Genomic DNA, 576,716 nt, shown 5'->3' on the forward strand with positions numbered 1-576,716 from the left:
AACGGACTTTGAAATATTAGATTGTCGACATTTGAAGCTGAATGTAGCATTTTGTAACAAATAAAAGCAATGAAATTGCGTATTAGCATGCTCCTTTAAATTAGAAAATATCAATCTATGAATTGTTACAGAACATGCATCAATGTTGAAATGTCTACACTTGACAATGTTGCTACAGAATGATTAGCAATTTACAGCAAAGCCAGAAACTTTGACAGATCGTATTAATTCTGCCTTACATTGCATGCAATCCGGTGTCAGTTTTTATTTGCTTCCTAATGCTATCGAGAAATTATACACTCATGCAAAACATTGGCATGACTTGTGCCAATTCAGACACTTCTTTCAATTGTTTCTATGGTTGCGACAATCAATAATTTCTCGATTTATAATAATCAGAATGCATTTTAAATTAACATGATGGATCAGTTTGGTCCACATAATCATTTTATGCTGTATCCTATGGAAACAACGGATTGAATTGCCTTAATTCATATAAATAGTTTGTTTAATCGTGTACGCAGCTAGTTTTAAGTTTCAACGCCTGGTTTTGACATCTGATTTCATGTTATACATGTTTACTTTTTGTACTTAATGATGAATATCTGTAACTTTATCACGGTGCAGTTCAAGGTAATAGTGAATAATCAGACACCACTATGTGTAAGCCTGTTTTAAATGGAGTACATTCATTTCTACTACAATAGAATACCATTGAAGCCGGTGCTAGGGAGTCTGAGGGGTATAGCACATATTTTAGCTCTTATGAACAGACTCTGTCAAACCGAGTCTGCTATTATGTTGCTTGGTTGCGTTCTATGCTTCCAAAGAATCTTTCCACAGTTTCATTTCTTACCGCACATCTGTCTGACGTCAGTTCGTTTCTCGTCAGTTTGTCGTCTTGATGTTCCTTTGATGGTTGCGCTCTAATGCTACTCAAATAGTTCCAGTTGGTTTCAAATAAGGGCCACCAGAGCAAAAATATTTAAATGACACCTCCTAAACCACTGAGAGAAATTTAAAATGTTCTACCCAGATTATTCAGACTATTGCGATTTCTTAAAAGTCGTGGCTGCTAATGGATGTGGTCACATTTGCCCTGAATGAAACGGAAATCATAAACTATTAGCAAAGTTGCAATTTTACCTCATACAGATTTTTCATTGGTGACTCTTTAAAAATCTTGTTATAATATTTCCGATTAGTAAACAAAATAATATGTCCATCATAGGAAATGGTTACTTTAAACTATATGTATAAAGCAGATTGTTTTTTACAAATTATCTCGTGGGAAACTGCTGGCCTAAGTTTAAAATTATTTCACACTAATGATCCTCTGGTGACTGTCTACCAAGAGTGTGAACATATTTTGATTCGTTAAAAGCATTGCTTAGGGTACGATCAGTCTCTTTTGTATGTATGTATAAAATTGAAAAACAAATGCAAGCAGGTTTTTTAATATAATTTTACACATACAATCCCTGTGTGATCTTTACGAATTTTTTCGAATCATTTGATTCGTCAAAAACATGGTTACCAGAGCTTCATATAGGTAAATCTTCAGAACGTGGCTAAATTACTAGAGGGCGTTACCAATTTCCCTTATATGTGTATAGCGGACTTAAGAAAAAACCACTAGTTGTCCCTCGAAGGACCCCCCTACCAAGATTTTTCCAATTTTCCTCTTTGTAAGATATGACCATAAGAAATCGAGCCTTTTTGTTCATTTCGCAGCAACTGCCATCCCAAATCGTGTGTGTCCTTTGAATATGCTAAAAGTATTCCAGTTAGTAAATATATGACCACCATAGCTGAAATAGAAAATATTCAAACAACAGTTCCTTGTAAACCGTTTTACCAATTTTGAAATATTTACATGGAAATGATTGTTTGGTGATCTATTAAAATAATTCCGATTCGTCAAAAATACCAATAGTGGCAAGGTAAATTTTCCCTAAATTTATTTAGTGAAAATCTTAAACATATTTCAACAGAAGCTACTAACCTCATTTCAAATTTTGTTTTCAAAAATGTTCATTGTGTGATTGTTCCATTTAATCCAGTTCATCAGAAATAGGATTTGTAGTAAAATTGAAAACGTGAAAACTCCACGACAAAAACGAAAATGTTGCTGGCTCGATTTGATTGAGCCTGTTCATGGACGGTAGTAGAAATGCATGCTACCGTCCATGCCCTATAGCCCCGGTTTGAGCAGAACTCAGCATTTACACTTGCTACAAGTCCAAAAAAAAACAATTTAGAGACATCCGCAGATGTGTTCATACGGCGGTGCACATAGAACCAACAAAAACTGCTAGGAATTGATGGAAAACTATCAAAATCGTGTCCATTGAATCTTCAGTCCAGTTTGCAAAGAAACTCGTGTCATACCCGTTTGAGGTGAGAACCTCTGTTTGGGCTGTGAAATTATGGTGAGCAACATAGGGCAATCGTAGTCCTTTTTTTAGCAATGCAAGCAAAACGTTCATTTCACCCTGTAGAAAATATATCAAAACCTTAATTTGTATAAATTATTATGAAAAAATAAAATTATTTATTTTGGAAATTTAACACAGCGATATGTTGGATTTATATACAGAAATTGTCCCAGGTTTCGGAAATTTCTAAAGTAAATGACATCATGTAAAGTAACTTCTTATATTTCTGTGATGTATTTTCTTAAACATAATGTCACTTTAAGTATGACCAGTATGTTTCATGAATAGTTTCCGAATTACTAAGGGACGACATTTTACGACCGTAACGCGGCAGGTTAAGAATCTTGCTGTAATAGTATTATATAAAGATCATTTGGAAGTAAAGAATGGAACCAAGCAAAAAACCGATTAATCCAATCTGTTAATCATAGGTTATGAATTTTGTGCAACATCCCTAACGGCCGACATAGACTAGGTAATGAATTCTGTGCAACATCCCTAACGGCCGACATAGACAAGGTTATGAATTGTGTGCAACATCCCTAACGGCCGACATAGACTAGGTAATGAATTCTGTGCAACATCCCTAACGGCCGACATAGACTAGGTTATGAATTTTGTGCAACATCCCTAACGGCCGACATAGACTAGGTTATGAATTTTGTGCAACATCCCTAACGGCCGACATAGACTACTTGTGTGGAATTCAGCTAGACAGACACGGCAGTGTTACTTTGATCACTCTCAGTGTCCTCATATAGAAATATGTTTTTTTTTTTTTTTTATTTTTAAAAGAGATGTTTGATCAATAAATTGTTGTCGAGCATGTTTCAAGGCAAATTTGTATGCCCTTGAGTGATTAACAATTTATATCAGAACAGGTCGTGCTAATATTGTCTGACAGGGCATGCAACCTGCGGTCAAATTGTGTTGGTTTTATCATGGTTGGTAGAATATTTTTGCAACACACATCACTTGATTGACAAAGTTCTAGCATTTGTTTCTTTACGTTAGAATATTTGTTAACTTGTAGGTTTTGTATGAAAATTATTTACGCGTCAATATCGTTCGCCACATATCCATTTCAATTATTCATTTATTTAGGGGGCAAATTTCAACATAGTATTACATTTCTTGAACTGTTTTTAAATGTAAGATATATCTACGTTTACTCTTTCCAGTTATACATATTATATATACAGTAATTGTACATCGAAAACTTTAGTGATGCCATACAAAAGTGTTGTTTCTACAGTATGAAGATGGTTTGGAAACACGGTTGGGAAACGTTAAAAATGTTGCTTTTTAGTTAAATATAATATCTGAAAACAATGACAAAGATCTAAAATGAGTAGCCACATTCAAACAACGCACCGCCCCTGAAAACGAAACCTTACATAAGTGTATATATAGATACATATAGATATGAAAATAGTAGATTAAACAAACAGACAAAGACAATTGTCTTTGATTAAAGTAAGAAATATTGACAAAGTCGACAGGCAAAAAAGCAGATAAAAGGAAACAAAACAGCACATATTCTTTTAACGAAAAATGGTAAAAGTCCACTAATGGGGCAATTACAAATAATGACTCTTTTCTTCAAATGCAACAGTTACATATTTTCAAATTTAATATTTTCACGAGATCTTGTTTGTTTTCAAATTGGAAGAAAGCGCAAGAAGTGTTTTGTTCTCGAAATGCTATTTATTCCTGTCATTACAAAACAATTTGATAACAGAAAACGAAACTTCAATATGAAAATTTAAAACAAACTTTAATAGAACCCGGAATTTAAGGTAGAAAATTCCAAACTTGCAAAAAATGTGTTGTCAGTGGAAACAGAATTGTTACCAATGCAGAATGTCGAATCCGGTCATGCTTAATTTAGAAATGTAACAATGTTCAAACTATGGTTGTCTGAACAGTAGAAACAAATGTATTAATAGTTTCAAGAGTTATATGTCGTGATACTTTACTGTCTTGTAGTATAACCTAATGCGATGTGACACCAGGGTGCATGTCATGTCGGACATATTAGGCGCCGTCTGTCAAAATAACTAGTTTTGTTGTGAATTGCTAATTACCCTACAGCGGAATCGTCGGGCTGAGAAAACATTGCCATTTTAAGATCTTCAGTAGCGATTTACCAATTTATATTTTCTCCTGAAAGAGAATTCCTATAATTTTTTTCCTTTCATAGAATTTTTTCAATTTCACATATATGATATGAAAATTTGTGCTGAAAACAATGAACAAATAAAAACAATAGGTCACCAGGCTTGTTTTTGTGAAAAATTGTTTTGAACATACACACTGTTGCTGAAACTGCCAGCGATCATAATTTTCTGTTTTTTTATAAATACCAACCAAAATATACATCAAGACAGATCAGTAAGGTTTAGTCTTTTTACAGATTTTATAATATACTTATTTGATATCATAGTCATATTTGTAATAATATATCCTTACAATAATGGGTACAAATGAAAAAAAAAATATTGTTTCACATTCACTCAATGAAAAATACCCAAAGTGAAGAATAGTTTTCAACATTTTGAAAAAGTGTTTCATAAATTTTTTTCATGTTTTTCTTGTGTATAAATAATTGAATTGTGAGCTTAAAAATGGCCAAAAATGTATGGGTCACCAGGCTAAATTTATTGTTAAGACCGCTAGAATACAACACCTGTTCGGACGAAAAATGGCGCGAACCTCACCAAATTGATTACATGTTTATCTGCTAGAAGTTAAAATAAATGTTTTAAAAATTCTTAATTCTTTCTATAATTGAATACTAAATAATCTGAAAGGTGATATTGTCTTATATGCACTAAGTCAATTGTCTTACATTATATTAACAACACTGTATTTGTACTAAAATGCAATGTGAAAACACAACTGTTACATCAAAAATGGCAAGATACCTGTCAGGCATGGTACTTGTCAATACAACATAAGCTAGTATCAACATTTGATTACTGATAAAAACTTATCGAAAATGTTATTTCATTCAACATTCCTCATATTTAAGATTGTCTGTCACATATTTCAACAAATGTTGACTTCACTTCAGTTTTCCATAGAAAGTGTCTGCTGCGCAGAAAGATGCGCATAAAAAACTATAGGAATTCCCTTTAAAGGAACAGAATATCAAGTTACTTTAAAATGTCTTTTATTCACATCTCCAGCAGTACAATTGTTGACTATGTTAATAATATATAAATGACACCTATTTTTCTTTTCTATTTATATCACTTTTTGAAGTAGGCGTAAAATGTAAGCATGATTTATGTTTGTTTTTGTATGTTTTGGGTTTAACGCCGTTTTTCAACAGTATTTCAGTTATTTAACGGTGTGCAGTTAACCTAACCAGTGTTCCTGCATTCTGTTCTCCGCAAGTAACTGCCAACTTCCCAACATGAATCAGAGGTGGTGGACGAATGATTTCAGACACAATGTCTTTTATCAAATTGTCACGGAGAACATACGCTTCGCCCAGGGCTCGAACTCACGACCCCAATATCCGTAGAAATGCGCTCTCCCTATTGAGCTAAGCGGGCGGGCCATGATTTATGAGACTGAATGTAAGAACATGGTTCGAAATTCTAATATAGGATTTGTTTTTTCGGTATTAATGGTATGCGTTAAAGGCAGGATTAACATATGAAAGAAAACCAGGAAAAGTTGTTTTTATTTCATTATAATTCAAAGAAAACATGTTTCCAGAACGGTTTTTTACATCTTAAATGATTTTGCTGTCTCTCCGCATCAAAAATTTTGAAATATTTTCAGTATAGAAAGCTTTGTTCTACCTGACCTGATGAAGTTTTGTTAAAATGCAAAGGTGCGTCTCATGCTCAAACCCATGTCTTTATTGGCACTACCTACACTATCAAAATTGAAAAGTGACCTGATACCACAATTATGTGTTACTTAATGCCTATTTAAATACAGCCAATTTCATATTACAGCTGTTAATTGTAAAGTAAAATTAAAAGCCGCGATGTGTTATCTTGATAACTTGGTGTAATTTTCTAGATATAGTTTTGATATTTTAAGTTACAAAACATTACTTTTGTGTCTGAATGACAACTGAAACTGTTGACGCTTAAGTAAAATGTCAGACAAACCCTGTTTTCTTATGGTGATATGACGTTTCACAATTCTAAACGAACGACTTCAATAACGGTACGGAAAGACACACTATTATTTAGCAATGTGTGTGTCTTCTCGGAGTGGGTGGAAATCAGTTACATACGATTGCGTTCTTAATGACATTGTTACAGTATTGGAGAGATGTGATGGTAGCAAACTTAATCAGGTTGAGTAATTCTATTTAAGCTGCATGTTATAACAGTCAAGGTAAATGCATTAACAAAGAGGATTCTGTTTGTTTGACTGATGTTTTGGAATTTTAAGAATTTGTAGCAGTTAAGTTATACATCGCAAGGCGTTTTGTTGCTGCTTAAATGTTTTTTCAGTCAGTAAAAGTATAGTTAAATTTATTTTCTATTGACTTCATAAAAATGATAAATGGTCTTTGGCAGTTCAGTAAATAAACTTTATAAACAATAATTTGGTAACTTAATGGGGTGTCCATCCAATTTTATTTCTTACTAGATACATTAGCTTATGCTACGTAGCATGAAGGGTGTTGCATTTTTCATTAATTCTCACAAACTGGCTCGTACAAAATACTACAAATCCAAATTGTTAATATTTTTGCTCAGTTCAAAGGTTCGTTCTAAATATTTTATTAACCTTCACAACAGCAATATTAGAGTGTCTTGCAGCGACCGTAAAACATCTCCACATACATGTTCTTTAACTCAGTATTCTTGTTATTTCGAATCTTGGAGTCCATTATATGCAGTATCTTGACAGAGTTTCACTAAAGACGTTTATGGGGTGTGGAAGGAGGAGGGGCTACATATTTTCGATTGCCTTTCAAAAATACGCTAAATATATTTACTTTGCTATTTATCGTTTTATGTTAACCACCAAATGCTCATAAGAAGCTCGTATGTGACACGGTATAGGACTTGAATATTAAAATAGGGAGAAAATGTGTAGGCGTCGGTAGAGCATCGGAACGGTATTCCGAGGCCCCGGGTTCGAGTCCCAGTCTGGCTGTACATCTTTCTCACCCTGTGACATTTGACGCCCAACATGGGACCGTGACGGCATTAATTGGTTAGTCTTGATTTATGAAATACCCGCTGAAATTCGAGGACGAATTTCAAAATGGTGGGGAAATATATCACGATATAGGACTTGAATATTAAAATGGGGAGAAAATGTGTAGGCGGCCGGCTAGCTTAGTCGGTAGCCCCGGGTTCCAGTCCCGGTCTGGCTGCACATTTTCTCACCCTGTGGCATATGGATAAAAATTCAACACAAGACTAGATGTAGATTGATAATTGGGCTTTATTAAGCCATAAGAGACGTATATGAAACTGAGTGAGATAAAGCGTCAATACTGTTATTAGGAAAGCTTATAAGCATTTGACGTCCCACGGCTAACCGTTGAAGTTGTACATTTATTACTTTGTTGCATTCTGGGTGATTGTAGGATGTTAATACGTTTGTACAACAGACGATTAATAAGTGCAAACAGCTTGGGAATCCATGTCAAGTAATTGTTTTACATATAACCAGAATAGTGTAAAATGGAACATGGTTTCATATTTACAGAAATGCTAAAAATTCATAACACAGGACTATCATTTAAAGGTAGAATAGATAGTTACGTTGCAAAACATTATGAAAGGTAATTACAGATAGATAACTATGCTATATTAATCCTTTTCTCATTGCTTGTAAGTTTTCGAAATTGCACGTCTGTTAACAAGTAGTAATTTATATTTGTATCAGCAAACACATTACATATGTGTCAGTGATGATCTTTCCTAGGAAAAAATGCATAATTACATTAACCAAGTTAGAAATTGAAAACTGAACAATGAGTTTCCCTGATAATATAAATATGGTTAGAGTGCCACTACCAGTCTACATTATTTACTGTTGACTAATTTGCTTTTGCATTGAGTCATTGAGGCTCTTAAATTTCCTTGCTTTGAATACTTGTATGCATGTACAGATTTGAAACATATTGCATTTTGACAATCAAAAGAGCTGTTGGTATTATTTGCGCACTAATATTGAACTAATTCTACATTACGTCATAGAGATTCTCAAAGGTATCATAGCAGTATTATTTGCAAATTAATGTCACCGTATCTGTAAAATGTTGCCAACTGAAAATGATTTATCACATGAAGTAGTAATTCTTTGTTCCTTTGACAAATTTGTAATTGTATCTTGTAGCAATGAACATTGTTGACATAGTTTAATCATTATGAAATATATTACATACGTTAATTACAAGGGGTGTTAAATACCGAGGAAAACGCGTCCAGGTTTTACTTATCATCTAAAATATATAAAACTGTATTTATGTAAAGTAGATAAGGACATATTTTGTTAAAATCATTTTTTTTTTCTTTCGACAAATACTAGTCGGTAAGTTTGTTCAACTGGTCACTTTCATAGCACCTACATTTTTCTGATTTTGAGAGAAAAGATTTCACCTACAAAATCTGAATAGGTTGCTTCAATAAACAGAACAGTTAAGAGGTTAAGCGTTCAATCCCCGTTAAACAAACAGGAGTACCTTATTACCAACATATGGAAATTGTGCAACAAAAATGGAAAAAAATACTTTTTTGAATAACAGCATCACTTTTATAACATCACAACTTGACGTAATTATTGTACATTATATTGAGTTACTAAAGATTTGAAAAACAAAATCTTGATTTTAACGGAAAATATGTATGTACTCAAGTTACAACAGCTATTCTTATCAAATAATATCAGTGTGAGATACGACTTTTTGCATCTTTACTTTTACAGTAATTTGCCAATGTCATTCATACTCAACAGGCTGTGGACATACAAATATTTGAGAAAGGAGAACACGAATTTCTGAAAGAAATGAGTTACGTTGGTTTTTCCATTCAACTGCTTATATTGTATCTTGATTTTAATTGTGTTCCCAGCCGTGATGTTTTATTTTGATAACAGAATGCGAATTTCAAGATGCAGATTTAAAAAAATTTGATATATGAAACAGTTAGCTTTCATATATATGATTTAAAATTTCATTTTTTTTGTATTGTTACTACATAAATTCAATAGATTTTCAGCTGTCTGTCACATGTGACTTTCAATTCTCACGGAAATGCGTCCATACGACGCTCAAATGAATTGCATGAGAACGTTCATGGCTAAGATATCAGTGGGGATTACAAATGATACAAAAGAAGAAGATTAATTCCAGCCAAACCAACTACTGCATGGAAATCAATTACATGCAATTGTAATTGACCGTTGTTTTACCGCAATTTAAATTGTTTTAATGTGTTTTAAATTGAAATGCATCTAGTGTCTATAATTAGTTTTGGTTAACTAATTTAAAGTGCATGATTCGTGGTATTTTATGTATGCTAAATTCAGATCACTACGCGTATTCACTTGCAGTTGTTTCAAAATTCTTTGGTCCTGTTTTCAATGCGTGTAGTGGTTTGAATGGCATATTCAGTACTTTCAACTGTGTTTGCGGTCATTTCAAGTATATATGAAAAATATTGAATGTGCAGAATGTAGTAAACCGTTGCAACGCTTTTGAATTAATGCAGAAAATTTACATTCTTCTTGCAGTCTTACCAATACCTAACTTTTATTTTCACCCATTTCATCATATTTCAGTGTCATATATACAATCTATGCCAAACCTGATGAAAATGAACATCTTAAAAACTTTCTCCCAAACTGTGGACGGGTAGCTTTAAATTATGTAACGGCGTTTGGCATAATTTTATCTGTACTCAGGCAAGGTTGATTGTAACATAGATAGTAAGGTTAAGTAAACTGATTAAAACTGTATCATACCTAGGCCAAAATAAAAAAAATAATAAAACAAATTTTATTTGTATTAGTGATATATTTTAGGATTTGACAGCCGTAAATGTCTGTATCATGTTGCTTTTATGTGCGTTCCAAGAATGGCATTGCAATGATAAGGAGTAAATATAAACATAATCATGAAATATATGTGTCAGTATCCTATCTGAGTTCATAAACGTGTAGATTATATCTGAAGTAATTATTTACTAAAATGTGAGAAGATAAAAAACATTTTGATTTTTTTCATAGTTTAGTCTACAACATGTTTATATGGCCAAGAGTTGTTCCTTTCAATAACCAAGAAGGTCCTATTCAATAATAAAAGAACCTTTAGGTCTAAAGGTAAAATCTCAGCTAGAATTATGTTACATAATAATGTATTCATTACAGCTAGTTGAAACAGAAGTACCACGGAAGACAAAGTGCATATAATTATCTAGCTATATAATAGCTATATAATAATTAAATATGTCGGGTTAACTAGAATAAAATATGGACAAATAGTTGCTACCCCATATCGTTTACGGCTTTTTCAAAGGAATTTTAGAGTTTCTAGCTTACGTTTGCTAGCTTTATATTTAAAGAAGTTCAAAACAGTGACTGTGCAAAGAATATTCACAGGGAAGTTAGTAATATTTCATAAAATAATGTTGTAAAATGTCTAGATTATACCATATTGTCCCTCTGAACTAGTAATTGTGAAAGAAATATTGCAGTGTTATGTTTAAATCGATATAATCCTATCTGTTTAATGTTACAAAATTGAAAATAATGTATCTCGTGGAGAGGTATTTTTTGTAAGCTTGCCAGACTGGAACGGAACAGTTTTGGTTTTGTTTTTAAATCAATGTGGAGGAGTTGGATCATTTACTAAATTGTGAACTAAATAAGATCATATTGTTGTACGTTATATTGCGAATTAAACCTTATATTTGGTGAATAGGAAAACTGCCTTGAAGCAAAGAACAATATAAAGTTAAATAATAGCAAAACGTGATTTTAGGTAACTTTATAATTTAAGTTATTTCTTATCTGCTTAAATGTTACTTAAATGTGCTTTTAACAGTAACCATCCCCTAACATGTGCAATGACAAAATGTTAAGTATCTGGTAGAACAATCAAGACGAAGAAATACACTGGGTTTTACATTTACGCGAACCATATTGATAATAAGGATTTTCCCTGAATAGGATTTTCCCTGAATAATCTTGCAATTTTGATCAGTACAAGTACACACCATCTTTATGTGATTTCAGTGATATTTGCTTCTAGTATTATCTTAATATGTTTTTAAGTTAACGATATATTTGAATTGTAACTACAGAAAAAAACATATTCAAGTTATAGACAAAATTATATTTCAAGATTTTATCACATGTCTGATCAAATTTAAACTTCATGTAATTTAAACGCTGCCCAGTGCAGGTTTCTTAACAGGTACTGTAAGTAACGTCTTCGCGTGTTTGACATGTTTCAACAGTCATGCCCGCATCCATTAAAAACTATATATCTATTTTTAGTAAAGAGTTTAGTAAAAGATTATTATTTGTACCGGCATAAATTTCTAGCACTTGTTTGTTTTTAATATCAAGAATGATTTCCTGCTTTGGTCTACTCGCACTCGCGTCTTCTTCGGAATTTGTTTTACTGAAATAGTTTTGGACTGATATACGTTATGTCTCGCAAAATAAATTTGAATTTATAAGAGAGTAATTTAATATTCTCTACACAACTGGATAGTTCTGAGGCACATACATTAACAATCGAACGGAAAAATATTGTTTCAAATTTACTTTGTCACCCGACTGCCGAAACCATAAAGGCATAAACCATACTGAATACGATAAGGCTTGCGCTGGACATATATAAAAACATGCAAACAGATAAAATGTGTTTTTTATGAGAACCATAAAACGTAAGATTTATCAAACTTCATCAATATTTTTAATTAATTCTAAATCGCCGCAGTTACAATGTTACGGCCTACGTTAATGTTTTTATATTTATCATAGTGCTCATAACTACACAAATATAGGTCACTTAAGGGAAAGATATGTCTTACCCATTATTAATTTTTTACTGTACTCAAATGTTTTTCTGCCCTTGATGAATTATCCCCTGCTTCAGTAAACCGTGTAATAAAAGTCTGATATCTGTTTTAAAGTTCATTTTGTACCCTTACATAAGCAGCGATAAATGGTTAATATTTCGTAATCACAACAAAAGTTACGTCGCGTTTACAAAAGGCAGCTAAAAAAAGGTAAAGAAGGTCACCCCTAGCTGTGAACATTATTTAATAATTGATGGTGAGCAAGATATCTCGTATTCCGTATAGTAATTTCTATTTTTATTTTTCTGTAATAATATTCTGATTTCATTAATTTCTGACTTTTTTCATAATCAAATCAATTATTAAATCATATTTCGTAATTATGAAAAATTGCAATATTTCGGTACTGTCATTTCTATTTTGAGACTGTTGTATTTTTATGTTTTCAGATATTCAATTAAGAATAGAGAAATGATATAATCTAGAGGGTAAGTGATTTATTTAGTTCTAGATAACATAGATTGTGTCTAAGTTTGGTATTAAACTCTACAAATTCTCAAAACAGATTAATAATTTAAAAATAGAAAAAGTTAAAACCCACAGCAATAAAACACATAACTCAGAGAGATATCTTTTATAGCAGAAGGGACATATTCCAATTCAATGGCACATAATTTACGAAATACTACAATAAAATGAGTAAAACCACGGTAACCATTTGAGTACATTTAAGAACTGGAGAAGTTTTGTCTAGTATTATTAGTACTGCTTTGGGCCTCAGACACGTACCAGTTTTTATATCATCTTTAATAATATATCAGCCTGCTAACGTTAAACATTTATGTAAGTTGTAGTTAATATGATTCATTTTGTTTGGTGTATAAGGTAATTATCCATAATTCTAGTAGTAAGTTACAAAGATATGATCCTGCAAGCCAATGGCTTTATTTAAGACTTAGCCTAACTGATTTCATCTTAGAACAAATGCTGTGAGCGATTCCATTAAATACCGATCTTTGGGGATAATGGTTTATCCCTGATGCGAAACGTATATGAACTGAAAAGTCATTTACTGTATTTCAGGAATTCTGAGATTGTTATCTAAATTTTTCTTTTAACTTTAGTCAGACAATAATTGATATCTGATTTCAGAAACTAAGCAGTTGCCGCAATATTTTTCTTGCTTTAAATTAAAAAATTCAAGGTGCATTTTACAAGGCTTTTTTCATATGATTAGAATATTGCAACAGTACAGATGAGTGTAATTTAATTTTTTAATTGCATCGCGATCGTCGGGTAGTTAAATACGGAATTTTGAAAATGTTCTGTTGAGTCAGGCAGACCAGTGATAAAATGTTTTACTGATAAAGAAAAACTTCTTTTTGCCTCAGCATAGCATAAACATATCAGCGACATACGGCCTGTTGCTTCTATCAATACATGTAACGTGTCGTTAAAAATCGACATATTCAATTCACGATAAATAAAGTTCATGAAATAATAAAAATTCCAGTAGCAGTCATATATCATCTCTACAAAATATTTAATCTGAATCGTTCTATAGCTTTGTGAGTGTAAGCAAGAAAACACTTGTTAAATGATTGATCTAATTTTACGTACGTTGATTCTATTGTAAATCGATTACAGCTATTATCTCACGCATTCAGCGAGCGACATGATGCTCCATTTGCCGAGATATAAATCACTAGATTTCATATAATCGTGTTTGATAAACACATTATGTCTGTTCGGTAAATAAACTGTTGATATTTAGATAAGAACACGTTGATGCGTTTGTCAGACTTGTTGGTTTTTGCAGAACTTAATTTGGCTTCAAATGATTTTCGAAGTTCATCGTCTGTTCTACCTGATAAAGTTCTATCTCAGTCACGGTTTGTTTGTGATTGTTATTCAAGAAATACGTGGCCTATTTCTCGCTGCAGACATTGTTATGTCGGACTGAAAACATTCGTAAGAGTCGTCATGTTCATCCTTAATATTTTGAAAGATATCATCGTATACCCAGTTCAACAACATTTCAACTTGAGGAATGGTTATTGATCATATTTTTGTTGTCAAGAGAGCTGTAGCATTTTAATAAATTATGCATATGGGCCATACATTTCAAAATAATTTCATGTGTCACCAATTAGAGATGTTTATTACTTCTCTGATAAAAGGGTGTGTCACTGTATCTTAAACATACACCACCTAATCATTCAAGAATAACTAGTAACAACATAAGACAAATAGAAATGTTTCAAGACAGCTCGATTCATATGATGCACTGTTCGTGCTTTCTAAATTCTAATGAAATATGTGCTATGGAAAATGTTCTTATAGAGTTACAGAATATCTCAGAAATCCACCGTTAGTTGTGAAGTAAATGTCGCGTTGTTGTTAGACTTAAATATATAAAGGTAAACTGTCGCCAAAATCATTAAATTGTTCTTGTACAGACTGGGAGTTATGTCTTCTTCCGTTAAACTTAATGGTTTCTTGTTAAGATACCGTGAGACAGTTTTTACTTTAAGTGTTTCCATTTTTGTCCTAAACAGTTTTTGTTTCTTCGTTTAAAAAGTTCGTGTGAGATGCATCATGAAGACAAGTTCCATTTAATCTAACATAGAAGCCGATGCTATGGGGTGGAGGTGGGTTGGGGGTGGCTTGAGGGGTGTCCCACATTTAATGATCTCCCATGGACAGACGCAATATAAACGTGTCTGCTATCAAGCTGCATGGTTGCGTTGTATGCTTCCAAAGGGTCTTCACAGATCTTATTTATTATTTAAGAGACAAATTGTGAAAGTAGATGTTAATAAAAATGCTTTCTAAAAGCTGATAATTTCGAACTTTTTTGACATGAAAACGACTATATGAAAATGAAGTAAGACAATTTTTGCAGACACTCTATTTTTGTGGGAAGTAACAACTATTGTACTGGTACTTGTAAAGATTGATTACCATTACCTCAAACACACTTATTAATGATTTACTGTAGTTTAATATTTGATTTTTTTTTTGCTCAGTTTATATACTCTTATCCCGGTCCAGGCACTGGAAATTTCTTAGATGCGCTTGAGTGTCTCCCATCTAACTAAGAGGCCTGTACTGGTTTATGTATCTGTGCTATACACCGGTCACGTTAAAGAACCAGACTGTCTATTCGGAAAGAGCTAGGCTAAGTTAGCCGGGCAGGCCTGTATCTAAAATGATTTCTCTTTGTCCGGGGGCTAAATCTCTGGTCATATCGCTCCGTGTCAGTACTTATAGAGGATGAATTTCGCGCCCCGTATGGCTGCATTTGCTATATCTAAAGCGCCTTTGAACGTGTTTATCATACTAGAGGGCGCTATATAAATCTGGTATAATGATAATATTATTAATAATATATAATAATATATTTTTAAAATCAGGAAATAGGTCAATGTGACCACAGCATTTGAAGATGTAATAAAACCACTTTTTATCACTAATTATGAGACCTGTAGTTTCCACTTTTTTTGATTAAATTAGAGTTTGGCCATTTTGCTTCGTTTCACTGTCACAATATGTCACAATGACTCCATATAACGTCACTTTCTTCAGATGACTGATTATCCATCTAATTATCAAAAACAGCTACAAACGTTTTGACAATCCAGATATCTTTTTAAACAGATCGTTTTAATAAATTCGCTTTAAGATATTTATGAATGTAAAAGGTAAGCGTAAGAGCATGTGTAGCTTACACTACATATACATGTAGCTGAATAATGATCACCCTGTAGGGCAGTGTTACAAAATACATTTGCATTTGTATTTCCAAATCTAATTCCATTCAGTAGACTAGTGCTTTCTAGCTTACTTGACGACTTGATATACTTGATATACTTGATGTACTGATATGAAACAGTATGTTCATGCACAGGGGCAGCCATTCATTTGTTAATGACTGATTCCTTTCAATACCAAAAAAAAAATGCAAACCAAACAGCAATAAAATTGACTGTTGAAAGTTATATTAAATAATCAGTATGATTAATATTAAATAAACAATATGATTGATTAATTACTTTGTATTCAATGAGTATGAAATAAAGGTGCTCCATTTTCACCATATGTCTATTGCGCAAAAACTTTCGTATATATTTTTACAGAATGAAAAGGTGTGTTTATAATATAGTACACAGAAATCATTTTCATTGAGAACTAATGCAATTGCTGAAATTCCTGTTTTTCCCATTATTCTGGTTGTGTACCAATTTAAAGTACATACTGAAACATGTATTTCTCTTTTGCCTTATATCAGCTCGCAAAGCGATGTACAAGAAGTTGGTTAACTATGATTTGATTGAATGACTAGAACTGCATTTATTTGAATACCTGTTAATAAAAATGTTTTCAAAAATCAAATAAAGTAGAATGTAATGTTTTCTGACTGATTGCTTAAAGTAACTTTTCACGCCATTTCAATACTAAAGAGATTTATACAATAAAATTTAATTAGTAACGTTATATTATTCTCTAGTGAAATCACTCTCTTCAACTTAAAATAGACCTAAACAGTTGTTGTTGAACTCCATTCAAACATGCGGCTTACAGCGGATTACTTCCGATAATAAAAAAACGAAGTAACGTTAAAAATGACTTGCACACCCATTGACAAATCAGAATTACATTTCTTCTTAGAAACATGATTTACTTTAAAGTGAATGAATCACTTAGACTGTCTTCAGCTTCTCCCGATCAATTGATTCAGATGTATTTCTAGAGATCAGACACTTGACTCTCATCCAAATATATGATTAGAAGCATTCATTCTTTACTGACGAAAGAAGCAAAACAGAATAGGTTATAGTTTTTAGGCAAACATCACTGAGTATAAAGTATATAAAAAAAATTAATTTCTCATTATTTGCTATTGCTAAAACAAATTGAGTGTGAAATAGAAAACCTATTTTCGGAATATAAATGAAAAGGAAAACCGAGTTTTTTTAGATACCCTGACGAACAAAATGTGTTTTTCCATCATTCTTAGTCTATTTGTATGTTTGTCTGTACAACTTGTTGTTACGGTGCTAAGTGTCTCCGTTTTTCTACTAGATAAAAAGTATAGAATGTAAATTTGTTTGCTTATTTATTTTATCTCCTCCTTAAGAGAAGAGGATATATTTTCTTTTTTCTCGTGGCAGACGGTTAATTCGTTTTTCTGTCTACCAGTTTGTCATTGAAGCATAGTTGGAGTAAAATGATCAAAAGTCAATGTCACCTTTACCCTAACACATAAATAAATTGAACTTTTGGTCTTCAGACTGTTGTGAATAGCAGCAAGTTATAAGTAAATCATTTCATTGTGTGTAAACAAACGACAATGTGAAAGAAAGGTCCTGTTGAGGCTTTCAACATTGCTTTCTGTCTCGATTAATAGTTGAAGAACATGTAAAATAGAAAAAGTGGAAACTTCACAGGTCGCTCAACACGACAAAAACAAAAATGTTGCAGGCTCGGTATGATTGAGCCTGATCATGGACGGAAGTGGAAATGCATGCTACCGTCCACGCCCTCTAGCCCCGAGTTGAGCAGAACTCAACATTTACACATGCTAAAAGTACAAAAAACAATTTAGAGACATCCGCAGATGTTTTCAAACGGTGGTGCACATGGTACCTTCAATGATACACGTATTGTGCCGTGTAATTCCATGAAAAGCGGCGTTTGGTCCCCAGATAAAGTAATGGGTTTGCCCCAAACGAGAAAACAATGGGGAGATCTAAACAAACTGGAATTTAGAAAGAGGATCTGAGGTTATGGAGCCAGCCTATGTTGCTATTATAAGATAATAGGTAGAATATAACTATTTCTGTTGTGACTGAATCATTTTTACACACAATATTTGATATTCATTTGTTATAATGACATTTACTGTAATAATGACAATGATTAATAGTCACTGTGATTAAGATTTATATAACAAATAGTGAATATTGAAGATTCTAGTCAAAATAGTTAAACTACATTTATAGGGGACAAGGTGCTGTTTGACAATTTCTATGCGATGCTGTAAATAAGCTGATGATTCAGAGTAAATGACAAATTTAGAATTTTCTTGGTGAGCGATGCTTCTCACCAATACTAACTGGATGTATACAATGAAGTTTACTACACTTTGCCTATTGGAATGATTCTCTTGGTACGTGGTAGATACACCCATGCCAAATAGTTAAGATTATTGTAATCTCATCTCTTTCAAACGCAAACTACATCACTATGGACTCATTCTGTTCGCTTCCGAATGAAAGAAATAAAACTATACAAAACATGTAATTCCTGGAGCCCTTAGAACAGAATCGTAAAATGTTTTGAATAAATAAATCACCACAGTTTTTCTTACGTCTTTATTTCAACAATAGTGCTTTGACTTAAACATCGTGAGGATGTAGTATCCAATATGTTATTAGATAATACGAAGAAGGCTGTTTTTGTAACGACACTTTTGAAACCTATGGAAAGAATATTTGTAGAACGAATAAGTTTTCGATTTAAGTGTCATGTAATGTACATATTAGACGTAGTGAGCTAGATTTTGTTATGTCCGTACAAAGAAAATGTATATCTTTCATATCAGTACCATAATTTCCCTTTAACTACTAGAAAGGGAGGACTATTGAAATTGTTACTGTCCAAATGTCTTACCACGAAGAGCATGCATGGTACTACAACGCCATATGATAACTGTATTTCATAAAACTCGTAGGTAGGAATCTTGAATAGTTTTGAAGGTATCATCCGGACACAAAAATACAAATGACAGATTTGAACTCAGTTTGCGACCTTGACCTTTGACTTGTCAACCAAATTCATGCGCTCTGGACACAAAATATGATGGATAGATTTGACCTTGCTGTTATCTTGGCTTTGAGCTACCAACCTGATTCACGAGCTAGAATACTACAGCACAAAGACATGAAAGCTTAAAACAAACTTCGGGGGATGGGGCGTTCGAGGGGATCAGGGAGTAATGCGGATTGTTGCACTCTGGTTCATGCACTTTGCACATCGTTTAATTGCCATCTACCTATATGCCAAGCTTAAAGGAAATACCTTGAATGCTTATTGAGCTATGCTACGGACAAGAATATGACGGACGGACGGTTAGACAGACATACGCACCATCACATAATACGGTCATTTTTACAAAACGGATGTATAAAATGATATCTTTAGAAATCTAGGATAATAATTCAGATGTTTATCCAATTGATTCGGCTAGAAATCAGTATATCTCCGTTTATCTCGTGCATTCAGTTTGATTTTTCGTTTGATCTAATTTTATTGCAAGTATCATTCAAACGTATTATGTTTTATGTTTTTCGGGGAATTAGTTTCAAGACACTAAATTTGTCGAGATTGCTGGCAAAATATTAAATGGTGGGCACTGCAAAAGCTGTTTGAATGTTTTTCTGTAATTGATAACGTTTGAGAGAGTTGTTTGTCCCTTCAGATTTGAGCAATTTGTGACGATATAAAACATTTGTCAGTGAAATATTTTCTAATGAATTAACGAGTGCATGTTTTTCAATATCAAGCCGGAAATCTTATAATCATAAATAATCATAAATGCTTAAATGAATTTATAATACCAACGTAAATAAACATTATTGCAACACACAACAATTAACGTCATGGATGTCATCTTAAAACATTGTCATGACGTCACTCCTTTGTTCTCGCTGTACTGTATTTTTAATATTGGACTGCTTTCAATGGGACTTAGTACAGTATTTTTCACGTGGAGTCCAATATTATTTTAATATTGGATTGTGTATTTAATATTGGACTGCACGAGGAAAACGATTTATATACAGAATCAATGTCTTCGTGTAGACCAATATTTATCAATCCATGTAGCGTAATTCCATATAGAAATATTGTAATCAAATGAAAGCAGTCCAATAAAATAACACAGTACTGATAATAAAAAGGAAAATTAATATCAAAACTAAATTTTATGTATAGATCTAGTGCATAATATATCTGGACAAAATCGCAAAATTTTAAAAATAGCATTATACATATTCTGCATGCGTCAACGTAATCTTACTCCCTAAACGACGACTTCCTAGAGCAACAATTTCTTCAATATTGTTCACGCTTCCAGTTTTAAAAATTGTGCAAGAATTTATTGCTCTCTGATTAAAAAGCAGTTTTATAAGACCAATCATGATAGTTCTTTGAGGCCGTACTGTCAATGGCCTTTATGATTTTGTTAAGTTTAAATGAAATGTCATTTATACTTTTCAAGTAATGCTCCGGACAAGCCTTATTTTGTATAATAAAGGGAGATAATCCAACAGCTAGAGCTATGGTTCTTTGACACTGCTCTTTGATTGCTCTGTGATTATGTGAAAATTTAATAAAATGCCGTTAATACTTTTCAAGTGATACAACGGACGGACGGACGGAAAGACGGACAAAGTGTCAACCAAAGTGCCCGCCCTTCGGGAAACAAAAATAATAGTAATAATAATTTACGATTTACGAAAATTAAGTGAAGCATTGCATCCATAGCTGATATTTTGTTATGTCACATTCCACATTTTCCGAATTTATCCGTTCATCTGTACATAGAAAAAACTAAACAAATGCTTACACGTTAATGTTCATGTAAACCCCTGAAAATGATAAGAGCCGCGCCGTGGGAAAACCAACATAGTGCGTTTGCGGCCAGCATGGATCAAGACCAGCCTGCGCATCCACGTAGTCTGGTCAGGATACATATTTTTCTATAACAGTTTGTCAAATTGCAGTAGGCTTTGAAAGCGAGCAGCATTGATCCTGGCCAGACTGCGCAGTTGGTTTTCTCATGGTGCAGCTCATAGATTTGTTGTGGGTATTGACAGTTATAGTTTATGTTTATTTGAGTATTACATCCGTATTGAAAAAAAAAACTGTAAAAAACAGGATGTTCCTTTCAAAAAAATAAACGTTTATAGCACCCTACGTAGAATAAATTGCCTTCATTTCTTGTGTTTGAAGCCAGTGTGAAGCATTTGCTCACATTTGTTCAGTCTGTGAGATTGCCTATTGAAAAAGAAAAACAACTGCAATTAAGGGACACATGTACTTGCATGAACCTTAGTTTTGTCGAAATATCTTTTAATTTTGTACTCGTATATTCTATTTCATTTTATGCTATTTTTATGAACTACAGAGATGTTAGTGAAAATAAATCTAATAGATTCAAAGTGAATGATATCAAATATATTTTTCAGTATTCCAGTTGGGACTACATTAAACATCCATTGTGATCATCAGGCTGGTAACATTGCCCGATCGGGCTTTCGACATAAAAACTAATTTTTCTTTAAAAATAATGAAGATAATTCTTTCAAACTTGGCCCATTTATTAAGCATAACATATGATGCATGTTAAGATAGAAATAACTTTGTTGCCTTCGGTTTTTGTTAGAATTACTTCTCTTTTTCAGATTTTTATGATGCATAATTTTTGAAGCCCTAAAATTAGTTTTTATTGCAGTGTTAAAACGGAAAAAGGTTCAATGGCTTTCTATTGCTCCAAACTTGTGCGCCAATACCTTTATTCAATATATTTAGGGTGAATGATTTGTTTCTAGTGCAGATGTATGAACACTTTTTTTTAAAACTAATATTTTATTTTTTTAAAGTGTTGTAAGTGAAAGCACAGTAAAATGTTAGGCAATGTTACCAGCCTGATAATACTTAAATAAGGGTAGCTTCGAGTGCATCAATAAAATTCATATTGAAAGCAAGTTTTCCTTAGTTTTCAGCTTCCGCCTCGCCACTATGCATCGTTTATTAACCATTTAAAAGGAACGAAAATAATATCACAAGTTTAGTATGTTTTCGACTTACCAGTAGCCTGGTAGCTATATCCGATAACATATTAAAAAATGTCTGTTCTGTAAGTCTTCTTGCACTAAATTTGAAGATTTTCGGGCAAATTCATGTACAACCCAACAAAAACTGTCATTGAACTAATAAATCACAACAGTATATTGTCAGGCGTGTAAACAAATAACCCATTTTCTCATTTAGTGCACATGCAGCATTCATTTTCTCCAGTTGTCCGACTCCAACTGCTTTCAGTGAAAAATTATCCTAATCCGCCATACCCTTGTAAATTTTAACACAAAGAACGTTTCCTTGTACACACTTAAATGAAAAGAACATAATCACTTTATCCTTGCCATGAATTAAAATAAATCCAGTTTTTTGTTTCTAAAATGTCACAAAATTTCTTTCCTCCCGCCGCCACTCATGAATACTACTGCTTATTCCGTACATCAGTGTACATGTGTAAACACAATAGCATCATGAGAATCCCGGGCTAACGAAAGTCCAATATTACGACGGCGAGAAACCCGAGAAAAACGCAGTCGTGCATTATGAGAAAAACGTGCGTAAAATAGTCATGAGGATCTACAGAGTATTTTAAAGCATATAGCAACTGTTATTAAATGCGGTAAAATGAATAAAAACCGAATTATTTTAAAAATATTTTACTTCAATGGTTTATATGTAATTTTTTGATTGGTTATGTCATTAAAACAATGTTTTAAGTAAGATATAAGCCTCAAACGATCCAATATGTAAAATACTGGAAGGTCCTCAGCGCTAACGCGCTTCGGACAGTCCAGGGGTGGCTAACTCGAAACTTACGATATCGCTGAATTTACGAGGTTATTTACGACAGTGTTAAGGTAACACTAAGGTAACGCTATTTCGATAACTCAAAGCATACCTTATCAACCTCGTATGTTGAGCCTGACTTGCGATACCGTAAATGTGAAAAGTGCATAAAAATGAAACGGGAATCTTTCACATTTGTAATTGTCCTATCTTTAAGGAAAAATTATATAACAACTTGTAATTATTTCCTTCATTTTTGTGTCGATTTAGTTTAACTAAAGCAATTAGAAAATACTTATTAAATCCCAAAGGTGTCCGTACCGGAGCAAGGATATATGGAGAATTTTGGAACTTCCTGAAATCGTTCAAAAGGTCCTTTTTGCTGTTGTCTAAAAATGTCAGTATATATATTCATCGGATGTCAGATATTTCCGTATTTGAAAGCGGCAACCTAAACATTTCAGAAATATTTTTAAAATGAATTTCGTGTAATAATTGTTGATTCTACGGAAGCGTGAAAGGGCCATCAGACGCTAATACGTTTTATTACGTTACGGCCGCGGAAAGGATATAATTATAGTTGATATAATTATTTATCGCCTTTTACAGACATATCAAAAAACACCCGGCCCAGTGGGCCTATAAGCCAAAAGTGAATGAAATTCGTAAGAAATTAATGGCTTACAATAGGCACCCTAATGTGTTTTCTAGTAAAAGAAGTCAAGTGCCACATTTGTGATCAGGAAAAGTTAATAGGTTCTTATGTAATTGTACTAAAACAGTTTGTAACTGACCAATAATACATTGAATATATATAATAGCGACAAAATTATACACAATATGTATATATATGTTAGGTAGATTTGAATGGTAAAGGCAAAGCGCCGACAGTGGTTAGTTAGGATGGTTTGTAGGGGGTGGGGGTGGGGGGGGGTCCCCCAAGTAAATAGGATTTATGATAGAACAACACAGCTTGATGCGCTGTTTTTATTTATAAGAAAAAAAATACTCTTTCCACTCCGTGGTCTACCCCGGGTATTAATATTAATTTATGGTTCATTGTAATGTGTCTCTCTTGCGATGGAGGTCTCGGGGTGCAACACAGGACTTACTTTTTGGGAGGTGAATGTATAATATTCTTTTTGATGGAGCTCCTGGTTTATCTCATACGAGTAAAATTAAATGTAAAAATGTTGAAACAATTATCCCTACAATCAAAGTTCCGTCTAATGTTGCTGTCATGCTGTAAAGGACATTAGTTTTCTACGAAAACAGTTCTTCTTTCGTACAATGACAAGGATGTTGCTAAAAAGACTGGATATCACACATATAAGAGCAGAATGCCATTAAATAAATTGTTTGCGACATAAAATTAAAATAAAACTTCATTAGGTTAAAAAAAATCAAATACATATTAATTAATGATTACAGCATAAATGAAGTTTCATCAATTGACCACGATACCACATGTCCACGCGGCATTACCTATCGTCTGCATATGACGCTTCAACAGCAACTTCGCGCTTAATATTCTTCAAAACAAGTGAAAATAAACCGCACCGTTGTCAATCAATGATATTTTGATAAAAATGAATTACATATAAACTATAATGATAAATCATTAAGTTTCAAATGATTTTGTTTTTGGCACCAACAAACTGATCGGTTTATTTTGAATCTTAACCATACTTTGAAATCAGATTAGGTTTGGAAAAAAAAGAATTTATATTGAAGATAAAATAGCCAGAAAACGTTGGTATGTAAACTTTTCTGGCGGAGGATGTAATCAACCCTAACCTCCCAATTCCAAGGTTCCGTAAATTATTGCTCCGGTTATAAGTGTCAAAGTACGAAATGACGATGGGAGGGGTGCCAATTTCAATCGGATCCGAATGTTACGCGAATGAAAAATGCATTCCTGAATGTTTGGAAACAGCTATTTGGTGGGTTTTAACAGGCCTATTTTATTACATATATATGGGAGTCAGGGCGTAGCGCAACCAATTCTGAAGCTACTCAGCGGGGGGATGTTAAAAGGGGAGTCCTCTTCCGTTTGTATGGGTCAGTTGAATCTCCCCACGGGTAAACATTCTGGGAATAGAAAGAGAACTTGTGGCTTCTTGTAAAAGCGACTGACCGGTATGACCTCCGTAGATCTATAATGCACATGACAGGCACGTAGCTCAGCACACTAATATATGCACAGACATATCGTCATTTTTCGACAATAACAATATATAAAAAAAGAAATTCAATAAATAAAATTTGAAGGCTAAGGGGATGAGATATAAGATGAAATGAAGATTCAAAGAGGCTTTTTGCACACATTTAATGTTGAACTGTGATAGAGGTATACAGTACATCCTGCATTAGCGGTCACCTACAGGTATTAATTAAGCAGCCACTTGCCTTAAGTAGCCAATCTAGAAACTTCCCAAACTGACGTATCTATTGTTCCGAACAAAAAGCTCTAAGATATTGTTTTGATATAATTATGGGCAACACCTTTGACCCTCATCCTTGGCTGATACTACAATACTGGAGCTTATTTAAAACTGAAGATGAAGATCAAAGTTTATACTGATATCTACAATGTATGACATATCTTATTTGAGACAGACCTTATGGATATACTTAAAGCTGTAAGACTTAACGTGTACTACACGAATATACTTTTTTTAATATGATAAATATATAAATTTTTATTCGTATAAAATACTCGTACAATTTTGAAGCAATGGTATGTGTAAACGTGAAACAAGAATTTATCATTAGGTTCAACACATCTGACCGTATGAGTTTTGCTGTTGTTGGTTTAAATTCTAAATTTGAGTAATTTAAGTCGAAGAATTTGACGGGAAACTTAATCCTGGTAAATCTTTTGAAGATTACTAAAATTTCTTTACTAACGTGTCTGAATCATGAAAGGATCATGAAAGGATATCAAATTATGTTAACCTGTCATCCACTTTTTGTAATAGTGGTAAAACTTTTGTTGATATAAATCTACATTTGAGCACGGTAAGCATTTAAAGTGCGCGTCTACAATAGAAATTATTATAAGAACGACAGTTGTGAAATATTTACTAAACTGTAGGAATAGGAGTACCAAAATCTGCATTAGGCAAGTACATTTATTTTGACCGTATCCCAGAGTGTCAGATATGCATAAGCAACAGAAATGTTTTATCAGTCACTGAACTAGCTAATTACATTAAAATGTGGAACATCGTAATTGAACGACTGAAACGTCGAGATCTGATATTTCTTCAAACATGTCCTCGTAAGTAGGAGTCCGAAATAGATGCGTTATAATCACACAGCAAAATTATATGATATAAGACAGAAGAAAGTATCAGTATTATATAACTAACATACGAAATATCAATTTATATAATATTGACTGAAAATTTCCTATACACGTTGGGATTTAAAAAAAAATGTTTGATGAACATCGGAAGGTTTATACCGTCAATTCAAAAAGTGACTTGCATGTTTGAGGTCATTTGAAGATCTTTGCAAATATTCATTAACACTCGTATCTCTTATGGGTTTTTTACTAAATAAAATGCCATTGCTCAATACTTGTATTAAGGCAACTTTGTATAGTTTGAAATGATAGTTGCCTTGCAGGCAGACGAAAAAACCCCAGATATTTTAGGAAATTACCTCTATATCGATTTAAAAATCAACAGGAATGAGAAAAGCTAGATTATAAATGAAAAATTAATCAGAAAGTTAAACAAAACTTAATTTCTTCAATTTTCAATCTATTTACGATATAGATAAGGCATCAATTTGTTTACCTTAAGATACGGGATTACTTAAGGTATCTCGTATCTTACGAGAAGATTGAGTTAATCAAAAATATCCCTACGAGCAAGAAAAGGAGACGTTACGACCACCTTAGGACTTAAGGGACATTTGAGTTAGTCACCCCAGTATTTTACATATTGGATCGTTTTCGTCTTATATCCTATACATATATCATTGTAAAATAGAATTATCTACCACAGTTTTAGGTTAATAGGTCGGTGATAAATAAAATTAATAGTCATTTTTAATGCAAGAAATATGCCTTTTAATTGTAAATATGTATTCGCTCGTTTGTAAATTGAATTGTACTCATTTAGATGTATTTTTGTCAATACTGGAAATTGGGTTAAGGCGGTGAAAAGAATAAAATGACACCATAGCATCATTGGATTTCGTTGAAATTTTCATATGTAATTTTAATTTTCTAAATATGAGAAATTTCAAAAGTATACTGTCAGCAATATAAAAGATGTTGAACAAGGCATCATTGGGGCGTTGGAACTTTCAATTAATCACATGACTTTTATATAAAGAGACGCTGGAAACTTTGCTCGTCTATAGACTCGCTGTCATGTCATAAAGACTGAACTCCGTGCAATGTATGCGATATAGGTAAGTAAAAAAGAATTGTGTCTTTCTATGTCAATTATCAATTTTTCTTGATAATTTTTCCAACACTTTTTTCAATTATAAGTCATAGGAAACCGATGAAAGATAAAAATCCATAGGAACCTTTTAACGGATCGGATTGGAGATATGACGCATCGCAAAATGTCGAATCACTTCCTTGTCACCGCTATGAGTTTGAAACTCATATGTGTTATAAAGCTCTTTTATATGAGGAAGCTACATTCAAATTGGCTCGCAGATGTCTCATTGTTTTACGCAAGCGCCTGCTTTTGTCTGTTCCTATGTCTGGAGGTGCACGAGGGGACATACAACAGTACTAAAGTTGAAAGGTGATCACCTGACGAAAGTTACATTATATTGATGTTCATATTAAACTTTATATGAAGAGTTGATTATTTTGATAATGTTAATTTTGAGTTGTATATTTAATTATTTAAGTTATAAAACAAATAGTTTTGATAAACCATAATTAAATAGCTCTTATTTACAGTTAATGCATAGTAAAATGTTTTTATTCTTCACGAAAAATGCAGCTGTATGGAGTTGTACTGGTGTGGCAATATGTAATTTGAAAAAGTCTTTGTGGCAATAATTAATTTTAAAATGTCTTAAACAACAGTACCAAATACAGAACATTTGACAGAAGATTAAAATCTAGCAAACCACGTACCACTTCAGAGTGCAAATCAATTACATACGATTGTGTTACGAATCTAACATACATCATTAAACTGCACAATACGTCAATCTAGATAACAAGTTCATTCAAAAAGGGGCTTTGTTTGATAGATATATTTTGCTTGTGTGCTTTCGGTAGACCATGCTATAGATTTGATGAACTTTCACAACAACAAAATCTTAACGTGCCGTGCAGCAGTTCAGTGCTGTTTGTTTTGTCCTGTTATTCGAAATCCATGTGTCCATTTAATTATTTTTCATAATAGAGTAATATATCTAAATGACTAATAAACCGAATTTACTATTATGTTTTTTGCTGCTATATTATTCTTATAAATATAAAGTAGCAGTAGTGAATATCTAGAGTAGAAACAAGAATGACATTTGAGTCCATAAAACGCCGGAATCCACTGTTTGCGATTGTTTTACTAATAGCCGATATAGTTACAATAGCACAAAGTGTCATAATTAGGACAATATTGAAATTGTGTAACACTGATTGATCTTTTAAAGGCAGAATACGTATTATCTTTCAAAGCATTCCGGAATGTAATTACATAACTATAATAATATAATAATTAACATATGCTCGTTTCTTATTAATCTCTGCGTCGATTCACCGTAAATCCAATCACTCACTCTCTTTATCTAAACGTTCTTGATAGTGCACATCTGTCTGAGTCTGATTACAACTATCACTATTCATTTTTCTACTAGTAAACGTATTATATCCGTGTCAGTTATAAGATTATTGTGACAACAAAGGCATGGATACCATAAAAAATCAAAAACAAATTGAAATTATGACAAAATTAGTTAACCTGATTGTAAGTGTCTTTATCCGATATTTATAGAATTACCTGTCACTAACTAACTTCTAGAACGGCTTAATGTAATGTTGTTAGAACTTGTTGCTCAACCTATTTGCTTCTATTTTTGTAATTTTATGTATATACTTGCATGTATATATAAGCAATAAAATATAGTTAAACTACTTACTACAGAAAATGAAAGTATCTAATGCTGAAATCTATGCATATTGTTGTATAATATTATTTTTAAAACACAGTGGCGCACAAGGGTGTTACATTGTATAATATCATGTTCATCTAGCCTTTATTCCATATCTTCACATTGCAAATATTGAGATTCTAACATATCAGTCGGAATAATCTATCATCCTTATGTTGTTTTGTTAATTTGAAATAAAATTTTGTAAGAACACGCAAATTGAATGCAATTATATAATTTATTTGTAAACAGCACTGTGTTCATGAAGTGTTTTCACCTTACTTGTTATATAACCTTTTTGAAAGCAATGGTATTTTGATATCCCAATTTTATACAATATTTTTTTTATATTTACATTTAATAAATGTTTCCAGGGAGGAAACAATGTTCAAAGGTAGACCTGTAAATACAGCAAACTTAAGGAATAAAGGGATTATTGAAATGCATTTGTTATTGGCATGTAAAGCTTGACCATGACAAAACTTTCCATCTAATAATTTTTGCTGACTTTACACATCAATATTTAAATAGCTTACACCATGTTTAATATGTCGTAAAACGAACTTTATAATATCAGATTGTCGACATTTGAAGCTGAATGTAGCATTTTCTAACAAATAAAAGCTATGAAATCGCGTATTAACATGCCCATTCAAATTAGAAAATATCGATCTATGAATTGTTACAGACCATGCATCAATGTTAAAATGTGTACACTTGACAATTTTGCTACAGAATGATTAGCAATTTACAGCAAAGCCAGAAACTTTGACAGATCGTATTAATTCTGCCTTACATTGCATGCAATCCGGAATCAGTTTTTATTTGCTTCCTAATGCTATCGACAAATTATACACTCATGCAGAACATTGGCATGACTTGTGCCACTTCAGGCATTTCTATCAATTGTTTCTATGGTTGCGAGAATCAATAATTTCTCAATTCATAATAATCAGAATGCAATTTAAATTAACATGACGGATCAGTTCACATAATCATTTTATGCTGTATCTCATGGAAAAAACGGATTGAATTGTCTAAATTTATTATAAAAAGCATGTTTTAATCGAATACGCAGCTAGTTTTGAATTTTTAAAAACGCCTTGTTTTGACATCTGATTTAACGTTGTACATGTTTACTTTTTGTACTTAATTATGAATATCTGTAAATATCTTGTAAATCTATCACGGTGCAATTCAAGGTAATACTAAATAATCAGACGTCACTCTGTGTGCAAGCTTGTTTCCTGTTTTAGATGGAGTACATTCCTTTCTACTATAATCGAATTCCTCTGAAGCCGGTGCTAGGGAGTCTGAGGAAAATAGCACATTTCTTTTACCTCTTATGAACAGATTCAGTCAAACCGAGCCTGCTATTATGTTGCTTGAAATGTTTTACCCAGATGATTCAGACTATTGCTATTTCTTAAAATTCATTGCTGCTAATGGAGGTGGTGTCATTTTACCTGTATAAACTGGAAATCATAAACTGTTAGCAAAATTGCAATTTTATTTCACACAGCTTTTTCATTGGTGACTCTTTAAAAAGGGTGTTCTAATATTTACGATTAGTAAACAAAATAAAATGTCCGTCATAGGAAATGGTTACTTTAAACTTTATGTATAATAGCAGATTTGTTTACAAATTATCTCGTGCGAAACTGCTGGCCTGAGTTTAAAATTGTTCCACACTGATGTCCGTCATAGAAAAAGGTTTCTTTAAACGTTATGTATATAGCAGTATCTTTTACAAATTATCTCGTGGGAAACTGCTGGCCTGAGTTTCAAATTATTTCACACTAATGGAGGAAATAAAGAAAATCTATTCATTGTATGTATGTATACAATTGAAAAACAAATGCAAGCAGGATTTAAATATAAAATTACATATACATTCCTTGTGTGATCTTTACGATTTTTGTTCGAATTATCTGTTTCATCAAAAACATGGACATCAGAACTTCATATAGATAAATCTTCAAAACATGGCTTAATCACTAGAGGGCGTTACCAGTTTCCCTTATATGTGTATACCGGATTTAAGAAATATTTTTGCCAAAAACCGCTAGTTCTTCTTTAACATAAGTTCATATAAATGTTCCTTGAGGGACACCCTACCATGATTATTCCATTGTTTCCACTTTGTAAGATATGATCGCTTGTGTATGTAGTGGAAACTTCAATTTGTAGCAACTGCCATTAATAGTAATTTTATATAAATGTTTTTTTAGGTGGCCTTTAATAGTTAGTAAAAGAATGATCGCAACAGCTGAAATAGAAAAATATTCAAACAACCGTTTTACCAATATAACTGAAAATGATTATTTGGTGATCTTTTGAAATAATTTTTATTCGTCAAAAATACCAATAGTGGCAATGTAAATTTTCCTATATGTATTTGTGAAAATCTTATACACATTTCACCAGAAGCAATTGACCTAATTTCAAATAAGTTTTTCAAAAATGTTCATTGTGTGATTATTCCAATTTATATGATTCATATGAAATAGGATTTTGTAGTAAATCAAAAGCTGCTAGGAATTGATGGAAAACTACCAAAATCTTGTCCTTCAGGCCAGTTTGCAAAAAACCCTCATGTCATGCCCATTTGAGGTGAGAAACTCTGTTTGGGCCGTGAAACCGTGATGAGCAATATAGGGCAATCATAGTCTTCTTGTTTTTGCAATGCAAGCGAAACGTTTATTTCACCATGTAGAAAATAGATATCAAAAACTTAATTTGTATAACTTATTATGATATATTATAATGATTCATTTTGGAAATTTAACACAGCAGTATGTCGGATTATAATAAATTGGTCCCCGGATTATAATAAATTGGTCCCAGTTTTCGGAAATTTCGAACGTAAATGACAACAAGTAAAGTAACTTCTTATATTTCAGTGATGTCTCTTCTAAATCATGATTTCAGTTTAAGTATGAACAGTTTGTTTCATGAATAGTTTCCGAATTACTGAAGGACGACATTGTACGACCACAACACGGCACGTAAAGACACTTGCTGTTATATTATACTATATAACGATTCTTTGGGAGTATAGAATGGAACCAAGCCAATACTGATTAACCTAGTCTGTTTATCAGAGGTAATGAACTTTATGCAACATCCCTAACGGCTGACATAGAAGACTTATTAAGATGTGGAATTCAGCTAGACAGACACGTCAGTGTTACTTTGATCACTCTCAGTGTCCTCACACAGAAATATGTTTTTTTATGTATTTTTAAAAGAGAAGTTTGATCAGTAAATTGTTGTCGAGCATGTTTCAAGGCAAATTTGTATGCCCTATTTTCAGACAAGGCATGCAACCTGCGGTCAATAATCTTACGACAGGCATCACTTGCTTTACAAAGGTCTAGCATTTGCTTCTTCACGTTATATTAGAATATTTAAAATTTTTAGGCTTGGTATGAAAATTATTTACGCGTCATTATCGTTCGCCACATATCCAAACCTGCTGTATTCATTTATTTAGGGGGCAAATTTCAATATGCGTTTCTTGAACTGTTTTCCTGATATATATACGTTTATTGTCTCCAGTTACACATATTATAGATACTGTAATTGTACCTCGAAAAATTTAGTGATGCCATACGAAAGTGTTGTTTCTGCTGTATAAAGATGGTTTGGAAACGTTAAAATGTTGCTTTTTAGTTTAATGTTATATCTGAAAACAATGACAAAGATTTATAAAGAGTAGCTACATTCAAACAACGCACCGCCCCTGAAAACGAAACCTTACATAAGTGTATGTATAGACATGAAAATGGTAGATTAAACGAACAGACAAAGGCAATTGATTAAAGTAAGAAACCTAACCAGTGTTCCTGTATTCTGTACCAGTACAAACCTGTTCTCTGCAAGTAACTGCCAACTTCCCCAGATGAATCATAGGTGGAGGACGAATGATTTCAGACACCAATCGTCACGGAGAACATGCGCCTCTCCCGGGGCTCGAACTCACGACCCCAATATCCTTAGATCTGCGCTCTCCCTATTGAGCTAAGCTGGCGGGCCATGATTTATGAGACTAAATGTAAGAACATTGTTCGAAATTCAAATAAGGATTGTTTTTTCGGTATTAATTGTATGCATTAAAGGCAGGATTTACATATGAAAAAACACCAGGAAAAGTAAATTTTATCCTTATAATTCACGGAAGACATGTTCCAGAACGGTTTTTCATCTTAAATGATTTTGCTGTCCCTCTGCATCAACAAATTTGAAATATTTTCAGTTTAGAAAGCTTTGTTCTACCTGAACTGATGAAGTTTTGTTTAAATGCAAAGGTGCGTCTCATGCCCAAATCATGTCTTTATTGGCACTACGTACACTATCAAAGTTGAAAAGTGACCTGAAACCACAATTATGTGTTACTTAATACCTATTTAAATACAGCCAATTTAATATTACAGCTGTTAGTTGTAAACGTGATGTATTATCTTGAAGGTAGAATAGTTACGTTGCAAAACATTTTGAAAGGTAATTACAGAAAGATAACAATGTTATATTAAACCTTTTCTCATTGCTTGTAAGCTTTCGATATTGCACGTCTGTCTTAGTCTGTTAACGAGTAGTAATTTATATTTTTATCAGCAGGTAAACACATTACATATGTGTCAGTGATGATCTTTCCTAAGAAAATATGCATAATTATATTAACCAAGTTAGAAATTGAAAACTGAACAATGAGTTTCCCTGAAAATAAATTTCCTTGCTTTGAATACTCGTATGCATGTACAGATCTGAAACATATTGCATTTTGACAATCAAAAAAGCTGTTGGTATTATTTGCGCACTAATATTGAACTAATTCTACTTTACGTCATAGAGCTTCTCAAAGGTATCATAGCAGTATTATTTGCAAATTGATGTCACCGTATCTATAAAACATTGCCAACTGAAGATGATTTATCACACGAAGTAGTAATTCTTTGTTCCTTTGCTAAATTTGTAATTGTATCTTGATTTCAGAACAAAGTGAATTCAAAGCAATGAACATTGGTGACATAGATTAATCATTATGAAATATTTATTACATACGTTAATTACAAGGGGTGTTAAATACCCGGGAAAGCGCGTCCAGATTTTACTTATCACCTAAAATAAATAAAACTGTATTTATGTATCGTAGATAAGGACATATTTTGTTTAAATCAATTATTTTCTTTCGACAAATACTAGTCGGTAAGTTTGTTCCATTGGTCACTTTCATAGCACCTACAGTTTTCTGATTTTGAGAGAAAAGATTTCACCTACAAAATTTGAATAGGTTGCCTCAATAGACAGAACAGTTAAGAGGTTAAGCGTTCATGCCCCGTTAAACAATCAGGATTACCTTATTACTAACATATGGAAATTGTGCAACAAAAATGGAAAATAATACTATTTTGAATAACAGCATCACTTTTATAACATCACAATTTGACGTAATTATTGTACATTATATTTAGAGACGGTACCTAAAAATTTCAGATTCATCTTTACAGATTTTTTTGTGTGAAATGATAGCTAAGTGCACCAATTTACTAAATATATTTATGGTTTTTCTCTTCTCCATGTAAAAATAGAAATATTTGATCTTTAAAAAATGACCTTTTCAAAATATCTGAGTCAAAATGGACAACTCTTGTATTGTCCGTTTTTAATGATTTTAGGATTTCGCCAATTAAAGTCTATATCAAAAGTTTCCACAGCTAAATAAATTCAATAGAGTATAGTGTAAGATTAGTTTACTTTCAACACTTTGAAAGAGCCTTTACTGAACTTCCTTTTGTCTTTTAATAAAGTCAAATTCCAAGACAATCCAAGAGTCTAAAAAAAACTCATAAAAAATCTAGTTGAAAAGAATGACATGCTCTTTATATATAAGCTTACCAAAACCATACCAAAATTTTAATGAAAGAAGTTATTAAAGATTATAATGTAAACAAACCCCTACACTATTTCACCATCAGTGTTTTCTATTCATGAATGCACTCAGTTCAGGTGATAATTGTTGATATAATTGTAAATGAGAGGCCCCAACAAAAATCTTTTTTTTCGAGTTGTGTAAACAGTTTAAGTTGTAAATTAATGTTGATATCAGAAGTTACCCATTTACCTTGTTTACAGCAATAAATAAAACACCTGATAGTTTGTTTAAGGTAGTTCACCTGTAACGGAACTCATCATTAAAGTTATCTCCATATGCTTTTTCAGCATTTATTCATTTTTCATGGATAGGAATGATCGTGATAGTTCCATCCAGAGAATGTCGAATTGCTTAAAATACATTGCATAGAGTCATTACCTACAGCTACCTTAAAATGTTGTAATTACAACCACTACCTTTAAACATTGTAATTTTATTTGACGACAATGACTTTTTGAGTTACATTGTTTGCAGCAAATTACTCTTGAACAGTTAGAGGAATGCTTCGAAATGACTAAAGCATAAGAAACACTTTCAAAATGATTTACTGAAGTGATAAATACAAGCAGTCTAGCTACTTTGTTACACAAACGTGATACCAATTTACATTTTTTGTTATTTCTCATTGTTGGATATATACATTTTACATTTTAATATATACATTTTGTGTAAAACAATGTACCATCATTGAGAACAATAAATAACTTTGGCTAAAAAATCAAATCTTAATAACGTTTCTTAATGACGTAAAATTTCTTTAAAGGAATTTATGTATTATTTTACTTGATTTTCATGCACTAGTAAACTTTCTATCAGGGCCTCACTACAACTTATAAAATACCTGTCAGTGTAAGCCATGAGAAAAGTGTGCATGATGTATTGATGTATATTGAATACAAATATATTTAAACAAATGTAGGTCATATTATGTCTGCCTGATCAGTTGTTGGAAAAAAGGACCTATCTGATTATTCTTTCACTTTTGACCAATGTATTATGCTGGCTTCAGTTTATTGGTCAATTCAGAGTTGTTCCCCTTAGATTTACTTGGGTAGGTACCATCTCTATTATATTGAGTTACTCAAGATTTGAAGAAAACAATCTTGATTTTAACGGAAAATGTGTATGTACTCAAGTCACAACAGGTTTTCTTATCAAATAATATCAGTGTGAGATACGACTTTTTGCAACTTTACTTTTACAATAATTTGCCAATGTCATTCAAACTCAACAGGCTGTGGACTTACAAACATTTGATAAAGGAGAACACGAATTTCTGAAAGAAATGAGTTACGTTAGTTTTTCAATTCAACTGTTTGTATTTTATCTTGATTTTGTGTTCCCAGCCATGATGTTTTATTTTGATAACAGAATGCGAATTTCAAGATGCAGATTTAAAAAATTAGAAATATGAAACAGTGAGCCTACATATACCGGTATATGATTTAACATTCCATTGTAACTACGTATATTCAATAAATTGTCAGCTGTCTGTCACATGTGACTTTCAATTCTCACGGAAATGCGTTCATACGACGCTCAGATCAGGCCTAAGACCACAGTTATTTTTACTATATGTTCTATATAGGCACTGGACACTATAGCAATTTTGCATGCATTCCAACCCCTATAAAAATACCTGAACTCAACAGAACTATCCAAGAGAAAAAATTCCAGCCACAGTAAACATTGGGTTGACCGGCTCTTTTTTCCACCATTTTGAACCAAATCACATGCGTATGAAGAATACTCTCTAGATGGCCGCAAACAGGCAAAACAGGCCCTATCAAAAGGTCATGTTATGCATATTCTGACATTTTCATTCTGTCAAATTGTACATGTACCTACTATTTCATATCTCCTCTACTAAATCATGCCATTTATTGCAGGTCTTTCACTCAAAAATTCACCAATATTCACCATTAAACAGAGGAACTATTTTCCGTGTAACCACTTCCGTATTGTGGTCAACCAAGGGCAAATAACTGTGGTCTTGTGCCAGATGAATTTCATGAGAACGTTCATGGCTAAGGTATCAGTGGAGATTACAAATGATACAAAAGAATATAATCATGATATATAATATATCTGTCAGTATCCTATCTGAGTTCATAAACGTGTAGAATATATCTGAAGCAATTATTAAAATGTCAGAAGACAAAACACATTTTGATTTTTTTTTCTTAGTTTAGTCTACAAAATGTATATTTGGCCAAGAGATGTTCCTTTCAATAACCGAGAAAGTACTATTCAATAATAAAAGAACCTTTAGGTCTAAAAGTTAAATCTCAGCTAGTGTTACAAGGTATGTAATAATGTATTCAATACAGCGAGTTGAAACAGGAGTACCGTGAGACAAAGTGCATATAATTTTTAATAGCTACATGATAATTAAATATGTCAGGTTTACTGGAATAAAATAGGAAAATATACTCGTTTAGGTTTGTTGCTACACCGTATCTTTAACATCTTTTTCAAAGGCATTTTAGAGTTTCTAGCTTACGTTTGCCAGCTTTATATCGAACGACGTTCAAAACATACTGGCTGTACAAAGAATATTCACAGGGAAGTTTGTAATATTTCATAAAAATAATGTTGTAAAATGTCTAGATTATACCATATTGCCGCTCTGAACTCGTAATTGTGAAAGAAATATTGCAGTGTTATGTTTAAATCGATATAATCCTATCTGTTTAATGTTACAAATTGAAAATAATGTATCTCGTGGAGAGGCATTTTTTGTAAGCTTGCCAGACTGGAACGGAGCAGTTTTGTTTTATTTTTATATCAATGTGGAGGAGTTTGATCATTTAATATGATCAAGGAACAAAATAAGATTTTATTGTTGTATGTTATATTTCGAGTTAAACCTTATCTTTGGTGAATAAGAGAAAACGCATTTGAAGCAAAGAACAATATAAAGTTAAATAAAAGCAAAACGTGATTTAGGTAACTTTATAATTTAAGTGATTTCTTATCTGCCTAAATGTTACTTAAATGTGTTTTAACAGTAACCATCCCTTAGCATGTGCAATGACAAAATATTAAGTATCTGGTAGAACAATCAAGACGAAGAAATACATTGGGTTTTACATTTCCGCGAACCATATCGATAATAAGGATTTCCCCTGAATAATCATGCAGTTTTGATCAGTACAAGGCACAAACAATCTTTATGTGATTTCAGTGATATTTGCTTCTAGTATTATCTTAATATGTTTTTTAAATTAACGATATATTTGAATTGTAACTACAGAAAAAAATAAAATCAAGTTATAGACAAAGTTATATAATTTAGACAGCGATAATTGAGCAGCACTTAAGTTGGCATGGCTCATGCTACAGATAACCGTGTTATATGACTGAAACTGTTGAAAGACTTAACGAACACCCATGATCAAATTTAACTATGTAATTAAGTGCTGCCCAGTGTAGGTTTCTCAAAAGGTACTGCAAGTAACGTCATCGCGTGTTTGACAGGTTTCAACAAACATGTAGGCCTTGTAACTAAAAATACAAACTTCAAGTAGGAGCTATCTATATTAAATATATGTGTAGTTAACTGCATCAAAATACAAGGACTGAAAAAATTATTAAAATATCATTTCCTGAAAAAGAGTTATTTGAGCTGAAAAAATGATCCCGGGTGAAATATTTGGAAAAAATGGAGACAACTCCGCAAAGACTTTATGATAGGCTAACCTCATGCAAACTATGCACTTTTTACTTCTAATCAGTGACATGGAAAAAAACATGCATACTTGCGACATGGATTAGCAATCTGAATACAAAACTATGTAAAGATAAAATAATTGATTGCCCTGGGGAAAGTAGGACATTTTCTGTGGTGAAATTTGTCAACAAACAGACGATTTTTTTAAAAAAAGTCAAAACCCACAGATTTCACAAGGTGAAATATGTTGAAAAGGCTACTGCTAGAAAGAGAACAATCTCAACTACCCATACATATGCGTCAAAGTATGGGGAAAATATCTAGAAATATGAGAAAATCGAAGAAATCAATTTCAAGACTGTTAAATGCATAATTGTATTATCATACATGGCATTTAACATAGATAGGTTACTTTTCCTTTGCACTGACATAACATGGGCAAAATTAGGATTAAGAAATGGTGTTCATTCAACAATTTCACTATATAAACCTGTTGTTTCCCTTGTGTAAAGAAGGCTTAGGGTAAGTCTCTGAAACATGCCTGCATCCATTAAAAACTATATATCTATTTTTAGTAAAGTGTTTAGTAAAAGATTATTATTTGTACCAGCATAAATGTATAGCACTGTTTTGTTTTTAATATCAAGAATGATTTTCTTGTCATTTACTTAAGACAATTTGTTACACAAGACAGTTCTCTAGTCTCCAGAAACAGCAGATATCACCTATTAGACAAACCCATTTCCATCATATAAAAATGATATACAACAATAAATTGTATTAACATTAGATTGAAATTATACTTTGGTAGATTCAGAGATGTGCGGTTTCATTTCAAAATATTATGTCCTCTCATGGGATATAATTTAGATGGATTCCGAGAAATTAAACCCGTGTTATTAAACTTATATACCCAGCATAATCAAACACTCAGAAATTAAGCGAAGCCTTTTTTATTTTTCTGCTTGAATTTCTGCTTGGGTCTACTCGCACTCACGTCTTCTTCGGAATTTGTTTTACTGAAATATTTCTGGACTGATGGAAGAAATTTATTGTCATACGTTATGTCTCGCAAAATAAATTTGAATTCATAAGAGAGTAATCTAATATTCTCTACAAAACTGGAGAGTTCTGAGGCACATACATTACCAATCGAACGGAAAAATATTGTTTCAAATTTACTTTGTCATCCGACTGCCGGTATCATAAAAGCATAAATCATACTGAATATAAGAAGGCTTGCGCTGGACATATATAAAAACATGCATACAGATAAAATGTTTTTTGTTGTTTCTTTTTGTGAGAACCATAAAACGCAAGATATATCAAACTTCATCAATCCTTTTTAATTAATTCAAAATCGACGCAGTGACGATGTTACGGCCTACGTTTTAGCTCATCTGATTTTTTGAAAAACAAAGATGATTTATTGTCATCACTTGATCGGTGTCGGCGTTGGCGTTGCCTGGTTAAGTTTTATGTTTAGGTCAACTTTTCTCCTAAATTATCAAAGCTATTGCTTTAAAACTTGCAACACTTGTTCACCATCAATAGCTGACTCGGTACAGCAAGAAACGTAACTCCATCCTGCTTTTTGCAAGAATTATGGCCCCTTTTGGACTTAGAAAATCAGATTTCTTGGCTAAGTTTTGTGTTTAAATCATTTTTCTCCTAAACTATCAAAGCTATTGCTTTAAAACTTGCAACACTTGTTCGCCATCAAAAGCTGACTCTGTACAGCAAGAAACATAACTCCATCCTGCTTTATGCAAGAATTATGGCCCCTTTTGGACATAGAAAATATCAGATTTCTTGGTTAAGTTTTATGTTTAGGTCAACTTTTCTCCTTAACAGTCAAAGCTATTGCTTGAAAAGCATGGTAGGACAATATACAGAGACAAAAAAATCAGATGAGCATCTGCACCCGCAAGGCGGTGCTCTTGTTTATACTTGTCATAGTGCTTATAACTACACAAATAGAGGTCACTTAAGGGAATGAAATGTCTTACCCATTATTAATTTTTTACTGTACTCAAATGTTTTCTGCCCTTGATAAAGTATCCCCTGCTTCTGTAAACCGTGTAATAAAGGCGATAAGTGACACAGTTACGTCGCGTTTACAAAATGCAGCAAAAAAAGGTAAAGAAGGTCACCCCTAGCTGTGAACATTATTTAATAATTGATGATGAGCAAGATATCTCGTATTCCTTATAGTAATTTTTATTTTTATTTTTCTGTGATAATATTTTTATTTCATCAGTTTCTGACTTTTTTATAATCAAATCAATTATTAAATCATATTTCGTAATTAAGAAAAATTGCATTATTTCGGTACTTTCATTTCTATTTTGAGACTGTTATATATGTTTTCAGATATTCAATTAAGAATAGAGAAATGATATAATCTAGAGGGTAAGTGATTTATTTAGTTCTAGATAACATAGATTGTGGCTAAGTTTGGTATTAAACTCTACAAATTCTCAAAATCGGTATTAATAAAATAGAAAAAGTGAAAACCCGCAGCAATAAAACAGATAACTCAGGGAGATATTTTTATAGCAGAAGGGGCATATTCCAATTCAATGGCACATAATTTACGAAATATTACAATAAAATGAGTAAAACCACGGTAACTATTTGTGTATATTTTAGAACTGGAGAAGTTTTGTCTAGTATTATCGTACTGCTTTGGACCTCATAAACGTACCAGTTTTTATATCATCTTTAAAAATATAGTAACATGCTAACGTTAAACATTCATGTAAGTTGTAGCAAATATTATTAATCTTGTTTGGTGTATAACGTAATTATCCATAACTGTTCTAGTCGTAAGTTACAGAGATGATCCTGCAAGCCTATGGCTTTATTTAAAACTTACTGCTTTGATCTTAGAACAAATGCTGTGAGCGATTCCATTAAATACCGATCTTTGGGGATAATGGTTTATTCCCGATGCGAAATGTATATGAACTGTAAAATCATTTACTGTATTTAGGAATTCGGAGATTGTTATCTAAATACTTCTTTTAACTTTAGTCAGACAATAATTGATATCTTATTTCAGAAACTTAGCAGTTGCCGCAATATGTTTTCTTTTTTCTTTTTTTTTTTTTTTTTTTTTTTTTGTTTTAAATTAAAACATTCAAGGTACATTTGACAAGGCTTTTTTGTATTATTATAATATATATAATATTGCATCAGTACAGTTGAGTGTAATAAGATTTTTTAATTGCATCGTCGGTTAGACCGCATGGTAGTTAAATACGGAATTTTGAAAATGTTCTGTTGTGTCAGACAGGGTATACACACAGGCCCGCGATGAAATATTTTGCTGATAAAAAAAAACGTCTCTTTGCCTTAGCATAAACATATCAGTGACATTCGTGACATAAGTGTCGTTAGAAATCGACATATTCGTGATAAACGAGTTCATGAAATAATAAAGATTCCAAGTATGTAGTAGTCATATATCATCTCTATAAAACATTTAATCTGAATCGTTCTATAGATTTGTGAGTGTAAGCAAGAAAACACTTGTTAAATGGTTGATCTAATGTAACGTACGTTAATTCTATTGTAAATCGATTACAGCTATTATCTCACGCATTCAGGGAGCGACATGATTCTCCATTTGCCGAGATATAAATCACTAGATTTCATATAATCGTGTTTGATAAACACATTATGTCTGTTCGGTAAATAAACTGTTGATATTAAGATAAGAACCCGTTGATGCGTTTATCAGACTTGTTGGCTTTTGCAGAACTTAATTTGGCTTCAAAAGATTTTCAAAGTTAATCGTCTGTTCTACCTGATAAAGTTCTATCTCAGTCATGGTTTGTTTATGATTGTTGTTCAAGAAATGTGTGGCATCTTTCTCACTTCAGACATTGTTATGTCGGACTGAAAACATTCGTAAGAGTCGTCATGTTCATTCTTCATATTTTAAAGATATCATCGGATACCTAGTTCAGCAACATTTCAACTTGGGTTATGGGTTATGATCATAAAACTCTCCTTTTATTTTTGTCGTCAAGAGTGCTGTAGCATTTTAATAAATTATGCATATGGGCCATACATTTCAAATAAATTTCATGTGTCACCAATTACAGATGTTTATTACTTCTCTGAAAAAAGGGTGTGTTACTGTATCCTAAACATACACCACCTAATTTATATCCAAGGATAACTAACAACATTAGACAAATAGAAATGTTTCAAGATATCTCGATTCATTTGATGCACTGTTCGTATTTTCTAACTGAAACATGTGCTATGGAAAATGTCCTTATAGAGTTACAGAATATCTCAGAAATCCTTCGTTAGTTGTGAATTAAATATCCCATTCTTGTTACACGTAATGTATAAAGGTAAACTATCGCCAGAATCATTAAATCTTTCTTGTACAGACTGGGAGTTTAATGTCTTAATTCCGTTAAACTTAATGGTTTCTTGTTAAGATAGCACGAGACAGTTTTTACTTTAAGTGCTTCCATCTTTGTCTTAAACAGTATTGGTTTCTTCATTTAAGAAAGTTCGTTTGAGATGTGTGACGAAGACAAGTTCCATTTAATTTAACATAGAAGCTGATGCTGGGGTGGGGTTTGTGTGTGTGTGGGGGGGGGGGTGCGATGGGGGCTTTAAGGGTGTTCCACATTTCATGATCTCCCATGGACAGACGCAATAAAAAAATGTCTGCTATCATGATGAATGGTTATGTTGTATGCTTCCAAATGGTCTTTTTATTATTTAAGTGACAAATTGTGAAAATGTGTGTTTCTAAAAGCTGATAATTTCAAACATTTATGACATAAATACGACTATATGAAAATGAAGAAAGACAATTCTTGCAGACACTATGTTTGTTGGAAATAGCAACTATTGTATTGGTTCTTGTAAAGATTGATTACTATTACCTCAAACTCACTTTTTGATGATAAAATGTATTTTAATATTTGAATTTTATTTGCGCCATTAACTCCATTGCGCTGTTGAATGAAAAGCTATCCTGCATGCAGCATACGTCGATTACTTCCGATAATAAAAAATAACATTTAAAATTTGTTTCACCTATTGACAAATCATAATTATATTTCTTCAAAGAAACATGATTTTTTTTTAAAGTGAATGAATCACTTAGACTGTCTTCAGCTTCTCCCGATCTATTGATTCACATATATTTCTAGGGATCAGACACTTGACTCTCATCCAAATATATTGTTAGAAGCACTCATTCTTTACTAACTGACGAAAGAAGCAAAACAGCATAGGTTGTAGTTTTTAGGCAAACATCACTGAGTATAAAGTATAAAAAGATTAATTTCTCATTATTTGCTATTGTTAAAACAAATTGAGTGTGAAATAGAAAACCTATTTTCGGAATATAAATGAGGTTTATGTACAAAGCTAGCACTTTACTAAGCAATCCGCTAATAATTTATTCGATTCACATTCAAGCACGCAAAGGCAAGAGAGACAAAAATGAAATAAAGTTGTTACAATTAATTGTATTTTTACAGTTAACTTAAATTATCATTTGCTTAATCTCGTTCTTTAAGATATTTTCATTATTTGTATGATATAATGGTAAATTTCTATGGAAATAGTTCCTGGCATATACTTGTTTTATTGGCTAAAATTCACGAAACAAATCTGAAGAACACGCATTTTGGCCATTTGTGGATGTATTTTGTATTGTCCATTTAATTTAAATAATTTTGTTATGTATTTTGTATTTTAAGTACAAAACATAATGCCATAACAAATGCTATATCAATCAACATAAGAACGTAAATTTCATTTACGTTTTCATTTGTTTCTGTTGGGTACCATTGAATTGTATTTTTAAACTATACCTCTAGAATTATTATGCATGTAAGCACAATACACATATAAATTACAAAAATAATGTTCAAAACGCACGAAAAACATTTCAGACCTTTCTGCAAATTGGATGCTGATGATGAAATCAACAGTTTAATTTGGTTCTGCTTAGTGAAATTGGAAGCATATTGTTTTGTTGGACTGTTCTCGATCTTAACTTGTGTCTTATTAACATTAGACCGCCAATATGGACTTGTCCAAATGAGAAGGAAGACCGATTTTTGTTACCAGTGGGGATTTATTCCACATCTTACATATAGTTATGGCAAAATCTCTATAACAGTGAACAATAAAATTGTGATTAAAATACATGTATTTTGCGGCTCCGAGAAACACTTGGATAAAGTACGTAGAGTTCGTCCTGTCTTTACAGTTTTATATAACTGCCATCATTCATGAAAAATGTGTTCTCGAAAATAATTTAAAGTGACATTGATATTACGGAGACATGTACTTGTTGATTGAGATTTGAAGCAATCCGTTTACCATATATTTTCAATACAGTTTGGTTTTGTTGTCGGACTATTTTGCGACGTGTGGCTCTTGCTTTGATTGATGTACTAGATGCTTCTAAAGTTTAAACTTAAGGCGACTTTCGTACTAAGGAGACACAATTCCACAATATCTTTAAAAAGTCATCTATAATGGTCTTACACTTTTGGTTTAAGACTATTAGTAGTCTGTTTTTTGCAGCGTATCGCTGTTTACTACAAATGAGTGATTTAAGTTGTGTTTAATGTTGAATTCGCTTTGAACGTGTACCATTTATAAATTAACTTCGAAAGTTGTTAGCACCTGTTATTTAATTCAAAATATTTTAATTTGTCAACAGCTTACATTTTACTATCTTGTATGTCCTACTTAATATTTACGGTTTCACTAGAATTATGTTTCATTTGCTTTTAGAGTGTCTCCATGCAACGATGTACTGTTTGAAATATTAGTTAACATTCATGTCTATGTAATGTAATAAGCCAACTAATTTCTTTCGGATTTAGCTTTCTTATTTTTGATAGCTGTAAATGTAGGAAGACCGCATTTATTTGATTCAGCATTTTGGAAATCTACGGAGCATGACTGACCTACATGTTTATAATTACAAATACAGATGGTTGCATAATTATCAATCTGTGAGGTAGCTGCAAAGGATCTTTACTGAATACACAAATGAATAGATACGGCTGTGTTTTGTCCGTCATACTTAGTCTATTTGCATGTTTGTCTGTACAACTTGTTGTTACGGTGCTAAGTGTCTCCCTTTTTCTGCTAGATAGAAAGTATAGGATGTAAATTAATAATTGTTTGCTTACTTATTTTATCTCCTCCTTAAGAGAAGAGGATATATTTTCTTTTTCTTGTGGCAGACGGTTAATTCGTTTTTCTGTCTACCAGTTTGTCATTGAAGCATATGTTCGTCTATATTTGGAGTTAAATGATCAAAAGTCAAGGTCACCTTTACCCTAACACATAAATAAATTGAACATTTGGTATTCAGACGGTTGTGAATAGCAGCAAGTATTAAGTTAATCATTGCATTATGTGTAAGCAAATGGCAATGTCAAAGAAAGGTCTTGTTGAGGCTTTTTGTCTCAATTAATAGTTGAAAAACATGTTGCTAGTACAAGATAATAGGTAGAATATAACTATTTCTGTTGTGACTGAATCACTTTTACACACAATATTTGATGTTCATTTGTTATAATGACATTGACTGTAATAATTGCAATGATCAATAGTGGTTAAGATTTTTATAACAAATAGTGAATATTGAAGATTTCTATTTCTCCATCTTTAATAAATATTATTATTATTATTATACCAGATTTATATAGCGCCCTTTTCATGATAAACACGTTCAAAGGCGCTTTACAGCAACTGCAGCCACACAGGGCGCGAAATCATCCTCTACTAGTACAGACACAGAGCGATCTGACCAGAGGGACAGAGTGAGACAAAGCCCCCACAGAGAGATCAGAAATCAGATACAGGCTTGTCCGGCTAACTTAGCCTAGCTCGTTGCGAATAGACAGCCTGGTTCTTTAACGTGCCCAGTGTATAGCACTGATACACGCAAGGATTGCCTGGGTTCCTGACCAGTACACCTCTAGCTGGGTGGGAAACACTGAAAAGCGTTTCTGAAAATTCCCGAGTAGCTGCCGGGGATCGAACCCCCGACCTCAGGATTGGAAGGCCAGTGTGCAAACCACTGAGCTATCCGTCCACCCACAATAAAACCGAAAGCTGTTAATTATCTGATGATTCAAAGTAAATGACAAATTTACCTAGTTTGCATTCTATCGTTTTGAATTACTCACAAGTAGAATTTTTCGGGGGAGTGTTGGTTCTCACCAATACTAACTGGATGTATACAGTGAAGTTTAATACACTTTGCCTATGAAAATAATTCTCTTGATACTTTTTTGATACGCCCATGCCAAATAGTTCAGATTATTGTAATCTCCTATCTCTTCCGAACGCAAACTACATCGCTATGAACTCATTCTGTTTGCTTCCGAATGAAAGAAATAAAATTTTACAAAACATGTAATTCCTTGAGCCCTTAGAACAGACTCGTAAAATGTTGTGAATAAATAAATCACCACATTTTTTCTTAAGTCTTTATTTCAACAATAGTGCTTTAACTTACAAACATCGTGAGGATGTAGTATCCAATATGTTATTAGAAAACATGAAGAAGGCTGTTTTAGTAAAAAAAACATATTTTTTTTGAAACCTATGGAAAAATACATGTAGCACGTAAAGTTGTTTTATAAACTGTAGAAACTGTCGGTGAATTTTGAATAAGCTTGATTTAAGTGTCATGTAATGTACATATTAGACGTAGTGAGCTAGATTTTGTTATGTCAGTACAAAGAAAATGTGTATCTTCCATATCAGTACCACAATTTCCATTTGACTGCTAGAGAGGGAAAATACTGAAATTGCTACTGTCAATATGTATTATCACAAAGAGCATGCATGGTACTACAACGACATATGATAACTATATTTCATAGAACTTGTAGGTGGGAGTCAGCCTTTCTTGCTACTTCTTCCATTTTTTTCTCTAATACTTTATTGTGTATTTTATGTATAATGCTTTAATCCAAATACAGACGTTTAATTTTTGCAGTTTTATAGTATCCGACCAGCGGTAGTCAAATGTTTCACCTAGATGTCATCCTTCATTTAGGAGTATATGTCCTTGCGCCATAATCATATTTCCAAATGAATGCATTTATTGTTTTCATAAATGTGGCGATTATTTCCAGTTGCCGGGACATATATTGCATTAAATCGCAGTATTACCCATCACATTATGTAAACTACTTGGATAATTAAAATAACTGGAAATGCCTGACTTTAACGTTAAATTTACTTCTTTTAATGATCTTAAAGCAAACTTGTAAGAGCCGTCTTTTTATGCCCCCGAAGGGAGGCATATTAGTTTTCAACTGTCCATCCGTTCGTTCGTTCGTTAGTTCGTACGTTCATCACAACGTTAACTTTTTGTCGCAAACCACTGCACCCAGGACCTTCAAAATTTACACGCTGATAGTACTTACTGAGTACACGACCTCTACTGATTTTGGGGTCACCGGGTCAAAGGTCAAGGTCACAGGGGCCAATGTTAACTTTTTGCATGAAGGCACTTTACTCGCGAACCACTGCACCCAGGACCTTCAAAATTCACATGCTGATAGTACTTATTGAGTACACGACCCCTACTGACTTTGTTATCACCAGGTTAAAGGTCAAGGTCACAGGTGCCAATGTTAACTTTTTGCATGAAGGCACCCAGGTCCTTCAAACTTTACATACTGATAGTACTTATTGAGTATACGACCCCTACTGACTTTGGTGTCACCAGGTCAAAGGTCAAGGTCACAGGGGCCAATGTTAACTTTTTTCATGAAGGCACTTTACTCGCGAACCACTGCACCCAGGACCTTCAAACTCCACATGCTGATAGTACTTATTGAGTACACGACTCCTATTGACTTTGGGGCCAGCAGGTCAAAGGTCAAGGCGCTGCGAGGGCATTTGTCACCATTAGTGACAGCTCTTGTTAAATACGTGTTTCAGGTCACTGACGTAGATCACTTGACCCCTTGCCAATAAAGATCAAGATATTCCTCCAACAGACCCGTCTCTCTACTGGGTTGGTATATAGTTCATAGTGTATACTGTGCGTACATGATCTCTCTCTCTCTCTCTCTCTCTCTCTCTCTCTCTCTCTCTGCGTGCCATGAATAAAAACAAAATATCTTCTTAACATTACATGTCACGGAGGTGGACCTAACACTGAATATCCTATTAGACACATTTTCTCTGAAACGCAAATTATGAAACCGCGATATTTTCTTTGAAAACCCCTTAGTATAATTATTGTACACACATGTGCAACAAAACTATCCATAAATACAATTAATATCTGATGCAGGTCTGATAATATTTAAATCCGTTTAACGGCTAGAAATTCGAGGAATTTTAAGAGAAACAAACGTGTTTTGATATATCTGTAACTTGTATAATGCTATATATCCCGGTAATTTTTATGTTATATCCATGCCAGATCTATTCCCATATGGTTACTGTATTATTGAAACAATACATTGCAAACTGTTATACATTCCTTCTTCTCCAAGGCCAAATTCCCTTCATAACAAACACACAAGCGGTAATACTCATGCACACGCCATGCTGGAATAGAAACGAGTAAAACTATAATGCCGTTCGGTAAAATTGTTGAGGCTTATGAGTAACGACTTCTGTAATAGATCGCTCCATTTTCATTTATAGAGTATGACAAAAAAAATGTGAAATTAAGTGTTCGTGTTTCTGATTCTTTTACCAGAGCTTTTACACCGTCACAATATATTGACATTTTATTTGTGATACAATTTAGGTTTGTAGTAACTCTGTAGAAGGATCAGTATCATCCCTGCTTTGTTTCTGATACAACTTGTTTGCACATATATTATTACTTTTTTAAAAGAACAAGCATCATATGTTAATGAGACCCAGAAAAACTCATTTACCTAGAAAACCTAGAATTGTTAGGAACTTGTTCTGATGTTATTGTAATAACGAGTCATGTAAATCGTTTTTACTAGCTCTTTATATCAACGATTAACTGTTATGTAGTGTTATTTATAAGGCTTTCTTTGGCTTTTAAAGTATTCTGTTTTGTTTCGCAAAATGCATTGTGCATCAAAGTTCGATAAGACTGTATACTATCTGGTGAAAGTCTATTGACTGGCATTATTGGAGACGATGTGTTAAATGATATGTCGTAAGTAATTCTTACAGATGGATAATTCTATTGATAAAGGCGTTTTGGAATATCAATTTCGTTTCCCTGAAGACGAGATAAAGTTAATGTAATTGTTTCTTGCAATGTCTTTAGGAAAGTTATGTTCTTAAACGGAGAACTTGTCTAAGGCTCGGTAGACTGGTCTTCGTCTTTACTTAAATATCTTTAAAAATATTTCTGTTGGAATAAAATACGTGGGGTAAGTTGAGCTTTACTTATTGTTTTATGGGTATTTCCGGCACATAAACTGAACACATATAACGTTTAGAAGAAAACAGAAACGTCTCTAAAGTTCTCAATCTAGTAGTACATAAATGTATAAGATTATTTTTATTGCGTTTCTCCGCATAAAACATGTTTAACACGTTGCTGTTAACACATATTTTCATTTAAATCGAATAATTTTAAATTTCACACAGCACCACTTATTTTGCTGCAATTTTGATTATAAAATTCATATAATGATATTTGGTATACGTGTAATATGTGGTTTAGGATGATAAGAACGTACTTCCTCGCTATTGGACATGATAACTTTCTTTTAAAACAGGTCAGCTCGAACGTGCATACGCCATCTACCATATACAATTTACTGTCAACTTGTAGTTTACTTTGTGTACAATATTTTGTTACGGTGAAAAACACATGCACCTGTTTTTGCTATAGCATGCACATTGCATAGTAATTCCCGGAACCTAAGGTAATCAAATAATTAGTAAAAATTAAGTTAACGTTGAACGTATATTCATTTAACATTCGGTCCCAAGTGCTTTTGGACAGCTTACAATTTCGGAAGATTACAGTCATTTAATTATGCGAGGAATTATGACAAAATTACATGTGTATTATTACATATACAGAACTTGCACCGCCATACATGTTTCAATCGATCTTAATCAACTACCTCAGTAGGTAAGAGCGTTGGTCTACGGATCGCGGGGTCGCGAGTTCGATCCTCGGGCGGGGCGTATGTTCTCCGTGACTATTTGATAAACGACATTGTGTCTGAAATCATTAGTCCTCCACCTCTGATTCATGTGGGGAAGTTGGCAGTTACTTGCGGAGAACAGGTTTGTACTGGTACAGAATCCAGGAACACTGGTTAGGTTAACTACCCGCCGTTACATGACTGAAATACTGTCGAAAAACGGCGTTAAACCAAAAACAAAACAAAACAAACAAAAAATAATGAACTACTGTATGAATTTTGTCCGTAGTGTGTGTATATCTGTACAACTTGCTCTTCTGCTTCTAATTTGAAAATAACCTAATTAATTAAAATGTCGAACATTTCCTTTTTTACATATCTCGGCCGATACTATCAATTTAATATTTCCATAAACATGCAATTTGTTTAGGATTGTTTATGAAAATGATATAGATTTAATGATAAATGTAACAAAAATATATAATAGATATACAGTACTGATACTTATTTGATGTTTATTTTACCTAATTTAGAGGGAGTATTTTATATTGTATAAATTTAGCTCATATCTCATTTTATGTTTTTCTATTCTCTGGACGCACTTTGCTTCAGATCAGTACTATCAGGGTTTCTGTCTCTATTTTCTTGCACGATTATTCCCTAAAGTCAAATAGATTTAAAGATTTTTTTGTTAAAGCCCCTGTCGCTTAAGCGTGCTAATTGCTTTGAAAGAAACAACATAAAACGAACCAAAACATACGTAATTGATTGATCGTTGAGACAAAATGGGCTCAGATAATGTTGTGAAAGATCATTGGACGCATAGAATGCGAAACAAGCGAAATGAATAGTAGACGTGGTTTGATTAAGGTAATAAAACGTACAACACACATTACGCCTACTAGCACCGGTCTAAGCGAAATACTATTATATTATATAGATATTGAATGGAATCCATCATCCCAAAGGACCGGAAATAGACTACATAACACATTAGAATTGATTGTAAGTAAATAAATAATTACATGTAGATTTAAAACTGTTTTGAGTGTAGTAATTCGAACATATTGACAAATATCTAGTGTGAATAGCCACGTTCCCACAATGAATCCCCTTATTAGTTGACCCTGCAACAAACCGCCTTAAGATTTAAATTTTGGACATTATGAAAAAGAGTACAGAATGTTATATTGGGTATATTTGATAATACATATCAAACAAGTATCTTTATCTTCTCTCAGATATTATCTAGCTGATCAAAGTTGACGTGAAGCTATATATCTGCGTGCTTGAAGCTTTTATTGAAGCTTTTTATATCAAATTTAAAGATTGATTCATATTTTACGATAATGCATTTGTATTTAATAAAGTATATAATAGGGCGGAGTTCATTACAGTGATTTCGTCACATATCCGAGAATAAAATGGTTGTATACCCGTCCGCGCGGCAGTTTGTTAACACGTAATCTGCGCTCGTTTTGTTAAGGTTTCGTATGTCATTACAAATATATAGGAGAACCTCTCGTCGTGATTACAGTGTACAGAAAGGACAGTGTAAATGGAAGGAAACCCTGCAGGTGAACTTCTCCCATAAGTAAAATTCCATAAAATGATACATTAACTGTTGCAAATGATGCCATTATGATCGAATTCACTGCCTTTATAAACGCTTAGTCCTATCAAGAACATGTAAATGTGCAATATTTGTGGAGACAGGTTGTAAACGTGCAGTTTATTTTTCGAATGCTAGTCTCAGAACATTGTATAGCATTTAATTACATAATACGAATTTGCCTGCAAAAGGTACGTCGATAACTGATAAAGTCCTACAGTTAAACTGTTTTATACACTTTAAAAACATTTTATTTACCGTTTTCGCAGAAATTTCTATTTTGTCTGAATTATGGTACGAGGAAACAAAAAAAAAAACGAGAGAAAAGGATAACCTTAACATAAACACCGTTCATTTGGCCCCTTTACTTAATGCATAGAATGAAAGTCAGCTATTGCATGCATTCCAAAATACGTGTTGTCAAACAAAATTGTCTCTGAAGGGTTTAGAGCAAACCCAAATCTGGAACATAAAGGTTTTGATATTTTGTATTTCCGTGTCGCTGTGTTTAATTGTTACAAAACATTTAAAAAGCACATATTGCTTCATTAATACGTAAAATGAATTTCTGAAAATGAAATCGACACAACATCGAGCAAACAAACAAGAACGTACATGGTATTTTTGAGGTTTCTTGGCATTAAAAACTTATATGTACAACATTATTTCATTATTACTAAACATAAAGCAAAAGAAACACACAGTCAATAGATTATTTTGTTTGTTTTGAAGCATTCAGCCCAAAGCAGCCGTTAAGCAAAAGAAATGTATGTTCAATAGGCTAATTTGCATAATACATGTTTGTTCTGAAGCATTCAGCCTACAAAATAATAAAGGCACTCTAACAATAAGTTAACATATGTTAAATTGCGAGATCACATGCGCAACCATATTACCTATGTATTCAGTCATTACAATCAAAGCAAAAGTTATTTAGATCAAATAGAATTTAAACGAGTTTAATGGAAGCTAAATTTGATTGATTTATACTAAGGAATAGATTTTGTATATTATTGTTTTTACACTGTACGCAATACTTCAACGTATCTAAATAATTTCTACGTAATACTGATGCCAATTCTTTTCCCATATGAATTATCCATTAATGAAACCAATTCTGCAACCTGTTATGCGTTCCCCATTTCTTTTTGTCTGAACGGTTTTGCTTGACTGCACTTACGGATATTTAGAATGTTCAAACGGTTTCTTCTCACGGATCACTTAATGGAGAGACTAAACAACGGTCTCTTTTAAGACTGGAACTATGCATTGTTCTCGATATAATTGTTATTCTTACTAAGCTGTCTATCCCAATCAAATTTTGTATAAACGGCTTAGTTTCAGAAATTATAGGAGTATTATGTGTTTTTGAAAGATCACTTGAGTGGAAATATGATGCTGTCGAGAAGTGTCGTATCATTAACAAAGCGTCTCGGATAAATTATTCTGGATTTTGCTCTTTCGTTTATGTACTATGCCGTCTAGAAAGAACGCCTATTGACTGACATTATTTGAGACGATGTGTTAAATGATATGTCATAAGAAATTCTTACAGAAGGATGATTCTATCGATAAAAGCGTTTTGGAATGTCATGATCGTTTCCCTGGATAATAATAATTATATCGTCTTGCAAAAGTGTTCTAAAGCTCCGTTGATAAGCCTTTGTCTCTTTCAAAGTATATTTAAAAGTGTGTTTTAACACGAAATACTTCCATTTTTTAGCTAGATGGTAGGTAAGATTTTGGTTTATTGGTTTTGCCGTTTTGTTTTTAAATCGCGAATTAATAACCGTTTTAACGTGGCTCGCTACTTTCCTCACAAATTTTGGCACCATCTCAGATTGTGATTATTTATAACTGAACGATATTGCATCCCCTTCCAAATGTTGCATTTTTTAAATAAATGTCTGGTATAGTTTTGACGTCGAAGCGCCCCCTAGCGGCAACAGTAAAACTGCGTCTTTTTAGCGTTGAACGCTCATGATTTTGACAATTTTTATCACTAAATCTATTTCTGTTGAATTTTAATAAATTGAAACGATTATTCGATGCAACCGACCACAAAAACCTATTCTGACGTCGGAAAATTTTGCCTCGTTCGTAAGATAAAATAGCGAAAAAAGCGTGTATCTAAACCGTGAATTTTGTTCATATTTCCACATTTTGTGTAACATTTATAAACAAAATGATTAACGAAAAAAATATGTAGGTCAGCGAGATGGTGCCAAAATTCGCGAGGAAAGTAGCGAGCCACGTTGACTACATGGAATAGCGAGGAATGATACCGTACGGAGAAACTTCAAACAAATGCTTTGTTCGAAAAAGCAGTAAATGTTTTTGTTTACATTATAAGTTTAACCAGTAAGGCTAGTGATTTAATATAACTTTCAAAAACAGTGAGATTGTTGCATACTCTTACGCAGATTTAAGATTGCTTGATGCGTATCTAACGGGAATAATGATATCCACGTATCATTATTAGTAAACATTGATGCAAAGGTGCTTTTGCCTTCGGTAGCTATAAAAGACTTTTTAACTAGTGATATCTAGTAATATAAACTGTATTATATTCCTTATTTTCATTAAACATGTAAGTATTAAAGAGTTGTTTTTCAAAGTAACTTCCATTTGAGAACAAATTGTTGACCAAAAACAAAAAGATCATATGCTTGCTATTTCATCCAAATGTAATTCTTTCACAAAATCTAATTAAGAATTTCCAAAAAGGGATTGTTTTCCTCATAATATAAACCTAATATCTTTAAGTCCATCTTTCCCTTATTAAAATCACATTTATGAGGAAGATAATAATAATAATAATAATAATAATGATAATAATAATAATAAATCAACTTAACTCACTTTATATTAAATTTTGTAATAACAATCGACAATGTCACCAAAATCCTTCATCAAGAGATTTGGACGTTGAAATTCGTTCCAAAAACATTCTCAGGATTCGGTTTGCTTCTATACTGTACTAACTCGATTCCTCCACTCCGTACAAAGGCAGTGCTCAACTATATTTCTCCTTATAATGTGGTTACAGGTTTCATTGTTGTCTGCATGTTTTAGTCTACGTTTTATATTTACGTGTTTATGGTTTACAAATACATGCATGCATCCGTATAGTGCAGTAGGCGTTGGTTTCGGATTTTCTATGATTTTGGAACAAGGATATTCCTGTGAGATGTTTGCCTTATTTTATACAATGCAGTTTAATCAGGACCCTGATACTGTATGCCAAAGCAATGGCTCTCTTGATATTTTCTTTCACGATTATACTATGAAGTCAAATAGATTAAAACTGTTTTTTGTTCAAAGGCTCCTATCGTTTGCGAATGCAAATTGTATCGCTATTGACTCATTCTGATTACTTGCGAATGAAACGAAATAAATCGCAACAAAAACATGTAATTTATTGAACCTTTAGACAAATTAGACTCGTAAAAAATGTTGTAAGAAACTAGCATTGATTTTACAGACAGTTTTACAATTGCTTTCAATCCGTTAGTTAACAACTATATATTGCCTGAACATACGGTCTTGACTTGTGCATTAAAACGTTAAATTTCCTGTTGTTAAAAGTTCCGATAATGAATATAAAACCAAAAAGACGTTTTGATATTAAGTAGAAGACGTTGTCAAAACGTTATTGAAAATGATCTGCCAGTCTTGAATCAGTAAATCTGATTCTATTATTTTAAGCAGAAAAGCAATCTTTAATTTAATTGCAAACTATCAATTTTGCGTAATGTTTCCAGTGACACCTGTTCAGAAATGTTGATATATCAATGAACCCTTTCATTACTGGAGCATACTTTCAGCATGCTTCAATTATGATTTTGCAGTATGTCTGCAGTGTTTGAAAGTTGCAGTCATGCTGCACTAATTTCCAATTAAAGGTCGGTGCAGGAAGCATAAATGCAGCAAGTTTCACTGTTTATACTGTTAAGCTACTGTAATCCACCGTTCATGCAAAATGCTTAAGTTATAGATGCTAGCGTGTAAAAAACGTATATTATAATTTTGTATCCAAATATTTGACTACAAATAACTTATCCGTGTGACATTGTAGGTACAACATACTGCATGATGGAGTTAGAGGTTTTGCGCCAGAAAACTAACCAGTGGTAGTGACGATAAAAGTGTATTTCGATGCTTTTCAGCTTGATTTTTGCTGTTGAATTGTTTTGTTATAACAGCACCAGCAAAAGAAAAATAATACTAGTAACATAAAACTGGCATATGTAGCAAGTCCGCCCAACTTGTCTTTAAACGTGTTATGAATGCAATCAGTCCTTGTTTATCTGTTACGGATTTGCCCTTAACTCTGAAATTTTATTGAATAAATTGACTCTGGACACAGATTATAAATATCGTTTTATTGTTTGTTTGTTTTATATAACTGAAGCCAGATAATTCAGTTGTTGATATTTTGGAATTTGTTTATGTCGTGATTTATTACGATACATTGAAAATGACAATTGAGAGATGTATTGTAACACATTTCTCTTGGATCAATCTCTGAAAAATATGAGGCATAAACAGTTTCTAAAATTGAAATGTACAAAGTTTTCATAGTATACTACTTGCTGCTACATTCGCATTTTATCCGGTCTCGTGGTGTTTTAGTTTTGTGAGAACAACGCTATGCGGCGATACCCAGGGGAAACACATTAGACCTACTTTGAAAGCGGATAACGTTTCACATTAAAAAGTTGGATGGTTACTTTTAAATGCCCTAATAAAATGCGTGTTTCTCCAATATTTGTACCCACTGTACCGGAAACATAATGCATTTAAAAGTAAACAATAATTAGATTAGTAAAAAGTTTATTTTTGCAATTATATTTGCGATGGAAAGGTTTACTATGTAAATATAAATGTAAAGAAATAGCCAAATTTTCTCCTTTGTATACGCCCGTTTGAACGCCCCTGGCGGGTGGGCGGGCGGCGTCCACAGACTTTGTCCGGAGCATATCTTCTTCATGCATAGAGGGATTTTGATGAAACTTGGCACAATTTTTACCATCATGAGTCGGAGTGTCTTATGCAAGAACCAGGTCCCTAGGTCTAAGGTCAAGGTCACACTTAGAGGTCAAAGGATACACGAATGAAAACTTTGTCCGGAGCATTTTTTCTTCATGCATGGAGGGATTTTGATATAACTTGGCATAAATGTTTACCACCATGAGACGGAGTGTCAAGAACCAGGTCCCTAGGTCTAAGGTAAAGGCCACACTTAAAGGCCAAAGGTCAGATGCAATAATGACCTTGTCTGGAGCATTTCTACTTCAAGCATGGAGGGATTTTGATGTAACTTGGCACAATTGTACACCATCATGAGACGGAGTGTCATGCGCAGGTCCCTTCTTTAGAATTACTTCCCTTTGTTGTTACTATGAATAGCTTATATTGTAACTTTTTCATTACTAGTCGTAGGGAAAAATCGAGACCACTTTTCTGCAGTACAGCATGCATGTTACATCCAATTTTGAGGTGTATTTTTTATCTCTACCTGGTAAGGATTTTTGTGTGGATTTTTTAAAGATTAACTTCCCTTAATTATTACTTTAAATAACTTATATTGTAACTTTTTTATAATTGACCGTAGGGAAAAACCAAGACCACTTTTCTGTGGTACAACATAGATGTTACTTTCAAATTTTAGGTGTATTTTAAGGTATCTCTACCTGGTAAGGAGATTTTTTGTGGATTTAGAAAAACAAAAGAATAACAATAATTACTACACAACCACAGAATTAAAATTCCATTTGCAAGTACAGGTGCTAGTGTAAAACAATTTGCTATGACGGGCGTATATTGTGACATTCTGGAACTTTTGTTCTTTCTTTTATTCATTTACACCCTTAGTACCGACAAAAACATCAACAGATTAATTTAAATCATACATGTATAATAGATATACAGTAATACAATCCATAGGTGAAAAAGAAACATACCATGTAAAGTTTGTTCAAGTCTGACACATTTAGTCAATCTACTTCAACATAACCTTTTACATCACTTCATAAAATAAAGTCAAACTAATTCAGGTTCAGTAAGATTTAACCGCCTGTAATAGACGGCGACTTTCCTGGATTTGTGTTTTGTTAAATGTACAGGAGATTTCCATATCTGATGGTGTGCTATAAACAATGCTTCCAAATATCTCAGAAATTTCTACATAAAATTCATGCCAAGTCTATTCCCAAATGGATTCTGCATTGTTGAGACAAAACCGGGCAAAATGTTACAATTCCCACACCTCTGAGGCAAATTCGCTTCGTATCAAAGGCACGAGCATTCGCTGAGCTGTAATAGAAGCTAGAAAAATATTTCAAAATAACGTAGCGGTGAACAAATCATAAATATGTAAGTTTAGCATGAAGAGATATGGTATTATTTCTTCGGAAGGTTAATTTATATTCACACTTCATTTGTGGTAGACTCTATATGCTGGCAAAAACCTGCATATATCTTTCTTTTGGTACAGCAAAACACACACTGTAGACAGGTTTACCACAACTTGTTTGTTTTTAGAAAGGCAGAGAAATTCTTTAAGACCTGGAATAACTCGTAGGCCTACTTTTATTTACAAGAGGAACGTGCCTTTTTATATCATGCTAACCACTATCAGTTGTCTATCTGTGAAACGTTTAAATTGGAAAAAAATACAGTGGTATTTTGAATGTGAATGGCAATATCAAGCTATCCAGAAGTCTTTTACAATTAAGTTTCCAGAAAAGCGTGAACCGGCCACTCTTAAAGTGCAGAGGAAATCTTGATCAATATAAAATGTAGTTTTGCACAATATCCTCTTACTCCGTCTGAATGTTATTTATAGGATTTACTTTCCCTTTAAAGAGATCTGTTCTTATGTAATGCACAATTCATTGCGTTATGCTCTATATCGAGATGTAGCGTCTATTGACTGACAACATCGGAGACGATGTGTTAAATGATATGTCGTAAGTAATTCTTACAGATGGATAATTCTATTGATAAAAGACTTTCTGGAATATCAAGATCGTTTTCCTAAAGACCAGATAAAAGTTAATTTAATTGGTTGCTTGCTATATCTTAAGGAAAACGATGTGGTTTATATAAAAGATTTTTCTAATGCTCGACTGATGTCTTTGTTTGTATCAAAATATCATTTTATTTTAAACATGTGTTTGGAAGCAACATCCTAGGGGTAAGTTATTTCTATACATTTTTCATTGATATTATTACTCCATGCTTTACCTACTGTTTTTCTCGACCTGACCAGACCAAATCTTATTAAATATCTCTTTTTACAGTATTTCCTTCATCACAAACAACAAACTGAAAATTTAAAACATGGATCATTTCAGTTTGTCAAAAGCAAGTAAACCATGTCTGTTAGATGCTTGTTCCTATCTGAAAAGAGAACATTTTGGTTTTAAATAGTCTAAACGTAAGAAATAACTGCGAATATTTTCAACAGGTTTCTAAGAAAACCTTTGAGGCAGTCATATCAAAGATGTCTAAACTAACGTCCTGTAATCCAGCAGAACAAGATCATTATGGAAACTAAGAACAACTGTATTGTCATCCTCGAAATTATTACACAAATTTTCAATCGTAATATGCAACAGAAGTTAGGTTTTACTGCATTCGAAACACTATTGTTTGCATAATGTAATGTAAGATACGATGCAGAATTCATCAATTTGTCACAGTTTGTTTACGTTACTAGTGTATGCCGTCTAACTATAGTATTCAATTTGCGGAAACACTTGTAAGGTAAGTATACTTTTGAAAACATAGATCCCCATGGTATCGCAAATTTCAACGGTCGTTGATAAATGTTTCTTACTTTTTCTTGTCCTAGAAGTGATGTGTTTAGCATAAATTTTAACACTTTATGCTGGATGTTTGTATATTAAACATTTCGTTTCAGGTTAATAAGGTATTAGCCAGTTATCGGCCTTATATGTTGACTCAGAAAGTAATGATATCTCAATCTTAATCCATAGCTGCTCGCAATATTTGCTTTGCGACATAAATGTCAGTGAATTTTTATTTATTTGCATTCTTTACTGGTAAGATATTAACATTTAATGGAAGAGCAAAATATTGTACTCATTATAGGAATTCGCAGAGTAAGGTAAATTCAAAGGCTTAATCACATTTGCTTTGAATAAGTTGATTTTTTATTTTAGTTTTCTTCTTATTGTATCCACGAAATACTACTATGAAATGCAAATAGCAACGCCGTCAATTGTTAAATTTAGTAGCTCCATATTCGAAAAAGAAGATCGAAACGACTAACAGTGTGTTTGAATTAAAGTTGTGATTGTTTATTAGTACTAACCGAACTTTATCAATGGGTGCGTTATGGTACAACGAGAACGGGATCTTTACTGATTTAATGTCAAATATCATGTTTAGTACATTGTATGCTCGACTGCTAGTGAACGATGTAAAAAATATAACACTCACAACAAAAACCTTCTACTATTTTACCCGTCTATCATACAGAATTAAGTGCATTTGAACATTTGAACAAGTATATCCGGGTTTAAACCGCAAGCTTTTTACCTTAAAAACAAATCGTCCATTTAAATGAAAGCTTTTGATCCACGACCTTATATCACACTTTTTGAAGATGTTCAATTAATCTTACATTTAAAATCATAATGATGCTAGGAGAAAGGCTTCTAAAACTGATATTAAAATGAAATCAGAATTTAGTAAGTTTTGGCAAAAAAAACCCCGAACATTTGAACACATATTTAGCCAGTTTTCACTTCCGTCCCAATAGAGCAGTAAGGGGGCATGAGCGCGTTCCGCAGTTGTCTCTGTCTTATATTGAAACTTAAGAAGCGAAAGACTCGGCTTGGTACTAGTAATATTTCGGGACAGGAATTGTAAAGTATAAATAAGCAGATATATATTTACAAAGGGTGCCGAAGAATATTCGATTGTTGCTAGTACGGACTCGTAAATTATTATTATAACAGTCCCGTTTTCTTAATCATAAATCTGGACCCTCGTGACCGAGAAGTTAATGTTGCTGACTTTGAACCTTGTGGTTTCGATATCTCGATTGGGTGTAGAGCTGGCTTACTTAGGTCCGCGGTTGCACCCAGTTGCCCGCCCGTACCTGAAGTAATGCCTAGCGGTTACGCAAGGTCTTCCGTCTCCATAAAAGATGAACAATTGTATCGATGTGACGTAAAATCAACAAAGGAATACAAACAAATAATTATCAATATATCGCATTCTTGCATCTGACCACGAGTATTTACAATGAAAATCGTTGCTGAAAAACTTTCAGCAAAAGCTAACAAAAAATCTACGCTGTATGTTATTTAGTAGGTTACTAAATTCTTACGTCTGCTGAGTCGATGTGTTAAATGATATGTCGGAACCAATTCATACTAATGGATAACTATTGACATAGACGTTTAAGAAGATATAGCCAGTTTCCCAGAGGAATTTATAAAGTTAATTCAACGTTTAAGAAGATATAATCTGTTTCCCAAAGGAATGTATCAAGTTAATTTAATAGCTTCCTTACAAATACAACATCTGTCGGAAAGATCTTTTCTAGGACTTTTTCTACAACGGAGTTAGTACTTAATTAAATGGGTACATGTAGACAAATATCTTGAAAAAAAAAACAAGAACAAAAAAACAGGTTAAATGAATAATTATTTACGGAATAAAATTGTAAAAAAAACGCTTTCGACGATATGTTATCTAAATTACGCTTTAAGGTATAGACAATAGATACGAAATACATGTTGGTGACGTTTGCTTATGTAGGCCAAAAGTATCAAAATAAGATACTGATAAAAAAAGTAGAACAGGCAGCATAATTTGATATTTCTAACTTTAACACTAATTCATATGGATTTTACATTTGCAAGGTAATTACTTCTGGAAAGAGAGTTTCTTTGTTTCTTCTTTACAGAACCAATATATAATCTAATTCAGATGTATCAGGTGTTTATTATGCGCGCACTTTTGTCATGTTAGCACTTTGTACTGGTAATTTTGCAGAAACATTCATAACACTTGTAACATATCCGTCATCGTTTAAGTAGAAATGGGAAGTATAGAAAAGGAAACAAATATTGTATTGCCATTGAAAAAAACAGGCCTGTTGCTGTCTGATATCTTCTGCACAGAAAGTTCTAAATATATAAGACTTCATTACTATCGCATGCATGTTGTATTCCAAATAAAGCAAAAGTTGAGTAAAATGCTATAACATTTGAAGTATATGAGCACGATCAAGATCGCATTTTTTTGCTGTAGCTCCTCACTAACTGAATAAAATAATTGTGGTCTGCTGTGTTTAATGATCATGAAATTCAATAGGATATAAGTGATTATTATAAACAATTCATAATTCTCGGCCTTTTTCCAGTACGGTATAATGATTAGAGGTAGAATGATTTTTTCAATAGGGGAAAGTTTAACTATATAAAATTGAAATATCAAAAAGTAGTATAATGACGTAAATAGGAATCAAAACAGGGATAATTGATAGTTTCTAGAGTATGACTTCTGTTTCTGTCTAATGTCAGACAGCTATGTTTAGTTTCTTTCATTCATATAATGCATTTTATTCATCTTCTAACTGATGTAATCCTTTTGTTAATCAAGTTTGGTGAGGAATCAATTACAATTGCTGACCTAGGTAATTACGGAAAGTCTAGACTAACATACACAATACATATTCTTGATTTTAAATAGTTTAATAGCCGCTAAATTATATCATTTGTCTTCCTTGTCTCTAAATAATCCAGACGCGTAGAAAAAATATCAATACATCTTTTAGCAGTACCAGTTAGTCATTTGTAGTTAACATGCTTTGGTGAGGGTATGTATTGAAAAATAAAATCCGCCAATCAGGCTTGCATATTGTTTATTAGCTTTTGTAGCGTTTCTTTTCTGTATTATAGTCTTTCCTTCTTATTTAATTTCCGATTTTGTTGATTGAGAGCGAGTAGTCTTAGGTCCTCACCGTCAACAGTACACACTAAAGCCATGTTTATAATTCCGATCGTGTTAAATACACTATGGTCAAACGAATGGATGAAATTTCCTAATGTATTGTTCTCTTATATCATGGTAAAATCAAAACAAATGCCGTCCGTTATGTCTTATAATTAGTTATGAATTGCGTAATATCATTTTTTTATTAAACCAGACAACGAAACAACAGCAACAACTGTTTTATTCCTGGAACATAAATCCCTTAAAACAATCCGCGTAGGAGGAAACCATGTCAGTAATGATTGAATGCGTGTTTTACAGTACTAATGAAATCTGTAAAAAGATCCTTTGGAAGCAAAGAATGCAACCAAGAAGAATAATAGCAGACTCGGTTTGACTGAGTCTGTTCATGCGAGGTAATGAAATGTGCAACACCTCTCACGCCCCCTAGCACCGGAAGCGGAACTCTATTATACATATGTTGAATGGACTCCATGATCCCAAAAGACCAGAAAATATAACAACATTGAATCCAAGTACGGGGAGACTTTTTACAGCCGCCACACGGCACTTAAAGATTGCTGCTGTGGTAGTTAATAAAATCTGTAAAAAGATCCTTTTGAAGCAAATAATGCAACTTAGAAGAATAATAGCAGACTCAGATTGATTAAGTCTGTTCATGAGAGGTAATGAAATGTGCAACATCTCTCACGCCCCCTAGCACAGGAAGCGGAACTCTATTATGCATATGTTGAATGGACTCCATGATCCCAAAGGACCAGAAAATATAACAACACTGAATCCAAGTACGGGGAGACTTTTTACAGCCGCCACACGGCACTTAAAGATTGCTGTTGTGATAGACAGACATCACATCAAGACATTGACAAAGAGCATTAAATAACATTACGTACCTTATATAAAGCGCCTTTGCTTTCATGTACATTAGTTGGCTATATATGGTTAGATGGCGAGTGTTACAACAAAATTGCAAAGGTTATATGACGTGTCTTATTCAAAGCGCCTTTGCTTGCACGTACAATAGCTGGCTATATAAGGTTAGTAGGTGAGTAAAACAACACAATTGCATAGGTTACAGTACGTGTCTTAATCAAAGCATCTTTGCTTACACGTACAGTAGCTGGCTATATAAGGTTAGTTGGCGGCTATAACAAGAAAATTGAAAGGGAGCTTAAGCCAGCCTTTTATCATGAGCTTATCAACCTAATATTTTCAGCTAATGCATAGGGGCTTCATATATTAAAAGAACGATAATAGTAATTCGCCGGTTATGTCCACTCGAATGCAGTCCATATCAATATATACTTCCGTTTCCCCGCCTAGTAAATGTTTTTTAAAGAAAAACGTCTGCGGACGATTTTAAGCTACGTTGTATGCTCAAAGCCGCTGAGTAAAATGAAAGTGAAAGAAGGGATTTCCTAATGGTTTCCTACGCAATATTAGCACTTGTATCACGTGTCTTTGTTACATGACTACGGGTTCATATCATGATGGTCTATCCCAATACATGTTTAGTATTTTTTTATTTCAGTAAAACAGACCTTTTAGGCAAGTGCAAAAGGCTAGCAATGCTGATAAAAAGATGTTACACAAATACTTACGGAGACATTTAGTATTGTTTGTGCCAAGAGCGTCGATTTAGTTATCATAATTTTCTTCACTTTAAGTGTCTAGAGCCTAAACCTCCAATATAAAAACTTTCTATAGAGTCAGCGTCTTTTTGACATTATTGCAGACGATGTGTGTCTTAAGTAATTCATACAAATGGATGACTTCATTGACAAAATATTTTGAATACTGAGTTCGATATTCTAAAGCGGCTGAAATTAGGTTAACCAAACTATGTCCATATATGAATACAACATGTGTAAATAAGAGATAAATCAATCCTTTGATTATGCCGTCTTAATGTTCTCTCGGATAACTTCGTAAGCTGATTTGAATGTTCTATAATTTAGAGAAGGTGTCTGGAACAGTAATTTGCCTGGCCTTTCGCAGTGTTTAGCTCATGGTTACCCATACTCTACACAATAAAACTACATTAAAAACAAAGAGTTGTTACTTATCCGCCTTTATATTCTGGGAAATTAATCAGAGTATACTATTTGAATAGATAGTTTCCATGGTAATTGTATTTTACGGACGAAAATCGCCTCCTTTAATATAAAAACATAAAATCAGAAAATATAGTTATGATCTCTGGCGGTAGAGAAATATTTTTGCACCAAATGAAGGTAACTTATGTATACCTGACAAAACATGAATCAGCTTAGCTTTCTAATCAATGGCTGCTCAGAATATGAGAAAAACATGTAAAAGAATAATATTATTATAAAAGGGACAACGTAATCGTGAAGCTGAATTGATTGTTAAACAATAATTGAGCCGTGCCATGGGAAAACCAACATAGTGGCTTTGCATTCGCGCAGTCTGGTCAGGATCCATGCTGTTCGCTAACGGTTTCTCTAATTGCAGTAGGCTTTAAAAGCGAACAGCATGGATCCTGACCAGACTGCGCGGATGCGCAGGCTGGTCTGGATCCATGCTGGTCGCAAACCCACTATGTTGGTTTTCTCATGGCACGGCTCATTATTATCATATCTTCAAACAGTATAAATTATTGTGGTATTTTATTTTGCTGATAAATTCTCATTTGTTATAATAATGAATTGCGAAACATAACATGTTGCCTTCCATTTACTCGGAATATGATCTTCAATATTCAACATTTACCCTAAGAATATAACTTTTATAATACTAAATAAATTGGTTTTCCAAAGAATTGTTCGTTCTTTGGAGTTTAATTGGCATACAGTATTAACTCTGTCGAATGATTGTATTCGATTACGTGTACATAAACAGCTGCAAGTTATCATTTAGATTGGAAAAAATATTATACATCATGATAGTTGTACCAGTTAGTGAAAGCCACATAGTTTTGAAATTTGTAGCAAATAATACATCCGGATTATTTATCAGGGTTTTTTCATACTAAGGTTAGATAGACAAATACGAATTTTAAATTTTGACTTTTCTGCAAAGACGCCAGACCTGCTCTTTATGGATATTAAAAAAGCTGACTAGTTTTCATGCAGCAGAAACAAATTGAAGAAATATGCAATTGTTTTGACAAAAACTAGACATTACATACATTTCTGCTATTGATATTCCCCCTGTATAATAGACTGTACTGATTCTTATCATGTGGATGAACATCAAGTTATTTGTTCTTGTACTTAAAGATGTTCAAATGGCGGATATTGAAGTCTCTTGATAATTATTTAATGTATTTATATATAATTATATGCAATATATGCATTTTACATTTTCGCGACCTTTAGGATCATCGGTCGTTTTTGCAAGCAATTCAAACAATCAGTGTTATACTGTCACTTTTTCAAATAATTGAATGTTATGTATTTTGTCTTTCCCTATGGTGGTTCATTACAAAAACAGCCAAAATAGTATTAAGGTCTAATCATTTACAAATAACAGAACTGTGAAATACTTTTGCAGACTTTATTGTTTGAAATCAAATCCCTTTTCGGTAAATGCAATTATGCTAATGCAATCTTGATTAACTTTTTTCTCGATTATTTCATCACCATTTGTTGCAAAACGAGACGGGGTGTCAGTAAACTGCTTTATGATTGAGATTTGTTCTAATTTGGCTTCGCCTTAATCAAAAGATATTATTGTAGGTAGTGCTGTTGAATATATTGAAGGGCTATTACAAGGACTAGATCGGGACACGGACTTATTTGTTGACAAATACTACAGTAGTGTAACAATTGTTTCTTTCGACAATATAGAGGTATAAACCTATACTTGATATTTAAGTTAATTCAGAAGTTTTATACACTGACCTAACACCTTACATAATAAAATTATCGTGTTTTGATTACACTAACTATTACTTACTAATATAAATCTGTTCTATATATTTATGTTGCATTTTTAGTGAAATACATCATCCCATATACCCCCAGAAAAAACACAGCACAAAATGACATTCAATGACTTAAATTTGATATTGCAATAAATTGTTTGCTGCAATTAAATGGTATTTTTACTGTAGTGAATTACATACGATCAAAATTGAACCCATTTGTTCTCGTATCATCTCAAAATTACAATACTCAGATCAAGTGAGTTGTTGAAAAGGGTTTATGTTGTGTTATACAATGTATTGTAATAATGTAACTATTTCCATTCTACCATGTTACGAAATGGAGAGGACTTCAATAAGCCTACTGGCTTCCAGTTCAATCCAGAATATATGTATGTAAATAATTATTTGAATGTACATATTGGGAAATGAAATATGTTTAAACCAACCAGGTTACGAACATCAATCTTCTTAGCAGCATAATTGGTAACACTACGAATAGAAATTAACGTAACTGTTGATTTCTGAGTTCTTTTTATGCTTGCGAGTGACTCGCATAATTATTTAAACTGAAACTGAAATAATTTGATAAAACGCCTATTTTTATACAATGATATATTCAATGGCGTTGTACATAATAATAATAATAATAATAATAATAATAATAATAGTTACTATAACAATAACAATATTAATAATGACAATAATATTAATAGCAGCCTTATTGTAATAAACAGTCATGACCGCACCCCTCCCCTTGAGGTCATTTCACCCCTATTGCCAATACCAGTGCTTAAAGCAAAATTATTTGTATTGCCCCAGTTTAATTAATTCAGTACTGAAACAACGCTTATGTGATATCCTTACTGAACTATTTTGTAAACCATTTATTTACAGTTATTTAGTCCTGTAGATTAAAAACAGGGTTTACCAATACAAAACATGAATTTCAGTGTCCTGTAGTGGAGTGGATTCAATTTGCGATTTGCAACAGAAATTCAAGAGGATTGTAATTTCCTTTATTACAAATGTGTATAACGTTAAGCGGTGTCCTTTTGTCAGTCAGTTTCAATTGTTAACAAGGTTAATTTGTTGTTAAAGTATATTCATCGACCCGTTTTTATGCTAAAATTCAGCAAAAATGAGGAAGTTCATATAGTGGTCGAGCAGTTAGACAGATATTTCACTTAGTATTTGAGCCGTGCCATGAGAAAACCAACATAGCGGCTTTGCGACCAACATGGGTCCATACCTGCCTGCGCATCCGCGCAGTCTGGTCAGGATCCGTGCTGTCCGCTATAACGGTTTCTCTAATTGCAATAGGCTTTGAAAGCGAACAGCATGAATCCTGATCAGACTGCGCGGATGCGCAGGCTGGTCTGGATCCATGCTGGTCGCAAATCCACTATGTTGGTTTTCTCATGGCACGGCTCATTTATATATCGCAATAGCTGGATCTCAGTATGCAAATGCATTTGCATTACTTACACAGAAAGTCTTCATGGGATTCGAAAGCTGTGGTCTTTTTCATTGCTTATTTAGAAACTTCCTATCACAATACAGACTAAATCAATTAATATACAAATATAAAAACAAATGCTTGTAATAAAAGGTGCAGATCTGAACAACAGATATTTGTCAATAATTCTTCAATTTGTTTTTCATTAATGCAGTGTTTCCTGTCTTCAAGATTTATTTGTTAATAAAACCGTTTTATTCCAGATATATTTTGCTATAAAACGTTTTATTAGTGGTATAAATATACACAATGCAACTGTTCCAGTCATAGCTACATGGATTTAGTTTCATCAAATAAATATATTGTCTTCAGTATGAAGCGTTTTACATGAAATTCTACATTTAACTTGGCAACACTAAATCGTGTGATTCTTCTATTGTGAAGGTATGTTACGATTTTTTAAAATGATAGAAAACGGACAAACCTTCAAATACATTGTTACATTTGTATGAGCAGTTAGAATGTCTGCAAGAAGGAACGATAACAAGAGTGCAAGGGATACGGATTTTTTCTTAAAAGAAAACGTAAAAGGGTTTTTCTTTTTCTTTTGTAAGCCAGTGTAAAGCACTTATCTAATATTCTAATATGCTTGTCTCTGTTAAAACACTCTTACACTAGAATGACGTCACGTTAACGTGCAGTGACGTCATAGTTTTTGTTGCGACCAAGAAAGAGCGCTACTGTATTTCATCTACCGTTTTAGATTAAAGGCATATTAGAATTGAAATAATTTATAGCAAAACCGTGTTTTAACGCTAATTATACACTCGGGTAATACGTCGTACAAATAATTTCACTCAGGCTGTGCCCTCGTGAAATTATTACGCCCGACGTATAACCGCCCATCGTGCATAAATAGTGTTAAAGCACTCTTTTGCTATAAATTATTTCTTAATAAATGATTTCAAGCAAACATCTATCCGTTTTCTTTCCTCAGATAAAGGGAATCAGCATTTTGATACAAGAACTGTAGTTTATTTATTCAGAAATATGTCTTTTAATTTGTAACTTACTTAAACATAATCGTTTTGAATATACTTCTGACAGGTTTCACAGTGACCACTTCACAAGAAGTTGTTATTAGCCGCCTGTTTTGAATCTATAACAAATTATTTGCTTTCATGCTCAAACTGCCGCTGGTTTTAGTTATATTGCCTTCATTGAGTTTTCCTGACGGATTTCACCGGCATGCTAGATGCACAAACTGCTTGATTTTGTGGTAGCTACAATCAGTTGATTATTTCAAAAGGATAAATGCTATAAAGAATGACTAATTCAGTAAATTAAGTATAATATCATTTCACTTGACAACGATATAAGTAAGATTTTGTCGCATTATGTGGATATTAATATTTTCCTAAAAAATCTTGGACGGTGTATTATAATTTTTGTTACATTCTACGGAAAGTAAAATCATTTTCTGAAGATTTATATTTGTGAAGTTTGATTTGTTATCAGGATTGTTTATATTAAGGTGAGAAAAGTCAGATTTCGATTATGGCAGAAACAAGATTATGAATTAAACAAAATAAATTTAATATTAAGCTGAATAAATCAAACATATTTAATATAAAGCTGGTCGTAAATATGTGTAAGTTTTCAATCTTTCTAATGTGTCAAAGTCCACTCCTTAGATTTTAACGTTTGCATACAATTAACTTAAAAAAGAAAAAGAAAAATAGTTTTTTTTTTTACATATGATATGTTTCAGAATTTGAACACGATTTATTTCTAATTTGTATATTGGATACCTTACCTGCATATATTGTCTGACTATTCATTGAGTTAAAATAAATTATGTATTCACGTGTACACTGACCTAGAAAATATATCATACGACTTACGAAAATATTAACTAGGATAAACTAAAATGTTTACAAGGTATACGACATTCATAACACGTCTGGTAACCTAACTATGTTAGTAAATTTCTCTTGCAAAATATTTAACTACGATAAAGATGAATTCAAGCATAGCATTGGTAACGATACAATACTTAACCACTATGGTTAGTAGTTTTCTTGCTCAAATATTTAACTAGGATAAAGTAAAATGTTACAGTATAGATATTATAAAATACAAGTACCTAACTATGGTTATAAGATTTCTTCTCAATATCAAATACATATAAATGTCTTTGATTTAAATAATATACCATCACCACCATATTTGCTATGAAAGAGTCATAGTTCCCTGGGTATATAAGTCTCTGCATAAGGTTTCATGATGCCAACGATCATGAATATTAAACGTCGTCTAAGCATTGAAACAGACGAGGAAGAACAGTGTCAGACAAATTGAATGCACAGTGCCATTCATTGATGCCTGGAACTCTTTCTTCTAATATTTCTGTTAAAGGAAACAAATCTACAGCGCTCCATTCAAGCAGAATCGATAAAGTACATTTAAACATTTTCAATAATATCACTGTTCTCATTGTTATCCCAAGGAAACTCGGTAGTTTAGAGATGGCAGCAGCAATGGCCGTAGCCATTTTGCCTAAACCCGTGACGTCATTGACTCTTTTTCACTATTGAGTAGTAGTATTAAAATTGTAAAATATAACGTTAAGATTTTAATTGTAAAAAATGGTCATCAGAAGACTTAAAACATACGTTACGGCGCTTCTCGTCAAGTCCATATCTCGTTTGTCTTCAATATCAGAATATTGGTCAGACAATCTGTTTTGTTCAGATATGTTTCGAAATGCTTCTGCAATCCCTCATTATGTATAATACTTAACGACAGAATGATATAAGCATTTCAAAATAAAACATTTAAATCTAAAAGATGTTTCGAACTTCCTCTGTTTCATTCGCTGTCACAAACATACACGGGCAAAGATACAGAGATGGTGTGATGTAGTGCGTAAACCAAATGGCCACGTCTATATGAATACTCATTCGCTTCGGATTTAGAGCACGTGACAATATGTGACAATACAAACAAAATAGCGATATGAGTGAATTAAAAAATGTTTATACTAAATTTGATTTCCCTTTTAAGGGGTTGTAAAAACAAATTTCGGAGTTTGCGAAATTCAATACAAATACAAATGTCTGTAAGCTAGGCTGATATGTATTTTTATAAACATACGTTATAATATATAGTTTTTAACTTTGAACTTACATGCACAAAATGAATTTTATCCTTATAGTACCTGTGTCTGTTCCTCTAATCCTTACGCCGCCCTTTTATCCACTCAAACTTCGGGCAAAAAACAAAACAAAAACGAGCCGAATGATGTGATGGCTCGTTTTTCTGTCTTTCCGTCAAATTTCTTGTCCGGAGTATAACTTCACAATCATTCATAAGATTTACTCTAAACTTGGCATATAGATAGGCAGCAATTAGATGCTCTGTTTGTCTAAGGCCAGCGTCCCAGACGGAGTTCGTAGATCAATTCTTTGCATCATATTTTGTGTCCGGGGGATAACTTAATAAACGTTCAAAATCCTGATGTCAAGCTTAGCAGATGAGACAATTTGCAGAGTGCAAAAAGCAGGTTGATAGGTTAAAAGTTAAGGTCAAAAATTGAGTTCAAAATCAAAATTATCCGTTACATTTCGTGTCCGGCTCATAATTTTATAACTGTTCAAGATATTGATTTAACTTAGCATAGAGGTTGGTAGTCACGATACGATGTGCAAAGCACACGGACCCGAATCGGTAGGTAAAGGTCAAGGTTGCAACAAGTTCTGTTCTGTCCGTCATATCTCCTGCACGGAGCGTAAGTTAATAACCAATCAAGGTATTGACTTCAAAGGAAATATTGGCTTATAGGTGGGTAGCAATGAGGCCGGGTCAGTCAAAGGTCAAAGACACATTGAGCTCAAGCTTATAATCTCTTTACTTCATTGTTCGTGTCTGGAGCATAACTTTAAACCCACTGAAGGTATTGACTATAACCTTGCGATGAGACATTATTCATAGCGCAGGAACTGGTTCGGTAGGTCCAATGTTAAGGTAACACATTGCTCTCAAAAGGGTAATTTAAAACTATTCAAGAATATATGTAGGTGGTGATAGACGATCTGAGGAATGCAACAATCTACAATACTGCCTTCCCCTCAGACTCCCATATTAACCACAACTCCTGTTCTCCCATTTTTTACTTTAAGTTTCTTGTGCCTTAACAATCCGTCAGCGGCGCCACGCAAATCCTTTTCTAGCTTCTTAGAGCTGTTGTTATCTGGTGCTTGACATTTGTTCAACGTAACAAATCAACTGAGTATAGAATTATGCTGAGAAGAAACAAATGACATATTGCCAATATTAGAGACATAAATTGCGTGATAACTGCAGGCAAAAGTTACTACAAAACAAGTGTCCTACTTTTTTAAATTACGACCCAATGAAATATTTATAATCAAGGTTTTTCTACTGAACATTCTGTTTTGCTATTTTTATCTCTTTTATTGTTTTTTCTCTACTTTCGTTTTGTTTAAATTCTAGAAGAAGAACCTTCCTTTGGAACAATACCATGCAGCCAAACAAGATAATAGTAAAATCCGTTCTTAAGGTAATGAAATGTACGATTCCATTCATGCCCGCTGTCACCGTTTTTATCAGATAAAAAAGAAACGACCTGAGCAAATCTTACTTTTTTTGATATTTACACATATTTTTGACTTAAAAATCATGTAACCCCGGAGTTCACTTTCCAAAAGGATATTTCCGAATTATTATGATAATATTTTAATTATTAGCAGTGTGTTCCATTATCCCAACACAGACTTTAATTAATTCAAAAGCTATTTTGGATGGAAAATACAGAAAGATAGTTGAAAACATATCGAGGTTAAGATATCATTTTTATCTAGTGCTTTTGTAAATGTTTATAACATTTAACTATTTAATTATGTTTACGTTTAATTATACCGCTGTTATGCGCAAGGATGAGCAGAAGGAATATTATACGGTTATCATTAATTGCCAGATATTAAAAAATAACAACTACATACTTTAGTGTCAGGGTTATATTGCATTTTCATATATACTGTCCTTATATCTGCTCTTCTTACATATTAATGAATCCAGTGTTATAACGGCGCTAACTGTGGTAAATACAGGAAATATCTTCTTAATATTTTCCCAAGAGAAAATACAACACAAAGAAATAATAAATTATCTTTCATAATACAATCAATCACTGCTGTAATGAACTAGTATATAATACTCTAGTGAATTACATACCACCAGAATTAAATGCAGTTTTTTCACGAGACGAAAATCATAACTAGTTTAAATACTATAAATTAATGTCATTTGCAAATAAGTGTACCCTACATATAAACGAGTATTGTTAGATTCGCATGTATTTGTATTACTGTGTACATAGTGTATACGGGAAGTCATGCACATACGGGCCCTTTGTTAGTGTCATCCAAAATAATAACTTTGGTTATTATAACAGCTCTGTTTATCACGATGTTAACCAATAAATAGAAAGTTTACTAAGTATTGAAGACATAGCGTGATCAGGTAAAAAGATTTCTTACAATTATATTTGATTTAAAATACAGCATGCATCTTGTAAATATTGAATATTCCTTTTTGTCAATTGTATGGCACAAATTCTGTACAATGTATATTTATGATTTTGTGTTTCGTGAGCTTTTATAAAAGTGTATTCAATAAAGATATGATTCTTGGCACTCTTTATTTACATTGTCCTCAAACAAACATCAGCTCTTTTATCGGGATCTCTTTTGCTAGCCTCTAGAATAAATATTGTGTTTAGATGTTAAATCATTGCAAAAGCAGACATCGGATATAACTGTAAAAAATTTCTACTATAGTTACAGATTCAGCTGACTGCACATTATCTAGAAGTAATGATCTATATTCAATATTTCATGTCATTTATGTGCATGAACTCTAGATTTAGTGGTAAATTAAGACGTTTGATTCCATATGTCTATTTGCTATGAAGACGTATAAATTCTTTGTATTTATGTACACTCACGATTAAACGGAATGACTTGAATCGGTACGGAATCATTAACATGAAGTTCTTTATTGCATCGGTCTACGCTTATTGTCCACTGTAACTGCTTTGAAGTATGTCTTATTTAGGAGACTGGTACGTTTTTGGTTGCGGGTTTATCCCGCTACCAAAGTTAAAGTGTATTTCTGACAATCATAGCATCTTTATTTGATTCCAAATCACATCCAAAGGGTGTTCATGTGCTACACAAAATAGTCCCATTCATGAACAATGCGGATGAATTATCAATGAACAAGCAGTTCTTATTCAACCTGTATCCAGTCGCACTGACCATTTAGATTATATAAGATCTATCAATGATAAGGTATTCCAGCCCATGGTTACATCACAAGCTGGGTCAGGCAGAGTTCATCTTAGATATGAGGCACATTAAATTTATATTTGTTTCTCATTCATGTATATTCATAGACTGGCATTTAAACAGAAAATAAATCTACCAAAAACCCGCAACCATCAGACATTTCAAGGCTTTGATTTAAAATGTAAAACCCTCGTTCGTCGGTTTTCAAGAGGTTAGTACTTATAATCTTCTAATCTGTCTATCGTTATTCGTCGTTGATATACACTTTTAAGTTGCGATATATAGGGAAATTGATAGTTCGTGAAAATGACAATCAAACTGTTTAGAAATCACCCACAGACAAAGCTTACATACAAGTGTGCTATGATTCACACTCTAAAGCGCTAGGGAAATAATGGACAGTATTTTTTTTGTTATTTTTCACAAAATGTTTAGTATGCGCAATTGTGAATATGTTTGAATGATATTTAACGAAGAATGTCCTGCAACATTCTTTGTGCCTGAAAATATGATAAATATCATTACGCATTGTAAACTGTCCAGGCAGAAGATATATTGACTTGCATTTTCGGTGATAATGTGGTAAATGATATGTCGTAAGTAATTCTTATAGACTGATAATTTTATTGACAAAGGAGTTTTGAAATATAAGCTCCGTCGTCTTAGTGCAGAGATGTAGTTAATTGAATAGAATGTTTGTTGTGTTTTTAGAAAGTAATTGTTACTTAACTAGGAGTGTCTCTAAGACTTGGTTAATAAGCCTTCGTAAAGAATATTTTATTGTGCATTCGGAAACAAGTAAGTAGGGTAAGAATACTTGTAAAATTTTGATATGTCACAGCAGTACCTTACAATTTCAGTTCAAATCAATTAGTTTAATTCCCTTCACTTGATAAGAACAAGGACCAGTCACGTTTCCGATACTATTTCGCACAAATTGTTTTAATATATCATAAATGTATACACATTGAGCAATAGTTTGTGATACAGTAGTTTGCCACAAAAAATATGTTATTTCGGTGCTCTTGTTATTAATGCAAATTTTCATTCAAGTCGGATATTTTTTTTTCAGAACGGGTTTTAACTTGTATATACTCATATATACTTTGGACTATAGAATTAGATATTAGATTAGCTGTATTCCGAATATCATTTCCAACAAATTTGGTAATATTAGAATGATTCGGAAAGTTCATGACTTTATTCTACAGACAATCACTCATGAAACAACTTTTTGCAGCATGAGAAACATAAAAATACGGATATTTTCAATTCTGCATCAACAAACAAAACAATGCCAGACAATCAATTGCCCTTTTCCTGTTTGAAAAGAGAAACTATCGACTTTAATTAATCACAGCTGGGAATATTGATACAAAGTTTCTAAGGAAGTCGCAGAGACAGCCATTACGAACATTTCTACTCCATCTTGAATAGTATATTGTAACTAAGAAACAATTTCTTCAAATACCACCACATAACTTCTACACAAATATATCGTTGTATATAATAACATTTTTAATTTCATTAAAAATTAATAGTTTGTTGTTTTCTGTGTCAAAAGAGATCTGTTTAAAGAGTTTAGATTAAGATTATAGTCAGAATCTGAACATTGAACTGTTTGGTGTTACCACTTTGCATAAGACAAGGAACAGAGCACATGAATTGAGCATTATTTGTTTCGTTTAGTGAGTCATCATAGATGTAAAATATTAGCATTAATTTACAACGCAATTTGCAAAATTTATATACATTTCGTCGCCTGAGTACGAAACAATTGTATATTTGTCTTTATTTATATACAGTTACAAATACAAAATACAAATACAAATACATGGCATTTATATAGCGCAAAAATTATAAAATATTCTATTGCGCTTTACAATTACATAACACACATTTAACATATATACATACAAAATATGAACAGGATTCTAGAACTTAGATTTAAGGATTTTCTTGGACATGTATAAATACTATTTTAACACCACTTCTGATATTTTGTATTTTAACAAGGCTACACTCATTGTTCATGAAACTGCCTAAATAAATGTGTTTTCAGTTTTGATCTAAAGCTGGTTTCAGACTGAATGTTTTTCAGATAGCTTGGCAGATCGTTCCTCCATTAGGGACAAACGACCACCATAGATATGTCTGCTAATTTTGTTCGCCGTCTAGGGATGTTACAGTTAGTGTCACTTTGTGAGCGAAGTCTGTATCATTGTCGAGTAGGTACAAACATTTCCCTCAGATATACTGGAGCTGTACCATTGATGACACGGAAGACTATTAATAAAACTTTGAACATGACTCTAGCTTAACTGGAAGCCAGTGTAATTCTTTTAGAAGTTCGGCACTTGGTTTTTCATAGGAAGCATTCTTGACTACTCTAGCGGCAGGATTTTGGACTCGCTGTAGTTTATTGATTTGGTAGGCTGGAATTTCTGTAAATAAACTGCTGCAGAAGTCAATGTGAGAATGAACCAATCCATGCACTAACAATTCAGTTGACTTTTGTGTGAGATGTTTCCGTATATCCCTAAGGTTTCGTAACTGCACATGAGCTATCTGACACTTTTTCTGAATGTGATGGTCAAAGTTGAGTGTATTGGTCATAGTTACACCTAGGTCTCTGACATGATCGACGCACTTTACGTCACACCCATCAACGTTTACACTTGTGGTCTTCAATTTCGCTAACTGTTGTCTTGTTCCATACATAATAATTTCAGTTTTAGACTGATTCATTTTCAGTTTGAAAGTTGGCATCCATTTTATGATTTCACTGAGACAACTGTCGAGTTGTTGAAGAACAGTTGTCTCATTTTGAGAATTTCCCGCTTGAATTTTTAACACAATCTTGTGGTCGTCCGCGTATCCATAGAGTTCAGCTGGATATTTCTGCACCACTCGGTTGAGAGCCGATATATACAGGGTAAAGTTCACAGGTCCGGCACAAGAACCCTGCGGGACACCAAACCTCAGTGGCACCGTATCAGATGCTGACTGTTCGACTAAAACTTCTGTTCGTGAGATTAGATTCTATCCATTTCAAGGGAGTGCTATGTCTTACAATAGTTTTGCGCTGAAATGACGAATTTTATATAATGTTAAACACTGCGTACCGCACATTCATATATTTGAAAGGTGTCGGCTTGTTCTGGATGGTCTTTATTTCTAGCAAACAGTAAAATGGACCAGTGTTTAGCAATCCTGACCATATTCACTGTTGAATGTTTTCATGAAATAAATCCAAAAAGAAAATATCCAATATGTTATATCCCTTTGATGTATTTTCTCTGCATGTTCAATCAGAGTTACATTTCCTTGATTACAAAACTTTCTTTTATTTGAAAATCCTAAGTGTTCGTACTCACTTTTGGTTAAAATATTATAAATATATCTATTTTGTAACATTTGTGTTTATTTCAAAGCTTTTTAACATCATACTTGTCTTTTCAACAAATTGGGAGCCGTCTCTATATAATGTCATTGAATTCAATTTGATCATTTTATATTAAATTGATCACCAAAAGAACAGATTTGTTTTCTTTTAAACTCACTTCATGTTTTCTTCATGTGATGAAAAAGAAAAAAAAACACCTTAATCATGAGTTTTTGAAATTAGAAATTAGAAATGTTTCTCGCCATAGATATCAAAGATATTCTCATGACTCGTTTTTGTTTAGTACTAACGAGATTTATTCAATGTATTTTAATCTGAACCTTTATACTGCATGCCAGAGAAATGACTCTCTTGATATTTTCTTGCCAAATAGATTGAAACTGTTTTTGTTAAAAACTCATATCGCTTACGAATGCAAATTGTATCGCTATCGACTTATTCTGATTACTTCCGAATGAAAGAAATAAAACGAAACAAAACATGTGTTTTATTGAACATTTCGACAAATTAGACTCGTAAAGGTTGTTAGAAACTAGAATTGATTCTAAGTGAATAAATCACTAGAGACAGTTTTACAACTGCTTTCAGACCTACTCTGTAACGTTTTACAGAGTAAGGTCATTAAGGTGTAATTTAAAAGACAAAGGTTTTAAAACATGACAGTGGGTTACTGCAGATTGTTATACGTCGTTTGATAAAAAAGACTTTTAAAATTTTTATTTTAAACATTCAAGTTTGAAAAAGGTGGTTTGTATTTTCATTGTTTTCTGGCCATTTATGGTGCAAAGCAAACCTATTTGCTAGATATCACAGGTACCTTAGCTTAGTTTTGATTTTAGGCGTAAGGACATATTGTTGTAAAGCAAAACTAATTAAAGGAAACAAAGCACATATATCTATATGAAAACACGTTGGAAGCACATAATAACAGCTAGCAACATAATAGCAGAATCAGTCGATTGAATCTGCTCATGTGAGGTAATGAAATGTGAAACACCTCTGACTCCCGTAGCGCCATTGTAGGCGGAATTCTGTTTTCCATAACCATTGAATTGACTCCGAGACGCAAAAGAACTGAAAAAAAATACTGTATAAAAATACTGAGTCGAAGTACGAAGAGATCCTTTAGGGCCGACGATACTTAAAGATTGTTATTGTGATAGTTAATAACACTTGCAACTGGGTGTTTAGCAGTGCTGAATGCAACCAAGCACTATTATTGCAATTGCAGTTTGATCATGTCTGTTCATGACATTCATACTTTTCTGCAATGTGTAGGCTTATTACCGTACTAGTTGTATTAATGAATATGGACGAACGTATTAAATGCAGCTCAACACTTTAGATAACTGACCATATTGGAATAACTGTTAAATGGATTGCAATAATGTCAGAGTTTTGAAATTGTACATAGCAATATTTATCAAATAACATGGTAAGAACAGTACATACGAACACGGTATTTAACAGGTATCTTAATACATTTAAAGGGTCACCTCACATTGCGCTCTTTTGCTCTTGGGTGTAATAAATGACAAGAAGTCTGCTATGTTGATACTACGACTATAATGACCAAGACGTAAATGATTATGTTAAACCATTTGTAATGTTCGACACTTTATATAACACTATTATATAACGTTCTGCGTTGGGAAAAATGCTAAGGTCAGTTTTACACTAGGGGATGTGACCATAACAATCAAAACGCTTTTTAAAATTTGAATTATCGTAAAGAAGAGCAATGACAAGTACAAATATCTGAATAGGAAAAATGGAAAGTTAATTGTATATAGATTTTGTCTTTCAAGTACCCAATGATATGTTTAAGTTGGATCGTTTATATAATGAATGTTATTCGAGTTCTGACAGACGTAATTATTCTGTTATCTAAGTTAGGCAAAGCGCCAATTTCTAACATATGTAATTAAATGTCTAGCCTCACATACACAATTTATATATTTAAGTTTAAGCAGTTAAGGCTGAATACAAACTATCTGCTAAATCATTTTATTTGCCTTCATTATTCTCAGACGTATCAATTTGTCTTCTATCAGTAACAATAAGTCTGTGAAACGCGTCACCTTTTGTTTACATGTCCTTGTAGATATTTGTATTGTAAAATCTGTGTTTTCTTGTATGTATTCCAATAATAAACTTTTGTATCGATTTTATCTTTCAATTTGTATTTATGGAAATATATATCATCCAAACTATATATTGTGCCAAACTCGTTTTAAGACTCAGCAAGTACGAGAGTTCAAAACAAGCTTTGTTCCGATTACATTGGCTTCCTATCAAAGCTAGAATTGAATTTAAGATTTTAACTGTCATGTTTAATTGTTCAATCGGCCAAGCTCCATCTTACTTGACTGAATTATTATCGGAGCAAGCACCAAAACGTAGTTTAAGGTCTTCAGACTCTGTTACAGGTTGTTACGAGGTACCATTTAACAAACGTAAAACATTTGGCGACAGAAGTTTTCAAACTGTAGGGCCGAAACTATGGAACAAACTACCAGTAGAAGTGAGAAATTCTGATTCGTTAGACACTTTTAAGAAAAAGATCAAAACACTGTTTTTTAAAAGCTTTGAATCATGGTTCTGATTATTTCTCTGTTTGTGGACTGAATATGGTAGGAACGCTGAGTATACTCTACTATGTAGTGTGATCGACGTATGCTTTATACGCTATGTTGTAATTTGCACCGTACAGTTATTTTGTAAAATATGTCGTGTTTCATTGTTTGATACATGTATATAATTTATCATGATTTTTCTTTTTTAATTTAATGTACAACGCCAGTGAATATACTATGTGTAAAATTAGGCGTTCAATCAAATAAAGCAGTTTCAGTTTCAGTTTCATAAGTAATGGCCTTGACTACAAGCATTTTCGTACTTGTTATCCAATCCTGCAGGTACAGAGTGAATACTCTTTCATCTTGTTCGGCCATATGCACATTTAAGCCGCTGTTTATTATTAAAAAATGTGCTAGTTTAAGATTGCAGTTACAGCAAATTTGTAAGGAATTTCAATATTAAATTCCAATGGAGACTGGTCATTAATACTGAATAGTCATTTGAAAATGGTTATTAAATTAACATTTAATTTTAAATATGCAATTTAGATATAAATGAGAAAGAAATTTGAATAATATATTATGAGCAATAGATTAGAAAGCCGAAAAAACAAATTTTCAACGGAAATTGCCTTGTTCCAAGAGCGGGGTCTCCTTCTTGAAGGAAAAGCAAATATAACACTTTTAATTGAATATTGAGAGATACCTTTTAAAGCCAAACGGTACCAATGCTATTCGAAGACGAAGTGCATTAACTTACATGATATTTATCATACAATTGTGTTTGTTTCTCTTCAACAAAGTGAAAACACAGCTTTTTAAATATAACCTCATCTCTGCCCCGTTTCATTTGTAACCAGTCTTGTAAACAGAAATAATACTTGTAAACATAGATTTGTTGTAAAATTGTACTTTGTAATGTTTATGAGAGCCGCACCATTAGAAAACCAACATAGTGCTTTTGCGACCAGCATGGATCCAGGCCAGCCTGCGCATCCGCGCAGTCTTGTCAGGGTCCATGCTGTTCGCTTACGGTTTCTCTAATTGCAATAGGCTTTGAAAGCGAACAGCATGTATCCTGACCAGACTGCGCGGATGCGGATCCGCAGGCTGGGGTGGATCCATGCTGGTCGCAAACGCACTATGTTGGTTTTCTCATGGCGCGGCTCATGACGCCTTTTGTATAGACTGCTTTCCTTAATACAGTGTATTGATATTTTTAAGAAATAGAAAAATCTAGCCTGACTGGAAATAAATTGACATTAATCTGCATCAAATGGTATCGGAAATGTTAAACCTTGCTCTACATGGTAATTAAGTACTTTTTTTACACCCGTTGAAATTTGTTTTTTCAGAAGCAGTAGCTAGTTTCATAAGAAATACTTACTATGCTGAGGTGGAATCTGTCCCACAAAATGCATACTTTGTTTGGTTAAATTTAATTATTTCAATTCTGACGCATTCCAAAATAAAGTGCATATCTTAAACTAAAATTTAAAAATAATAAAAAAGACACTGAAAACTGAACCCTTTGCTCAAACCATGATCAATATGTGACGTAAGTAAAATACTTTTTCTGAAGATCTGATAACACTGTATGCAATTAAATAGAAGCAGAAAAGCCTATTCTTAGCTGAATCGTTTGTGGTTATTTCTCCAAATACGCCAGACCTGCTATTAAGAGATGTTTAAAAAGTATGTATGTGGCTAGTTGCCGTGCAGACGAAACTTGCAAGTTTAAATCATTAACAAAACTACTGATTAGAATAGATACATCTATACCGTAGGCGTATAATTGGACAGAACTGATTGAATGTTATAATCCGAATGAGACAGGATCAAATCATATTTGTTCGTTAATTAGACATCAGTTTAATTCTTTAAGAAATTTAACATTTTATATTGAAATAGCGAGTATTGATTGACAGAAGTGTGTTTATTATTTATTTTGTATGGTATTTCATTAGCATTCCATGACATTTAGGCTCACCAGGCTGATCAGGCTCCTTTATCAAGCAGTTTATACAGTACATCTTATATCGTCATTTCTATAATTGATTGAATGCTATGTTTTACCTATCTGTATGATTGTCCGTTACAAACATCAGCATTTGTAGGATCATTTATTGATATAGAACTCAGTTCTGTTTGCTTATTTTTCTTTAAAGAGAAGAAACCCTTTGTCTTCTTTCTTTTTCGTCCCTTGTAACTCTTATACTCTGTTAATATTAAGTAATTGGATATCGTGTATGTCTTTGTAGCACATCGCCCTTTTCGCGCTACATGTGCCAAGGGTCAAATTTTATTTAAGGTGTTCTTTGGAACATAGTTGGATTAAGAGTGAGATTTTAAAATAAGCATCTACATTGAGATCTTTAGTCACGGTGCAACACTGTATTCAATGTCGTCTGTACGTCTGATATTTTCTATGTATTCTGTGTACATATCCGCCATGTACACAATAAATTTCATTGCAGAATGGTTTCGCACATTGGAACCATGTTGTTGGAAGTTGGCGATTTGTATCGGATCATTGTACTAATTTTAAGATTTACCTGTCTGAAATTTATTACACTTTGAAAACTTATTTCAGTTTTGATATCTGTTGTTCGAGTATGGTATGCTTGTTCTTTTTTTAAAGGCCTGGAACGTTCGTGGAGTGCTCTATCACCTGCAGGTGATGATTAGAACTTCGTTTGCCAAGCAATTCATAGTCTGTTTGGCTTTCTTGAGGTGTATATTTAATGCTTTAAGCAATCTCAAAAGTGTTAGACAATTAACTTCGCTGAATTCTAAATTAGACTATTATTATGCCATATGAATTATCCTACTAAATATGCCTATATGTTTTAACAAATTAAATTGGGTGTTGTGATTGTAGAAAGGTTAAAATGAAACCTTTGATGTGTACCAAATCTAAAGCGTAAAAACGTCAGCTGATTATTTTTATATCAAAATGTGACCATTTTCCCGTATAGAGAAAGATCTCTTTGCATTGTTGACCTTCTTGTATAAGGAAACTGTTTCAAAACAGGTCATATTTACAATATACCTACAGATAAAGGGCTTTAACTGGCTTGTAATTAAAGAGGAAGGCTCGAACTTTATAGTTTTATTGCAGTTAAAAGTACCATACTAGTAAAGTATTAAATGTGAACAATTGCATTACAATATAAGCTGTATTTCAACAAGGCAAAATCGTACAGTTACCTTACCCAGATTCTATTTAAATAATATTGAGTCCTGACTTCCGGTTTACCAGGCTTGCATAAACAATATTATAAGTGTATACGTCATCTAATCAAGACATCCCGGAGGTATGAAAAACTTATTTTGGTTCCATGAGTCATCGGTCTTAGCTATCTTTATCTATAGTTATATACAATATTTTTTTAGACTTAAAAGCAAGGTGGTTCACAAATAAAAGACATGGACATAGAATACCAGTACGCATTACATTGCGGATACTATTTAAATTGGGGGTGGGGTACATCCATCCGTCGGTCCGCACGTCAGTTGGCCAATCCGTAGTTCCTTTATTACCTTAAAACCAATTTCACAAAAGGTGTTCATCTTCATGATACGAGATCAATGTCATTAAGCCCATGGTGAGCTCAGTTATGTGCATCTTATCTTCGCTGGAAGGACTTATATTATAACATTTAAGTATTTTCCTTGTCCAGACGGTCGAACTGATAGCTCAGATATGAAATAGCTTTATATCATGTCCATTTCATATCTGCTAGACGAGTAAAAAGACTTTTTAAATATTAATGTCATATGTTTGAAGACAACATACAATACACTTACATTCTCTGTGGCTTAGGGGCGTATGCTGGTTTAACCGCATTCAGCAGTCAGATTGCTTCTACATAATTTTAAATGAAATTGCGTTTAAGAGATAAACAGTATCAATATTTTAGCAATAACATTTTGTTCCGTAGTTACGTTATTTTTGCCTTATTATGTATTACTTTCAAATGCATCATATGCAATGCTTAACGAAGCATAAAGTAAGTACTTTTTCAGATTTATCACGTCATTGGTAATGAGGTATTTCTTAAAATTTTCCATTTCCAAAGCTATTTTATCTGGCTAATGCCAAAATTCTAATGAAAAACAACTTTTATTTCTTTAGTACGAAACTTCGTTGCAACATCTCGGTGGTAGTGATGGTTATAAGTAATGTAAGCAATAAAAATACAGAGTTTTGAGAATACTATATTGTCCTATTAGTGAGACTGGTAAATTAACAAGTCTTTCGTCGTAACATTTACTCACAGGTTATAGCTATAACTTGTAAGTATTGCTTTGAAATCATGTTGCATGTGAAAGCATTTCAACATACAGTGTGCTCGACCTGGATATATATCTCATACAGGACATTTCAATGCAAATGACATACTGTCAAAGACAAAGACATAAATTGCCTGATTACTGCAGGCAATGAGAATTTACATATCAACTATCACAAGTTTGACATTAACGACCCAATAAAGCATTTGTAATCAGAGCATTTCTAAGATTGAAATTGTGCTTATTGTTTTAAAAATAGCCTGTTTACTGTATTATTTTGCTATTTCGATACAGTTGATACAATATAACTGAAGGTAATTAAGTGAATTTCCCTTTCCTTTGATTACTTCGTATTTCTTTTTGGAGACTGCAAATTTGGCATTAAACCGTATGCATTAAGTCGTGTCAACACAGCGTACAGCTCAAATGGAACGCACGATTACAAGATATATTGGTATTCTGTATTGGATTGACAAACAGAATAACACTGGAAGGAAACCGTTCTTGCTAAAATGTTGTTTTACCATTATTGTAATACGTGTTGTATTTGGAGCATATCTGAATATCTAAACACAAGTTCTAGTCCGTCACGGCGATTTCGTAGAAATTGGAGTGCTTCAGTATACTCAGTATTACGACCTTCCACCTGTAAATAAAGACATGGCCTAATCGGCACATCTTACTCCATCTGATTCGAAGTAACCTTAAAGCACTTCCAGTGAATAAAATAAGCGAAGAGTGTCAGTTTTGCTAAGTGTAAAATCAGCAGATCATTGAGCAACATGGTTTCTATTATTGAAGAATTATTCTATTTAACAATTTTCACAGTCGTCTCTGTATTAATAATTTTGACACATATTTGTTTGAAGACACTGTAAGTGTGTAATTCCTTACTTCCATAAAGCAGCATGGTGTTCTTTACGTTTATGAAACAGTGTGATGTACGAAGAACGGCAAATATTGTTTCGAGACTTTAGTCCTGTTGTACTCTAAACTGTCACACTAAACGTTTACCTTTGGAACTGCTATACTATTTACGTTTTAGCAACGGAAAAGGTTCTTTCGTTTATATCTAAAAACCTTTTGACGTCATTGGAGTGAAATAAAGCCATAATGTGATTTTGGTATAATGCTAGTGTTATAAAGTTTTGACGTTGACGTCAGTTTGAATATAAGAGACGTTGGTCAAATTTTGTATGTGTTTATTTCATTAAGAAGAAATTTTGCCGTTTCAGCAAGAAATGCCAACATATGATAAAAAGAATATTACATGACTTGACAATGTGTGTCTTTTGCGCATAGTATTAATACACTAGTTGAATCAAATTGATAAAATGCTCGGTAGAGCCGCGTAATTTTTTTATCTTATTCAATAATTAAATAAATTCAGTCTGAGAAGAAACTCATGTAATATCCTGTATATTATAAAATAATTTTTACTTTTATTGAATTGAAACGGACTATGCTAGCTCAATTAATTTTAGCTAAATTATACTACTGGTTAAATTAATGAAACAATATGATACGGCTATCATTAGTTAAAGTATTTTCAAAATAATAACTACACAGTTCAGTCTATTGTCAGGATCATTGACCCAATATCCTATCTCCTGTGTACTAAAGAATCTAGTGTTAAATTGGCACAAGCTGTTACAAATACTCTAACGTTGGTACATTATCAGCGAAATATCTTCTTAATATACGCCCCAGAGAAAACACAACACAAACTAATAATAAGTTATATTTGATATTACAATCAATCACAGCTGCAACGAAATGGTATTGAATACTCTAGTGAGTTATATACTATCAAAATTGAATGGATTTTATCGTATGATCTTATGATCTCATAATCCTTTTCACAGGTTATTCTGATGCAAGTATTGTAACAAAAAGCTATATTTTTCAAGTCAATTTACAGCTGTTTTTTTTCTAAACTATGAAAGAAACTTCTAATTTGTACAATAATGTCATGTTACATTTTTTAACTTAACTGTACATGAGCCTTTGGGACGCGAATACCATTTGGAAATGAATATACCGAAACGTTGGTATGTGTATAAGATATTTGTATATAGTCATAATTAACATTGGATAAAGCGCTGACAATTGAGTGTGTGACATGAACCTGCTGCATCACACAAGTGTATAACATGCAGTGTTCATATACATACTGACCTTCCTGTGAAAGTCAACTGATACAAGTGATGTCTTTATGGCCGCCGATTGCTTTTGAAGGTTGTCTCTGTTGTTATTAATAGAAATACAACTTTTGAAGGTCTTTAGTACATGTATACGACGTGCAATAACATGAAACTGATGTACACATATGAGGATGGCACACAACAGGGTACATTCAGCATACTGTCTCTCTCATACCACAGTGTTAATGAAGACAGTCAGTCAGAATGTCAAGTGATCAGATAAGTTGGCATTCTTTCTAAACTGTAACAATTCAGCTCGTGATGTACATTGCTTGTCAAGCGTTACAACACGTACTTTACAGTAGTGTTTAGATTTTTATCATTGTAATTAGTTCCTCTAAAATTTAAGTAGTCATATTGTTTAACTTATCTGATCTGTGATATTGTGTTACCACTGCAACATATTTTCTTAAACCTATTACAGATCTCATGTTTTCCCTCAGACTGCCGCTGGGTTAAGTTATATTATTTTCCGGTTTCCACTGGATTTAATGTGCCCTAAGCTTGATTTGTGTTAGCTTTAGACAGCTGGTTATTTCCGATTGCACGATTTGTTCATTAGGTAGCATTTCATTAATTTGTCGCAAAAGGAAAAATAACAATGCACTCCTCTGATAATATAAAGGTAATTCTAGCAATTTCTATGCTGTTCATTTTGTTTGCTTTGTTATATTCTGTGGAAAATAAAAACACATTTCGACAGAAACATGCTGTTGATGTGAACATTCACTGTAGTAAAAAAAGTAAAATCTAATTCCGGAGCTGAGGGAACTACATTATAAATTAATGAAATTGAAAATAATAATATCACGTACAATGTAATCTGCCTCCCTTATTTCATTTAACCCTGCTGAAGGCTTTGGTGTTTTAACCGCACATCAAGGATGACCTATACGTAAATTTAATATGTAGACATTAATTCAGGGAAGGGTTGTAACTTAATAACTAGATGTTCGATTGATACTAAAGAATAAGTGGATAGGACATTAACATTAAAAGATAGCTGTAATTTCAAATCGGTCTGCCTCGCATACGCCTATTTGCAATCCGAAATTCTCTTTCTTCTGCTTTAATAGTGTTCTATGGGTAATCAGTAGCCAAACAGCAGCTTTTTCTTTCGAATAATTGTAACCTTATACTAACGCAACCCTAAAACATGCCCCATTAATACCACGTGCGGGTCTGTTAATTTTGCGCAGCCGATCATTCTTAACACGATATATCCAATAGTCAATATATTGTCAGACAAATTAAATGTACAATGGCATTCTTTACTGAATGGATGTCGTTCTAATATTTCTGTTCAGCTTAATTTGAGCCGTGCCATAGGAAAACCAACATAGTGGGTTTGCGACCAGCATGGATCCAGACCAGCCTGCACATCCGCGCAGTCTGGTCAGGATCCATGCTGTTCGCTAACAGCTTCTCCAATTCCAATAGGCTTTAAAAGCGAACAGCATGGAGCCTGACCAGACTGCGCGGATGCGCAGGCTGGTCTGGATCCATGCTGGTCGCAAACCCACTATGTTGGTTTTCCCATGGCACGGCTCATTTATTTGTAGCTAGATACCTATTACTTGTTTTTGGCCGAATAGGGGAGACGAAATTTTAAAGTACTACTTTATCAGATACTATAGGTGGTCGGAAGATATCCGGACTTTTCATGCTCCAGTCTTTTCACATTGGGCTATCACGGACGATAAGCTGGACGAACATAGATATGTAATAAAATTCCTGCCTTTAAAGTCATAATTTTTTAAAGGTTGCAGAAATTTATTTAAAAGCCTGTTCAAACTTTTATAGCTGGGTTTCAAAATTTACTGATGGAAGGACAAGCGTGCGGGACAAGCCTTGGCCAGGAAGGCCCACTGAAGCATCAACAAAGATCGCATAGGGACATTGCAGGAGGTAGATAATCAGTTTGGGATCGGTAAAGCGTCAGTACATAGATTTTACAAGCAAAATTAAGTAAGAGCAAGTTAAGTGCTAGCTGGGTGCCGACAAAGCTGACAGAAGACCAAAAGGCATCTAGAATGGCCATAGCAAAAGATCATTTGGTGTAGTTTAACCATGATGAAAAAAATGTTTTGGAACTGTATTGTCACTGGGAATGAAAGGTGGGTTCATTATGCTGAGTCTGAACCTGAAAAATTCAGTCAAAGCATTTGAAACGAGCTCGTTCCCAACCTCCCAAGTCTCTCTGCTGGCAAGGTTATGCTGGTTGCTTTTTGGGATTCACGTGGAAAAATACTAGCTCATTTCATGCTTAAAGGTCAAACTATGACTGCTAGATACTATTCAGAAGTAATTTTGAAAAAATCTCAAGGGAAAACAGAAAAAATTGTGTCACAGGCAAGCCGAGACAAATGTTATTCTTTTGCATAATAATTCCCCCACTCATACTGCTCCATCTTCAGTAGAATTTATCAACTCCTTTAAGTGGCAATTGTTTCCTACCTTCCGTACAACCGAGACCTTGAGAAAGAGGTTTTGAAAAATATTGCAGAAGTCCGAATATTTTCCGACTTGTATATCTGTTTATATTTTTAACTTGTTAACATTTGTTTTGCATTTAGTACATTATAATTTCAGTCTTAACCACGTCTATATCATTCCATTTCTATGTAAAAGTGAAGTAAAAGGTTTTATTAAGCACACCTATGAAAACCGTTTCCTTTTTATATTGTACAAACCATAAAACTGCAATTATAGTGTTTTACTCGTAATATTTAAATAGTTAGTAATAAATTATCCATAACCAAAATTGACTAATTGAGTGAGGAATCACGTGATAGTCATTCGGAAGGTTGTAATACTTCCAGCACATTTTATATTTATAAAAAATTTAAGTGTACATAACTTTGTTTAAAGTAAGTTCCATCCATGGTATCGGTAATGTTGTACATATATTGTTGATAAACAATAACAAGGACTTTGAATAACAAGTTTCATATAATTACATGCATTTCAATGGGTCTTGTGTCAAAAGGCGGATATTAAAACGAACCGATTGTACCAAGAACAAATCTGCCTACAACTCCACAAACAAAGAAAAAAAAACACACTAACAAAAGCTATACTATTTTACGTCAGTCAATTGTAGCCGTAATGATATGGATAAGTAAGTAAATATGTAATGTAAAGGTGTAATACTTAACAAAGCACAATCAGCAAAGCATATCTGCCTTATCAAACCCCATAGTTCTTAGTAATTATGTACGGTGTAATTGTTTCTAAGTCACAACATCCATTGCTATACTCCATGTTAAGAATCTACTGGATCAAACAATTAATTAAAATTGAATTAATCAATGATCAAGCTAAGTGAATTTCATAAAATCCAAATTGATAAATGTACGAGTTAGTTATGTTGTATTTAGTCTGTATAGATTACACTGTCCGTATATTGGATTTAAGCTGTTCAGAATCTGAGTGCAATTCTTTGGAAACTTTGGCAAGAAAACGAATTTCAATTCGAGTTAATTGTCACAGCTAAAATTATAGATAAAATAAACGTTGAGTAGCAGAAGTATTAGATAAATGAATATATATATCATGCACGTTTAATTAACATGCAATCATTAAACTTCGGTTGAAGAACATTTACTTTTAAATCCCTGCGTATTGTTCCGTTAAGTTTCCGGATACAACCAGGCAATATATTTAGTGATTAATTTTTGAGTTATTGATGATAACACTTTGTCAAAAGCTGAATCACAGATGACCGCACGTTCGTTTAAAAATTGTTATACTTGACAACATTCGTTAACCGATTTCAGATCTAATAAGTACAATACGGGAATAGTTAGATGTGAATTGAACGGATTTCGACATGCAGCAAACAGTTGTAGCTGGTTATTTATTTTTTCTCAACAAAAGCATGTTTAATCTAATACTAGTATAGGTTCGAACGTACTATAATAGGGTTATAATAATAATACTATAGCTCGATCTGGGATGCTGTATTCGGCTTGAGTGGATTTTTGCCAGATTGGATCTCACGAGGCGCGCAAGCGCCGAGTGTGATCCGACCTTGCAAAATGCACGAGAGCCGAATAAAACATCCCAGATCTAGCTACTGTTATGATGACCCTTTTATTATATACCTCCACATTTTTGTTTGCTGTTTTGTTATTGAACGAAATCTTTAATGTTTATCGATGTTAAGGTTTAGGAGTATATCACCAAAACACAGAAATTTTTGATAAACGAACAACATCATAATTGATATTTTACCTGACCATTACATGTTCTGCCGCACTGTCCCGTACTTAAAATATTCTGAAAAAGTTGTCTCCCTTTGAAAATGAATGCCATTTGTAAAGAAATAAAAATAAACAATTACTGAAAACTGTCTTCCACCTAGTTATGTGAAATTTCAACACTCGCACGCTATTGCAAATTCACCAAAACAAACATGGGTAACAGTTCTTTGAAAATGGTGAGTTTTTAAAGGCGTTTGACTGTCCGGAAGTGGGGCCCCTTTAGGCAGTCCTTTTCCGGAATTCATTGTTTATATCAGTATACTGACACTTGTTTTGTAGTTTTTGTTATAACAGCATGTATATTGCTCTACAAAACAAGTGTCAGTATACTGATATAAACATTGAATTCCGGAAAAAGATTGCCTAAAGGGGTCCCACTTCCGGACAGTCAAACGCTTTTAAAAACTCACCATTTTTAAGGAACTGTTACACATGTTCGTTTTGATGCATTTGCAATAGCGTGCGAGTGTTGAAATTTCACATAACTAGGTCGAACACAGTTTTCAGCAATTGTTTACTTTTATTTCTTTACAAATGGTATTCATTTTCAAAGGGGGACAACTTTTTCAGAAAATTTTAAATACGGAACAGTACGGCAGAACATGTCAGGCTCAGGTAAAATATTGGTAACGATGTTGTTCGTTTGTAAAATATTTCTGTGTTTTGGTGATATACTCCTAAACCTTAAGATGGAACTAAGTGAAGTTTTTATATGCGCTATTTTTAGACCTGTGTCAGGTCATGCATATTAATGAAAGTAGTCCGGCAACATACAATACAAAAGGTATTTAATTGTGAAATACATGCCGATTTTTTTACAGAATTTATATAGGTAAATAATAAAATATTTTACCATTTTATATATCACAGCTATAGAACATATGTTTTTCCTATCGATTTATTGCACAAAGCTTTGCAGTTTCTTACACCGCATTTAGCTTGTTTTAATAGCGTTCTATGACTTGTACGTGAATGGAGATATTCAATTACCCAAACAGCATCGTCCTCCCCGGAGAATGTCTCTCTCATTGTTACACTACTTCTCATAAGTTTTATTGATAAAATGTGCACGACTGTCGAATTTGCCTGGTTTAAAATACGCTGATCATTACATTATTTCAATGTGTCTGTCTTTGTGGTGAACATTTTAATGCTTATTGCCGATTCTCAAGTTCAAAACTACTATGCTAATCATTATATTATTTCAATGTGTCATTCTTCGTGGTAGAAACGTTTAACTCTCATCTCAAAGTGCTACTTGAAATGTGTGCTTATCATTCTTCGAAGAAAAACGTTGGTTCAAGAATTTAGCGAAATTTAGGTTTGGCAAATGATGTATTTTAGTAAGTTTTATACAAAAGTGTCTTTATCATATGAATACAAAGTGATTCTAAATGATAATGTACGATTCTACTTTCGCAATAATATATCACATTTTACGAAGCGGAAAGAGTCATGTTTACTTAGTCTCCCAAACATAATTCGAGAAATTATTATCTGTGTCCCTAGTTTCAAAGTAAATAAATGATTAGACCCATTAGATAATTGAGCCTGTCCATCTGTTTTTCCATTTGTAGTACCCCCTCCCCCCAACCCAAAGTGAGGACGGTTTGTACGGATATATGAATTTGATCGTAAATCAGATAGCAGACATGTTAATTAATATTTGCTGAAAAGATGGCATTTATTTTCATAACTTAAGTCTTTAGTGGAAAGTGTTGACCTATTATTATATACATACTGACCTTACAGTAAATGTCAACCAATATAAGCTATATCATATCAATTATGTCCAAACTGATCGATCGTTATGTTAATTTTCTGCCAGCAGAAATGAAATTACAGTATTCACATTGAGGTTTCAACATAAAACATCATAGTTATTTATGGTATATTTGACGATATAGTTTTATTGCGAAAAGTTCTTTTTAACTTCAAAACAGTCTTAAAGTTATGTTTATTATCAAATGCAGCATATATTTTATTTACAAAAAAGCGTATGAATCAGTGGCACTGGCCAGAGATTCTTTTGTAAATATGATCTCTTTCGACCAATCTGCTTAGTATCAATATAATACTCTGCGAAATTTGTATTGCATCGTTTTTGTGAACATGTAATTCGTAAACAGCACGTGGCATCATTTCAAAACATAATTTCTATTAATTTGTTCCTTGACCACATGTTAATTTACTTTTTTGTGTATGTAAAAGTTGGATCAAAGGAGGTACTGGCTAAATGATGGGGTAATTTACTTCTATGCGTTCCCTAACTAATTCGTCTGACTGCACATTTTCTTGGAATAATTGTCTGTGTTTTATATCATTACTCTATTGTTTCCTGACTTCAAGGTTTATTTGTTAATAAAACTGCTTCTTCCGGATATAGGTTTGCTATAAAAGTGCTTAATTAGTGGTATTAATTCACACATTGTAACTCTTTCAGTCACGATTAAAGGAAATTTGCGTTCTCACATAGGTATGTCTGCAGTACGGAGCGTTTTACAGCAAATTTTACAATTGAATTTGCAAACAGTTAATCGCCAGTGATAATTTCATTGTGAGGGCCTATCACGATTTCTAAAATGTGAGTACACTCTTTCACTTCACACATTTTCCTGAAAACAATCAGAAGGTCGACGATCACCATAGTAGTCCTTTAAAGCGTGTTTATTATCACTGATTAAATGTCCAAAGACTTTTACAGAACATTATGTTTTAGTGCCTTCCCCCATCCCACCAAAACTATTCTTTTTGGGGGTTGAATGCATTTGTCTTTGCCCGTACGTCCGTATGTCGTCTGCCGTCCATCTTTATTTAGAGGCCGTCCGTACGTCTGCATTTGTATCGTGCATATGTAAAGAAGTATTTGACCTAGAGTCATCTGTCCTCATTAGATTAATAATCTACATATAAACTTGTACATCTGTTGGCTTGTTTGCCTGCGAGTCCGCTCACCCATACCAGAGTTATGCCTTACCAGAGTTATGGTTCCTTACATAGTTAAAATATGCATTTAGGATCCAAACGCTTGTGTTGGACGCATCCAAAAAGTGTTTGCCTGGGTGAATTGAAAATTTATAGGAATGTTGTTCAGCATTTGAAGTTGTGTACCTGAGACTTTTTTGTGTGTGTGGAGTTGAGGCGGTTTTACCCTCCCTACCGACCCACTCGCCGGCTAAAATAAGAGAAATTTGTAACTTTTTCAACGTATGACCGTACATTAACTATAAGTTGGGACACCAATGTCATATGGACACGCATCTAGTTCATTCTTTAATCTGAATAAAGCATTTAAAACTAATGCCAACAAGCAACTTTTGGACTTTTGTAATCCATTTATTTAAAATCAGAGCTTTTCTAAAGGAACTCTTTTATACTCCTAATGTGTTTCTTTTATCTCTGACATTTTTAGACAATTTAACATTACTACTTGTTTGGAATCTATTGCAAATTATCTGCTTTTGCCCTCAAATTGCCGAAAGTTTAAGCTATATTGGTTTCATGAAAATATCATAGGTCTTTCTATCGGATTTTATCGGCATGCTGATGGTGCCCTGTGCTTGATTATTTCATAGTAGTATGGAGTAGCAGCTTGAAATGATTATTTCACATGGAAATCGTTATAACGCATGATTTATTCTTTAAGTAGTATTAAAATGAATTATTCTTGCACACTACGTTTGCATTCCATATATAACTGAAAAATTAAAAACCTGTACTGTATCTTTTAATTATTTTATTATATTCTATGGATAATTAAACTTCTGAAGTCTGATTGTTAAACAGGACGAGTTATACAAAGTATATCGGATTAAGGTAAGAAGTTATTATAATTTTCTTAAAAGAAATTAACTTGTGAATAAAATGAACAGAAAACGCGCAAAGAACGAATCTTGTTACTCTTTCAGGTTTTATATAATTTCTATTGAGGGAGTATTCACGTTTTCTTAAAATTAGAATAAAGCAGATGATTTAATACCATTCTGGGCATATTTTGTATATTAAATATTGATATGTTTCTGAAATCTGAAAATGAATGCTTTTGTTTGTATATCGTTAAAGTCAACGTACTACAAGACGTACTAGATGACTATTTAAAAACATTACATGATACTTGCGTAGAATGAAACCATTAATCAAAATTGTGTTTGCTTTCATACATTTAGCGACTGCAGACATACTCGATACTGTTAAATATTAAAGGAGCTAAGTTTGTTTTGTATAATTCCATAACTAAGCTTACTCGATGATATAACAGACCTCTGAATATTTTGATTAAAGTATACTATATTTTTCAAGATGCCTACGGCTTTTGTGCTATGATATTCACAAACGGGCATATAAGTGAACAGAATCCAGGAAAAATATGTCTGATTATTTAGATATTAGTTTTGCATTTACCGAATATGTGGTTAAAGCCCTAAAAGGATTTAATGTCTGATCATTCTGTTTTCAAATATCCAACTACAACATCTATTATTTTAAATCTGTTTTACATGCACCCATTTTCGTAACTATCGTAGTGTTCTGTGGCAGAAACATTGAGCCAAACAGAGCATGCTCTCTGGAGTGCAGTCTTAAAACGGGTCCAATTTAATACAATGTGCGAGACAGTCAGTTTTGCAGAGTTTAAGCCATTGTAATCATGATTTATCCTATTCAAAGCATGTCAGACAAGTAAAATGCAAAGTGCCATTCATCACTGTCTGGAAGTCGTTCTCATATTTTAAGAATTGGACATATATGATTGCTTTAGCGGATAAGATGGTAGAATAACATTTGGGCGAACATTCCGTTATTATACATATATCTAGAAAAACTTTTTACATGACTCTGTATGTTCCAACCTCAATGACAAAATGCTTTTAATAAGTTACATTTTAGCCTAGACAAACAAACTTGTTGACAATGTCAAGGTCAACGACAACGACAAAGTTCCAGTAGGAAAAGCCAACGAAAAATAGTGGTTGCGGAAGACGCTATGTACGTTTATATCGTTCAGATCGTCAAGCGGCAATTTTTTTTGTTCATTAAATTGTTAATATTGAAGAAAAAAAAGCAGTTTTGCAGAAAAATGTGCTAAATTCATAGATTAATGTAGCATGATTATTATGCCATGTGTTTTAATAAATATTCCACACAATCTTTAATATTTTCAGCACGTTATATATTTACGTATCTAAAATATGTTTAACTTTTGTTCCATACATGAGATATGCAGAAATGTACAGCAACATTGATTGATGTGTTTTAATTGTGTTTGAGGGATAACTGCCGTGGTATCAGTAGTTGTTTTTAATATTATTTGGGTGTTCTATGGATATTTCATTGGGTCTAGATTCAGGGGTCGATATTATTGAAATAAACACTAATAAAGATAAAGAATCGATGACAAATATCCTATCAATATGGTAAACAAAACTATAACATAAACTATTTTCCTTGTTTTTGATATCAAACTAAATCTCTTCTGTAATGATGTAAATGTTTAATACTCTTGTGAATTAGTTAATACTGTTGCCATATTCTGTAGACAATACAGATTATATAGACTGCTGATTTCTGTCTTCATATCAAGAGAAATGTTTTGAAGTTCTTTAAGAAGTAAAATTGATTGGAAAACGGGTATTTGAACCAGCCTGAAACCGACTTACTTCCACGGATGGCGCATATTTTGTTTTACACCCGTTAATGTTGTATACCTATGATTGGGAGAGTTGCCGATAACCTTAATAAAAACCAAAACAAATACTTCTCTTCATCAGATAATGATGCCAGATACTGCGCTGTCTAATATGTCAAGAGTTGCTATCAATGTAATTTCTCAATATTTAGTTGGACGTGCATTAGCCAATGGTATGAAGTCCGTCTGAAAATAAAAGTCAGACATATTGCACAGTGTTTGATTAAGAATATTAGAATAATTACGTTAAATAATATGCAGAGTTTAGTTTCGTTTGTGTAACATTGTATTGTTTAAATGAAAACACAAAATGGTGACCTTTGTCGTATACATATCGTCACTAATATCAAATTAGTTAATTGTACTGTTTTTCTACTCGTTTACCGTAAACGATCTCAACTTCATCTTATTAATTATGTGAATATGCTGACCTATTTCAAATAACAGAAAATGATTTTGACAAGTTTTATGATATTAGATGTTATGTATACGTGATGAACTCTTTATAATATGAGCATTTTCTTTCGCTTTGACAGGAACATCGGACAAAATGCGACGGTATTTTCCAGATTTATTTACCTAATCCTAGTTGACTACATTTTTCCTTCAGTATTTTTGAATGTTGTACATCATAAAAGTACTGGTTGCGTTCATTTAAGATTTATTGCTTAATAAAACCGTTTAATTGCTTGTATTTTTTTGCAATAAAGATGTTTAATTCCTGATATTTTACGGCGTCTGCAACTGTTACGTAATGTTTACAATGATTTATCTTCTTCAGATCCCTACAATAACAGAAAAGAATTGTTTAACATGAAATAAAAGTATAACTGATTTACGGTATGGCTAATCGGATAAATTTTCTAATGCATTGCTAATTACTTCCAGTCGAAAATTAACTGTTTTCAAGTGATACGTCTTCTACTTAGAAATCGAGTGGATTTCATTGTGAATTAAATACAATATTTTTGAAAGGGACAACAAGCTAAATTTTAAATAAAATAAACATGCTGTTCAGTAGAATTTGTCCAAAGTTTGTAACTTTTGAGCGTCAAGTTTGTGTCATTTTAGGAGTTGATATATTGATGATTTGTCCGAAGAAATTCTTTTTATTTAGTTAGATATCAATTGTAAGATTTCGTTTATAATTAAATGTGGCAGACATCTTTTAAATATGGTATTTAAGAATGATATAACACCCAAAATTATTTATGTAAAACTCTGTATTTTTTAATTTCATATACCTTTGAAATGTTATCGATAAGCACTACCTAAGTGTCTTTCATTAATTTAGATGTAAATTCATACATCGTGCACGAGTCCTGGCAGTTTCTTTGCGCCGCGTGTCACTTGTTTTAATAGCGTTCTATGACCGATACACGAATGCAGATATTCATTACCCAAACAGCAGCGTCCTCCCAAGAGAATGTCTCTCTCATTTTTTCATTGCTTCTCACAGTTTTCATTGATAAAATGTGTTGTAAGACTGTCATTTCTGCCTGGTTTTAAATACGCTGATCATTTTATTATTTCAATATGCTTTTGTTTGCGGAAGACATCTTTCTAAACTTGGAATGTGTGTGTCACATTCTTTGAGAACAAATCATTGATTCCTGTGCTTGGTCAAACACATGTTTGGCAAAAAGTAAGGTTTAGTGACTTTTACACAAAATTCAGATAAAGGTAGAGTTATTCCAAATGATTGTGTATGTTTCTAATTTCACGACAAAATGCGGAAAGGGTAATCTTTACCTAGTCTCCCAAATATATCTCGAGGAAATTATCATTGACTGTTTCCCAAGTTTCAAAGTAAATAAATGATCCGGTTTAACTTTCTTAGTAATTAGATAATCGCGTCTGACTTTTCCACTAGTCAGCCCCTAAGTACGAATAGTAGGAATTACATCAGGTATCAGATAAATGTTTATTAATTATTGCAGAAACGCTGACATTCAGTAGGATGACATTTATTTTTATCACTTAAGCGTGAGTCAGAAAGTCTTGACCTAATAGCATGTACTGTCCGTCCTTTAAGTAAATGTCAACCAATATTAGCGATGTCTTGGTAATTATGCACAAATGTTTATTGGTCTAAATTAAAAATGACATGATATGACTTTTTGTCAATGTTTCAACATAAAACATCATAGATTTAAGTTATTTATTGAAGATAGAGTTTTATTACGAGTTCCTTTTAACATTAAAAGCTTAATATTAAACGAAGCATACATTGAATGTATAAAAAGGCTGTTTTAGAAATTGTATTGATCAGTGTCATCGGCCGGTGAGATTGCCGAAAATATAACCTTTGTCCACATGCTCCTTTTCGACCAATCTACAAAGTATCAAATTCTGAGAATTTCGTATGCGTTGCTATGAAAACGACACGTAGCATTTCTCTAGAACACAATCTCTGTTCATTTCATTCCTAGATCACATGTTTATTAATATGTACAAGTGACTTATTATTGTTGTCACAAAGTAGAAAATTGGCTAAATGATGCGGTAGTTTACTACTATGCTTTTCCTTACTAATCCGTCTGACTGCACATTTTCTTGTAAATAATTCTCTGTGTTTTATATCCTTACTGTATTGCTTCCTAACATAAACGTTTATTTGTTAATAAAACTGTTTTTGCGGGTATAGTTTTGCTATAAAACGCTTAATTACTGGTATTAATTCAAACATTGCAACTGTTTTAGTCATTATCAGAGGAATATTGTTTCTTCAAGTTCGGATCGTTTAACAGGAATTTTTACATTTAAATTTGAAAAGTGATAATTTCATTGTGAGTCTAATATGTAAGAGCACGTAACTCACTCTTTCACTTCACTTATTTTTATAAGAACAATTACAAGGTCGCGCGTGTTTATTATCACTGATTAATGTTCAAAGACTTTTACAGAACATTTAGTTTTAGTGCTTGCCCACCCCACCCAAAACTTTTTTTGAGGGGTGGGGGTGGGGGGCAGAGGGGGTGCATGCATTTGCCCTCGCCCGTTCGTCCATCCAGATGTCTGTCCGTCCGTGTCGAGTTAGTCGAGTTTGTGTCGTGCATATATCAAGAAGTATTTTACCTAGAATCAGAATGATTAATTCTATTCTGAAACAGGATTATTAATCAACATGTGAACTTGTGCTCTTGTGGTTTTGTTTGCAACTCTGCTCACCAAGACCAGAGTTATGTTTCCTGACAAAATATGCATTTAGGTCCAAAAGCTTGTGTCGAACGCATCTCAAACCGTATTTGCCCTGGTGTAAGGACACTTTATAGAAATATTGTAAAGTGATTGAACTCAATGACAAGATGAAGCTTTTGGACTCTTTAATCCATTTATTCAAAATTAGAACTTTTCCAATGCAAGTCTTTTATACAATTAACATATTTCTTTTATCTCTGACATTTTAAAGTAGTGTAACATTACTATTTGTTTAGAGTTCATTACAAATTATCTGCTTTTACCCTCAAATTGCCACAACTTGAAGCGATATTGGTTTCTTGAAAATATCATAGATCTTCCTATCGGAATTTATTGGCATGCTCAAGGTGCCCTATGTTTGATTATTTTATAGCGGTTTGGGTAAGCTGCTTAAAATAATTATTTCCGATGAAGATCATAAAAGCATGATTTATTCATTAAACAGTATTCTATAAATTACTCTTGTGCTACTGTAAAGATAATACATTTGCATTCCATAGATAATTTAAAATGAATTAAAAGTCTGTATTGTATCTTTTGATTGTTTTATTATATGCTGTGGATAATTGAACTGATAAAGTGTTAATACTCTAAAGACTGATTGCTTAACAAAACTGCTTAATACAAATTTTATTGTATGAAGGTAAGGAAAATTATTACAATTTTCTTAGAAGAAATTAGATTATGAATTATATGAATAGAAAAACATGCTACGTCGTAATGTTGTTAGTCTTTTAGGTTTTATGTACTTTCTATCTTAAGATTATTCACATTTTCATAAAATGAATGTAAAGTTAATGCTTTAATACTAATCTAGAACATTTAAAATATTGATACATGTATTTGTTTTGAAATCTGAAAAAAAAATATTTTTTTTTGTTTGTTTAACATTAAAGTCAACGTCTTACAATTATTGGATGACTATTTTAGAATGTTACATGATACTACCGTAGAATTAAAACATTTATCAAAACTGTGTGCGCTTCTTAAATGTTGGTGTAAACGTTTAGTGACTGAAGATATACTCGACAAAAATTAAAATACTGTAAACAGTAAAAGTAGCTAATTATGTTTAGTGTCATTCCCACACAGAATTTGCACAATAATATCGCAGACCACGGAATATCTTTTGTTAACGTAACGCCAAATTTGTCAAGTTGCCAACAGCTTCTTTGCTTTAATGTTCAAAAACGGGCGTATAAGCGAAAACATGCATATGTATGTATAGATATTAAAGTTTTGCATTACAGAATATTTGATTTAACTCTAAATGGATTTATTGTCTGAAATGCTTTAGATATCATTTTGTTTTCAAATATCAAACTATAACTGTTATATCTATTATTTAAAATCTGTTTATATGCACCCGTTAGTGTTCTTATATGTCGATTAAAATCATTTGCCAAAAAGCAACGTGCTCTCTGGGGAACTGATTTCGTATACAAACGCAATCTTAAAACGGGTCCCATTAATAAAATGTGGGAGACAGACAAAGTAGCGGAGTTTAAGCCGATCATTATAAACACAATTTATCCTATTCAAAGCATGTCAGACAAATTAAATGCAGTGTGCTATTCAATGCTTTCTGCAAATTTGTCCTAATATTTTCAGAATAAGTCATTGGCACTTGAACATATATGATTGCCTTGGCGGATAATTTGGTACAATAATATTTTGGCGAATGGTTCCGTATTCAGATATATCTTTAGAAAAACTTCTTACATGACTCTGTATTTTCCAGCCTTAATGGCAAAGTCCTTCTAATTAGTTTCAGCCTAAACAAACAAACCTGTTGACAATGTCAAGGTAAACAACAATGTCAAAGATCAATAGGAATTTCTTACGAAAAATAATTGTTGTTGAAGAGGCTCGTTCAGACCGTAAAACTGCAATTAGATTGTTCATTTAATTATTATTGATGAAATGAATATTTTATATATCTTATGATAGAAAGATGTGAATGCAATTTTATAAAAAAATATGCAAAATTCATAGCTGAATGATACATGATATTTAGATCATTTGCTAAATTATATTCTGCATAAGACTTTCAGCAAGTTATACATTTATATATATGCAATATATAATTTTTTTTTATTTTGGTTTCATAAAATTTAATAAGAAATGCAGAATTGTACAGACAAATTAATAAATATATTTTTAATATCATTCTGATGTTCTATCATATGTCTATGCATATTCCATTGAGTCTAGTGTTGGTGGTCGATATTAATGCAATAAACACTATTAAAGATAAAGATTCTAACAATACCTTAAACAAAACTATAACATAAACTATTTTTCTTGTGTTTGATATCACAGTATATCGTTTCTGTAATGACGTTAATATTTAATACTCTGCTGAATAAGTTAATACTCTAATGAATCTCATACAATTCAAAATGGATAAATAGCTCAAGTTACGGCTTTGTTATCGAAACATATATCTGTTGCTTTATACTGTAGACAATGCGGTTTATGCAGATTGCTGTTTTCTGACTTTATAGTAACAGAAAGGTTCTTAAGGAAGTAATATTCACAAAACATTGAAAATTGGTGTCTTAATTGCCTGGTACCGACTCTTTATCTTTTTTAGACTTCATCTTAGTGGATGACTTGCACGGATGGCACATATTTTGTTTTACACCCGTTAATGCTCTATACCTATAATTGTGACGGTGTCACGTTAACCATATCAAAAACATAACAAATACACTTCTAATCTAGTTTAATGATGACAGATATTGAGATATCTATACGTAGGACGCAATTAGGGAAGAATGGGACGTCTCAGAATTATCGTATGTTCGAATTTACAAATAGCTTTTTTATTATTTCAGCGACTATAACAAAAAATAATTAATATTGCTTATGTTAAATTGGCCAGCTGAACACCTGGTAATTCATATCATGTGATTAAAATTACTTCGGCACAGCATGTCGCCTGTTTTAATAGTGCTCTGCGACCAGTTTATGAATAGAAAGCCTTGTAGCCATACTGCAGAATGGTCCTTGGAGACATCCTTCGTATGTCGTCTCCACTTCACACATGTACAGTGATAAAATGTGCAAGATAGAAACTTTTGCTGGGTTTAAAGCTGACAGTTATGTGTTCTAATGTCTGTGAGAGTGGTAGACAAAATAATTTGACAGTGTCTATTGTTCTTATCAATCCTTGAAAATAAACGTCGTCTCTTGAGCTTATTCAAGTACGTGTTTGGAAATACCTTAACTTTACTGTACTATCGTATATGGTATTGCATTCTAGTGCTGGTGGAATTGTGTTTCCATTTTCGCGATATATTATCATGCGGCAAAAATGGTATTTTTATCTATTATCGTTTACTCCCAAGTTTAACTTTCAGTAAAACTAAAATCCGTTCAGACATTGTCCATGATGTTTCTTACAATAAAATCTGTAAGAAGATCTTTTAGAGCAATGATGTATTTATATATATAGACAAAAACTAATACTTTAAGACTTGTGTATTGTCACAATTTGAAATGCCATGTTGCTATTGATACGAATAAAGTGAGTTTGTTTGCCAGAAATAAATTGAAAACGGCATGGTGTAAGGAAGTCATTTATTATTTAGGTCTGGTGTACACTATAAACTGTTTATATTCCACTGTGGTGTTGTTTATCACTGACCGGGGCTTTACAACGTTGTTTTATTTGTATGTGTTGTCATTGTTGCCTGACTGGTTTTCTTTGTCCATGTCTTTTTTGAGTAGATATCAATACATACATTTCTGTAGGAGTTCCGAGGAACGCGGCTATTCCTTCTTGATTCAGGTCTTTGTTATGTAGGCTGTGTTGCTAAAAGCCATCATCCAGTAACCAAAGGTATGAAGTCCGTCTGAAGATAGAAATTAGACCTATTGCATAGTGTTTGATTAACAATATATGAATGATTAGGTAAAATAATATGCAGAGTTGGTAACCTGGTAATGTTCATGTTAAAACGTAACATTTGCCATATACGTATCGTATGCGCTTTCTGTAAATGTAACAACAAATGTCATATGAATAAATTGTATACTTTTTATCTACTTTTTATTCCCGTAGTGTGTCTCAATTTCATCCTATTAATATAAATATGCGGACCACATTTGAATTAACACAAATGATTTTTGACAAGTTTTATATTATCAAATGTTATGTATGAACTCTTTATATTTGATATGACTCTTTTCTTTCTCTTTGGTGGAAACATCAGATAGATAGAGACGTAAAGTACTTTCCAGCTTTATCTAACTAATCTTAGCCGACTACATCTTTTCCCTCGAGTATGTTTGAATCTTGTACATCATAAAGTACTGTTGCGTTCATACAAAAATTATTGCTTAATAAAACCTTTTAATGCCTTAGGCTAGTACTATTTTGCCATAAAGATGTTGAATTCTTTGATATTTTACTGAGAGTGCAACTGTTACAGTAATGTAGGCCTATAATGATATATCTTCTTCGATTCCCTACGTTGACAGAACAAATTATCTTACTGAAAATAATAAAATACATGATCTAAGAAACAGTCATTTTAGTATTGTCACGTGATTGTCCGGCGATAACGCAGCAAAGAATACGACATTCTCCGAGGAAGAAGGTTAATGTTTAATTTGTATCGTACAGACAGTATAACACTTGTAGTTCAGCAGGCAAAGTAGCATTTTCTTGTATTGGCACAGAAATATGTATGGAACCCAAATCTTCGAATAATGATATGATTTCAGAAGAATAGCAATAGCTTTTTCACTTAATAACTGAGAAGGAAACCCATCGTTAAACATGAATGTGCATACTGGTCTCATAATTTTATATTAACAAAAATATAGATCAATAATAAATTGCGTACAAAACAAGGTGTTTTGTCTTACTGGCATATAACATGATAAATGGTATCGGACAAACATTCTAATGCATTGCAAATAACTTCCCAAGCGACCCATTTGCAGAAAAATACTTGTTTTCAAGTGATACGTCTTTTTTTTTTTTTTATAAATTAAATGGTTTCGATTGTGAAATGGATACATTATTTTAAAAAGGATAAGTGCTAGATTTTAATTAAAAAAAAAACTTGTGTTATACAAATTTAGCGTCAATTTTGTGTCATTTAGTGCTATATTTTGTATTTCTCAATTATTACTGAATCGCTTTTACAAAGCTCATTACAAAACTGTTTTCTCCCACTTGTTGGGAATCTATTCTAAACTATCTGATTTTACCCAGAAAATGCCTCTTAGTTTCATGAATATATCATGGGTATTACTATCGTATTTCTTCGACATGCTTAATTATGCCCCTGTGGTTGACTATTTTATAGATTTTGTTTAAGCTATAATAAGCATCTGGAGATGGAATTTGTTAAAAGGCATGATTTATTCATCAAATAATATTTTATGAATCGCATGTTATATTGCTGTTGCAAGCAAAACACTGTTTAAAATGTATATTCTGCGGATATGATATTAAAGTTCTTTTGCAGAAATTTCTGGACTATGTATAATGATTGTTTTATTAATTATAGATATTTCGGTAATAAAAATCATATTCTGGAAACTAATACACTGTGAAGTTTGATTTTCATCAGAATTGTTTGTACGGATGTCATAAGGTAAGAACATTTAAATTTTATAGTTGAAAAAACTATATTATGGATAAAATGAGAACCATATACGGAGTAACTTTACGTTAGTAAAGCTCATGTAGTTTAATGCGTTTTAGACTCTATCTTAAGACTTTTTATGGGTCCATAAAACTAAAAGGAGAACGAAACTTGAGTTACAAGTTATATTAATTAGATCCATATTTAAAGATTTAAAGAGATAAAATAGTTTGAAGCTTCAGAAAAAGCCTTTCAAAGACATGCGGACAGCCATTTTAGGTATTTGTAATGTCACTGTTAGCCTTTTGAAATATTTATTAATGAATACTCAATTATACCGCAAAATTAGCATCATTACCCGGGTTTTAATATTATGCTCAATAATGCATTGCTGTTTGTCTTAGAATAACAACTGATACCACCGCTGCAGTTGGTATAACGCTCTTTTAGACATTATTAAATAATAAAGTGTCATAGGAACAAAATAGCAGCCACATTTGTAGAAAATTAAGTATTCATGTCTTTCCTAGTTATTCTGTTGATCTTGATTATTCTTTCACTGCGTTTCAAGAGGATCCATGAAATGAAAGACATGTAATTTTGAATAATGTTACCGCTTCCTTTAAATAGAGTGGGTAATTTCTAATTTATCTATAATATATCATTGAAATCAACGGGTCTCTCTTTAGATATTGGCTGACTTCTATTATTTGAAAACTTCACACCTAGGTTAATTTGCACGTATACTGTTGTAGAAATAAAACATTATCAAACATCTGATGAGCTTATAGGTATTTTTAGTTTATAAATTGAATGACTGAAAAAAGACTAAAACTAGCAGATTTTACAAATATACAAATATAACGTAAGACATAAGATTATTAAGCTATGTTTAGTAATATTCCTGTACTGAGCTTTCTTGATAATATCAAACACCTTGGAATTAAACCAGTTACCACATTTGTTTTCACCACGTGCATTGCATTTTTGTTGAAATATCTAAGAAGAAAGATGAGGATGTATATGTGAATGGAATACGAAGGCATTAATTCAGTGACAATTTTTTTCTATATTTCTGGCGCACCGAATTGGCGTTTGCGGTGATGTTACCGAGGCCGGCGAAACCCACCTGGCACCAAATGCCGGATGACTCTCGTGCAGTCAATACCTACTAACGTTTCACGCATTGATTATAATTATATTGTTTATCTAGAATCCAATACAAATCAAATATCTTTTCATTTTATTTCGCTTTATTTATAATATGATTTGTAACATTTGTAACAAACCATTATATTCTTTCACAAGGGACTGGCATTTCCGGTGATTTTACTTATGCCAGCTTCCTTATGTCAGATTACTTTTGCGTTGCTCGTGTTTTTATAATATATGCATTTCCTTTGCTTTTAGTGGAAATTCTTTCGACAAACATCAAGTAAATAATGAAGTACGGCCATGCGTATCTGAACATAGTCTTTTCACTTGAGTATTTTTTCGGCGACGCCGTCTAAATTCGTTTTGGTTACCTATGCCACGTGACTTCAGTTTGCAAATCAAACTACTTGATAACACATTATAGATTATTTATCAAAATGGAAGATTTATGCAACACTCTGCCTGATTGGACGAGAGTGTCAATTTCTTTCACTCTGTTGATTGTGCTACGCTGAGTGAAATGTAGACAAAGCGTTTATCCTAAACGACGCTGTTCACAGTTTTTAAGCTAACTTTGGCTCAGTATATTTTGCAAGACTATTGATGTATCTCAAAATGATAAGTAAGTTTAATAAATATGATAAAAACCTGTTCAAAAACCAACATATATCAAATTAAAGAAAGAGCTGAATACGGTCTGCGTATCACATGAATAAGGGTGTGATAAGAGTCTTTTATGTAGAGAAGTGCTTTTTAAAAGATTTTCCTTGTTACAATTGTCGTCTGTATATGAAAAGGTTTCTTGCTTTTGTGTTATTCAGATTGCATATTAAAATGAGTATTTGTTTGCTTTGATATATTTGTTATAAATTATTTAACTGATTTATTATATATGAATATTTTTCTTTAGTATGGTATGCAAATATTGAACTCAGTTGAAATCTGTTTTATTATATATATATGCTATATAATTACTGAATCTCATTACACTGAAATGAAGGTATGCTGCATACAGTTTATCTATATGATATGACTACGGTCAAAATTTGCTTATGAAATAGAAATAATTACAATTGTATGTTTTGCTTGACTTTCACTTTTTTATAGGTGTGACGTCATTGTCCAGAGATTCATGAATAGCGAATATGCATCTGTTAAAGCGGGATCAGTTGGCCTATTTTAGAAATAAATAAAAATAAAAAAAAAATCCTTTAATTGATATTTCTCATGTATTCTAATCAAACTTGATTTGTAGCATCTTTATTAGGCCCGCAGCCAACTTTGTTCAGCTGGGACATTTAACCCCTTTTAGGGGCTGCTAGAGCTAAAACTAGAAATGCCTTTATACAGCGTCTCATGAACAGCTTGGTGGATCTTTGTCATACTTGGTCTAGAGCATCATTATAAGGTCCTCTTCCAAATTTATTTATATAGGAACTTGGGCACTATTAGGGACCGCTATAGCTAAAAGTAGATATGCCTTTCTTCGCATTAACCACTAAAATATAATGGATTTTTATCAAACTCGATGTGTAACAATATCGTAAGGTCTCTGCTATTTTGTTACAAATGGGGATGAACCGCTTCATGAATCTTCATCAAACTACTGCTGTAATTATTCGTCTAAGGATAAACGAAACAAAATTGCAACCCTACGAAACCTTTGCGAAAAATTAAAAGAGAACCATTTAAATTGTTAAAGTGCGGTGTTTAGTTTTGCAATTTGAAAAATGTTAGATGAAAGATGAATATTAGATGAAAAATTTATAAACTTCTTTCCTTATTACAATTCGCCGACCATCATTTTAAAAGATGTTTCTTGTATATATATAATATCATAAAAGTATTGTGTCATGAATCTTCTCGTTAAAATAAGTTTTTGGTATTTTCCGGAGCTGTTACAGTAACATTCACAACTGTTGAACGGAGTGTTTAACACAGTACTGTATTATCATATCTGTTTTTCACGAGAATAGTCACTTTTGTAATATCAGATGATTTTCCTATTTTAGTATTGGAAAGAATACAAAATCCTCAGACGAAAAGTGGCGAACGTTAGTTTGTGTCTTGCCAGTGTTGTACTTTGGCAAGCAAAACCGTATGTTTCATAAATCATAAAACAATAATTATTGTAGTCCAGATCTAATATTGATATGATTGAAGAACAGTAGCAGTGCCTTTGCTCCTAGTCAACGAAGACGGAAAAGCAACATTTAATACAGCATGCCGTATTAATATCATATTTCCGTGTTAACAAAAATACACATCAATAGTAATACGCAGTCTGACGTATTGAAATTAGGCATGACATGTCTTAGGGCACAAGATAAGCTATCTTATTCTCGGTGGCAAATGATGCAATAAATAACTCTCGACGGTATGACATATCAGTCAAACGCTGGAAAGTATTGCTAATTGCTTCCCAAGCGACAGATTTGCCGACACATAATGATTTTTCATGAAGTACGTGCTATAAATAGTGTGGCATTAATAAGGAATGGCACAAACTGTAAAATGGATTCTTCTGTAATGCTGCCAGTTTTTTTCTGTAAAGGATTAAATCTAGCTGTTACAGTTTCAGTGTATACTGAATGTGAAAATAACATAAATTTCAGACTTTTGATGTAAACAACTGGCTCCCTGCAGAATTTCAGAAAGTGTGCACTTTAGCGTCAGCGGTATGCCTATATTAAAAGCAATTTTGTAAATGATATGTCCGAAAAAATTCTTACAAATTGGAAGAAAATTGTCTCCAAAGAGCCAACAGAGAGTGTTTCTATACGAGATACACCTTAGTTAAACAAATGCTGATCTTATATTTGTCCCTTGATATATACTAGTATTATTCTTTATAGTACAAATGGGTGTATGTAGATATCACGATTTTATGTTTTAAAAAGTACAAATCATTACGGTATTACCCGCCTTGGAATGCACTAACCATTATTTATAATTTCCAATATTAAAAATGCTCATTTCTTTTGTCCCATCCCAAACTCCCACCACTGCTATACACACACGCCTTTTTCCTTTAAAGTCCTCGATATCTGACACATCAATTGAAAATTCATCACCCAAACAGCATAGTATTCCCTGAAGAATTGTTACTTTATGCCAACAAAACCTGGCAAAAAGTTTTAATTAATAAACGTTGCAAGACATCCAATTTAGTTGAGTTATAAATCAGTCAACTTTAAGGAAACGCAGTTTATGCTATTCAAAATGTTAAAAGAGCTTTCATCAGGCAAATTCAATAAAGCATGCCACCTATATATATTTTCACAGCTTCTCGAATGTTTAGGGCATATAAATGCATATTTTATATTTGTTTATTTTCTATTAATATATATGTACGTAAATAATATAAATCTCTAGAATTATCAAAATATAACATGTAAAGAAATCTTGCTTCGTTGCTTCGTTACAACGGTGTCTTTATCGTGTCATATATATTGTAATCTAAGTGCGTTTATTGGTGGGAAGAAAACAATTTCTTTCCAATAAGAAAAAACAACAGACTTTGCCCTACCACATTATGAATTAAACAATATGTTAAGTTCAATGGCATTGTTTTCTGAGCGTATTTTACCTGTCTTTATTTTATTACATCGAGATTACAAGTGATAAAGCATGTCTATGCGGGAACATATGATACGAGCATGAGCTGAACAATGGAGCAATTATGGAGTATTTCCATAAATAGGACTGGAAAGGGAGACATCTTGTTAACATGATAATTTGCAAATAACAAATGTTCTGTGTACTCTTTATCATATCATATATATTTTAACATTTTTTTTGCTCTGGGATGTTGTATTTGGCAAGATTTGGTATGCCAGGCCTTGATTACACGAGGCGCTTGCCTTGTGTTTGTTTTGTTTGTTTCTAGTTTAGCGCCGTTTTTCAACAGTATTTCAGTCATGTAACAGAGGGCAGTTAATCTTACTAGTGTTCCAAGATTCTTTACCAGTACGTACCTGTTCTCCGCAAGTACCTGTCATCATCTTCACAGGATTCAGAGATCGAGGGGGAAATGACTCCCTCCGGATATACCTCCTACCAATATTTCTTTTGTTTGTGGCGGATAGGGGTGGTATGGGGGCAGGGGTTGGGGGGTAAAGTCAGCCCCAAAATGACTCCAAACAACTCTGAAACAAAATATACTACATATTTCAAGGTTCATGCATGTTAATGAAAGTAGTATTGCAATACGGTTTTACATTTCTGTCCAGTCGCATTTATTTGTGAAATACTCATCGTTCATTTACATTTAATATCATAAGTGATGATGTAACTATAATACTTTCTAATAAGTATTGTTTCATGTATTTTAGGTTTATTGGTTAATGCAATTGTTTAATTCTTGGTATTGTTTTTGAAATAAAAACGTTAAATTCGTGACATGTTTTCTTGAATATTGACTGTTCTAGCATCTGGCTTCTTTAAAAAGTTCAATGCATTTATTTATACTTTTGTACACTTCCTGTTTAGCCGACGTTTTGTCAATATAACCAAAATCACCGAATAGTGATGTAATTTACTCATAAACCTTGTACATTTAAATGAAATGGGATCTAGCCAATAACCTTTGAACAAAGCTTGTAATGTTTTCATATAAATTAAATATTTTCTTATAGCAGGATATAATTGTAATGTAGCATTGAATCAGACGCATTAGGCTGAGATCATTTTCTTTGGAAAACGATGAAACCTTTTCAAGTGTTTCATACGGGAACAAATCACACTCTACCAGTCTCTGGCTTTACGAGTGTTGAATGCGACTATTGGCAAAGCAACTTGTAATTCTGTAGAATTTGTAGAGTGTATACATATCATTTTCGCGTCAATTGTGTGTCATTGTTGGAGACAATTGGTTAAATGATACGTTTTGAAGTAATTCTTCTTAACTCTATTGATCACAGCCAGCTTGTTCCCGGAAAGCAAGTATACAGTTAGTTCAATCAAATTCTCAGATATACAAACAAAGTACAGACACGATGTTTATGGAATGTTTGCACAAGACCTATGTTAGATAAATACTTTTTGATGAAATATTGAGCAATGTAGAAGAAACATGAAACGAATTTTCATTTTATTATTCCACGACGTAAATTATATTTCACAGCGTTGGAACATTTTTTTGTTTTGTATTTTCACTGGTGTTCCTGAAATATATAGTTGGTACGTCAATGGGAAGTTCTTAGGGAAGTGTTCTTTAATACCAGCAAAACCTGAACCCATTTCTAATAAATCAACATTGAGAGACATCCAACTGGTGCGACACTGATGTATTTAATTCGTCCGATATTATAAATCGGCCGGTCATCAAGAAACACCATTCATCCTTTTTCAAGACTTTTTTTTTAAATTTTGCATTCTCTAACGAGTTGCCTTTGTGGTCGTCTTGTTTTTTTTTTCTGACAGTTCTATTCGGTAATTTCATTTGTCATTTTGTTGTGCCATGATAGACTTTCTTTAGTCGCATGAATAAAGAGATGCTACTTATACCAGATAGTATCAATCTGGTCGTGCTTATGGTAACGAGAAATATGTTTGTCAATGCCTTGTATATTTTAAACCTTTTTTTTTGTTCCGACAATTTGTGAAATATAATTCTAGAAGCATTATGATATGAAATGTGTGATATGGTAGTTTATATAATAGTGAATGTGGAATCCACCGGAGCATGGAGAAAACCAAAGCTACACATCGCAAATCGAAACATGTTGGAAAGTTAAACTGTAATGGGGTGCTTCGTAAGTCACACTGACAGCATAATAAGTGGTTATTCGTTGACTCCAGGTTAATTGCAGGCGGAGAAAACCAAAGCAACACATCGCAAATCAAACCGTTCGGAAAGTTACACGGTAATGGGGTGCTTGGTATACTTTTTATACTTTAAGTCACACTAAAACCTATTTAGTGGTCAGGAAAGTTCTTCGTCATACCTTGAAAGACGTTTTAACTGCGTTAATCGTTGACCCCAGATTAATAGCAGGTGGCAGAAAATGTTTCTTGTCGCACCATAGGCTTATTCGTAATATGTATAATTAGTAACGGAATGTGTAGAAATTTGTTCATCTCCCGACGTCATGTTAACATATAGTGCCAAACGAAATGAGTAGATAATTAAATATAACGATTTGTCATTATGTATCTGTTTATCTATTGTTAACTTGCGATAAACCGTTGTATTTTTCAAGAAAAAATCACATCAGAGTAAACTTACAAAACGCATACAAAAAAGAAACTGCAATTTACTTATTATTTACTTAAAACAAATGTTATCTTTTTAATCGTTTTAGAAATTGTACATCTTGTCTTATACACTTCCAAATTTTGTACTTCCACTTGTCTCATGAACATACTATGCTCTCTGATATTAAGGAATTTTGCTTTAATTTCAATCAATTCTAAATTAATCGTTTATCAGTGATCCTTACCTTACATTTGATACTGCTTTGCGGTAAACTCTAATTAAATAAAAACTAGTTCAATTACACAGAAACCAAAGAAAACAAATTTTGAGTGAAATATCTTATAAATCATACCAAGAGAGTGAGTTTTAAATGTTGTTTATTCTAACGTATTTCATTTAAACAAATAACTATTTCTATTCAACACATGAACAACACTAGTCCCCTTTTTTAGCAGAATTGCTTACTTCATAAAACGCAGATTTTTACTTCCTTACACATTAGAAGGAATTATGTTTGAAGTTTTAAAGAAAGGAAGTTAGAAAGAAAGAGGTTGGTACTTAGAGACAATGAAGTTGGAAGGTAGACAGGAATAAGATGGAAGTAATGAAGTTAGAAGTTAGAAGTTACAAATAATGCATTTTTAAGTTAAAAGTAATGAAGTTGGAAGTTAGAAGTAAAAATGGATATTAGAGATTGAAAATAAAATGAAATAAATGAAGTTTGATGTTAGAAGTAATGGAGTTTGAAGTTTTAAGTAATACAGCTAAAAGCTGAAATAACGAAGTTGGCAATTAGAAATTAAAAGTAAAGAAAATGTAAGTTAAATGTAATTAAATTGAATGTTGAAACAAATGAAATTTGAAGTAATATTGTTGGAACGTAGATATAACAAATTTGGAACTTATTGAGTAACTTCGGATAAATTCGACAGTCGTGTATATTCGACACCTTGAATTAATATCCGCATGGAAATGTCCTAGAATAATTCTTCTTAGGTAATTTATATGACGTCATATTTATGTATGACATCATGAGAACATTTTTGTATCACACAGGTGCTCTTTCCTTTTCCGATACGCTCATCGGGTAACTTCGACAGTCAAATTCATTTTGAACGAAAACCGAAGTTACAATTTTCTGTAAGAATGGTCAGCGAAGCTAAGGTATGTAAATCTATTCTTACAATTGCATTTTGACTTTATTTAACCGAAATATAAACAGAACTATATTTGATGTTGATGTTTAGAAACAAATAGTATCCCATGGTTCCAAGCATGACCTTGGCTAGGTGGTAACGAATTTGCAAGACAAGATATAACATTGTTGTGCAAATTCGTCATACTATTCAAAATTATTCGCTTATATCTCCTTTAAAGGATATTTACGGTATACAAGTGGTTTAAGCGATTTTTTACCAATCCAAGCTTTCCTAATTTTGTCCGCACAGATTTTTGGAGTATGTAACCTGAGCTGACGTCGCTAATTACGTCATTAAAAAGCACCTGTACATTTAATAAACGTGCACATAATTACACCTGGGACCAATATGAATATATGACAATTAGTTATCAATAAACAATAAAAATTCATGCAAAGTGTAATATATTGAACAGCATACAGTAAGAACATATCATCGATCGTTATTTAAAACAATCATAGCCGAGCACTCCACATATTTCGGTAACAAAAACCCTTCTATCAGATCAAAAACCCTTCTATCAGATTAAAATGTCGAGACAAATTCATGCGAAATGTTGCAGCTACTCTCCGTCAAAACTTGCTTCCGCCGTTCAGATGGTAGAAAATGGTACCATGTCAAAAAAGAATGCAGCAGCGAATAAATAAATAAACATCATTAATGAGGCTATAAGAACATATCATCGATCGTTATTTAAAACAATCATAGCCGAGTACTCCACATATTTCGGTAACAAAAACCCTTCTATCAGATCAAAAACCCTTCTATCAGATTAAAATGTCGAGACAAATTCATGCGAAATGTTGCAGCTACTCTCCGTCAAAACTTGCTTCCGCCGTTCAGATGGTAGAAAATGTCAAAAAAGAATGCAGCCGCGAATAAATAAATAAACATCATTAATGAGGCTATATCTTATTTTTTCCCGAAACAGTTAGCCAGCGTTTGTATAATCTACTGAACAATAAAGATAATTGTTTGTTTTACTTTTATAGATCGAGTTATGAAATCTGAAAAATTGGAGCCTACTCGTCACCATAAAACCATGTGTTATGTCTGTTGCGGCTATTCGTAATGTATTTCTACAAAAATGATTAATGTTCAACTTGTATATTTTTAAAATTCATCAGGGTGCCGAATTTGCCTGAAAGATGTCGAACTTACACGACGACAACAATCAAAATAAAATCCATCATATTGACGATGTAGATGCAAACACTGGGCAGCGTTTTATACTGAAAACGCAGAAAAGGTCTACTTTCGTTTTCATGAAATGTTCGCACCGGCCATTCTGCGACGAAAATTGCTTCACCGTTTTTATGCTTAAGTTGTCGAATATACCCGAAGTTACTCAGAAATTATGATGCTGGAATTTGGAAATCATTAAGTTAAGAGTAAGGAAGCTGGAAGTTTTAAGTCAGAGTACATACGTGAGAAGTCCCTCCAGGGCAGTTGAAATAGATCGGAAATTGCCTGTCATCTAACTTACATTTAATTATATACAGGCCGGTATGTTCGGTCCGATGACAGATATTAATTTTATTACCCTTGTGTATTGTTCACGTTACAACGTAAAATGTCGACCTTCCGTAATGTAAATACTGGCATTTTCGTAAATGTCAACCAACATAAGTGATATCGTTTTGATTAATAGTTTGTCTCTGTAAGTCTGGTTCATAAAATTGGACGTGTATGTAACGAGGACAACTGCGAGACTTAATCGTTGACATTTGTAATTTTGCGTTGAAAATGCGTTTAACATGTGGCGTTTATACAATGACTCTTTTCGGTAATAATTTTAGCTTGTTTCGGCTTGCTTCCTGCGTCCTCGATGCAATTTTGAATGAAGGTGATAGTTTGCTCTCTGTATAAAATGAACATGTTTCTTGTCTTTCACAGAGCTTATTGTCGGCAAAGTTTTGCAGTCATACAATTTTGCTGTCAAATTTTCTTTTTATTTATTTGTCTAAAACATTTTATTTTGTGACAATGGGTCTGCAAAGTAGAACGTTTCATAAGATAAAACGTTAAAACATGAGAAACAGAAACATGGGATAAAGTTCTTGTACTGAGCCAGACTGACTGCATACTTTCTTTAACATGTTTCAAGTATTTCTCAGTGTTGTACACCTAGACTAGCTCCTAGACTATGATACATCTTTTTACATTTTTATGATTGAATGTAGTGAACTGAGCCAGTCTATATCCTATGTCCAATATCATTCAACATCAGTCTTGTGTGAAAATCTCTTAAATAGACTGGCTTTTGTCTCTATGAAATTGAATTTATCAAAAAAGGGAAAAATATAGAAATATAGTTATTATCAGTCTAGTGGCTAGTCTTTTGTACACCATAAATGTATCGTTTTATGATTTCTATATTTATTGGTTAATCTAGATGTGTACTTTTAGTATAAAGTTTAATACCTGGTATGTTTCCTCAGACAGCAACTATTCTTGTCAAGATAAGATAGACTGATACAGATACATGTATTTGTGGTAAATAAAATTTGATTGAGGTACATATTTTGGTTGCGCAATATATTTCAAACGTATTATAAAAATTTTCACCTTTGTAGTAGCCTATTTGATTCTTGCTCTCTGTTATAAAATCTAACAAATCAACGTTTATAGAAGAGGAAAAATGAGCTTCAGAACATTTCATTAACCAGTTTAACAAGTATTTCCTCAGCTAGTGTGCAGTAGAAGTGGAAATAATTCCCTATAGAACGCATTTTAGCATGTTTATGTACGTATGATATGGCAAGCAAGCTGTTTTAAAGAATATATGTTACTTTTAGTTGTCTCTAGATATTTAAGCCTTATCGGTTATCATAGGGTACTTTAACTGTTTGTTTATATTTTATTGCTCATTACGCTTTATATTTCAGGACCCTTGGAACAGCAAGAATTACATAATTGAATCCTCTTTCTAAGGTAAGAGCAAAACATCATGTTTAATAGAGCTCCGTACATGACACATCAATTTTCAAAAGTTGTGTTGACGTAAACAACGTGTTACATATCATCCTGTCTTAGATAGTGCATGATTTTGTTTGAAATATGAAAACTGTATTCATTTTTTTATATTCTCGAAATAATGTTTTAAACAAAACATAGAGGTAGGGACAGTCCCTATTGACAGGTTAGAAGGTACTAAATGTCTCCACCACTGTTTTTTATATAAGAACAATGTATAACATGTTTCTATAAGCATTTCCAGCCTTTAAAGATCTGTATTTAGGCAATCAACAACTATCAAAAAAATGGGATTGACCATAATAATTGCAATTAAACCATGGTCACGTGACATAGACACGTGACATAAACGCTGATATTGCATACGTATACATAAAGAAATACCTAATTTCACTTTCATCTTACCAAGCAGCTTTGCCACTAACTTGGAAGTAAATAACTTAGATTCAAATCATTCGAAGACATCCCCCTTTACAACCAGACATCATATTTATTAAAGCAAAACTGACCTTTTCTAGGCGGGAAAATAGCATTTTATACCGATATGGACTACATTTGCGCGATGTCATAAAACTTTCACACCGTGAGAAATAAAATGCAATTTTAAGTCGGGGAGAATTAACTAAACTTTCATATGCTGACATTGTAATGTTTATAGTTATGGGCCTTCCTAACTAACAAAAAAAAAACTGCGAGCACTATACCAGTTTACCGTCACGTTTGGGCTTTTTATCCCCAAGGCCCAGCAGGTTTTTTTTTCATTGATTTTTTATAGAAATACTCTGTTGCAAAAATATGCATATATCTCAATTAAAATAACTCATTCCATTCCCTTCTGGCTAGTTATCTTGGATATGATTATTATTTATGAAATGAGATAAATTTCAAACATACACACCACATATTACAGAAACTGAAGAATTGAAGACCATTTTTCATGGTAAATATACACTACGGAATTTCCAATACAGTTTCAAACATTCAGAACAGTCGTGAGTTACTTCCATCTGGCCACTAGACCGGACAATACGAGTACATTTTTACCGTAATACCCGATTATTACAGACTAATTTAATAAATTAATTGATATGTACAATCAAAGCAAACTCTTTATTGTGTTGAGCATGAAGCCGGACTATTTTCATTACCTGACGGAGTTCTATGAAGCGCACAAGAAAGCCCGCTTAACGTTCTTCTTATATTTGTACCAATATCTAACACTTATTTTCATTCACGTTGTCATTTGTCAGTGTTATATATACATTCTGTGTCAAACTTGAAGGAAATTACCATGTTAAAAGATATCACCCAACTGTAGGCGAGTAACTTTAAAGGGCTGTGATGGCGATAATAAGGTCGTGGTATTTTACCATTGTAATGATACCCTTGCTAGATGGGCCAGAAATAAGTTGTTGAATAGAAATGCAGAAATATTAACAAAAAGAGACAAAGTCAATTTAAACGCAAATACCCAATGGCGAATAAATGTTATGAGAAAAGTTCGCTTTTGCGTAATAAAACTGATATGATTTATTCTAACTATTTTTCCTGAGTTCTGTGTTTTACAGCAGAAAGAAACACAAAATTAAACGTTTTATTAGGAAATAATACCACATAGTCTCCAACATTAATTCTGCGTATTACATCTGCTTAACTTCAGGGATTTAATCAGAGTTTACTCAGTTCGCGGTTAGGAGGTGTATTTTACTAAACACAACATTCAACATATATTTAGTTGTATTTCAAATTATTACGGAAGGAAAACTGTAGGAAATGTTTCTTTATTTAATTCCACAAAGAAAAACTGCAAAAGTCTGCGGGATAATAAAATGTAATGAAAACATACTATATTTTGACTCGAGATACGACAAATATAAAAATATTGTAATAGTTCGCAAGTCACATTAACATACCAATTAAATAATGCACATATACAATATTACACATTTGTTCATACAATATTATTTTCTGTAAAATCAGTTTGTTATGTGAGCACATTATTCACTGGTTTTGATCAAAACAGGTAATTTGTGCGGATGTGAATTCGTAGAATTAATCTTTTGAGCATAACATAAATTCGAATTTTACTTGTTCGTTGTGATTTAATTTCGTGGCTTGACTTCACCATGAAATCGAAGAAAGTTTGTCCTTCACGAAAATTACTGATTTCACAATATGCGAAATAAAACTGATCAGTTCTGCATAACAACCAAAGCAAACATCAAATTCTCGCCTATTATAACGTTTATAAGACCAAACATATTTACTGAATTTCTTGAACAACAACGAAATCAGCTCAATGTCTAATTCATATATCAATCAAGAACAAATTGAATAGAAATATTCTATGCAATCAGACGTGTAGTACTTACTCTAAATACATGATAAGATACTGTTAATTCATTCTTTCTCAAAGGTATTGAATTGCGACAAACTGTACTGCTACTCTACAGACATATGCTGATGAGCCCGTCTGGCTCTCAGTGGACGATATGTCTGATTACGCCAGACATTTAAAGGCGATAAAACTTAAAATTCACTAATGAAATCACCCGCAATTGATCGTCTTAGCCCACAAGTCGTTTTTTTTTAGAATTGTTGTTTGAAGGTGTTGATAGTTTTAATTTGAAACTCATGTTTTTCGTGATAAAAAGTGATAAAACATGTCTTCGAGGAATAATACGACACGCACAAAAGAACAATAGCCCTTTAGAAATGATCTGTAGGGTAAAATAATAGTTTTCAGTATTGATCACAGACATTTCCCTAAGTACATAAAAAAGGTATTGTGCAAATTACCGTTTCTCGCTAAACACAATGTCGAACGTGTTCACAACAATATTACACTAAAATACGAAAACACGTTCAACCAACTAAATACGCTGCAACTGTTTCGTATTTGATAATAATTTTTTTTTTCTGAAGTCAGGCAACAATTCTAAGTATTAACTAATCAGCGATTATGAAATACAAAGGATTATTTTCCTTAGAGGAAACTTGGTTGATGAATATGCTTCCAAAAGGACATGTCTCAGTAAATGCGCGGTCCCTGCTTAAGCGAAGAATAATGCTTTTTGTTGTATTTTGTAATGAGTATTTGTTCAACTAATGGCTTTATAGCACGTTCCCGTGAAAGAACGACTGTTAAGCATTCTGATTAATACATTAATGGCGTCATAAGTAAAATGTAAAGTACATATGACAAAATGTGTTCAGGTTTCAAAGAAAGGTACACCTTGATCGACACTACAGAGTAGTGTTTCTTATATAAAAGCATGGACTTATAGCAAACTAATACCCCGTTTTGGTCTTTTCTGGGTATTACCCTTATTTATTCTCATTACTGAACGTTGTAGCATATTCCAACTGCCTTTATTTCATTCATTCTACGTACAAAAAATTAGTATTAGCAAAGAAAATGTCTGAATAATTTACATTGTTTTTTAAAACAACACGAGTAAATCAGAAAGCAATAAAGTCATAAACTGGAAACTAGAATTACGAAATCATGCACAATTCGTGTTATTTTTTCAATGATCCTAAGATCTAGAAATTTTTGCTTAGTGTCAACTTTGCCTGGCATGACGCAAAAAACTGAAAAAGGTCACAATGGAATGATGTTAAAATGCATGTGTGCCCAGTAGGTTTGAGCACAGGACCGTGATTTGAGTTCGGCCCTTGGGCACAACGTATGTTCCCCGTGACGATGTGACAAAATACATCGTTCAAGGATATGTTTTACAAAAGTTTACACGTTTTATTTTAAGTTCTCTCCTTAGTAAGAACTTTTAAAAACATTTCTTTCATAGAATATTACTAGTATCATTTAAAAAAAAACGATCTCCTTGCCTTAATTCAACAGTATGGCTTATCATACCTTAAAGGCTCCAATTCTGAAATAGATGATTGAATATTTAACCACTCGGGTTAGCTCTCAATTCGCATTAAACTCGTGGTAAATTAAACATTAAGCTATGCATTGTTTGATTAATAGAAAGAGGCTAAAATATCGTCTGCATCTGCTAATACATTTATTCAGTCGCAGACGACAAGTTTGAATTTATACAAATTTCGTATCATGTTTGCTATTAAAGGAGTGCATTCAGTTTGATAGAAAAACCTATAAATTGTTTTGAGTATGAACTGCTTAATGGATGTTCACTAAATTTGCTCAAAAGCAAGGTCTGAAGTTCGCAATCCTCAGTAGGTGAGCGACTAAGACCCATTTTGGGCTTCTTGTTTCTTTTAAATTACTAAAAATGCATTAAAGCTTTCAAATGGTATATAGATAGTTGTAGGTATAACAAAAATTGCTATTCAAATTTTAAATATATAAAATAATCTCTTTTATATAATTTTAAAAACTATTTATCTTTGTTTACGTATGCACTTGTCATACCTCATTTGTCTGACGATTTGTAACAATTGTACTAGTCTAAACAAAAACATTAATCATAACTCGAAGCAATCATTTAATATTCCCGATAAATACTGAGATATTTTGTGTTCGAGAATAAACAGATTCAAAACAAAATAAGGAACAATGATGCGGCAACAAAGCAGTAACAGATATCACAATATACAATAACAGACTTGTGTCTGTATGCGGAAATAGTGGAATTCAGTGGAAGTACAGAGTTCAGAAGAGGAAATGATAGGGCAATGCTGTATAAATCTTGCATTTGCAATTCTTTACGTGTTATATACAAAACTGATGATTACACTTACACATAATACAAATTTACTTTTGAATAACTGTTCTTATACTTAAAAGTGTTTGTCGTTGAATCATCCTGTACATCAGTTAGGTAGCATGTGAACATATTAGTTTGTAATTAACATATGTCTATATTGCAACGTATTCTGGGGCAGATTGCCGACACTTTAATTACTAGACAGATGTATTATAACATTAACAATGATGACAAAATGTTTTGGCACGTATTGTGTCGGTAAGGTTTACATGAACACACTATAAAATGATCTTGTTAACATACTTTAAAAACAAATTTATTTTTTCTAAAGGAAAGTAACAATTTGCGATATTACAGGAAATGTGCAACTCTAAGTGTGAAGGCATATTACTGCTTAGAAGGTACATATTGTGTGTTTAATTTTCATTACCTCCGCTTTTAATTCATTTCCTTCTTTATCTATTCCTGGCTAATTAATTAGGTATTACACAATTCCATTGATAACAATTGTGCCTCTGAAGATTTTTTCCCCAATATATTCGTAGGCCTACAACATTAATGTGCCCCGTTAAATAGCCACATGGTTTTCCAATACATTCCTAGGCAATTTCTTCGCTGCCTTATTGCTACTTGAAATGGCAATATGTTGTTCAAGGACTTTCATGAACCAGTCATTTCATTTATTGGCAAGCCGGCATTTGACATGCCTTTGGCCATACAAATATGGTCAAGACGAGCAACGGTATATGATAAAATAACATTAAATCCATAACAAATCATTTTATCAATCTAAATACGAACTTACAGCCAGAAACAGTAAAATCCTCAAGGGTTTGTTTCCGTCATTTTAAAGTTAGCATTTTAAACACATTTTTAAAGTTAGTAGAGGATATATAATAATGAGTTTCTATAAAGACGGTCAAGCTGATTTAAAAAAAGCACCCCTGTCCAATGTTTAAATACTTCTTTATAACAAAGTAAAAAAGAAAATTAAAACTGGATTCAAGTAATTGACATATCAAGCTCATTGAACATTATTGTCTATAAATAAAAGTTTGGCGTCAAACTTAAATCTCTAGGTTATGAAATGCAGTTGTATTTTTGCATACCATTTCTCTGTAAATTGTTTTCTTATATATCTAAGTTTTCTCGTGACTGAATTCTACTTTACTTTTTTGTATAATACACTGACTTTGATACATTAATATTTTTTTCCACTTTTGTATGCACTGAATGCATAATAGTTCCATAATAGGTAATTCAATAATACATTACTAAAACCTAGATTGTCTGGCAAAAAAATTAATTTCATGAGACCACGAATTAGCATGTTGGCTATTGCATTGTTGAGTAAAACATCTAGACATCAGTTCATAACTTATGTAATGAGAAAATGTTATTACAGTTATACAGTTTGCATGAGAGAAAAAAAAATCTGTTTTACCCTTTAATTTACATTCTTTCTACTTCTTTATCTTCATACACAATACAATACAATACAATACATATTATCAGTACATATATCACCAACCTCTTGAGTCTCTATTTGTTATTGAAAACAATTTAAAAGAAACAGCTTCGTTTATTGTACCCCCGACAACAAAGTTGTAAGGGGTGGGGGGGTATACTGGTTTCAGGTTGTCTGTCTGTCTGTCTGTCTGTCTGTCCGTCCGTAGACGCAATCTTGTGCGCACCATCTCTCCTTATCCCCTTGACAGAATTTAATGAAACTTCACACAAGTGATCAGTACCAACAGTAGTTGTGCATGGGGCATGTTAGGTTCTTTTAGAAAAAAAAATTGCAGAGTAATGGGACTTTGTTTTTTTGTTACTATACTATATACATAGACACAATCTTGTGCGCACCATCTGTCCTCATCCCCTTGACACAATTTAATGAAACTTACACAAGTGATCAGTACCAACAGTAGTTGTGCATGGGGCATGTTAGGTTCTTTTAGAAAAGAAATTGCAGAGTTATGGGACTTTGTTTTTTGGTTACTATACTACATACATAGACACAATCTTGTGCGCACCATCTCTCCTCATCCCCTTGACACAATTTAATGAAACTTCACACAAGTGATCAGTACCAACAGTAGTTGTGCATGGGGCATGTTAGATTCTTTTAGAAAAAAGAATTGCAGAGTTATGGGACTTTGTTTTTTTGTTACTATACTATATACATAGACACAATCTTGTGCGCACCATCTCTCCTCATCCCCTTGACACAATTTAATGAAACTTCACACAAGTGATCAGTAACAACAGTAGTTGTGCATGGGGCATGTTAATTTCTTTCAGCGACAATAATTGCAGAGTTATGGGACTTTGTTTCTTGTTAACATACTATGTACATACAGTCTGCATATGCAATCTTGTGCGTGCCTAATCTACCAAACCCTTGCACACAATTTAATGAAACTTCACACAAGTGATCAGTACCAACCCTAGTTGTGCATGGTGCATGTTACATTCTTTTAGATAAATATTCGGCATAGTTATGGGACTTTGTTTTTTGTTACTATACTGTATACATACAGTCTATATACATACAGTCCACATAATTATGCAATCTTGTGTGTGTCAAATTGCAATGTACTGTGTCAGTGTATGCGGGGGTACATTCATCACCTTTAGTGATTGCTCTAGTTTGTTTATTGTCAATAAGTGATAGATATTCAGTATGTTTCCTCTTATAAATTTGCGGTGTCCGAACCTTAATAGCGATATAACTACTTAAAAACTAATATGAGATATACATTTCTTAGTTAACACGATCTTGTTGCATATGCAGATATAGCTGTGTGGACAAAACGTTCTGCTGCCAGTTTCGGTTTTATGGGCTCAATACCTCTGTCTGACCATATCTTTATTTCACCTGCAAACTTAACTGACAGAAAATTGTCACACTCATAATTTATCATTAATTGTTTTTAAAGAAATTTATACCCTACTTTATTCGACATTCTTCTACGTACATGTCAGTTAACTGTTCTGCAAAATGTTGATTAAAGTCTTTAAAATATCGTAAATCTAAAGACAAATTACTTGTCAATATCATTTCAAAGGATATCGGGTAAATCCGGGACTGGACAAGTGTTCGCTCATTCCACGGACAATTCAAGCAACTGGCGAGAGTAAGTAATAAAAATGAAATCTTAACATGAATATCCGTATTACAAAAAGAACGTGAAATATGTTTCACAAAATAGTGTAAGAATAAAATAAAAATCAATAAAATTATAGTACATTGTATTCTTTGATTGGTCTCACTCACGATAACTCGTAATTTCCAATAAAATATGCTATTGGGCATTATGGTGTTTGCATTTTACCCTGCGAGAATAGACAATAATGCAGTCATATGCAGGCGTAATTTTGCTTCTAACGTTCTGTTCTTCCAATGTTTGACAGTATCAGTTATAAGGGACTGTAAATTATCCGAACAACATGATCTTACATTACGATTATCAATTTTGGCATTAATTCATTTTCTGCGTGTTCAGATTTCCTATTTTAGACACAAATTCATATCCATTACTTGTGTACAAGGGTATAGATGTTTTTTTATACTGACTGTGATGAAATTAGTAAATATGGCGCCAGCTACACATTGCTTGTCCAAAGAAACATTATATCAATTATCACGTTCGAATCCCAGAGGAATACGCATAACATTGCTAAATTATGAATTTGCAGACAAATATCTCGATGATGGATAATGTTTAAGATTTTCTTTCGTCTTGAGGACGTTTAACTACATTTTCTTTTCTCTGCTATGGCAAATATGCAAAATGAATTTAAAGTAAAAACTCCAAACATAATGTAAAACAACGCATCTTTATTGCGAGGAAAAGTAAGTTAGAAAGCAGCAACAGCCTATTAAAGTATTGTCTTGTTATGGTGTTCCCGCTAAGAATTCTTTTTTTTTCTGACTACTAATTATGTTTCTCTTCTAAGCTGTTATGACAGTGTTACTGAAACTGAAATACTGTACCCAAAAAACAAAAACCAAGGATGAACGAAAGTTAACCTTTATTTAGTGTGAACAAGTAGATGTACACATACCCTATAGTTTTAACGTCTGGCCAATAAACTGTTAACCGGTTTGTGAATTCTGCTGTTTTAAACAGTATTTTAGATTTAAAGAATGTATGTGCCACTTTGTACTGATCCAGCAAGTTACACATATTTTTAACAAATCATCACCCTTTTGTGACCATACTATTTACGTTATTTACTTCTCTCCATTAGAAATCAATGATAAATGAAAATGATTTGCTGCTATCTCAGTATATTGTACTTTGAGTGTATAATGCATTTCCAATTAATAATGTTTTTGTACTTACTTTTTGTTTAAAGATATTATGTCCAATTTTCCTTTTTGAAAATGTTTTCATATTATTGTACAGTAACTATGTAAATATATTACAAACCTATTTTTATGTGTACACGGTGTTGTGTACTAGGTTTAGTTTACTGGATATTAATAAATAAAAGCGTCAACAAAAATGTGAATATATAATGCCAGTTAAAATACTGTAACGAATGGCTGTAACATTATGATATTTCATTGTGAGTGCAAACTAATATAATTATACAGTAGAATTAGCGAATTTAAGTGTATTTGATGAGGAATTCCCAGATTATGATAAAATATTTCAGTGAAAGATGATCATACTACATCTTTAATGTTATAGTTTGGCAATGTTGTATACTTTGAATGGAATAAAGAAATATTGAAATATTGAAGGTTAAACGCCTGATGTTTCAAACAGCATTTCCATGATATGCACCGAGATAAAAGTGTTGTATTCATGGGAATCTCTTGAAATTTGGTTTGGAACAACTTTAATAGCGAAAGCACCAACCTAAATAAACCTACTACAGAGATCCAAGTAAATCAGAAACTATTTATATAATAGTATTAATCTATATGCGACGTAAAATAGTTTCTGCCATCGCAGTGCCACATACGAGTATCTGAAGCATCATGAAATAACCTTTGTCTAGAAAATAATATTTATCTGTAGATAAAAATATTATATTTGGAATGACCGATCTCCCATGAGTAATAATGTGTAGTTCTGCATTTTTATTAAAGATGGATGGTGTCTCTGAAGAAACGTTTTGCAATAAATGATAAACAAAATGGAAGTCTGTTTACATAATCTATGGATAATGTCCATTAGCTATCGACTGAATTGGCAGAATGTCAAGATCTTGAAATGTCCGGAACTAGCAGTATGTTACTTATTGTTCATATAAATCTGTTTTGTGTTTATGCTATATACAGAGTTTATTGCAGAAAAAAAAATAAGTTTACCAACATGTTTACCTTTTTTTCGTGTTTAGGAAATACAGAGTTATTTCAATATAAATGACTTGAAAACAATATTTTATTTTACAGTATATGTTGAGTATTCCATGATATGCAACGATTAGTTTTAGCGGTTGATAAGTTTAATAGCGTTACTATTTTAAAAGCTAAGAAAAGTAAATAACGTTAACGTTACGGGGTAACTTCATCTGACTTTTTTTTTTAATTTGATGTTAAACCAGATAAAGCAGATGTCTTAACTGAGAACGAAGATAATTACATGGTAAGAAAAGCATGTCTTTTTATGTTGCAGATGTATTTATACTGCCAGGACAATAAAGGGAGGTAATAAAAAACAACGGGTTCATTAACAGTTACTCTATGTAAAAAGAATATTCCAGCATATAAGTATTTTAGAAATAATTTTTGAAAAAGAGGATTTAGCAAAAATTTGCATAAGTATGTTCGCTATGTCCATAACAAAATGTGACAGCCATGTTATAAACACAGATATTATAGTACATTAAGTCCAATCTCTACAGCCCATGTTATTTTGGCAGATTTCCAGCCTTTGAATGTTGGAGAAAGACTCTAGGTGTCCATCTAGGTATTATTTCATACACGAGTGTAAGGGAGGGGGCACCTGGGTAGAAACTTCCTCAGATGAAAGCACAAGACAAAATACATGGGCGTGGACATTTCAATACTGTATTCAGTATACGCGCATTTGTTTTACTATGTGTTTGGATGAATCACTCCAAAGAGAAATTAACAATGAATTCAGAGCCTTCCGTGACTTTGTTTCCTGCCAATTACTGAAAGTGTTGTAAAATTCAATTACATCGACATTATAAAAACAAAATTAGACTTTCTATTCATGTTCAGCATTTCTCGGTGTTCAGTTCAATTTAAATCTGGTTAGAATTCTTAGTTCATAGATTTTTATTTCGCGGAAACCTAATTAGGTTCTGCCTCATAAATAAGCAACCTAATTAACCCCTGGTGATATGTATATAAAGTTAAGTGTCTTGCATCGTAAAATTTCTAATTTTATAGCTATAAACTTGAATTATAATTCTACTACTAGTATTTATGTACGTTTGTTTTACGGCGCACACTATACCGCGAAATATAAAAGATGTTCTGTTCAAACAGTTTGAATTCATTTGTTTAAACAAGCATTATTAAATGATTTGAAGGAGCGGATATAACATTGTTTTGTTATTTAAATAGCCCTACATTCCGCTTTATAATGTAAGTTAATTCAATACTATAATACATTTATACGAACTCATTATTTTCTTTTGTATATTTATGAATTGCCGGCGTCTGAAATCCTGTTTGCTACTATGTATAATTTATTAACGTTAAACTGAGTCCGCGGTAAATCAATAGAATATATTTATTTCAAAAAAAGATAGAACAATCAATAGTTCGCTTTCCAGAGCAATGCTATTGAAATAAAACGTTTCAAAATATCATATTGCTTGTTAGTGTTTTCATGTTACTGTTTTGTTCTCTTCAACAGTAGTGAGATATTTGTCAATATTTGTTGTGACGGAATTACTATGGTGAGTAATATCTACGTTTGGAACGGTTACTTGAAAGCTACTTTGGATAACTGGTAAAACCAGAAAACGTGCAAATGGTTTGGAGTTTTATTGCATTTTACATCTGTGCACAAAACAGGTATCTATACTATACTAGTGATATATATGTTAATCTTGATATAGAGCGTTGGGATTAAGGTAGTTCTGCCCGTTTGATAAACCGGAAGTGATGGCGTAACATCATTTACCCGGAAAACGTAGAATAAAGCCTGGATTCGGCGTGCGGAAATGAAAATTATTTTATGAATTAATCGCAACATGTGAGTAAATTTATTACAATGGCACTGTTGCTATATTTCTGAAGTCAAAATATGGTATTAAAACATATAACGCGTTAAATAATTCAAAATAATGTCTTAAAATTAGCGTGAAATGTCCGGTTCACTTTAATCATGGTCAAATATCTTAAAAATAAGCACACGGACCTATACATTTTATTTCATCAAATTATAGGCCATGTCTTGATTAACAACTGTGTGAAGTTTCATCAAAATCTACATTGTAGAAAAAATTCTATTCGCGAAAATGTTATGAAAGTTATGATTTTCCCATAGACTCCCATTAATATTGCATGAGGTCCATATTTTTCAAATCAGTCTAGCAAAAACTCAAGCACATGACCCTACCTTTTTATTTGCTCAATTTTCTAGGTATATTCTGAAGTTTTGAAAAATCAGAGTTTAATCAAATTCTACATTGTAGACAAAATTTTTATCCAAACGTGCAGAACTACTTTTTTAAAGTTACATTGTTATTGATACGCATGTGTGTACTCTTTAAATATTCATGGCTACTAAAACGTTTTCAAATTCGTTATCATCAATTTAGTCCATATGAATCATTTGTGTATAATGTTGTCGCAAGCAGTATATATTAACAATGAATGAGAGAGAGTGTACACAATGAGTAAGTGTATATCTAAATAATCGTCTTAGATTTCTTAAATAAGAACATTATCGTTCTTACATCATTTGCACTCAAATGATTGCAAATTCTTTAGGAATTTAAAGATCGGTGCAAGTTTAGTTTGCTTCAAATCTCATTAAATACAATGACATATAAAAATGCACTAATTACAAACACTAATTCTCTCTAAGCAAACAGAAAAAAACAACATATTGATGAATGCGATTATTCGTTTTGATGTCATTTGACCTTATGATTTATGAAATAGTTTTCTGGAACTACTACTCTATGTCTAACTCGGCATGTAAAGTTTGGATGCTTAAAGTTAAAGTAGTAAAATTCAGCAATAATACGAGTACACTACCAGATCGGGGGATTGAAACAATAGAAATCATTTTAATTAGTTATATATTAGTTATGTATTATCTTAATCTTCCAAGTATTTAAACATTCTGTAAAAGCATGGCATACAAACTTTGCGAAGATTGGGCTGCTTGGCACTGACGAGTTCAAACATTAAGTAGCATGCATGCCAAAGCACCAACCCCATAAGATATATTAAATGTAAATTTACATTGCAACCTATTAATTAAAATATTTATATATCTATATAACATTTCTTTATTGAATCCATGGATGTTTACAAAGCGAAAATAATACTTACTGTCTTAAACACGTATAAGAGTGCCAACAGAATTCCTTACAAAAAATTAATTGAATAGTTACATGAACAAAACCTGAAACATTCTTTAGCTTTGAAATAGTTCTATTTTACTTGAAAGTGATGGATGATATTTTAACTTTTAACCAAATGAAAACAATTCTGAAACCATTTTACCAATCTGAATTATTTCCGACTCTCAAATAAATTGAAAACAGACTCTGTTTGTAAGTGTGTTTTGAAGTTAGAAAATTAGAAGGTCAATATGACCTGGTTCACGAAAATATTAGCGTAAAGGAAGTTTATTTGATAAAAGACAATAGTATATATAGCATATTGACTCACGGAATACCCCTAATATTTTGCAGTTGTTTACGTTTCAGGTCATCGGTCAGATACCGTCTTCGCATATACATATAAATACTGTATAGCTGAGTTTTATCTCAATTTCAAGACCAATATCAGTATGAAACATTATCGTCAATAACCTGCTTGCTTCTCTTAGGAGGGAGGCAAACCGATATAATAAGTTATCGTACTGTTGTAGCATGTTGTAAAAGTTTGTGATTTGGTGTGAATCTCATCAAACTTTTATGGTCTTGTATAACATGTTACCACCTTTTATAAACAAACTTGTTACATAAGGTCTGGTTTTATATTCCCAAAAATTGTTGACTTGTAATACTGCCAAATATTTAATAGAATCCCCTTGCCTTGCACCAAAATGTACTTTATACTTTGATGCACACATCGCAGAAAGCGTACGAAGTAAATGCAACAAATTAATTTTATTTAATTGCAAAATCAACACGATGTACCTGGCTACTGGGATTATCAAGTAAAACTCTACCAGATTATAGTTAGTAAGTTTGCACGTTTGAAATGACCAAGTTTCCAAGGTTTCATTCATAAAAACTAATAGGATGATTGCCTGTGGTCAGTGACCTTAGTGCTTCGGGAGTCAGTTAGCCAAAAGTCAAAGCCACGGTTACTTTGAGTTGAAAATTGATGTACGCTTAGGATTACTGCCTGTAGATGACCGATATGTTTTTACTGAGGTGGGTCGGGCGTGGGGGGTTAATGTATGTCAAAAGTCAAAGTCATACTGCTCTTGACACTAAAAATTTTCAGTTCAACAACTAAAGATAAAGTTGTCAACCGGCATACAATGACAGCCTGTGGTCAGTAGATGACTCTTATTATGTTGGGCTTCAGAAGGTCAAATGGTCTTAGTGATATCCTGACCAGCCATGATAGAGGATATGCAATGTTTTTTGTTGTTAAAGAAGAAATATCTATCACACCTGTCGTTTTCACTCTACTTTAAATTGATATGGTTGTCAAATTGCCTTGTGTAGCCATAATCCTTATGTCATAACGTGTAAACTAAACTAACTGTCGTTGTTATCAAAATTAAATGTTATATATGAGCAAAATATTTCTTTGTTACTAATTTTCGAATTATTATAAACGAATCATCAATGACGTTATTCAAGTAACTCATATAAATTATGATTTTTTACTTTCAAACTCAGATATTATTTAAAGTTTATTTAAGTTACGAGAAATAAGCGCAAGCCACTATCTGTAAAGGTTGTATGAAACCATTTGTATATAACCATTTGATATACCAAGTATTCAATAACATCAATTTTGACTACTAAAGTAAACTCAGATACAGTACCTTGAGGAAGCTTTACAGTCTTGTCAGGAAATATGTTAGTCATTATATTCCAGATATAAAACACCCTCAAACATGTGCTTGCTATCTACATTGAACATAAAGTCTTAATGGAAATCAATTATCGAAAGTAAATACCGCTACTTGTGTTTGACAGTCAAATAATTAAAGCAGATGGTAAAAGCTATTACTGAACCATATGCTATAATTACAGATTAAACAAGGAAATTGATTTACTTAATTCTTATTTTTCTAACCATTCCATTAAATTACTGAGAGATGAATTTGATAAAAATACGTATGTATATTTTCAGACACACATAAAAAGTAAGTGGAACAAATACCAGCTTTCGTCACATGATAGATATGTTAAAACGTAAATCATAATGTTGTAGAAATACTGAAAAATCTTTTGTTACAGCGAAGAATGGAATACGTGTAATGAGCATGAACTTAGATCATGTCAAGTCAAGTAATTTAATGGAGCCGAAATTTAAAAGTGAACACGTCTCAAATGTGTACACATGTGAATGACAGGAAGCGAGTTTCCGACTGATTCACATAATCAGTATAGGCTGATTATATTACTAGAAATATTGTCAATAATGTCAGAACCTTAAACAAATTCCAACATAAACTTTTATTGATGATCTATAATCTTTAGTTACTTACGCAATACAACCGCCTCGGTAGCCTAGTGTTAGAGCGTCCGCTTTGAGTGCGGGAGGTCGTGGGTTCAATCCCCGGTCGCGTCATACCAAAGACGAAAAAAATGATACAAGTAGCTTCCTCGCTTGGCGCTAAGCATTAAGAGGATAGTGCTAGGACTGGTCAGCCCGGTGTCAGTATAATGTGACTGGGTGGGGTATCATGCCACGTGTCTACGGCGTGATATTCCAGTGAGGCAGCACTATAAAGTTGGGCATTGTGCTCACTGCTACAAGTAGACACCGTCGTTTATATGACTGAAAAATTGTTGAGAAAGACGTTAAACCCGAACACACACACACACACACACACACACACACACACACACACACACACACACACACACACTTACGCAATACAGGAAGGAAAAAAGTCCTCATAAAATCTAAGCCAAACTCTTAAAGTTATGTGATATTTAATGACAACTTCCTTTAGATTTTAATAAAACAAAGTATTGCAAATTTACCTAAAATAAAATCAATTACACAAAATATTGTTATATCATTTCTTTATTCAAATGCATGTGTTACATATTAAAACAGTCCAAGCAGCATTTTATAAATAATTGCTGTGACCGTTTATGAATTTTAGCAAATATTGATGTTATCAAGTACCCCACTGATCTGTAGTAAAATTTGAATACACCTTTGTTTTATGGGTCCCCTATGGATGTTTTTATCGTGATTCTGACTTTAAGATACACATATTTGGTGTTTAACCCCTTTTAACTCCAATGCCGACGTGTTTGTTTTAGAAAATTGTATACAAGTTCTGTGTTCTGAATTTTGACACCTATGTTCTGAACTTTGACACCCTATGCCAAATACTAAACTAGCCTACCAGTACTTGCTAGAAATCTCATTTTTTTCTGATATTCAACGCAAATTGTTATGCCATTGTATACCAGTAGTAGAACAATACAGCATATGGGCCACACTAACAGCCAACATACAGCATCTGGTCCACACTAACAGCCAACATACAGCATATGGTCCAAACTAACAGCCAACATACAGCATATGGTCCAAACTAACAGCCACCATGCGTAGTTAGTCGTTATTTCTCAGAAATGCGCCATAAAATGTTTGAGGACTTTTTCTGTGTTTCATTTCCTTACATACTACTTATTCAACACCAAAAACTTCATGTTGGAATTAGTTCAACACCAACAGTTAAAATGACTAGCCTGTAAGCCGTTTTGTACGACCTATATTTATATAATTTTCTAAAAGTAACAACTACTGATTCTTGCACACAGAATGTGACAGTTTAGTATGGTGGTATGTTTAGGACATATGTTATTTTTTTTAAGATTATATTATCTCGTGCGCACGACATTTATCTTGAGCGAACAACATCTTATCTCGGGCGCACGAAATCTTATCTCGAGCGATCAACATATTATCTCGTGCGCACAGCATCTTATCTTGAGCGATCAACATCTTATCTCGAGCGATCAACATATTATTGTGAGCGATCAACATCTTATCTCGAGCGATCAACATCTTATCCTGAGCGATCAACATATTATCTTGAGCGATCAACATTCTTATCTCGTGCGCACGACATCTTATCTCGAGCGATCAAGATATCATCTTGAGCGATCAACATCTTATCTTGAGCGATCAACATCTTATCTCGAGCGATCAGCATATTATCTTGAGCGATCAACATATAATCTTGAGCGATCAACATCTTATCTCGAGCGATCAACATATTATCTTGAGCGATCAACATCTTATCTCGAGCGATCAACATATTATCTTGAGCGATCAACATATTATCTCGAGCGATCAACATCTTATCTTGAGCGATCAACATATTATCTTGAGCGATCAACATATTATCTTGAGCGATCTTATCTCGAGCGATCAACATCTTATTTCGTGCGCACGACGTCTTATCTTGAGCGATCAACATCTTATCTCGAGCGATCAGCATATTATCTTGAGCGATCAACATCTTATTTCGAGCGATCAACATCTTATCTCGAGCGATCAATATATTATCTTGAGCGATCAACATCTTATCTCGAGCGATCAACATATTATCTTGAGCGATCAACATATTATCTTGTGCGATCAACATCTGATCTCGAGCGCACGACATCTTATTTATATATATTAAGGCCCTTTTTGTGTGCATTTAGGTCATCAATAAAACATACGGACAATTTGTTAATTAGGGTCCCGCCTATTCCGCTGTTATTTAAACTTCCCACAAGTACATGTACAAGTTTATCACATCAATTGGGAGAGCAATGCATATAATTGGTCATCCTATCTTCAAAATCAAATGAACATAACCAATGATGCAAACTGCATGTTAGAACAGCAACAAAATTCAGTTCGACTGATAAATTCGCGCAGAAAAGTTGCATGTATGAATTAAGGGAAAACAAGGAAAATCGTTTAATATATGGGCGAAGCATGGAAGCCCTGGAGGGACAATTGATTTCCGTACTTCCCACATGTTCTTTTGCACTTCTCACTTCAAACTTCTTGACTTTCTACTTCCTATTTCTAACTTCCGCACTTCTGACTTCTAACTTCCACACTTCTGACTTCCAACTTCCTGACTTTCGACTTCTGATTTCAAGCTTCCACACTTCTTACTTCCGACTTCTTGACTTCTAACTTCCTTCTACTAACCTTCCGCACTTCTGACTTCTAACTTCCGCACTTCTAACTTCCAACTTTCTGACTTTCGACTCCAGATTTCGAACTTCCACACTTCTTACTTTTGATTTCTTGACTTCTTACTTCCCTCTTCTAACTTCCGCACTTCTGACTTCAAACTTCCGCACTTCTGACTTCTAACTTCTTGCCTTTCGACTACTGATTTCCAACTTCCACACTTCTTACTTCCGACTTCTTGACTTCTTACTTCCCTTTTCTAACTATCGCACTTCTGACTTCTAACTTCCACACTTCTGACTTCTAACTTCCTGACTTCCAACTTCCGCACTTCTGACTGCCGACTTTTCTTTTTTGGAAGTCGGAAGTCAGAAGTGTGAAAGTCGAAAGTATGAAGTCAGGAAGTTGGAAGTCAGAAGTGCGGAAGTTAGAAGTCAAAAGTGCGAAAGTTAGAAGAAGGAAGTAAGATGTCAAGAAGTCGGAAGTAAGAAGTGTGGAAGTTGGGAATCAGAAGTTGAAAGTCGGGAAGTTGGAAGTTGCAGAAGTGCAGAAGTTAGAAGTCGGAAGTGTGGAAGTTAGAAGTAGGAAGTAAGAAGTCAAGAAGTTGGAAGTGAGAAGTGCAAAAGTTAGAAGTCAAAAGTGGGAAGTACGGAAATCAATTGTCCCTCCAGGACTTCCATAGCGTCGACTACAGACTATTTTTTTGTCAAGGACTTAAATTTATTTCTTTGCATCATCACTAATTTTTTGCTGACTTTTTTTATCAGTTTTCGTATTTAAATGTCTAACCCTGCAAACATGTGAAACGGTTATAAGTATAATCTAAACAAAAACAAAAACGGTGGCAGCCGTATGTTTTTACTAATGATCTGAATTCACACATAGGTCCTTAACAGATATTGATCAGATGACCGAGAAAAGATGTAGATCGCTCAAGATAATATGTTGATCGCTCGAAATAAGATGTTGATCGCTCGAGATGATATGTTGATCGCTCAAGATAATATGTTGATCGCTCGAGATAACATGTTGGTCGCTCAAGATAAGATGTCGTGCGCACGAGATAAGATGTTGATCGCTCAAGATAATATGTTGATCGCTCGAGATAAGATGTTGATCGCTCGAGATAATATGTTGATCGCTCAAGATAATATGTTGATCGCTCGAGATAAGATGTTGATCGCTCGATATAAGATGTTGATCGCTCAAGATAATATGTTGATCGCTCGAGATAAAATGTTGATCGCTCAAGATAAGATGTCGTGCGCACGAGATAAGATGTTGATCGCTCAAGATAAGATGTTGATCGCTCAAGATAAGATGTTGATTGCTCAAGATAATATGTTGATCGCTCGAAATAAGATGTTGATCGCTCAAGATAAGATGTCGTGCGCACGAGATAAGATGTTGATCGCTCAAAATAATTTAATCCTAAAAAAATAATTGCATGTCCTAAACATACCACCGTAGTTTAGCCATGATGATTAGGAATTATTTATTGTCTGTGTATGATTGGATCAGAGAGGTCTTGTTATTTATCAGTTTGATTTTCCCCATGGTCAGGATCAGTTTTGTACACATATAATGACTGAACGAACGACTGGAGCCGGTGTAATGAAGTATTTCGACCCCCATAAAATAATGACCCCCCGGTCATTATTCTATAGAAAAAGTGACCCCACCGGTCATAGTATTATGACCTCCAGATCATGGTACTATGACTCCCCCACGTGAAGTAAACTGAACCTCATGAAGAATAATGACTCCCATAAAAAAACGACCCCCGGTCATTAGGTCAAATTTAGTGATAACTCATGCATCTAAGACCTAATTGCTGCATTTTATGCCCCCACTCGGGGTAGGGGGCATATAGATTTGCCCTTGTCCGTCTGTCCGTCCTTCCGTTTGACCACTAGCCCCAGATACCATGACTTGAAACAGAAATCAGAGCACTCCGCAACGGGAAAAGGGATTCTATTTCTAGACGCTGTATCTTGGTGTATACATTTTTTCCCAAGAAAATAACAATTCACAATACGTTAACAGAACACACCAGTGTCAATAATCCCTGCAAACTTCGGTATGAAGTAATTCCTCAGAAGAAAACTGCACACGAAACTGCTAGCATAGAACTTAGTATTAATAGAAGTTGCAATACTTAGCAGTGGCAGTAAAGTACGGTAGCGGCAAGAATAGAAAGTAGTAGTAGTAGTAGTAGTAGTAGTAGTGGCAGTGGTAGTGGCAGTTGCAGTTGCAGCTGCAGTTGCAATAGCAACAGCAGCAGCAGCAACAGCAGCAGCAGAGGAATAAGTGACAGCAACAACAGCAGCAGGAGAAGAAGAGGTAGATGTGCAAAACGTATTAGTGGAAGCAGGTATAGTAGTATCAGTAGTAATAGTAGTAGAAGTAGTAGAAGAAGAAGAAGAAGTACATGTAGTAATAGTAACAGAAGTAGCGGCACCAGTAGTTGTAGTACAATCAAAATGTTAACTATTGGCAATGGAGGAGATTAGAGTTGTAGATCTAGTAAAATTGTCCGTTAGGTTTGGTGGGGACCACTTTTTAATACATATTATAGTCGAAAGTCTTTTTAGGAGCTCTGTTTTACACGGAAAGAGTAACTTTTTTAAATAGAATAATGTCCGGGAATCGATATTGTATGAGAGTTCGAATGTAGTAATTTCGGCAGTGAGTATTTTACATGGAAGGAGTCACTTTTTGTATAGAATAATAACCGGGGTCGTTATTCTATGAGATTCGAAGGGAGTCATCTTTAGAGAGTCAGTATTTTACTTGGAGGGGTCAGTTTTTCTATAGAATAATGACCGGGGGTCGTTATTCTATAGAGTTTTCAAAGGGAGTCAGTTTTTTATAAGGGGAGTCAATATTTTACAGGAAAGGAGTCACATTTTCTATAGAATAATGACCGGGGGGTCGTTATTCTATGGGGGTCGAAATACTTTATTACAGTCTGTTTGTTCCGTGGTAGTATGTGTAAATTACATATATAAATGATGGCCCTCCTGTTCTTCACGGCATTTCAGTGTTTCCAAGGAATATATTTTATGTATGCTGATTATAAATCTTCCTCATGCTTTACATTATACTCTAAATAAGTAAGTAAAGCAGAGTAGGGTACATGATAACCCTAAATATAAAAATGAATAAAACAGAATGCACGAGTTCAGACTAATAATTTGTTGATATTAAATCATAATAATACACAATAATCATTATTCATTTGACGCATACAAAGGGATATATATTTTTGATAATAATCAGATTAAAGTAAAACCCAGCCAGTTGTGCAGAGAAAAGCAAACACAAATGACATGGACTTGAAAGAACCTGCTAATACATCCGGAAACCATTTTGTATGAAAATTGTGTTAGTCACATCTATTCATTGAATATTCCGATTTAATTATTCATTTGTTTAAGGGCAGGAGTAAGTTTGAATTCATATATAATACAAAAATGGTGACATATTTGATTTAGAAGTTATCAATTTGAGTTGATTTCTATATGTTTTAATTGTTCTCAGGCATATTTCTTTCAGTTACGTGTCCATTTATTTGCTGTTTTGATTTTAACAATATGATTTACCTAATTGGTGTTTGTATCTAATAAAATTCAAACACGATATTGCTAGAGAAATTTGCGTCTTGCCCAAGTAAGCTTAACGTACAAGTACGGTGATTGCCTATAAATCAAACTTAGCAGCCGATATATGTTTATGTTTATTTTGTTAAGTTATAGTAAGAGTTGCTGTAGGAGATTATAATGTGATCTTTGTTTTCGTTATAATTGGCAACTAAAAACAAGTTTACATGCACGCATGTTGTTTGTCCTATCATCTCGTTTGCCCGTTTCTGATAAATGTAATAAAAGCATATAACAAATTATGTAACAGTATATGATACTTTACATATATATGATAGTGGTAATAAATCAATTTTGAAAAATTAATCGTTTATTTTTGTAACACTATCTAATGGCCTTGATGCATTAATATCCGTATCTTTTATCACAATGTTGTAAAGTATCATTAATTGATGTTATGCAACAATGTAAATGAAATCTTATTAGAATATGTTTTATTTCTTTAGGCAAGAAAATCTACAGCATTATGGCATGTATCTGGTGCAATGTGTCCATGTCATTATCATTGTATTAATTGTTGTTTTTTTGCAAGTTTATTTTTTGTTTGATTGACTGTAACAGTTCTAATTGGCTTATTCAAGAAATATGTCACAGTAAATCAAAGTTGTCCAGTAATAATGAAGTTGTTCTTTTATCAATTTTGTTGGAAGCTTCTTTTAAAACGAAAATAAGCGATATCTTATAGACTTACGAGACAGTATACGGCACTATCTTCAAAGATTTTATTATCGGAAAAAAATGTATACGTGTAAACGATTGCTTCTTCGAATACAATGATATATCTCAATGACGTAATTTCTTAACAGTTCTTCTTACCAGATGCAAGCCTTCGTCTGAAATCATACCCATAGGATCATTGTTAATGAAGTGAAATATTCATATCACGTAAAAGGAGTTGGACTTAATTTACAACTAAAATGAATAACGTTGTTTTCTTTACAAAGCAGAGAATGTTCATTTTTGAAATGAAAGTTGTAAGCAAAATTCTAAATAAATCGCAGATAGTTGAATTATTTTTCTATGAATAGGAAGAAGTTAAAAAAGACACTGGCACGGTCATTTGTGTTCATTGAATTTCAACATAAATAAAAATCAATCATTTCATTTAGTTTCCAAAGAACGTTCGGATAAATTTTGTTGCAATTATATTTAGTGTCTTGCAGAGGTCTATGCACTGGCTATGAAAAAAATTGCCAACTCACTTTCCCTTAGTAATGGACCTTTAATTTACAACTTAAACTGACATAAGTTCGGTTTCTTTCCGAATGTAAATAATTGCATAGTTGTTCGAAATGAAAAGATGACTCCAAGCAAACAATCTAATCTACACATATTTTAACCTTTTCTGATAGCTTTGAATTATTGTTTGTCACCTTGATACAGGCAATGTATAAGAAAATACTACTGGCAAAATCCGAGTAATTTTAAGTTTTGCAATTGTTTAAAAGTGAAAACGTAACAGAAATCCGAAATCTCTCTATTTACATCTATAAAGCTTTCCAATTGAGAAACAGGTAGTCGGATGAATATTATTGTTAGAAATAATATAGATCCTTGCATCTTTTTTATTAAAGACTCTTGTCATTGTTACAACATGATCTCTTCTGTCATTGTTAAATTGCATTGTGAAAGGCAAAACATTTTCATGTTAATTTGTCTCTCCTACAAAAAGCAATTTCTGCGATTTTGATACTTAGTGATTTTGGATGTCTGTACTTACAGGGTATTTAATCGGAAATGTTTTGCCATCTTGCCATGATTTTGATTTGGACACATGTATTTATCATTCTATGCTTACAGATCTTGTAAGATTTCATGCATAATAAAATAGGGTTATTATAACAGTAGCTCGATCTAGGATGCTGTATTCGGATCGATCGGATCTCACGAGGCGTGCATGCGCCGAGTGTGATCCGTCCTTGCAAAATTACAAATACCAGATCTAGCTACTGTTGCAATTACCCTTTTATTATATACCTCCATCTTTTTGTTTGTTTATTTGTAATCGAACGAATCTTAAATGTTTGTTGATGTTAAAATGAAATGAGTGATGTTTTTAACTCGACTATTCGAAGAATAGGGGAGCTATCCTACTCGTCCCGGCGTCGGCGTTAGCGTGAGCGCCACACAAATGTTAAAGTTTGCGTACCACCCCAAATATTTTCAAAGTCCATTGAGATATTGCTTTCATATTTTGCATACTTCTTTACCATCATGACCCCAGTCTGTAAAAAGGAGGAGGCAACTCTGTCAAGCATTTTGACTGAATTATGGCCTCTTTTCGACTTAGAATATGCTTATTGTAATGTTAAAGTTTTACTCATTGCTTATATTATACTATCAAGCACTGAGAATAGTCGAGCGCGCTGTCCACTGACAGCTCTTGTTGTTTGCGCTGTTTGTATAACAGTGTCAGCTCATGCATATTAATGAAAGTAGTCCGGCAACATAAAATAGGGAAGGTACAATACGGGATTTTAGAAGATACAATACGGGATTTTTTTCAGCCTGTTCGTATTTCCTTGTGAAATGCAAGCTGTATTTTAACAGAATTTATAAAGGTATATAATAAAGATTGTTCTTCTTCTCCTTCTATAAAACACAAATGAGTTTATTGGACTGATAGATTTCTGGAAAACACAATATGTGCAATTGGAACGAGAGACATTTTCAATTATTTGGTGCAGTAAAGTTTATAATTGATTAACAGTAAGCTTCGTCTATAACTACACTTTCTGTTCAAATATTAATGTAACAATACCCATTTGTTTTACGTATGCAGAATCATACCTCAGTTGTCTGATGATTTATAGCAATTCTTCTAGTTTAAATAATATCATTAATCATAACTTGAAGTTATCATTTAATATTCCTGGTAAATACGGAGATAATTTGTTTTGAGGATAAACAGATTCAAACGAATTAAAATGGTGCAGCCACACGCCAATTATAGATAATCCAATAAACAATCCCATAACGCACTATTGTTCCGGTGATGATATAAAGCACTCCAATGCAGTCACTGACTTAATAGGGTGCTGTGAGAGGGCAGTGCAGTATAAATCTTGCACGATTTCATCATATTTCAAGACAATGTAGTGTAAAGGAAAGGTCGTTTACTATCATAACTTGTTGCCCAATTCTAATGATATAATTGCAATAATGATTATTGTTTTTATTTTAAACATGCACTGTAATTATATAGATACACGTATCATATGCAATAGAATATGTTTAAGCTTTACAATAAAATCATTCGTCTTAGACATAAAGGTGATGTAAAAATGTTTTGATACTGCTTTGGCAGGTTGAAAAATAGGTAATAATAAACTTAAGACACAGTTGATACTATTGATAATAAATATACAAAAATAAAAAAAGAACATGCTTAACAAATTTCACTGTTTATCTCAACATACAGCGTCATAAATTCAGTTATCATTACTTCCTCATCTGAATATACTTCCATATAAATTATTAGCAACCGTTAGTTACCAAATATTTACATTTAGTTTGAAAGTATGATTGATGTGATATTGACTCTTGAAAAAGTCTGAATGTTATCCAATATATTACTACGTCACGACAACTTTTTTGTTTGGTGTTACATTGCTATAGAAGGCAATATATTGTTGAAGAACTTTCAAGAATCAATTTAACCAAAACGAGAGATGTTTATTCATTTTTTTTTGAGATCGTAAAGAATAAATCAATAATATTTCATTTCTTTCTTGCTTTTTCTTTATATTTACATAAAGTATTAAACCTTGATTTGTGCAATGTTGAGCGGAGTACCCGTGCATTTTTCTATAACGTTGCTCCCTAATTTGAAGTAAAACAGGATTACAATTTCCTAGAGAAAACCCTTACTTGGTTGACACATGCCTTTGTTCTGTTAGAGGCACTTGCAATGGTAAATGTAGGTGATGCCGCTGTAGATCGGTTTTGGAACGGTTCCTGAATTCAACCGGTACTACTTTTGTTGCACCGGAATCACAATGTTATGACGAATATTCGAAAATCAGCTTAAAAAGATATGTTAACTGGCCCACATATTTCATACTCAAATACCAATTGTTGGTCTTCAGAACCTCAAACATTGTTGTCTCTAATGTGTCACAAATTTCCACGAGTATAACCTAGACTATTTCGAATCAAAGTACATGCATCTATAATATATTATAATGAACAAAACAGTACAGAGAGCTTGTGTATGCATCGCAGAGATAATAAATGCATAGCATTCAGATATAAGTTAAATACCTCGAATACAACCGGAAATACATTAAGAATCCTGAATTTTATCCTTGGAGATAAAGCTATTGTATAAGGAATGACCGACTTCTCATGAGTAATAATACAAATTTGAATTTTTATTAAAGATAGTGTCTCTAAAGGAAGCGTTCGCAAAAAATGATAAACACAATGGAATTTTTCTGTTTACCTAATTATAGCTAATAGTCACTGGCTTAATTATTTTCAGGGACTGTTTGAAAGCTTGCAAACTTTACCGATCCTCTACATTTAGCTGGGTGCCTGTCATGCATATGATGAAAGAAATTAACGTTGAGTTCCGAGCCTTTTGCTTGGTTGTTTCCTGCTAATTACTAATTGTGTTGTAAAATTCAATTATATTGGTATTATAGAAACAAAATGCTCAGCATTTCCAAGGATTCAATTCAATTGTAATCTGGTTAGAATTCTATTCCTTTGATGTTTTTTCTCGCGTAAATTTCGTTAGGTTCTGTCTTATAAATTAGGTACGTGATTAGGCCCTGGTGAAATGTATTTAAATTTAAGTGATATTGGATTATAAAAATTTAATGAGATATAACAAAATGCCTATAACTATAATGTCGAAATATATTTCAATTTCTTTTGCTTTTAGTTGAGTGTTTAATGGCAGTGTACGCCTCTGGAGACAAACAATTATTAAAAATGATTCCGGGAATTAAAATAATAAATGAAAATATTTGTTTGATTGGAATCTCGTCGAATACATATATTATGCAAAATAACATAGGTTACATATATCCCTCACTTCGACAAGAAATAAACATGCAATTCAGTTATCTTACGTATTTTTGTAAGGCCTTTAGCAAAATGATCCGTGAAATATTTCCTGGCATGTTTTCCATCTGCGTTACGGAAAATAGAATGTTTAATTACATTACATACTTTAAACCGTTTATTTTCAGGTCTGATACGCAAACATATATTATTTTTTTTATACGGCCACATGTTTTCAGGGAAAGGTTTCGTACTTTTAGTAAAACGCATTATACATTAAACAAAGTGTAGACAAAAGTAGTATATTGATTCAGTTAAGGAAACAACCGATTGTCGAAAGTTAACTTTTTGTTCGCAAATTTATGTTTCAAATTGTGTAGTGTCCGCTGTTATGTGTCAGTTCATACCCTGATAATAAATGAATGTTCTTGAAGGAGCTAGCTTGGATCGCTAAAAACAGTGAGTGGGGGAGAGGGAGGAGGTACACGGGTACTATAGGTAATGTCAGTCAGAAGACTGGAGTTCGAAATTTGTACCGATATAATTTAAGAGACCAGAATTATCAAATTGCAACATTTTGACATTTTACTATGTGACATTTTCATCGCTTCAAGACGTTAATAGGGAATCGACCCTACCGACTTTCGTCGTGATCCCTCTACGGTAACATACGATATACCGAATGAGATATATACTATCGAATTAAAAAATGTGTACTTCCGGCACGTGCACAGAGCGTCTGACTTCGGAATATTTGGAAGAATACGCTTTTTCCTTGTGCCTAATAAGCGTCCACATAACTTGTCCGAACTGCAACGTCTTGCACATCAGTACAAATATGGATATATGGTATATATACTCGTAGTGTGCACTTGTAAATAAAAACACCTAGTGAGCACAGTTCATATAAATAAATATACCTCTCCCGAGGGTGCGCCTATCCAAGAGGCGGAAATTACCTGTAATACAATAAAATATGGGCAGTGTTGTTTTTATTCCAAAATCTACCTTCAAATTGATATGGAATCGATCCTACGCGTAGCGATGAAAATCGGGATCGATCCCTCTACGGTAACATGCGATATACCGAATGAGATATCTACTATCGAATTAAAAAATGTGTCCTTCCATGCTGTCATTAGACAGTTCTTTTCAAATGTTATGGGATGAGTTGAAGTCGGATCGATTCCCGATTGAGGCAGTGCCTTATTTCATATTATATATCCATTTTACACAAAAAAAATGTACAGGAATTATTCTGAACAATTAACAACAACACATATAGTAGGATTCTACAGCCACGCACCTGCGCATACGTGTAAAGAACTTGCATATTGTAACGATAATATGTCAAATTGCCATTGTTATCTTTGAATGCCCATTTGAATATCCATAATCGTTTACTTTTTCCTCATAATTTTCAAAACTTTTCAACAGATAGTACAATCACATTAATGACATGAAGTTGCCTAACAACATGTTTCACTGTTTCTTACCTTCTCCCTGCTTTGACTTGTAATCTTGTTTCATGCTTTGCTCTGATATTATACAATTAAAATTACGTAAACTATTTATCAATAGACTAAGTATTAAACAGTGTTTAATGTGAACGTATCATGCATGCAATGTATGTCTTCATAGATAACAACTGTTCAATACCAACTCCTGTGAACGATGAGTTTATTAGCAATTTCGGTTACTTAGGCATTTCATTATCACATTTGTACTCAATCTGATATGCACAGTTGATATTTCATTTGTATGTATGTAAAGTTAATAGGCTCTATAATGTTTGATAAGAAAATATTAATATTTACCTCCTGATTTTTAGAAACAGAAAAGTGGAAACTCCACAGGTCGCTCAACACGACAAAAATGAAAAATATTGATTGAGCCTGTTCATGGACGGTAAAGTATTGTTTCACATTGAATGGTACTACATTTAAGTATAATATGTGAAAATAAATCCAAATCGTGTTCATACATTGAAAAGAAATTAACATGAATATACAAATACAATACTTGAATTGCATCATAGATTGTAAGTATCTGTTTAAATCTATGTACTATATTAAAGTAAATTCATAGAAAATAAGTTTTGAAAAAAGTAGAATCAGAGTTCTCGAAGGGTTGTAAGAAACATAGATAACAGTTCCTTTTTTTGACGTTTGGAAAATATATGGTACAAATATATATATATATATATATATATATATATATACGATATATGGCTATTAAATGTTGTCCAAACTGTGTGAACAGGTGTATGGAAACTTTTTACCACTTCTAATAGTTCTCTTAAAAAGCCAGATGGCATTTTGACGCCGTTTCCAACAAACCACAGACGTTTATGTCATAAGTAAAACTGATAATCTGGTAGTTTCGATTAGCTGTTAGCTGAGTACATAGATTAGAAGAAAATATTATATAGAATATCTGCATCTGTGCTTGTATAAAAACATATTCTTTACTCTTGTATATTTAAGCTTTTGTTAAAGGTCCATTACTAAGGGAAAGTGAGTTGGCAATTTTTTTCATAGCCAGTGCATAGACTTCTGCAAGACACTAAATAATGAAGATTGGCAGGTCAAAATTTACAGAAGGTCTTTGGAACTCAAAGAAATGTATATGTATTTTGTTGAAACAGAATGACCCCCCAGGTCTTTTTAACTTTCTTCATACTTCATAGAAAAATAATTGTACATATACTGCGATTTATTTCGAATTTCTACATACTAACTTTCATTTTCCAATAAAATGAAATAGTTTCTGTGCTTTTTAAAAGAAATTCAAATTTTACTTTCCTTAGTATTGGACCTTTAACGTGTTAGACTTTTGATAAAAAAAAATGAGCCGTGCCATGAGAAAACCAACATAGTGGGTATGCGACCAGCATGGATCCAGACCAGTCTGCGCATCCGCGCAGTCTGGTCAGGCTCCATGCTGTTCGCTTTTAAAGCCTATTGGAATTGGAGAAACTGTTAGCGAACAGCATGGAGCCTGACCAGACTGCGCGGATGCGCAGGCTGGTCTGGATCCATGCTGGTCGCAAACCCACTATGTTGGTTTTCCCATGGCACGGCTCATTAATGATGTTTATAGCAATTACAATAAAGTCTGTATATTTTGAACATATAATTTACTTATACAGACGTGAAGAGTTATAATAATTAAACTCTCCTTGGTTTTCATATCAGAATCATCAGAACCAGGAAAGAACTTTACTGAGATAGTAAAAGTTACAGATAGAAATACTAGTAATAAAGAGCATTATTTTAAAAGATAAAACATGTCTAGTCAGCAGCGGGAAGAGTGCAGAACATTCATCTGCAGTAAGAAAAGATATGAAAACTAAAGATAATCTTGACTTTAAGCAATATATTAAGACTGTTCACTAAAAACACTATCTATTAAGACGCAGCTTTACAAGCATCTGCTAAAATGTAAGTCAGTATGCACTGGAATTCCCCACCTAACATTTGCTAACATGAATCCTAAATTGAAAATCATTACAAAAAGTTGAAAGTAAATATTTGGATGAGTGTACATTACTGTTCTTTAGAAAGAAAGTAAGTATAGCAAATGTTAGAGTCTACATATGAATCATGTGTCAAGTTAAAAATTATAGATACATGTATAACAAAATATCTTATTTAACTTCTTTTTCTGCACTATTTTACAAAGTTTACAAGAGGTGGCATGGATAAACGTAACTTGAGAACAAAGTATCGATTAATTTTTATCAATATTTTCAGATACCTATCTATTTGTAAACTATATTACCAAATTGTTATTATGCATTTTAGTGTATATTACCATAAAAATAATGTCATACTGTATCCCCTTCTTATTTTATCATGTACAACATGTTTTCTGTTAATATAATTAAAGGGGAAGTCTTTAAAGTAGGTTATAAATCCTCCTTGTTATAGAACTATCAGAACATAATTGCCTGATGTTTTGATAAATTTGATATATTAAGTGTTTTGTAACACTATTGAATTTGGTCTTTTTCGTAATTATGGTTACAAGATTGATTTTTTTGTAATTATCGTACATGTCAATATGTGAGAGATAAATGTAGTTAGTTTTATCCCTTATTCATATATTTATACATCAAGTTATACAAACCGCTGAAACAATTAACGCATATCCGATTCCTAATACCACATGGTGTTGCACGACAATAAATTAAATTGTGCTACTGCACAATAAAACATAAAGAATAAAATGTCTGGTGGTTTTAAGCCTATACGTAACCATAGATTTACAAATATTATGCATTAAACATTTATATATATCCCCATCAGATTCTTTATTGCAAACTGTTGAATCCAGTAATCAGTTACTCTGTATACGTGTTCAAATATTTATATATTCTCCGTCTATGTCATTTATTTACTGGCATCGTTTGTGCGTCCTATTCAATTTGTTTTTAGTCATACATCATACAAGTGACGTGTATCATAATATATGCACGAGTTATTACGATACGACCACTTGTACAAATTAATAATGCTTTTTGCTTTCCTCGCAATATAATGCAATTTAATTAGATATAGATTAATAAATGTTACAATGAGAGTAGGACCTCAATAAATATTGTGATATAAAATGGTGTATGCGAACAAATGGATTTGAAAGAAAGTACAACTAGAAATACATGATGGCTTCGGAATAAAATGCTGATCAAAGTTATAACTCAAGTATGCATTATAAATAATGTAGCCATATTATACATTAAAGTGATGTGCGTTGATAAATATAAACTTAAATTTGCATCCCCACTACCGTCCAAGAACAGGCTCAATCAAACCGAGCCTGCAACATTTTCGTTTATGTCTTGTTGGACGCTGTGGTTTTCCACTAATCTTAGTTTTATATAACACAAAGCGACAGGAGGAAGAAACAACAGTCGATAAACATGTCATGCTAAATTCAGATACGTACTGCAGGCAATGGATAATGAGTATTCCTTATTTTCAAATTGATTTAGTTTTATTAGATATGAAAACCTGTAGCATTATGTCAGGTTAGTGATACAATACACTAAGTATTATAAGACATCTGTCTTTTTATCAATGTTGATCTTTATTCCATTGTCATATTAGCTATAACAGCGATACTCATGATTTGGTTATTTCATTTCTAAACGAATTGAATAGCCTACAAATGATGGATATGTTTCGTTTATTTATTAATGTGTCTAAAGTCATGTTTTCAGCCAAAATAAGTGATATGACATAATTACATACGAATAAGCTTTCGTTTCATCGCTGGAAAATAGCTGTGTTAAGCGATGAGGTAATGGTGTTTCTCAGGATGCCAGTCTGTTTCTGATGAAATGCCAATAATGCAACATAAAAGCTGAAAAGCCGCAGTATGAAATAAATCCAAAAAATAAAATACCTAAAGTAAATATTTTTAGTTGTAAAACAACATATAGAAATGTGACGACGTAGACCATAAATATATATTGTAAACATTTACTTTTGTGATATAAAGTTAAATGTTTTTATTGTCTATGTCTGTCTACGAAATTAAATGAAGTAGCTATTTCCCACATGTTTAGATGGCAGTAGTACTAAATATGTGTTTGTTCTAGTTCAGTTATAACAGATGACATACATTAACATTCGTTTGATATATTAAACTTTGGTTAGAGACGAGATTATTTGAAATAAAAATCAATCAAAGCCTCAATTTGCAAACTAATCTATTACGCTTACACCTTATTAAAAATTGAATTGATTATTGCTTGTGCGCTTTGCAAATATTTTTTATGTCACAGAAGCTCCCTATATACACACGAAACAGTTTATGCGAGTAATAGAAGGCCTCTGAATAAGTGGTTAAAATCGCTGGTTTCGAATCTCTTGCCTCTGACCGACGTGAGTTCGAAACCTCGATTTGGCTGTAGAATTCTTTATGTAAGGGAGTCATCCAGCAGGATTATGGAAGGTCGGTGGTTAAACGAAGGTGAAGTTATGTCTTGAGGAGCACCTAGGAGCGTCTAAAGCTTGAATAGTCTCCATATGACTCTTAAATGAAAAAAGAGATGTTGAAATGATTATGTTTCATATTCAAAAGCAAATTCTTAAATACTCAACTACAAAGATACTGCATTGACCTGAATATCCCTTAACGTATATTACATCACTATAATTGTAGTATCTCACATTGCAATAAGCGTACAAAGAAATAAAACAAAATGAATAAGTAAATTTTGTAGTTGAATGATATGGAATAAAGGCAGATGTAATCTGGGTCAAAATTGAGGACTTTTTTCCACAGATGACGAAACATTCCTACATTGTATGATCTTCAAATTTTTGTCATTAACCCTTATTCACTAGAAATATTTTACACCGAAATCTTATTTGACTCCGTAAGGTGCCCTTTAAAGAAGAATGGCAGACTTTCACTAAAATACTACGATATTCAGGTCAAATATAGAAATTCCTCATCAAATATATTTAGCCTTACTAAAGATCTTTATTGTTTGTGTATGCAGAAGAAAAACAGCTACTATAAATGAGATACACTTTCAACTACGTCGGGATAAGCTAAATAATTGAGAGACATAACGTTGAAAATTACTAAAATGTGAATTTGCACGAGTAATATCATCATTTTATTGTAATATTTCAAAATATGGTTCAACTACTAACCAAACATTGTAATTGGACCAAGCGAAAGTAGCAAACGTACTTACAGCCAGTATTCCCTACTAGGACCGTATCTTGAATAACTAGTACTTTAGTACCTTCCTGTTTCAGTGTATATGATTGATTATTATATATTATTATGAAAACTAACAATTATAAACGCATTTTATTTTGTTATGAAGTATTTACGTAGCAGAAATTAATTCGGACCTTGCTTACAACACATGCAAGTGTAACCGAAGACCACAGTTATTACATACGAAAAGTGCGATGTGGGGTACTTTTCCTTCTGAATAATACATTCGTACTAAAAGATACAAGATAAAGTATTGCCGTTAAATGAACAATACATCTGACAATTTTCTCAAAGTAACTTTCTTTAACAAATTGAACTGCTTACCACAACATAGTAAGTGTGCAATTTAAGTATCGTTACATCCTCTTATTTTCCATTTGAATTATGAACGACTATGAGGTGTCAATTATGGCCTCTTAGATCGAATGAGGATGACAGAGTAATTGACATCAATGTTCCCCTGAAATAGTCAATTGGTTTTCCAATGAATTTCTAAACGTCTGATAGGCAATATTAATGCTGTTTACATTTGCTACTACAGAAGGTAATATGTTGCTGAAGTACTCTCATGAACCAAGTTAACCAACATTTGGAGAAACCTGTTATTTGACGTTTGGGATCATGCCTTTAATTTCATTTTGCGTTACAAACAAATCAATTATAACCTTGTTTACGTCTTGCTTAATTATTATCTTTACACGTCATCAGAGTAAATGCCATTCATCTCTTTGTATTTGGTATTCAAAACAACGATATCTTTGAAATTTAATAGAATTCATTTTGCGTAACTTAGTTTTGTTGTCGTTAAAGACTATTTAATCAACGGCTTGATTCCGTAACATTTTGCTAATCACTGTCGTGATTAGATTATCTGAATCTTAGATAAATTGGAAAAGAAATTAGAGTTTGTTGATTTTAAAGGTTGTCCTGTAGAATATAAAAATAGTTTGTCTATTGAACAGTTGACTGATTCAAGTAACAAGTGTACTTTTATCTTTGCCAAAACGTACAAGTATTTTACTCTGCAACATCTTCAATTTTAAATAATAACTATATGCCGTTGTAAATGTATGGAAATGTTGTCCAGACTTCATCTTTATGTACAAAGACGTTAATTTAAATCCAATTTACATGATATAAAAATGTGCACTGAATTGTTTTGAACGATTAACAACATCACATATAGTAGATTTCTTCAGCCACGCACCTGCGCAAGCGTGTAAAGGACTTGTATAGTGTTACGATATACAGACAAATGGTCATTGGTATTGTTGAATGCCCTTTTGAATTTCCATAATTGTTTACTTTTTCCTTCAAATTAGCAAAATTTTGATAAAGAGTATAATGACATCATTGACATGAATATTTCTGTCGCAAATTCACAAAGTTATTACATGATTCACTATTTCGGATCATGTACATCGTACCTGAAAATCATTATGGTGTTAATTAATCGTATAGATCAGTGCTTAATATAAATGTATCGTGTATGTCTTCGAACCAGATATGAATACCCTCCTGTTATATGATTGTTTTTTTTTTGTATCCCCCGACAACAAAGTTGTAAGGGGGGGGGGGGGGGGGTGTATACTGGTTTCAGGTTGTCTGTCTGTCTGTCCGTCTGACTGTCTGCCCGTCTGTCCGTAGACGCAATCTTGTGCGCACCATCTCTCCTTATCCCCTTGACAGAATTTAATGAAACTTCACACAAGTGATCAGTACCAACAGTAGTTGTGCATGGGGCATAATAGGTTCTTTTAGAAAAAAAATTTGCAGAGATATGGGACTTTGTTTTTTTGTTACTATACTATATACATAAACACAATCTTGTGCGCACCATCTCTCCTTATCCCCTTGACACAATTTAATGAAACTTCACACAAGTGATCAGTACCAACAGTAGTTGTGCATGGGGCATGTTAGGTTCTTTTAGAAAAAAAAATTGCAGAGTTATGGGACTTTGTTTTTTTGTTACTATACTATATACATAGACACAATCTTGTGCGCACCATCTCTCCTCATCCCCTTGACACAATTTAATGAAACTCCACACAAGTGATCAGTACCAACAGTAGTTGTGCATGGGGCATGTTAGGTTCTTTTAGAAAAAAAATTGCGGAGTTATGGGACTTTGTTTTTTTGTTACTATACTATATACATAGACACAATCGTGTGCACACCATCTCTCCTCATCCCCTTGACACAATTTAATGAAACTTCACACAAGTGATCAGTAACAACAGTAGTTGTGCATGGGGCATGTTAGAATCTTTCAGAAAAAAAATTTGCAGAGTTATGGGACTTTGTTTTTTTTTTGTTACTATACTATATACATAGACACAATCTTGTGCGCACCATATCTCCTCATCCCCTTGACACAATTTAATGAAACTTCACACAAGTGATCAGTACCAACCCTAGTTGTGCATGGTGCATGTTACATTCTTTTAGATAAATATTCTGCATAGTTATGGGACTTTGTTTTTTGTTACTATACTGTATACATACATTCTATATACATACAGTCCACATAATTATGCAATCTTGTGTGCGTCAAATTGCAATGTACTGTCAGTGCATGCGGGGGTACATTCATCACCTTTAGTGATAGCTCTAGTTTTTTTTGTTTTTTTTTTTTTGGATAAAATGTATTAAATGTTTTGTAAAAACAAGACTGATATTTTTAAACTGTGGTATATGTAAGTATGCGAAAGACCTCTTAAACAAATAATGCATATATCTGAGTCAAAGTATTCACCTTGTAGTATGATGTAATAGTGGTAACATTGTGCTAATGCAAAATAAATAATAAAGAAGAAAACTTTCGATGGTTGTAAATGTTGTTAGTCTATAGCCATATAATTACACATATAATGCATCACACATTTATATTTGATATACTCCATCAGATTCGTTAGTGTAATTTGGTGAATCCAATATTCAGTAACTCTGTATACGTGTTCAAATATTCATTATTTCTCCTTCTCTGTCATTTATTTACTGGCATCATTTATGCGTACTATTCAATTTGTTTTAGTCATAAATCATACAAGTGACGTGTGTCATAACATATGCACGAGTAATTATGATACAGCTACCTGTAAAAAATAATAACGCTTTTTATATTTCTCGTAAGTTAATACAATTAAACTAGGAAATAGCTGTTACAACGAGCGCAGGACCTCATTAAATGTTGTGATGTAGTAAATGCTGTAACTAAATGTAAACAAACGGATTTAAAACAAATAAAACAACAAAATTACAACTAGAAATACATTATGGATTCGGACTAGCAAAGAGTTTTGAAAAGCTCATCAATGTTATAATATAAGTATGTACTATAGAAACATGTAGCCATATTACCCAGGGTAAATTAAGTGGTGTGCGTTGATCAATACAAAAATGATATTTGTATTATATCTGAATATAACGCACAGTGACAAGAAGAAGAAATAACAGCTTGTTAAATTCATATACGTACTGCAAATGTAAACACAGACAATGGACAATAAGTATTTGCTATTTTCAAATTCATTTAGTTTTATTAGATGGAAATATGTAGCTTTTTATTGGAATAGTGGAAATTAAACTTAGTCTAAATATATATTATAAGACAGTCTTCTTATATTAATGTTGAAATTTTGCTATTGTGTATTCCCCTGTCGCGTGATTTGATTATTTAATTTCTGAAACAATTGAATTGCTTAGATATGATTAATATGTTCCTGTTATTTATAAATGTGCCGAAAGTCATGTTTTCTGCTCAAAAGAATGATAGATCTATGACATATCCACAAGGACATCGGAAAATATGGAGAATATTTGTGTTAAGCGATGACGTAATGGTGGTTTTCAGGATGCCAGTCTGTGTCGGATATAATACCCATAAAAGCATCATTAAAGTTAGAAAGCCAGAGTATTACCTAAATCCTAAGCAAAATACTTAATGTAAATAATTTTGATATAAAAGAACATACAAAACAGAAGAGACGTAAGGCCATACAAATATATATTCAATTGTAAACGTTTATTTCTGTGACGTAAAGTGAAATGCTTTAATTGCTATTGTCTGTCTAAGAAATTCACCGACGCATATATTTCCAACATGTTTTTGGGGGCACCAGTACTAAGCAAATGTCAGGGACGATTTTTTACTGAATGAATATGGCGTTGTTCTAGTTCAGTTATAAAACCTTACATTCGCTGTCCGTTAGGGATGTTACATTTTTGCTAGAGACAAACTAATTTGAAATAAAAAAAAACAAGGCCTTTTCTGCGATCTAATCAATTACGTTGAGTATTGCTCATGCCCTTTGCTGATATTTTTTGTCACAGAAGCTCCATATATTTACATAAATCACTTTATTTGAGAAAAAGAAGTCTTCTGTGGTTAAAGTCGCTGGCTTCGAATCTGTAGAATTCTTTATGTATGTCAGGAAGGCATCGAGCAGGCTTACGGAAGGTCGGTGGTTATACCCACGTGAGGAATGCATTGAGGAGCACCTGGGATCGTCCTACACCATTCAAAGCTGGAACAGTCGTCATAAAACCAGAACAAAAATAAATTATGGTTATGCTTCATAGTCACAAGCACTTCCTTAAATACTTAACTAAGAAGGTCATTGCATAAACAATAGACCAGAATATCTCTTAACGTATATTAAGTACTATAGCTGTAGTTAATCACATTGCAGTGAACGTATAAAAAATACAAAATGTTATTATAGAGCAGGTATATTTATTTTATAGTTAAATAATATGCAACGACTGATGTAATTTGGGTCAAAATTGGTGGATTGTTTACAAACATGACAAGACCACATTCTATTAGATCTTATTATTTTTGCCTTATATTTACTTGTTTAAATGTTTGCCTTGTCACCTGGACTAGAAATTTTGCACCACGATCTTATTTGACTCTCTAAGGTGACCTTTAAAGAAATGTAATGTCTATATTTCACTAAAATATTTAGATATTTACTCAAATGAAGAAATTCCTCGTCAAATATATATTAAACTTTACTAAAGATATAAATTAATGGTGTATGCAGAGGAAACAGCCACTATAAAAAGATCGATTCACAGTACGAAGGGATAAGCTAAATAATTGAGAGACATCAAAATATCGATATACATAACATATCTAAACTCATCACTCAATGATAATATTTCAACATATTGTGTAACTACTAACCAAACACTGTAAATTTACTAAGCAAAATTAAAAACGTATAACAGCCAGTACTCCCTTGGACAGAGGAAATCTAGTATTACTAGTACTTTAGTACCTTCCAGTTTTAGTATAGATAATTAATTAATCAGATTGATATATTATAAAATGGTAAATAATGATTTTAACGGAATGTTAATTTTGTTATTAAGTATTTACATAGTGGACATTAAATGTAATACATTTGATAATTTTGTAAACGTAAACATCCTGAAACAAATTTAACTGCTTACCACAACATAGGGAGTGTGCAATTTAATTATCGTTACATCCTCTTATTTTCCTTTTGAATTATGAACGAATATGAGGTGTCAATCATGACCTCGTAGATCGAATAAGGATGACAGAGTAATTGACATCATTGTTCCCCTGAAATAGTCAATTGGTTTTCCAATGAATTTCTAGGCGTCTGATAGGCAATATTAATGCTGTTTACATTTGCTGTTACAGAAGGCAATATGTTGCTGAAGTACTCTCATGAACCAAGTTAACCAACATTTGGAAAAACCTGTTATTTGACGTTTGGGATCACGCCTTTAATTTCATTTTTCGTTACAAACTAAATTAATTATAACCTTGTTTACGACATGCTTAATTATTATCTTTACACGTCATCAGAATACATGTCATCCATCCCTTTGTATTTGTTATTCAAAACAACGATATCTTCGAATTCTAATAGAATTTATTTTGCGAAACTTAGTTTTGTTGTTGTAAAAGACCATTTAATCAACGGTTTAATTTCGCAACAATTTGCTACCTTGTTACTACTCTCGTTATTAGATTATTTAAATCTGAGATAAATTGAAAAAGAAATTAGAGTTTGTTGATTTAAAAGGTTGTCCTCTAGAATAGAAAAATAGTTTGTTCTATTGAAAATCTAACTGATTCATGTAACAAGTGTATTTTTTCTTTGCCTAAACGTACAAGTATTTTACTATGCATCGATTTCAATACTAAATAATAATTATATGTTGTTGGTAATGTACGGAAATGTTGTCTAGACGTCATCTTTTTTATAGATGTATAAAAATAGAAAAGGTGCAAACCAACAGGTCGCCCAACACGACATAAACGAAAATAATAAAGACTCAGTTCGATTGAGCCTGTTCATGGACGGTAGTGGAAATACAAGTTATTATCCACGCCCTCTATCCCCGGGTTGAGCAGAACGCAACATTGACACATGTTATAAGTACCAGAATGTAATTTATATACACACGCAGATGTAATCCTACGGCGGTGCACATGGAACTTTCAAAGACTTACATATATATCCATTGTATATGCCTTAATAGAAATGCATAGGACTTATTCTGAAGAATTAACAACATCACAGGTTTCGTCAGCCACGCACCTGCGCAAACATACAAAGAACTTGCATATTGTCTGCGATGTTCTATCAAATTGGCATTATTATTGTTGAATGTCCATTTAAATTTTCATAAAGGTTTACTTATTCCTTAAAATATGCAACAATTAATAAAGAGTATAATGACACCAATGACATGAAGTTGCCAGAACATTTCTGTCGCGAATTCACAATGTCTTATTTGACTCACTACTTTTTACCTACACCCTGCTTTGACTTGTAAACTTGTGTCACTCTTTGTTCTTTGATTGACATCTCCTCCAAAGCCAGTGAAAAGATTTTAATGAAACTTGGCACGGGTGTTTCTCGGGTAGACCTCTACCAAACTTTAACACAAAGGTGCCGCCAAATCGAGCACAAAGGGGCCCTAGAGCTAAAAATAGAAAACCTCTGGCCCGATTTGAAAATAATTAGCGCAAATGGTCTTTGTGTGACCCTCTACCAAGATTTTTCACATTATTTCGAATCATTTATAACATGAACACTAGAGGGCGTGTTCAAATTTCCTATATGTATATAATGGAAACTTAAAAAAAATCTTCTGTGGAACTGCTGACCCAATTTTGAAATCATTTCACACAAATTGTCCTTGTGTGACCTTCTACCAAGTTAGAGTTATTTTGTTTCGTCAAAAACATGGCCGCCAATGGGTGTGGTAATCTTTCCCAATACGTATATAGTATTTACTCAAAACAAATCTTTTTATATAAAACTGCTTGCCCGATTTTAATATAATTTCACACACATTGTCATTGTGTGACCTTCTACAAAAAGTATTCAAGTTATTATGATTCGTCAAGAAAACATGGCCGCCAGAGTGCATGGTCACGTATCAAGTGGAAACTTAAATGTTTTCTTGTATGAAACTGCTGGCCCAAAATTAAAGTAATTTCGACCAAATTGTCATTGTGTGTCCTTCTCCCAAGATTGTTTAAATTATTTTGATTTGTCATAAATCGTATGTATATATTTGAACCTTTACAAATGTTCTTGTCAGAAACAGTATGCCCAATTTGAAAACAATTGTACACAAATGTTTCTTCGATGACCTTTCACGAAAATTGTACAACTTATTCTGTTTCGTCAAAAATATAAAAAAAAACGGGCGCTGGGTTGTGTGGTCACTTTTCCCTATATGTATGTAGTGGAAAATTCATCATGATTGATATATAGTGGAAAAATCTTATCACACCTCCCACTTCCCCGACACACACATTACCTGCCCATATGTTTATTTAGTAAAACTTTTAAAATATTCTTTTCAGAAAACGCTGGCACTATTTCAATATAATTTCACAGACATTTTTCTTGCATAACCATCTACCAAAACTGTTCAGTCAGGTGAGCGATCACGGGTCATCATGGCCCTCTTGATCTTGTTTTTTTAGGCCTTTGTGATCGTTTTAGGCATTTCATAAAAACTGTTTAGAACAATTACAGCAATTACAATAAAGTCTGTATCTTTTGAACATAGAATGTATGTAAACAGACGTAAAGAGTTATTTCCGCAATGGATTTTCAAGATTTAACATCACCGTGGTTTCCATGTCAGAATCATCAGAGCCGGGAAAGAACTTTGCTGAGATGTTAAAAGTTATATATAGAAATACTAGTAATAAAGAGGAATATTTGTTAAAGATAAAACATTATCAAGTCGGCTGCCAGAAGAATGCAAAACATTCATCTGCAGTAACAAAAGATATGAATCTTGGATTTTAACAATATATTAAGACTGTTCCCTAAACATTGGTAAAACGTAAGTTGATATGCATGCTATGGAATAACCCACCAGGTCTTTGCTCTCTGTTTACACTGAACATGAATTCTTAATTAAAGAGATTCATCAAAGAAATTCTTTAAGAAGCGAGTAAGTATAACAGGTGGTAGAATGTACATATGAATAATGTGTCACAAATATAAATTTGGCAAAACAATACATTTTAACTTTTTCTGCACAATTCTACAAAATAAAGATAAACATGGGAATAAAGCGTCGGTTTATACTTTTTATTTCTAATGTTACTTTTAAACCCAAATTGTTATTATGCATGTTGGTGTCGATAACCATATGACATACTAATCTCCTGCTACATTTACAACCTACAACAGATGTTCTATCAATATAATAAAAGAGGACACCAGGGCTTAAAAGCAGATATTAATACTTCCCTCTTATAAAACTATCAGAACATAACTGCTTTTTAGCTCGACTATTCAAAGAATAGTAGAGCTATTGGACTCGCCCATGCGTCGGCGTCCGCGTCGGCGTCCGCGTCCGCGTCCCGATTTGGTTAAGTTTTTGTATGTAAGCTGGTATCTCAGCAACCACTTGTGGGAATGGATTGAAACTTCACACACTTATTCACTGTGATAAACTGACTTACATTGCACAGGTTCCATAACTCTGTTTTGCTTTTTTACAAAATTATGCCCCTTTTTTGACTTAGAAATTTTTGGTTAAGGTTTTGTATGTAAGCTGGTATCTCAGTAACCACTTGTGGGAATGGATTGAAACTTCACACACTTATTTACTGTGATAAACTGACTTACATTGCACAGGTTCCATAACTCTATTTTGCTTTTTTACAAAATTATGCCCCTTTTTCGACTTAGAATTTTTTGGTTAAGGTTTTGTATGTAAGCTGGTATCTCAGTACTCACTAATGGGAATGGATTGAAACTTCACACACTTGTTCACTGTCATGATCTGACATGCACAAAGCAGGTCCCATAACTTTATTTTGCTTTTTTACAAAATTATGCCCCTTTTTCAACATAGAAATTTTTGGTTAAGTTTTTGTATGTAAGCTGGTATCTCAGTATCCACTAATGGGAAAGGATTGAAACTTCACACACTAGTTCACTGTCATGATATGACATGCAGTGCAAAGGGTCAATAACTCAACTTTGCATTTTACAAAATTATGCCCCTTTTTCAACTTAGGAGTTTTTGGGTTAAATTCTTATATGTAAGCTGGTATCTCAGTACCCACTAATGGGAATGGATTGAAACTTCATACACTTGTCCACTGTCATGAGCTGATAAGCACTATGCAGGTTCCATAACCCTATTTTACTTTTTTACTAAATTATGCCCCTTTTTCGACTTTCTTATTCATTCAAGCGACAAGGCTGTTAAATAGTCGAGCGTTGCTGTCCTCCGACAGCTCTTGTTATAAAATGTATTAAATATTTTGTAAAAATAATGGACTGAACTTTCTTTGTAATTGTGGTATTTGTAAATACGTGAAAGGTATATGAATTACAAAAGTAGTTAGTTTATTTCTGTTATTCTTATACACGAATTATACATTAAGTTATACAAATAAACAAATAACGCACGGTGTTGCGCTACGAAATAGAAGTTAAATCGTGCTAATGCAAAATAAATAATAAGGAAGAAAACGGCCGGTGTTTTTTTTATATCTATAGTCATATATTTACACGTATCGTCAAACATTTATTTTTAATATACCCCATCAGAATCTTTATTGCAAATTGGTGAATCCAATATTAAGTAACTCTGTATATGCTCAAATATTCATTATTTCTCAATCACTTTCATCATTTATGCTTTATGCGTACTATTCACTTTGTTTTAGTTATAATTATACTAGTGACGTGTTTCATAATATATGCACAACTGATTACGACACCGTGTAAAAAATGATTACGCATTTTTTGTATTCCCCGTAATATAATATAATTAAATTCGAAAATAGCTGTTGAAGGTATGATCTCACTTATTGTTGGGATATAATAGATGCTGTACTTTAACAAATAGAAAATGTATACAGTACAACTAGAAATACATGAATAGTTCGGAATAGCAAAGAGTTGTAAAAAGTCCATCAAAGTTATATATAAGTATGCACTATAATGCCACTTTACCCACGCCAATTAAGGTAATGTGTGTTGATAAATATAGCATTAAACCTTGCATTATATCTAAAACAGGAGGAAGAAATAATATCCGATAAATATATAGAGGATATTACATGAGTGTCTTTTCATATTGAATTTATTAAACTAGTTGAATAAAATAATAAAATGAGAGGCTCTGCCGACCATTTTATCAATTTTATTAAACGAGTTTAATAAATTCAATGTAGAAAAACACAAATGTAATATTCTTTTGATCACATGTAAACTTTTCCTGTCGAAACATCAAAAATTCTACTTTCTTTAACTATTATAAACAAGTCAATTCGGCCAACGTCCAGTATATTGTAAACGACGTCGACGTCAAAGCTTTATTACGCTAGTGTATTATCATTTTTATGTAATGGCTTTATTACATTCCAGCGACGTCAAACATAAATCATGTTTAATTGAGATACTTACTGCAAATGGAAACGCAGACAATGGACAATAAGTATTTCTTATTTTCTGATTGATTTAGGTTATTAGACAGCATTTTGTCTGGTTTGTGGCACAAAACACTAAATATGTATAGGACATTATTTTATCAGTGTTGGTGTTTTGCTATAATTGTTTATTCCTCTGTCGTATTAGATGTAAAGTGATTGTATTTTTAGCTCACCTGTCACGTAGTGACAGGGTGAGCTTATGTGATCGCATTTTTTCCGTCGTCCGTCGTCGTGAACGCGATAGAGACCGTATTTTGAAATCAATTTTAATCAAACTTGCCCACAACTTGTATTGACATAATATCTCGGTTCCGTTCGAAAACTAGCCATATCCCATCTTGGGTTTTAGAGTTATAGCCCCTTAAAGGGCCAAAATTTACTATTTCGGCTTGTGAACACAATAGAGACCACATTTTGCAATCGATTTTGATCAAACTTGTACATAACTTGTATTGGTATAATATCTCATTTTCTGTCGAAAACTGACCAGGTCCCATCATTGGTTTCAGAGTTATGACCCCTTAAATGTTAAAGGGCCAAAATTTGCTATTTTGGCTTTTGCAGCAATATAGAGACTTCATTTATGGTTTGATTTGATACAAACTTGCGAAATATCTTTAGCAGCAATATATCTTAGATTCCATGATTAATCCTTCAGATCCAATAATAGGTTCCAGAGTTACGGCCCCTGATTGACCCCTGAAAGAGCCAAAGTTTGTTAATTTTTACCTTTTGAAGAGGATAGAAGTGACATTTTACAATCGATTTTAACAACACTTACATATAACTTAAGTCACAATAAGATTTCGGTTCTTTTCGAAAACCGGATAGTTTTTATTATGGGTTTTAGAGTTTTTGCCCCTGAATAGGGCAAACTTTTTTGTTCGGCCCTTTCTGCGATATAGAGGTTTCATTTATGCTTTGAACTGGGTCATGTGGGGTCAAAATCTAGATGACCAGGTCAAATCAAAGGAAAAGCTTGTTAACACACTAGATGCCACATTTATGACCCTATCTTCATCATGAGACTTGGTCAGTGTGTTTATCTTAATAATTCCTAGGCCAGGTTTGAAACTGGGTTATGTGGGGTCAAAAACTAGGTCACCAGTTCAAATCAAAGGAAAAGCTTGTTAATACCCTAGATGCAACATTTATGACCCTGTCCTCATGAAACTTTGTCAGAATGTTTATCTTGATGATTCCTACGCCAGATTCAAAACTGGGTCATATGGGGTTAAAAACTAGGTCACCCGGTCAAATCAAATGAAAAGCTTGTTAATACCCTAGATGCCACATTTATAACCCTATCTTCATGACACTCAGTCAGAATGTTTATCTTGATAATTCCTAGGCAAAGTTCAAAACTGGGTCATATGGGGTCAAGAACTAGGTCACCCGGTCAAATAAAATGAAAAGCTTGTTAAAACTTGGTCAGAATGTTTTTCTTGGTGATTCCCATGACAAGTTTGAAACTGGATCATGTGGAGTCAAAAACTAGGTCACCACTCAAATTAAAGGAAAAGCTTGTTCACACTGTAGAGGCCACATTTATGACTCTATCTTCATGAAACTTGGTCAGAATGTTTATCTTGATGATCCCAAGACCAAGTTTAACAGGTGAGCGATATAGGGTCATCATGACACTCTTGTTGTTTTGTTTTTTTTTGGTTGGGTTTAATTTCGCACCGACACAATTATAGGTCATATGGCGACTTTTCAGCTTTGATGGAGGAGGAAGACCTAAGGTGCCTGTAACAGTGATAGTTATGATTCTAAAAGAAATGATAAATACATGTTCCTTGTATTTGTTAATGTGTCCAAAGTCATGTTTTCAGCTAAAATAAGTGATATGACATATATACGAGGAAGCTTTTGTTACATCGTGGGAAAATATCTGAGTTTAGCAATGACGTAATGTCAATATGCCAGTCTGTGTCTGACTTAAGCCTACAAAAGCATCATTAAAACTGAAAAACCGATATACCACCTAAATCAACTTAAGTAAAATATGTTTTCGAACAAAACGAAAATGGCGTAGACCATACAAATATATATTATAAACATTTATTTCTGTGACTTAAAGTTAATATTTTATTGTGTTAAAAATTAATTAAAGCAGATATAGCCCCTTCTCAAATTATATGCATGCTTTACATTCCATTGCCAGAACGAGGCTGAAATGGGTCAGATGTAAACATTATCTCAGAGCAGTATTACTGCTTCCAGTGTTAAAGTACACTGTTTATGATCAGATAGGAAAACACACAACATTTAATGATTAATTACTTTTAATGTGATCTAAAGTGTAATTCAAATGACCGATGCTATTTCAATCTGAATTTTAATAAATTTTCCAAAGATGAGTTGGGTAGTTAATTTCAGGATGTGTGTCAGTGAGTGATTTCCAGGTATGTTTATACAATATTCATTATAATCACATTTTTTTGTATTTTCGGAAATGAAGTTTGCAGCCTAATAAAATTTAATCAAAGTTACACAAACTTCAAAGGTTATTAGAGTAAATAGTATATTTGCTAGTAAAATGCATTTCCAATTTTACTATATTTATTCTTTATACCATAGATTTCTGTTTATTTTTTCTGAACAGATCTCTAAGTCAGCAGTTGTTTGTTCCTAGCACTTCAAAAATGAAAATTATACAGGCTGACCAAAACTTAAACCAAGACAGATTTAAAAAAAAAAGAACACTAAGTCTTATAGAAAAATAAAAAAATTGCTGACATTATGTTTTGTATTGTACTTCAGTCATTTCAGTGTTCAGAAAGCAAGGTGGCTGTTTTCAAATTCCTTTAATTTATTATTTTCTGACAAAAAATGTGAAACAATGGAGAGTACAAAAGAACCAGCTACAACTGGAGGAAGAATATTAACAGTACTCCTACTTTATATTGAACAAGGACCGAAAATATCAACACTGAAGAACTGGAACTGCGCTAGAAAAAACTAAGAATGTATTGCTTTAGCCAGCCAACTTAAAACATTTATTAAATTTTAAACTTAAATGCTTTGTTATTTCTCCACAATTGCTGAGTTTGTTTTTCACTGTAGTCCAGCCAATCTGGTTTCTATATGATGATCATTTCTTTTCCCTGAATTTAACTTGAAGGTATTTGATCTTTTATAGCCCAGGTGGAGGGATCTCTGGTCGGATTATAGACCTATCTGTCTGAACTTGTATCTAACCAGGGTGCCCTACAACTGACAACCAAATAAGGGGTTTTCACAGACTTAAGCATACCTTTTGCCTCTTATTGGTACATAAACTAGCCAGTGTTGGTGTCACTTAAGATATATGAAATCTGACTGCTCTGAACAAACTTTACCATGTAAACAACTTACTAGCCCTAATATTACAAGCAATCAAGTGTCTGTAATCAGAACGTAAAAGCTGGCCACTTCTACAGCTGCATAAATTGACCAATTAGTTACAGTTTTAGAGATGAAATGTGTATTGATGATTTAGTTTCATACAGGTAAACAAGCTGAAAAACAACAACAAAAGTATAGATATTTGATCTTACTTTAAAAATAGTGTATGTAGCTAAGCTTTCACTATAATATTCATAAATATTCTTTAGAAGAGAACTTGTAAGTTCCAACATAATCTTCAGCAGAAAAAAAATGTTATATTAGGGATTAAACTGGTATATATCACTATCGCTATAGTAGCTGCCATTCTGCTTATCAGCAATGTTTACAACTGACCCATCTCGGCCTCATTCTGGGAATCTCATTCAAATATCATGAGATAATATTAAGAAGGGCCTATTACCCGCATGTTTTTTTTTCCTATCTTAATTATAACATACATGTTTGTTAGAGACTAGATAATTTGAGATTAAAAACAGCCCTTATTTGCTTAATAATCAATTACGCTTACACCCTATTAAAGTTTGTTTATTATTGTTCATGCGCCTCGACTATATGTTTGGATTGCAGAAGTGCGCTATATACACATAAATCAGTCTGTTTGCGAAATAGAAGGCACCCGTGGTTAAGCGGTTACAGACGTTGGCTTAGAATCACTTTCCTCTGACCGACTTGAGTTCGAAACCTTGGTTAGGGTTTATAGTTATTTATGTAAGGAAGCCATCCAGCAGGCTTATGGAAGGTGGGTGGTTATACACAGGTGCCTGCCCGATAACAGAGTGCCTAGAGGAGCCCCTGAGATCTTCCTACACCATTTTAATCTGAAAAAGACACCGTATGACTTAAATTGTGTCAGCATGACTCTTAAATCAACAAAAATAAGAACAACAACAACAAAAAAAAAAAAACAATTGGGGAAATTGTTGAGCTTCATAGTCGAAAGCCCTTTCTCATATTCTTAACAACAAAGGTCATTGGATAGAAAATGCATCGACCTGAATATCTCTTAACCTATAATTATTCACTGTAATTGTAGTTCATCACATTGCAGTCAACTCACAAATAAATACAAAAGTTGATCTATTTTGTAGTAGAATATTTGGCAGCGACTGATGTTATTTGGGTCATGATTTAGGACTTTCTGAAGAAACATAAACAGTTGTCTACATTGTATGGTTTCGTTTTTTGTCATTGGCCTTATATTCAGTTGTTAAAACGTTCGCCGTGTCAATCAGACTAGAAATCTTATTTGACTCCCTAAGGTGCAATAAATATATTTAACTTAACTAAAGATATAAATTAATTGTGTTTGGAGAAGAAACAGCTAGTGTAAATTATTACACTTTTCAGTACGTCGGGATAAGCTAAATGTCTGAGGGATATCTCGTTGAAAATTACTCAAGTGTGAATATGCATTACACGAATGATATCATCATCTTATTGTAATATTTCAAAACATTGTGTAACTATTAACCATACACTGTAATTGGACCAAGCGAAAGTAGCAAACGTACTTACAGCCAGTATTCCCTAGAACAGAAAATATCTAGTATAACTAATGCTTAAGTACCTTCCTGTTTCAGGGTATATAATTAATTAGTTAGATTGTTAAATTATAAAAAGTTAAATAATTATTTTAACGGAATTTTTATTTTGTTATTAAATATTTACATAATAGAACTGAATTCTGACCTTGCTCAAATACACACATCCGATGGTATCCGAAGATTATAGTTATTACACACGAAAGGTGCAATTTAAGAAAAGTTTTTTCCTAAATAATACGTTTTCATTCGTAAATGTAAAACGGAAGAAGCAAATTACAGAGTTGATATTAAATGTACAATACGTCTGGTAATGTTCTAAACGTAAACATTCTTCAACAAATTTTACTGCTTATCACAACATAGGGAGTGTGCAGTTTAATCATTGCTACAGCCTCTTGTTTTTATGTGAATTATGAGCGTCTATGAGGTGTCAATCATGACCTCTTAAATCGAATAAGGATGACAGAGAAATTGACATCATTGTACCCCTGAAATAGTCAAATGGTTTCCCAATGACTTTCTAGGCGTCCAATAGGCAATATTATTGCTCTACAAAAGACAATATGTTACTGAAGCACTCCATGAACCAGTTTAACCAACATTTGGAAAAACGTTATTTATTTAACGTCTGGAATCATGACTTTAAATTCAGTTTACATTTCAACTTAATCAATGATAACCTTGTTTACGTCCTGCTTCATTATTATTTTCATACTTGATAAGAATACATGTCATCCGTCTCTTTGTATTTGATATTCAAAAGAGCGATATGTTTAAAGCGACTAACTCACACATCGTGGTGTCAGATTTTAAACTTTGAAATCAAACGTTTGCTATATTAACCTATATGCTGCATATTCGATGTTCTAACAATGTATTTTCCATCAAATTCTGTTGAAAATCGTTGTTTTCCTAATAAATATAAGATAAAAACATTCGTCTACAATTTCTGATAAGAGTTTCTCGGTTTATAACAAAAACGAAATTACCGTCAGCAAGCATCTTGCAAACATCAAATGACAGTGAGTGAAAATAACACCAAACATGATTATCAATAGAGCGCACACGTATAGGTATCGCCCAATATTATGACGTTTTGAAATATAAACAAACAAAACAGTAACATTAAATACTAATAAACTTTGATAATGTGGCAGTTGAGTCCAATAAGTCCAGGGGTGTTTAAAGATAATCCGTCATAGATCTATTGTAAAGCAAATATTGGATTTACCTGTAATTGAAAAGAAAGAATGTCGATTGTATTGAGGTCAGCTGCCACATTATCAAAGTTTATTAGTAAAGTCAGCACATTTAGTACGTTTACGATGCAGTCTGTGATTTCTCGTTGGCAAAGCGGTTACGGTATTCGTATACTTTTTCGTCGAGAGTTCGATTCCTAGACCCGTTAAATTTTGTCTTTAAAACTGTATTTAATTTCTTTTCCTTCAATACGGTTCAATGAAGACAAAACGAGTTAGTAAATCTAGTTCTAACATGTTCACTAAAATTATATATGTCAGAATTGACACGTTATTATGTTTACATACACTCCACCTTTAATATGATACTTTTAAAGCTGCACGGGTTAGTTTCATATGTTTTATAATAATCTTACACTTCACTTTAATAAAAGCATTGTCCGGCCATAATTTCAGGATCGATTGATTTAAAGATACTACCAATTTTATATGAAAATAAGAAACAAAACAATAAATTAGAAACCAGACAAAAACAAACTTACACAAAATATGTAATGCAAACTGAAAACAAAATTGGGGATCGACGAAAAGGTATAATACGAATACCGTAACCGCTTGGCCAACGAGGAATCACTGACTAAATCGTAAACTAAGTGTATTGACTTATTATATATTATTGCTTTGTTTTCACTTCTAAACGCCAGAATACTATGCGCTACCTATAGTTCGGTTTTGAGGTCAGCAATGCTTTTGTACTTTTAATAATGGAACGGTCTGTTGTTTCTGTCCTGTGTTTCTTTATTTTGTGCTCGTGTGTTTTCTTTGTCTTTGTCAGTATGTGTGTTTGTCTATGTGTGCTATTCCTGTGCACTTAAACGTGTCATGGGTTGCACATTTAGGAGGCTGTGTTGTTGTTTTTTTTTTGGGTTTCGATTTTGCTTTTACTTGTTAAGGTAAAGGGAAAGTTCTTGGATGAAACAACTTTATTTCCAGCCGAGCCCACGCAGGGGTCATATTTACCTCCCCAGCATCCAGTTTAGGCGATACTGCTGGAAACAGTACCAATTTAAGTAAATCACCCACCACTGAACACTAATCGGAATATCAGCCACGACCGGGAATCAAACCCGGACCGCTGACGTTGTAGACCAACCTGCAAACACTGCGCCACTGACTCTCTTATATGTTGGATATTCGTCCTTGTTTTCTCGTATACGTCGATACGTCGTTATGGTCTTATCTTGTTTCTGACATAACATGACGTCATTAACTAATCGTACATCTGTTGGTTCGATGTTTTGTATAGTCGTGATAATACTAAGTAGTGCGGCTTCTAGTCTTATACGACTTTATCATTATTCATTGCATTACTTTCCTGTTAAATTGTATCAATTTTTCGGAAATATTGCGCCTTTATTCAGATCGAATCTAGGTTATAAATGGGTTACAAACGGATGTAGTTAAATGAAATGGCGATTTTTTTTTATCAGATTGCTTTGGACTGTATATTCATGCAGGAAAAAAACATATGAATCATTTTCTTTCATTTTCCCATGATACATCTTTACCATTTCCTATTTTAGACACAAACCGATCTCGATTACTACTGTACAAGGATTACGTTGGTTTTGTACCGATTGTGATGTCATTAGTGATTATGGCGCCAGCTATACATTGTTTGTCTAAAGGTGTATTATATCAATTATCACGTTTGAATCCCAGAGGAGTGCGCTTAACATTGCTAATATGAATTTGCAGACAAGAATCTTGATGATAAATGATTGATATGATGTATATTTGTCTGCAAGGAAGTGTCAGTACATTTTCTTCTACCATGTAAATACATAAAAGGAATTTAAGATAAAAGCTTTAAACAATATGTACATAAAAACGTTTAAGGTATTTTTTTTTCACGATCGGATCAGGTTTTTTTCTGCAACGTAAGATTTGATTAAACACTGATTCTTCAACTTAAAATAATTTGATAAATAAAAACGACATGGTCGTGTGCTTGATAGATTGCTATAAAACCCTCATATAAGTTTTCATAATAAAGCGTTTATTGGAAAGTCACAATTTTCATAAATTTTCAGGCGCAGAAATTTTCCTTTTTAACGTAGATTTTAATGAAACATTTCAGTCGTATATAAACATATGATCAATAATGTCACGAAATGAAATATATATATGCGTCAGTGTGAGCTTGCTTTTGAGACGTTTGCCTATGATTAACGAGATCCGCACATATACACACATTTTAAGGCATTATATGGAATTAGTTAACGTCACCCATATAACAGTATAACTCACATCCATAGAAAGAAAGTAACGTTGCTGTTGTAATAAGTTTATTCACGTTGCTATTAATTCATAAAATAATTTTCATTTCCGTATACCTAGTCCAGGCTTTATTCTACGTTATCTGGAAAAATGGTTTTACGCCATTACTTCCGGTTTATCAAACGTGCGGATCTTACATAAGTAAGCTAGAAATTACGTAAAACTAAACCGGCCTAATTACAAAGTAAATGAGGCAAAGATAACTTATTTAGCTTTTTTTTTGAATTCGTACAACAATGCCAATGTGTTCTTATTTGGTGACTCAGTAATTATTTGCGCTTTCTAAGAAATATATCTGTAGTTCATAATATAATTTTATATATGTTAAAGGACACAAGGAAGGAACTTTGAATTCGGCAGCAAGCGAATTAGTGTTGTCATCATTATTATTTCTACTACTGCTAAATATTTACAGTCATCGTTGTTACCTGAAAACGTATTTATACGCTTTACAAATCTAATACTAGGAGTGTTCCGAAAAGTACAATAGTAGCCTTATAACATTGTTATAACTGTTCCCAATCATGTGCAATATATATCAATAGAGATGGGTTTTTTTTCAGCGTTTAAAATAACATCCAATGCAGGTATGCATCCATACTTTATACAGGGTACAAGCCTGATACTGCCAAATGCACTGACCTTTTTGTTGCTGGGAAAGCTCACATACATGCCTTTGTAAAATTCATAACTGAATATTCATATTTGTTTTATTTATTTCGAAAATTTACACGCATAACGTAATATGTATTTATTTTACTTTTTGTTTGGATGAGTCATGGCAAAAGAGCTCTGAGCTTTCTGGTTACTTGTTTCTTCCGAATTACTTATTATTTTGTAAAATTAAAAAATACATACAGCATTATCAAAAAGCAAACTTAGACTGCCCTATACAGTTTCTGCCCTTCAGTTTTCTATATCTACATTTGGAGGAACTCTAATAATTAGGTTGTATCTTATAATAACCCGTGGTGAAACATATTTGAGCCGTGCCATGAGAAAACCAACATAGTGGCTTTGCGACCAGCATGGATCCAGACCAGCCTGCGCATCCGCGCAGTCTGGTCAGGATCCATGCTTTTCGCTAACAGTTTCTCTAACTCCAAACGGATGCGAAGGCTGGTCTGGATCCATGCTGGTCGCAAAGCCACTATGTTGGTTTTCTCATGGCACGGCTCATTTGTAGTTACATGTTTGGGTCGTTCTCTGGAAATCTTAATAAAATAGGATTTATTTTATGAATTGAAACCGAGTGTTTCATTTAAACAAGCATACTTAAATTGTTTAAACGAGTGGGTAAAACACTGTTTTGATATTGGTCATATATCCTGTATTTCAATGCAAGGTATAATACATTTTATGAGAAATTATTTCTCTCTTTTGTGTTTCTATGTACAGTCGCCTTCTGAATCCTGTTTAGTAATATGCATTATTTATTTACGTTATATTGACTCCGGCTTTAACCAATTAAATATAGTTTTAAAATCAATATTTTCCCACAACTGTGCTATAGAAATAAATGTCTGAGAGTATCATATTGCTTGTTAACGTTTTGTTCTCTTTAACGTTCTCGGGACTTTGTCAGTGTTAGTTGTGACGGAATGCATTACTACTTTACGGTGAGTGTTATATTGGGTTTGAAAGGTACTTTGATAACTCATAAAACGTGAAATACTGCTTTTATTTCAAATCAGTGTACAAAAAAAATGTTAAACCTAATAATCTTGACACTATATATATAAAATTGAAGTTTATCGAATTATTTATAAACATGTTTCCTTTCTTTAAATATGTATTGCTGTTTTCTAATGTTTACACTCATTCGTTTTCATCAACGTGTGAATTAGGTACGCTATTACGGTATGTAGTAAAATATTTATCTATTTATAGATTTTGCATAGAATGTATATGGGATTTCTAAAATCTGAATATTACTGTGTTTTGTAATAACAAATTTCACAAACAGCAATAATATTTGATTATATTGGAATCTCAACAAATAATTATATCACAACAGCTTCGATTGATGATGCTCATTAAGGTTGTCTCATAAATACATATATTAGAATTTGCGCATCCCGAAAAGAAAGCATTGTCAAGGTAAAACTTAGATTGACGTTGGAACAAATCTGTTTTGGAATACTTACGTACTGTACAACATCTCCTCCTTGAATTTACAACATGCTGAATCTCATATGTCCAAGCAAAAATACTTCAACTGGAGAAAGTATATATGGATGTGCTCACACATCGAATTACCGTTATAACTGCTTTCAGTAAAAATCCATACGAATATAAAACACTTTAAGTAGGAACAATGTCCAAATGCTCTTTTTTGGACAATACTTCAACTTTTACTAAATGTGAACGTAATTTTTAAATCATTTCATCAAAACGCTGATATATTCATTTCGAAGAATGCATAGTACACTAATTATTAATTACCCTGGCCACATAAATGTATGGTTTTGTTTTAAAGTAAAACTTTAAGTACCTTTGCGTTTGTTGTGGAGATTCACCAGGTGGAGACACTGTCATGTAACTTTAGAATATGGTAGGGGATTAGGGCTCGTATGTCCCATTGACTGATTTACTTATCTCAGTAAGGAATGCGCAGCTAAACAAATCGTGGGACGTACGTTCAATCCCCGCTTGAGGTGTATGTTCTCCGTGGCGATTGATAAATGACTTTGTGTCTGAAATAATTTCTCCTCCGCCCCTGATTTATAAAGGGAAGTTGGCAGTTACGTTACTTATATGTATATCTCAGTAGTCTGTTATTAAATTTTATCTAAAATAGTACTTATATTAAACTAGAACAACATTAGTCATTACAAGTCTACTTCAAATAGTAAGAAGGAAAAGGAAATACTGTAATATCGTCCGTAGTTGACTATTACGCGAGTGTGTGATTTGTTGTGAATCTCATCAATCCTTTTTGGTCTTATGGAACATTTTGTAACCTTTAGAAAACAAGCTTTTAACATACGGTCTGGTTTAATTGCCCTCCCCCAACCGCTCCAAAAAACAACCCTGAATTACAATACTGTTACTGTCAAATGGTTTTAGGGACAGGTTTGTTCCATTTGATAAAACGAATTAAACAGAGATGCACAAATCTAAGAAAAACTTATATCAGATGTAGCAAATTGATTTTATACAGTTCCGAGAAAAATTCATGGTCGATTCTTATCTCAAACATAACATAATAGCGACTAATTGCTAACTGGGGTACCCACATTAATCTTTTATGCATAGTTCCAGATTACAGGAAATAAAGTTGTTATTTTGTAAAACAACCAAGTTTCTATTTCTCTAACGCTTGAGAAGTTAATTTATTTTTCTATGTAGATATAGATATGTCAGTTTTGTGACAGTTAATCAGCAGGTGTATAATAAACAGCGATATGAAGTTAACCGCAGTCATTAACAATTTTTCCAACAAGGCTAAGGCGTTAGGAAAAATACGATATCATAGTCATTTGTAACGGTGGGTAAACGCCCCCACCTCCCCTCCCCGCCTTCCATCCTCCCACAGGAAATTTCTAGGCGAAGTATGTCTTTTCCCCATATCAGTTTCGTAACATTTCACTAACTGTTATTTTAATTGGTGCAATTTTAGTTTATACTTAATATGTGACATTTTTGTCATTTCAAGCCTTTAATATATCCTGTTTGCATTATGTAAATTTAATATACAAACGTTGTTTTGAATAATTTATAAAAGTATAGATAATATATTTCTTCAGTCACCTGCTAGAACGTATAAAGAGCTTATATATTGTCAAAATATTCTGATACACACGCTTACTTGCCGATGGATGAGACCTTTGTCACAGTTTGCCAGTGAATGTGACATTGAAACTTGTGATAAATAAAAGATGCACGCAGTGGTGGCTGTTTTACTAGTTTTAAAGATTCTCCTAGGGTAAATGGTAGCAATAAATTTCCAGCATTTCTTTACACTATTAAAGTTAGGTAAACGGCCATTTGAATTGCAATGCCATACGTATTGCTTCAGGACTGTACGGAATCTCAGGCTGCTCGTGGAGAAATGTTTAAATGTGAAGTTAATTTACAAAGCCTATCTACCTATCTAGCTCTTGTTTGTGGTTTATATCTTGAGAGGGAAGACATACGTGTAAACAAAAACAGTTCTTTTTCTCACACAATAGAATCTTATTTGGCAAAAATAAGTCTAAATATTAAAATTGAATAATCATAAAATATATATACTTTATTATGAGAATTATCATCCGTGCAGTCTGATCATGGTCTGCACTGTTCGCTATTCAGTCAGTCATTTTTCAGTGAACACCCCTTTGAATAATAAGTGGTATGGCCCAAATTGAATGATGGACTGGTCCATTTTAGATATTTAGCAGGGTAAGGGTTAATGAAGAAATATATCATGCTGGTAAGAGACTCAATTAGGTCCAGTACCTATATTCAGTTCTCTAAGGGACACTCAAAGCCTATCCACTGTTATAAAATGTTTTAATTTTATGAATATAGAAATTATTTTCCGTCACTTTATATGACAAAATGCAATTTAGATATACTTGTAAATATTAACTAACACTTACTAATCATAAGTAAGGGTCTATTAACAGTTACTTTTCATTGTAATGAAATATGTATACGAAGATTCCTAAGAAGCATACAATCTAATTTCAGACTCGTTTTTCTTGACTGAAACTGTTCAAATGAGGAAAGTACGAATCCCCGAAAACCACATAGTCAGTTATACCAATAATCAGTTTAATTTAAAATATGATTTAACTCAAATGATTCTTGTTATCAATAAACAGCAGTTGTTTTTTAATCATACTTGCATGATGTTGAAATAATTCATACATATAAGCTGATTTGAATTTATTAAATTATATTATTATTATCAAGTTAATCTTAATTTATTTAGTGGAGTTAAATATATTTGATAAGAATTTTCTACAGTAAATATCTAAATATAAAATATTTTAGTGAAAGATAGCTATTATATGAGCCGTGCCAAGAGAAAACCAACATAGTGGGTGTGCGACCAGCATGGATCCAGACCAGCCTGCGCAGTGTGGTCAGGATCCATGCTGTTCGCTTTTAAAGCCTACTGCAATTAGAGAAACCATTAGCGAACAGCATGGATCCTGACCAGACTGCGCGGATGCGCAGGCTGGTCTGGATCCATGCTGGTCGCAAACCCACTATGTTGATTTTCTCATGGCACGGCTCATATATCTTTAATAATTTGCCTATTATATTGAACGTATCAGGAGTTATGGAAGGTATTTACTCTTATGAAGCCAGTTTATCTACTGATCATTAGGTGGAAGTATTAAAGAACTGAGTTCCTTAGTGATTTTTTATTACATTTTTGTCTTATCTAATATGCAAAATTAATCAAGTCATGTTTATCTGAAAATTGCTTTTTGCCAATTAATAGACTCTGAAATTGATTTCGAAAAGAAAGGTATTAATTAATAAACGCCTAGTGATTTCTTGCAAGTATTAAGCAAGATATTTCTTCACATGAAGCAATTTTATCTAAAAGTAATTAGACGGAATTATTAATTGACTGAGTTTCTAAGTTTTTTATTATTACATTTGTTTCTTATCTAATGTGCAAAACTTATCATTTGATTTGTATTAATAGACTCCATGAAATTGATTTTGATAAGAAAAGTTCTAATAATCGCTTACTGATTTCTTGAGGACTTTATTTCAATTTAATAATTACAATGGAATTCCATACCATGCCGTGTAGAATTAAGTATATAAAAGCATTGATTATTGTAACTAAATAAGAGTTGTGTACCTAACTGAAAAATGTTTACCATTTATGTATATAAGAGCTCTTACTTTACCAGGTAGAAGCAAACCGTATTATATGAACTTTAAACGTTAATTTGAACGTAAGTAAAAAAAAAGGTAGCAAAATTAAATTATAAATTACCATAGCCTTTTATCGATTTCATTGAAACTTTGATAAGTATTGAAAACATATTGTTCAAAACATGAGAGTATTTGCAGAAATGTATTCTATTTAATAATTATCAAGGGGGACTAGGAGTTTCGTTAAAATGTGCTTGGATGGAAGTAAAGAAAAATGACTACGTATAAACGTCCGTATATAGAGTGGTGTACGTTTTGCCACTGTTTTCTTATGCATAAACTACCGTCCGTATATAGAGTGGTGTACGTTTTGCCACTGTTTTCTTATGCATAAAACTACCGCAACATTTACATGTAAAAAAAAGGAATGTAACTACATATATATTTATTTAGTTTATTTACATCTCATCAACACAATACAAAGAGGTCATACATAAAACATATATAAAATAAATATGTTGCCACTCATAAATTTGAGTTATAAGAAATGGTTCATTTCTAATTTAACTCAAATATTCTAACATACTGTATGAAGGCATAGATACCCAGAACCCAATTACAGTATATAGATATTAAGGTATAAAAAGAGCTGCCCATAAGACAGCGGGCTCAACTTTTCCCAGTGCTTGACTCTGAATTAGAACTTTGCCAGTTTAAAAAAAAAAAAAAAATCTAAGTCAGAAAGGGGGAATTCAAATCAAAGTTATGGGATTTGTTTCTATTTTAAGTTTCAAGTCAATAACTTGATATTTACAATTTGAAAGATATTTGATTTTAATGTTATCAAAAAGTTTACCAAAAAAGGGACATAACTCTGTCAAAAATTCAAATCAGAATTATGGGACTGTTTCTCCTGATGTAGACCTTGATAGTAAATAGCTATTTTAAGTTTCAAGACAAAAGCTTTGCTAGTAACAGAAATATTTGACTTCATCAAAAACTTTAATAAAAAAAAAAATAAAATAAAAAAATTCTAAAGTACTAAAGGGGTATAACTCCATCAAAATTCAAAATATATTAAGTTTCAAGTCAATAACTTGATAGTAACAGAACTATTTAACTTTATCAAAAACCTGTAACCAACGCCAACCCTGACGCTGGGGAGAGTGCAGTAGCTCTATTTCTCTTCGAAAAGTCGAGCCAGAAATATCTAACGAGTAATTATCTCTGATATTGGGATACTGTCACTAAACCTTCATACAACTTACATATGTCTCAATTTATATACAAGAAAGTATTTAAAAAGTAAGCTATGTCCGTTAATCATAACACCATTTACATTAGTGTCTTAAGATTTCATTAAAAAAGAAATGATAAAATTTGAAAAATAGGGTGACAGGTGCACTATATGCGATCTAGTATGAAATGGTCTAAAATATCATGTATCACCACCAATCAGATTGGTAGAGAACAGATTAACAGACATCTCTTACCTTATCATAAAAGATAGTGTACTATTAAAACAATAATTGTACACACCTATGTACTAAAAGAAAAATATATGGAGCTTAAAATACATGGTTAGTAAATTAACCAAACACTATCGATATAGTGTCTCAAAACGTACTTGAAGAATATAATAACAGGTTTTGGCAGTTAGCTTAGCAATGTTAACATTGGAGAGTACAAACATACATTTTTGTTCATCATTTAAATTTTCAAAATCTGCATTAATATCCTTAGCTTGATCAAACAACACATTTCAAAGTGGTTCATATGCTGGGCATTGGGTTAATACATGGATTTCAGTTTCTACACTTGATTTACAAATTGGACATATTCTATCATGTACAGCTATGTTTTCATATCTCCCTGTTTCCAGCCGTATGGGTGCAACCCCACACCTGAACTTAGCCAGTGCTGATCTATGTTTTAGAGGCATCGGAATATATACGTATCTTTCGGTTTCAAAATTATGTTTAAAAAGTTGATATGTGCGCAATTTATTTCTGGCACGACCATTAGAACCAGTTTGACTTGTTATGTGTTTTTTTCCAGTCATTAATATAAATATTCATATTACGTTTTTCAACAATATCACAGAAAGCTCTGGATGAAAAAAGAGTACATTGTTCTAAAGTTTGAGACAAGTTAATCAAGCTCATATGTTGTACAAAGTTATATTGCCAATTCTTAAATCTATTACTTGACTTTCTTTTACAATAATCATACACCTTATAATTCAATCTAGAAGCATCCATTTTCATAAATCTGTGTCATTGTCTTGCAACACATACCCATTGCTTTACATGCGGAGGTTGCCAACCAAGCTCACCAAATACAGCTGCAGTCGGAGTATATTTCCCCAGACCCAGATAAAAACGCATTGCACGGTTTTGTACGGCATTGATACAAGAATGAGACTTAATGCCCCAAATTGATGCACCATAAGATATTATTGGCCATATTGTACTATCGTATAGTTTGGTGAATACATTATATGGCATGCCACCGAGACATTTAGATTTTGTTATTAAGAGTCCAAGTGCTCGTCCAGCACTTTGTGCAACAGACTTTGCGGTTTTATCAAAATCTAAATGCTCATCCAAAAGAATGCCAAGATAAGTGTATTGATTGACAGTCTGTAAATTATGTTCACCACATGTAAAGATATGGGCTGTTCTTGTAACCGAAGGTGATCTAAAATGTATAATATTACTTTTCTTTGGATTTACAGTCATAGAATTCATAGAACACCAATTTGATAATGAATCAAGTAAATATTGAAGATCATTTTCATTTTCCGCTATAAGCACAATATTATCTGCGTACAACAGAATACAGACTATTTCGTTATCTATATGAACACCTCTACCTGTAGCTTTTATTTGCGTAACCAAGTCATTTAAAAATAGATTAAAAAGCAAAGGTGATAAAGAGCAACCTTGACGCAGACCGCACGTGTTTTCAAACCAATCAGTATATCGGCCATTAATTCTAACACATGATGATACAGACTGATATCCAAATATCAAACAGTTTCTTCCACAGCAAACTGCGGTCTATGAAATCATAAGCTTTTCTGAAATCAATAAAGGCACAAAAGGTGGACTGTTTAAGCATCTTCCTTGTATCAATTATGTTAGAAAGAGTCGATACATGATCTATAGTATTTCTAGATTTCCTAAAACCATTTTGCTCATCTGCTAAGATATCATTGTTTTCCGACCAGACAGACAATCTATTATTCAATACAGAGCAGTAGACTTTGTACATTGACGAAGATAAAGCTATACCACGATAAGATAATGGATCACGAGGATCAGCGTTGTTAGACTTTGGAATAGGAGCAATAATTACTTTTCTCCAATTTGTTGGTATTTTTCCAACTGTAAAACATACGTTGAACAAAATATGCAGAAATGAAATATTGCACTTATTTCTAAATATATCAGTGGGAATATCATCAAAACCACTTGCCTTGCCTTTTTTAGCCTTAAAAATAGCAGTTTTTATTTCTTCAATGGTAATGTTAGAATTCAAAACATTCATTTCTTCATCTAATTCTGAGTTATCATAGGAACTACCATCATGATCTTGGTTTTGATTACACTCATAGTTCTTATTTAAAAGGGAACTAAAATCATTTTTCCATTTGTTAAGAACTTGAGATATATCAGTGGAAATACTACCATCTTCCGTTACTACTTCCATCGGTATATTTTTCTTTTTGGAATGTGCAACACCTATCCTACCTATAGTTTTCCAAAATTCTTGCAGATTTGTATCACAGTCTGCAGCTAAATTTTCCTGAAAAGAGACCCAGTAAGAGCGTTTTGCTCGCTGGACTGCTCTATCAAATTGTCTGCGAGCTGTAACAAATAAATTTTTTAGAGCCCTTCTTTCAGATTGTGAGATAGATCCACATTTTAGCCAGTTTCTTTCTGATATACAGAGGGAATTCCAAAGGTAGGATAGGTCATCATTCCACCATGGTTTAGAAATACGACGTTTCTTATTACACTTACTAGACATATAAATATGGTTGATATTTTCGTACATTTCCTCTTTAAGGAATTTACATAGATCATTATAAGCACTGTCAATATCAGTTTGACATTTCATTCCCTGTTCTAGTTTAAAAACAGTATCACGAACCTTGTGAATAATGGAGTCTGACTCCATGAAACTATCAGGTATATTTTCAAGTCAAATTTATCATAATGAACATTTTGTTCATGAGCATGTTCATCTATATTAAAGCTAACATTATCCTCTGAAAATACTGGTAAATTAAATAAACATGACAGAACTGAATGATCAGGTATAGATACAGGTGTTAAGCCAATTACATCTTGAACTTCCATCAACAAATCTACAACTCGTGTAACCTTAAAATCACTAAAACAATGTAAATATTCGTGTTGCACAATAAAGTAGTGTACCACGGAACAACCCTTAGTAGATATTGAGGTGAAATCATTGTTTACATAATTCCTTCCATTTAATACACATGTATTGGTGTCAATCAAAAATTGTAATAATTTTTCACCATGACTATTCATACAAAAATCAACAATATTTCTTTCAGGTAAACAGTCAATTCCTGAAATGTAATCATCATTATCTCCTATTCTACTATTTAAGTCTCCGCACAAAATAATTGGTCCTTCATTTTGAAGAGTGTAAATGGATGACAATAAATTGTCATAGAAAACTTCAGCCTCAACCTGTCTAGATGAGTTACATGGTGGTAAATATGACACACAGGTGAAAAACTTAAACTTAGAAATTTCGTTTTCAAAAAATAACCATAATAAACCATCATGAGTGTTTTCAACAACAGATGTGTTATATTTACTTAAAAAATGATTATTTATTAAAAACCCAACTCCACCAGATCCAGATCTGGCCTTTACATGTAAATGTTTCCTGTTGTTACCAAACCAAGTGAAACCCTCAATATTTATGACATTATCTTTTATAAGATGTGTTTCTGCTAGACCAAGGATATCAAAGTCTAAAAAGTTAACACAATGTTTTCTGATATAAAAATTATCACAGTTCTCATTCTGACTCCAGCCGTTAATGTTCCAAAACCCCGTTTTGACCTAATGTTGACCTCTCCCTCGGTGATTGTTCTGAAAACCGCGTCCGCGAGCTTGTCGCCCTCGTCCTTGACCTTCCTCTGTAACCTTGTCCTTGACCTCGCTGACCTTGGTCATTTCTAGCGTTCTGTGACGGGTTTCTACCGTCTGAATTCTGCACAGCTGCTCCCTGATTTATACGACCACTATGTGCCTGAACATTACTCATGGGATTATTATGCACATTGAACTTATTATTCACAATTCTGTTTCCTCGAACTGATAAACTACCACCTTTGTTGATTGCATTTACGACAGCTCTCATGTTGCTAGCTGCCAATCGTTCTTCTTTTGTCTGGACATCATGAACAAAAACATCCTTGTAGACAGATTTATTGAGGTTCGATTTGCATATATGTGGTTGCGTTTGTCCTATGACTTTTGACTAAAACGCCAAGAGACCAAAGCGTAGTTGAGCTACAAACTGTAGCCACAGCTAACCAAAGAAGTATGAATACAATAGAATGTTACATTGTTAGTAAAAATAATGATCATGTATTTCTTTTTTTTTTCAGTGAGCTGATTGTGCAGAAGAAAATATTCATTCGAATTACTGCAGCTGTGTTGTTCTAAGGTAGGGATTATTTTATGTAATTATTTGTATACTAGTATATCTCTGTAACGTTTTGCTGCAATATATTTGTGAATCTGTTGTAAGTATCTAAAATGAGCTAACGTAAAGAATAATGTTCTTGTTGAATTACTCGCTTGCTATCATTGCAGTTATACTGTCCATATTGCATAAATCAGATTTAAAACAAGACACTGAATAAGTTAATAATAATAAAACTTTTCTAATTATCTCTACATCTCACAAGTGTTCCTAATATCCATTTTTATTTTTGTTTTACTTTCAAATTTACATTTTTTTATGTCTATTAGCAAGACGATAAGCAAGACCCAATGTCTTCAAATCTGTAAAACTATGTTATGCTGGACTAAAGTATTTTTTTGGCGTCCATACAAGTGTAAAACCTGCCGGATAACGCAAACACTAAATAAAATTCCAAAGGAGCTTCTTGTTGAATATGTGCTTTAAAAGTTAACACATGCATGAACATCAAAAAAATATTCCTTATACTTCCCTGTAAACTTATTTCCGCACCGATTTTTCATGTTTAATGACTTTGCTATCTCCATAAAAAAATTCGAAATCAACATTTGTTCCATATTTTGAACTTCAGTCGAAAATATGACCGTCGGGGTAGAATGTTAGAAACCTAGAAAATTAGTGTTAACACTTGTATGTTTTGTTCAGAAATAAAAAAAGTTTTTGTCGTGTTTTGTAATATTCCTGCATTTGGTTCGGCATTGTTACAACGCAGAGATACGCACATAAACACAAAAGTGATAAACAGGGGTTCATTTGTGTATGAGTGGCTGGGCTAAAAATAATCAAATTGCTCGAGTTCACAGATACTGAAATTATTGCCGTATAAATCCTATATAGTTTGAAGCTTTATACAGAATAACATTCATTTTCAATAACAAACATGATTATGAAAAGCAAAGCAAAACTGTCTTTTAGCAATAAATTGGACTTGTTTACACGATAAATCTATTACATTATATCGCAAAAACTGTTCAAGTATGGGCTAAACTGTTAGTCAATATGTTCCAGAATACCTCATCAGGCAAAAGTGTACACTGAAGAAGCATTCTTAATGGAAAGCCATTATCAAGAGTAAATAGTTGGGTATTAAAACATTATTTTTCATTCACAGAAGTAATTGTAGCAGATGCTTAAAGTTATTTATGAATCATGTGCTATTATTACACATTTAACTGAGAATGATGATTAACTTTCATTTCAGTATTCTGAATTGCTAAAGGATGAGCTTGATCATTGTTGGGTGGGAACAATGCGCTTCTGTATTTGCTTATTTCTAAATCAGATACAACAAATTAACCGCACCTCGTTTTTCTTTACCAAGTAATTAATGTTAAACACTTTAACTCATTTTCTGTGTTTAGTCAAAGAGTATATCATATCCATTTTATCATAATTATTCTAATTCATATCAGATAAGAAGAAAAAAATACGAGTATGAATGATACAGCCTGTATTAGACTGACCTTTCACAACACATTTGTTTAGGCAACTTTGAAAAATTAGTTTTTCTGACAATAGAGTACGCTTATACATGTACATGACTTATAAATCAATTTACTTAAATCCCTTTAATTAATGTCCAATTCCTATTTCAAATACCCATCGCATATAACGTGCTGAATGACGGAGAAGTAGTCAAACCAGAAAGTGATACTGAACTACGTTATCAAGATTATCTATCATAGTCACTGGATAACACCTGTAATGTATCAATCCTTATAAAATGAGCCGTGCCATGGGAAAACCAACATAGTGGGTTTGCGACCAGCATGGATCCAGACCAGCCTGCGCATCCGCGCAGTCTGGTCAGGCTCCATGCTGTTCGCTTTTAAAGCCTATTGGAATTTGAGAAACTGTTAGCGAACAGCATGGATCCTGACCAGACTGCGCGGATGCGCAGGCTGGTCTGGATCCATGCTGGTCGCAAACCCACTATGTTGGTTTTCTCATGGCACGGCTCAAATGTGTAAGCATTCATTTCAAATTGGTAAAGCCAATACTGATAAAATTTCAATTCCTGGCAGCATATGTGCATAAATTTTAATGTTTTGGTCATAAATGAAACCAGATACATGTGTCATAATATATGCACGAATAATTTCGATATCGCGACAGAATTAATTATGCGTTTTGTATTCCCAGTAATACAATAAAAGTGAAAGTAAGTATTGTCACGCATATCAATATCAATAACTCTGGAGGGTCGCAAGTAATTAAATACTGTGATATAATGCATGATATTACATGAATGCCGTTTATGGTGCTATACGACCCGTCTGTATTCAGTTTTGTTGTCTGAGCTAATAAGTTATTTAAAAAATGAAATTGTGAAACTTAATTTCTGATTTAATGTCGGACCTCAGACAGTAGTTTTGACTACTGCCTGGCAAGTCATTCAATATATGCATACTTTAAATAAACAAAAGGATATATGAGAAAACACAGTGTGATGACATATTATGATGGCTTCAGAATAGCAGAAATGTAGGGAATGTTTAGATATATATATATATATATATATAAAATGATATATATATATATATATATATATAGATGCTCTGTAAGGGTAAGCCTTTTGTATCAGTTAATGAGATATTCGAATTATCATGTAGAATTTTGTACTTACTGTGATTGAAATAAACAATCTTTACTCTATTCACCTTTTTTATCTATTTACTTACAGTGTATAACTATGTCATTCTTTAGCGAGTTTACAGGAATCAATAATGTTGTGACCGAATGAAAAGTCAGATTTCTTATATTTGAGAGGAACATGTAATCTAATCTTATTGTAATAAAAATGCTTGTTATATGCAGCTATGTATGAAGAATGTAGCACAAACATGGTATATATTTTGGTATCCGATCGCTATTTAAACTTTTTACTTGATGCTCACTCACAACTTTACTTAGCTGTTGGTCGTTCTTTAACAGTTCACCAAATGGGATGATAAGTCCTTCTCAAATAAGTTATACATTAACGATGCAGATATACACGATCTCTATTTCTTCTTTAAACAACACATCAGATAAATGAACACACTAGGGTGTCATTTTAGCTTGTTTTATAACTATTCAGTTGATACATATGTAACGGAGGTATTGTATAAAACTGTTTCTCTTTGTCTGTGTCTTGCTTTGTGCAATCAGTTTGTTTGCGCGTTTCGATTTCCATTGTCTCAAATGACTCCGCAATTTTGTCATTTGTTTATTTATTTCTGTTAATGCAGAAATAACGAATATTATAAGTCATATTGCACGCGATATCCTTGCTGGCAGATTTATTTATTTATTTCCAGCCAAGCTTGTTTAGTTTGCAGAATGAATAATTAATTATGGTACAGTACTAAGTGATATGTCATAGGAGAGTTTATACAATATCGCATGGAAATAGAACCAGATAACATAAATGTCACAGTACAATTATCGTAGAAAAATATGCGACAAATAAATACGTCAATTGTCTTTCCTTTGCCATATCAATAGATATTGAGAGTCATAGATAAATTGAGTACATGACGCGATAGCATATGATAAATATAGCTATTAAAGGAAAATCCTTCAAAATCCTTAATTTACAGCTGATACGGTCTGCGAGTAAAGTGCATGGATACATATTTATGAATATTTCATGTAAAATCTACATCAAGAATATTAGCATTCTCAATAAAAATTCATTTATTAATAAATGACGGAAATATATATTTAAATGATCTTTGTGTCCTACATTTTTGATTATATCTCCATTAGTTAGTAAGTCAGTACAAAAAGGTTATCATATCTTTACTTTCTTTGTGAAGTGCAGTAGCAACTGTGTGAACAAATAACACAATATAATTAATTGTCTGGTTGAAAATGCTAAACTGTGTAAAATCGTAAACTAAACTGTACTACAAAGACTTAAACAATTGAAATGCATGTTAATGAGAAGGCACACATATGTTTTAACAATTAAGTGTTAGGCACGTTACGGTTTAAACAATAGCTTATGTGTATTCTGAGAGAAAATAGGGAAGTAATTGTGCCAATAGCAAGATAAACGGTATGAAAATTATGCTAGTAATTGTCTTGAAGTAACGGAACCCTCGGAGGGTAGGAAGTGCATTTGCATTAAATAGTTATTGTTGGACCGCAGTGGTTTGAAGGAAATGTTTTCATATAAACTGATAGTTTTTGTTTTTATGCGGAACTGCTGTGATTTTAATTGAACTATATATTTAGTTGTATGAACGTAAAGAAACACTATAATTATGTTAAAGGAATATTAATATACTTTGGTGGAGTATATTCTAAAAATAGGTGATAAATGCCAACAAAGGAATGTTTGGGATCTATAAACGTAACACGATTTTTGCACCGTTCATAACTGACATACGTCAAACATTTTAGTCTATGACGAAAAGTAAGTAATCGTTTTATAATTATTATTTTTTCAATATTTTGTCATTGTCAACCACTCAGTGATTTTCTTTACATATGTACTACATGTAATTTAATAGCCACATATTTGTGCGTAAAAAATATTTTGTTCGGGTTAACATCACAATTACACGATTCTATGCTATATGGTGACTTTCTAGCTTTTTGCGTTGGGCGATGACCTAGGTAGAACCAGCGGCATCAACTGGATGATTTGCAGCTTTGAACTCACAGCGGCTAAGTGCAGATGATTCATCCCGGCGTCCTTAACCACTCGGCCACTGAGGCCCCTTTTAAATAGTATATGTCACTAATGTAAGAGCACGGTTTTTCGGTATCTTCTTAGATAAAAAAATATTCTGTATAATCGCAAGTTTAATGATTAAACTGAATGCCTCACACCTCCTTTTAAAGTAACAGTGAAAATGTATGGCTATTCGAGCATATGGATAAGACAGTTTATTAGAGTCTCACTTTCCATGATACATATACTATACATTATCGACTTAAAATTTATCAAGGAAAGCTTTCTTAAAATAGAAAATAAGAGACACTCTCTATGTTAAAACCCAGTAAAACATATAGCAGGCATGGTATATCAAAAAAGTAGAACATATGACTAATTTACTTTTTCATAGCTGAACTAATAGAAACTGCTGTTAATTACATTTCCTAACGCATGTTTTGCATACTACAATAGTAAAATGTATTAGTAATTTAAGTATCTACATATTCAGGGTTAACCTGTTTACTTCAGATTTTAAGGGTATAAAAATATCCTTCTTCTAACTAGAATTTCATGGCAGATTCTGGCATATAATCGTATCACCTTAAAATTGTTGAACCCTAAGATTACAGAAAGTTTTTCAACCTCTTTATATAATACAAATTGTTCATTGTGTTTGAGAATGTACTGAAACATTCTATATCGTAAATTATTATAAATCGGACATTGTAATAAAACATGTCTCACTTTCTATGGGCTGGTGGCAGTTAAAACAGGTTCTTTGCTTTTGTGGAATGTTCTCAAAACTACCGATTTCGAGTCGCATAGGGGCTACAACGCATCTAAATGTTGCCAGCGCACTGCGATGTAAGCCTGGCATGCGACATTTCACATAAGCTTCTGTCTCATATATTTGTGTAAACATTCTGTATGTCCTTAGCTGATTACCCCAATTACCTCTTCTTGCAGTCTGGGCATTCAACTCTGAATAAAATGTTCAATCATTTTATCTTGGATTTTGCTTTTGACAAAGTTTTTATCCACCCTGTCTATACTTGTATTTTTGAACAGCTGTGGGATTCCAACTTCTATAATTAAATTGGCAGACTACTGATGCTTTTATGTTTTGAAAATCTTGCAACATTTTTAGCCATTTTCATATAATCTAAATGTTCTGTAAGCAGCAGACCTAAATATAAATATTGTTTTGCTGTTTTAATTGTTTCAGATCCGACATTAAACTTTGATGTGGAACTCACAATGGTCTGAAATGTACAACTTTAGATTTTTCAATGTTTACAGTCATAACATTCAGATCACACCATCCTTGAGAACATCGAAGGTTATCTGAAGATCACCCTCATTTTAACTAAGTAAAACAACGTCATCGGCAAAAAAAAAATATAATAGCAACTGTATGTCCATCAATGTCAATTCTAAGTTTCTGTGCTTTCATAGAAGATACAAGATCGTTTATATAGAGATTCAATGGGACACACTACATCCCTGTTTTAATCCACAGTTTACTAAAAACCTATCCATATTTCTGTCATTTATCCTTACAAAAGATTTTACATCCCTATACAGTGAGAGTAATGAATTATACATTTTACCATTTAAAAAAATACTTTTAAGTTTTACAAGACGTTTTTCCTGGTCAATGATATCATAAGCTTTTTTGTAAGCTTTTTGATTGCATCTTCCATAAAACAGCCTTACAACAAAATTTAAGAAATGTAAACTTTTATGTATAGCCATTATGATATCTCTGGAGAGCCGTGATATGTATCATAAAATATGTTTAAGGCTTTTAGATATAACGCACTGAGATTTGAATCAGCCAATGATTTTGAACGTTATGAATGATGTCATGAAAAGTGCAAAACAACTTAATTTTCTAAATGTAAAAATCTAATATTTTTTTCTTATCAATAAAAAAAGATTACACATGTTTTAGTTGTAACTAATCCTTTAAACGCGAATCTCATGTATCCCATGTAGTTATTTTTGCGATTTCATCCAGATCTTCACTCTAATCACCTGCGTCGTTCGGTTATTAAGTACATTGTCAGCAGTTCAACCACTTTCACAGTGACATTCTAAGATTATCAAGTAGTTACGCTATGAAAGGACCCAGGGCGATATACTTTGCAACGAGATTTCTAAAGATAAACTTTACAATTTTGCGTCTAATATTCACAGTCAATTTTTATGATACAAATTTCACATCACGGAAACTATTACAAATTCAGGATGCAATCAGATAATTGTTATGTTTAATAGATTTGATTCTACAAGTGCATGAATAATGATACTTAACTGCATGTTTCCTCTGATTCTAATATCTACCAAGCTGTTCAATAACTAGCGCTTGAAAGTACTATTACATTGTAGGGATAACGCATGTGTTTTCGTGTTATGCAGAATCCCGAGGGATTGGTTAGTACCCGAGCCCGGTAGGGGCGAGGGTACCAACGTATCCCGAGGGATTCTGAAGATGTTATAACCCGAAACGAACATGCGCTGACCCTATTCTTAGACTAGTATAAAAACGCGTAAAATCTGATAAATGAATATATTGTCACTCAGCGTCGTTAAATTTCCATGAAATGCGCGAGAATGTCCGAGTTGTTTTTTTTACGTTGACGTCATTTTCTTTTTGAATTATCCGTTTTAAGGGCCGTAATACGTTTACGCTTTGCCATGGATGCGCATAATATTATATAAAAAGGTGTTTTAACATCACGTGAGCGCGAGAATCTCTCTGTTAACACACGTTTTCTCTCCTGTTAAAACACCCCCGAAAAGTGACAAGAACAGCAGTTTTATGCTAGAATATGCATAGAAGCATTTCACATCAAATATTTAAGTCAACTTGTCCTGCAATTGCAATTGTTTACCGGATATATGTTTACATTTACTATAATTCAAAATATAACATTTAATTGAAACCAATTATCTAGATTAATATTGCGTATTTAGTCATTTTCTTATAATGAGCGATGATGAATATCAGCTGAACTTCATTAAAAGTAATGAGTGGAAGAAAATTGTTTTATTGTAGGACGTGTTTATTTAGTCACTGTGTTTCCGTTTAAGTTATAAAAATCCTTAGATAAATTTGCTAGTATGAAATGTATTGCCAGAAAATAATAACAATTCATTACATTGTACTTTCTTTTAATTCAGAAAGATTGAATACAGACATCCAAGAAATATTGGGATACTATATCAAGCAAACCCATCATCACACCTCGAATATAGAAGCATTTGCGAATTGATGCCTGATGACTGAAAGTTTTGAAATTGTTTTTATATAAGAAACAAAATGTATTTTTAGTTGTCTCTATGTGCAGATAAAAAACCAAAAGGCAGTTCAATTCAGTTAAGCAGGCATAATTTCTCGCTCTTTAATAGTTTACTCTTTCTTCTTTAACTGTGTCTTACAAAAACAGAGGGATGAATCCACGAAAGCTCATGGTTATTGAGCTGTTCTGATAGCTGTCTTTTTGGTCAGTTTCGCGGAGCCATGCAAAGGCATCGAGTACATGCGCTAATGCTTCTTTAAGGTAACTTTTTTATATCAATTAAAAAAAACTACTCTGTTGTGCCAGATTTATACAGCGTCCTAATCATAATAAATACGTTCAAAGGCGCTTTATTTACCAATGTAGCCACTCACGGTGCCAAATACTACTAGTTCAGGGGCGGTGCGATCTGACCTGATGGACAGAGCGAGAGATATCAGTTGGAACACACAGAGAAAAATCCATTTAGATACAGCCCAATCCGATTACTAGTAACTTCCGGCTAACTTCGCGTATCTCATTGAGAAAAGTCTATTTTAACATGCCAAATGCACAGCACAATTCTTTCATTTCTCTAAAATACAGTGTCTTTAGATTTTGTTTGAATGCATCAAGTTATTCACTTTTCCGTAATGCTAACGGCAGTTCATTCCACAGTTTTGGACCAATAGTACAGCAAACACACAGAAACTTCTATCATTGAATGTTTTGCACTTGTTGTATGGAACCACATAACGACATTCAAAATGTTCTGATGATCTCAGACCTTGTCTACTAAGAACATACTTTGTAAGCAGTTCTGTTAAATACATAGGTGCTCTGCCAATGTGACACCGCCTCGGTAGCCTAGTGGTAGAGCGTCCGCTTCGAGTGCGGGAGGTCGTGGGTTTGATCCCCGGCCGCGTCATACCAAAGACGTAAAAAATGGTACTAGTAGCTTCCTCGCTTGGCGCTCAGCATTAAGAGGATAGTACTAGGACTGGTCAGCCCGGTGTCAGTATAATGTGACTGGGTGTGGTATCATGCCTCGTGACTACGGCGTGATATTCCAGTGAGGCAGAACTATAAAGTTGGGCACTGTGCTCACTGTAGACACCGTCGTTTATATGACTGAAAAATTGTTGAAAAAGATGTTAAACCCGAACACACACACACTGCCAATGTGACAGCTATACACGAAAGAAAGGCTCTTAAACTCGATCATTGCGCTTTGATGAGTATGCATTCCTTTTTAGACTTGGATATTTACCCTTGTTGTATTTTCCTCAAATGTTGTCCATTTTTTTACACAAATCATAAAACTTTAAAAAGTTTATCGGTAAAAATTATGTTTAGTATACTGACTGTGGATGTAAAGTATACACAAGTAATTAACGTACCATCTGAAAACGTTCTGAGCCTTCCTGTAATACACAATTATTGGACGAAACAATTGACAGGCATGTATGTTGAGGGCTGATGGTAAAATAATACTGTGAAATAATAAATGTTATAATTATGTAAAATACTGTATCAGAGATGCAATGCAGCTGCATGATTTTAAATATTAAATAGCTTTTGGGTAGAAATATGATAGCTTAGACCGTTCATACCTGTAAGTTGATATTGATATGAAATATCAAGATACCAGATATGAATTATGTACATCAGATATTAGGTAATTCTGTGCTTGATTTATCAAAATTTGATTTATTCTTTAGAATAAACGCAGGATCAACTGACAGCACTCACATTTATCATTACATTGATGACTCCCTCTATGAAACAAAAGTACATGACAATGGAATGTTATTATTTGTATTTTTCATGTTGTGCAGGAAGGATGAGTATGAGACTTAGTTACTGCGAAATAATTTAATATCAGGGCGTAAAATTCTGTGGTTTTGCAAAAGCAAATCGGCTATTTCTTGTGGCTATGAATTAATTGATTTCAACTTTAAAAGATAAAACGTATGAGAACAGTAGCGATTTAATTTGAGAAGAAGTTTTAAATTAATATGAGCCGCGCCATGAAAAAACCAACATAGTGGCTTTGCGACCAGCATGGATCCAGACCAGCCTACGCATCCACGCAGTCTGGTCAGGATCCATGCAGTTCGCTTTCAATGCCTATAGCAATTAGAGAAACCGTTAGCAAACAGGCATGGATCCTGACCAGACTGCGCGGATGCGCTGGCTGGTCTGGATCCATGCTGATCGCAAAGCCATTATGGGTTTTCTCATGGCACGGCTCATATCTGTATTATTTTTTTAAGTCTTTATAAGCTCTACTTTCAGTATTGTATAATTAGGCAGTCACACTAAAATATAATCAGATTTGGCAAATAACATTACTTTGAATAAACAAGCATAATTGATAATGCAATGTCGGAATACGGTATGATGCAAATGCATTTGAAATATTCGGACTTAGTTTATAATATGCCAATTAATTCCGACTAACATCTTGCATCTATTGATCTTACAGTTTTTAGAAAGAGTCCTAAGGTTTATGACGCAATAAGAGACTTCTGTTTGTATTTCTAAGGAGAATTGTAATAAAGCGATTCCACATGGTCTTTTTATACCACTTTAATGCTACAGAATGTGGGTACTTATCCCATAAAAGCAAGGTATTATTTATATTTGCTTGAAGCCTGAAGTTGTAGATCAAGTGAACATGATTTCCTTGTATATAACTTTAGAACTAAAACGTAAACTTGTGTACGAACAAATGCAATTCTAGTAACATTTCTACATTGTTGCAGGTTACAAGTAGAAACAAAGAATTTTTTCAGGCAAGCTTGCAAGCAACTATCAAAATTTTTATGTATTAATGACAGCTTTTGCAGAAACAGTAGCTTTTTATTCTTTTATCATTTCCTTGTATTTCAAAGGTCAATAAATACATCTAGCATAACCTAGCAATTATTCATAACACAAAAGAGATTTGCTCGAGAAACTACCAATACGGTTTTGCGGAGGGCGCAATAGATCGACTGCCATTACCACCGCTGCCATTAGATTTTTGTTTGTTTTTCATTTCACAGATTTATTTCCTTAAAACTATTCAATATGAATTCAAATGAATATTGTAGATGTAAAGAAAAAGAACACGAAAATATAAGGATTGAATTGTGGTTACTAGTATGCATTTAGCGTTTGAATGTATGAAATACATTAGACAGTTAAGTTAGCATCGAGTCCTCCAGAATCGGCACACGTTTCATAGCCCAGATTATTCTATATCCAGATGGCATTCACACAACCATAATTTACTCCTTAAGTGAAGTACAAATGTAACAATTTGCTTAAGAAACAGTTCCAAAAGGATTGTAAACATCGCTTAAACAACATTACATGGTATTGAATATTATATGTACTGAATATAGGGTTATTGGACGTTTTTATTCGGCAAAGTCCCAATGAATGGTTTGGTAATGGTATGTGTATTTGTTCATATAAACAGGGCTTACAAATGTACCTTCTTAATAGAGAAAAAGCATCACACCATTTCTTTATGGCATCGGTTCGCAGAACGTTAAACATAGCTGTTTGCATGTAATGACCTCAACAAGCAGTTCATTAAATTTTCATTTCGCAGCTCCTCAAAATTGTACGCACAATATGACGTAATTAAAAACGCCGTTCTGTGGAAATTTATTTTGGCAACCAAATTTAAAAAACGGAGAATAACCGTGTTATCTGAATCCCAGTTTATTGACGATAAAAATTAAAATTGAATGAAGGCATTGCGATTTTTGGATAGATTTTTGGATATTTCAAATCAGGAACCGCATTTTTATTGTAAGACAAATAACAACTTTATACTCTTCGGCCGTTTTATCTACAGGTTGTAAATAACTGCAGTCTGGTGCATATTCCCGTAAACGGTGTCAAGCTATTTCTGCAGTAAAATACTGTACAAATTTGTTGATAATAGTCTGGAGTCTTAATGTGGTTTACACCGCCTAAATACAAAATATAACATTCAATATACTTGAATTAGCTTAGTTCCAATTCTTCATAAAATTTGAAAAATCTAGACAAACCGGACAAAAGTACCAAATTTTGCACACAGGTAGTTTGGACCAACACAAGACTTTTGGCTGTAAGGGCCAAGGTCACAGCACTTTGGAATTCTATTTTTAGAACATTCAAAATGGCCGCCATTAAAACAAATAGCTATTTTAGTAAAAGTTATTTTTTATCTTATTCTTGATACATATTTATGCGTAATCTGATTCATACCTACCCTTAGAGTCAAGTGATACATTTACAGGAAGTGATGTCAATTTTCACGTCCGTCTGTTTGTAAATCCGTCTGTCTGTATGTCAAAAATGCTGTTTATAAACAGTATACTTGTGATTATAACTATAAGATGGGCCCCGTAATGTGCAGTTTGACTTTAATTATGTATTGGTGCAGCTGAAAAATAAACCTGTCTGTCTGTCTATTTTTTGGTGAAGCATGTTATTATTTGTTCCGTCCGTCTGTCCGCTCGTCCGTCGCAAAATTAATATTTTTCAGAACAGCTGTTTTGGCTAAATCTGAGGGGTTTTTAAAGATTTTTTGACAGTATTTATTCTATAAATTGTTAAAGGCCTAATGACTTTTGGAATATCCAAGTGACTCTTCCTGAAATACCCGGTTAAAAATGAAAAAAATGTATGAAAATGATTTGTTTTAACTGCTTATAGGGCCATAATGGCTTTGTTTATTATGTGACTGCCGCATGTGCTGTTATAAACATAAAATATATTAATAACTTGTTAATTCTTATTTTTGATACTTTATTAATAACATATTTTTCAAAGGTATTTAAAGTATGATTCACAAAGTATAAAGTATTACTGAGTCCGTTCTTTTTTATAACCTCCCTTTTATGCAAAAGGTTAAATACATGTGCAGTACTGAAAGAAGTGCTTTTCCAACCATGTAATTATCATGTATATTCTCTTTTTTGAGAGTTGCTGTATCAGGTTTTCACATTATGGAATTTTAACACGGTTCACCTAAACAGACGTGACAAAATATCCTACTGAAAAGTACTTTAGACATATTGAACAACTGTTAAAGATGGTTGTGGGGAACATTTTCTTAATGTCTATTCAAATCATGTTTACATGTACCTATTTCTTAATGTCTTATATAGAGAGCACCAATTACTACATGTACCTATATTATCTAAAACAACTGTGTATATGGCAAAGTTTTTAATGGTGAGATTGCCATTCTTATCTTTTATCTATGTGTCAACGGGGCTGTTGCATTCTAGGGGTTATTTCAAGGTTAGAGAATTAGGTGTAAGGTAATTTCATAACATTACTAACTGCAAATTGCTTTATTAATCAATATAATGGTGATAATTGTATAACAGCTTATGTGTTTTACATGTTGAGAAAGAATGCTATGCTTATAATTGACTTATGCATAGATCAATCATTAATTTAAGTATGTTTGAAATAAATTAACTAATTACCCGAACAATGCCATTTTAAGCCAGTGAGATGAAAACATATTAAATTAACATTGAAGATAAAGGGAAACTAGTTTATTCCATTTCTTTTATTGCTGGTGTAAATACTATATACTGTTTTCAATCTATTAAGACATGCTGTCGTCGTTTAAGAAGGAATTGATGTCATTGATCTAAGTGGGAAATTTCAAACTATTTAAAAGGTAATGCATGTATGCTGCAATCAATGCTTTGACTGTTTCATTATGTCTTACAATTTTGTTGCATAGTATTTCCGTTTATATATTCATAAGGAGTCTGTCATAAAGGTGCATATACTTCTGATGATATGTGTAGTGAAATAGCATAATTACTTGGGAGCTTTTAGTGATAAGTGTCAGCATTGTATGTCTATCTATATCTCCTATTGGCTTTTAATCATCATACAGAAGAGAATGTCTATATAAAAGAAGAGACCTTTTAAAATAGAAATAAATCATTATGTTCAATAAATGCATGTGCACACATCTATTCCTCTCTTGTCTATATGAATAACTATAGCTTTTTAATTTATACTAATTTATTTTTAAGCTCAATTGTGATGAAAACTAGAAGCTTATCTGAACCACACTCGAATCCTGGAAAACTGAGCACTGGTGTCATTTGAGAAGGCTTAGTTATGATCTGTGTTGAGCTGCCAATACCTAAACCTCTAGACAACCGCTTCCCTTACCTATAGTTTCTTAACGAGTATATAGATATGACCATATTGATACTTAGCTATATCAAAGTAAAACTATTTGAATATAGAGATTTTATATAAATATATGTAATATGTGTTCTATTATGGGAATTACAAAGCTAATCACAAAGCTTATTTAGTCACCGTATGATCTAGAGTTGTGCTAATGCGATGCTAAAACTACCAAAAACAAAAGAACAAAGCTTATTATTTGATACATGTATATGATGCAAAAGAACCATAAATGAACATGAACCATGTTTCCCAATATAGCTTTATTTCAATAGAAGGATGAATGGAATTGCCATATGCATGTTATCTGAGGCACTAGCGGACATGAAATGCTGCCTTTATGTCATTTGGTCTACATGTACAACAGTAATATTAAACTGATGTTACGTTCCACATGTGGTTTCATTGTTACTACAAATACAGAGCGGACACGATTTTGCTATAGACAGAAGGACGAACGAAACAAAATGGAACATTTCGTCTACAAAACTTTAGTCGGGTACACATAGTTATCACCTTTAGATCAATCGAGATCAAGTAGCACATTACATGGCTTATTATGTATGCACGTAAAACCGTATGGGTTTAAAAAAGAAGACATTTTAACGTACGTACGGACGAATGTACAGACAGACGGATATGTAGAATGACCTAACTTTATGCAGATGTATCACTTTACCATAAGAGTAAGTATGAATCAGTTTACACATAAATATGTATCAAGAATAAGATAATAATTATATTTTCTAAAAAAGCTATTTGTTTTAATGGCGGCAATTTTAAATGTTCTAAAAATAGAATTCCAAAGAGCTGTGACCTTGGCCCTTACATTCAGAAGTCTTATATTGTTTCAAGCTACTGTTGTGGCCTTGCCCCTTACAGCCAAAAGTCTTATATTGTCCCAAGCTACCGTGGTCTCGTTATGACTAAAATACAGAGCAGACACGATTTTGCGATAGACAGACAGACAGATAGACAGACGGACGAACGAAACAAAAATTGAACATATCTTCTACAAAAATAAGTCTCTACACATATTTATCACCTCTAGACCAATCGAGATCAAGCAGCACATTACAGGGATTATGATGTATGTACGTAAAAGCGTATGGTTTTAAAAAAGAAGACATTTTTAACGTACATACGGACGAATGTACAGGCAGACTGTTATGTAGCATGACCTAACTGTATGCAAATACATCACTTGACCCTAAGAGTAAGTATGAATCAGTTTACACATAAATATGTATCAAGAATAAAATAAAAACTAACTTTTACTAAAATAGCTATTTGTTTTAATGGCGGCCATTTTGAATGTTCTAAAAATAGAATCCCAAAGAGCTGTGACCTTGGCCCTTACAGCCAAAAGTCTTATATTGTCCCAAGCTACCGTTCTACAAAATTTGGTACTTTTGTCCAGCCTGTCTAGATCTTTCGAAATTGGCACTCTACTAAATAGCCTGGTTATCAGAGATAGGGCCCTGTAAGAGCGTATGTAATACGTATTCTATCAGCGTATATTTGTTAATACCGTATTAATTCGTTCAAATGGCCATTTAATGTAAGATAGTAGATTTTGTTATGTTTTGACAGGAAAGGCTAACATGTGATAAAAAGAATATTACATTTGTGACTTTCCACATTGAATTTATTAAACTCGTTGAATAAAATTGATAAAGTTATTATTTTATTCAACTCGTTTAATAAATTCAATATGAATAGACACTCATGTAATATCCTCTATATACAATCAAGTAAGACATCAGAAATCAAAAGTTAGATCTGATTCGTCATTTATCAAAGATTCTGTAAAAGAAATGTTTAATCAGCGGTCAAAGTTTTCATACGATGTCGTAGATTTAAGGGATGGCAGTCATATTCTGTATTTATTTTATAATTCTATTTGCTTTTGATGTTTTAAATTAATCAATTTCAGACATTGACTGACATATTACATCAAAGTGTGATATGATAAACTAAATCACTTCATTTCAAATATTTTATATCAATCGCGCTGGTTACTGAAAAAAGTAAATCTCTTTCAGAAGAGAGGCAAAAGTTTTTGCGAGAGTCAGTCGTCATTTAACTATTTCTCTTAACATTTTTTTTTTTTGCGATAATATATGATATATTCAATGTGGCAGAACATTTTTATTTCTGTTAAGTACAGAATTATATAAATGCCATCATAGTATCGTGTTGGTGACGCTACAATACGACGCATGGTATTTCAATATGAGAAATGTTGTGCGTCATGTCTTACCTTCGCGTATTGCATCATCATGGCGTCACACCAAAATGTCGCGCACAGTATCATACCGTCAAGCGTCGGGGTGTTTTTCTTTAGATGTCTTTTTTCTGAGTCACCTGAGGTCCAAGATCATAGGTCCTGTGCAGTAAAATTCCTAATATTCTATTCCTTGGGCCACAACAGCCTAGTCGAAACTATCATTCTACCATTTATCAGACTTGTCACGAAACAAATACATTTTCATCGACAGTTTCAGTTTTGTGTACATGTTTGATGGTGATTATTTAAATGTTAAAACAAAGATTACAAAAAAAACATGTGTTTCTACTAAGATGGACAACGGGAGTAAAGATCCTATAGTTCGGCCTTCGTGAAGTAGCTATTTGATATTCGATAGCTGAACTGTATGAATGACAGTTTTAGATAATCAGTATAGATAGAAGAAGTCCTACTCGCAATAAACCAAATTATGTTTTATTAATGTAGTCTGGTAGATTTGAACAAATCAGTGGGTGGTTTCTTTTTTGCCTTACTCGCAATAAACCAACTTTTATTTTATCAAGGATTTAAACAAAATCAATGGTTTCGTTTTAATTAAGATTTGCGTACTCCCTGTGCGGTCTCGGTACAGGTTTGATATGCAACTTCGTTAAGATAATGCACTTTATAATTCAAATTTTTGATTAAAGGATTTTAGTCTTTGTAGATGTAAAGCAACTTTGAGGAGAAAGAGAAAACAAATGAAAACATTTTTTGCCTAACAAATATAAAGCTCTGCCTCTCTTGTATAGAAAGAATGCCATCAGCAAAAAGATTCAGAATTTTTTCTTCTTACGTCATCTGATAAATATTAAGCATGTAAAAAGGTTGTTTACCAACGGTAAAAATGTATCAGAACTGTAAGTGGAGCTGGTCTCATAAAACAAAATGTCAGGATTGCCTTTTAATTACATTTGGCAAGATAATGCATGTTTCCTGTCAAGATCCAAAAAGAACAACTCGATTGCTTCCGCTAAATGTCAGGAATCTATCCTGTCTAGAAAATTTCATGCGTCTAGACGCAAAAAATTACGAAGATGTAATTAAGAAATAATTTATTGTAAAACCGTGTTTAACACTATTTATACACGATGGGCAGCTATACGTCGGGCATAATAATTTCAGGAGGACGTATACCAGCCAGAATAGTGTTCAAACACGGTTTTGGTAGAAATTATTTCGGTTCTAGTATGTCTTTTATTATAAAATTTAGATCAAATATGACAGAACTGTTTATAACGTATATATGGCGCCAAATGGTAGGTCGTAACGCTCCTTTGTTTATACATGCAAGGACCGGAAATGGTAATACGTCGTCGAGTAGTTCCATTAGGGCGCAAATGATGGCGAATTATTCTTCACAGCTAATCTCTGTGTGTAAATAAATCAAGACAGTTGTGCTATGTGACATTTCGTTGTAAACATGTTTTTAAGTAAATTATTTGATCAAATTTAAAAGCGCTATTTCTCGATGCGTACATGGCGCTAAATATCACGTCGACGTGACGTCAACATAATATTGTTGTGATGATTTAAGCATTGCTAGTCATATTGAAATAATTATTATAGCTTAATGAAAACATTGTATGAATATTAAAACTTTTCGAAATTTGAATAAATGTTATCAATGTCGTTTCTTCATCAATCAAACTCAAATGCGCCAAAGTAGTCCAAGACCATATTAAAATGATTCTTACTGGCTTTTAGACGACTGACAAAAGCATTTTCTTGCAAATTGCATTTTAATGTAATTGCGATTAATACAATATTTTACACAATCATACTCCATTTGTAAAAATTGCTTGTTGTTGTTTGCAATTACTCTTTTCTTAAAAGGAACGAATGTAAACATTTCAGCATAAAATGAAATGAATGAAGAGAGTGCATATTTAATGGGCAAAACACGACATGTTTATGTTTGATAGATAGTCTCAGCAAATTTGAACCCACATGCAATTTGAATCCACACGAACTTTGAAGAAACATGCAGTTTGGCTTAGACGCTTTGCTTGCACTTTTCACAACTAAGCTAAGCCAATCGGAATGTTTGGCGCCGTTGTGTATCTTACTGAGTTACCTGCCACTGGCAACCAATGAATTATTAATAGTTCAGCATTTGATGTCATTTGTAAAATCTGATTTTCAAATGTTGTATATTTGCAGAGCATAAAGAGCATAGAGGATATATATTCACGGATTTACTGAAGTTCTGTTTTTTATTGAGGTAAGAGCTATATTATAACAATGGCTTTACTAATTTTGGTGGGAAGCATAATGATTTGATTTGCTGCACTGTCCATTCAATATCTGACTGATTCTAAGTCAAGAAAATGGCAAATCCTGGCGGGGTCCGGTATCATACAATTCGAAAAACATACATCACAGTCGCAAAGAATGTGCTGAAATCATAACTGAAAATAGGACCTTAGTTTGGCGGCGACGGCTTCTAGGTGGCTGAAGTTGCGGCTTTCTACTGTTGGAAAATTAATACCAATTTTAAGTAGCGGTTAAACTAGAATATTTTTTCAAAATAAAAGGAAGACACCACACACAAATATGTAGCAAAAGATGTATTTACTTTAAAATTGACAAATCATGGCCATTGTTTTGTAGCATTAAATTTGAAAAAAAAAAAAATTATATATAAGGAAAGCAGGCAATAGAAATATCTTTGCCCAATTCACGGTCGTAGAGGTTGGGGGAAGACCACGAATATGATAACAAAAAATGAAATGGTTCTTCTGACGTGCATAATTTCAGCAGGTGTTTGATTGATATCTAGGACCAAATTAAAGGAAATTAAAGGAAATGCTTGAGTGCAACAGTCGTTATTCAAAATACTATCTTTTAGAAATTAATTATTTAATTAATCGCATTAGTGTACCATTATGGTGTTTATTTACTGTTTTTAAAGCAGAACCCGTATATTACCATTTGAAGGATAGACCAAATGCTTTCAAACTTTACACGTCTTTGGCATCTTGGGATGACCTCCAAAGACAAGTAACATAACTGTAGCGTTTAGATTGTCAAATTTATGTCCCTTTCTAACATAGAAATTTTGTGATATTTTGCGTGTAAGCATGTTTCTCGGGAATTACTTGACCGAATGCTTTCAGTATGGTCTTGTCAATAAGAAGGAAATATATATACTCTCAAAAGGTGTGGCTTCCTTCCACTACCTCCATGCTCTAACACCTGTAAACACATTATACAGGTTTAGGTTACTGTTCCTATGTTGAAATTATCAGCATAATATAATGAAATCAAAATTACACTATACGGCTTTAATCAATCTTGCACTCTTCTTCAGCAGTGTTTGATATATAAACGTCAATGGAAATGATTCTTTAATAGCGGGGAAAGAGTGATGGTATATTAACCTTAGTATGTAAATCTAAAAGCAACTCAAAAGTAAAAGAATATGGTTTTCAGATTAACGGAAATATTTATTTAAAATCTGACCTGGAGCTGGATTCTGTTTTTCAGCGATATTGGAATCAGAGTTATTTTCTCCACTTTATTGAAGTCAGGATATTTTTGTCAAGCAAATTTGAAGTCAGAATATCAAATGGTCGGCCCATAAGAATAAGAAATATTGGCATTACAATAAGTCTCATAGCAATTTATTTTACATTATGTAAGGTGTTAACACATTTTTGAATTACGTCAGTACGTGCTCTACATTTTGATCTATGGGATACATAGCAGGGTAAATACCGTTTAAATGAATTCCAAGTTATCATATTTAAACCTTTAAAACACTGTTGATGTTCTTTGACTAGATTTATTTTTTATGCTTTTGCACTTCTCATTCATCCACACATAGGATTTTGTTTTAGGCGGGGCAGTGTTCTCAGAATGTTACTTTTTTCTAATCAATATTTTTAAAGATCAAGAATAGTTCCTACGAAAAGGATTTGTTTTCTATTTCAAATACTACAAGAGTAGTCATTACTCTTGGAACTGCTACGGAAAATATTTAACCTAATAATGCATCTACCAGCTCAGTTTCGATTTTTTTTTTTCAATTTTATTTTCAATTTCATATGTATCAGCTTATCAGATCAGTTTGCTATATTTTATAATCTGTTTGACATACAATTTTGTAAATAAATTCATCTAACACTGGCATCTCACATTTTTGAGATTCCATAGCGAGTTTTATATTGCCTAACCTTTAACTCCAATAAAATAACTGCCAGTATTTATGACAGCCTTGTCCTAAATACTGTCTCCGTATATTTATCATGAAGATTTTATTGAAACAACATTTTTTTGCGAAAGTTCTGATAATAACCACGGCTAGACTAGTTAAATAAGATTCCTCTAGAATATTGGCATTTATGTTTCAATCTTTGAAGATATATTAGAAAAGCTTCGAAGTGTCTATGCAAACATGTGATTGACACGTGTGTATAATTATATAAATTACTACTGTACTACTAAAACGGGATTTTTTTTAAAGAATGACAATAGTTTATATATTTCATCAAGCTATATTTACTTGTCGAGGACTTTAGTACCTAGAAATAAACTATTTTAGTGAAAGATATGCATCGAGTATCTTAAAATTTCTGTCAAACAGTTTATACATGTCTTAATTAAGACTATTTAGATGTAATAATTGGTTTGCAATTTCAACATGGCCGATGATCACATCATGTTGAAAGGAAGAAGTCCTGTTATGCACAGTGTTTTCAATTTCTGTTATTGTTGTCCAGAAATATCCCTTAACAAAATATTTTTGATCTTTATTGTCAGCGAATAAGAATGAGCTTTACTGACGTTTTCGGACACGGCCTTTGCTCACAGTTTTTAATCAGTTTAGATCACAGTTCTATCTGTTTGGTATCAATATCCTCTGCACTAATATTTTTGTTTTAATCTCTCTCTCTCTCTCTCTCTCTCTCTCTGTCTGTGTGTGTGTGTGTGTGTGTGTGTGTGTGTGTGTTTCAGGGGTTTCGGCTCTGTTCCTCTGGTCAGATCGCTGAATACATTTGTCACCCTGAGTGTACCTTTGCATGTAAAGCGCCTTTGAATGTGTTTGTCATAATAAGGGCGTATATCAATACAATACAGTACAGTACAGTACAGTACAATACAACACAACACAATACAGTACTCAATGAGTAAGTAACGTATGTCATTTATTGAACTAAACATTAAACATTGTTATCACAAGATGTTCTGGCAGTGCAAAATGACAAATATTTTAAGTATATAGATTATCACTGACATGTTTATTAGACCAGAAATAAGTATTTCAAAACCAATATAAGTTTAGTAATGCTTTCATTGCAATGAGCTAATACTATTGCTAAAACAGACTTAATGTATGCCAAGTTTTCACTCGGATTTAAAAAAGGTATCCCAAAATTTATGCCATTTCTGATTTATTTCGAAATGTAACAATCCGTTATTTAAAGCATTCCGACTTTAAAATTTAATTGTAACAGAAAATTACATAGGATGATTATGATAAAATACACATGGTTCGAACTTCTTTCTTTTTTTTTTTTTCTTTTTTTTTTTGAAAATTGTTGAATTATCTAATCTAAACAAAAAACTTATTCATTTAAATGAACCAACAGACAAGACAGTTTTATGCAAACTTAATTCAGTGTTGGTCTCCATTATGAGGCGAAGTATTTAGAATATTTGCATGTTTTGTTTGTTTAGGCTGCCAATTATTCTTAAATTACGTACAGTTTCTATTGATCTTGTGGTTTTCAGTCTTTAAGTTTATGACGGAATAAGTGATTTTTATCTATATAGCATAGGAACATTGCGATAAAGCGATTCCACAAGGCATCTCTAGCAAACATAAACAAAACAACGCTTTAATGTGATAAAAACCGACATCCTGTTCTTGCAATCGTGCACTGGAGCTTGAATGGTTGTAATCAATTTGTAAATTTTGCTCGAAATGTAAATCTGAGTGCTACTACATAAAAAAATAAAGACGAAAATTCATACGGCCTTGTAAATGACCTGTCATGTTTTATTATTAAAGTTTGTGACCTAAAAGACATCCTACGTTTTGTACGATTCAAATACGTGACTGACAAATTGCATTTTGAATTTTTGCGTTTTTGGCTAATTCTAATTTGATAAACATTATGAACATCAAAGATAATGATAAATCGATGACGTGTTCAATTGAAAGTAACACACTGAAAGGAGATGTTTAAAGCAAACATACTGAAGGTATTCACTTTGTAATGTCTTTCGATTGCTAAAGTTCAATTTTTAAGATAGTACTATTTATAACAAAAAACATATGCCTAATAAGGTACCATAGTATACAAATTTCGATTTACCCTTATTACTGTATCATTTAAAGAGTTTGAGATACATAACTTAAATCACATTCTTAATTTTAACGATTATATAACAATTTATAATTATTCGAACGAATCATTTATGCTTAAATTAAAATTGTGAATATTTAAAACGATTATAAAAGAACGTAAACTGAAAGTCACCCACCTGATGGAGATTCCTCGAGCACATCATACGTTCTTATTTCAAATTTATCGTTGCAGACTTGCTCAAAGGTACAGGGTTTATGATAGAAATCTTTCTATCACAAAACATTATTAAACAGGTTACCGTATCATAAGCTACGAAAGCTTTCAGTAGTTTTACTACAGTCCGAATGTTAAAGAATTAATACAACCTTAAAACATTTTAAACTTGGTCTTACACACCCGAATATTTATGGGGACATAGTTTATAAATTCGAAATTAACTAGTCCTTAATTAATCAGATATTTGTAAAATGTTTTAAAAAGTTATCAAAGAGGATACGATGCGAAAATCGTGAAGCACAGTGCATGTTTGGTTATTGACCCCCTCTACAGTTAATCGCTACGCTTTCCTATTTGATGGTGCGATGACTAATAAAGTGTAAGACTCATTGATGCTTTTCTCCTAAATCCTTCATAAAACGGACGGAGGGAGTGGAATTTTGTCTTGCAGCTTTCTTAGTCGTGCCCTTAAAAGTTAGGCTGTTAGTGCTCTGACTTCAGACAAGTTATTGAGTACATTGGTGTAATTATACCTTAGATTTACCATCATTTTATGTTTTGCTCAATATGATCTGGTATTTTTTCAATAATTTTAGAGCCTTTCTCAGCGGGGAATGATTTTATTTACATTGTCCGACTTGTTGAAAATAGGGTAAGTGCGAGGTTGGCATGCCCTAAACGCGTTTAAACCACCAGTTTCCTTTATAAAGGTTACGGACCGTTCTAAAGCGGTGCCCGTATTTTCAACTTGTTTTCTGTCAGTCTTGTATTTTGTGTTGTCTTGTTTGTTGTTAGCGTTGATTTCCTCCTTCTCCTCACTCCCCCTATCGCCCACCATCCTTACCCCTTGCATTTGCGCTCCCTTGCTTTGACACCCCCTCCTCTTTTACTATGAGTAAGTTATCGTGTCCACCTTAATTTCGTCTGCAGGAATCCTAAGCCGGTGTCTGATTGTTGTTTTTTCCTGCTTATTTGTGTGCTTGTGCGTCTGTGTGTCTCTGGGCGGTGACCTACAGTGTTGTTATATCTTACTTGTCTATCTATGTAAGTTAGTTTTGTGTGTGTTGCGTTCCCCTTCAACCCCCCTCCCCACCTTTTTTCCACCCCTACCCCATTCTCCCCATTTTTCTATATTTTGCATAAAATTAAAATGTACTTGTTGGATTTTTTAAGCAACCCGTCTATAATGCTTTTCTGTTACAACTTCTTTTTGTTGTGGGCCTACTTTGCAAATGCGTTGTTCTGAGGCTGTGTTTGTGGTGCTCTGTGCTTCCGAGAAATCTACCCTTACCTATTATCTTTTGACTGCGAAATTGATAAATCTTGCACTGTAATAACTGAATTTCTGTTGAAAAATAATATAAAACTATTAAGTAAAAAATAAAAAGTCAGTATCACATTTGTGTCATGTAATTTATGTTTTCTTTTTCAGTAGACAATACACTTTCAAATGACACCAAAATAAGATGAGCTTACTAGGCATTAATATTTGATATATTTTAATAGCACTGTTATATAGCACTTGCTTATTTGTGGATCGGATACCTTAAATAATTTTTTACACAATGCCAAATGAAACAAAAAAAGATTTCTTAATCTACTGAATCACAATTTATGTAGTCGACAAATGACCAATTAGTGAAAAATGCCATTGTCTACAATGATTCATGAAAATGAGACTTAATTTCGCCGAATATCTTAAATTCATGTAAACATGTAAAAATTCGTAGGTCTTCCCTCTCTCTATTTAACTAAACTATTATTGTTGTCTTTTACATCTACGCAAAATTATATAGACTTTTTACGTAACTAGAACGAATTATAATATCACCCGTAATGTTACATCGACAGAGCGCTTGCATTTCATTCAAATAGATGCAGTCAGACAAGTGTACAAAAAAAAAAAACATCCGAGGGAGAGCCAGAAAGTGGTCATTGATTGCAGATGGTCTTTATTAACGGAAAATAAAGCCTGTGGCATCCTTAAGAACCAAGTAGCATCTATCAAGAGGTGGTCTTAAGCACAGTCGACTGTATCTTAAATATTTCCAATATTATAATTCAATGAAATCAGCAGTTAGTTTTTCCCTTTTTGGACACAAGAATCCATATTTTCCATGGTACAGTCATATTGTAAAACATTAACGACAAGGTGTATTCTTGTCTGTATCAACATAAAAAACGGACAATTTATTCTATCAAGACAAATATGAGCCGTGCCATGGGAAAACCAACATAGTGGCTTTGCGACCAGCATGGATCCAGACCAGCCTGCGCATTCGCGCAGTCTTGTCAGGCTCCATGCTGCTCGCTAACAGTTTCTCCAATTCCAAAACGCTTTAAAAGCGAACAGCATGGAGCCTGACCAGACTGCGCGAATGCGCAGGCTGGTCTGGATCCATGCTGGTCGCACACCCACTATGTTGGTTTTCTCATGGCACGGCAAATATTTATCAGATATACTATTAAGCAGATATATATGACTTTCAAAGTGAATGCAACGTAATTTGATGTACGTTATGTTTCGACGACACTAAGACGACACAATACAAAGTGAAATATGTTTATTGCTTTTAACTCTTCAGGTTATGCATTTTGTATTAATAAAATATAACAAGCCTATTAGAAAGCACAATAGCAATGGGACTATTTGTTAGCGCAGTATCAAATAACACATTACTCTTTTCGAAAGAGAAGAATTTCGTTCTGATTATTATTTATAGACAAAAGTTTAGTCGAAAAAGAATAACTCAATACTCGCATTACACATTGTTAGGACTAAACGCATAGAAGCTTCAAATTAGTGACATTGATTAAAAATCTTAAAGGATACTGTGCAGATATTAATTAAATCTGAAAGAATATCCTAATGAAGCACAGAATGCAGCTAAACCAATCAATAACAGGTTGGGATTTAGTTGTGCTTAATGAGACGGTAGCATAGAGCTGGGATAGGGGAGGGGGGTAGAATTGAGAAGTGAGAAAATGTTACACGTTTCATTGCTTCTCATTGTCAAGGCTAACCCAGTCTGCTACAGATCGTGGAAAACGTACTTAAATTAAATTTTTAACGGCAATCAATTACACTGATTTTATAACTGTGTGTTAGAGCGATTTAAAGGAATTTATATTATTTCGTGCACCCCATTGCACATAACATGACGGCTATCAGGAGAAAAGAAATTAAAGATATATATTTACAAATTCATGTTTTTCTGACAGGTAATTAGTAAAAATAAATAGGAAAGAAAGACCTTACCAACAAAAATTCATCAGAACAGTTAATGAAGCTGAGACTATAAAACAAAAAAAATGTCAGTACTTATTTTCTTTTAATTACATTTGGCATGATAATGCATGTTTTCTGTCAAGTTGAAAAAAAAAATGAGGCGAAGTAGTCTGTTTCCGTTAAATGTTACTTATCTGTCTTAATGTATCTGGAAACAATATTACTAGAAAGAAAGTTTGGAAATATTTAAATGATAACAGTGTGTGACTATTAAAACTGATTCCGACATTTGTAACAAAGTCTTATCTTTAAGGTTCAAACTACTCTTATATTCCAATACTTTATTAAATGCATTATTGATCACTTTTGTTTGCTGATCTGCCGATTAAAAAAAAATGTTAGAACAAGATCAACGAGTGTCACTTGCTTATTTTGCTGTGACAAATTGAGACAGCTGTCATGATTAAAATGAGGTAGAATATGAATACCATTATTTTTTTCAACAGAAATATTTTATTATTTCCGGATATATGCGGTGGTCTCCCCTTACAGTAAATGCAGCGCTAGGGAGATAATCCTTTGCGTCTGTCCGTGACGACGTAGCGTCATTTATCCGGAAAACCTATAATAATTCCTGAAGGCCGTTACTCGATGAACATAACTATTACTGTCTTTCATAAGGTCAATTGTTTTGATGTAAAACAATGCAAACAAATGACGTAAAACAAGCAGTAATGTAAGGACACCAAATAATGTTTTGGCGAATTGAGAAAAATCAGAAAAGGGACGTATTCATTTAATGGGCATATGATTTAAAATAGACACGATATATAAAATTTCGTTAAAAAATTCTTGATGGAACCTTTTTTATATGCGAAAATGTCACGAAAAGCGTGATATTCGCATGGAAGCCCATAATGGCAACTCACCGGAAGACCAATAACTTAAAACCAGTCTAAGAAAAACGCAAGATAACAATCATATATTTTATTGGCTGAAATTTTACATTAATTTATACAAGTTTAGTTTAGCTCGATTTTGATGAAAGCTTGATTATTCTCCATAATTGTAGAACAATGTTTGTTTCAAACGTACAGTACTTCCTAGTAAAGTTATAAACTTTAGGTACAACCGTAATTTGGAAATGAGCAATCAAATTGAGATACTATTTGGTTTATTCATATCCACTTCGCTACAAACATTTTGAAAATCAATTGAGTATGGCCAGAGATTTTGCCCTGTAGTTAATATAAAATCTGCTACTGCTGTCATTCCGCGATGATTAGTGACATTGACTTGATATTGGCGTGTGTTTGTTTTTATTTACTCATATCTACAACTCAGCATATGTTTTGAACATCAAGAAGTCATATTTAGAGATGTTGTCCTTAAATAAACTGAAGACTGCCTTTTTTTTCTTTTGCAGCCATATTTTTATAAAACTTTGTAAGAATGTTTGTGAATACTCAAAGCTGTTTCCTTGCAAAAGTTCTTAAATTCAGCTTTGTGTTATCAGCGTTATTGCCCCTGACTTAGTTAAAATGATAGTTTTACTGACTGATATCTATATGCATGGTATAAAATGGTCTTTAGTGGATATTATATGTTTGTACTAATCGAACGATGATTTTCAGCCAAACTAATAAAAGTTATCAATTATATCAGAGTTATGTTCCTAGAATTAACTAGAAGCCCCACTTTCTGTTCATCGTGTGACAAATCTAGTTGCTTTTATGCGATTGTTGTACATGATTGCAAACACATCAGAGCAGATGTCTTCTGGCTTGCCATATCTATATGACAGTTATAGAGTTATAACCCCTGAAATGATTGTAAATAACAAGATAGCTCTTTACCGGCAAGTATACGATATTATTCCTATTGTACTCAAATCAGCAAAGATATAACCTTCAGCTGATTGGTTCCAGGCATACATTTCACGGGGGATAATACTTTATTGCATTTGCTTGTTTTTGTGTTTTGCAATTACTATTTTCTGAAGAGGGATCAGTGTATTTATTTATTTAGGTAAACCTAACGACACAATGGCGCCGTTCTATATCTTAATGATTTACCTGCAAATGGCAACCAATCAGTTAGAAGTTAGAAAATAACCATAGCCTGGAGTTACCAATATTGGTGGGGATAAGGACTCTTATGCATTTATCTAAAGTTGGGTTAAATATATTAAAAAAAACTTATTTTGATACATTATTTACTTGTGCATCCTAAAGAGATCCAAATTATTTAAAACTAGCTTTCAGTTTCAAGTCAAAGCCATTTTATTAACATGACCCCTATAAACAGTATGTCTAAATGCCGTCACCTGAATCAGTGTACTCACAGTCCATATGGTTAAGTAATATTAAAATGGAGAAGTATGTCCAAAACATTAAAGTTATCTTCTTATCACGAAAATGAATATATTTACTGGTATTTGTAATATTTGTATCAAGTAAGGTTAACCATAGCACTGGCAGTGAAAAACACCATGCAGTATATCCGCCATTTGCATGAAACAGTATAAGGAGTGGATGATGGTGACATCCTTTGTAGTTACATTGTCCCAATTGAGTGAATACAAATGAGATGCAACTATTCAATTGCAATCTTTCCATTTCTGGCAGATTTATTTACATCCACATATAAAACAATTGGAGGTAAAACAGTACATTTTACAAGGAAAATATATAAGATGAAATTTTGGGAATACCCTGTATGCTAATTCTGGGTAATGCATATTATATCCGCAAGGCATTTCATGATTTGATATATGCATTCTTTTCTGATCACTGACCACTGACCAACTAAAGTCTCTGCTAAAATCAGTCTGTAGCTCTTATTTACATTTCAACAATTTTATGTTCTTTTTTATACTAAGAGTATGCTCCCTTTCATGTATCACTAGCTGAACACTTGTAAGTATCTGATTCTAAACTTGTTTAGTTGAGTTATCTGTAAAAGATTCGCAATTATCTGTAAAAGATTTGCAATATAAACAATGCCATTACGATAGTATTCGTCTGGTGTTAATTTAATTTTCTGACGTTTAATAATAAACACCATAACGTTTATACACTGGCTGCACGCCTTTAAAAATACACTAGCTGTACAAATAAACGTTTTCCTGCAGTAATTCCGGAAGCAATATATTTTCCGCAAAACAACTTGCTTTATAATTCTTTATTTACTTTGTACCTTGATGAATGGAAAAGTATTGAAGCGTATTGAAGTCCATATTTATCACTTTGGCTTGGAAGTAAAGTAAGAGATTTGTTTTGCTCTGTACTTTGCTTCTTCTCATTATCTCATTATTGTGAGATGAAGGGAAATAAATGATTGCTTTAATAATATGAACCGTATTTAAAATTCTTCAACTATATAGGAAGACCTGTCATGAAAGAGGTATTGCCTTAATTCAATTCCCAGTATTTTGCGGAAAATGTTTTATCATTGCATTATTTGTTTGATCTTTGAACATAATGAATACTTAGCTATTATTTTTTGTTTTCTTTTCTTTTTTACTTATTAAAATATTAATATGTATGTATCTACAGAGAAACTGGTCAAGTGGGAATTGAACTCCACGAAGGGTTCTTATTATTTCCAGTCATCTTAGATAGTACAGTCTTTAAGGTTGTTCAAAATAGCTTCAATTGATGTCGGTGCTAAAAGTGTAACCTAACCGATCAAACCAGATTTTCTTTAAAAATGCTTGATTGCAGTATATGCTCCAAAATGATCTTCTTATATATTTGCTCATCCTTCAAAACAACAGTCGAAAAGTGATGCGGCGGCCGTAAAATTTCGCCCAGTTTGATTATTTTGATTTAGTTCTGTTAGAATTATTAAATTTTCGTAAATGCCATTGTTGTAAAAAGGCATTGTATTCAAGCTTATGTCGTGAGAGTTTAGCATCTTTTTTCATGGGACATTATCCCCGTCATATTCCTATTTATTGTAGTGACTCTGAAGATGCATGTATGTAAGAGAAAAGTTGGTTTGCTGAAGCAGACTGGTTGTAATCTTTTATATGTGCCATTCACCTGTTATGAGTGTTTTGTGTTTTGTGCAAAATATTAACGTAAAATACTAAAACTTGAATTATGATCTGATATAAGCTAGAACCTTCTGCGGTGAAAAATGTTTAACCGCTGAATTGATAGAAGTTAAACAGATACAAAAGTTTACTTCACTATAATTGTTATATCGGCCGGAGAATACAGACTGTATGTATATATTATGAATGCATACAAAAGAAACTATATATCCAGGGTCTTACCACATCAAAGCTTTCAACCCATGCGGTCCTCATACCTACGTGGAGTTTATAGGCAAATGAATAATATTTATTCTGCTTGCAGTAGTTTACTAACATATTCCACATTGCGGAAGTACTTAAAACTGAAGGAAGGACTATAAAGTCAAAATTATTGTGTTCACATTTGAACTAAGAAACCGTGCTCACCATTGATGCCCTATAAAATATTGGAAAACACATTAGGCCATTTATTTTAAGGAGAATGTTTTTGAAAGCTTAACACCGACTGCTTCCGAAACGAACAGAGTGTTTTTTATAACATTGGACTGACTATACAATTCATCTTATGACTTTGGTCTGGCTATATTTCATAAAATCTGTTTGACTTAATTCCTCTGATGCCGATATTCAATATTTGTTAGACTCTGTAGGTTATATAACGTCTCTATTATTGCCTGACTTTAAACTCCAGTATAATAACTGTCTTGATTTATGACAGCAATGTTCAAGATACTACCTCTGAATATTTATCTTGAAGATTATGTTGGATTACGTAGATCTGTGTAGTATGTGTGAGCGGGATTTTCAAAATAACTTAAACTTTTGCTTCCTAAAGCCTCCTATTGACTTTTTATCCAAGTAAACAAGTGTTGAATATAGACTGGTCATTTGACGCGGCGATTTTAAAGATTAATGCTTACACTTACCTTTTACCTTTAAAAGCATGTGGTTTTATCACTCTGCGACACTCAGAATAATATGATTATTTACAGCATAGTAATAACTTCGAGTTGAATAAAATGATTAAATGCGAGGCTCCGCCGAGCATTTTATCAATTTTATTCAAGAGTTTAATAAATTTAATGTGGAAAGTCACAAATGTAATATTCTTTTTATCACATGTTAGCTTTTCCTGTCGAAACATCAAAAATTCAACTTTCTTTTACTATATAAACAAGTCAGTTTGACAAACGTCGCCTACCACTATAAACGACGTCGACGTCAAAGCTTTATTACACTAGTGTATAATCATTTTTATGTAATGGCCTTATTACACTCCCGCGACGTCAAACGTGTGATAAATCTATAAAATGAACACAGTTTCTGTGCGGATATCATGAAACCGAAACGATATAAAAGTCGGTATTAAAGACAGCTATGCTGGCAACTATTAAGCATGTGTGAAGATTTATCTAGAATAGGATCACATGTTCCTGATTTTTTTCTACACACCAATCAAAGTGGAAACAGAACATAATGTATCTGATGAATAAAATGCAAGACAATTGACATATTTGTGGCAAAGAGTCAGTATGTGGAGGATATACCAGCAATAAATATAGGTCTAGTTGGATTAATGAATGCAGCAGTACTGTTTTTCCAACTGAATTTGACAAATTCTGGCTAAATTTAGTTAAAAGGCGTATATTTACGTTATTTATACCTATTTTGTAACAGTTGTGGATTTGTTATTTTTCTATCTCATATATATGCGGACATTTATATACTATTACTATTTGAATGACATTTTAACTGGTGAACATCTAAACAGGTTCATTTTTTTTTATGAAATGAACATTCGTTTGAAAGCGGATACTTTATCGTCATGGGTGGTGTCCTTTTTTTTCTATTTCTATGCACATATCATTGAAACTTGATGATTGGGCACTAGTTTTGCAATTTCAATGATTAAACGCAGTGTTAAGAAACTACTATACATTTTACAAAGTAATTAAATTATCATTACATTCCGAATGCCATTATTAAAATTACACACTACATTTTATAACATATATAAAATTTTGTTAGGTTCAATGGAATATTATATGTCTTGTTTTAATTTTGCAAAGTTATATATATATTTCTTTACGGTGAATACAAAAACACTTTGATGATTTAAGCAAATAATATTTTTTACAGCGTTCGTTCTATCCCACGTTTAATTTTAATTTGTTTTCAAGTGCGTGTATCATAATTGTGTCTACGCTTCCTACTGATCGAAAATTATACAGTCCACTTGAATATGTGAGAAGAAAGTCAAGGGTTCGGTTATCATATAATTATCTGTCTTTTAGCTAGTACCCCACATAATTGATGTCTTCCTTTTGGTACTAGTAGTTTCCTCGCTTGGCGCTCAGCATTAAGAGGTTAGTGCTCGGACTGGTCAGCCCGGTGTCAGTATAATGTGACTGGGTGGGGTATCATGTCATGTGTCTACAGCGTGATATTCCAGTGAGGCAGCACTATAAAGCTTGGCATTGTGCATACTGCTACAAGTATACACCGTCGTTTATATGAATGAAAAATTGTTGAACAAGGCAGTCTGAATGACAGCTAAATCCCCCGCCACTGTTATGGATGGTGAAAGGGTAAAACTTTTGATTTTAGCTGTGACCTTGACCTTGAACTGACATGGCTGACTCATGAATTCTGCACAACGTCTTGATGAGGTGATCATTTGACCAAAGTTTCATGAAAATCCTTCAAGGGGTTTAGGAGATACAGAGCTGAAACCTTTGACCTTCAGTTGTGACCTTGGCCTTGAGTTGACATGGCTGACTCATGAGTTCTTGATGAGGTGATCATTTGACCCAAGTTTGATGAAAATCCTTCAAGGGGTTAAGGAGATACAGAGTGGACACCAAATGGAAGGCTCAAACCTTCGACCCTTAGTTGTGACCTTGACCTTGAGCTGGCATGGTTGACTCATAATTTCTGCACATCGTTCTGATGAGGTAATCATTTGACCCAAGTTTTATAAAATTCCTTCAAGGGGTTTAGGAGATATAGAGCGGACACGAAATGGAAGGCTCAAACCTTTGACCTTCAGTTGTGACCTTGACCTTGAGCCGACATGGCTGACTCATAAGTTCTGCACATCGCCTTGATGAGGTGATCATTTGACCCAAGTTTGATGAAAATCCTTCAAGGGGTTTAGGAGATATAGAGCGGACACAAAATGGAAGGCTCAAACCTTTGACCCTTAGTTGTGACCTTGACCTTGAGCCGGCATGACTGACTCATGGGTTCTGCACATCGTCCTGATGAGGTGATCATTTGACCCAAGTTTTATAAAATTCCTTCAAGGGGTGTAAGAGATATAGAGCGGACACAAAATGGAAGGCTCAAACCTTTGACCTTGAGTTGTGACCTTGACCTTGAGCCGGCATGGCTGACTCATGGGTTCTGCACATCGTGTTGATGAGGTGATCATTTGACCCAAGTTTTATAAAATTCCTTCAAGGGGTTTAGGAGATATAGAGCGGACACAAAATGGAAGGCTCAAACCTTTGACCTTTAGTTGTGACCCTGACCTTGAACCGACAAGGCTGACTCATGGGTTCTGCACATCGTCTTGATGAGGTGATCATTTGACCCAAGTTTCATGAAAATCCTTGAAGGGGTTTAGGAGATATGGACCGGACACGATTTTGTTACGGACGGAAAGACGGAAGGACGGACGGAAGGACGGACGGACGGAAGGACGGACGCAGACCATTCCTATAATCCCTCCGCCACGGCGGGGGATTAAAAAGACGTTATGAACCCGAACACACACACACTTCCTTTTGGATGATTGATGTGTGTCTTTTCATTGTAAATCAGTTTTATTAAAGTGAAACGAATCCTATATACGTTCTGGCACCGTACGCTTGGTTGTAACATTTTAAATACTTAATATTAGAAATATGTGATGTTCTACTTACAACAAAGACATTAAACGACAATTAATAAATTGATTATCCGTTATTTAACCACCATCGGATTACAATTTGCACTTGTCATTACCATGCTGTATGATTTGTAAATACAATGTACATTACAACTCGGGGGATTTGACTTGAACAGCTGGGTGAATTATTCAAAATTCAAATAGTTGTTATTTTAAAGGTAGAAGAAAACCCCAGACCATTCTATAATAATTTCGATCAGATATGGTAATGTTATAAGGCTTTCATAACACCGCATGTAGAGCAGTTATCCTATTACACTCTTTCACAAAATGTAGTTATTATAATAGCATGTCACTAAACGAAAAATATATACAATTGAAGGAAAATTTAAAATAATGAACACAAGTATGTTACCTCCTGAACTATAAACTGTTGGTATTTTATGGTGGGAGAACTTCAGTGTTTTCCTTAAATAAATATGCGTTATATACCTAACGAATACTGATTCATATGCACAGCTTGAAGTGACAAAATGAGTTATAGCATCTATGAAATTTATTAGAACTTTTACTTAAACTTTTACATCCCCGAATTCTAGAATATCGTCCCAATGGGCAATTATTGTTCGCAGTCATTTCCTACCAGACACCGTTATTCTAGATATTCACAGTTTCCTCGAGCAGGTGTTAGAACTTTCTCAGAGAAAACCATTTACAAAGCATGCGGTTTACAACACAATTAGAGTGTGTATTTGCCTAACACTTTTAACATGCAAAATCAAGAATATGACGACATTTTCCAGTGTACTGTTGATTCATTTGTCAAAATTCACATTTGTAATACATTTCAAAGCATGTCATTTCCCTGTTCACTTTTCTTATGTATTCTGTAAGAAATTTCACAGAATAATAGAATGAGATTCGATTCACCTAACATTTTTGTAGTAACAGAGACTTTTTTCCAGAAATATGCCAGCGATAAATGTAATTAGATCTATTAATGCATATTCATGTAAATTATCGGTTAAAGCAAAAACTTGTTATTAATTAAGTTTGGCACGATCATGTGAGAATTATGGCCATGTAAACCGAAGAAAATCATATAAAGAAACCAAGAATGAAAAAAGCAGACGTAAACAGATAATAAACAATGCCACTGATGTCTGTCTGTAATTAAGTAGGCCTGACATTTAAATGTATTTCATCTAGACGTTTGAATATTGAAGGTTTGTAATTATAAATGAAATATCTCTAAGATGATTTGGCTTAAAATCAAATGAAATAATTAATTAAAATTTGAAACACTGTGGTAAACTTATTGTCAAAAACAGACTCCTATATTCTTCGTACATATCAGTGGCTTCTTTGATAATTGTACTATCATAGTAATATATACATGTGATTGTCTATTAGTTCATCTGAGCAAAGGGGTCCTAGGGTGAGCTATTGTGATCACCCTTCATCATTATCCTCCGTCAACATTTTTCCTTGGAGAACTCGTCATGAAACTTACAAAGTAGGGTGAATGCTGTTTCAATTTTGAAAAATGTCATGATTGCTCTATGCACTGGAGTAATATCCCTAATATAGGTCATTACGGTTATAATTCATATTGTTAATACATTTGCCACTACATTTCATGAGCAATGTCTTCAAACGGTAGTGACTAGAACATTTAGCATACATTTAATAAGGTTGTGCTGGTTACACCATGGCTTTCGGCCTTTAGTCAAAATTGGCAGTACTTTACTTTGATCACACGATAGTGATCAAGATAATAATTCGCCCGGATTCTCTGCTTAGGTGAAGAATAGACTGTACAGTGTATATATACGTTTTGACATAAGTAATTTTAACAACGCACACGTTGTAGATGCGTTTTTCACTCTGCCATGTGCAGTTTTTAGCCCTCTCCAGTCGATGTCCACAGAGGCGTTGGAAAGTACATCGTCGAAGTCGAAGTCGAAGTAGCCACATGTCTGAAGCAGTCTATATGACTCTTGTTCAGATTAAAATCTGGATAAATTTTTAAACTTGGTGTTCTACAGTAAACCAACTGTGTCACTAGACAAAGTAACATTGTTTAGACTGCACAAAACAGCCATACCTTTTGCATTTTATACAATCTAAATCACGTGTGAAACTTTGTCAGAAGTCATTTGTTCAAATTATAGTAAAAACCTTGTTAACAATTCAGAAGTTATATGTTCCGAAACCTGTTCAATAATTTTGTTTAAATTAAATGTGAGTCCATTTTATAAATATGTTATCTAGCGTCAAAATCTGAATCACTAGAGCTATCATGTTTTAAAACTCAATACGACATAATTTCTACCTCGTACAACGAACTTGGTCATAATGTATCATTTTGTTCCAAACTGTGTTTTTTTTAATGAAACACTAAATAAGTAGGCCATATCATTGGAAAAAGAAAACCTTTAAGACCTCAGCAGTTCTCTCATATTTGTTGAAACGGTTCATTAATCAAACGTATTCTGTATCATTCAATGTAGAAGTCAGCTAAACAACTCAGAGCCTTCAATGCAGTTATCAACACTGTTGGGATATTAGAATTAAATTGGCCAATATTGTATTAAGCTTTTATTTGAAATGTAATCCGCGATCCCAAAAGACTAGAAAATATAACAACATTGAGAGCAATTATTATAGAAAGACGTTTTACATGCCGTTAGGATCTTAAAGACATTTAATGAATTCTATAAGAAGATCCTTTGAAACAAGCAAAATGATTGCAGACGCGGTTTGATTGAATCTCTTCATGAAGGATTATAATACGTGTTACCCCAGCACCAGATCAAGCGAAATTGTATGATAAGAAGACTGAATGTACACCATGATCCCAAACGACCTAGAAATATGATAAAACTGAGTTTAAGTTCAGTGAGACTTTTACAGCCACCACACAGAACTTGAAGACTGTTGTTGTGATAGTTAATAAAATCTATAAGAAGATCCTTTACAAGAATAGAATGTAGCTAAGCAAAATAATAGCGGATTCAAACATTTCAGCATGCAATGTGAATATCATTTGCGGTATACAAAATGTATAATATCAATTCTGTATATTTGAATCCAACATTAATTTAATCATATTGCTTTCGACACGTTCACGCTTGTGTCTTTCCCTAATGAGCCAAGCAAAGCGAAGTTTTGGCGCCGTGATTTACCTGGCAACCAATAAATTATGAAAACTGCAGCATTTTATGTCATTAGTAAAATCTGATATTCATCCATTTTATATTTACAGAGAATTACGAGTATCGAAGAAACGTACCACGGATTTATTGGATTTTTATTTCATTAAGGTAAGATCTAGTTTATAAGAAGTGCTGTGACTTACAGTTGGGTTTGGGGTATATTATAATATTTTGTTTGTTTTTGTTGGTTTTAATGTCGCACCGTTACAATAATAGGTCATGTCACGACTTTCCAGCTTTGATGGTGTAGGAAGATCCCAGGTGTCTCTTTGTGCATTATTTCATCACGAGCGGGCACCTGGGTGGCTTCCTAACACAAAGAATTTAACGCCCCGAGTGATGCTCCAACCCACATCGGTGAGGGGCAAGCTTAAGTGATTTGAAATGACCGACCTTAACCACTCGGTCACGGAGGCCCCAAAGATATCAAGACAATCATTTTTGTTACACTGCTTATTTATAATTTTGCGGAAATGGGCTAGGCTTAACAATGCAAAGGGGGCAAGATTCATGGAGTTACTGGCCGTTGCGTTTTTCTATTTTTAAGTTTCGTTTTTCATTTGTACCCAGCATGGAATGATACAAACGACGATCTAAAAAGTACAAAACTATGTAACAAAAAAGGATGGATTTATTTTGCTGCCTTGTCGCCATTTTCTCTGTTTGTTTGTGTGCCATCTTATGATTTTACTTTAGCAATTGTTTTAAAACTTACAATGTTGAGCATATATGATACACAAATGACAGTAAATGAACGGGAAAACTAAGAATAACGAACCAATAAGAAAAGTCACGTTCCAGGAACTCGGCATAATGCATGCATGAGATTGTTAAACAGGCCGGCGCCTTAATTTGCCTTTAAACGTTAAATATCTATAACAGTTATATAATAAGGAAATAATAAATGTTTCATAACTTTACAAAACATAAAGGTTTCATTCATATGTTACTTTGTTTGTTTACCTTCTTTATAGAAACCACCAGTTAGGTATTACTTTATGTACGTAATTATGTACACATATTAACATCACTATCAGCATCCAGCATCTTCACATTTACATTTTCGTCGCCATATTTCCACAATGCCGTAACTAGCTTTTTGATAGTATTGGAAATTACATTTAAAGATAAGAGTGTCAATGACTTAACACTACTTACAGCCTTGTTGGACTAAAATTTAGGCTGTTTATGTTAGTTCGACAAGGCCAAAAATTCACCATCATCCAGATGTAATAGACATACCTAATGACACATAAATCTCAATTTTTTTCAAAAAATGGACTTATGGCACTCTGGAATTAAGGCGTTTGTTGGCGATATATTTTGATTTGATATTTATTTAAATGGAGGTAAAGATTCAAGTATACGTAAACACCATATCTAAGCACTACGATTTTCTAACTGTCTTATGATCATAATCAAAAATACAAATGATAAAGGAACATAGTAAAGATTCAAGTATACGTAAACACTATATCTATGCACTACGATTTTCTAACTGTCTTATGATCATAATCAAAAATACAAATGATAAAGGAACATAGTAAAGATTCAAGTATACGTAAACACCATATCTAAGCACTACGATTTTCTAACTGTCATATGATCATAATCAAAAATACAAATGATAAAGGAACATAGTAAAGATTCAAGTATACGTAAACACCATATCTAAGCACTACGATTTTCTGACTGTCTTATGATCATAATCAAAAATACAAATGATAAAGGAACATAAAAAGGTCTACATATGAAATGATAAGTGTTACAGTTGTAAAATATATGCAAATCCTAGATAACATTTAAACCTCTCGAAGCCTATGGTTGGGCTTCGGTTATTGCCCGTTTCTTGTTTTTAGATCGTTTTACTGCAAACAGGTCGAGTCATTCGATATTATTACTTTGAGAAACCTACAACAACAACAACAACAACAACAACAACAATTGAACGTTCTAAAATATTTGTTACTTATACAACATTTAAACTCTAATACTTTGAGTCAAGGAGGTGTAATAGTGCATTTGGCTTTAAGACCGCTTAATTCAAACTAGACTTACAGCAAAACATTGTTGTGTATTTGCGCGCGCGCGTGTGTGTGTGTGTGTGTGTGTGTGTGTGTCGGAGGTGGGGGTGCATGATAGTATGTATTATATCGTATTATTATTATTATTATAATTATCGTATATAATAGTGTTATTATAATAGAACCTCGATCTGGGATGCTGTATTCGGCTCGAGTGTATTTTGCGAAATCGGATCTCACGAGGGGCGCACGCGAAATCCACGAGAGCCGAATACAAAATCCCAGATCTAGGTACTGTTATAATGACCCTTTTATTATATAAAGCCACCATTTGGTATGCTGTTTTGTTTTCAAACGAAATCTTCAAACGAAATCTTCAATGTTTGTCGATGTTAAAATAAAAGTGAGTGAAGTTTTGAAGTTTTTGTGTGCGCTATTTGTAGACCTGTGTCAGATCATGCATATTAAATGAAAATAGTTCGGCAACATACAATACAAAAGGTACAATACGGATTTATTTTCTGCCTGGTCAGATTTACTCGTGAAATACAAGCCGTATTTTTGACAGAATTTATATTTGTATATATTAAATGGGTATATCGTCAAATTCAAAGCAAAATATTTAAATCCTTTTGGTATCGATAACAAGCGTAGGCAATAAATTAATCGAATCCGTTTTTTCTTCAGTCGAATCTATTTCAAAACGTTGATTTTGTTGATCGTAGTAAAAGTAATGTTTTATGTATTTTACAGTTGTTTCGAATCATAATTTTGACTTTACACCATAGTATCTTAATTTGAATAGTTTAATGGTGTGTATAATAATACGCCCGCATTGCATTATCCTGGCTGAACTTGAGATAAGTAAATGAAATCTATTTGAAGACCCATATTTATTTTGTATGTGTTCACTTTGATTTCTCTTCACACAAATAAGCTTTACATAACTTGTTCAAATGTACAGCCTAATTTGACACGAAGAATTACAGGGTCTAGGATTTTCGTTGGAATCTTTACAGGAACGCTTTTAACATTATATATTCCGGAAGTTTAACCTAGCCGTCCTAACAGGCAATAATTTGTTCCAGCTATTTCCTACCAGACACCGTTATTCTAGATATCTACTGTTTCCTCGAGCAGGTGTATCTAAGTGGAAAATACCTAGAGAAATCTTACATGCAATCATGCAATCAGGTTCAATGCATGTGGTCTGTGATTGGAGCCTATCACTCTACTGCAATCATATTTACACTGAATGTTAATTATATCGTAGTGGTTGCTACATGTAGATTGCTCGATATTCATATACACGTGTTTGAATTTTTCCTGCTTTTCTGTTTGTTTGCTTTGTCAGTGCGTGCGTGTGTGTGTCTTGTACACGTCCGTGTTTGCGGTTTGCGGTGTAGGGAGACTGCATTTTTAGTTCCTACCCCTTTCTCTATCCCTTACCCATTTTTGTATCTTGCATGTAGTTAAGTTGAACTTGTTGTTGGATTTTAAGCAAAATCTTCTACTACAGTTTCTTTTTGCTGCGGGCCTACTTTGCAATGCAAGACCTTTTGGCTATATAAAAAGACTCGTCGATCTGGCAGGACATGTATACTTGCAATTGTTATGCATGTTTGAGGAATTTTAAAGAAAAAAATCATACTTTTCTTTTATTTCCTTTCACTAATTCATATAAGTGAAAACTGGATATAAATATTGCATACAGTTCTTAGTTTCTATATTCTTGATTTCACTAATGTATTCAGTAAGAAATTTCGGGGTAAAGTTAAGAAATTTCAGAATAAAATAAAAGGCAAATAAGTCAATATTTCGAGGATTAACCAGCACACCAATTGATGTAGCGCAATAATTCTGTCATTTAATTGGATGAAAGTAGATTTAAAACTGCTCATATTATGCTATCAAATTTGATCATGATATTTAGAATGCATATATACGCACTTAAGAAATAATATATCCCACGTTAAATGAAATCACTGTTTGAAGATCAGATAAGATTGAATTATAAAACATATGCGCACTATTATTTAGTTTTGAAGTGAATTTAACGAGCAGAAGAATAGTGTTCCATAAGATGAAAGCTATCAATATCTGCCTTGAAACTTAAATGTATCTAAGACAAAAGAAAACTTCTAGGATATAAAGTTGCTTATATTTTTTGAAAGCAGTGATTAAATTTTATCAATACTCTTTCAAAATTTCAATTTTCGCAAGATGAATCAAACTTTTCTAGTAAGTATGTGGTTTTGCATTATGATATACAATGAGACTCGAATGATTACACAAAGGGGGGGGGGGTCCCAGTTAGGTGTCTGCGCAAAATGTTTTTTGATTTTATTTATACTTTGTGGTAATATACCTACATGTATTAAGTTTCATTAACAAGTGTTACTGTTACCAGTTTTGACTTACTTTTATAGGTATTCACATTTAAAGTGGGTGGGGTAATCTGACATGTGACCAACAAGGAACACAATTTCTGTTATTTTTTAAAAAATGGTTCTAACTTTTACCTGAAACTTTCATGATAAATAACTATGCAATGGACATTCACACAACATGTTTCATTTTAAATTGTACTGAATACTTTTTTCAGCACAGAGCCACAAAATGGTCTAATCAAATTTACTGATTTTCAATGGACGAATTTCACTCAAAAGCTAAAACATTTTTTATTAGTTGAGATATTAAGGTGTTATTTTCAGCAGATATTGTAAACTAAATAAACATAAAAAATGACAGTATATCAGTTTACTCTGATTAATATTGGAAGAGTGGTACACTCTCAAACTGGGTAAAAGTGGGTGGGGTAAATAAATAATCGAAGCAACACTACAGAAATTGTGCAGTTGTTGCGAAATGGCCTCAGATTGTCCATTACTATCATAATTGTGCCCCCATGAGTGGTGGGGCATATAGATTTGTTCTTGTCCGTGCGTCCGTCCGTCCATCCGTCCGTGCGTCCGTCCGAAGTTCGTGACGCGCCTAGCTCAAAAAGTATTTGATATAAAATGATGAAACCTTGCAAGAGTCTTTATCATGATATGGACTTGCGCACCTTCTATTTTTCGTCTGGGTCCGCCCCCTAATTTTAGAGTTACTGCCCCTGAAATAGTAAAAAATGAACATTTTCACCTTGTGCCACGCATAGCTCAAAAAGTATTTGATATAAATTGTTGAAATCTTGCATGAGTCTTTATAATGATATGAACTTGCACACCTTTTATTTTTCGTCTGTCTCCGCCCCTATTTCTACAGTTATGGACCCTGAAATAGTAAAAAATGCACATTTTCACCTTGTGACACGCCTAGCTCAAAAAGTACTTGATATAGCTTCATGAAACCTTGCTTTAGTCTTAATCATGATATGAATTTGCGCATCTCCTATTTTTAAATCTGGGTCCGCGCCCTATTTCTAGAGTTATGGCCCCTGAAATAGTCAAAAATGCACATTTTCACCTTGTGACACGCCTAGCTCAAAAAGTATTTGATATAAATTGATGAGTGTTTATCATGATATGAACTTGCGCACCTACTATTTTTTATCTGGGTCTGCCCCCTATTTCCAGAGTTATGGCCCCTGAAATAGTAAAAAAATGCACATTTTTACCTAATTATGTGACTTACTTAGAAGTATTCTCGGTGCCTTACTCAGAAGTATTTAAATATAAATTCATGAAACCTTGCTTGAGTCTTTATCATAATGTGACCTTTGCACACATGGCATTCTTCTTGAGAATTTTAGCATTCATTACAGAGTTATGGCCCTTGAAATAGCCAAAATAGTGGATTTTTTGTTTGTGATGCTCATAGCTCAAAAAGTATATGGTATAGAATAATGAATCCTTTTCATATTTTTTTGAGGCTGCAAACATTTGAATTATTTCCCCTTATTTGTGACAAATGTACCAGTCGGCGGAGGGGGAGGGTGGGGGGGGGGGGGGGGGGGGTGGCACACCACACCATGTGTCCTACATTCTAGTTTTATTAAATCAAACTTGGTTGATAAATTTTAACAAAACATCTGTCTCTTTAATAAGACTTTATACATGTGTCCATTGGAAAAATCAATGCAGAAAATTTTAATGCTAATTTGAACAATAGCTTTCCCTCAAATATACTTCTCAGTGCAAAACCTTTTGTTAAATACTTGAGCTTTCTGGTTAATTTGGTTTGTCTACATGTCATGTTCAAGGTCCATGATTTTTCCATGGCACACATGAATATAAAGTGGGATTTTTTTTGGTTAAAATTTTCAATCAATGCTGTACTTAATAAAATTAAATTAAGTAATGGACAATCTGAGGCCATTTTTAACATTAGCACAATTTTTGTAGTGTTGCTTCGAATATGTTATTTAAACCCACCCACTTTTTTCCAGTTTGAGAGTGTACCACTCTTCCAATATTAATCAGAGTGTACTGATATAACTTCATTTTAATGTTTAATTAGTTTACAATATCTGCTGAAAATAACACTTTAATTTTCTCAACTAATGAAAATGTTTTTAGCTTTTTGGTAAAGTTCGTCATTGAAAATCAGTAAATTTTGATTAGACCACTTTGTGGCTCTGTGATGAAAAAAGTATTCAGTACAATTTAAAATGAACATGTTGTTTTGAATGGCCATGCATAGTTATTTTTATCATGAAAGTTTCAGGTAAAAAGTTAGAAACCATTTTTTTAAAAAATAACAGAAATTATGTTCCTTGTTGGTCACATGACAGATTCCCAAACCACATTTAAATGTGAATATCTATAAAAGTAATCAAACTGGTAACAGTAAACATTGTTAATGATACTTAATACATGTAGGTAATTATACCACAAGGTGTAAATAAAATCAAAAAACAATTTTTGCGCAGGACACCTAACTGGGACCCCCCCCCCCCTTTCAGTCGTTGTCCAAAGATATGCTTTCGTTTTCCTTTAGTTTTACTTACTACATTACTGTTTAGTTCGGCATGTAACGAAAAGAAGCATGTTTGAAATTGTTTACTTATGTATAAAACAAGTATTGTTACTACAAGTACTTATTGGACTTATAGTAAAAACGATCTTAGTTGTACATCATGTAAGTCAATGAAGAAGGTCATATGACTTTATGAATTTGGTGTTTAAAGCGTTCGATATACTGACAAGGGACATTTTCCCTTAACACTTAAAAAATGATAATAAACCATATTATGGTAAATAAGTTGAGTTGAATAAATCCATGTTCATGTTTTCTTTGTGCTTTCTTTATTTATCCCCCCGCCAAAGGCGAAGGGGATATTAAAAATGCCCTCCGTCCGTGCGTGCATGCGTGCGTCCGTCCGTCCGCAACGATCTTTGTCCGGAGCATAACTTCAAAAGTACTGGAGGGATTTTCTTCAAACTTCATACACTGATAGAACACATTGGGAGGAAGTGAAGTGTGCAAGAACAATAACTCTACCTTGCCTAATTTTTTAGTTATTCCCCTTTATCATATTTTCTTGAAAAACATTGTCCGGAGCATAACTCCAAAAGTACTGGAGGGATTTTCTTCAAACTTCATACACTGATAGAACACATTGGGAGGAAGTGCAGTGTGCAAGAACAATAACTCTACCTTGCCTAATATTTGAGTTCTTCTCCTTTATCATATTTTCTTGAAAAAATTTGTCCGGAGCATAACTCCAAAAGTACAGGAGGAATTTTCTTCAAACTTCATACATTGATAGAACACATTGGGAGGAAGCGCAGTGTGCAAGAACAATAACTCTACCTTACCTAATTTTTGAGTTATTCCCTTTTATCATATTTTTTAAAAACATTTGTCCGGAGCATAACTCCAAAAGTACTGGAGGGATTTTCTTCAAACTTCATACATTGATAGAACACATTGGGAGGAACTGTAGTGTGCAAGAACAATAACTCTACATGTACCTTGCCTATTTTTTGAGTTCTTCCCCTTTATCATATTTTCTTAAAACAATTTGTCCGGAGCATATCTTCTTCATGCATGGAGAGATTTTGATATGTCTTGTCACAAATGTTTACTACCACGAGGCGGAATGTCATGCGCAAGAACCAGGTCCCTAGATCTAAGGTCAAGGTCACACTTAGAGGTCAAAGGATACAAGAATGAAAACATTGTCCGGAGCATTTCTTCTTCATGCATAGAGGGATTTTGATATAACTTGGCACAAATGTTTACCACCACGAGACGGAGTGTCATGCGCAAGATCCAGGTCACTAGGTCTAAGGTCAAGGTCACACTTAGAGGCCAAAGGTCAGATACAAGAATGACTTTGTCCGAAGCATTTCTTCTTCATGCATGGAGGGATTTTGATGTAACTTGCCACAATTAATTATACACCATCATGAGACAAAGTGTCTTGCAGAGTACCCTTCTTTAGAATTATTTCCCTTTGTTGTTACTATAAATAGCTTTTATTGTAACTTTTTCTTTACTAGTCGTAGGGATCAAGACCACTTTTCTGTAGTACAACATGCATGCTATTTCCAATTTTGAGGTGTATTTTGACCAATTTCTACCTGATAAATATTTTTGTTGTGGTCTTGCATTTTTTGTTTTTTTTTTTGTTTTTTAAGATTAACTTTAAAACCCCTGATGCGGACCACAACTAAACGGTTCTTCAAAGCTTTCCCCAAAATCAATACTTTCAGACACTAACTTGCCAGGAACTTTAGACTTCAATTATAATATGCCCGGCGGGGGGATTAGCCATGTGTAACATGGCTCTTGTTTATAAATGAAAACAAAATGAATATCTTTTAGTTATAATTTTACATAACTTCTAACATTTTTACGTTTATATCTTGTTAACTTTTCTCTTGTGGTGGTAAATCTTTCAAATTTTATGTTATTTTATTCTACAGACTATATATGTGTCATCTGAATGATAAAAATCTCAGACATTTTAAGCACTTTATACAACAATATTAATGACATCCCCTTACAACGCAGATTCAACTGCCACATAACGTTTTTAACTTGATGGTTCCATTAAAACAGAAATAGTCTCTGATCATAATCATGATGGATCAACCTGCTGTACATTGAATTAACTATTTTAAACTTATTTTCTTCTTTATAGACACTTATCTGTTCTATCCGCCTCTTTTCTAATCTGTTTGACTTTCGAATTCATCCGATACTGACAGTATACATTATTGAGATTGTACAACGTCTCATATTTTTTGACTTTTAACTCCAATAAGATAAATACATTAATCTATTACAGCCATGCTCTAAATCCGCATCTCTGAATGTATCTTCAAGATTGAATTGGATTATGCTTATCAATTTTATATCTTGGCATTTAATTTCACAGTTTAATATTTTATTACTAAAATATGATTTCTTTTTTGACTGCTAACATAAAAGAAATCACTTTAAAATATGTCTTCATTTTTCTGTTAGTACTTACCCGAAAGGGGTTTTTGATTCTTCAAAGACAAAAATACTTTTGAAAATATAAAATATCAAGTCTTTTCAATGTAAAATATAAAATATATTTCTTTCCCAGTTTCGAAGCAAGATTTACAGCTGATAATTATATATATATATAACTAATTTATGGGATTTTTTATAGCTATGATGGCTGCTTTGCTATTTTTTTTTGACAGATATTGAATTTTTATTCAGAATCACCCATTACTCTTTTTTGGTTAATGAGTATAACTACATATTATATTTATGGAATGTAAAATACATAACGTACTCTGAATAATTACATTATATATGTTCACATTAAACCCGCCCGCTTAGCTCAATAGGGACAGCGCCGATCTACGGGTCGCGGGGCTGTGTGTTCGATCATCGGGCGGGTCGTATGTTCTCCGTGACGATTTGATGAAAGACATTGTGTTTGAAACCATTTGTCCTCCACATCTGGTTCATGTGGGGAAGTTGGCAGTTACTTGTGGAGAACAGGTTTGTACCGGTACAGAATTCAGAAACACTGGTTAGGTTAACTTCCCGCCGTCAGATAAATGAAATACTGTAGAAAAGCGGCGTTAAACCCAAAACAAAACAAACAAACATGTAAGTGTTTAGAAAATTAGTTTCAGCCATTCTGATAAGAAAAGAATGCATATATACAATGATAATGTACGCGTTACAATACCCTATAGGTAAGGCCTAAAAAAATTCTTTGTTTCCAGTAACATGCTCAAAAAAAATTACGGTAGGTAGGTCGGAATTGTTTTTTTTTAAGTGAGACTTTTCTGAAATTATTTTTATGTCAAAAATGAATACAAATAAGGGGTTATGCCTTTAGAGCATTAGTAAGTTGATTTCTAACATCACTGGCCATGTTTAAAGCATAAAAAGTGAAGTTTTACAACTTTTTGTTAAAAAGTAAAAATTTAGGGTAGGTCGGGATACCGGAAACAAACAATTTTTTTTACGCCTAAGGGGAAAAACACCCCATTTAGCATACGCAATAAAAGACTTATTTCAAAACTCGAAAACCTTGTTTCAGGTTGGACGAATGAGTGAAAAGCTATAGCTAGCTTATATAGGACTTGGTCAGTCGGGGTCGACAACAGTTGTTTCTGCAAATAGAAAAGTTTTGCCGTTCATGTTTTGTATTATGGTTAGCGGGTTTTCTCATACAATCAATTTCAAATAAACTTTGCAAGTAATACGCTTTCAGACACACATTATACTTTTTCTTTTAGACAGCATTTTTATATTTCAGCAATATTGTTTGCGGCTTTATAAAACATTGTCTGGAACATTAGATTTTGTGAGAATTAGTATTTGTATTACTCACAATAAAATTATCTAAACATCTAAAACCATAATATAATGTAGCTACATCTGTTTAGGTATCGGTCTATATCATTTTGTTACATTTGTGGATATTGCTATGATTCCCAGTTTTGTAGTTTTGACAAACAGAAGAGTTTAAGAAAAAACGGTTTACAATAATACTGAAAACTAAAGTAAAGCAACAAGGAATCAACACTTTGGGAGAAAAATGTTTGGTTTCATTGTCATTTTTCATTTCTTCCATTATCGTTTTGCATAACATTTGCATGCCTTTAAACAATTTGAAAGGAGTTCATACTTGGACTCTCGGAATTTTAGGGTATCATCCGAAAATGTGTAAAAGGACCTCTTTTACCCCTTATGCAGAGACGTTATTCTACAAATACTTATACCATTGTGTGCCATTGTGACAGTGATCGTTAAAATATTAGAATGGTCTTAAGAAGCCAAATGTTGCTATTATGACAACGAATGTCTAATACAATAAATATTAGTATTTGAAAAGTTGTTTAGAGGGTAAGAAAGTAAATACCTTGCAATTACCTCACGCATACTTTGAATCATGAACACACTAGATACGTGACCTTTGTAATAAGGAACTGATTTATGTAATTAACAACATACGCCTCTATGCATTACTTGATTACACATAAAGGTTTTCTTGACAAAGGCATGTTTCGTCTGATTTAAAGGCCATAAAACGTCATAAGAAATTAACAGAATAGGTGGTTATGAAATGAACATTAGCAAAGAAGCCAGCCGTGCTATTTTTATTACCCGTTGGACATTAATGTACCTAAGATAACGAAGCAAGTCTCAATATTTCTAAGCTTATTCTGTCAGCATTTTCTCTTTGAGTAGTATCTCTGCTCTCATTCTATCTTATTCTTTACTCACTAAGTTATGTTTATTTTACAGATGATAACGTTGTTTATCTTAATCCCTGGAAATCTTTTAAATCTGTGTTTATATGTTTTCAGTTAGCATCCTCATCGGTTCCCTGAAAAAGCTCAACCAAGCTTAAGCATATTGATTTAGGAACAGTGAGCACGAACAAATTTCATACTTTACTTTATGAATTAAATGTATCGTAGGTATGTTTACACCTGTGAGCAGTTGTTTTAATTTCTTAGACTGACTTCTTTCTGTAAGTAAATATGACAACATGGTATCTGAGTTTAACATACCTTCTATAAAAAAACCAAATCTTCTTAAAATACACTTTTGCCTAACACATATAACTAAAATAGATTGCCATTCATAAATGAATTCTCCTGCGCATATCCAGTCACAGTTACTTTAAATATAAACCGTCTTACTCCTTCGTTCTTTTCTCTTGCCCGTTGTCAATAGAACCATCTTTTCTTTTACTCATTTGCGTTCTATCGAAGTCTGCTTTGCTCCTGTCGCATGCTAGATAAAAATGGCGGCGTAAGAAGTTTATTCCTCGAAAACTGACATTGACAGAAGCGAAAAAGAGTAAATTCTGATGGTTTTATTTAATTAAGCTTAAGCAACTGGCTATAGCTCTAAATCAACTACCAAGTTTCAACCTCGCGTCGTTTGAGTTTTCCTTCTATTTCTATGTGACCGCATCACACAAATATTCTGGACGTGTAAAAAATAGTCCGAAATTCATTTGTTATAATCTTGGTATTGCGTGAGTGTGTGAGCAACTGAGGTCTACTGTTTTAAACAACAAAACAAGCAGCAACGGATTCTAGAATAAATATGAACTTTATATTCACATTCGAAATATTCGGAATCACTCCGCTCTAGGGTTAGGGTTAGGGTTTATGGTTAGGGTGTAGGGTTTAGGGTTGAAATTGGCCCCACCCTGGGGCAAACTTAGTTTTACTTAGAGTTGTAAAGGGAAAACCTTTAAAATCTTCTTGTCTTGAACCACAATGCACAGAGCTTAGGTATTTGGCATTTACCATTGTCTAGTAGATCTCTACCAACATTGTTCAAATCATAACCGGTCTATGCACAATGAAATGTTGATTCTTCAGGTGTAATCGGTGGAAATATCACTCAATAAACAATGGCTTCAGTCCTTTCAAGGCTTTGATTTCTATTGTACATTTGTAGCGGTATAGTTCTTTTTTGTGTGAATATAAGTCTTCTTCTTCTTGGCGTTCTAAGTCTCTCTAGAAAATGTCGAAACAAAGTTATTAATTAGACTATTTCATATGAAGTAAAGAATAGCCAAATTAAATAGAGTTCAATCGAAAATTAACAGTTTTGTTTTTTTAACTTAGTTGATTTTGTAAGTTAACGTATGGTAGACTGGAAATCTTTACATTAGGTGTCCATATTGCATTTTTACTCACAAGTAAAACTTTCTCATTCTTCGTTTGTTTTGTACACCAAACTATGCTTACTATATGCGTGCATGAAAAGTTTCTAGTCAATCGTAGCGCATTTATAAGTATCGTTGTTTTCGTTGTGAAATTTTTGTCACTGCAGAATGACAAAAACGTACCTGCTTTAAAAGTTATATGAGGAACATGGCAGAAGATATGCGATGTAGTACTTGTCAATAAATACTGAAAAATATGCAAGATCAGGAGCAAAATGGTATGCTAGGTTTGAGAACATCAAAGTCTTCAGTGCCCGAAAGCTTGGGAATCATGTTCCTTTATAAACAAATAATATCATTATTACTATATTTTCAGATGGTTTATGGCATTGTTCGCATTGCGGAAATATAAAGCAACGGGATACTAAAGGTATGGGATAGATACGCGAAATATCTTGCATGTCTTTGATATCAGGAAATATTTTTAATCCATGCAATTTTCATTCAAGTGTTTATTGATGATAACGATTATTGAAGAATAACTGGAGATATATATAGATAAATAAATAGAAAAAGAATAAATGTGACAGACAAACATATCAACCTAGTCGCAATTTCGTTTGCAGTTGGGATTTTGTGCAATGTTATATTTTGAATTTTATTCTGAAACTGAATTGTCTGGAAAGGCAAAATCTTGTTATAAGCATTGGTTTCAAACACATACCGCAGATTTCAGTTACTTTTGATGCGAACGGTTATAAAATTACTTAAATAGATGCAAAACATATAACCAAGAGTTTTTTTTTTGTCAAATATTAGCTTTTTTTCAAAAACACAATTTGAATACTTTATATGAATTAAACATCAAAGATGGTTCATGTAGTAGAAAAAGTCTGAAGTTTAAAGATAGCTTTAATGACGCAAAGTTTAAGTCTTAATTTGTATTTTATTTGTCTGAAACGCTGACGTGTCAAAAAGTAAAATAATATTGTTTCAAAAACATTAAGATTTTACAGGGTATTTTATGCTGATTAAGATGTCATTCAACAAATGAGTGAACAAATGAAATTTTTAAATCTATCTGATGTCCAGTATAATCCCCATTAAATTGGATTTTATTACTACTGAACGAATTTGAAACTTCATTAATAAATTAAACGTTTTCTGTTACTACCATTCCAGATTTAAGATTGATGTTTAATGTCAACACTTTCATAAAGTATTAAAACAATATAATTGGCGAAAATTACTGTTACACGATAAGACAAGATAAAATGATATAAGAAATTATTTATCATAGCTTCACTTGTATACGTGATTATAATAATTTATACATTGAACATGTAATTAAAAGCACCCGGCCAAGCGGACCTATAGGCCACCTTAGACATTAAATTTAATTGGAATCAAGAAAACAATATATAAATATAGATATGACAGACATACATATTATGTACATATATAAGTATGTACAAATGGGATAAAAATCAATAAGTGAATATGTAAACCAATCAAAAGTCCTTATCTATACTGCTGTATAGTGAGATATTTTTGTTAAATGTATAATTAGAAACTGAACTGAAATAAGCTTTCTGAGTTACAAGCGTTACGTCTGTTGCAAACAGAGTACATGTTCGATTCTTAAACAAACGGCACTAAATAGATATATCACCTTAACAGGACAATTGTCTCTCCTATTTTCTTCTATTCAAAATGTAAAGGAGAATATATATGTTGGAAGCACTTATTTCACAAAATGATGAATCACCAGTTTAGTTTCGGATTATGTATTCAAAATGGTTGAAATTTATATCCTGTTTCAGAGCTACCAAAGATACTGATCTTCTTACGGGGTTTGTCTAACTCGGTTTCATTATTTCTTTTACATCGCGTTTTGTAATGTAATTCATGTGATATTTATGAGAGTACGGTACGTGTCCGTTCCTTTGCCTGACTTTTAACTATTATAAAGAAAACGATTTCTTTTATAATAACAGATACGTTCTAAAGTAAAGTCTTTGACCACATATTAATGCAATTTAAAGAAGTTGTGCCTTATTATTTATTTTATTAAGTAATAATAATACTCAAAGTTAATAAAACCATTTTCAGAATGTTTGCGTGCTATCGAGGTTTCATCATTTGAGCGATTAAACAATGTCAACTTAATTTTTAACTCGTTGTTAAAGAAAACAAATACTTCTTAATAAATGACGTACAGCATGAGCTTAGTTTGAAAGAAAGCCAATCGTCATCCTATTTGAAACGTTTTATTAAATTATGTAAGACTGTGCTTACAAGTTAACGTGAAGGTTTAAAGCTATAGATTGTAGCATGTTCTTTTTGTGCTAATTTTGTTTAACATGGTGTCTTGTAAAAAAGCATAAAGAGACCATAACACGAATAACGTGTATCATAAACTAACCCTAGTTAGAATACACGAACTGTAATTTAAAACAAATTCCTCTTTTTATAATCTAATTAAACTTAAACATGTAATGTAACTCTATAAAAAGGTGCACTAAAGAGTTTACTAAATTGGTCTCATTTGGTACTTACAGCTCTCTCAAAATTGTAAGTAGGAAGTCAAGGGCTCAATTATAAAAGCATTAAGCCAATACGTTTCTGTCAGCTATATAATGCTTCCACATGATTAATGTCCTTCTTTTGCATGATAAATGTTTCTTCCTGTTGACATATACTTCTTAAAGCTACAAAACAAATAACTGTGTCTAGAAATTTCATTCGAAAATTTATAGATACATAATAACCCTTTGATATTTCCAAAGACTAACCATAAGTCTCATGCAGGCAATGATTACTGACACGCTCTCGTTATTCCAGTAATGTACTGCTTACATGAGCAGGTTAGTCTGGCTACCGACTAGATAATCTTCTTTTTTTTTAGAAAAAAAATTCTGTAAATAATTCTGACTTCATCAGTCCTGGCTCTGATTATCTAATGTTTTGAGAAGAAAAGGGACATAATCATACAAAATTCGAATAGTCTCAAGAGTTCTCTCCTATGAACAAAACGTAAGGTCTGAACACAGACTATGAGCAGGTGTTTTTAGGCAGAAAATGTCTCGAGGCATTTGTTCTTGAGAAGATCTTTTCATTTCTGTATTTTTTCTTTGTGTTCACTGGACGCAAAGGCAGAATCACCAGCTGGCTAAAGGTTAAATACGCTACTGTAAGAAGACAAAATAATGAGCGCACCATGAGAAAACCAGCATAGTGCAGTTGCGACCAGCATGGATCCAGACCAGCCCGAGCATACGCGCAGTCTGGTCTGGATCCATGCTGTTCGCTTTCAAAGCCTACTGCAATTAGGGAAACCGTTAGCGAACAGCATATGTCCTGACAAGACTGCGAGGATGCGCGGGCTGGTCTGGATCCATGCTGGTCGCAAACGCACTATGCTGGTTTTCTCATGGTGCGGCTCAAATGACCTTTGAACCAATAAAACATATTATTACTTAATTTATTCAAATGAAATATTGCCGATAGGATAGTTTCGTTATACACAGTTTGTACTGTTTCTAATATGGAGTAAACATTGCAAGTAAGCGAGACTCGAGCATGGCTCCCGCCCTGTAAGGAATTCATTGGCAGCGTTGATTCATGTTAGGTAAACTGCACATTGTGTGACTAAAATAACACGACTGAACAGTAAAGTTGACAAAAGCGTTATGCTGTGTGAATTCACCTGTAACTCCCCCACCCCCGATAATGTAACCTGTAACACTCAATAATTAGGTAAACCCTTTCAAACCAATACATTACTGTATTTCAGTCGGTATATAAGCTATTGCAATTAATGTAGTTCTACTGGATTTACGAAATAATTTTAATACATTGAATTATATGTTACTTTCAGCTCAATGTTGTTCGTTCTGCGGTGGTTAAGGAGACCTTACTTACAGCACATTCAACACAGTTTGATAAGTAATGTGGTAAACTGCACACCATGTATTCTTTCTTGTTGTGGTTGTAAAGTTTCGTGATTGTGGACGTTTTTATACCATCATTAACACTGTTGTTGTCTTTTGTTAAGGTAGTTCTGCACGTTTGATCAACCGGAAGTGATGGTGTTACGTCATTTATCCGGAAAACGTAGAATAAAGCCTGGATTTGGTGTACGGAAATGAAAACCATTTTATGAATTACTGGCAACCCGTTAGTATTTTTTGCCATGACACTGTTACTATCTTTCTAAAGTTAAAATATGATAGTTAACATCTGACACGTTAAATGATTCAAAATATTGTCTTAAAATTAGCCTGAAACTTGCGGTTCACTTTAATCATGGTCAAATATCTCGTAAACAAGCGCACGGATCTATACATTTTATTTCACCATATTATAGACCATATGTTTATTTACGATTTTGAGAAGTTTCATTAAAATCTACATTGTAGAAACATTTCTATTCGCGAAAATGTTATGAAAGTTGTGATTTTCCCATAGACTCCCATTATGAAAAATTGCGTGAGGTCCAAATTTTTCAGATCAATCTAGCAAAAAATCAAGCACACGACCCTATCATTTTTTATTTTATTTTTTTTTTTTTTTTTTTGCTAAATTTTCTAAGTATATTCTGAAGTTCTGAAAAATCAGGGTTTAATCAAATTCTACATTGTAGAAAAAAAATTGGTTGGAATGTGCAGAACTACCTTAAATGGTGCTGTGTCATTTATACATTTTATACCTTAGAACGTTCAATTACGTGATGATTACTTACACCGAAAATGGTTTTCATTTGAGGAAAGTATGACTGACTTAAACTAATGATTCGGCGCTAACTTAAACAATTTTTGTCATGATTTTAATACCAAAATATGCAGCAAACCTTTGGACAATTTGCTTTTGTAGTCTTTTAGTTTGGTTTTATTACCAAAATATCAAACCTATATCATTGATGGACTCTTTTAGGTATTCGCTCACATCACGTAATTTGAACCATTTCATTCTCAAAAATGACTAATTCTGAAACTATAAACTTACTGTGTTTTTTTTTTTAGAATTTGTCGTTTGTAGATTAGATTTTGTTTTTCGACTTTTTTTATTTTATACCTTATTATAATAGAATTGTTTCAGTTCATAGAACTTATAAAGTTGAATACTAGTAATAATGCAGTCTGAATGATTTTATTTGATATTACTAATAATAATAGGATAAATCTTATTATTCAAAGCACTTTAGTGCATTTAATTAGTACTTTTGTTTGATAACTTGAATTTTATAAAATTGAAAGTAAATATGAGAGAGGGTTTTACATATAAAACACACAAGAAACAAGATGGCTATATTTGATATTCTATGTGCATGAAACAATTTTAGACTATTTGTTTCATCAGTAATTTGGTTTTACTCTTATTAACGTGTATAATCGATTAAGAAAACAATTTAAATTGATACAGTGTATCCAAAGACGAAGTCACGTCAAATCTTTTAACGTATTTTGTTCGTTTACAAAATTTCGTTGAAAAATGGCGCGAGTCCAAACGTTTTGTTTTAGAATACAATTAACAATTACTATTTTAAGAAAAAAAGAAACAATAGAAACATAAGTAGTACATTCACATCACTATCTATGTCGGGTGGAAAGGTAAAACTTTAGCTTAGCGTCAGGACATGATTCTCATAGAAATCCGAACAAACAATAATTGTAATCATATCATTATCTCTGCATTTGCTACTGAAAAAAGAATAGCATTGAACAACTACTAAAAAGGGAAATATATACTTATATTTTAGCGGATCTGTTCAGGAATCCTACTATTCATAATTACCTAAGATACTTTAAGTAATCGTGTGTATTGAAAGGCCAGATATTGCTGCAGAGACTTGGATTTTCTTTACGACACACTTGAGTCTAATGTTTTAATATCACGTGGCGTATTTTTCTGTCACATCGTTTGGAACACATTTCGATACAAATCCATAACCTCGCTAGAGTGCGGTACAAATGTAAATGACTGATTACCTCCCTCCGGAAAACATGTCAAGTATTATATACTTCTTTTCTCGCGGCAAAGTGTGGTCTTTACCTGTTTGTTTGTAGCCCTAATACCATCATTTGAACTACAAATAAATTATGCTCAAAAAGTTTTGGTGAAACTTTGCAAGATGCGTTGTTTCAGATACACGATACATATTTATGCGCAGGCATATCCGCTTGAAATTATGAAACATAGTGCAGAATCAAACTAGCTTTTTCTGCAAAACATAAGAAAATCTGTCTCTGGCTTTGAATACAATTTTCGGCTTAAAATAGAGTTTCTTTAAAATTGAATGTATTTATGTGTGTTTTATATGAAACTGTCTCTCGTCTATACATAACCAATTTGTATGTTTTTCATGACACAAATTTAAACATTTCAAAATTGATATTAGTTCTTACGTTATACTGTCAGATGTCATACAGGAGCTTGAACATTGGCTTACGTTATTTTTTTTATTTGGGCTGAAACGTATATGTTTGTGTCGTGAAAGACATTAATTATACTCAATTATAAATCACTTATGGAATATTTTTGAGGTTGCCAGAACACGAGAAGCGTTCATAACAAAATGCATCTGTAACTACAAAGTTTCTAACTTTTATCTATCCGTGTGAAAGTGTGCGTTTCATTTTTATATGAAAGAATCGAAGCATCCCATCTGTTGGTTATACAGCTACGTAAACTTATAAGTATACCCCTGTAATATTTTGAAATGAATTGCACACTGTTGACATTTTCTAAAGATGGTATATTCGGAACCAGAAAGAGTAAAGTTTAAAACATATCATATGCCTATTGTATATTACAATAATGCTAAAATATCTCAGCCATGACGTGTCCTTAATACTTTTATACCGTATCATTATTGTAGAAATGAATTATTGTTAACTTTGACTAACCCCGTTGTGCAGTAATCCCTATAACCATTTGTGTGCAATTAATTTCAAAATATTACTGGGATATTTTACTAAGTTATCGCAGCTGTACGTTTCAGAACCCTATTATAGTTTATGTGGATGGCACCGGAAACTGCAATATAAGAATATTTTGACCGAAAGTTTTGCTAAAGATCAACTTCAATAGGCATTTTCTAAGCGCATGTTAATTTTGAGATTTGTATTTCTACTCCGAAATCGGTTTTATTGAACACAGGGCATTTAGCAAAGTGTAAAGCCGTGCTCGATTTGTCCCAAGAAAGAAATTTATCCCGGATATTCATGAAAGAACAAGCACATGACAGTAATTTTCAAATTTGTCCGATGATATTAGATCTTTTATTTTGCGCTAATACTTTAAATTAGCCTGAGACGTTATGCTCCCAATTAATTACTATGCAGTACCGGTATCTGAAATATTAATGGCGAAAAAACAAATCGATAAAATAGGGCATATTGTAACATAAAACCAAGTATAAGGGAAAATTTGCTATGCAGAAACATTTTTCTTTTCGCCATTATTTCATCATTGTGTTAGCAATCATGTCTCAAAGACTGAAGTACCTCGATTGCGCCGAGTTTGATAGCCGTTGCTTGTGACTCTGTGCATGGACTGTCGGGGGAGGTAACTAGAGTCAAAGATTGCAACAATCTGACTTAAGTACATCTCCTATTACGCTACGCAAAGGACCTGAGAACGACCTATTCATAACCTCGTTCTGACGACCTTTTGGCTAGCCAATCAGAGCTTAACTTACAACATTTTGCAAATCTACCTGTAGCCTTGACTTTTGATATTTACAATTCTTATGTCATACTGTGTCAGATAGCTGGTTAGCTCAGTCAGTAGGCCAATTGCTTTGTAAGCGACGGGTCCCGGGTTCGACCCCTGGAATAACTGCACATTTTTCTTACTCGTTGACATTCGAACAAGTCGTCTGATTGGTTAAAATAAAAATAGCAATTCTGGAAATCCAAAATATACAGAAGACGTATGTGAATGGGTCGTTCTCAGATCTTCGTTTAGAAGATCAAGTACTTAAGTCATATTGAGATTGCGACTAATGTACTATGTAAAAAGTTTCGCCATCATTTAGAATAAAGACGTGCGATGTTTATAAATATTCTGCGCGGTGCTGGTAACTGGACAGTAATTGAAAAGAAAAAATTATTTAAAGTTTGCTTTTTTTTCCTGGAATGTGGAAACTCATTTTACGTCCAAATGCATTAGATTGATCGTAAAGTAGTTGCATTATTAAGAACGCTCCTCGTATTTGTAACCTACTGAATAACGGGAAACTACTCTGGTTTTGTACTGACAAACTACATAATTGCACTTGTCTCTCTTTGATTGATTATATTTGGTGAAAACGATAAAATTATATACATACAGATAAAAAAGATAAAACCAGAAAATGTTTCCTTTAAATCAGTTGATTATACAGGATAAAACCAAAGATTTATTAATGCACTCAGCAAAGCTGCTTTCGAGTTGGAAAACGGAACCCTTACATGATGGAATAAGGTAAGACAAATATATTTTTTAGTAAATACAAATGTTTTGATGTATTGATTTGTAATTAAAAAGCGTATATGTGACCATGACTGAGAAAATGGGTCCAGATGAGGAAATTTGACATTTTCAGGTTTTTGCATATTTAGAAAGTATACCCATTCAGAAATAAATCCTGAAAATTTCAGATGAAAATCTTCAAAATTGTCAGTTTTATGACAGATTTTGTAACATAGATATTAAAAATAAAAACAGAACATTTCAGTTATTCTTTCTTTCTAGTTTATTTCTCACTTACTGGTTATGGCTAACAATTCTGAAATAAATTTATCTTCTGTTACAATTGCATGATATATATAAGATCCCTTCTTATTACACAAAATGAAAATTTCAACTAAATCTACAACAATTTCTATAAAATATTTCTCAAATTGTGTTTACCATGGCAACAAGTATATTAAATTCCCTTTTCTATGATAAAACTTAAAAAAAACTTGTTCACTTAAAGTAAGGACTTTAAAAAGTAAAATATTAGAAGGCATATGTATTTATAAAAATATTCTGGAAATTTCACATGAAAATATTAAGAATGTTTGGTTTTACGACAAGTTTTTGTAACATGGGTAATAACCATAAGAATAAGTTAGATTTGTCATTGTTTCTTCTTAACTTGTCTTTTAGATACTGGTAATAAATGACTATTTTGGGAAAAATGAACCTTCTTTTACTGTGAAATTTTGTTCTTGTGATGCTTACTTCAAACACAAAAATACAGCTAATTAAAATCTTTCATATTTTCTATGAAAACATTATTCAAATTGTGTTACCATGGCAACATATGCATTAAATTCCCTTTTCTACAATAGAACTTAAAAATAAAAGCTTAATTTGAAATAATGTTTCTTATAAGTTGAATATTTCGAAGTATATGTATTCAAAAGTAAAATTTGAAAATTTTATGTGAAAAGATATAAAATGTTCGGTTTTATGACAGATTTCGTAACACGGGTAATAACCACAAGAATAAACTATTTCAGTCGTTGTTTCTTCAGTTTGTGTTTTCACTTATTGGTAATCACTGGCTATTTTTAAATAAATGAATCTTCTTTTACAAAGAATATTTAGATATTCACTTAAAGTGCAAACATCTAGCTGGCTAAAGTCCTTCACATTTTCTATAAAAACATTATTAAATTATGTTACCATGGCAACATATGCATTCGATTCTATTGTCTATAATAATACTTTTAAAAAGAGCTAAATTTGGAAAAGTGTTTCAGATAATTTGAATATTATCAAGTGGTGTGTATTCAAAAATATTATCTCAAAATTCCATGTTAAAAAAATTAAAATGTTTGTTTTATGACAGCGTTTGTAACATGAGTAATAACTACAAGAACAAGACATTTCTGTCATTGTTTCTTCATAACTTGCCTTCTACCTGCTGGTAATAAATGACTATTTTGAAATAAATGAAACATATATTACTATTGATTTTTTTATTGTTTATGCTTATTTTAAAGTAGAATACTAGAAAGTACAGCTAATTAAAAAATTTCTATATTTTCTAAGAAAATTGTGTTACCATGGCGACATATGTTTTAAATTCCCTTTTCCTACAATAATACCTAAAAACAAGAGCTTATTTTAAAAAAAGTATTTCTAATAAGTTAAATATTTGAAAGTATAAGTATTCAGGAAAGAAATCTGAAAATTTCACATAAAAACTTTAAATAACAAAACAAAAAAAGTAACAAAAGTAGTTATCGTAAGAATAAACATTTCAGTCATCCCTTTCCTCATAATCTGTTTTTTTCACTGGCTAGTTATAACTGACAATACTACTGTAGATCCCTTATTGAAATACAAATCCATAACTTCAATGAAATATAATTTGAATTATGTTACCATGGCAACATACATACTAAATTCCTTTTTTCTAAAAATACTTTAATAATTAACATAATAGCTTAACTTTTGATGAAGGTTACACTGCTACAAGCTCTGGTGAAAAGTAAACATTTATTTCCAGCCAATACTTTAATGTAGGTAACTGAAACTACAACCTTTACTTGATGTTTAACCTTAACAGCTAAACACATCTATATGAACAGCAAAACAGGCTAAAGTGTTGTGTATTAAAACGTTTGAATTCAACAACAATTTCTATCTTTTATATTCACTTCCTTTTTTCAGTTCTCAGAAAAATCCTGTCAATCACATTTTCAGTTTTCAGTTCAAGTGTTTGATGACTGACGCACTGTGTCAGCAATATCATGTATTATTAAAGGTCTCAGCATTCACCCTCCTCCACAGATTCTTCTAAATTCAAAAGTGCAAGTCAGATTCAAACTTTGCATGGTCTGTGATCATTGTTGAATATTCAATCGATCTGTGATATCCTGTAACAAATAAGTAAAACATTTTATTTTAAAACATTAACCTGCGAGTCGCTTTATTTAATAAAAGCAGAGTTATCACTATTTGATTATAGATGATTCTTACAACCAATGCTCTAAAATATCGACATGCTGTCAGTATATAAAATGTACTTTGTTTGTAGATTTTGATTACTGCAAATAGGATGTTCTAAAACACATTTTTTGCATTTATTGTGTTAACCCTTAACCTGCTAAATTTGCAAAATGGACTACTCCATCTTAAATAGAGACAGTACCATTTATAGCTTATAGGGGGCTCTCATAGAAAATTTGTTGACTAAATATCAAACACTGCAGATCATGATCAGACTGCACAGATGTGCAGGTTGATCTTGATCTGCACTGGTTGCAAAGGCAGACATAGCTGCCTCATTCAGCCTAAGGGTTAAAAGTATACACTGTTTTAACAGCTATCAAAAATGGTTGTTACCTAGTAAAACTCTCCACAGACCATACCACAGCAAGATGTTATTTCTATTCTAGCTAGCAGCATTGTCAAAATAGAATACCAATACAGGTAGTGATGTACCATGCTCACAAGTTGTCTGCCCCTTAACCAACTGAGTTGCTTTCATAAACAAGAGGAAACACTTGCCTTCCTGAAAAAAGATTTTAAAGTCTTTGGTAAAAGTATCTGTTATCTTCATGTATCTCAGGAACCTTTACAGCCTTCATTCTAATCCATATTCTTGGTGCAATAAAACTGGTAAAAAAATTCAATCACATCACAATTTCTAAGTCAAGAATGGGTTAATTAAATTTGAAAATAATCAATTACAATTAAACTAAATTACAATTAATTGATTTACTTCAAATAATTAATTAAAATTCCTATTCTTTAGAACTCTTCTACAATTTAATGAGATATCAACTTATACACATGTACATGTAGTGTTAAGCATTCAAATTATCCATGTACTTATTGAGTGCCACAGACTTTTCTCAGGCTAATAGCCAATGTAATGAAGACTTTTCACAAACTGATCCTCCTCAAAACCGAATTGTTGAAATTAAATTTCAATAATGCCAGTTTTGTCAGTTTAAGCCATTCAATAGTCATAGTACATGTACATACACTGTACAAATCATTAGTGTAGAAGTAGACTTATTTTGTATAGGCTCCAACAAAACCTAGACAGAGGTATAATTAAATAATATATTGCATTAAAATTATAATTGGAGCCGTTAGCTGCATGTTACTTACCTGATTCCTCAAAGCACATCCAAAATATGTCACATTTTCTTCAGATCTTAAAGTAAACAGACCAATTTCCTGGCTGTTGTAGGGTATATGAACCAGCTGTAGTGGAATGAACCATCAAAGGAACAAGGAATATTATCTGAAAGAAGATACATTACATGTACTGTAAACATCACTAAAAATCAAAAACTGAATACTTAATTCATAATGTGATTGTGAAAGGTTTCATTAACTTACCACAAAATACTTTAAAACTTATTATACTATGAATCTATCTTTTAAAGGATCATAAATTGTTTTACAAACAGCAAGGCTTAAAAATTTAAAAAGTAAAAAGATTTTCATTATATAGCATAAATTCTCACTATCCATATACAAACATCCTGTTACAAAACATTCTGAATCAACAATAATGGAAAGACAGTAGTCAGCAGACAGAAATAACAGGACTTATGAGACCCACAGCAAAAACAGTTACCATTTTATAAATGGAAGCGTCTAGACATCCGGTAACCAGAAACCTAGCCAGTGTTTTAGCCAACCGGTAACAGGACGCCTAGCCTATCCTATCCTATAGGGGTTTTCTAGGCGTCCAGTAATCAATTTTAAAATATTGTCTGAATAAGCCTTACATGTGAATATTCAAACCTTAGTATGCCAAAAAAATATGATACAATAAATTTATTCATTACAGTATTCATATATAAAATGATCGCCGAACAGCTAGAAAAACATTCGCGGAGAGGCTAGTCGTCTTAAATTTAATTGTTGCCGGACAGCTAGAATGCAGGGTAGGCGTCCGGTTACCGGACATCTACATATTTCCTTTTAAAATACCTTGGCTCTACTGTGAGAGGGGACTTTTCGAGAAATGATGTGACATAGGCAGGCAACTATAAGTCTGCATCAAATTTTTTTAATTATCATAGCTACATGTATTTTGTATTTTTCCATACTAATGCTTTAATACTATGGACAATGAAATAATTTGATGAATCCTGGTCACCTAGAGTAAGAAGCTGCCTGCCTTCAATAATCTTTGTGACAACCCAACTGGCCATTTTATATTAAATACACAGGCATAATGAAATCATCTGTGTTTAGTGGCCACAAGATAATTTCAAAAATTTCTCTCGGTATGTTTCGGATTCACTTCCGGGTAAAAAGACTTATTTCAGTGAAAGTTTCAAATATTTTAGAGAATCTACATTAACAACTGTTTATAAACAGTACTTACCAAATCAGTAAACAGTATTACAAGCCTCAGATCCCTTCATCGTTGAACAAAAGGTAGTTAAACAAAAGTAAACTTCACATACTTCCCTGATAAAATCCGAAACCGGAAACATACAGTAGCGAAGGGGAAACAACTGAGTTTGAACGAAGTATTTTGTCTCAGGCGTAATACCACTATTTTTTTACAGGTCTGATGTCTAAATATTCTTTCTCTAGTAGGCTGTTATCAATCATGTAACAAGCAGTCGTACTTTAACGGTCAAACGTTTGCTAATTAAAACATGTGTAAGAAAGCTGCGCGCGTAAACTTGGCGCAACTTTAAACGTCGTTTCTCGATATTACGTCATGCCGCATCTGGACCGGTTTTCAAAGACGACGTCACATATATCAAAAGCTGCAACACAGTAAATTATGCAGTTGTTTCATCTAATCTTTCTACAGACCTAGTTTTTGAAATGCCATACAACATTGAAATATACTGACATTTTATAAAATAATGTTCTCTACGGAAACCGCTCGGTCATTGGAGCTTTTTTATATTTAATGAAAGAACAAATTACATTACATGATGTGAATCGAATTATAACCAGAAATGTCATGCAGTTCATTACTCAGCAAAATTGTGAATAATCACAAAACAGCTTTTGATGTTAGCGACATCTGTTCGTTTCAAGCAATTTATGAAAATCTCATATGACTGCAAAACCAATTACTGTAATAGCCGCCCTGAATATTTCTATATGGTATGTAAATATTCTGTTGTTTACCAAAACAATATCTTTCTCATTTATCGTTCAAACAAAGTTTCGTTTTATGAATGATGGCGTAGGGACACATTCTAAGGACAGCATACGGATTTTTCTTTACACTGAAATACGTTGTCTGTTCCTTTATATTTGCATCATTTCTTATTCAGATTTGACGCTTTTACGTAATGGAATATGTATTAAAACATTAGTTCAACTATTATTATGAATCCTAAGAAAAAGTCTGTTCTGGGTGTAATTTCGGAAACTTGATTTATTCCTAGTGTCGAATGTAGCTGGGTGGAGGAGCCAGTTTGTGTACTGGATTTACAAATATTTTAAATTCTTGTAATGCCTAGAATTCGTGAGTGTAGTCTTAAAAACTAGGTAAGGACCAAATATATGTAACATGTCCAGTTATAGATGAAAAACACTGTTCCTAGTAATAGTATATTTACAAAGTGAAAACTGAAGGTATTCATATGACACCACTGCTGCTGTTAATTGTTTATAAAATATTTAAGAAAATAAGTTCCGAAACGTGGTTTATCGTAGAATAACCCGAGTTTTGAGTTCTTATGCGTAAGAATATATCACGAAGGCCGTAGGCCTGAGTGGTATATTGTTTCGCATAAAAACGAAAAACTCTTGTTATTCTTCGATAAATCACACTTGGGAACTTGTTATTTCGATTCTAACACGGCATACTAGTATCAACAGTGTTAGAAAAAAAATGGTAAATACTTTTTACGACCGTGCTACGCACCTGGATCGGATGACGTCACTACACGCGCATGGGTTATTGCAGAATAACCCGAGATAAATTTTGCTCTACATATATCTAGTTATTTGGTGGTCGTGTTAGAATTGTTTGTTTACTAGTGAGATCACTTATATGTTTATTGATTCTAAATAGGAAGTCAGTATATTTCATCCAGAGGCTTTGGTTTTTCAAAATAATGCTAAATACTGATGTTATCAGATTTCTGCACTAATGTGCTTTCATATAATATTTAAACCACAATTTCCTAATTTCCGTAGGGAAATAATTCAAAGAGTGTCTCAACTAGCAGACGTATATCTTCTTTCAGTTTAAACAGGACAATTTCTGAAAAAGAAATCTATAGACTCATGCACATGAAATTGTGATAATTGCATTTAAGCTGGAATGGTTTTATTCTTCAAAGTAGGTGAATACATAGCTGAATAATTTCATATGTATGTGCTGATTAGCTTACTCTCTGGTTATCCCTACCTTTATCTTTTATAATTTGGCAAAATTAATTCTGAAGTTGGAGGAATGGCCTTTTTTATGTAATGAGTCACATAATACATCAATCGTAAGGTGCCAACAACTAACATTACAACATTACGAAAACTGAAACCGCTCTTGATTTTGGATGAATCTGTAATTACTTGTAATTTACACTAGGCGTTACAAGACCTATAACAGTAGAACATGATGAATAACTATACATTTTAAGTAATTTCATTTTTCACGATAATTGTCACTGCCAGTGAATGATAGATGTATTTTTGTCACGAAAGTATTTTGATACCGCTGTAGTAACGCAAGAAAACTTTTATCCAGTTTAATGGCTACCTGGAACAGTATTTGTAACATTGCTAAAGGGGTATTGCAGCTTAATTACTTACCATTATGAGTAAACTTCTCTCTTCACTCTTCAGTATGCACAAAATCTATACCTGTTATATAGAGAATAGCAGGCTACTGTCTTTTGATATTAATGTTAAGGTCGAGGTTGATATGGGCTGGAAGGAGTGAGGGAACCGAATTCTATTTAGCATGAAACTCATGTCCTCACCTCTTATTTTGTAAAATTGACTTCTGAAGCAAAAAATAAATAAATTCATATTTTACGGATTTGAAGATTCATCCGCTGGCATCCTGAAATATCTGAACGAAACAATATTGCAGCCGTATTGAATTCAACTTAGACACTGTTTATTGACTTTCTGATATTCTTACAAAAAAAAAAAACTAACAATAAAATAAACTCTTACCTGCGTAAAAATTTAAAAAAAAATGATCTTCTTGAATAAATAGAATATGCTTTATTGCGACATTTTTAAACATTCGATTCAGGCAGCTACCTGTCCCTAGCGCTGGAAATTTCATTTCCTTACCAGACTGAGTCAGATTGTCTTTAAAGTTTAATCACTAAATTTACACTGTTCAAAGAATTATAATTAACACAACCACTTTTGTTTCTACTTAATAAAAATAAAAAAGATGCCTTACATTTGGCATAAAATGATTGAAATCAAGAAAAAGTATAGTGTCAACTGTCAAATATTTTATAAACCTTTCCAAGAATCGATCGATTTAAACATTATGATGTCATGATGAACGTTACACAATGACGTCATTAAGTAGCTACTATTGTCTGTGCGATGAAAGTGGAGACAGGCTTACTTAAGGAAATTACTAGTTGAGATTACAAAAAGTGTTTAGAAAAAAGTCGTGCGACATTAAAACTGGACTCTGTAATTAAATTCAATCTGGAAGGAAACTGATGTAAAAACTAGTCCGTCAATATGGGAGGAGCTTAATTTTGATATCAGGTCATTGACTAGTCCAACCCGTAACGTAATTATCACTTTCGTTTCATTTCAGTCTGATATTACGTCCAACTCAGCCACGTTCGAACACAGGCGTAATCATTGATTAAAATATGAACATAAATTATAAGCTTCACAGTATGAAAAACGAAAGAAATATTTTCATTTTCTGTAGGTAATACATTTATCTCGTGAACAGAAACGTTATTTGACATGGTCTGCATAAAAAACTATAGAAAAACTGCTATCAAATATATCAAATATATGCATGAACGTACAGCATTTAGCACAGTGTGAAGTTGTACTCGATTTGTTTACCAAAGTTTATTTCGGGTGTTCGTGAAGAAACAAGCACATGAGAATATATATGAATAGATCTCTCCCAATATCTGTTTTGTTTTCAAATTTTATAATTTAACTTTAGATCGTAGTAAATGTACAAATAATATTGCGTTAATACATTTAGAATTAGCCCGAGATGTTGTGCTCATCCGGTACCTGTACCTGACTATGAATGAAATGCGCCAATAGTGACGTAATAAAGCTGTGACGTCACCAATGGCGGAAAAAACAAATCGATAATGTAGGTCAGTGGGTGACTTTCTTCATGTGCTACGAAGTGCTCATGACATGACATATCGTGTATTTCACAAGACAAGCACAAGAATAAATTTGCTATTCCAAATATTTTTCTTTTCGCCATTAAATCATCATTATGCTTGCAATCATGTCTGAAAGACTGAAGTACCTCGATTACGCCGATTTTAAATAGTCGTTGCTTGTGGCTCTGTGGACGGACCATCAGGGGAGGTAACTAGAGTCACGGATTGGGACTAATCATTGACGTGATATCAAAAACAAATATTAGGCAAGTGATATCATGCACTTTGCATAGTAATTGCATGATTAAATAAAATAACGTAACACTGAGGGTCTAATTATTTGACATTATTCCAATGAGAGTAACAAGCACTTGTGTAAATCTAGAGGGGCTGTGAAGTCTGAACAGCAATATATGTTCATTTACCTGAACAGTATTATAAATATTTAAGGAAAATAATGTATTTCTAGCCATTTCAAATCATTCAAATAAATATAGATTAACAAATAAATATAGAAATAATTTGAATAGTTTAAGATACTCTATACAGTTGCATTAACTTACCTTTTCATTGTAAATAATCAGCATTAAATCAATAGATACTTTATGTGATAATATAACCGAAACAAAGTTCGTTTTACATTCTTATTTAGATGTTTTAAAATGAGTTAAGCAAGGATCATAGCTGTGACCAAACATTAGTATAGTCTGAAACCATTGTTTTCAGCTCATTTTTTGAGAGCGTTAGTGTTTCTTATATAATTTGCTCGTTATATATCTTAAAGACTGAAGGGAAGTTATTAACACACCGTAGTTACATTATATAAGGAATTTACTTTTAAGCAAAAAGAAAAGAACTATTTTTAAAGGTTATATTAATTTACTATAGCCATATTTCATTCAGTTTAGTGGGTAATTTTAGAAGAGTTGAAGAGCTGAAATGAAACTACCCTGTTCTTCGTTTTATTTTAAAAGTCAGTTATAATTGTAAGGACATATATCTAGGACATGTTGATCTATATGATTGATAACAGTCAGCTATAGTTATTACTGACAACAGGTGAGTTTTGTTCTTGAAAATGGGATCATATACAATTTTACGAAGACAAGTTTCATGTTAAAGAACAAAAAGATCCATTACATAGAATTAGATCCCTATTAGAAATGTATTTTTATTATTTTTGTGATTTTTTTTATATTTACCTCCTTTTAATATAAAAGTGTTTAAAAACGCGGACTATTTTGATTTCAATATATGTCCTAGTTTTATTATTCATATGATATGTTTAGCATATATTTACATCTGTATGAAACAAGAGCTACGTTTTAAAATAGAGTTTATTTTCGGAAGTCATCTTTTTTCAATCTACATGTATGTGTGTGCAGCTACGTTAAGAAAAGAGAAGTAATACTTGCATCTCTAATGAATTTCGGTAAATATATATAGTTACCGGTCCTGATGATAAACCCGGACAGATGATAAAGTCGACCACCTTGGAAATAATCGATTGCAATCGGTTATTTATAAAATTGAACACACCATCTTATAGTTTCCACTAACAATCCAACTGGTGTAAACAAAAAGGAATTTGATAAATATTCTGTACAAATAAATGACTTACATTTATTTGTATAAAAAATATTTTTTGCGCATGCTCACTGCCGAAACATGAAGGCCTGACATTGGGTCACTTTTCATTACTTGATCAGGAATGACTGTTGCAGCTTTTTTTAGAAAGTTTCAATATAATAATACGAAGAAAATTTTGTAAATGACAAAGTGGTCGAATTTATCATCAGTCAACGTTCATATAGTCCCCATTTTACAAACCCCGTTCAGGGCCTCACTTCGTTTGAGTTTGCTTACTAAATATAAATTTGAATTATGTAAAGTTTTCAGCAAATGTTATGCTTTATTTTGATACCGACCATTGATTACAATTTGCAGAAATAAAAAAGTTACATGTGAAAAACCTCATTTTCTGTTCGGGTTTTTCATCAGTACCAGTACTTGTAAATGCGAGATTTTTTTACAAATTTAATGTAATAGTTCTTATATTCATATCATTCCTTAGGCAAAATATGTAAATGGAATTCCTACTTGTGCTGAATTCACGCTTTTTTGGTTCGGTAAACAGAATAGGAAAATCAAATTTTAAAATTTACTTCTAATGAAAATCTTAGATTGTATTAAGAACCCAGTAAACACAAATGTAAAACCTTCAGTTGTTAAAGTTTTGGACAGATTCGTTAGCTGGCCAAAATCAGATTAACCACCTTCATCTGTGGTTTCATGAAAGCGAGACATGTCTCCGTATTCTGGTCAGCTTCGTTCGATAGTTAATTATGTCTCCCCCAGGAGACATATTGTTTTTGCCCTGTCCGTCCGTCCGTCCGTCCGTCACACTTCATTGCCGAGCAATAACTGGAGAACCATTTCACCTAGAACCTTCAAACTTCATAGGGTTGTAGGGCTGCTGGAGTAGACGACCCCTATTGTTTTTGGGGTCACTCCGTTAAAGGTCAAGGTCACAGGGGCCCGAACATTGAAAACCATTTCCGATCAATAACTAGAGAACCACTTGACCCAGAATGTTGAAACTTCATAGAATGATTGGCTATAAAGAGATGATGACTCCTATTGATTTTGGGGTCACTCTATCAAAGGTCAAGGTCACAGGGGCCCGAACATGGAAAACCATTTCCGATCAATAACTAGAGAACCACTTGATCCAGAATGTTGAAACTTCATAGGATGATTGTACATGCAAAGTAGATGACCCCTATTGATTTTGGGGTCACTCCATTAAAGGTCAAGGTCACAGGGGCCCGAACATTGAAAACCATTTCCGGTCAGTAACGTGAGAACCACTTGACCCAGAATGTTGAAACTTCATAGGATGATTGGTCATGAAGAGTTGATGACTCCTATTGATTTTGGGGTTACTCTGTCAAAGGTGAAGGTCACAGGGGCCTGAACATTGAAAACCATTTCCGATCAATAACTAGAGAACCACTTGACCCAGAATGTTGAAACTTCATAGGATGATTGTACATGCAAAGTAGATGACCCCTATCGATTTTTGGATTACTCTATTAAAGGTCAAGGTCACAGAGGCCTGAACATTGAAAACCATTTCCGGTCAGTAACTTGAGAACCACTTGACCCAGAATGTTGAAACTTCATAGGATGATTGTACATGCAAAGTAGATGACCCCTATCGATTTTGGGGTCACTTTATTAAAGGTCAAGGTCACAGGGGCCTGAACATTGAAAACCATTTCCGGTCAGTAACTTCAGAACCACTTGACCAAGAATGTTGAAACTTAACAGGATGATTGTTGATGAAGAGTAGATGACCCCTATTGATTTTGGGGTCACTCTGTCAAAGGTGAAGGTCACAGGGGCCTGAACATTGAAAACCATTTCCGATCAATAACTAGAGAACCACTTGACCCAGAATGTTGAAACTTCATAGGATGATTGATCATGAAGAGTAGATGACCCCTATTGATTTTGGGGTCACTCCATCAAAGGTCAAGGTCACAGGGGTCTGAACATGGAAAACCATTTCCGATCAATAACTAGAGAACCACTTGACCCAGAATATTGAAACTTCATAGGATGATTGTACATGCAAAGTAGATGACCCCTATCGATTTTGGGGTCACTCCATTAAAGGTCAAGGTCACAGGGGCCTGAACATGGAAAACCATTTCCGGTCAGTAACTTGAGAACTAATTGACCCAGAATGTTGAAACTTAATAGGATGATTGGTCATGCAGTGTAGATGATCCCTAACGATTTTGGGGTCACTCTGTGAAAGGTCAAGGTCACAGGGGCCTGAACATTGAAAACCATTTCCGGTCAGTAACTTGAGAACCACTTGACCCAGAATGATGAAACTTCATAGGATGATTGGTCATGCAGAGTAGATGACCCCTAACGATTTTAGGGTCAGTCTGTTGAAGGTCAAGGCCACAAGGGCCTGAACATGAAAAACCATTTCCAATCAGTAACTTGAGAACCTCTTGACCCAGAATGTTGAAACTTCATAGGATTATTGTTCATGCAGAGTAAATGACCCCTATTGTTTTTGGGGTCACTCCATTAAAGGTCAAGGTCACAGGGGCCTGAACATTTATAACCAGTTCCGATCAATAACTTGAGAACCACTTGACCCAGAATGTTGAAACTTCATAGGATGATTGAACATGCAGAGTAGATGACCCCTATTGATTTTGGGGTCAGTCTATTAAAGGTCAAGGTCACAGTGGCCTGTTCATGTAAAATCATTTTTCGGAAATAACTTGAGAACCACTTGACCTACAATGTTGAAACTTATTAGGATGATTGGACATGCAGAGTAGGTGACCTCTATTTATTTTGAGGTCACTTGATCAAAGGTCAAGGTCACAGAAGCCTGAACAGTGACTTGAGAACCAGTAGGCCAAGAGTGTTGAAATTTAGCGGGATGACTGGACATGCCAAGTAGATGATCCCTATTGCAGCCAACCATCAGTGTCTCTTTGACTTTCGCTCCTGACCCCTATTGACTTCTTGCCTATAGGACTTTGCATTGGGGGAGACATGCGCTTTTTTACAAAAATATTTTTTAGTTAAAACAAAAATGGCGTAGAGAGTTGTAGCAGTATTTCATAAAAATCTGTAGAAATATATCGTGTAGTCACGCAGTAATATCCTACAGTTGATGTAGAAATGTTGCAAAATTGTGTACGATGTATCTGTGTGATACTTATATACGTATATAGATTTTAATGATCTATAGCAATATTATTCTTTTATGAATAATTAATTATATTTTCATATTAAAGCGTGTACCTTTGTTCATATGGAGGCATGTGACCTTAAGAAATAGTGTTTACATGTTCTGTGTTATTATTGTGATGGTTGTCTTTCAGTTTCATCCTTGTCTTATACATCTGTTAAATAACTGGAACAGAGAGTGCGGCTCCTGATACCTGCCTATTTGTCTCGGAAAAAGACGACATGCTTTTTCTGAAACAAAGAAATTGGCAACAAAACTACCAGACTATTCAGACGTTAGGCTATTGAGACACATTCATTATACATTATTAATTTGCCCTCGACATTTTGTTACAGACAAATGTTTACTTAATTGTGTATCTTATGGAAAGACTTTCCTTTTAGAGAAACTTAATTACATTAGATATTAAGGTGGAATGAGTATTCATATAATTCTAAGAAACTTTTTTCGGAAGTATTTTATTTATATGTGTTTCATTACTGTCGGTGTAGCGGTACAGTTTTCTGTAAACATGACAACAGGAACAATAGTCTGTGTACAGTGAAATGTGATATTTTTTGTGAATAAAGTTGCACAATTTAAGAACATAAAATCAATGTTAGAATTCCTTAAACAATGTTATGTGTGACTCATATAAACCAGTCAGTAATATACAGTATTGTCAAGGTCGTAAATTGACCCAGGTTTATGTTTATCCATAGAAAGAAGGTATTGAAAAAGATATACGTCAGATAGGAAAAAAAAGACGTTCCAAAAACACGAACTCCTATACTACAACCCCATAGCAGTACATGATAAACATATATATAATACAAAACATACAGACAACGAAGGCATACGATACTGGCGTGCAACGCATTTGAACGGCCACTGAGCAAAACACCAATGGAGAGGATAAACAAGTTAGTGATTAATACAGCCTCATGATTCATAGTAATGGGGCAGTGTAAATGAAACATTTTCTGGATATCTTTTAATTATTTGCTTTTAGACAAAATCCGATGAAGTTTGTCTAGTAACAATATTGCTACATGCTGATACAGGCTGCAGCCAAATTTACCATTTTTATATCTCTAAATTGTCTGTACAGTCTGATAATTGCGTTATTATTGATTCGTTGGATGCCATGAGTTCTTCGGAAGCCTCTCGTAATGTGGTCTGTAATATCTCCAAGGTATACGATGTCACATACATTTGTATGGCTTTAACCAGTTTTCTGACAGAAAATACTATTTTGTCTCCCTGACATAGTGTATGTAGAAGTATACTAGCGAAATCACTTGTACAGTGTTTTTGTATTTCATTGTCTAGATTTAGTTTTAACACAGTCTGATGTCCTAATGTGCTTACACAAAATCTTGACGCGGTCGACTTATTTGTATGTACAATTGGTGTCCTTATTGGTCAGACTTCAAGAAGATTCCCTTTAAAATGTCAAAGCCATATACAGGAGCGTTTAAAAAATGTTGTACTTAAATACTGCAGAAACCTTATTCCCCAATTAAACCAAGTTGTACTGAAGTTTTCAAAACCATAATAGATATTACTGGATAAGGATTTATCCTGAAACACACAGGGATGTAGGACAAATAATACGATAATTAATCCTTATTTTAGAAAAACAAAAACTCCTTAAAACTCCAAAATGTAAAAAAAAAAATTACCTGTCTACAGAGTGTCCTTACTACATCCTGATTTATAAAAGTAATATCGTTATCTTTCTGAACAACTTTTGAGCCGCGCCATGAGAAAATCAACATAGTGGCTTTGTGACCAGCATGGATCCAGACCAGCCTGTGCATCCGCGCAGTCTAGTCAGGAGCCATGCTGTTCACTAACGGTTTCTCTAATTGCAGTTAGCTTTGAAAGCGAACAGCATGGATCCTGACCAGACTGCGCGGATGCGCAGGCTTGTCTGGATCCATGCTTGTTGCAAAGCCACTATGTTGGTTTTCCCATGGCGCGGCTCATTTAACTATTACACCACAGTCACACATATGGTGCGGATAGCTACGTTTAGCTGCGGATAGAAATGTAGTAATTCGTACCGATACGTACCTGAGCCGTACGGATTGGTACGGATTGATACGGGTAACTACTTTAAGGTACGGCTCAGGTACGGATTACTACGTTTCTATCCGTGGCTAGACGTAGCTATCCGCGCCGTATGTGTGACTGGGGTATTAATCAAATTAGACGCATTGATAAAATAATATTGAAAACTTTATTAACACTCTCGAGGTTAAAATTTGTGTTTACCTGATAATATCTTGATTAAATTTGAAATATATTTTGCGGGGATCAAAAGTAAGTAATTGGGTCAAATGAAAGAAAAACATACGTACAATCCAGTTGCCACATTTTGCACTTGTTTACCTGATACAATTTTTTTTATAAAACAACAAGGTCACTGGTCAGTTTATTGAAAAGGATGTTACACTTCTAAATTATCATAGAAACCTGATCAAAATGTTTGACTTCTAAAATCTAGATAAAGTTGAAAACTTTACCTTCAGGGATAAAAAGATAGGTCAGTGAGTCAGATTATACAGTAATGAAGAGATGATTCACTTTATAATCTAGACAGGGTATTTGCACTGATAAAATTTAGTTCAAGTTGAAACTTGGTCCTCCACCTTCTGCAAAACTACTCAGTAAATACTTCTACAGTTCCATCGGTTTTTTTATATAGTTACATTAACGTGCTGGAGATTTAAGAGGGAGGTAATTTCTGTACGAATAAAGGAACTGTTAAACAGCTGTAAAACGTCTGTAAATGATTACAGCTGTAAAAGACCTGTAAGTGGAAAATGACCAGAAATACAGTTGAAATTTACAGATGTAAAATATGCAGTTCTCAAAAATACAGCTGTAACAATTTACAGTTGAAAGTTACAGCTGTAAAATGTTCACGTCTCAAAATAACAGCTGTAACCTTTTAGGAGGGAAACATGAGTATTGTCAGCCATCTTTAATTAATTTTGGCGGGATATAACTGAAGGCCACAGAGACACAACATCTTCTAAAATATTGGAATTTTAACCATTATGGAGTACGTGCAACTGTTTTATGTAATATAGTTGTAGAAGGAGATGTATGCATGCATTAACTAGTGACACTATATTTGAAGCTGATCAGTTTAAAAGAAACAATTACAAAATTGTCATATGTTTTCTTGACAAAAAAAGTATTATAAACAAGAACTGATGCATAGTTTCTACTTTGTATCCTACTTTTGAATTTTGTAAATGATATACTGTAAACATATTCCATATTGTTTTTTTACTTACAAGATTATTCATTTTGACATTTTTGTAGTAACTGTTACCCTTTCTAGAGAATTACAATTCGTCCTAAAACTTCTTGTACCTCTGCTTTCGTCCATTAAAATAATGTCCTCTTTTTCAACACCTGAAATATTTCTACAGCTGTAACTTTGAGGCATTTTTACAGCTGTAACTTTATCATTTTTAAAGCTGTATTTTTTAAGCTGTATCTCATATGCATAATTCGAACTGTTTTACAGTCGAGCTACAGCTATAGAATCAATGTTGTTATATGAAATCTGTCATCTGTTTCCTGACCGGCTCCATGATAAAATCCATGCGGTGAAAATCAGTCCGATTCGGTTACCTGCGATTTATTTGCGTCATAGGTAATGTGCACTTCACCGGGAAATTAACCTATAATCGCGCAGGGTAGTCAAGTATCAACCTCCTAAATAAATTGCCTACTTCACTGATATAAGCAACTGTGAACATACACTAGGATATCAAATTTTATAGCACTACGGTTTCTAAAAGGGCAAATAAGACTTGTGCAATGTGTACAAGACATGTACAAACTCATACGCATATTCAGCTCATGGTCGATACAATGGCATGGTAAAGGTTGTTAAACCATTCACTTGTAACGCTATAAACAAACATTTCTGTTTGATAAAAGAAGAAAAATCTTTATATTCTTGTCACAATTAATTTAACATCTATTTCGCAACAGTACTTTGACTTTCTTCAATACTAATTTGTGTGATCTTTCTGTTTTAACTAACATCTATAGATTTTAATGGTAATTCCATTCCATTGGTCTGACTTCAAAGTCAGAGGTAAAGAGGTGCGTCTGAATTGTTTGTTGATTCTGCACTTTCTTTAATTTAGACTACTTCACAGGGGATCCCATGCATTTCCGACAAGCCCAGTTGTCAGGAAGGTGTCGGGTGGTGCATACCTAATTATCCGTAGTTTGATGGATAAGTTAAATCAATTATGTATCATCGGGAAAGCTGAGTGCGCTAATTGATTTTAGACTGATCACGTACCAAATTGTATGCTAGAACGAATGTAAACAGCTATTTATGCGATCTACTCACGGGCTTTACTCATGTATAAAGGAAGTAAGTACAGTCAATAAGGAGGTGTTGATGCCTTAGTGTTAGAGCTGTCTCGACAGAAAATAACAGTCATGTAAATTCAAGTTTACATTAGGCCGTTGACAAAATATGCAAAATCCTGAAATACGCATTTCATTACCTCTCATGATCAGACTCAGAAAACCCGAGCCCGCTTTTACGTTGCTTGATTGCATTTTATTCTTCCAAAGGACGTTTTTACAAATTTATACCTTCTTCTTAAAGATTTTATTTACCCAATGTTTAACAATTAGAATAACCTTTTTGAATAACTAAATTCTAAATGTAGTTAATCTCTCTGATATATTTTCAAAATATCGAGTTTGATTATATATGTCATACTTTAGTTGTTTTTTGGGTTTTTTTTTGTATTTTTATGTGAATCTATTCTATTTGAATAAAGTGTTTTTATTAATGTTTTCCCCTAGCACATTAGATTTTATGAATCTGTATTATAAGTTTTAGATATTGAGAAATAAACATAAAATTTACATTTTTTTTTACTTATGAACTTCACAAATAATGTACCATATTTCTTTTAAACTAAATGTCTAAATGGATATCAATTGAAAACTAAAGAAACCTTAGTTCAATGTCAACTTTTTGGAATTCATTAGAACAGCGTTACTCTTAAATTTAGTCTAATATTGAGTATTCATTTATGCTTTGCTTTAACCGTCAGGAGAATAAGTTGTGACTATTAGCCCTGATTCACTGAGTAAGAAGTTATTACACACACATTTAATTTAAATGAATGGCGTAAACATTAGTGTGTCAATAGGTTGACGACCTGCTTTCGGGTGTTTGGCTCTGATTGCGTTCGGCGTACTCAGTGAAACCTGGAATTGTACTCTTAACTTTTCTCAATTACGCATTTTGAATAAACGATGAATTAATGGATACAAAATTGCGCGGGATGCCTTCAGTGGCGTGTTTTGTCTAATTATTTTTCTAACTGCAAGCCCAAATGTCAAAGAAGCTTCAATGTAGGCCCAAGCTTTGATCTTTAAAATCGTTTTACTCTATCATAAACTGTCTCAGATACTATGTTCTGAGTTTATTTCGCTGAAACGAGCCTCACATTTTACTTCGCTTTCAGGTTATACAATATCTCATTTAAGACATTATTTAATGTAAACTCTGCCTTGAATGTAACGGAAGAACAAAATAATGTTGTCGTTTACTGTCAGTAACATGTCACAAATATATATTTCCTTATATTGTTTTTTATCTCCGGTACTTGAATGGCACGTTTATTTAATTTATAGGCATGGTTTATTGATTACATTTCCATGTTAAGATGCGAATTTTCTCTTAACGTCAGCCGGCGTGTCTCGGCTCGGATCATTTCAAATTGGTATTTACAGAATCTGCTTGTCGATGTTACGCATTCTTTTCGTGTTCACGACTGGAGATAATTCCCGACATTGTATAAGGAGGTGTTCAGTATTTACGAGTTTCATTATTTTGCTATGCATAACTTGATTGTAACTGTTCACTAGATTTTCTGCAGTCTCGATATGACTATATATATTACAGACAAGAACATTTTCGATAATAAGTTCTTGTAAATTTATTGCTTAGTTAGAGGTTTTCAGGAATTTACCACAGAGGGACACCAACACATGCGGATAAAGGTGTATTTTTGCGGGCCCATAATGTGTTATCAGACAAAGTTTCCAATGAACTTTCACTTTCGTAATGCTGCATTTAGTAAGAAAAGAGGGAAGATTATATTGATAAAAGACTCATTCTAAAATTCTAAAGAATTCAAGAGTTCATACATTTCAATATCCATAATTTGCAGAAAAAAAAATTGTTTGAAACTATATTTTAGCATCATTCATTTATTAACTGTTAAAGTAAAAAGCACAAAGAGAATTCGGTTTAATTAAACGTTACCATTAAATTGCATTTCTGATAAAATCTGTGAATAGATCCCATGAAAGTATAGAACGCACCCAAGCACAATAATAGCAAACTCGGTTTGCAAAATGTAACACCCCTAACGCCCACTAGCACCGGCTTAAGTGGATTATATTATAGTTAAAATGAATGTACTCCAGGATCCCAAAGGACCAGAAAATATAATCATAATGGAGACTTTATGCAGACGCCAAACGGCTACTTTCACTGTAAAATCGAACATATAGTGACTTGCTACGGAATGCAGTTATTAATTTGCTCTTTGCTTTAATATTCTATTTGAGAAAATAACACTATACAGAAAATTAGATAGTTCATCAAATTTCATTGAAATGTATTGATGTAAAAAAAGTTGCATTGTTATTGATTTTCAGTTAGAACTATTTGTTTCGGCATGTATCAATCACATCAACATTTTCCTACATCAGATTCGTGTTTACAGTCGATCAGTATATGGTATTCAATACATATATTAATTCATGGATGGAAACATTACGCTAATTATTGTATTTAATAGAAGCTTCGCAAGAATAGTTTTCGTTTGTTTAAAAAGTACTTCACTTTCACTGTCAAGTTTGATTTTTTTACCGTACACTTTCTTGAAACGCTCGCTTGGGAAATATTTGTCCAGAGTAATCAAGAAATTCAGTAATGTCATGTTTTCAAACTTTGATACATCATCAGCCTGTTATGTTAGAAAAATTGAGGACACGGTACCATTCCTTTTATGTTTACTAAAATGAGGCTCTGAAACGTCAGGTACACTTGTACGTGTAATACGTATTGCCATATTTAATTTGCCATTAAGTTTGATATTGCGATAAAAGAGAACGCGACTCCGTTAATATGGTTTTTAGATTTTTTATACAACCACAACTGCCATTAGCCTAATACCACATGGATCTTAAGCGTTATATATTCGAAGCTGTATCAGTAAATTTACGTAGTGAAATTTCGTAATTTACATAACCACGTTTAGAGCTGCGCTCTGTTCCTAGCAACTGTATATCTCGATTCAAAAATATTTTACATAACTACAGACGGTAAAGCTTAATAAGAATTCTACGTTGTTGTTCGCGTTAAAAGGTCATGATGTCACATCTCTTAACGAAAGCAAACAATCCGCGCTTTCTCATAATTTGAAATAAATAGCTCGAAGAAGCATATATTAACATCTGAAATGCGTAAGAAATGAATCATACAAACAATACCTCGCATTACTAGGTAAGTATTTCCGTTAAGAAAAATAATAGAAGGTAACTATGTAAATGGTCGTCTTTCAAATTTTGTCTTAAACTCGCCTAGTAACCTAATATATTTATACAGTTATGTAAATAGTCAGTTTTTAATGGTATTATCTAGATTCTCTGTCAAAGGCGTTGACTACGTGTTCTTAAGGTTTGCTTCCTATATAAGTTTAAAAAAAAGCAATTTTGTGTGTCTTGTATTGCCATTCCGTATGTTAAAGATTTAGCAGGAGAGAATAACTGTTTATTACACAGTTATGTGACACTGGAAACTGGTTGGAGATAAAAGTGAGGTTGGGTACGCACCATAGAGGTTTTAGGTCCTCGTTGATGATTTTTGTACTGACCGTCACAAGGCGGTGCTCCACTTTGTTCCTTTCCTTGTTCGTTTCAACTGTGGTGTAACCGTTACTAATTTAAGGTTCACTATACTAACTACAACAATAACAACTCTGTTCTGTATGATAACTACTATTTAATATTGTACTAAGTTCTAAGATAATATATGAATGTCATTCTTCACAATTCTCTAACATAATCTCTATTATTTCAATAATATTTCATCATTAATTGCCTCGGTTCTAAACTAACTCATATCGTATGGAGTATCAGCATACGTAACTAACATTCGGACGAGCAAGTTTGATACTGAAGTTCTACCTAGAAATTAGCAGTATTTAAGGAAAACTTCATAGGAGTGACTAAATTGTTTTTCTCAAAAAGGGGCACGCAAATTGACCATAATTATAATAAAAACATGTCATTATTTCATTTAGTCATCTGTCAAAGCAATTAGTTAGTAACAAAACAACAATCATAACGCGGCCAATAACGCGGCCAGAGGGTAATTAACCTGGGCGAGATATCATGACCTGTCACTTTTCTCATATAACCAAGCGCTGAAGTTATTTTAAGTGGCATTCCGAATTCTTTTGTGTGTGACTTATAACTGACCGAAAAACAAGATGAATAATGCTTATCTAATAAGTATAATGAATTCTTAAAGTCATTATACAACACAACTGTGTTCAATGCTTGCTTTATTTTGCATTCTAATATGCTTGTCTCCGTTAAAACACTCTTACGCTAGAATGACGTCACATTAACGTGACGTCAAAGTTTTTGTTGCGACCAAGAAAGAGCGCTTCTACATTTTATCTAGTGTTTGAGATTAAGGGCATATAGGAATCGAAATAATTTATAGCACAAGCGTGCTTTAACACTATTTATACACTGGGGTGGTAATACGTCGTTCAAATAATTTCACTCGGGCTACGCCCGCGTGAAATTATTACGCCCGACGTATAACCACCCATCGTGCATAAATAGTGTTAAAGCACTCTTTTGCTATAAATTATTTCTTAAGTAAAATGTCGTTAAGGGAGACTGTGTTCTTGAAGCGTGATATTTCCTATAAAAGAAATCGTTGTGAGATAAAACATCATCTCTATTGAAGTGTCATATATTTTGAGAGAGTAAATTAACTTCTAATAATGTTTTTGCAAAGAATGTTATACTAATATTGAAAAGAACACCACAATACTGATCCAGGTTAACATTTGATGAAAAGGTCTAATTTAAGGAGTAATTGTTATTAAACGGAAATACTTTTATGACATTGCGAACGCTTTGTAAGATGCCACAGGTTTATGATTTTAAAACTTGTCATATCCGAAATGGTTGGTGCCTTTCTTCTTTTATCCTTTACTCAGTGTGACTTTTACTTGTATATGTACATTTGTTTATGAAGCAGAAAAAAATTGTCTTCTGTCTAAGTTACAATAAATTAAAAACGACCCTAAATACTGTTAACTTGTCTGATACAATATCTACCACTTTTCTATCCTTTCAAATATACTTTGTTTAAAGTAGTTGATTCAGTAATTCCTCTTTGCGCGATAAAACATTTGAACAAGGAAAATATAGATTATTCTTTATTTTAAATAAAATTCTGGATTAAATTTCTATGATTACAATTCAATTTTGATAGATGTTATTTAGAGATAGTACCTAAGTTTTTCAAATCATAGGTTTGAAGTTAAAAAGCTTTGAAATGAAGACAAATGTCCATATATTTCTCAAAAACAGAAATATAGACAATATTTTAACCAGAAGAGCGGACTTATGAGCATTTAATATTTTCATGTTAACGAAAATTTTGTGATCAAGGAAATGTAACTCTTCTTGAACATGGAGAGCATAAACATCAAAGGGACATAATATAGTCAATATTTTCTAATTGGGTGCATTTGATTTAACATTCAACTTCGATCTGGATTGCTAAATAATGATCCATGATACTGTGTGCTAAAAATTTAGAACATCTGGAACAGTCTATTAACAGCAAAACTATGCTTAGCAGAATCTAAATAGTTAAGCTCTAACTGGGACTCGAACCCAGGACCTCTCACACCCAAGGCAGACACTCTACCATTCCCTATAACAGCAGTAGCTAATAGCTATGCAGTTTAATTGCTGGATTACATTGCGTGAACTGGAACAATAATCGGTGAACTCCGGATTATCGGCGTACTCGCTTTGTTACCTTACGGCAATTTTTGTGTAAAGAAAAAATATAATCTAAAGCTGCCAACGTCATAATCGGTCAAATCTGCCCAAATTTCTCTGACGTGTTGTTCAGAGTACGAACTTACTAACTGGTAGTACCAGTGAAATATTACTTACACTGAATCTTTTATATGTGCCCTTTTTGCAGCTGTCGAACGGCAAAGACGGTGAGTTTTGTCCAAATATAAGTAATTATTTTACCAGTTTTGAGAGGATTTCAATTGATGAGAAATTACAGTTACAAACTAAATACCTTTCTGCAACACATGGAGTCATTAGCATTCACTGTCAATCAGTATTATGACTAAGATCGACTGTCATTCATTCATTTCAAAGTTTCATATAGACAGAGTCCGTTGTTTACATTTTTATCGTAACCGGTGCACTTGTAAAAATCACTTTAGTTTGAAAAATCAAAGTATGCGAAGAGCTATGGTACGGTCTCTATGTTATTGCTGATGTTATTGCTGAGTTTATAAAAAAGGAAAAGGCACGTGAAAAGAATAGATTGCCCAGTTATCATAAATGTTTGACATGTCGTCATATGTCATACTTGTCTTTAATGACTTACTTAAATGAACACTTCTGCACAAAATAATGTAATGATATCAGTAGCTCATTTGCATGACGCTTGAATTTTAAGACGAACCTCGTCTCTTCTCTCATACACATGGCGATGTGATCCTTCAAGAGTGATTAATATCGGCTGTAGACCGTTTTCACAATTAACATAGAATAAATTAGTAGAAACCATAACGTAAAATACGAGATCCGGAACAGTTGTAGACATGATAAGTCTTTCTGCCTCGATCTGTAGATAACTTATTGGATATTCAGTTTTTTGATATTTTTATTTCCAACGGAAGTTCAAAATGTTGTATTGTTGCGAAATAGTTAGGATTAACCACTTGTTTGGAATGTTTCGTGTGTAGATTCCGCGAATACATATAACTTAGTCGACAGCAACACTCTCACTATACATTTATAGTTATTAACATTGTCACGATGTTTTGTTTATGTATATGGAGAGACATTCCTATTAGAGAAACATATTTACCTTTAATAAAATGATGGATTAAGTATCATTATAACTCAAAGAAACTTTCTTGGCAGTATTTTATTCGTTTATTATTGGCGTGGCGGTACAGTTACCAAACAAAAACGGACTCTTCAGGTAACATTTAAAAGCATGATATATCCGTGCAGCTTCCAGGAAAAGAGAACAATGCACTGTAATACCGATATCATGCCTACATTTCTTTTCGGATTCGCCTTATTAAAAGTACAAACACTGCGGACACGGTCCCCTTTTTATTTGTCTGTACAAGAAATCCTTTCCAGGTTAGTAAGAAGCAATGTGGTGTTCTCCTGCTACCCAATATACGATGTAACTCATTGCAGACTTGGAGCGGTCTTCTGCGCATGCCCGAAAGTGATTATCAGTTGTAGCGCACGGCAAAATTATGCATATTTTTGCATGTCCGTATGCATTTGGTGTACGATATGCATAAAATACTGACTAAAGGTTAGGGTTAGTATCACCATGGTTACAAAATATATACATTTAAGATATTTTCGTTCAAATTTAGTTTATCCGGTATGTACCGGAGACTGTAATTTATACCGGCGCTCCAAGTCCGCATTGAGTCACAGTCCCCAATATAAACAAATGTCTCATTCTTAATCTGGCAGTTGTCTGTAAAGTCTTATAATTGCGTTATTATTGATTCCTTGGATGCCAAGAGTTCTTAATTTGGCCTATAATATCTCCAAGGTATATGATGTTACACACATATCGATGTCTTAAGCCGGTTTTCTGACAGGAACTGCAGCCTTTCCTCATTGAAAAAGTACATGAAAGGTGTTACAAAAATCATTGCAACAACATTTTGCTTTATTAAACACGAATGTAAAATTTTCAAATGTAAATAAAATCTGTACAAAGATCCTTTGGAAGCATAGAACGCAACAAAGCAGAATAATAGCAGACTCGGTTTGATTGAGTCTGTTCTTGAGAGGTAATGAAATGTGCAACACCTCTCACGCCCCCTAGCACCGGCTTAAGCGGAACTCTGTTACATATATATAGAATGGACTCCATGATCCCAAAGGACAAGAAAATATAACAACACTGAATCCAAGTAGAGAGACTTTATACACGCAAAACACCAAACGGTAACCGAGTATGCAACGACATACTTATGTTGTTGATTTATTTTATCAACGTACGTATATGTCAAACTTTCAGTTAAAACAATATTAGTAATGGATCAGCCTTCAAGACATGTTAATTCTAAAGTTTGACACCTGACATTTTTTTATAATGTTCATGAAATATGTGTGTATATTTATTTATATTATCATAATTTTCGTAGCGCAAGAATGATTGTTTAAAAATGACATTTTCCAAGGCAAAACACAAGTAAACGTTAACAGTAAATGAATCATTTTGTTTTTATGAACAATTGTTTTATAAAATTCATGAAAAAGACATATTTTGGATTTATGCACATAATCTCTTAACGGTTTGAAATCATTTGACGATAACATTACTTTTTACTGTATAATGATAATTATATTAATGCATATCTCAGTTATTAAATGTATTTACTTTCATTCAATGGCTAGGTGCATAAACTTATTACGCATGAACACTCATTTTTTGTTCAAAGAATTATTGCTCAGTTAATCTGTTTCATGTGTATTCGGGTGCAATTCTAGAAATACCCTAATTTTATTAATAAAGGCAGTATTTGAAAAAAAACACCGTTTTCCTAAATTGCTGTTTATAGCAATTACAGCGTGAGGCTATGTTTGTTATGTAAATTAACTCGGAGCTCAAGGTCTTTCAAGTTCAAACAACGTTTCTTCCTAAAATGAAATTATAAATTAATATTTACATCGTAGCCATTATAGGCTATATTTATGTCTGTAGGTAGTTGTTGTAATACATCATATGTAATGATTCCCCGTCGAAGAAATGGGATTTGGCATTGTCCATCCAGCTGCTCGTCCGTCCGATCTTACGTCCGTCCGTGCGTCCGTCCGTCCGTCCGTCTAAAAATGAAAATGTTAATAAATCAAAATTAATTTTGGCTAATATTACCAAACTTCACATACTTGGTAATTAGCACAAGATATTTGTTCACCTTGAAGAGTTTTTTCCCTTGATTAGGTAAAAAAGGGGATTTTTGATTATATCTAAGTAACCTATTGATGGATATTTATGAAACTTTAAACAAAATTTTAATGTAGATCACCATAGGGTGGTGTTGCAAGCGCAACTTTCGTCAGGGTCACTTCACTAATTTATGTCCCTTGAACTGTTTTACAACCCATAAGTTGCCACATAATAAAGCAATCCATAGATGGATCTTCATGAAATGTAATACAAATATAGATCGCTGTAGGGCAGTGGGCAAACGCAACTTTCGTCAGGATCTCTTCAGCAACTGCAGAGTTATTGCCATGTATTATTTTAAAATTTATAAATTCTACAAAACAAAGTAACACATTGATGGATCTTCATGAAACCTAATACAAATACAAGTGGTGCACGCGCAACTTTCGTCAGGTAGAGTCATTGCCCTGTAACTGATATATCATTCACCAAACAACCTGTTCGGCGGGAGATATAAATTGACTGAATTTGCTTGTAATATCTTTGTATACTGTATTCATATTCGGTGTCTGGCTTTTCATCTAATATGTATATAATTGTTAAACCTATACTTGTTACGCTGCAAACAGACATTTCTATTTGATAAAAGAAGAATTTTTCAGTACCTGTGATTTTACACGCAACCGATTCGTGACTTCCTTCGGTATTATTTAGTACAACATTTTTTTTATATGGTCTTCTTGCTTTATTGTTCAATAGTTATGCACTTCCATTCCTTCAGACTTCAAAGCATAATAGTGTTTTACGTTAAAGAGGTGTGTATTAATTGTTTGTTGATTGTTATGCCACTGTCTTTACCTTACAATGATTCATAACGGATCGATCCCATACAGTTCAGTTGCGTTATGGTGCATACATAATTCACCATATTCTGATGAACATATAAAATAATAAAATCAGTTATATTCAAACATCTGTTTTTTATATTTACGGACTAATTGAATGCATTAATTGATTTTAGATTGATTGCTTCTCAGATTTTATGTTAGAACTACTGAAACAGTAAAACACGGAATATTTTAAAACGGTATGTTCCCTAGCGGTACTTACCTATAGAAGTGAAATAGAAAATTAAGAGGCTATGTTTCCAGCAATTAAAAGCCACGTTTCAAGAACGCATGTTCCCAGAAACGAAACCTAAAACATTGCATGCATGGATATGTGAATGTTAAATGATTGCAGAAATACACAAAACAGCATCGACAACGTAAATCAAATAGACAAAACAAACAAATGAAAACTGGTAAATGTCAGTGAAAAGACACCTCTTGGAAAATTGAACTGCATTAGGTTAAAATCGTTTGAAGGCTGTTAATCAAAGAATACCACAAAATGAATGCATTAAAATTTTGTCATTCGATTAGTTATCGAACACTCTAGGTGAACGTATTACTTGAGTACCTTGATAATTAAAGCTTGTATATAAAAGTGATACGCAGAGTGTAAAACGTTGTTAAATATAACAAAAATGCAAAATTATTGTAAAATATTATTGATTATAGCCTTACAGATGTAACGGGCGATATGTCATTATGTCCGCGAGTCAAAGACTATGTGAAAGTTATGGTCCTTTTCATCATCAATGCATATTTGTATGAACGAATAGGTACATCCGGTCCGCGTGTAAGAAGTTAAGATATTGACTGATTCTTCTATGAAGCAAATAACAATATCTGAATAATTGACACCTGTCTATGGGCTAATGCTAGAAATAGATAATCATACATTATGTAGGAAAAAGAATTGCACGTTACAAGCATCAAGCATTTCAGAATCTCTTTGATCAACAGTAAGACTTAAATAATTAGTTACGATATCGCAGGTAAATGCCTTTAAATGTGAGGTGTGACTGGTAATTAGGTAGTCAAAATATCATTTGAAAAAAGTTAGGAAGCTTTCATTGCAATTCGGAGAACAAGTTAAGTAAGACTGCCGATTGTCTTTCAAATGGACTGTCATTCAGATGTTAGTTTTTGTAATATCGAAAATACACACAGTCGCTTTCATTATTGATAATTAAATAGTTTCATTGAAAACTCTTGTTTTTTCTTAAGTGTAGCATGTCCTTTTAATACGTGAGGTTTTATAATGATATAGTTTATACTAAAAGTGTTTTGCTTTTGGTATTGATGTAAACCTACTCCATGTCTGAATCATTTTAATTATTGTTTCTCGCATGAAAATATTTCAAAATCCTAAATGAATATTATTTTTTTAATTTGAATTTTTCCTCAGCTTTACAAATATCCTAATGTACCTTTTCATTTTACATAAGTGTCTAAACAACAAGAAGTAGATATTGACACGTTATAACAACTGAAGTCATTTCAGGATACAGACTTTTCAGGATTAATTGTGTTGATCTTTAGTATGAAACTTACACAAACGTATTAGGTACAAGTATGGCCGTGACCGCTAAAAAAGTCACTGATAAATATTTTCTGCGCTTCAAGGATTAACCAATGTGCATATTCATGTTATTTTTAAACATGAAGCTTTTATCCAAGAAGGCCATTAAAGGCTGATAATTTATGTGGATAGAAGGCGAGGGCTGCTCGTTTAATTGTAGAAACGTACTTGATAAAAAGATTAATAGTTTTGCCTCGAAAATATGCACTCGTTCTTAAGTGGAATAATATTGCGTTCCTAAAGTCGCGCATGATATGTACTAAAACTCTTGCATATTTGCATATTTCTTGATACAAAGCTAATAGCCTTGAAATATGCATGACAAAGGACGGCCTTCTCTGTTCTGTTGCGTATAACTAAAGTTTATTCTCTCCACGGCAGAATATTTTCTGCGTTTCAAATGTGACATTTGCGTGCAAATAAGTGAATTAAATATCGATAATTACTTTTGGAAAAAAGGATTTCGACGTTAGGGTACCTGTTATAAATATACCACTCAAGGGCACTTAAAAAAAGGTAGAAAGGTATACACCATATATGCGGGCACATGATGTGTAGTTAATGCAATGTTTACAATGAGCTTGCACTTTACGCAATGTCAATTTTATCAAGGAAAAACGAAAAAAAAAAAGGAATGTGATGTAGGGCTTTTCAAACAATATTGTATTGAAAGTATTGTGATAATTGAACTGTATTTGATCAAGAAACTGTCTGTATATAGGAACAGATAGAAGTTTCTACTTCATAAAAATGTATTTGTTTTATGTATGTAAGCTTAACTGTCACATACTATTAAAATAAATTTATTTTAAAAGGTAATTTGATAATATAGTTAGACATTATATCATTGTCAGTTAAGTGCATTATTCTAGAAAGCACAGTATTGTACTGGCATTTTTTTATACATTTGTATACAACACATTAACATTTTTCCGAATGCAGTTCTGTGCTTAAAATCGATCAGTATGTAATTTCACGAATAAGAATTCAGAGACGGAATTATTACACTTAATTGTAGTAAAGAGAAATTTCTCTAGGACTGTCCTCGTTGATCGATATTCTAAAAGTACTTCACATTTGTCTGATTGTTGTTCGCCGCACGCTTCTTTGAAACATCTCCATTAGGAAAATATTTCGAGATTTATTCAGATATTTCGGCCGCCTTCATTTTTTAAACATCGTTAGCTCGTTACATACTTTCGAAACATGATAAACATTTGCTTATATGATACTATAATGGTACTTGATCGGAATAGAACACCATACTGGTTCCCGAGTATTTTGTTTTGTACCATTGACTTTTAGTATTGTCGAGATTTGACATGCTTGGATAAGACTGCATGCTATCTATTGAAGCTATTGAAGAAGAGAGAGAGAGTTTCTCTGAATATGTTCTAGCAAAGAAAGGAAATTAGTCATGTTTTAAGTTGCAGCCGTATGAAAACACCATAATACCGATTCCGCGAATGATTTATGAGAAACTCTGATGTAAGGGACACTTGATGTTGTAAGGAAATACTTTTTTTTAATCTGGGGATCTCCTGTTTTCAATTTGTAATGAAATGAAATAATATATGCAAGACATGTTAAGACGAGTGCTCTCACTTTAATGTCAGCAGATGCTTTCAAAACATTCCTTTGCCAATGTTTAGGATTCCTTTCATGGTCACAGCTGGAGACGATTAGAAGTGTGCAGACCCCATCGTTCTTGATAATGTACTCTTAATTCAATGAGACATTTATGTGTATGTATGAAGAACAAATTTGTTTTTAACCTAAGCATTATTTTATGTCTCTTTTTTATTTTCTGCTACAAAGACTACACAAATAAAACATGAGATCAATCTGAAAAATTCAAAATATTTGACTGTCCTTGTCATCATAGATTTCGATCAGTCCGGTTTGTCCGCAATGATTGACGTAAGCTGAAGCTGAGAACGTCACTAAAACTAGTGTTAAAGCCTATATCGTGAATATTGGATAATGAACATTTATAGAAATTAATAATAAGTATTTTTAAAGAATCTGTTGGATCTTCAATCACACATAAAACGTCACATATGTTACAGTGTTTTCTTATTACTGTATGTATCTCTAGCGGCACAAAATATTTATCACTTACCACTACGTTGAAAGATTCTTATTGAAGAATTAGAGTTATAGTAACTTTGGTCGTTAAAATTCATCCGCTCAGTGTCCTTGTTCAAGTGTTTTCAACTACAAATGAATTTATGATATAAGCAGCATATTATATCAATGCCCGTGATTATTTATTTTTACACGCCGAAAGCGCAAGACTATTGCCCAGTAACTGTGGTTTAATGCTGATAACTGAGAATACATTGTTCGGTTGTCATATCTCTAAATTGTCTTTAAAGTCTGATATTTGTGTTATTATTGATTCTTTAAGTCAATGCCCTGCAATATCTTTAAGGTTATACGATGCCATAGATATTTGTATGGCCTAAGTCAGTGTTCTGACAGAACAGGTTTTTGTGACAGATCATTCAGCGCTTGCCCAATGAGAATGTAAATATAAAATGTCACCGATACAATTGCACCTATATTTAGTATCGTTTCAGATTTAATATCATAATTATTTTAATGTCAAAGACAAGTGCGATTCGCGTAGGTTATGGAAAAGACCTTACGTATTTGCTTTGAGTTTTGGGGTCGATAGTCTCCATATACAGGCAGATTCTAAATATTGTTTGTATATGTACGTATTGCATGTCTACTCCAGCTAAAAGACCGAGCTATTCTAAAACATCCAAAACCAGATTAAAGTTATATATTATATATAAACATCGTCAGATTATTGAATAAAATCACAATGATGTAGTTACATATTCAGTCTAAATATCGGACAAAGTTCACTTAAGCCTTATATGGCCTATGCAATTTAGAAAATTTTCAAATTGGCTATAATTTGAAAAAAACTATATATTGTTTACTACCATAATGTTATCTACTACAAGGAATTTAGTTTTTGTAAATAAATTTATTATTTTGTTCACAACATGACATTGAATATTGCTGAAATTGCAAAATTTCGTTAAAATTATTTTTAATTATGTCCGATATTTTCTTCTATAATGAATATATTGTAAAATATTCTGTGCAGTTTGATAAAACAATACTACTTGATGAAAGAAAACATGTTCTTTACTAAATTTAGAGACCTTCTATTTTTAGGCCATTTTGGTGCAAAAGTGAACCTTCTCCAAATGTATTATCGTTTTAAGAAATTCATTATATAAACCAAAATTTAGTATTCATTAACACCCCAGAATGTCACACCATAATCTATCTCCGAAACAACGAGTTTTCTTTGAAAATGACTTTATTAGAGAAATTATGATCTTACCTTTCTTCAAAACATATAATTGAGCCGTGCCACGGGAAAACCAACATAGTGGGTATGCGACCAGCATGGATCCAGACCAGCCTGCGCATCCGCGCAGTCTGGTCAGGATCCATGCTGTTCGCTAATAGTTTCTCCAATTCCAATAGGCTTTAAAAGCGAACAGCATGGAGCCTGACCAGACTGCGCGGATGCGCAGGCTGGTCTGGATCCATGCTGGTCGCATACCCACTATGTTGGTTTTCTCATGGCACGGCTCATATCTATTTTTTAATCATAGACGGAAATTATACAACATATAAGCAGACCCGTTTTGCGATAATCTGTTAATGAGAGGCAATGTAAAGTGTAATACCTGTCATACCTAGTAGCAGTGTTTATCAACATCTATACATATTTTAGAGACCACACTTGAAACGTTTTACATCATTTTCAAAATTCATTTTCTAAAACACGGTTTACTCTCCGTTTGCTAATCATTTATGAGAAATATATCTATCCGCATTACAATATATGTAACAACATCATGTATCCTATAAAATCACCATTTTTCATAACTGTATTACTTACTGTGTAAGACTTACTACTACTGAAAGATACAGCCATTGTTAAAAATGGGATATTTTAGTTATGGCACTTCGATTCCTTATGAAGTAGCGAACAACTTTTCAGCCTTTGCCCATTCTTCTCTGTGACTCTTGAACCATTCACATGTAACTTTGTGAACGAACATCAGTTCTGTTCGACGGAATCGGAGGAATCCTTTTGTACTCGTGACACCTTGACTTTCATTGTTAACATCTCACTCATAACTGTATCGTGACTCCTTTGTCTGATTTTGATTTTTTTTCCTTATAGATCTATCTATAGATTTTTAATAGACATTCATTTCCATTTCTTCAGGCTTCAAAATATTTAGTAATTATCAATGATTAAGAGGCGTGTTCTAAGTGTTTGCGGATAATTCAACACTTAATGTAACTTAGAGTAATTCACTAGGGATCACGTGTAGTTCAGGCAAGCCCTGTTGTATAGATGGTGTCGGGCGGTACATAACTAATTAACCCTAGCCTGATGAATAAATAAATGCAATTACATTCCAACGTTCGTTTCCCCATGACTTGTTTTATTTCACCGGGGAAGCTGAGAACGTTAATTGATTTTAGACTGATCACATGTCAGATTTTATGTTAGAAATGAAAGAAAAAAGGTGAACATATTTAAAACTCTCTGTTCCCTAACAACACACCTGTATAGAGGAAATAAATACATTCACTTAGAAGGCAAGTACAACTTGCAATATTAGTCCACCGAAGGGGAGAACAAAAAGTGCTCTCAATTTAAATTTTAAAATAACATAATTTGTTCTGTAACAACACAAATATCGATAGTATATAAGCAGACCTAGATGAAATTTATAAATGTGTTGACATGCATAAATAAGTTTTGTATGCGTGAAAATATACACTTATCGCTGTTCTTAAAAGTTAAGTTAGTTAGCTTTTACTTCTTAACGATCTTAGTTTTTCACCGTTGATACTAATAGCAGTGTATAAATAGTTGTGATCTAACAGTGAGTTTATATTATACTAGAAATAGATTATTATGCATTATGTATGGAAAGGTATTGAACCTTCCAGGCTTTAAACATCTAAGATTATTTTTAATCGATATTGACACTTCAGTAATTAGTTACGGTACCGCAGTTAAAATGTATCAGTAAGCGGTCTGATTCGTAAATACTCCCATGAAGAATAGCTTATCCTTAACACACATCATTCATCTCTTCCATTTGAAATGTTACTATATGAGGACTGACAAAAGACGGAACATTGTCAAGGCTATATAGGTTAAAGAATAAAATGAATTTCTTAGTATGATCTTATTTCGTTCGGTGAACTTAAGCAAAAAATGTATATAGAATACATACATAGCTTAATATGTTTCAGTGAGTTAAGATTGATACCGTATTTTAACTTTAAACTTTTGCATTACTTAATGCTGAAAGTAGTGAATCCCCTTTAGGTTGCCTCCAGGGCCCCTTGCCCAATGAAACCTCGCTTGGATTGAAGAATACTTTCATGGGAGTAAGGCATCCGGCTGTGTTTGGAAAGGTCTGTGGTTCCATCCAGGTGTCCGTCCATGCTGAAATAATGCCTAGATGGGCATATAGGGTCTTCATCCGCCGATTTAAGCTGGAAAGTCGCCATATGACCTATAATTATGTCGTAGTAACGTTAAACCAAACCAATTAACTTTTATTCCTTTCATAATATTCGGATTATCTAATAAATGTTATGTTAAATCTTTAATTTCTTGATTCGTATTGTTTTCAGTACTGATGTAAGCCTACTTCCTTGACATAAAGTTATTTTATCATTGGCACATCAGATATACTCATTCTTCAAAGTATTTATAAGACAGAATAGAAATAATTAATCTTTTGTTCTTGTTTTGATCCTTTAAAGTTACTTAATTTGTACCTTATTTCAGTCTTATTAGAAATTAAAACAAAAGCAAGTTGAGGTTTATCTTTTGTTTAATATTTGCATTGCACGTCAGTTTGAAGTTTAGACTGCAATAGTTGTACACAGATATCTTTCATATACTTTAAAGTTTCCTTTAAATTTAACGTCAATGTAACCTCCTAGGCAAACCAACCATAAACTCGCCTTTGATTTTAAAATTTACCACTCTTCACAATTAATTGTTAGGCATAATTTCAAACAGAGCCTTTGCAATGAAGTTGAAGGTTACCTTCCTTCTTTGCGATGTTTGGCTCTGGCTGCGTTTGCGTTCTCATTGCTTCCATGGACTATTATTTTTGATTATGCAGATTGTATGCACGTCAGGTTAATAGATACAAAATTGAGAGGGATGTCCAAATGGTGGTATTTTATCTGATGATGTCTGCAGCTATAATAATACGCCCAAAATGTCTAGGAAGCTTGCATTTAGGTCACGCCATTAATCTTTTATTTCGTCTTACTCTCCCATGTGCTGTTTTTGGTATTATGTTCCCACTTTATTTCGCAGAAACGGGTCTCTCCTCTATGTACTGTGTTCGCAGTTTATTTCGCAGAAACGATTTCACGTTTCATGTTCTACTGCTCTGTCAGATCGACAGTATCTCATTTAGGACCTTATTTAATGTAAAATCTGACTTAAGATTCACCCTTGAATGTGAAGGAAGAGCAAATAATGATGTCGTTTCCTGTCCGTAACATGTCACAAATTGATATTTCCTTTTACTGTTTTTCATCCCCGGCATCTGAATGGCGCGTTTATTTAATTTATAGGCATGGTTTATTGATTACATTTCCATGTTAAGACGCGAGTATTCGCTTAACGTCAGCTAGCGTGTCTCAGAGTATTTCAAATTGGTATTTACAGAATCTATAACTGGATCTCTTGTCAGTGTTAGGGATGCTTTTCGTGTTGATGTCTGGAGATGATTTTCTACATTCTATAACAATAGGCTTAGTGCTGACGGACATAAACAATACTGTTAGTTTCTTTCCGTTCAAAAAGGCCATTTGAGAATATAGAATTATAAGCAAAATTAGGCCTTTTCACTCAGACAAGCATTACTTTAAAATTGATTTTCAATCAGCACAATTTTTATGCATTTGTTTTTAACACATAATCGTTTTTACAATCGATAAGCGTGTGGTACTTAATAAAAATGAGAATTCATAGACGAAAAGTTTTCACTAATTGTAATGAATTGAAACTTTTATAGAATTGTCTGCGTGTATCGTTATCTCAAAAGTACTTTTCGTTTGTCAGGTTAGAGTTGTTAGCCACAGGCGTCTCTATCATAAAAGCTATGTTTGGGAAAGGTTTGTCGAGATTAATCAAGAGGCACTATTAATTTTGTCATATAATTTTATAATTTTACGTATCTTCAGTCCGTTTCATTAGATACATTTGAGATACTATACCCTTGTATGATTAGAATGATCCTCACAAATCAAGTACATCAGTGATTGACTTTAATGTTCATTGATAACCATCGAATAGAATGATTCTAAATGTATCATGTACACAAATAAATTGATATTTTCCACGGTTAGTACGTTTTTAGACTGCATTCTCCATTTTATTAAAATAGCTTTTGGAAAAAGCACGTGCTCTGATGAAACATGAAATAATTTTTATTGATCAGAAAATAGATATCTGCTCGATACTTGTTTGACATTGTCCATCTTGACATTGATTTTGCTGATAAGTCAATAAACTACTGCTGGTGCTAACACTAACCCTAAAATAGAAAAAGTGGAAACTCCACAGGTCGCCAAACGGGACGAAAATGAAAATGTTGTAGGCACTTACCCAAAGTTGCGATTTGGGGAGGTTGGATTTTGGAACGTGGTATTCCCTATTGGATATTTATCCTTACTTTTTTACAAGACGCATGCTAAGGTCAGATTTATTATCAAAATAATGTCGGAGAACATAATGAGTATAACTTTCAGTGCTCAAATGCAATTAGTTGGAATTATTGTAACCGTTTGGATATGTATATACAGAATGCATATATGTCACAAGTGTTTGCTAAATAATAAGATGTTTATTATTCATTGAAGTGGTTACACAACGTATCAAGCGAATGGTACGGAGTAAAAGCTCGCTCTGTTTCAGTTCTTTGAAAATATGTAATTATTTGAATGCATTATCAAGTCTCTTTCTCTGTAATGGAAGGGTATGGACAGCTCTCAAACTAAACTAAGGGCAGTACAATCTTCTGCTTGCCATATGGTTTTCTTTTTGTTTTAAATGCTGATGAAATTATTTCAAAAGAAAACTTTGGCTAAAAATGTTATTTCATTAAATATCCAGGAAGTTTGAAATACACAGATAGTTCATTTGTAAACTTTATAATCCAGTATCTGTTATTCACAAACTGTTCATGTGATTTTTCCATAAGAAGGGATTACATTATAATGAGTTTAGAATAACTTTTCACTCACATATATGAGACAGATCCTGTCTACCTGAATACCCTTGCACACTTTGACACAGACACAAAAATAAATTTTCATGAGAAAAAATGACGAAAGTTAGAGCATCTCTGTGACTGTCTACAGCTGACATTTAATATGTATATCTAGTTCTGACAAAATCTAATGTTCAGTCTCAAGAACAGGTAAACAAGTTGTTTTTGCTTTTTGTTCAAAAGGCAATTTTTAATGCCTGTATAATAATGTTTCAACAAAGTATCGATAGTTTTTGTATATGTAACATTGCTGTATTTTCAGCTTCTGGTAGTTACTCTAGAATAAGTGCCTTTGGAAGCATAAAGCACAGCCAAAAAGTAGCATTCTCTATTTAACTGACTCTATGTCCCCAAAATACAAGAAATAACAACAGTGAGTAAACGGGATAATTTCTCACGTCATCCACACAGCAGTTGCAATTAAAAACTGTTAATATGATTGTTCAGTGATTTGTTAAATATATCCTTTTGAAGCATTAAATGTAGCCAATCAAAACAATAACAGACACATTTTGAATTCAGATGTTGAGAAATCTGCTACCAAATAAGGGTTTAACTTGGTCACTATGAGGAAAAGAATTTGACTGTCAGTAAAAACAGCTACCGCTATCAAGACATTAATGTTTCATAGAGAATCAATTATAAAATTATTTGCAAATTACTCTACATAGTACAAGATATATCAATATCTATAAAATGATATTTTGGAAGCATATAGCAACCAAGCATATAATAGCAGAGTCTGTTTATTAGAGGTAACAAAACGAGCAGCCTCACTCACCTCCTAACACCCGCTTAATCAGAGCTTATTCAGAAAGATGGTCCTAAACAGCTAGAACAAATAACACCACTTAGTACAATTACGGGACTGGTTATCGAATGACTAGCATGTTTATCCGTTTAATTCTCAGTCGTATATATTTCGCTTGCTTTTTCCAATAAAATGTATTTATAGCTCTAAACCTTAATATAAATTTATTACTTTGCACTCTGTGGTAGAGACTAAAAATTGTGATATAGCTTTTTTCATAAGGCCGGCTTCTGTTAACCTTTAGCCTGCTGGCGGCATGTGATTCTGCCTTTGCGACCAGTGCAGACTGATCATGGCTGCAATGTTCGCTATTCAGTCAGTAAACTTTCATTGAACACCATTTCGAATAATAAATGGTACTGTCCAAATTCAAGGATGGACCAGTCCATTTTAGAAATTTAGCAGACTAAAGGTTAAGAGATGCTTCAGATGATTTGAAAGCATAAACGAATGTAGAAACCTTAAACTATTAAGGATTACAATATATAAATCTTACTTTTCTACTTAAAATTCCAAATCCTATGCTTGAAAGCCACGATTCTAGTTTTCTCCTCAGAAATAAATGACATTTGTGTTTTCCTGCCTTAATATGTTATGGCATATCTGATCAAGGCATTATTTTATGCAAATTGCGACTTAAAAGACAAAGTTTGTTGTTAAGGATGAACAAGTAATCATGTCGTTTATTTTTCTTAACATGCCGCAAATTGATAGTTCCTTCTACTGCTTTCAATCTCCAGAATTTGAATGGTGCGTTTATTTAATTTATAGTCAAGGTTAATTGATTACATTTCCATGTAAAAACGTGAGCGTTCCCATAATTTAAGCTGGTATTGTCATGCAAATGTAGGAATATAGAAACTATTGGTTGAAGAAAGTATGTGAATTAATCAAAGTTGAAGATTTCTGTTGCTTCTTAATTGTAAATTTTAACATAGCGGATACCATTCGGGGAAGGATAGTCTACGCTAAATGGTATATTTTCCCATGGACGCTTTGAAAGTATAATGTGTCAGACACAGGTATTTACCTGTATAGCAAAGAGAAACAAGAATTTGTGACATCAATATTTACCATAAATGACAATGACACTTACCATAAACGACACTGACACAAAGTTAACAGTATCACTTGATGGATTTATTGATTGCTTATACATTACATTTTTTATCTACCAAATTTCCGAATGACAAACGTTAAGGCTTTCTTTTTCTGACTAAATGCATTGCAGTATACAATTATGCAGGTTATGCAGAATTCCATTTTATTCCCTGTGTTAAAAAAATAATAGAAAACAACAATTTTATCGTACAAAAAATTAATCTAATTTTAATTCCACTATTCGAGGAGGGAAGATATTAAATTGAAACTTTCTGTACTTGCTCATAGTTGCAGTGTACATTAGTGCGACAAAATGCGTAATTCTACCTAGTATTTCCAGAGTTATCTTTTTAACTTAGAAATTTTGTTTAAAGTTTTTTAATGAGTACAATACTTTGTCTTTAACCATTGTAGATAATACCTTAAAACTTCACACTCATCTTTTATGTAATAACAGAAGGTATCTGTACCAAGTCCCGTAACTCTAACCTTCTAACTCATTCTTGCATTGATGTTTTGCTGTTTTAAAGTCAATGTAAGTACTGAATCGAAACATTTCACAAGTTATTGAGGAGGATAACACATGGTTATAGGTGCATGTCCCATAACTCTTTAGTGTATTTTGGCAAACTTATGTCCCTTTTTGGATTTGAAAAATGTAGGTTGAAGATTTGCATGGAAGCTACTATCTCCAAAACTGATGTAGTAAAACTTACTGCCCAGAATTCTCTTGCTTGTTTCTTGTGTCTGAACATACTTCACACTGCCAATAATTATTTTTACAAATATGGACTCTTATACGTTCATCATTTCCGATATATTTGTTTATTCGTTTTGGGTGCTGCCAAAATCAAAGTACATGAAGAACTCTTAACATCTAAAGTTAAATTGTACTAGGACTAGGGAGGAACTAATAATTGTGTCTTCTTGTTAACTTCCGTCAGCATTTTACAAATTGTTATTTCCTTTCATTGTTTTTCATCTCCGCAATTTGAACGGTGCGTTTTATTTAGTTTACGTTTCATTAATCACATTTCATGTCAAAAAAACCTCAAGGCTGGTGATGCTCGGAACATTTCCGATTATTTACGAAATCATAACCTAAATTTCTTGTCAGTATTAGAAAAGATTTTCTTGCAACAGTTTTAAGCGTAACTGACCAACTCCATCTTCTGTGTTTAAAATGCATAGCCGGAGTTGTTTTCTCTGCAGTAACTTGAATGTAAATGTCTTGTAAACACCATTTTATCTACAAACATTTCTGGAATACCTATCGTTCAGTAAAAGTTTTTAAGAATTTTTCAAAAGAAATGTCTGTTAGAATGAACAGAGCATAGTTTATCTACCTGAATAGCAGTCGACACTGACTCCATATATCACTGTTTTGGGGTTTACTGATGCAACGCAAATGGTATGGTTGCTTTTTGTTGGATTGTTTGTTGCTAGGCGTCATCCCCGCCTTAAGATATTCCTCATATGATTTCATATATTTCCACGCTATCTTAAAAGGATGTTTTAAAAGCTACTTCATGTTTATAATTTATGCGTACAAAGTGTTTCCTTTATCAAAAGTGTATGTAGGAATTTCAGCACGTAGATGAATTATTAGGAAACATATAACAATAAACTAATCTTGTAAAAGTATATACATTCCTCTCATCACCAGACATTTTGGAGAGGCTGATATGCAATAGAAACTATCGTATGTACTTTCAAGGTCTTTAAAAGCAAGTACTTAAATGATTATAAATAAAAACATGAATTCATTTCTCTAATTGTAAACAGAATCTACAGAAGAACTAGCGTCTTTTGTCGATATTTAAATAATAACGTTTTTCTTCTTTACATTTGTCATACTATAATGGATTTGTGCACGCATTCTCGAAACCGCTCCATAGGGAAATATTTGTCAAGATTAATTCAGAAATGCACTTTTCCTTTTGTGATATTTGTGTTATTTATATACCTCGTTGGCCAGTTTCCTTAGAGACACTTGAACCACGATACACGTTCCGTTTGATTACTTGAACGGGAAGAAATAAAACATGCACCGGTTTTACGACATCCAATAAGCAATACGTTGCATCTCCCTGAATATTTGTCAGTTGCGTTGTCATGTTTTGAATCTTGCAGTAACAGAAACAAACATGTTTCTGATAGTTTCATTTAGTTACATTCTGTTGCATTGAAACCATCAGTGTTGTAATAGATGCTTAACCGTTTTCAGCCTGTCTGAAACTGTGAAATTTTGAAGTGATATCATTTTCACTTTCCTGTAATATAGGAACATATAGCTAGAATTGGTACCAGTAAGCCTGTTTAAATTCTCCAGTCGTGGCGGCTAAAATCCGGTGTCCTACTGCCTTCTTAATTTATGTTTGCGACTGCTGTTTGTTACGGCTGTGCTTTTGTAATTGCTTAATAATGTATACATGTGCTAAATACGTGCTTGCAATCTGTATACATAAACTACATGTTCCTTGTTTAAGTGTTGTATTTGTCATTGTTTTGGCTATTTGAGTGTGCCGTGTGGCGGCTAAAAAAACGTCGCCCCGTACTTGAAATCCGTGTTGTAATATTTTCTGGTACTTTTAGATTGTGGAGAACACTCAGCTTTTCTATAATAGAAGTTCGCTTAAGCCGGTGCCAGTGGGGGAAGGGGATGTGAGGGTTATTGCACATTTCATTCTTATTTTGAACAAACTCAATCAAACCGGGCCTGCTAATATGTTGCTTGCTGCATTCTACGCTTTCAAAGGATCTTTAGTTTAGATTTTATTTTTTCTGTTGGATTTTGTCTATTTTTTATCTATTACTGTATACATGTTACGAAGCTAGTTTCCTAAATGTCAAAATCTGGCCGCAACATTTTACATTAAACTGTACGTAACATTTAAAAATGTAATTATTTTACCAAACAAAACATACAGGAGAACGCTAAATAAATGATTTGCTTAAGGACATTGGGGAGACGTTACCTAATTATGTCTCCCACACCACTGTGTGGTCGGAGAGATATTGATTTACTCCTGTCTGTCTGTGTGTATGTCCGTCTGCAGATGTCACAAACATACCGAAGAATATTCCTCCGGCCAATAATCGATAGCGGTCAGATTTTCTATATAGAAATAAGAAGGGCATGTACACATTTTACTTAATAACAAAATTACTAAAAATAAGAAACCTTAGGTGCAAACATATTATTAAAGTTCAACATTTGATTCATCACAAGGTTTTTTTTAATTAAATTTTATCTTAATTTTTGATTCGTTCTTCGCATGAAGTTTGATGCCATCATTTCGTCATTTTTTCCGTTCTTTGTTTCCATATAAAATGTGCAAAAATCTCATACATGCGTTTCTTCAAAGCATTTTTTTGTATAAAACCATTGATATGAAAGCTTAGGTGCAAGAACTTTCCTACTCTCATTGAATTTATCTTTTGAATGATATTTATTTCATTTTTGTGAAATAAAAATTTGATTCGTTCTCAGACGGTTTATTTCCACTAATTTCGAAGAAAAATTAACTTCAGCGCGAAGTTGTTGTTGTAGCGTCATTAGCAGACGATATTATAGTATGCCGCGTGAACATGCGGTATTGTGATCAAAAGGTTAAAGTAATGATTTAATCATTTAATGTATTTTTACTTCGCGAGTAATTCATTTTGTGTTAATATCACAAAAACAAAATAAGATAAATATTGCATTTTAATATTTCGGTTCTAAAAAGAAAGAGATGCGCATTTCTTCTTATGTTGTTGTTCTCACCTTATTTCATATACATTTAAATATCAAGTGTCAATCATGCCAATTATGTCAATTAAACATTAAAAGAGATAGCTTTCCTATCGACCCTTGGATCACAAATGCAAACTGTCGTAAAAAAGTAAAATACAGAATTTTTTGTATATATTTTACTTAATAAATTTGAGTAAATAAATTTAAAGGTCCGCCTTGATCAAATTAAAGCTGGAAAATATGTCCGGAGCATTTTTTTTTGTGTACAAGAATGTTTTTGCAATGTAAATAATATCTGCATTTAAAACAGAATTGAATTTTACTTCAGTAACTTAATGATATATTTTTGGTTTCGTGAACATTTACCTGGTTTCATGATCTTTTCAGTTATCATAAATGTCGTCGTGATTAACTTACTTTCATAATTTATTGTACATGTTCAATTCAAGATAATTTTACATGAAACAAATTTCTATATAGAAGTAATAAAATGTTGTATGCATCACGCATAAATCCTTTTTATTGGACCTGTAATAAAACTTGTCAATTACCTCTAAATAGAGTCTTTTCCGCACTCTAAAAACAAAGAAAAATATCAAACAGGGAATGCCACGCACCAAAAGCGCAGCCTCCTCAAAACGAACCACCCAGTCGAACATTTCTCATCCGATCTTTACCAAACTTGAACAAAATATGTTTGCCAATAAGTCCTCGGCCAATTTCGATAACTAGCCAAATCGGCCCAAGCACTTCGGAATTACGACCCTTGAATTACCGATAGGCCACTTACTCCAAAACTTACTCCAAAACTATCAAAGGTATATTCTCTGTGAGTAAACAGTAAGACAGACTTACTATTTAGATTATTAGGCAATTGTGGGAGACATGCGCTTTTCTCAAAAGCAGCTCTAGTTTCTCGTTCAATTTTACCCCGGGGCTTGCTTATACCGCCGATGAAAATGATGCAGGGCATTGTGTCATTCCATTAACTTCGAGAACTGCACTTCATTATCCCATAAACTATACCAGAACTACACTTTATCATTCCATAAACCATACGAGAACTACACTTTGTGATTCTATTAACTATATAGGATCTACACTTAATTATTCCATAAACTATACGAGAACTACACTTTGTGATTCTATTAACTATATGGGACCTGCACTTTATCATTCCATAAACCATGCGAGAACTACACTTTGTGATTCTATTAACTATATGGGACCTGTACTTTATTATTCCATAAACTATACGAGAACTACACTTTGTGATTCTATTAACTATATGGGACCTACACTTTATTATTCCATAAACCATACGAGAACTACACTTTGTGATTCTATTAACTATATGGGACCTACACTTTATCATTCCATAAACCATACGAGAACTACACTTTGTGATTCTATTAACTATATGGGACCTGCACCTTATTATTCCATAGACTATACGAGAACTACACTTTGTGATTCTATTAACTAAATGGGACCTACACTTTATTATTCCATAAACTATACGAGAACTACACTTTGTGATTGCATAAACTATAAGAGAACTAGATAATGCATTGGAACAGAAATCATTTGAGCAGTGCACATATTTTAGCAAAATTGTTCCAACAATAATGCAATTTCGTATATCCTTCATTCAGCGGATAAATGTTTAGTTTCAACTTCGTTTAAATATTTTAAATATGTTAAAATGTTGTCAACAGCCCTGTCAATGTTAAACAAACTGTATTGTATTTCTCCAAATGCTATACATAAATGATTGTTCTTGTCATATTATCCGTGCGTAAAAGGAAACCGTCAAAGGGTCTCACAAACTCGGTTGGTCTTGGCAAATGTATCTAAAGCTAGATACAATAAAGATAATGTCTTTTAATCCCGAAGTTTACATACATTAATCATTATCACACAGTCAGTCTGTAACAAAACAGTATGTCATAACTTGGTCTGGCCTAAAAGCATCAAAAGTCTAAATAACTACGTTATGTCTTCACTGATACATCTGAAGGTGAACAGTAATTGAACTCGTGCAGTCAATCTATCATATGTCGAGGTTTTATGGATTGCTTTGTCCTACAAATCACATAATATGCTTAGAAATTCCATTATAGACCATCAAATGTGTTATTGCTGTATGTTACATTTTTCAGACTAACGGATTATATGTTTCTGGTTTTATCCAGCAGGGTTAACTTACAAGACCCCATTTATTTATTACTTTTTACATATTCATGCTTTCAGTACATTTGTTTTTCTTTTGCTGACAACTTATTAGGATGTAAAAGGCTAAAATTTTTGACTAATTTCGTTCAGCAACATTTGTAAGTTTCATCATTGTTTGTATATATTTTGCCTAACATGAAACTGGAGAGAATGACAGTCGGAATAACGTTTGATTTTTCAAACGTATGTGATTTATTCTAGAAGGAACTGAATGAGACGCGCTAATTGATTTGCCATTACTACAACGTGTATTTTCTAGTTAACAATTACCGAATCTTTGTTTTATAGAATGTGGTTTCGTGTTAACAATCGATAAGCGTCTGGTATGTTATACAAATGTGAATTAATCAACGAAACATTAAACCAATTGCAGAAAATGATAACTACCATAGAATTGTCTTCGTGTATTGCTATCTTGATGGAGGTTTGCATTTATCACTTTAGAAGACTCGATACACGCGTTCTTTTAAAAGCTCTTTTGGGAAATATTTTACGAGGAGAATCGAATGTTTCAGCCATTATTTGCAATATTTGCCCCAAGTCATATATCTTTAAAGTGGTAATTTCTGAGAACTTGAGAAATGTTATGACATGATAGGACTATGGAATGCAAGTAAATGAAACAAGCACGTCACTTTTGAGATCCGGTATAGAATAAGTCGGCAGTGTCCATGCAAAACACTTATATACCGTTTATTTGGTGAGCATTTACATTTACAGCGGAACAGAATAGAACCATAAAACTAAACAGTTCTCAATTTATAATTAAATCATAATATAAAAGCTCATATAATCATTAATAGCCAATACTTGCAGATTTATTGTTTTAAACATTTGATACATCCCAACATAACAAAGTTACCCATCAATGGCTCTTCATGAAACCTCATTCAAATATAGATCACTGAAGGGCAATTGTGTCCATGTAAATTTTGTCAGTATATCTTCACTCATTTAAGAGTTATTGCCCTTTTATTATTCTAAAATGTATAAATACAAACATAACGAAGAAGCCAATAGATAGCAATTCCTTATATATAAATTAAATATACAACACCATATTGTGGAAGTGCATGTGTATTCAGTAACTGCTGAGTTATAGCCCTTTAATTGATTTAAAACATTGTTAAGTAGCTAATTGATAGAACTCCAGTATACTTATAATAAATATGCTTCAGCTTACTTTGGTGATGTACATGCATCTTTCATCAGGATCAAGTCAGTAACCTCAGAGTTATTGCCCTTTTATTGTTTCGTATATCCACAGATGCATACACTGTGAAGTAGCCAATGCTAGAACTCCATCATACTTAAAACAAATACATAACATCATATTGCGGTGGTGCATGTGCAGCTTTTTTTAGGATTTCATCAGTATTTGTCCCTTAGCTACTCCCTAATTGCTACTTTGACACAGTGCATACTTTGGTGGGGAATATCAATTCAACGAATTTGCTTTCTTTATATGAATTTCATCACTAAGGACAACTGACAGTAAATTCATGGTTACATCTAATGATATTCCTGTTCGAACAGATCAAAGGTGATTTGCTTCCTAATACGGAACGAAAATTAGGTTTTCTTTCTGAGCAAAGGAATCGAGATATTTACTGTCGTTTCTTTGTATAGCTGCAGATCTCTGCTGCCAATATACTGGTAATTAACAAGAAACAAATTACCTTCAGACGGCCAAAAATGGTCAGTGGAAAAACGTCGGCGCCTATTAAATCAGGAAAACAATGACAGAAGCATTTTAGTCTTGGCTCTAAATCAGCCCTAGACATGTGAATAACCATTTAAATATTGTTTACATTTGTGTATAAGGATATTAACTGTTTTGGTTTTGCTTCACATACTCAGATTTACTCTTCGTTTAGACACTAAACCAGTGTCAAAAATAATTGGCCTATCACATATTTAAAAATTGTTAATGTTTAAATCTAGAGTAAGTTTGGTATGTACTGGTGTTCATGACTCAAGATGTGCAATAACATTCCGCTTGCTGAATAAATGAGCTGCTAAAGCTGCTATAATTTTTAAATTCTGTTGCATTACATACATACATTATTTTCCTAGAAAGTCAACAGGAACTTTATAGATTACAGTTTATCTAAAACCATGGAGCTCTGAAACATTGTCTTTAGAGTTTCCACAAGCTTGACGAAATCATACATTTGTTTTCTAGTAACGTTGCATCTGAAATGTATATACGTACCTTCAGCTATCGATGCTCAAAGAAATTATCTTTATCTCAATCGAGATAAAAACGTTTCTGATACGATGAAAACGTAACGAAAGTTATTTTGTATGTCACTACTTCTTAATATTGTCTTAAATTGTCCGTAGCAATTTACTTGAGATTAACTATGACGATTTTACCACATACAACAGCAGTTTAAGATTCTTTCCTCGCTTCCCGATATTATGCATCGTATGGCTGGCTTCGTGGTTTTGTTACACCGATCCTACAGATAGAATGTCAATTGAATGTCACTTATGGTCATAGCAGTTAATGTTAATTCTATTCAAGTGACGTAGGAAATATTCTCATGTTAGATGTCTTGGAATATGTATTATCATATCTTAGTGTCTCCTTGAAGAATGATCAATCCGATTTCATCCTATAGAATGTTGGGTAAAAAAGTTTTAGCTTCAATTTAATTTAGACATTACAAGATAGAAGGACATTGCTCTTCTGAAAACCGCTTTTTATTCCTCCCCATTCCTTCCCCTACATCACATATAGACATATAATACAGGAATGCAGGAAATGTTATGTACAATTATAGAGGAATATGATACAGTATAAATGTGTACATCTGGACAAGCATGTGTTATGAGATATGTAAGTTTTTTCAGGAATATACATGTATATTATCAACATAATATGGCTTATTGGATATTTCGCCTTGCCTTTAACAGATTTATTCATAATCACATATCAAATAACTAACATGTTGTTGTTTTATTTACGTTAAAACCGAAACAAAACTAATGCAATAACAAAATGAACATTAAAAGGCCTATTCATTACAAAAAAATCGAATCGGATGGAAACTAAACGTCCCCAACAACGCATGCTTTCTGTATTTCTTTACCTGATATCATGAATAATGAAGTCCAATCTGTTTTGATAATAAGTTCGGTAAACATTCAGTCCTGCAAATATTTGCCCGAAACTCTAGTCTCTAATACAATGTGCTTCGAACAGTAACTTCGTAATACAGAATGTTTCATTGTCTAGTGATACTTTACAAAGTTTGTAAAAATAATGCACCTATATTCAAAACTGACCCCGTCCAGGCCCCGTGTTCACCAAACATTTTAAGTCTCAGCTGAGTTTGATAATGAAACTTTATTTGTCATTTATATCTAAATAGCATGTTTAAAACTAAATTTCAAGTTAATAAAAAATTTCAAATGACTTTTCAGTAGTGATGGTCAGTTTCAGTTGGAATTAAGTCTTGAAGTTTTAGTAAAATTAATATTAAAATTTCAAACTCAAACTCAGTTGAGACTGAAAAATGTTTTGTGAACACGGGGCCAGCAGTTCCCTTATTTTACATATGGTGATGTAGAACTTGATTTAAAAATTCTTCTCTAAAACCGTAGTACCCTCAGCTTAGATATTTGACATGCAACATAGTGTAGTAGGCCTCTGCAAAGTAAGTTCATATCATGTCCCTGGGATCAAAATTAACCCCGCCCTAGGGTTCACTGTTTTTATGTAGAATTATAGAGGAAAAACTTTAAAAATCATCAAAACCTCAAACCCTTAATTTTGAATATTTCGTGTCAAAACAGATAAATCTGAAACACCTTCTTGTCTAAAACCTAGAGGCCTGAACCTTAGATATTTGGCGGGTAGCATTGATTTATAGGTCTCCACAATGGTTTTTCATATCAGGCCTCTGGGGTGAAAGTTATCTCCGCCCACGGTTCACTTGTTTCATATAATCTTACATAAAATGAGTTTAGACATTTGGGCTGTAGCATTGTGTAGTGGTTCTCCACTGAATTTGTTCAATTCTTGCCCTTGTGGTCAAGATGGACTCGTGGAAAAATATGTATAATTCTATTTGTTTAAAACCGCAACGTGTAGAGCTTAGGTATTTGGCACTATATAACATTTTTGATGTCTTCTGCCATAAAATTGTGTACCCATTTGAGCCAGATAAGCGATACAGGGCCACAATGGCCCTCCTGTTTTAAAGAAATATCTATTTATATAACTTGTATTTAATTGTTAAATGTTGGCACAAAGTAAATGTGGCTTAACAGAACAAACAGTTTATAGAATAATATTTGCAGCCCAAATATCTGTGAAGTAAAAATGTAGATCATATAACTAGGAGATGTGCATTTTTATTATCACCATGTCAAGAATGGAGTATACAATATATATTTCGTAAGTCCTATCAAAAATATATACCTGCGTTTGTACTTCTTTACATTTGCACTAAAAATAAAAGGTTAGGATAGTTTTCCCGGACGCACAGATCACCAAAATTACAACCAGAGATAATAAGACATCCATTACTGTAAGGTCTGACATAATTTGCTGTAAAAGAAAAACAAATAACTATGCCATGTAGTTTTCTTATCATGTTACATGTTGGTATGTCTTTCCACAATTTTTTGATTAACAGGATTTGAATGGCGCGTTTATTCAATTTATAAGCATGATTTATTGATTACATTGTCCTAGTAGAAGTGCGAGCTTTCTCTAAAATCAACTGGTGTGGAGAATTTCAGTTACGCATTTACTTGATCTATAACTGAATATTTTGTCAGTGTTAAGGATGACTTTCTTGTTGACAACTGGAGAAAAATACACTTTTAACATTAGGTGGCTGTGTCTTTGTTATGCAGAACTCAAGAATACTTCAGTGTTATTGCTTCTGACTAATGATAATTTTATTTGTTTTAAAAGACCACAATTGTTTGCTTCCTATACATCGCACAAAGCCAGATATAAAACAAGCAGCAGATAAAAAATATGTACGTAAATTGGTGGTGTGGTCGTGTCGGAGAAATAAAGGTTGTAAGTATTTATCATAAAGCCATTTTCAAGACTATAAAGATTTTTTAGCTCGACTATACGAAGTATGGAGAGCTATCTAGAGATAGTACCTAAGTTTTTCAAATCACAGGTTTGAAGTTAAAAAGCTTTGAAATGAAGACAAAGGTCCATATATTTCTCAAAAAAACAGAAATATAGACAATATTTTAACCAGAGGTGTGGAGTTATGAGCATTTAATATTTTCATGTTAACGAAAATTTTGTGATCAAGGAAATGTAACTCTTCTTGAACATGGAGAGCATAAACATCAAAGGGACATAATAAAGTCAATATTTTCTAATTGGGTGCATTTAACATTTAAGGTTTCGATGGAGGCCTTGAGAAACAAAAATCAAACAACACCAAATCATAGAAAGAAAGAGTTGTTTGACATGAAAATTGAACAGCATGTAAAACATGTATATTACTTTAAGAAACAAGTGTCAGTATACTGATATAAACATTGAATTCCGGAAAAGGGCAGCCTAAAGGGGCTCCACTTCCGGACAGTTAAACACCTTTAAAAACTCACCATTTTCAAAGAACAGTTACACATGTTCGTTTTGATGCATTTGCAATAGCGTGCGAGTGGTGAAATTTCGCATAACAAGGTGGAACACAGTTTTCAGCAATTATTTATCTTTATTTCTTTACAAATGGCATTCATTTTCAAAGGGAGACAACTGTTCCCGATTATTTCAAGTACAAATGGCATTCATTTTCAAAGGGAAACAACTTTTTCCGATTATTTTAAGTAATCTTTGAGAAAAAGTTGTCTCCCTTTGAAAATAAATGCCATTTGTAAAGAAAAAAAGATAAACAATTGCTGAAAACTATGTTCCACCTTGTTACGTGAAATTTCACCACTCGCACGCTATTGCAAATGCATCAAAACAAACATGTGTAACAGTTCTTTGAAAATGGTGAGTTTTTAAAGGCGTTTAACTGTCCGGAAGTGGAGCCCCTTTAGGCAGCCCTTTTCCGGAATTCAATGTTTATATCAGTATACTGACTCTTGTTTCGTAAAGTAATATACATGTTTTACATGCTGTTCAATTTTCATGTCAAACAACTCTTTCTTTCTATGATTTGGTGTTGTTTGATTTTTCTTTCTCAAGGCCTCCATCGAAACCTTAACATTCAACTTTGATCTGGATTGCTAAATAATGATCCATGATACTGTGTGCTAAAAATTTAGAACATCTGGAACAGTCTATTAACAGCAAAACAATGCTTTACCAGAATCTAAATAGTTAAGCTCTAACTGGGACTCGAACCCAGGACCTCTCACACCTAAGGCAGACACTCTACCACTTCCCTATAACAGCAGTAGCTAATAGCTATGCAGTTTAATTGCTGGATTACATTGCGTGAACTGGAACAATAATCGGTGAACTCCGGATTATCGGCGTATTCGCTTTGTTACCTAACGGCAATTTTTGTGTAAAGAAAAAATATAATCTAATGCTGCCAACGTCATAATCGGTCAAATCTGCCCAAATTTCTATGACGTGTTGTTCAGAGTATGAACTTATTAACTGGTAGTACCAGTGAAATATTACTTACACTGAATCTTTTATATTTGCCCTTTTTGCAGCTGTCGAACGGCAAAGACGGTGAGTTTTGGTTAAATATAAGTAATTATTTTACCAGTTTTGAGAGGATTTCAATTGATGGGAAATTACAGTTACAAACTAAATACCTTTCTGCAACACATGGAGTCATTAGCATTCACTGTCAATCAGTATTATGACTAAGATCGACTGTCATTCATTCATTTCAAAGTTTCATAGACAGAGTCCGTTGTTTACATTTTTTTTATCGTAACCGGTGCACTTGTAAAAATCACTTTAGTTTGAAAAATCAAAGTATGCAAAGAGCTATGGTACGGTCTCTAAGCTGTCTTTCTCGACCTGGCGTCGGCGTCCTTCCGCGTCCGCACTTTGGTTAAAGTTTTGATGCACTTTCTCTTTATCTTTGTTATTATTTGATGGATTTACTTCAAACTTGAAATAGTTGTGCCTTATCACCACCCACATCATTTGACACAAGGATCATAACTCTAGCACCAATATTTCATGAATTATCCCCCATTTTTACTTAGAATTTCTTAGAATTTCTCTGTTATTACTGAATAGATTTGATTCAAACTTAAAATAATTGTTCAGCATCATCAACCACATCATATGACACAAGGTGCATAACTCTGGCACCATTATATCATGAATTATCCCCCCTTTTTTCTTAGAATTTCAAGTTAAAGTTTTGGTACACTTTCACTTTTAATACCTCAATTATTACTAAATGGATTTGATTCAGACTTAAAATAGTTGTTCAACATTATCACTCACATCATATGCCGCAAGGGCCATAACTCTTGCACCGGTATTTCCTGAATTATCCATCTTTTTACTTAGAATTTTAGGTTAAATTTTTGGTGCACTTTCACTCTATCTCAGTTATTGCTAAATGGATTTGATTCAAACTTAAATAGTTGTTCAATATCATCACTCACATCATATGACACAAGGGCCATAACTCTTGCACCATTATTTCATGAATTATCGCCCTTTTTACTTATAATTTCAGGTTAAAGTTTTGATGCACTTTCATTCTTACTCAGTAATTACTGAATGGATTTGATTCAAACTTAAAATATATAGTTGTTCCTACTTATCACTCACATCATATGACACAGGGCTTATAACTCTGGCACCAATTTTTCATGAATTATGCTCCTTGTTCTTAGAATTAAAGGTTAATTTTCACTATATCTAGTTAATTAAGTTATTACAAAATGGATTTGATTCAACATGACACAAGGTGCATCACTCTTGCACCAATATTTCATGAATTATGCCCCCTTTTTGCTAAGAATTATACTTAATATTTCATGTTTTGATCACTTGATCTTTTTCTCTCTTATAACTTAATACTTTTGACACAGCATCAAGCTATTATCCAATATTTCATACACGTTGGAGTCATTAAACTCTCCAGTGACAGCTCCAGCTTCATCAAATGTGCCCAGTTTTACTATCCAGCATGGAAATAATCGAGCGCGCTGTCTCCTGTGACAGCTCTTGTTTAAAACACTAATGATTTCGTATAGGGTGTGTTTTGTGACACCAGTATGTTAATATAAATGAATCACCGATTTGTTCTTAAAGAAAATCGAAGGCTGTAGCATACATTTATTCCCACAATATTGTTATAAATTGTTGAAATGATGGACTGATGAACTAAAAGACAATCTTCCCAGTATTACTATATAAATATTTTATTTGAAATTTTACATATTCACTTCGATTTATTACACGACTTAGAGGTTGCATTGCCATTTGTAATCACACACGAAAATAAGAAATAGATTCCTTGGTCTAAGACAGAACAATATATATTACATTTGTATATATGTATATCTTTACGGAACCTCGATTGGGTCCGGAAATAACGTCATAAATATGGCGGTCGATTATTAAAACACTATTGTTAGATTCTGTCTTAAGAAATCAACAGAAATATTGATAATTAGGTAACTAGACACGAATCTAATGAATGAAACATTTGAAACTTTATATTGACATTTCTAAGACAGAGATTAGATATAATCATTGTTCTACTTTAATGTAGAACCCCCTTCCCCCCCCCCCCCCCCCCCCCCCCCCCCCACCCGCATCCCATTCCGCCCTCATAAAAATATAGTTGCTGCTCGCTCCTAGTATTCATCATTTTCAACTATCCTGTTCTGGATTAATTGAAAGAGTGATTTATTCCGAACTGAACAAAATATGTAACAAACAATCTTCGAATATAAATTACCAAAACCGGCTTTAATATAATAGATTTGGTGTAAATTCAGTACAAATAAATTTCAAACAGTATTGAAATTGTAAAATTAATGCTATCAGTGGTAAAATATGTATGAAGATCCTTTGAAAGCAAGCAAAATAATAGCAGACTCGGTTTGACTGTGTCTGTTCATGAGAGATAATGGAACATTCAACACCTCGTACGCCCCTTAGCACCGGCTTAAGCAGAATTCTTTTACATATATATTAAATGGACTACGTAATTCCAAAGGACACTGAATCCAAGTAGGGAAATCTTTTTTTATGTTAGCCACACGGTACTTCACGACTTGTTGCATTAATATAATATGCTAGAAGATCCTTTGAAAGCACAGAATGCAGCCAAGCAAAATAATAGCAGGCTCAATTTGACTGAGTCAGTTTTTGAGGGATAATGAGAAATTCAACACTCCTAACGGGGCCTTAGCGATCTGTAAAACACAACCCTAAGTTATGTCTACAATATCGACAGCTAGTGTACTTCAATATGATACAAGGAAATTCATTGATGCAAGCATCAAAGACGCCGCCAAGTGTTTTGCCTGAAGTACATTTATTGCAATATCCTTAGGACGGCCAGCACATATTTATGCAATCTCGCCAGGCATATGTATGTTTTTGACAACACAGAAAATGACGTCACTCGACCTTCAGCTATTTCCGGAAGTAAATAAAATGAAAGTAGAAATGCTAAACTTGAAAACGAAAGCCGCATTTTGATTCGTAGATAGTCAGGGGTCACGCGCAGGGGTCACCCCGTCTAAATGTATGCGCGTGGACTTCTTTTTTCATTTTTTTTTTTTTTTTTTGCTATTGGGGGCCAATTTTTCAGCACTTTATTACGAAGGGCTTTAGTACAGCATGTCAGCTTTTAATCTATGAAAAAATATTTGAGCTCTGGATAAACAGAAATCCCACAGGGGTCCGTAACGGACCAAGGGTACAATGATTATTTTGGAACTTCATCAAATCGCTCAAAATGTCATTTATGATGTTGTCTGAGAGTGTCAGTATATGCCTCAGATGTAAGATATAACCGTATTTGAGAGCTGCAGACCTAGACATTTCAGAAATATTTTCAAAATAAGTTTCGTATAATAAATGTTGTTTCTACGGAAGCGTGAAAGGGCCATCAGACGCTAATACGTTTTAGTACGTTAAGGCTGCGGAAAGGATATGAGAAATCACCTAATCATTACTTTATATGTTACAAACTGATTAAAACATGAAGAATAAACATGATAGAAAAGTTTTACCATGCAATACAAATCCTCTACCTGCAATGACATTAACATTGCCAGTAGGTGGTCCCTTTACATACAAAATTAAAGTAATTATTTCACTAACTAAGGTCAACACCTGTGAAAAGTTCTTATATGCAGGAGCGTGTGTATGAAGTTTCACAGAAATGCAGTTTGTTGGGAAATGAGGAAGTGTTGAAAGATAATTATTTCAAAGTTGTGGTTCACAGAAACCATTATTTTTATTATCATGTAATGTAATGAGTGTTTTCTATTTACTGATGAAGTTTCATGGACCTGAGTCACCTACATTATAGATTTCAGAATGCAGATTATACACAGCAATTTACTGTTTCCGTTGCCAAAACAACCAAAACTTTTGTCCAAGAAAAGAATGATATAACATGAATAATCTCTATATTGCCCCTATTCACAAAGCATGAATCTTTCTTATATACTTTTGGAATATGATAGAATTCATTTTTTTTTTCGGAAGAACGATAAACTTAAAGTCCTCGTTGAACCGTAAGGTTACTAGGAATATGTCAGTGTCTAGATTCAAATCTATTATTACAAGAAATTTAGCAAGCATAATAACCCACTGCCAAAGTGTAGAAAATATTTCAATGAAAATCTTTTTTTTTTTTTGTCAGGAATGGACAGATACAAAAACTATCTATTAAAGTAAAAAAGAAAAAAGAAGCAAGTAACAAGATATAATACAACCAGAGCAATTGACTAGTCATATAAGATCAATTAACATACAAATTCAACAAGGAAATCTATTTTAGAGTCACTGATGCTTTGATAAGTTATGGTCCCATGGCTTTTGATATTTCGATCTAACCACATATAAAGAAGTATTAACTTGTCACTGACAAATTCAGCCAAATGCTCTTTAGCCTATTGCACACCTTAGTTGACACAAAGAGTTATAAAATATACTTCTTTGATTGACAGTGTATATCTGTAAACAATGAGTATATGACACATAAGCAAAAAGAAAAAAAAAACAAATAGAAATAGGAATTTGCAGAAGTCATTCTGAAATTACATCACTGTACCTATCAACAAAGAAGATAAGACAAAAGGTTAAAAATAAGTTAACAGCGGTACTTCCTTCGTTCATTTCAACATATAAATGCTTATTGGTTCCTTTATTTAGTTTGTAAATACGTTTTTCAGGGAATTTTTATGCAGTCAAATTGTAATTTTCCGTATTTTTATTTTTTAATATTCTCTTCGAAGTTCACTGCAAGGTTATTGTAAAATACATGAACGCTCTCTTGTCCAGGCGATTCACGCGTTGCAGTATGGTATATCTGCGGTGTGTTCTATTTATAGAAAATGAGATAGGTAAGTAGGTCATGCTAAGAATAGAAATAGAAAACTTGACTTACAGAGTAACCTCCCTTATCAATAAATCGGATCAACATTTTGACGAAATTGTAATTAAAAAAAAATATGTTCTACTCTACAAATAAGGAGAGGAAAGACAGATAGCGTTGTTTTAAATCACATAATAAGTTGCATTACATACATTTTTTATGTTTTCTTTTTGCCATTTTTTTGTTTATTCACTAAAATCTATTGTACAATATCGTTGATCCTTTTACAAACTATCACTGTGTTCAGTTTATCACTCCGAAACTATTCATTACCATCTTTACAAGGTCCGAAATAAAAGTGTATCCCATATACTCGACGCCGCCTTCTGGGCGGCGTCGAAAAATGAAATACACTACTTAACATGAAGCGCAGTTAAACTTTTTCAGTATAAAGGTTACCCATACAATACATTTGGAAACGCCACATTTACCTCCACTAAGAGAGTTTCGTACCTGAGTAAAACACGTTACGAAAATCAAAGTTCAATGGGCCCCGTATGTCGTAACTTCTTCTGCTCTAAGAGCATCAAATACCTATAAACTACGTAGTGTTTTTACAACTTTATCTAAAGGTGAACAGTAATTGGTCTCTTGCAGTCAATCTATCATAAGTCGTGTTTTGATGAATTACTTTGTCCTACAAATCACATAATATTTCTAGGAATTCCATTATTGTTCTCAAATGTGTTAACTCTGTCTATTAGGCTTTCACTGCGGTAATTTCCTTTTATATTTTGAGGGGTATCCATGTGAGAATGTTTAAAGTCGGTGATTTCAAATCACTTTACCTCAACGATGTGGGTTCGAGCCTCGCTTGGGGCATAGCATTCATTAAATGAGGAAGCCATCCAGTTAGCTAACGGAAGGCCGGTGGCTCTACACAGGCGTCCGCCTGTGATGAAATAATGTCTGGAAGGGCATTTGGGGTCTTCGTCCACCACTCTCCATATGACCTGTTATTGTGTCGGCATGACGTATAACCCAACACAAAACAAACCTTTTATATTTTTGTATACTCAGCATGTCATACTTATAAGATTATGTGTGTCCATGACTGTGGATATATATGTTTACCTACAAAGCATTCATTCGAGGCAGGATATCAATGTGGTCATCATTGCGTCAGCAACAATAATCTTTATTCCTCTAACAATTGTAGTGAAAGAATTCATATATGATATGTTTTCTGCTTTTGAAACTTTTGCATACATGAGACGCTAATTGATTTTCCAGTACGCGTATGTGCATTTAATTTCCAAATAAAAAATATTTGTCCTATCGAATGGGATTGTTTGTTTACAACCGATATGCGTGTGGTTTGTGTTACAAATGTGAATTAATCGAAAACACATTGAACAAATTGCAGAAAATTGAATAGCGATATCTGTATTGTACCTTTTTTGTCAAGTAAGAAAGGCATAATGAGCGTTTCTTGGAAGGCTCCGTTGCATCAAAAAATATTGAACGCAACAATCGAATATTTTAGCCATTATTATCAGCGTCATGTTAAACGCCAGTTTGTTTAGAGCTCGAGAGCCGATAGAACATGATGTGAATATGAAATAAAAATAGATGAAACAGAATAAGTGGAAAACCGTAGGTCGGCCAACACGAAAATGTTTCAGGTTCGGTTTGATTGAGACTGTGTACGGACGATAGCGGAAATGCAAGCTACCGCAAACAAGTACATAGTTTTATTACATAGTGTATGGAAAACCTTCGGCAAAAGTCTCATATACAAAAAAGTAATACCATTCATTTGGTGAAAACTGTATTGGTTCTGAATTGAAGGGTAGATATGAAGATATGTTCTAAATATAAAACACCAGTTATTCCGTAATGGCAAAGGCAGAGGTGTTGTACAATCATCCATAGCTATGCCGGTGGAATCCCGCATGTCAACGCTCATGTTAACATTTACGTTGGCGTATAATTTTGTTTTGTATATTTTTGGTGTTAACCCCCTTCCCGCTCCTCCCCTGCGAGCCGAAAAATCAGGAAACTAGTATCTACTGCGAATGAAAACGTGTGTCTTCGTAACAACGGTAGGTCTTCTTGGAAATTGCTAGATCCCACTACACTTGGACAGACGCCAAACGTATTTTGCCGTCTTATTACATAGTTTTGCCTAATGGTGCATCTACTTACAGAGCTACAGTTATCTTTTTTGCGACAAAATGTGTTACTGTGAAATTACTGATCACTTTCACCGTGGTATATTTCATCACAAATGTCACTTGACACTTACATAATGGTAACATTTAATGATATCACACTTCACATATATTGAAAGAGATTTGCATCATTGGCACAAAAATTAGGTCTTAATTCTAAGTGAAGGCACTGAAATATTTACTGCCGTTTTTGTATGGCTGCTTATCTCTGCATAAAGAGCAAATTAACCCCTTGCGGCCATAAATGGTCGATGGTTATAACATCCGCGCGTAATAACTCAGCAAAATAATAACAGAGGCATTTTAGTAATTAGACAGACAAGTAAATAACTATGTAAATCTTGTTTAAAATTTTGTAGGATGTTAATTGTTTTAATTCAGTGTCTAATTGTTAGCTCTTATTATTTTACATGATGTGATACAATTAAGTTTAATTGATAATTTTATTATGTTTTCTAGAAATCAAACCAGAAGGATTTGCAAAATGTTGAACTACATTTGTATCGTATTGAGTGTATCTGAATGCGAATATCTTAAAGCGAGGAGAAAAAATATTCCTGGATATTAAATAAACGTTTAAATACCGCCAGTAAATAGTATCTTCCTAATATGAATAAAATTTACTCATTTTCAGATATTTAATAAAATCTGTAGAAAGATCCTTTAGAAGCATAGACTGTAAACAAGCAAAATAAAAGCCGAGTCTGTTCATGAGAGGTAATGAAAAATGCAACACTTGGATTAAAATTTGCATATATAAAAACCTACAGTTGTTATTTATATGGATTTTTTTGACCGATTATGAAGAAGTTATCATATAAGTTATATGTAGATGCAACAAAGGAAAATTAAGGCTAAAAAATCTATATAATGTAAGTCCACAAGAAACTCTTTACAAGGGTAGAGATAGGTCAAAGTACACCTAAAAATTGGATATAACATGCATGTTGTACCACAGAAAAGTGGTCTCAGTTTTTCTCATTTATATAATATGCAAGAGCTGTTCAAAAAACTATTGCTGTCAATAGCCGCATATTGTGTAAAGAGAAGAAGTTCAGCTATTTAGTGTGTAAATGGCATTGCAATCGATTATAAGTGATTTTTATGACAGACTGTTACAAAGAAATGGACCATACCCAAATTTTCTCAATGGAAATATGTGATAAAAATCACAACTTTGAGGCCATTTTTGTTTTCTACAATGTGTTTTCATAGCTGTAAGGCATCTTAAGGTATTATGTTTGTGTCTGACGGAAGAGGGGGAGGACTCTATGATAAGCAGTTTTTAAATCCCGCCAGGACTGAACTGTTTTGATACCTGTCTTCTGGCCTGTTTCGTCGGGCCCTTAAGGGTGTTTCTCTTGTTGCTGTGTCTTTGCAAAGGCATTGAGTATATACGTGTTTGGTTCTTAAGGTTTGCTTTTTATATATTTATACAGGAGCATTTTTGTGTTTTAAATGCTATGCCTTTTTGTTTCCATTACGTGTGTTAGAGATTCACCTAGCGGGGATTACTTTTATTTACACTGTCCCGTGTCTTTGGAACATGGTGGGAGTAAGAGTGAGGTTGGGTGCGCACCATAAACCGGTTCAAGCTCCCCAGTGGTGTTTTTGCCACTGACCGTTCCAAAGCGGTGCCCCACTGTGTTCCTTTATTTGTCCGTTTTGTCTTCGTGTGTTTGCTTTGTATGCGAGTGCATGTGTGTGTTTTTATAGTGTGCACGTCTGCGTGCTGTGGGTTTCGTTTTGGGGAGGCTGCGTTTTTGGAACATGGCATTCCCTGTTTGGTTTTTTTTTCTTTGTTTTTTACGTAATGTGCAACAGTTTTGTTATTACTTTTTATCTTTATAAAGAACACTTTGCCGTTTAAGGAATGTATTACCAGTCGTGCAGAACTACCTTAAAATATGATGCTATGAAATGTTTTAGAACGCATATATAGAATGTAATTTTTCATTGTTTCAACTTCTGCACTGGTATCAGGATCTTTACAGTTGTAAAATGATTTGGATAATTACAGCCTACACTCTGTAGCTAATATTCAGATCTGCCAATATACTTGTAATTAAAAAGAAGTCATTTAGACACTCCTAGTCGTAAATGTACGAAAGAGAAGTGTAAAAGCCTTCTAAACCAGTAAAAAACGTGGCAGTGCGGGAGCTTTATTCCCACACGGTGATCAGTTCTAGACATGCGAAACCCTATAAAAATTTGTTTGAAATCATGTAGGAGTATGTAAATGGTTTGAATATTTTTCATACATCAGTACTGAGAATGAAACTTAATACACTAAAGGGATTTTAATGTAACTTGCTACAATGATACTTGACACTAGGGAGTTTTTCAAAGGTCAATAACCATAATAGAAAAGGTGGAAAACCACTAGTCGCCTAACATACCATAAAGGAAAATGTTACTGGCTCGGTTTTAGCCTGTTCGAGGACGGTTGTGGAAATGCAAGCTACCGTCAACGACCTCTAGCCCCGGATTGAGCAGAACTCAATATTTACACATTACAAGAACCGAAATAAGATTAATAGAAAGATGTATTTCCCAGCTTAAATAAAATGAGAAAACAATGGGTAGAACTAAACAAATTGGAATTTAGGAAATGTAGCTTACTAAAATGAAGTCATTTGCTTTTAGGTACTTATTTTTGTTCAATAACTTTGAATACACTATAGGGATATTTTATTTTACTTTACTCAGTGAAAGATGATAATGAACGGAAATGCCGAAAAGAAAGTTATTACTCTGTCACTGTCGAGAAGATTTATAAAGTGAATTGCCATTATTAATAAAGAGTTTTAATAGATTTGACATAAATTATATTTCTGAATAAAATACAGAAGATATGCATTTGCGAATAAAATTTTATAAAGCGTTAAATTAACCTTTTAATTGACCTTTTAATGCAGCGTCTGATGTTGTTTGTTGTTAATGAAGAACAAATAATGATGTCATATTGTTCCTTTACCATGTCACAAATTGATATTTCCTTTTACAGCTTTTCATCCCCGGGATTTGAATGGCGCGTTTATTCAATTTATTGGCATGGCATATTGATTACATTTTCCTAGTAAAGACGCGAGTTTCCCTTGATATCAGATGGCGTGTCTCGGAGCGTTTCAAAAGTGCATTTATAGGATCTATCAGTGAATCTCTTGTCAGTGTTAAAGATGATTTTCTTGTTGACGGCAAGATATATTTTTCTACATAGTATTAGTAAAATCTCACTATGGCAGTCTTCTTCATTATGCTGTGTATAACTTGAGCTAAATTTTAGAGAGAAGAGAACTGTACATGCCTGGTATGAATCCAATTTTCTGCACCATGTACGTGACAATTGGCAAGATATAAGACAGACAAATATAAACTTTGTGTCAAACCTATGTTGTGCAGGTGGCATGTTTGAGAATTAAGCAATATTTAAGCATTAATCATACAGCCGCAATTTAGCTTGTAAAGCTCAGATTAATTTCTAGCGTTCATATCGGGCGCCAATGTAACCCAAATAAGTTATCATCAATGAATTACGATGAAACATTCGTTCATTCATACGATATTATTACAGATATGTTGGAAGTGAATGGGTTCGAGCCTTACTCGGGGCGTTGAATTCTTCATGTGAGGAAGCCATCCAGCTGGCTTCTAGAAGGTCAGTGGTTTTACCCAGGTGCCCGTCCGTGATGAGATAATGCATGGAGGGGCACATTGGGTCTTCCCAAGCTGATGAGTCGCCATATGACCTATAATTGTGTCTGTATAGCGTTAAACCCAACAAAATAAAGAAACAAATGCAAAAGGTGTTTTTGTCAATTACACAACAGATATTCTTCTGTTAGATATCTATTCAAATGTCCTAGTGATGATATATGTTAAATGTTCACATGTATTTTTTTTTTTTTTTTTTTTTTGCTTTTTCCGTATTTACTTGCATAGACATTTGACGGACAACTAGTATCAGGGATATATTTACTGACTGTTCTACTTTGAATGTTAATAGGAAGAAGTTCATAAAGAGAAGTACGTAATAAAACAAATAGTTTTTCTCTCCCTCGAATGTTAACAAATATATAGGGTATTTCGAAGCTTCGTTCTGTCTTGAATACAATTGACGTACCTATTTATTAATCATTTTAAAAGGTGTATTACCTGTGACCTTCTATATATGAAACTATGAAGCATTATTACACACTTGATGAAGGCTTCGCAAGCACAACCCAGATTCACCCTGCTCAAACAAAGTTTCAGCGCTGTACGTACTTGGATTAGTGTAAACGGGGGTGCGTATGTTTGCCCTAAGAACATCACATAGCTAAATAACTACGTCAGTAATTGATAGCTTAGAGTCAACCTGTCATATGGCTAGGTTGTATGGATTGTTTTGTCCTACAAATCACATAATATGCCTAGAAATTCCATTATTGTCCATCAAATGTGTTATTTTTGCCTATTATGTTTTCCTGTGGCTGTTTGCTTCGTTTAGGGATTATGAGTCTTTTGTTATAATAAGCGTGTTTTATTCATACAGTAATATTTATTCATTACGGTAGAGAAGTTTGTTTGCAAAGCATTTTGATAGGTTCAAGTTAAGGTTATTAGGAAAAACAAATTTGTGAGAGCAACATGCTCTTTTTCAACTGAGAGCTTATTTTAAAATTTAACGCTTTTATAAAGTCCTTTTTCAACCTCTCTAAGAGGAATATTTGCATTTATTACGTTTATAAACAGAAAGTTATTCAGATTAAATGAAACCTGGAGAAAATAAATGTCGAAACATTATTTTCATTTCTCTACCATGTATTTTGTCAAAACAAAGAAAAATATTGTTTTGATAAAATGAGGTTCCGCTTTTACAACCGATAGGCCTACGATATATTATACGAATGTAAATGCATGAATTGCTTATTAAACGGATTGTAAAAAAGCAAGGCTACCTCAGGACTGTGTTCTGTTATCGGCATCTTTATGGGACTATAGGTAAAAAAGTCGCCGAATGCCGTCTTGAAACGGTTCCTTTTTACATACAATACAGTGTTTCAGTCTTCTGTTCATGCCATACACCAATGTTTAGTTGCTCTAGAACTTGAGATACAAAATGTCACGATTTGGGTATAGACTGCAAATAAAATTTACAGTGCCATCACTTTTCCAACTGATCCGATTGGAAACACTGAATATAAAGCCAGGTATTTCATACACCAGTACAATTACAAGTTTTAACTACAAGCCGTAACAGGTTATAAAGTTATGAGATGTACAATCTTTCAAAGTCTGTATGACATCCCTTAGAAATTCTAGATCTGTATAATTATGTACATATCCGTGTTAAAACGTGGCCAGTCTTATTTAAGCACCTTTGTTTGACATTTGTTCTGTTTAGGATTGGTATGAGGAGCAAAACGGTACAATATAGTGCACATAGTTTAGTATTTGTTAGAAATGTATGTATAACTGTGTTTTATATATATACTATAATTACCACACTTCTCATTTCTTTTTTCATTTCTTGTTTTACATTTCCAGTATTATACATACCTGGATATTTCAGCCGCGTCTTTTAATACAAATGTCAATGCGGATATAGGACAATTATTATACAGTTGTTCTTATATTCATACAATGCCTCAGACAAACGTGTTTATCAAAATGTAGTTAAGCTTTAAATATCAGAAGGCAAACAAGATTGTGAACATAAGTGTACAGATATGTATTACAGATAGCATTAAAGATTGTGAACAAAAATGTACAGATAAGTATTACAGATACCATTAAAGATTGTGAACATAAATGTACAGATAAGTATTACAGATACCATTAAAGATTGTGAACATAAGTCTACAGATAAGTATTACAGATACCATTAAAGTTTTGAACCACTACTTGGCCAAATCATATTTAAACAACTCTAGTAAGTACTGTGAAATCATTTTTATTCGCGTAAGACGAACTTTCGTGTATTTCGCGCTAAAACCGATGCGCGAATTTAAGACCGCGCTTTTATTATTTTTTAATTCATTTTTTCATTTATGAATTGAAAATGCGCGAATTAAAGCCCGCGCGAAACAGTCCTTTTTCACGTTTGCGCGAAATTTCATGCCTGCGAATTAAAATGATTTCACAGTATATTTAGATTCAACATGGTCTGACTGTTTCGTGTTATAACTATGTTTGGTATATTATCGTTTTACACTCACACAATAACAAATTAAGTTCAAGATAATTTTGCTGATATTGTTGCTTTTATAATAGGATGAAGTTACGGTACTTGTTATTTTCCATTGCTAGGTAGACGCCAAGACTGCTCTTTCCCAGTCAAATTACTTATGCCTCCCAAAGAGCTGTAATAACCTGTCTTGCGGCATATATGTCTCACTTTGATTTTACTACCTACTTTCTCCGTGGCGGATTTCACAAAATAGAAAAAAGACAATTGACACTAAATAAATAGTAACTATTAATGATGTCACACTTCTCATATATCAAACGAGACTTGTTTCATACGGAACGAAAATTAGGTTTCCTTTCTGAGAGAAGGAATCCGGATATGTCTTTTTTGTACAGCTACAGATATGTACTAATGATATACTGGTAACTGACAAGGAACGAATTAATCTTTGATGGCCGTAAATATTAGGTGGTAAATATGTATGCGCCTATCAAACTGTATAAAATGACAAAAGCATTTAAATCCTTTTTTTTTAAATCTGAGCTATTTATAATTACTTATGTAGAAGGATGTTCATCGACTACATTTGTCTCACTTTTTTATCAAGTCTAATTGATATTCAATCATACAGCAACGAAGCCAAAGCGATACGCAGGTTGCTGAACATACCTGAACAATCACATTTTAAATAACTTCATATGAGCCGTGCCATGAGAAAACCAACATAGTGGGTATGCGACCAGCATGGATCCAGACCAGCCTGCGCATCCGCGCAGTCTGGTCAGGCTCCATGCTGTTCGCTTTTAAAGCCTATTGGAATTGGAGAAACTATTAGCGAACAGCATGGATCCTGACCAGACTGCGCGGATGCGCAGGCTGGTCTGGATCCATGCTGGTCGCATACCCACTATGTGGGTTTTTCCATGGCATGGCTCATATGTAGAATGTATCTAAAGAGGGAGTCTTCTCAAGTTTGAAAGACGTTCCTAGATATTTGACCGTATTGTCATTTTAACCTTCAATATACCAGAACAACTCAATTTTAAGTGATATTATTTAAGTGTTATGATAACTACTGTTTTCATGCCTTACTCATAGTTGTATGCGTTACAGTCACATTACTATAATCTAATATGCATAAATATCTCAAACATTCTTTTTCTGAAATTTATTATTTCATCACGTATTATTGCAAACTGCATGCTCAAACATTGTTCGAAGTTAAGAGACATGGACAGATAAGATGTAATACGTTGTCTACCCTACACAATTCAATAGAGCATTAAAACAACCCTAATAATAGAGGTGTAACTGTGAAGATGCTGTATTGAAACGTACGTGTAGGCGTTGTTGCTATTCGTTATGTGAATTAGCCTTTCAGGCGATTTTATTTTTTATGAAGACCCGATGATAACTGCGTGACACTTTAGCCAATGTGAATTAATTTTGGTTAATGTATTTTGACGTTAGGGTACCTGTATTAAATTTACCATTAAAGGGCACTTAAGCAAACAACTTCAGCACGCCCTCTCTTTCTCTCTCGCAACATACTGAAATTCATCTTCCGTTACTCTAGTTCGTATTAGTGTTCAACATATTACTCGTATATACTTCTTTGGTTTCCTGATGGTGTTTCGTTTTATAGCCGACAAGCGTGTTGAATGTAAAACAAAAGATAGCTCATAGTTAAACATTACTTCAATTGTAGAAAATTGAAACTGTAATAAAAATTATCTTTTATTGATTTTTTAATTGTGGCGTCTTTCTACCTCGCATTTGTCAAGTTGTAATGGATCTGTGCACGCATTCTTGAAACCGCTCCGTTGGGAAATAGTTGTCGATATTAATTCAGGGATTCACTTATCTTTTTTGTCACATTTGTATCATTTTATACGTCGTTAGCCAGTTTCCTTCTTCAGATTTTTGTAACGATACAAGTTTCTTTTGATTACTCTGGAAGAAAATGAAGAATGCGCTGGATTTTACGAAATCCGATGTATAATAACTTGTCGCTTGCGTATTATTTCTCTGTGATATTTTAAATCTTGTGATAAAGAAATCTCAATTATGAACGATTAAGCTGCTATAAGTAGAAAATATCTATTGCATTCTTGTACTATTTGTATTGCGATACATATTAGATGTATACTTCAACGAGAAAGAATAGTTGGGACCACTTGAACATATCAAATAATACTTACATATAAATACGAAACTGAAATCAGTAATTTAATATATATTTTACCGGTAAACGTGTTTAGGACGCGTGGAGGGGAGCGGGGTTAGGGAGAGCACTGGAGCAGCTATGTCGGTTCGCACATGCATGTTAGCGTCCGTCCGTCCGTGCACCTGTGATAACTCTTGGAAGGGTTGGTAAATCGAGTTCATGTTTGGAACACAGTAATGATATAAGCTTCAGATACGAGTCGCTCAAGAGTTTTGGCTCAAAAGCAAAATATCAATGTCCATTTGATAACGGTAATTTGATGGAAAGGATTTAACGCATTTTATCAGAAAAAAATCATAACAGGTGGACATAACCTTGTTTCGTAACCTTTACAATATATGTGCAAAACTCTATAATCAAGTAGGGGTGTGTAACTTTTTTTTTCCATAAAATGAGGCAGTCTAACTGACAGTGTCGATTAAATATACTTGACTCTGATAGTTATTAAATTATCTTTGATATATTCTATGCCTCCTGCTTACAATACGATAATTAAAACTGAATGCTTGATTTCTAGTGCATATGTAACGTTTTCATAGTTTTAGTAAAAACTACGATAAAAAATCGTGAAAAATAATATTGATATGTATCTCATTGAATTAAAACCGAAACCACACTTTAAAACGCTGAATAGTTCCGACTTTATCGTTTCAGTTGTCCTGTAAGAAAAGTAATCGGATCAATCGAAATTAAACTTCCCCAACAATGCATGTCTTGTAAATTTCCTTAACTGGAAATCATGATTAACAGACTCCAATCCGTTTTGGTTAACAAGTTCACAAGAAATTCAATCTTGCATGATGTCAATCAAAGGATTGCGCAAGAAGGTTTATCACTTAATTAAACCCCCAACTGCCATATAAAAGCCAGAAAATGGCGCTGGGGCAGGTTTTTATATAAATTATGCATGTTTCACATCAGAGAGCCCTTTTTCAAAATTTTAAATAAACTACTGAATAAAAAGTTATGAAAAATTGCATAAATACACATTGAAACATTCTTTATCAATTGGTGTTTTTATTTTTTAAAACAAAAAATTGTGAAGTATAGTTTCAAAAAATTATTTAAACCTAACTGCCAAAAATTTGAATTTGCCGGGAGGAGCTAATGAGGTCATGAACCCTAGAGAAACAAGGAATGTTAACAATTCCCACATGGTTAATCAAACATAACATGGTTTATCAACAAACTTGATCAGCAGAAGGCTTGATGTATCAATAGAATTAACACCTAGAGTGCATTGTAAAACTTTTCCAGAAAAGTAATTTTGAATTTTTAAACTGAATAGAGTATCATAATCATTTTTGCAGTTATATTTTATGTGTTATTCAAAAATGTTTTAAAGATATAGTGGAACTTACTAAATAACAGACATACAGTGATAAATTATTTCAAATAGCTTATCATTTTTAATAGACCTTATCACAGCAACACTTGCTAATTTGTGTGCGTTGTGCTATATCTCAGACTTAAATAGTTTATTATTTCTGCATTTATTGCTACATTATCTCAATTAATGGACCTGCCAGTAATGACAGAAAAGTTAAGAATGTTTGATTTCGAGTTTCACTGTTCAATTTACATTAATAAGATGTTTAAAAATCAGGAATTCTAGTCTAGCTCAACTCAATTTTTCATAACAATGATATTGATATCGATGCACAAAATATGTATAATATTAATTTGTAATCATCAAAACATGTAAGCTCATATTTCTTCTTCAACTGACCATTGTTTACATTTGCTTGTGAATCATTGAAAGTGAGCTATTTTTAGCTGACAGACAGCTTGGAGTAGCCTTGTTATTTGATAGGCTCCTCCTACAAAACTTACTGCCAGGGTAGTAAAAGTTGGGGCTTTAAGAAAATGCATTTCTAATACAGAGTGTGTGCGTAGTCTGTTAATATTTGAAATATTTGAAATAGACATTAAGTAGAAAGTGCGAACATTTGACAATTATACTCTCGGGATACCTGGCTACGTTGTATGAGCGTAGATTCAATTTTGACCTCGTCGTTTTGTTAACCTTAACTCATTTCTTTGTAGAAATGGGAACTTAATATGTCTGGTATGAAATGAATTATCTACATCCTGAGCATGGCATTTTACAAAAGATAAGGCAACAACAGTAGTATTTGTAACGATTTTTAACGGCGTCATGTCCATAGGGTAACAACTGAACTTGTAAAAGTATGTTTTACTTCGGGCGAATACTGTGGCACTAGGGCACAGTCATTTGTTTATTCTGATAGAAGTATTATTGATTCGCGTAATGACGGACAAGAATGCATTAAAATCGCCTCAAAACAATTACTAACAAAATACCATTTAAAATAATACACAATCCTCACTTCTAATTAAAAGTGAAATGCATATTTTATAATCCCACCTTATAACAAATACACGTTTTTGACAAGGTATTATTCTGTAAAATGTGTATTCAAATATCCTTAATGTTTACTGAACAAATATCACTTGTGCAATGCTTTTAATAATGGGACTATCTAAGAGAATGCTGTGACTGTGACATATGACAATTGATGGCATGGAAGCGTTATGTAGTTGAAGGTTGAAATTGCATTAGAATTAGTTCATTATTACGAAATACGATATACGGGATTTTGACGACGTGATATTTCAAAGCCATGTTAGTGCCATATGTAGTATGTTTTTCATGGTTCCGTTTTACTAGACTAAAGTTGCCTCTGGCCGCTCAAGTATATTTGACGAATTATTGAATAATTTAAGTTTCGCGTCAGTGACAAGTTTTAGCAATTGCAAGGTGAAGAGCAAAATCAATTGATAATCTATTTTAGTACTTTCATTTATAATTCATAAATATAAAACACAATATCAGTTTATTATATTTTATTCTATAAAATTAATGTTTTCATGTAAACACTATTATGTTTATACACAAATTAACGTGTTATTTATCTCGTCGTTACTTTATGGTAGAACACATTTTGGTAATGACGCATGCCCATGTGTCAATAAATATCGAGTCTTTTCAACTGGTATACGATTTAAAATCTAAGTATAAGAAAAAATAACATCTTTGAATCTAGTAATTTAATAACTTAAGGAAAGCCTTCACAAAACACACTGGCAACTAGATACAGCAAAATACATTGCTTACATGTATCCAGATTAAGATAGTTCGATGTAAAATAAACCCCGACAGCACCATTAAACACCTAGAAATAAGTTCAGACCCCAATAAAATTCGTACGTAGATTTAAGTCCGCTGGGTCTGTATGTTATAAATTGTTCTACCCTTAGAGCATCAGATAGCAAAATAACTACGTTATGTTTTCACAAATACGTCTGAAGGTGGACAGTAATTGATCTCTTACAGTCTGTCTATCATATATGTGGAGTTTTTATGGATTGCTTTGTCCTACAAATAACATAATATGCCTAGGAATTCAGTTATTGTCCATCAAGTGTGGTGTATATTCATACGGTAAGTTTCTTATGTTAGAGGTAATATGCACTCTAGTTTTCTTGAAAAGACTTTACGTTCGAGATTACATGTATTCATTAGGGTACTGATATGTTTCTTTAGTGCAAGTCGCCATTTTGCCAGGTCGACTAGTGACAACACCTGTATGACAGCAAAACGCACATGCGTGTAGGGATTTTTGCACATACGAATACCTTTTATAGACAGACACAGTCGCATCGAGTCTATTTTTATTTTTGTTGTTGCCGGATGTTCTGATGAAAAATGTACATATTGATTTTATTAATTCTGTTGTCTACATACTTTAATTGTAAAACCCAGAAAGGCTTTGACAAATTGCGTTTGCCAACAGTTATAATTATTACTTTTATTTACAATTATTAAAATCCAACTGGATAATATAACAGACGAAACAATTATTATTTTGACATGTGTAAATTATTCTAGAAGGCTTTAGACGCTTATTGATTTTCCATTACTAAAACGTGTGTTTCAGCTTAGCAAAATATTAACTCTTTGTTTTATCGAAAGTAGTTCCGTGTTTACAACTGATAAGCGTAGACTTTGCAATTTCAAATGTGAATTTATCGACGAAACGTTCAGCTAATTGCAGATAATTAATGCTAAGTACAATTTCTTCGTTTACCGATGACTTTATAACACTTTGCATTTGTCAAGTTGGAAATGCCTAATGCGCGTGTTCATGAAACGGCTCCGTTGGGAACTATTTTACGAGAAACATCGAGTGCTTCATTCATCATTTTGTAATATATTGAATTTGTTTCATTTTATAAACCAACAGCCATTCGATACACGATATGACTATGACAGGAATGTAAATGAAGCAAGCCCCGACACTACACCCGGTATGAAAATGTAATACTGTTTATGCGGTAAACAAATGCCAGTTGAAAGTTACAAACAAAAACAAGAACTCGGTTGTCCTCACTTCAATTACAAGCTGTTGCAACCGAACGCAATTCACAACAAACTTCAATAAAATTTCCCAATGACATTGCCTAGAAAGTCCGGATATAAAGGTCCTTGCTTAAGATTTAAGTTTTCTGTAACATATAGACACACAAACATACACAATGATATTAATTTAACATAGTCAACTATTTACCATGAATTGTATTTCCTAATGAAATGGGATGAAGCAACGGAAAGTCGGTTGTCCTTCACAGATACTTGTCCGTCCATGAAAGCCGAGCAGACGATAAAAAAAGCTCATTTCCCAGTTTTATTACATATCCTTGTATAACTTTGCTACTTATAGAGCTATAATAATCTATAACAATCTATCTTGCGACATAAATGTGTTACTGTAATTTTACTGGCAACTTTCTCCGTGGTGGATTTCACCTCAAAGGACAATGGACACTAAATTAATGGTAACATCCAATCACACTTCGCATATATCGAAAGAAATTTGCTTCCAAATACAGAACGAAAATTAGGTTTTCTTCCTGAGTGAATGGATCAAGATATTTACTGTGGTGTTTGTACGACTGTAAATCTCTGCTGCAAATATATATGTAATTACCCAGAAGCCAATTAACCTCTGACTGCCGTAAATGGCCGATGGAAAAAAATTCAAGCCTATTAAATGAGGTAAACAATGACAGAAGCATTTTATTCTTTACACTTTATCAGCGCCTGACTATGTAAATCTTTGTTACTATTGTTTACAATCATACGGAAAGACGTTAATTGTTTTAATGTCTTTTCACCCACTCGGCTCTTATAATTGTATGCAGTGTGTTACTGTCAAGGTTGCCCAGAGTTCCGGAGACAGTTTTTTACCAGCTTTAAACCTATAAATACCTTCACCTTGTATTAACACGATCACGCTTTTATTTCATTCTCACTAATTTTACTTTGAAGTCTTCTTTCAATGCTTTTAAACTACTTTTTATCCTTGCACTTGACGCGCACCTGCTAGTTTACCCAAAAGGGGCTTAAGCATTAAAAAAAATAGATAGATAATTGATATCAAAGTGTCTCGAAACTACACTAGTATGATATGTGAGTTTGTCCATAACATTTTAACCACATTTATAGAACGGAGTTTCCTCAGGGCTGGCGAGAAAATGGAAATTTCGTAAAATATTGAATTGAATGCCATTGAAACACCGGAATGATTTGATATTCAAATGCAGTTTTGCTGTAACAGTATGGAAAATGCTATTTCATGCTTTGCTAATTATGTCATACGTCAGAGTCACTGGCGCAGAAGTTAGTACATAATGCTTCAATATTTGAAAATATTTGTATTGTCCCTGAAATTGATATGTTATGATTGTGATTTAGTAGGGAAAAAACATTCATGGTTTTATACGGGTTTTATAAATGAATGCTAGGTTATTGAATATATCAGATATAGATATGATATCCTATAAATTATCAATATTTGTCTAGTCATAAGTTTCTTTGTAATGGTATATTTCATTACCAGACATGTTATTATCTTTTGCTATTTTTCGTAGCTAAACACTTCATCGTATCTTACATAATATTTTAGAATTTGATCACTTATTTTTGTTTTGGTAAAGAAATTAATTTAAATTTAATTCAAAAATTAAGCGTGTCTTTGGCAGCACGACGTTAAATTTACTAGATTATCTGCATCCATCTGCATCCGGAAAGAATTAAATATATAGTAGGATTGTAATATCGTTGAATGTTTTTTCTATTTCAACAGTACTGTCTCGTCATCATCAAATGTCTCTTATTATGATTTTTTATCAAAGATTTAATCTTGTACATAGTTCACAACATTTTAAATTTTGATCATCTTATAATCTTTTTCTAAAAAAAAAATACAATTTCATAAACTTATCTACAGAGATTTATAGATTTAGATTCACAAGTTTTATTCGGGAGTGTTTTAAACAGACTTATAATTTAAAATTATAGATACCGGTTAAAAGGAAACAAATTTTAAGTGGCGAAACCGAAGATGTCTTGGTTAATCTGGGAAAACAGTCTGACAGTAAAATTTACATAATATCAGAAATTATATCAATGGTATTATCACATGCCGTCATCAGTTTAGTGCAAAGTTATTGAATAGTGACCGTCATGAACTACAATTGTATTATTGACGACGTTAAATGCTATAAAAAGATACACTTCGACACAAATATGTTCTTAAATCATGTATTACTAAAAGAGATAGGTATTTCTTTTTATTAAATATTCCCTGATATAATATGGACATTTATTTATGAAATTTCATACATTTTACTGCATTTTTTATTCATTAGTGGAGCGAAACACATTGTCTCCTTATTTCCACTTGTTTTCCAGAACGGTTTTCGTTTCTTTCCTTCTTTATTTTTTCGGGGGATGGGGATTTCCTTTGAAATTATTCATCTAACTTCAAAAGTATTAATCTAGATACGTTGTGACCTTAAGCCATATAGGATCGGTTATACGATATATTTACGAGTATTCGGAAATTAGCTTTGCAAAATAAGGTGCACCCCTATTACTATTCCATTCACAAGGGAGGCGCCATGAAATACTGATTATTCTCATACCATTCACTGAACTCGTTACAAGCTTGAATACTAAATGTATTTGTTTGATAAACACGACAGCTGTCATGTTTGAACACAGTTGAATCTGTAATTTCAAAATTGTGTCTATGGCGTTCTTTTCATACAGGGTAAATGAACACATCTTTACATAGAACATGGTAGAAATTACGGCTTATACGTTTCTTTCAATCATAAACTATATTTACTTCTTAACATTTACCTCGTTAATTAAGAAAAGTAGTATAAGTTAGCGATTGAGTAACTAATTAAAAAAGTGTTCTTCGTCATGCCATTTCTTTTGTAATTTTGACTTCGAAATAATTTTAATAAGATCGAATGTGACAAGTTCATGTATAATTGTATATATATGTGGTATAAATTATTAGATGTAGAATAATTCCTGCTTAAAACGAGTTTATTTTAGCATTAAACGTGTTTTATGCAGTAAGCTTTATTTCCCTAACAAAATATCATTATCGATGGCGCTTGACACTAGGTATTAAATATTAACATTGTCGTAAACTATTTTACAGCAGTTTTCTCCAGGGGTATTCTATGAATATTTCATTATTTTGAGATTTCCGCTTTACCAACGCTTCAGATACCATTTTGTTTCTCACGTTATAGCGCGCACGGTGTAAACATTTAATTGAATGTTCAAGTAAAATGTAGCAAGCAAAATTTCTACAAAATCATTTATTCTTCCCGAACAAAGTCCAGGGGACATATATTTCGTCTTCGAGTTGTTCTGAAATAGTTCTATTTGAACGTTGATTACTTTAAGTTTTTTAAGACTTTTTGGTTAGATGTAGGCTAAAACTGTAACTTGTGTTTCAAAATGTTAAGAATGAGCTATACCCATAAAATCTTCAACTAGCCCTAATGAACTCTGTTTTTCTGGTTTGGAAATATATCTTCAATATACAATATTTCGTAACTGGGTTTATCTCAAATATATGGCACCACACAATAAAATTACGATACAAACCAAATGATAATAAGTTCAGTTAACCATTTAAAGAAGTATATTTGTGGAGAAAGGGGAGAGCTGTGCACATTGTCAAGCGCACGAACTAATTCCTGACCAACATATGAAGTAGTCAAAGTATTCTTTTAGAACGCCTTTATAATGATGCTGCTGAAAATATTTGTTGTAAACATTATTCCTGATGGTCGACATAATACTAAAGTAATCGATATGATATATACGATTTCTTTCTATATAACCTTTGCAATGTTGTCCAATACGAATGAACTTAAGCATGAGTGGCACACAGGATCGCTATAAATCTACCGTCAATTATCACCAACATGTCACATCTGACTGAGTTATGACAATCAAAATTGTATTCACCATGTCATCTATTAAACAACGTTGACAGTTATTAAAATGACAATAGTTTCCGTTCTTTTGCGTAAACAATTTATGGGTATTTGCGCTTTCGTGACTATTGTTGTGTTTATGCTTCATTTGTTTTTCGGAACGCGCAATTCAGGATGAGTCTGCAAAATTGGCAGAAACTTTTGAAAGACAGGCAGAACCAGTATGTCTAGAAATAAATGGAATTCAAATATTGCTTCAATTTTATGGCAGTTATTCAATAATAACGATGAGCATTGCGTAAACTTTGATTTTCTTCTTCTCATAATTCGTATTTTTTAAGACTGTTATATTGTCTTATTGTTTAAAATAAATGGCGAACTGGTATTTAAACATTTGTTTCCCAGTTGTTTTGAACCACAATCGTTCCAAATGAATTCATGCTCCGAAACACTTTTAAAAACAATTAAATGTATAAACCTCATTTTTACCAATTCCAAAAGTATAACAACACAGAGTGTTACCATTTATTCTATAGATATCACATATACATTTCATTCTAATCCCCGAGAAGATCAAAATTATATGAGCCGTGCCATGAGAAAACCAACATAGTGGGTGTGCGACCAGCATGGATCCAGACCAGCCTGCGCATCCGCGCAGTCTGGTCAGGCTCCATGCTGTTCGCTTTTAAAGCCTATTGGAATTGGAGAAACTGTTAGCGAACAGCATGGATCCTGACCAGACTGCGCGGATGCGAAGGCTGGTCTGGATCCATGCTGGTCGCAAAGCCACTATGTTGGTTTTCCCATGGCACGGCTCATATTTGAAATTTCCACCTCAACTGTAACTTAAAGTAAGAACCGTATTTCATTAACTTCCTGCAGTAAAACGTCTTGCAATCATCCTTTATTTCTAGGGTATCATTTTACCATATAGGATATTGGATCCATGCTCATTTAGAAGTCTCTATGAGTATAATATAATCTTAAATGAATGTGTTTATCGTTCCTCCAAAATCTGCGTTCTATGGTTTTTTTTAGTTAATCTACCTTTTATGTGTCCCATGCATTGTGATACCACCTCAATAAAACAACAAAAATACTGCATATGTTTAATTTAAATAGTAACACAGTAACAATAATATTTTCGTGCAACAGAATCAACGAAAAAGAACAAAATTTGATTTCAGACATCTACGCAATTACACGTACTAAAGTCTTATCAACAAATCGTTACAAATTCATAAATTAGCTTACATTCTTTGATAAAAAGGTTACGAACTGAGACGTTATGTTGCCTGCAATTAATTTAAGAATAAATTAGAACAAAATACTAAAATTAAATTAAAAAACTATTTACAAGTTAATTTCATTAAATAAAATATCTGCGACTGGCGTTTCCCTTGGACAGAGGTCTACTATTCTCTCCCCAGTAATTTATAAATGATTAGTTGGCGTGACAACATACTCTTGCATTAATACAGGAAATTTTGGTTCAACATTTCTCACAATTCAAAGACGAATTTCTTTTATCAAGATGTTAGACTTCTGTCAGCATTTATGGATTTTAGACATGTCACTTTCATTTATTTTTACTCTGAAAAGGGGTAGAAGTGTCATAGTTTGTCAGTTTTACATTAAATATACTTCTGTTTTAATACACATAAAAAGTATGTATTCGAAGAGAGGTTTATAGAGAACTTTTGAAGATGTGACTTTATGACCTTTCTATGCAAAAGAAAATGTTTTTCATGTAATTTGATATTAGTTTTCCTTACACTATTGAATTAGTGTTTTTTTAGCCACATTGTTTCTTTCTGTATAAAACTGTAAATTCTTTCTATAATATTAAACTGTAAATAAAGGAAGAAAATGTCCCGCCACACGTTTTGATGTATTCGTTTTAGACGATAATGTGTCCAAATTTCCCTCGCTTTTATGGCAAATTTCATCATTTTATAGAAATACAATAATAATGTTCATTCTATGGGAAAAAGTATTTATAAGCAGTTAATGTTCTGTCAATAACGGTTTGTTTTCTGGCAGTGTTCGCCTGATCTTCATTGATTTTAGCGTTGCTTCTATCTATAGACACATTTTGCCCAGAGACCCGCGTCCAATACGGCTGTTCTCTCAGATGAAACGAGAGGCATTGTCTCTTTGACTTCTGTAACATATTGGTTGATATAAGATTACAGTCGTTCATTCATTTGTGTTTGTATTTCGGTGCGGATTATATGCTTTTTGTATGAGAAATCTCTTTGAGTTGATTAATGATTTTTTTCTGTGGAAATAGTTTGTCTGGAATAAAGACCGTTTTTACAAATTGATAACAGTTGAGTGTTGACAGTGTACTAACAGTGAATACTATTTTGCTTTAACTTTGTTGACTTTGTCTCAATACCTTAAAAGTAATGTTTATGAAATATCTATAAATATGGTATCATAACATGGACTATCTCAAGATCTTGGAAAAAGGTAAATTAATCAGGTCTTTCAGATAAAAGTAATAATATAATTGTCTTGTGTTGGTAACATTGTGACATTACAGGAGAACCAATGGACCAGAAATATTAATAGATCAGTGATCAACAAAGACATCTTTTGCTTGTTCCTGAGACTAATGGTTAAATATTTTATATGTTACAACAATTATATCATTATTACAAAAATATTTAAATACGTACCATGACAGTAGCATTTATTGTAATCATCTGGCATCATTGAAATTCTTCTCAAGTTAAATGGTTTCACTTATTTTGTATTATTTATTCAGTGTAGTTTTATTAAAAAAACTACTCGTACCTTATATGTTTTCGGAAAAATAAGCGCAACATGTAGGTCTGCGTTCGTTCTAGGCTTTTTCATTTAGTTTACTTTTATCTTAATTTGTGAACCTTCTGTTACTAAACTGCAAAATCGCCTGAGCCTCTGATGCCGATGTTATTCGTTTTATTCTGTAAAGTTTACACGATTGGAGTAACACTTGTGTCACGTTCATTTAGTCATGCTAACGTGTCGTAAACTGCTCATGTCTGGCTAGCATCATCAAAGAATGTGCCGTTTCAACTATGTATAAATTTCATCATTTTGTTTAAATTAATGTATTCTATGCGAATGCATTAGTGACTAAAATTCTCCACAATCTTTATACTGGATGAAAAGCTAAACAATGTAACTGCGATGAAAACTGTCAGAAACATCCTTTGTAAAGAATGAATAACCTTTAATAACCATTATTTATTTCCTAATGCCGTTAGTTCTGGATAGATTATTAATACTGATGCTTATATAACTGCAGTATGAAAACAATTATTTACTGAACACATCCTACTTTTAAAATGCGAAATTTTGACATAGAAATGCATTCCATCACTGTGCATATTAATTAAAAGAAGAGATATATTTGTCTGTGATTAAAATATGCCTTTTGCAATCCCCCCTTTTTATAATCAGTATTTCCTTTTTTATGGGGTGGGGGGGGGGGGGGCACAGAAAATAATTCTGCAACTACGGAAGTAAATTTAAAGATACTTGTCATAACTAAGGACTTAAATGAGTGAGACGTTAGGTCCAAATTAATTATAATTATACTTATTTTAATATCAAGTAATTATGTCACTGTTTGTATTAATAATTACTTTAAAATAATTCAAGGGGATTTAGGAACTATCAATGATAGGCAACCTTGAGAGACAGCGATGGGCACAAGAGCAAAAACTGGAGCATTTTCCAAATTTGTCTGCTTCAGTTTTGTCCAGATATTACCTTTGCAAATTACGAAATCATTTTGCAACTATGGAATCAAACTTGATATGATATTGACAGACTGGAATCAGTTCTGCAAAACAATAACATAAACTTCGTTAATTACTAATTATCTTCTCTTCAAACATAAACCACAGTGAAGGAAGTCATGGTTTTTTGTGTTCAAATTGATACCGCGTTGGAAGAAAGCTGTTAAACTACTGCACCGAATTTGCGCTCCTATCAGAAAAAGTAATGGCAAGCCATAATTATTTCATTTTATGACCAAGTTGTGAGCATTAAAATACCGGCCTCATGTTTGTTGTGCATTTATGACAATGAAATTTCTTGGAGTTGGAAATAATTCTTAAGCAATTATCTAGCCTGCACTAATCACAAAATCCGAATATGATATTCGGTCAGTAGATATTTAAGTGTTTGCTACTGTCATAACTCAAGAGAAGCATAGGTGATTCACCATATTAAATGAAATTACTTAGAATGTTTGTCTGAAATTGATTATGAACTATATCATTTCAAATTATTTACATAAAGAATGTATATTGATTAGTTCGTTTTTGGCTAAGATATTGTCAACATTGAACACAAAAGCTGTAACTTTACTAAACATTGGAGTTTTGCGGTTAAGTGAGCACAAAGTAAGTTAAGATACATTTGAAATATAAAATAGTCCGACTTGAAATTAAATAAATGCAATTATAGAATAACTGAAATGACCCTGTGTATCTTCATAAAATGTGCAATTTTGGTTTTATTTCATGTCATTTATTGGCAAATCGGATCACATATGCCTCTGACCGTTTACAATGAGTCGCGACATACTAAGGAATTTTCAAAATACGAAACGTCATACAAGTGTTATCAAAACTACACACAAGAATGCAAGTGATTTAAGCAATAATTGCAAAGACTGCGCTTATAGCTTTAAGAATAGCCGCCAAAACTCCACAGTTGAATGCATTAGACCCTACAAGTAGTTTTAAAATCTGCATAATGTAAGGACTTGCCGAAGTAAATACATTGGACTGTTTGAATGCCCGGCAAAATAATTAAAGACACAAATGGCTGATACTGTGGGAACAGTAGTTGTATTTGAAAGTCTTAGAGATATATATATCGGCAATTTTCATTTGATTAGTTAATTGGAAATGTTTACTTTAATTTACATATATATTGTACATGTAGTATTTCAGCAATTTCATTTAATAACCCATTTTACAAATTCCGCATAATGTAGCCACATAATTGATATTGGCAAATGACATTACATTTGTTTTCCATTACAAGAAATTAGAATAATATAGGAATCTAGATTACAATCTCATATAGTGCAATCACGTAGTACAATTATGAATTTCTATATATTCCGATTGTATTACTACTTGCGGAACCTTGGGAAAATTTACATTGGGTTTAGTGCTCCGGAAGACAAAGCGTTGGAGAAATTCCATTTATCACAAGATTTATCACAAGATCAAATTACAGTGTGCATGTAGCAAAAGTGAGCGATAAATATATGCTATGAGAACATTCCTGTCTGTTTGGGAGAAACTGCATACTGTTACTATTTGCTTTCAGTGTCAGCTTTTTGAAAGAAACTGCATGCTGCTACTGTTTGCTTTCAGTTTGTCAGCTCTTTGAGAAAAACTGCTTACTGATACTGGTTGCTTTCAGTGTCAGCTCTTTGAAAGAAGATGGATATTGTTACTGTTTGCTTTCAGTGTCAGCTCAGCTTTTTGAGAGAATATGCATACTCTTACTGTTTGCTTTCAGTGTCAGCTCTCTTCGAGAGAAGGTGCATTCTGTTACTGTTTGCTTTCAGTGTCAGCTCTTTGGGAGAAGGTGCATGCTGTTACTGTTTGCTTTCAGTGTCAGCTCTCTTTGAGGGAAGGTGCATACTGTTACTGTTTGCTTTCAGTGTCAGCTCTTTGGGAGAAGGTGCATGCTGTTACTGTTTGCTTTCAGTGTTGAGAAAAGGTGCATACTCTTAATGTTTGCTTTCAGTGTCAGCTCTCTTTGAGAGAAGGTGTATTCTGTTACTGTTTGCTTTCAGTGTTGAGAAAAGGTGCATACTCTTACTGTTTGCTTTCAGTGTCAGCTCTTTGAGAGAAGGTGCATATTGTTACTGTTTGCTTTCAGTGCCAGCTCAGCGTTTTGAGAGAAGGTGCATGCTGTTACTGTTTGCTTTCATTGTCAGCTCTTTGCGAGAAGGTGCATACTGTTGCTGTTTGTTTTCATTGTCAGCTCTTTGAGAGAAGGTGCATGCTGTTGCTGTTTGTTTTCAGTGTCGGCTCCTTGAGAGAAGGTGCATACTGTTCGAAAGTGTGTTTGAAAACTATTCATCTATATAGAATTTAGTTTGCCTTAGTCAAAAGTCACCCTAAGTGTTCTTTGAGTTTTATTGACCTTGGTCCATTTTAGAGTTGATGTGCAATAAGCTTCATATGGAAATGTGTGTTTTAGATTTGTCCATCCGTATTCTCGCCTATGTTTGAAATGTTTTGTATAATGATGTGTATTTCCGCCGAAAAACTTTATTAACTTTCACAACAACAGTATTTGATTGTTGTGTTTCAGCCATGCACTTGGATACAGTGTTGACATTTTGGTTCTCTTAGGATCGTTGAGTCCGTTTAGTGTTTCTGTATAACACTTTAAACTAATTTAAGGTGGTGGGGGCGTGAAGAACGTTTACTTGCACTTTTCATTACCTTTCATAAAGAGACACCCTTAAACCGAGTATGTTAGCATTTTGCTTTTAAGTGTCCAATGCTTTTAAGGCTCTTCTTATTAGGTGATACTTTGTTTTGATGATCACATGTGTGTTAGTATTGTCACAGATTCACATGAGCTTTAGTATAGGTTAGTGTATTTTAATAATACGATTTTTTTCGCTTTGTAAAATTTGCTTGCTTAATATTCGTGCTAGAAGAGAAAGTGCGTTTGGTTGCGCGTGCAATACTTGCGCAATAATTATACTTCTGTTTTCACGTCATTGTATAAGATATAGCAATTATGTCTTTGGCGCTATTTGCTTCATAGTGTGAGCTGTTGTATTCTTGCATACCAGACGGGGATTTCCAGTATTTTTTATCGGTGCTGAAAAAATCCATCTTACACCCCGGGGTGTAAGATGACTCTCGTGCTGTAAATGACGTATTACGAACTACATATATGTAGCAATTTACATTTTTTTTCATAAAAACGGAATAAAAATCCGATACCTTGACAGTTCCTTTTGTTTCCTTATAGTATATATCTCGATTCAGAAAACGTTATTTTATCAAAAATTCATAACTAAACATTGTTATTTGTCTTTGAAACGTCATGACGTCTTTCCTGTTTACGGACGTTGGTTTCCCGCGCTTTGTTTAAATACGCAGCTAGAAGAAATATTTCTAAAAAGAAAGCCGTTCGATTGATTTTATTTCTATTTCTATTTCTTTAATATGGTATGCAAGAAAAAGATTCTGTCACTGGTTTTAGGTGCAGATGGGAATATCCGGATCTCGGGTAACTGTTTACGCGATTACTCGGCTGAAGCCTCGTAACTGCCTAAACAGTAACCCTCGAGACCGGGAATTCCCATCTGCACCTACAACCGGTGAAAGAATCTTATACAGTGTAAATGATAATATCCTCGTCTTCAAGAATAATACTGTGAACTCATTTTGAAACAAGAGACAGGATTAAAATTTTAACAAAAAAATAGCAATTCGGAATAAAAGTGGATCAACTTGGCGTTACAAAATTACTTCGAAATTGAAACGCATTACAATGATTAAGTTCATATTACTGAATTGGGCCGCGTATTAATTTAGTTTATCAAATTTTGCTGTATGCGACTGCATACATTTTATAGATCCGATTTCATTGAACGTTTGGCATTAGGTTGCAGTGATGTATGTTATTAAAATGTTTCCCAGAAATCTAATGCCTTTTATGATGTAGTCCTAACGCTTTTGCTAGTAAGGTAGAAAGAAAATTGACAATTTTAGTAAGTGATACGCAAATCTCGGAGACGATAAAACCCCAAGGGACAGCCGTGATATGTAACTGTGATGTATGACCATGATCGGTAATTCTGTAAGGACTTGGAGTAAATGGAACTGTATTAAATGGCATTATCGGTAGTCAATTATTCTTCGCAGAATCCTAAAAGGAAGATGTATGCCGGAAAGGCATTTCCTCCGTGCAAGTTAATGTCTTTCGGGCGCTGTAAATAAAATATTGTCTTATTCTTGGATGGAGTTGAGAAGTTTATTTGAAATGTTGTTAAAACCTGAAGATGCACATTAAGTATTAATCATGTACTGTTAGGATGTAATTCTCAAGTTTAAGTGAAAATAAACTATTAAATATCAGAATTATACCGTACATTAGTCTGTGTTATTTAAGTGTTATCTGTGTGTAATGTATTGTTAGTATTATGAGAGCCAAATTACAGTTGCACACACGATTGCACACTGAGATAAAATGATTGTAAAATATATATCACAATTTATTTGACAACGTTGCATGAACAGAAACAGTTAACTTTCAACTCCTGATATACATTTAATCTGCCCTTGGTATTTTTCCCTTCTTTTTTCCCTTCTTTGTGTAATTAACATAAATGCTTACAACTGTAACAATTATAATTTTACCAGATACAGGAAGAATAGAAGAACCAAAAATAATTAAAGCAAACTAATAATGCTACAAATATACGACTATGTACGCTTTTAACCCCCAAGTAACTGGAGCTGTAATACTAAAAATGTAAATGCTCCAACATGGAACATATCAAATTTCCCTTATATTATTCAAATTTGATCATTATATTTGATAGACATAATGGTACATAAAATACATGTAGAACAGAACGATGAAATAAGACCAATGAGTGTTATTTATGTTTTTTCTTTATACGTTTACATAGAGATATGTGCGCATCTATGTATTCGTGAGCATTTGGTCATCAGCAAACATAAACAACTCAATCAAGCAACTAAACCTTACAGCAGCAGACTCTAAATGGTAGGATACAGGTTTCTGGACTCCAAAATTTATAAAATACTTAGTATTACAGAGTTCTCTACCGACCGAGCCAGCCGGCTGTCTAATACATATTGTCTTCTAATATGAGTCCGCACCGTGACATATGCGTCAAAACTTAGAATGTCGTCCTCGAATGCCGTAGGTACAATTTATTGCACGGTTCGTAAGACTGACCAAGAAAGCATGCCACAGTCTCCCGTTGGGTCCAAATGTCACAGGGTGAGAAAAATGTACAATCGGGACTCGAACCTGGGACTCTTCTTAACAGGGCGATTGCTCTACCAACTGAGCAGGCTGACTGAACGTATTATACATTACAATGTTGCTCATTCCGTACCGTGACATAATTTTAGTCATTTTCTACCTAGAGAAAGGAAACTTGATCAGGAAATACGGCTGTTCAGTAGCTTAACAAGGTGTAAAATATTAATATTTAATCAAATATGATGACTTACATTTTTGTAGTATATTTCATGTTGTTATCGACATATTGATTTTACTGTTATAATTGTTCATTGATGTACAGTTTTAACCGTGCTAATGAGACAGGCATTTCATTTATTTATTTTTAACACAGAATAAACTATTTATTAATCCCCCGCCGTGGCTGAGGGATTATAGGAATGGTCTGCGTCCGTCCGTCCGTCCTTCCGTCCGTCCTTCCGTCCGTAACACTTTCGAGTCCGCTCCATATCTCCTAAACCCCTTGAAGGATTTTCATCAAACTTGGGTCAAATGATCACCTCATCAAGACGATGTGCAGAACCCATGAGTCAGCCTTGTCGGTTCAAGGTCAAGGTCACAACTCAAGGTCAAAGGTTAGAGCCTGCCATTTTGTGTCCGCTCTATATCTCCTAAACCCCTTGAAGGAATTTTATAAAACTTGGATCAAATGATCACCTCATCAAGACGATGTGCAGAACCCATGAGTCAGCCATGCCAGCTCAAGGTTAAGGTCACAACTCAGGGTCAAAGGTTTGAGCCTTCCATTTTGTGTCCGCTCTATATCTCTTAAACCCCTTGAAGGATTTTTATAAAACTTGGGTCAAATGATCACCTCATCAAGACGATGTGCAGAACCCATGAGTCTGTCATGCCGGCTCAAGGTCAAGGTCACAACTTAGGGTCAAAAGTTTGAGCCTTCCATTTTGTGTCCGCTCTTTATCTCCTAAACCCCTTGAAGGATTTTCATCAAACTTGGGTCAAACGATCACCTCATCAAGGCGATGTGCAGAACTTATGAGTCAGCCATGTCGGCTCAAGGTCAAGGTCACAACTGAAGGTCAAAGGTTTGAGCCTTCCATTTCGTGTCCGCTCTATCTCCTTAACCCCTTGAGGGAATTTTATAAAACTTGGGTCAAATGATTACCTCATCAGAACGATGTGCAGAAATTATGAGTCAACCATGCCAGCTCAAGCTCAAGGTCACAACTAAGGGTAGAAGGTTTGAGCCTTCCATTTGGTGTCCACTCTGTATCTCCTAAACCCCTTGAAGGATTTTCATCAAACTTGGGTCAAATGATCACCTCGTCAAGACGTTGTGCAGAATTCATGAGTCAGCCATGTCAGTTCAAGGTCAAGGTCACAGCTAAAATCAAAGGTTTACCCTTTCACTATCCATAGCAGTGGCGGGGGATTTAGCTGTCGTTGAGACTGCCTTGTTAATATATGTATTACTAATGATTTAACTTGTCAATGCAATGTCTTGGTAACTGAGTATATTATTTATAAGAACAACTTCCAGTGACTGAAACAACGTAGCTTATTAAAAAGTTATGGAAGTCTAGCGGATTAGATATCGTCCAATAAACCAGTAGGTCGGTTTGAGTCACGCTAAGTCATGCCCCATATGACGTCATTGTTTCTTTTTCCGAAAGCAGACTCGAGAGTGATTCAAATAGCCTTCAGGCTCTCATGACAAAGTCGGGAAAAACTTACTTCATGACGTAGTGTATAGTTAAGTATCAACACTTTCATATAACGCAGGTGTACTATGTGGCTAGCTTTTGAGGTATCATGCAATAATCAATTGCTGCACGCAGTAAAATCAATATATAAAAATCTTTAAATAGAAAGAATTCTACTTTTAAATGATGAGAACTATGACCAGTTTGACACCTGTTTACCGCCCAAGTAGCATATTTATAGTGCGTCCACTTCCAATGCGGGAGGTCGCGGGTTCTCTTCCTAACTACATCATACCAAAGATATTGGCTTCCTCGATGCAAAACATCATACCAGGAATCAGGTGTCAAGAAAAACATGCCACTAGAAATGAGGTGACGAGAGAAACATGCAAGTAGAAATCAGGTGACAAGAGAGACACTTGCCACCAGAAAGCAGGTGTCGAGAGAAACATGCCATCAGAAATCAGGTGTCAAGAAAAACATGCCACCAGAAATGAGGTGACGAGAGAAACATGCAAGTAGAAATCAGGTGAGAAGAGAGACACATGCCACCAGAAAGCAGGTGTCGAGAGAAACGTGCCACCAGAAATCAGGTGACAAGAGAGACACATGCCACCACAAATCAGGTGTCGAGAGAAACATGCTACCAGAAATCGGGTGTCGGAAGAAACATGCCACCAGAAATGAGGTGACGAGAGAAACATGCAAGTAGAAATCAGGTGACAAGAGAGACACTTGCCACCAGAAAGCAGGTGTCGAGAGAAACATGCCACCAGAAATCAGGTGACAAGAGAGACACATGCCACCACAAATCAGGTGTCGAGAGAAATATGCTACCAGAAATCGGGTGTCGGAAGAAACATGCCACCAGAAATCAGGTGACAAGAGAGACACATGCCACCATAAAGCAGGTGTCGAGAGAAACATGCTACCAGAAATCAGGTGACAAGAGAGACACATGCCACCACAAATCAGGTGTCGAGAGAAACATGCTACCAGAAATCTGGTGTCGGAAGAAAAATGCCACCAGAAATCAGGTGACAAGAGAGACACATGCCACCACAAATCAGGTGTCGAGAGAAACATGCTACCAGAAATCGGGTGTCGGAAGAAACATGCCATCAGAAATCAGGTGTCGAGAGAAACATGCTACTAGAAATCAGGAATCGAGAGAAACACTCCACCAGAAATCGGGTGTCGAGAGAAACATGCCAACAGAAATCAGGTGTCGAGAGAAACATGCCACCAGAAATGAGTTGAAGAGAGAAAGATGACACCAGAAATCGGGTGTCGAGAGAAACATGACACCAGAAATCAGGTGTCGAGAGAAACATGACACCAGAAATCGGATGTAGAGAGAAACATGCCACCAGAAATTAGGTGACATGAGAGACATGCCATCAGAAATCAGGTGTTGAGAGAAACATGCCACCAGAAATAAGTTGAAGAGAGAAACATGACACTAGAAATCGTGTGTCGAGAGAAACATGCCACCAGAAATCGGGTATCGAAATAAACATGCAACAAGAGATGAGTTGAAGAGAGAATCATGACACCAGAAACCGGGTGTCGAGAGAAACCTGCCACCAGAAATGAGTTGAAGAGAGAAACATGACACCAGAAATGAGTAGTCGAGAGAAACATGACACCAGAAATCGGGTGTCGAGAGAAACATGCCACCAGAAATTAGTTAAAGAGAGAAATACTCCACAAGAAATCAGGTGTCGAGAGAAACACTCCACCAGAAATCGGGTGTCGAGAGAAACATGTCACCAAAAATCAGGTGTCGAGAGAAACATGCCAGCAGAAGTGAGGTGTCGAGAGAAACATGCCACTTGGAATCAGGTGTCGAGAGAAACATGCCACCAGAAATCAGGTGTCGAGAGAAACATGCCACCAAAAATCAGGTGTCGAGAGAAACATGCCACCAGAAATCAGGTGTCGAGAGAAACATGCCACCAGAAATAAGGCTACGAGAGAAACGAGCCACCAAAATTCAAACGCGCCATCAGATATCAGTTGACGAGAGTGATTAATATACACGTTGTAGTAGTACTTTCACGGGGAAGTACAAATAAATACATTTTTCTTACTAAACCTTTATTTTAGACATAAAGAAACAATCAGATTAGTTGAATTCTGTAGTAGTTGGACACAAATAACGTTGAATTTCCTTTTACTAAATATTTCAACCAATAGAATTTATAAATTTCTGGCAATACATATTCATAATCCTGCAACAGACAATAGAGAAAAAAACTTCCTTTTAAAGGCGTATAATGCTTTTAAAGAAGGTTCAGACATTATTGTTCGAGTCAAAGATTTATTTGACGTGAGTGGAAAATTTATTGCCCACAGTATTATCTGCTAGCTCTGAATTATTCAAACTGCTAGCTCTGAATTATTCAAAGAAGAAAGTAAATCCGCAAGATTCTTGCTTAAATATTTATCATCAACGGTTCTGGACTGTAAAACTGAACATTTACCTCCGTCTATATTTCTAACTCGTTCAGATAAGATAGCCTGTGAAATGTGTGATTTATTAGATATCGACATTTCATTCCAAAGAGATGCTAAGGCATGGCCTGAAAACAGTAATAAATTGGAAGGAATTGCTAGTAAATATTTAATGGTTTCTTATCAAGAAAATGTCTAAGCGATTGAAGTGACTTTGTAATGTCAGTATAAATTGATTCATAGGCTCAAGCAATTGAAAATGAAATGCAGTTAGGATACAATTTAGTTGATGAAATGTAACTTGTCGATGTGATTTAAGAAGTAAGAAAATTGGATTTGATTGATTTTCGTACAAATAATTGCCGTCAATGAATCAATTAATTTTGGTTTCGCTCCGTTCATCATCATGAATTATACCTTGTTCTTATATTTATTGATAGAAAATCGCTCAGTTTTCATTTCAATGCTTCTTCGGTCGATTTTTTTACATTTTGAAAGGACTCCGTCTCAAGATAGTTCAGAAGAATTAAATTTTTGCATTCATAATATTTCAGACTAATACACTTTGTAATACATGTATATCAAATTTATTCCTATATACTAAGTAACTGTTCCAGGGTCAAGTGTTCGCGACATTTGTAAGGACGTCTTATTATTGTTATGTAATTAAACCCATACTAAATATATTTTCCATTACTTAGTGGTCGGTTCAACAGTGTTATTCAGTTGCAACATTGAGCATTTATTGACAACTAAATTTTCATAAACGAATGGAAAATAGTGAGGTATGATGTCATTCCATGTCGTTTAAGAGGTTTTTTTTTATTACAAATATTTAATTAACTTATTCACACATATTCACTTTCAACTTCTTTCATTTCATTCGTTTTGTATTAGCATTCAGATAGTCACTGTACTACAAGGTACACTAATTTATATTTGTTTTCAGTTTTCATTGAATAATTTATCGCAACTCGTTCAAATGGAAACTTATGTCGATTCGTATCTTCTAGGCGTACAGAAGCGCGTGATTCACATTCGGTTTACTAATTATCGGGAAATAAATTTCATTATTTCAGCTACTTTACTGTTCAAATTACAACAACACGTAGCAGAAAAATTAAATTTGATTTGTGTTTGAAAGTGATTGATACGTGCTCGCATTTCTAATTTTTTTAAGGAATTCAGCATGATCAGTGTTGTAGTTTAAGTCTGTGTAAACAATAGGTAAAATAAAAGTACAATGTACTTGAGTGTGCTATACTCGCTCGATTCTTTTTACCGATTTCAACTATAAACATGTATATTTTCTCATGTATACTAGCGCCGTTGCAGTCCAAAGTCGCAATTCAATGAGTATCGTAACATTTATGACTTGATCGCAGGGAATAATGCGTAGTTATCGAATATGCATGGCGTATAGCGATGCGTTAAATTCAATTGAAGCAGAATAGTAACCCAAAAACGTTGGTATGATCTTCAAAAGGGCCTTTAACTGAAATCTTTACATTCGAATGAGGAATACCTGCTTCTTATCCACAATGTAAAAGGGCATTATATTGATAACACGTGCGTAGATTTATAAGCTCATTTTGTTCGTTCTGCCTTCAGGTTTCATCACTAATTTGTTCAGCCCCACTTCCCACTTTACCTCCCTAGAAGGGACATTGCCTTTTAACATGTAGTTCACTGGTCTTTGGAAATAAAGTTGAAACAATAATCATCCCTTATCTGTCTTCAGATAAATTGTCTGGAATGTGACATGTTAATGGTGAGACAACATAGGTCAAAAATTGTATCTGTTTTTTATCTGTACATGATTTACAGACACTGAGCGACACAACTTTTAATAATTGTCGTAAGAAAGAGAAGCTTCAGTTATTACTTAATGTTCTTTTTAATGTTCTGATTATAGATATTCAATTTATTTTTCAAATGACGCAGTTTTGTTTATGTTTTTGTGAACTGCGTCAGATCACACGTGCACTATCACGTAAAAAATCGCCATTGATACTATTCCGCCAGTGTTTATATAAATTACACGTTATTTTCTGTTTATACAAAATACTAAGTGAATGTAAATATTCATTTATAAATGTATCAGTTTCATTTACCATGACATCAGTCGGCATTTCTTTACTAACTACAGCTTAATTTTGTAATTGAATTTTTAAGTCAACATTGAACGTAGTAATTTACAAGCTGTCAAAGAAATCCTATCAGTCTGACAGAATTATATTACAGAAATACGCATTTTATAGATTACAAAACGTCGATAAGAAAGCATCAATATATCGTAATATTTCACATATTAGGACTAGAGCAGTCCGATCTTCATATTTTGATATGAAATATGGATTTTCACTGTACGCATCTTTTGATTGAATTCTCACAGGACTAGGCAAAAGCCTGCAATAATTATGCAATATCAGAAGCAAAGTTTATTACCATCAGTTTTTTTTTTGTCTGGAAATTTTCTGATATTGCGATCGTGATAAAATTGACGGAAACAAATCACGTAATTACTGCGACATCGTCCGTGAGATTTAGTGGCCTGTATTAAGTCTGAACAGTGATGCATTACCATTGAAGGATTCATTATTTAATCATTGGAGCTTATGTTTTGTAATTTAGTACAAAACAATTATTGATGTAACGATCCTATAGCAATAACTAGAACTGATAACACTGTTTGAACATACATAAAGGGAGAATAGTTAACGATATATTTGAAGAGGAAATAACTCCAAACAAATGCATATGTTTTCTGCAAAACTTTGCCAGTTTAGTACGTGTTGCCTTTCCAGAGAAACAGAAAAAATCTCCCAAAAGTGAACGCATGTCGGTCCTTTCTGTGGTAGTGCTCCGTATAGCGTACTTACGACTGTTGTGTTCCCGTGGTACTGTTCAGGAAATTAGATGCATGTCGGTCGTTCCGCTGGTATTGCTCAACATAGCGAACAATGTATGAAGAAATGATGCATCCCATTCTTCTCACAAATAATTGGCCGGAAAATAATACTTGCTGCTTAAAGCCATTAAATATATTCCAAGCTGCGTTCTGTGGATTTGAATATCAATTTAAATTTGATATAATGAGAAAGTTACCGTTGGGAAATACGAACTAAAACTTGTCCGATCATTTGGTAATTTGATACATTATCTGAAATATTTCAGATTATTGTACTGTTAATTCAGATTTCAGTTAGAAATTGGAATAAGCTTTTAATTTTGATACTAACCGAATAATCGTGTGCGATTTGTGACATAAACGGCGTACTGTTGCTGTTCGTGGTATGAAATACCATCTTTAAATAAACATAATAGGAAATGCTACATGCAATATCAAATTGTCCCTTCAGTCGATGCTAGTACTGTCGCGCCCCTGAGTGCGGAGCCTTTAATGGAGTGTATTCTGACCGGAAGTGTCGGGCACACCGGAAGTTATTGGAGGAGCTGATGTTAAACAAGATGTATAAAATGTTGTTATAGATGGGAAACTAATAATAAAACTGGCAACTATTACACTATATAGTAACAGATAGATTTATTACCCAGATTATTAAAACATTAACAAAATGGATTTGATAAAAATAACTTATCCATGGCAGCTTCGATGAATGAGAAAATTTCGTATTGTGGTTGCAAGGGACAGTTTCGTATTGTAGCCCGAGAACGTTGTAGATGCATATTAAAGGCATTTATAATCAAATGTTTATTACTAATGTTTATTAAATTCAGGATTACCGCGAACGAGTAATTGCTGTGTAAAGTGATGATATGTTTGAATAGAATTTTCTAAAGGCGGTCGGGTCTAAAACAAATATTGTGTTGAAAATCAGTAAAAGTAACGATCATCAATTCATATAGACTCAATTGAAATTTACGAAAATGTAAACGGTTATAAGACACTTTTTGTTCCATCATTGTTTATGTTTATCCTCTCGCTGTACAACATACATACATACATACACTTTGGGTTAATCATTTACAGCTTATACGAAATAGGTCTCACTTGCTGAGCAATTTGGGCAATTTTTCTCACCGGTTTATGCTATGAATCCGACATCACAGTCGTTTTCAACATTAAAACGACTTGAATTGCAGGCTGAAAATGCTATACATTATCTCTACTCTCCCCTAACATTTCTCAAAATTGCAGTTTTTCTGATTTTTCTCGCATCTCGCACTGGTATCAACGTACCTCTACGGGAACTTCCTGCCGTCTAAATTTACTATTGGTACGACGAAATATTTTTGAACGTATGTTTGATTATGCTTTGTTATGTTTTTGTTTAACTGTATACATGAGCGGCATGTGGGTTTCCTCTTTTCTATATTACTTTATTGTTATTGTTGCTTTAAAAGTTTAACCTGAGATTTAAATCAAACAAGTTACTTTTTCTTTTTTTTATTCTATTTCGCTTTTTTATTTCGTTACAAAAAGGTGCAGTGTCCTTTGATGTTCACTTCAAGGGTTTTCTTGAGGTATACATTTTACAGGTTTTCAATAATCCATTGTCTATCAGCATCTTGTATTTTTTTAATTTTCTTACTCCTTAAGTTTTTAGCACTAATTATTTATCCACATGAAACGTAATGTCTAACCCATCGCCTCAAACGTCAAAGATATGTATATGTTCAGTGAAGTTCTGCTTGGTCCGTCCTATATCGTTCTTCAATGTATATCAACGCTAACTAGAATTGAATCTAACACATGTGAACTAAACTGGATTTCACGTGATAAAGTTTAGTCATCTGCAGTAATAATGTTTCCGAAGGTAGAAATATATTGACTTCTTTTATCATCTGTCAATTGTCGCATATAATAATCAAAGAAAACAGACTAGTCTTTTAGTAAAACAGAGGACGTGTTATTACCATAAGAGCATTGAAATATAAGATGGAGTTTAATCATCTTATATTTTCAAGTACAATACAGATATTTCTACAACATTAGTTTTTGCATCAAACTGACAATATGAAATGCGTTGTAGGGAAACTTACAGAATAACATCTTTTATTTCTTGTAATTTGATTTGTAGAAGAAAAGAACTAAGTTAATAACAATGTTTACTTAGTTTCTAGGCGACTAAATGTTTTGTAAATGGACGAAAAGAGGATTTTCAAGATGTTAAACCTAATTTAAATCCAAATTATAGTTCTGATTTATACGTAATTTACATCAATCAGAGATGTGGGTGTTACATTTATGCCGAGAAAATGAAAACCTTTCTTGGTTTAGAGAGTTTGCAATTCAACGACAGTGTTCATCTATCAAAGTTGGTGTGAGGGTATATTAGTGTTAGTTTAGACAAATAATTGTGTCTATGTTTCTTCTCTCTGGAGATGGCAATTTAAAGACAGATAGGCAATTTCCAAACAGCCAGATGTCTTTTCATACAACCTTTTATCTGTTTAATCAATATTTGAGAGTTTTCGGTTGAACTTGCGTGCCATTTCATTCACTTGCATATGGTGATCTAAAATGATGCCATTAGTTTATTCAATATATCCATCTCTTATAAAACTAAAAAAAATGGTCAGGTTATTTTGTTTAAGTCGATCCTGTCTTCACTCATTCAGATTTAAGAAATCTTTGAAATTTTATCTCGGAAACAAAACTCCAAATGTAAGAGTAGATTTCTTAGAACCGTAGAGTACAGCACACACAGTCAGAGCCACACATAACAATATTGGGCCCGAAACAGAGAGAAAGAAAATGTAGTTGAAATATGAAAGAAATAGATTGCTTTAAATATCTATCAACAAGTACATTTCAGTTATATGAAAGATATCAAAATGGAGATTGAGTAGAAAAAGGGGGAAAGGTTTGTTTGGGCGAAAAAAGAAAAACATGAAAATGTGACAGTTTTTTAGAGTTTTCTTTTTCTTTTTTTTCTTTGTCGTCACCATAGAAGTCTTAATATTTAATATTTTTATTAATATATATACTAGATTGTGACTTTGACCTTAAAAGGTATATGTAGCTTGTGTTTCCATGGTAACGGCTTTACTCCATTTTGTAATCACGTTTACAATGAGCATTTCAGCCGTTTCAAAGTCTTTGTCTTTATGATACACATGGGAAGGCAGTGTACAGACATGCATCGGCTACTGAACTTTTAACATTGTACCCTATAACAAGTTTTTTATTGCAAAGCGTCAAAACATTTTCTTTTTTAAATTAAGTAGCATATGCATTTCATGATTTAAAAACAATAAAGCACACTTACATACAGCAGTACTCCGTATTTTGCTGTGTTATACAGCATCAGACATTTGCCTTTGTATTTATGCATCACACCCTGGTCGAATTGATCAAACTTGTTGTACAAAAATGACTCAATTACGTTAGCTTGTAGAACTCTTTGTTTCTGAAATATTTCACAGCAGGTGAAGAAAATGTTTTGAGAAGATATAATTAGTTTTCAAGGAAAAGGTTGGTAAAATCTCTTCTTGATCAGTTGAAATAAGACGCCGATATTACAAAGATGTTCCAGATCCGCCTACTTCCGAATCATAAAATAAACGGAATTTTGCCGTTCATAGCTAATAGTTTATATTCAAATTGACGTGTCAGACAAATAAAATGACTCAAGCATTTTCCAGAGGATCTATTATTTACTTTTACGAGGCGATCGAGCGGACTGATGCATATGAAATTCAATCTACTATAACTGTATTCCATTTTATGTCTGATTTCCGCTAATCATAACGATGTAAACATTGATATCGATATTGTGTATGTCGCTCAAATATGCCTCGTTATTTCAGATGACATCACAAATGTTGGTTACGATTATTTCCAGTCAAACTGTCAAGTTAAATGACAGCGTATAAGCAAAATAGACGATCATCAAACATCTATATATACTGCAAAATTCAACCAATAGCATGTAGTTATAGAAAGATGTTAACGTGGTATATTAGTCGTACATGCGACTTGTCAAACCTTGAATTAAATGCATTCTGGCTACTGAATATAATCATATATACCTTCAATTGTTTCATTTCTTTTAAGCGTTCCAGACTCATAAAACTTTGGAAATCTCTAATGTACAACAGAGCGTTTTAATTTAGAATAGTTTAAACTTACTTTATCGTTTAATAGCCGTGATTGTCTTGATCTATTTTTCATTATTCGTTCTCTGTTGTTTTATCTTGAGTGTTTATCGAACAAAATATTGGTATGTGGAATAAAAAAAGGCCACCATATTGATTTAAAGACAGGTGTTATTCATCTAGAACCACCTTTGTAATTTTTATTATGGTACAAGAGATTATTCTTTGTACAACATACAAGCATTGATAAAGACCAAACATGGAACATCAATGTTTTGGGATTGCATTCCGCTCAAAGTTGAAATCATAGAGTATGAATGTTTACATACTGATATGTAGGTACAATAACCACCAAATATACGACAAGAAAATCAATTACAAATTAAATAATAATAACAACATTAACGCCAGATATGAGACTTTTTGAAAACTGCTGTTCAAGCCAATGATAAATGAAAACCTTTATGTTGAACTCCAACACAGTGTTACTTCCCCTTACTGGTACTGTAATGGTAGGCACTACTAACATGTATAAATTGGGCTAAATTTCAGTCGTATTATATTTTGTTATATTTATGAGTTTTGTCATAAAAATATATATATTTCAGGTTTTCATATGTGATATGTTATGCTCAAATAAAGTATTCAGTTACTTAAAACTGTATTTGCTTTTTCAGTAGCTTAACAATATCAAATTCACTTTAGAGCAATATTTAGTCTGTTAATTGTCTACAAAAAAGTCTCTCAGTAGACTCACAGCCTCCCAAAGCCCATCCCTAACACACCGACGTGTGACATTATAATTATAACACATTTTGAATAGATACGTATTGATATGTTGAATATATCGTTTCCGTAATAGCAGACTTTATAATTATCTGATATGATAGAAATATTCATATGGGAAAATTAGACCCATCGTGAAAACCACCACAAAAACCGATAATACGTTTGACCAGGTAAATCGGCTGTCGAGACTGTTCGCTAGTTTTCGGCCTACTCCGTATGTCAGGCCGGTGTCTAACCCTTCTTCGCCAATGTACCGTTACATTAATACTTTTGATCATATGGATTTAGGGATATTATTAAGTCTAATTTACAGTAATTGCAAAGATAGATTAGAAAATAGAAACCTAAATCATGGCTGTTGGTGGTTTAAGCAGAATACCATTTATAACGGTATTCTCAACAAACACATTATCATAAAACCAAACAATGACTTTCCAAAAATAATTTCTACTTTCTTACAATCAGATGGAAACTCGCTTTTATAATACTTTCTTTGATGTTCATGATTATGAAATAAAGATTTTAAGTAGTTTTTTTATATAACCAAATAACTGCGCATTTATTATTATGTCGTGAGCGGTGTCCAACTAGCTTAGAATTTTATGCCAGCTCAACTTCATAACTTATCGAATTTTGATCCTAAGTTACACCTGAAGATTGAAAAACGTCAAATTGCAAAATAGCTTTTTATTTCGGGCCAGCTCAATGATTGAAATTTATAATATTCCAAAAGCCAAATTTCGATCTCGTATTGGATGAACAGCCTGTACCAAGATTGATATTGAAATGAAAAAGTCAAATATCGAACAAGCAATTAGTGTCGAGCCATCTCGAAGATCGTACTTCAAATTTTGAAAAGCTGAATTTCAGTATAATACTGAAACTGCGATCTGCTCAAGATTCAAAGATTAAAAATCGTACAAGATCGGATATATCGAAATTCAAGTTCTTATGCCCCCGGTATCTACTGATACGAGAGGCATATAGTGATTGTCCTGTCCGTCCGTCCGTTCGTTCGTCCGTTTGTTCGTTCGTCCGTCCGTCCATCCGTGCGAGGTTAACCAAATGGGACCGTTTCGTCTAGCATCAATACCCCTTACTAGAATGACTTGATACTAATGCAGATGTAACCTGTGACCATCCCTCATCTTCAGACATCACCTGACCTCAGTTTGACCTTGGCCTTGAACTTGACCTCCTTTTGGACTTAGGTTGCTTTGTATCGACAAGGATGCCACCGGAGGCATCAAGTGTTTATTGAACACAGCTCCTTGTTAAAAATCTAAATAAATTATTCTCGGTATTATATTTCAAGCATGCTCGAATTTTCAAAGCAATCGAATTTAAAACTGTTATTGAATGTGAAACTATCTTTTAAACAGCTAGCTTCCGGGAAAACCCAGTACTGGTGTCATATGGATGCTCGAACGCACGACCACTGGGTTGAACGGCCAACACATTATTCACTGGACGACCGCTCCTCTCCAAATATTTGAATTTCGGTCATCCTGCTGGATCTAATTTCAATTCTGCCTCGAAATTCGACGAATTCTTTTTATTTTAATTTCGATTTCCTAGTCTGTGCGAAATTCAGTGTAAGCGAAATTCAGCATCATCCTTTCAAAATTTGAAATTTGATTTTCTACTTCTAACTTGCCCAAAATATGCCGCCTAAAATTTCAACGTTTCTTTTTTTAAATTTTGAACTTCGATCCTCAAGCTGGTCTGGATCCATGCTTGTCGCAAACCCACTATGTTGGTTTTCTCATGGCGCAGCTCATTATTATAAGGAATAAATTGAATCGTTTTCCAGCGTGCAGAAGCTTTATTCTAAATTCCGCTTGCAGTTATTTGTAGCATTGGGCAAAAGGTTTCGTTAGACTTTAACTCATTTCTGTACACGATAGAGCTGGTAAAATATTTGGTGAAGAAAAGAAACTTTTCGGCAAATATCCTTTGATTCGTTTCCTTTATAAATCGCCGTCCACAGAGTGATGAAAGAGTGATGAAAGGCAGTTTAATTCTGAGTATCCATTCGTTTATCTCAAAATTGTTCTCAAGACTGAGATGCGACCAAGCGAAATTCTAAATTTGTTGTTAAATACTGATAGTAGGTTCACTGAGAATTACGCGGTGGCATCCTTACTGTATTATTATTCCAGTCACGGAAATGTTTCCTCACACTCATTAGCTAAACGAAATAAGCAAATCAGATCACATATACATGTATCTGTTGCCGGACAGCTTTTATCAACGTTACATTAGATGCAAGTATCCCCTTACCAACATGGACTGCAAATCTGCTTTGTTGCAAAAATTCCAAAACATAGCGTTCTAGGCCAACATTAATAGTAACAAATTGGAATATATTTTAACTGTCTGCATATCCTACACTGTATACGGTACTTATTCCAAAAATAATGTGATAATATATCGGTATTCAAACATTGATTTCCAATACATGATTCAGAAAGAATAATTAATTTTTTTCAAAGAATATTATAAATGATAGTCCTTTGATATTATATTGACAGCTCTGTTAATTCTCTTAATTTTTATTATTCAAGTCAGCACAATACTACACAAACTTTACCTGAACATAATTGTCTGTGTTTCATCTTCTTTTTAAATTTGCTTAAATGAACGTTTATAATACAGAGAAAGCAATATTACCTTTTATAAGTTTCAAACTTTGAAACTTTTACCTTTCATATGTCGTATTTGTATTCTCATAACAGTCGTCAGCATGGAACTCAAACGGGATTTTTGCACAGTAAGAAAATAGAGGGTCTTTTCAAAGGGATAACGAAAACTGGACTGAAAAAAAATGTTAGTAACAATATAATGTATATCAGTGTACAGCAGACAGATATCATTATATCATCTGATTCGATAGTGCGACATCTGGAATAAATGCGGGTGTACCATTAGTCTGAATATCAGCTACAGAAACTTTACAAAAGTAATATTTTCTTGATATTAGTTTTCACTTGCACTGCCTTTTGTCTCTGAGTGTCTTAATTGTTGAGAAGAAAAAGGATACACATGTATATATATTCTTTTAAAATTTGATTAGTTTCAATCTTCATCTCCTATAAACATATCATAGACTAGTTCTAATCTTGGAATAATATATTTTATATTGGCATCCATTTACTAGGTTTCAGAGGGAAAAAAAGGAATCATGCATGTATATTCTATGTGCATGTATCGAATATATAACATAAATGCCTTTACTGCTATAATTGCAAATCCAATGAAAATATAAAATATAAAATTCAATAAAAATTGCATTGTTTCAATGAAAAAGCAGTTTATAGGTAAGATTAATTTTAAAAAGTTATGTCATCTCGAAACCGACATGATAATACATGTTTTAGTAATCAGTTCAAATTCATGTTTTTTTCTCATTTTTTATTTTTTGCTTGGCATTTGTTGTAGTCTCTTGCATTTTAGGATCATTTTAATACTTCATTTGATCAAATTATGTGTTTGAACGTGTGAACTCAATTGAATAATCAACTAGTGCAGTATGAAATGTCATTAGAAGCAACAATGACGTTAATTCTAGAATGTTTGCCCAAGCTAACATGATCTTGCGTGTAATGTTTAACTTACGGAATAATTACACCGTGTACCGCCCACTTGCGGATACGAAAAATCAATTGGCACTTTACATAAATACCGAAAGGTAGCACTAATTAACGGTTCTTCAATTTCAAAATATAATTTTCCTCATTTTTTATTTGGCTTGTATAATAAAAAAAAAGTTACCATTATGTTATCAATAGGTATTGCAAAACTTGGTAGGCGCTGCAATACAATGCGCAAAAAGTATTCATATTTCAGTCACAAATAAAGTTCATACGTAAAAAAACACGATTTATCTGTTGAACTAAGCAAACTCTTACTGTTTAGTAAAAATTAAGTGGCCGGAGGCAAAATTATCTTCAAATTCTTACAATTATTTGGCTGTTGAATGCAGATCGAACCTAGAAATATTTTGAATTACCTTTGGAACGAGTACCATACATAGCGCCCAAGATAAATACAGACAACGCGCAGTTTTGTTGTGAGCAAAGATCGTTACAACATTGTGCCAGCAAAAATATTCCGGGTCCCAGGGGTATCATTGTCATCGATTGCTACGCAAAATATAATGCAAAATTGTCTTTACGAACTGGCATACATCTTAGAATTTATTATAATCAAGTTTCCTAAAAGACGGATAACTTCAAAACTTCAAAATGATAAACCGATACTAGGACCACACATGACTTTTCTTACAAGACATATTCCACGTCACTCCTTGTCAAAGGCTGCTTCACAAACCAAACATGATAGTAATTGTGCGTGTATGCGTGCGTGTGTGTGTGCTTGTGTGTGATGACAATACATAATACAAGCAAAATTCTTCATCGTTGATATATTTTTACAGACTTTAACGAGACCAAAACATACTTTCGTCTTGTACGCTGTTGTTTTACGGAACGTAGTATTCCTGTTGTATATTCATCCTTTTTAGCACTCCTTTTTTTTAGCAGCCCTTTTTAATTTTATCATAATGTTAAGTAGGATATTCTTCATTTACTTCTTTATAAATGATTTTTTCTACGAACGTTGATTTATACTTCTTTTGGAAATCACGAGATCAATTATTACATTTATTGCTTAAAGCGTTGTTATATTTAAGACCAGGTGGAATTTTTGTTTTATTTACCTGTATGCAAAGCTCTTTACGCTAAATATATTGCTATTTAAATACCTCTGTTCTTTGTTAGTATGAAAATCCAACACAAAGACCGTAAATTGTATTTACTGGCTAGAGAAGGGTAGCACTTTTATACTTCTTCGCTTGGTTAATAATTAAGCCTTTCCGAAAAGCGAGACCAACTATTTAGCCTTAAGTAATCGTAAGATTGCTTGACTATGCTTGAAATGTTCTACGTTAGTAGATTTGTATAACTGTATCTGTAGACTTCTTCTCGGGCTGATACTCGGCGTATAATATTACAGTCAGCACGGCATCTATGATTGATTTCTGATGTACCACGACCGATATTACTAACCAATTTCCGTGTTTGCGTCCAAACAGCTTCCCGCTGTTTGATATAGGATCGCTCATAAATTTGTTGACATTTATACCCAAGAATATGTAACGGTGTATAGCTGAATGAAGTCTGCCTTGCTGCACAGTGAAAAAAATAAGTGCACACTTTGAAATTAAAAAAAAAATTGCTTTGGATTTTTCGTTCATGTATTACTATATTTCACTTACGTTGAACGTTCAGTTAAGATCATTACACATTGACAAATGCTTGGGATTCCCCGTTTTATATGTCATAATAGTGAGGGCACAAAACCAACAATATATAGTTGAAGTAAAATTAATAAACTCACGAAGAGAAAAAAGAAGAACACAATCAGGACATTGCCTGGGTACGGTCTAATTGTTCACAAAGCCCCAATTAATTCCCAAGCATGCTTCAAAGTTACAGCAGTTTAATCACTGTGAACAGAAGCACAAAAGTCAAGGAAAGAGATAGCACTACAATCTTCTGAGATATATGGAATGATAAATCATGTTATGTGGTAAGGTTTCTGTTACAGAATGGTAGACACAATGTCGTAATAAAATTAAACGTAAAATAACAACAACAACATCATTTTTATGAAGATACAACATGGAATATATTGAACAGGGTCAATATATAATAAGTCGATCCGGTACAAGGTTGAATATCTAAAACTACTGAGACTAGTATTTTTGTAGAATATTAGAAAAAACAATATTTGTTTTTCTTTTAAGAAAAATTGAAGATGAAAAATAATCACAAAAAAATGATCTTCTTTTGAAAAAGAATACATAAATTGATCTTAAAGATGGTTAGGGAGTGGATAACATTGATGAATAGGTATACAGCAGCGTAAACTTTGCTCTTTTTGTCAAGCAAAATTGAATATATTTACTACAGGAAATCATCTATATAAGACGTCACTGGAGCATTTTACAGTTTATTCCCACACATTTTGGTATTACACAATTAATCACAATAATGTTTTTTTGTATGATTGCTGCTGGTAGTGTCTTTATAATTCTTCCCATGAGCCTAAAATCTCTCTTTTTAGTGAATTATTAATACAGACTGATTGTATCCAGATCCAAAATGCATTCAAATGGGGATAATGCATTCAAAGTGCGAAAGCTATTTTCATTTGTCAATTGGGCATTGGTTTTATGTCACTTATGCGTATGACTTCCAACTATTCAGATAAAAGGATGTACAGTCCTGTCACATCTATGTATAAAAGTCAGGGAAGTGGTAAGCTCTTAGTCTTGTAGAAGTGCGAATGCCTTCTGTAGGATGTATTTTAGAACTGAAAGTCCAATAATTCTCTATCGTTTTAACGTACTTTTTAGTATGCTTTGGCTTGCAAAATGTACATGAGCCTCATAACCTCCTTACTATATGCTCCCTATCCGTCTGTTAATCACCAGTCTGTCATATAATATGAATTCTTCGTTTTAGCCGGCGTTTGTAGCAACAAGGGCACTGTACTTTACATAGATACAAATCAATATGAAAAAAAAATATTTACGAAATTTTATTTTGTCCGTCCACCATTCCTCCCATTTGCCAGTTAGTCAGTCACACAAATTGAATTACTTTAAAAGTATGCGTAATGTTTTCGTGCCATAGTTGCAGAATTAAAAATGAGATCTATAACATTAACTTGAATAAGTATAAATAGAATATACTACAACTACCTGACAATCAGCGTGCCCTTTTAATTATTTTGAATATATTTTCCTTCATTTTCGAGCTGTTGCAATATGCAGGCTTTGTCATCATTAGAAAAGTCTAGTCTTTGTCAGTAGCAATCATCCCTCGTGTTATCATATATTGATCAATAGAGTCTCTCCGACTTGAACATTCAGATTTTCAGTCTTGCCAAATGATAGACTGCTTATCTTTATATGTTACATCTCTGAAGCTTACAGTTAAAATCTCCATATAGTATTAAAGTTATGTAATAACTTCAGCCGAAACGGACGTGGCGTTATTCAACATCATGCTAAAGGTGAGGATCGTGTCGTTTTTGTTGTTGTTGTTGTTGAGTTTAACGTCATACCGAAACAAAGGTCTATATGATCTGTAATTGTGCCGGTGTGACGCGTTAAACCCAAGAAAAAAAAATCAAATTTTATTATTTAGTACTTTACTAAAGTTTTTGTCCATTAAATAAGACATGTCCAGAGAATTGTATGTTTCTCACTCTACAAGCATATTGATTACAGGGAAATGTCGGAGTCTCTCAGGTCGGAAATTGGAAATGTTGTGATGTCAAAAGGCTAGAATCTCTAGGAAACTTGGATAATACCATTGATTAATGTCTTTACAGTTCAAACTAAAATACACTAAATCTCCTCTCGCTGAAATAGAAAGACAGGCGTTAACAGCTCGTGTGTAAAGGAACGTTTAAATATTTAAAAGACATAAAAAGATTTAAAGGCTGGTAATACTTTAATGCAGATGTCACATATATTCAGAAACTTTGCAAACAATGTTCTTGCACTGCCTTACATAAATAATATTTAAAGTCATTTTAAAATTGTACTTGATTGCGGTAGATTAATTTCAGGACAGATATAAGCCCTGCTGTCAGAAGACAGATAATGGAAGTGATAGCAATCTCCTCTTAGATTATTCGATCACTCATAACATTCCTTCATCCTTCATCCAAAATGTACTACAAATGAAACATTAGAACTGCATCAAAGTGTTTTTCATATCCTCGTTTAAGAGCGTTTTCTTCTTACAGTCTGCAAGACGCTGGTGACTTTAAAATTATAATCATCATACTGTAACATAAAAAATTCATCTTGTTTCCTGCTTCAGTGCTCCAATATATCAAGAACGCTTAAAAGCTTTGCTGATAATGAAGTTTCCTTTCCATGGACAAAAAATTAATTATTGTAATGCGTAATTCTAGAGAACCGACTTCCTAGATCTAATATCCTCTCGCTTCATCCAAAGCTAAAGCTAGTCACCACATTAGAGTAGTTTAGTTTCCGGGATATATAAACAACACTATATCAAACTGTTATTTTATATTTTGTTTCGTTTGGGTTTTGTTTCTGTTGGGTTTAACGATAAGCCAACATAATTATAGATCATATGGCCACCATCCAGCTTTAATGATGGAGGAAGACACAAGATGTCCCCTCCATTATTTCATCAAGGGTGGGGACCAGGGTAGAACAACCGACCGTCCGTAAGCCGGCTGGATGGCTTCCTCATATGAAAAATTCAACGCCCTGGGTGAGACTCGAACCCACATCCATGAGGGGCAAGTGATTCGACTCCAGTGGTCTTAACCATTTGGCCACGGAGGCCCGCACTTATTATTTGATTCAGGTGAAATATTGTACTGAATATATCTAAAATGTCAATGTTCACAATTTTGTTCAAGTCTTTTCGCAAGCATAATAAGGGACCTATTTGGTGGAGTGGTTAGTGTCGCTGACTCCAAATTACTTGCCCCTCGTCGAAATGGGTTGGAATCTCGCTTGTGATGTAGGATTTTGCACGTGAAGAGACAATCTAGCTGGCTTACGGAAGGTTGGTTGTTCTTCCCATGTGCCCGCCTGTGACGAAATGATGCCCAGAAGGGCACCTGGATCTTCCTTCACCATTATAAGCTGGAAAGTCGCCATATGACCTATCATTGTCGCCTTGACGTTTAACCCAACAAAACCAAAACAAACATAAAATATGAACAAATGCAATGACTTTTTGAACATCCCTTTTCGAGCAAAAAATGCTCAACATCAGTTGTTGCGACAATTACAAAGCAGATTGAATTGAAATGCGCAGCTTTATCTGAAACGTTTTTCTTGGAATACTTAAAATTGTACAAAATTTGACATGTACAGATTGGTTAAAGGATTTTTGCATGAGTTACAAAAGTGCACTTAAGAAACTGTATCTGTATCTAACAATAATTTTTCTGTATGACATTAATTTGATATTCATTTATTATTATTCATTACGTCTGATCTAATATAGTGGTTTCTTCCGTAATACTTAAAACATGACCATTGTCACTTGTACACTTAGAGCTCGTGTTGTTATTCATTTCATACGAAATTTACAGCGCAAAACATTATTTAATGTTGAAATTCTTCGCAAACTCATGAATAGATATGTCGTCAAAATGACTTTACTACTTGAAAATTAAACTTCTATTTTTAAATCAATAATTCAACTCGAGCTTATAAAATTGCAAATAGAGGCTAACGGTTAGCCCCATATTTTGAGAAAAAACATTCAAACAACACAAAATCATAAAAAGAAGAAGGATTGTTTCACATGGAAATTGAACAACATAAAAAGCAATATATATTACTCTACAAAACAGTTGTCAATTCAATAATATTTACATTGAACTCCGGAAAAGGACTGCATAATGGAACTACACTTTCGGACAGGTCAACGCCTTAAAAAGCTCACCATTATTAAAGAACTGCTTAATGCATTTGCAATAATGTCCCAGTGCTGAAAATTCGCATAACTAGATGGAATGTAGTTTTCGGAAAGTTTAAGGCAGATTGTTGGTAAAGATGTTGTTTGTTTACCTGTTGGTAAAGATGTTGGTTGTTTACCCAATATGTATGTGCTTTCATTATATGCTCATGAACCGTAAATGGATTACTATATCGGTGTAACGATCTTAACGGATATCCGATATGTTTATCCGAAAAAAGCTGTTTGAACATAAGGTTCCAGTCTTTCTTCGTGTACCACAAAATATCGTCTTAATACGCATATTTATTATGAATGTATCATAAACATAATAATACATTAGGAAAATCTGACTGAATCTTTTTTTTAAATGTTAAAATAGTAAGTAGAAACCACACAGGTCGTCAACATGACAAAAATGAAAATGTTGCAGACTCGGTTTGATTGTTAACATGATGCGTTTCAAAATTCACATCTATAATTTATAATTCATCACTTTAATGTTACTTGTTTGTATTATGCTGCTGGTATTGCCTTGGTAATTCTTCCCACGAGCCTAAATCTCTCTTTTTAGTGAATTATTATTGCAGACTGATTGTTTTGTGATTCAAAATGCCTTCAAATGGGGATAACGCTTTCCAAGTGTAAAAGCTATTTTCATTTGTCAATTTTGCATTGGTTTGATGTCACCTATACGTGTATCTTCAGTAATTTGCATTTATGGGAGAAAGGGTATGCCACATTCCTTTTATTATTTCTTTTCAGTTTCATTAGACATATATCTTTTAAAGACGTTTCTCTAGAATTTCATTATCAAATCTTTTACGATTACTACCTCTAGCACTTCATAAATGAGAATTTTTAAGCATAATGTAGTGAAATAAAGCATATTGTGTCAGAGCCTTAAGTGTCTAGAAAAAGTTTGAAAACTTCACATGGTACATCATTATTTAGACAAGAAAGGTCAAGGTAACAAGCGTAGTGGTTTCAAACTGTTATATTGTACAATCTAAACGTGACATATTAATTTGATATAATTTGTGAGATTTTTTTCTGCCAAGTAAAGTATTATGTTAATTGATTTCATGATTTAATAAAGCCCACTAGATACTAAATAGTTTGTAAAATATATTTTTCTAGCATCTTGATTTGCAAGTTCTTCGTACAAGAAAGGCGAATCTTAAATTGTACTTAACAGTGTCCCTACGACAGATATACCTGCTTATTCTCTTGCCATTTTTGTACCCATTTTATGTCACAAACAATACCACAAAAGTGTCCCATCCTTACTTAATTATTGTCAGTTTCTATCAATTTGATTTCCCTCCATTTGAAAGTTTTAGCCTGTAATTGTATTCCGTTAAATTCAAGAGAGTCGATTTTCTGTTACTAAATAAAACAGGGGATAAAATGGCAACTTTTGACTGTGAACCAATATATAAGTACATACTGCTGCAAAGTCCATGAAGTCAATGTATTTCGTCAGAACATACTTCCATTTGTGATTAAGTTACACACAGAACCGTGGTGGAATAGAAACGCTTTTCATGTACAAATTAAAAGCAGAGATTGGTACAATAAGTATTACCGTAAGCCTAAAATCAAGAACACAGTTCCTATTGTATAAGCCACGTTCCAGAAAGAACAACGCTGCTTCCTAGAAATAAAACTTAAGCATGTATATAAAGATATATATACATATACAAAGTAGAGTTTAAACCGAACATTTATGCACATACGAAACAACACTCATTGTAAAATAAATATATTAACGCCGCAGGTAAACAAGCGCCACAAAACATATACTTGCTCTCGTATAAATATACCTTATTTGGTATTATGTAAAATCAAATACATCAAGATTCTCGTAATGCTCTTGATAATAAGAGAAATGTCTGGTCTAGGCCGACAGCAATGTTGAGAGCTAAATCATTCCTTTTGTGAAATCATATATTGATCAGACTTTACAATAGAGTCTTTCAGTCTTAAACACAGCTCTCCAAACTTAGCCTATTGGCGGAATGTTTATCTATTATAGCGTTGAATACTGCAAATATTGCCATTGATAATTATATTTACATAACTGCTTCAGTCGAAGCGGACGTGAGGTTGTTTAAGATAATTCTTATAGTGAGGGTCATATCAGAACAGAAACAGGTGTTTGTTTGGGAATAAAATTTTGTCAGTTTAATGAAACATGTCAAGTATTGCCATAACACTCTACAAGCATATCGATTACAGAATATGTCGGAGTTTCTTGGGTCGAAAATTGGTAATAATATGATGTAAAATGTCTGGAATCGTCAGGAATATTGAATATCATTACAGATCAATATTTTTTTCTGTTCAACCCAAAATACACTGAATGTCTTGGTGGAAAACGAAGAACATCCTTGTGTAACTAGATTTTGTAAATATACAGAAAACTGAAAATGAACACTAGACATTTGACATTTATAAAAATTGTTTAACAGTGTATTTAAATAAGGTAGAATATTCCATGCATATGAATGCTGCTTCGTATCAGAAGGTATATAACAAGAGCCTGTAAGATCATACACCATTTTAGTTTGCGTTTTCACAAAATTTGAATGTTAAGCAACAATAATGGCCAATGCCAAGTTGTTTGTTGTTGTTGTTGTTTTTTGTTGTTGTTGTTATTGTTTTGCTTTGATATAATTATATAAGCTACATTTTTTCCATTTCACTGTTAACATGAATTGACATTTGCGGATATGCTGTGATACAAATCTTACGTTATTCAATGTTATGAAGACCGTGAAAGGTGATTTTAAATTGTGAATAGACGTACATGGTCAAGCCAAGCGGTGGTCGTACATTATTGATTGTATATATATTGTGCCAATAGAGATCTTTTAAATGTTTCTAATATTTTCAAAATTTGTTATTTTTTTCTTATATTACATTATGTGATGCAGATGTATGTATCAATACAATGTTTTTTCGAGACATGATAAAAAGCCTTCTCCGATGTCTAAGGGTCCCCTGTGCGTTCACATTATCTATAGTTAAAGTACCTTTTACTACCATTCGATGTCTATTATTGTCAAATTAAATATTGATACTAAAAATTTAACGATGTCAGCAATGTGAGTTTTTCATTGTCTGCTTTAATTGCTAAAGTGTTCAATTTTACTTCATGGTGGCTATACGTCGATGTAGCACATTAGAGCATTTCATCAAAAGAGAATCCAGAATACAAGTCAAACCTAGAACAATAGAAAACGTGTGAATCTATGCATGAATGTTACGGGTTAATAGATATTTATCATAATATCTATATATTTCTTCTCGGGCCAAACCTCAAAGGATAATTGTAGACAGCACGGCATCTGTGATTGATTTCTAATGTACCACGGCCGTTATTATTTGCCAATTTCCGTGTTTGCGTCCAAACAGCTTCCCGCTGTGTGATATAGGATCGCTCATACGTTTGTTCATATTCTTTCGCATGGATATAACAGCGTAAAATCAGATAGTGTATGTTTATCAATGATGAGGATGCTGTAACAACACAACATCGTGCAGTAACAAAATTTGAAAAGTATGTTAAGCAAATATTTTCTTGCTATAAAATATTCACAAATATCAATTATCAATTTAAACACCATTTATCAGTTACAGCCTGAAAATATAGGTACTCACTTATGAGTTAATTATTACAGCAGTAGAAAAGTAGAAATTACATCTAATCAGAATAATGCATGTTCATTTGTATCAGTAAACACACAAATCTAACTTTTATCAGTTACACAATGTTATCCAGGTTTTGTCATTTTTAGCATCAATACACTACTATGTTCAATTTAATGGGAAGGCCTCCATTTTTATCAAAACAAGTGTAAACAGTGAAACGTTTTCGTTTTCTGTGATGTGGACTTTGTTTATTGTATATTTGTTTCCAAATTGGATACCAGGATAAAGACTGATAATATTTACCTTATGTACGTATTTATTTAAGTTTGAATGCACTTCTGTTTGCCAATTGTTCTATATCATAATTAAATATGGAATCACATTCTTTTGTAACTTGACACATTCAGAAGGTGTCCATAATAATTGATATTATACTTTCAGTATGAAACACAACTGAAATATAGATTGGTTTTCACAACAGAGTCCAGTTGTGCAGGTGAAAATATATGTGGATAAATATATTGTGTGACAGGACTAAGACTCACATAGTGCAAATTATGACCAAGTCTTGCAGTCACAGAGATAAGCATGGCTAAATCTTACATACATAGGTATATACTGAGGCTTACAATTTCTTTTTGTTGCTGGTCTACTTTGAGATACATGGCTCTCTGACTGTGTTTGGTGTGTTCCGGGAAATTTACCCTTACCTTTTATTTTTACATGCGTAGCGATAAGCATGACTAAATCTTATACACAAAGTTAAAACATGGCTAAGACCTACAAACATTGAGATGAGAGCAAAACATGACTAACACTAAGGCTGTGTACCACTATGCTTGTTTTGTCCTTTCCTAAGTATTGTTCTTTGCCAATGTTTTACAGGCTCCGTTCGGGGAGGCTGAGTTCTCTAAACGTGGCTATTCCTTTGCTTAAATGAGCCGTGCCATGGGAAAACCAACATAGTGGGTGTGCGACCAGCATGGATCCAGACCAGCCTGCGCATCCGCGCAGTCTGGTCAGGCTCCATGCTGTTCGCTTTTAAAGCCTATTGGAATTGGAGAAACTATTAGCGAACAGCATGGATCCTGACCAGACTGCGCGGATGCGCAGGCTGGTCTGGATCCATGCTGGTCGCAAACCCACTATGTTGGTTTTCCCATGGCGCGGCTCAAATGCTTTCTGTCCAAAGTTACAGACAAAATCAAAATTTATTTTCAGAAAAGTTTTTTTTCCTTCATTTTTTATAAAGCGATGCTTTATTTTACAATTCATCATTATCTTTGTTATTAAACAGTGGTATGTAATACTGCTCTAAATGCAACATGTACTCTTAAAAGACCGTTCAGGAAAACGCTTTCGCCCATAATATAATTATATCTATCTCTAGAAATGAATATTTTATCAAGTACCCAAAAAGTATTGTTATAATAAAGTAATTAGACTTTGACCACTTTGAAATATACAAAATGAAAGTGAATGCCGAAATATCTTCACCAGCGATACTAAAAGTTCTATTACAAATTTAACAAATTATACTGCTTAATGTATTTGTAACGATATTTAGTTGTCTATGACTTTATATAATTATTAATATCTAAAATCACCAGAGAGAACATATTTAATGACTCCCTTGTGAGCCTTCTTTGTTGGACAATTTCTTCGCTACTGAGAATAAAAGCTTCATATACCTAATAGAAATAAGTAATTTCTTTGTAATGCAGCTCTTAAGATTAGGTAGTCAAATTATAACTTTAGAATAAATTTTTTCAGAGCATAATTAAATATGTTTGAAATATTTCTTCTAAAATGCAGTCAACAAATATAAAGTAATTCGTACTTCAAATTGCATTTCTAAGCTGTTACTGATACATTCTGTATTATTTTCCCATGAATGTAATTTTTCTCTTTTATATGAATTATTAATGTAGACTGATAGTATTATGATCCCAAATACATTTGAACAGAGATAAAGGTTTAATAGCGTGAAAGCAATTTTCATTTGTTAGTTTTGGGTTAGTTTATTGTCACATTTACTTGTCTCTTCCTGTAATACACATAAAAGGACTATGACCGTGACGTGTGTCTAGGAAGGTTGCTTAACTATTTCTACTTGGTTTATTTCGAGATTTTGTGAGACTTTTTTGCGGCCAAATCATGTAACGTTTAATATTTGTTCTGGTGTGAAAAGGGGTGATTGTATGTTACAGTTTAGTATTGTGGTATAATATAATACTTTTATATAGGGTGTATGACATCAGCTCAAAGGAACAAGGTGCTGTCTGCAGTGTAGTTTCTATTTTGTTTATGCTAAAAAGAATTCTGACACGGCCTGGTTTATTTCCCTATTAAACAAAACAGACTGAAACTGAATAAAGGCACCCTTTGTTGAAGTCCTAAATTCGCAAATGGATTGTATATGTTCGTTACATTCAGAAAGTATATAAATATCTATACAGTGACCTATATCGTTTTGTTGTCATAACGGCTATAATCAGTATTGTTTTATTTGTTAAAATATTTAATGTTTACTAAATAATATAAAGAAAGGTACAAACCTTTAAATATATGTGCGAACAAATTTCATAAAATAATTTACTCCACCTTAATACAAGTATTTTTGTTCTTCGAAATCACGGGTGTAACAATAACAAAAAAAAAAACACAATCCTCATGAAATTATCATGAAATACAAATTTGTCTCTGTTTTGACAATTGGAAGTACTTATCAATTAGAGGTCTGTGTACTGTCTCCATAGAAATAAATGTATATATAAGCATCTATACAGACCTGGTTGAAAGCGTGTGAGAGCATTGTTAAAATCAAATAAGTCCCAACCAAACATATTGTCAAACGTTTTCTTGCATTCATGTGAGCTGCTAAATACTTTGAACATGTCAGAAAATTATTTTAATTATCTTCTTGATTATCAGTTATTCTCCTTGTTGTACATGTATGAGACAGGTCATGTAATAAATCATGTTCAGTGAATGCCAAGTCATTCGGAAACCCGTATTCTACAATAATATTGATAAAAAGAACAAGGTTGGGGTCTGTCAGGCCAGAAGTTGGAACTATTTTGATGTACAAAGGCAAGAATTGCCAGGAAACATGGATAATGGCATGTACAGTTTAAAATAAATACAAGCTCATAGACCTAAGAGTGGTTGAGTTATCATAAACTGGTGGTTAGATATTAAGCATACATTTAAGGTATCAAACACTTGACAGTACATGTTCTCCAATGTCAAGAATATACAAAATATATGTAAAAAATGATAGATACTTTTCCGGAAAAGCCACGTACCAAGAATGCGCTGCCGATGTATAAAGATAACAAATATTTGTCAATTTTGAAATTATACTTGATTATAGTAGATTATATTGAGACATAAATCTAAAACGTACTGTCAGAAGATGGATGGTGCAGACGGTAATGATCTTTTGGAGTATTATTTCATAATTCATATTTTTACGTCATACGTGTTTCTGAGCGAAACGTGATTAGACTCTTTGGTAAAACGTTCCATACACTTTCATAACAGGGCCTGATACAAAACATGAGATATTGGCGGCTTTTAAATCGTTATTTTATATCCATTGACATCAAGTTCCCGGCTTCAGTATTCTTAAATGTCTGGAATGCTTAAAAACTTTGCTGATAATGAGGCTTTTCCATAGGAGAAAAAAATAATTGAGCCGTGCCATGAGAAAACCAACATAGTGGGTTTGCGACCAGCATGGATCCAGACCAGCCTGCGCATCCACGCAGTCTGGTCAGGATCCATGCTGTTCGCTTTCAAAGCCTACAGTAATTAGAGAAACTGTTAGCGGACAGCATGGATCCTGACCAGACTGCGCGGATGCGCAGGCTGGTCTGGATCCATGCTGGTCGCAAACCCACTATGTTGGTTTTCTCATGGCACGGCTCAATTATAGTATTGTGTAATTCTTGGGAATCGACATTCTACATATAATCTCTTTTCTCTTCACTTTGCCGTGAGGGGATTCTTACGAACAGTTGAAAGATAGTTTTATATAAAAAGACCATATTAAACATTTTGTATGAACTTCTGATTAGGTAAAAAATTGTTATATCTAAATTGGTCAAAGATTTATATTACAAGCCTTGTGACGTATTATACATTTTGTCTGAATTTCTGAGTAGCTCAAATATAGTTTCATTTAACAATACCGTATCATACATTTTATGATGAACTACGTATTGTTGTCTTTTTGTTATACCCCTGGATTTTAATGAATCTAATAAGCTACCTTGTGGAGGTATGAGTTAAATGTATGCATTGTAATGTTTTCTGTTTGGTGATGAGAAAGCAAAATAAGAGGACATCATATGAAAACAGTGAGAATTCACAATTGTTACTGTGTTCACACAGCTGTGAGAATATTGTGTGCACACAACTATTCCATTGGTACAAAGTAAACTTTTCGCTAAGTACCACACATTTCAACGTACAATTCTTTATTACTATCTTAAAGCAAACTGCAATCTTATCTTGAAAAAACAATCGTAAAACTATGACCTTTAGTAATTAGTTTTATTTGATCCTTAAATATTTTATCATCGGATCATACCCTACAAAAACGCGATGCAAATATGTTTAAACGAATATTTTTTCAATGAAATGCGGCTCCAAAACAAGTTACACCAGAATCTCTGAATGTCTGCAAAATCTTTAATATATTATCAAAATAAGTATCAACAACTTTTATTATTTAAAGCCTCGTTCCCGGAGAATATATCGAAAAACAATTATGTAGTCGCCAAACTGAGCATATAAACGACTATTTCTCTTAAGTTTGCAGATAAGTGCTACTTTCCTAGTACCTTCTCTCGGTAAAATCAATACTGCTTTATTCCCAAAAGAAATCAAACACGAATTTGGTTCAATTTTATGGACAGTGAATATAAAGTTCTTAATTCTGGTCTACAGAAATGATTTACATGAGCGAAGGAAATGAGTGTAATTTCGTTTTCGATATAGGATAATACTTCCAGAGCTGGATTTGTCTTATCTCTAAACTCCCCATGTAACTGAGTGTATAGTTTATGGCATAATATAGGTTTCGAAAGTTTTGTTATTATAAGGGAAAAGTTTGGAAGTTTGCAGAAAAACTAAATTTATCAAAAATCAAAAAGTCTGAAACGATTCTGATTTCAAAAAGTTAACCAGTTCTGCAACTGCTTTGTGCAATAAAGATAATTTATAGACCTTTCACAAAACCTCAATTTTGTCTTGTCTTCCGGACAGACATGCATCCCTATAAATAACGAGTGCAATTTCAGTTTTCTAACAAGGTTGTTTATTTGTTTTCTTACATGTTTTAAGGAATTAAAGACGACAGATATGTTTCTTATGAAAACACATGCATTTATTCGTAATTTGAAAGCTCCAATAGAACGGTTTCTGTTTTTTTTTCTAATATATTTCAATGTTATAGTTATTTGTCATACAACACTAGAATCCTATAATTTTGTTTATTTGTTTAATTGAAATGTCTTATCCGAGCTAAACACCTTTCTGCCAGATGGTTTCCACTTCGGACAGTGGTCACATTACAGCTTTTAACTATTGCATGCGCACGTAAAAAAACAAAATCGTGTGCACACAATAGCTCATATCCCCGTCTGAAAAAGATGATCAATGGCTCACTGTCGTGTACGTTACACGCGCAATAATATTTCTTATCGCGTGCACACGTTTTATTTTTTACATGGACACGTATTTTTTATGCCCCCGCCGTAAAATGGGGGGGGGGGGGGCATATAGTGTTACCCCTGTCCGTGTGTGTGTTTGTCCGTTTGTCCCGTTTGTCCGTTTGTGTGTTCGGGAAATGGTGATGTTCGTGTCAGGTCCGTGACTTTGACATGCATGGTTCGATTTCAAAATAATTTGACACAAATAATAAGCATGGATAGACAATGTGTCATGCGCAAAAACCAGGTCCCTAGGTCTAAGGTCAAGGTCACACTTAGAGGCCAAAGGTCACATACAAGAATGGCTTTGTCTTGAGCATTTCTTCTTCATGCATGGAGGGATTTTGATGTAAGTTGCCTCAGTTGTATACCCTTATGAGACAAAATGTCATGCGCAAGAACCAGGTCCCTAGTTTGGAATTACTTCCCTTTGTTGTTACTATAAATAGCCTATATTGTAACTTTTTTATTATTTTTAGGGAAAAAAACAAGACCATTTTTTCTGTAGTATAACATGCATGTTACATCCAATTTTGAGAAGTTTTTTAACCTATCTCTACCTGGTAAGGATTTTTGTGTGGACGTAGGATTTTTTTAAAGATTAACTTCCCTTTGTTGTTACTATAAATAACTTATGCCTGTGACCTTTTTCATGTTGCGGGGGCATCCGTGTCTGTGACACATTTCTAGTTTTACATTGTGACATACATTTCTTACTATGTGTGCGTAAGCAATGTTTTTATTTATTTCAGATAAATTGAAGAATGGTTGTAGAAATGTAAAAATGTGATGTTAGTGTACAATCGTTTATCTGGTCATTGTTAGAGGTAAGAAACCTTTTCTGTATCTGAACTGTGGCAAGAATAAATATTCACTTATCGACAATTCATAGAGAGGATATTTGTTTGTTTAAGTGTCAGATCGAAATATCTTTCACGAGTGAACACCAGAGACAATATTTTTACAAGTGGCGTAGCCACGAGTGAAAATGTAAGATGTGGTGTTTATGAATGAAAGATACTTTGATCTTACATGTCAGACAAACATATTTTCTTTTTATTTCATGTTTTGAATAGACTTACCCGTTCTAAAGTTTCTTAACAAATATATAAAAATATAATGAAAATATATGGTGAAAGAACCAGATATATTTCGCTCTAATAATCGATAATTAACTGAAAAACATGTAATAAAAACTTATCTAACAACACTACACCTGATACTTAACTTGGTATGCATAAATAGGCAATGTTATTATATCTAAAGCGATAACTATTATACTAGTATACTTTTGTTGCGAAACTAATTCTCATGTATAATGGGCAGCCGTAAAAAATGTATATTTACCCATGCTACTATTCTTTAATATAGATATTTGTCTCTCTTTTTTGTATTTAAGTAGCTTAAATCAAGATCTATCAAACAAGGCAAAATACACCTGCGGTTAATTTGCGTATTATATATTTTTTTACAAAAAAATGGAGAAATTTCCTTACTTTATATTGTTTAAGGCTCAAAAGTAATTACAGCGGAAGAGGATCTTTATATTGTAGAAATGCTATTTTGTTTATAGTCTGTGCTTCCGGGAGATCTACCCTAAGGCTCACCTTTTATCTTTAATAGCAATTATTCCTGCAGCAAATGACACCTAAGCGAGATATAGACATGTTTTGATTTACATCTAGAAGAGCTCTAACATTTTATAAAATTGTAAATAAATCTGTTAATCTTTTTAATCCTGGGTTGTCCATCTACCATGTTTTTCTTTAAACAGCTACATCAACCCTTATAAACCATTACAAGCTGTAGACGGTATGCGCGTAGAACTATCGGATATGCCTTAACCTTGTTTGGAAAGAAAGAGCGTTTGCTTAGTTAGCTTGTTGTCACCTTTGACATTTCAGTAACTAATTTACCTTCTCGGGGAAACAATTAATACCAGGCTTCATTAAAATTAAAGTGAAATTTAGAGATACTGTTTAAAAAAATAGAAATCTTGTATTTAGAAGCTTTCCTCTACACAACATGATGGCTTCTGTTGTACAGACATAAATCGGCTTAATTTATATGTTTTGTTATCATTTTTGTTTTCATTGCGTAATCTGATCTTGAGCGTTTTTAAAATTCAGCACGAGACAACATGTAGAATCGTTAAATGATCGACTGTATTAAGTACAGCCGTTTTACGGCTAAGGAGCTTGTAAAATGTATTTAAAGACTGAACCAGATCGGTAATCAGCAACATTTTATTGCCAGTTAAACAAAAATTCGATTTTTTATTATTCCTCTTCACGGGGAAGCTCCTTAGTGTCATAATATTGATATTATTTGCCTCTAAGAAGCTGATTAGCCGTAATTTTGCCAACTTTTATTCTGATACTAGAAAATTAAACCTCTGTCACATGTCAAACGTTTGGAGTTTCAGGCACATTGACGTAAAATCCAATTACCATCTTCCACGCGGTTAATTCTGTTAGTGTTCATCATTTCCTGCACTTAATTTCGTTATGGATTACATCACAGAGTCACATATTTTTTGTCATGGTATGCTTTCGTTCACTGATAAGCTCTACTTATAGTGAAAAACGTCAGAAGGACCGACTTTGACTATTTGTACATTGAAATAAATCTGTAAAAAGATCCCTTGAAATAAAATTTGTAAAAAGATCCCTTGGTAGCGTAGAATGCAACCAAGCAAAATAATGATAGACTCGACTTGATTGAGTCTGTTCATGAGAGGTAATGAAATGTGCAGCACCTCTCATGCCCCCTAGCTCCGGCTTAATACACAATTTAAAACACGAGAGGTATGGTCTTGTAAAACCGTCAGCACTGCGGATAGGGCTGTTTTTACTAACAGTAAAATTAATTAATTTCAAAAAAGTCTAAACCTTTAAATGTGAAAAGAATGGTCCCACATTACTAAACATAAAGATGTTTTATTATGTCATGTCAATGGTTAACCAATAACGCTAAACACGATGGGATACATCTATGATAAATTATGATAATAAGACGTTACTCTATTCTTAAAGAGTAAAGACATTGAACTGATTACTAGTACTATAGTTGAAACAATTCTACAGTTTTAAGAGCAATACAAATGTGATCCCAAACTCTTTGCAACCGAGCAGTTCTTATGAATAATTATCAGATCAGTATTTAAACTGAATTTCAGTTGAAATGAACCCAACATCACAATATTACATTTAATGTTAGGACGAAAATAAAACAATGGACGGAGTTTAAATAGAGTTTGACAGGCAGAACTACTATTGCACATTGTTATACATTGTACAAACAAACACAACAGTTTGCTTCATAAGAGTGTCTTCGTTTTTATCTCAGTTATTATTTGGAAGACGGAATCAATCAAAGTACATTTGATCAGAATCATTCTATTCTATCAGAACCAATCTCGGGATTGTCTGATGTCGACCATTGTCGTCTGGTTTCTATAAATGTTTGACCTTTCCGTCCATCATACGCCATCTTGTACATTTAGCCTTGATAGATAGACATGATCTGCTTATCTATCTAATTATAAGGTAACCAAGAAGCGTTGTATTAGTAGTTAACAATTAATATTTTTTCTGTATGCTATATCACATGTTTATTAAACTTAAGATGTGTGGTTTTATATATTCTGCACTAATCGAATGCCTTTCCGGTAAATAGTCAGAACCTTTGATTATTAAGTCAAAGACATTAAGTATTTGTTTAATTTTTGTCGTCAAATTTTGATTTTAACCCTGCAAAATGTAGTGTTGAACAGCATACCGGTCAATTGTACACACTGTGGAATGGCGATTTATAAAGTGAGTCTGCGCTACTATATAAAACTGCATTTAGACAGGAATTATACTCCAAAAATCTTACATTTTAGCAAACATCTTCAATCGAGTTTTGCAAACGTGTAGGAATATTCGTTCACAAGCAGTTTTTGGCAACATTCAATTCAGCGACAATTATTCAGAATTTCTAATGTTAGGTTCAGGAAATAATTCATATAATAATGTTAGGAAATTAATGTTACCTAAGATGGTTCCTCTGTCATTTACTGGGTGACATAAAATTATGTACAACGCTAAGTTTAGCGAATGGAATTTTCGTGATGAGATCGTATATGATTTTTACGTTTCATGTCAAGGTCACCTTCTCTGCCCTCTGTCTTGATAGGAACCGAAAAAGCGCCGAGGCAAAATTATGTGATCGGTGTAATAGACTGTCTGACAGCACATTGGTATTATTTATGATAAATTTTTATTAAAGTTTGTAGAAAAAAGTGTTTGCTTATTCTCACCAAATTTAAGTAAGGATAAATATGAAAACTGTATGTTGCGAATAGTAACTGCTTGATACCTTAACACCTACTTACACAGAATGCATTCACTCAGCCTGTAGTAAGTGACCTTAAATGAAGCACAGGTGTCTGACGTTTTATAATATTAAGCAAGACGTGCAAAACATTTCCCGAATCCTAAAATGTATAGTTGTAGACTAATTCTTATATAATAATATAACAGAAAGTTGAGATCAATCGTATGCATACGCACAATTTATAAACACCTTGATTTTTTAGTCTTGCTTAACCCTTAGCCTGCTGGCGGCCACTGATTCTGCCTTTGCGACCAGGGCAGACCAAGACACAGACGTGCAGGCTGATCATGGTCTGCACTGTTCGCTCTTCAGTCAGCGAACACCCCTTTGAATAATAAATGGTATTGCCCGCATTGAATAATAGACCGGTCCATTTTTGAAATTTAGCAGGCTAAAGGTTAACCCTATTTTAATGTTATCAATTTCAGAGATAAAAGCACTAGTGCATTGAATATAGTGCCGTTTGGTTAAACACAATTTCAAGGCTATAAGAATGTATCTTAATATAAGAAACCTTCTCTAACAGTTTTAAGGATTCATAACATGGTACGACTAAAGATTTCATTATAAGTGTCTTCCATTTATTCACTATATTTATCTGTTCTTTGATCGTCGTGTGGATAACACGCTGGACTAAATGCAACTTTCAGCAGCATGGATAGCTTTGCGTCTCATTGTCTGCTTCTTTTATATGGTTTTCCATTTGCTGCTACAGTTGCTTAGAATCTTTGATCTTGAAAACAAAAACAAAAAAAACAACTTTTGTTGCAGTTTCTCTTAATGTTTGTGTTGAAAGCATTACAGAAAAACGTAATTAGATATTGGCGTTTTAACCTTTAGCCTTCTAAATTTCTAAAATGAACTGGTCTTTTATTCAGTTTGGGCGGTACCACTTATTATTCAAAGGAGTGTTCACTGAAAATTTACTGACTGAATAGCAAACAGTGCAGACCATGATCAGCCTGCACAGATGTGCAGGCTGATCATGGTTTGCACTGGTCGCAAAGGCAGAATAAATTGCCGCCAGCATGCTAAAGGTTAATACCATTTGCCTTATTTCTCTGTATATCAAATTATTAGCATAACAGCTACAATATTTACGTTTATAAGTTACATGTATAATAGGGCAGATTTACATTTGTATAAAACTGTATATGACAAAATCGCTTTTACATTATTGGATCGAAAAGAACACCACAGTACAAAACGAGAAGAACTTAATATTATTTTCGTAAACATTTCGTCTCAATTTACTTAATAAAAGGTAATTTGACTTCCAGACAAGCTGAGCGTTATGCTTCGTTTTTGATGTGATTGGTATGTCACGTGACTCTTGTCTAAACAGTGTTTCAGAAGCCAGATTGTTTTGATACGACTATGATATTAGCCATAAGGGAGACTTCATATTTTGTTTTGTCTGACTAATCTATTATTGTCTAATGCCATGCCTCATTATTGTACCTTTGCCAGAACAGTTTCTGTGTTTCAGACGTTATTTAACTGACTTACAGTAACTTTTATTCGATTGGATTTTTAAATGTTTCCTAAACATGTGAGCATACTTTCACTGTAGACAGTACTCGTGAAGACGTTTTACTATTTGGTATTATATAGTTTTACTCACTGTACCTCCATATTGTTGCAGGGCATCAATCTGCCTTATTAAGTAACTGTTATAGTGTTAAAAGTGTGCAAGCTCTTTATGATTGCCAAAGGGTTTTTGAACAAATGTACGAGTACATTTATGTCAGGTTTTGCTGCTTGATCAGTTGTTGGGGAAAAAAGCCTATTTAGTTTGTACTTTACATTTGATCTTTCCTTTTAATGTTGGCTTCAGCTTATTTGTCATTTCAGAATTTTCCCCTTGAATTTACTTTGATAGGGACTATTTCAGCATAAAAGTTTAGTTTCTTTTCTGTTCGTATTACGTTCACCACCAAGTTTATATATCAGCTTGTTTGTAATATTCGTTAAGTATTCTGGTGAATGTTTATCATTTCCTGTCCGACGGGAACAAAAGCGTTACGGAAGTGAAGGTCTTGCACACAGAGAAATAAGATTTTATGCTGAATCAGACGACAGTTAATATCAAGGAAACCTTAATAATTTGTTTTATGAGAAATTCTGAAAAGGTTTCTGCATTGTTTTATATTCAAAGTGGGCTGAGGATGTTGTCATATTGTTGTCACAGGTAACGTCAAACATCGCAGAAAATAATTCTTTTAGAGTTTTGAGAAAACTTGTCTATTATATAAAAAAAACTCGATCTATTTAGCAATCGAGCTATTTGAGACACTGTCAAATCGTAAAAGAAAATCATTATGAGAAGTGATAAAACTCCTTATATGTTGTTTAAACAAGTTAACAAGATTTAATGTCGGGTTGTCAGGTACATTTTGGCTTCGGATAAATGGTGGGAAAATAAACTTGTTTTTAATGTTGAAGTCTCACTCCTTATTCCAATTAAGAATGAACTTTTCACAAACGAGAAACCGTGCAAGTATGAAATATCAACCTGATAATTTGTTCTAAAATGTCTTTATTCCAGTGGGACAACTAAAAAAGAAGAAATATCTCGGTTTATTGTAGTATGTAGGAGTTTTAACCGTTCAATTGAATATCAAGTATTCTTTGCAAAGCATTTATTGTCTGTTTAGAGAACCGGGGCAGCAATTAGCAACGTTCTATTTCTATCGCCAATTAAATTAAATTTGATTTCTGGATTATTCGACTTCATGGGGAAGCTCACTAGTATAATAATTTGGTAAAAATTATATTTTCTTTTTAATTTTATCTATTTGCATACTAATATTCGAAATATAATTTCTCGAGAAAGTCAAACATTTGTTGTTTTCTGCACATTGCCTCACCGTCCAATTATCGTTTTCCTTTCAAAAACACTATAGTTCGTTACAGGTTACAAACTCCAGATTCTGTTCCATGTCTAGTCTATTTTTATTTCAGCCAGCTAGATGTTATAGCTTGATCAATGAAGTAAAATGCTTCGATATACCTGTAGATATAAATACGCAAACAGTTCATGTCACATATTCTTGCATAATTAAGTTTGCCCACGTACTATACGTTATAGTAAATCGCTTCATTCAAAAAATGTAGGAACGGATTTTTCTTGCTTTATCAAATGTTTTCAAAGGTTTCAACTCTGCCTACTATATCTACTTTTACAGTAATACTACTAGTAACGCACAACTTGACTCTTCACTTTTACAATTTTAGCCAGTGATTCAAACCCATTATAAGTAGACTTTCATATACATATTCCGTTTTCATATTCACTAAATGTCTCTAACAGATAGTTCGATGGAAAAGCAGTTACTTTTGTAAATGCATGTTCCACTTTCTTCGCTATGATACATTAATATGATTCAAGGAATATGAACGAATCAAAATTACGTTCTACTTCAATCTGTTCAGTTTATCTCGTGAATTATTAAAAAGACCATATCCATTACGGTACATTTGATCAGAATCATTTCCCTCTATCAGAATCAATCTCGCTATTGTCTGAGGTCAACCATTTTCGTCTGGCTTCTATAAATTTTTGACCTTTCTGTCCATCATACACACTCTTATACATTTACCATTGAGTGCAGAGCAAATTCAGCGAAACATTTTCATTAACTACATTACCTTGTTCTGTATTGTAATAACTCGCTACAAAAGACTTCTGTATTTGTTATTCCTACAAGTCTGTTAAGACGGATGTCCATAATGAATCTACAAATTATAAATAAGTGATTAATTTGCAATCTGAGACGCTCTACAGATACCATGTTTGAAGGCTTTTATAAAAAAAAAGTTTTAATTTCAAAAAATGATAAGAAAATGTAAAACTGTTCAGAATTAAAATACTAGTGTATGCACGTGTACTCAGTCCTTAAGCAAAATAAGCACTTCCATGTATGCCTTATGCTATAGATGATGAATATATTTTTGTGTACGGGACTGGTGTAAAATTGCAGCTGTATTTTTTTCCTTTCTGACATAAATTGTTCGCGAATCTACGGTGTCTCATAAAATTGTCAGAACACCCCTGCATAACACTTTAGAAATTATTATAATGAAGGCAATAGTTATATATCTTAATACTTTAAAGCATGCGTATAGGCTGAGTTTACAAACATTTACAATGTATTAATGATTTAAATGAGTATTTATTTTCATTTAATCATGCTCATGTCGACTAACAATTTAACACAGATTATTGTAAGGACCGTTACATGAAATGGTTTTCATGCATGGTTAAGGTAACACCAGATAAAAGTGGTTTATCACATGTTTGACGTCGCGGGAGCGTAATAAAGCCATTAAATAAAAATGATAATACACTAGTGTAATAAAGCTTTGACGTCGACGTCGTTAGACGTATAGGAGACGTTGGCGAAATTGACTTTTTATATAGTAAAAGAATGTAGAAGTTTTGATGTTTTAAAAGAAAAAACTACCCTGTGATAAAAAGAATATTACATTTGTGACTTTCCACATTTAATTTATTAAACTCGTTGAATAAAATTAATAAAATGCTCGGCAGAGCCTCGCATTTTATTATTGTATTCAACTCGTTTGATAAATTCAATATGGAAAGACACTCGTGTAATATCCTCTATTTATTGAATGGTGAATTCTATATAAGATCAAAGTATTTGCAAACTAACACTGCAAAGAGAAATTTGTAAATACTCTTTTAAGTTTTTTGCTGGCAAAAGTGAGATGGGTTGTTATTCGTGTGTCACAAATTTAAATGCTGACACAGTTTCAACGCTTATATTACGAATGGCAAGAATTAAGAACGATTCAGTTGAGGAAAGAACAATGTTCTCTTTCTTTTATTATCATGTCTGTTATTCATAACGTTTCATAGGCCGTTTGATTTCTTTCAGTTTATCTTATCTGTGTGAATAATATGTTTTTGAATGGATTTGTAATAATATCTTCAGTTATGGCTATCTCAGTACAATTAATATTGTGTAAAACAGTTCTTAATATTTTACATATAGCACGCAAGTTGTTTTAAGATGGATTTTATAATATTCTGTGCTAAATTGATAGCAGAATGAAAGTCATGGAATGCAAGTGAACTTCTGAGCAATAACCAAATAATAAACATTGTAAATATTTATCTTTTACAATTTTGCATACTTAGATGGACACGTACATTACTTTTGTATCAAATATTTGTTTACAGGGAAATATATACTATAATACGTTACATCTCATCAATTTAATGAAGCATGGCAACTACAATATGAACGAATTATAACAGACGAAAGTGTAAAAAAATCCTTTATTATACCCCTTACCAAGGTCACAGTGTCCAAGGTCAAGATCACAGTTAAAGATGGTGATAGCTCTAGTTGTCATTGTTGTAGATTTACGTCAAATGATCTGATATCGAAAGTGACGAGTAATGTTTTCACAAAAAAATGGCATTAAAGATATTCAATGACCATCTTTCAGTATTTCTTTTTTATTTTTAGATATTAACTTCAAACGTATAAAATCCTCATCAAATGTATTTAACATTCCTAAATATATATATTAAGTTTGTATATAGAGCTACATTCTTAATCTAATATTATGCAGTAAAAGTTGATTGTAAAAAAGCGCCAGTTGTTTAGTGGTAGAAAACATTTATACTGTGTTTACCTATACATGTATACAGTCTCAGCTGTATTAACCCTTATCCTGCTAAATTTCTAGAATGGACTGCTCCATCATTCAATTTGGGCAAAACAGTACCATTTATTATTCGAAGGGGTGTTCACTGAAAATTTACTGGCTGAATAGCAGGCTGATCTTGGTCTGCACTGGTCGCAAAGGCAGAATCACTTGCCGCCAGCAGGCTAAATGTTAACCCTAATCCATAGTACTGTTAATACACATAAACGTGTTAATTGTATGTTTTCATAAACTATATGAAGCAATTGTTTATGTTTATAGATATGAAATTTGGATCTGATATACCTTATACAATTATGGTTGAAACAAGGTATGTTGTTGTAAGATCTGAAATAAATCAATATTCATATATCTATGTACTTAACAAAAATAATCATAATAAACTATACAACGAAACAATAAAGATATAACAAACATGCGAAAGAGCCCGAGTTAATAAATTTTGATTTTGACTTTAGACTTAAAGGCCATCAAACCGTATCATCTCTGATTTTTTGATGAACCATTCAAAATACAGAAACAACCGTAAAATTCTCGGACAGGATTTGAAATCGAAACCTTAAATATTGGGCAATCAAAACTGACCACTTTCAGAAAAGATATAGTGGCAATGGCAGTTACTCTTACTCTAATTTCAATTATCATCTAACTAACGAAATAATAAGTCAAATACTCAACACAACATTTAAACCCTTATCCATGAAGACAGTATAATGTGAACTGGTCTACAGAATTGACAAAGTCGTCAACAGGATAATTGAAAATTAAAACGAAAAGCATTAGTGTAGACTTTGTCTGCAAAGATCCATTTTACTTTCGTAATTATATCACGAAGTATCAGTTTACTTAGTCTAATGTAATATGATTGCCAGACGAGCTGACCGCTGTCCATCTTTCTGAGTGCGATTGCTTCTTCACGTGATAAATCACGTGATAAATGCTTTATGTGACACTGATATTTGCCATATGGGAGACAACAGCGTCCATTTATTTGTACTTATCTGTTAATTTCTTCGCCAGCACAGTTTTTCGAGTCATCTTTTCGATGGTATTTCAGTCATTTTGCCCAAGCACCCCTCTGTGTCTTAGTTAAAGTATGTTGGTTCGTAAAAATAATGTTCTAGTTTAAAGTACTGAAAAATACATCTAATTTAGTTTTTGAAAAGCTTCGAACACTCCACAATATTTAATATTCATTTTAGCTTGAACCTTCAAAAGTATAGTTTATTGTCCTCAGTATGAAATATTCATAATTTTGAATGACTCAGTGACACTTGCACTATCACAACAGACAGGTTTTATTTACTTCGGACTATATATTAGGATAATCATTTAGAACATACTTAAGCACATACTATGTTTTGTGACCTGGTACACGGACCTGTAGGATATTCTTTACAATTAGTCTGACTTAATTTCTGTTTCACGATATTTTGGGACAGTTACAGTCACTGTATAGTACAAATATTTAAACTCTACCGTGCTAGCAAATGATGTTCTAGTTTTTTGCAGTCGTTGGCGTTTCTGTCTGTTATATTAGAACTTTGTTACCCCCGAAAATCGACATTGTTGGCAAGCATATCTTAAGTGAGTAGGATGGTCCTATACTTTTTAATTACTTCTCAAATCCTACCAACATAGTATCTATTGTACCAGCCATTTTGCATGGTGTTCAGTGCCGTCATGTTTAGAAATAATGTTTAACGTATCAGAGAAAGCAATGATCATTAACTACTTGTAAACCTGTTTAAATATGTAATGATTCTGGATATTCATCCGAATACACTATTGCATGTCTCCTTATATAAATTTATATAAATTGCCAGTCCATTGTTTGTACTACAGTGTATTGACTGGTCTATAGTATAACACTAAATACTACTGGGTTAAAGTCAAATGTTGAAGAAAATAAGACAATTTATTTCTGATGATGTAATAAAATACTTCTTGAATGACTTATCGATCAATAGTCAACATCATATGCACTAGGTCCTTCAGTCCTCGGCAAATGGTTTTGACTACTGACCGTCAATTCATTCAATAAGTATAAAATATTAATAGGAGAAATTGTGGAAGAATTGAGTAAATCACGCCAACGGAGTCCTCATATCATGGATCATATGTTTTCCAGACATTCGGCTTTACACGAAATAGTCTTACGAGCCTGTTGCCTGGCGGCGATGTTGTATAAATATTGCATTCCTGAAATATCGACCGAGGCGCCAGCCCACGTCTATATTGATATTTCGAGGGGTGAACACTTTTCATATCACCCTCTCAGGAATGCAATATTTATTTTAGTATACCGGAAATATACATGTATATAAAGGTCAAAACATTTACTGGAAACTCAAGAGAATGAGTTAAATGATTTATCTAACATTAAAAAGTAATCACAAACCAAATAAAAAAGACAAAATGAGTCTTTACTTGTTAGCACTCAGAATTTGTGGCGACTTTACTGTTTTTTAAGCAATATGATAGGTTTAGCCGAGACATTTACATATCGTTGAACCCTATAACAATTATTTATGCGCATATTTCAAGGTTGCGTCAATGCAGAAACTGACAGCAAAACAGTGATATCTTTATTATTTCTAAACGAAACATAAAAGTGTGAGCACTTATTTTCTTAGTTAGTTCATTTCCTATCTGATGATTATAGTTTCGATTCAATCTTTAATAAAAAAAAAATTTTTTGAAAATTTTGGCACGGAGAGCAAATCATTAAAAAAAGAAATAACGGCAGGGTTCATACATACATGCACACTAGAAAAAAGAAATTTATTCGTAAAATATATATAAGCGCCTCGTCAAAATTGATCGTCGCAGTCTTTTAATCAATGCAAAAGTATCACAGGAGATATGAAATATAATATCACATGCGCAGAAAAGCAAAATAGCGCTGATGCGCATATGATATATATTACGGATCATATCGCATGCGCAGAATAGAAAATTACGATCTTACGCATGAGATATAAAATCACTGGGGAATATTATATATTATTCAAGTTAAACTAATGGGATATTTACATTGGGCATTTTTGTGAGGTATAATAATACTGCTTATTGATGTATTTAGCCAATAATCAGTCATCAAAGGGTTTTTCAAAATAAATCTTGGTTCTGTTAGTGCATTATAAATGTCCCTTGGCTTGACGGCTGTCATGTTCATTATAAATCATTTGTCATAAACTGCCGCGAAATGTTTAATCCTTATCAAATTGTCATCAGTCCATTTATCATTAATTTTTTTTTAATGAATTAAATGCTTGTATATAAGCCTCCGTTTTCGTGCATTGATATATGCTTTTGGTATAGTGGTTTCGTAAGGTAAAGGCATATAAATATATAACTTAAACACGACATTAGGTAGAATCACTGGCACCAGATCAGAAAGAAAATGCCTCCGTACGTGTTATACCCTACCCCCTAGGTATTCTATAAGAACCATGGTCGTGAACGGGAAAATACACTAACCCGTTTCAATCGCGCATTTCATACCTAAAACACGCAGTTGGGTAAATGTGTACTATGGATATCAAACAAGTGGTCATTTATCTTCCATTGTGTACCAGTCACATTTTTCAATACATCTTATCTTAAAAAAACAACGCGTAGTTTATAGTAATTTCAACATTACACAAAAAACTTGCTTGAACTTCCCTGGTGAAGTTCCGTTCTAGATTACAAAACCATTCTGATTGGCTGTTGTAAAAATGTATGTCAATCGTCATTTTACTACACGTGTCCGCTAAAATGTGAAAATGCAGCAAAATGTGCAAAATGAATAAAATATACAGAACAGATGCAGACCAATGTACGATTTCAAATTAAAGATCATATACAAGATGAATTTCATTCATCATTTCGAGTTTTAGTGTAAAACTGTGATTTTTTTAAAATCTGTTTTTGTTTGTTTACGTTTCGCCAAACATGTGCGCACTGCCGTGACCTCTAGACCGGATGTTCATTAGGGAAGTTCAAGCAAGTTTTTTCTGTAACGTTGACGAAAGCATAAAATATGTTGATAATCTCAGCAATATGGAATATTGAGACAATGTGACTGGTGCACGATGGAAGATAAATTATCGCTTGTTCAATATACTAGGTACACATTCACCGAACTGCGCGTTTAAGTTGAGAAATGTACGATTGAAATGGGTTAGTGCACTTTCCCGTTCATGACCATGGTTCTTATAGAATACCTAGGGGTAGGGTATAACACGTACGGAGGCATTTTCTTTCTGATCTGGTGCCAGTGGGTAGAATAGTTCTGCTTAAATTTCGACGTAGATATTTCAAAATGCAACTGCCCTAAGTATTGTTTAACAGTTTAACATGGTGAAACAAATATAGTAATTCGTTAATTTTTGACGACTGAACTTTTGTTTATATATGAATATATATATTTTTCCTCATTCAACGTTCTAAAATGTTCTTTCTGTTCATATTGAAATTAGTCCTGGACATAGTGTCACCTGTAAGATCTGATTAAATAAAGAAAAAGAATAATGAAACGAAGTGAAGACTCGTATCACGTAAATTACTGTCATTATACTACTGTTAAAAATATTATGGACTGAAATGTCAATATCTTAAAATCTGACATGAATAAATTGTCACATAACGTAATATAATTGAGTGATGCTGAAAGGGTGAACATTAACACTTCAACGAGATCATATTAATCTTTTCAAATGACCCATTCTGAAATGAAAACATAATTTGCAATTTTTTTATTTTTTTTCGTTTTTTTTTCTTATCTTTTTTTTCACGAAGATAAAAAGTGAATGAGAAGTTGTTTTTACATAGTAGGGTTTGATGTATACACGATACGTATTAGAAAGTACGTTTCAGCTTTATTTTGCATAATGATGTACATGTGTTCATTTATCAAAACGTCATATAATATAAAATTTAAAACATACAGTTACATATAAAAGTAGAGTCAATCACATACACTTCCTTTTACTGAATATATAATGACCTCTGCTCTTTCCTGAGGAATGGGAACTTTCTCGTTATCACTCCTGAAATATCTCAATTTCTGTCCGTTTTTCAAGTTAGAAAATTAAGCTCGTTTCTTGAACAAACGGATTAAATAATTAGTTCAAGGTTAGCTGCCGTAGGCTGCTAGAATTTCATCCGGTAAAGAAGAAATTATTACCACTTTCGATTTTTGTGGTAGTCAAGACTACATGTATACTATACAAGGGCCATCATTGGAAGATCCACAGGGCAAGCTTTATGCTGACCGTTTTTGTCAGGGTTACATTATTGTACACCCATTAAATGGCTTGCCGGTCAGTAGTCAAAACTAGTAGTTTGACTATTGACTAGCAAACCATTCAACAAGTGTTATACAACATTGCATTAGAAATAATTTTTCACAGTTTCATTTTTGTTTTTTCATTTTTGACATATTAGCCCAGTTTACCTGTGTCGAATATGAGGCGGTCAAATAGCACAAAATATTGATCGTCGATTTATACCAGGCGTCATGTAATGGTTACAGTAACATACACTATTTACATCTACTACAATAATTTTCTATTCTGTTTATGCTATAATTCAATGATTTGTTTGTTTGTTTTATTTAAACAGTAGTTTAGCTGTAGTTTAGTCATGTAAGGGCGGGCATATAATCTAACTAGTGTTCCAGGATTCTGTAATAGTACTAACCTGTTCTTTCCAACTTCTCCACATGATTCAAAGGTAGATGACGAAATGACTCCTTTTTTCTAAACTTTAAGACAACATACACCTTCCTCAAGGAACGAACCCCCGATCCCGCATTCCGTATATCTGCTCTGTCCCTACTGAGTTGTGCAGGCGGCTTATCATTCAATGATTGAAGGTGGTCTGCAACTCTATATGTGATAGAAACATAAAGCCAGTATTAACTGTTTATCGTAAACATTCCGATAAGCCTGTAACTGTGAACGTTCAAAATAGATATAAGCGAGAGGAAGGTATCTAAAATGTTTACAACAATTTGTGTACATAGACAGTGAAACACACACCAAATGACGTAATTTTATTATTGTCTAAATCCGTCACTTGAGGCTTAAATTTCATTTACCGAAAACCTTTGCCTTCTGCATAACAAGCTTGTTTTAAACAAAGCAATAAAACGTTTTATGGTGGTCGTGAAAGACGCTTTAGAACTTTGTTGAAATATTCTGTCGGAAAAAGTATAACATCTGGTTGATGGTTGTCATTATTCGAATCAGTTTGTCAAACTATAAAACATTTATTTTATAACCTATTGAATTCAATTCATTTCAACATAAAAATTATGTTATTTTGTACGACGAGAAATGACCCAAGTCAGTTAGTTATTCCCTCTATCTTACATTGTATTTTCGATTCCCGAGAAAATATGGTTTGTCCGCATTTCTATTACTTTAATGTCAACAGGATCACACCATTCGTTATTGCTCGTTTGATGACCATTGTATGTATAAAAACTACTTAGATATTTTCTATTTTCATTTGTACCCTGTGTAATATAACTCGAAATCCCGAGAAATGTCTTTGGTGCCCTGAGTGTATGGAAAACATTTTTGTTTTATTTTTATCGATACTTAAATACATTTCTCTATAGATAGGACCCTGAACTCAAAATCACGACAATTTAAACAAAAACAATGTTGAATGAGTAACGGGTTACCTATTCTTGATTCAATGATTTTAGTATGCAGAACTAACGCCTTACGTATTCATATTATATAATATGCCCTAACCATTAACAATGGGGCGGAGGGGAGCATATAGCGTGACCTCTGTCCGTGTCCGTCCGTCCTTTCGTACATAAAAGGTGTCCAACCTATACCTGTAGCCTTGTTGTACTATGTGGGACATTAAAATGACTTGGCACAAATGGCCACCATAAAAAGACGGCGTGTTGCAAGCAAAATCAAGACCCCTAGCATAAAGGTCAATGTCATATTTGAAGGAGACATACTAAGATCATTCTGCTTGTCCGCTCTATAGCTTTTTTTATGCATGCATGGATATTCAAATCACTTGGGACAAATATTTAACATAACAAGTTGACGTGTTGCATTTAAAACCTATTCCGCTAACCTAAAGTCAAGGACACACTTAAGGTCGAAATTCTCCTTTAAAGGACGTCAAGTCAAAATCTAAAACTTAGAGTCACAGCTCAAAGGTCCAGATCACTCTTAGAGGTCAAAGATGTTGTCTTTTTTACCGTCTACAAGCAAAACAAAGGGTTGTGAAATTGAATCATTTAATGATGAAATGAATATTTATGATATTTTGTCTTTTTCAGTATAAGTTCTATTTGTCAAAGTGCCGTAACAGGGCTTGCGCTTTTATGTCTTAACATCACATGGCGGGGCATTCGTGTCCTATGGACACATTTCTAGTTCTATCAATAGTGTGGTCTTTCTCAAAATCCCACGATAGGCAAATTGTTTCAATGTTAACCACATCTAAAAACAGCGAAATAATTTTCGAAATCGGCTCAGAAATAAGCAAGTTAGGAGCATTTCAATATTTTATCAGAATGCCAGGCATTTTGTTTCTCACGGATTTTATTTATTTTAATTTGTACAGTTTTAACAGGCCGTCAAACTCTTCTAACAAAACAGTTAGCTACGGCTTATTTGACATTCGAAATTTCGATGTAGATTTTATTGTAACAAACTTTCAGTAGGAAAGAATATTTGAATTGGTTATCATTAAATTGTCAATATGAAACAGTTCCATAGATAATCACATACACAGTTACATTTTCAAGAGTTTATACAAGATATTGAAAATATTTGTATGTGGTTATACTAACATAAACGTTGCTTCCTACATGTTCTATATAACTCGAGAACATGTTTCATCTACATTATAGTGAAGGTGCTTTTATTCGTTTTATTTTCTTTTTTGTTCTGTAATGTAATTGTGTGCTCATTTAATTTCTTGTTGATTGTCGTTTTATATGACTTGTTCATTGCATGGTAAAATTTAAACAATTACAAGTGGAACAATTTGATTTATAACCATTGAAATTGCAAAGTTTACTTTTAAATTCGACATTCCTTTCAAATACTTCGGAACAGAAAATCAATTAAATGTCTTTTTTTCCCTGAGATATGTAATAAAACTGTTGCGCGCGTGATGTGGCTGTCTTCATATTTCATTTACAAAAGTGCTAGCATCGACATTTGAATGCAGCAGGCACGCCGAAATAATGGAAGATTCAATCAACCTTAATGGAAATGTTTACGACATATTAAGAAAATCTAGTCACGCATTACGACCAAAGACTGAAGCAAAATCCCATCTTGATGCTTCCTTTAACTCCTTTAATACATTATCAAAGTCAGCTCAAGGAAGATTGATTGTGTATCTCGCTACTTTAACGTTATTAAGTCGGATGAAAAACGTTATTTTTTGGCATTACTTAAGAAATGTTAAGAGCGGAATGGCCACTGGAAAACACAACGGCAACCTTAAGAACGTGAGGAATTTAACAAAATACAGTCTGTTGGATGTCGTATATGAGCGTGCTTTTCTTACAAAGACAGACTTTATACGAGTTCTTAATCTAAATGAAACAGGCTGCGTAGGTCTGGATAAAAGACAAGAGGTTGTTTAATATAATGATAAAAAAAACGTTACACCAACAATACCCCACCAGGAGCAGCTTTTTCGTCTATCTCTTCGTGTCCTTCATTATGTTGTAAATGTTTATAAATTACACACACTTACTACACCAAAGTATATAGTGATAATTATTTGCGCTCTGGAAGCTATTTGCGTTCTGGAAGCTGGCTGCTACTTTTTATCATTATAAATATCTATAAGATTTTGAATATTCAAAATATAAAATACATTATGCAAAACTACATCTGACAGAAATATCACATTGAAATATGAGTCCATAGAAACAAATAGTCCATTTCTTTAGATTGACGCATATTTCATTTACAGTTCTTAAGCAAGTATCTATAAAATTCGCAAAGAAAAGTGATGCAGTCTTGGAAATTATCATGCATATTATGTATTCCTGATTATCTTTTGTGATAGAAAGGTTTCAAACATTCTTTTTCTATCTCATATATCATGCAAACATGCACCTAAATCTGAATAGCATTTTCAACGAAACCGTGGCGGTCTCGGCTGTTTTATTTCTGTACGTTCTTGGATAATTTATCATCAATAGTAAATTAAATTTGGTACAGAAAGAACATCAAAAGTGCACACACAATAAAATATTTTTGCGCGACCTCCGGTCCATTCATAGATAATTTGGTTGTTATTAAAATTTATGTAAGTATTTCAAACAAAAATATTGAAACTGGACATGATCTTTCAGTATTCGAAATGTTGGATAAAAATGAGAGTAAGGCCAGACAGACGAGACAGGTCCCTTTCAACAGTAAGCTAACTACATAAACCTATACACGTGACTATATACTTCTAGTTAACACGATTTGATCAGTACTCTTTAAAGAAAATACTTACTTGGTAATAAGACTTACTTATTATTTGAAATATAATTCTAAATTTTAATTAGCTAGTTCGAATGACAGCATAAAAGCATTTTAAATTGTCTAGAAACGGATGCTTCTGAAACGTATGAAGGAACGTATCAAGGATGAAGTATACCTTGTCATTAGGGTATATTCATATTTATTAAAATGTAACAATTCAATAAACTTCGTGTAAGTAACTGCTTTAACTGATAAAATTTCATGTTTGTTTGTCTCTGTCCCTTCAGAGGTACAAGGATATATGTAAAGCGTTTCAGCTTATTTTGTTTTACTCTTATGCAAAAAGGTCAGCTTAGTTCCTAATTTTTTAAGTGTATGTCACGGGACTCATGTTTCAGTAGTAACACATTTTCTCTCATTTTAATTCCAATATATATAATAAAGGCTTCAGTGCCATTTTCTCTATAACTTAAGAAAAGTATGGCTGTAAATATATGATAAAGATATCAAACACGTTGTATGTAAAACGGCATGACGTCATTAAAACGTTTAACGCAACAATGTTTTGTAGTGTTTCTGTGGTAATACATTCATTATTTCAGCATTATTTAACAATTTAGCATCGGATTGGAGACAGGTTATGTAAATTGTCCAGAAGAATCAGTATACGTATTTAGTTTGTCGTAAATATTGCTGTAAATTCTCACTTATGTTTCCGACTGGACATACGCACATTCAAATTCTTGCATAAAAACTACTTTTTTCACTGGATCCGCCCATGTATTAACGGGAGAAAAATCGTGTGCAAACAAGGCAATTCACGTGCTGTTAATACCCGATTTTATTTTTGAAATGCTTTCCCAGGGACGTATATGTAATTCTGCGCAGATTGACATGTGGTATCTGCATCTTTTTTCTTTCATAAAAACCTCTTCTTGAAGCATTAAAGATGCAATTTAAACCAGAGAATGTTATACTGTATCAGTAACTAACGCCAAATGCGCTGCCCTCAACACTGTTCGTACTCGTTTCTTCCCTTGTTTACTCCCCTTTTAGAACTCTGCGTCAATTCAGATTTGTAAACAACCGTGAATGTTAAAGAATCGCGTGTTTACCTGTGCGATTCTTTGTTTTTAGGTGTCATATTTATGATTTTGGTAAGTATCAGTCAGTATGTTTTTAACTAATTTCCCGAAGAATTTATATAAACAGCTTGGAAACTTGACACTACGTTCGTACTCATCCGTATTTCAACTTCGTGTCCGTACTCAATATAACTCGAATGTAAAGTTATTATTCTTGAAATTGTGATCGAGTCCACCAAATTGTAAAATGATATGAACAATTATTGGTAATTTTATGTTTGTAATAATGAGAGATAAAAAATCGCTTAAAAACCTTCAGGATGTGCTTTTGATAGTGTTGTTTATTTCCGGGCCCTGGATACGGATATTTAAAACATGTTTACCGTTTCCAAGAACAACTGGAATGGTAAATAACAAATGTACCGGAATCGTCAAGTCATCACATATGAAAACAATACATAAATCGTCGTGAAATATATTTTTATGCAAGAATAGCGACAATACACGTTTGTTTTGTGTATTAACGTCTGCAGAAGCCCTTGGGATATGTTTGTGACCTCGACCTTCGGTCTCGGTCACAAACAATCCCGCGGGCTTCTGCAGACGTTAATACACAAAAAAAAAAACGTGTATTATCCCTACATTAATGTTGTATACTACTTCCTTTTCTGAGTAATGTAATATGTTAAGTAATTTTGTGAAAGCATTTATTGTAAAATATAAGTCAGAAAGAGTTAGACCACAACAAGTCTGTCAAAAGCTAGATACAAATTAATTACGCATTTTAGAACATGTTCTTGCACTCTCAGTAACAATCGTTTGAATACGATTTCAGTATAATACGTCCTGTCTGTCGTCGTGCTCAACTTTGCATTGTTAAGTATATATTGCCTTAAGACATTCTCCAGCCTACTTGTGTCAAGATTTTTTATGTCAAATAATGACACAACATGTAATTGATAATGTAGTCACGAATATCATGCTGAGAGCGAACTTGATTAGCAATGTCGTGCCGCATGCAAGAGGAAGGACATTGCTTCCACTCAAACTGCTTTCGATTCAAAGGATCAGATTATGCACGTAAATGATATTTTAAAAAAGCTTAAAAATACTGAGTAAACAGTTAAAGAATTCGATACAATGGTTGAATACGAAATGAAGCCACACATACATTGTTAGCAGATGCTTGGTAAATGTTGCTCAATGAGGCTAATATACTAAAATCTCAAACGAAATTGAAATAAAGTTATTTAAACACGTTAACGAAATGTAACTGCAATTTTGATATATTTTCACACGTCCTGTCATACATATTTATTCTTACATTTCGAGAATTTCACATTCGTTCGTGGGAATCTTGCTTTAATACATATTCCACTGTCAACCCTCATAAGACCTAAAAGACTGTTTTCAATTTTCTATTACTTTGGTAAATTGTCTCCTTGTGGCTATACAGCTTTATTTAATTTGCCTCGGTATATTGTACTTCTACAACTGTATTACTGCACCAGACATCTGCTAAATATAGAACTGTCTCAAAGGATAAAGGAAGCCTGCAATAACCGTGCAAATACGGTAATTACAACATTTATGTACGTCATTTTCAAACATACACATGAACTCAGAATTCTGATGAATTTTATATATTCATTAAGTTGTATAATTCAGAATTTATGATAACTATTGATTCTGATAATTGTACATTTTCATACAAAGGTACATTAAAACGAAAACAAATAATGTATTCAAGTGCAGTCACTGGGATCTTGATTAACTATTGAAGAGCTATTGCACTATGATGAGGTGAATGTGCAAGTCTGTGGGCCTATATTGGCCTTAGTGAAAAAAGAGTACAATCAGTTTACCTGTAGTCACTACTCGTCTATAATTTCTAGATTTAGTACAGCACTTTTTCTATTTTTTATTGAAGAACAGATGCTCGTTCAAGTGGTTTTACAAGAGTGAAGCGTTTGGGGTTTTTTGTTGTTGTTTTTTTTTTTTGTTGTTGTTTTTTTTTTTTTTGTTTTTTTTTGGTGATTATCACTCTCTGTGGAATTCAGGCATGTGCGTCTATTTTAGCCTAGTTCTTTGTGAATAGCCAATCTGTTTGTTTAAAGAACACATATAAAAACAAAGCCACTTTTTCATGGAGAGGATTTTTATATCTCAGAAATTCCAAGCCTGAAACTGTGGAGAGTTTTGAAATTATTGTACCGAAATAACATGCACTTAGTTGTATATACCGTGTACAGTATGTCGAAACGTGTTAAGTGTTCAAGATACACACCTCATGCCAACCTTGCTTTTTTGCCTGCTCATATTTAGTGTCAAATTAATATATTTGATGAAATAAAGGCGCATGATGCATTTATTCCGCATTGTAGGCACATACATTGTTCTTAGTTTGCTTTCTAGGTATACTGATGTCCACCTCTTAAGTATACCAGTAACTTGTTTTAAATGCCGTTTGAGTTTACAAACACTCCTAAGATCCACTGTCAATAAATTATGCCTTTTTGATGCAACAATGTAGCAACTTGCTACTGATGTAAAATAATAAAGTCTCTAACTTGTCTCAATAATGTATTTTTACGGAAGTGTGTATGCACTGTTTGCCCTTCAAATATGACTTTTTAATTCAATTGTACATTATGAATAAAAATGTTCCATTAGTGTTTCGTCCTTTTAGTTACTGTTCTAGCCGTTTGTGTTTATGCATACTTGTGTACAGCCGCTTTGTACGTTGACATACTCGCACTGACGCATATATGGGTGACCTTCTCGCATATCAGAGGTCTACCATGGTTCCCCGGTTCGTCCTGAGATTTTGACGAACTTCTGACATATAATAATGTCTTTAAAGTGCGACAGTCTTCTTTTAAAAGTGGTGGCTTTTTGTTGAACTTTGGCCTTGCTTTGTATGAACGTTGGTACTGTAAGATTTGTTGGGTTTTACTTATCTCAGATGGTGTATTGGTATGAATGTTTTCTGTCTTTGCTTTGTATGAACGCTGGTGCTGTAAGATTTGTTTTTTTATCTTTCAGATGGTGTATTGGTATGAAAGTTTGTTTCTGTACACCGTTTCCTTCCTGGTACAAACACAAGGTATAGATCCATGTAAGTATACACACGTTTCCTTCCTCATTTGTCAAGATTCTGGTATCAGGATTGATTGGATATATTGAAAAGACAATGCCAGTACCCTTATCATTTGCCTGGTGTTCACGTGCACAAATATGACTTAAATACCATTTATATATTTCTCTAGTAACTATTATTATTAAACAATTGTTTTCCTCTTCCAAGTAGCGATTCGCATCTGACCACGTGACCAACATATCTTCGTATTGGATACACGATAAACCGTATGGAACGATTCAAAAACTTTGATTCGGATCTCCACGTTAACTAAACGATTAATTCTCTTAACCAATAAATGTATCTAAACAAATATCAAGCTCAACAAACGCTTAACGCAATGTTTCTGTTTACATTTGAAAAATGGGACAGTGTCCGAGTGATTGCTTCGTTTTACTGCGAAAAATATGCACAGAATAGAATTATTATTTTAAAAAGTCCCGTCAGCACGTTATATATTTAAATTAGTATCCATCCGGAATTCATATTGGACTCACCTGTTGACTCTTTCAATATATTTGGAGTGGGAACACGTTCAAAAATATCACCGTATCTTAAATAACCTAATAAGATTCTATATAGATGTCATTGAAATGACTAAACAAAAAAGGCTGTATTATTCGCGCTGTATTTCTGTGAAATACACTGAAAGCATTGTTGATTTTGTCTAGTTCCCTTTTGCAATCGTTATCCCAGACTACATATTATTTGTTCAGGTTTACTTAGTAATAAATGACCACCGTTCGGTCTGATCAGTGCTTACACAGATGAATTAGCTGTCTTTATAGAAGTGGGCGGACATGGGCAAGGAGTGAAATTGTCTGCATGTGACGCAAGTAACGTGGACCACAGGACAAGCGACTCTTGTGAAATCCTTCAATATTTGCTACATGTACAGACCCTTGCGCATGTCCGGACAGGTCTGATTAAGGGTTAATCGCTGATCTGCAATACACCTGTAGACACTTAGCTGTACAGTTTTTAGATACATACGAATATGAACCCGTAATTCATCCTACAGATATGTTTTAACTATGTTCAACGTTGTTACGTCATTTGTTGTCGTCAACGACATTGCACTGTTCAGACGACGTCATAACGTTATTTTATAATTTTTTCTTTGAAGAAGGATTCAAGCCAAACCATATAAGAAAAATGTTCGAATAACTTTTAGATATTGGACTTCTTCTCTTTGGGTGTAATACTTTTATTTCAAGAATTTCGTGCATCGTCTAGTCAGTTATTGTCTGTTCTTAATCTTGACACCCCAGAAGCTAGTTGAAATAGGCAACTAAATTCTTCGTCTACGCGTACACGTACAAGTATTAAATCGGAGCTTCTCTGTGGCTTGCATGATATTACCAAACGACGTAGTTTGCTGTTTTCGAGGTACATTTTACGACTTCCCTTGATCTTTTAAGCTGTCGTCAAGGGTTATTTTCTGTTAAAACTCTCAAAAGGTTTTACAGTTGCTTTAACACTATATTGCGAGATCTTCTTAACATATCTAGAATGAAAACAGAATGTAAATTTCGTTCGTATTTAGAAACTGTATCTTAAATTCATATGCACAGAGAGACATTCACATTAAAACATGCTATCAGTCATTATTTTATTAGGGGCTATTCTAAGGAATACTACATTTAATTTCATTGCAAGGTTACTCTTCATTATTTCTATTCGTATATATGTTGTTAATGGTTATCTCAAGAAGAGAAACATAATTTTAGAAATTACAGCAGTGTTTCATTAAGACTATGATTTTATATAACTTAAACAGAGAGACTAATCTAAACCTTTATTGTTTGAGACTAAAGTCGATATTAATTAATTAATGGGAGAGGTTCAAGAACATCAGGTGCGGACGTCATAATCTTTGTACTTTTGACAATTATGTAACATAATCGTAGCATAAGAACTGAAAATGCATTTGTAACCTGACAACTTGTAAGCTTCCTTGCAGCCAATGGCTTATTGTTGACATTATTCAGAAAAGTGTGCATTGGGTTGTCCGCCATCAACCACCTTAAATCAAGCAAGTCATTTAGAGTCAAATATTTGTCATAATTTAAAATATTGTCATCTTGTGACACTATAAAATAATTTAACTGTTTATAATTTGTCATAAAAATAGCCAGAGCGGCTTGTTTGATCTTTATACATTTAGGAAGAATTAGAAAGATATTATCTGATATAGTATTGGTTAGTGGCACCTGACCCAGCTTGTTTAAGATAGGCTGCCACTGCGGCCATTGTATTACAAGGAGTTGATGTTACAAGAGAGCGTTAGGTTTATTCATAAAATCGTACATTGTAGAAAAACTGTTGGTTCTCTCCACCTCTCAGTAACCGAAGTCAGTCAATGGGCGTCGTATTTCATTTTGCATGGCGAGATATTGCAAGGGATATTCCATTATTGCCAGGTTAACATCATATGTTGTTCACATATTACTTGGGCGAGAGGTGTATATTTGAACACATTACAAAACACACCGTACATATATATTCAATGTATGGTAACAAATGTTTGATTTGGTATCTTGTACAGCAATAAATCATTCTGAACGCTTAGATAAAGTAGATAAAGACGGCGATGTTGTAGAAGCAATCTTTTGGTCAAATTTCTTTCTATTGTCCTTTATATCAGTTTTAAATTATTTTAGAAAATCTGTAGAGCGTTTCTGTAGTCGTCCCTTCAGGATTATTCTATAATGCTTCGTACAGAGACTATGGAATCCAATCCACTGGAGTAGAAATAACGACTGTCATAGTTTTAAGATTGTCCAAATGCCTGTTTAGATGTATGGCTAGATGAAACACCACATATTGTTACAAAAATTATGGAGAAACTGGAGAAGCATGTTCTGACAAGTTCTCTAAAAATGGTTTAAAATCTTTTCTATATAGAATTTGAAGTTTGCTTTATTCCCTTTGTTGCAAATTCAGATCTCATACATTAAATGATATTCCAGTTCAAATAAATAACGCAGCAATGAAAATCAAACTTAATGAACTTCAGTTTCGTATGATCATAAGTAGCACAACCACCTACACCCATAGGTGCCATATATGTAGGACAAATCTTTATCAAAATAAAAAGTTTAATTTTTACATGACTTTGCTTCCTAATAATAATACGGTTAAACATTTGGAAAGACATTTCAAACTTGGCTCATGTTAGTGTTAATGACGGTAGACTGACTTCAGAGATCATGAAAATGATATTATTAATAACCATAAGAGCGTTTCCTGTATTCCATCAAACCGATATTTTTTTTTTGTAATTTAACAAACTTTTATAACAAATACTTGGTAATGAGTTAAAACAACAAAATGTTTTGTTCATGTTTTAATTTTCTTAACACTCATGTCTTCATAAGCCAAAACACTGTTTTCTGTGATATGACACTTGTTTTCGTTTAAAGCGGTGCTGCCTAATCTTTGAAATCTTATTGAGTAAGCTGTGCAATAATGAGACACGTGCGTGACAGCAACATCAAAGCCATTGCAGTATATCGACCGTACATGCAAAATGTAAACAGCAATTACCTGTTAATGTATCCGCCTGTTTTAAATTTTTCAGATCAGATAAATAAGACATGTAATTGAATATAAATCTACCGTCAAATGTTAGGTTACAATATCCGTGCTGGAACTTTTTGAACCGTCTGCGTATAAATGTGTAACATACTTGCTCAGCTCATATTGATAATGCAATTACGGCTGGAATTAACATATAGGACAAAGCTACTTACTGATATAGATATGTTAACAACACACGTTAGTCTGTGTTTTCGATTACCATATTGTTTGATACACACACATGTTTATGCACATTATACGCACAATATGCATTTTACACAAGATTGGCCCCTGCAGTCAAGCCGGCATATTGTTTTTTAAGTTCGTTTTTTAGATAAAAGTTTTCAGCATTGTCTAAAAAATAGCAGATTCGTATGACCAGAAATACTCTTACCAGCATCAAATTTTGCAAAAATATGAAAACTTTGTAGAAATAATAGATTGTAAACATGGTTAATCTTATTGAAAAACTACTAGGAATATTAGCTGCGGGTCTGCTAATTATATGAAACTGCATTTCATTATGAGTTTTAAAATCAGAAAATAAATTAAGGTATGGTTTCTATGGCTCATAATGAGTGCGGGAATGCTGATACCCTTGAGAAAAACTTGTTGTAATTCAAGTTGCAAAAAAAATGATCCTAAAGAGTTCCAAATAATTAGATTCTCAAAGAAATTGAATATTCTCACCGCAGTAGCCTGTAACGAAACATTTTTTAATTTGTCCTTGACAGAAGCGATTTTTATCTTGCGATCCGACTTTCTGTCGGCTGTTAGCAAGGAATCTGAAATTATTTTATTTTTATTAGATGTAATACATATAGTTCCACACATAACGCGAGAATGACTTTTTTCCGTCAGAATAGAGACATTTTATCGATCGGTCGGAATTCGTGTTTGTATTGTAATGCCCTCAGTTGTTTTTACGAGTTTGAATTGGTATAACACATTATAAATCACAATTCTAGACAGGCCATTATTTGTCTGTATTTGAGGAAATGAAGACAAATAGGCGTGTTTGTTTTAAATTTATCATCCTACTCATTTTTCCCCTTCCTGATAATATTTTTACATGATATATATGAAATCAGTTCCTAAAAGAGGAAAACAGGAAAAGAGATTTTACGTGGAGATGAATTGAAAGGCTTCAATGTCTTTTTAAAGAAAACATGAATAGCTTCAGCAATTAATTGAACAAAATATACGTTGTTATTTTATTATACCAAACGACCAAATGTCTGGAATTAGAATTAAACAGTGTGAATGTCTAGTTTGCTTTGTTCCAGTGACATTAACATAGTTTTAATGTATATTCCAGTAAACTAGTTGGTACATATATATGCCTAATTCAAATGTTTCATTTCTTTGATTGATAGGTTTAATATTGTTTTACAACAGTATTTCAGTGACGTATATATTATCATAACGAAGGTGCCTAGATTTTGCACGAGTACTGATTTTATATCTGCAAGTTAGCAATGTAACTTACAACTCCCCCCACATGAAAATAATTCTCTTCAAATCACTTTGAAGGACATACACTGCTTTGTTATCTCGCGATTAGTCTTGATCATTACATGAGCCGTGCCATGAGAAAACCAACATTTGCGACCAGCATGGATCCAGATCATCTGGTCAGAATCCATGCTGTTCGCTAACAGTTTCTCTAATTGCAATAAGCTTTGAAAGCGAACAGCATGGATCCTTACCAGACTGTGCGGATGCACAGGCTGGTCTGGATCCATGCTTGTCACAAAGCCACTATGTTGGTTTTCTCATGGCACGGCTCACATAAAAAAGACTAACTGACATAGGTGTCGTTCTTTATAAATCACCAGGTTATGATTATAGCAAATATTTAATTAAGAGAAGATCTTATTCTAAAGAGTTCATTCCTTATGTGGTCATCCACCTTTGATTCATGTGGGGAAGTTGTATGTTCGTTGCGGAGGACGGGCTTGTACTGGTTCAGAATTCTGGAAAACTGGTTAGGGTAACTGTCTGCTGTTACGTAACTGAAATACTGTCGAAAATCGGCGCTATACCCTAAACATGCGAACAAAAAGCATTCCTTATATGACAATACTGTTACAAATACTAGACGCATTAGACGATTTTTACTTGAAGTGACACATTATATACTTTCTGTATGATAAACAAATTAAGAAATTTACTGATACATAGCCTAATTGTATTTTTCTTGGCTTTATAAGTGATTATATATGATACTATTTTATTATGAATTAAGATATGTTTATGTTAAGCTTGTATTTAATGTGTATATGACAAACGTTTATTTGCAGCCAGAGAGGCTTGTCTTAACTTTGAAAGCGAATACCATCAGCCCAAAGGTAACACGGTGAAAGACGGGACAACTGCTATTTTTGCCTGTTTTCTATTCTCTAGCGTATCTCTGTTTTGTACTTTATTAACCTAAATGAAACATGTTACGAAAAGAAAATCAAATAATTATAAATAGTAATATACATGCAAACACGTTTTGTAAATGTTAGGTTTTTGAATATTATTTGAATCTGAATGTTTATGGTTGTATTTTATTTAGGACTCAGTTTACTAAGTACATGTAACAATAAATATATTGTGTTATATTTGGGAAATAAACTGCTGCAGCAGACTATTCATTATAACGGACCCGTAATGGAACTCGGAAATATCCGTGCTATAATGTATTTACGTTAACCCATTTGGCATTTTTTTTTTCCTAAATGATTAGCTTCCGTAAAAAAATAACTTCAGAGAATGCTAAAATAGCATTTGGAGATTAGATAAATTGCCGATTGATATTACAAGTCCATTACATTCAGACCGTTAGACAGCTGTCATGGAAATAATAAAATAATATAAAACTGACTTTTAAATCTATTACATTTTTGCAATTTATTATCTGTATAGAATTATATGACCCATTTTGCAGTGTGATGTATGCTTTTGTCTTTTAAAATGGGTTCTGAATCAATATTTTTCAGTATTATTCAGTCTCATCTTGCATTGTCATTTTCCTGGAAGAATTCGAGTTTCATAAATTATAGAAACAGTATGTTCACATGGTTAAAATGAAAGTTTTGAATGAATCCATAATTTTTTATGAGGCATAGTCTAAAGAAACGGCTTTATGACAATGCATTACGGTACAGTACATAATGCATCATGTCATTTAATTAACAAACGGTTTCTGAGACAATAGAAAATGAAATAAATCACTTCAGATATAATAGAGTTTTGACAACCTTAATTTAGTATGTTTGATTTATTACGTGAATATATCCTATAAATCTAGCTAACACTGAAATTACACAGATCGTGTTTCTGTAATCATTATAAATAGCATTATAGTGCTGCCAAACTAAAGATAGATGAGGAGTCTCAGAGTCTTTGTTTTAATAGCTTTGTATGTGTTAATATCGCATGGTATCAAACCCCTGAGCCTCTTCATTGTCTAAATACTAAGAATTCCACCAAGAACGTTTTTGAACTATATCCATCTTCAAATCAACATTAGTATTTTAACGCCAAAAAAAAGGATGGTAGTATAGTAATTATTTTTACAAAATGAAAAATCGTTTTCATATTGTGAAATAATCGTGTAAGGAATCATGAGTGACAGATACAGTTATATGGTTTTATACTCCCCTTACTTTGTAGATTGTAAATTGTTTTATTGGGATAATTCGTGACATAGTTTTTCGTCCATTTTCTTTCCAATGCTGATGATAATATTATTTTATTATAATGCTTAAGATGTCAAAGTTGTATTTCGGCTTTTTGAAATGTAAGAAAAACGTACCAACAAATTATAGCCTAAAGTAGGCCTACCTTGTGGTAATAAATTGTTTAATAATCGCAATTTTGATAATCTGAGTTCGTTAAAATATGTATTTCAAGTACAGCATCAATACAAAACAAAGGAAGAAATTTTCGAGAAACAATGTCACGAAATAGCTCCATCTACAGTATGTTACAAAAATGTATCTTATGTGACATTTGGTTTTCGTTTCAGCGTGTGAGTGCGTTACTTTTCAAAGTTACGGGCTTTCTACAGGTCAGTTCCACTCCCCCGACTACCCTAAAGCGTACGGATCCGGAATCAACTGTATTCTTTTTAACTTTGTCGGTGACGTCAACGAAATTGTAGAAATCAAGTTTCTAGCTATGGATCTCAAAGGCCCCGTACATGTTAGACCTGATAAGGAGGAGTAAGTATGACGGAGTTTAGCTATCTACTGATATAACGTACATATTTAAAAGCTTTCCAATGTATTATTATACATTTATGAAACAGCAATGGCGTATCTTAGGTGATTATTTGCTATATCTATATTGAAAGAAAGCAAAGCCATAGGCTAATTTAGTTTTAGAGCCGCCAATAAGCATCGCAGGGGACGTCATGGTCCTTTGCTGAGTTGTTGGATATTATATCCAGAAATTTATCTTCATGTTAGTAGCACGAGGCATTCAAATAGCCTTATATTGCGCATGTGTCTGATAATTTTCACTTAAGTAAAGTTTATTATGAAATATAACGATACATTTTATCCTGTCAAACGATAATATTATCCATTTGAAATACAATGTTAATACAGCAGAACCGTACTGAAACGCCGTAGTATATAAGTTATAAATTCATACTATATATTTCCGGGTTACACGCTTATTATAAACTCTTTAACGAAAATCGTTTGTTTTTTTTTCCTATGTACGAGTAACGTTTCACTAATCTTCAGGGTTTCCTGTGGTGTTTAGAAGTTATCTTTGTTTCATTTCTTGACTGAACAATTAAAATGTATGAACTGAAATTTTAAAACAAATGTTGTTTGTTGAAGTGAAAGATGGAAACAATTTTTTCACGTGAACACCATACAATATGTTTTCAATCACAGAGTTAATTTATCATGGATGAAATAATTCAGTGCTCCACCTATATAGTTCATGTTATGACTTGTTTGTCACTTGTAATTGTAACCTCTATGTCCCTGGAAATATGACAACTATTTTCTGTTAATTGTTTTTATGCAGCACAATATTCAGTTCCTTAATGTAACATTTTAGTATTAGTAAAATGCGAATTTTCTGTTTACACTATTTTCTGTTAATTGTTTTTATGCAGCACAATATTCAGTTCCTTAATGTAACATTTTAGTATTAGTAAAATGCGAATTTTCTGTTTACACAAACTGTGGTTTATACAAATAATAAGGACAGCTTTAATATCACCTGTTATATCCAAAGATAGCCAGCAATATGTATTCCCTTATCCATTCTATAACCTTAATGTAATACAATGTTCGTGTTAAAGAAAAAAGTTTTAGATGCTCTAACCGTCAACTATGGCATTATCTAGTGTAGTATATTTGATGATCTAACCGTCAACTATGGCATTATCTAGTGTAGTATATTTCCATATGGCATTATCTAGTGTAGCATATTTCCAGACAAAATGTATCATTAGGTTGGCGTCTTTTCTATAAAAGGACTATAAAGTTTTCTAACGAGTAGTAAATTTGTCGTAATGACTAGATTACCAACCTCCAAAGCACATACAGAGGTACTTTAGAGGAGGCGCAGGCAGAAATATGTCTTAGATAGTACTTTTATTTGTTAATAGTTCTAAATTCCGTGAGTTTTTTACGGTAGGCTCGCGTTGTTAATACACAATTTAGAAATGCGTCATATGGTTTTAGAACCGCAACACGAAATCCCTGTACCTGTACATTATAGTATGCACATAATATATGAAACTGGTAAATATGTATTGATGATATTTGACCCATGCCATGGGAAAACCAACATAGTGGCTTTGCGACCAGCATGGATGCAGACCAGACTGCGCATTCCCGCAGTCTGGTCAGGATCCATGCTGTTCACTAACGGTTTCTCTAATTGCAATAGGCTTTGAAAGCGAACAGCATGGTTCCCGACCAGACTGCGCGGATGCGCAGGCTGGCCTGGATCCCCGCTGGTCGCAAAGCCACTATGTTGGTTTTCTCATGGCGTGGCTCATTTATATTTTGCAGACGTTATGATCTCTTTAACAGTTCTGATATTGTGATGAACATCTGTTAAGGACTGTATTGCTTTTATTCTTTTATTTACATAAATACGTAAGTTTTTATTTTCGTAAATACGTTAATGATGCCACCCCGTTCGATAAAAAGAGATCAAAGACAAAGCATTATTATGATAAGAAATGAAAGAGGCATATATATTCAAAAATGCATCTGAATGGCTCAAATGAATCTAATTTTCTCGACTACGAATGGAAACCGCTGCCAAATTTGAATAAGAAATATTGTGCCTCCTCGTATATGGAAAGATGTATTCACAATATCAAATATGTAAATCGTGATCTTCAACTACTGTACATATTTCAACAAATGTTGTCAATGGTTGTATGTCAAGCATAGCTTTGCATATCATCAGTATTTCGACATGCAAGAAAATCTTCTCCGGACTAACACTTTGAATCTCCAGAATGGATTTAATCCATTATCTATCAAGTAATGACATAGTAATATAAGCGTTGTAAATATCTTGCATTGAATGCCACAGCTCCTTCTCAGTCAATAGTGGCATAGATTTTAATTTTGCGAGTCACTTTTTATATAAAATTCTAATCAACGGTACTGCGATATTCCACAAAGAAATATTTGCAGTTGATTGCTTTCAACCAATTCGGGCTTTACCGATACATTCGTATGCCCCCACCACTCATCTGTCAACAGTTTGATGTTTCAGTCGGGTTTATCAATATTAAGTCTAGTTAAGAGAAATTGATACTTTGCCATATATTTTGCTGAATTAATCAAACGTTTCATCGTTGAAATGCTGATATTGCACTGGCATAACTCTACATAACAAATATATACTTGCTGATCTTATCTACATTTGCTTCGGGCTGGTATAATTGAAGAAACATATTTTTAAAAGTATCCGTTAGTCATTCCAAAAATAAAGATATACTTCGAAAGAAGTTCCTTCCTGATACCCGACAGTCTTCTCATTTAAGACCAATCATATTGAGTTATTTTATCTGTTCGAAGTGATAGATAATAAAAAATATTCTATAACGACAAAACCGGCCAAAACCTTATCGATTGTATAACCTAAAAATGTTTCAGACATAAAAGTAGTTATTTGAGAGGTATTCTATGAGTACTGTCGCAACAAGACCGTAAGAAAGTAATAACAAGTAATACCACTACACAATAAAAACACATTATCGAAGCAGCCTGGATCAATTTGCTGACAAAAAGAAGAAAGTTTATAAGCTTTTCATTCACTCAGACTTTGGAGATGTTTTTTTTCTTCAAAATATGTTTTTGCGTTTAAAGCTATATTCAACCGAATATTTTTGGATACAAAACAACTCGAGCATAAATCGTTTAGTAATTACCAAAAACATTTTAATTACTTTGAAAGTGTCTGATATTATTATTTCAGAATTAATTTTAGACGTAACAAACTTGACCAAAGAACAATGGCTACAGTGGCCACTAGTATATTTAGCTATGATTTGGACCGTATGTGAAGGATAAAAAAATCCTTCGACCTTATCGCAGTATCTTTCATTCCATTTCATTAAGTACTATAAAAATTGCACAGACTGAATTGTTTTAAGATTTATTACATTAAGAAAACAAAATATTTTGCCAACAACAACATGTGTACCTAGAAATTTAGCTTTATGTATATAAATGAAACGACGTTATTTTGATTACATCACTTGCTTCACGGACGGTTCTTGGTCAAAGTCAGCAGTATTCTGGGTTGCTCATAAATGCATTAACCTTAACTCAGCTAAACTTATAAAATGGACTGGTCCATCATTCAATTTGGGCAATACCATTTATTATTCCAAGGGGTGTTCACTGAAAATGTACTGACTGAATAGCGAACAGTGAAGACCATGAAGACGTAAATAATTGCTTCTTTTAAGTTCACTGTAATCTGGCTTTTATAACAACGGTTTTTATACAGTAGTTTGAACAAATCATAACGTAACAACGGCTTTTATACAGTAGTTTGAACAAATCATAACGTAACGACGGCTTTTATACAGTAGTTTGAACAAATCATAACGTAACGACGGCTTTTATACAGTAGTTTGAACAAATCATAACGTAACAACGGAAAACAAAACAGTGATTCCACTTTGTTTTAACTGTTACATTCTATAAATTTATATCGAAAACCCCAAGGAGCGCTGTAAATATGCGCAGTATTTCGTCGTCTTCAATTTAATGAAGACAAATTATGTGTTATCGAATATAACTTTGTTCTAAATGAACTATTTTAAGAACTCTTAAATATTAAAGTTTTATGAGTAGCGATGAAGCGAAATACTGTCTACAGAAATTCTCTTCGAACATAAATTTGATCTATGAACATTTCATTCTAATAAGCTCCAGTATTGTAGTTTTGTGATTTGGATTAAAATGTATGTCTTCATAAAATATTTGGGACATTTTTATTTACCAGAGCATATCGTGCTCAATGTCAGATATTGTGATCTCTAACAATTCTTATGTCCGTCGGGGTCTTCTCTTTTTTCTCCATTTTGTTAAAGTTAATAAATTTAAACGGTTCCGCTTAGTTGCTTATAGGAGCCATTACAGTTAGAATTAGTAGAATTTTAAAACGACATCTTTTCCTATTGGTCCAATCAGAGAGATGTTTCTTGTTTGAGCATCTACCAAGATCGTTCAAATTATTCGAGTTTGTAAAGAAATGGTCACTTCTCCTTAATGTGTGTAGCAGACACTTCAAAAATATTCTTGTCAGAGCGTGCTGGTACATTTTAAAGATAATTTCACACGAATGTTCCTTTGATGACCATCCAGGTTATTCAGACTATTACTGTTGTTCGGAACATGACCACAAGAGGGCGTGGAAACTTCTCCTTATATGTATATACTGGAAATTTATTACAATCGTTTTGTCAAAAACTGCCAGCCCGATTTAATAATTTTTTCACAAATGCGCTTTAGTTTACCCTTTACATAAGTGTGTAAAAGATCTTCAAACAACATTCCGTATACTACTGTTCCGATTTGAAATCATTTCACAGAAATGGACTCAAGGGGAGATTGGTAATTTAAAATTTATCAAAGAATGCTAGCCTATTTCTAAAATAATTTCACACTAAATGGTCATTGGTTTACCCTTTATTATGATCGTTCAAAGTACTCCGCTTCATCACAAAACAAGCTCACTAAAGAAATATCTCCTAACCAATTGCTTGCGTTTTAATACAGTTCATAGAATTTATTTATCATGTGAGGATCAAAAAAAGCTAATCATAAATAATTTCAGACAAATGTTTATTCGGTGATACGTCACAGAATTGTTCAAACTGACCAGTTTCGTCAACATTGTCTTCTTATCAGAAACCACCGGTCCAATTTGAATCAAAGCCTTGAGTGTTTGCGGGTTTTGCAAGATTTATTTTCTGTTTAAATGCCAATCTATAAATATACATGTATAAGAAACAAATACAAATGTGCCTAATATTTAAGATTAACTCTGCCTGACCTTACATGAACTTATCTAAATTGCCAGCTGGAGGTCAGTGATATAACCATGGACTGGAATACCTGATTATTGATAGATCTTATATAATCTAAATGGTCAGTGTGAATGGATAGAGGTTGAATAAGAACTGCTTGATCATTGATAATTCATCCGCATTATTCATGAATGGGACTACTTTGTGTAGCACATGAATATCCTTTGGATGTGATTTGGAATCCAATAAAGATGCTATATGATTGTCAGAAATACACTTGTAACTTTGGTAGCGAGATAAACCCGCAACCAAAAATAGTTTTACTCAAATGTTCCTTGGTTTATGCTTTACCAAGATTATTCCGATCAATCAGTTTCGTATAAGGCATGGCCACCAGGGCTGAAATTAAAAACTCTCTGGTCAAGCTCTCTGAAACGTTTGTTCGATTTTAAAATAGTTTCATAGGTGATAATATACTACTAGCGTCCATGCAGTTCTGATTTGACAGAATGCAATACCGCCAAGACAGAAACCTAAAACGTCTCCTGAACTACTACCATTTTTTTTTTCAAATGAATATTTTCGATGTGACCCTCTTCTACTTATCTTAAAAGCCATCTTGATTTGTCAAAATAAAATCAAAGCGACCAGGAACATTTTACTTAAATAACTGTACGGAAAACTTAGAAAATCTTTTTCTCTGATCTTCAAACTAATTAGGCAGAAATTTATTGTTTCTTGTTGAATTTCGAAGTTTGTGCATTGCACTTTTTTCAGCATGACAATATGCTACACGCAGTATTTCATGCTACCTGTGGGAATAGGTGGTAAATAAGTGATCATAGTGCTTGGGCTTTCGAAGAGTAATTTTCATATAGGAGTATTAAAAACGTGATGAGATAATTTCATAGAGCTTATTACCATATGATCGTCTTTATAGAGCAACAGAAATTGTATTTGTGGAATTCAGGATCTCTTTTAAAAAACGATACATAATGACATACATTGTATTACGGCAATATTATTATTAATAATAAAGACAATAACGATAATAATAATAATAATAATAATAATAATAATAATAATAACAGTTATGACAATAACTCTATTTAAATCAGAAAACATTTATGGTTACATCCTGCCTAACACGTGATCCACTAACATAATGAATTAAAATACCTTACATAATAGGAAATTGATTAAAATACCATTTGATGTACAACCCAATCCTAAGTGGCATAAACATTATGTAGTTGTATGAAAGGAATTTGATATCCAGGCAACAGAATAAAAAATATTTGATAATCTGTAGATAATAATGAATTCAGTATTCTAAAATGTAGATAAAAATGGTTACTTTTATGGACCTTACACGGATGGGAAGAACAGTGTACACAAATGCACAATAAAAATATGGGTGACATTGTTGATGGTGGTTTTCAGAAGAAAGACCAGAAGCAAACAGGCATAACAGCACCCTCCCCCCTTTTGGCTTTCATCCCTTATTGCTGGATACCAGTGCTTTAAGCCTTACATGGTACGCTCAAACGGGCTTGCAAACCTCCATATTATTGATGCAATCACTTATTACGTTAAACATTCTACACACCATACACTGCGGTTTCTGCATTACAAGGTATTTCTGTCAAGAAGTTCTAAAATACAACTGACAGCACAATATAACATGTTCAGAAGGTTAAAATGTCCAACTGACAACAATGTCTCCAATGTGTAGTGGACCAGGAGTGAGAGATTAAAACATAAGACATAAATACAGATGCAAGCTAAGTTTCTCTGGAACAGTTTAATCTTTTTTGTTATAAAGAGCAGAGTTAAGGACAAAATGCATATTTCATTAGCTCCTCATTACACAAGTAAATAAAGGGCGAGTTTTTGGAGAATGTATAAGAATATTTTCTACTGAATTTTGGAAAACTATGTTATTTCGGCTGAGTGTAACCTCTAGTTAGGTTGAAGGCATTACGGAGATTCCATCTGTCAACAAATGAACTTAAGTGTAGTCTGTTTTCAGAGGTTATCTTTTAAAATAAAACGTCATCAATACACTGCATATGGTCATATAGCTTAATAGATTTTTGACTCTCTTAAAACTACAAAAATCAGTTTATCTCCCAATAGTCTCTATGCGTAGCCCCATTGTCTATTGGGCAAACTACAAAAACTTCAAGAAACTTTAAATTGATAACAAAAACAAATGAAAGAAACATTAAAACAAATTTACATTTTGAATGTTTAGTCTAAGCTTTGCAGAATGATTTATTAACATTTGTTACCATAAAATACCGGTCATTAAACATATACGCCTGTTTGTTAAGTGTTTAAACAGTTGAACAGCTCTCGTATAAGTTAGTGTGTTAGTGTTCTTGCGCGTTTGTTCCAACCATCTGACTAACGGAAGGTCATTGGTTCTACCCAGGTGTCCTCCTGTGATGAAATAATGCACGGAGAGGCACCCGAGGTTTTCCTCCACAATCAAAAGCTGGAATATCGCCATTTGACCAATAATTGTGTCGATATGACGTTAAACCAAACAAAACAAACAAACCCAAACAGATTGTTGTATGAACCTTCTTGGTCAAAAATTAAACCATATTTCCAAGAAGTCATATTCCAGTCTGTCTATAGGGCTCATTTTACCATAGGTGTCATGTAGAACAGGGAGGTTTACGAGACTAGTGTTACGTAGCATTGCTCAATTCGTGTCTGTGTTTACCACCATCTACACTGTGCAAGCATGTTACATTTTCAGATATTTCTAATAAAAAATAATAAACAAGAGGGCCATGATGGCCCTATATCGCTCACCTGTTATCATTGCACTTGAGCACAAGAAGGTCCTCAGAAAAAATACCTAAGTTAAAAGGATAGGAACAACAAAGCAAAGAAATTTAACCAAAAAGAAAAAAGATTCTTACAAGGTATAGATATGTCAAAATACACTTAAAAATTGGAGGTACCATCCATGTTATACCACAGAAAAGTGGTCTCGGTTTTTCCCTATGACCAATAATAAAAATGTTACTTAAAATAAGCTATTTATAGTAACATAAAAGGGAAGTAATTAAAAAAAATATTGTAAGTGAACAAAAGAAGGATCTGCCAAATAAATCTGTTGACATAAATGAAATTTCAGATCAGTATCTTCATTAGTTATGGAGATATACCTATTTTAATTTGAAATAAAGGGAGGTAATTTGCCATAAAATCAGTTCATATTATCTACCCTGATTGTTTCAGTCCAACTAATAATAATAATGAAATTTCAAATAAGTCCTATAAGTACTAACTGATATAAATCCTTTTTGATTACAATCAGGGGAGGTAATCAGATACAAAATAACTCTGGAACCTACGATTGGATCTGATTTGCCATGGAATCCAAGATTTATTGTTGTTGAAGATATTTTGGAAGTTTGTGTCAATAAAAACTATAAATGAAGTCTCTATATGGCTGCAAAAGCTAAAATAGCCAATTTTGGACTTTTAAGGGGCCATAGCTCTGGAACCCTTGATTGAATCTGGCCAGTTGAAGAAAGGAAGCAAGATCTTGTGGTGATACAAATTGTGTGCAACTTTGATTAAAATCAAATCATAAATGAAGCTGCTATTGTGCAGACAAGGTCAAAATAGCTAATTTTGGCCCTTTCAGGGGCCATAACTCTGTAACCCATTATGGGATCTGGCCGGTTCAAGAAAGGAACTGAGATCTTATGGTGACACAAGTTTTGTGCAAGTTTAATTAAATTTTAATCATAAATGAAGCTGCTATTGTGCAGACAAGGTCAAAATAGCTAATTCTGGCCCTTTCAGGGACCATCACTCTGGAACACATAATGGAATCTGGCCAGTTCAAGAAAGGAACCAAGACCTTATGGTGATACAAGTTGTGTGCAAGTTTGGTTAAAATAAAATCATAAATGAAGCTGCTATTGTGCAGACAAGGTCAAAATAGCTAATTCTGACCTTTTCAGGGGCCATAACTCTGGAACCCATAATGGAATCTGGCCAGTTCAAGAAAGGAACCGAGATCTTATGGTGATACGAGTTGTGTGCCAGTCTGGTAAAAATCAAGAAATAAATAAAGCTGCTATTGTGCAGACAAGGTCAAAATAGCTAATTTTGGCCATTTCAGGGGCCATAACTCTGGAACCCATAATGAGATATGGCCAGTTCAAGAAAAGAACCGTGATCCTATGGTGATACAAGTTGTATGCAAGTTTGGTTAAAATAAAATCATAAATGAAACCGCTATCGTGCAGACAAGAAATTGTTGACGGACGCACGGACGGACTGACGACGGACGACGGGTGATCACAAAAGCTCACCTTGTCACTATGTGACAGGTGAGCTAAAAACAGTAACTTTATTCCAGTTATTTTTTAAGAATGAAAAGAGCAAACCTTGTTTCTCATCATGTTACGATGCAAGCACTGTTTTGGTCTAGTGACAATGGAGAATGCTCCCTTTTGCCCAAAATTGTTATAAAACGAAAGTTTCTAAATGGAGAAAATTTCTCACGGTACACAATCACGTGGTCTATGAGTCAAGCTGTAGGTATCGCGCCAAGCATTTTTTGTCAACAAAGCGTCGATTCAAGAGGAAAATTCGTCGTAAGTATTTCGTTATGAATTTTTGTAAATTGTCTTTAGTATGTTGCAAGTCCGTTTATAAATGCGTACCTCCGATCATACTGCATTTGCCCGTGTCTGCTTTAGTTTGGCTGGAAATCTGGACAAACTGACCAAAATCTCAAAGTCGCTCTTGCTATCGCTCCAAGCTGATTCCAGAACCGCATTAAAACCAGCTTTCTCTTGTTGAATTCTCCAGATGGCCGTTTTGGTTTGTTACTTTTTGTCTCAAAACAGGCGCTGATAGATTATTTTTCACGTTAAAAGTGTTATTTTCAGGTAAAACCAAAGATAAAAAGTATGCTATTGCGGCAAGTTCTGGAAGATAATTGATATCGCAACAAGCTTAAAAAGTATGCTCTAGCAGGTAGTTCTAAAAGATAAATTCTATCGCAACAAACTGGAGCATTTATGTGCGACGACGGCTTGAAAGGTTTGAGCGCGATTTTCAGGATAAATCAAAGGCTTTGAAACAAAATAAATATGTTTATGTGTTAAAGTAGAGCGGTATATTCGCGGGGCTATTATAATCGTGTTACAAGATTAAAGGTTAGTCGTCAAAGAAGACTAATAAAACATATACAGTTCTTATGTTTGTAATTAATCTGTGATTTACACCGATTTGATTAATGCCAGTATTTTATAGTTCAAAGTCTAAGTTTTGTTGCAGTAGTCATTAAATCCAGGCGTCAACAATCCGTCTAATACATCGCCCACTCAAATGCACGTTTGAACACACACACGCTTGAAAAATCGCCCATGCCCTTGCACTTCCTCCCAAAATTGTCAAAATACATATAGGTATCAAAACTTCTAAAAACTGGATTAGATCTTTTACATGAGGTGAAAAAAAGCTCCTATTTGCCGCCATTTAAATATAAGAATATCATTTTAGGCCATGAGTGCAGTTTATTTCCGGGTGTATAATATTTTTGTAACGGAAATGTCCATAAGTGTTAGCAATATATGATGGAATTCATTGGTTGAAATTTACTTTACTCAGCCTTCTTTAACAAACAAACAAATTGACGTCATACTTATTTTAGTGCAAAATCAGAATTACGGGATTGAGAAGTATTGACGAAGTCTTTCGATTTTCAGAAAAGAAAACGTACTGTTGATATATAAAGCCTTGTTCACTTTATTAACAGATAAGCGTTGGGTCTCTAAGAAAAACAAGCTAAAGCGATGAATGGCTAAACAATTCTGGCATTATTTTGCAAAGTACATATAAAATGATTGTTCAGAAAATTCATTCCACCTTTTCAGTAGCTAAAAATATAGTGGATATATAAACAACCTTTAAAATTGTAGGAATTGTAAAACAGAGGAAATGGTTTGCAATTGATACAACTATGCTTCGACATGTGGAACAGTTACTGGAAGAAATTATTTTGAAGTTTCGAAATATAAAATTTTAATATCGTATGTTACATTCACAGTCATTGGCAAAACTGGTGTAAGCGTCTAATTTTATCCGAAATCCATCATTACAGAAATAATATACATGTTTTAGATACTATAAACACATCATTAAAGTTTACAGATGTAAACGTTCTTTTAGCACATTATGAACTATTGTTTCAGAAAAAATAGGATTTCTTACTTTCAATGTAGAGACAAGGTATATGTTAACCAAATATTCATAGGAACGAATTTTCGGGAAATGATACATTATTTTACAATCATATGATAAGTGTGACTTTTATCTTGTTTAGTATGATTATACATGAAGTTACATGTCTTTAAAAATAATAAAAAGGAAGCTGAAAGTTCTGGAATGTGTTAGTATTACAACTGTTTAAATGACCTGACTCAGGAAAAGTCCAGTCTACATCATGATACATAGCCTTAAAGGCTTACGAGAGTTAACTGTGTAATAACTAAAATTTCCAACATGCAAATTTCTTCAAACTTGGTCTATTGACTCATGACAATGTCTAAAATAGAATTTTGAAAGAAACGTCCTATGTCAGCACCCCTTGAATTTTTAGTCGAAAGGCAGCCAAATAACAAGCAAACATGCTGTGTATCATAAGTTGTCGAGTCCAATTCTTACGCTCGGAGGGATCACAGTTGCTTTCATTCTGCCTTGCATTGCTGTCCCGTCGAACACAAAGGGATCCCCTTTAACTGCATTCCTGTCTAGGCTCACTTTAGCTACCTTTTTCATACACAAGACCCTAGTTCTCTTTGAGCGGTCAAAGTCGTGGTCCCTGTAACAAGCAAAAAGACAAAAACTGGTAAAGTCCTTAATATAAGATCAAAGATGACTTATTATAAATGCAGATGCGACATGTCGTGTGCCTGCTATAACATGTCGCTACGTATTTAATCCCAAAACAAATGAATACATACATGAACTGCTCACGGCGTTGCCAAGGGCGTTGATAGTTTTGTTTTACTCATAGTTCGTTATGAACTGACTCAAATCGAATTTTGCTTTTGTTTGTCTTTTTTTTCTATGGATCTCTTCAGAGTTTATTCAATTATTTTGTAACACGGCGGCGTTTCCTATGAAGTTTGTTTGTTTTGCCGGTATAAAGGTTATTTCAGTGAGTTTACAGACTAGAATTTCCCATATTTTTATCATTATTAATAATATATATAATTATTATTGAATATAGGTTATTACCTGTCTTCCAATGTACAACGCTTATTAGTGGGCACACGTTGTATGGATCTGTCATCTGCTCGTTGCTCATATTGCTACCAGATTGCAAGCAGTCTTCCGACTAGTTCGATAGTAAAAGGACCTGTAAAATAAGAATAGCACGTATAATTCAATGTCATATTTTCTCAAAATAAAAGTATCAAATATTTCATTTAGCATTTGCAATATCATTTGACCAGTTTTGGTTTAGGTGAAATAATGATATGCGTTGATTTAAGTATAAATACTGATGGTAAACTGACTTAAAATAAGAACATCATTTCAGCTTGTTGCGATATCATTTATCTTCCAGAACTTGCCGTAATAGCATACTTTTTATCTTTGGTTTTACCTGAAAATAACACTTTTAACGTGAAAAATAATCTATCAGCGCCTGTTTTGGAACAAAAAGTAACAACCAAAACGGCCATCTGGAGAATTCAACAAGAGAAAGCTGGTTTTAATGCGGTTCTAGAATTAGCTTGGAGCGATAGCAAGAGCGATTTTGAGATTTTGGTCAGTTTGTCCCGTTTTCCAGCCAAACTAAAGCAGACACGGACAGATGCTGTGTGATCGGAGGTACGCATTTATAAACGGACTTGCAACATACTAAAGACATTTTACAAAAATTCGTAACAAAATACTTACGACGAATTTTCTTCTTGAATCGACGTTTTGTTGACAAAAAATGCTTGGCGCGATACCTACGGCGTGACATCATAGACCACGTGATTGTGCACCGTGTTTCTGTTACCTTACATTGAGAACTAATGTTTAATCAAACTGCATTCAATAGTTTACCATTTATTTAACGTTGAAGCAGAAATCTGATGGCAAAAAAAACACTTTTTACTTTACGATCATAAACAAATCATAATTTTTCAATGAAGGACAAAGCTGTCGACCACAACAACAAATTACGTAAGTTTTATGAAAGAAGTTGGACATTTGGTTAAAATATCTTACTGTCTACGCTACTAAAAACCTTCCGATATGATCTTATGATGACTCTTTTCCTCTAAACTTTATGATTTCAGCAATATTCAATTGTATGTTTTGAACAAAATAATAACTCTGTTTCATAAAACCAAATTCTATAGAAGATAGGCATAGTTGTGCCTAACAGTATATCACTAAAGTCTGTTCCACCTATTACGTTTACCTCGTTTCTGAATTATCAGTATCGGTAACATCGTTCAAAAAAACATATTTATATACCATACATCAATAACTCTAGACCTTTTTTTCATTTTTTCAATAAAGTGTATTTCAAAGATATAATCTTGGATTTTTCTTTTTTCCCCATAGACCGTAATGCTATATGACGTTACGCCGACTTTCCAATATGGCGGCGCCCGTAGCGCAATATACTAGGGGTCAACTCAAAAATAAAACGCCCGAGTTAATATTTGAAAAGACTGTTTTTGTTATCATAATATGTTAATTCTTGGGGAAATTCAGGTTAGGCCACCTCAACATAAAAATAAATAAATAAATAAATAAATATATAAGAAAATAGAAAGAAACAAACACAAAAGAACAAGGACATTCTAAAACGAAAAACAAAATTAATGTGCGTGCGAACGTCTCGATATTTTAGTAACACATGGGCATTCTCCTTATATCATGTTTTCTGTCGTTGAAAGAAAATTATATATATCTTGACTTCAGCTGATGTGACCTAAATAGATATTTTCTCTCGGAAGTATCTTTATGGATTTAATTAATAAAAGTGAAAACTAAACTTCGCAGTCCGTCAGGATATTCCCTTTCAACACGTCGCATTACTGAATTCGAACGGACAGGGCAAGGAAAAAACTATTTTAAACATAAAAGGGTTAGATGTCTACAACTCGAAATATTTGCGTTAAAATAATTTCATACATACAAAAACCATCGTGACCGTTTAGAATTACAAATATTAGGTTTTCCTAAATAATCTTGTTAATATTTCTGTATTTTAAGTTATATTTAGGACCCAGATCTAACAAAGAAATATCAGTTTATGTAAATGTTCCACTGAAACACCAAATTTTAAACTCTGACCAGTGAGTATTCGGAAACATACAGAAAAATAATAACTTAAAAAGATTTTTTCTTTAAGACTCCATAATTATGTTGCATGTAAAATCCTTTAGTCACCACTGTGGATAAAAAATCATTAATGTAGAACGGACCATGGCCTCTTTTTCAAAGGTAACAATTTAACGTTTTGTATTGTTATTATTAAAATAACATTTGATAGCAACATTGGTTAATCATACCCATTTCGATCCGTATCTTGCACATGTTTGTCCTCAAAAACGGAGAGTATATGCACCTGTCAATATTTTGCCGCCCGGGGCAGCGGCGGGCATACACGGGACTTTAGACAGAAGACCATTCCCGACAGGCGGGAATTTGACAAACATTTGATGTACCAACCAGGCTCTAGGGTGGATTTAGACAAAAAAGGTTGTCTCTGGGGTGGGGATTTAGACAACAACATTTTTGAAATGTCAAATTCCCCTGGGTCAGCCCGAAATTCACTCACGCTCAGAATCGCGTATTTTCATTTGGTAAACTTACAGAATAATTCAAGATTACGTTCTATAATAAAATCAGAATCGTTTCTGTTGATATAAAACCATGACGGCAACATGAAACTTTATGCTAATGAACCGGTGGAGCGCAATAAAAACACGTGCAGTGTTCCCGCCAAAATTAGGAACGGATAACATAAAACACATAACAATTACATATACATAGAGATATTAATTCCCGCGGAACTGCACGGCAAAAAGCCTGTATGATTATTTGACATACATTTTGCATGAGCAAAACAGTCCTTTTCTGTTACTTCTATGGAAAAACCTCTTGTTTTAATTAAAAGTGCGGGGAACGACGGGGAGTGGCGGAGGGGTGGGGGGGGGGGGGCAAACAAAAAACATGCTGGACCCCATCTTTGTGGGTGTCCTTCAGGTCCCGCTGCTCCTACGCCTATGTTACACTTTCTGCTTATCATTTTGAACATTCTATTATATTTTCTTCGATCGCGCGCCTTGTTATTATACACGTGTGAGCAAAGGCCGAAAAAAAGAATTATTAATCGGTCTCCGTGGACTTTATCAACAAGACTTTGTGCCAGAGACAATAATTAATCTGTGCTCGTTTAATCCAGCAGAAAACTGAAGTGACGTAACACTTGCGACGATTACGCACAATGTCATATCTTGTGGAATTTAAAAGCATACTCCAGCCTACATGTTCAACATAAATGTACGATATATAAAAATAATGAACAGGAACAAAAAGAAAATATCATACCTTTGTTAAAAACCCTGACTGGCAGTTTCAAGAATAATGTAAGACTGAAGTAAAACTTTAACGGAAAAACGTTTCAGCTCACATTACCGTTAATTATTCATGAATGATCTGAAAATAGTATTTGAATGTTTAGATCTGTTTCTGGACATCGTACCTCCGGTGGACAATAAAAGTTGATAAAATGATAGTTCGGGGATATATTTCATAATTGAAATCGGCGGTTATAAATAACAATATTCTACGCTCTATGACTTCTCTCTGAGTCAAATATAAATCTGACATAATAATTATAATAATAATGATGATAATAATAATTTAATAAACAGAGAGAATGTGTTCGCGATCCGATTTCGCTTTTAAAGAAATCTAAATTAGCAGCCTTCGGATCAAGAGTTTAAAAAGAGATGCTTTCATATAGGCCTAAACAGCAAAATTATAATAAAAAAAAACAAAACAAACAAAAAAAACCCAGATAGGTTGATGAAATGATAAGCAATTAAGCATTTTTTAAACATATATTTCAAAAAGTAAAATTTAATTCTAGCGTGATGTACGTCAAGATGTTTATCTTCTATCGGCTAATTGTGTATCTACACCTGTGTAATTCTTCCCTTGTGCGCCTCGAATAAATCTGCATATTGCCAGCAATACTACGTCATTTATCTTATACGTCATAAGTTTCTTTCGGAGAAAAAGAAGCATACTCAACCGGGACTCGGTATGGCGAATATTGTGTTTTGAAAACTGAAAATTGTGAAAGAAATTGGATATGTGGTGGACTGTAAATACTTCAGTAAGGATGCTAAAATACAGGTTATCTTTGAACCATGCGTTTGGAAATGATGTTAAATTGAGCAAGTCATCGTTTCAAGGGCATGGTGCGATTGATGCCTGAATTTCATCGATGTGTAAAAGAGCTTGTTTGTTTACAACTGATTCACTGAGAATTGGATAGAGCTACAGAGGACTAGGAAGATTTTTGGAGTGTTTACACCTTTGATAGGTTAAAAGTGAGTCAATTTACATTTTTGTTAAATCTAAATAGATCTAACATATTTTTAAACATAAAATTTCAGTTCACTCAATGCATTTACATGTAGCCTTGTAGGGAATTGTAAACGAAATGAGTTTTGAGTCGCTCCCGATAAAATTCACGTGAATTTTCCCGTTATACTTAAATTTAGAGAGCAAACTCCAATGGCGACAAGAAATTACAATGGGAGACTGCCGTTGAAAATATAAATTTGTCATTTATTTGGATATTTGGCAAAGCAGAAAAAAATCGTTAAATTTCTCGAGGGTGACTTTTTTCTAGTTTATCAAACCATGTGTACTTCGCCGGTAAGTGTCGTAGTTTTGTCATATGACACCAAAGTTGGGGTAAACCTTTGGAATGGAACAGACTTTAATTTAGAAGTTTTCTTGTGTCTTGAAAAGGTCGGTGTCAAAAGCAACAAATGAGCTGAATTTCATATGGCTTTATGGTTCCATTACTTCACAGTATATGTTCCTATTCTAAAATGCACAGCAAGAACATAATGTTACGCTGCATATGGTAAAACAGATTCGGAACTGTTGCGTTGTTCCTTGTAACGTCATGACGACTTTTCTGTTTCTGTGGTTTGTTTGAATACGCTGTTGTACGTTAACGTGCACTGACAAAGTCATTTTTATTTTATTTTGCTGTGATTTGTTGAAATGGTATACATGAAAATATTCTATCGCCTTGTTTGCAGATGGGAATATCAGACTTTTAGGTAAGAGTAGACGCAGCATCCCCACAGTCTAAACAACAATAACCCTCGAAGCTTATATTCGCATCTGCACCTCAAACCAGTTAAATCCTTATACGCTCTTCAGATGTTCCAGATACAGTTTTGCACAAGGGAAAACTTTCAGTACCTTGTCAGCAGTACTTAAGAGCAAATTGCACTATATTGCACCAGTAAGGAAGTATTTCCTATCCAATATGTTTTAAAGCTATTTCAACTGAAGTCGAACAGTCTTTTTGTCAGGAAAAGTAAATTAAATAAGCAATGTTGTGACTCCAAAAGTTAAGTCTACAGAAGGGAATTCGGGGTAAAAATTGTGCTTTGTTTCCATGACAACAGTGAACTGATTTATAATGTGTTACTGGAAAGAAAAGACTTTAGTTTATAGAGCTAAATAATTTAATTATAGGAATATAGCATGCATCAACACTGTTTCAGCTAATTTATCCTTTAGACGACAAAATTTGAGCTAAGGAATTTGTGGGATGGAGGCATGCCAGCAAATTCAAAAAAAAAATCATCAGACTATCAGTTCTAAGAAAACAATTATCCATGAGAATCACACTTTACTGCAACTCGAAACTGGGGAGCTGAAGTATGCATAACACTAACAGATGATAAGAGTATCAGTAATTCTAAGAAAATAATATCCATGAGAATCACACTTTACTCCAACCCAAAACTGGGCAGATGAAGTATGCATAACACTAACAGATGATAAGAGTATCAGTAATTCTAAGAAAAAGAAAATCCGTGAGAATCACACTTTACTGTAACTTGAAACTGGGGAGCTGAAGTATGCATAACACTAACAGATGATAAGAGTATCAGTAATTCTAAGAAAAAAAATATCCATGAGAATCACACTTTACTGCAACCCAAAACTGGGCAGATGAAGTATGCATAACACTAACAGATGATAAGAGTATCAGTAATTCTAAGAAAAAGAAAATCCGTGAGAATCACACTTTACTGTAACTTGAAACTGGGGAGCTGAAGTATGCATAACACTAACAGATGATAAGAGTATCAGTAATTCTAAGAAAAAAAATATCCATGAGAATCACACTTTACTGCAACTCGAAACTGGGGAGCTGAAGTATGCATAACACTAACAGATGATAAGAGTATCAGTAATTCTAAGAAAATAATATCCATGAGAATCACACTTTACTGCAACCCAAAACTGGGCAGATGAAGTATGCATAACACTAACAGATGATAAGAGTATCAGTAATTCTAAGAAAAAGAAAATCCGTGAGAATCACACTTTACTGTAACTTGAAACTGGGGCGCTGAAATATGCATAACACTAACAGATGATAAGAGTATCAGTAATTCTAAGAAAAAAATATCCATGAGAATCACACTTTACTGTAACTTGAAACTGGGGCGCTGAAATATGCATAACACTAACAGATGATAAGAGTATCAGTAATTCTAAGAAAAAAATATCCATGAGAATCACACTTTACTGTAACTTGAAACTGGGGAGCTGAAGTATGCATAAAACTAACAGATGATAAGAGTATCAGTAATTCTAAGGAAAAAAATATCCATGAGAATCACACTTTACTGTAACTTGAAACTGGGAAGCTGAAGTATGCACAACACTAACAGATGATAAGAGTATCAGTAATTCTAAGAAAAAAAATATCCATGAGAATCACACTTTACTGCAACCCAAAACTGGGGAGCTGGAGTATGCATGACACTAACAGATGTTTCATATCCTATTGTCAAACTTAATATGACGTGTTTATCTAAAAACAAAAAAAAATATGTTTCTTTTGTTTAGAAATACGCATGAATTTTAGAAAATAATTTACACAATACACAAACTACTCAAAAAAGTACTCCCATTGTCAAGCTGTAGTATCATAGCAACAAAAGGAAATGAAAATTGAAACTCCAGAACTACAAATGAGCCGTGCCATGACAAAACCAACATAGTGGGTGTGCGACCAGCATGGATCCAGACCAGCCTGCGCATCCGCGCAGTCTGGTAAGGCTCCATGCTGTTCGCTTTTAAAGCCTATTGGAATTGGAGAAACTGTTAGCGAACAGCATGGATCCTGACCAGACTGCGCGGATGCGAAGGCTGGTCTGGATCCTTGCTGGTCGCATACCCACTATGTTGATTTTCTCATGGCATGGCTCAAATTATATTAACTGCTTCTTTTTCTGAAATGTTTTGTCATTTTGGCAGATGTGTAAGCTGCAATGAGAAAGTCATCAAATACCGCCCAAATCAGTTCTCGTAGTTCTTTTATTGTATAAAGCATCCCGGTGAGGTTTAGCCTGTCATATTAGATATTCAAATGCCGCTTTATATACACACGAAATGGGAGAAATGGAATCATGTTAAACAAATAAGATTCATAATTTCTAGAAGATATGCCTTAAATAAATAAAACTGACTACCTCGGAGCATTTTGGCGACACGTGCAATAGGTTGTTTTAAGAAATTAGGATGAAAGTGGGCGAGAAAATTTCATGTAACGTATACACTTTTAGCAACCGCCTACTTCTTCGTTTCCTTTTTCGTGACAGACCGTGTGTTAGATACGTTGGTACTAATATCTTTCAAAAATTGCATTTTCATTCCTATAATTACATGTAACTTGTCTACATTTAACCAGGTCTTGTGTATCAACACATAATGAAATATTTTGTCAAGCAATGTGACTTTATTTAAGGTATTGGACCCCTAATAGTAATGTTTAAAAAATGGCATTTGCTTGGTATATTCTTAAAGTTGACCGTATCTCTCACTGTGTTGCAACTTTTAAACAACTTTTACCGTGCCGATTTTTATAAATTTTGTATAATTTATGGTAATTCCTCAAGCTCAAGTAGATTTCAAAGTGATAGCCACTGTCCAAAACATTTGCAGAGAATTCATTATCCCATTAATTTTGATAGAAGAAACATTAAACTATTGGTAAACAATAATAAAACACAAAAATCTGCCAATATAATTTTTCTAAGGTGCATCAAGTAAACGGATTTAATGAGACAAAATTCTAACTCCAGCATTGAAAAATTAAGGTCGAGTCCTGTGGGACTGTTTTAAATGCTTGTCACTTCATTTGAAAATAACCTTGGGGCAGAAGTAAAATCTACCTAAATTTCTTCCAGAATATGTAATCTAAAGAGTAAAGGCAAAATAGAAAACTTTTACCGCATGTAACTCAGTATTTCTAAAGATGTCTAACTCTGCCCCCTTCTGTTTGAGAGGTAAATTCACTTTGAACAGCAAGAAATCGCTTATCAAATGAAAATATTTCCACTTTTGTACAATAAATCAATAATAAGTCTTGAAAAAAGTAAAAACTTACTACCAAAAAAGGAAAATAAGGGAACAAAATTTGATCCCAGTGGGACTTGAACCTACGCACCCTTACCCCCCCCCCCCCCCCCCCCCACCACCCTCACCACCCCCAGAAAACATTCAGTCAGTGTAGGTTTATTGTAGGAATTGAATACTCTTCATTACGGGTCTAATACCTTAAGCTTGAAACGGTTTTTTCCGTTGTAGCATCGGGATATACACGACAGTTAGAACAGCTGGTATAGTTTTTGCTTTTGTTGTTCAGTTAAGAAAAAACACAAACCAGACAGCAATAAAATGGTAACGAAGTTATATATATCATAAATAAAAATGAACTTATAAGTAATAGCGTATACTTTACAAATTCAGTTGGTAAACAAAATACTAGCTATGACAAAATTGTAAGTTATAAAATGATGCATTTTCTTTTTATCATATTCTAATATTTTCCTCGATAGAAGACAGACAAAAAGGTAACAGTGTATCTTGACTGTACAGTTACGGAAGCATTTGATAAAGTTAAAACAAACTATATCGATACATTTCAAACTATATGTTATACCATAGCATAGAAATATCTCCTAATGAATACATGAGCCGTGCCATGAGAAAACCAACATAGTGGGTTTGCGATCAGCATGGATCCAGACCAGCCTGCGTATCCGCGCAGTCTGGTCAGGATCCATGCTGTTCGCTTTTAAAGCTTACTGCAATTAGAGAAACCGTTAGCGGATGCGCAGGCTGGTGTGGATCCATGCTGGTCGCAAAGCCGCTATGTTGGTTTTCCCATGGCACGGCTCCAATACTTTTGTTGTACTTATACATGGTTATTTTCAGGTGTGAATAATCGTAACCCTGAATATTGTAATGATTTGAATGTTGAATATTTTAAAAATTCTAGTTTTAGAAATGGGGTACCTGGTGATCGCATCAAAAAATATTTAACGCGTACAATTTCTTGACTGAAATTCAGCCTCATGAATACAAAACACCAGTATTCAACTCGTCTTAAATAAGAAAAGTTAATTGATGGTGGGACTACTTTAACCTTTACGGCAATAAGGCGTCAAAAATGATGTCATGATGGCATCTATACGTTCTGTATGTCAAAATTTTTGCCAGTTTAAACGAGTGTTTAGTCTTATTAGCCTAGAATTAAATTTAGCAGCAGTTAAGGGAACACTAGGAAAAAGTATATAATAAAAGTGTAAATACACAGTACATTTATCTTCAAAATGTTTTTCTCGGATTTTGCCTTGATCCACTTGAACCGCATACAATATTACAGATCAACATACTGTTATATTTACCGTCTCATGTTTGATTTCTTCTTATACAAGTTCTGGAACTTTTAATGTCTCGAATATCAGAGATGAAAAATGTTCCGGGTATCACTTCTGTGGTTTTAATCCATTCAATTAAAACATAAACATTGGACATTCTGATTTCTGCACATTATTTACTTCTATTCTGGAATAGATGTCGCAAATGTTTTTCACACAGTTGGCCAAATATCTGGTCAATGCCTTATTTGGGCGTTTTTCCGTTAGCAATGAACTCTGTTTGTAATCAAATAACCACTGCGTCGCACCGTTCAATAAATGTCAACATTACTTTCCCTAAATGTGTGTTTTTATAAACCTTTTCCCTGGAGTATTATTTGGTGATCAGTCTTAATGTAATAACTTAACGAAGCTCTGGAGTGTCTATGACAGTAGTTAACTGAGAGGATAAGATGTAAGCTGCTTCTAGTTAGGTATACTCATCAATATATTATATATCCAACGCGAAAGCAAGATGCATTTCAAGAGAACTTGAAAGTTGTCAAAATGCATAATGGTATTAGGGAAAGAAAATAATTGATGGCGGCTGTCAAATTTTGTTGAACGGCATTAGGAACTGACAACTTTAATTAGAAATGTGTACATAAAACCACCAGAATTTCATGTTGCGGTTACTTTCCAAGGATTGGTATTTTCTTAATCTTATTAGACGACTAAGAGCACTTAAACAAGGTAGAACAAGTAAGCAGCACGTGTTAAACAGTATCTTATTTTCTCGTTTTAGATGTAGGGATTGGCTTCGAATTTACAAAAATTTAGATCGAGGAGAAATTAACGAAAATGTTAAACACCAAGACGAATTATGCGGCAACCTATCAAATTTGAAAGAGAAAGTATTCTATTCAAGCGGACGTGCTCTAATCATGGAGTTCCACACAGACCCAGACTCGAGGGAAAAGCATACCGGTTTTAAAGGCGTTTTTACATTTTTAGAAAAAAGTAAGTAGTCACTTATATGAGGCAATAGATCAGTTGGTGCATTTAATAGAATTACCAAAATAGACCTATCTATCATTGACATTCTTATCTCTAATGTCCTGAGAGACAGGAATTTATAGGTTTTAGAGAAAAGATTATCGCCGGTTTACTGGCAGGACATCTCTTTGGGACTAATTAGAGCGCGGAAGGATTTCTGTTACTTCTAGTTCTGGCTGTAAACCAGTCTTCACTATTTTTACGGTTGTAATTGGCATCAATCGTATTCGAAAAACAGTAAATTAAACTTAATTAAATCGCATGCCATTAACGTCTACCCTTAATTCCAGTATCATATTTAATTAAGTTATATCAATCAAGGGGCACTTAAGAGTTGTTTGGATGTCTCAATTGTATGAGAGTTTTATTCTGTATTTCAATAATTGTCTGTGCAGTAAAACTTTAAACTGCATTGCAACGGTACCAAATTATAGATTTACACTGACAAACCTTAAAGAATATGTGAATATATCATGTGAATATATTTCACATCAACGTGTTTGTCATTTATAAGGAAGGTCAACCTATCTAATGTTAAAAATATCGCAACCTCGCTTACTTTAAGGCGACCAGTAATTATTAGAAAAACGCAATTGTGTTGCCATTTCTTTTCATGACCGTAGTTTATCGTCATTACCGTATCTGTACTTTTAGACCTTTCTAACGTAAACGTAATTACGAAACGGAATACTGAATCCGTAAAATTTTAGGCTAATTTGTGGTCTATGGGAGACAATTTCATCCAGTAGTAATACAATAGTATCTCCCTTAGACCATTATTTGCAAATAACATTTACGGATTCAGTAATCCGTTTCCGATTTACGTTTACGTTAGAAATGTCTATTATGCGCACATTTTTACTGACTTTGTTCTTGGATTCAATGATGTTTTATTTTCTTGTCTTTTGGGACCATGGAGCCCATTCAGCTTCTATGTATTAGTAAAATTCGGCTTAAGTCGGTGTTAGGGTGAGTGAGCGGTGTTGCATTTTCTATGACATTTAACGAATAGACTCAATCAAAGCTAGTCTGCTATTATCTTGTTTGTTTGCATTTTTTGCTTCCAAAGGATCTTCGTTATATACTTTACTTGTAAAGAAAAATGTTTCTCACGACTACTCTAACTGGAGTCATCTGTAGTTTTCGTTCCCTGTCCTTTGAAAAGCGACATATAGCATGTCATGACAGGAAATGTGTATAAGGGAACATAATGTCGGTGGCAAGTGTCTTCAGGTTGAAACTGGACATTTTTGTAACATTTAGGACTGTGCTAGACATATTTTTGCCTGTAATTAAGAGAAAAGATACATTTGATTGATTATTGAATCAAGTGTACTTCTACGAGCTACTTTTCATTTAATTATTTTTCGCAGAGGAAATCCATTTCAAAATGGTCCATTTCACCTTGTCGGAATCTTCCCTCAAACATTACTCTATTACAGACGTCTTATTTTAATTATGTGCCGACGTGCAATTTAAAATCCGGATTCTATTTCCTGTACATAATTTGAACTGTCTGCAAGAACCTACTTAAACCAAGGAAACGATTTATTCAGTAAGACATTGTAGCGTTAATTACTTGAAGAGACATTCCTGTAATTATATTTTTTCTACCAAAATCATTCGACAAACATCGGTTGCTTCAGAACTAAGTGGAAATATTTGACAGTGTACAGCCGCTGCGAGACTTAACAGCTGCTCTTCTGCGATGAGTTTACTCACTGCTGTCTGAAAAAAAAGTACAATTTAAACATTGCTAGAAAAGCCTGCGCCAAGGAAGTAAAAATATAGTTTATTTAATGGATTTTAAGATTCAGTAACTTCCTTAAAGTAGGAATTTTAATGTAATCTCTATGCAAAAGCAAACACATGGTCAGAATTTCAATAACAATTACGGTACATTTTTATCAAACTTATCGATGAACATGATAATTTTGTTATGAGTCACTAACCAGGGTTCTGAAAACTTTAAAATGAATGTAGGACTGTTATGAAATACTTTCTTTAAATCTGTTGCAGCTAAAAGCCCTTCAACATTTATTAACGTTGCTCGGTAATTGCCCTATGAATGCCTAGTGCTGCAACTCAGAGACACGAGGGTGCATATTTAGTCTGAAAAGCTACATTTCCGTTTTCATCTGTCATGGTTTATTCAGCACAGATAGTAATGAAACTTTGTATGAATATGTAGCTCATTTCATTAGTACAGATACGCAATTAACACAGTTTTGACAACCTGAATATCTGCAATTTAAATGTTTTTGGTTGATGTCTTCTTTGTATCTACTTTATATCCCATTTTAAAGATCGGAATGAATTGTAAGTACATTCTAAAAGAACAGGCGATAGTGTACATTCTATTTAAAGGTACAGCGAGTTTGGTTTCACAATTCAGTTGTTCTTTCAGAAAGTTCTTGCTGTCTTTTCGAGTACATTGGAATGATGTATGAATTACGTATTGTTTCTTTACTTTTTGCTTAGACAGATCTTCGCCATTAGAGTAAAATTCGGTCTTCTCGGACGTGAGATTCTATTCATTTGTTAAACTGACAAACTTGGCCGATATAAAATTATAGTAATTTGTTAAACTGACAAACTCGGCTAGTATGAGATTCTGTTCATTTGTTTAACTGACAAGCTTTGCCATTATGAGATTATAGACATTTGTTATACTTACAAACTCGGCCAATATGAGATTCTATGCGTTTGTTAAACGTACAAACTCGGCCATTATGAGATTCTATGCATTTGTTCAACTTACAAACTCGGCCTTTTTGAGATTCTATTCCTTTGTTAAACGGATAAACTCGACCATTCTGGGATTCAATTTAATTGTAAATCTGACAAACTTTTTAGTCTTATGTTTAACTGACAAAAGGTCTGTTGGGGATGTTAATGGAACCAATTTTTACTATTTTTAGACACCATTTTGTGCACTTACCTGACCGCATACCAACTGGTAAAACAACCTTTTGACCTTTTTTGCAATCGTTACAATAGGAATAAAGGTCAATACTAGCAAAGGACAGTAATGATTGTTTCGTGACATTTTATATCTGATTTTTTTATTGTCTCATTGACTACGTTAGTAGCATAAAATGTGTTCACATAGCAATAATACTTAAAGTCAATGTTATAATGCTAAAACATAGTCATTTCATAATGACATTAACTTATGCATTATAAGTCCGCAGCCATAGTAATCTTTCATGATTATTTCGACTTTGAACATGTGCGATCGAAACCTCGCTTGGAGTGACTTCCTTGGATGAAGTGACAATTAATATGGAAGGTCTGTACTTCTATGCATTTGCTCTGCCCCCCCCCCCCCCCCTCCCCTCCCCCACCCCGCCCCGTTTCTGAAATAATGCCCAAGGGACAATAGGGATTTTCCTCCACCATGATAAAGCCGGAAAATCGCCATTGTGTCGATTAGACGCTAAAACGAACGAAAACATAAACAAAATACAACAGCAATTCAGTACAATGATATTTGGCAAATTTGCTGTTTTGCATCCGAACAAAAAGATCTTAATGGTCATTTCTTTATAGATTCGGCGAAATCATGTTGACTGACATTATTATCTGTTTCGCTACGTGGCACCGTCGCGTAAATATCTAATCTACACTAGAATAGGGAAGTTAATATCCGTTTTAGAATTACTCCATTAAATGTAATGATGCGAACATGAATATCTTGTTTCATTTGACATATAAAAACATATGTATAAATGATTTGGGGAAATAGCATTGTTGAAAGCACCAATATTACTTTTTAACAAATAATACCGTTCTTTCCAAAATGCATTATTAGTCCCCTACTGGTTGAAAACCAGTTTCGGGGACTATAGGAATGCGCTTTTCCGTCATTCTGTCCGTCCTTCCGTCCGTCCGTCCGCAATTTCGTGTCCGGTCCATAACTTTAATATTACTTGGCACAAATGTTCCCCCATGGTGAGACGACTTGTCATGCGCAAAACCCGGACCCTAGCTCAAAGGTCAAGGTCACAGTTGGAGGTCAAATGTCAACATGGCTTTTTTCCTGTCAGGTCCATAACTCTCTCATCCATGAAGGGATTTTAGTATTACTTGGCACAAATGTACCTCATAATAAGACAATGTGTCATGCACAACTTTTAGACCCCTAGCTCAAAGGTCAAGGTCACACTTAGCCCGCCCGCTTAGCTTAGTAGATAGAGCGTTGGTCTGTGGATCACGGGGTCGTGAGTTCGATCCTTGGGCGCGGCGTATGTTCTCCGTGACTATTTGATAAACGACATTGTGTCTGAAATCATAAGTCCTCCACCTCTGATTCATGTGGGGAAGTTTGCAGTTACTTGCGGAGAACAGGTTTGTACTGGTACAGAATCCAGGAACACTGGTTAGGTTAACTGCCCGCCGTTGCATGACTGAAATACTGTTGAAAAACGGCGTTAAACCCAAAACAAACAAACAAACAAGGTCACACTTAGCAGTCAAATGTAAACATGGCATGCTGGTTCTTGCGCATGACGGATTATCATGCGCAAGAACCAGGTCCCTAGGTCTAAAGTCAAGATCATACTTAGAGGTCAAATGTTAAATTTAAGAATGACATTGTCCGGAGCATTTCTTCTTCATGCATGGAGAGATTTTGACGTAACTTGGCACAAATGCTCACCACCAGGAGGGACCCTTGTTTTTAGAATTACGTCCCTTTGTTTTTGCTATAAATAGATTATATTGTTACATTTTTATTACTGGCAATAGGGAAAAATCGAGACCACTTTTCTGTGGTACAACATGCATGTTACATTGAATTTTTAGGTGTTTTTTGACCTATCTCTACCTGGTAAAGAGTTTTGTGTGGACTTATAAAAATAGAATTTTTTTAGGATTAATTTCCCTTCGTTGTTACTATAAATAGCTTATATGATAACTTTTTTATAATTGGCCAAACAAATTCCATATGAAAACAACTGAAGGTTTTTATATATGCAAATTTGAATCCAAGTGATTTGTTATAACATATTGTATATATAGTGCAATATTGTTTATACATCCTTTACAGAAATCAGTTCATTATGTTATACTTCAGTAGAAAAAATTAGGTACCTTCCAGTAGGGGACTTTGTATTGCATGACAATACTTTATTCACTTGTTTACTTTATCTTTTTTAAGTAAAGAAACTTGATGTCAGGACTCTCCCTCCCTCCAGCGGAGTCTTTACAATAGACCGGAATGAGAGGGGTCTTGAGCCAAAGTGCCTGTGTATTAAAGAGCACACAGTTTACCGGTTGAAGTCAGGGATATTCATGACAAAAAAAATGCGAAAAAGAAATAAATTAGTAATTTCAGTGTAAGCAACTTGCGAGGGAGGCGATGAATAGACAGGATACTCATAAAATAGACATGCTAAAATTCAGCTGAAATTTATTTTTCTCTATTTTTGGCAATGTAATGAAGGTAAACATGTTAAATACTAAAACATATGAGAAATGATATCTATAGTAAAAGATAAAAGATAAGAGTAGATTTCCCGTAAGCACAGAGCACCCCAAACACAGCCATAGAGCCATGCATCGCAAAGTAGGCCCACAACAAAAAGATGTTGTAACGGAAAAATATAGTAGACGGGTTGCTTCAAAAATCTAACAAGTACATTTTAATTATATGCAAAATACAGAAAACGGGGGCGGGAAGGGAAAGGGTTACATAAAAGGGACGGATGTTTTGGGGGGAGCAGTGGAGCAAGGATTAATATTCAAAAGGGATAACGTAAACCACAGCAGCGCAGAAGACAATCACACACACACACAACTTACATACACACAAGTAAGAAAAAACAATATAGGGCACCGCCCAAGACACACTCACGCACGCACGCACACACGCACGCACGTACGCAAAAAAACAACAGTAGGGTACCGCCTATGGACGGCCGGCGGCCAAAATTATAGTGGGCACAATAACTTACTCCTAGTAAAAGGAGAGGGGGAGTGCAAATGCAAGGGGAAACGCTGGGAGGGGCGATGGGGTAGTGAGGAGAAACAGGAAAGAAACGCCAACAACAAATAAGACAATATACGCAACACAAAATACGAGACAGACAGAAAACATGCTTAAAATAGGGGCACCGCCTTGGAACGGTCAGTAACCTATATAAAGGAAACCGGGGGGTTTAAACGCGTATAGGGCATACCAACCTCGCACTTACCCCGTTTTCAACAAGGTAGACAAGACAATGTCAATAAAATCACTCCCCGCTGATAAACGCTCTAACATTAGTGACAAAATACAAGATCATATCATTGACAAGTGAAACATAAAATTAGGGTCAATCTAAGGTATAATTACACCAAAGTACTTAACAACTTGTCAGAAGTCAGAGCACTAAATGCGTAACTTTTACGGGCACGACTAAGCAAGCTGCAAGACAAAATTCCACTCCTTCCGTCCGTTTTTATATGATTAAGGAGAAAAAAACATCAAGGAGGCTTACACTTTATCCGGAATGCAACCGAGAAAATTATTAGCAAATTCGATTTTAACTTTCAAGAGTGGGAGTGAAATGTGAAACTTCCTTCAACCTCCTCTAAACCCTTTCTCCATCCCTCTCATCCAACGTGCTATGTAGGCACCATGACCATACTTGACTTTCACTCATCTCTAAAATCTCTCATAATAAAGAAGTGGCAACACAAATGCAAGAATTATTGTACTATGAGTTGTACAAATAAACTGCGAATGTTTCTTTTTATTCCCAAGTACGATTTTCACAAATAATATTGAAATGAGCCGCGCCATGAGAAAACCAACATAGTACGTTTGCGACCAGCATGGATCCAGACCAGCCTGCACATCCGCGCAGTCCTGTCTGGACCAATGCTGTTCGCTTTCAAAACCTATTGCAATGAGAGAAAGCATTAGCGAAAAGTATGGATCCTGATATGGCTTTCTCATGGCGCGGCTCAAATATAAGATTATCATAGAGCAGAAGGGAGATAGAGCTCAGATTTACGTCAAAATTTCGTCAAACCTATGTTAAGATATATCATATATTTTACATTATTTTTAGAGTTAATTAAATTTTAGATTAGTCCCTTATGCTTCTCAGCTGTAGCATTTGCCACCGTAAGAAGGTACACTGTCAAGTACACCGAGGAAACAATAGCTTTATCTTAAATTGTCTTTAATTATTTCGCCGTTTATTACACTAATGAAATAATACGGTCGACAAATAGATTTCTGTATTCCAATAATACTGACCAACTTAGAGTCAACACTGGTTAATGTCGTCTACAGAGTAACAAAAACTGGTGAGAAATCGTACGAACTTCAGTTCATTTTCTTGTTCAGATTTTGTATTTTATTCATTTACAATGGTCCGAGTTCAACATAGCCACTACAAAATTTATGAATATCAGACTTCATTTATTAATATAGATCTTTAGAAATAAGCTAATGTTATGTATCCTGTTTTCCGTTAGATAGGAAAGATAGGTGTGGCTCCTCATTTGATCGACATGTTCCCGGTAGATGTTCGACAGGCAAGGCTCAGATAAACACTCAATATTTTAAACTTTTCATGTCTTTTTTATATTTCACTTCATTTTTAAAATCAGTGCTTGTTCTGTCCTCTGCTCTTTTTTAAAATTCAGCACGCTTATGTAGGGAATATAAAGGCTTCTTGGTAACAATAAGTAATATGTTTTCTTGATCTAGATTTTTATCAATTTAATTAACCTCTCCGCTAGTTAACTGGCTATAAAATTATATGCTATTAAAGTTGAGATAATAATGATTCTTAACATTTTGGTTTTATTTCTATTATGATACTTGCACACATATACTCATTATTATGAAGGTTTGCATAATAATCTGCCAAACGCGGCATCTAGAATACTTAGCTTGGATTGCTTGTTCATTAATAAATGTACCTTCATAAAATACATAGGTATTTGAGAGAATCATATATGTAAAGTTTCAAAATCAATATAATTTTAGATGTAATGTACTTCTCTTTTTTTCTGTCTTTGCTGCTGTTTTAATTCATTTATACAATTTATTTTTAAATCCAGAACGGTATTTTCTATATCTAAGGGGAGTAACTCAAATAGAAATGAATTTGGATATATCGTAGTGGTTGCAAAACCTTAGAACTAAATAAAGGTGTTTCGAAACATCATGCAAAACTGATCAATCATCTGCCTTAAAGTTTAAATATTTACAATAGTTTCCTTTATTATACATTTTTATCACAATAACTTCATATGTACGTTTATTTTTTGTATATCAATATGAGTTTAACATTTTGCAAAAATCAACATTACAAATTACTTAAAATTTTCTTTTATTTTTTTCACCAGGTATTTTCAAAACCGTTGGCATATTGCGATATGGGACTCAGTGCTCGTATGATATACAAAGTGGAAATAATCATACGAAAGGAAAGTTTTTCTCACCTAGATACCCTCAGAGATATCCAAAATCATCTGACTGTGTATATATGTTCATGGGACATGACAATGAACATGTCAAAGTGCTTTTTAAACTAATACAGCTGCCTAAACATTCTTCTGGGTTTGTATGTTTGTGATATTTTTCCCTTTGAAAATAAGAATTATTATACAATTGCCGAAACAGTCTTTTAGGTTAGTATATTTGTGATATTTTTCCTGTTGAAAATAAGAATTACTATACAATTGCCTACAATAGTAGCTAAATCTGGGACTTTGTATTTGGCTCTCATGGAGCCACCATCAAAACTTTTAAAGTCGCCATATGACCTTAAATGTTGATGGTGTGACGGTAAATTCAAACAAAAACAAAAAAGTCATTGTCAGAAACTATTTAGCATATTAAAAACGAATTCTTGAAAATTCATATTTCTCTGGTCCTTAGATTTTCAGATTTTCCGTCTGATTTCTAATCTGTTTTAACGTTAAAATGAGAATTTTTTTGTCAAAGACAGAGGAAAGCAATATTTCAATCAAGCCAAGACAAAGCAAAACGGACGTGTACATGTTCTTATACGAATAATGTTTACGATATTATCAAAGATAGTACCCACATTTTATGCAAATGTATGGGAATGTATATACTCAGATATTTATCATGTACTGATTGTAATGAAATCTTAAAATAAACATATTGCAGTATTATTATACGCCCGTTTGAAAAACGGGACGTATTATGGGAACGCCTCTGGCGGGCGGGCGGCGTCCACAGACTTTGTCCGGAGCATATCTTCTTCATGCATGAAGGATTTTGATGAAACTTGGCACAGTTGTTCACCATCATGAGTCGGAGTGTCGTGCGCAAGAACCAGGTCCCTAGGTCTAAGGTCAAGGTCACACTTTGAGGTCAAAGGTCAAATTCAAGAATGACTTTGTCCGGAGCATATCTTCTTCATGCATGGAGGGATTTTGATTTAACTTGGCACAATTGTTCACCATCATGAGACGGAGTGTCATGCGCAAGAACCAGGTCCCTAGATCTAAGGTCAAGGTCACACTTAGAGGTCAAAGGATACAAGAATGAAAACTTTGTCCGGAGCATTTCTTCTTCATGCATGGAGGGATTTTGATATAACTTGGCACAAATGTTCACCACCACAAGATGGAGTGTCTTGCGCAAGAACTAGGTCCCTAGGTCTAAGGTCAAGGTCACACTTAGAGGCCAAAGGTCAGATACAAGAATGACTTTGTCCGAAGCATTTCTTCTTCATGCATGGAGGGATTTTGATGTAACTTGGCACAATTGTACACCATCATGAGACGAAGTGTCATGCGCAGGTCCCTTCTTTAGAATTACTTCCCTTTGTTGTTACTATAAATAGCTGGTATTGTAAGTTTTTCATTACTAGTCGTAGGGAAAAATCGAGACCACTTTTCTGTAGTACAACATGCATGTTGCATCCAATTCTGAATAGTATTTTGACCTATCTCTACCTTGTAAGGATTTTTGTGTGGACTTACTATTTTTTTTTTAAGATTAACTTCCCTTAGTTGTTACTATAAATAACTTATATTGTAACTTTTTTATAATTGACCGTAGGGAAAAACCAAGACCACTTTTCTGTGGTACAACATAGATGTTACTTTCAAATTTTGGGTGTATTTTAAGGTATCTCTTCCTGGTAAGGATTTTTTTTTGTGGACTTAGAAAAATAAAAGAATTACAATAATTACTAAAAAAAAAACATTGTAAACAATCACAAAATTAAAATTCCATTTGCAAATACAGGTGCTAGTGTAAAGAAATTTGCTGTGACGGGCGTATTTTGTGACATTCTGGCACTCTTGTTGTTATTACAAATGTCTTTTGGCGGCATTTTATTCAGTGGTATTGTTTAAGTAAGGAGCTTATCGACTGTCTTTGCTCTTTCAGGTGTGATGAAAACGGGGATATAATTAGAGTGTACGATGGAAGAGACAAATCTTCTCCAATGTTGAAAACATTTTGTGATAATACACATAACCAAGTAGAATTGTATTCCACTGGACCATACATGTACATAGAATTTCATTCTGACAGACATCATGAAGCACAGGGATTTGCTGCTGATTACGAGTTCTTGGATAAACGGTGGGAAGGCGGGAGTTCCCCTGTACCTAGTGATAGTATGATTTTTCTTTTATTCCTTAAAACTAAATGTCTGTATAGTCTTCTTATTTTCTACCATGTTATATAAACAACGGACCGATGTGTGTCCTCTGTTACCTAGGGAGGGTACAAGCCTTAGGGACGTATATTACGTATAATTTCCTCCAGATCGGGCGATTATTTCTGGCCCAATTATTTTTTGGGTTGGGATGGGGTGGGGGCGGGGGAAGGTTTCAGTCTCCTCATAACCAACATCCTTGATCTTTTTATTCTAGTCGCGTGTCTGTTAAGTTTAAAAAGATTAAACATAATAACATCAAACATCTTGAAGACCACTTTCAAGATACTTTCTTTATAGTCTATATAATGCATCTTTGCATATAAGTAGCCGGACCGGACAAGAAGAAGAAATGATTGTCTTAATGCAAATATGGCGGTTGCTTTTTGTAATATTTCTCTCTTCAGATGGGATGTCAGAAAGTCCTGATGGTGGTAAGTTTAAATAGAGATTAGAATATGTCGAGCCACATACCACATTCAGTAGAAACATTTACAGTTTAGTTTGTTTCCGTTTTACAACAAAGCCCACCATTCTGGCACAGTATCATGTTGCATGCATGTATGTATGACAATTATATTGCAGTTAGACTGTTGTCTTGTTTGTAAACTCCTATGATAGAATATTATTATGATTTTTACGTAATCCTTTTATTGGGATAGTTTGCTAGGTTATGGGTAAATAATACCTTAAATGCCTTAAATACCATTTGTCCTGTTATTATAATGTATAAAACTTCAATGAATATATTTCATATTTATCTAATGCATAATTCAAGAAACTTCCTAATAATTTTAATTTTTAATCTGATCAAATGACAATGTATATGATCACTTCCTGCTTCAGTGTTCATATTCATTTCGACTCAATCTGATTCAGGTATAAATCATGAACTTTAATTGAATAGTAACTGTAATACATAGTAATTTTACCCGAGGATTGTGCCATACTGTCAACAGTATACCCTGTGTTTCGTCCGAATCTCGGTGTGGGCATCGCCTGTTTGAAAATAAAGTCCTCTTATAAAAGGGTCAATATCTGAAAGTCAGTTGTTACTAAATTATTATACCATATGTTGTGTTTTAACACAGTTTCTTGACCGAAGGGTGTGTTAATAGTGTGTAATATATAGAGGGGTCATTGTAGAGTTAGGCTATGTGGCACCGTTAAATGTCGCACCACCGTTAAAGTGGTTGCGACATTTAACGGTGGTGCGACATTTAACGGTGCCACAGACGTTAAGTGTCCCAACCACCGCTAAATGTCGCAAAATTATTTGCCGCACGTTTAACGCTAAATGTCGCAAGAATTTGTCTACCGTTATATGTCGCAACACTAACGATAAATGTCGCACTGCCTATTCAAAACTAAGACATATATCAACAATGCGTTGTGGTTATTTCTTTCATTTTTTATGTAATAAACTTGAATCGTCAATAGCAAACTAATATGGTGTTGGCTTTAAGCCCGACTGAAATATTGTATACCCATTTTCGAGGGCAGCAGACTAAACAGGTTATACAAATATACAAATAGTCATGTTTAAACTAGTTTAACTGGCTGCGGGCTATGATTAGTAACACGAACATGTTAAAGTCTCGCGTGTGCACGCCTTTATGTTATTAAGATCGGTTCAGATCGCATTACTCGCAACTGCATCAATTTGAGACTGATTGTCTTTCAACATATCGGGTTAGTTTTGTATCACCTATGGTGGTGAGTTTAGGACACATACATACGTTTTGTAATAACATTATCTCAAGTGATCATAATGAGATATCGTTCGATCGAAATAAGATGTCGTGAATTTGAGATACGATGTCGTGCCTTCAGGATAAGACATCGTGCGCACGTGATAAGCTGTCGAGCGCTCGAGATAAAATGTTGAATGCTCGAGATATGATGTCAAGCAATCCAGATAAGATGTCGTGCACTCGAGCGTACAGCGATCGAAATCAGATGTCGTAAGCTCGTGATAAGATGTCAGGCTCTCGTTACAAATGACATGCATCCTAGATAAAATGTCGTGCGCTCAAGATAATATGTCAAGTGGTTGATATAACTTTATCTTAAAACATGGAGTTATGATGGTCCTACATTGATCATATGAGTTTCACAGTTTGAAAAAGATAAGAAAAAATCTCGTCCACTAGTGGTTGTGCTTTTGTACAAATTAAACGTGTGTGAGCAGTCCTATTTTAGTGTTCACGTGATATTTTAATGCCAAGATATATTAAAAATGTAAGCTGTGTTCAATTATGTTCAATTAATAACTACGGTTAATCATGTATTCAGATATCTAACAAGCTATTTAAACAATAAGATATTCAAATTGTCCTATTTATACATAGTTCCCATAGTCCACACAATGCATACTCATGCAAACACTAACTAATCTTATCTCAGGTTCAAAAATGTTGAAAGTAATATATCAGTTGTAATTACTGTTGAACTTACCATAGTTATTTTTTCTTCTTTTGCTGTGCGACATTAAGCGTTGGTGTTGCGACATATAACGGTGGACAAATTCTTGCGACATATAACGTTAAAAGTGTGACAAATAGCGGCAGATGATTTTGCGACATTTAGTGACCGCAGGGTGTGTTAATAGTGTGTAATATATAGAGGGGTCATTGTAGAGTTAGGCTATGTGGCACCGTTAAATGTCGCACCACCGTTAAATGTCGCAACCATCCTTTGGTGGTTGCGACATTTAACGGTGCCACAACGTCAACCTTGCGACATTTAAAGATAATTGCGACATTTAACGGTGTTGCGACATTTAACGTTGCAACAGTCTATAATCATTGATGTAGACACTTCAAAAGAACAATGTATAAAAACACATGCACGCATTTAAATGTTATATACTTTAAGCAATACATAGTTACCTGCACTGGTCTGGTTGACACAGTTGATTTGTACTGTCATAAATATTTGCTCTACAAAGTGCGTAAATGACTACTTACTACTCTAATAAGAATATGTTCGCCATTTTGTTAGGGTTTTACAAATAAAGTTTATCAGTTGCCATATGCTTTCTTGTACATTGATTTTAAACATAAATTTCTTTAACACATTCTTCAATGAAATAATTTATAGCGTTTACCTAGAGCATCGCCAAAAATATTCAGTTGTTAAAAGAATCAAAAGTTTTCATTGGGCAAATAATGTTGAACAAAAGTGTATTTTCATAAAGAAGGTAATAAAAGTCATTCTAGCCCCCATCATGAAGGTTATACGGTCTACCGGAAGTAGCTCAAGTATCAAGCCAATGTGTAAAAAATGCATTTTAAACTGATACACTCAGACACCTTGTGACCTACAAGCAACATCAGTTCCATTTGTTTCTAAACTCTCAACATATCGAGGACTCAACGCGAAACTAAAGTCTATCTGCTTCTGTTTCTATATATACATAGACTAGTTTCGCGTTGAGCCCTCGATATCTAACTGATACTTGATACCTTATTTTTGTCTTTCATAAAGTGTGGTATCTGAATTTATGTGATCTTTAGCGCTTTTATTGTTACTGTAATGTGTTGGCTTTGTATAATTAGGAACTTGTCTGATAAAGTCATCTATTATTCACGGAAAAATGTAAAGGGAGATCACTTTTGTCCTCCTGACGACCGAAATGTTTCGTGGTTCTTTACCTTCTATAATGTTTTTGAATTCGTTAGTTCATCTGTTTTGTAGTTTCTAAGTCATACAGATTTGCATTGAACAAGAATAGAATTATATCTCCTCAGATGTTGGGTTGGTTAAAATTGTCAAGGTAAAAACTAGTTGAATATAATTTACGTTCTTGGTATGCTTTTCATTTTAAGTTACGTAAACAATACTTAAGATTGGTACTGGAAATGTCTCAATATTTTTATTTCAAAGTGCGTGTAACAGTCATACAGATGGCGTAGACTTACATCCAATAATATTTTACTGTATATGTGTATTGTTTGTATGAAAATTGATTCTTAACTGCTTGCAAAACATGCAATATCTTGGTGAGTTAAATAAATTTTCAAAATGTTGCTTTAATGAGAAACATGAGACAGATATTATTGAATGGCTTCCTTTCTGTTGCGGTTTTGATTCATTTAAGCATGCAAAGGCAATTACATAGAAATTGAATTAAACCCAATTGTATGCATTGAATTACACTGAAATATTTGTTAAGCTTTACAAGAAAACATTTTGACAAGCTTTTGTCATTCAGCAATATTATACCAGACCGTGTTTGGTTCCTTATATTTCTTTCTTTTCTTTTTTGCAAATCTTCACTTTTCAAATTGATTATGCGTTTTTTCTACTTCAACGAAAGTCCAATCAATCTTTTACGCTGGCATTTGACCTTTCCTAGTGGTAAAGCTAATATTTCCGCCACAAATCATTTATATTGATTTAAGATGAAACCGATGTGCTGCTCAGAAAGGTTTTGCTGAAGAACAGTTAGTACAATAGCAATGTTAGGCGGAAATTGGGATATTGTATTAAGTATCTCTCGATAAACAGTGCGAGAGATTTCTCCAAAGCAAAGATCACTGCTCCGGATGTAGGATTGTAATCATGCGTGCATACAGTACTTGATTAACGGATACAGTAAAACCGTTGCGAATTGCATTCCATTCACTGCATTTTACACATCAATATTTTACAGAAACTGAACAGCTTTAATATCATTCCACTTTAATGATTTAGATGTGAGATATTTCATAATCGATCTATATACACGATCCAAATGTCATGTTTTTATTGTTCAGGATTAGATATTCTGTGTTTAAAGTTTAATATATTATTTGTGAAAACAAATCGACCATTTCTATGATCATTTTGATTCATAGATTCCTGATTATTCTGCTTTTTAGTTTCAGTATTATTTAGATTTTTAGTTTCATTTTAGAAAATCCAACAGTCTCATATCGGTTCTGTTACACGTAAAACGTATGCACGTATATAATACGTGGACAGTCTTGTAGAAAATCAAGGAAATGAGGAAAAATAACGACAGATTTCTAATACAAATAACCCGTTTAATTGTTCTTTATTTCCTATGTATATTGAATGCTATTCAAATACGAAAAGATCTCCTCAGGCGTTAGTTATTTAGACATATTCGGAGATAATTAGAAACTGGTGTAACAAGAAGCCATCTAATAGAGCTTATAAAGAACTCAGTATGTGAAACACGTATGGCAGTTACGAAAAGGCAATTAACGATCTCGTTTGTAGTCAATGGCAAGCTCTGCCTTCGCGTGGTGTAAATTCTGTGTTGCTCCTCTTGATTACATGTTCTAGATTTGATTGTCAGCTGTTTTTGATTTTTTAAAGAACGTAAATATATAAATATAATTAATTAAAGCTGAGATAAATTAAGGTTACATAGCTCTAACGATGGTAAGACATTGTCTACATCACAAGACAGCATAACATTCTTTCGAAACATACCGACATTATGCATTTATCAAGTTTGTGTGTAAATCTTTTCTGGCCCACTGACTCTATTGCCGGATGTCATTGATGTTCAGGTGTCCTTATATTTGTACTTGTAATTTACCAAATTGCCAAAATGGTTTACATAGGAGTAACTTACAAATGTATTTGAACAAATGCTAGATTGACTCTGTTTGGTAGTCCGTAGTTTTCCTCCATTACGCACTGCTTTCATCAAGAGCCGAACAAGTGTTTTAAGCATACCAATTTTGCATTCCAATGAAAAAAAAAAAACAAAATGTGAATATACATTGATTGGTTATTTAGACATAATAAATAGTAGCACAATTACTATTATCCAGTATTTTGCTGCAATTTATGATCAATTTTGAAAAAAAAATCAAGATTCATGTCTCGATGTTTTACCGGGATTTAAGAAATTGATTTTTGCAGTGATATCTAACGCTACGTTTGATGGATTAAGAAACAGCGAGCTGGTGTTCTTGCGCAGGTTTATCTGTAATTTGATATATTCATATGACTAAATCGCCGTTTCATTAATTTAAAAACATCATTTATAGCGAATTATAGCTTCAAAGTGCTGTAGTTCACAAATTTTGTAAGATTTTAGGTCGTTGTAATTTTTCAACAGTATTTGGTAAAGTTATAAAACGTTTTATTATAAGAGGTTATGACTCAACTGTAATTGGCAGCTTTTAAACCCACCGAGACTGAGATGTTTTGGTATCTGTGTTTTGGCCTGTTTCGTCGGGTTCTTTAGGAGTTTCTCTTGATGCTCTGTCTTCTGCAAAGGCATTGAGTACACGCGGTTTGGTTAGATCTTAAGGTTTTCTTTTTATATAAATTTACATGAGCATGTTTGTTTTACATGCCATGCCTTCTGTTGCTCTTGCATGTTTTAGTGATTCGCATGACGGTGATAACTTTTATTTGCAGTGTTCTAAGACTTTTAAACATGGTGGAGGTGAGACTGAGGTTGGATGTGCACCATAAAACTTAAACTTAAAATTTTAAGCTTAAACTGGGTTTATCTTTTGGGGAGGCTGCATATTTTGGTAAGTGGCTTTACCTGTTGAATATTCATCTTTGTTTTGTAAAGGCTTTTCATCTGATCAGTTTTCCAGCCATTGCAACAATAACAAAAATCTATTTAGATAAGTCCACGTTTTCCTTCCTATCACGTGATGCACAACGTGATGTGCATATCCGACGTCGTAACAAATACCATTTGCTTTTATATGAATCTTTCCTCTATTCTAATTGAGGGCTATTCTAATTGGGGACATTTGGTAAATGCTTACTGATATAAAACTCATATCATACTATATTTCAATGAAACGATTTCCTTAGTATTGTGTATTTAATACTGGTATCAGCCGAAATTCAAACTATTTTGTCAGTTGCAATATATTTCAATATGCGGTTTGCTAAAGAGGAAAATTGAAATAAACGAACACGAGAGATTTGCAAATTGCTTATTTAAGTAATGACTGCTGTTATTTCGAGATGGAATTCACTTGTTGCGTCCAATTCCATTTCATTTTTGTAAGTCTTGCGAGCGTTATTAACCGTTGTTAACTGATCGTTTCCCTCGATTTCTTTTTTGTGGTAATATTTACCTCGAGAATTTCTGAAATTAAGAACAGCGACACAGGTGTTACTAAAATACGGAATATTACTTTTGCTCTAAAAGACAATGCGAAACAGACTAATTTAGTGTTATTTTACGCGATAATATCAAAATAAAAATGATATACCAAGGAAAAAAGACACAAACGATAATTTTAGAAATTCATTATATTGGCTCAAAGCTGAACGATACATAACCTAAACGAAATATAAAACCATAATGTCTAGCAAAGTCTATAAAATGCCGGATGACGTGTGATATCTATTAGCGAAAGTGGAAAGCATTTTCAATAATCCGGCGAATGTGAAGGTATGATTTATTATGGCGCTTGTTAGGTAACAAAAGACACACGTGTACCCTTTTCCGTTGATGATACGGGCATATTTTATATAATGCTGTATGAAATATATTTTGATATTTACTGACTGATGGTACATGATATTTCAGACGTTTTGAAGTCGATAGAACAAAATCATCTTAATATGTGTCCGGCGTAATGTATATAGGTTCTTATTATTAAAGTCACACTTAAAAGAGAAGCACTGTACAAACTTGAGTTGTTTTGTAGATTCCAATAGACAAAACACACATATTTAATGGTAAGACTAATTAATTATATTTACACTCAACATGACATTAGAACGTTTATTCTAGTAAGCTATAACCGTGAGAACGAACGGATGCCTTAATGCTTTTTTTATATTACGGACAGTATTGCACCGAGATCTTAGAGATTCGCTTGCGATTACTGTGAGATTTATTTTCGATGCCAGCATTCGCATGATGTACTAAACCTGATTTAAACATTTCCATAACACCATGTCGCTTTATTACGTTTTAATGAAAGCGTTAAATGATATTTTGTGGTATTTATCAGTTTAATTAAAGAAACAAAATGTTTTCTATGAAATACTTGGATGTTAATGCACCTGAGCCTGTTAAACGCCAACACATATTGCATTTTACTGTCATATTTGTTCTGTTTAATTATGCCACATATATCCAGTATTACAGGGACGTGCGTATTTTCCTCAGTGAACGGTAGAATTATAGCTTGCATTTGTCTATTAAATCTTCATATTTACTAAGGTTTTCTTTTGGTCTGTTTTGACATGCTTCATCTGCGTTCCCAAGGCGAAATTCATAGATATCAGAAAATTATTGCTTTATTTATTAAGAAGGCATTTTCAAGCGTTTGTAACGGAGTACCAGCGGTAAACTGCTTAATTAAAAAAGCTTTATAATTAAAGACCGTTAAAGACCCACCACAACCTAGTGACCTACCTTTTCCTTCCACATGAACTTCGTGAAAATCATTCTGGTATAATACAAGATGAAAGTTGGACAATTTAGGTCTTGCCTTGATAAATGTGTTTTCATAACTTCATCTGTAAACTTAATCATTCATTTTCTTTTTAGTGTAGCTTTAAAAACAGAAAAATAACTATTTTACAATGTAGAAACAAAGTGTGATCTGAACTCAATTTAATACATCCAGTACTGTGTATACTGCTACAAAAAGTAATAAAATGTTTATACATTAAACATATTGTTTGACCAAATGTCGGTGTCAATTTGTAACTAGATAAGTACGTATTCCTTTGTGGTGTATTGTTTAAGACCGTTGAAAAATGTTTATTGCCACGGCAACCCGGGTTCGATTCCCGACTCGTTTTTTTTTTTTTTTTTTTTTTTTTTTTTTTTTTTTTTTGCATTTTTAAGGAAGTTTAGAAACAAAAGCTCGTGTTTTATATAATGGTCATAACGTTACAAAACTTCAATTTTAAAGAAAGATAACTTTTTAGCCCAAATATGGAGGTCAATGCCTTTAACTACATGCAATTCATGTATTTTAAACTTGCATGGATACCATGATCAGATTTTGTTAGAGCCTTAAAAGAGTGATGTATTATTTAGTAAGGATGAAAAAACAAAAAAAACTTTAGTTGGGTAGAATATATAGGTGTAGTTACTCTGTATTGTTATAGAACTAACTATAAGGTAACATGGTCCGCCTTAGGTGTAAGAGGTTCCAGATGCCATTCCGGGCAAGGCGGACATATTTTCAGTTTGTTAAAATGCCACCTTACAGATTTAATTGCCAAGTAGATATGAATTGGCTCTTTGGAACGGTGTACAGAGTTTCAAACTTCCGGGTTTGAGCGGAGGTCAGGGTTGAAATATTTCAAGTCACATACACTGTTATAATAGTATGACATTTACGTTCCTTAAAGGTGAAAACAAACAGACAGAATTTTCAAAAATTAGAACTTGCATACTTTTAGGAGATAGAATACATTGATTATATGACAGCTTGACAGACATGTAATCTTCAGAGAGTAATCGGTTAAGCCATTGCTCTTCAATCAAGAAATTATGTATGAAAATGTCATTACCGTCTTTTTTGAAATAGTATATGTCTTTGTTATTTGTAAGTATTTGATACCTTAAAACAGTGAAGGTATTTCAGTTTTGCCCATGTTTCAATTGTACAATACAATCAAATTTATTCACTGTTGGAGTGTATTTTCACGACTACAGAATGACACAATTGATGCGATAAGAACTGAAATTAGATGTACCGGTTTTGCCTGAAGAGACGTCCCAAACGTATATCCGCCTGAACATGGACTCTTATTGAACTGCAGGAACATGCGTCTACAGTCGTCATTCGCTGTGTCCTCACACATACTGTTCTCCGTCTGATTGAAATTGACCTGCTTAAACGTACTGAGAGGCAACAAGAGCTAAATAAACATTCAGATGGTTTCTTTTTGCATTAGCTGCTTTGATTTACACCAAGGGTGGTCTGTAACATACATTTCACAACTGTTTAAATGGTCTTACTCAAGGGGCTGCCACAGTTAAAAGTGTATAATGACTGCTTTGCTTTATGGATATTTAACATATTTGGTCTGTAGTTAGACTCTAATGAAACGACTCACTGATTCGTGGTCAAATAAAGTCGATAGCGTTATTAGATTCACGTACTATCCCATTTACAGCATTGGTGAATACACGAGTGTGCACCAGCATTAAATCGCCCTTATTGGGTGTACGCACGTATTTAGTGTACAATATACAGACTAAAGGGCTAGGATTAGGTTAAACATAGGTTTAATAGTGTACATTAAAAGCGTGTGTATACTCAATGCCGACAACGGAGATGTGAAGGGCGTAGAAATATTCAACTAGTGCTCGTCTTTAGCGTGTCATTTAATTAATATTTCTTTGCTTTATCGTTTGTGCACTGACGTCATGCGAATGAATTTTGTAAGTTTTTTATGATCTATGGTCAGGTTTTACCATCAAGAGAATACATTGAACAATTCTCAAGTCTGTATTAAACGGTTCGATTTGATTGCACTAAACGACTTGTTCTTATGAACCCCTTGGTGTATATTCACAGTCTGAGAAGCATACTTGAATCCGTCACTTTTCTAACTACCATTTCTTACGTTTTGTCTCATTGTATAAATGTATACGTTCGCTGTAGGGCAGTCATTTGCAGGTAATATTAGACAGACAGGATTTCGTGGATGGCCTAAAATCAATATTTAAGTCTGTTTTATCACATAAAAGACGAAATGTACAGACTAAATATGGCCTTGAATGAAATGCTATGTACATGCAAAGACATTGTCTGCACTTTTGGCTGTCAGATCTCATAACTAGAATTGTTATGTTTTTCTGGCACTGGTATCAATGATATTTGCGGAATTTCTATTGTTCCAATTAAGTTGAACACATCAGAATGCGCGACGGTTTTGTATACTCCACGTCATTATGATTATGGCGCCTGCGGCTCTCTACATCGCTGTATTTTTTTCGGTGGCAACCGTATTTGCTGTGTTCAAGGGCCTTTTTGTTACGATTATATAATCTATATTCTAAAATGTTTGTTTCTGTTAAAACACGCTTACGCCTAAAATGACGTCACGTTAACGGGCGAAGACGTCAATGTTTTTGTTGCGACCAAGAAAAAGTACTACTATATTTTATCTTCTGTTTTATAAAGGGCATATTAGAGTCGAAATAATGTATAGCAAAATCATGTTTTACTTCAATTAATACATTCAAGATCGGTTATACGCCGCCAGAATAATTCACTCGAGATATGCCCTCGTAAAATTATTCCGCGTATAACATTTTTTTCGTGTTTTGATAACGTTGAAACACGATTTGTCTATACATTATTTCATAATAAATACATATTTTAGTGTTTGGTTTCGCGTTTATTGCACAAATGCATTATTATTGCGTGCTTTACAACATTAAATTGCTTCTATAAACTATTCCCTTCAGTTACTCATATAACCTCATGAACTTTTGTCAGTGAGAATGGAAACAAAATTAATTCTGTCGATTGAGTTTTACATTTTGCTACGTCTGAGATCAGCTTTACTGATTATGTACGAAATAGGTTATTCTGTTTCGATTTTGTTTGCTTTTTTATTATTCATAAATACAGATTCTATGGATGTTAGCATATGGATTTTTGTGCGTCTTTTTGGTGTGATAATGAGGCTAACAGTCAGACATGTCAGATGTTATTCATGCTATTATCACTGAAACTTTTTCCCGCTGAATATTTGAGCCGTGCCATGGGAAAACCAACATAGTGGGTATGCGACCAGCATGGATCCAGACCAGCCTGCGCATCCGCGCAGTCTGGTCAGGATCCATGTTGTTCGCTAATAGTTTCTCCAATTCCAATATGCTTTAAAAGCGAACAGCATGGAGCCTGACCAGACTGCGCGGATGCGCAGGCTGGTCTGGATCCATGCTGGTCGCAAACCCACTATGTTGGTTTTCTCATGGCACGGCTCATTTATATTTTATATTAAATCGCCAGGCCCAAACTATCTAAATGCCATATGATTGTTTGCACATCGTGATATGATTTTTTTCTCTTTCAACAAGTTTCAAATTTGATGTTTATTACGCTTGTTGAACATTTGATACTGAAATAAAATGAATATTAAACTCAGTTTTCAATTAGGATTTAATTAAAGGGATAACATTTGTGTTGAAAATCCTTTTGATGATATAATGCTCATATTTAAGCCAGACCTTAAGTTGATTTTTTTATTTCCGAAAGTAAAAATATCTACAGAGCGCAAACTGTTTAAAAGCACATGTGGTTGGTGTCTACGAAATTGCAAGTTAAATAAAAGTGACGCGAACTATCCCAAATTTTCCTCACATTGCATGCCTTTGAATTAATGGAAGCATTCAAGTCACAAATATCGTCGTTCAGTCAGCGTTCTGCATGGTGTTTACTGTGTACAGAGTGAAGTATTTTGGTCAATAAATTCTCACTTCCATCACGATATGTAAACAGCAAATCTTGGCAATTGCTAACAAAATGGGTATTCCTTAGCCCTTTTCCTGCTACATGTCTATAATGAACTTGTCCATCTTTCAATTTTGACAGAACCATTAACTGTTAAAAGGGGTGCATACCAAAATGATACTGACTGAATGGCGAACAGTGCAGATCATGATCAGACTGCACGGATGTGCATGCTGATCATGATCTACACTGGTCGCAAAAGCAGAATCAGTCGTGTCCAGCATGATAAGATATTCACGGTCAAATGCCACTTAGTTGTTACTTGTAAAGTGTTTTATTAATTCTTGAACCTTTAATAGATACATGCATTTGCAATATTATCTTGCTTTTTGGTAGATATGTATACGGTTCGGTTAAATTATAACAAACCCGTAATTTATAGTTACCTACAGAAAAGTAAATCATACATTGTTGATATAGGAAAGGAAAACACTAAAATATCTGTAAAAACAGTATGTCGACAATTCGTCTGGTACAAAACAAAATAGCGCACTTTGATCACACTTGTCTTCCTTTTTCTAGAAAAAAGTTGTTTGTTTCTATATTGCACTTATGTATGCCAGTTGCATCGACAGCATCATTTGCCAATCTTTAATGAGCCCGACTGCTTAGCTCAATAGGGAGAGCGCATATCTATGGATCCTGGGGTCGTGTGTTCGATGCCGTGGTGTATGTTCTCCGTGACTATTTGATGAAGAACATTGTGACTGAAATCATTTGTCCTCTACTTCTGATATATGTGGGGAAGTTGGCAGTTACCTGCGGTGGGGAAGTTGGCAGTTACCTGCGGAGAACAGGCTTGTACTGGTACAGAATTCAGGAACACTGATAGGTTAACTGCCCGCCGTTACATTACTGAAATACTGTTGAAAAAAATGGTGTTAAAATTAAAACCGATTGTCAGTAGCAATAGCCGTAAAACTTGAAGTGGAAGATACTTAGCAGTTGACATATTCGTCTAACTTTTTACAAATTTTGCTAAACAGTTTCTATGGGTTTCATAACAGTTTCTAATTAGGTATTACGTTGATGATCGGTCGATGTAGAATGAATCTTTCTATTTCAAGAAAATAAAAGCAAAATAATCTATATGAGCGGTTTAAACAAAATAAAAAAAATGTTATGATAAAATCTTTATTTCTGATGTTTAATGAATAAGGGTCCATGAATTGAACCAAGATGACGTTAGCCCGAGAATTTAAATATCCAAGAACATGTATCTGAACGATGAGTCATAGATAAATCACAACAAAAAATTGTTTAATTTCATTCTGATATGCTCAAAAAAAAACATAATGATAAAATTTTTACAGAACTTTATTCATGCAAGTACAAATGAAATGGGTGTCATGCGGCAATTTGATGTCTTTATTGACATCACAAAGTTCTCTCATCGGTCTGCTTGTAAGCTGTTATTGATTGCAAATGCTGAACATTATTGTCTAACTGACAAAATCTCGAACCATGCTTGGCTTTGTATTTTTCTACTGATTTGTATATTTCATTTATGTTTATAGTCAGTAACACTTGTCTAGTGATTTAACAGCGCGTAACTAAAGCAAAAAAAAAAAAAGTTTTCAATATCTTTAATATATTCATATCCCACAAACGAATCATCTATGGATATGCGGTTGCGCCTTTGCTCCATCCGGTTGGTTCATGCAAAAGCAACTATGGCTCAAACATTTACAGCACCTCTAAGTGATTACGATGGAACTTCGTACACATGATCGTCATGAACTGTAGATGTGTGTGGTATCACATTCAAAGTCGACCCAGGCAATGCTGAATTACGAGTTATGGGACTTAGATAAAATTGAGGTAACATTTGGGTTTTTTGGCACTTATTACACATGAAGAGTAAATACGCCGGATCGATATCTTTTTGGGCTGTTTTAAGCCTCGAAGAGATAAGGTCCATTGCGATTTGACACACACTTGCATTATTAGTACTAGAGTTTTACATGGATTCCAATGAAATGTCTTAAACGACAACACCATGGGCTGTACAGGGCCGTGCCATATTCAAGTCTCAGCTGTGGTATGTAAGCTTTATGCAGCCTTATCATTAAACACTTTATGTTATTCCAGAAACTTTTGACAGCTTTCATGTCATCTGATAATCATGTATTCAGGAGGAAATTACTCACTTTTAGTTATAGCTCTAGTTTAGCTTAAAGAATTTTGTAGAAGTCAATGTGAAGGTCATGGTTGCGCCCTTAAGTTTAGTCATATATATATGCTTTTAAATACATCTTTTTAGATCTGTCTGCATCTTATTTTCCATTTTCTGCAGCTTGCAAATTAGAAATAATGCATATTTAATTATTTTGTGTGATTACTTTCTCACTTGTCTTAGCTTTTTGTTTTGTAAATCAAATAACAATTCTCAGTAGTAATTTGTTTTACATAGCAATTTGGTACCTTTTATATTTTGTCTTAATGGCACAGCTCTATTGGTGATAAATTGTCGATTTTGTATTGAGGAGTTAAGACCGGTAATGTTTTTTAAAATTGATTAAGAATACAGATGTAGTATCTACCTAAAAACTTCAACTTAATTGCTTTCTGTCTTTGCTGGCTTTATGAACACAGTAATTAAATATTGAAATTGCTTAACTGTTCCAATGACGCAGACGTAATTGTTAAGGTTTTAACTTTGTTAGTTTTCAGGTATTCAGAGATCTGTTCTGCAATTGGCTAAGGGTTAAGTGTAAAAACATTCACGTTAAAAGATGATATATTTTATATCGATAACTTTGAATATGAGCATGCAAGACTTGGAGTAGACCTACTCATTGTGTTTATATATCCCTTCTATTTAGAAAGTTCATTGATATGATGCTAAATGGTAGTGTCATGATTACATACTGGATAAGGTACCTCTATTTAGAATTATTATGTTATTATGACGATCGTTACGTGTCAGATACTATTAGCTTGTATTTCTAGTAATGTTTCCAGAATGTTTGCTGATGGGTAAAGGTAAGGACCGAAACGTTCCAAGTTTTTTGGATAATTCAAAAAAAAGATTTTATGACATATGAGAAAATAACGGATAAATGAAAATAAACTCTTTTTAAACTAACTGTCATGAAGTTTCGTATGAGGACGAAAATATGAATCATTTGCATTTTTACACTGTCCTGATATACACAAATAATTACGTGAACAAAACATTAATGTAGACTTTTCTAAAAAATATTCATCCGTCAGTTATGCGGATTTCTTTTCTGTAATCCTTGGAGTATTGACGTATAAGCTGGCACTGCTAGTAAAATATAATTATCCGGGAAACTTTTAACATTTGCATGTTGCACAGACCTCGGGGGTGGATATCGTCTAAATTTTAACAATAATTTCTAAACTTCAGATTTTATCGATAGAGTATAGAAAATGCAAGAAAAACAAACATGATCCCCTCAAGAACATGGATTTAAACTTGGTGTCAGTCAGAACTAGTCTTTGACCATTTATTTTATTCGTCTGTGTTACATTTTACATTGTGTACCTTTCATCACGCGAACAGTCGAATTAGGTATAGAACACTAGCAACGGTCTCTATATGATAATTGTCTGGAAAATGTTTTGAAAAGCTACGTTTATAAGAAAAAAAGATAGCAAGTTAAGATCAAGTACACTACGTTATACACATTGTTAACGAAAATGGTTCGGCAATCTGAAAAATATATACATATGCATTAACCATAGGGGATGAATCGTTACTATTTCTGAACTACAGTACTTATTTCGAAAATACATATAAAATATTCACGTAAACTCTGTCTAAAATACAAATCAGCTTCACAGGGTGGGTTAGTTATAGATATGCGTGTCGTTTACCGAATAAGATGTAAATGATAATTTAATTTGAGAAATGAAAACGGAAAAGGTCTAAGTGCAAAAGAAAAGGTCTAAGTACATACAAGTAAAGAAACAGATGTGACAGTCCGCCTAGCACAAAGGGAGAGCGCAGATTTAGGCATTGCGGGGTCGTTAGTTCGATCCCCGGGTGAGGCGTATGTTCTTCGTGGCGATTTGAAAATAGACATTGTGTCTGAAATTATTCGTCCTCCACCTCTGATTCATACATGTGCGGAAGTTGTCAGTTACTAGCGGAGAACAGGTTTGTACAGGTACAGAATCCAGGAACATTGGTTAGGTTAACTGTACGTTGTCCTGATGAAAAACGGCGTAAAACCAAAAACTAACAAATAACTTCATTTGTTTTCGTCCGGCAATTTGTAAATTTGGAGTTACTGTAGTAAAGCCAAACCATTTATGCCAAATTTTACTTTACTTGTCAAATACAATATCAGTTGTTCTTCGCTTAAATGTGTTTCACCAATCTTATTTCCTTGCTCATTGAAACTATCGATTGAATTAGAGTGAATGTCTGATGAGGTCTAGTCTGCATCAAAAACACTCATTAAAGAAGAATAATATAAAATGTGGAAAGCTTCAGGCTAACCCATGCGCATGACGACAGTGTGTATTGCCTTGTATATCCAGACTTTTAGGCAATTAAATCAATAACGAAACGCTAAAAGGGTTTGGCAATTCAGATTTATTGTCTTCCACAATTTCCATTGGAAATTGATCAGCGCTTCTTAGAAGAGTTTGGCCGTTCCGTTCAAAATTCAAAGTGGTTTTCTCTGATTTTTATCTTTTGCATACATTGCTTATGCTTATGTACACGTATGTTTAATATAGCTGTTACCTATTTTATACTTCCTGAATAGGAAAAGTCATCTTCAGACGTCATTTGAGTATCACAAGAAAATATAGCAGCACTACTTTTGCATAATTAGTCTTCCGTGCTTTAATCTTTTATTTGTTCAATACGATTTGTTGTAGCTATATAAAAATATTGACAGCTCATTTCTCACTCCAGATTTCTCTATTGTTATATTTTTGTCTGAATACGGGGTTCTTCGAAATCTCTTTAAGCCTTTATTGAATTGCCTGTGTGTTATATTAAGGTATTGGATTCTTGATTCATTTATAGTTACACTGCTTTTCTAGCAAACGTTTCATATTGAAGTCGGTAAAGCGCATTCGCTCTTAGACTTTTCCAGGCGCTAGAGTGCTTTGTTGAAGGATTTATATCGCATTGGATATTGGAGTAGCGAGCGGCAATCATGGACTAGTTCATATATAAGGGAGTTCTGCATTTTAGAGAGAAGAGATTTGGATTGAGAAATTAAGATTGACGCTTTAAGGCCGACTAATAATTATATTCAGTGCATTTCAAATGTCTTGATTTTGACTGGATGTTCTGTGATTGTTATGTTAATTTGATTAAATATAGCCTCGCTTTTGTTACATATATATGACAGCAATGTTATTATTACGGGAAATTTAAAATCTTGTAAACTATATTTTGAGAAAGTGAATGTATGCTAATTCAGCATTCAAACAATTTATCGTGGTGATTTATTTTGCTTATGTTCCTTCTTTCTCTTAGGAAAATTATTTGCAGTCTAATCGTTTTGATAATTACCTAAACTGTCTGCTGTATTTTCTACAAACACAAGGTTATTGTAAGCATCGTAGAGAGGCAAAGGATATCTAAATCGTGCCTATAGAACAACGTACCATTTGTTCAACTGTAACATGAATTACTATTAGATTAAACTGTATAGGTATCTTAGAGTAAATACTCGGATATACACACAAAATGAAGTGCTTTGAATTAGTGTTGGGAACGATTGTTCAGTTTATTTTAATAGAGTCACACTCTATGAGATCAATGGAAAATAGAAGTAAGTATTTGCAGCTGTGAAATTCCATGCACTAATGTAACTAGATATTCCCTGAGTTTTAGCTTAGTTACATTTTTGTAAGAAATGGATGTCTAAACTGTCTGGTTAGGACTCCGTATTGAAGCCGTTGCTGTTTTATGTTGCATTAACAGTTTCTGATCATCCCTGTCAGAATCATAGTGTAAGATGAAACTATATATGTTGCTTATTGTAGATTTTAATAAAGTTTTGCGTCCCGTAATCATGAATGTACCAACGTGTGCAAGCTAGTTTGGGCAGTGTTACGTATATTGCTTCGATTCATGAAAATGAGATCCCTATCATTTTGCAGGACTGTGATCATGTTTATAGGTTTACATAAAGTCTAAAGCTAACTAGTTTCCTAAACTGATTTGTTTTCTGCTTATATTGTAGGTTCAGAATATTAATATGCATACTAGCAGATTCCATAGCTTCAAATCCACAAAACTGTATAAACATAATCTTTTATCTTTTATTGAAAACAGTGGCCGAACAAAATTAAATAATATTTTCAGAAACTTAATATCTGAGCCTTCTCATTTAATCAGAAACGGGAAAGATGTTATCAGACCAAACATAGCAGACGGTCTACAGTAACCATATGGTGTATATTTGTATTTAGCTATTCCACGTATCGTGTGCTTGGTCTCTGTATGCATTTACCGCTTTACACTTTTATTGTTGCAAACGAATGCTGGTCAAACATGTGTATGTTTGTTCTGTTATTTATTCTGTAATGCAAATGAGCTGTGCCATGGGAAAACCAACATAGTGGCTTTGCGACCGGCATGGATCCAGACCAGCCTGCGCATCCGCGCAGTCTGGTCAGGATCCATGCTGTTCGATTTTAAAGCCTACTGCAATTAGAGAAACCGTTATCGAACAGCATGGATCCTGACCAGACTGCGCGGATGCGCAGGCTGGTCTGGATTCATGCTGGTCGCAAAGCCACTATGTTGGTTTTCTCATGGCACGGCTCAAATGTTTATTTCGTTTTGGAGATTATTCTATTAACATACAATGGGTTTCAACAATGCATGCATTTGAATAGATCTGTATGGTAATTTCAGATTTCATGATGGGGGTCTGTTTAATGTGCTGTTATTTTAGCAACTCACTCACACAACATGACAAGTATCATAAAAAATAACAGCTAGCAAATTTAGGCCCAGATAAGTACTTTAACCTTGACTTAGCCTATATGACAAAACACACAGGCCTTCCCTGCAATGGCGAAATAAGTTCATATTGTTATTCATTTAAAACTTTGAAGTGGTAAAATACCCTTCAAATACTGCAGAAGACATTGTGAGCTGTAAGCAAAGCAATATATAAAACTTAATGTTAAATCAAACTTTGGGTTCAGCTTAAACAAAATGTACGTAACAATGAACACGTGTAAATGCTCGCGTCCATCAGTTAGTCATCAACACTTTAATAAAGATATTTGCAATTGCTGTTAAAGGTTTGTAAATTGGTGAACTGTGAAGTTTACAAGTTTAATTTCTTCTTTCGGAGAAAACTTATTTTCAAACATCCCCTTTCAGTTCAAATCGTTTTGCATTATAACGTCTGTTGACAGTATCTGTGAACTCGTTGTTATTTTGCAGGAATGATTTATCGAGAGCAACTTTTGCAGGAAGAATTCATGGTGATTGGGCGCCAGAGCGTGTTGATAATCAAAACCGAGTGTCAAATTATATTGTACTTTATTGAAGTTAATCATAACTTTTGTCCAAATGACTCCAAAATGACAAATAACATTCACGCTGATATTTAATCATAAAAACTGATGTTAAGATTTCTGCAAATGTAATGATTGGGAAGCTTTACTCTTTCTCGTTAGGAATTCCGTCTTTTATGTGAACATTTAGTATAATACTCTTTTAATTATTCACCGTTCTTTTACATGTACGAATTTGCAATATATATTTATTACCAGCATAACAGAGTAGACAGCTAAAGGTTTATGTGCATTTGATTATATGACTTTTAAGTCACACTAATCGAATTTTGCTCAAATGGCGACCTTCAAACTTTTTCTCGTCCAACTAGACCCTAGGTTCTCCTCCGGACATATTTCAATCACGGTCATGGGCAAGTGGCTCCATAGAACCATCGAGGTTCTTCGGGCCAGCTTAATCACTTTACACTCTGACGGTCCAATGAGACTCGAATCAACAGACATCAGGGACAAGAGAATCAAATTTAGGCCATTACACCGCCTTGTTTAGACTACGTATGTGTTTAGTTATATTTAACACCTGCTGCATTCAGTAACGTCAGTATGGCGCATGAGAGAATGCCGAATATTTTCCACATAGATTCACATATACAGATTGCATTGTGTTTGTAAAAAGCGAAACAGCTGATACGTATTTGTGGAAAAATACGAAAACTGAAAATATACCAAAATAAATAAAGAGAATGTATATAATAGAAAGTCCAATAAACGGCTGGTGTAAATGGCAATGCAAGAAGGCAGAACCAAGCCATATTAACCTTTTATTATTTGTTTGATAGTATCGTTTACAGCGTTCTTTTCGAAGCAAAGTTTATCGCAAATAGACATGAAAGACACATAATTCGACTATGCTATACATGACGACTATGCTATGCATTAATCCACGAAATATCATTACATTTTACAATACGACAGATTCGATTGAAATATATGTATAACAATAAAACGTCTACATAAAACATAAATGAGCCGCGCCATGAGAAAACCAACATAGTGGCTTTGCGACCAGCACGAATCCAGACCAGCCTGCGCATCCGCGCAGTCTGGTCAGGATCCATGCTGTTCGCTAACGGTTTATCAAATTGCAATAGGCTTTGAAAGCGAACAGCATGGATCCTGAGCAGACTGCGCGGATGCGCAGGCTGGTCTGGATCCATGCTGGTCGCAAAGCCACTATGTTGGTTTTCTAATGGCACGACTCAAATGATTAAACGCATGATTGTATGTGTGGATCAGCATACTGGGTGAAGTTCTTACTACCACTTTTATATCTAGAAATATCAGTTTACTTCTGTCTGTATCGTGACTTCTTAATTGATCGCAGATAAATAAAGAAAAACGCTTGCATTTTATTGCTCATAATAAAATAAATGATTGAATCTGATCAAAGGGAGGCAGGCCCAAAGGAGTTATAAAAGAGTCCAGGCTAGCAGTATGTGGTCCATTCTCATCTTTCCAGGCGTGGATTAGTTTTGTTTCTATTTCACAGATGTGAAACATAAAACTGATCAATTAAAACATGTTTTCAGAACAATCATTATATTGGGAAGATTTGCGACTGTTTGATGTTAAATGGAGATTGCAGCTGGAAAATGTATACTTACAGTATAGGGCTAATTTTGAGCGAATACTTTCAAAGTGAACGCAATGTCTGCATTTCAGTGTGATATATCGTTGTCCCAAGGTTGCTGCTTGGATGTACTGAAACTTGACAAATACGAAATTGATTTCGTGCACAAATTTCAGTCGTTGTTTGTTATCTTCGGCAATCATTTCTCCTATATGAGATTACACATAAACTCACTGCATTTATGCTAAACCATTATGACACTTACATTTTGTGATGTAAGTAGTATGATAAAGCGTTGGAGTCTGTTTTAGGATCTAAGTCGTATGATACAGCGGGTGGATCTGTTTGTGATCTAAGTCGTATGATACAGCGGGTGGGTCTGTTTGTGATCTAAGCCGTATGATACAGCGGGTCAGTCTGTTTAGGATCTTAGTCGTATGATACAAAGAGGGAGTCTGTTTAGGATTTAAGTCATATGATACAGCGGGGGAGTCTGTCTAAGGTCTAAGTCGTATGATACAGCGTGTGGGTCTGTTTAAGATCAAGTCGTATGACACAGCGAGAGAGTCTGTTTAGGATCTAAGTCGTATGACACAGCGAGAGAGTCTGTTTAGGATCTAAGTCGTATGACACAGCGCGTGAGTCGGTCTAAGATCAAAGTCGTATGATACAGTGAGGGAGTCTGTTTAGGATCTACATGGCATGACACAACTAGTAACTTTGTTTAGTACCTTTTTTTTCACCGTGAAATTACTAAATATATGCCATTGTCATAATTATTGGTCACTGCAAGTTGTATGAAATAGACATTGTATAGTTTATATTATACAAACTTTTACGAGTTACTGTGATGGTTATTCTTTAAATATATGCCAATTTCAATATGACTATTTTATGCATATGTACGGAATAACATGATTTAACCTTTAGCCTGCTAGCGGCAAGTGCCTTTGTCTTTGCGACCAGTGCAGACCCAAGATCAGCCAGCACATCCATGCAGGCTGATCATGGTCTGCACTGTTCGCTATTCAATCGGTACATTTTCATTGAACACCCCTTCAAATAATAAATGGTACTGTCCAAACTGAATGATGGACCATTCCGTTTTAGAAATTTAGCAGGTTAAAGGTTAAGAAACCCACTTTCATCTTCTTTTTGTGTTTTTCAGTCCATTGTATGATAAAATACTTAAATATGTGTCAACAAAAATAATTCCGCACAGTCTGGTCAGGATCCATGCTGTTCGCTTTCAAAGCCTATTGTTATTAGAGAAACCGTTAGCGAACAGTATGGATCTTGACCAGACTGCGCGGATGCGCAGGCTTGTCTGGATCCATGCTGGTCGCAAAGCCACTATGTTGGTTTTCTCATGACGCGGCTCATTTCTGTTTGACTGAAGCTTATTGTAATTAGATATATTATAAGACTACAAGGTACAAGAGGGGATATGTTGATTATCTTGTAATTTAGCAACTGCTTTAGCATGGATGAATGTTCAGACTCCCTGCCACGACCATTCATTACCAGTTCAGCATACACTTAACACATGTTCTGACGCAAAATTTGATAGACTGCAAATATCTTTACAATGAGTGAAGTTGTTGTTTTGAAATATGACATACATTTACAATGATTTATTGTTACTAACAGAACAGAATTTTCTAAAAATCAAATCTCGGAATCATATAGTTTTAATTAATTTACGATCTGCGCCGATTTTTGAAATGGCACACAATATTTATTCATTCATGGCATTTTTAAAGGAGCAGATTACATAGCAAGAACACAAAATCATGACAAAAGGAAACAAAAACATTGTTATTCTGCCAAATGCAAGAATTTCAAATATAATTTTTACTGGTATTTGAGCACATTTATACCGAAAGCGCCATATCTAGTGTGTCCGTCCAGAGCCGCGAGAGAAAAACGAGCGCACAGTTGATACCTTAGTAGGAGGTGTAGCCTAGGACAATAGAAATTCTTTTTATTCATTCCGGTATCACTAAAATCTTGCGTTCCTTAAGTGGTCATTCTATTGTTTTCAAACAATAGAATGACCACCTCAGGTATCAAACGTGGGGCGTCCGGTTTGACTGATATTCCTGTAATTTCAAATGACATTTTGTGATGTACTGACCCATACAGAAATGCTGTACGCGGTTTCTTGGCACAGCTGCACTCACTTATTGCCATAAAATATCCTATAATTGTTTTATCGGATTAATATCCGGCGTGTGGGAGGACAAGTCTAACACGTTCACTAAATGTGCGGGAAACAAAGGGTAGGTGAAGCAATATCTGCCTGCATACGAACTTTGTTTTACCATATATAACACAAAATGTACTTATTTGTACTTAAGCTTTAATTTTATATTAAGGTTAGTCCTCGGCGAGACAGGAAAATGTTTTTTTTTACTACCTTGCGTTCACGTACTGTAACTTGTTACTAAGTATCGTTCTATATCTTAACAAATTATTTTCGTAAATAATTAAAACTAATCAGAGCTAGACGGTACAGACCGACGTGTTTGCCCTGGGCAAGACCCAAGAATTGAATTTGAAGAATTTTAGGTTTTTTATGTGAATTCCTACTTGGTTAAAACACGCACTATCTGCTCGATTCACACAAATCAAAACGTCCTCTTAAATAGAACATGGTCGCAGACATATAAATACATGGTGAACGTTGTTCCGCACAATTGGGTGCGCACGCATCGCTACGAGGAAGAAAATAATAATACCAAAATAACTAATGGACTTAAAGCGCGGCTTATGTATATTTTAAGCTTCAGCTCATTATTATTGCCTAAAGGAGCCTAAGCTTAACAGTTGAAGCGGTTCTTGAAATTATGTTCAGATATTTTGGTTAAAATACACTGAATATACATCAGACGGTACCTTTAGATTGTTGTTCAGAGACATCGTTTAAAGGGAAGTTCATCAGAAAGTTTTATTTATTTTATTAGTTATTTGGTAGTTTTTAAAGCTTATGCAGAATATTATTGGTTTTTAAATAATGTTTGTCTGATGTATGAAATTCTTTGACTCATAAATCATTTGAAAATATGTGCTTAACGGTATATTAAGGCAAGATGGCCTGACAAATACTTTAAGGTCTCATTAGCTTTGCAGTCTTGACAAAGAGCATTAATCGTAGTTTGTAACCTTATCTTTGTTTGTTTGTTTTGAGTTTGGCGAAGTTTTTCAAAAGATTTTAAGACGGGTATATAACTTAACCGGCATCCCTGGCTTCTGTACTAGTACTTCCATATTCTCCGCAAGTAACTGCCAACTCTCTCTCTCTCTATCTCTCTCTCCCCGACCCCCCGCCCCCCAATCTTCCCCACTTCCCCTGCCCCACCCCATAAAACACAATTTACAATACTTTTTATCGTTTAGCACGATCTTTATGTTGTGTAAGTGTACAGTTTAATTTTTAAGTTTGGGTAGTTCCAATACTCCCGCTTTAATAGTTTTTAGTATTATTTAATCACCCCATGGATATGATGTCTGCTTTTTAATTTTGTGTTTTGGCAGTTTCTGTGATATGCAGGCTCCATAAGCTCAGATCCCTTTTCTAAATTCCAGTTTATTCAGTTCTGCTCGTGTTTTCTCGTCTATGGAAAAAAACATTATTTAAACTGGTGACCATTTGTCAATTTTCATGGAATTGCACTCTGTGTATCATTGCAGGTTTCATGTATACCGCTGCATGAATACATCAGTTATATTTTGGTACTAATAACATGTGTAAATGTTTAGGTTTGCTCAACCCGAGGCTAGCATTTCCACCACCGGCCATGAACAGGCTCAGTCAAACCGAGCCTGCAACATTTTAGTTTTTGCCGTGTTGGACGACTACTGGATTTCCACTTTTTTCTATTTTATTACCTGTCTACTTTGTTACAAAAATACATGTTCAAACAAGCTTCTCTAGATAATAAGAGACATGTCTTTTATGTTTGTATTGTTTTTTTCAAACATTTCCTCTTAAACCGTCACTGGAGCAGCAATATTTCGTTTGTAACATGATCTATTCTCATTTTCTCAGTTTCATATTTAGACAAAATATCTGTAAATCTGAGCCTGAATTTCGCTCTGATATCAGTGTTTTCCAATATCTATTAATCCCAGTTGAATTGTCTCAATGGTCTAACGAACTTTGTTTCCTAATGCTTATATCCATTAAAACTTCTCTATATTTTACAAAGTGATATGGTAGTAATGCGTGTTTTTACTTCAATATGAAAACAGACAACATGATTATTATGAAAGAAAAACGGGAATCTAATGATTCCCTAACTAAAGTTATTTCTTATTTTATTTCTTCCTTATTGCGTTATTTGTTCATTTTTTTCTGAGATGTGGAATATAAGCTTCACTAGATTCCTGATAAAAGTGATGCAGAAAGCTATAATTATTAGACAATTTCCATATACAATTATTCTGCGAGATCAATGAGCAGCATCCCACAACGATTTTTTTCAGTGACACAGCTGCAGCTTTTCACATTCAGCACGATTTGTGTGAAGCGTTTCAGTCTATGCCTTCGCAGACTCTATCCTTTATATGGTGCCAGACATATTCACACCATTGGAAGACAATTGAAAATTCAATTTGATCTACTACTCATTCTAAACACTGATACATGTAAAGTTTTATATTTCAAAATAGATTCGAATCCTGTAAAAGTTTTCAAGCAAATACAGTGCATGTAATTTTGTTTTCTGCTTATCATTCGATATTATCCATAATGTATATAGTGTAATGATAACGACCTTCTAAAGCATTTCCATTGAAATATGATTTACAAAACGCTTTGATAAAATACGTTATATGAGGGCGTCTTACATTCATAAAGCACTGAGGCATTTGTTTCAGATCCATTCCCTTTTTCTGGATCGGTAACAGTATGTTTGAAAATTTGGGCTTGTCATATTATTAATAAGTATTTTTATGTACACCTTGCATAAAACTTTAGATATGTGACATAATTTAAAGGGGACTAAAGAAATGTTGCACATTTCATTTCCTCTCATGAACAGACTCGGTCAAGCCAGGCTAGATTGTATGTTATACTTCTAAATCATGTTCGAGCGTGTAAAGAATTTATTTTATATTAGGAAACAGTATGTGTAGATGTATTTGTCGCTTCTTTTTTTATATTTGTAGCCAAAATACATGTGATTTTATTTACGGATTTTTTTAAAGGCAATTCTAGTGTTGACAAAACTACATTCATTCGTTTTAAAAAAAGTAAATAGTACTGAATGCAACCAATACAGTTTAGCGCTCATTAAGGCCTAAATATGCAATAGAACTATAATATTATATTGATTATGGAAATTTCGGCAATTCACGCTTATTGAAGCAAGTAACGACACTCAATTTGTCATTTGCTTGAAATCTCTGGCAGTAAATTGGATCAATAGATTTAATAGATGGTTGGACTAGTAATCTGTATAATTTCACGAAGATCAATGCTTGCCAGCAGAATAGTAGTTGTTATATCTGGAACACCAAATTTCCGCTACTGTTTCCGTTTTAAAATGAGTATCAAAATAGTATTTAATTATATAAGGTAATATTATTCAATATATTCAGCATCCGTTAACATAATTCATTCAAATGATTTTATTCAATATCGCTTTAGAATCTAAGATTAACTCAAACCAATACGTGGTACAACAGATTATCATTATTATCATCATTATTGTTATTATGATTATTATGATGATGATGATGATGATTATTATTATTATTTTTATTATTGTTATTATTATTATTGTCCAATCGTATCACTTTAGTGTAAATAGTTTGCGAAAGGAAGTGACTATTTTCATAATGTTAAATACGAACTTGTAGATAGGTTCCAAACCTCTGTTTGATGCTCAAAATTGTTAAAATATGATCAAAATTATAATCCAAACCGTTTTTGACTGTACTCTAAAGAACACGGTACATATAAAATTTATCTATTTTTTTCAGTATTATTATTATTATTATTATACCAGATTTATATAGCGCCCTTTTCATGATCAATTTCACGTTCAAAGGCGCTTTACATAGTTCAAATGCAGCCACACAGAGGGCGTAATTCATCCTCTACTAGTACAGACACAGAGCGATCTGACCAGAGGGACAGGGTATGTTGATCACCGGAATGAGCAGACACGTTTCCGCCAAAATATGACTATTTATATTGTACCCAACGTCATTCACCTTTCCTCTCTATTGTTAGTTAAGAGCACAAACACTTAATTAAAGGTGATAACTTCATTACTTCATGTAGTAGTTCGGTGATATATAACTGACACACTGTTAGTAGTGTTAAATCCAACAAATAAGAAAATGAAGGATAACTTATTTACAAAACTATTTCTGTGGAACACTATATATTTATTTATTAACATCAGGTGTTTGTTAATAAACAAACCGTTGCATTAAAAATGGTCATATATACGCTTGGAATAGGAAATGCATACCACATGCATGCGTTTTAAAACAACATTTTAAAAAGGACTTACGATTCCTGTTCTATAAGTATGTTATATCTCATATATACGAAAGGTTTATGCAAGGTAATACTGTTTTCCATATGTGTGCAATGCTTATTATTATGTTGAATATGATAAGCGCATAGTACATAGCATTTTAAAACTCAGTTAAAGATGGTAAGTATTGTATTGGATGTAAGAAGCCTAAACAAAGTACTATTTTTATCAGTGTTCTTGTTTCATATTTACTTACACTGAGCCACATCAGCAGCCTTCAAAATTGAAAGCTTTACATACATAGCATTATAGGGAGTGACTTGCATTGTTTATATATAACATATAAAACCTTCGATCATATTTTGATAGAATATGTATGTAGACATATTGCAGACTTTTCAAATGAAATGCGTCCAAAACTTTCAAACAAAGCATTAACCAATGAGTATTTTGCTCACATGCTTTGTACAGAATGTTTCAGGGTTTATTTTGTGTTCAAATTAACTGAACTTAAAAACTACTACTAACCGTTAAAAAAGACATCAGCTTCGAGATATCGTATCAATTATTTGGCTTTTATAGAAAGAAGCCTGCAACATTCGTCGGTTTGTTTCCTTGCCATGAATGCAAGACAATAATGACACCGCACCTAAGACACATTTTATCGATGATACTTTTAACAGCCGCCTACATAAAGCTGTGACCATGTACAGACTTTAATTGTCGTAGAAATATGATCTGTCCCTATAGTGTATCACTTTCAGCTAGATCTGTTTTAGACGTATTTTCTTCCGTTTCTTAATCTTGATATTTTTAGAGAGTTTGCATCGTATTGATTTTGGTGTCCGTATTATGCAGTTGAAGTCTGCAAGATCATGCAAATGAACAAAATAGATTTAAAGTATATCAGACTTGGATAGTCGGGCATTTCTTGATAGACGTGTTATTATATTGTGCTTTGATTTAGTCCGCGACCTTTTTTATTGTCTTACTTCTAATAAATCAATACCATCCGAAACGTAGTGTATAAAATAGATATCAGTGATGTTTATGAAACTATGTAATTATGTGGTTCTTCTTAAAGTGTTTAACTCGATAAAACATCAATACGTATATTACCTTTATATACAAAGCTGGTCTTTACAATGTCTCCCTTTCTGTTGTCGATGTAATCTAAACCTTACATCAGCCTGAAAAGCACATTAGGGGTTCAGTTAATTCATCAGCTTCGAGTGGTAGGAAAAAGATTATCCGATTTTCTAAACTGTCACTTTACATTAATTAAGACATTATTCTGTGAGGCAAATATCAGAACTATAAAATCGCAGAAATCAGTAGGTTAAGCTGTCAAGGAGTGTTGTGTTATTGATAATAATATTATTATAACTGTCATTACGTCTAATGGTTTTGTTTTATTCCATTATTGTTTATATTTGTAAAAAAAAACACCTTTCATGTGCTCTGTCGTGTTATTTTTGTAAAGTAACATTTGATTATTTTTTCCCAAACATGCGTTTTAATTTAATTAATAGAACATAATCTCAGTTATGCACTGTTGACAAAAGAATTGAAATATCTCGTTAATGCGATGTTAATCGTAATATGAGCCGCACCATGAGAAAACCAACATAGTGGGTATGCGACCAGCATGGAGCCAGACCAGCCTGCGCATCCGCGCAGTCTGGTCAGGCTCCATGCTGTTCGCTTTTAAAGCCTATTGGAATTGGAGAAACTGTTAGCGAACAGCATGGAGCCTGACCAGACTGCGCGGATGCGCAGGCTGGTCTGGATCCATGCTGGTCGCAAACCCACTATGTTGGTTTTCCCATGGCACGGCTCATTTATGAAATAAGTAGTATAATACTTAATTGATTTTGTTGAATAAAACTGTTACTATAGTAAGATATAAATATGCATTAAAATATTATGTAACGTTTGAAAAGGTAAATATTATTTTCATTTCAAAGTCAAAAAAAACAAGTATTATGAAAATGTATACTTTAAATGCACAAGGGTGCTTTAACGGTATAACGTGAAATTTTTGATACGCATTTTGGCCTTAGCGTGCCTTCTAGGTTTGTGTAATTTCATGCAGCAGAGATTTAAAATGGCGCCGCTTTCTTTTCGTAAGAGTATTTGAATGCTACAACCGCATATTTGAGCATGCAGGTGTTGAAATGCATCCATCAAAACGATTGAGATAATGTCATTTAATCGCGACAGTGATATATTACAAAATTGAATTCCTATGAAAGAAAAAACAGAAAACAAGTAAAATATACCAGCAAAGAGCTGACTGGAGATATTTAGATAAAACACATTTTTCTTGCGCAGTTCATTTAAGCAAAGTTCCGTAGAGGAATCGTTAGTAAAGCAAATTTTTGCATTGATCGCATGTGGCCGGGGGTATCACAGTTATGAGTCACGTGGCTATATGACGTCACATATGTATGATATTTAAGTTGTCATAGGAGATGTCGATGCTCGAAATGTCTGTCTTAAATGCAAAAAAGAGTGCTCTGTACTTGGACACCACGACACTATCTGAGATAAATGGTTACAAATTGTGCCTCCAACAATTGATCTATTTTATCTTCTAAGATTTGATGTAGTTACAAATCTGTTTCATTTTCTTTTTGTGTCATGTTTAGGTGAGCCACTTAAATTAATGCATTTATGTCCTGCAATGGTGGCTGCATGCATATACATCCGTAGATATACCTATTTATGTACAATACTTATGAAATTGAAATGCATTTTACTAAGTCCGCAATAACATGCAATATCAACGATGAGTTATTTCACATCAAGACCAAATTACAATAAAAGTCTGTTTCTGTAAGTCTATAAGATTTATAACAGCATATCGTAAAGATTTAAAGATTTGATTTTGCTTGTCTCTTACTTAAAAGCAATCTTTTATTTTCATTTATTGTTTCCATATCTTTTTTAGATTTTCTTTAGCAGCGTCTGACATTCGTAATAATTGTAAGAAAATATTAAACAGATAACTACTTTTTTAAGCTAATTGTTTTCAAAACATTGCTTAACAAAGGATTGTCATACTAAAACTCCTGCAAAATTACATTTTACGTGATCCTGTTTATTCCATTAAACGAAAATTTCGCTTGACAAAGCATTTCGTCTTTTGCAGATTCTTCGGCGATGATAAGGAAATTTCCATACCTGAGTAAACAGCTTTGTGGTGTTAGCTTTATATGTTAGTCCAAAACAAAAGATGGGTCTGAATACAATGTATTGTGGAAAAAAGATAATAGCCAGGAACCGTTTTAAGAAGTTCTTCTTTTTGTTTAACTTGGTACAAGATACGCGTGTTACCCCATAAAATGGAAGCAATGCACTTTGGTATTTGCTGTCGAATTTTATTTGCAACAAAAGGCCTAGAATAGGTAGAATCGCTAAAAGAAGCATATTGTGGAAGTTTTGTCAACGTCGTCATCTTCATCACTAAAATCATTATAGTCATGATCTGTTTCATTATCATTTTCATTAATTATATATCCATCTTTGGCATTATCATTATCGTCGTCTTCATTGTTATCATCACTAATTTGATGATCATCATAACCAATAACAATAATTAATGTTTTTACGACGATATCATTTTGTAATATTTTCTTATTTGTCTTGACATGTTAAAACGTTACGAAAAAATCAGACTTCGCCTGAGGCAAAACAAATCTTTTATATATGTCCAATTATCATTTGAGCCGCGCCATGGAAAAACCAACATAGTGCGTTTTCGACAAGCATGGATCCTCATTTAATCGTTTTATAGTTAATGAGTACTCGTCCGTGTCATTTTGGTACTTCCGTACAAAACTGCGTTGTACCAGTTTTCGGGTATATTTCGGTAGTCCTACCAAATTGCGTTGCTGCCATTTTGTGGCGTTACATACGTGATTCCAGGGGTTCAACTTCTTATTTCCGATGATCCTGAATTTGTTCTGTGAGAAAAGCAGACCTACTTTAGTTTTTGGCGGTAGAGCTAAAATTGCATGAAAGTTCAGCTTCGAAAAATATAACAAATGTATGAATGTTTTTGTTTTTTCAGAATAGTTACTAATTAGACCTGTTCGACTTATATCAAAAATACATTTACATCAAACAAAACTTTGCAATGATGGTTCAGCACATTTTTTTAGCTCACCTGTCACTTAGTGACAAGGTGAGCTTTTGTGATCACTCTTCGTCCGTCGTCCGTCGTCAGTGCGTGCGTCCGTTCGTCCATCAACAATTTTTTGTCTGCACGATAGTGGTTTCATTTATGATTTAATTTTAACTAAACTTGCACACAACTTGTATCACCATAAGATCTCGGTTCCTTTCTTGAACTGGCCAGATCCCGTTATGTGTTCCAGAGTTATGGCCCCTGAAAGGGCCAAAATTAGCTATTTTAACCTTGTCTGCACAATAGCAGCTGTATTTAGGATTTGATTTTTACCAAACTGGCACACAACTTGTATCACCATAAGGTCTTGGTTCCTTTCTTGAACTGGCCAGATTCCCTTATGTGTTCTAGAGGTATGGCCCCTGAAAGGGCCAGAATTAGCTATTTTGACCTTGTCTGCACAATAGCAGCTTCATTTATGATTTGATTTTAACCAAACTTGAACACAACCAACTTGTATCACCATAAGATCTTGGTTCCTTTCTTGAACTTGCCAGATTCCTTTATGGGTTCCAGAGTTATGGCCCCTTAAAGATCCAAAATTGGCTATTTTGGCTTTTGCAGCCATATAGAGACTTCATTTATGGTTTTGTTTGATACAAACTTCCAAAATAACTTCAACAACAATAATTCTTGGATTCCATGACAAATCAGATCCAAGCGTAGGTTCAGAGTTATTTTATATCTGATTACCTCCCCTGATTGTAATCAAAATGGATTTATATCAGTAAGTACTTATAAGACTTATTTGAAATTTCATTATTGTCATTAGTTGGACTGAGCCAATCAGGGTAGATAACTATGGACTGATTTTATGTCAAATTACCTCCCTTTATTTCAAATTAAAATGGGTATATCTCCGTAACTAATGAAGATACTGATCTGAAATTTCATTTATGTTAACAGATTTATTTGGCAGATCCTTCTTTTATTCACTTACAATATTTTTTTTTAAATTACTTCCCTTTTACGTTACTAGAAATAGCTTATTTTTAGTAACTTTTTTATTATTGGCCGTAGGGAAAAACTGAGACCACTTTTCTGTGGTACAACATGGATGGTACCTCCAATTTTTAGGTGTATTTTGACATATCTGTACCTTGTAAGATTTTTTTTACTTTTTGGTTAAATTTCTTCCCTTTGTTGTTACTCTCCTTTGGACTTAGATATTTTTTCTGAGGACCTTCTTGTCCTCAAGTGCAATGATAACAGGTGAGCGATATAGGGCCATCATGGCCCTCTTGTTTAATTATAGTGTTTAAATAGCAGTTAGAAATCGTTAAGAACATTACAGTTTTAACCCAGCGACTTCTGGTAACTTCTGATTTAAACTTGATTTAAATATCAACGGTTACCTATCATTTTGAAAGAAATGTTTTAAAAACTTGGAAAAGATATTTATCAAAACAAGACAGTGTGCTACGTACAAAAACATGTTTCTAAGTTTAAAGGTCAAATTTACACTTGGAGATTAGATATTTGATTTCAATATTATTGTGTATTCTACAAGTGTGGCATCAATTGATGAATATTTCAATAGCTTGGCACAAACATCCACCAAAACTAGACAACGTGCTGCGAGTAAGACTCACATCTAGCTGAAAGGTTAAGGTCGTATGTAGATGTCAAAGATTTTGTATTGTTTTATAGTATGGTCTGTTACTTTTAATTACCTCATTCGATATAAAAATAGTTTGGCACAAACATTCGCCATAACAAGACAATGTGCGACGTGCAAGATACAGAGTCAATGTCAAATGTAGAGGTCAGTTAATATATAGTTATTGTCATATGTAAAGTCAAATATTCCAATGTCTCTTTTTTTTCTGGTCTGTAATTTCGCAATGTATGAACGGATATTCAAATAACTTGGCAAACACAATTGCCATAAGACATGCCCCTAAATCAAACGACACACTGGGTGTTCAGTTCAGTCTGTTCTGTTACCAAATGGCAAATATTCACAGGAAACATACTTTTATGTCCTAAAAACGGAGGCATCCGTTTCTTATGATACATTTCTACTTTAGATTGTCTAACGATACAGTTATTTGCGTGAAAACAATAATAAGTTATAATATTGAAATTGAAACGTTTCTTTGTTCAGTCTTTATGATAATAATAATAGACAAAAAGTTTGACTGATGCAACACTATCATGCAAGATTTGAGTCATCCTTTTGCTTTAATATTATATCAGTGATTGAAACAGTGGCAGGATTTGCGAGACAAGAAAATGACAACTGTAGATGAATAGTTCTTGAGAAATCAATCTTTTGATGCGGCCTTTGACAGTTTAATCTATCTTTCAGCCGATCGATACTCCAAATTACATGAATAAAACATTCCTGATATTTCGTTTGCATTTACAGAAGTATAACATGTCTTATGTCATGTAGAATGCGTGTCCAAGTTTAGGACACATAGTATAAATTGATCATGCAATGAGTTTGCTTCATTTATGTATATCAGAACATTTCTTCCTGAAATATTTATTTACTAAGTAACATAAAAACTACCGGACGCTTATTTGCTGTGATGAGTTAGAATCTTTGGCTTTTCTTAATGTATTTGATATTATAACAACTTCTGATAATTTTTCTTTTAGAAAAAAGATGGTGCTTTAAATGTTTATTATGCATTTTGCAAGGATTTAAGTATTGAATTAAGACATGGTATGGAACTTAATGGAATTTATTGTGGAAGTTTAAAATGAAACATTTACAGAAAAAAAAAATGAAAGCAACTGTAAAAAGATGGATGCCATGCCGAAACAATTTTAAAATAGTGTACATTGTAATATATTTACGAGGGGTACTAAAATGGGGATGGAGGAAGTGAACTGATGTAACACCATTAACATACAAGACAATAGATATAAAATATAAAACGGAACGGACAAAAAGGAAACTCAAAATAGGGACACTTCCTAGGAAAGGCCACTAACATATGTAAAGGAAATATTAACGCGTTTGCAGCATGTTAGTCTGTGTTCAGACCCTGTATTTTGTTCACAAGAGATAACTCCTGAGGCTATTCAAATTTTGCATAATTATGTACGTTTTTTTTTTCTCTCAAAACACTAGACAATCAGACTTGCAATACATTGGTTCTTTAAGGTTATCGAGACAACAGTTACATTCAAAATACTGGTTTAAAGATTTTTATAAAGTTTTTTACTTTACACGTTTGTAATCTATGTGAGATATACGAATCAGCTCATGTTTACAAGTTTATTTTTCAGTACAAATGATTATATTTAAAGTACCTTCAATAATCCCCTCTGTGTATTTCAAAGCAGTCACGATATGTAATGTTTCTAAGTCGGTTAATAAACTTTCTTAACAAATAGTTGTGCATTTTTATTCAGATATATAAAATAAATGTAGTATTTTCCAAAGAGAAAGAAACAAATAGTAACAATATTTTTAAATGTTTCTTTTGTACTGTCGGCATAGTTTTCTCCGTAGAGGTATAGTCATTATTTTCTAGAAATTTCCAATACATTCTAGTCTCCAAAGGCATAAAACCTAAATATTTCAATTTGTTGTTGTAAGGCAGTAAAATATTGTATGTCGTGTTAAGAAAATTACACACTTCTTAAATAATTAAATACGAATAATCTGCCCTATTATCGCCTGGGGCGGAAAATCGTTTCAACTCTATTCATGCACCCATTTTATGCGGAACAAAATATTTTGATATATTTTTACCTCTTAACGTTTTCTTTATGTAACATTGTCAGTGGCTCTTTTATCCTTTAATTATATTTCTTTTTACATTAACTTTCCTTTAAAAGTTTTCCTGAGGTCGAGTTTCTAGTTTATTACAGAGGGGAAAGTTATATCATATTTTAATAGGGAAGTTTTATCAATGGATATTTTATCATAATAAAAACTGAAAATCCCACATGATACAAAGATAATGTCAAACATTATAGTTTTCTCATAGAATATCAGCAGGATCTCTGTCACGTTTTTATCCGTACTGATTATACATACTTTTTTCTTGGTGATAGTGGCTTTACTGATTGGCATGTGATAAAATCAGACCATGCATATCATTTTTAAATGCTAAGTTTTTAAAAAAAATAATTCAATATTAATGCATATTTCTCTGTGTAGCCATTGATGGTCACAGCAATGTACAGGGTATTTTATTTCTGTCATTAACACTGCATAACATCATATCGCTTCGGTTGTATATTTATCTTAAATTGACCTGGAAACAAATTCTTCGGGCATATAAATGGTTATGGTGAGAAACTGGCCTCAAAAATATATTTGTCACATATGTCAATTTCGCTTGCTATACATTACGTGAAATGTCATGCAACGTGATTATTGAAGCGTGACGGATAAATGTCTGATGAGTCATTGCCCTAGCATTTTTCATCAGAATAACTCTGATATGTGAGAAATAACACCCTTTTTAGATTATTATCATGCATTTTACGTTAATGAAGTTCTTTGAAAATGAGAAAACGAAAACATGCTTGAATGTGATATATGAGAAATAAGACCATATTGTAGATTTTTATCATGAATTTCAAATTAATGCAGTTCTTGGAAAAATTGGAAAAACGAAAACGTGCACGAAGGTGTTAAAATGTTACCCAGTAAATATGTTGTTAACATATGCTTTATACTTTTAACTTGATTTACATTTCTACATTCCTTTGTTATTGCCTCATAACATTTACAAAATATATATTGTATAGTGGATATTTTGTAGCATTACAAAAACATAACCGTACATTTGTAATATTATCTTTGATAATGTTTTAAATCACTACTTCATAAAAATACTAGTTGCTCAGGTCTGTCTTTGCTTCTAGTTCATTGAGTAAGAACTTACTACCCGATATATCACTACCTCAGATTTTCTTACTGTATGTAAATGACATTACAAGTAAAGTCGTTCACTGTAGAACTTGTTGTTTGCGCAGTGTTGTTTTGCTGTTCTGCAGTTATAAGAATGCTTCAGACATTTAGGTTTAACCCTTATCATGCTAAATTTCTATAATGAACTTATCCATCTTCAAATTTGGACAATACCATTAACTGTTAAAAGGGGTGCTTACCAAAAATATACTGGTTGAATAGCGAATAGTGCAGATCATGATCAGACTGCACGGATGTGCACGCTGATCATGATCTACACTGGTCGCAATCGAGTCCAGCATGATAAGGGTTAATAAATTGGAACAACCGTTGCTAAATGGTTATTTGTAAGAAACTTTATGCATGACTTTATTTAACACGCTATCTACAATTCAAAACAAAAGCCGTTATTTAAATTTCGAGAAAAGTAATCTGGACGTTTGGCCGTTTAAAGAGTAAACGTACACAAGCGGACTATGATGTAACAAAATAATGTAATAAATGTAATAATGTAATAAAATGTTTTATTGTCTATTTTCAGTTCTTAAATGCAATGAGAGTATAAGTAGCAAAGACAAGAAGAACGGAACAATCAAAAATCAGTTCTATTCATCCGGAATTATCTGTCAGTATGATTTTAAAGCTGAGGGACAGGAGCGTATACAACTGAAATTTACTAGTATGGATCTTTTCTATTCTGCTGGAGATCCAAATGATCCATTTGAGTAAGTAGTACCTATAGATTTCTTGTTGGTGTTGAGCAGCAAGCGTGTAAGTTGAACAGATCGATATAATGTTTACTATTGCATATAATGTGGGCTAGATACTAACAGATACCAAGAAAAACTCTTTACTGACAGATACCCGTATCAATTATCAAATGAAACACAGGTTTATATTGATCTACTCAACTGATACGTTTTTCCAAATTATAAGTTACTTTCTGATCTTTTTTACTATTATTGGTTTTGTTTTGATTTTTTCAGTTAAATGGCTTCCTCACATGAACAATTCTACATCATAAATTAAGGGCCGAATTCGTAACGGGTTAGGGCAAGTGATTAAAAGTAACCGATATTATCTACGTTGAAGGCCACTTTAATTCAGTATTTATTAGTTTCCGTATAGCCACTTTAAGTGCGTATAAGCTGAGAAATGAATACTTCTTTGTAATGGTCTCAAAAACACATCGTTGATTGCTTAAACTTCTCCACATGATGCAAGCAGCCACGACTGTTTGTTGGAAGCAGTCACGGCTAGTGATAGATTTGTGGTCACCGTTTATATTAAGTCACAACAATCCAGGGTAGAAAACACATCTGTCTACAATCAGATATCAGTACGCCTGAAAAGAACTAGAACTTCGTGTTGTCTTTAGAGAAGTCTCTTTTTGTTAAAGTTTGTGAACATTTGGTGTTCTGCTTCTTAGTCGTGCAGTGTATCTAAAACACTTAACTACAAACAGACGTGTTCCTGTGTGTAATACACCAGTGAAATAATTATCGGATCAACAGCTTTTGCTAATTTTGTTTTAATTTTATTATGTTTAAAAAAAACGATCTGCCTCGGGCATATGTTGTGTGTTATTTCCTAAAACATGCCTTGTGCCGTAAGTCAGACAGTTGATAAAATTTCTCTGTATATGAGCAATTGTGTAGTTGTCCAAACCAAGATCAAAGAATTTTAATCTTTAAATATGTCCGAAACCAAATGTTTATACTCACTGAGTTTGTCTATCTGTCTGTCTGTCATCTTAGCTACTGGCTAGATTTCAACTAGATTTTGCATGGAGTTTAGCTGCTAATACCAATTTACCGTGTAAATTCCGGTTATTTTGATTTTCGCCGAGGTGTGGCTCCTTTAAGGTCATTTCTTTGGTACTCTTTTACTAAACTTCTTCAACTATACTTCTGTCTCATTTTAATTTAGACGTGTCCGCATTTACACGGGTATGTAACATAAAGTGAATATAAATATATGAAAATGTATATGATTGATTGGTACCACGCTTTGTTGCGCATACTCTGCATGATTTTTGGTTTTAGCCTTTGAAATCTTGTCTTGATTATATTTATCTCAATAATCATGAAATATAGTGTCTGATGTATGAACACAAACTTTGTTCGTTATGTTTTTGTCAGAAAAGAGATTTTAAACAAAGTAACGTAAACGTAGCAAACCCTTGCGCAAGACCAAAGATATAAACTCATTGGTAGAAGTGGAGTTACTCGGACAATCTGTTCTACCTAACAGAGGGGAATGCCTTATTTTATTAGGTAGTTATTTAAGAGACTCTATATGATACGCATATATTTAGGTGCCCAAGCCAGGACAGTATTACAGTGTACACTTATAAAGATGGCGAAGAACAAGAACTTGGTCAGTTTTGCGGCAAGAAGCACCCACAACAGCTCATGTCCAGTGGTCAAAGGATGAGAGTCCTTTTTAAGAGTATGGATAACCAAAAAGATAGCAACTCAGGTTTTAGAATAGAATACAATTTTCGTACAGGTAATTGATTCAGCTATTTTAAAACAATAAAAAATCAAAATGGGTACTTGTTATATAAATTGTTATCAAGGAATAACGCAGTTGTGGCAACTAAAAATCTAGCATGCATTAGTGATATGTTGTTATATTTCTTGCTTTCTGTAATTTTATTTAGGATTAATCAGTTTGCAGTTACAGTTATATGTAATATATATGATAAACTGTATATTTTGAACGAATTTTTCTGTCAAGTCGTACTCAACAGAAATTTATTAGACCATTTTCACTGCAATAACATAGAATTAAAGGTCCTCAGTGTTAACTAAAGCCGTATCCTCACTGTGAGACTTTTAAGATTGCATAAATGTGGTATTGGATGCAACAAATATTACAAAATAAGTCTTTCATTTTTGACAATTTATAAAACGGCATAGGTACAATTGTTGTAACAGTGCTCAGTAAATGTATAGCGATCGAATTAACGGCCTTACTTTAGAGGTGATGCTGCAATGTGACTTGAGCACTGCTTTGAAAACTGTGGTGGCAAAGATGCAGTCTTCTAGTTTATTCAAAAGTATAGTTTTGCACTTGCGACATTCTCTTTCATGGAAATTTGAATTAGATTGATGGATACAAAGTTTTTCCTAAGCAATATTTTTTTTTCATTTGTAGATTTTGGAGTACAGGGGAATGGAGTTCAGGATAACCGCGAAGGTAATTGCATTTGACACGATAAAAGACTTTACATAGGTCTCTTTGTAAAATAGGTATTCGTCTCAGGAACTACTCTTTCTGTAATAAACTGATATTTTGTAGGCTACATGCAAATTCTGCATATGTCTTTGCCTCCATTTTATTTAGCATATACATACGATTCAAGCGTTTGGCAGGTTAAGTAGAAGGTGTTACTCAAATAGTATTATGACACAGAATCCAGAAATATTTCTTAGATCAATTGACCGCGGTTACAGTATCAAAATTCTGTGAAAATGACGTAAATTCCAAGAAAATGGAATAAGATTATTACTTTATGTAACCTTTAGTGTAACAACAAAGTCTTTTTGATTTGGCGTTCCGAACAGATGATAAATTTCTGTGTTCTTTTACTTTGAATATATATGTATATCTCCGGAGTGCTCTTGAATAGTTCATGAAAGACAAAGATGTATGCAGTTTTGGCATATCTACATACTTTTCCTGGTTCGTTCTTGTGCCGTTGATTAGCATTAATGAATATCACTGATTTATTCTAAATAATTCTAAATAGCCTCCATAACTAAAATTGATATCTAATTTTTTTGCCTATGATACATATATACAGTATTTCTAGATTTCGAAAATAAAATAAAAATGTTTACGAGTGTTACGTTCAAAAATAAAATCTTTACAACTACCTTGCCCTGCTTGCTTTAAAAATGTGGTGTTTCTGGAATAAGAAAATTAGAAAGATCCAGAAACGATGTTTTGTTACGCAGTCAAACGGCAATTAAACTTGCACACATATTTAGTGGGCTCATTCGGCCAAAGCTGCGGGCTACATTCTGACAGATTAGACTTTTTCGAACATAGACAGATCACTGACAGTGAATGATTTGTTTCTATGGTTATGCACGCGTGCAGAAAACTAATTTACAGAATCTGTTTGCATGGCAACAACAGACACAACTGGCAATCTTTCTTAGGCATGACATGTTTTTGCGATTTTAGGAAGCAAATAAATTCTTCCATGTCCCTCCGTTCCTCAAAAGATTAAACAATTTATGACAATTTTATGGTTTTGGAACGAATGATCAGTGCTCCGAATAAACGTGCAGTGCATAAGTCTTTACTGCAGTATCGAAAACTAAATTTTGCTCCATTTTCAACATTGTGTCATATCTGATTTAACCGTCAGAATTAGGTCAAAGCGACTTTTACACATTTTAGGTAAAACTCGTCTGAATCTTGTTGAAAATTGTTATTTGTAAAAATTCTGTGGTTGTTATAAGCATTTTGTACTAATATTAACAAAGATTGCATGTAAAAAGTTAAATAATGTTTGAATGCGTTTTCCATCTCGGACATCCATTCTATATTGAACTCTACGTTATATGTTTGTAGCCGATTACGCTCCCAAGGGTTATTGACTTCCATTAATTTTAGGGTAATGTGAAAGTAAGTCAGATTTGTGCATGATGTGCACATGTCCCTAAATGAAGGACGGTTTTACTTGCCACTTTATCCCTTGGCCCGTCATTTATCATGTTTTAATAGACAAAGTTCCTGTTAACACATTGCTGTAAAATATTTGGAGAGCATGTTTCAGCCCAAGTTATAGCTCTGATATAGCTGTTTTTTAGTTAGGAACTACAGTCGTATGATATAAAGTGAGGGGTCAGCTTGAAATGTATTGTTATATATAATGATATAGTTAACTTATCCTTTCTTCGAACTTTGAAACGTATGTTTAGTGATGATTGAGACGAAACAGGCTGGTTTATCTTTGTAAAACTTATTGTTGACATCATCCAGCGTGTCTGGGATATCAAAGGATGAAATTTTAACATTCATTGCAAAATATAAGATCTTATAAGTTAGCACATTCGAGATAAACCCATCGAATTGAACATAAAACAATATTTTGAATCATTAATTCCAAAGGCAGTCATAAGTTTTAAACTACCACTTTATATTTGTTATATGGTTGCTTGAGAATGGAAGAAAAATTTGGAGTTTAAGATGTTACTCTTTAATCACAAGAATTCGCAATTATTCTTAAAAAGGGCACTTCACATTTAAGTCGCATTTTTGATTTCACATCGGAACGTATGATAAGGACATAGCCTAAGCATGTCTCAGTTTGCAACTTTTAGCATGTGCAGTAAGAATGACATTTCAACTACATAAAATCTAGAAAACTGGTGCATATTTGCTATTAACTACTCATGAATTCCACATGTCAGAACAATTAAAACTAACATGATATATCCTAAATTCAAAGATAAATTCATAGATTGATAGTATAGTTATAAAGACTCATTTATATGTACCCACTCAGAATTCTATTCCGTATGAACTGTTGGATGTCCTAGTTTTTTATGAAAAAAGTATCCTGTTCTGAATTGTCAGAGAACATTTATTTTTACATAAATACGTTCAGTAGATATCTATATTAGACATGAATATTACATTGTGAATTAAAATGTTTCTTTCATTACTTAACATAATTTTGCTTTTAGAGTGTATATTCAAATACAGCAGTAAGCGAGCATCCCAGGGGATTTTTACCTCACCAAACTATCCTGGTTTCTATCCCCGCAACATGGAATGTCAATATATTTTTAACGGTTTACCAAAGAAAGAAATAGTCGTCATAGACTTTGACGACTTTGATCTTCCTGAAGGGTATGTTACTCTACGCTTCTCCTTGTCCGGAATTGTCTCCCTTGTTTCATGTATGCACGATATGTGTCTTCGCCACTTTGTTTTTGCTGATTTTATCTGACAGAATCCAGGTATTTTCTCTGCATATAATGCTTTGATTTTTATAGATTTGAATTAAATTGGCATGCTTCTAGGTCTTGTTTGCAGGGATGCATTTTTAGAACTAAGCGTTTGTATTTTTACCTAGTGCATGTATAAGATGTATTGTAAAATGTGGATGCACCTTCACAATGGCAATATCACATTCAAAACTTACACACAAAGAAGCTGTGTAATGCAGTTATAATTATGCAACGGAGTGTCACTGAAATTACCTAATTGCATTTTTTTCTGAAATGTCATTAAGCGGCAATATTTTCTAGATTTTTCTTAATCGAAACAGATTTTTGTTATTTCCTTTCGATCAGTATGTTATATTGTCATTCGGAATGCTCATATTGTTATCGTACATTAGAATGAACACTTTTCACCACATTCAACAGCCATGCTGCGCTGACATAGACATCAGGCATCTCGCAGGTCATGGGCAGGGGAGTACTTGGCCTTCTGGACAAGGCAGTAGCTTAGTTATGTTTTTATTTTGCTTAGTAAATTGTGACACACTGTAATATTTCTTTTGCAGTCTGCACTTTCATGTTTCGCAGTACATTACATACCACTGGGTATTTCACATCCCCAAATTATGGGGGTCAGTACCCTAGAAATACGGAGTGCACTTATATTTTCACTGGAAGACTTAATGAAGTGGTAGAGATCGAATTTCCAGAATTTGATGTAGATGGAATAATCCCAAGGTAAAGTAGAAGACACTTACTAGGCACCATACAATTAATGAATCCATCCTAGGGCATATTTTACGATGGATTCGCTTGATATATAGTTTTGGAGCTTCTCTTAATCTAGATGTTTGTGGACTAGCGAATCAATATTGTAAGCGTGTTCATTGCACAAAAGGTTTTATACAGTGATTACAGGGCTGTAAAAATATATTCAAAATTGAGAGGAGATTCGACTGATATATATCTAGTTATATATAATTTCATGTAAGACCAGCACTTTGTCTTTATTGTTTTTCAAATCCTTGGCGTTCGTGGAGTGCATTCAGTGCCAATTTTGTAATAGAATTCCGCAACTTTGTAATAGAATTCCGCAATTTTATAGAATTCCGCAATTTTGTAATAGAATTCCGTTTCAGCTACAATTCCTATAGTGCGTGAAGGGTTTTGCACATTTAATTACCCCTTTGGAATAGGTTAGATATGTCCGAGTCTGTAATTATTGATGCTCTGTATCATTCCATGTTTCCAGACAATTTTCTTACATATTTTTTATCCTTTACAAAGACAATCTTAACGTGAAGTAGTACTTCTAGAACTTTGGAAATGTAATCTTTGTATTTCTATACTTGGTTTTATCAAAATATTATCAATCTACATGTAGCATGAAATAGCATGTAATATTCTAGTAGCTCAATCGTTACATATAATACATTCGTCTTTTTTTATTATAAGCAAGTTAGAAGATGTCTTGTGTCAAAAACATGATGTATGTAGCCCTATAATAAAAACATAATATATTTAGCATAATTTTTTGATGTTGTCTAGACTTGTTGAAATCTCTTATGCACGATTTTTAAATTAAGAATCAATTAAATAAAAGCAGTTAAAGCATTTCACCTAGCTGGTTAATGATAAACATTATAATTTGCCTATACAATAACAGTTATATTTAACATGATGTGAGATACACAACATAACAGTTAACGCGCATATTTGAATTATCCTGTACAAAAATGTTAGTTAAATACATTATGTGTATGATATGTTAAAGGAATCCGAAGATTAATTATATATATAAATGAGAAAAATTTTGTAATAACGTTTGAGAAAAGTTACTTATTTTTGGATGAACGTCAATAAACGTAAGAAAGTATTTACAAATTTAGTCCAGTTCAAGATGATGTGTATAGTGTACCCCCCAGGTCACAAAGTCCAAGGTCAAGGTCACACCTGAAGATCAAATGGCATGACAAAAATATTTGACTTTATCTGCATTAAAGCTATGATTGTCTCGGGTATGAATCGCCTTAAGTTATAGCTATAATTGATATTAAATATGAATAAATGGGTCTCTATATTGGAGGTTTGTCCCGGTAGAATAGATCACTGTTTCCATTTGAACTGTGCGTGATTAAAGAGATTAAATGAGCCGCGCCATGAGAAAACCAACATAGTGGGTTTGCGACCAGCATGGATCCAGACCAGCCTGCGCATCCGCGCAGTCTGGTCAGGATCCACGCTGTTCGCTTAAGGCTTCTCTAATTGCAATAGGCTTTGAAAGCGAACATCATGGATCCTGACCAGACTGCGCGGATGCGCAGGCTGGTCTGGATCCATGCTGGTCGCAAACCCCCTATGTTGGTTTTCTTATGGCGCGGCTCAAATGTTTCTGTGATGCGCTGTCAAGAGCAGAAATTCATATTGTCTCCAATAATCTCTTTCGCGTTTACAGTAAGAGCAATGTATTGACCGAGTCTTATAAATCATTGCCACTGCTCGTCTCTGATGAAACATGAAATGCGTTCTTGATTTTGTTTGGTGCAGTTATAAGACAAAATTTAATGTCTACGGTGTTAAACATCTGTTCTGTGTACAATCAAAATATCTTTATAATGGCATATTTTCATCCGTAAATAATGAAGGATTTTTTTATATGTTACATGTAAAACAAACAGTTTTTCATTTCATAGGTTTTTTTAAGTCAAATATATTAATTCCGGTTTACATTTTCAGGCGATTGAGCTCAATCGTTACATGTAATACATTTGTCTTTTTATCTTAAGCAGGTTGAAAGATGTTTTGTGTCAAAAACATGATGTTTGTAGCCCATTTATAAAAAATAATATCATAAATATATAACAATAACATAACATAACATATGTTTATGTGTTATGTATATTTACTTATATCGATATTTTGACAGATGTTTGTTTTGGAAAGAATTTCCAATTATATATAATATTGTATTTAAATGTCAGTTCCGTACCAGTGAAATATATAAAATAAAAACCCGTTGTTTGTAACAGTGAATATTTAAAATATATTATATATTTCAATAAACCTTTGAAAAACAAGAACTATTTTGCTTTATTTCCTATAATTTGAATATTTTAGAAGTTACATTGCAAGTTTATATATTTAAAGTTTTTACTCTTTTTTTCCCCTCAAGGTGTGATAACCCTACTGACAGCGATTATGTTGCGTTCTCGAACTTTCTCAATACAGAAGACAGGCAAATGCGGCGTTACTGTGGAAATCGACCATCTTACCCTACAGTGACGTCAGACGCTGCATTCTTTCGTGTAACTTTCCGTTCCAACAGCAAGTTTGATGCCAATGGATTTAGAGGTCGCTACAAATTTAAGCGAAGTTAGTACTTATATGCTTATTTAGTTACAACCATGCCCTTTCACATTTTGAAGATGTGATGAATTCATTTTGATGTTTCTTAAGAAGACCAACCAAAACCACTTCCTTTCTTGTGTTTAGTGTAATTGAACTGGATTTTTATAATGTACTTATTTGGTGTATGTTATATCATGATCCTGTCTAAACATTTCCTTGTCGGATTTATGCAGTATATAATAATATGTATGTTTTTGTCTATATATTTCAAAATCATCTGCTACACTCCTAAGTCTCAATGGTTTTCAAAACAATATTATCTCTTATCATCATTTGTCATATTTTCAGTAGAAGAGGAAACTCCTTACGTGACAGCTCCTCCTAGTGAGACACCGCAACATGTTCGCAGTAATGGAGGCTCAAGGCCGCAAGTTGACATAACCGTTTCCATAGCTACAATCATTTTCTTTTGCAAATCTGTGATAGATCATTTACTCAACGTTTTCTGACTTACTGATGTCGATGAGCATAATTAGGTGAATAATGACGCACAGATTTTGACGCTTTATGCAAGGGCATATTTCAAAATAATGGTCCATGGGAACAAAGTACAAAATAGGGAGCCAATGTAGACATTCCTCTTTTGAGCTGAAGTATGCATTTAAACACACGATATACATATCACAGTGTCTTGAACTTGTTACTAGTCGTGGTAGAAATTTCGTGTAAACAGTCAATGGGTTTGGCATAAACGGGCACAGAATGATTGAGAATAAGATATTCAGTTTCGACGCAAAGTTTTCATTGTGAACGGAAAAGTAAAAGGAATTGAAGAAAATGTGAGCTTGCATACTTCCTATGTAAATGTTTATGTTTTATGAACTGCATACATTTCTAGAAATGTTTATATTAATATTTCTATCAGTTCATCTTTATCGCATACTATATTTTATGACTCTTAAAATTGTATGCATGTGTGAAGTGTCTTTTTTCAAATCCATTTAATTTCATGTGAGATATGTGGTCTCAATTAATTTGAATATATGGTTTTTTATATGAAATTCAGATGTATGAAAACGCTTCATCTCATACGCAGAGCACAATCAGTCAGGAAGCCGGATTTAGGACTTGCAATAAGAGAAAATACTGTTCACTCGTCTTATCATCAATAATACTTGAATATATTGTTATTTTATGTAAATGTAATAGGAAAATGTATGCTTCATGAGTATTGGTATGGATTTGATCGTTTCTATCAGATATATAGGTAACATACTTGATGATGTAAAAATAAAACACTCGGTGTAATCGTAATGTGATAATGACGGTTTGGGAGAATTTCGTAAATACATTAAGACACTATTGCACATCTTCATTAAATAATGAAAACAGAAGTGCTCTTTGAATGTGAGAAAATGCTAATTATTTTGGTATTTGTTTTTGTTTTTGCAGAATCAATGCATTAGGTTTTAGAAAAAATCGAAATCAGGAAACGATTGAATAGTGGAATATTTATTCATAAGCAAGGAAAATATAATTTGTCTTTATAATAAAGAGACATTGTCCTTTTCCTTGAAAGTCTGATTTTCTTACTGCGGATGAAATATTTTCATATTTTCCAATGAATATTAATAGCTGCAGTGAAATGGCAAATGTAACTGACTGATAATATGAAACAATACATATACGTCCGACCAATAAGAAAATGAAATAAAAAGTGCAGCTGGTGATCTGCAAAAGTGTGCTAAATTTAAGTAATCCTTCAGTCACTGATGCAATTATATGTGAACATATGAGAAAGGCCTAAAATTGTCTTTGTGGTGAATGATGTGATTCTTTTATATCAACAAGGTGTTTGTACTTTAACTACTGATCATTTTTTAAAAAGCGTTATTTGTTATACATGTATTTCATAAATGTTTAATATATACTTACAGCGCTAACTTACGTTATCATGATTTTAAAGTGTTAGTTAAGTGTCATGTTTTTTTCCGGTTATTTTCCAAATGTTATAAGAAAAGCATTTGGATCATGCATGACAATTGCGTCTGTTTCTTCTTTATATTTTCATATGTGATAACACTTACCATGCTAAATTTCTATAGTGAACTTATTCATCTTCCAATTTGGACAGTACCATTCACTGTTAAAAGGGTTGCTTACCAAATAGACACTGACTGAATAGCGAACAGTGCACATTTTGATCAGACTGCACGGATGTACAGGCTGATCATGATTTACACTGGTCGCAAAGGCAGAATCAAAACAACACAATATATCCGATCATTTATTGACGTCGTCATATTAACCCTTACCCTGCTAAATTGCTATAATGAACTCAGCCATCTTTCAATTTGGACAGTATCACTGACTATTACAAGGGGTGCTTCCCAAAAGGATACAAACAGAATGACGAACAGTGCAGATCATGATCAGACCGCACGGAAACTAGACCGCTGTAATCTAAGAGTTAACATTTGGTTGTTTTAATATCAATAAATGTTTTCCTTCAGATGTTGATTTGAATCCTTTTTATTGAATGGAAATCGATGAGAAATCACACATACATAATTTTGGATTCAGTTCCAGTATGTTTGACAGTATTCTGTTATTTAAATATCCGGCGGACATGTCAGTTTTCTAAACAGTGAACTAGCCAATCAAATAATACGCGCATTGTATATATCTCGACGGAGAACAATACTGAAACTCTACATATACTCGTAGGATAACATAACTTGGATGGCCGTTGAGTTTGCTACATGGCGACACTTTAGAATGTATTATAACATGTGTTATTTAAAATGTTTTACTTTTTACCTTACTTTATACCAACAGTCGATTCATTGGCATCCATCCTTACTGGTATATGTTACTGTATGTGTATTTATTAACTATGGGAAGTTTATTTCTATTTGAAATGATTTTCATCTTCTGGTATAAAACTTATAATCATCAAGCTGTTTATGACTGATGTTAGCCTTTACCCTGCTAAATTTCTGAAATGGACTGGTCCATCATCCAGTTTGGCAGTGCCATTAAATATTCGACGGGGTGTTCTCTAAACATTTACAGACTAAACAACGAACAGTGCAGACCAAGATTAGCCTGCACAGACGTGCACGTGCAGGCTGATCTTGGTCTTCACTAGTCGCAAAAGGCAGAATCACTTGCCGCCAGCAGACTAAATGTTAAAAATATTGTTTGTTTGTATGTCAGCGGTCAATACAAAGTATGACCGCAATTTACCGCTTGAAATATTGTTATGTTTATGCAATTTTGTAAATGTTCTTGTTCACATTGTTTGTAATTCATACTTACTGCTTTATAGATTTTGTATAAATGTATGTGTATATCAGTGAGTAAACATAATTTCAGTTATAAAAAGAGTTTATTGTACATATATTATATAAATAATTATGATCTGACATGTTAAAATAGTAGATGTTATTATTTCATATGACTTTATTTCATGTATAATGTCTGAACTTTAATAAATTATAACAAAAGCACGAGTTTTAATTGTTTCTTAGACACTGTAATACCCTTCCAAGCCAAACAAAAAGTAATGCAAGACATTGTGCACTGTAAACAAAACATTTTCAAATATCTTTGGTACACAATACTTTTAATCCCCTACCGGTGGAACATCTATAGGAATGCCCTCCGTCCGTCCGTCTGTCCGACTGCAAATCTGGATCATGCAGTTACTCAAAAAGAGGGCAATGTGTAGATTATGTACTATTGAAAGTCAAATAAAAATTGTTTCCGCTCCATAACTTTTATATGCATTGATAGATTATCTTAGTGCTGCACACAAATGTTCCCCCATGATGGTACAATGTGTCAACACATGCTCTATGCCTGTCGGTTAAATTTCAAGGTCCATAACTTTTTTAAATTACATTGAAATGTTCCCCATGATTAGACAATGTGCTGCGCACATGAGCCATGGTTGTCAGTCAAAGGTCATGGTTACTATTGAAGGTCAAGTAAAATTGTTTCCGCTCTCGCTCCAGAACTTTTATGTGCATGTATGGGTTATCTTAGTACTGCGCACAGATGCTCCACATTATGAGACATTTGTCGCGTACATGATCTATGCTTGTAGGTCAAGGTCACTATAAAAAATATTATTTGATTTCTTAGATCCTAAATGCCGAAGCATTTTAGTCCTAAAACACTGTTGCAAACAAAGAACACCACCGATAGGGGACTTCTGTATTTGCCACTGCAATACTCTGTCTCTTGTTTTCTTATCTTTAAATTCTGTTAATTAAGGTCTCATCTTTTGGTAAAAGACCTACGGTAATCACTCTGTCCGACTGTCCGTCTGAACGGCTATCTGTCTTGAGTTCCGTTGTACGACGAAAGCTTTATAGTTTATATGACGCTACTGTAGAGTTACATCTGTTAGATTTTATTCCGGACCATTTATTTCGGAAAATGTCATTTGTTTTCCAGTGGAATGCTTAATAATATATCAAACTCAAGATTTATATCAATAAGGCATCGCAAAAAAAGCTTTTAGTACAATTTTTGAAGGTAAAAAACCCATATGCTCCGAGTATGTTTGGCAGTTTAGTTTGTCGTCAAATGAACATATAAAAAATTGCAATGTTCTGAATTAAGGAATTCGAGTTCTTTGATATTGTAACTACAGTTGTTAAAAGTTAAAAGGTTGAAACCATTTAAAATACGCTAAACATTTCTTGACAACAATATCTGTGAAAAAATAAAACTTAAATATCAGAAATAGAGAGATTTATCGCATGAATGTTTGTTAATAGATAAGATTCCAGAATTTAAGCATGCTCGATAATGTTCTATAACAGTTGAAAACAAAGAAAATATTATGCCTAAGCTAAATTTATTGATATGTCTGTTCACATTAACACGGTTGTGGTTAATAAATGTATTTTGACTGCAAAGGACCAATTTGTCAGTGTAATGGACTGGATTATAATGCAGTTCTTTATACATATAAGAAACATTAAGTGTGTTATGAAACGATGCATTGTTTAATCAAAACTGTGTACTTTCAACGGGTTGGACATTCAGCTTTTATCCTATTCAAAATTATGCTATATTTTTTATGGCAACCAACAAAATTGTTATAACATGGAACTCAACATGTTTGGTTATATACATTTAGGTCGTTTAGTCTATAAAACAAACACAAATTGAACTCAGATGAGATTTCGGTATCGAATTTAATTTGGAACTACTCAAATTCTACCCAAGCAGGTTGATTTATGAAACTAGCTTTATCTATATGACTTTGTCAATAAGTTCCCTGTAGGGAGAGCCCAGATCTACGGATAACTCAAAACAGATTAACTACAAGTGCATTTTTGTTATGCAATAAAATCCTACCTTTCAGCTTATTTCAGACATTGATAAAATACAAATATTCGAAAACACTTATATATGCAATAAGGCATTAGTTATTAATGTTTTTTTCTCTAAAGTTATTCTCTTGTTATGCTTTACGTGGTTATCAGAGCAAACAAATGTGAGCAGCTGTAAACATTATTATCTATTCTCATTTTTCAGACACAACATTTGTAAATTTGTGCCTGCATTTTGCTCTGATATCAGCGTTTTCCAATATTGAATTGCCTAAATGGACTTAACACACTTTGTTTCCTAATGGTTATCCATTAAAGCTTCTCAATAATTTATACAGTGATATAGCAGTAATATGTTTTTGTACTTAAACATGAAAAATAGACATTTTTTGTTAAAATATAATGATTGTGAAAGCAAAGTCGACCCTAATTTACGTCTACGTTTCTGTGTCTAAACATTGGAAGTAAAGTTACATAATATTGGCGAACAAAACGTTACCTAAAGTACATGACGGGTAAGCTAGTTTCATCACGTCTGTCACATAGATGGAAAGATCCACTCATGAAATAATCTAGCTCGTGAAAACGTTATTTCGAGAGGAGCGTCTCAAAAGGTTATGGTTGTTTTATTGTTTACAGTTACACAGCTGCAAATAATCGTATTCAATGCGGTCCATTAACTGTTAAAAGGGGTGTTTGCAAAAAAAGATACTGAATGGCGAACAGTGCAGACCATGATCAGACTGCACGGATGTGCAGGTTGATCATGATCTACACTTGTCATAAAGGCATGTTCACTTTGTACAATAGTGCAAAGACTTTCAAGTTTTCAAAGAAGCGTTAAAGATGTTACTCATTTGCTCTCCTGAACAGACTCAGTCAAGCCGAGTATGCAGTTAGTTACGTTGGTTGCGTGGTTGCTTCTGTAAACATCTGATTTCTTATTAGGAAATATTATGCAGTATTCTATTTATCGTTTGATAGATGGATACATGAAGTTAACGCTGACTGAAGCAACAGACGACACCCTTTTGCTAAGTGATTTAAATGTGTGGATGTACATTGGTTGAAGAAATGATATATCCCAGTGATTTGTCGTTGAATAAAATCATTGTTTGGAGTTTAGAATGAAGGAATAATATCACGAGGGCGCAGCCCGAGTGATATAATAATACGCATCTAAACGACAAACAATAATTTTATTCACGCACAAATCACTGTTTGAGATATATTATTTCGATTCTAATACGTTATCAATGATAAGTATGTACGTCCTTCCAGATATCTATCAAATATTTGTCTGATTTCTGTTGATTTCTTTTCCAGCGCGCCGCTATGCCGTCTAACGCCATGACGTAATAATTGTGACGTCAGAAAAATGAATTGTTGAATAATAATACAGTTTTCAGCCCTCTTTGTTTAATAAGAAAACAAATTAGATTGTGTCAGAATATGTATAAAATGTCAGTAAGCTTCATTATTTCATGAAAATGGCATGTACCAGTAATTTAGACTGAATCGCAAAAGTCCCCTTTTTGTTATTTATAATGGCTATTAAATAGTATTGTGACACGACCCGATTTATTGCTTATTAAACAAAAGGTACGGAACTGTGTGTTAGAATGCTTCGCCACAGTTATTACGTCATAGAGTCAAACGTCATAGCGGCGCGCCAGAAAAGAAATGCACACAAAACAAACAAACATTTGGTGGCTATCTTCGAGAATGTACGTGATAGTTAGAATGGTTCATATGCGACTGGCTGCGCCCTAATGATATAATGCTTTCGCTTGTGAACTACAAGCAATGATTCTATTCAACGATAAATCAGTTTGGGATATATTTCGTAAAAAATGTTCAATCTCGTATTTAACAAAATATGCTGCGTCAGTCAACATACCAAAAACAATGATTTCACTTAACATTTCTATAACTTTGACACAAGCAAGGCATACAACAATGTATGGTTCATAAATTATATCCTAAATGTAACTGTTACGTTCAACACTTTCCAAAAATGGACATTTTCGTTACGTTCAAATCATATGTTATCAGAAGCTAGTAATTAACTTGCAAATCACTTTTCAAAGCTAATCTTATTAACATTTGTTCACATTATCCCATCTCTCCTGTAGTGGAGAATGTGAGACGACTAATTTCCTGGCTTTATACATCAGTGTCAGTCACTCGGTTGTACTAGTATCTTACCCGACGATATGGCTATATAAATTACGCCAAATGTCATTCAACCTTCGTTTCAACTGGAAGTTATTTTGCGCAGACTAATTATGTTTCGGCAGGAAAATCAGCAGTAATATAATTGTTCTGTTAGGTACAGTAAGGAACTAAAGTTTGCTTTACTTTATAAACATTTTAAACTTTTTTTCATATATATATATATATATATATATATATATATATATATATATATATATATATATATATATGTGCAAATGACATCATGCTTATATATATATATATATATATATATATATATATATATGTGCAAATGACATCATGCTGATGAATGCAGTAATTAATGTTTTTGTGGGGACATGGTCGGGAATAAAAGAAAGGCGTTGTGGGTACGGTTCATTTCCTTTAAGCAAGGATAGGAGCTGACGTTACGAAAAGTACGTTAAAGATCAACAAGAAAGCATATGAAATGACGTATGATGATAAAGTTAAAGATAGGAACTGACGTCAGTCTAATAACGATAACACGTATTTCGCGCTTAAGCGGCGTTACGCGGAGTCAAGACAAGATAAATCTATTACATTCTCCGGGCCTCAAAATGCCTAGAGTTTATCACTTGTCATACATGTACAAATAAATTACGTACTGAAAATCACTTTAATGTTAAAAAGTCGATGTTTTATATCAACAGGTAATGATCCGCGTTGTGTGAATGCAGTATCTAAAACCTCTAATCCGTGCTACGTATATAACGTATATATACTCATATTATTATCTGTTGCGTAACACTGAGTGTATGTACGAATGCACCGTATTAAAGTGTATGTTCACGAATTTCTGCACAAGTTCCAGATGGTATAGTTTGACGATCGGCTGTTTAGTTAGCCCTGTGAGCGTACGTATCCTCATGACCACAGAAAATCTCTCATCTCCTGTTAAGAGATCATGTCCAACAGCAAGGCTCCACTGTAGTCTCTGTGTAAAGGTATGGACTATAATGTCTGTTTGACGGTTAATGTTCCCGCAGCACCCGTTCTCATGTCGTTTGGCAAGTCGCCCTATTTTGTCTCGATTATCATGGAAACAGGTGTGTCGTTTTGTCATAGTGTCGCAGTATGCTAAAATTGTCAGGTTGCGTGTACGTAATAAGTGTGCATAGTAATTCTTTTGTGTGAAGCTAGAAATCACATTATCGGCATCAAGGTCTCCGGCAATTATATACTATAAATACTGTCAATATAATAAGGATGTCCGTTTATGCTAAATACGAAACTTAAATGTCCTAAAAAGTCTTAAGTACAAGTGCACAAGTACATATTTAGATTATTACCTCAGATGAAGGTTATAATCTCATCTTACTTTAAAATTCGCCAATGATATTCATAAAAGTAATCATGCAACATACCCGACAAAGCTAGGTCTGGTCTTAGGCCAGACTGTTTCTTAAAATTTCGTACCAATTATTCTACAACCGTAGTAAAATCCGCTCATTCTGTCATTTCCTTTTCTTTCAATAGACGTTTGATGATAATAACCCTGCACCTCATGAATGTTTTATCGTTGTTAACAGCCGCCTACATAAACTGAATGTATACCAAGGGACCATGCGCAGACTTCTAATGTCGTGAAAATATGAAACGTGCCTATTGAGTATAAAAATCGTAAGTTCTGTTTAGCAAGTTTTCATTGTACTGTTTTCTCGTGGTCCATAGGCGGACACTCTAACCACGTCGCTAAAGGGTTACCCCAACAGCAAGGATGTTGGAAGTGGCCTATAAACCTACTATCACTACACTATGTTCGGAAACCTGATTTACAGCAGTTGATATTCTAGACTGTGACATTCTTAATATGCCATTCTGAAACATAAGTACGTGTCTGTTCTAACGAAGAAAGATCGTTTCAGATATTACACACTTATTGCATTACTTTCCGGTAAACACTCAAAACTACCTTCCGAGCTCCGAATTACATCAGAAACTAATTGAAATAGTTTTAGTTTTTAAGTTTTGCCTTATAAGCTCAGTAAGCATGTGTTGAATATCGATCGGACATGTAATACAAATTTATATATTGAGTCATGCCAAAAAAATGGATATGTCCCGTTCTATCGAACACTGTTCAATGCTTTCCCATTCTTGCAGTTTGCACTGTTTCACTAATATAACCACGTGATTTAAGATGATTTTATGCTGTACTTCACGTGTGACGAACAACGTCTAGAAGCGTGCGATTATTATGTTTTTTACGTAACACCGGATAAAAATCAAATACCTTGATAGTTCCCCTTTAATCCTTTTAATATATTTCTCGATAAAAAGGAAGAAAAAAGTTTTACGCCACTGCAAATGATAAACAATTCCGAAACTAGTTCGTTGATTTTGTCTTTGTAACGTATTGACGTGTTTTCTGTTTACTGACGTAAGCTTCCAAATCTTTGTTTAAAACGCCACTGTCAGAGAGAAGTGTTGTATACAAGTCATTAGTTTGATGTTTTTAATATAAATGTCATTTTTTCCTCTATTTGTTGAATACTCATGTACGAAAAAATGGTATCGCTGCTTTTGTGTGTAAATGGCAATAGCATGCTGTCGGGTAAGGTCTGCGCAGTAACGCAACAGAGTCTCGTTACCGCCTACAGAGTTACCCTCGTGCCAGATATTTAAATCTTCACCTTCCCTCAGTGAAAGAATCTTACATTATTGTACACTTCGGACCTCGAGCAATAGTTTTGACTATTAACCGGCAAGCCAGTCATCGACTGTTTCATTTCATGATATCAGAAATCAGTTCTTATAGTTTTAATATATTTAGTGTTTTATTGACTCAGTAAGCCTGTGTTGAATATAGACCGATCAAAGCACAAGCTATGGACTGGCAATCAAAGGAGTCCTGTTATAATATATAATTAATATAATAAGCCTAACATGATCCTTCTGAAAGATTCAACTGCATTCAAAATTTTGTATTTTGTTTGTTTAATAAAGTCATATTCAAATAAGCCGATGCTATGCAATATGCAATCTATAACTTATCCTAAAATTATCTAGGACATCGATATATCAGAGCTGTAAAATCAGACAAATCTTTAGGTATCCCCATAAAGCTTTCTATAAGCGTCATACGAATAATAACAGAAGAATGGTCTTAAGGCATAAGCAGTGATCTTTATATTGAATATTTTCATATTTTTAAAACGGGCTTTCAGGTGCTCTGTCTTGTTATTTTCCTTTTTTATTGTTTTGCCATATGTTCGTTGTAAGTGCCTTCGAAGTTAAAATATTTCGAACTGATGTTGAAAAACAAGGTGAACTAATGACAGAGGAGTGAAACAGATTGTTGTTACAATGCTAAATCACTATCGGTAAATCATCATCTAGATTTGTTAGAATAAGATTTGAGATGATACGGCTTGTCAATCTGCAAGACAAAATTCTTCTGAATATTCTGAAAGTTTTGTAACACCAAATATCATTTTCATTTTACCCACCAAAAACAGTTATTTTGAAAATGTGTTTAAAGGAAATTAAGAACAGTTTAACGGTTTCGTGTTAACATCACTCATACATTGGTTCTTGTTTTACAATCCATACGAAGCGAACTACATGTATCGCTTGCCTTTAAATACGAAAACCTCTTGATTTTTTAAGGATCCGCTCCAATCTCTAATATTTGAGGGGGGAGGCGGGCTCCATGGCCGAGCGATTAAGGCCGCATACTTCAAATCCCTTACGTCTCACCGACGTAGATTCGAGCCTCATGATCCAGCTGAGCTTACGGAAGGTTGGTGGTTCTACCCAGGTGCCTGCCCGTGATGATATAATGCACGAAGGAGCGCATGGGGTTCTTTTAGCATCAAAAGCTGTAAAGTCGCCATATGACCTATGTATGTTTTTGTTGGTGTGATGTTAAACCCAATAAAATAAAACTAATATTTGACCGTTATATAAAGCAGCAATTCTTGTAACGCATCAAAAGAATTGAAATGGCTGGATCAGTAGAAATATAGCATAAAATTGACTTTGAAATAAAACAAAACATACCTGCCAGCCGAGAAGAGACTATTTATTTAGACATTTTTACATTGGTTGTATGTGGCCAGGGACATCAAAATGAAGTACTTTATGACGTCGGGGATAAAATAACAATCTAAATTGCCGAAGGAGACAGAGTAGGTGTTCGAAGTGTCTGGCAGACATGTGAAAAGTGTTTCTACATGGACACCAACTGTCTTAATTATGAGTACCGTCTAGGATAAGTAGCCAGAAAATGTTCCTTCCATAATTCTAACATTTTGTCAATTAAGAGCTAATTTATTTGCAATTCTGCTCAATTATCTATTTATGTACAAAATAGCCTACTCATGCGGTCTGATTATTGCAGTTATGTCCTGTAATGCCTACAGAGTTCATTCAGCTCCATGAAGATACAAATTTACAGAATATAGGCACATGACAAATTTAAATCCATTTATCTAAAGTCCAAATCGACACGCGCTTGCAAAACACGATTATTTCCACAAATACTAGAAAACTCTATCTTGGGTGAGATGACACTCGTGTTACGAACTACATTAATGTAGCAGATTGACACAGTAATCGTTATTTTTCGTGTAAAATCTGAAGATAGCGTCAAACATCATAGCAACTTGCTAGAAAAGAAAACACAAAAACAGGCAAATATTTGATAGGTGTCGTCAAGAATGAAGATAATAATCTTTGATTGTTCCTTCTGCTGAGAAGGAACACTTAAAATTGGCAAGTCACACTTGACCGACCTTGCAAACTGTCGTAATTACAAGCTGGCCAATCAAACTCCGTGACCTTAAAAATAACCTCTGACGTTAAAATTATTCTTTCCTAATTGGGGCGACTCTCTGACTGATCTTGCTCCGCGGATTACATACTACTAAATCTGAGGATGGAAAAGTGGCGTTGTTGAAGCATGCCAAACGTCTTATTTATCAAAAGGTTAACATACGTCGTTACCTTCGAATGCATGGTCAATATGTGAAAACAAACTCCACTGCGACCCTCTCATTGTGCGCAACAAATTCACTCTTCGAATGACCGGATATCACATTCACGAGATTTAGGAAATATACTACTAAATTATAACCATGAATTACTTGATCAATGACCACTAAATTTGTTGTGTGCGAGGACGTAGACTGATTAGCGCATCAGATCACTACATTAGGATGTTATACAAAAAAATAAAGCGAACATATATGTCAGTAAGGTAGAATGGTCTTGTCCTTGCGTCCAATCCTGGGGTTCCACACACTGATGACTAATATTCAAAGCAGACATTGCAAGATTATCATTATATATTCATATAGATGTGCCCTAGAAAAAACTTTTGCTATGCTTTAACTTGTATCTTGTAAGAATCGAAATACTATATTTCAGGTTTTCTCTTGAATAGGTTTAGATACATATTATTATATTACTACGGTTTGTGTCTTCGTGATATAATTCCTTCACATCTGATATAAAATGTTGATCAAGAATTCAGAATTATTTCCATGGTTTTCCTTTGTTAGGTATTAGAAGATAGCTATGAATATCTACGGTATGTGTCTTCGTGATATAATTCCTTCACATCTGATATAAAATGTTACGATGCAGATGGCAAATTAAAACCAGATATTGTTTCGAAACGCCATGAAGTTTTCCTGTTAGCGGCGCTATTTAAAAGAAAGAATAGTGCTATGAATAAAGTCGTTGAAATTTCGTTTGATATTACTTTTACTATTGATTCTATCACTGGCTGTAGATGCAAATGTAAATCTGGGAGAGACTCTTTCCCGCCAAAACAATAATCAAAAATTTCTATTTCCGGCTTCCTCCAGTGGAAGAATCTGATCAGCGATGAATAATCAAACATCAATACCGAGTTACACGTAACCTTAAAGCATGTTTCCATGGTAATTATATTTGCATTTCATAAATAAATATTTTGTCTCTAATTTACAAATAAAAGTGTATTTTTACATTTGATTTGCTGTGTATCTGACAGTCTTATAAAGAAGTAAAGACCCCAAGTAAGGAACAAATGGTGACATTGCATTCTTCAATGGTAATGTTAATAAAGGAACATTGCACGTCTCACCACCGCCGATAACCAAAAAAATAGGAGTAACTTTGTAAACAAAGAAACATTGATCGATGGAGAATCAGCATACTGATCGCTTGCAACATTTCACTTTAAGACAAGTAATGATCCTGTTAATCTCATTAAACGAGACTTTCTCTTGACAAAACATTTCGTCTTTGGCAAATTCTTTGGCGCTGATGAGGAAATTTCCATTCAGTTTTATGGGGTAAATCTTTTATTTGTTAGCAAAATATTTTTATATGTTATCCCAAAATAAAAGATGGATATTGCCACTTATTTTCTACAGTGAAATCATTAATAGAAATAGGCACTCGTCATGGGAATCGTCAGACTTAATCTCCCTTAACATTTAAAAACTGCCTACTGGGTTAATCCAGGCAAATTGTTGAGAACACAATGACAGACTTATGTGACCCATCAGCTCACACTGTGCTAGTGAGCTAAAAATCATACAAACTGAAAAGTTCACATGAAAATAGCCATTTTTACCAAAACAACGAATTTTCATACCTACGAAATTAAATGATTTTACAGTATGTACAAAATGGAAGCATATATAGTTTTGTAGATAATAAATTTTGTTACAAATGTACGATTTGTTTAGAATCCTATTAATTTTTTTGTCGACGCCATCATCATCATCACCATAATCATCAAGTGGGAACTGATTCAATATCGTCATCATCAGCAGCAGCAGTAGCATCATCGTCAACAATATCATCATCATCGTCATTATCATCATCGTTATTATCATGTTTAACAATAATTTGATTATTGTGGTGATACGCTTTCCCAATCTACCAGCTTACAGATTTTTTTTCTAGACGATGTCGTTTTGTTACATTTTTACATGTGTCTTATAAAGATAGTATGAAGAAAAAAATCTTAAATCTATTTATATGCTTGACCGTTTATTGGTTGAGGAGTTAGCATCCAATAAATGTTGGTACTTCCTTGTCAATCTGCGTTGTACCAAAGACTTTCGGCCATGTTTCGGTAGCCACTACCAGATTCATTGCTGCTGTTTTGCGGCGTTACAAACGTGGGATTCGACATTTTACAATGTCGTAGTGCAGTTAGGTTCTTTGACATAAACATACATAAAATGGTGTCCGGTCTTAGAGCTAATACTGAATGACAATCAAATAACATAACAAGTTTATAAATGTTTTTCTTATTTGAAGCGGTATTTTTATATAACACAACGCTTTGCAGTACTTACTTCGATTTATTTTTCATGAATCTCCTCAGTAGCGATTGATAGTGCGACAGCATGATGGTTCTGACGGAACACCGTAGTTAGCGCATTTAAAGTTCCACACAATAACTTCTAATTTAAACTTGATCTATAGTTCAATCATATTCTCTTCAAACAAATATAGTTCTTTTCAAGGACAGACTTATTATTTTATTATTAATTTCATAAAACCATTTTTTTATCAATTGACAATTCTTACTTTCTTACTGTCAACAGACTTCTTTATACACGGACGATGCTTTAAATGCGATTTGTGATTCCCTAAAGTTCTTCCTCCAATTTATTAGTTGTAGTTGGCTAACAATACAAGTATGGTTTTAGTTTCTTCAGTTTACTAAGTAAATGAAATTGAAATGTTTCTCTACTGTCTACACAAGCATGCATGTTTAAGTCATATATAATGCCTTCTTCTTTATTAAAATATGTCAATAATTGAAACAGTGGCATGATGTATGAGACGAGATAATGGCAATTGTAGATGAATATATGCTGAGAAATCAATCTTTTGATGCCGACTTTGACAGCTTAATCAATTATTTAGCCGGTCAATAATCCAGATTACATTAATAAAACATTTCTTGCGTTTGGCATGCCTTTACAAAACATTAACGCATGTCTTGTGAAGTGTATCGCTCGCATTATAGAATAATTTCAATCCTTTTACACAGCGTAAACGATTATGCAAATGAATTCCTTTCAGCTTTAATTTTATTTAACCCTTAGCCTGCTAAATGTCTATAATGAACTTGTCCATCATTCAATTTGGACAGTACCATTAACTGTTAAAATGGGGTGCTTACCTAAAAGATACTGACTGAATGATGAACAGTGCAGAAATCTCTTCATCGGGTTTCTGCACAAGTTCCAGAGAGTATAGATTGACGATCGGTTGTTTAGTTAGCTCTGTGGATGTACGTATCCTCACGACCATAGAAAATCTCTCATCTCCTGTTTAGAGATCATGTACCACAGCAAGGCTCCACTGTAGTCTCGGTGTAAAGGTATGGACTATATAATTAACGTCGCCAATTTGATGGTTAATGCTCCCGCAGTGAGGTTAGGTACTCATTGGCAAGTCGCCCTATTTTGTCTCGATAGTCATGGAAACAGGTATAGTCTCCCAGTCCGCTAGAATTGTCAGGCTGCGTGTACGTAGTAAGTGTGAAGGTATGAATGAGATGTCTCTGTAAGAAGGCGATTGTTTAATAATGCTTCCAATTCCGTTATTACTGGCTGCAGCGGACGGAAATAAGGTAAGCGACAAGGACAACTCTATAGGCCCGTGCAAAAACATCAACAAAACGATGCAGGGAGATTCGGTGGTATATTTGGTAGTCTTGGCGTTGAAGAAGTATTATCTTTGGACTTTGTTTTGATTTCAGTGGTCAACTTGTGATAATAAATCTATACTGAGAGTCGTGCTTTAAAGGAAACGCTTTCAAAATATTCAGCTGAAATATTGTCAATATAATTAGATTGTCTATTTATGCTAAATACAAAACTTAAATGACCTAAAAGGTCTTAAGTACAAGTGCACGTGTATATACTTAGATTATTACCTCAAAAGAAGGTTATGATCTCAGCTTACTTTAAAATTCGCCATAGAGTTTCATGAAAGTACTCGTGCAAGCTAGGACTGGTCTTAATGAAAGACATCTATAGACCAGACTGTTTCTTAAAATGTCGGACCAATTATTATTCTACTACCGTAGTAAAGTCCGCTCATTCTGTCATTTTCTTTTCTTTCAATAGACGTTTGATGATAATAACCCCGCACCTCAAGAACGTTTTATCGATGATGTTGCTAACAGCCGCCTAAATAAAACTGAATGTATATCAAGGGACCATGTACGGACTTCTATTGTCGTAGAAATATGAAACGTCCCTACTGAGTATAGAAATTGTGGTAAGTTCTGTTTAGAAAGTTTTCATTGTATTGTTATATTGATTGGTGCAGTTCAGATCTGTTGTGTATATGCAGATGAACAAGAAAAAGCATTTTAGTATATCAAACATCGGTTTTAGAACAACTGTTGAAATTCATGTTATGATATTATATATAGATATAGATCTTGGACTTTTGTAGTGCAGTATTGCTACTGAATCAGTATTAACGTATACACCGGGAGAGAAAATACCAAGATCCTTACTGGGGCTCCATCCCGGACCTCGTAATCCGTAGGCGGACACTCTAACCACGTCGCTAAAGGGTTAACCCAACAACAAGGCTGTTGGAAGTGGCCTATAAACCTACAATCACTACATTTCTCCCCCTTTTCTTTTCAGAGCTCACCAGATCTCCAGAATGACACTCCATGCCCACCGCATGAGTCCGTCAAACGTCCTCGCCGGCATTAAAATATACTAAGGGAGAGAAAATACCAAGATCCTTACTGGAGCTCGATCTCCGGATCTCGTGATCCGTAGGCGGACACTCTATAACCACGTCGCTAAAGGGTTAACCCAACAGCAAGGCTGTTAGAAGTGGCCTGTAAACCTACTATTCTACAGTATGTTCGGAAACCTGGTTTATAGCAGCTGATATTCTAGACTGTGACATTCTTAATATGCCATTTGGAAACATAAATATTTGGATGTTTTAACGAAGAAAGGAATGCAAGTTCAAATCGTTTCAGATATTACGCACTTATCGCGTTACTTTCCGGTAAACACTCAAAACTATCTTCCGAGCTCCGAATTACATCAGAGTTTTATTTTTTAAAGTTTTGCCTGATAAGCTCAGTAAGCATATGTTGAATACCTACCGGGCATATAATACAAACTGTGGACCGGTGGTTTATATATTAAATAGTGTCATAAAAATGGACATATCCCGTTCAATCTAACACTGTACAATGCAATCCCATTCTTGCAGTTTGCGCTGTTTCGCTGGTGCTGGAAAACTCCATATTAATTCACGTGATGTAAAATGAATGACGTGTGACGAACTACATTTAGATTTGTGCGGTAATTATTTTCTTTTACGTAAAAATGGATAAAAATCAAATACCTTGATAGTTCCCCTTTATTCCTTATGATATATTTCTCGATTAAAAAGAAGAAAAAAAGTAATTTTACGCCACAACAAATGATAAAGCAATTCCGAAACTGACGTTGATACCCAGAGCTTTGTTTAACACGCCGCTGTCAAAGAGAGTGTTGTAAGAAAGTCATTACTTTTACATTATTACTAGATAAATTTCATTTTTACCATTATTTGTTGAATACTCATGCACGAAAAAAGTCTGTGTAAATGACAATAGCATGTTCTCGGGTATGGTTTACACAGTAACGTAACAGAGTCTCGGTTACGCTCGTGCCAGATATTCAAATCTTCACCTTCAACCAGTGAAAGAATCTTACATTATTGTACAGTTCTGTCCTCGACCAATAGTTTCGACTATTAACCGGTAAGCCATTCAACAACTGTTTCATTCCAGGATATTAGAAACCATTTCTTACAGTTTTATATTTTGGGGTTATTAACTCAGTAAGCCTGTGTGGAATATAGCCAGGTCAATGGCAATCTAAGGAGTCTTTTTATAATTACATAATCAATATAATAACTTTTGAAAAAATCAACTGCATTTAAGAATTTCTATTTTGTTTGTTTAATTAATAAAGTCATATTCAAATAAGCCGATGCTATGCGATATGCAATTTATAAATTTGCCTTAAATGTCATTTTACATTATTCAGGACATCGATATATTAGAGCTGTAAAATCAGACAGATCTTTAGGTATCCACGTAAACCTTTCTATGAGTGTCATATGAATAATAATAGAAGAATGGTTTTATGGTCTAAGCAGTCATCTGTGTATTGAATATTTTTATATTTGTGAAAGGGGCTTTCGTGTGCTCTGTCTCTCGTTAGTTTCTAGGAAAAGAAACGTCTTTTATTGTTTTGCCATATGTTCATTGTAAGTGCATTCAAAATTTAAACATTTCGGAACTGGTGTTGAAATAACAAGCTTAACTAATGACAGAGTAGTGAAACACCTTGTTATTACAATGGTAAATCACTATCGGTAAATCATCAACTTGATTTGTTAGAATAAGATTTGGGCTCCATGGCCTAGTGGTTAAGGCCGCATATTTCAAATCCCTTACCTCTCACCGACGTAGATTCGAGCCTCACGGGGCGTTGAATTCTTCATGTGAGGAAGCCATCCAGCGGGCTTACGGAACGTTGGTGAAAATACCCAGGTGCCCGCCCGTGATAAAATAATGCTTAATTCTTCCACCATCAAAAGCTGTAAAGTCGCTATATGATCTATGTATGTTTTTGTTGGTGAGACGTTAAACCTAATAAAATGAAACTAATATTTGACCGCTATATAAAGCAGCAATTCTTAAAACGCATCAAAAGAATTGAAATGTCTTTGGATAAAAGAGATATAGTATAGACATTGACTTTGAAATGAAACGAAACATACCTGCCAACCGAGAACAGACTATTTATTAAGACATTTTTACATGGGTTGTATGTGGCCAGGGACATCAAAATGAAGTACTTTATGACGTCAGAGATAAATGACAATTTAAATTGCCGAAGGAGACAGAGTAGGTGTCTGGCAGACATGTGAAAAGTGCTTTTACGTGGACACCAACTGTCTTAATTATGAGTACTGTCTAGGATAAGTGGCCCGAAAATGTTCCTCCCATAATTCTTACATTTTGTCAATTAAAAGCTAATTCATTTACAATTCTGCTCAATTATCTACTAATGTACAAAATAGCTGATTATTTAAGTTTTGTCCTGTAATGCCGAGTTCATTCAGATCCGTGAATACACACATTTACAGAATATAGGCACATATCAAATTGAAATCCATTTATTTAAAGTCTAAATCGACACGTGCTTGCAAAACACGACTATTTCCACAAATATTTGAAAGCTCCATCTTTGGGTGAGATGACACTCGTGTTACGAACTACATTAATGTAGCAGATTGACACAGTAATCGTTATTTTTCATGTAAAATCTGAAGAATTGTTAAGTCACACGTGACCTCGCAATTGACCTCGCAAACTGTCATAATTACAAGCTGGCCAATCAAACTCCGTGACCTTAGAAATAACCCCTGACGTTACAATTATTCATTCCTAATTGAGGCGACTCTCTGACTGATTGCGCTCCGCGGATTACATACTACTAAACCTTAGGATGGAAAAGTGGCGTTGTTGAAGCATGCCAAACATCTTATTTGTCACAAAGTGTAACATACGTCGTTACCTTCAAATGCATGGACAATATGTGAAAACAAACCCCATTGCGACTCTCTCATTATGCACAACAAATTCGCTCTTCGAATGACCGGATATCACATTCACGAGATTTAGGAAATATACTACTAAATTATAACCATGAATAACTTGATAAATGACCACTAAGTTTGTTGTGTGCGAGGACGTAGACTGTTTAGCGCATCAAATCTCTACATTAGGGTGTTAACAAAAAAAAGTAAAGCGAATATACAAGCCAGTAAGCTAGAATGGTCTTGTCCTTGCGTCCAATCCTGGGGTTCCACACACTGATGACTAATATTTAAAGCAGACATTGCAAGATGATCATTATATATTCATATAGATGTGCCCTAGAATTAACTTTTGCTATGATTTAACTTGTATCGTGTAAGAATCGAAATACTATATCTCAGGTTTTCTCTTGAATAAGTTCAGATACATATTATTATATATAATGTAGGCTAGAAGTAATGTTATATTACTTAAGGCTGCATAAATTTTGTTGTTGTTGTATATCACTACGGTTTGTGTCTTCGTGATATAATTCCTTCACATCTGAACTCCAAACAATAATTTCATTAAACGACAAATCACAGTTTGGGATATAGTATTTCTTGAATATATAATGTTACGATGCAGATGGCAAATTAAAACCAGATATTGTGTTCGAAACGCTATGAAGTTTTCCTTTTAGCGGCGCTATTTAAAAGAAAGAATAGTGCTATGAATAAAGTCGTTGGAATTTCGTTTGATATTACTTTTACTATTGATTCTATCACTGGCTGTAGATGCAAATGGAAATCTGGCAGAGCCTCTTTCCCGCCAGAACAATGATCATCGGACTGGACATTTCTATCTCCGGCTTCCTCCTGAAAGAATCTGATCAGCGATGAATGATCAAACATCAATACCGAGATACACGAAACCTTAAAACATGTTTCCATGGTAATTATATTTGCATTTCATAAATAAATATTTTGTCTCTAATTTACAAATAAAAGTGTATTTTACATTTGATTTGCTTTGTATCTGACAGTCTTAAATATTACAAGCAAGTAGGAAACACATGGAATTCTCCTTCAAGGTAATGTTTCGAAACATTGGTTAATAAAGGAACATTGCTAAGCAATGATACTCGCAAACAAAGAAACATTGATTGATGGAGAATCAGCATACTGATCGCTTGCAACATTTCACTTTAAAGCAATTAAGTAATTGTTTTGTTAATTTCATTAAACGAGACTTTCTCTTAACAAAACATTTCGTCTTTGGCAGATTCTTTGGCGCTGATGAGGACATTTCCATTCATACGTAAATAGTTATATATTGGTTGGAAAAATAGTTTTATATGTTAGCCACCCCCCCCCCCCCCCCCCCACACACACACCCACCCCACCCCTTAAAAAATGGTTGGTCCGGATACCTTTTTGTTCTATATACAAAATGGAAGCATATAGTTTTGTAGATAACAAATTTTGTTACAAATGTACAATTTGTTAAGAATCCCTGTCTGGAACACATTTTAGGTTTTTGTTGACGCCATCATTATCATCATCATCATCACCGTAATCATTAATCGGCAGCTGTTCCAACATTATCATCATCATCAGAAGCAGCAGCAGCAGCAGTAGTAGTAGTAGTAGTTGCAGCAACAGCATCGTCAACAATTTCATCTTCATCATCATTACCATCATCAGTATTATCATTATTAATAATCGTTAAACCCAACCAAAAAAAAAAGATAATAATAATCATTATTATATAATAGCTGCAGCAGCTCTGCTGAGCAACAGCATCGTCAACAATTTCATCTTCGTCATCATTACCATCATCATCATTACCATCATCATTATTATCATTATTAATAATCATTTGATCATTGTGGTGATAAATTTTCCCAATTTACCGGCGAACATATTTTTTTTCTGGACGATGTCGTTTCGTTACATTTTCACATGTGTCTTATTAAGATCTTATGAAGAAAATAATATTTTCTATTTATATGCTTAACCGTTTAATGGTTGAGGAGTTAGCATCCAATTCCATGTCAATCTGCGTTGTACCAAAGCCTTTCAGCCAAGTTTCAGTAGTAACTACCAAATGCATTGCTGCCGTTTCGCGGCGTTACAAACGTGGAATTCCACATTTACAGTGACACAGAGCAGCTAGATGCTTTTTAATTTGTCCTTTGACAAAAATAGACTTAATTTGATGTCCGGTTGTAGAGCTAATACTGAATGACAATCAAATAACATAACAAATTTATAAATGTATTTCTTATTTCAGAAAAGTCGCTACAAGAGACAGTTATAACTTGTTTAAAAATGAAGCGGCATTTTAATACATGTGTATAAAATACACTTTGCGGTGTAATTGTTTAAAAGAAATTACTTCGATTTAATTGTTGTACATCTTTTAAAAAAATGTTAAAAGACTGGTGAGTTTAGGTGTATAGACAGTGCCAGCACTCTGTCAATACTATGTTTTGGTTACAGACCTCTGAAAATTTCGGTTTAACAACCTTGTCAATGGCACTGCGAGATTGTTATATGTGCTCCATCTCCTAATTGGTCAAAAACTGACTGCATGGGTATACTTATTTTCTGTTATAAAAATTAGAGAATTGAAAAAAAAATAATTTCAGAGCGTCACTATTTCAATTAACGTGTAACTTTGAGAAAAATAATTTCGGATAATGGCATCTAGCTCGTAACTCCATTGGTCATATTTACCTGGAACGCGAAAACACGACATCAGTATTTGCCCATCTCGACACTACGGCAACATGATGCGACAGCGCGATAACACAATAATACAGCACGACAATACGATGCAATAGTATGACAACACGATGTGAAAACATCGCAATACAATTGTTTTAATTCCGTGCTGCCGCATCGTATTGTCGTGCTATCAAATCGTGTTATCAAGCTATCGTATCGTGTTTTCATCTTTTCGCATCGTGCTATCGTAATATCGCCCTTACCTTAGTAGTGATTGATAGTATGACGGAACACCGTAGTTGGCACATTTAAATTTCCACACAGTAACTTCTAATCTAAACTTGATTTAAATTTCAATTACATTCTCTTTACAGAAAAGTGGTTCTTTTCAATGTCAGACTTATTATTTTAATGTTAATTTCATAAAACCATTTTTTATTAAATCTTACTTACTTACTGCAAAAATGCTTCTTTATACACGTATGATACTTTAAATGCGATTTGTGATTGCCTAGAGCTTTTTTCTCCAATTTATTATTTTAAGTTGGCTAACAATATAAGTATGGCTTTAGTGTTGTTGTTTTTTTCAGTTGAAATGTTTCTCTACTGTCTAATAAATAATGATAACTGTAAATTTGCCTCATGCATTACTATCATGTATGAGTCATACATAATACTTTCTTTTGAATTAAAATATGTCAATAATTGAAACAGTGGCATGATTTATGAGACAAGATAATGGCAATTGTAGATGAATATATGCTGAGAAATCAATCTTTTGATGCAGACTTTGACAGCTTAATCAATTATTTAGCCAACCAATAATCCAGAATACATGAATAAAACATTTCTTGCATTTTGCAAGCATTTACAAAACATTAACACGTGTCTAATATTCTTGTGAAGTGTATCGCTCACATTATAGAATGTTCAATCCTTTAACACAGAGTAAATGATCATGCAAATGAAATATTTTCAGCTGTATTTTTATTTTACCCTTACCCGGCTAAATGTCTATAATGAACTTGTCCATCTTTCAAATTGGACAGTACCATTAATTGTTAAAAGGGGTGCTTACATAAAAGATACTGACTTAATAGCGAACAGTGCAGATTATGATCAGACTGCACGGACTTGCAGGCAGATCATGATCTGCACTGGTCGCAAAGGCTGAATTAATCGTGCCCAGATGTATTTTTATTTAAGAATATTTCCTGCAATGGTATGTATCTCTTTAGTTGTTAAGAAACTAGCGTTTGTTCTGTTGCCGTAATGGGTTAAAAAGCGTTTGCCTTATTTAATGCACCTTATACCATTACGATCACTCATAGAATAGGTCTAGTAGGTCGCTTAATATACTTATATCTTACCTATTTGTATACATATTGTAAGGTATGCATATCAACTACTGAATGAAAGATATACTGTGGTACGTAAAAGTATTTAATGCGGACATTTAACCAAAGTCAAAATGAACGTAGCTCAGTATACAGGTACCATGCCGAAACATTCTCAAAATCTTGTAATATAGTCAAACTTTTACACTAGTACTACATACATGACACGGTATTCGAAATATTTTTAGTAAAGTTGGTTCTTTGAATAGAATGATTATATTCTTGTAACATCCAAAGTATATAGAGAGCTTGAGAGTTTATTAATTCATTCTAAAGGCTATCAGCCCATCATGGCGTAACAAGCATACACACATATATGACGAACAGTGAAAACATATATGTAATTACTATATATCATGTACTTACAAAATCAATCACTATTGGAAATACGAGGGATGTTCGAAATGAATTGCTAATTTCTATCTAGAGACTTCAAATTTCAAGTTAGCCCAAAAGGCCTCATTTCATGCCCTCGAAGTACTCCCCGTGGCTAGAAATGCAAAGTTCCAGCCGATGTATCCACTTCTTGAAGGCGTCACGGTACGCTGATTTGGGCACAGTAATAAGATACTGATGAATGGCAGATCCAAGTGCCTGTCGGGACTGGTATTTCCGCCCAGCAAGGAATGATTTCAATTTCGGAAACAAAAAGAAATCACATGGGGCAAGGTCTGGGGAATACGGGGGGTGAGGCAAAACAGTTACTTTTTCTGTCTTCAAAAACGCCGGTATGAGCGGGGGCATTGCCATGTAGAAGACGGACATGTTTAAAACCAGTGGCAGGGCGTCGTTTCTGATAATACTTTTTCAGTTTCTTCAGTACTAAGTCTTTGTAGTACTTTCCGGTGATGCTTTTGCCCTTTTTCACCGGCACTTTTATTGCGACTCCTTCACCAGAGAAGAAGATTGCATACAAAACCTTCTTTGCACTCAAAGAACGTTTGGCAATTATTGGGCGTTTGCTGTGTTTAGTGGCCCAGATCTTATTGCTAACCTTTCTGACGGGCTCAAAATAATGGACCCAGGTTTCATCACCTGTGACGACATTGGCAAACTGCTTTTTGTCATATTTTGGAAACATTTGAAGCAGCTTTTTGGCCACTTTAACCCGCTGCCTCTTTTGCTCATCAGTCAACAGATGTGGCACCCATCTAGCAGAAATCTTTCTGACATTCAAATGCTTCTTCAAAATAAGGTGAACCGTTGGTAGTGATATGCCTACCTTTCGTGCAATATCACGAACTGTAAATCTGGCATCTCCTTCAATGATTTCCTTTATTTTGGAAACGATTTCTTTACGAGATGCAGATTTTGGCCTACCTGATTTCGGTGCATTTTTGATGGACTCTACACCAGACTCAAATTTCTTTTTCCACCACCGAACTGTGTCATAAGACACACAAGAAGGTCCATAAGCAGTAGAAAGTTTAGTCATCAGCTGCTTCAAAGAACAACCAAGTTTTGAGCGAGCTTTGATGTAAGCTCGTATTTCATCTTTCTTGTCGATGCTTCTTACCAACCATTTTTACTACAGTGGTCAATGATTGCGTGTATTCAAATGGCAAATTTTATGTCTTACACGTAGTCTAACATATACATTTATACACCGTTGTGTAGGTATTGAATAACCCTATACAGGTAGGTATTGGTTTTTATCGTGCCCCACGTGGATATCCAGCTAGAGGACAATAAGCAATTCATATCGAACACTCCTCGTAATATGAGCCGTGCCTTGAGAAAACCAACATAGTGGCTTTGCGACCAGCATGGATCCAGACCAGACTGCGCGTCAGGATCCATGCTGTTCGCTTTCAAAGCCTATAGCAATTAGAGAAACCGTTAGCGAACAGCAAAGTCACTATGTTGGTTTTCCCATGGCACGGCTCATATATATATTATAATATAAGCATTGTTTAAAATCCTGCTCTTGTCCATGATGTAAGCGAAACAATGATAAGTGTTCATTATTTTACTTTGGGATTATATGCCTCTTTATGGAATTGCACTCTGTGAATCTTACACCGCCATTTGAGCACTTCTTCGGATGTCTCTAAATTGATGTGCAAATGTTGACTGATGCTCGACCAGATGGTAGAAGGCGTGGAGGGTAGCATGCATTCTAACAAAAAAAAAGTCAAACAGAGCCTGCAACATTTTTATTTTATATCGTGTTAGGCGACATGTTGAGTTTCCACTTTTCTGTTTGAGTGATAATGTTCACGATAGGTAATTACTAATGAAATATGCAACAACCTTTACGCCACTGTTGTACTATCATCTTCTGTTATACCAGATTATCGCCTGATGCATCATTCCATCCTACAAGCATCGCAGAAGCAAGTCGAATATCTGGTACGAGAGTCCTGCAAAAAGTTCTGTCACTAATGGGCTTCTGTACGTAGTTTTATCCCAGGTATTTTTTAAAACGCATCATTGCACTTGAATGTGTGTCCAATAGCTAACGATATCCGTTTATTTCGTGCAAGTTGCTTTTCATATGACCGAGTTATTATCAGGGATATAGTTTTGTCGTTGTCCGTCCGTCCGTCTTTCCGTCCGTCCGTCCGGAGCCATATCTAGGAAGTGGTTAGGAATATTTAAATTAAACTTCATTTACATGTTCACCACTATGGGATTATGCGGCCCGTAAAGTTTCAGTCAGATTGCACAAGTAACACCAGAGTTATGGCCCTTAGAAGTTTCTAGTATTAACTATATAGGGCACTATAAATATGGCAATTCCTGCTATCAACTTGTGATATATTTGACCTAGAACTATGAAACTTAAACTAAATTTAGATCACCATAATGTGGTAGTGCATACACAGTTTCGTCCGGATCTCTTTAGTAACTTCACAGTTATTGCCCTTTAATTGTTTAAAAATCCACATATTTGTACATAACAAACTAACCAATTGGTAGAATTTCATTAAAAGTGTTTCATTTTTTCATGAACATTTATTGTAAACATGTGAAGTTGTGAACCAACACCTGGTCACCCCCACCGTCTCGGTCACCCCTTCCCCCCATTCCCCCCCCCCCCCCACAAACAATTCTTATTTTTTTTTTCAAACGTTCCATGAATATTTATCAACTTGAAGTTACACCTCAAGCTCTCATTTCAAATAACTCCATATAATTCTAAAAGCTAAGCTTATAACAGTAAACATATTCCATTCAAAATCATTTCATTAGTCAGGATCAAAACGTAACATATTTATTATGTACACTTAAAACATTTGTTTCCTGTTTAATTGATCCTGACTAATGAAATTATTTGCTTCTTAGTAACATTCTTAACTTTTTGCCGGATATATTTCTTTGCCATTCCTCACCATAAACCTATGCGGCTGGGGATATTCATCGAATTTGCTTGCTTTAAACTGAAATACATGCAGTCATATACACCGACCAATTTACTTGTCACATTGTAAAATGGACGAAAAGACTGAAATTCGTAGCTATATTAAATGCTGCATTAGGCCTGATATAGATTGAAAGCAGATATTTGATGAATTTTGCTGTATATATGGACCTCATGCCATTTCAATGCGCACAGTGTTTAGGTGGGTTAAAGCTTCTAAAGCTGGGAAATTATCTATCGAAGATGATACCAGTTATGGTAGGCCTAAAACCTCTGTTACCAAGACAAACCTCGCTGCTGTAAATACAGTGGTTGAACAGGTTGGTCGGTGAAAGATATAGCCAGTTGTACTGGCATATCAGAAGGCAGTGTGCAAACAATTCTGAAAAAGCGTTTGGACCTGAGACAGGTTTGCGCTAGTTGGGTACCTCATTTGCTCACTGAGAAGCAAAAGAAACAACGCCTTAAATGTGCTCGGGAACGTTTGAAAACATACAAAGGCTGTGATAGTCAGGTTATTTCTAACCTGCTAACACGTGACGAAAACTTTAGCCACAGAGAAGGGCTGATAATAAGCAATGGAAGCGAAAAGATCAAAAACGCCCCTGTATTGCCAAGAGAACCATAAGTTCGAAAAGGATGTTGTACGCAATTTTCTTCAGTTCTAGTGGGCCTGTTGTGCATCTGGTCATACAGTCACTGGACGATTCTACAAGAACTCTGTACTGAAGAAAGAAGTTTTACAATAAGGAACGTCCACGCAAAGAAAAAAGGATGGTCAGGATTCCATCTTATACACGACAACGCCTCCTCTCACAAGTGTGAGGTTGTTAAGTCTTTTTTTTTTTGGCTTCTGAAAATTTGGAAGTTGTAAACCATCCGCCTTATACACCTGACCTGAGTCCCTGTGACTTTTTTATTTCCAAGGCTTTGGAAAATGCTTTCAGAAGTTCTCTTGGCAGCGCCAATTATCAGTGTCTCAAACAGATACCAAATGAAGACTATTTACCTGCTTTTCGCGATTGGGTAAAAAGGTTACAAAAATGTGTTTCGGTAAAGGGGGAATACTTTGAAGGTTTGTAATAAAAATCATTTTGATAAAACGAAGCACTTAAGAAATCCAAACCCAATCACAGAACTTTTCGCAGGACCCTCGTATGAGCAAAATTGAAGGTGTTTAAAAGGATTATTATAATATCTCAGTTTGTTTATAGAGGATGACCAGTATTCTCGCTTTATGTTTTCGAGAATGAGGATTGGTTTGTACAAGCTGACTATTTACTCAGCCAAACTTGTCAATACGTTTTCTCTTTTCGGCGAACGCCGTCTAAGAACGAATTCGTTACCTATGCCACGTGACTTCAGTTTGCAAATCAAACTACTTGATAACGCATTATAGATATTTTATCAAAATGGAAGATTTATGCAACACTGCCTGATTGGACGAGAGTGTCAATTTCTTTCACTCTGTTGATTGTGCTACGCTGAGTGAAATGTAGACAAAGCGTTTATCGTAAACGACGCTGTTCACAGTTTTAAAGCTAACTTTGGCTCAGTATATTTAGCAAGAATATTGATATATCTCAGAATGATGAGTAAGTTTAATAAATATGATAAAAACCTGTTCAAATACCAACATATATCAAATTAAAGAAAGAGCTGAATACGGTCTGCGTATCACATGAATAAGGGTGTGATAAGAGTCTTTTATGTAGAGAAGTGCTTTTTAAAAGATTTTCCTTGTTACAATTGTCGTCTGTATATGAAAAGGTTTCTTGCTTTTGTGACTTATTCAGATTGCATATTAAAATGAGTACTTGTTTGCTTTGATATATTTGTTATAAATTATTTAACTGATTTATTATATTTGAATATTTTTCTTTAGTATGGTATGCAAATATTGAACTCAGCTGAAATCTGTTTTATTATGTATATGCTATATAATGACTGAATCTCATTACACTGAAAAGAAGGTACGCTGCATACAGTTTATCTATATGATATGACTACGGTCAAACTTTGCTTATGAAACAGAAATATTGAAATAATTACAATTGTATGTTTTGCTTGACCTTCACTTTTTTATAGGTGTGACGTCATTGTCCAAAGATTCATGAATAGCGGATATGCATTTGTTAAAGCGGGATCAGTTGGCCTATTTTAGAAATAAATAAAAATAATAAATAAAAAAATCCTTTAATTGATTTTTTCTCATGTATTCTAATCAAACTTGATTTGTAGCATCTTTATTAGGCCCGCAGCCAACTTTGTTCAGCTGGGACATTTGACCCCTTTTAGGGGCTGCTAGAGCTAAAACTAGAAATGCCTTTATACAGCGTCTCATGAACAGCTTGGTGGATCTTTGTCATACTTGGTCTGGAGCATCATTATAAGGTCCTCTTCCAAATTTATTTTTATAGGAACTTGGGCCCTATTAGGGACCACTATAGCTAAAAGTAGATATGCCTTTCTTCGCATTAACCACTAAAATGTAATGGATTTTTATCAAACTCGATGTGTAACAATATCGTAAGGTCTCCTGCTATTTTGTTACAAATGGGGATAGGGACCAATTTAGCTAAAAATATAAACACGTTTAATGACCTCTTCTCATGAACCGCTTCATGAATCTTCATCAAACTACTGCTGTAATTATTCGTCTAAGGATAAACGAAAATTGCAACCCTACGAAACCTTTGCGAAAAATTAAAAGAGAACTATTTAAATTGTTAAAGTGCGGTGTTTAGTTTTGCAATTTGAAAAATGTTAGATGAAAGATGAATGTTAGATGAAAAATTCATAAACTTCTTTCCTTATTACAATTCGCCGGCCATCATTTTTAAAGATATTTCTTGTTTAGTGTGTGTTGTATATGCAATGAATATGACATGATGTTATATATTGATTGATTTCCATAAACCTTGAAGGCCAGCTTTTACTGAGTCTGCTTTGCAACTGTTCACTTGGCTTAAGGTTTATTTATAACAACTATATGGTCGCATATCTGTCACATCTAAACAAGTTTCTACTTTAAGCCTGGTAAACTCTTTTTCTATTTTACCAACCATTTACCAAATGTAACAAAAAATAACTTTCATCTTTCATTTACAATCATTTGTTTCAAGATGTGCTTCAAACTGTGATGGCATTTTTTTCAGTAAATCTAAGATTTGTTTTTATTTTTCATTCAAGTTACATTAAACGACCTCCTTTATTTGTTTCATGATACATTTCTTATCTTTTCTTGAAAACCTGTCACTCAAATGAATGTTTCGGAGATTTAATGAGATTCCATGAATTCAAAATTCATGACAAAATTTGATATACTGGGAAAATAAAAAATAAAAAAATTCTAGTCTGGATTTGCTAGATAATTTTATTGGTGTTCTTGTATCTTAAGCGGAAATAATCAATTTTCTTTCAGAAATACAGCTTGTATCTCAAAAATGTAAACAAAATCCTGTATTCAACTCCCATCAGAGACTGAAAAGATTATCTTAAATCATGACGTCGACCAATTGAAATAAAAGCTTCTTTGACTGCAGAAAATGACTGATAAGTACACATATAGCACGTGTTTGTAATAATTTGCACTTACTTCTTAAATATTGTGCATTTACAGGTAGATATATATACATTTGTAAAGTAGTAGATTCAGCAGAGAAAGAAACAACAAGAAATGTTTGCTTAAAAACATGTTATTTGTGCTATCGGCTTAATTTTCTACTTGATTGCTTGGTAGACATAAAATCGTTATATTCTAGAAATTTCCAATACATTCTTGTTCCCAGAGGCAAAAGTTTCAGTTTCGTTTAACTTTAAATCTAGCAAGCATGAAACCCATCTATAACAAGCTGTCAGCTGTGAAAAAAAAAAATAGTGAAGAAAATTAGTGAAGGAAATTGCGTACTGCTTTACTAATTTTTCAGAAAAGTAAAGAATTATCATATGATTGGTTGTATGGATTTTAAGACTCTGCTTATCTCAGAAAGTACTATTTGCGTACACATTATCCGTTACCCTACTAAATTTCTATAATGAACTTGTCCATCTTTCAGTTTGGACAGTACCATTAACTGTTAAAAGGGGATACTAAATGAAAAGATACCGTCCGAATGGCGAACAGTGCAGACCATGATCGGACTGCACAGAAGTGCAGGCTGATTATGATCTATCTTGGTCGCAAATGCAGAATCAATCGTGTCCAGCATGATAAGGGTTATATTCCCTAACACATTATCTTATCAACATTATCTGCAAAAATGTAGTGCTGTAAGTTTGTTTTTTAAATTGACATTTTATATGTTGAATGATAAGTAAAATGATCATGTTCAATGAACTGGGATTTATTTGCTTTTATTTTCTCCTTGGTATTTCAGCACAATAAAGACTTAAAAATCCACAGGATAAGAAGATAAACATTCTATTAAATAATTATAGTAAACATATCAATTAAATATATTATCTCTTTTACATTTGAGCATAAAAACTATGTCATGCCGTTTTTACGATAAAATCTGTAGGAGGTGAACGCAATCAAGCCCGCCCGCTTAGCTCAACAGGGATCGCGCAGATATACGGAACGCGGGTAGTGAATTCGATCCTCGAGCGAGGCGTATGTTCTCCTTGCCTATTTGATGAAATACATTGTGTCTGAAAACATTCGTCCTCCACCTCTGATTCATGTGGTGAAGTTGACAGTTACTTGCGAAGAACGGGTTTGTACTGGTACAGAATCCAGGAACACTGGTTAGGTTAACATTCCGCTGTTACATAACTGAACTACTGTTGGGAACCGGCGTTATGCCCAAAGCAAACAAACAAACAAGAACGCAACCTAACAAAAGAAATTTGTCTATAAATTACTATTTTAATATGCTTGTCTCTGTTAAAACACTCATACACTAGAATGAGGTCACGTTAACATGCAGTGACGTCAAAGCTTTTGTTGCGACCAAGAAAGAGCGCTTCTATATCTCATCTACAGTTTTAGATTAACGGCCTATTAGAATCGAAATAACCTTATAGCAAAACCGTGTTTTAACAACATTTATATTGCACCCTCGCGAAATTATTACGCCCGTTGTATAACCGCCCATCGTGCATAAATAGTGTTAAAACACTCTTTTGCTATAAATTATTTCTTAAATAAAATATTCTACCTAAATATATTCATTTTGCTTATTACTTAAAAGATAACAACCATATTGCAGCTGTAAAATGTCTGCCTGTACCTTGTTCTTTGTGCTGTTACATTTTCTTGTCCTTTTGAGATCATGGAATCAAATCAATATATAATAAAGTTCCGCTTATGCCTCTACCAGGAGCGTAAGGGATGTTCCAATTTCAGTTACGTCTCATTAACAGACCCCGTCAAACCTGTGCCTGATTTGATATAGACCGTTCTTAATGCTCACATTGACTGAACTGCTTTAATAGCTATCTTCTGACCTACTTAATTAGGCTCTTAATGGTTTTCTTCTTTAAGCATCTTTTTCTGCAAATGCATTTAGTACATACGTGGTTCTTTAGGTTTGTGTCGTAGGGTAAAATAGCGGTACCTGTACATCCTTTTATTGTATGTAAATGGAAATTACCATTATTACCTTATTTATTCCAGTACATTAAGTTATATCAAGTTATGCAATATCATAAAATTATATATGTCATACAGTAAACTATGCAGCAATATAGTACATGATATTAAAGCTCGATTACATGCTGATCTATTTGTAACTTAGTTTTAAGTATTAATGTCCCATGCATGTTTCCGTATATGCGTAGGGGAAGTTTCTATACAACAACCATGTGATCGCAATCCACTTGTCAACCTTGTCAACTTTTTTTCGGACAAGATGGACATTAAAGTGGACACCGACACATTATTCCTATCAATATCTTAGTATATTAAACTAGCAAATGTTCCAACACATTATGATGTTCCAGTCGTCAACCTTGAGCTATCCAAGGAAGACAACAGTGGATGCACAATTTGATCGCTATTTATTAATGGGAATGACATTTATAATGCTCTAATATGCTAAAGTCTCTTTGTTGTTGTATAAAACCATTTCAAAATTAAATCGGTTGTGTAATTAGATAGATGTATAAAATGCTATAATATATCCATGTAAGTGTATCATACCGGCAATGAAAGTGAATATTATGTTGTACAGGGGAACAGAATTTCAAGTCTCAGTCTGCTCATTCTCTCCCTTTGTATAATAATTGTATCACTTGATTCGCTATTGATTTGTGATATTTAGTATGGTCATGTTCTATAAAAAAAAATGCAAGAATAACTATGCACGGTATATATATATGTACACGTATGATTTTATTAGTAATGACAAGTGCAATTTATAATACGGTCTAAGTGAAACTATACGTTTTCTGTTGAGCTGATTTTTATTAATGACAGTGCTAGCTTTGTTATAACTTTCTGCTATTGTCTTCATTAGCCATTGCTATTTCGTATTTTGGAAATATTATTACAACTTTGTATTTATATTGAACACTTCATGTGCAATTGTACGCCATATTATCATGTAAATGTTGCCTCATGGGTCTTATGACCTTCTGGTTGTTTATAAAATAAACTCTTGAAACTCTTGAAACTCTTTAAAGTTTTGGTTGTTTTATTTCATTTTCCCCGTTAATGTCCAGTCTGGTGTTCCGTACTTATGCCAAATCCTCCAATATTTATATATTGTCTAAGGGAAATAAATCATCGCCTCCTTTACTAATCTTACTAATATTTATGCAAGTGACTTAATTCAATTAATCACGATCTGGTCATTCAGAAAGGTCAATGTTTTGAAAACGTTTCTATTTTGATACTGCGCTAAACAGAACCAAATATCTTTGGATATATTCCACATATATTCAGGTGATTAACATTTTTGTACTTTGTAATCATATTTCTTGTTGTACCTGATATTCTGTATTGATATTTCATGTATTTAATGACTTATTACGAGTTATAAATTACTGTGTTGAAAGCGGTCAATTACGCGCCACCACACCTATTGTAAGGCTCTTTTTTTTTACTTTTTTGACAGCTGTCATCTGTCAAATGATGTTTGTTATTTCTTGTTTATATTTACCATTTGTTGTTTTATATTTTCAGATTTATCTATAGTAATGGAATCATATCTTTGAACATTATAATTATTGAACATTAAGATTCTTTGTCATCTGACCAACCCCCTCATACAGCCATGTAGCCAAACTTTGTCATCTACAACTATAAAATTCTTGAGCTAGCTAGGAGCGAAAATAAGGGTGACATTTGCTTTTGTTATATATTTACATGAGCATGTTTTTGTTTTACATACAAATTCTTATCTTATCATTACGTATGTAAAGATTTCAGCTGGCGGGGAAAACGTACATGTTGTCAGGATACGAATTATATGACCCAGGGAAGTGCCTACGCCTTTAGTATCTTGAACAATGAAATGGGTCCAATCGCTAAGGTGACTTTGTCTTAGACTAGCTGACAAACGATGTAGAATGTCCTTTGTTAAAACGTATAGCTGGTGAGACCAAATATCTCATATATAGAATTTTCCTCTGGCTACCTTGCCTAAATGATTCGTGTACCAATGATTTGTGAATGATTTCTATTATGAGCTAAATAATTTCAGGGATCAGGCAAATCACTAAATGTTTCAAACTAAAATCTTCAATTAATAATGATTAGCTCAAACTGCTATAGGCTGGAGACTCTATACTTGACTAGTCTTTTTGTTGAAGTTCCCGTCAGAAAATGTCTGAATCAACAACATATGAGTCCTATCGTATAGATGCTCGGCCTCTATCCTCTTAATTGAAGTTGCAACTCTATATAATTGCCCCCGACTCCTGGATGCTCAGCGCCTATATGCTATCATATGTAGCATTCAAGTACCATACAGGTATATCCCCGGTGCCTTGGCTGTACTTCGCCAATAATGCTGAACCGTTTATAAGCTGGAACTCTCCTACTATCTCAGTAGATTACCAAACTCTGGGTCTCTGTCTCAGCTTTCCGATGCTCAGCCTATATTTGCTATAGTCTATAGCTTTCAACTGCCATAAAGGTTAAACTCCTATGCACTGGCACAATAGCTCGAAACCTTGTTGAAATTCTGCAACTCTTCTTTAGTCTATGAACTTCAAACGTCTTCTTTTTTTTTAATAATTTATCCACCCTGACAGGGTAGTTGCAATAACCTCCTTATAGTCCTGTCAATCCTAAAAATGACCTGGCATTGGATTGTATAGTAAATGTTTAATGGTATTCTGTTAGGGAATATGTTGTTATTGAAGAATCTGAATGATGCCCAGCTGGCATCATTGAGCATTTTGAGAAATTCAAGATGGCATCCAAGATGGCCGCCAAAATCAGAAAAAATATATCAGTGGTGCAAGAAATAACTTACAAATTGCTATTTGTTGATTGATTGTCAAACACAATCATGTACAAATTTTTACCTATTGATTTAGTCAATCTAAGATGCCATCTAGGACGGCTGGAATTCAAAATGGCGGCTAAAATGTCTTCCACAATTGCCTTTTTTGGCGTATTGTATTATCTTATCAAGTTGGTAATCATATTTGTTGATATAAGTGTTACAATATGTAATAACTATTTAAATGAAATAACAATTTTAATCATTTGACTATTTAGCTGATCCAAAATGGCTTCCAAGGTGGCCGCCAAACTTGAAAATAAGTTGGTAACAATGCTGAATATTGATCTTATTTCATTGGTCTGTTAGTATATATAAAATCAATCATCAAGAACATTCTAAATACATGTTTTTATTTATATTTGCTTATTTTACAAAGAATATGTTGTACAATATGGCTTATTAAGTAACATTAAATGTAAAATCAAACATCGTGTTTGTATTCATAAAGACATGTTAAAATGCGCATTGAAATGAAAATGCCAGAATAATTATGTGAAGTTCTTTTCACATAACCACCTAACGCAAGCATGGTCCTGTCGAAATATACAAAACATCGTACATGGAAGTCGAGCCTGATTACATCTGCACCATTTTGTTAAACATGGGTTGTCACTCGAGCACCAGCACATTATTATCTTCAGTACTTCGGATGATGTCAAAGCTACAGTGGGTGCTACTGATACAGGAACCAGTGTCTTCATTACCTCTTTCCTACGTCAACCATATTCACATGGGTCTATATTTGGTGTGTATGCATGAAGAGCATGATTCCATGCACAGGCCTGTAAATGTGCATGTTTTATGTTTTAAACAAATGCTTCTTTTGTCGGTGCCAATGAAGCCAGTACTGGCAGGGTTTTGTTGGACTTGCCAACTTTGGCTGCCCATAGAATTTGTCGCGCTACAGACATGCCGTTTGAAGTTGGTTTGCAATAAGAGGCTGATACAAACCTTTTTGATTCAATTATTATAATGTCATTGATGTCAGTTGTTATATCACCCATGGATTTTAAGAGATAACCAACTTGCACCATCTTGATCACCTTTGATTTGTCAATGCGATAGTAGCCTGCCACAGTGTCACACCACAGGCACGGGTCCAGTGTTTATTTATTTTTTTTTTAATATAAAAAATCCCTTTTTTTCACACAATTAACCTTTCATATGTTAGTCAAATAAAAAAAAATCGATGACAAAAAATCCGGTCACAGTATCATATACATTGAAAAGGTGAACTAAGTGAGCGTAACGCTACTGGGGAAGCTACTCGGCAAACTTGTAGAACATTTCAAAATCGGAGTTTATACACTTGCAGCCGCTACCTGCATGATTGCACCTTCGAAACATTTAAAGCCTTCCATAAATACTAAACTGACCCCATAAATTGCTTTGAAAAACACAGTACAAGTCTCTACGAACGAAATATTTCAGTTATCCCCGGTGATTTCATTCCGGATAGCGGACGTGTTCCTGGTTTTTATCACTTCGTTTGGCAGCTGAAATTGCCGGGGGGGATATTTGAAATATTTCACTCCTAGGGACTTGTACTGTGTATTTCAAAGCAATTTATGGGGTCACTTTAGTATTTATGGAAGGCTTTAAATGTTTCGAATGTGCAATCATGCAGGTAGCGGCTGCAAGTGTATAAACTCCAATTTTGTTTTTAGTTACACATTCTGAAATCGGAGAGACATGTGACTGATTTTTACATTATCTTTTTAATGTAATAGATACATAAGTATTCCCTATAAAAATATAATATCTTTTAAATCGCTATTATGTGGTGTTAGAAATACCTATACGTAATAGTTATTGTTCGAGGAATAGTGCATTGTGTTTATAGACCTGTGAGGGATTTGTGAACCGAGCGAGCGTAGCGAGCGAGGTTTTCAAATCATCTCACAGGTCTATAAACACTATACAGACCTATTCCGAGAATGATAACTGACTTACCTACATGCTTCTTAGTTTTACATATTCTAGATTGGTTTCGGATTTGAAGAACGTTTGTAACGTGTATGTATGATTAAAAACAAATAGTCATAAGAAGGAACAAGACAATATGTGCTGCAATTTTTTTTGGATACTATTAATATAACAAAAGGCCCAACTTGCTACGCACCGGTAAATATATTTGTCAGCAACTATGATATGACATTTTGTTTTGCATGAAAAATCCGTGCACATTTGGGAAAAATTCGGAAGATTAAAGTCTCTTTCTGAGATCATCAATGTGTGTCTAGTCAATTAGTCAGAATTTGACGCGAATGGTATTTTATAAGTTTTTTATGCCCCCAAGATGGACATATAAAATCGCACTGTCCGTCCGTGCGTGTGTGCGTCCGGTAAATTCTTGTCCGGGATGTAAGTCTTCCATCCATAAAGGGATTTTGAAATTACTTGGCATAAATATTTACCGTAAGGAGACAACGTGTCATGCGCAAGACCCAGACCCCTAGCTCTAAAGTCAAAGTCACGCTTAGAGGCCAAAGATTAACATGGTCTGTATGAACTCTGCCATCCATGAAGGGATTTTGAAACAACTTGGCATAAATGTTTATCATAATGAGACGATTTGTCATGCTTAAGATCAAGGTCACACTTATAAGTCAAAGGTAAACAGGGTATGGTTCGTGTCCGGTTCATAACTCTTCCATTCATTAAGAGAATTTGAAATTACTTGGCATAAATGTTCCTCATATTAAGAAAACGTGTCATGAGTATGACCCAGACCGCTGGCTCCAAAGGCAAGGTCACAATTATAGGTTAACATGGTTTGTTTCTTGTCCGGTCCGTAACTCTGCCATTGATGAAGGGATTTTGAAATTACATGGCATCATGGCATAATTGTTCCATATAATGCGCGGGACCCAGACCCCTAGCTCCAAGGTCAAGGTCACACATAGAAGTCAAAGGTGTTTCTTGTCAGATCCATAACTCTGTCATTTATCAAGGGATTTGAAAATAAGCTGACACAAATGTTAATCATAGTGAGGAGATATTTCACTGAGGCCTCTTAGGTCACAAAATGATATGTGATTTTTTGCGCATACAACTGTGGCATTCTTGGGCCTACTTCGGGGGCATTTTCACCAATAGTGACAGCTCTTGTTTTTCATAATTATTATAAGAAAATTTAAGTTTATTTAGTTCTTTAATTTGCTACCTAAATATACATTGCCGTATAAATAGGTATGGATATAGATTTATCATTACATTATCACAAGATATGCTATCATAATATACCGTGATCAGGCACACGGCGCGCACACCATCGAGTAGATATTATAACTTTTAGTCTTCTTGACAATATTAGTAATGAGTACAACTACTTAAGAGGTTTGTAGTTCGAGGCCTCTGTTTTAATTGACATGGCTACGATTTGAATAAATATTATATAGTTTAAAGTCGTTCTGGTCCTCCGCATCTGATTCACGTGAAGAAGTTGTCAGATACTTGTGGATGTAAATACTGAATCCAGTATAGAATCCAGGAAACTGACAGTTTTACACGAATAAAAGACTGTCAGGTCGACAAAACTTTGTACAATGCAACATAACTTATGATATTTAAAGGCATAAAATGTCAACTGTTAATTTGATATGAATTAACAACATTCAGCAAATTAAGAACATTTTTCAGAAAATAAGACCAGTTTCCCACTTATTACTACTACCTAAAAACTGCCTTTAAATATGTTTAAAATGTCAAACTTATTTCAGACATGTCTGGAATGTATCACGATCATTAAACTGGGCTATTTACTAAATTTATGTTCCATGTTAATTGTACAGAAAATCGCCACAATTTACAATTATAGCAGATTAATGATAAATCTGGAGGAAATTTGTGTTGTTTGTATTTTTTTGCAATTATACACTCAACAAAATTCCTAATCGGTCAGTTTATATTGTATTACTATTTTGTTAATAATGCATGCATTTACAAGAAATTTCAGATACCAACATTTGAATAGGTATTGCAGCTAATTATTGATTTATTTTTGGCCGACACATGGCCAACGTAACCGCATTAGGCGTTTTGACCAATATACCATATTTTGCACGTGCAGTGTATGTGCACCAATATGCACGTGTTAATGAACACTTTTGGCATTAATGACGAAAGTCCTCCTAGAAAAACACATATTATCGTGAAATTGACACAAGAGTAACGCGCCCGGGCTGTCGGAATTTTACAACAAAATTCAAAATCGGTCACTTCAATGAATTGTACTTGGGTTAAATTTCGCCAAAAGAGCGCGGATGGTAGATAACCAACGATTGAAGGTTCTTGTAAACGGAAATAAGGTTTAAACTGGAAATTACCATCAAAGTAACAGCACAGGAGCCTGAAATTCTATCCAAAAATCACAAAAAGTCTGTATATGAAAACAGCTATAAACAAATTATATCAATTTCACCATGATATGTGTTTTTCTAGTAGGACTTTGTCAGTAATGCCAAAAGTGTAAACGAACACGTGCATATTGGTGCACATGCCCTGCACGTGTAAAATATGCAATATTGGTCAAAACGCCTAATGCGGTTACTTTGGCCATGAGTCGCCAAAAATAAATTAATAATTAGCTGCAGTACCTATTCAAATGTCGGTATGTGAAATTTCGTGTGAATACATGCATTATTAACAAAATAGTAATACAATATAATATAAACTGACCTTTTAGGAATTTTGTCGAGTGTATTATTATCATTACTTTTCTTTGTAAAATTAAATGTCCTGTTTCATGAAGCGTTCTCCTCCCAGACGGACGAGTTTGCCTGTATTAACTTTCAGACAAATATCAAGACCTGTTTAGAATTTAATGTTTCAACTTTTACAGTATACAATGTATAAGTCATGTTTAGATCAATTTTCAAGATACATGTATTCAAAACTGGTTGGAAATTTCTCACTTAAAACGTACTTTTTTTTTTAAACAAGTGATACTATATTTACGGAGTCAGTCACGCGTTCACCTTAAATAACAGGCACGGATTTCTCATAATTCTACTGCATTGTTTCGGTCGTTTAAGTATAACTTTATATTTAATCTCTGACAAGTGCATAAGTGTGTCGACAATTTAGCTTAGTGGTTAGAGCATTGGACTATCATCCGAGCCACTCGAGTTCGATTCCCGCTACAGGCACTTGAGATTTTTCGTCATTTATGTGTGAACAGTAGAGGTAGGACAGGTCTGGAAATTGTTATGGACCTCTTAAATGGTCCATAAGGTGTTTATAGACCTCATCGGAACAAAGAAGCCGGTAGGTAATTTTGATTATGAGATCTCCTGTGAGAGAAAGAGTTGTTATTGACATACAACAGACACAACACAGAAACATTATGGAATTGTGTGAGATTTACTAGCATTCCATGCTGACTCTGGGTGTGACACTGTGGCAGGCTACTATGGCATTGGCAATTCAAAGGTGATCAAGATATTGCAAGCTGGTTATCCCTTACAATCCTTGGGTGATATCAATAACATTATAATAACTGAATCAAAAAAGTTTGTCAGCTGACATCAATAACATTATAATAACTGAATCAAAAAGGTTTGTATCAGCCTCTTATAACCAGCAAACTTCAAACGACATGTCTGTAACGCGACAAATTATATGGGCAGCCAAAGTTGGCAAGTCCAGCAAAACTCCGCCAGTACTGGCTTCATTGGCGCCGACAAAAGAGGCATTTGTTGAAAACATAAAACATTTACAGGCCTGTATATGGAAGCATGCTCTTCACATCAAATATGGACCCATGTGAATATTGTTGACGTAGGAATGAGGTAATGAAGACACTGGTTCCTGTATCAGTAGCACCCACTGAAGCTTTGGCACCACCAGAAGTACTGAAGATAATAAAATGCTGGTGCCCTAGTGACAACCCGTGTTTAACATAATGGTGCAGCTGTAATCAGGCTCGACTTCCATGTACGATGTTTTGTACATGTCAACAGGACAATGCTGATCAATGCAACAATGAACAAAGAACGTGCGTTTGGCAGTTAAGTGAAAAGAACTTCACATAATCATCCTGGCATTTTCATTTCAATGCGCATTTAAACATACCTTTATGAATACAAACACGCTTTTTGATTTTACATTTCATATTACTTAATAATAGCAGCCATATTGTAAATAATCTATACCATATTCTTTGTAAAATAAGCAAATATAATTTAAAACTTGTGTTTAAAATGTTCTTGATGATCGACTTTATATATACTAACAGACCAATGATATAAGACCAATATTCAGCACTGTTTCCAATTCCTTTAAAGTGTGGCGGCCATCTTGGAAGCCATTTTGGATCAGCTAAATAATCAAATGAATAAAGTTATTATTGCATTTAAATAATTATTACATATTGCAACACTAATATCAACAAATTTGATTACCATACTTGATTTGTTAATACAATACGCCAAAAAGGCGATTGTGGCAGCCATTTTAGCCATTTAGCCATTTTGAATTCCAGCCGTCCTAGATGGCATCTTTGATTGACTTAATCAATAAATAAAGATATATACATCTGTCTGAAACATTTAAAGTAAAATCAATCCGCAAATAACAATTTGTAAGTTATTTCTTGCACTACTGATACATTTTTTTCTGATTTTGGCGGCCATCTTGGATGCCATCTTGAATTTCTTAAAATGCTCAATGATACCAGCTGGGCATCATTCAGATTCTTCAATAACAACATATTTCCTAACAGAATACCATTAAACATTTACTATACAATCCAATGCTGGGTCTAAAACAATTATCACATTTATTTACCAGACTATTATCAAGGTACTGGGATAAATTATTAGATGAATCCTCGATGTGTCTTCTTCGAACGCTGGATACCGAATGCCCTCTGTCATCCATCTACCTATTTATACCTCAGCAGACGTGCTATTTTTAGAACTTGTTTCTGATTAGTCCAAATTTAAACTTAGCGTTTTACAACGAGTACTTGCTCTATCAAACGTCTGGTTCCCTTAACTTTTGTATATGACAGAATGTGTGATGCTGGGATTCAGCTATCCACATAATGAACCCAAATCTGCCACAAATGACCCAAATTCTATTATTTACAGTAATTCGACAATAATTATAGCAATGATAGCATGGAAAGGGAGTCAAGCACTATCTGTGCTTAATGTGTTACGTTATCAATATATCAAACATACAAATTATTCTGACACATGTATATTCACACTGTCCTATAACACTGGGACATTGTGGGATTGTGTATGAGTCTTGATGTTATACTCTCCAGTGGTGGTTTTGCCCCTATTATATTTTCCTTTGTTGGTTCGTCTCGACCTCGCTGTCAATATATTTTACTTTGTCAATTTTGTGTGTATCATGCCCAGATCCATACATACACCGCTGTGTGGTTGCGGTTTCACAACGAGTGGATATGTGTTTGACATTCAGAAAGAAAAAACGCTTTTATATTTGCGGTGCAATTTAAATCAAAGGCCTGAAGGGCCTGAGTCGGCTAATGATTGATGTACTGACAGTATAGTCTACCAGTTTCAGTTTGTTTTTAGTTTTTTTCCCCAACTAAAGAGAGATTTTGTTACAATAAATGAAATGAACATTCGGTCGATGCCTAGTAAAACTTTGACATTATACAAGTATTTAAACCCAATATATTTCTCTAAAATTGAAGAGTGGCTCGCAGAAATAAAAATGTTGAAAGTACAACCTACAATTTGACAGCTGACACTAAGATACTGCCCATGACTTTATATATTTTTCCAGTAAACATTTGCCTCCGGCATTGCCAAAAGAGGCAATTATCGGCTGGTATATATTCGCACATGATAAAATTTGAATAGGACAATTTATAATATTAAAATTTTACAGCGCGGATTGCCACATACAATTTGTAACGAATGGATGTTCTGGAACTATATTTTGTCTTTCGCTGGATGTTACGCAAGCTTTGTAAGCCTGCGCAATTCATAAAATGCACAGCACAATAATTTTTTTATTTGCGCAATGATTTTAAAGATTATTTTTTGAAACGGACAGGGTAACAAATGGATAATTTGGCTAATAAGTTAATGTGCAGTTTTTATTTGAATTTGTGAACATCATATTTGCTATTTTGTGACAAAAGGGCATAAAATTCGTCACCATAATCATATGCGCAAATGTATTACCAAATCCCGCAGAATCGTTATGCGTGTTTACATGTATGCTTAATGAGTTACCGCGGAAGAAAATACGTGGCTTTATTCGAGTATTGTACAATTACAAGTCATAATTATGACAGATTACATCGTATATTGGTCATAGCAAATAGGATTGACATAAATGAACTTCATTCGATCAATGAACTCTTTGAAATTAGAGACAATCCAATGGAACTACATCACTTCGCTGTGTTGTGAGGCCATTTAAGAATGAGAAATCGGGCGATAGCAAGGACTCGTCAAACGCTTGACAGCGTTTAGCCGACTCAATAAAACTATTCTGGCCCATCATATAGTCGTCATAATGTGAACCCTCAACATTTAGGATAGGAAAACGACTTGTGATTTTGAACATGCAACTGTAAGAAGTATTCTGCCAGTCAAGCAACTATTAGTGTAGTGTATTAATTACAATATCAATTAAGCAAGTTCCTTGTGTATTACTGGAATGACTTTTGACGAAAACACTGGACAAATAAAATTGAACTCTAAATCACTCAAAGCATATCATTGTAAGAAACTTTTAGTGTTTTAACTGAAAGTGGCTAAATTAGAATAGTCTGTCTGTCGATAATGATGGCTACTGTTATTTCGTAAACTATTGTTGTCACCTCAAAAAACAAACCTTCCTGAAATTGATCAAACGTGACTGCTTACAAAACCCTGATAAGTGCGAGAAGAAATGAATAATCAACATTTACTGCACAAGACCACTGAGTAAAATTCGTGTATTGAAACAAACGTGGACATTGCCCATATTTTCAACACCATATGAGCCGCGCCATGGGAAAACCAACATAGCGGGTTTGCGACCAGCATGGATCCAGACCAGCTTGGGCATCTGCGCAGTCTGGTCAGGATCCATGCTGTTCGCTAACGGTTTCTCTAATTGCAATAGATTTTGAAAGCGAACAGTATGGATCCTGACCAGACTGCGCGGATGCACAGGCTGGTCTGGATCCATGCTGGCCGCAAAGCCACTATGTTGGTTTTCTCATGGCACGGCTCAATTATTAACTTAACCTATTTCATAACGTTACTTGCGGAATTTATTCGTAATCTTTAACTTTAAATGGATGGATGGATGGATGGATGGATGCTTAGTGCTATTCTCATAGCCCGAGTCGTCTCGGAAAAGTAAGAATTTGGATACATCAATCTGGTACTTTTACACAAAATGTGCCCGTTAATTAGTCATTCGACTCCAGTATAGTTACGAATATTTTTGTAGATATCACAGTATAAACATTTTTTATATTAAAAGGAAATAAAGTGAAACTACATTCAGTTTCGACGGCGTGTGTTTCAAACAATGGCTTGTGATAAAATAATTGCATGGTGCCGCTTGTAAAGGAATATCTTAAAAAAAATAACTACGCTGGAAGCATTTATCCTATCGAAAGTACTCTTCAAAGCACAATTCAGATCAATAGCCGTCTATTTCCTCAAACGTTATATCAGTTTTTCGGTCTTGCCAACAATAAATCTTTAAACATAATTTGCTGTTGCAGTTTTGCTTGCAATAAAACGTAAAATGGAACAATAGTACGTACTGCATTACCGGGGGTGTTTTTTATTCCTGGGTGTTTATCAAGATACAGTGTGTATAGCTGCATTAACTTTTAATAAATCTCTTATTTCTAAATAAATTACAAATCACGAGCAAAAGCTTCGCTTCACGTCGTGTGCACGTCCACGTGCTGTGAGTTGCAATTTGGGCAAGCTGCGTATTTAGAATGAGGCATTCCCTATTGAATGTTTATCCTTGTTTTCTTTAACAAAGAGAAAAAAACTAAATATTGAAATTTGGTTACTTCTATATAAGTGATACAACATAAAAGTATTTGTTAGCTGCTTTTTGTTATGATAATGAATTTTTGTTAGGCCAGTCAATAACGTGTGTATTTAATTCCTCCAATACTTCGAGCCTTTGATAGGATGGGCAAAGTTGTAAATGTATGACAAAAGATATACTTTATTAGTTTATTTGAGTCTCGTCAATGTACAGATATTAACACACATACAAAAATAAATTTCATAAAAAGTACAATGCCATTCATTGTTATTGAATTATAAAAGACTAATATGTATAACATTGACATACTGTCTTCTAAAATTTCAACATCATATCTACACATAAAAAAGTTAGAAGTTGATGCTTACATGTCTATATAACATGTTAACACATGTAACTATAAGTCTAAAAAGGGGAGAAGAATTAAACTTTTACTATAAGATATGAAGATAAACCTAGACAAAAATGTGCACTTAGATTTTACAAAAGATAAAAGGTAACGGTAGATTTCTCGGAAGCACAAACCTTTGTATTCTGTACCATCTCAAACACGGTTTCCGCGAAAAAAGATCCTGTGTGACACAACTAATTATGCTTGTAAATGACCTTGTCAAATCAGTGTACAATAAACAACAGGTTCACCTGAAACTATTAGATTTCAACAAGGCATTCGATAAAGTGAGCCATGAGAAAGCCCTGTTTAAAATGCATAACTATGATATACGTGGTGAAACCATGAAATGGATCAAGAGCTTTCTCGACAACCGGCTTCTATCCTTAATCCTAAACGGTACAATCCTAGAGCCCATACCTGTCTCTTCTTGAGTTCCACAGGGGATCCGTGCTTGGGTCCCTGCTCTTCCTTCCATATATAAATGATCTCCCACAAAATATCCATTATGTGCGTCTATTTGCTGATGACACTGCTATATACATGTCACTTACCTCTGTCAGGCAATCAAATACCCTCCAAAACGATCTTAAAACTCTAAAAGAGTGGGAGTTGGACTAGGATATGGAATTTAATCCCGCCAAATGTCAAGTTATCTACGTCACAAGAAGGAAATTTCCTATTCTCTCACAATACTACCTGCACAATATAAAAGTTGGAAAGTCGCCATATGACCTATCATGTGTAGGTGCGACGTTAAATCTAAAAAAAAAAGACTACTAGAATCTAATACCTTGGCGCGGATATCTCAAACGATCTCTCGTGGGACGCCCACATAAAACGGTCAACCAAAAGGGCAAATTAAACGCTAGGTCTCCTTCGCAGGAATATAAAGGTTAACTCCAAACCCCTTGTTCAAAGTCCATGGCATATCAGACCCTGGTCAGACCTCAGCTGGAATTTAGCTCCGAAGTCTGGTCTCCGTACACACAAACCCAAATAGATCAAATAGAAGCGGTCCAAAGACGAACAGCGCGTTTGGCTATGTCGAACTTTAGTCGCACACCCAGAGTAACTGACATGTTATTTAGCCTAAAATTGCGCAGGCTAGATCTCAGGCGCATTGACTCCCGCCTCTCTCTTATGTATAAAATTTTAATCAACTAGTTTCAATCCCGTTTGAAGATTATTTCATCCCCCTAACAAGCACCCCCCCCCCCACCCCCACCCCACCAACTGTCTTACAGATTAATCTCTGCAACCACTGACTACTACAAATATTCCTTTTCCCCAGATCTAATGTCCTATGGAATAATTTTCCACATGACATTCTCTTCCTTCCAACGCCTGATCGAGCAGTTCAATGCGCTGTTTGCAAAATTGAACTCAAGTCACCATAACCTCGCTCTTTACCCGTGTTTTTATCTTTTAAATTACTAATAAATTTTCCTTTCCATTTTATTTTTTCCCGATTATCTTTTATGTCCTACTAACAATCTTTGTGGTTGTGTCTACGTCCCTGTAAAGGGTTAGACAGTATTGGAAGATAGATAGATAAAACGCTAGGCTAGTCTCCCTTAGGATGCGCACTGAACATTACTTATCTCGGTGACAAGATAAAACAACGAAGCACTATGATACCTCACATATGTCAGTGCGATCAACTATTATGAAAAGATTTAAAGCGCTATAGTAAAATAAAATTAAGTCAGTAACTATTTAGTGTTCATTATAGTTGTTTTGACAAAGATACGATAAGATAAGTTTTATTTTAAGTCGGCAAGACATATAACAATACAACATAAGCTCTGACGACTGGGCTTTTTAACCGACTACAAAGAGGAACTTTTTGACTTGGAAAGAGTCAAATTTAGAAATACAGAACTGACATTACTGTAATTTTGTTGTGCAATTCACAGTTCATATCCAAAAATGCATGTTTTTCGAAAGATCAAAGAAGGAGAAAATGATACCGGGTCAACACCAGGAACAGCAATGTTACCATCCAAATTATGTACGGTACGTTACGGTACGATTATTATTAGCGGTTTCCCAACAACAATGGCGGATAAACAAGAACCGCCATCAAAGAAGATGAAAACAGAACAGGATTTCAATTTGTACAGAGATTCGATTTTTAAAACATTTATCGATTCAGATTCATTTGCTAAAACTGAATCGGACATCGTTGTCAAATTTTCTTTTAACAATCAATCACCGTCAGAATTCAGAATATGTTGTCTTCGTATCTATCCCAGATACAAATTCACACTTGCTATTTTCTTTTAGAAATGAGCACAGAATCACAGAGCCATATGGTTAGAGACCACCAATTGTTTTCCCCATAGATTAAAAATAGAGAAACCTTGTGACCTCTCTAGAGGCCATACTTTTCAATGGATCTTCATGAAAATTGGTCAGAATGTTTACCTTGATGATATCTAAGTCAAGTTCGAAACTGGGTCACGTGCGGTCAAAAACTAAGTCAGTAGGTTTAAAAATAAAGAAACCTTGTGACCTATCTAGATGCCATACTTTTCAATGGATCTTCATGAAAATTGGTCAGAATTTTCATTTTGATGATATATAGTTAAGTTCAAAACGAGGTCACGTGCCATCAAAATCTAGGTCAAATAATAGAAAAACCTTGTGACCTCTCTAGAGGCGAAATCTTTTCATAGGATCTGTATGAAATTGGTCTGAATAATTATATTGATGACATCGATGTCAAGTTCGAAACTGGGTTAACTGCAGTCAAACACCAGGTTAGTAGGTCTACGTCGTCCGTGTGTCCATGCGTAAACTTTTGCTTGTGACCACTCTAGTTTAAGATCCAGCCTTGAAATTTCGATGACATGTACAGTTTTGCTACCAAACTGTCTTTCAGTGACCATAAATGTGACCTACTGATCTACTTTCTAATATTTTAGCATCAGTTTGCCATTTGAAACATGTGGTTCAGTATACTCAGGTGAGCGATTCAGGGTCATCATGACCCTCTTGTTTTCTTTCTTTGTTGCTTCACAATTAATTAACAAACAAAAGAAAGTCCTTATTTATATTTTGTATGCAATGAACCTGGAAAACTGTTTAATGGATTTACTAAATTAGAAAGGCAACGCTTTTGATAAGCCATACCCTACCGCCTCTTAACACAATACTTTGGCAGGTGTCCTTGAAAGCTTGGTTGATTGGTAAGAAGTCGGCTTCAGCCATGATAGTATAAAATATACTAATTGTCGAAAATAAGGATAACGTGTGATTTATTATTGATGCAATAAGCTATCACAGAATGATGTCAGAGTAAAATAACAAAGTATGTAAAATCTCTTCATATATACATTGTACATATAGATAACTTGTTGCCTGTAGAAAATATGTTTGGCCATTAGGCATTCCATTGGCCATCAAGATACAGACATCGCTAAGATAGTTTCAAATGATGGAAAAACGAAATGATCGGTGTTTTAAAAATATATTTCAGGGCGTGACAGTTTAAAGAAAAGTAAATAATATTATAACTAATCATTGACAAGTGGTGTCAGTAACAATTACAAATTAGACTTTTAATAAGTATTTAACTAGTTTACTTCCGAAAACCTCTTCTGCATCTTTATATCAGGAACTAAGATATTAAGATATTTTACAACATGCGATGCCTCAAAAGCCAATACGTGATTTAGAAGTTCCTTGTTCCGTTCAAGGGAAAACAATCATCTCAATTGACTTTAAATGATCGAGAACAATCCACTAAATTTGGATTTCTTCTTTCGAAAAATTCGTGATCATTAACCGGAAGTAACGGCTTTTAAACACAATGCACCTTAAGTGCTGGTGTCCTGTCCCTATTTCAAATGTCCGTATGGACTAATTGTCTTTAACAATGACAAATAGTACAACAAGGAAGACAAGCGTGGTATTCTAAGAAGACGGCTTTTAAACACAATGCATCTCAAGTGCTGGTGTCCTATCCCTATTTCAAATATCCGTATGAACTAATTGTCTTTAAGAATGACAAATAGTACAAGGAAGACAAGTGTGGTATTCTAAGAAGAGGAAATTTGAACAATTAACTATACTTAAAAATAAGTTGAAATACTTACGCGTTGGGATGGGAATATTCATTTTCGTACTATCTTTTACACATCATATGAGTCGTGCCATGAGAAAATCAACATACCGGCTTTGCGACCAGCATGGATCCAGACCAGCCTGGGCATCCGCGCAGTCTGGTCAGGATCCATGCTGTTCGCTTTCAAAGCCTATTGCAATTAGAGAAACTGTTAGCGAACAGCATGGATCCTGACAAGACTGCGCGGATGCGCAGGCTGGCCTGGATCCATGCTGGTCGCAAAGCCACTATGTTGGTTTTCTCATGGCGCGGCTCATATTGATTATTGAAATCCTTAATAATAGATTAAAGAATTAATACAATCCTGGTGGGATCTAATGTATTTCAGTAACAACAAGGCCAGGTATCCAGTTAGAAAAGCCTTTCAGCATAAAACAAGTTTCAAAAAGCATGTATATAATTTTATGAGACTTAATCTGATCTTAACTGATGATCATCAAATGAATGGAACTGCTATATAAAAAGATAACTATATGAATTTTTCCCTAATTTTCATGAGTCAGTTCCTGGGTACAGTTACAGAGTGACTTCTTGCGGCACTTGAATAAAATGAAAGACAATGCAGTTTGTATTTACAGCAAGTCATCGAGTTTCAACCACTTATTTTAAAGGTGAATTGCAACAGGAAGTAAATGGTAACGTATATAATTATGTTCTTTGTACACCACAAGATGGGTCAAGTGTTGAAGGGATGTGTTTCAATCTCACATTGTTTTTGTATGTTTGTTAGGTATTTCATAGTAAATTATTGAGTTACAATGTATAACAGACAGAAAACAAAATATATTTGGTACCTTGTTACTAATATTGTAAACCTTTCCTTTCTTATTTTTCATTTTATAAAACTACACAGCGCAAAGGGCTTGGATTGTTTAATTATGTCTATTTTGAAAAGTTAAAATTGTTATGTAAGATCTTGTTGTACCCTTGGATTTGTGTTTTGAGCGAATTTTGGCTAAAGTCATATGAACTCCTTTCATATTATTTGTCAGGTCCTGTTCTAACCGCACAAACAAACTATTTTCCGACACTATCCATCTCCCGATACTGACCAAACCTTTACAGGGACGTAAACACTTTCGTGCTCTTCAAGCCGAAAAAAACTGTTAGTAGAAAATAAAAGAAAATCGAGCCAAATAAAAGGGAAAGAAACATTTGTTAGTGATTAAAAAAAATAAAAACAGGGATGAAGAGCAAGATTATGGTGAAGTATGTTCAATGTTGCAAAGAGCGGCATTGAACTGCTCAAGGGTTGGAAGGAAGGGAATGTCAGGTGGAAGATTAAAAGGAATATTCGAGGTAGTCAATGGTGACAGAGATTACCCTGTAAGACAGCTAATGATAATGGCGTTATTGCCTTGTTAAGGGGATGAGATAATCTTCCATGGGGAATGCAACCATTATATATTATTTATACATTAGAGAGAGTCGGGTGTTAAGGCGCCGGAGATCTAGCCTGCGCCATTTTAGACTGTATAGCATGTCAGTGACAGTGGAGTTGCGGCCAAAGTCAGACATAGCCCAACGTGCTGCCCGTCTTTGGACTGCTTCTATTTTGGTCTATTTTGGTTTGTGTGTATGGAGACTAGACTTCGGAACTATATTCCAGCTATTGTCTGACGAGGGTCTGATATGCCATGGAGTTTGATTTGCCTTTTTGGTTGACCTATTATATGGGCGTCCCACGACAGATCGTTTGAGATATCAACAACAAGGTATTCTGTGGAGACGACAGATTCTAGTAATGTATGCAGGTGGTATTATGAGGGAATAGGATATTTTCTTCTTTTGACGCGGATAACTTGACACTTGGACGAATTGAATTCCATATCCAAGTCCAGCTGTCACTTTTCTCATGGCTCACTTTATCAAATGCTTTGTTGAAAATCTTATAGTATCAGGTCAACCTGCTGTTTGTTTTACACTGATTTGACAATGTCATTTCCAAGCATTTGAGGAGAAATAATGGATGCTTTTAAAAAACAATGCATAAAAAATCAATCTGTTACCATGGACACAAGTATTTAGTAGCCATGACAAGTTCTAAATTTACAAAATAAGATAATATAGATATAAAACAATAAACATTTCTTGATTTGTTTTTATTTTGGGAAATTGAGAAAATACAATTTTTACCTTTCTTTCCAGCTGTTTTGAGTAAAGAAGAGTTATCTCCCTTTATATTGTTTTTCTTATTCAAGTATTATAATGGGTATTAAATGTCAAAATGAATTGTACACTGTGTTAGCAATGAATGATCAGGTCAAGTTCTAATTTAAGTAAATAATAACTTCAGTATGGCACTTATTTTTGCATACCCACTCATAAACCAAATATTCACACACTTGGACGCATGTATATATAAATCAGTATTTTTTAAAAAATACTGACTTTATTCAGATATTATACTAAATCAAGAAAAATGACATATTTTGTAATCTAATAATGCATTTAAAAACAAAATTGTATCGGGGGCCCAAAACATCCCTTATCATACATGGTCCTTTCACGCTTATTTTTGCACGAAAACGTCTTCCTACATCATTTACAACAGATTTGTGGTCATTTACTTTACCTGTGATGGCTTCCGACGAAAGTCATGTTTTAGCTGCTATAGGTCAGAGACCACCAATTGTTTTCCCATAGACTTACATTGTAACATTATGGCGTGTACAGCCTTCCATACATCGAAACATGTATATCTAATTACAAGTTTTTCAAGAATTATCTTAGTTCTACCAAAATATCGGACGAAAAACATATGAATAGTGATGCTTTATTTAAGTAAATTTCGTGTGAATGAGATGACCCCCTGTTTACATCATTTACATGGCGGGAGAAATTCGTTTGATAAACTTTTTTTCAATACACAGAAAATGTAGCAAATTTTGTCAAAATGTATAATAAGATACTGTAAATGCAGTGAAAACAATATCCATTTTGAAAAAATAATCACTTCATGGGTTTGTTTACATGACTGACCAATTAGAACGCACAGACGTTACCTTATTCCCAGGTATACACTTACCTCATTCCCAGTACGTTTCCTGTACTTTTTTGGTGGTCTCTGAAAATATACGGAAGTTTTCGTCCAAGGCACAAGCGAAAAGTTCCAATTAAATACTCCATCGGATCGTTGTTTAAGTGTGGATTATATTGTCTGAATACATATTTCACAACAGGCAAAGTTCCTAGGCAGTGGAAGGGAAGGGACGCAAAAAAGGATACGACATGCACTTCCGAAACTATTGACGTACTTATCAGATAATAAAGGTATAGTTGCACGATTATAAATCACAATTGGGAGATATGTGCAGGGCTCCAGTTAAGATTAGCGTATTAGCGTAACCAGTGCGGGGAATCACGTGACTTACAAAGGCAGATTACACGGAAAAATGGCCGATAATTTCTCCGATTCGTCAGGAAAATCAAAGTATTTCTATTGATAAACATTTGTTTTAGATGTTCTAATATGTCCTATCATATGCCCCTTACCTTCCGATTTCCTCTGGTACCTTTCCTTTGTTCCATTCACCTATATTTTCCGAGAACACTTGGGAAGTTTAAATATATTCGCAGTTTTTGGGATGACGGTATCCACGGACCGACATTATTTTGTTCAGAAAATACTAATTACTGAAGTAAACGACAGTACAATCACATTAAAACTTAACAAAGTATCCAGTCCATCATAAACATGTAACGGACTGGCAAAATCAAAGCTACCAAAAAGAGAATGTCGAAATATACGAAATGGCGCTGAACACGTACACAGTCTTCTAGGGCGCTGTGCACGCACAGGGTCAATGGTTCAATCTTATATTATAGAAATACTTATATTTCCACGAGGCTTCTGTGTTTAAAAGTGTTTTACATATTTATAATGTCAAAGGTTGAATCGCATTTTCTGAAAAACAAGATCTACGAAAGTTCATGCACTTTGTCCGCATAATTTAATTCTGAACGTGCATGAAAGAACATGCAAATGAAAATACAAAGAAAACCTTTTTACAACGTCTTTATAGGTGGACTGCAATTTTTCCCATTTAATTACATAAACGCAGTATTTAGGGTAATATCAATGGCAACACATACTTACATAGTGTTATATAACGTCTCGGACACACATATAGGCACTTTAGACATATGACTACGCATTTTCTTCAAATATGAGAAAAAAACACGAAAATACCAAAAATGCAATTAGAATACGAGGGTGGAAAGGCTGATGGATGTTACATATTTTTCCCCCTAGTTTCTGTAAATTCATATGAAAGTCATGCTTTTTTTTTTTTACATATTTTCAGAATGTTTGTTGGCGGTAGGAAGAAAACCTTCATATTAGAGCTATCAGTATTTCACAGATTCGAAGAATTATTTTCATCTGGCTCAAAAGATATTATACAGAATCCTATCACCACGTTTCGTCGGTCCTAGAGGGAAGTTATTATGCGACTATCAAGACAGGAAAAAAAATAATTTGATAAGCAAGAAAATATCTGAATCAACAAAGAATTTAGCACAAAGAAATAGACACGTAATAGAGAAATAATAAAGGTTACTGTTGTTTGTATTGAGCAGAATATAGCGACACATGGCCATACGGAAGAGGGTAGCAACTTCATGACAATGTTAAACATATTTGCGCAGGATGGTGAAATTCAAAAGGAGCTTTTGGGCAATGCACAGTATAATTTAAAAAACAACAACAACAAAATCTGACAATGCACATATAGAGATCTAATTCAAAATACGCATCTCCTGACATTCAAAATGAGATAAAGAGAGTTTGCTTTAATCAAATATGAGAAAAACTGTAAGCGGACTGTATAAATGCTCCTTTATTTGCCATCATTGTTGACGATGCAACTGACAAATCAACCAAGAAACACCTCTCGCTATGCATTAGGATTAGGCAGACTGGTGATAAATGTGCCTCTGTAAAGAGTTCCTATATGATTTATTGACTTCAAATCTATCAAAGGTGTTAAAGTTAATCGCAATATCTTGGATTTCTTGCAAGAAGCTGATCTAGGTACATGTATTCTAAAGTTAAGAGCGCAATGCTATGATGGGGCATTAAACATAAAAATACCGTGGTGTGCAAACGCTTATAAAAGAAAGAGCTACGGACGCCAACTGATATACATTGCAAAGCTCATTGTTTGAATTTAACCTTACAGTTCTAAAGTCACATGTGTCAAAACCTTGATGGCAACTGTGCAAGATATAAGCTTTCTGTTCAATTACTCAGCTGAATGATCGGTAGCGTTTACCGAGGAACTGGCAAGGGACACAGTTCCAAGGGAGGAATTTGAACAACGCATTAAAATGCGAATCCTTTCTGAGTCTCTGTGGTCAAGTCGGGCCTTCTGCATGATCAAGAGCACGTTTCCAGTGATATTCCATGCTCAGAAAATACTGCATGAAGATGGAAATGAGAAGGCAGGCTAGTATCTTGCTGCAGTTCTTAGATTTGACTTTGTCCTTTCTCTTGTATCTGAACATGTGTTGAGTATCATCGTAGCGCTAACGAGCCTTTTTTCAGAAGGAAGATATGGACTTACTAAATGCCGTTACAGAGATAAAAATACAAGTTTTCTCGACTGAGCGGACACTGCAGTGTGGCTTGCCCGATACAAAAAGGCAAGGCGTATAATCAGAGACTTCGGCACTAAAACATCTAAATCAAGGCGTGTTGGAAGGTAAATGCATGCAGACAACCATGATGCAAAATCTGTCTTGGATTACTTTGAGTTTATGGAATCAATGCATTTTTCGACCATTTCCTCTAGAAATGGCAACTCGCATTCTACAAAATGAAGTCCGTTTTGCTGCCAAAATCTACTGAAAACAAGTCAGAAGTGTCAGTGCCTATTTACACCGCATATTCACCAGACCTTCATGGCGCATTTCAGATATTTAAAAATGAGGTAACAAAGTAGAAACTACACTGGAATATTGCCAGTCAGAAACCACAGACTTCTTATGCATCCCTGCAGGTCTTGCATCCGTGTGTAAACACTATTCTGTATGTGTTTCTGACTATGACTCCAACATCTGCATTTTGCGAACGCTCATTCAGTAAAATAAAAGCAAAAACTACTTTCGTTCAACAATGACAATTGATAGAATGTTTTACTAGCTCTATACACATTTAAAAGGATGAATATGGACTTTTTCTGACCCAATGCCAGCTCTTTACGATTCTATAAATTAGACCTTTTCCCTTTAAATCAGACAGAAGTTACCGAATAATTATTGTTAATTGCGAACAACATATTGTAGCGGTCGTTAGAAATGATTAATAAATAACTGAACCCATGGTGAAATTTGAATAGCTAAAAGTCAAGATAATTATTGGTACGATTATTGGTACGATTTTGTGCATAGTGTAGTATTTTTAACTGAGGGAAATCAAATGTAAAACTCTAGTTTCTTAAAAGTGTAGTCCAAGATGTTTTTTTTTTCAAATATAAAAGAGCTGTGGAAATGGTCGCTGAATTAATTAGAGGCAAATAAAAACCAGGTCAGTTCTGCCTATTTTGCATTGTTATTTCTTAGTGCCTCTAAGTCGTTCATCGGGAAACTGTGGGTGAAATAGGTCAGTACCGGCTTCTGACCACAGTTTCAAATTCTGGAAAAAAGTCGAAATAAATTTATAAAATAAATTGCCAATCATATGTTGCTGGAGAGGTACTCAGATGTGCCGAATACCAAACAATTTTCCGGGGGAGCATGTCACCAAACTCCTAGATTATGTGACAACACATGTATGGCGGGAAAGGAATGCCCCTGCAAAAGAAAATAAATCTGACAAATCAGTTTCCTTATTCATAACTCGAATGCATAGTAGGTTCACTTTTTATCAAATGTTTGACGTCGCGGGAGTGTAATAAAGATGCACAAGACCCAGATCAATAGCTCCAAGGTCAAGTTCACAGAGGTCAAAGGTTAACAGGGTCTGTTTCATGTCTGGTCAAATAACTCTGCCATTCATGAGTGGATTTTAAATTTATATGACACAAATGTTCCTCCATAATGAGATAACGCGTCATGTACCAAACCCAGCCCCTTAGCCCCAAGAACTAGGTACGTCACGCTTGGAGGTCACAGGCTCGGAGCATCAGTTTCATGACTGATCCATAACTCTTCCATTCATCAAAGATTTCAAAATCACTTGGCACAAATGTTCCCCACAATGAGACTACATATGTCACATGCAAGACCATGACCTCTGTCTCAAAGGTCATGGTTTCACTCTCTCATCTTCATTACTTTTTTCTCTTATAAACACTTGTACATCCGCCATCTGTAGCATATTATTGCTTGAGTATATATGTTGTTATTTTTTTTGTGTGTGTTCGTTTTTTCTAACTACAGCTTAAAGGAAGGACAGTCTCTAATGTTGTCAGAACTTGTTGTCCGACCCTTTTGCCCTTTGATTATGTATGTTTGAATTGTAATTGTAATAATATATCAAAGAGCAATAAAATATGATTAAATCAACCTTTAATGGTTACATAATTACGTTCGTGGAAAATAATACTTTAATTATTTTCTTATAAAATACAGCTTCCAGTATTCTGGGCTAGTTCCATATACAGCTATCATTTCAAATGTCAGTAGGTAAAATATATCTAGCCGTAAGGGAATGCCTTTCTAGCTAACCCTCCTGTGACAACAAATATATGAAATATAATAATAAAATCATACTACCCAGGATTAAAAAATATATCTGTGTGTTTAATTTAAACATATCGTCTGAGTTGTCAGGTTGAGTAGGACAAACTAATGTCATAAGGCTACTTTTTCTGTCAAAAATAAAGTTTGTGTCCTCATTGTAAAAAGTACTTTTCTTCTAAAAATTGTTCTGGCCCCGTGTTCACAAAGCATTTTTCGGACTCAGCTAAGTTTGAGTTGGAAATTTTAATATCAATTTTATTAAAACTTCAAGGTTAAATTCCAACTGAGACTGATCATCAATACTCAATAGCCACTTGAAAAGAGTTATTAACTTAAAATTTAGTTTTAAACATGCTATTTAGATACAAATGACAAATAAAGTTTCAATATCAAACTCAGCTGAGACTGAAAATGTTTTGTGAACACGGGGCCAGGTTAACGATATAGAACCCATCAGCCTCCTGCACAACATGTCGCCAGCTTATCATCATGACGTAACAAAATTGTTCACGTCAAAAAGACTTAATTAATTCTTAGAAATGTGTTGATTTCTATTCCATTTCAATATTTGAGGTGTGTACAGTTTTATGTTTGTATAGTAATTATTCACCTCTTTGCTTTCAATGAAGTTTTTTTAATAATAATTCCAGTTTGTTTATATTTCATAATTTTCCGCATTCATCTGTAAATCAGTACCAGTGAATGTATAAACGATAAACGCTTATTTGGAACAGTGAAAATATCAATTTTATTTCATACATATATTTTCTAATATTTCACTGAAAAATATGTAACATTTCAACATCGGTAGCTTTTAGCTGACACAATTTGCGCATACATTCAGTTTAACAGTTGTCAGTCATGCATAATTCGATTGTCCAAATGATTTTCTCTAGAAATGGAGCATTATTTCCATGGCATTGGTATTTATGCCCCCGCCATAAAATGGAGGGGGGCGGGGGGATCATATAGCGTTACCCCTGTCCGTGTGTGTTTGTGTGTGTGTTTGGGATATGGTGGTGTTCGTGTCCGGGCCATAACTTTGCCATGCATGGTCCGATTTCAGAATAATTTGACACAAATAAGCATGGATAGACGATCTGTCATGAGCAACAACCATTTCACTAGCTCAGAGGTCAAGGTCACAGTCTTAAAGGGCCAAAATTTGCTATTTTTGTCTTGTGAACACAATAGAGACCACATTTTGCAATCAACTTTAATCAAACTTGCACACAAGTTGTATTGGCATAATATCTCGGTTCCCTTCGAAAACCAGCCAGATCGCAACATGGACTGATTTTATGTCAAATTACCTCCCTTTATTTCAAATTAAAATAGGTATATCTCCGTAACTAATGAAGATACTGATCTGAAATTTCATTTATGCCATCAAATGGACTTGGACAAACAGTGTAGATACATTTGACTGAATTTATGACAAATTACCTCCCTTTATTTTTTATGTAAATGAATATACCTTAGCAGCTACTGATGAGATTGGTTTGAAACGTTATTTATGTCTTCCACGGTAAGAAATAGTCATGTTAGATAACTCTTGATTGAACGTTTATCAATATGAATACTTTTCTAATATATTGTTGTAAAGGCTTGTACTCTTCTACATGCATGTATTTACGAATACATAATTACCTCCCCTGATTTTAATTTTAAAAAAATGGATTTGTCTCTGTAAGTATTTATAGGACTCGTTTGAAATTTCATTATTGTCATAAGTTGGACTGAGACAATCAGGGTAGATAACTATGGACCGATTTTATGTAAAGTTACCTCCCTTTGTTTCAAATTAAAACGAGTGTATCTCAGTAACCAATAAAGATACTGCATTTAATGAGATTGGTTATAAATATTATTTATGTCTTCCAGAGTCTTGCTAGTACAAAAGTGCAGCATTTGAGCCTATGACCCTCAGACTTGGTTTGGAGATTGGCCCTGACTAGTGACCCATAGGTGAAAAGGGACTGTTACAAGAAAATATTTATCCTGATGATATTTAATGTGTATGCCTATGTGACCTATGTCAAAACTTGATCTTATCATTAAGAGCAATGGTACTCAGGTGAGCGATATAGGGTCATCATGGCCCTCTTGTTTGTAAATAAATAGGGCCAAGGGTCCTTCTTTTAGTTTGTGAGCAGTACCATGCCTGTGACCTTTTTCATGTTGCGGGTCATCCGTGTCTGTGACACATTTCTAGTTTCAAAGGGACAGCTACTACACAAGTAACTTAAAATCTCAAATATATAACATACCAAGATGTCCGTACAAATTTATAAATTAATGATACATTTCGCACATCACTTTCTAGGTCATGTTTACATTTTATAGGTTTGTAAACAGATTAATCTATAGATTTTAGTATTTGTTAAATGTGTTTTTATTAGTGAGATATTCTTAGAAGAAACTACAGCATAATGCCTGCTAATGATGAAGTACAAAATAAATAATAGACGAGCATTGGTCTACTTTTAAAGAAGGGTTCATTTTACTACCATCAAAAGTCGTCCAGTTATTGTACAGAGATTCCGTGCACTGTACGTTCAGTGATACGTAAAGGAGAAACGACATACAGCAACAGTTTTCCTGAATAATTATGTTGCTACTTTTTTACTTATAATTTGTTTTCAGCGTAAAGGCTTCATTTGATTATTTTTTAATTGTTTTAAAAACATTCAGACAGTTAACATAATATGGGCGTGTTTCAGCTTTAACGTTGGGCAAATATAATAGGTATTTGTCCGGTCATAATTGCACGTGCTGGCACGTGGACCTCTGCGAGGAAGATGGATATCTTCCTCACTTAAACAATTAGGCGTTTGGTGAAGTTCGAGCCTACCGCGGTAAGGTGAAAGTGATTCAAAGTCAATGTACTTAAACCCCATCATGTATGTGTAATTTTATAGTCTGTTGATAAACTTGTAATGTTAAGTTCAAAACTGACTCAAAATACCATCTTATAAAAAGACAGTGGTGCACAAATTACGAAAACTATGGTAAAACATTGGATTTGGAAGATTCTGGGCAATTAAGAGCCAGGAAATGGTACATTATTTTAAATTAAATTCCTTAGTATAAATATGTTTATGTTTAAAAATTTTAGTGAGGAATTTCGGAAAACTGCCTTTTAGAATTTGAATTAAAATCACTCTCTTGCCAATTTTCTCAGCATAACTTAAGGTAGTTCTGCACGTTCCGATAGAATTTTTTTCTACAATGTAGAATTTGATTAAACCCTGATTTTTTCAAAACTTCAGAATATACTTGGATAACTCAGCAAATAAAAAAGATAGGGTTATGTGTTTGATCTTTTGCTACTGGTTTGAAAAATTTTGACCTCACGCAATTTTTAGCTCCTCAGTGACTTTTCGGAGAATAGGGGTGCTATTCTACTCGCCACGGCGTCGGTGTTTGCGTGAGCTTTATTGGTTAAAGTTTTTTCGGCAACCTTTGTTTTTCTTTGTTACTATTGCTTTTATCTTACTGTAACTTCAAATTGACATTGTTCAGCATGCAAACAAAGTATGTGCAGGGAATGGACCCATTATACATACGGTCAAGGTCACCAGGGTGTTATACTTACGTTATTTTTAAGGTTAACGTTTTTTGGCAACCTTTGTTTTTCTGTCATCTTTGTTACTATTGCTTATATCTTTCTGTGTAACTTCACATAAGCATTGTCCAGCATACAAACAAAGTATATGTAAGGGCTGGACCCATTATACATAAGGTCAAGGTCACCAAGGTGTTATACTTAGGTTATTTTTAAGGTTAAAGTTTTTTGGCAACCTTTGTTTTTCTGTCATATCTTTGTTACTGTTGCTTATATCTTACTGAAACTTCACATAAGCATTGTCCAGCATACAAACAAAATATATGCATGGGCTGGGCCCATGATACCAAAGGTCAAGGTCACCAAGGTGTTATACTTAGGTTATTTTTAATTTAAATCCATCAAAAGAAAGGATTTCAGTACCCCTTCCATATTTGACCTTTAACCCCTCTGAGTAGAATTTTGATGTATCTTCCTATTAAATTCATTTTACTGTCAAATCGCCAAATAGTGGAGCGCGGTGTCTTACAGACAGCTCTTGTTCATAATGGGAGTCTATGGGAAAATAATAACTTTCATAACATTTTTGCAAATAGAAATTTTTCTACAATGTCGATTTTAATGAAACTTCTCACAGTTGTAAAACATATGGCCTATAATCTTGGGAAATAAAATGTGTAGGTCCGTGTGCTATATGTTTGAGATATTTGACTGATGTAAAGTGAGCCACACATTTAATGCTAATTTTAAGACAATATTTTGAATTATTTAACGTGTCAGATGTTTTATTATCTATTTTGACTTTAGAAAGATAGTAACAGTGTCATTGTAATAAATTTATTCGCTAATTGCCATTGATTAATAAAATGATTTTCATTTCCGTACGCCGAATCAAGGCTTTATTCTACGTTTTCCGGATAAACGACGTTACGCAATCACTTCCGGTTTATCAAACGTGCAGAACTACTTTAAATTCCATAATCAAAATTATTCTTTTGTGAAAGTGGGTCTCCCTCTGGAAAAAAGAGTAATTAGCTTTATGATAATGTAACTCTTTAAAAGAACAATACTTGAGTCTTATTTTAAATATGAATCAAGTTATGCAGAGGAAGTTTTATTGTTTCAGTGCAAGATCAAAATATAGTTCACGGAGTGAACACCAGATCCAACATTTTCTTGAGTGATGAATATTTTGATCTTATATGAAAAGAAACAAATGTTCTTTTTTCACGTTTTAACTAAATTTCTTTTTTCACGTTTTAACTAAATTTCTCCCTCGTCATAGTTTCCCACTAAAAAGTATACGTGATATTTCTCAAAGTTAAGATACCAGAAAAACGGATTTAATATATAGGCAGTTTGCCCACATTTTGTGAAGAATTAAAATGTTAATGTCAGTATGCCAGTTTCAAAGAGCTTTTGTTTACATTAAATAAACATTTTACCTATGGAAATGTGCCAATTTTAGTATTAATTAAGAAATAATAAATCTGTTCCTATATTTTATCAGTTAATAAAATATGGGCAGGAGTTTGGATGCGTAATAATTAAATCACGAGTGCGTAGCACGAGTGATTTAATTATTCGCATCCAAACGACTGTCCATGTTTTATTAATTGATAAAATTATTGGAACATATTTATTATTTCGATTCTAACAACGCAAATATTAATTCGTATTTTACAGTACTACATTTTCAGCGTAATACGTCATTCGGGTCATATGCTGTTACAATTTACCCCCTATGTTTAGAAAGTGTTGCACAGCCAATGGAACGTATAGATATTTTTTCTTTTTTTATCAGAATTTTGAGAAGTATTATAAATAAGTAATCTAACAGCTCGCAAACTAATTATGAATAGAATCATCAAATTAGGCGATTTGACCCTGTGTTACGAGTGACGAACTTAACTTTTATATGACGTCACATCATTATGACGCCATACTTTATGTCATACATTTATGACGTCACCGCTGAATCATAATTGAGCTAATTGAATTCGTTCGTAGAGATCAAAACGTGTTTTATATTTATTTTTTTGAAATGCTGTTTTCAACCGTTTGGCCCCGAAATAATTCGTATGTAATAGAACTGAAGTAGAATCTCTAATGTCACAATCATAGGGGGTGAAATGTAACAGCCAGCCATATTTTATTGTAGATTCATGTATAGGCGATTTCGCTATATGTTTATATAGCAATTGCTGTGGATCGTGTTAGAATAGTATATTATTCTAACACGATCCGCAGCAATTGCTATATAAACATATAGCGAAATCGCCTATACATGAATCTACGATAAAATATGGTTGGCTGTTACATTTCACCCCCTATGATTGTGACATAAGAAATTCTACTTCTGTTCTATCACATACGAATTATTTCAGGGCCAAACCATTGAAAACAACATTTCAAAAACAAAATTATGATAAATAATGTAGGACCGTAAAACACGTTTTGATCCCTACGAGCGTATTCAATTAGCTCAATTATGATTCAGAGGTGACGTCATAAATGTATGACATAAAGTATGACGTCATAATGATGTGACGTCATATAAAAGTTATGTTTGTAACTCGTAACACAAGGTCAACTTACCTAATTTGATTATTCTGTTGATAAGTAATTTGCGAGCTGTTAGATAACTAGTGTATGAATGCTTCTTAAAATTGTAATAACAAAGGAATAAATATCTATACGTTCTACTGGCTATGCAACACTTTCTAACCATGGGGGTAAATTGTAACTGCATATGACCCGAATGACGTATTACGCTGAAAATGTAGTACTGTAAAAAACGAATTATTTGCGTTGTTAGAATCGAAATAATAAATATGTTCCAATAATTTTATCAGTTAATAAAATATGGGCAGTCGTTCGGATGCGAATAATTAACCCACTCGTGCTACGCACTCGTGATTTAATTATTACGCATCCAAACTCCTGCCCATATTTTATTAACTGATAAAATATGGGAAAATATTTATTATTTCTTAAACAGTATTAACGTAAATTATATCCAAAGTACCAAAGGACACACAGTTATTCCAGCTAAAAAAATCTGCCATTTCAGAATTGTAATTCCATTCCTTGCTTTGATTAACAATATATAATTGCTATGAGAGGTGCAATTTCGATTTATTATCATCATAACCACGTATCAATGCAAGGGTTGCTAACAAACAGATTTTGTGGATGGAAGTCAAAATTTTGGCGTTCTTTTCCATAAAAATCCCGAAAAATGTCTATACCTGTGGCAGTTCAGAAACATTTTGTGTAATTTAATCTAGACTTCTATGCTTAAAGTGACATATCCAATAGATTAGACAATAAGAAGATAAAGGTACATTCTTTTACGTTTACGCTTTTACCCTTGACAATAAATTCAGAAAATGTAGGGTCATTCTCTTTAACCTTACATACTCCTTTCATTCTAGTATTCCAATATTTCGGTCAAACATGTAATAAACCCGTAAATACTTCCCTATTTTGCCCCTTGATAATCATTACAACAAACTTATATTTCTGTAAAATATCTTACACGTCTTTCTTCAATACATTTCGTATTTCAAACTGTTTTAATAAATAATACAAGCAGATCTGAACAATAAAGTACTGCAATTATTATTCGAATATTTTACAATTATTATACGAATATTTTACGACATCTGATTTTAATGTTTTCGTATTAAAAATGTACAACGAAATTACCATGTTAGCTGAAATATTAGTTAGTTATTGATATTGTCGATTTTCAAGGATATATATAATTATGATATCCATTAAGCTCTTTCGTACAGTTATCCGGCTACTACAAATATACGGAAGGAAAACACAATTACCTCTTTTAAACTGATAAAAATTTGAAAGTGCATGCATCCTTTTTGATCATGGATTACCGAGAAAACACTTAACATTTACGTAGCGGAAGTTGCATCTAAATTGAAAATTATAGTTGTTCTTTTCACTGCTGCGCCAAAAGGATCTGTTCGTGCATACGAATTGTTTTGATAAATTTGAAGGTATGAAATAATTTCTCTCTATTTTTATCGAAAACTATTGTTGATTAATGATAAATTTGGTTTTACTTCTATTTGTAAAATTGTAATACATGTTTGAAACTAAACACGTTTCATAACATTTATTTGTTTTGTCATATTCTCGCGAATCGTTATTTAAAAGTTTGCTTCGAATCAACATCGTATCGCCTCAAATAGCAATGTCCTGCAATGTATGTTATTGTTAATAATAACACTCTAAATGATAGTAACTATAGCATATCAAAATCACGTAAGAAGCACGATTTCTTCTTTTCCAGTGCGGACACAATTTCTTCAAGATTAGCGTGTTTGGTGTCACATAGCAGTCGTGCCTTTTCAAAGAATAAGAGCTGTTTGGAAGACTGTCAGTCTTATTTCACATACTTGACTGAAAACTTTCATTTCAACATATATTTCATAAACTCAAACGTACTGTGCTGAAAGGTATAAAATGGAAAACGTAACCAGAGACACCAGCGGAACGTTGATTACAAAAACCATGTCCACCAATGTACCTGCGGATACGATACACGTAAAATCCACATTACCAGTTGATATTTCTACAAATGGACACCTTTACTACTATAATTACACCTTTTATGAGTATGACTATGGAGACGAGTTACTGTATCCAAAATATGTATTTGAAAGCACGGTTTATTTGTGTGTCTGGAATATATTAGTCATAATCACATGTCTTATGAACATCATGGTTGTATCTATTTTGCTTCGTCGCAAAATGCGAAACACAACGAACTCGCTGCTTGCCGCGATTTCTGTTTCTGATTCAATGACTGGTTTAGTTTCGCTGCCTACATACAACCTGATATACTGGAGATACGAACAATACGACACATCTTATAATGATTATGAATATTTTGATTACGAGAACCAAACAATTGATAGTTACTTTGAAACAAATATCTTCAACTATGACATTGGGGAAGTGGAGGAACCAATAACTGGTATTGGGATGGATAAAAACCTTTGCCATGGATTTCTTATTTCAAAACATTTCTTGTCTCCTTCTTTCCACACTGTTTCAATATTTTTGACATTATATCTTGGAATTCAGAGATATGTGTGTGTAGCTTTCCCATTCAAATCGAAGCATATTTTTAGTGTAAGGAAAATAATTGTGTCCTTTGGGCTGATTTGCGCATTATCCCCAGTTCTTCATTTATATAACATTATTATTCGCCTAAGTACAGAATACGGACTTTGTGCTACTCTATATGAAGACACAAGCAGTTGCACAGGATATTGCATTTACATGTGGTTCAATGTGTTAATTGGTCATATTATACCATGTGTTATGCTTTTGATCTTCACAGTTCTATTCATTAGGCACTTGCAAATACGAGAAAGAAATCTTAGGGCAAAAGGTAGTCGTGCTTCACTAATGTCCAGGCGAATTAGTGAACATCGACGCATGTCAGTCATTGTAACTCTTATTGCTATTATATTTCTGATTGCAGAGTTGCCATATGGACTTTATATACTATATAACATTGCTCTGGAAACAGTAAATGCAAAAGGTGTTGAACGTACAGGCCTCGAAGCAAACAGAGCAGTTCGTATGTCTTATGAGATATTGCTTCTATTTTCTTTCAATGCAAATTTCTACATCTATGCCTTTCTCAATCCTAGATTTCGTGCATGTTTACACAGTACATTTGTCAGGCCAGTTCAGAAATTTATTTCTAGAGTCAAAAACAGCAAACAAAAAGAGGAAAACGGACACGAACTATAGTCACAAATAGAAAAAACTCCAACTAATCTCATAGACGTAAAGTCAAAAATTGCAACCCATTAGTGTAACATAAAAACGACGTCAAAATCAGTAGTTTACACATGATAAAAACGGGACGTCTAAATGCTATTATTTCATTTCAGGCATATTTTTGTTTTATGTTATATTATAAAAAAACAATGCATATTTATATTAAAGCATACATTTAAATGTAATAAAAACATTTTAACAGTACAGAATACCTTTTATAACATCTGAATGTTAAAGAACAGTTTTCTGTCTCGTAAGTTTGTGTTTCTTTATAACTGTGAGATTTCACCCACAATGTCAAGAATGGTTTCGTGTAAATAAACGGTAACGAAATAGAGTGTTTGCAATCAATTTCTTTAACAACACACATTATTAAACTTGAATTAGTGCGCGTTTATTTTTTTTTTTCATAATCATCTTGTATGACAGAGTTTTTGTTTTCAGATAGTAAAGACCGCGGTAAAAAATCTGTAATATACATATCAGACCTATCTATCATTGTAGGTATATTCATTGAATTTTGCCGTTATTGAATAAAAAAAAGACAATAAAACGCATATTGACGTTATTTTCTTTTGACGTTAGATTTTTTTAAAGTGTGACAATTTTAAGAACTCATCTGTAAATTAAATATCATCTTTGAAAGCATTTTCAAAATTAGACTTTCATTTACAGAGAAAAGTAAGCGAAATTGATCAAACTTGTTAAAATACAAAAAGGAAAACAGTTTTTTTTTTTTGTTATCGCAGTTTACAAAACATGGTTAATTTTTTTATATGTTTAATAATTGAAAACGTGACAATTTTAAGAACTTGTATTCCTGTAACTACAAACAAAGAAAAGGCTAAGGCTAATGTTAAGCTTAGCGTTGCTTATACAGATACTGTGAAAACAGCGAAGTAAAATAATCTGAAAATAGTTAGATTTTATCAGATAATTAATTTTTCTCAGCATTTTATAGCTCAACATGTCTTAATTTTGTATTATTTTAAGTGAAAATTACATAACTCAACGGCCGCGGAAATCACATCCATCTTGTTTTTTAACGTATTCACAACCGTCAAAATTATTTTCACAAACGTTATCACGTTCATTGACAAAGCATGCAAAATTTGCCGCAATTTCAGTCACTTAAAAATACTGTTTGTTTTAATATATTGTTACAAATTACATACACTTTTTCGTCAGTTTTTTCACGCAATTGGTGTTGTTTTTTCATATAACTGTGATTAAACGGTAACTTTTTTAATACTTTACTACAGTCTAGTTATTGCTGTATATTTTGATACTTTTTTCAAGAAAGTAGGATGAATAGTCATTAAAAACTTTACATTTATTTATATCACTTCAAAGAATTTTAGCATGGGTCGCAACTTTTGACGTTACGTCATAATAAGATAACAAGATAAAAGGTAAGGGTAGATTTCACGGGAGCACATAGCACCCAAAACACAGCCATAGAGTCATGCATCGCAAAGTAGGCTCACAACAAAAAGAAGCTGTTTCGGAAAAAATACTGTAAACGGGTTGCTTCAAAAATCCAACAACAAGTACATTATAAATATATGCAAAATACAGTAAAATGGGGATGGGGTGGTGAGGGGTAGATAAAAGGATCGGATGTTGGGGGAAGGTGGAGTAAGGAGCAAGCTTTTCTATATGAGAAAATCAAATATATTTATAGCATTTGTCCAAACGGATGTATGAGCGCGTTTCCCCATACTTATATAGTGCACATTTAAAATGCAAATCGTTATTCATGTGAATATATTTTCTGAGGAATCAAATAAAAATCGTTTTCGAGAGAAACGGAGTGGAAGTCGAAACTCAGACCTTCATTTTCATGACGTCATAATTTGATATGTTTCTGTGTATACGCCTATCTTATAACATAATTGCTTTGTTTATCAAAACATTTCTTTTTGGGTCTGTAACAAGATGTCAGTTCTAACAACTTCATCTTTTAATTTTCTGTGCCATCTAATAAAGCATATCATGAATAAAATTTGCAAGGAAATTCCTTTTTGCTGTTTCTGTTCATGAGAAAATAGACTAAAGTGTTAGAGGTAACCTTGGGGGTCAATAGCGAAGTGATTAGCAGCTTGGACTTATGGTGGCTGATTTCTGCCATCTCGTTCTGGCGTGTTGGCGCGTTTGCAGGGCGCCAGAACGCCAGGACGCCAGGACGACAATTATATGCGCCAAGACGACAAACAAGGCATTTGTCGTTCTGGCGGGGGCGCCAACACGCTAAATTGGGAAGTTGTCGTCCTGGCGTTCTGGCGTCTTAGCGCGTTTGCAGGGCGCCAAGACGCCAACACGCCAGGACGACAATTATACGCGCCAAGACGACAAAATCCATATTTGTCGTTTTGGCGCGTTCATTTGTCGTGTTGGCGTGTTGGCGCGTTGGCGTTTGCAGGGCGCCAAGACGCCAACACGCCAGGACGACAATAATATGCGCCAAGACGACAAAATCCATATTTGTCGTTTTGGCGTGTTGGCGCGTTGGCGGGGGCGCAAAGACGCCAACACGCCAAGACGACAAATGAACGCGCCAAGACGACAAAATACATATTTGTCGTTTTGGCGCGTTCATTTGTCGTCTTGGCGTGTTGGCGCGTTGGCGGGGGCGGGGGCGCCAAGACGCCAACACGCCAAGACGACAAATGAACGCGCCAAAACGACAAATATGGATTGTGTCGTCTTGGCGCGTATAATTGTCGTCCTGGCGTGTTGGCGTCTTGGCGCTCTGCAAACGCGCCAACACGCCAGAACGAGATGGCAGAAATCAGCCACCATATGGACTACAATGCTAGCGATCCAGTTTTGATTCCCTGGTCGCGGGAAATGACCGGGCAGGTGTCGGACAGTGTTCAGTGGCTAGTGTGTTACTTTTATAATTTACTGTCAGTTTCCAGCGGTATTGGTCTTGGAAGATAAATACGGCACATGTCGTGGGTTCAAATGGAAATGAGCAGCTCCGTCGCATTCATTTCAGGTGACTGCCAACGATAGATAAGACCCCTTTACATTTTTAACTTTGATTCAACTCTTTACACCCATTTTCAGAGCCATTCTCATCCATCAGAGGTTTATCAAAGTCCGAAGACTTATTTATCTGATTTATTTCTTTTTGTTTATTTCGTGAGCATGCGCACTCGTAATTACTACTGGGAGTGGTTTTAGCAAATGAACGTCTGCAATTATTCGGAACGCCGAACTGAAATTTTAAACAATCTGTTAACAACATGATTGGTGCCAATGCTTAAAGGCGATACTAATAAAGATTTATTTCTCCAATCGAATGTTAAGAAAACTTACTAAAATAAAGCATATGTCTTGTTATTCGGCGTCGGCCGACTTTGACTGGTTCGCGGAGATATATAGCAAAGCGTCGCAGACTGGCTGATATTTTCCGCCTTTAAACTAACCAAACTAAAAATATCGGCTAGATGTGCTATGGAACCGTCGTAAACCTCTCAGATGGAGATGATAGATCATGTTTATTATGAAATTGCAACTTCTTTGTTTATAATTGTATCACTTCAATATCTAATTCAGTATTACATCAATGAAATGGTATATAAAAGAAATGCTACTGATTGTACAGCCATTCATTATTAATTTACTTAGTATATATATAATACGTTTTAATCCATACACAGAGACAATGTGTTTTGTTACATTTCTTATCGGTTTGCGTAACCGTAAATTTACAACTGTTGTAATACGCATAAGCTTTGTAAGTGTGAGCTGCTTAAGCGAGCAAAGCATAATTATGTTTATATCAATGGCTTATTAGTTATCTAACATACCAGAAATGTATATCTGAAGTTACTGGATTTTTTGCAATTCAATTTGGTAAACTGATAAACATAATATAGCTGCAACAGTCGGGAAATACAAGAACGAATATCCATTAGGAATAGCCACATAACAAAATCGAAGCCTCCCCAAAATAAAACCTCAAGGCAGTGTGCGTATGGATGTACAAACGACAGACATATACACACCAATACATAAAGGTAGTAAAACCGATAAACAACTATATAAAGGAACACCGGTTAATTGTGCACAAAAAGTCAGTGTTTATATTTTCTAGAGCGGACAATAAAAATGAAGTAAAGTCTTTGACCCCTAATTGTGACTTTGACATATTAGATAGGGGTGTACAAATCAGACATAATCTAGTAATGGTGAATGTTTATACTGAGTTATATAAGATTCATACATTTATACAAAAGCTATAGCCGTAAAAAGTTAGAGTGGCCTTGACCTTTAATGATTTAGGGTCTATGTCTTGCATGCAGCACATTGTCTAGTTATAGTGAAAGTTTAGGCCAAAGTATTTCAATATCAATCCAATAATACAAAAGTTATAGCGTAGACAAGAAATGACGATAAATATTTTACCTCAGTGTGTGACTTGATCTTGCACACAGACACTGAAACGAACGAACGCTGGCGGGGCGTATGTTCTCCGTGACGATTTGATAAAAGACATTTTGTCTGAAATCATTCGTCCTCCCCCTCTGATTCATGCGGGGAAGTTGGCATTTGCAAAAAGACATTTTGTTTGAAATCATTGGCCCGCCACCTCTGATACATGCGGGGAAGTTGGCATTTGCAAAAAGACATTTTGTTTGAAATCATTGGCCCGCCACCTCTGATACATGTGGGGATGTTGTCAGTTATTTGAACAGGTGTTTACTGGTACAGAATCCAGGAACAATGTTTAGGTTAACTGCCCGACGTTACATAACTGAAAAACAGTTGAAAAACGGCATTATACCAAAAATCAAACAAACAAAAAATCCAGAATCTATTAAAGTAAATAATTAACCTATAATCGGTCTACAGATCGCGGGGTCGCGAGTTCGATCCTCGGGCGGGGCGTATGTTCTCCGTGACTATTTGATGAACGACATTGTGTCTGAAATCATTAGTCCTCCACCTCTGATTCATGTGGGGAAGTTGGCAGTTACTTGCGGAGAACAGGTTTGTACTGGTACAGAATCCAGGAACACTGGTTAGGTTAACTGCCCGCCGTTACATGACTGAAAAACGGCGTTAAACCCAAAACAAACAAACAAACAAACAATATAAAAGTCAGGTTTTTATCAACCTTGTTGTAGAAGCGTTTTTAGAGTTTTATGAAAATATAAAACCAAAGTAAACTTTGCCAAACATTTAATCTAAACAAAGTAGCTGGCTTCCTGGCTTAATGCATTTGTTACATAAGTAAGTAAATAAAATTTTCATAATTATGATATATCTCAACGAACTAAAACGTTTTATATAAAAAGTAAGTACACGTTCCTTTAAAATTCTAAATATTTTGCAAAATATCAAAATAACTATTTTGGGGGAAATAAAAATAAATCTAATTGTTATCATATTTTTCGTGAGGTTGATGAATGAACTTCAGCAAACAAAAAACGAGCCGCTTTCAAAGTCTATTGCAATTAGAGAAACTGTTAGCAAACAGCGTGGATCCTGACCAGACTTCGCGGAGGCGCAGGCTGGTCTGGATCCATGCTGGTCGCAAAGCCACTATGTTGGTATTCTCATGGCGCGGCTCAAATAGTGAGACTGATTAGCAGTTTACAAACTATGATAATATTTACAGCTTCATGTCTATTTCGATGATGATAAGTCTGTTGTATGAATTACAACTTGGTTTGAGTGTGCAGATTCCAGCGGGTTGGCGGAGTAAAGAACTTTTTCTCAGTTAGGATAGCGGTAGTCCTATTGAAGCAGGTTTGGACTAACCGCTCTAGCAAATAAAATGAGTTGTGAAATAGATTTTAAAAGATGTTGTGCGGGGTACATCCCATGTAGATTATTAAATTTTACAAAAAAAGAAATTAAATAATTTCCCGTGTCATTAGTTTTATTTCGCATGTAATATTATCAGTTGTAGAGATATATCAAAAAGAAGCAATAGTATCCGAATTGTTAGTTTTATTTAACAGGAGCTCCCATCGATAAATTCACCAAACATTTAAGGGAAAAACGGATTATCCTTATAAAGAATATAATCAGCATAATAACTGTATGCATAATAAATTTTGAATACGGCTTTAGTTTCTTTCATAGCAATACAGAGATATATGCGACAAGCGGTGTATGATTATTACAAGTTCTCAAAAATACGCATTTCCTGTCAAAAACCTGCCATAAATGTTGTTCAAGAAAAAAAGAGAGAGTGTAACTTCACCGTATGTCCACATGGCATATTATTCGTAAAAGCTCCATTAAATTACTTAGTCTAGCATTCTTTTTTAAAGTTAGCAAAATTTTTTTATTGAAATTGAAGTATTTAGATTGTCAGGCATTAGATTATGTGGTAAAGTAGAAAAACTGTATGTACTGACAGAAGACAAGTTGTTATTATCTATCTTGAATATATCTGGAATTATGACAGAAATTGTAACTGCCCAAAATATGTGTGTTACCGGAGTGTTCATACACTTTATCACAATATCTTTTTACTTGAGTTTTTGTAACAGGTAACATTACGTGAACAATTTAAATATATTAGTAGTGGTACAAGAGCTTGAATTAGCGAAGAAATGAGCTTGTCATCCTTGCTTATGTAATTCAGGAATGCAGGGTGGGCAAAACAATGACAAAATTCCAATAGCAAAAGCCACATTTAAAACACGCAACACTCAACATGTATTTATAAAACATAAAAGCTCCACATTGAAAAGGGAGCTTATGTCAATTTATACAAAAAGCGCACCGACTGACCGTATCTATAAACACAGAATAGATGAAACACATAAGTAACAGACAGACACGTGTACAAGCATATATTGAGAAGACCAACAACATGAGCGACCAGTGGTAAAACACTTTTATATTGCTGATCATCTATAGTGAGTGAGTGAGTTGGATTTAACGGCGAATCAACACAAAAAGCTCATATATCGCCGAGAAAAAAGTTATACTGATTAACTGAAATAAAACACCTAAACATTTATGTAAGAAAATAAGAATGAGTAAATCGGGTAAAAAGCTTATCCCTCAATCCTGTTAATATATTAAATATATATTTGTATATGATGCATATTTAGAAATAAGTATTGTTTAAACCAAACGGATATGACTTTAATCAGAACTGCAATATTTCGATCTCTTCAGATCGTTAAGCACATGTTGCGTTAATACACTTTTTCATTTTTCAGCGTGGATGGTTCCAAAATTCCCGCTTTAATAGTTTTCGCATTTGCTTAAATACCCTTTGGATATTATGTGATATGCAAGCTCCATAACCTCAGATCCCCTCTCTAAATTCCAGTTTGTTTTATCGTGCAGGGTAAACCCATTATTTTAACCGAGGATCATACGCCGCTTTTCATGGAATTGCACACTGTGTACCGTTGAAGGTTCCATATAAACCGCCGTATGAATACTCTGCGGATGTCTCAAAATATTGTATTTGCTTTACTTGTAAAATGTATACATATTGACTTCTGCTCAACCCGGGACTAGTGGGCGCTGACGGTAGCTTGCATTTCCACTACCGTCCATGGACAGGGCCTGCAACGTTTTCATTTATGTCGTGGCTTTACATTTTTTTCTACTTAATTCGAAAGCGAGCATGAACAACTTCCTCCCTGCGAACAGGTCTGTTCTTTTAGTGCCACTCACATAAATTAGATTGTATCATGACGTTTATTGGACGAAGCAATGGTTCTTGCCGATTGTCATTTATATGCATATTGAATGTATGCATAGTCGAAATTGTTCGCTCGAACTTGACGGGACAAGCAAACTTTGTTCCAGATTTTAGTAGTTCGAGCCAACAAAAATATACAAATAGATATTGTGCCGGGATTTGACGATGAGTTCGAGCAAAGGGTAGTGTGCGAATTCACCGAGTTCGAGTGAACGAAGTTTGACTGTTGTTACATTTGGTTTAGAATCAGTATATGTTATTTTCAAATTAGATTGTGGTTATGAAAGGGATTTCTTTGCTGTATTATCGGTATCCATGTTTCCTCTAACCTTTAGGTTGCTAAAATTCTAAACTAAATTGGTCCATCATGCAATTTGGGCAGTACCACTTCTAATTGAAATGGTGTTCACTGAAAATTTACTGACTGAATAGCGAATAGTGCAGGATCAGCCTGCAGAATCACTTGCCGACTGCATCATTTCCATATTTCGGTTTTGAAATGACTGTAGAACAGAAAGTGAGTCAGAATATATGATAATTTTGTCTTCATTGTAGTTTTATCTAACAATTAGTGCGATTTCAATATTTTTTGCTTTTACTGAAAAGATTGTTGAGTAATTTGACATACATAATTTTCATCGATGAAGGTAGCAAACGGCAGCATGGCTATATCTATAAATCGTCTTTCGGACCATCAGTATTTAGTCGGCATTATATTGAAATTTATCGGGCGCTCTAACAGCGATTTTACAACCATCGCTAAACCAGAGTTAATTTTTATATTTACCATTTCCAAAAGTGTTTTTTTGGAATAGACTTGTTGGCGATATCTGTCAGAATAGGAGAAACCTGATCATAAGGATCATAAAAAAATGTGAAATTCTACAAAGTCAGTTTTACATAAAGATTGAAATTGCTCCCAATCAGCTTTGTTGAATTTAGAATAACATGAGTGATCTAAAGGATGACGAGAAGTATTTGGGATAATAACTGGAAAATGGCCACTTAGTCATCTAGCACTTTCCATTCAAATTCAAGAAATGTGTTTGGGTGACATGTTGACAAATCGAATGATGAAAAGCTACCTGTTACGTTTGAACTCTCATGTAACACACAGAGGGGTCTTCTTTTCTTTAAATAAATGTTTGCTAATTTGATCTATAGTCTTGCTGTCAGAGCAGTCCCAAAATTCGTGATGACCATTAAAATTCCCCATACGTCTGCGATAGTTGTATTATAAACCGTTTAAGATCTTCAAGATAGAGTTTAAATTTAGGAACTAAATATATCGAACAGAAAAATGGTCTATGCAATGTAAAATTTAACATTGCAACCGACCGAATATTAATATCCAAAATTTTGACTGTGTGGACATGCATTATTAATTATATATCCTACAGAACACTGAGTAATTTTTCAAAAAAAATATATTTTGTCAAAGTCTTTTAAAAATGTTTCAGTAAGGTACATTACAGTAGTGAAGGATTACATTTTGATAAGATGAGGAGAATTTCTATGTCTACGGCAATTCCACAAGATTATTGTACTTGGCAATTAATAATATTTGTATGAAATGATAAAAAGAATAGACAACTGAAAATTAAAATAAAAGATTAGTGCTGCATTGACTCGGGAGGTGGGACTCTAGATCTTTACCTTCCTTGTAATGCATGAACTGGGCGGAGGAGATATAGGTGGATCGTCGTCATTCTCCCCCTTAAACCAGTTCAATTCGAGAAGGAACCGGTTGTGGGTTTGTATTGGATCATAAGATCCCTTTCCAAACGAATTTTCCAAATTACTTTTTGTTTGGCTATTCGTAAACCAGAATTTAACGTAATTTCTGGCTTTGACAACGGCGTATTTTGATACTTTAGTATGATTTGTACAACTAGTGACAGCTTTGGTTAAGCTACAGTAACTGTATTTTGACCTAGATGTGTCTGTGTAAGTTTAGCTGCAATTTTCGGCTTTTCTTTTCGTACTTTTGGGAAAGGCGCAGAATCAGTTTGCGTATTAATATACTGTGTTGTTTTACTTGTGTTAGATTTTGTAATTGACGAATAAGCTGATGGGAGTTTAAATTCAGCACTGAGATTTTTTCTAGCTTCTGGAAATCTAATGCCCTGTGTGAATTTGATTCATGGTACGTTTTATCATTTCCTTTTGTTGTTTAAAAGTGCCATTAAAACTAAGAATACTTTAATTGCATCGTTTGGGTTTCTATTGCACACAATTAAGCGCCTTATTAATATTAAACGATAAACTGTCTTAAAAGTTACTTATAATTATATAACAGGAAAGTTTAAATTGCTGTTCATTCGCTTTGCTTAAAGTCAGTTTTCTCGGAATCAGCTAAAACACTAAATCTTATTGTCTGTACATTAGTAATTTGGTTGCTACAAGAACAATGAAATTTACTTGCTGTGGAAAAATCGATCATATTTTAAAGGCAAATTAGAATTTTTCAATTTACTTAGGAAAATCATTACTCTCTATTTATGTATTCGAGTAGGAAGTTTATATAAATTGATCATGCAATCTGGTTTGGTAGAAAAGTTTCCACTTTTCCTTTTCATTTCATAAATATGTTATGTAAAGCAATTTTCTTGATTTTTGTTGGATAAACCTTACTGAAAGATTTGGAATTTGGCAGTGTTTAATGTCAGTGGTAGGCATTATATACGGGCTAATACAGAATGAAACAGTCATAATTGAATTAGATTATGCTACATTTTATGTAAACTGTTTCTATAAAACGAAACAGCTGCAGTTACACATAAGGCTGGTTTATAGATAAGTAATTGTGATTAGGTATGTTTATTTTTTATTTATACTTAAGAAAAATGTTATATGTTTTGCTCATGAAAGTGCACAGTGCATTTAGGACCGTTTCATGTCCGTCGTCGGCAATTTCTTTTAAGAACAACTTCCCATAAACCACCTAGCTAATTTCAAACAACCTTCAAAAGATTGTGTCTTGGGTAGTTGTCTTTCATATTCCTTCAAATCTATGCCATCCATACGATTCTGGTTGCCATGTCGACCAAAAGTATATATTGAAAGTTTTTTTCCTCTGACTCCACCGGCTCGATTTCAAAATAATGATACTTTGGTTTTCTTCTACCAAATTTTGTTTGAAACTTGAAACTGTTTTATTTAATTAAATGCCTATTTTTACGTTAAACATATTGGCGTTTTACAAACACATAAAAAATACGTCTTAAATTGAGACATTTAAAAGATGTAAGAAATAAATGAGCATAAATATCATTGTAAATAAGCTATTTAGTAAGTATTAAAAAAAGATCAGGCATCAGATAAGATTAATAAGATATTAGACTATTAGGATACAGTAAGATAAGTAAAAGTGAGTTATTGTGACATGTCCATAAGTTATTACAAACAACTGTACTTTGGTATTAAACAGTGATAAAAGTTTGCATATTCGAATGTATTAACACAGTAAAAATCATCCTGTTCATGTTACCACAATATCTCCAAAATCACAGTCACAGGCTCTGAAAGAGTGCAAAGTAATTCCTAAAATAATGAGTTTTCAACTTCTTTTTGAAAACATCTAATGTGTCTGAGTTCCTTATTTCGAGAGGCAATTCGTTTCAGAGTTTAGGTCCAACAGTACTTAAACTTTTGTTACTGGGCGTTTTGAGCTTGTTGAAAGATACAACGAAGCACCCAGTAATGGAATTTAAAGAACGCAATTTCTTTGTCTGAGTTTGTTTTATGAGAAGTTCTGAAAGATATTTCGGAGAATTTCCTACTGAACAATTATACATGTATGTGAGCAACTTGAATGTGATTCTGGCTTTGAAGGGTAGCCAGTGAAGATCATAGAGCGCTTGTTTGGAACTGTCATATGTTCTCCGATTTAGGACAAGTTTTGCACACATGTTTTGAATTCGTTGCATTTTGTTGACCTCGCTTTGAGCAATACCATATGAAATGACAACGCAATAATCTAAATGGGATATCACCAATGACTTCACAAGAGTTTCAGCAGCATCTTTGGTTAGATATTTCCGAATACATTATATTCTGAAGTAGTAGTTGAGTATCGCGGTTCTACAATTTCCTTTTACATGCTCTTTTAGATTCAAGTTTTTGTCCATGTATGTACCTAGATATCGAATAAAGTTCATTGATTTCACTTCATTACCTACAATGAATTTTTGTCAGTTGCACACTTAGAGAGCTGTTGCTTACTACCAAACATGATGAACTCGATTTTGGAAGTGTTCATTTTGAGCTTATTTTTATTCATCCAGCAGTTGTTGATTGTTATAGCACGTACATTGTTCTAGTTCTTGTATTGCCTGAGATTCCACTGTTGAAGATGATGGTTTAAAGTGTAAAGGCGGCACTGAGATCGATGACAATTAGCGCCGTAACTTCTTTCTTTTCCATAGCATCCAGTAAATCATTTACGCGACGTAACAATGCTGATTCACAAGAATGGTTTTTCCGGTTAGCAGATTGGTTTTTAAGTAGAAGATTGTGTTCATTGACATGATCGTTGAGTCTCAACAGAGCTGCTTTTTCAATTAGTTATGACAAAAACGAGAGGTTACTGAAAGGCCTGTTCTTTGGAAATTCGGGTTCGAGTCCATTTCTTCAACAAAGGTCTTACAATTGCCTGTTTCCATTTTGTATGAAAAATGCCGTCACGCAACGACAAATTTACTAATTTGGTAATAACAGGTAGTAGTTCATCAAAGTACGTTTTCAGCACTTTTGTTGGCAGAATATCAAGTTCACATGATTTCGTCGGTAGTTGGTTTATATGTTTCCTAACTTCTTCCTCACTCAGGTCTTTAAGATCATTAAGAATGTCAAAACAAACTATATCTTTTTCACATGGTTGAATATTATCAAAATGTTTCAACGATTCTCGATTTTTTTTTTGTTTTATACATGAAATGGTCTGCAAATTTCTCTGCCAGTGTACTATTATGTCCAGTTGGCAAAGGGTTCTCAGATCAAGTGCCAGTAATCTCAGATACAACTTGCTAAAGCTTTTTCGAGGCTCAATCGCAATTTAGAACTCTTTTACTCAGAGATGATCTTTTCTCACGTTTGAGGGTTTTTTTTCGTAATTTTTACGTGCTGTTTTGAAGGCTTCAAACAGATGTGATTGTCTGTGTTTCTTTAACAAACGTTCAGATTTGCGTGCCGCTCTTTTAAGATGAAGTAGCTTTTCTGTGAACCAGGGTTTTGGAGCGGGACGGATGTTTTTTTTTATAATTGGTGAGTGTGAGTTCATAATCTTTTCTACTGCTGTCTGAAATTCATCAACAAAATAGTCGACATTGTCACTTTCGAAGGCCATTTCTCTCAGATCACTTGAAAATGTGTTCGCACCATGTCTTTGAAATTTCTAAAACACACCACCTCACTGGTTATATTTTCCTTTTTAACATTTGTCACAATTTTTACTGTACAGTGATTGGAAATATACGGACATTGATCACAAGAAATTACTTCAACACTATTCACTACTTCCACAAGGACCAGATCAAGAATGTTACCACCAGTGTGTGTAGTGAATTGTACATGCTTTTGCAAACCCATTGCTTCAAATCATTCAATTTTATTAAAATGTAATTGAAGGTGAGCATGCATTGCATCTATAAAGCAATAACAGTTCTGAGATATTCTAGTCTGTTTTAGCTTTTATAATAACAATTCATTTTTAAATCATTGTCACAAAATATGATAAAAATAAATACCTTCAGTGTTATGTTGGTACACTTGATAAAAACTTTATAAAGTTTTGTTATACGTGTATGTCTACAGCATGAACACTCATCGGAAAAGGTTGAACTTAAATTAATTTGAAAACTGATCAACTTTTCTCTCTGTTGAAAAAACATCGATACAGAACTCTTTGATCAAATTAAAGACAAAACAAGGAGACAAGCAAAATGCTTGTACGTAGCAAACATCATCAACGTAACACATTTATTGATTTGATTTCTGCAATAATAGCATTTGTGACTGTTGTTACTGACATCAATAAAGGGCCTGAAAAAGATCAGACAAATGAGATTCTGGAATGTTTCAATTTACTACTAGTAATGTTGACATCTGCTAAAACTGAGAAATAAAATCAGTTCAAAGTAGGAACTCCACTCTCATAATTATCATTGATAAAAATTACCCACTAGGAGACATTACAAGAATAACTGTTATTTTAACATATTTTCAGCAATTATCATATCTGAAAATAGTTAATCTAATAAAATTATTGCAGCTGCAAAGTATCTGCATTAAATTTCACTGCTCTCCAAAATTAACAAATATGTCAAAGTAATTTGATAGTTATTGCATCCGTATCTATCTCCGACGTGCAAAGAGTATCTACCGCAGTGGTTATTTAATGTTTCTATGGAGATGCTTTAAATGAAAGTGTAATAGAAGTTGGGCTGGCAATAGAACATTAGAGAGTTCCGGGAAATAGTTTAAAAATGAATAAATACAAGTAATATTCATCTTTAATCCTTACTGAAATAATGCCAAGAATTAGATATTTTAGCATAGGTACACAATTGCCTGCAGTTTACCAACAAAGTGAAACTTAAATGTTTCGAAACAAATATGAAAAACTATTTCACAGTGTGTGAGATTTATTGCAGGTAGCTATTCTGCCAGAAGTGAATAAATATGCTTTCATTAATCCGTTTAGTTCTTTTTAAAATACAGTAGAAATCATGAACAAAAACTGCCGAGAAGGCATGGAATTTGATGAACGTATTGTACACTGAACACAGGTTCAAGCCTGAATTAGCTTTTATCATGTAGTCTTCTTTAAAACTACTGAATATGAATAACTAGTTGATATACATGATGGCTCAAACCTAGGACAAGTTTCACTGTAAACAATGAGTTATCAATACATGATTCAAAATAAAATCAAAATAATGAAGTGAAGCATGATGGGGACTAACAATTGTACAAAACACTTGTCTCGTATGATGTGGCTGGTGAATTAAATCCCTTTAGAGATAGAGCGAAAGTACTTCAAAACTTTGACCTGAAAATCAAAATCAAAACTGGAGATCATTCATGAAATATTGATGTGATAGCTGTGGCCTTTGTTACACACAGTGCGAGTGATGATGAGAAATAATTGTTTAAAGTGAAAGTGCATCAAAACCGCCGACACCGGGTCGAGAAAAAAATACTTAGTTCAGTCAAGCTAATTCATCTCGTTCAGTGAGAGCGTGAAACTGCTTATATGGTTTTAATTGATAAGCGAAAATTGACGAAAGAATATACACTTTCAATTTTTCTAATTTTCTGATGTGCAAGAAATACTTTTCTTGCATTTTAAATTCAGAAAACGGATGGCATTTCTGTTGTTCTTTTTTTTTTTTTTTTTTTTTTTATTATTTATAGAATAGAAGAATATATAGTTTCAGCAGTTTCAGACGAAATACCCAACTTAGTTTGCAGCTCGAAACTTCCTGCTATTTTTTCTTCAGTTTCAAATACATATATTTCGTGTCTTTCTATTATTTTGAATGCACACACATCCTTATGTGATTTTAAGAATTGTAAAGTGGAAGATATCATTTTAGAATGTTCTATCAGCTAAACGTGGTTGTGCATACCATATCATTTGTTTTTACTAAAAGAATTTATCTGAAATGGGCTCTTGTTCAAAACGCTTATCAGATTATAAGGTGCCTGCTGCGAGTATATTATTTCCTCTTTGACAGCATTTAGAAAATAGTGTTACTTGCGCAGCTCTCAATTGAATCAGGACAAATTTATCCTATAACTTAATATTTAGAAACAAGAATAAAGATTTTTTTAAAAAGGGAGTTCTAAGAAAACCATTTCTAGAAACACATAATAATATGCTGCACGTATGGATGTTTAGAAAGGTACATACAGATAGCTAGGACAAAAGTAAACACAAAAAAAGGAACACAACATGGTGTAGTATTAGAGTGGTCATAAGCTAAACAATGTAATGATAATACTATTGTTCCAGGTCCGAATTAATCCATGACATCAGAAATAAATGTTTATGTTTTTCTTCAAGTGTTTACTTTAAAGTGGAATTATGCGCATGTTTTTTTTTTTCAAGTAAGAACCCAGCTGAAATAGATGTTTGTGTAAAAAGCGTGCAGGATATTATAGCTTTTCAACCCAATATTAAAATCTCTTCCTGATGCCAGTACAAAATGATAACTTTCCAAATATGATTTTTCTTCTTATTTTGACTGGGGTAGTCTTTTTAAGAAAAGTCAAACTGAACGAAGGAGTTACTTCCCTTTAACTTCAGAAATCTCTACATATAGGTAAGGTAGATCACTGCGTAGAATATTTGAGACAAGAACTATTACTTTATCTGTCTAATTTCTTTATTTCTAAAGCATCAACTTCAATTACTTATGCAGCATTATCGATAATTTAACACATTTAAATGCACAGCAACCGAAAATTGCCTTTATAAAACATTCAACAAAACACATTGTGGGCAGTCAGATGCACATAATGCCACTTTAACCCAGCAAAATGTAGTGTTGAACTATCGACCGGTCAACAGCACAAACTATGGACAGACAGACAGTAAAGGAAATCATTTAAATTCAAATTGAAGTTTTTTAGTTGATGAAAGCGTTGTTTATTAAAACTTGCTTACAGAAGTGCAAGATATAAAGCTATTCATTAAAAATTAATACAAACAGAAAAAAATCACTTAAGTTATTACCTAGATAATAAGTTTACATAAATGTTTAAGAGAAAATATTAATCAGTTTGAAAGCTAATCTTATTCCTTACCCATTTATAGAAAACTCACTATCTTGTAAATCACAGTAATGAAGGATTTTCCTATGTTAAGCTCGAAAATTGAATTTGCATATTAAAATACGTTTGGAATTGTGGCATTTCTGCAGTAGATACATTTATTATTCATTTAGCAATGTTTGGATATGACCACGTCATTCCTGAGTGCAGCAATGCTAACCTACAATTTCCACAAGCCGTTTAGGCTTGAACATCCGCTTTAGATGTATGCCTTTCACACAATGCTCATCTTATGCTCGCTCTTATGTATTTAGTTTCAGTCTAAGCATATAGGTGCTCATTATTCCTATTGTTGTTGTTTTTGTTTTTGTTTTTGTTGCTGCTGTTTACAACAGTTTCACTGCATTTATCTGAAACATGAAAATCAGTTATTAACCATAGAGTCTTATTAAATTAAATCTATAAGAATATATAAGAATGTATTTATACACTGGTTATTTGGGTACCTACTCGTGTGAGCGATACCGCCCTCGTGTGATTTATGTACATGTAGGTTGTTTAGGGTATATAAAAACAATGCCAACGTATGACACATATTTAAGAATGTTGAACATTTTAAAGACAGATTCGTCCGAGGCAATGCATTAATTCGCACTGGTGAAAATATCAGTCCTCAATAATATTGATATGACTATAAAATTTGAAGAAATGTAGCGAAATTCACGTATTTTGACGTTTTGAGGCGTATTTTTCTTTGTTCAAAGTTGAGATAACTGAATTTGCCACTCACCTTGGTAGAACTATACATACTCAACTATAAAACGTTTGGATCATGTACCTGCAAGTTCTTTTTGTTGATAAAATTTCAATTATATGCATCCTGTTGCTAATTTTGATTGTACCTCTGACGATGGATGAAAATAAACAAAGATACCTACCCGTTTGCACATGGGTACCGTCGTCGTTATGTCAATGAACATTTATAAAACTACCCGCAGCGATTGCTTCCTCATACGGTACACTAAATAAACGCAATTGAAGGTAATTGCTTTGAGGATCTGGAAATAAGAACTGGAAATGTGAAACCCGACCTTTAATAGATCTATTTGATTAGAATTTTAACTTTAAAGATGTAAAGAAAGGGAGTGGTCCGTTTTAGCAGTATTTCACCAATATTAAATCTTCCCTCACACCCACCCTCTATTCTACGCATTCTATCATCTTGCCTTCTTGAAGTTCTTCCTTTTCTCCTTCAGTCTCATTATGAAAACAACCAAATTTGTCGCACACCGAGCAAAAGTGCTTCTGTTAAGACCTTTTTCTTCCTGAAAGGGAAATTGGACAATCTCTCTGGGCATGTATTCGTTTAGGGAGAGGCTTCATAAATCTGCCTTTTATCGTATCTTGTAATATTCGCCTCTGTTCATAGGCGCACCCTCCATTAAGGTAGTGCTTATTAGGCGACTTGTTTACAAGTGCATACAATATACACTACTGTATAAGTGTCTTACAGGTGACTAACTGAAGAAACAGAAGCAGATATGGAAGTCTGTGTATCAGATTCTATCTCTTTTTATTGTTTGTTCACACACTCCTCACAGAGGTTGTAAACGTTAAATGTACGTCTAGGAGGAAATCTGTGAGATTCAAGATTTCAAGATTTTATTTATAACTAGGCCCGTACGGCATCAGCATTATAATAACAACAAATTTAACAAAACAAACACTAATACATAAAATAAAACAGTAGTTTTACGGTCATAATAGATCTGATACAAATATGTTGTAAGCTAAAAAATAGAAGATGGTGTACATTTAGAATTAACCAGGTTGAAAACTTTGTTTTAACTGGCCAGCAAATAACTGCCAGTGACAAAAACCTATCCCTACCTAAAAATTTGAAGTATTTTCTGTACAAACAATGCTAACTTAAAAAGAAGAGTACTATCATTACTTTGAAATAAACGTTAAAATGACATTACATTCAACGGTTGAAAGTCATTTGGTAAATATTTTACTCTGTCCAAATCAATGTAGGGACATTCTAAAATAAGAATATTGCGGAATACACTGGTGAAAGTACTGACTGATTCAACCAGAATGCAGCAGATCCAAGTTGTTCTAAAGATTCTTTTACATATGAAATCCAAGAACAATAATTTACATTTTGCTGATAGTGTCTGTACATGAACCTGTATACAGTTTATCTTTTCTTGTTTACCATTTAATAAATTGTACACCAGTAGTTCAATATTCTATTTCTAATTACAATATCTATTGGTAATACCCCAACTCACCAAAAACCATGGCATAAGGTGTTGTCTTTTTAACCTTCAGTAATGCTTTTAAAAATTCAAGCTGAAAACTTTTAACGATGCTAACATCACCACATCCCCATACCTCTAATCCATACAATATTATTGGCTGAACCACAGACTTAAATAAATGTATCTGTGAATCAATACTAAGCTGCAACTTCCTATATATTTTTTTTTCAACAGAGCATACATAGCATTTCTAGCTTGGTCAACCAAATATATTTTAGTTTTATTGAAGTTACCACTGTAGTTAAATTTAATTCCTAAATAACTGAAGTCATCTACTACTTCAAGTGCCGCATTATTATGATAAAAGGTAGACTTATTTTGTACTTTTCCACGTTAAAAAAAACAACCTTAGTTTTATTTAAATTAACTGTAAGTTTCCAAATATTCTGACATACATTAAATGCAGATTGTAAATCATATTAAGATTCTGCAAATAACACTGTATCATCTGCATAAAGTAACAAAAATAGCTTTAAGAACATTTCTGAAATATCATCACTAGGCAGGTCCTATACATTGTTTGATAATTCCACTAGTCCTGAACAATAATTAGACATATATGTGACTAAATCATTCTAGAAAACAGAAAATAATATTGGTGATAAATTTTCACCTTGTCATACACAAGTTGAGTTAATAAAGAAATTTGATAGACTTTTGCTACTCTTTGCACAAGATTTGGCTTTATCATATATTGCATAATATACAGCCTTAAAGACTTTCCCATCAATGCTATGCTGTAGTAATTTATTCCATAAACACATACGATCGACAGAATCAAACGCTTTCTTGTAATCTACAATGGCACAATATAAGAGCAGATTGTTTTTTTTATATTTTAACTTACTGCCTTTAGATTCAAATTCACCATTTGCAATACAAAATTAGCAACAGACTATAAGACAGGTAAGATGATATTTTGCTAAAGTTTAAGTATCATACGAGCTGTAATAACTTTGAAATAATGTACAAATGGTTACCAAGAATAAGCAAAATTTCTCGTCGCTTGCTTTCTTTTTTTCTTTTAATTTCCCACCGTTTTAGCTCTGCTTTCAACAGTTGGATGATAAGCAAATTGCTCGGGGCTTGAATTGTTCGACAAACCTGCAAACCTACTAAACTTCATGCCCTATTTACCGACCTTCATAGAACATCACTTTTTCCAACACCTATTTTTCATGAAAGTTCTACTTTAAGTTAAAGTAACGATAAAAATAATGAGGGAGCTGAATAGTTCCTAGTAAAATTCCGGTCAGTTGTGGTCTGTTACCCTAAAATGGCGCACAATATAAACCCCCTACTTTTGATTTCGATCTGCAAAACTTGTATGTGAAGTGTATAAACATATCTCATCTCATTCCATGCATGATGTATTCCAGCAGTAAAAAGGTGTGATTAATGCACTTTTTCTACACGAATTTTCGCACATTGTGAAACAATGACCTGTTTACTACTGACTTCTTTCGACTACTCAAACGAAGCCGTTTTCGGCCAAATTACTTATTTTATTCCTCAAAACGGAGCTCAACATGGGTCGATCGCAATGAAATATTTGACAAAAATCATATCATTTCTGAACAAATTTAATTTTGTTTTTGTTGCAAACATTTTGTACCCCATAACAACTTAAATAACAAGACAAAACGTACGGAAGTCGCAATATTCAATTGAAAATACACCTAAGAATGTGTCTATGTAGATGGATCTTGAAAACGAACTTGAAGAAATTATGTGAGAAGTTTTTCTTCGGATAGGCTGCTTCCGGTAGCTGGAGGGTATAAAAGACCAAAGTTTTATCTTCATCCTAGCTGGTCATTGCATATTATCGCTAAATTTTAGAAAAGGGATCTGCGTCAATGTAATGTTCATTTCAATAACGAGGAGGGTATCCGCTGGATTGATAGAAACAACGAGGATGGTACCATGGTACATCGTCAGAGGTATCTTATTTTCTAGACACTGTCTTCGAAAAAATCCTTCTAATTTTTCTGTGCTTCAAGTTTTTGTGAAATGAAAGCAATGCCTAATACACAGAATGACTGCTTTTCATTTTCCTAACAAAAATTCCTAATATTATCCGAAATAATACCATTAATCGTAGAAATATATACCATCGCCTTAAAATATCTTCATTTCAGCGACAAAAAACGTATTTTTTTCACAGTTATTCAGATCATATGAGATAGATATTTGACAGTGTGATTCAGGGAGTATGAAAAAAAGAGAAAAATGTATAACAGCAGGCTCCGTGTGATTGAGTTATATAACATACATGTACATACCAGTGGCGCAACAGGTTTACTGTACTCCATGATCTGAAAGAAACTATGGTTATAACATAACGATACGGAATAAAAGTACTTCATAAGACTATTTTGATATCTAACTCTATAAGATCTTTACAAGCAAAACAAACAAGCAGAGTCAGTCTATTCATGAGAGGAAATTAAGTGAACGGTAACCTAAAGCTCATATCAACAGCTTAAGGTACTGAATTAACGAGAAAATGTCAAATTGCTGAGTCAAAGTCTTATGCGTCATTTTACAGTCGCCATATGGCTCGTAAGACCTAATAAAATATAGACCTTTTTACAAAAGCTATCGGTTGCTATGCTATTTCCCGGATGTTTTCATTTTAACGCGCATCTTTACCTGTGGCAAAAGAATGCTCAACAATTAGTAAACCTACATAAAATTATCATCATATTACGAATTGTTTTGCCTTTATAAAGATGATTTCAATCAAGTAATTTATTATACAGTATGCTTTGATTAAAAACATGTATGTTATTAATCATATCTTACCTGAATAACTGGCTTTATTCTTATTTTCATCAGAAAAGAACAAGCATTTTCAGTCTATTTCCATACAACATACGAATGTAAAACTTATTCCTTACATTTAAAAATGTCACATTTTCTTTCATTTTTTCTAGTTCTTTCCACAATTTCAAATAGTTGTTATGTAACTTAAACGACATCTACATTCTTAGGGGACGCGGCTCAATGTCTTAAGTAATATACCGGAAATTATAACGTAACTATTGTGCAAATGACATGATAAAACATAGGTTACCTAGGTAATCAAGACCCCAACATAACCTCTTATTAGAGCGGATCATAAAAGTTACTGAAGCATACAGTATGGCTTTGATCTGACATACTCTAATGCCCTTCGGTCATCAATGCCATAATAAGAATGCAATCTGGATTTATATATCACGTGGCGGAGCTGTTTTGTGAATCAAAAATAAACTTTTTACAAATATAAAATGAAAGTTTAACACCATATTTGCTTGTACTGTACTCACTAACTTTGCAGAAGAAGGGAGGGGGTGGGGGAAACAACAAAACTATTGTCGAAAACTAAACATAATTTCAGCTGAATCTGTTAGAATGACAATGCATTCTCAAATTGCAGACGATGATTCATAACATGTAGTCCGGAGTCTAAAAGTTTATATAGTCCCAGAATATTTCTGTTAAAGTGAGAAAGTAATTTAAACATACCTCTATAAATTATGACTGTAAAATAAGATTTAGGTTATTAGGCATGTCTGAAGTTGGCTTAAAATTATTACAAAATAGCTTCAGTTAGTTTATCATCACTACTGTAATATGTCATTCACTGGCAATAATATATTCGCTACAATATCTTGTAATTCATTTGCAGGAACATGTCCGCATTAGAAATATGTCATTCACTGGCAGCAAAATGTCTGCGACAGTAATATGTGACTCCCTGGCAGCTACATGTCCACTACAGTAACATGACATTCAATGGCAGCAAAATGTCCTCTTCAATAACATGCTATTTCATCGCAATAAAATGCCTGCTACAGTAACATGATATTCATTCAAAGGGAAGGGCTTTTTGTTCTTTTGTTTATTTCGTCAACTTGGATTTCTTAAAACATTTAAAGAAGTGGAAGAATTTTCCAAACCGGAGTAAAAATGAGAAAGTTATGTGCATTTAAATATTTGGTCAAAATGGCGGCCATTTTGTTTCCATGGCAACAAAAAAACAAAATGGCCGATTTTTTAAATGTTTAGATACGTATTTGAACTGTATTTACTTATTTCAGTAAAATAATTTCTCTACTTTTCCAGCTATAATGAAAGAAATTACACCCTACACTCAAAAGCATACGAAAAGTAATCTATTTAAAAGGTAATTTGCTAAATGACGTCAAAACACACTTAAATGGCTGCTTTCGTGATCAGCCATTTTCGTAATTACAAACTGCCATATCTTTTTCAATAGTGGTCCGATTTTGAAAAATCTTTCAGCGTTATAAAATGCCTGAAGATCGCTTTTGTATAGAATTAACTTATTGTCAGGCTTTCCTTACCCTTCAAGAAAGTTTTATTAGTCACAAGTTTGCCCTCATCCCTAACGAAATTAGTACAGTAAATATGGATCATTTATCAAAATACTAGCTAACGATTATTAGAAGGTATTTTCTATATGCATAATGTTTCAATGTACATGATAACCCATTGAAATCAAAGCACGTATATTAAAATCATATTATTCCGTAAATTATAATGTATAAAAAATAATGGGAAGTAGAAAAATACACTAAATATCAGATTCTAATTCAACGTACTGTCTAAATTTTGAGTTTGTTTCAATACTGCTTGATTTGATTCATGATGCGTTTTATCATTTTCTTTTGCTGGTAAAAAGTGCAATTAAAACCACGAAGACTTTAAATGCATCGTTTGGTTTTCTACTGCACAAAATGCAGCGCCTTATTGATATTAAGCGATAAATTGTTTTAATGCTTACTTAAAATTATTTAACGGGAAAGTTTACATTGCTGTTCTAGTGCTTTGCCTCAAGTCGATTTTCTCAGAAATAGCTCAAAACTCTAAATCTTATTCTATGTACATTAGTAATTTGCTTGCTACGTGAACAATGAAATTTACTTGCTGTGGAAAAATCGATCATATTTGAAAGGCGAATTAGAATTTCTCAATCTACTTAAGAAAACCATTACTATCTATTTATGTTTTCGAGTAGGAAGTTTATATAATATGATCATGCAATCTGGTTTGGTAGAATAGTTCCCCTTTTCCTTTTCACCTCATTAACATGTTATGTAAAGCAATTTTCTGGAACATAAATTTCCAGTTCTGATAAGCTTAACCTGAATAACCTTAATGAAAGATGTGAAATTTGAGTAGGTATAGCATGTGCGCTAATACAGATTCTACACTCTTACGCTAGAATGACGTCACGTTAACGTGCGGTGACGTCAAAGTTTTTGTTGCGACCAAGAAAGAGCGCTTCTATATTTATTCAACTGTTTTAGATTAACGGCATATTAGAATCCAAAAAATTTATAGCAAAACCGTGTTTTAACAATATTTATACACTCGGGCGGTAATACGTCGTACAAATGATTTCACTCGGATTGCGCCCTCCTGAAATTATTACACCCGACATATAACCGCCAATCGTGTTTAAATAGTGCTAAAACACTCTTTTGCTATAAATTATTTCTTAATTGAAATAGTCATAATTGAAATATTTTATGCTGCTGTAACATTAGGTGTAAAACGAAACAGCTGAAGTTACATAGCAGGTTTGTAAGTATGTTTATTTCTAATTTCATATTTAAGAAAAATGTTATACTTTTAGCTCACAAAAGTACACACAGAATTTATGATAGTTTCATGTCCGTCGTCGACAATTTCTTTTAAGATCAGCTTCCCATAGACAAATAGCACATTTCAAACAACCATCAGAAGTTTGTTACTTGGGTTGTTGCCCTTCATATTCCTTCAAATATAGTCCACCAATACAATTCTGGTTGGCATGTCAACCAAAAATAAAATAAATATTTGAAAAGTTTTTCCTCAGAAAACGCCGGCTAGATTAAAAAAAAATGAATGATACTTTGGTACTCTTCTACCAAATTCCTTCAAATTATTCTGTTTCAATAAAATACATTTGAAGGTGTGCATGCAATGCATCCATAAACCAGTAACAGTTCAGAGATATTCTCGTCTTTTTTTAGTTTTTATAACTTTAATTCATCTATAAATCATTGCCACTCAATATTATAAAAATGAATGCCTTCAGTTATTGTTATAAATATTTGAAGTAATCTATCAATGATAACTAACGCTTCATATAAATGTTTACTTGTTATATAACGTGTAATGTCTATAACATTGAATCATATTTAAACTGAACTCTCATCTTTGAACAAGCTTGAAAAAGCTCATAAATTATGTTATACGTGTATGTTTAACAACCCTGGAAAGTAACTTTATTTTAACTAGTACTTCTCTCAGTGGAAACATCAATACTGCAATCTTTAATCAAATTAAAGACAAATCAAGGAGACAAGCAAAATGCTTGTGCGTAGCAATTTCTGAAAAGAGGGTCATGAAATACCTGTATCGCTCACCTAGTCTAATTCTTACAAAAAAAAAGCAACATTGTTCAGATGACCAATTATCCAATATGATCTAGATGTCATTAAAACAAATATACTTAGCATGCTTTGTGAAAATCATGTAGAACTTCCTAACCAAAGCTTTGTTCTCCTTGACCTATAGACATAGTTTTGGACCCAGAAAATGTGACCTCTGTAGTGATTTTTCTATGATATGTCCTAGGTTTTTTTTGTAGACTTCGTTAAAACAAACATAATTACAGCATATATGGCCTAAAGAGTGTAAACAATATTTTCTATGATTTTACCTAGCGATCTAGTTTTTAACCCCCCAAAAAAGACCAAGTTTCGAAAATTCTCTAAATACAATCCAAACAAACAGTACTTTTTGCTTTAATATCGATCATTTAATGATAAGATATGGCCTTTAGAATGTTATCAAGGTTTAACTTTGCATAAAACTAGTGCCATAGTCATAATTTTTGACACCAGATAACGCAGTATCGAACTTGACCTAAATTTCAAAATGATTACAATTCTGTTTTAGATAGACTCAGTAAAATTACCGCCTCTAAAGTTTTAGCAAGGCTTTGCATAATTTAACCTAGTGGTCTAGTTTTTTACTCCAGTTGACCCAAATCCAATCAGATCTAGATTTCATTAAGACACACATTCTGGTCAGATTTCGTATAGGTCACTGAAAACACACTGAAAACTAAATCTTTTTAAAGCATTTTTATTTGAACTAGTGACCCGGATGACACGTTTTCAAAACCTGACATACGTTTCATAAAAGCAGGCATTTTGACCAATTTTCATAATTATATTAAGATCAAGTAGAAAAATTTATCTCTAGAGTGTTAGGAATTTTTATATTATGAGTAGATTATTAATACCTTCTCTTTGTATTTAGTAAAACAGTATCATGAATATATCAAACTTGATTTTTTATTTAACAGAATTGTTCGGTGCTTGTTTCCTATTTTGTTGTCAGCATAAAGTAGTAAAATAGAAAAAGTTAGAGAAAAAAACACAAAAACACATCTGAATCAAATGGAAAACCACAGTTCGCCCAACACAATGAAGTGAAATGAGCGCACATTCTAATGAAATAAAAAAAACGTATATATTCCAAGAACTATCAGCAAATCAAATATCGTGTGTTCGATTGTTTGTATGAGTGATTCGAACAAATTTGAGCCAAGCAAATCTCTCTTGGATCCCTGGCCGCGTCATACCAAAGACGTAAAAAATGGTACTAGTAGCTTCCTCGCTTGGCGCTCAGCATTAAGAGGATAGTACTAGGACTGGTCAGCCCAGTGTCAGTATAATGTGACTGGGTGGGGTATCATGTCACGTGTCTAAGGCGTGATATTCCAGTGAGTCAGCACTATAAAGTTGGGCATTGTGCTCACTGCTACAAGCAGACACCGTCGTTTATATGACTGAAAAATTGTTGAAAAAGATATTAAACCCGAACACACACACACACACTCTTGGAACATAATACTTTCGATGACATTTTTGTGTATACTAAACTATTACAAATCAATCTTTTATGAACTTTTCATTATTGTCAACATATTTTTTTCTGTCATAAAATAAACTGATTGCTTACCTCGAGTGATCTAAGTCCGTTAAAATGCACATCAGCCGAATACAATATCCCAGATCAAGCTACTGTTATAATATGATAGTAGACGAATGTTTTAACTTTTCATTTATTAGGAAAATAAAAACAATTCTCATCAGAATTCGACGACAAATACATTATTAGAACATCAAATATGCGACATAAAGGCTAATAATAGGAAACATTTGATTTTTTTTTTTAAATACCACACCGCGATGTGTGGGTTAGTCGCTATAAATTAAGGATATACTAGGTTAAATCTTGATCATCCGTCAAACGTCTTCATATATAAACATTTTAAGTAAAAACAGAACAATTAAACCTTACTTAATATGTCGTAATCATTCAAATATAAGCACACCTCTTTATCAGCAATACAAGTAGTACGCCATTATACCCCTTTCAAATGTCTTTATGTTTGGACAAATATAAAAATACACCTGAATCAAGCCAATATGGTCCATTGGAAACACAAAGCGGTGCAGCCCTAGCATACTGCAGGTAGAGTCCGCTTTATAAAGGAAATGAATTGTTCAACACCCCTTTTGTGCCAAGGCATCGGTTTTTAAAAGTGGAATGATGATTATGCACGAATATTGAATGGACTACATAATCCAAAGATCCCAGAAATGATATTTAAGAAATAATAAGTTCCCAAACGTGGTTTATCGTAGAATAACCCGAGTTTTGATTTCTTACGCGTAAGAATATATCACGAAGGTCGTAGGCCTGAGTATATATTGTTTCGCATAAGAACGAAAAACTCAGGTTATTCTACAATGAATCACACTTGGGAACTTATTATTTCGATTCTAACACGACATACTAGTATTAACAGTGTTAGAAAAATGGTAACTGCTTTTTACGACCGTGCTACCGTACCGCGGCGCCTGGATCGGATGACGTCATTGCACGCGAGTGGTTTATTGCAGAATAACCGGAGATAGATTTTGCTCTACATGTATGTAGGTTATTTGCTGGTCGTGTTAGAATAAAGCTGAATCCAAGTATGTTGCGACACAATCCAAATATAACCTAAGTGTATAATTCAACTGTTTCAACAACACAAGTCATATGTACAGGAATTTGTTACACAATATAGTCCAATGTAAAAGCAAGAGTTTAAATCATAGAAATTCGCTCTGCATTAGAAAAATCAATAGAAAAATAGCAAACTCATTTCTCATCTCATCAGAAATTGGTAGTAAATTTGTATTGTAAGGATTGGTCAATAAATTGACCTGGCATTTATTCAAAATGTGAAATAGATTAGCTCTCTATCGTGCCTCTGTGGGTCATTAAATGGCTTTTATCTCGCAAGGTTTTAACCGTTCTTGATTTAGAAGAGACGTGATTGACAATGTTGCATATAAACGGCAAACGTACCGAATCGGTATCCATTTATCACTGCTTATATTTGACAAGCTGTCTTAATAGACATTGATACATCTGGGGCCGAGAGTTAAGGTCGCTGACTTCGAATCACTTTCTGCTTACAGCTATGGGTTCGAAGGCTCGCTTGAGATATCTGATTCTTTCATACGAAGAAGCCATCCAGCTATTCTACCAAATGCCTGCCTGGGCTGAAATAATACCTGGAAGAGCATATAGGATTTTCCTACACCATCAAAAGTTTGACATTGACCCTTCATGTGACCTTAAGTGCATCGGTGTGACTATTTGTGGAAACACTACAAAACAAACGCAAACCTATTAGATGTTTCCATTTGACGTGATATTTGAATTTTTTTATACCAGGATGAATTACATTATAAAGCATTAAAGCATATATTGATCTGATTACATAAACAACGGACCCGGAAAATAACAGACAAACGAGATTCTGGAATATTCCAATTAACTACTCATAATGTTGGCATCAGCCAAAAGCAAACACAGCAACTGTTAGCTCACATAATTATATTCGACAGATATTACCGACTAGAAGATATTACAAGAAAAACTGTTATTTAAAACATAGTTACAGCAATTATCACATTTGAAAATAGTTAATCTTAAAGTATGATTGCAGTTGCGAATTAACTGCAATAAATTCACTGCTCTCCGAAATCAACAAATAAGTCAATGTAATTATCCTTACCTATCTCCGACATGCAAAGAGTAACTACCGCTTTAGTTATTTAATGTTTCTATAGAGATGCTTTAAATAAAAGTGTAATAGACGTTGTGCTGGCAATAGAACATTAGGGAGTTCCGGGCAAGGATATAAAGACGAATAAAATGTACATTTCAAATTATTATTGACACAATGCAAAGAATAAGATTTATTTTAGCATACGTAATACACAATTGCCTGCAGTTTAACAGCAAAGTGAAACTTCATGTTTTTCGGAACAAATATGATAAAGTACTACATTGCATCATGTGAGTAATGATGTATTGTAGGTTGCTATCTGACAAGGGCGTGTTGTATGAATCAAGCTTGCGAGATAGGACCATAAGTGAATAAATTTGCTTACATTAATCCGTTTAATTCTTTTTTCTTTGGTATACAGTAGAAAAGCATGAATAACAACTGAATTAAAATTCAAGCTGGAGCTATATATCGTTGACCCCCAATGTATGTTGAACAGAAGTTAAAGCTTGAATCAGCTTCTATCATGGAGCGTTCTTGAAAACCATAGAATATAAATATTTAGTTGATATACATGATGGCTCAAAACCATACCCTATTACCTGATGTCCTCCACGCCGAGGGATGCGGCTAACACAGAGGTCAGAAATCAATAACGGTGAGTAGTGGTGTTAGTTTTTATTATTATTATTATTACTATTATACCAGATTTATATAGCGCCCTTTTCATGATAAACATGTTCAAAGGCGTTTTACATAAGCTAACGCAGCCACACAGGGCGCGAAATTCATCCTCTACTAGTACAGACACAGAGCCATCTGACCAGAGGGACAGAGTGAGATAAAGCCCCCAGAACAGACGGAGAGAACAGAGAGAGATACAGGCCTGTCCGGCTAACTTAGGCTAGCTCTTTGCGAATAGACAGTATGGTTCTTTAACTTGCCCGGTGTATAGCACCGATAGACGCGAAGCCATCTTTCCTGGGAAGCACCAGTACAGGCCTCTTAGTCAGGTGGGAGTCACTCAAGAGCATCTCAGAAATTTTAAATTCCTGGACCTCTGGATTGGCAGTCAAGTGTGTTACCACTAGACCATCGGCCCACCTCAAATGACATTTCTGCAGTAAATACATTTATTATTTATTTCGTTATGTTCGGATATGACCGCGTCCTTACTGAGTGCAGCAATGCTAACCTACAACTAACATAAGTCGCTCATGCTTGAACATCCGCTTTAAATGTATGCCGTTCACACACGGCTCATCTTACGCTTGCTTTTATTTATTTAATTTCAGTCTGAGTATATAATTGCTCATATCCCTATTGTTTTTGTTGTTGTCGTCGTCGTCGTCGTTGTTGTTGTTGTTGTTGTTGTTGTTGTTATTTACAATAATTTGCCTGCATTTATGGCGACAGCTTAAAGTGAATATTGTCGTATACTAAATTAACAAGAAATACTCAAAATACTGAGTCGAAGTATATTGTGTAATTTTACAGTCGCAATATGACTCGTAAGACCTAATAAAATATATATGATACTTTGGAATCATATAGTATAACAATATACTCTGTCGGAAATGTGTGAAGTTAAGATCAGCATCCTTTCCCCCATACTACTGAATGATGAAATTACTTGTATAGTACACCTGACGATCATGTCAACAGCTGAAGCTGAACACTGTCATAAACTATATTAATGTCACAGCACTGAGTCGAAGTCTTGTTGTTAGTCATTTGGCTAGTAAGACCTAAGCTATGGAATCAAATAAAATATATATGATACTGTGGAAGCATATAGTATAACAGTAAACTGTCTGAATGTGTTATCTTTCGAGTACAGCACCCTTCGCACTATATTACCGACTGAAGCGGAAATGAAACTAAATTAACATTAACGAACTGGACAGGATAATAACATTGAGTCAAAGTACAGGGCGACATTTTACGGCCGCCACACGACAATCAAGACTGCTGTTTTGAAAGTTAGTTTAATCTAGAAGATCATTCGGAAGCGTAAACTGCAACCAACCACTCACGCAAAATACTAGCAAACTTACTTTTGTAAAGTGATTGTGCTGTAGATGAGAGGTAATTAATGTGAAGCACCTCTCATGCTCCTCCTGGTAACAGCTACAGTGGAACTCTATCTAGATGAAGTAACATTGTATATACTCCATGATCCTTGAAGAGTAGTAACGATAAAAGCACTTAGAACAGCTGGATATAAAATGCAAAAATAAAAGCTGTAATACTAATGTAAAAAAAACCAAAACAAGCATATTTAAAGAAATGGCAAAGTAAAAAACGAGGAAGGCGCTCATGTAAACATATATACATGAAATCAAAGTTTAACACCATATTCGCATGTACTCTGTACTCCCTTACTTTGCAGAAGAATAGGGGGAGGACAACAAAATATTGTCGAAATAAGTATAAGTTCAGCTGAATCTGTTTTAATGCCAATGCATTCTCAAAATGCAGACGATGATTCATAACATGTAGTCCAGAGTCTAAAAGTTAATATAGTCCCAGAATATTTCTGTTAAAGTGAGAAAGTAATTTAAACATACCTCTATAACTTATGACTGTAATATTAGATTTAGAATATTAGGCATGTCTGGAGTTGGCTTGAAATTATTACAAAATAGCTTCAGTAAGTTTATCATCACTACCCTAATATGTAATTCGCTGGCAATAAAATATTCGCTATAATAAGTTGTAATTCATTGGCAGTAACATGTCCAATTTAGTAACAAGTCAGTAAAATGGTAGCAAAATGTCTGCTACAGTAACATGTCACTCCCTGGCAGCTACATGTCCGCTACAGTAACATGATATTCACTGGCTGCAAAATGTCTGCTACAGTAACGTGTCACTCCCTGGCAGCTACATGCCCGCTACAGTGACATGATATTCTCTGGTGGCAAACAAAATGTCTGCTACAGTAACATGTCACTCCCTGGCAGCTACATGCCCGCTACAGTAACATGATATTCACTGGCGGCAAAATGTCTGCAACAGTAACATGTCACTCCCTGGCAGCTACATGCCCGCTACAGTGACATGATATTCTCTGGTGGCAAACAAAATGTCTGCTACAGTAACATGTCACTCCCTGGCAGCTAAATGTCCGCTACAGTGACATGATATTCACTAGCGGCAAAATGTCCTCTTTAATAACATGTTATTTCATCGCAGTACAGTGCAAACTACAGTAACATGATATCTACTATATCTCAAGAAAGTTCAATTTGTCACAATGTTGCCCTCAACCCTATCAAAAATAATACTATAAATATGGATCATCTTTCAAAATACTATCTAACTTTATGTTTCAATGTACATGATAACCCGTTAAAATCTAAGCACACTCGTTAACATGATATGATTCCGTAAATTATAATGTATAAAAATAATGCAAAAAAGAAGAAAATACACTAATTATCAGATCCTCATTCAACCTACCGTCTTTATGAGTTTGTTCCAATACCGTTTCATGTCTTTGTAACTTTCAGTCCAGATCCATCCAGGATAAAACCAGATATAATATATAATTATATGTTTACCGATGTGTATACTGACTGTTTGCAATTAACAGCTTACGCCAGCATATGCAACATTTTGTGTCTGACGCTTATCTCATACCGCCTCCAAAATAACATAGAGCAAACGGAAGTAATAAATATAACAAAAGTATCACAAACATTTGGCATATATGATACGTTATTTTAGACAGGGACGTTATTTGCACTTGAATATACTAATTATCAATCGTTATTAATGATATACTTTGACCATATCTCTGTCGTTTTTCCTGGATGTTGGCAGAAAAGTAGAAACAGCATTTGACTTTTAGGAGACTTTTCCCCATATATTAAGAGACGAGTGTCTACACTCAATTGAATCAAACGTAACGACTTGTAAAAATTATGAAAAATGCGTTAAAGTATCGCAGGCAAAACGTTGCAAAATAGTATACCTGAATATTTTTGTTTCGTGCCCTGCCCTTGTATTGTCAAATTCATATACTCCTATTGAATGTGTCACATTCTAATTGGCAATGTTACCCTCATATTCCTTGTTTCACAATCATACTTTTTATATTTCAGTTCTTATTTCATTTTTTAGAACAAGTGAGAGCAGCGTCCATTTTCATTCATAAAGCAAAGATAATAAACATACACATATACATACAATGATTTTAAAATAGAAACTGTGGGTAACATGGTGGTGTTATTCGAGAATTTTGTCACTATCACACATTGATTACGATAAATGAGCATGTCCAAACTTACGGTGTGTTTCCTCATTTTTGTTTTAAAGTAACGAATACAATTAGAGCTATTTCGAAAATATAGATATATTAAAAGAAAACAGGAACAAGAATAAAAATGTAAAACCGAGATTATAAATGTAAAAGCTGATGCCGAGTTTGATGACGAGTAAACGCAACTTTCAGACAGGAACGCAAAACATACATAATACGAATTTGAAATATGAAACAAGAATATAAAAACTTGACAAGAATATTAGAAGTTGAGCAAGAATAAGCAACATTTGGCCTGCCATATTAAAGCACGCTCATAAATTATACTCTTCTTTATCTAGTCAAGAAGAAAACATTATGTTAGATTGGAATATAAGGCATGTGATCACGACTGTTCCCTGATTTAATTCAGTAAGAAAATATAAACCTTTCTGATACGCCTATGCAATAAATTACGCTTCATTTTATATTGTGAGAAATATTTTGAAAACTGTCTTACAAAGATGATCTTCTTGAAATAGTTTACAAAACAAAATTAGAAAGATATTGTTTCTAAATTAATCTCTCAACTGAAAAAACAGCTTTTCACTTTTTAACAATGAACATGAACTGTTTAAAATGGTGCAATGATACTGTTGAGAAGAGAACACACTCAATCATATAATTAGGATCCTCCTCCATCTGGCAAAGGGCATACTACTGTTGGGATTAGTTTTTTTACTAGGATAATCTTGACCACTAAAAGCTCCGTCTATAGATTTTGCTAAGTTATTTGTTACATGACGTTCCTGTTGCGGTGTGCTTCAATCTGATATTCCAACCGAATTATGCCGTAGTTGTAGTAAGATACAACATGGTGGTAAAGGTTAGAAAATACATCAACCACGTTATCTAAGGTGTGATAATAAAGTAATTCTATCCTTTTGAAATAACTCAACAAACAAATATATCGGTTATCATGCTATCTTTATGAAATATTTAAAGTTATTTTATCTCATTATAAAATGACAATGAAAGCGTCGTTACTTCGACAAACTTTAAATAAATAAATACTTTTGTCTTTTTTCAAAACAGATGCAAATCATTCCAAAGACAGTGAAAGAGGAAAAGCTATTGCTCCTGTGCTTTTAAACGCTTTTTCGCAGAATCGTCAAATATTTGCAAGTTGATTTTACTTTGAAAACAAAACATGAGTCTGTGTTTAAGCAGCATAAAATTATGTTTAAGAATATTACAATATAACCGTGATCGCTGGGAACATGTTAGGATACTTGAATAATAGGAAGGCCACATTTCTTAGATTTAATAATTTAATGCTAGTACCTGAAACATTGGATTGCACTTAAAAGTATTTTCAACAGTATTACAGCTTACAGATATTTTCAGTTTGCTTGCTTCTTACTTAAAATAACAGATTCCATCTTTAAAACAAAGGCTTGTTGCTTTAGCACAGGTTTTTTTGCTGGTTTGTATTAAAACTGACGATCAATAGCATTTAAACTGTCAATCTATAGAACACTTGTGAATCAGATGTTATTCCGCTTTTAAGGCAAATGCATCTAAAACATTACTTCGAAATGAATTTTAAAAGAAATAAAAAAGAACGTTATTACGTGACCAAATTACACATGATACATTTTCCTGGAATAATGAATATCCTAAGTAAATTGAGATATCGTAATTTGCCTTTTAAATGCGATCGATTTTACTTCAGCTCAAACATTTATTGTCCAGCTTTCTCGCACAGCTTTCTACCTCTGGAGAGCTGAACGTGATAGGCTACAAGTAAAAAAATGAATTTAAACCAGAACAAGATTTAAACACCATAGATATGTTCGATAAGTTATATTTCCCGTTGTATGTATAAATCTATTCAGCAGAATAGTAATTCAATCGTATAGATAAAGGAGATTGATTATCATGTGCTCGTAAATAAGATTGCGGTCTGCTTCGGAAGCTTAGCTGCAAAGTAATCGAGTTATCAATTTAACTGAAATGTAATTTTATTTTGCTGTACGTTTAACATTATTATATAAAATAAATAATATAAATAAGATACACCCGGTTTCATTATTCATCATACCTACGTTATCGCATGTCTCACATTTTATTTATTCTTTTAATTTATTTGGGGTGAAGAAGCTACATATTATAAGTGACAGTTAACTGCACCACGAGGATACAGTAGATTTGTTTTACATGAATATATGAATAATTGTATATTCTCATACTTTACTTTTCTTAATGATTTTTTTTCTTAGTTCGGCGTAATAAAACTTTTGATTTCATCCTATTATATATTGTTGCGTTATGCAGTGTTTCAGTGAAAAATGGAAAGCTTAAAAATAGTTCGAGAAAGATGCGTCTGAAAACTTTTTTGTAAAATACATCCTTTTAAAAAATGTATTGTTAGGAAAAAAGACAAGATTCAGCAGGACTAACAACGCTCCAAGAACGCATTTTTATCAATATGAAATCAAACGTCAAAGTACGCATGTGTGTGTGTAAATGATTGATGCTTACAAAAAAACGAAGTGAAACAACTGCATAACGAGGAAAATCAATTGAAGGTACACATTGAAGCACCGCCCTAAAAAGCTACTTGCTTGGCACTTTATTTTACGGATTTTTTTTACACACGAACACCGAATATCCTCTGTGATTCGATATTATTAGAAATGATGAAGTTGAAGAGTCCAAGTCTGAGACAACATTTAACTCCTGCCACATTAAAGACTCTTTTGTGTAGGTATATTCTTCTTAGATCGGAAAGTTACTATATAAGAATGTACACAAATAGAGCAATACAAGTGAACAAAATTATCTGCTACGACAAGAAAGCATGAAGGCTATTTGAAATCATAAAGCTAACCTGCAATTTTTGTGCTACGTTGTTGGCGTTCACTTTGACATTTGTTACAAACGTGACATTTTGCCACGAAGGTAACATTATGTTATTGCAGATGCCCTTGTCCTTTTTGCTGTATTTTGCATATATTTAAAATGTACTTGTAACTGGATTTTTGAAGTAACCCGTCTACAACATTTTTAAGTTACAGCGTCTTATTGCTGCGGGGGGGCTACCTTGCGATGCATGGCTTTATTGCTATGATTAAGGTGATCTGTGCTCCGTGACCTTTTATCTTTGATAGTCTGAATGACGGTTTGGGAAAAACGCCCGTGTCGCAAAGTTCTAGCTGCTGCCTTTAGCAATAATCTACCTGACAAATATATTGGTACACAATCTAATAAGTACACATGCACTTTCTTATATTTAGAAAACATTGTAAAAATGCATTTAACTGTTAGAAATAAATCGGAAAGGATGTGTTTTGCAGGTATATTTTCAGGCCGTTTGAATTTCTTGATGTTATGCTGAAGTGTAATAAAATTGTATTTGAATATGCTAAATTATTTGCATTTTAAATTTCATAAAACTTTGTACATATAAACAAATAAGTGGTAATTTACCATAAAATATTTCACTAAGCGTGACCATTTTTGTCCTATATGGTCAGTATAACTTGACCAGACGAATACATGTATATACTCTGTTCAATCGTTTTGTCCAGGATCGAGAAAACTTCTCGAAGTCAATTCGATTCACTTCTATTTCAGTGCATATAAACTTGCAAATAAGAGGTAATGTCACCGCAAGCAGTTATTGCCTGTCTAACAAACGATTTAATACCGTCTTTAACAACAACGAGCTGACGAGACTAATAAATACATTAAGACTTTTAAAAAGCGTGTGCGTAATATGTCACTGTTATTTTTGCTGGAAAATGCAACTTATTCATTGTGATTTACGATTCACTTTAAATCACAAATCTATCACATTTTAACTATCTCCATTCTTGGAAGCTGATTTATGACACCATTTTATTCATAATGTTAAAATATAAACTAACTCCTCTCTCGTCAATTCTAAAAATATAGGCAGAAATATAGTTAGACGCAAACTTCCTTTATCACCTTTCTTAAGTACGGTGCCCCTAAAGTGACATGTTACACACTTTTTTTCAAGTTAGGTAATGTGAGACATTTTTTTATTTCGTTTAAACGAAATGATTTCGTTTAAACGAAATGATTTCGTTTAAACGAAATAAGTTATTTCGTTTAAACGAAATGATTTTATTAGAAATAATCATTTCGTTTAAACGAAATAAGTTATTTCGTTTAAACGAAATCATTTCGTTTAAACGAAATAAGTCATTTCGTTTAAACGAAATCATTTCGTTTAAACGAAATAAGTTTTTTCGTTTAAACGAAATCATTTCGTTAAAACGAAATAAGTTATTTCGTTTAAACGAAATGATTATTTCGTTTAAACGAAATGATTTCGTTTAAACGATATAACTTATTTCGTTTAAACGAAATGATTTCGTTTAAACGAAATGATTTCGTTTAAACGAAATGATTTCGTTTAAACGAAATGATTATTTCGTTTAAATGAAATGATTTCGTTTAAACGAAATGATTTCGTTTAAACGAAATAAAAAAAAGTCTCACATTACCTAACTGGAAAAAATGTGTGTAACATGTCACTTTAGGGGCACCGTACTTAAGTACTGTGAAATCAATAATATTCATGATGGACTTATTTCTGTGGATATCATGGTTTTAGAATGGTTTTCATATAACCAAGGATTTGACTTTAGTCAGCAATTTAACTGAATTATTATAATACTAGCTCGATCTATGATTCTGTATTCGGCTCGAGTGGAATTTGCCAGATCCGATCTCACGAGGCGCGCATGCGCTGCCGAATGTAATCTGTCCTTGCAAAATCCAGGAGAGCCGAATACAATATCTCAGATCTAGCTACCGTTTATTATGCACTTCCACCTTTTTGTTTGTTGTTTTGTTATCGAATGAAATCTAAAAATATTGTCGATATTAGAATTGAAATGAGTGAAGCTTTTGTGTGCGCTATTTATAGAACTGTGCCAGGTAATGCTACAATATAAAAGGTACAATACGGATTCTTTTCTGCATATTCATATTTACTTGTGAAATAGAAGCTGTATTTTTGACAGAAATTATATAGGTATATAAGAAAATGATACATCACAATCTCGTGAAAACATATCTTTCATCTTTCCATGTCTCATTTCACACAGTGCTGTCGTACTTGAGATTGAATCAACAGAATAATTATTGTCTCCTGCATAGACTGCTTTTAAAATTTCACGTGACACTGCATTGTTCTGAGGATAGTTAACACCAGTTAGTAGTTTGCCTGTTATTTATTCAATGTTTTAATTTGACTGAAAAATACTACCTATCTTAAACAAATTATCTCGTATGACACTTCTGCTATCTGTATGAAAACAACGTAATTTTGCTCTCACAAATTATCATCAGTCTGCGACAATTTCAATCATTTCAGTTGCTGAGCTAGAAAAAAAAACACTATTCGTAATATACACGTATAATTACAGAACACCAATATCAAAATGCCTGTAACGTTAGTCTCAATGAAAACTCTATAACCTACAGCTAAAATGCAGGCATCTTTTGACCTATACAATTTAAAGGAAAATATGTTTGAACATATCAGAATTTGCTTATTAGCAATAATTTTGTTTCCAATAGGGTTTTTCTGAAGTGCATTATCGTGTACTCAGCTCAGGCATGAGTTTATTCACTACAACAGTTGACAACTGAAGAATGATAGAACAATGAAGACTTTGACTCACAAAACTATGAAAACATAATTAATCTGGAAACAAAACTTTGTCTTCAATTTTACACAATGCTGCATTTCCCCTAGCAAACAGTGAAAGTGCCTCGATGACGGAGCAAATAGCTTCTACAGCGAAGATGTATGCAAGAGTATAATCATATCAGAAATGTTTTATTCATGTGTTCCATATTTGATTAGTTGAATGATGGATTAATTCGTCAGAGACCGCCGCAAAAGACTCATTACTCACTTTTGCTTGTTTTTGACTTTTCAATCGGCTGCTGTTTCAATCATTAATTTGTCTTTGATACATAATTATAGTTGACATCTCCATGAAAACTAAAAAGATCGTTGACAACGTTTCCAAGTTGACGGGTTGAAACCGCAGAAGTTCATTCTCTTACCAGACGGAAATAATAAAGTTCTAAATGTCACTGAACTCACAAAGACTTCATGACCTTTACTGGCTTTTATCAGTTTTATTTATTGTTTTTGATTCGTTGACA

The 576,716-nt window shown here is 33.6% G+C and overlaps 2 protein-coding genes and 1 long non-coding RNA gene across 17 annotated transcripts; 2 read left to right on the forward strand and 1 right to left on the reverse strand.

The window, feature by feature from the left end:
* The first annotated feature begins 95,641 nt into the window (after positions 1 to 95,641).
* On the forward strand, positions 95,642 to 473,114 carry LOC123551877 (suppressor of lurcher protein 1-like). Of its 15 annotated transcripts, XM_045341120.2 has the most exons (24): positions 95,646 to 95,882; positions 117,998 to 118,043; positions 182,660 to 182,718; positions 201,356 to 201,416; positions 220,157 to 220,214; positions 233,584 to 233,637; positions 237,088 to 237,163; positions 241,597 to 241,676; positions 358,384 to 358,458; positions 381,306 to 381,378; positions 387,285 to 387,332; positions 389,000 to 389,195; positions 412,286 to 412,500; positions 420,007 to 420,066; positions 420,886 to 421,099; positions 422,909 to 423,141; positions 423,590 to 423,616; positions 454,368 to 454,403; positions 460,829 to 461,012; positions 462,605 to 462,798; positions 463,450 to 463,491; positions 466,823 to 466,994; positions 469,429 to 469,628; positions 469,953 to 473,114. In XM_045341120.2, the coding sequence occupies exons 10-24, from the start codon at positions 381,306 to 381,308 to the stop codon at positions 470,111 to 470,113; spliced, it is 2,055 nt and encodes a 684-aa protein (XP_045197055.2). In that variant the 5' UTR covers positions 95,646 to 95,882; positions 117,998 to 118,043; positions 182,660 to 182,718; positions 201,356 to 201,416; positions 220,157 to 220,214; positions 233,584 to 233,637; positions 237,088 to 237,163; positions 241,597 to 241,676; positions 358,384 to 358,458; the 3' UTR covers positions 470,114 to 473,114. The 15 variants fall into 15 exon arrangements, with proteins under 15 accessions (XP_053397386.1, XP_053397387.1, XP_045197055.2 ...); XM_053541411.1 differs by lacking the exon at positions 201,356 to 201,416 and having other exon boundaries at positions 95,642 to 95,882; positions 469,956 to 473,114; XM_053541412.1 differs by lacking the exons at positions 201,356 to 201,416; positions 466,823 to 466,994 and adding an exon at positions 465,996 to 466,161 and having other exon boundaries at positions 95,644 to 95,882.
* LOC128556401 (uncharacterized) lies at positions 243,513 to 246,924 on the reverse strand. The gene is made up of 4 exons (XR_008370623.1): positions 246,544 to 246,924; positions 245,310 to 245,445; positions 244,536 to 244,704; positions 243,513 to 244,066 (listed from the first exon to the last, which is right to left on the reverse strand). It is a non-coding gene; the product is annotated as an uncharacterized LOC128556401 (long non-coding RNA).
* Positions 473,115 to 535,371: 62,257 nt separating the features above from the next.
* Positions 535,372 to 539,338, forward strand: LOC123551879 (sex peptide receptor-like). Its single transcript, XM_045341140.2, has 2 exons — positions 535,372 to 535,520; positions 535,817 to 539,338. The coding sequence occupies exon 2, from the start codon at positions 535,990 to 535,992 to the stop codon at positions 537,289 to 537,291; it is 1,302 nt and encodes a 433-aa protein (XP_045197075.2). The 5' UTR covers positions 535,372 to 535,520; positions 535,817 to 535,989; the 3' UTR covers positions 537,292 to 539,338.
* The last annotated feature ends 37,378 nt before the right edge of the window (positions 539,339 to 576,716 follow it).

Source organism: Mercenaria mercenaria, chromosome 4 (assembly GCF_021730395.1).
Source record: "Mercenaria mercenaria strain notata chromosome 4, MADL_Memer_1, whole genome shotgun sequence".
Classification (NCBI taxonomy): domain Eukaryota; kingdom Metazoa; phylum Mollusca; class Bivalvia; order Venerida; family Veneridae; genus Mercenaria; species Mercenaria mercenaria.

What these genes read in the sequence shown, in the direction of transcription:
- LOC123551877 (XM_045341120.2), top strand. Translation starts at nt 381,306, where the DNA reads ATGGTGTATTGGTATGAAAGTTTGTTTCTGTACACCGTTTCCTTCCTG. An exon ending in GTTAGACCTGATAAGGAGGA is followed by an intron (nt 389,196 to 412,285) that starts GTAAGTATGACG and finishes TTCTCGTTTTAG; the next exon opens with ATGTAGGGATTGGCTTCGAA. An exon ending in TTTTACATTTTTAGAAAAAA is followed by an intron (nt 412,501 to 420,006) that starts GTAAGTAGTCAC and finishes GTTTTCCGTTAG; the next exon opens with ATAGGAAAGATAGGTGTGGC.
- LOC123551879 (XM_045341140.2), top strand. Translation starts at nt 535,990, where the DNA reads ATGGAAAACGTAACCAGAGACACCAGCGGAACGTTGATTACAAAAACC.